This window comes from Podarcis melisellensis (assembly GCF_964234715.1).
Source record: "Podarcis melisellensis genome assembly, chromosome: 6".
NCBI classification, from domain to species: domain Eukaryota; kingdom Metazoa; phylum Chordata; class Lepidosauria; order Squamata; family Lacertidae; genus Podarcis; species Podarcis melisellensis.
Genome location: NC_138538.1, coordinates 66,893,835 through 67,470,550, shown reverse-complemented (window position 1 = coordinate 67,470,550; position 576,716 = coordinate 66,893,835). Strand labels below are relative to the sequence as shown.

General features: G+C 41.5%; 1 protein-coding gene and 5 long non-coding RNA genes across 26 annotated transcripts; 4 read left to right on the top strand and 2 right to left on the bottom strand.

The window, feature by feature from the left end:
- The first annotated feature begins 57,464 nt into the window (after positions 1-57,464).
- On the top strand, positions 57,465-79,433 carry LOC309371538. Of its 2 annotated transcripts, XR_014169166.1 has the most exons (5): positions 57,465-57,606; positions 60,126-60,251; positions 62,787-62,927; positions 78,050-78,114; positions 79,302-79,433. It is a non-coding gene; the product is annotated as an uncharacterized lncRNA (long non-coding RNA). The 2 variants fall into 2 exon arrangements; XR_014169167.1 differs by lacking the exons at positions 57,465-57,606; positions 60,126-60,251; positions 62,787-62,927 and adding an exon at positions 67,447-67,518.
- A 30,719-nt stretch (positions 79,434-110,152) lies between these two features.
- On the top strand, positions 110,153-144,233 carry LOC309371552. Its single transcript, XR_014169189.1, has 3 exons — positions 110,153-110,227; positions 131,543-131,568; positions 144,093-144,233. It is a non-coding gene; the product is annotated as an uncharacterized lncRNA (long non-coding RNA).
- Positions 134,099-378,606, bottom strand: ADGRL2 (adhesion G protein-coupled receptor L2). Of its 19 annotated transcripts, XM_081914087.1 has the most exons (26): positions 333,136-334,622; positions 287,046-287,226; positions 220,554-220,767; positions 204,390-204,499; positions 190,922-191,722; positions 179,662-179,958; positions 178,995-179,098; positions 177,376-177,561; positions 176,608-176,646; positions 172,088-172,271; positions 169,837-169,959; positions 169,364-169,569; positions 167,887-168,060; positions 166,588-166,794; positions 164,827-165,047; positions 161,772-161,838; positions 149,225-149,316; positions 148,100-148,144; positions 147,752-147,778; positions 146,951-147,119; positions 143,891-144,019; positions 142,651-142,747; positions 139,188-139,316; positions 138,156-138,173; positions 136,291-136,343; positions 135,403-135,543 (listed from the first exon to the last, which is right to left on the bottom strand). In XM_081914087.1, the coding sequence occupies exons 2-25, from the start codon at positions 287,116-287,118 to the stop codon at positions 136,306-136,308; spliced, it is 3,750 nt and encodes a 1,249-aa protein (XP_081770213.1). In that variant the 5' UTR covers positions 287,119-287,226; positions 333,136-334,622; the 3' UTR covers positions 135,403-135,543; positions 136,291-136,305. The 19 variants fall into 19 exon arrangements, with proteins under 19 accessions (XP_081770220.1, XP_081770209.1, XP_081770221.1 ...); XM_081914094.1 differs by lacking the exons at positions 136,291-136,343; positions 333,136-334,622 and adding an exon at positions 378,582-378,606 and having other exon boundaries at positions 134,099-135,543; XM_081914083.1 differs by lacking the exon at positions 136,291-136,343 and having other exon boundaries at positions 134,099-135,543; positions 333,136-334,450.
- LOC309371568 lies at positions 153,844-156,595 on the top strand. The gene is made up of 2 exons (XR_014169207.1): positions 153,844-154,092; positions 156,385-156,595. It is a non-coding gene; the product is annotated as an uncharacterized lncRNA (long non-coding RNA).
- LOC309371549 lies at positions 372,839-426,454 on the top strand. 2 transcript variants are annotated; one of them, XR_014169183.1, is made up of 3 exons: positions 372,839-372,901; positions 423,824-423,876; positions 425,635-426,454. It is a non-coding gene; the product is annotated as an uncharacterized lncRNA (long non-coding RNA). The 2 variants fall into 2 exon arrangements; XR_014169184.1 differs by lacking the exon at positions 372,839-372,901 and adding an exon at positions 404,631-404,845.
- Positions 426,455-482,827: 56,373 nt separating this feature from the next.
- On the bottom strand, positions 482,828-484,155 carry LOC309371564. Its single transcript, XR_014169202.1, has 2 exons — positions 484,044-484,155; positions 482,828-483,124 (listed from the first exon to the last, which is right to left on the bottom strand). It is a non-coding gene; the product is annotated as an uncharacterized lncRNA (long non-coding RNA).
- Between the last annotated feature and the right edge of the window lie 92,561 nt (positions 484,156-576,716).

Below are 576,716 nucleotides of genomic sequence, written 5' to 3'. Positions count from 1 at the left end.
TATAATCTTATTGTATTGCTAATACAATTGGTTTTCGAACAGCTTAGTTCTTGGACGTTTTGGCTTTCGAATGCCACCAACCCGGAAGCGAGTGTTTCAGTTTGTGAACTGTTTTTGGAAGCCGAATGTCCGACTGGGCTTCCGATTGGCTGCAGGAGCTTCCTGTAGCCAATCAAAAGCCACGCTTTGGTTTTTGAATATTTTGGAAGTTGAACGGACTTCTGGAATGGATTCTGTTCGACTTCCAAGGTATGACTGTATTGTATTTTGCACTCAGCATGCCAAAAAAAATATAGATGAACATGAGAAATAGTTCCAAAAGCTGGTGTAAAAACCCAGGCAGGGTCTGAATAATAACTGTCAACAGCCACATTTCAAAGGGCGGGGAGTTCCAAAGCCCAGATACAAAAAGTCTGATGTTTAGTTCCTAATGGCCTTCCTGGAAGATCTTAGTTCATAAGCAGGACTATAACAAGACAGGCTTTCCTTCATGTACTTTTATGTTTCAAGTCATACATCATCCACAAAACCTTGAACTCAGACCAGACACATATTAGCAATTATCATTATGCACTTTAAGGCTCTTTTCTTTCAAAATAGGACAGAACAATAGAAAGGAATTACATTTTGTTTATTATACAGCCCCATAGTTTTATACACATATGGATACCAAATTACTCTCAGCATTTTAATAATATAAATTTTCACTTCTATCTCTTTTCAGATTTTCGTGTGGAATCAATTAAGTGTTGTGATGTCAAGATTTGTTCCATCAATAAAAGGAGGCTAATAGTATTTCCAGACTTCCACTATTAGTACAACCAATGTTCAGATGTTGTTAATTTACTGCATGGGATCCAGCTGCCTTCTGATGAAAAGAACGAAAGAAAAGACTTAACTTACCCTTTCAGGCATATCACATTTAGCCAACTTTCAATTTATTGCTGGGGGGAAATGCACTTATTTCTCCAGCTAACATGGCTGTGGCAGTTTGGATGCTGTGCAGATTTTGCTTATCGGAGTCAGGGACAACTGTTTGGCAGGACTCAGAACATCCAAGATGATGAGTGAGGCAACCTTCCTTCCCAATGCCATATCGCTGGACTTTTTACACCATTGCTCAGCCTACAAAGAAAATTCTCTGTAAGGTTTTGGAGCATGATAGCCTGCAGGAACTAGTACGTGCTTTGGTAGGAAGGTCCTACTGAGAGCAAACCTGTATCTCAACAGGTTCCCACTTGTACAATGGCAAAGAGCAACATGTAGAGCTCAAACAGAGGTACAGTAGAGAGCCAGAAGCACAACCATTTTCATTCACTTTAATAGCGCAACAACAACTTGACTGTTCTCCCTCCTTCCCAGTAACTCATAAGATCGCAGACTAGGAATAGCTTCCTTATTTCTTCAGGAATTCTTCCCATCTTAAAATTTCTGGCTGTAGAACAGGCATAGGCAAACTCAGCCCTCCAGATGATTTGGGACTACAGCTCCCATCATCCCTGTCCACTGGTCCTGTTAGCTAGGGGTGATGGGAGTTGTAGTCCCAAAACATCTAGAGGGCCAAGTTTGCCTATGCCTGCTGTGGAACTATGATGCTGTCTGTTATGCATTTAGTGGTCTGTGTTTGCCTGAGCTTGAGTCTGGACTAAGGATTCTGAGCTCCTGTATTCTGATTTGATACATGATGTCCAATCATGGAACATTTCAGGATTTGGGTCTCTGCCATTGGCCCTTGAACTCTGAGTCGTGATTCGCAGCTTGGAAGTTTAGACAGCCAATCACGTTGGAAGTGGTTCAAGCTCACAGGAATGTATATAAGCAGTTGCTTTGCCCTGTTTCCCAGTTATGTAGTTCAATAAAGGTTCTTGCTGTTATCGCTGTGTCTTGCCTCATGGGAGCCCACCTACATTTCATCACTGTCCATGGACACCCAAAACGATAAAGTGTGAATGAGATAAGCTGGTGTTTTCCAACTCATGCATCATATCTGGAGATTTCTTAGCAAGTACTAATTTGACTTTGGCTGCCTATTGAGTGGGTGTGCACCCAGTAGCAAACCAAAGTGTAAAATGACCCTTAGTCCATGCACAATATTCCTCAGAATAAAAAGCAGGTACCATGGTGAGATAAACAGATAAGTTGAGAGAAGGGGTGGGAAAACAGTGGATTCCAGATGTTGCTGAACTATTGCCCCATCATCCATGACCACCGCTCATGCTGGTTGGGGTTTAAGGGAGTTGGAGTCTAGCAACATTTTGAGGGTTGCAGATTTCCCAGCCCAGGTTTGGAGGCTAGCCATCAGTTAACCCTTCCTTATTTGTGTACAGTGGTACCTCGGGTTAAGTACTTAATTCATTCCAGAGGTCCGTTCTTAACCTGAAACTGTCCTTAACCTGAAGCACCACTTTAGCTAATGGGGCCTCCTGCTGCTGCTGCGCCGCCGGAGCCAGATTTCTGTTCTCATCCTGAAGCAAAGTTCTTAACCTGAAGCACTATTTCTGGGTTAGCGGAGTCTGTAACCTGAAGCATATGTAACCTGAAGCGTATGTAACCTGAGGTACCACTGTACTTTGTCTATTTATAGCTTGATTATTTTTTCTGTTAATTGTACCTATGGTGGGATATAACATCATGTTTGATTAGATATAATATCCTGTCTGACTTCCACATGAGAGTAATCCAATACTGATACTCTAGGTATGTAGGTAAGAAGGTAATTTTTAAAGTAATAATAATAATAAAGTCCTAAAGGGATAATAGGTTTTCATTCTGAAAATTGAACACCTTTCAGATAATGAATATATTTTCACCAATATGGTGGCAAACTTTTATAATATCTGTCCTGGCCATGTTGACCCTTAAACTTCCTCAGTGTCCATAGAATAGAGGAAAAGTAAGGCATCAATTTGTATGAGGATAATCTGTTGAATTTCAGTGAAAATGAAAAGCAGGATGCTCCAACAGGCGTATAAATTGTGTGTTATCTACTTCTTTAAGTCTATAAAATTGGTAGCTACAACAGAGAGATTTGACTGAAGAGGATATTTATAGAAAGTGTAGGTTGAGTTCATTAGAGTTTGCATTGAAAGTATACCTTTTTGCAATTTCATTTTATTTATTTATTTGCAAACATTAAATGCGGAAAACCCGATTCAGGCAAGCAGAGAAGTTTGGGAGAAAAAAAACAAAACCAGAAAATGGTGCTATATTTATATTCCAGTAGTCAGAATACAAGTAAACATCCTTGGTGAAAACACATCGCTGCTTCCAATTAAGGCAATATAATTGCATGCTTTGAAGTGGAACAATGGAAAAATCTGACAATCCATTGTGTTAATATGAGACACAGACTTCACAGACATCTTAAAAAAAATAAATCACATCTAATCTGTATAATGCATCTGCTACTATCTACTTTTTGCATTACATTTGGGCAATGTGTGCAAATACACTCTATGTGGATAAACAGATCGCCATGTCAATGAGTGTGTCACAGAGATGTATAAAATGTACAACAGTCCTTAGGCGTGTTTCTGAAACCACCCTGTCTTCTTCTAGGTTTTGCCTCTCTGTATCTACGAATATCTTTCAACTTTCCAATACTTTCTGACAGAAGAATATTTATATTTCATATTTCCTGAGTGAAAGATGTCCTTGGCATCTCATAAAATAATCTTAAAAAAACCAAAACCAGCACAACGTCAGTGTGCCTGATACCTGATTAAACTTGGAAACACAGTTTCCAAACTACAGTAAGAATGTGTGATCAGTTGAGGAGACTGAAGTGCCTCTCAAACTCCTCTAGGCTCCATTTTTTTAGGCTAGGAGATGCAGTGTCAAATGATATTCTCTCACTGGCACAATGCAGATAGCAGGATAGCCATCTTTCTGTAGAATACATATTGCATGTTCAGGGATTTATGAGATTCCTCTCACCTCCAAAATGAAGTATTTCAAGAGCACATTCTGAAGACTGAATGAAGCCAACTTAGCTGAGATGATTAGAGGATGTTATTGACAAGAGATCTATATTGTTACATGCCACATTCTCCTCACACTGTTGGCCTTGTCTCTAGACATCTGTGGGCTGATGTGGATATCTGTAGTAATTGGGAACAGTTTCCCACACATAGGCTTACGTGGGGAACCCAATCAAGTGCCAAAAACATGGGATGACAGGGGTAGTGGCATGGGGAGTACATAACAGTAGATAAAATATCTTCCAAAAACTTTCCCTGACCAATTCAGCAGGTACAAACACAGAAGAACTGACCAGTACATTATTTTTAGGTAAGTTGAGATAATGAATAGATATCCATTCAGATATAGTAGCAATACAAGTACTGGTGTTTGACAGAAAAGGTTGGAATTGGGCTGGAAGCAGCCTAAGGTGCTGTGGAGATCTATGGGGAGCCCATAGCAGCACTTGTGGTTTAGCTGCCTGAGGTAGGTAGCCATCTGCTTTCAGTAGTCTCTGCTTGTGTGATTGTGCAGATATAGAAATATTAGAAAGACACCATAAATCTCCAGTGCTCTTCCACTGTGCTGCCCTCCAGACTCTTTTACCCTCTATTCCCTTGGCCTGGGGTGGGGAATTCTGCAGCAGGCCTGTGTTAAGTCCCTTACAAGAGGTTGTATAAAACCCTGTTAAAAAGTTACCTAAACATACACCCTTGTGCAAATTAATTGAAACTAACAATATAGTATATTGTACAAAACTCACATAAACATGTACAAAACTTTACATTAGTAACGGATATGATCTCCGCTATTTTTAAGCAGCATTTGAACATGGTTTGGTATGGAGTCTACTAGTTTCGAACAGTCACTGTTGATTTTCGAATCCCAGCACCACACTTGAATCAGTCCCTGAATGAGCTTCTCCATAGTCGTACAGTCTATAGCATGGAGGTGACTTTTGCATATACGGTAGCCCACAAATTCTCAATGGGATTCATGTCCAGGGAATTCCCTGGCCAATCAAGTACCTGTATTTGCTGCTCTATCATGAATTTCTTCACCACTTTCGATGTGTGACAGGAGGCTAGGTCCTGCTGCAATATCCCAGTACCCTCAGGATACCTCTTTTCCAGCTCTGGAATAACTCTCTTTCGTAGAACCTCAATATATTGTGGCGAGCGCATCATTCCTTCTACTGGCTGCAGGCTTCCAACACCATAATGATCAACTGACTTTTTGTGTTTGTTTTGAGTACAGGATTATGAGTAAGATAGAAAACATGTTTCGTTTCAATTAATTTGCACAAGGGTATATATGGGGCATGAATTCAAAAGCTAAGGTTCAGCACAGAACACAAAGATGATTGTAAATAAAATATGTATATAAGTAGTGAAATATTGCATATAAATTAATTTGACAATATTTTAGGTTTCAATTATAAATTATGTATTGTTATTACTCACATGGTTCCCATGCAGAAATGGTGGTATATAAGTCCAAAAAAGAGAGTGCTTTTGTGCATTGTGACTCTTTCAGAAAGTTAATACAAATATTATGATAACTTTAAAACTAGCCACTTCGAGATGCTATTGCTGTTGTGATCTTTTTGTTGGGTTTTTTGCTCTTTTTGCTCCAAAAAAAGATATCAGCAATAAACTGTCCTTTAGTGAATGTATTGATCTGCTCACAGTGTGACATGGTACAGTGCCTTTTCACTGTTTTGGAAGGCAGCTTGCTAACAAAAATGAGTAATTGTTGTTTGCTGTGCCTTTTCTAACTATCTGAAAGTTGAAGCCACTTATGTCTACAATAGCCTTCAGCTATCGATAGAAATCAAAGCTGCTCCAGGCATTCGGGCGGTAGCCTTTGAATTAAGCAAGATAAAGTAGGTCACGCCATCTATTTAGAAGATGACTGGAGATGGCATTGACTCATAAGCTAGGAGTCACTAGAAGAAGTGGCTGTTGCCTCCCTTTCTTCATAGCTGGTGAAGGCAGGCGCCATGTTTTCTGTTGTTGCACTCTTAGGTGCCTTTCAAGGTCTTGTCTGCTTTCTTCACATTCTGTACAAAATGGAAAAGGATAAACTGATCTGCTTGTTCTCAGGAACCGGCAGAAGCCCTGTAAACACACAAAGCTGTCTCATGCACGCTCTGACCATTGACCCATGTGCAGTTCGAGGGCAGGATCCCTTACTAGCCTTTGTATCTAGACATTAGCAGGTCGGTCAGTCAGTTGAGCCACTGAGCACAGACTTTCCTTAATACTCCTCAAAATAACCAGCTGCCACCACCTATGGATTAGCAGAGTGCAGCTAGTCTCACCTTTAAAAACAAACAAGCAAACCTAGACTACATAATTCAAAGCCGGTATATCAGTACATATATTTATTTATCAAAAATATCACCTGCAAGATGTAGGCTTTAATAAAGAAGAATAAATAGTTTCACTAGCCTCACTTAGCCTACTTGAGTTCTCTCTTTTATGGCTATAAGGCAGTATTCAACTAAATAGAAGAAGAAGAAGAGTTTGGATTTGATATCCTGCTTTATCACTACCCGAAGGAGTCTCAAAGCGGCTAACATTCTCCTTTCCCTTCCTCCCCAACAACAAACACTCTGTGAGGTGAGTAAGGCTGAGAGACTGCAGAGAAGTGTGACTGGCCCAAGGTCACCCAGCAGCTGCATGTGGAGGAGCGGGGACGCGAACCCGGTTCCCTAGATTACGAGTCTATCACTCTTAACCACTACACCACACTGGCACTAGCACAAGGATTAGGCTAACACAATAGGATTTCCCACATCTCTTCTTCACATATGCCCTGCACCATCCCTGAATCTGCTTCGGAGGGTTGGGCTCCAAACTCTGAGGCAGATGTTTTTCATAGCTAGGCTACCTAAAATCCTGATGAAACATAGGACCTCCTGCATGTGTTCTGCCAACAGAAGAAAAAGGCTAAAACAATGAACTAATTTGAGGAAATTTGATTACATTTTCCAAATAAAAAATGAGGACCTCTACAATAATGCATATATTATTTCTTTTACTGAATCTAAATCCTGCTCTTTCTCCCAAAGGAGCCCAGAATTTACCATTTCTTCACTACCTTTCAATCAAAATGTTTATTCGGCTTTACGCCCATCATGAAACACACACACACACATACAAAAAAAACCAGTGGACTCGTACAAACCACAAATAATATAACACAATTCACAACTCACAAGGGCAGATATTAGCCACTCATAAGAAAAGATTAAGATTAAGAATTAAAAATGTTAGGCACTACACTAAAATCAATATCTGATGTCATTATAGAAAATTCTTATAACTATCAATAATCAGCTAACATCCCATTCCGTCTCTTGTACGAGAGGACGGCTGTTAGGAATTTAGCAACCTGTAGGGTAATATAAGGATCCACATCTTGAAGAACCCAGGCAAGCTGTAGGTCTACTGGTTTGTCAGCCATAGGCTGGATTATGGAGTTTAGTATACTAGCACGGGCTGAACTGTACAAAGGGCAGATAAACATAACATGATGTAGAGATTCAGATGTTTTCATTTCACAAGCACACATTGAAGAGACTTGGCCCTTAGTGAATCTATGTCTCATCACATTTGTTGGAAAGACATTGAACCTAGCTCTAATGAAGGCATATCGGTGAGACGCGGCCATTAGTGATGTTAAGTAGGACGGAGCGCGGTAGATAGGGGTTATGCCGAAATTTAACGGCGAACAGGCTCCACCGCCAGCTATGAAATTTTGGTATAGCTCCGCATCATCCAGCCTTTGATTTATACACTTTTTTGCCATATTTAGATCCAGCTTGAGCACTACCTTTATTATTCAATGGTAGAATCTGTATGAGCCCTATTCAGACATTCACCTAAACACACAATCCCTGCCCCTCACATCCCTAGGTGCACAGGCCCCTCTTCCGTATCTCGTGCACATTTAACATAAAGCTTTGAAGTGGGTTTCTAAGTGAATACAGCTGGTTGAATGCCCTTAGAAACCACCTCAGAAATTGGAAATCTGACAAACTTCCATCTATGCAAGATTGGATCCAGAAATTGACTGAATATGCGAAGTTAGATAACTTGTCTGAAAATAAATAAATAAACCAAAACAGGTATTTGTTTCAAAATGGGAAGTCTTTAAAATATATTTGAAAAACAATTACAGAGGTTTAAACTCTGTTGCAGCATTTGACACATTTCAGTAGTAGTATCAAGAATGATGTGAGATCAAACTAAGAATCAGTTAATCCATGATAATAGTTTTTACTGGCAATAAGTTATATGTAATTGAATTAAGGAGTAGATGGGAGGTCAGGTCCATAGTCAAAAAACCTATTTGCTTTTTGATTTGTTGTTGATGATGATTTTTACTTTGTTTATTATTATTTTTACTTGTTTTTTGTTCAGTTTTGATGTTTGGCTTTTTTCATTGTGTTATGTATTGAAATTCTCACCCTGGCCACCAGGGGTATCGTGTATATAGTTTTCACTCAGGTCCACGTCAGTTAATTTAGGCGGGAAACCCTGGGTTGTTGTTATTATGATGTTGACAGCCGGCTGCCTATAAAGCAGGCCAGCTGAGCTGTTTGCTGTTCACTTCAGTTCCAGCTTACTTATAAAGAACTACTTGGATAAATCTCTGTGTCATCTGCTATGTCCACCCACTACTTAATACATTGTGTGTTAATAATAACAATAATAATAATAATATTTTTTAAAAAAGAAACCACCTCACAATCATGGCATTCATATCATAAGTGCAAAGGTCTGAAGAGGAGCATGCACACTCAGAGATGTTGCTTCAAGGTTTTTAGGCCTTTGCATGTCCAGGCTTCTTCCTCTTCTTCTTCTTCTTCTTCTTCTTCTTCTTCTTCTTCTTCTTCTTCTTCTTCTTCTTCTTCTTCTTCTTCTCCTCTTCTTCTTCTTCTTCTTCTTCTTCTTCTTCTTCTTCTTCTTCTTCTTCTTCTTCTTCTTCTTCTTCTTCTACACCGCCTGTCTGACTGATTTGCCCCAGCCACCCTGGGCAGCTTCCAGCGTGTACAAAAACTTAATAGAATATTAAACATTAAAAGCTTCCCTATGCAGGACTTCATGTGTCTTCTAAAGGTTGTATAGTTACTTATGTCCTTGACATCTGATGGGAAGGTGTTTCACAGGGTGGGTGCCACTGCTGAGAAAGCCTGGTTTCCTGTAACTTTGCATCTTGCAGTGAGGGAACTTCCAGAAGGTCCTTGGAGCTAGATCTCAGTGTCTGGGTGAATGACGGGGATGGAGACGCTCCTTCAGGTATACAACTACTTGAATAGAGCTGTGCGGTCTTCCATTCAGGTGGTATTTCCAGACCTGCTTAGCTTCAAGCACACTTGCTACATCATATCCCTTCAGTCCATGCCCTGTGATGTACTGACTGACCTCTCCATCTTATCTATGCCAGTTCTGGTGTGCCTGTATAACATGTTTCTCTCCTGGACAGATTCTGCCAGATGTGTGATGCCTTCTATTATCAAGGATGGGCTCCCCACGCCTCCAACCATGTTCAGCATTGCTATTCTGAGCCTTCCTACAGCATTATTATTATTATTATTATTATTTGAAAGGTGGATGGAAATACCCAGAACGTTTGGAAAAATGAAATTATTGGGGCATTATAAAAACTGTTTTATAGACAGTTTTTATTTTGTTCTCGTTGAAATGAAAAACAAAGGGAAAGTCTTTCTGGTATAAATGTCTGCATGAGAGGAACTTAGAAACTTTAAAACGTGCACACAAACACAGGCACATAACACCATTTGTTTCCTTCTCATATAATATCAAAGGATTTTATTCCAAGTTGTTTGTCATTCAATATTGCTCCTTTTGTTTTCTCATGCCCAGTGTGCATTTGTGGAAGATGCTCCTCTTCTTTTGATGATTCCCCAATTATAGCAGAATGGATGGACCGTTGCACCCGGCCCTTTCAGCAGCGGGACTGCTAGATCACCGGAGAATAGACATTAAATATTTCTCTAATGAGCGGAGGGGTGAAAGGGAACAGCAAAGAGTCTTCATAAAAATGAAACATTATATAGATTGTAGCAGATGGGCCAAAAGCTGCCCTCAATATCATAACAAGAAAACAAAACAAAACAAAAATTCCAGGGAAAATACAAGATGTAAAATGAACCGCTTAGCTAAGATAAGATAGCAAGCCTGAAAACCTGCTAAATATAATGTTATATTTGAGCCTTGAAGATCCATGATTGGGATTCTCCTCCCTTCCCCCCCCCCTTTATGTAAAAATAGATGGATTGCAATTGTATTTCCTATTGAAACCTTGACCCAGCTATTTTTTCTGGAAGGTATCTGATTAAAATAACAGTTCTGAGGTGTAAAATTCAATGGGAAGGTGTCAGGAGAGGAACAGGTTAAGCACCCTTTAACATAGTCGCATCCCCACCCCACCCCCAATATTTCCAATTTGAATCACTCTTTCCCATGGTTCCTTTTCTTGTTTCTTCTTTTCTCATCTTCTTTTTAATCACAGATGTCTCTACCTCATATCTAGTTGCACCCTATGCCCGAGGAGCTTGAGACTGGGTTGGGATTTGAAGGACCAACATACCCTCCAACATTTCTCTGATGAAAATAGGGACAACCTAAGGAAAAGCAGCACATTCTGGGATCAAATCAGAAACCGGATGGCTTCTGTAAATCCAGGACTCTCCCTGAGAAATAGAGACACGGCGGGGGGGGGGTCCTGGACCAAGCTCCTTCTTATTCCCTATGGAATGGGTAGTCTACAACTCCCATCATTCCTGACATTTGGCCAGGCTGTCTGAGGCTGACGGGAGCTGGAGGTCATCTACATCTGGAGGACCACAGGTCTCCTACCACTGTTTCATTGTTTTGAAAGTAGCTGGGAAGCTTTGAAGCCCTAGAATGGTTTTTCATTTCCACCCCTCCAAAACCATGATATGAGAAAGGGGGGGGGGAGAATCAGACATTTCATGACACATTTCGGTTCATAATTCAGCTCTCAATCATCAAGGGGGCCGTGTAACAAATTGACAAATATTTAAATTAAAAATGCTTGTGTAATTATCTATATAGCTATATCATCAATATATATTCTGAGTTGCCCTTAACTGACACTGTGTCTCATGTGGCCTAGTGGCAGTATAACAAGTGACAATATCCTGACCTTTTTTTAATTACACATTTTGAATCCTTTTGTGTTTTAATGCAGAGAATTGGGTGGGAACTTTGCCATAAAGTTTTGGAGCATGGTCACACTTGTGATTTCCCACTGCTAATCCTTTTTGGAACTCAGTGATTTATTTATTTATTTTCCAACTAATGTGTGATAATTGACTCCTTCTTCATGAGCTGAAAACTAGCATTTTGTTGAGCAGAGGCAGAGAGATTCGACACACATTTGAATGACCTATTGTGTGTTGTGAGAGTTTTGTATTTAATTGGGAAAAATATACATAACAGCTGCTTTCTTTACGGATATGCAAAACAAGGCAAACTGCTTCAACATGGCAACTATAACAGTCATCGTTCACAGTACAGACATTGCTTCATTATCGAGAAGGATATCATTATTGTATTTAGTGTTTCTGAAAGGTGCTGAATTGCAGCTTTGAATACAAATATTTTGTGGTTAGCTGCAGAGCAGATGTGTCTGTCCATGTCCCAAGTTTACACACCCTATAGGAAGAAAATACAGTATGATGACTGGGTAAGGGGTGTGTGTGTGTGTGTGTGTGTGTGTGTGTGTGGTATTTTCTTCTGGTATCCCTGTGCCAATCAGGATGAAGCTGAAGAGGTATTTCATGGCAATGACATTTTTCTAACTAGGCTGTGACCTTCCCTTCTCTTTTAAATTGGATTTAACAGGGGGTGGATGGATATCAAAATCAAAAAGAGAATACCAGAAATGTAAAGACCACCCAAAAGGTCATAAATCATAATCACTGTAGTTCCAAAACTGCTATGGAAAGTATTTGACACTGTTCATAAATTCCCCCCATTGTTCTATCAATGTAATTCATCCGTCCCCGAACAAAATATGGCAATTTAATTGAGAAAGAAAGCTGAGCTCCAAATTCTAAATGCGTCAATGATTGGTGCCTTTATCTCTTTCCATACTTTGGTCATCAGATGCTTTACTGCTGCCAAGAGATTAAGTATCAGTTTATTAACCAAGGTTTTAACACAACGCACCAAAAAGTCAGAAGGGATTTTTTTAGGTGGATTTGGTGCGCTAAGGCAACACTTTAATTGCACAAACTTAAAGCCTTGGTATACCCTTGAATCCCTAGTGGAATCTACTGACAAGTGTGTGTGGGGGGGTACCTTAAGTATTTTGTTATTTCATATTTATAGCCCACCCTTCTAAAATAAGTACTTTATGCAGTACAGTTTACAAAGAGAAAAGTTCATATGTAAATTCATGAACATGACCAAGAACAAACAAACAAACAAAGATAACACTAATACAGTGGTACCTCAGGTTAAGAACTTAATTCTTTCTGGAGGTCCGTTCTTAACCTGACACTGTTCTTAACCTGAGGTACCACTTTAGCTAATGGGACCTCCCACTACAGCCATGCCGCCACTGCACGATTTCCGTTCTCATCCTGAAGCAAAGTTCTTAACCCGAGGTACTATTTCTGGACTAGCGGAGTCTGTAACCTGAAGCGTCTGTAACCCGAGGTACCTCTGTACATTCTTGTAGTAAACATATTCCATCCAAATCTTGGTTTATCATCCAGTGTTCAGAGTGGTGATGCATGTCTTCCCTGGGATTCAAATATCCTTCACAAATGCCCCTTAGGACAGGCTAATCCTTCACTAACTGCTCATCTCTAGAGGCATCCTGTTGCTTGACCACACTATGTGCTGGTGACAACATCTCACAGTCAACTCGCTCCCCACAAACAAACCCATGTCTCGAGGCGGTCTGTGGTGGGCATGATGTCAGGGACTAGCAGGACATTGATGAGTGTGCACTGGGAGAAGAGAGAGCTGCAGTCTGGTTCGGGAGTGGGGGACAGTGCTTTATGGAGAGCTGTACCAGCCAGGAGGCAAGAATCAGAGACAGGGAAGGATCAGAGCTGAAAGGTGGAGCACAGGCTGGTGAGAAAAAGAGGAGGAAGAGGCCGCTCAGGCCAAGTGCTTCCCCACCCTCTCCTGCATTACTGTCCCTGCATTACTGCCTGCCATTTTTCCTCGCTGGAAGTCCCTATATGATATGTCTTGTGCGCAACACAACATATGGTGATTTCCAGAGAGGAAAAATGGTGGGTGCCACTGTTAAGTTGTAGGTGAACATATCAGACGACACAGCAATTCTCCAAACAGCTCTTGTTTATTCACAGGTCAGAACAGAACTGAACTGAAGGGTTCAGCCAGACTGCTTATATAGAGCTCCAGTACAACGTAACTGTAACAACTTTCTGTAACTATCCAATCACTGAATGTCACTTTCGATCCCTTATTTGCATATGCAGACCTGAGTGAAAACCATCTACAGTATCCCCCTGCTGGCCCAGGGTGAGAACTTCAGTACATAACAGCCACAGCAGCGAGCAGCTCCTGAAGCCAGCCAGAGCCAACTGCACTACCAGGCTGGCTCCGGGCTGCTGACTGCCGCTGCCACAGCCAAGAGGGAACTGGAGACGTCCAGCAGTACAGGTCTCCTGCTCCCTTCCCCCTTTGTTTTGACTTATCGGGGGAGGCTCAGGAGTTGTGGGCGGGTGTTGCCCAGTTTTTTAAAAACTCTGCACATTTATGTTTCACAGGGTGCGAAAAAAGGGCTTTGCATGTTTATACAATATGCATGTGTGCTAGGGCCCAGGGTATTTTGCCTCATCATCCCCATTACTGACTCCCTGTTGCTACCCAGTGTCCCTGGATTCATTGAAAAAAAATCTGATAACCATATCCTATGGCATCCCACTTCAGGAAAGCCCAAGCTGACCCACCAGGGGAAGGAAGGGAAGAAGGGGGCACACATGGACTCTTTCTTTCTTGCTCCAGCTCTGTGACTAGATGTTAGTGCATCCCACAACCCATTCTGGCTCAGCACCCTACGCACAGCATTATTCTTCCTCATGCAGAGAGCAGTATAGGTTTTACATGTCAGCTAAGGAAGATGGATTCAGCACTGAGACAGAAATGATTACCTTGGCACGCCATATGCATACATATATCTCAGGATGGGAGGGCATTGGGGAAGGCCTGACTTAAGTAATGACTTCTGAGCTACACTCCAGGAACAGGGAAGGAATTGGAGGTGGGAGCGGGGTCATGACCTTACATTATTGAATAGGAAAGACAGGGCGGGGGGGGGGGAGGCAGCTATGGCTGCTGGCCGGCTGGCCTTTCTAAAGATGAAGTCATGCAAGATGAAACATTTGCAAATTTGGTGCTCAGCTGGGTGACACTCCTTTCATCTCATCCCAGCAAGGTCACGCAAGCAACGGATGGCAAAGCACATAAAGAGCAACAATTATTTCACTTCCTGTCCATTTCCAAGAAAACAACAGGCTTTTAAATTTCCAGGGCTATAATAAAGCTAGGCCTACAGCAATATAATTTTTTTGTTGGTCAATTGGGGTCACATTCACCTGGCAGCATGAAAGGTACCCTCCAGAGAGGACCCTTTGCAGTAGAGAACTCTCAGGATGTCTAACTTACTATCACAAAACACTACCATGTTTTGTGTCATAATTTCAAAAGCGAGATTGCATTCTTCATGATCCAAAACATCAATAATACTTTTTAAACTGTATATAAGAGGTTGAATCCAGAATTAGCCATGCTTTAGAGTCGACCACGGAAATCAATAGGATCGTTAACTTAAATCCATAGATTTCAATTGTCCTGATCAAAGCATGACTAAGTCTGGATCCATCCATTAAGATGTAAATCTCCATAAGTCTATTATGGTTCCTGGTGAACTATCCAAGCATATTTAATAGCTCCATTCTCTAAAACTCAAATGCACCAAACTCCCAAACATGAACAAAACAGATTTTGCAGAAAGCAGATTTTTTTTTTGTCTCCAGGTATGTTTCTAAAAGTGCCTCATTTCTAAACCTAAATGAGCTTTGAATACACAAACCCTGCAATTATCTGGCCAACAACACTGTCATGTAATTAGTATTACAATAAATGCACAAAGCTGGAATTATTATAGAAAATACAATTTTACTGTAACAAAGGCCAGTGACAGCGAAGCACTGAACCTCAAGGGTTTGCTGAGATGATGTTCTTCAATCATACTCAAAGGAAGATGCACCTTTTTCTTTCACAGAGAATTTCAAGTGGGTCGTTTCAGCTGTGCAAATGTGAAGGAAAGATAGCAGAGTGTTGCATGAAAGTGACCAAGAACATAAAAAAACCCAGCAAGAAAAGCACAAGATATTTTCCCCACCACTAATGATATACCGGTAATCAGGAGGACAACGAGACCTGTGAAAAGCTTAAAATGAACCAATTCCAATCAAGCCCAAACTCATTTTAGTCATTCTGATCTGAGTTTGAGACAGTTCATCTGTCATTAGAATGCATAGAAAGTCCATATGATCCACTGCACCACTCATCTGGAAGAGATGTGAGTTCAGGATCCCAGATCAAACCTGGACTGGGGCTGTGAAAAAGTTTTATTGCATATCCCTATTTCAAAACATCTTAAAACACCTGCCTCATTAAACTGTAAAAAATGGATACTCCCAAAGCTTTGTTTACAAAACTATGTTTTTACCTGATGTCAAAGGTAAACAAGGCCAGAAGCACCTTGGGGTGGAGTGTGTGTGTGTTTAATGTGAAAATTATCAGAATGTAAAAATATTGAAATATAAAATGTGTGTAGGAGGAGGAGGTGGAGAGAGGGAGAATGGGAGTTTTAAAAGCATCAAACAGCACTTCAGATGAATTTACCCTGAATCCTGGTACAGTGCAGTTAATCACATCAGAGCACCTGAAGGTAGAAACCCAAACATTTTGCTGTAAGACTTTAATATCTCTGTTTTCTTAACAAAATAAAATAATTTTTTTTAAAAAATCCTTCCAGTAGCACCTTTCCAGTAGGACCAACTAAGTTAGTTATTGGTATGAGCTTTTGTGTGCATGCACACTTCCCCCATAACACTCCATTTTTTGATGCTTAGGCAGACTACTGCCAGTAGGAATACCAGTGGCAGCAGCTGCCTGAACTTTCATAGGGCTTCTGCTGTGGCAGAGTCCAGACCCTCCAAGTGCCCCTGTTTTCCAGGGGCAGTCCCTGGATTGGCCCTGAAATGTCCCACTTTTCTTTAGGATGTCCCTGCGTGCATTGGAGAAATGTTGGAGGGTATGCATAGGATGTTCCTATTTTCATCAGAGAACTGTTGGAAGATATGAGAGTCCTCCTCTGCCATCAGAGGGACACCTCTGTCTAATCCTGACCAGAGGTGGAAATTGAAGGTTAGGATTGCTCCAATGCAGCCTATTATGGACATTGTGATTGCAGTCCCTTCAACGTCTTACCTGTTAATATATACCTTATTCCAGTTCTGCCTCCTAAGTCTTCTTCTGGGTGGTGGGGGGGGGCAAGGTTTCATGATTGATACTGCCCACTTAAGTGATTACTTCATGTATCTGAGAAAGTAGGACCTCATCCCCATAAAATATGTGTTACTCTTGGAGGGAACGGAATACCTTTTTTTATTCTGTAGCTGCAACAAATATGACTACTCTGCAATGTTTTCCATTTCTTGTGGGATAACCGAGCATAGCAAAATGTCAGCTCCTCACAGTTGTTTTAAAAATGTTCTGTTTGATACAGTTGAATTATTAGTTACATGCTACTTTGCAAGTCTACATTAAACATTCAGGTTATTTTTGCAATGTTTTAGAGTGTGAGATAAAGGAAACAACAGGCGCAGTTGCACAGGAGATGAAAGCAAATTTGTTATAATCACAGAGAAACACTATACTGCCCAAATGTAACTTTTTACAAGTAAATTATGGGAACTGTGGCATAGCTTGAAGGTATTGTTGTTTCGTTGTGACTTGAATTTTCATTCATATTTTCCTCTGTATGTGGTTAGCTAAATTCTGACACCTTTAGTTTTCAGGAAAGATCAGACTGATGGTGTTAGCTTTTTTTAAAAAAATACTTTTCCTTTCTCCCCATCCACCCCCTACATTTTAAACCTATTTCATTTCAGGTGCTTCCTCAGCCCTGATGCCCCCTAAAAATGGGTAAACTCGTGAAGGAAAAGATAAGGAAATCAGTCTGAATTGACACCATGTATGTCCATGGAGTTTTTGGATGAGCACAGGTGACACAGTGCCATTGCACTGAAATATTTCCCCACTCTGTGTGGCACAATATTGTTTTGCAAATTGTATGCCCATCTATGCCATTCCTGGAGTGGCTGTGTGTGTATCACCTTTCCACCTCTTCTGGCCTTTAACACATGAATGAAGATTTTTGACCATGTTCTAACTATCAGCTGATCGTAGCTAGAACCTTCCCTTTGATCATGAACCCCAATTGCATAGGAGGGCGGGTGTTCCTGTTGTGCGGAGAATTCTCAGTGTACTCACCTGAAAGTGATTAGAATTTTCCCTTCAATCAGAAACCATGTGTTGAGTTCTGTGGAGAATTCTAACCTTGTTCAGCTAACATCATTAAAACCGCTCTGCACACCTTCATGCTCAATGCATGAAAGGTTGGGCTAAGGAGGAGGCCAACATGCACAGGGAAATTGCAAACGCCCTCTCATCCTTACACAGCTTGTGTCGTCACAAGTTCTATTGAATGCCATAATTTCACACCTATCAACAATATTCCCACTGTGTGTATGAAGTTAACATTAAATATCTTCTATGGGCGGACCTGCAATAATTACAGAATTTGGCACTTTAGCTAGATGTAATGAGTTGCTCAAGATGCAGAGAAGGCAACCTAAAAAATTTGCTAGGACCTCTCGCTAAGCTGTTACAGGTATAGAAGTAGCCCAGCTTTCCGTACATATCATTTATGGCTTGACAAAAGTGTTGTCAACACATAACTTTGCATAAACCTCTTTTCTCCATTTTGCCAGGAAAGATGTAAAGCTTTATTAGACATAGTATAATGGGCTGTTCATTCCATTTACTCCTTCACAAAGGCATAGTTATTTTTTTTAAGTAATTATAATAAATAAAAGTAAATAGAAAGGAAGAAAAGTGCCGAAGCAGAAATCTTACATAACAAAAGAATGTACAAGATTTTATACCTTTTCAATGCAAATGAGGGGAAAAGAGGTTACAAACACAACCAATTATGCTTTTATAATTCAGGAAACACTCTATATCCATTAAACTGATGGTTTTTAGAAAAAAGATATTCTCGGTTTTCCTTCAATAAATTGCAAAAGTAGAAAAACAAGCTTTTAGATACGAAAGATAGGCTTCATTCTTTAAATTGCTGAGCAACAGCATCTAATAACAGCTGATATTTCAAATGTTTTTGGCATGTTTTTTCTTTACATTTAAATTCCCAAACAGAGGTGCTACCAGGTTTGAGGGCTGCCCACAAGTGAGATTTGAGGGACTCCCCTAGGTGAGGTGCACCCCCCAATACTCTGATGCCACCACTGCCCCAATTTGTCAACCCTTTCCGTTCAGCAGGGCTGATCCTCTTCCACCTGTAGCCACTGCCCTTCTCTCACTTGCCTGCCACTGCAGTGATATTTCTTTCCTTCTGCAGCAAGCTGGAGGGAAGGAGCAGACACAATTGCCTGATTGGCCAGTGAACTAGGAACAGAAGTGTTGAAACAGCAGTGAGGGCTGCAACTCCACTACCACCGTTTTAATTTAAAACATTTCTCAAAACGAAGAGTGGCAGTCAGCTCACCAATTCAGACGCCACCTTTGAAACTGCAGGAGCTTGTAAGGTCACCAAACCACTAACGAGGAAGTCCGAGGGAAGTTAGTCTACTCTCTTGCTGTTCTGGGGTCCTCGTTGGCAGGAAACCCCCCCCCCAGGTGTCATCTGATTGGCCACTCTCATTGAAAAGGTGGGCAGCTGCACTTTGCTATCTAGTTAACCATATTATGGCCAGGATCAGGCCACTGGTGTACAAAGGAGGGAGTGGGAGAGCGCACTGCCCCGGTCACCATTTAGGGAAAGGGTGCCATCGCAGCCGCCCCCCCCCGATGCACGGCACACGGCTCCTCCTCCCGGGATGCACAACACACACTGCGCAGCCCCGAACATGCGCCACGCCCTCGCGCCGCTCATCACGCCCCCCACCTGTTTTCCGCTCCAGGGGCTGCAGCATGTTGCTCCACCACTGGATCAGGCCCTGTATCTGGTTCTGCTGATGCTGCTGTTCCTGAACTCAGAAGCTATTGAACAATTTAGCTTATTTTACAAACTGAGTTTGCTCCCTAAGACTTCTATTTAGGGAGCAGGTACTGCCTAATCAAAAATCCTCTCTTTTGCTCTATTTAATAACTTGATCCCATATTTCTGCTGTAGCTCATGCAGCAGAGGCACAGCCTGAGTGATGTAATGTCACACTATTTACTTTACAAATACCAAACGTCCCCTTAAGATAGTGACTTGCTTGTACAACATTCAATCGGTCTTAGTGGCAAGATGCCAGGCTGAAATATAAAGGACTGCTGCTGTGACTCCACAGCTCAAGCCTCCATTTTGGATACTTTGGTCAGGGGTACAATCAAGGGCAGGGAGAGACCTGCTATTAGAGGTTGGCATAGATGGGTGTCTGCCAAAGCCCAGGCAATGGTAGCTGGGAACAACCCCGGCCAGAGCCTCCACAATTGCTGCTGGATAAGTGGCGGGTGGGTGGGTGATGACATGGAACAGCAATTGCAGTCATCACACAATGCTGCTATTGGTCCTAGAGGATGACACTAGATGGGGAGCCACAGCTGCAGTTCTTTCTTGTCACTGCCACTTCTTACCTCCTTCTGGGCCCAGTTCCCAATCATGGAGTGGTGGGTGGAAGAATCTAGGAGAAACAACCCCCACCATAGTGAAAAGGAGGAGAACAGAAAAGTGTCTAATTCATTCCCCATTGAGGAATGACTGGATGCCCTCAGCTGGTGTCATGAGAAAGTGGGTACGGGTGATTCCACATTCTTCCAGCATCCCATGCTCCTATTTTTCAGGAGGCTCATTGAGGGCACCTTCCTAAAAATCTGAAGTTGGCACTGCCAAGAGGGAAAAGGCCCAATCCACCTTATGAAGGTGCTGCCCCTTGTGCCTGCTCACAGACCTGTAAACAGATGCTTCAGGTTACAGGCTCCGCTGACCCAGAAATAGTTCCTCGGGTTATGAACTTTATTTCAGGATGAGAACAGAAATCGCATGGCAGCGGCGCGGCAGCAGCAGGAGGCCCCATTAGCTAAAGTGGTACCTCAGGTTAAGAACAGATTCGGGTTAAGAACGGACCTCCAGAACAAATTAAGTTCTTAACCCGAGGTACCACTGTATGTATATTGAGACCTACCAGAATCTTTCATGGTTGTCTCAGCAGGGCTAGCTTGTGGGCAAAGGGATTGAGAGAGAGAGAGAGAGTCCTGAGTAAAACCTAGATCATAACTTGGAATGGTAGATGGACCTATTAAAGTCCAGTCCATCCCAGTTCTGCATGAGAAGAAGACCAAATCTATCCTGTCCCATTTCCATACAGATATTAAGGTGATTTTTAAAAATCCACTTGGCAATACGAAAGGTAAATAAATATATTTACAAGGCAGTTTGGGGACTGTAGCACTGCTAACAGGTTCTTCCCCGCCCCCCCTGCCCCCGCCGCCTTTTAAGAAGATAAAAAAACAGGTCGTCCAGACTCTCATAGCCACGAGTTCTTATCATGTGAGGCTCCTTGCTGCTACAAACTTTGCCTATAGCAGAGCATGTCCCTTTAGAGGCGATGGGACTTGTTAATGTTCCGCGGCTGTCAGAGCAAACTCTGACTGAAGGAACGTGGTAGAACTCAATTTTTACATGGAACTTTGGAGTCATAACTACTCCAGATTCTGATATGTAAAAAATGCCAAGGAAACTTGCAGTAAAGTTCTAAACAGCTTTGTGACAATGTGCTTCCCCACACTACTGTCCAACGTATCATTATGCCAATAATCCCAATAATCACTGCTACTGCCATCTCACTTTGCTGAAAATTCTGAGGAATAACTTGTGGGCTTCCACAGCCACTGGAAAACTGGTTAAGAATATATTATGTTGCCAGGGATTAATTCGTTCTCATTTTATGGGTGTAAAGTTGCCCTGCGGTCTTTTCATATCTACAAAATGAAAGAAATAGCAATTCTAAGAAGATTATGAAAATATCAATAGAATGCCATTTCATACAATTGAAGGGGACACTCTCTGGTTTTATGCAGAGATCAGTGTCCCTGCTGAATTGTGGGAGCACATCCCAACAGAATGAATAATTTCCAAACAAGAATGGCCCCACCTATTTAAGACCAACTTTGAGAACTATATCTAGGCACAGCTGAATGCCGGTTGACTAGCCCATTATGAGTGGAGTGTGTTGATAATTGTCTAAAGAATGCCTTCCCCACTTGTCTTAGCAAGTCCTCACAGGTAGATTGCCTATCTAAAAGCTTCTTTAGAAATCATGCCCATTCAAAAACAAAATATAGCTATTCACATAAATAATCTTTTAACTGTGCTTCTGCACTGAGGGATTTTTTGTTCAGTAATTTGTTATCAGACACATAGCCTCAGATTCTGCAGTCAGTTCCAAAAGAAGTGCTTTTTGATTCAGAAGCAATGGTTCAAGCCATGCAGAAGATTATATCATGGGGATATATAAAAAGGTCTAAAATATTGTCAACTGCCAAGTCAATAAATGTTAATTAAACCATTAGGGTTGATGCAGAGAAGATCAAACAGAAGTCTGCTACTCTGCTCAAGCAATTGGGACTTCACATGCTTCTCTTCCCTGTGACAGACCCTTGCTCCCCACAAAACTTGCTGAGGGTCAAGGGGTCTTCTGGAAAGGTGTTGGATAAGGCATGGGAGGACTGTTGAATGAGCTGAATGTCAACAGAATTCAGAGGGGCTGCTCTGCATGTTAAAGTGCCTTTGGATTCAAGCTCATATTGAAACGTTGGTTTTTGTTAAGAATAATTGGTTTACTTCACATTGAAACTGGAATGCCTGTGTGTATTGGTAAAAAGCTTTAGCATGGAAGATTCCATTGGCATACTATTCTTATCCTTATTTATTGAATTTATATACCACCATATACCCAGGCTAAATTAAAATAAAAAGGGCTCTCTGAGCTGCCTTGATGGCTCGATAATCGACTATTATTATTCTCAGTTAGAAACGACATGGTCTTTTAACCTTAGATCACATGAGCGGTATTGAATTGAATTTGCCATCTTGGAAGGGTGGCGGCTGGAGATCTTTGTTCCAAGGTTCTGTGAGAGTAAGGATGTAAATGACTCTTCAGGTAAACAGCTCCAGACTAATGGAGGTTATAGAGAGATAGACACCTTTGCTTATAGGTCTGTTTGGAGTATTTCATATTTTCTAAGATACTGAGCCTGTGCACAATGTGCAGCAAAATGTCTTATGGAAATATATGAATGTATCTTTGATGTTTTTATTTTGTTTTGAAGAAAGTTCTGCAAATAAAGCTTTAATTAAACTTACGGGGCTTGACAATGTTTTATTTCCAAAAGGAGTCAGTTTCCATTCATCTAGTCGCTTCAAACTGCATAATATTTATATCTGCAATAGGGTTTTCCTAAGCAACTTTGACTTCAGCAAGATTTGTCCATTTCTCAGTTCTTCATGCTAGAACAATGTTCACATCACAGCCCTCTTTTTCTTCTAGAACTAAGTTTCCTATTGGTAAAAAAACGAGAGGTCACTTCTGATGGGGACACTTAAATTTGTACATTTTTAAATTTTATTTTTAGAAACAAGCAAATAAAGTTATATTCACTGATAATCTGAAAGTGCAGCATTTTATGGAACTTTTGTGGGATGAGATGACAGGTAAGTTCGTTTTGTAGGTTTGTATGCTATAAACTTTCATTCATGCATCAGGACTACAGATATACAGGTCACTGTCAAATATTTGTAATTGGCATCCAATTTTCTCTTGTGAGTATTCTGCATGCTGCACTTATTATATTCAAATAAGATAATGATATGCAATGAGCAAGACTATGACACAGTAGCATTATGAAACAATGCACAGCAATAGCTTGTTAACAACATACAAAACATTACAGTAAAAAAAGGTTGTCAATCCCTATGTTCTATTTTAAAGCAAAACAGTGCTAACCTCAATGGATTCAATTAGGCCAGGATCCAAGGTACTCGCAGAACAACACAAAATGTGTTGAAAAAGAAAATGGCCAAAGAATCAAACTGTATGGCTTATGTAAAAGTATAACCAGGGAATTGAGCCATGTTGCATTAAGTAGAAAAATAGTTTCCTTCTCTCTACACATTTTAGTTTAATTTAGAGTGAAAAGTGTCTAATTCATTAAAACAGCTCCAGTCAAATAGTCTCTTAATGTGATGTCTGAGAGAGCAAGTCTTTCTATTATTTGTCATTCCAGTCAGTTTCCACTAATCATCTGATACATGGGTCACTGTCAAAGAGCCATATCCCCCCCCCTTAAATTCAAAATGTAGTTGTGGGGGCGAAGTGGCAAGAGTGTTGTTTACTCCCCCTCCTCCCCTCCCCCTCTTACACATCATCCCGGAATGTATGAATCCTGTCGCATCTATTTATCGGTTGAGAAGGCCTCATAAAGTAAATAATAATACAGACCAAGAAAACTAGGGTTGTGATTCCCACAGTTTGCATGCAGCATTGCAGCATAGGCAGGTACAATTGACAGGCTATATATCTCTGCTAGGTAACTAGATAGATAAATAGATGATATTGAAGAGCGCTGGATAATCATTAGGACAAAAATGCATAGTAAGAAATAATGTGGTTTAAGAAATAGTTGCTTTCATCTCAACTTTTGACCCAACATAACCACAAGGTAGAGGGTTCATCCCCACAGGAGCTTCCATCAGAATTTATTTCTCGTTGGAGATTGGATACAGAGAACTTTAAGACCCTGCTTTGATGAAACATTACTGTGTGTCGGTACATGTGATCTAGCCTATCTCTTTCTGCCAAAATCTGAGAGTGAAACATTGTTTGGGACAACATCTTTGAGAAGTGAATGCTGCCACTGGGTGGAGAAGACAGCTGTGGTATTTTGTCTTTGAAACACCAGTCCTCAACAGGGTTGCTAGAACAGTGCTATCACCTGACCCATCATGGACCTCTCTGTACAGCCCCCCTAGCTATCTAGAACCAAGCAGTTTTGACCTGGCCCATAGATAACCCAGGCAAACTGACATTATTGCCTTATTTTTTCCAGCTGCAGTTCTTTTACACGCTTTGAGAGTAAGCCCCATTGAATTTAGGGAGACTTACTTGCAAAGAGTTTGCACTGCAAATCCAAAATTGAACTCGACTGGTTTATATCCAGGAGCTTCTGTTAAACGTGGCAGTGAGTCTTTTTTTTTTTATGGCTGCCTTTTCTCTGAAATAATACTGTGCAGAAAGAACAGAGGAAGCAGGCTTTGCAATAACTTTCATTTGGCAAGATGTCTTGATAAAAGAAAAGGGGGGATATCCTTTGCCACCAAGCACTGGGTACATTTTAATTAGAGTGCAGAATATGGCTCTCCCCCACCCTCCCCCAATCCTCTTTCTTTCCTCAATTGTGTAGCATAAACAAGACAAAGTCTGCTTTGCTTTTGTACTTAATACAGATCTGGTTGCCATGTTGGTTCAGCATATTAAACTCAAGCCTTTTTCAACTGATAAGGCTGCTGTTACCTCTTATGTTCATTTCATATTATGTTCAAAGCAAATCTACATGATCTATTGTTTGTCCTTTATTTTATCCAACCCTATCTGTTTTTAAATTAGTAATTTTCACTTCTTCACACAATCTTCTAAATTACTTTTTTTTTTTTGAGTACTGGCTATTAATATTTTAGGTGCCTTTGATGTTTTACTTTATAGTCTTCAATTTTATTTTACATTTCACAGGTTCCTAGTTGCAAATAATCCTACGGGCAATTTTCTCACATTGCAACTATTCCTTGAAAGATATGCTAATGTAAGCAGGCACTTGTAGTACTGGAGGTTAAGTTAATCACCCAAAATGAGTTGTATTACTGTCAGCGGTGTATAAAGACGTTCCATACTGAATTATGAAGCAGACTAGACTCAAAACTGCTTTATAAAATACCCGGAGCTGAAGATGGGAGGAAACAAGTATTCATTTCAAAGTCTGTTGAGCTAAGGAACCAGTTGTTTGTATGTGTGTGCTTTCTCACCCAACTCTTGAGGTTACCAAATACAAATAAAGGGGCAGCAGTTTATTTGGTTACCCCCCCTCCCCCCACAAAATATCATTGTGATAGTCCTTGTGGATCAAAGATTCCTTGCAAAAGATATGATGAACAGGAGCTCATGACCTGTTCATCTATTACATATTTACATGGCAGAAGCGTGAGGAAGAGAATTTATGAATTGCCCTCTCCCTTAGAATGAACGCTGCCATTCCATTCATCAACAAACAGAAAACAGATGGGGTGTCAATATCTTTTATTGAACAGGCACCCATTAATATGAACAAACATGCAGCTTCAGAAAGACACAGAACACTTCAGCTAGCAAAGTGAAAGTATCCAAGGCTAGTAGTTACAAATGTGTGGGTTTTTCGGTCACTTCAGATTATGCCCCACTCACAGGGGCTGCAATTTTCCCTGAAGTGCCTTATTTTAAGGGCCATTTGAAGCTAATGAGAGGAGACACAAGAACAAAAAGGCTGTGTTAATCTACTCAGCTGATCGTTATCTGGCTTTTGAATACAATAAACCAGGGTGGGTTACATTTCACTACAAATATTGGTTGTAGAGTTTGCTGTCTCCTGCATAGAACTACTTGGGATAGTTGAAGAGAAAGGGGAAGGCATTTTGGCCAGTTTCTCCTCCCTGCTGAAACTCCCAGCAACGCCATCCACACTGTTCCTTGATGTCCCCTAAACCTCAGTGGCCAAGTGCTACAGGAGGAAAGGACAATTGCCAAAAATCACCTATTTCTCTTTTCTACTGGTGAGATCTCTTCACTGGATAAGAGGCTTTTCCAGCAGATAGAAAGAGTGCTTCCAGCACCACATCCCAAAATAAAAAGTAGGTAAAAGCTGGTTAAGGGAATTCTCCCTGTCTTAAAGATCTTGCCTGGCCCCCAAACTTATGATGTTCTCCACTCACATCATGGTCAGCTGACTGGGGGAACTCCTTTCTGAGTCACTCCCCTGACTTCCACCTTCCATTTAAATTTCTAGTATTTAAAAAAAAATCTAGAAAAAGAGGTGCCGGAACTCCCTTGTTCTCTTATATTGGCAATGGCACCCACTTATGTGGTGCTGGTTCCAGTGAGTTCTGGCTGGAAAAAAGCCCTGCCTCTTTCCCACTTTCTGTCTCACCTATTCCTAAGAGACGGAAACATTTTTTTACAGTATTACTTGTGAAAACACAATGATCCTTAATAGCAGAGGCTGTCTCTGCCGTTCTAGCATTCTAAATATTTGCACTGTCATGTTGAAAAATGCCCGCGCTCTAGCGTCTGTGGTGAATTGGGCCCAACGTCTGAGTCCAAATGCCAATCATCTGACACAGACCAACAGCCCTGTGTTGGGGTGATGATTTGATACAATTGGAATGCTCCTTATATGTAGCCCTGTGCACCTCTCTCCTCCGTAAGATGCCTTTAGTTATGCAAATGTAAGGAGGCAGTTTGGTTCCTCTGCCAGCCTGGATTTTTCTTGGCTCCATCAGAAGCAATGTCATCAATGTGCTCTGCCTGGGTAGTTAGACAAGGATTTTTAGAGAGGTCTAATCTGTTCTGCCACAAACCTACTTTCTCAGCAGACAAGTCCAGGTGATGTTCTGGGCTGAATTTTGAAAGCAGCAGCACTGCCCATTACCGCAGCAGAACTTCTAAACATATTGATTTCTCTTTCACATCAGTGGGAGATATGGGAATGGACCAAGATTTAGTTACATTAAAGTGATATGGACGTTAAAGAACCAAATATAAGTATATTTTGAAGGGTTCTTAATATACTCGAGCAGCAAGCAACTGTGCGTATGTGTGAGTGAGAAAGGGCTTGTAATGGGGTTTACATGGAACATAGCATTTATTTGCTATGCATATTTGATAGGAGTTCATTAAACACACAATAGTGTCAACATAAACCACAGTTTAGATCGCACTAATATTGATGGAGGGGAAGCAAATGGCATTTGTATCTAAAGTCAGAAAACAATAAAGCAAACTTTATTTACTCCCATGCTATGAGATATTTAGTTCACGCTAATTAAATAACCATATACTTAGCATAATTTAATTCGCCTTTCGTATGTGAAAATCCGAATCTCTTGTCAGCATAAGTGGCACTTGCAAATAGCACCCATGTGCTTCTCAATGGATTTTACTTCCCCCGTCCATTGACATTCAATCATTAACAATTATCACTAGCCCATGCCTAATTTGAAAGTACATTGTCAGCTCCACTAGACCATTGCCAATCTTCCAGACAAAGGGAGACAGGGGTAAACTACTTCAAGGGCTTTGTGTGTGTGTGTGTGTGTGTGTGTGTGTGTGTGTGTGTGATAAGTTCTTTTTTGACAGAGCTAAATAAAAGCAGGAAATACATTTGATGTTCAAAGGTTTGCTCAGAAGAGGTGATTTCTTCTGAGTCTGAGGGTCAGCTCACACAACTCTAGAAGTACAATGCAAAGTAACTCAAGTAGACTGAGCTTAGGTTCCAGTGAAGTAAATGAGTGATTACTGTACTTCACTCGCTGCAAGATGATGCATCAAATAATTCGCTTCACATAGATGAGGGCTGAGAAACCAGTGTGGCCCTCCAGATGCTATTGGATCCCAATTTCCATCACCCCCAACCAGAATGGCCAAAGGTTAGGGATGCTGAGAGTTGTACTCCCACCATACTTAGAGGGCCAAAGGTTCTCCAACATTTTATGATATTTCTATCTTAAATGGGAGTTCCCCTGTTTTAATTTGTTAATGATTGTTATAGTAAGTATGAAAAAGAATATTTTTATTTAATGATTTCCAAAAACCTAAACTGAAATCTGAAATTCAAGCTGCCTAAAAGAACAGCAACTCCCATAGAAACATACCTTGTTTGTCTGTTGATCCTCTTCTCCAAGTGTGTCCCTCCTCTTTCCTGTTTTCAGGAGGTGAGGCAAACTCCCCAATTCTTGAATCTAGGAACCACTTACCCCTAATTTTTCTGTCTGCAGAATTCAGCTTCAGTCTGTTGGCCCTCATCCGCAACATAATATTGAGCCTTATGCAGCTCCATATCAAAGTTTACCAGCTAACACAGGTGCAGGCAAGTGGTTGGAAACTAAGCTTAAGATCTAAAACATTGCAACAAGAAATGTTTAAGAACCAGCTCTGCTTATTTTAGGCTTCTCTGTACTTTGATATTTGTCTGTTGTTACTTAGAGGAACATATTGCATTTATTAATAAACTTTATAAATAAAAATGAAACATGTATTCAGATCTTCCTTTGGTACAAAGCCAATACTGAACCCACGGAAACTATTTCAGCTGTTTGCTTTGTTGAAGTGTATTTACTGTCTATAGGGAGTGATCCAGTAGTCTTGGGCTTCCTAAATACTGGTAGTATAAAGAGATAACACTAGCAAAGGCCACAGGAGAACCTTTGCCCAAACCAGTATTTTTACTGATTTTTCATTTTTGTTTCCAACTTCTTATGAGCCACTCTGCAACCTTTGGCTGAAGAGTGGCTCAAATAAATCATTAGCTCATGAATGGCTTTTTGTGCAAATCTTCAGGTCTCCAATTGTAGCCTGTAAGATCATGGTGAAATGCTTAGTTACTGCACCTTCCTAATAAATGTTTTCATTGCAGTGAATGTCCAATATTTGCTAATGTTAATATTCACAAGAAAATGTTGACCAAATCCAAGCAAATGTTGCAAATATCCAAGAGTCCCCCTTGTGAATGTTGTGTTGATCCACTGGTGTATACACCAAAATGAACCACAGCATTTTCTTCTATTTACAAAATTCATTTGGGATTACCAGTGTTCACCAAATTGTAGACATTTGTCCAAATGCATAGATGATGAACATATTTTTCTCCTGAAGCCAGATATGCTAAAATGAAGAGCTAAGAATTTTGGATTATAACTAATTTTAAAATGGCACACTGTATGTATTGAGTTCATTACATCCTTCATTAAAGATTATAAAGATAAATGATTTAATAATAAAGTATGATTCAAAATAATTAGGCAACTAAATTAAATACTGTATTACATTATGAGATGATGATTATTATAATGGTCTTCTCTTTTCAGAGTGATGACAAGTTAGGAGCCCTTTGTAGGCTTCATTTCCTTCTGAAAAGAGAAGAGTGGTGTTTCCGTTTGAAAATAAAATGTCTATGTACGCAACAATAGATGATGAGTGGCAAACAAAAGATCAGTGCTCTCCACATACATGCCAAACAGGACCAGTACAATTCCTGTGTCATATAACCAACACCCCCCAAAATATTTTCCATGTTTAACACAGCACATTCTACACATGGGCAGGAATTCAACATTGTGCTAATTTAAAGTCACTTAGCAGTGTGCTAGTGGAGTGGTTTGTCCAAGAGAAGGAGCAGAAAGCCCCATGAGTTCTCATGACTGGTTGTGCAACAGAAGTCCCAATGCTTCGCAACATCATCCCACCAGCGCAACAGTTGTACGACATTTCATGTTCTGCAACCTTTATTTTTGCCCTCACACTAATGCAACAGCACTTGCACTGGAAGTCAGATAACACTGAATCCAGGCCAGAACTGTTAATCACACCGTGGAAGATAAATGTAGCTGTTTGCTACATTACTAGACTTTTATTAATTTAATGTATGAAATTAATGTGTGACCTGACTGGCTTCAACAGGTTGCTGCTGAAAGAGCAACATCAAAATGGTCTTCCTGTGGGTGGAACCACTCTGGACAAGATGCAAGGGTGCGGGGAACTTTATATATAGCTAATATGTTTGTGGTGACTGTTGTATTCTGTACTTTATTGGTTTTTGTCAACCACCCAGAGGACTTTGGTTGATGGGTCATCCAGAACTGATCTTACTATTGATTTTTGTACTCTGTTTGGGAGCTATTTTGGCCAGAGGGCGAGGTATGAATGCTTTAAGTAAAATAAAATGAATGTCTAATAATGATAATAATAAAAATAATAATCCCCAACATGTAATATTTCAGCCTGAAAGCATCCTTTATCCTGAAGTTATAAACTAAACTGGTTGCTGATAATGGATGTACCCTCTTAATCTCTTCTCTGTGTCACTCATGCATGGCTATAAAATCTCCTTTCCAAGTGTCTCTGAAACTGTAATCTCTCCTATATCTTGCAAACTGAAGTGATGATGAAATGAAGAGATTCACACTGAAGTGCCTTAATTTATCTATACTGGTTTTTCACCAGCACATAAAGAGGTTGAACTCAAAAGTCACACATCTTGCTGCCTTGAACATGCTTGAGAGAAGGAAAATGAAGACAAATAGTCACCACACATACCCTACTGTATCCTATTCTCAGTTTCAGGATAGCATTCTTTTTCTTCTACTACCAAAGGCATAATAACAAAAAATATCCCTGATCTTTGGTAGCATTTTCTGTGGTATTTTTCTTTCAGAAAAGAGGGGGGGAGACAGTATAAACAACATTTTTATGCCACTGGTTACAGCCTTCTCCCATTATTATTTTTCTGTTAGTTGTTCCAGATTCTTTTAGTGATGTGCCCCAAACAACCACAATAATAAAATAATTTATTTTCAAAGGCCTTGGTATTGGTATTAACCTTCCTCCAGCGTGCAACTCATTCCACTCCCAATCTGCTACACTCAGCTCAGTTCTCTCCCTGGGCCTTTTCTCTGACTGCCACTACACTCTGCCCCCTTTGTTCCCTTTTACACACATATATTACACAATATTTATCTGGGATGGGGAAAGATATGTCACCTACTCAATTCAGAAAACTTAAGGAAAATCTGACACACTTTCCCTAATCAAAGGAAAACATGAACAGAGCTGGTCAACAGGCCTGACCAACTTTCTTCATTTTAAAACCCACCCACAGACAAGTTACAAGTTGGATCCTCCTAACAGAGGGTCCATGTTGTGCTCGGCCCTGAAACACTTCCCTAACCAGCTTGTGGGCGGGGCTTGCCCCCCTCGAAGCCAGTGGTGCCACAGTTATGCCAATGGTCTTCAGCCAATCAGCAGCGTGGCAAGGTTGGGGGTTGGGGGTATTTATTTGGCAGTGTGACGTAGGGACGTAGGAACACCCACCCACCCGTTAATTAGGTTGTGTTTGGCCTTGCTTTGGACTTTGGTTGGTTGCCTATTTTGGAATGGGGGCCGGGTAGGAATTTTTTTTCCAATGTGGCAGATTGGCTGTGGCCACTTGGTTTTTGCCTACCTCTTAGCAATTGTCATGACTTTGTAAGGTTTGGCGGTTAGGCATTGGTTTAGGGGAATGTGGGGAGGGGAGGTGTGGCCATCACCTGCCCCTCCAATGAATAGGATATTCCATTAAAGGAATCTGGGGGTCTGGATCTCATCCGAAGCCCGGAGAGGGGCTAGGGCCATGCCAGGACCCCCAGGAACCCCAGGGGTGAGCACCAGTCAATATACACTGACGGAGATCCCCCTGATGGTTTTTTTACCCTTCCAGGCTTCAGCAGGGTGGGGCAGGAGTCAGATATAGTTTGATACCAATGCCTAAGCCAATACCAGTCACATTTGTGTATTTTAATAAAGTTGCAGCCAAAATATGCCCATTAACATTTAAGCTAAATTCTGTCTCCATTGTGTCTTTATTTCCATGGGGGATGGGTTTTGGGGCTCGAAGCACAAGTGCAAAGATATAGCAAATACGGTAGCCGAAATTTCACACCAACAGGGCAATAGTTCTGGGCAAAGAAACAGATCATCAGTTATCTAGACAATATTGGACTTGGAGCAGAGCTTCTAGCACCATTCACCTTCCCTTGTCCAACCTCTTAATCCTACAACAGCATGTGGGATTGGGAGCCAGGGTAGTGTAATGGTTAGAGTATTGGCTGGGAGACCTGGGTTTGAACTCCCACTCAGCCATGAAGCTCACCGGGTGACCTTGGGCCAGTCACCATCTCTTAGCCTAACTTACCTCACAGGGTTGTTGTGAGGATGAAATAGGGAGAAGAACCATATATACCACCTTCAGCTCCTTGGAAAGTAAAGGTGGTATACAAATGTAAAAATAAAATGAATGTGTAGGGAGGACGGACGCTGAGCAATTTAGACCGTTCACTGCCTTGCTGATCTAGGATGCTGTATTTCCCTGCAAATGGGTCTGTGCAGAATCTTCTGCAAAAGGATATTTGCAGATGTCCCACAGTGATGCATTAATTCCCATTTATTAGTCTCTGTCCTTTCCTCTCCTAGTGCCGAGTAGCCCACCTGACCAATTGTGTCTCGAAGCCACACAATTTGCCCTTGAAATGATTATAAACTCCACGGGAAGTAGGCTCCCTCCTGCCGAGGTTATAAACGCAAAATGAGCATAAAGAGCTTGCATCCAAAGTTAAATCTCTCCACCGAGAAAGTCTTCTATATTGTAAACTTTTTTAATAATCATAGATATCAGCTAGTTAGTTTCACAGTGCCCCACATTAAGAAAAGTTACTGCCCTGCTAGCACATGAAAGCTTCCTTTTAGTTTTTTCCCTTTGTGGCAACAGCCTCTCTGTCTTCTTCAAAGAAAAGGAGGCTAGAGGATTTCTTGTTATTAAAGCCTATCCTTTAGCACGGGGTGTGTGTAGGAAGGATTTTCATTAATACTTCGGAGTCACACGGGCATCCTGATCCATAATCATTACAACAAGAAATAATGCTCACATTGCTCAATATTCAAGGGAAACGGAGCGGGCTAACAATGCTTGATTTTCCATCAGCAACTTATCTTCCCAACAGAAGTGGTTTAGATATTTTGCTGCCTAGCTCTCCTGCCCTTCTCCACCTGCCTGTGCACCTGATGCATGCTGCCACCATCTTTTAGGCCACAGCTGAGGAACCTTAGGCCTCGGGGCCAAATGCAGTCTTCAAAAGGTCTCTGTCTGGTCCTCAGGACTCTCCCCCAGGCCACACCCCCTCTGCAACCCCCCTCTCCAGGCCGCACCCTTCCACAATCCTGCCCTATGGCCCTTCTCATTTTCAATTTTCAATTTCCTTTATTCGACCGATAGTCAGAAATAAAACACAATACTTATAAAATATAACATCATAGGGGTACATAGATAAGGTAGGGCCACAGTACTAGACCTCTCACAGATAACCCACATAAAAGCATTCAGTTATACATTTCCGACACTTGAGTGCCAGGAAAAGGAATTTAGCCACTGACAAAGTTGTTTTCCCAGAAGACTCATTTAGCAGATATGCTGTCTGCTCTCCTCTTTGTCGGGAACTGAGCTGGGGTAAGTATGGAGTTATAAGATACTGTCTTAAATCATTGTAGAAGGGACAGCTCAGTAAAATGTGCTCTATGGATTCTACCTCACCCAATGCACAGTGGCATAGTCTCTGGTCATATGGGACTCCTCCATATCTTCCCTTCAGAACCGCCGAGTCAAGAACATTCAGCCTAGCCGCAGTAAATAGTCTGCGGTATTCCACGTAGTGGATATCCGCCAGGTAGCGAGCTGGAGCAGCCCGATACAACTGCTCCCCCAGAAACAACCCAGGTTTCACACGGGCTATGTCCTCCTGTCTGGCAATATCCCTTAATCTTTGGGCGATCACCGCCTTTGCGTGGCTATACGTCATGGACTCTATATAAAGGGAGGACAACCCGCACTTCTGCACTTCCTCCACTATCTCCCCTTCCCATGGAAATTTAAAGTTATCCCTCAGAATCAAGGGGGCCAGACCCACCGGTCTGAAACTGAGCTTGAGCCATAACCATAACTTTGCTTTCAGGGCCACATACCTAAAGGCTTGACAACCGGTTTCCAATCTCATGATCGCGCAGTTTCTTTTCTCATTAATTGATGGAAAGTAGCTTTTTTTTTTTTAAAAAAAAAAAGGTAAACTATAATGGAGAATGGCAAAATAAACAAGCAGGCCTTTTCAGCACAGCAGCAGTGGTAACCTTGTACCCAGAGTGATGCAGAAGATGCCCTTCTGTGTTCTTAAGTGTGTCTGAGGAAGGGGTGTGGATGCAAACCTCAGATTGCCGCTGCCTGATGAATTTTGAACCAAAGATATCCATTGGCACAACCTGCAATAAACCAAAATTGCTCAGCTTAACACCAATGCACTCTCTCCGTCTATTTCTATAATCGCCTGTAGCCAGGTTACATTCATTTCGTATGCATCATGCAGAACTGTTTAAGCATGAGGCGAGCAATTGAAGGCCTGATTTCAGCGTTTGTGTGGCCCTTTTGGCCTGATTCTCTCTGAAATTACTGCCGATAATGCCAAGCTTTATCCTTGTATTACCTTCCAATTTACTGAGAGCAGTGTCTAAGCTGTCATGGTGCCTGGCTCAGACATCGGACTGAGTACCAGATGATTTCTTAACACCGTGGCTGAAAGAATTAATTGATTAGCCTGTGTGATTAACCACTTAATTGCTTCCCTCCCCCTCCTTCAACAGGCTAAAAATAACGTTCAGAATAACTGGAACCGGCTGCCTGGGCTTCCAAATTGCCACATCTGAGGCCTAACTGGCTTCTCTGCTGTTTCCTTTGTTTTCAGTTGCTCTCTGCTACTCTTAAAACTGCAGAGCATCTGACTGTATGGCCATTTTGGTTGGGAATAGCACAGCAAGACGAGCAGCAAGTAAAAGCCAATTGTGAGCGCTCGAGTTCTCACACATGGTAGTCGGGAAGAAGAAGTGAGTCTTTCTAATTTAGAGGCATGTGACAAGTATTGCTTTGAGTTCTGTTGCCATGTAGCGGCAGCTCCCCAAAGTCTCTTCATCTCAGGAAAAAGCAGAGATTCTCCCCCCCCCCTTCCCCGAACACTGTCATCTATAAAAGGGTTGCAGTGAGAGTCTTTAGCATGGAGTTTTAAACATTGATTTAGAGGATCGATTAATTGCTTAAAGCCACATGGTGATTTAATTGGCTGACAGTCTTACTTAATTTCCCAAGGTTTCAGAGTCTGGGCCTGGAGCTAAGATACTCTTAAGTGGCTACTTGCAGGTTGTGGGTTGAGTGGAGCTATTCTGAGGCGCAGTGTAGTCTTCTGACACAAGACAGATGCCTACCAGGACATGTAAAAACAGTGTGTATTTTAATCTGTAATTTTACCTTATAATGTATAATTTTAACTTTCAGTTTTATTCAATTTGGGCATTCAACTAAGTTTTAGTCAGAGTATACCCACTGAAATTAATGAACGTGGCCAAGTTAGGTTAATTAACTTCAACAGGTCTACTGTGAGCAACACTTAGTCGAATATCATACTTGGTTTTTTTTTTATATATCTTTCAAATGTTTCAAACACTGATTTTCATTGACAATTTTAGTGCATACTTTATATTCTTTGTAAACTGCTTAGAGATTTTATTGCCAGTTAATTGACGTAAATAAGTGAAAATAAAATGTGAAGTCAGACTAGCAGAATTGTGCTTGTCCTCTCACTTAATTTGCAAGTATCCATTCATTCAGTGCTATTTTTCTAGAAAAAAGAGGAGCTGGAGCTCACCATGAGCTTCTCCCTTATTCTCTTAGAATGGCAATGGCACCCACCTGGAAGGTGCCAAAGCTGAGCTCTGGTGAGCTTTGGCTTCAAAAAAACAACAACCATTCATTCATTCATTCATTCATGGCAGCTCTCCAAAATAATGCTGTCATGCACACTTGCTTTTGTGTGTGACATATATACTGTATTTTTCCGTGTACAAGATGATGTCCCAGCCCCATTTTTAAGTTTTAAAAAAAGTAAAAAATTGGGGGTCATCTTATACACAGGTTTATACGGTAAGTCTGGGGTGAGCTGGCAGCTCCTGAGTCACCGAGTGCCGGACTCAGGGCTGTGGAGCTTGCTGGAGAAACGAGGCATCAGTTATCACTGGTGGAAGCAATGCTCAACAACTTTTGGGGGTGATTTTCCCAAAAAAAAAAAAAAAGCTGAACAACTTTAAAATACTGATTTCTTAATTTTGGGCTACCAAAATTAGGGGTCATCTTACACAGAAAAATATCAGGCATGTCACATATATAGCAAGCTAAAGCATGCCAATGGTGATAGGGAAGCCTAGATCGCTATTAGTTCCCACCAGCAGATTCCCTGCTTGAAGTTGGTCATATAGCCTGGAGTCTTCTGGTGCTGTGGGCTGCTCCTCAACTTTTGTAAGAGTTTGTAGGAGTCAATCTGACTGTTCCCTAGAGCAAAGATTATCATAAATCAAATCTCAGTCGGTATGTATTCATGAGAATGCTAGAAGAATTTGATTGGAGAAACTGGTCACATTAGTAGCATTCTCCAAACAACACCTCTTCAGATCAAATCTCTAGTCACTATACTCGTATTTATGAGTTCAATATTTGCTTTCTCCTGTATTCACTTAAAATTCATTGTCTTTATTAACCTTTCCACAGATCGGTTTGTATGCTCGCGCGTACACAAAAGGGAACACAAGGAGCAATAATCAGCAGTTAAATATTACCATGGGGCCCTTGAATAAATTCAGGCACATAGATAAGGCAAGATTAGTTATAAACAATTATTTATTTTGGAAATACCCATGGAAAATATCTACAGATATTAGTGCTACTCTAATCAGCAATTACATATAACAACAAAGACACAATTGCTATCCGGCACAGAGATATGTGCTGACAATATTCTCAACTATATCTATAAAACTGTTTTGCCAACACTCAGAAGAATAATTAAAGCTGATATTTTTTTCCCTCTCCCAATCTTAAGTAAAATATTAGGCTTCAGATTAGCCAGTCTACAAAGCCTCTTGCTTCTGTAAAAGTGGGAAATTACCACTAGCTTTCTGAGCTTAGAAGGTCATTCAGGTATAGGCGCTTGAGAGGGTTGTGGTAGTTATCTCTAATGATATTGCTATAGCCTGCATTGTGCAATACAGTTAGTAGTTATGACATAATGCATGATATTAATACACACTTAGTGCTGCTTTTTAGCATTCCTGATTGAGTGTCAGAAAAAAATACTGGGCAAGTTTCCAATAGTCATGAACCCTGGGCACCTCATTGTCTCTGATACAAACACTGAGTGGGGGTTGTCCACACAGCATTGCTCTTAACCGTTTACCATGTTACATCCTGAGTTAGACATATTAATAAGTTCAGGGACAAAATTCAGATGTGGTATTCGGTGGAGGATTTTGAAGGCATTTTTTTTGTCACCTTTGATTCTAATATGCATGGGCAATTTCTGGTGGCCCTGCTGGAACTTCAGTGCCACATATGTGCCTTTGCCCCATGAAAATGAAAAATGTGTGCTAATTTGCAAAATTCATATGCGTCATAGATTACCCATTCTTGACAAGGAATTTCTGCTTATTCAAGTCAGGCTGCATATATGCCATGTGTTTAAAGCATATAACTTTCCCCAAAGAATTCTGGGAGCTGTAGCTTCTTCAAGGTGCTGGGAATGGCAGTTATGTGGGGGTAAACTAGATTTCCTAGGATTCTTCCAGGCAAGTCATGTGCTTTGAATGTGTGTTGTGCATACAACTTCAATATTTTGATTGTTTATATATGCACATGCACAGACAGAGAGAGACCTGCCTAAAACACTTGGTCTGTTGTTCACCTATCAGTTCCTTGTAGGGACAGCTGAAAATGATCAACATCATGAAGGGAAATGAATACTGATCATTACAAATGTGCGGGTTCAGATTTCCTACACTGTTGCTCGTTGTGCATAGGAAGAGAATAAGGCCACATGCTTTGACTTGCTGTGTCAACAACGCTGAGATAAACGGATTCCTTGTCCAACCCACTTACTTCCTCCCAGTTGTTAGGATAGCTCACAGCAGTTGCCATCCCAGTCAATCCTGACTACCATCAGCCATAGAGTATTTCGATTCCTGACACACTTCTTTTGTCCTTTACCCAGATGTCTTCCGTTACACAGATAATTCCTGAAAACAGGTGCACCAATGCCTGGAAATGCCAAAAGAATTTCAAGGAAGGTTATCTGTTGGGAAGGATGCATTTATTTATTTATTTTAGTTTGGTAATGCTTATAGCGAATTCCTTTAAAAGGCTTCCCTTTTCAGATAAACAAGTCAGACAGTTATTAGGTTTACTGTGCAGAATTTTGACATGAGGGCTGTAGACTGATATTCTGAGGCACCTGTCTGCATGCAAAACAATAACAGTTCCATGGTGCATCTCCTTTGGCAATGTCAAAGGTGAGATGAGTCATCAGAACAGGCAATGCTTCCTCTCTGGCAGTCCGCTGCAGGTTCAGAGAGATGAATTTCTCAGGCCCTCATGGGCTTTCCCACTAATTTAACCAGAGAGAGTGGTTCTGTGAACACTTTTCTACTTGGGTCTAAAGTATATGGATGGGGAAGAATGCAGAGGAGATCTGTTCACAAACCACAAGCACAAGGATACATTTAAAGTGGAGTTAAGCCGAAAATTATATATTTTGGCACTAATTTGGCTAAGACCATGGAAATCAGTAGTAGAGTAACTAGACTGTATTCGCTGTGTTATGCTTTACAGCTCAAGAGGCACTCTGTAAATATAAAACACTAAGAACAAAGAGTCTTCAGGCATCTCAAATACCAACATATTAATTGTGGCATAAGCTTCTGCAGACTACAGTCCACTTCATCATTCACAAAAACCTTCTGTCTTTTTTGTGAATGGTCATGGTTACTATGGCAACAATTATCACCATATGTACTTTGCTGCATTTGATGTCCCTCTGACCACACTGTTTACAAGTCTCCCCCATCCTCATTCAAGAACCAGTGGAGTGGAGTGGCTAGAGTGCTAGACTGGGAAGTAGGAGACCAGGGTTCAAATCTCTCTCAGCCTCACAGGGTTGTTGGGGGTTAAAATGGGGAGGAGGAGGAGGAAGAGGAGGAAGAGAATGCACACCACCTTGATGTCCTTTGAGGAAAAATGGAATAAAAATGTAATAATAACAATACTTGCAACCTAGGATAATGCTTCATACATCAGATGAAATGGAAGCTTATGCCATAATAAATGAGTGCTTTTATTTGGTTGCTTTTTCTGTAAGAGATTGACACAGCTACTCTTTTGTAGGATTGGGGGAAACCCCAGAACAGATTTAAAAGGGGAACAGGAAGCACATGAAGGAGAGGAAAGGGAAGTTCCTTTGTGTAGTCAAAAATCCTTGCCCCAGTAGATCAGTTTAGTGGACTACTTCCCAATGTCATGGAATATATTTGGAGCACTTGGTTAGACACTGCTGCTGGACAGAAAAATGAAGAGAGATGAGTGAGGAGGGCTGACCAGAAGCAGCTCACTGGGTAGGGTGGAGCAGCTATGCTAGCTTCCCAGAGACGAAGGGGTGATGTGGCAGAGAAGTTGGAACAGTACAGTTGCACTGGCAGAAGCACCACAGATTGACTCTATTGTTGTAGTTGCACCGCACTGACTTACCCACCACCTTCTCTTGCCCCACCTTCCTATCCTCCACCTGTGGAGTCAGTGCTTACTGCCATCCATGTGAGGAAGTTATGGCCTTTTCCTAGCTCTGAATATTCTCTCTCTCACTCACTCTCTCTCTGGAGTTCCTACACTGTAAATGAGGCCTTTTCAAGGCAGCTGTCATGGTTTTAATCATTCTAATCCTTTGTCTTATTCTCTCACTACCAAACACACTGCATCTCTATGTCCAGTTTGGCTGCTGAACAAGGGGAGGGGGGGAGAAATAGCTCATTTGCAAACTGAGAACTAAAGCCAAGCCCACAATATTGATCTCAGAGGAGGGGGGAAAGTACGAAGGGTAGTGGGAGAGATTTTGCTTCTGACAAGAAGGATGACTTTAAGGCCTCCAAAGATGCGGCGATCTTTCTGGAGCATGCATTAGTGATAATCAGTATGTGTTGCTATGGTTCAGTAGAAGTCTGCAGTGAACTCCACAGAACTCTTTCAACCTTTCGTCTCTAACTGGCTAAACATGAAGGAAACAATAAATCTTGTTGACAATTACTTCCACATCTATTGGCAGTGAGTCAGCGGCAGTGTGAACAGTATTGAGCACAATATGTGTGTGGTGCAGCCAACACCCATTAACAGCCTCCCTTGTTTCTCCAGTGGCTTATACAACATGTTATTTCCCCCCAGAGAGTAACTCTTCCAAATGCTGAATTGCTGATATTAGCACCAAACAATACTAATTTGTCAGCCAAGAAGTATTTGTTTTGTTTTGTTTTTCCATGGGGCTCATAATAGCAAATGGTAGTTGCTATGCTGTGCAGCTGAGCGAAGATGAAAATTTCAAGGTGGATTTCCATTTAGATAATTGGGTTTGTGGTGGGGGCGGAGAGTTAGAGAAAGACAACAATCTAAGTATTGCCTGGGTTTGGGAACTTTCTGAGATAAGCATTGATAATTCAATTCATACTAAGACCAGAAATATATATATACATTAGCATGAGCCGGGACTTGCCCAGTGGAATTTTGGGTTTTCCTCTCACACTGAAAATCATCAACTGTCTGTGCCCCAGATAAGGTGCTTTTGAGAAAATCATTCAGTTTCCAAAGTGGCAAGGCACATGGGAACTCCTTTTTAAACCCTTGACCATAGGAGCCAACTCCTAGGGGCCGTGGAGGCTTCAACCCCCACAATAAAATATTTGAGGGGACCGGGCCCCCAGAAACTTGATGGGCATTCCCATTCAAATGATGTGTGTGCACTGTGTCATAGGATCAGTTATGTGGGGCGGGGCTTACCCGGGCCCCCACAATATTTTATTCAAGTTGACACCCCTGCTCTCGACAATGCAGAACGAATTTTTCCGTTCTTTGGATCCCAACTGTAATACATTGTTTTCTCCTTTTTGGATAGTCGCACATACTTTTGGGATAGTTGCACATTTACCAAGAGGTAAGCTTTCAACTGATTTAATTGGAACTTAGAAATCAATGGGCTTAGGGTACTTCAAAGCATGCTCAGATGTGCACAGTGCTCTTTGAGCAAATGGCCAGTTAGCTGCATGACAGGTACCCTAGCTTTTCGATGTTAACAGGCATTGTTTCATGGATCATTAGTGGTGAAGTAAAGTGCGTGTGCTTTTTTTTGGAAAAAGAACTGGAGGCTGTTTGTATGACAAAGCAATCCCACAACTGTTTTACTATGTACCAGAAATCACAGATAATACATCACCAAGCCGTGTGTAATCCTGGTTTGAGAGTTGCATGAATTATTTGTTCTTCTCTTCAGAATAGTATCTGCTCAATGTAACTATTCAGGTGTTAGTGGCTGGATGTCAGTGAACTAATTTATCTAGCTGGATGTGAGAAGGTGTCTCCTTCTTCCTCACATCCAAAAAAACCCCCACCAACCTCCTGTTGGGTGTGTGTTTGTGCGTTTTATTTTAGGGAGACAATAATCATGAGCTCTAAACTTATTCACACATATTCACTCAGCAAATATCTATGCATATAATGAATTCATAGCCTGTAGGAACTTCCATCAATATTAGTGAAGGGGAAACAAGTGCAGAATATGAAATAAAACATACTCACAGGTTGAGGGAGAAAAACATTATTCATAGTGTAGATTCAGTTTTATCACACAGTTAATGAAGGCAAACATGAATGATACAAGCTTGAGTCATCCACCACTCCTTATTCAAATTCACCACGTCTCCCACATAAAACTCTACGCCAGTGCAGGCCGTCGTAAATAGTGCATAAGCTTTATCTTAATTCTGAATATTCGCTTCACCACTCAAATCTCCTGGTCTGTTTTTTTTCAGGGGGGGGGGCAGCATTCAGCTTATAGACATCCACTGCAAAGAAACACACACCTCTTCTTACAAAGATTTGTCTTATGGAATCACTGAGTTTGGATGCCAAGCGTTGCAAACTAGCATCAATTAGCACCATATTAATAAATTGTGCAGCGCCGAAGACCCACACTTTCCCCTTCCCCTGTGCTAAATTCACCAGGGGCTAGATGCAATGGCCCGTGGCCCCACAACTGAAAACTAGAAGGGAAGATTGTGACATTATGTATGGTTAATCAAGGGGTTTAATCCACAGCTGCATATTATTATTTTTAGCCCGGGGGTTTAATCTACCCTAAGACTAAAATGTCTTTCCTTAAGACTGTGAATGGAGAGCTTAAGCCTTCCACCATAAGTGGGTCTCGTGGGACATTCCCAAGCAGTCTATTAAAAGAAGTGGCAGTCATGATGGAATAAGTCATGGGGTACTACACTGCAGAGAGTAACAGCATGAGAGGATTAATGCTGCCTGGTGCTCTTCCTGGTAGTTTAAGAAATGTGGTAGTGGATTAGCCCTAAATTTGGATGCTGCCGTGTAAGAGGGTGGTGGGTGGGTGCATGCATGATCTTTTCCCTGGCAGCTGCATTATTATTATTATTATTATTATTATTATTATTATTATTATTAAATAGTTGCCAATTCAACTGCAGAGGGCTGCTGGTATGACTTTTCCCCATCCTTCTTTTAAATGCTTGCTATCAAAATATGATGTAGGAAACAGCTGCATGTCACATGTTCTTTCTTCATACTATATGAGAGCAGCAGCCAGGGATTTATATGATGCTTTAGGCATACTGTCTCTGTAATATTTGCAACAGCCTGAAATGTGGGTCCGTATTATTGCACCCATATTGCGGATGGGCTGTTGGTCAGAGATCAACAAAACAGTGGCTTGCCTAAGCAAGATTTAGACCAGAGACTTCCCAGCCCACACTCTTAGTTACTGCAGCACACCAGCTCTTAGAGGGTGCCTCAGGGGTCACGATGTCATTATCAGATTTGCAATTAAGAATGGAGGGGGGAGGAATTCAATTAACTTCACATTTAAAGGCAAACCTACCAAATTAGCATTTACCAAAGCAATATGCAAACCAAAAAAAGAGCCATCCTTCATAATTTGAACTTCTCTGAATTTTGCAACACAGTTCTCCAGTCAAGTAACGTGCACAGAACTGTACATACTAAGGTAACGTGTGCATAAAGAATACACATATTAGTGAAAACAGTATACAAAAATGCATTATATTAGGGAAATTAGCTTTACATAAACGTGTACATTGGTCAAAATTGAATTAAAATTTGTGCTTATTAGGAGAAACTGATGCTAAAATGCTGATAAATTCTCTTGGGGGTTTTTTCCCCTCTTCGCATTGCAAATTGTTGCAGAAAGATGGAGCACTGAATTTTAAGGCTGAAAATATGAGAAATGAAGAGAACCAAAATGGACAGATCCATCCACTCTATTTGCAATTATGCCAGAATAAGTCACATATCTAGTGCTTTTCTTCAAGAAAAAAGAGGTGCCAGTACTGGGGGGGATCCGGGGGGGGGATGCATTGCACATAACCATGTGATCACAAGGGAACTAATGCAATGGGTTTGTGGTGTGAAAAAGCTATCACAGTTCTTGTGGATAGGGGCCCCATGTTGTATGTGACAGTCAGGGCCGTCTTTAGCATATGCACTACCGGGGTGCAAAGATCCATCCAGTGCCCCCAAATTTAGTTTAGCCCCAAATTGACTTATATTATGCTTATGTCAGACACCATGCCTTTTTTAAAAGATTTCTCTAAACGAATTTAACTGTAAGTGATGAAATTAAAACACAATTTGCAATGTTTCACTCAGGGTCAGTGGCACCTTTGACACGACTGATCTTGCGTGGTTTGCATGCTGCCGGCAGGCAGGCGGTGCGAGAGCAGGCGTGTCAAAGATGCCGCTGACCCCACTGCCACATAGCAGATCAATACAATACATAACATAATATTTTGGAGGAGTTAATTTCGCGTGCATGGCGCAGTGGAGAATGACAAGCGCCACCGTTGACTCGTCTGACAAGCGCCACCGTTGTGAATCACAAGCACCGCCACTGGCGTGGCACATCTTTGGTAAATGAGCGCACAAAGTTGAAAGTCCTTTAGTGAAACAGTAGGTATACAGTTTGGTAATACCTAGGAATATTAGTATTTTGTTTTTCTAGCTTGATCAAAATTGTTATTTCATAACAGGTAGATAGTTAAGAAGGACGTGGGTGGCCTAGCGCTTGCCGATCAGAAGGTCAGCGGTTTGAATCTCCGCAATGGGGTGAGCTCCTGTTGCTCGGTCCTGCTCCTGCCAACCTAACAGTTCAAAAGCATGTCAAAGTGCAACTAGATAAATAGGTTCCGCTCTGGCCGGAAGGTAAACGGCGTTTCCGTGCTCTGCTCTGGTTTCACCAGAAGCGGCTCAGTCATGCTGGCCACATGACCTGGAAAAACTGTCTGCTGACAAACATCGGCTCCCTCAGCTGGTAAAGCGAAATGAGCGCCGCAACCCCAGAGTCGTTCGCGACCGGACTTAACTGTTGGGGTCCTTTACCTTTACTTTTTAGATAGTTAAGAGCTTAGGTGGCTTCAGCGGCGGGCGCCTGGAGCCACCCAGAATTTGGCACCCTGGTGCCCCGCACCCCTTGCACCCCTGGGTAAAGACGGCCCTGGTGACAATCTCCTTCAATAGTGGAAATAGTGGCAACTACCACCTCAATAAATTATGCACACTAACCCATATATATTACAATTTTCTGCAAGCAAATCTGGATACAAAAGGTGTTTATTAGGAGAAATTTGCGATTTTTTTTAAAAGCAAATTGCTGCAGAAATGTGGAAAACTCAATTTAGGATTGGTAAAATGAGAACCTTAGAGAACTGAAATTGACATATTTGTTCATTCCTAGCTGTGCCAACAAAGGTCCATATAGTTAAAGCTATGGTTTTCCCAGTAGTGATGTATGGAAGTGAGAGCTGGACCATAAAGAAGAATTGATGCTTTTGAATTATGGTGCTGGAGGAGACTCTTGAGAGTCCCATGGACTACAAGAAGATCAAACCTCTCCATTCATAAGGAAATCAGCCCTGAGTGCTCACTGGAAGGACAGATCCTGAAGCTGAGGCTCCAATACTTTGGCCACCTCATGAGAAGAGAAGACTCCCTGGGAAAGACCCTGATGCTGGGAAAGATGGAGGGCACAAGGAGAAGGGGACGACAGAGGACAAGATGGTTGGATAGTGTTCTCAAAGCTACCAACATGAGTTTGACCAAACTGCAAGAGGCAGTGGAAGACAGGAGTGCCTGGCGTGCTCTGGTCCATGGGGTCACAAAGAGTCAGACACGACTGAATGACTAAACAACAACAAGCTGTGCTGAAAGTGGAATTCAGGGTGTGGCAGATTGTTTCAAAACAGGCTTAGCACCACACCAAACTTGCCACTACCTCACCATTTCCAGTAAGCCACGGTGATGACAGATAAGTGCTGCTGCCCCACTCCACTGACGGCTGATGATAGCTTACATATTATTTCCACCAAACTGTGTTGTGTACCTTCTTTCCTGTGGTGTCCCATCACCTGGAGATTCTCAAAACCACACAATTAGAAAGCCTGCACTCGTATATAATTCTTGGGGACAGTTTCCTCCTGAAGAAAAAGAAGAGTCACAAAATGTCGCTTTGTTCCACAAGCCTTTCAACAATCCAAGATTATTGAAATACTAAATTACAAGCTCACAAAATGACTAGATGATTGTTTTTCTACATTTGCAATGCAAACAAAATGATGGATTAGAAAGGAAAACCCAGCAAATATTTTCCAATGTTATTTATGAGATAGATCTCAGCCTGATATGCACAAAAGAAAAGCCACAATTGGTGGCGATGGGGGAGAGGAGCAGGGCAGGAAGCAGGGCACCGGGGGGGGGGGGGGAGAGAGAGAGCAAGCAGAATTTCACCACACACAAAAAATAAAAAAATAAAAAGCCTTTGTCAGGCTCAAAAAGAGAAACAGACTTAATTATTATTTTGTGTTTATTCCATTTTGGGAGCTTTATCTCAAACTATAACTTACAAAGAGCAATTAGGAACAAATGGCGCCCAGCATGAATACTTCTCTGGTGGATTCTCAGGGTTGATTGTCTTCATTTCGGCTCTTACATCAGCAGCATGATGCATTGCCCATTGGAAACCAGCATGACTAGCTGCAGAAAAAATGCAAGCCATGCAGTGATTTAAACCTATGACTTGCTCTCTGTGTTCCATGTGGGACCTGCAACCTGGATCACGGTGTCATTTCATCCAGATAAATGGTTTCCTCCAACGAAGCCGAGCTATATTAGTTAGATGATCCTGTCATGTGAGCAAAAGGAGGAGACACATATAATTTCCTAGAATAATCCAGAGAATTACCATACGCCTCCAATATTGATCGCCTGGGAAATAATTTTAAAAGCATTTTAGAATATCTTCCATTTTCTATTATGAGCCTTTGGATTTCAACAGTTTGAAAGAGGAGGGAGAGAGACTGTGGCTTCAGAAAACTAATTACAAAATGGTTTTTTTTTCAAAAAAAAACACACAAAACCACAAACAAAACACACACGCACAAAACAACTCAACTCTAATGGAATGAATCAGTGAGTGAAAAGGTTTCCATACAGAAAGATCAATGTTTGGAAAGGCAGACAGAGCCTCTTACCTAAGCATCTTTCCTCTCCACATCTTTGTTTTCCCATTTTCTTTGTTCTTATTCGCTCACTAATTAGCTGAGTTTTTCCCCCTTCTTTTTAATGCCCCATACACTGGGTTAATTTTGTCTAACTCAACAGCAGGGGTTTCTGTAATAATAATTCACATAGCGATGTCAATGATTAAAATCCTTTCATTACCATGGCACCTAAAAGAAAAATGAATTTGAAGCTTATACACAACTCTTTGGGCATTGAAAGGCTGCTCCCCCCTTTTTTAAAAAAAAGAAAGAAAGAAAAACCCACAAAAATAAAATGAAAACAACTTGGAAAGATTAGTTGTTGGTAGCAGAACAAATGAGATCTTCGTTTGGGGTGTATTGCAAACACAAAGCTGTTTGAATCAAAGAGCATTTATTATCACTACAATCATGTCGTCTGCCACTTTTGACAAAAGCTTTCTAATAATGTACTTGAAGAATGCAAAATAGGCATTCAAAAGTGCTAATTTTCTGTCTTTTTTGTCGACACTACTGTCAAGCCACAGATAATCAGCTGAGGGTCAAAGTGCTCTGAGCCGCCTGTTGTCAGCAATGTGGTGGAGGTGCTCAGAGCTGGAAAAGTCATTCGTCATCAGGCTAACTCAAGAATTTTAAACATGTTTTCATGAGTCAGAATACAAAGGGCTTGATGCAGCAATTAAGGATGGTAACTGAAATTTTTGCTTTAGAAGGTTTCAGTAAGCCATAGGAACAAATGAGCCACTCAGCTCTTCACTCCTCGAGGAAGAGTTTTCTACCCAGAAATGCAGTTCGTTTTGCTTATTACCAAAGATGAATGCCTTGTGAATTCACTCGGAATCAAGTCCTATCACTAACAGAGAGAAAGGTCTTTGCAACAGTGGCAAAGGTACTACTGTCAGAGCTGGCCTGAGCATTTGGGCACAATGAGGTAGCTGATTCAGGCAGCTAAATTTGGGTCCCTTGAAAGGGCAGAACATCAATTGTTATTTAATGTATTGTTGTTGTATTTTTACTGCCAGGAAATCAGAGCGGGGAGAAATTTGTGGGACTTTTCTGCTAAAACAAGCTGATAGGCATAGAATAAGATGTGGTTTGGCCCCTTGTAGGGTTGGGTGACAACATTGATTTTGTTTGCATTTTAATGAGAAACTACTGGATTCATACTTTTTGAGTCTGAACTGAAAATTCACTGAATTCACCGGAGTGAATTTCAGACTGAAAAAAATGAGAAATTGAGAGGTCCAAAATTGTCAGTTCCATCAATCCCTATCCATGGGTACTTTGCACCTTGTTGAGTGAGTGATGCTCCTTGCTTCTCTGCCTCAGGAAATAAAATATATTGGACGCCATGAATGCTGTTGACAAGACTCTGCTTCCCTGCTATCCTGTACGTTTTTCTGTCCTGCAGTTGTTTCAAATGGAGGGATGAGGATCAAGTCAGCTGCTACTCTGGCCAGATTAATATGACAGATTTAGTAATTTGTGAAAACTATACTGAAACCACTTTTGCAGTTTCAGGATCATTTTTTTTAATCCTTGAGGGAAAGGGGAGAGAAAGGCTATTGCATTTTCAAAATAATTTTCAATAATAGTTTGCCCTGACAAAGAACTGTTAGAAATTGTAGAGTATACATCACTTGATTTGAGGGAGGAAATGTTAAGCCTTTCAGAAATTTTGCCTGAAGTTTCCCTTTCCTTGAAATGCCATAATTTGATAAAACACTTTAAACTTTCAAACATTTGACTGGGCTCTGTCTGCTACATAGTGGGTCACTGTATTTTTGTGTTCAGAAATGGGCAAAGAGTCCAAACAGGGAAGAAACTGAAACAGAACACAAACCAACAGCTTCAGTGTATGCAATGGACTATCGGGAGCCAATCTGATCTAGACCGAGGGAATCTTGTCTGAGGACTTCACAGAAGGCAGTAGTAGATGGTGGGTTCAGGCAGTAGCACTCACCTGACCTCTGGTCACTCACATCACTGAAGCATACTGGGGTACAAACTGAACTGAATTTCTCCCAATCCCTCATCAACACACCTGTGCCCTTACTTTGATCTCAGTCTGCTCTAAGCCCTAATATGAGGAACTGATCTCAGAGAGGAACTCAGGTGCAGTTTTTGAATAATATTGGGGCTTTCCAGTGTTACTAAGAAGTAACATCGGTTAAAACTATTTGCTTGTGTGTGTGTGTGATATTACAAAGATATTGACTAGTATTTTTTAATAGGACACACTCGGAACATGGTCTGGAGAAAAGCTCTGCCAAGGTGATTCATCCATTCAAATAAATCAAATGGCCAGTTTAAAAAGGAGGTCAGCAGCAGGATAGTTAGAGCAAATGTGCATTGGGGTTGTGTCTGTTCTGTAATTTGCCTGTGGCTAATCTGATGGGTTTTTTCCCTTGGTTTTTTATTTAGCTTGCTGCATTTCCCACTGCTCTCATAAGCACAAATAATTGCTCCCATTTTTTAAAAGGAAAGAAAGCAGAAGATAGCCCCCTAGAAAGCCAAGCCACTGTGCTAGCTTCAGAAATTAATACTGAATACTCCTAAGTAAAAGTTGCTACTGATAAAGACACTAATATGAAAGCTGTAAATAATAGCCCTATTTAAAGAAGGCTCTGGGCAAACTTTATGAGTAGTTTTCTTCTCTAGCTGAACGTTCAAGGATAGGAGTTTCACTGTAAGCTCAAACTGAAATTTGAGAGTTGATGCCTCATTTCTAGTGCATCTATAGAGACTGTAACCAAAGGTGATTTGTTAGTAAGCACCCACATAATGAAGTCAGCATGCTTACTTTCTGATAGTTTGAGGAATAAATGGGGAAAGAGCTGTTACATTCATGTCCTCCTTGTGGGTTTCCCACAGGTATCTAGTTGGCCACTGTGAACACGATGCTGAACAAAAAGTAGGCCTTGCCTTCTGATCCAGCAGGGCTTTTATTATATTCATAGATTCCCCTTTCTTCCTCTCACTCCAAAATCTAAGCTACTCTAAGATAGAAGAATCAGCAAGCCATCACATTTTAAAAGGTTGGCAAGACTCCTTCCTGAAAGCTTTTGCTTGGAAACTACAAACCAAACAAAATGGAAAGCCCAAACTTTCTTGACCTCTCAGACTTATGGGCACTCAGCCTTTATAAGGCTCAAGCCGCACTCTGGTGTAACTCATTTCCTGAAAACCATCCACAGCAAGTTTTCAATTAGGCAAGGAATAAATCAAAGAACCTATTTTTCTGCCAGCACCACTGTAATGCATAAAGTGCTCACCTGAGTTACTGCTCTTCTTAACAGAAGGACACTCCTAAGTAAAGCAGAGAAGCTCTTGGGACCACACTCGCCATGTGTGTTTTCCCTCACTCTCTGTCTTACTCCTGACAGCTTTTCCTTCTTGGAATAGATGCTTTTGTCATCTCTGCTTCAGGATGTGTTGAGTTTTTCGGAGTCTCTCTCATTATGGGCTTTGTAAAGGGGACCTATAAGAAACAGCAAAGTTCTGTCACTGCCCTTATTGTCTGGTCTGGGATTTAATTTCAATACATCACAAACAACCAAGACAACCCTGGCATTGCAATTTGTCACACTTTTTTTATGAGCTATATCTCACCGAAGTGCATTCTCCCTAGCCTACTGCCATAGGCTACAAGTCTGGAACGAAACTCTCTAACATAGTGAGGGAGGTAAAAATCATACTGGGGGCGGAGGGGGGAATTAATGGCCACTACTCTACATTTCTCATTTCTGCAGACTTTCTGATTACGCTTCCAGCAGCCAAGCTCAGTAAAAGGGCTTCTTCTCTTGCCTGAACTTGTAAAAAGTTTTATAAATCAGATGCAGGGGGTCGGGCAGAGAGAGAGGCTGCAATTTTGGTCACATCCAAACCATAGTTTTAAAGCACATTTAATACACATCAACTCCCCCCCCCCAAAAAAAATATTCACAAAAATCCTGGAAGCTGTAGTTTACTGCTCCCAAACCTACTGTTCCCAGCCCACTTAACAAACGCAGTTCTCAGGTTCTTTGGGACAACTCATGTGCTTTAAATATGATTAGATGTGGTTTGAATGCCTGGTGTGGATGTGACGTTTATTCTAATGTGAGTGCTTTAGATAGTTCCTGGATGCCACTGAACCTTTGAAAGCCTTGGATCCAGGGAATATTTGAAAATGAGACTGTGCAGTAAACTACTGACCCAACTTCAAGTGCTCTGTTCAAGGCACCATCATCCACACATGAACAAGGGTTCGCTGAGATTGCTGCCCAATTTTTGAATTCTGTTCAACTTCACTAATTCTGAGCTTATGGGCAGAAATAATGAGGCAGCAATGAAGGCAATATAGACCTTTTTAACAATTCAGGCAGCCTTTGTTGTCTATGTTAAGTGAATTTATTTAGTTTTTGTCTTTAAAAAACCCCCACCTCTTTTAATGTTCTATTATACTTGCATGCTTCTATTGTCTTCCAAGACAGGGGGATGCCAACAAATTATATATATAAATAATCTCAGTTAAGGTGCTTGCCTGCATAAAGCAGCTCTGGATAAGCTGACTTACATATCTGAAATAATGAACTGATTAGTTTGAATTAACAAGAGCAGATAGGATATAGTTTAGTTACGCCTCCCATGCCTCCTTTTGCTCAGACAGGAACAGTTTACCAGGACAATGTGGCAGATAAACCCACCTCCAAGGATCAGTCATGGTAGGTGATGCCCATTTGGACTGGAAGGGGAGAAGGCTGGAAGACCAACAGCAGGTGGAGCTAGAGTCAATGACAGGCAGACCCAGCTACTGAAGAGCTTTATCCCCATCCTCTCTGCTGAGTTCTACAATGGCAACACTCAGACTAAAGAGGAGGAAACAGGCAGGCAGTGCTGGCCTCTGGATTGGCTGTAAGCAACAAGGTAAGCAAGTGGGGGCGGACTGAGGTTGGTGGGGCCTTACAGAGTAGCCTCTACTGCCAGAGACATAGTTGATAATACTAAAGACTAGCAATGGGCGGAGGGAAAGTAAAGTTGCAAAACAGTCGGAAACAGAACCAGGATTAATGGTCCTCTCAGGTTATTGGCCAAGGATATCATGATTTTCTGCTAGATAAATATCGAGAATGTCCTTTATAAACCAAACATCCTTGAAAGCAGGAGTGTTGCTCAGGGGGAAAAAATACTTGTTGAAAAGACAAACGAAGAATGGCAGGACTGACCGCTAAGTCAATAAAATATCTAACGTTCTAAGACACTTGAATACCGCATTTCTTGCAATCTGGAAAAAGAGCTCAAGAAGATATTGACTCAGCCAAGAAGTTGGGATGTCTCTGTATTTCAGCCTCAATTCCCCTGCCCCTCAATATCAATAAATTGTAATAATCAGCCATGGAGTTAAGGAATAGAGCCCAAGACCCCTTGAGAAAACCAGCAAAGGGAATGGACACATATTCATATGCATATATTTCTTTTATATCACATCCATCCTGCAACCTGCATAAACAGACCTACTGAAGGTATAATAATTATGTTACCATTCCTCCAAAAGCATATGGAGACATAAAAGTCAAAGCATTCATCATCTCAGGGTGGTAGGCAAAGTTTGCAGCTTAAAAAGAATGCCATATTCTCCTTAAATAGTCGTGTCCATTTTGGAAGTTTGGGAAGAAGAAAAAAGCCACTCTCCAAAGCAATGGAATAAGCCTTAATTTATTTCTGGTTTGGGGTTTTTTGTGGGGGTTTTTTAAAGAAAACGTTGCCTTTGGTCAATTTGTTCCTCAACCCTTGCCTGCTTTGTATGGAAGTTAAAACAGTCTCCTTTTCTATTCAGTTATGATCAGAGGATGTTTTGATACAAAATTACACGCTGCTCTGTGGGTCTGTGAATGTTAAGTCTTATTCCTCCGTGTGATTGATCTATTTCAGATTCTTTGTAGTCACGCTTCCAAATCCACATTTGATCCAAAACTGCCAGTATCAACACAGAAAAGGGAATAAACCCTCTCAGATTATTAACCGCTGGCTGCATTCTTGGAAAAGGACATGGCTGGGCAATCGTTTAAGTGGCATCGCGTTCCTGTTATTTGCCATTGTGTTGAGGGATTTTTCAATGATGGACAGCAATGAAAGGATAGGAAGCGACATACAAGCTGTCCCCCTGTGTAATATATGCAGAAGGGTTTCACAATAACAATTTGAGAGTCAACAGGGAAGCTTGGCACAATGAAGTGCCATGAATCAGGATGATCAAATGATTTTATTAGTTTACTTTAATTAGTCAGATCTATTACCAATTTTTTTAATATGACCAGGAAGAGGGGGGAAGGCGGGAAAAAAAGAAAGTAATTGTAACTAGTTTATCAAATAAGGCCCTGGCAGAAACCATGCCACTGATAACTTGCTTTCATCCAAATTAAGCATTCTGTTGTTATTGTTTTTAAACTGCCTTCTCTGCAATAATTCATCTTTCATATGTTGGAATCAGAATATAAAGGATAGTTGTCATCAGGGGGTTTTATTCTGAATTCTGGAGAATGAATTCCAAGGGAGAAATTTGTCCTTTTAGAACCCTACATGGCAGGTGTAACATTAAAGCAAACGGAGGATTCTTTAAAAAATAAAATCATTAATTTATCTTCAGGCTGCAGGGTGTATCTCTGCCACAGTCTAAGCTCAACCAGAACGTCTGGCCTCTCCACCATCTATGTGGCCTTCACCTGGAATCATGACATGCCCACTAGGAAAGCAAGCTTTCAGGCACCATGATAGCTATTTCCAGAGCTCCCTCTATGCAAAGACGAACAATTATTATAAACTGTTGCAAATTACAGATGGTAGTGTCTGCAACAGAGACTACAGTCAACCAGGCTGGGGCAATTATCGAATGAAAGAAAATATTATTATTTTAGGAAACGGTAACGTTTTAATACAATGTGAAAAATGATGAGGGAATAATAAATGGAGAGCATAAAAAGAGCTAATAATAAAAAGAAGCTTGGTGAGGAATCCCGCTGTCATATTTGCATTTACCCTGAAACTAATGCTGTGCACATTTTGGAATGCAAATAATTCATGAGAGGAAGCAAAATGAGGATGTTAAATAATAATTTTCCCCTTAATGAGGAGCTGTACTTTGATTGAAGGCAGCTTTAAGGTAGCCCAAACTAGGCCTGACAAAAGAGAGTGGCCTTTTTTAAAAAAAAAAAGATTATTTAAAGGAATATGTTAGAATACTTATTCCATTATCTGAAATCCCCAGTATTAATACATATTTGAAATCTTATTTCTAGTTTTCAAAGATGCATTAGAAAGAAAATGAATTTCATATGTGACATCTTCTATTTCTCCTCTTCTCTCTCCCTCCCTTCGCCTCTCTTCCTCACAAAGCAGTACCTTTATGGAAACTATTCAAGGTTTTTGGATTTCCTACTTCTTCGCTCTACAAAAGACTGTGGAACAGTCAATGCCTTGACCTAATGCTAAGGTTACCTCTTAATGCATGTATATTGCACTACCCACAGCAAGTGAAAAGGGGATTTGGAGACACTTGAATCATGAAAACTCACTCACCAGTTCAGAGTGCTGGTGTTGACCTATAAAGCCTTACAGGACCTCAGGACCTAAAGGACAGCCTTTCACAATACTAACCAACCCAGACCCCGCATTTGGCATATAAGGCCCTTCTCTTTGTCCTCACTCCCCAAGAGGTTCAGAGGGTGGCAACAAGGAAACAGACCTTTTTAGTGGTAGCTCCCCAACTGTGGAATGCTCTCCCCAGAGAGGCTCACCTGGCACCATCATTACATGGCAAAAACATTCCTCTTTACCCAGGCCTATGGCTACTAAATCTAGGACCTGTAAAAGTGTGGGGAGAGGACTGACATGATGATTATTATTTTACTATTAGGCTGCCTGTCAGTGTGCCTTTTAGTATGTATTTATTATGTTTTCATCACTGATAGTTTGTATTGTGTTTCTAATGGGATCTTTTGACAAAGGGTGGCATATAAATTGAAATAACAGCAGCAGCAGCAGCAACACTACAAGGACCAGAGTTTTGGACAGACACTAAGTTTTTGAAATTTGTTTGAAATGTGTGGAAAAGATTTCACATTCTTAGGCAGGGTTTTTCATTCAGATCAAAGAATTAGCTACATTATATATGTCACTTAGTGATCAGCTGCCTTGGGCAATACTCAGTACAGTTATGCCCTAAGGCTACTCTCAGAAGTCGCATTGACTTCATGGCCCAGCATTACTAAAACATGCATGTTGTTCTAGTGGTGTCAGGTCATTTGATCTCAATAGTTGTGTAGATCTCATATATATATATATATATATAGAGAGAGAGAGAGAGAGAGAGAGAGAGAGAGAGAGAGAGAGAGAGAGAGAGAGAGTGTACAATAGGCTCCTCACTTTCTACTGAAAATACTTAGTTTTTTATTGTTACACTAATATTCCACCTTTTCTCCAAGGCACTTAAAGTGCCGTACCTGACTCTCCCCCTCTCCATCCTATCCTCACAAGAACCCTGTGAGATATTTTAGTAAAAAATAAGACACACAAATGAATTGCTTTATGGAAAACAGCTTGCAAAAATGTTCATAGTCACAGATTCTTTTCTTCTTCTTTTTTGCAGAGCACAGTTAAATTATGGAACTCACTTCCTCAGGAGGCAATGATGACCACAGACTTGGATGGTTTTAAGAGAGGATCGGACAAATTCACAGAGAAGGCTGTCAGTTACTACCAGCCAGGAAAACTATGCTCCACCTTCATCATTGGAAGCAATAATACTTCAGTATGCCAGTTGCTGGAGTTGTGAGTCGAGGTGAGTAAGAGACAAGGACACAAGTATTTAGGTTAATGGGCTGAGAAAGGCCACAACTTTTATTGATTACAGCATGTGAGTGGTACTGGCTTAGGCATTGGATCAAACAACCTAAACATGTCCCCAACCACGCAGCAGGTTGTCCAATGAAGGTTAACAACCAGTGGGAGGAGCTTGTTGATGCAAATACAACTGGAAGCTTCCCCTGATGTCACCGGGGGTCGTGCCATGGTCCTAGCCACCAGCAGGGCATCGGACAGGATCCACGACCGCTGGATTCCTTTAACGGAGGGGGCGGGGTATGTGATGGCCACACCCTGCACACCAACACACAGCACGTATTCCAATGCCTAACTACCACCCAATCCGACGTCCTCCAAGCAGTTGAATGAGGCATGGAGGCTGCCACGGCCACTTGAATGCGGCTAAGCCCTGCCCCCGGGCCAACCCTATTGGCTGGCCAGCCGGAGGGCAGCGCGGCAGCAGGGTGATGATGCAGAGGGCTGAACACGCCCCACTGTCAATGCAGGAACTGCTCCCACTCACAATACCTCCCCTCTGGGAGGAGGAGAGGCTTTATGGGAGCGGAGATTTCTCCCATTCTCATGGCCTGCTAGCCAGTTTCCCACAGGCATCTAGTTGGCCACTGTGAAGACACAAGGCTGTACAAGATGAGGCATTGGCCTGATCCAGGTATATTACAGTTCTTGCTATACAGTGGTACCTCTGGATACGAACAGGATCCATTCCGGAGCCCCGTTCGCATCCAGAAGCAAATGTAACCAGCGACGGCGCGTCTGCACACGCGTGTGTCGCTTTTCGCCGCTTTTGAGCTTCTGCACATGCGTGAGTGGCGAAACCCGGAAGTAACACACTGCGTTACTTCTGGGTTGCCATGGAGCACAGCTCGAACGTGCTCAACATGAAGCGTATTCATCCTGAGGTATGACTGTATTGAGGAATACTGCACTCAAAATGTATATAGTAGGGAAAACGCACCCTGTTGTTAGCACATTTTTGTGACAATTTTTCCTCAATAAATAAATAAATTGTGGAATTGTGACGAACTGAACTCAAGAGTGGAAAACTGAGATAAAAGATAGCTTTTTTGGGGGTGAGAGGTGGGAAGGATGCTGTAGTGAATCAAACACGTTCCCATGGTTTCAAAGGTTGCAAAAGGAGGATAAGTATTCAGCAATGGCAGGTAGAACAGCAGAGAAATATCAAAAGAGGAAGTTGAGATGGTTTGAGGGGTAAGAAAATATGTGTGAGAGAGTTGGAGGTGGAATATGTAGTGTAACCCTCTGTTTGTCTATTCAAAAGTAATTCAATGCAATTTACCCCCAGGTAAATGTGCTTAGACAAGCAGGCTTAGAACAGGTAGAGAAGGAAGAGAATAAGTAAGCAAGGGGGCAGTGAAGCCAGGACACTGAGAATGAATGGTGCAGCAACAATTTTTAAAGTGTTGACTCTAACAGGGAGAAGGGCATTTGGGCCTCACTTCAAATAGCATTATATCAAACACTCACCCATACATTCAGATGTGAGATGTGCCTTAAAGGATTCATATGGAACCGAGGTTGAATAATGGAATCATATAAATAGCTACAAAAGGACATGTGAAGTGTCTCTGTCCCTTTAAAGAGCAAGATAAGTGATATTTTGCAGCTATATCACAATGGCAGAAAGAGTGATGTTTTGCAGTCAGGTTCTCTGAGTATTAAGTCCCATTGAGTTCAATGGAACTCATCCCCAAGCAAGGTCTGCCTAATATTACAGCTTTTCTCCAGGAACAGTATTTTTGAATTCGTTTTGAATATTTTAACACCTATAGACAGTGTTTACCTTTTTTCTTTGTCACTTTAATTGTACTCGAGATGAGTTGGAAACTGCAATGAGAAAACAGAAGGTGAGATATAAATCCGGTATATTTAATTGTTTAATTTATACAAAGATCATTGTTAGAAAATGTACCACTTCAGGACTATATTGGACTAATTGTCCCTAAAACATAAAGTTGTAAAAGATGCTGAAAAATCTTAATTTAATTAGTTTAATTAAATTCATTAGAGCTTCTAAAGGAGATTTAACACTAATTTGAACCTCTAAAATTGAGAATTTAAATTGTTAATCAGTCAAGTGAGGTACTGGGTTACTCTCATCATTATGCATACGGATGGGAGTGCTTTTCAACCAAGAAGTTTGCCTCTGCCAGGCCCTATTCACTGCAGGTCAGACTTCTCAGGGGATGAAAAGCTGTGTATTTAATTTAAACATGTTGCCATTTCTGGTACCAAAAGACTGGGTACACCACACAGACTGCCCCAGCAGCCAGATTGCTGTCCTCAGATGTAGTAGAATATGCTGCCTTGTTTCTAGTGTTGACAGTTGACAGTCCAGTCAGCTTTAGTACATGGAATGAAGAAAACCATCTTGTCCTTCATTTGAGATAGCTAGATGTCTTACGCTGGTCCTGTTGCTTTATGATACCTCCTGAAGCAGGTTGCTCAGCTTCACCGTACTGACCCATCTCTTATTATCTTAGGGATTCCACTTTGGATTTGTGTAGGGCTTACTCCATAGTCTTTTCTTCTCCTGAACATATCCCGCAAGGCAGTGGAGGTTTAGGATCAGAGTTTTCCTTCTCCTAGAATCATGTCCAAACTTTTTTCAAAGAGGGCCAGATTTGATGAAGTGAAGGGCCGTGAGGGCCAACCAAAGGGCCAACCCAAGTTTTTTTTAGGATTTAAGCTGTTGAGGGTTTTTTAGGAATTTCCCCCAGAAAATTAACTACCACAGGGGTCGGATTACACCAACCAGCGGGCCAGATTAAGTCCCCAAAACGGATTTTGGACATGCCTGTGCTAGATGGACTACCTGTTGAGAAGAGTGGGAGTGGGATTAAAAAATCAGTCCTCCTGTAAGACTGGGAATATCCCCTCCCTCAACCAGTTTAGAATATTCCACCATCCTTCAGCAGAGTTTCTTTTCTTTCAGCAAAGTAAGCAGCCCACATATATGTCAAAGCTTTAATAATAAAGATAATTGTAACACAATTTATCTGAGAGAAACTAGAGCAACATCATGAGGCAAGAATGACAGTTGGTCTCTCTAACTGAACTTAACTGAACACACAAAGGGAGGGTCTGATTCCAGAGCACAACACAAAAGCACAGCCCACCAGATGCCAGACATTCTATTAATCAAGTTAGTCCCCAGTGTTTTTCATACACTACCTTCCCAGGCCTCACCTGCCCCTCACTTTCCTCTAAAGCACATGCCTTCTTCACTATTGAACCTCTTATTGGTCTTGTCCACTCATTCAGCCTGGGTCTGTCTTTGAATGTAGGGGACGTCCCGAACTGGACCAAGGGTTTGAGACCCATTGGTTTGGATCTGTATACAGTCTTTGAAATTATCCATGATGGCTATTTTTCACTGAAAGGGGCAGACACCAGATTTTAAATGCTGCTCATGGCAGCTGAAAGGTAATGAGTGAAGAACTGGCAATATTTTAGGGGATTTAAATAGTTTCTCTCATTATTTTCTTCACAGCAGGCTTGAGGGCAAACATTTAGCAGGAAAAATACCGAGGGTTAAATAGCACTAAAGAGGAATTCAAATATATTTTAAAATATAGTTTTCTCCTGGGATTTATTTCAGAGATTGATTTGCATACTTGTACAAAGAAACCTAATGATATTTTTAAACTTTTGTGAGGATTCTTGTATCCCTTGCTTAATCTTTAACTCCTGACTTTAGCATTATTAATAATATCAAATATTAGCCTTTAGAATGTTAGCAGACGAGCAAATGAAGGAATGTGACTTGCCGGTATTGTTTCCTTTATGAGCAGAACTGCTGTTTTAATTTAAGTAGATAAAATTCCAGAGCTGGAATGCCACCGGAGGTTAGGCCATTTTGACTAATAATGGTAGAAGAGAAACATTAATGGGCAAAATTAATGAAAGCGCTGGACAACAAGATAGAATGAGCACTTTGGATAGGTGGAACAGATTTCTTGGGCCAAAGTTTTTGTAGCATAAATCACAGGGGAGCAGTCTAAACCAGTGACAGAGAACTATTGTGAGTCTGGGGGCCATATTCTCTTCTGGACAACTTTCCATGGGCCACATGTCAATGGTAGGTGGAATCAGAGAAATGTGGACAGAGAAATGAATGTCCATTTTGCTTTATACTCCATCCAGAGAGGGTAGGGAGAGGGGGTGTCCAGGGGACTCACAAGGGCCAGTCAAAGAGACCAGCTTCTTTATTGACTCCTGAAACTGAAGCAACTTCACCACTGTAGGGATTGCGTCCGCAGGGTGGGGGCAACATAAGACACGCCACCATAAGACCTATCTCTCACCTTTTGTTTCCTTTGCAATGTGCCGTGCGCTGTCCTTGACCTTTGTCTCTTTTGCAAAGGTTGCTGATTTCCCCTCTGATGAGAACATGATGTGGATGGAACAGGTTCCGCAAATAACTGGGCGACACCCATGGGGGGGGGTCGGGATTGGAGGAAGGCAAAGGGCAAAGTCTTGAATGTGTCAGGTGTGTTTTGCATATGCTTGCTAATGGAAGAGATTTCTGTGAAGCTCATGGGAGTTTGGTACATAGCCCACCTGAACCAGCAACTCCTGTCTCGTTTCCATTCCTTCACATTCTTACATTTTCTTCCGCCAATGCAGCTTAACTCATCCATCAATTAATAATATTTAAAAAACCTCCTACTGTGAACCCTGCTTGTAGTCTTTTAACTACATTTCTTTACCATCTCTGAGGCAAGCATATACATATTTTAATTATCAAGCCTATGACTAATCACCAACTTGTTGGATATTAATGCTGACATATTCCCTTTCCTTTATTTCTTTGGCTATTTTATAGACAATATCCTTTTTTCTCAGTTATAGTGCTGTTGTGTGAGTTTATGACTACAGGAAACCAATAGTTTTGCAGTTTGTGGCGGGTGGAGGGGGTGATAATATGGTTTAGAATACTTCAGCAATTTTTCCTTGTTAAACGGATCTCATTAATTTGGAAAAAGGGACTGAAAATGTTTGATCATCTGCACCCTAAGCTTTGCCCCCTTAGACCACATGGTGCCATTTCAAATAATTAAAAGAAATGAAGCGCCAATCCCTGTTATTTCCATATAAATATGGTCATTAAGAATCCATTTGCCAATTTCATTTCAAAGAGATTCGTAACAGTAGGGTGGAATGGTTAAATGGTCATTTAAAATATTAATTTCTTTTTATTCTTGTAGAAATAATAATCATTAATGGGGGTCTACAATTCACAAAGAAGGCTCATAACTTGAATGCAACTTAATTGCATCCTACCCGTTATATCTACATGCAGGCATGGTATTGTCCATATAGATGCATGAAAATGGAAGTAGTGGCTTGTGATTTCTAGACTATTCTTGACTGGGGACAGATCTCTTGAGGAACTGAAGCACAATTTTGAAGTTTTAGCTTCCGTGTTTTGAATAGTGATGAGAAAACTGGCTCTACCATACATCATAATTTGCTTGTTGAGTTATGAATCCAATAGTAGAAACTCAGATGGAATCTCTCTCTCTTTCTCTCTTTTTTACAAAATTCTCATTGTTTCATAATGGTGATTTATGTTATATACTATAATGCAGGAATTCAGTTCCACCGCCTTAGTTAGATGAGGACGGCTTAGCAATCTGATCTAAGTACATAGACTAAAATATATTAATTCCCTGGGTTCAGAGCTTCATAGACTTGGCCACCAAAAAGTATGATTCCTAAGAATGTATCTTGTACAGTTACCAGTATTACTTTTGCCAGCTGCTTCTGTATCTAAGAAATGACTGCACTTTGTGTGCACACCTGTAGAAAATATTCAGCATATGTCTATAGTACACCTAGTCCAATGTATTTATTGGCTCAAGGACCTCAATACTTTAAGGATCACCTCTTTCCATATGAACCTACCCAGACCCTGAGATCATCTTCTGAAGTCCTTCTTTGTGTGCCTCTTCCATGAGAGGTCCGAAGGGTGGCAACATGAGAATGGGCCTTTTCTGCAGTGGCTCCCCATCTGTGGAATGCTCTCCCCAGGGAGGTTTGCCTGGTGCCTTCATTATACACCTTTAAGTGCCAAGCAAAAACATTCCTCTTTAACCAGGCTTTTGGCTGAGTGCCCTTTTAAATCGGGGGAGCATATTAGGTTGTTTTTGTTTTTATTATGTATTTTGTGTTTTTATTTTGTGATTTTATGTTGTAACCGCCCTGATGTGGAAATGTAATAAATAAATATTTATACAGTACTTGACTTGCGGGGGGGGGGGAGTTCAGCCTCCTTACCTTTCGTGATGTACTCCCTTAGGCTGCAATCCTGCAATCCTGAAAGTAAGTTCCATCAAACTCAATGGGACTTGCTTCTGTGTAGTCATGCCTAAGATTGCAACATTAGCTGCCATTTTTTAAAGCTGGGAGTGTTCACTTTTGTAAAGAGTTTGGGATGGGTGTTGTGAATCTCATTCCTTCCTTCCCCCGCTTTTTCTCTCACGACTCAAGCACCGTTTTCTCTTTCATCATCATTCGTAGCTTTGTAGTTTCCTTTCAACAATAGACTCCAAGCGGTTATCAGAAAGAGATGGTAATAAAGAATAAAATACTATGGTAATCTGCAAATAGTGCCACCCCCCTGTCCATCAAATGTCTACTATACAGGGCTGGCCCAAGACATTTTGCTGCCTGAGGCAAAGGACAAGGTGGCTCTCCCCATCCTCTGTCACAAACAGAAGCCAACCATTCTGGCATTTGAGTCTCATTTCAACACTGGCCATAGGAAAGCATATTCTGCTGCACCTGAAGCCATCAGGTTTGTTTAGGGGGTCCAGGGCAGATCTTGCAGAACACACAGTTCTGTCTGCTCCACACCCCTCAGTATCTGCCACCTTAGGTGGATATCTCACTCTGTCAAATGGTAGGGGCCGGCTCTGCCACTACACTTGTAAAGTTACCATTACTATAACTACCATGCACAATAATTTCATGTGTATATAGGTGCTGTCCTTGAGACTTCTCATAATTTGATTATCCACAGATTTTTCAGAACTGCCCAGCTAGAATCATCGTAACAAATTCTCAGAAAAGTCTTAAAAAGCTATGGTGTGGTCTGAAACGGGTGTTCCCAATGTTTCCGTTTGTTATATCGGAAAAGGGAGAGAAAGTAACAGCAGGGAAGGTAGGCTGTTATGAGTCATTCATAACCTGTAGAAGGCACCAAACACTGTGTTTGCTCTTTGTGCTTCATTGTCTGTGTTCTCCTCACTATGCAAACTTTTATTTCCCTGATTGCTTGTTTGAGAAATAAAATAATTCTTTACTCAAAGAATAAACATTGTTATTCTACTCAGAAAAGAAGAAAAGTATTTATGAGCTATTGTCATTCACCACGCAGTCTTGGAAAAATATTTTAATGTTGATCAGAAATGAGCTAAAACACTTAAATCATCACAATTTGAATTCCAAGGTTATGAGAACAAAACTGACATGACTGGTGTCACAATTTCACATAATAGAGAAGCATGTTGTTCTAGAGCTGAAACAATGTAACAATCAGAAAATCGATCCCTTATGTTCAAAGCAATTCTGTAGCCTTTCAGCAAGCTGTGATCTTAAAACAAAGAAACAGAATGATGATGATGATGATGATGATGATGATGATGATGATGATGATTTTATTTATACCCTGCCCATTTGGCTGGATTTCTCCAGCCACTCTGTACAGCTTACAACATATCCAAAAACATAATAATAACACCAATCCTTAAAAATTTCCCTCAACAGTACTGCCTTCAGATGTCTTCTAAAAGTCAGATACTTGGTTATTTCCTTGACATCTGAAAGCAGGGTGTTCCTCAGGGAGGGTGCCACTACTGAGAAGGCCCTCTGCCTGGTTCCTTGTAACTTGCAATGAGGAATCCACCAGAAGACCCTCGGAGGAGGACCTCATTCTCTGGGTTGAGAGATGAGCGTGGAGACGAGGCCATTTAGGGCTTTAAAGGTCAACACCAACATTTTGAATTGTGCTCCGAAATGTACTGGGAGCCATTGAAGATCCTTTAGGACTAGTGTATTTTGGTCCCGGTGGCCACTCCCAATCACCATTCTAGCTGCCCCATTCTCGATTAGTTGTAGTTTCTGAATAACCTTCAAAGGTAGCCCCATAGGACCTTCACTGCCCTCCCTGGTCCTGATTTGAAGGAGAGGTAGAGCTGGGTATCATCTGCATACTGGTGGACACCCAGTCCAAACCTCCAGATGATCTCTCCCAGTGGCTTCATGTAGATGTTAAAAAGCATCTTTTTAAGGTGCTTTTTAAGGACGGAGCCCTGAAGCACCCCACAAGTGGGAGCCCAGGGGTCCAAGCACTCATCCCCCAACACTACTTTCTGGACACGGACCAGAAGGAAGAAGCAGAACCACTGCATATCAGTGCCCCCAGCTCCCAGCTCCTCTAGAACTTATGGGGTGCTGCAGCAGGTGCCATAACTATGAAGGCAAGAGGGGGAACACAACAGATTTTGGTCTTGCACATGGCACCAATGAAATTTGAGACGCCAAGGTTGGCAACTGCATGCTGTGATGAGTCTGCAAAGAAATTTGGACAGAAGCTGAAAATAACTGTTCTTTTTTTAAAATAATATTTATTAAAAAAAATTCAATACAATAGAAAAAACAAACAAAATAACATATAATTCTACAATAACCATATTTTCTTCACTTCTTTGGACTTCCTCACGTCTCTCGTTCCTGCGTTCCAAGTTTTTCGAGCTTTACCCAGCAATTTATTACCTTGTATCAATTCTTAAATTAAAGTTTTCCAATAATATGTCCCTAATTTCAGATAATTTTACCCAAACCTTAAAAGCTTAACTTTAGCTTAATATTTATCCAAAATTTATCTTATCCAATTTTTTCCTTTATCTTCATATTCCTTTTAACTAGTTTAATGGTGCCATATTGTTATTAATCTTACATCTTTCTTAACATTCATACAATTTACAATACTTTTGTAAATAGTCCTTAAATTTCTTCCAATCCTCCTCCACGGCCTCTTCTCCCAGGTCTCGGATTCTGCCAGTCATTTCTGCCAGTTCCATATAGTCTATCAGTTGCATCTGCCATTCTTCCAGTGTGGGCAAATCTTGAGTTTTCCAGTGCTTGGCGACAAGTATCCTTGCTGCTGTTGTTGCATACATAAAAAAATGTTCGGTCCTTCTTTAACACCCTCTGGCCGACGATGCCCAAAAGAAAGGCCTCTGGTTTCTTAGGGAAGGTATACTTAAATACCTTTTTCAACTCATTATATATCATTTCCCAGAAAGCCTTAACCCTAGGGCAAGTCCACGAGAGGTGAAAGAACGTTCCTTCAGTTTCTTTACATTTCCAACATTTATTATCAGACAAATGGTATATTTTTGCAAGCTTGACTGGAGTCATGTACCACCTATATATCATTTTCATAATATTTTCTTTCAAGGCATTACATGCCGTGAATTTCAAACCAGTGGTCCATAACCTTTCCCAGTCAGCAAACATGATATTGTACCCAATGTCCTGTGCCCATTTTATCATAGCTGATTTAACCGTTTCATCTTGTGTATTCCATTTTAGCAGCAAATTATACATTCTTGAAAGTACCTTAGTCTTAGGTTCTAACAATTCCGTTTCTAACTTTGATTTTTCCACCTGGAATCCTATCTTTTTGTCCAACTTAAAAACTTCTTTAATCTGAGCATAATGTAACCAATCTTGCACTTTATCTTTTAATTTCTCCATACTCTGCATCCTCCAATTATCTCCATCTTTTTCTATTATTTCCCAGTATTTCGGCCATTTGGCCTCCATATTGAGTCTTTTCCGGGCCTGAAAATAACTGTTCTTAAGGCAATGTTTATATTTATGTGTGTGTATATATATGAATTTTTAATATTCATTAAAAGCCCTGTCAACTTGAAGGGGCCAAGGCAAATTTTATAATTCATTAAACATTATACTGTACAATAACAAATATCTAAACACCTAGGTGGAATATACACACATATAAAAGACATTCTCAAAATGCTTTTATAAAAATGTTTTTTTTAAATGCATTGAATTTTCCATAATTGCCATCTAGTGTCACATTGTATATTGCACTTAAAACACACTGTATAGTTGAGTCCCTACAGGCAAGTATCACCCCAGATTTGGCCTTGAGAAAGGACTTCTCCAGAATTTGCCTCCAGACACGTTAGTTTCTCCCTAGCTGTGATTGTCATGCTTTGAAGTGTGCATAATAAAAAGAAATAAATCAACAGGTGGTCTGTAAGGATTAAAATGTGGTAGGGGCATCTGAAACTGAAGGACCATTTTCTCCCACGTAATCCTGTCTGTGACTTGAGGCCTTTGAGTGAGGTCTTTCTATAAGTTTCACTATCCGATGACGTCATGAAGTTGGTGATCAGGGAATTGGACACTCAAGATTGTGGAGTCTTGTCCCTATGTCCTTACCTTATGTGCACACGGCTCTTAACTATTCAGTGCCAGTTAAAAATGGTGTTATTTGCTCAGGCATTGCAATGCAGTGTTTTATTGTTGCTGCTGCCCTCTTTAAAATAAAATTTCACCTGGTTTTTAGTTGACTTTTGTGCCATTTTCAGTTTCCCTGTTGTTTTCGACCCATTATTTCTTGGTTTGCTTTTGGCCAATATTGATCAGGCAGACCTCCAAAAGCCCCCTTGCTTTTACTGCAAAGTAAACCATACTGAAGCCATTTTAAAATTACCAAGTGTTGTCCCCCAGGCTCACATAGCTAGCAGCCTATGAAAACTTTTGCACTGGGAACCAAGTTTTATGGCCTAAAGCAGAGGAGCTCACTGTTTGCATCCCACAACTAGCATTCAGAATTATCTAGCCTCTATGGTTTAAAATATATACATTTATATAAACAAATGCGGCATTCTTTCGCACATAGGTTTTCAATTTCACAGTGCTCCAATTTTACACATACTTGGCATAATCTCACAATGCCAGAATGTTTTGACAAAACAATGACTGATGATTTGAAACAGGCTGATATCCATTTTAGAGAGCAACTGTTTTGCAATGGAACGTTGTACCTTGGGTTTGTGTGCAGAAAACATATTTAGAGAGGAAGAACTTTCGCATAGGAACTGTAAACAGAACACTTATAGATGCCCTTTCTTGAAACACACACACACACACACACAGAGAGATACTTTGCCCACATGAAGTGACTGGGGAGGGGAGTGAGAGCAGGAGAAAAACACATTGGCTGAGATTCCGCCCACAGAGCCAGTCTGTCATGTTAGTTCAGCAATCTGCTCCAGATGGAGGACTCTGGGATGCCCAGTTGCACTGAAGTGAATGCCACAGCTCGCAACTTCAGGACCTCAATGGGAATGCAGGAGAAGTGGAATTCTGCTGCTGTCAAGTGACCCACCACCATTCTGACACACATCTGCAAAGTGCTTCTGGTCACACATGGTAGGAAAAGAGTCCAAATGTATTTTAAGCATAGAAACATAGTATAGTCGTACCTTGATGGTCAAACGGAATCCATTTGAGAATGTTCGATTTCCAAAACATTCAGAAACTGAAGTGTGGCTTTTGATTAGCTGCAGGAAGTTCCTGCAGCCAATCAGAAGCCGTGGAAGCCCTGTTGGCATACAGGTTCCAAAAAACGTTCACAAACTGGAACACTCACCTCTGGATTTGCGGCGTTCGGGAGCCAAAACGTCTGAGTACCAAGGCGTTTGAGATCCAAGGTATGTCTGTATAGAAAACCACCTTCAAACATGGGAGGGAGGTGTCTTATACAAAGTCAGACCATTTGGGCCAACCTAGCTCCGCATTGTCAACACTGAGTGACAGCATCTCTCGTGTTTCAGCCACGAGTCCTTCTCAGTCCAACGTGGATGTTGAACCTAATTCCTTCTGAATTCAAAGCAGAGGTCCTGCCATTGAGCCACAACCCTTACTCTAAGCAGCAATCTTTCATGGGAGGCAACTCTCAAGCTCTGGGAGATGACTTTTCTGGAGCAAAAAGGACTGCCAGTTCAAGTGTAACCCACTTGGGGTTTGATAATTCTGATAATTCTACACACAGAAGGGAGTTGAAGCATGAAACAAACACCATTATGTGCAGTGAGTATACAGTTATATCATCCTCCCCAGTCCCCAGTGCAGTGAAGAGCAAGATGGGACCCTGGTTACCTCTTTTCTGAAAACCTCTAGGAAGAGGGCCTGGAGAGTTCTATTTCTTAGGGGAACTATTGGCACTTGCAGCCATTTTAAGAAGGCTGCCTAAGAGATACAGTTTCCCCAATTGGTGGCCATCAAACCAAGCCTTCAAAGGAAAACTCTTGGTACTGAGAGAAAACCAAGTAAGGAGATTCTGTGGTAACAGTCGAAAGAAAGAATGTTAGAAGCACAGTACTCCAATGTTCTATTATAGCATTCATGTGCAATGCATACTGTGCATGTTTGCATATGATTATGACAGGTTATTGTTTGATGTGTTACACAACTTTTGCTCTGCATGTCTTTTTTTTGTGAGTCCCTCCAGAGACCCTGAATAGGAACACTGATTGAATAAGAGCATAGTAAAAGTATTTTGAAGGGATGCAGGTGGCGCTGTGGGTTAAACCACAGAGCCTAGGACTTGCCGATCAGAAGGTTGGTGGTTTGAATCCCCACGATGGGGTGAGCTCCCGTTGTTTGGTCCCTGCTCCTGCCAACCTAGCAGTTCGAAAGCACAAAGTGCAAGTAGATAAATAGGTACCGCTCTGGCGGGAAGGTAAATGGCGTTTCCGTGTGCTGCTCTGGTTCACCAGAAGCGGCTTAGTCATGCTGGCCACATGACCCGGAAGCTGTCTGCAGACAAACGCTGGCTCCCTCGGCCAATAAAGCGAGATGAGCGCTGCAACCCCAGAGTTGGTCACGACTGGACCTAATGATCAGGGGTCCCTTTACCTTTACCTTAAAAGTATTTTGCAGAAGGTTACACAAGGATGCAGTTTAAAAGCAACTCTGCATAAGCAGGGCACCTCCATGTGCAGGTTTGGAGCTCAGCTATTGATCCCTTCCTATAAAACTGCATTGGGGTTTTACGTTTGGGTTTGGAAGTTTTGGGGGGAAATGTGGGATTTTTCTCTTCTGTCTAGCAAGCATGCTGCTATGTCATGGCCCAGTTCCTGGTGCAGAGTACGGTCTCCAGCAGTGAATATAGTAGAAATAAGCAGACAAATGTTCCTGCAAGCTGGAAGAAATATGGGGCTTTTGAATGTAAAGACATTATTCATAAGGAAAGGCAGATCAAGACACAGTGAAAAAATCAAAACCATATGGACCGCAAATAAAAAACAGCTTCTTTTTCCCCTTCAATGAATATATACCACTCCTGAAATATTAGTACACTTTGGCTGTTGCTCTTCTTATCTGTCACAAACGTGATAGAAACAGGCAGAGAGAGGAGATTTTTCTTTTACTAAGGAGGTTGCAAATATTGAGCGCAACACATAGAACCAGGGTTATGTGTTTTTTAAACACCAGAGCTTGCCAAGCAGTACAAATTCTCCTAACTCTGCACTCAACTTGACACGTACCCTTCTGTTCCATTGACAAAAAAACACACCAAAAAACACCAACCCATATGTCATGTAAGCACATGCTTCCAATTAAGTCTGGTATTGGATGGAGGCAGCAGTCTTGATTTGAAGCTTTGACTTACAAAGGAGGTGGCTGCCGTTTTCAAAACACCTGGGCCAGGATGCCAAGAGCTGTTTTAGATGTACGCTCTAAAGACCGGCATCTCTGCTTTCTGAGGTCACATCCATACCATACAAATGAAGCAAAGTCTTTCTCCAAAGAATCTTGGGAAATGGAGTTTGCTAAAGGTGCTGGGAATTGTAGCTTGTTGAATTCTAAACTAGAGTTCCCAGGAATTTTGTGGGGGGGGAGGGGGTTTCCTGTGCTTTTAAATGGGCTTTAAAGGTATGCTGTAGATGTGACCCAAGTCTGTAATACTTGCTAATTGGCCAAAATAGAATCATAGAGTTGGAAGGGACCCTGAGGGTCATCTAGTCCAACCCCCTGCAATGCAGAAATATGCAGCTGCCCCACATGGGGGTCGAACCTGCAACTTTGGCATTATCAGCACCACACTCTAACCAACTGAGCTATTTAGTGACATAAAGGTCAATCTCTGAAGACTCCCTAAGTTATCAACTGGGTTGCTTTGGGAGGAGAAGACTCTGCACCCTTCTTGGGCAAGAAGTTCCAAGCTGGCAATTATTCTTTGGATCTCAGCTCTGAAGTGCATTTTCTGGTTGGGAAGGTGTGTTTATAAATCTGATCACATTTTCTATTCCCCACCCGCTCACCCGCATTATTAAAAAAAGAAAGGAAGAAAAAAGTTATGTTTATTCACAATTCTGAGAAACAGAAGTACGATGCTGGAAATGTTTAAAATAAGATTGCAACGTCCACACATTAATTCTGATTTTTTGGCACTATGCATAGCTTTGGCATTCAGCCACTTTGAAAGCAACCGCATCAATTTCTAGGCGAGAGAGGGAAGGAAAGCAAGCATCCAAGCAGGGGAGTCCAATTCCAAACCTTTCACCTTTATGCCTTGCTTAGAATGAACTTGGAGCCTTCTTCACTTGTTCTGGCCATTTTGCAATGAGGGGGAGTGCAGGGTTGAGAATCTTGCAAGGAGCCTGCATGAGTTTGGCAGGCTCTTCGCTGCAGGCCTTTGCCCTCCAATGCATGGAGGGAAGCAAAGAGATGGGGATGCAACAGAGACACAAACCCATCTAGCACTTCTCCACCTCTCCCCTCATACAATTCCAGTTGTGGGAGGCTCTGAGTGCCTGCAAAGAGCTTCTGAGTTCTTCCAAATACTTTCAAGATCAAACAGTATCTGACAGAGCATTCATACTTTGAGATTATCTGGAAAGGCTCGTCTCTCCACTCCATCCCTGTTAGAGGTAAAGCAGGTGACAACCAGTGAGGTTGTCAGCAGCGCCATGCTGTCTATGGAATGCCCTCCCCTGTGCGTGTGTGTCATTCTCTTTAAAGTTTACATTTGTTGCTCTGTTCACTTTTGGATCTGGTCTTTCTCTGCCCACGACTGGCTGTGTGCTGCCCCCTAGCCCACTAGGGTCACCACCTGTCATGTATAATGCAGGTTTGTCCTGAATTTCAATATAAAATGCTACATCCTGTATGGATACAGTTTTGTCCTGTATTTCAGGTATTCTCTCCCTACCCCCACCAAGTTAAGGATCCTCTCCAAATGCATGTGTTTGAGAGGGTGTGGGAAAGCTCATGTATTTAAGCTCCAAGTAGCCAAACACAGACAGATTTATAAGTTCATGTGTATATGCGTGCACATGTACATCTGTGACAAATTCAAGAGGGGACATCCTGTTAGGCTGCAATAGATTGTAGTGGGTTGCTTTGAAGTCAACCAGGCAGAGGGCCTTCTCGGTAATGGCGCCCGCCCTGTGGAATGCCTCTCCATCAGATGTCAAAGAAATAAACAACTACAGTATATGGCATTTAGAAGACATCTGAAGGCAGCCCTGTTTAGGGAAGTTTTTAATGACTAATGTTTTAATGTATTTTTAATCTTTTGTTGGAAGCCACCCAGAGTGGCTGGGGAAACCCAGCCAGATGGGTGGGGTAGAAATAAATTATTATTATTATTATTATTATTATTATTATTATTATTATTATCATCATCATCATCATCATCATCATCATCACTTCAGCGCTAGATGAAGATGAAAGTTGTCCACCAACTGCCCCGCTCCACCCTGCCCTGCCTTTTGCCAGAACAAAGGTGGCAACCCTGCAGCCCATGGGCTGAAGAAAAGTTCTTCCACCCTTGTTTTAAAGAGTAGCAAGAAAGAAGCAGAAATAAACTGCAGCCATCTGCCCACCAAACCTAGGTGCAAAAGCAATGGTTGCTGTGTCAAGGATATAATATGCACACAGCACAAACGTAAACCCTTCTGGAAGGAGCGGGTTTCCCTGTTCATGTTGTAACACATTGAAATACTGCTCTGTGCAAAAAGGAGAAACATACTATGCAATATGGAAAAGGGCACGAGCATCAAAAGTCAATGTATTACTGCATGAGCCAAACACACAGCTGCTTCTGCTCTGGTGTTGCATGTAAGCTGCTGTTTGATTCCGGTATGCCATGGGCAGAAGATCTGACGAAAAGCACGCTTACTGCGGGGCACACCTTAAGCCTCCTGCCTCCCAAGTTTGTGCTACTGATTGAAAAGAACCTATAATGCAAACCCAGGGGCTCTTTTGAAGGTAGTGTGTTGGAGGAAACCCTGAATAATGTATAACTGGCAATGCATGTAGCTTCGCTGAGGCCCAGATTGTGTCAATTATGCTCTGGCACATGCAGATCCACCCTGCTCCATGTGAAGCTCTGGAGCTCATCACTCCTAAGGCTGTATAACCATTACTCCATATTTCTAGGGGGATAAGAAAGGGCTCCCGTGCTCTGTAATGATGCAACCTGCTTTATCGACACTCAGTTCGTTATGGATGTGATTCCAACTACTGGATCTCTGTTCCCTAGGAAGAGAGAAAAGATCAGTGAAAAACAAAAGGAAAACACTCTAATAAGTACCTAAGCTTCAAGTAGTCTTATTGTTGGTTTTGCAGGAGGGAGGGTAGGTTGGTTGCTGTTGGCAATCATCCAATAATGGACACTTGGATATAGATATGTAAATTTTTAATCAATAAATAATGTTTAAAAATGGACACCTGTTCTGAACGAGATTCATTTCTTTTTCTTTTTTCTTTTACACGTTAGCCATCGTCTTAGCACACTCAGAGTTATTCCTCAAATGGCAACCTAACACAAGAGCGGCCCAAGGAATTTTGCTGCCTGAGGCGAAAGCCAGGATGGTGCGTTCCCCATTTGGCACCAAAAAAGTGACCAGACTGGTTGTTGGATCTTACTTCAGAACTGGGGATGGAGCAGAGTTCTTTGTTGCACCGAGGACAGCAATCCAGCTTAGGGGTTGCAGGACAGAGCACGTGACACACCAACAAACACTATTTAAAAACAACAGCAGCAGCAGCCACCTCCACAAAGAATTTGCCATGATTCCTTGTTGATTGAGATATACACAGACACACACACAAACAACAACAACAACAACAACTTTGCTCTGTGTTTCTGTGTAGAATTTAGGAAAGTATTTCCATCATAATGTTGGAGGGGATCTGGCATCTAGGCCACCCCCTGCTCAACTCGTGAAATCCAGACCTAGTGCTCCTATAACTTGATCCCTTTAGATCTAGTGGTATCAGGGAATGAGTCTATGTCCTTTTCTATCTGACAGGCCTTCGGGTATGCTTGACCTCCACTGTCACAGGCAGTACACCTTTGTATTCTTGCTGCTGGGAGTTGCAGATGAAGAGTGCTGTTGCAATCAGGTTTCCCATGGTCATCTGGTTAGCCACTGTGAGAACAACATGCTGGACTAGTTGGGCCACTGACCTGATCTTTTGCAAGCTAAACTTTTGAACCTTTCTCCAGAGGACATGCTTTCTATAACCCTGCAGTCTCCTTGTCTATAACTGCTCTAATTTATCTGCCTCTTTTTAAAAAATGCAGTATCCAGAACCAGATGCCAATTAGGTTCTAACTGGAGCCAGAAAACAGTGGAAAACTCTTCCTTCCCATGACTTGGATGCTATGGTTCTATTAATGCAGCCTAAAAACACTTTAGCAATTTTATCATTCACCTCACTCTGGTTCCAGTTTGAACATTCCTGACCTAGTTGAGAAACATCTGAGAGAAAATAAATACTGCAGAATGTGAAATAGATTTTCTGTCTTGAGACGTTTTAGTCCGTAATATTATGACAAGGGGGAATGTGTTCCTCATTGTTGCTCCCTATCTTCCCCAATGCCCCATCAATGCCTATGGATGAGCTAGCCACAAATCTCTTTCAGCTGGGAAGGCAGCAGATATAGTACTCAAGAGCTGTACATTTTCCTCAGACAGGCATTACCCAAACCTAGCAGTGTTCCCTCTCCCTTCCCAGTTTATTTACTTTGGGAGAAATCCAGGGGGCAAAACCTAATATGTTATCCAGGCAACATTTAAGGATGGAAGCCGTCCCCCCGCCCCCAGTTTCTGCTTTCTGGGATGCTCCCCTAGGACCAAGCTGTTGAAATATTAAACACTATAGTTGGAAGGAGAATAGCTCAGTGGTGAAGAAATCCCCGAAAGCTCCAAGTCCATAAAAATGATACCAGTATATATGGTTTAGTCAGCATACATTACCCAAACCAGCATTCTGCTTATGTAGATATGCAAAAGTGTAAGCAGGGTGATGTAGTGATGAAACCCATTTTGCATTAACTTTTGCTGGTTGCTCTGCCAATGGCCCCATGACTAACAAAAAATATTTCCTGCTTCCCTGATTTAAGGAGGACTTAAATCAACTGAAGGAAGAGTGAAGATTACAAGAGCGGGAAAGCTTTCTCAGCCCAAGGTCCACATTCCCATCTGAGAAACCTTTTTCTGAGGGATCCGTGGAAGTGGTAGGTAGAGTCAGAGGTAAATGGGGTTCATGGAAATGTTACCTTTGTACAGTAGGCTAGTCTCTGCACACAAACACACCCCTTCTTTATTCAGATGACCAAGAGGCAAGCCCACAATTCAATGACATATCCCAGGCAAGCAACAACAGCAAAGGTGGAGAGCAGAGCCAATGAGGAGGGAGGCCTGAGGAGAGTTCAGAGAGCCAGGCAGAGAGGTCTGGAGGTTTTCCACCACCCACAATGTCCACATTATAGTGGGTTGAAGTGGGGACATACCTTTGTTCTGTTGAGGTCTGCTGTATGCAGGGCGCTTCTAGGATGTGAGTAGCCTTCTGAATCTGAGCCAAAATAAAGAAATCCTATACTCACCGTGTTGAGTTTGGCAAGCAAGATTATTACTCATACTTTGACATGATATTATTTATTTGCTTGCCGCATTTAAGAAGATAGCATGCATGCACACACACAGTTCCAACTCTCAAAAAGTCTCCCACCAAGCACATTTTTAACCCATAAAACTGTGAAATAAAATGCTACTAGAAGATTCCTGATTATTTGGATTGATTTGTGGAGCTGGCACCCATGTTGAGAAGTTGGTTTAGAGACATGTGAGAAGCAGACACACATCTATCTGGACTGCTGAAAGCCAGTCCAAAGAGGCTGAATCTTTTGTTGACTAGATAATTTGAGAGTCTCTCAGGCAGTTCAAGTGCTCGATATCTTCAGTTAGGTAGTTGTTCAGGACATACTGAAAAATTTTGAACCCTCCATATGGATTCTCCATCTGGTTCCCCATCACCATCACTTTCTTGTTGCCAGGAAGGTTATTGGATGAGCAGTTACACTGCAGCTTCAGGTACATCTGAAAACTATTCCCCCCCCCCTTTCTTTTTGTGTGGAGTTTTGCCCGCCTGGCTTTTGGTGTTGACATGGGCCTCAGACCGCACTCGTGGTCTTGGTCAACAATCTCTGCCTGGAGATCAATAAGGCTAATTGTACCTTATTGATTATGTTAATTCTGTTAATTGTTCCTTATCGATTCTTCCCTATGTGGCCTTTGATACTGTTTATCATAAGGTGCTGGTGCTGCAATGACGAGACCAGGGAATTATTTGCAAGACTGCTCCTTTTGAGTGAACCTGCTTACTATTTTTTACCAGAATGTAGTGATTGCTCATTGTTGCCCTGAGCTTTTCCAGCGGTACACAAGTACTCATGGCCACTGGGTGAGGACTTTCGGAGAGATGCAAGTCCTGCTCAGTCATTCTTAAACTGCATCTGTTGAGGGAGTAAGGCACCATATGCATTGACCCCCAAACTGTTCCTTGAGTCAGAAGGTCTAAGGACAGGATTTTAACCATGTTCAGCCGAACGCAATTACAGTCTTCCCCATAATCAGGAACCTTGGTCGATCAAGGCTCCCACCCATAGAGATGACCATGAGAGTGTCCAGCTGAACATGCTTACAATCGTCCTTCAGACCATCCTGCTCAATAAGAGAAGGAAAAAGAGAGTGGGTGGCACAGGCCACCATGAATATAGTTTACTAACATCTTAATAGGCCTAGAGTTTGGCCCCATAAATATTGTTGCACCCCACCCCAGTCTCTGAGCGATGCGAGATTCCAGGGGTTCCAGGCACTTACCCAAGGTTTGTGGAGACTGTGGTGTCTTTATGATATATGGCTTACTTACACATATATACAACCTACAACGGAGAGGTTCACAGCATCAACACCCCCAAAAAGACTTTTTTTCTCACATAGCTACAGCCTTGGTTGCAAGCAAAGATCCAGCATGCCTCTCTCCTTTTGCTTTTACAACCTGCTGCTATTACATCCTGGTTTTAACTCACATAAAAAAACTCTCAGTTTTTGACCTTCTCATTATATGCAAATTAAGGGAGAGTCACTAACAGTCTGTGCTGTGTCCCCTTAACCTTTGCCCCCATACCTCCCCTACCCGGAACTACAGTGGTACCTCGGGTTACATACGCTTCAGGTTACAGACTCGGCTAACCCAGAAATAGTACCTCGCATTAAGAACTTTGCTTCAGGATGAGAACAGAAATCATGCTCCGGTGGCGCAGCGGCAGCAGGAGACCCCATTAACTAAAGTGGTGCTTCAGGTTAAGAACGGACCTCCGGAACGAATTAAGTACTTAACTTGAGGTACCACTGTACTACAATTGCTCTGCATGCTCTCACCAGCTTCTCTCTTCCCAGGCACATCCTATGCCCCATGATTTAAAAACAAAACAACCCCCCCCCATTTTTTTTTAACAAAAGCCAACAGGTTTATTTTAAACAGTAGGGGTAGTAAAAAGAATAACAGAGCCCCCAACAGAAACTCCTAGACAATTTATGATTGCCACAACAACACAATTCTAAGTGCGATAAATTATTCATCCCTGAAAAGGCACTGCCATGTTGCAATGTGGGATAAAAAAAGTTCATTATTCCGGGGGGAAAGCATTATTCAAAATGTCTCTAAAGCTGTTCACAGCAGACACATGGATGATATCTTTTCCCTAGGAAGAAACTTTGACACCCTGTATCTTAAAGCATCTTTCTGATTTTAATTGACTTACCAAGTGCCAGCAGAATCCATGTGATTAACACTAATCTTTTGAATTTTAAAAGTGTTATAAGGTAAATGGCCTTCCAAGCCTTCAATCATGCCCTCATCCTTTTCAGCTCCCACCTACACAATCTGCTTATTATTGTTGCTTTTGCTCCGTATTTAATTGCTAAAACTTTGCAGTAAAGCAAGGCATTAACTCTGTGTGTGTCGGTGAAATCTCAGGGAGAACTGTTGAGGGGAAATATATGTTAGGGATGATGGCCAAATCCTCTTGGAGTTAGAGGCACTTCATCAGAAATCATAGCTTGGGACCAGGGCCAGCCCAAGACATTTTGGCACCTGAGGCAAGCCACAGAATGGCACACACACACCGGCCAGGGAAGAAGGGTTGAGTGAAGATTAACATTGAGAACAAAGGTGGGAGAAGACCAGATACACCTTCTATTCACAAAGAGGCCACTATAGAGGCAGCATTTGAGGGGCTGTTGATCAGGTTGCAGATCTGGCCTCTAAGAAGTACACCGCAGCCATACTGTCACATTCCTTGGAGTCTCGATCAGCTGCCCCTGTGAATCTTGCTGCCTGAGGCGGTCACTTTAACTTATTTCTGCACCACACAGATAAATTACTTCCACTTTATGTAAATGCAATTCTGAACCAATGACTGCAGTTTCAAGTTTTGTTTCATGGAAAGCCTTGTGTGATGTTAGAAGCTAAATCTATGTCCATACCCAAAGCCTATTATTATCTCTTATAATCAAAGTTGGAGCCACAGTTTGTTAAGAGCGGTTACAATTGAATATAGGAGGCTAAACTTCTGGTTGGTAAACTGGAATCTTTTCATGGGAGAAACAGCTGCTAATTAGGACTATGGGGAATATGCTTTTCAGCTTGTTTTAATCCAGCGATTAGCTGGTCAACATGGGAAGCTGATGTTTCTTGCACAATAACATGATAATAAATCAAAAATCTTTTGCTGTTCATTGCTCTCTAGGTTCACTGTGTTCAGGAAATGCATTTCTGTGATTTTCATACATAATCCAAAAGTGAGCATGTGCGATTTTGTGGCAATGTGAGACATATAAGACTGCAGGAAATACTAATACGTTTCTTATCTTCATTCAGGGCCATGCTAGATTTGATGCTTCCAACCACTTTGAAGTGAATCATGATAATGGTAATAACAGCAGGTATGTGAGAGTGATTTAGGAAATTAGGAAGCTGCCTTAAATGGAGTCAATGTTAGAATTCCTGCTCCATGATTGCAGTCATGGGATTGTTGTCTATCACATTATGGTAAATGTTTTGACTCCACAGAGTGGGAAGTGACGAAGACAGGATGTTTGTGTTACTGTGTTCTGTGAAGTGGGACTATTGTCCTTTGTTCTTTTTCTCTTTGCTGTCTGATGCTACAGAGAGAGGGAGCCATGTTGTAGTTCTCCGTGTGTGTTTATATGTAAATAAAGTAGATTAGCCAAAATGCTGAGTTGCTGGGTCTGTTACACAAACTGCACAAACTCTGTGGATCCCTAAGTGTGCAGGTGCTGGTTGGCATCGGTCGCTGTGATGTACGGGCTGAAGAAAGCTTATGAAGCTTCCGAACGATCGACCAGGAGGGAGGGAACATGCCAGTCAGGCATGTGTCTCTGCCAGGGTCCTACTCGAGTGTAGGCTGAACTCCATTTAAGTCAGGATACTTAAATGGAGTCCCATTTGCTCAGTGCTTTCTCACCCTGGCTGGCAGCAGCTGTTCTGGATTTCAGACAGAGAATCTCACCCAGCCCTACCTGAAGAGGCCAGCGATTGAACCTGAGACCTTCTGCATGCAAATAAATGCAGAGCCACAGCCCTTCTCAGACCACAGCATGCAGAGAGGGGAGGTTTAATTATTTCCTCCCCTCAGCATGGTCCCGGGGGACATTATCCCATGAACCTGTTCTTAATTTTTAATTGACAAGTTCCATTAAAGTTATGTGGGATTTTAAAAATTGAGAGCGGTAGTGGGAACAGAGAGAGAACGTGGCTGCCAAAAAGGTGTTTGGTATTGTGTCTACTTTGGCCCTCAGATGAAGATTTCTGAATGGACGTAGTACAGTGTGGCCTCATGGTCAAAATATTGGGTTAGGACAGGTAGATGCAGGTTGAAATTCTCTGTCTGCCACACACTGTACTGGGCGATGTTAAGCCAACCACAATCTCTTTCTTAATCTGCCTCACAAGGTTGCTATGAGGATAAAATAGGAAACCATGTATGATATCCCAAGCTCCTAAGAAGAAGGGCAGGATAACAATGGGATGGATGGCGATGATAATGTTGGTGACCCTATATTGCTACCTGAAGTCTCTGTCTACATACCTGTTTGTCTGTCTTTCATAGAGACCACATTAACGGGCCACCTTGCTGACTATAATAACTTGTCACAATGTGTATACAATCAAGAGAGGATCCAACCTTCTACTGAGCCCTTCCATATGGCAGGGAGAATTTTTGCAACATGTTTCCCATGATACATTAACAAGTTTTCAGAGACAAGAGAGAAAGGTAGAAAAAGTCTGCCAAGATCATTTTAACTTCGCTTCTGTATAATCTTTAGAGTTTTAATAAAATATTTTAGGTTAACAAAATTATTTTTGAGCTGTTGTAATCTTTCCCCCAACCGTTTTCATATTTCAACCTGCATAGGATTAAGACTAAGAAGGACTAAGTAGGTGAATTTAACACGCCTGTTCCCTGCTGAATGTTGTCACCTTGTATGTTTAAGCACATACAGGGACCTTGAAGTTTCATTAATGATTTGGGGCACAAAGCAAGGTTTTCTAACAAGGTCGTTTAGTGGAAATGATTGCTTCCAAAGCCACTTTTTATTGAGGCATTTTTAAAAGAGTGAAAGAGTGTTATAGGATTCTTCCTATATATGTCAGATAAAGCTCAGGAGACCACATTGCTTGACTTGTGCCCCATCTTTCTGCTTACTTTGAAGTTGAGATTATAGTTCCCTTCTGGCATTGGTTCTTTCAGATTTCCTACCACAACTGTTTTAGTAAATGCATATAAATAATCTTAACTGGTGTTGTACTTTGTTCTATACCCCATCTTGGTCAAATATAAATTTGTTTGCCCACAGAAAGATAAGGATTTAAAAAGTCTAACAATGTCAGTGTCTCATATTTCAACAGTGGGGCAATTAACAGATGCATAAGTCTTAATATTTGTTTAGAAGTTTGAGGTTATTTTCATATGCAGGTTGTCTCAAAACCTCATCCTCCAAATGCGTACACCTGGACCACATTGGATTTGATTATAAAGGCAGCCACACACAGAGAGGAAGAGAGAAAAGAAGGAACATATTGTTCATGGCTGCCAGTATTTACTGTAGTAATTTTTTTTAAAGGATAGTCATGGGAATGTGCAGAAGACCAAGAGGATGGCATATGAAATTTGCATTCAATAAAGGAACTTGATGATCTTGTATTTTTCAAATCTGCGAATGTTTTGAAATGGCAGTCATGGAAGGGAGATAATGCATGCAGGGAATAAAATAAAATCATAAAAATGGCACCAAATCATTCTCATAGTCATTAAAAGTCCAAAGAGGGGTTTTTTCTTAGTGTGTTTTTGCAATGAACCTGAGATTTATGGAATGAAAAAAGTGACCGGGTCCATAATTGGTCAGAAATTAAACAGCAATGAATTTATTTGTTTAGGACCCCGATGCTGCATGCCGAACAGTAGGGGGAAAACTTTCTCCAACCCTTTGTTAATTTGAAAACTTAACTATCAAGACTCATTGATGCAACCCTGTGGGCGGTTAACCTCATTCTGATACTACTTCTACAAGGACAGTTCCCATAGCAACCCGAGGCCACTTCTCATGTGGCAATAATTTTCTGCAATTTCCCCCCCAGAACATTTCTGAGGCAGTTGCACAGCGGCAATTAACCATGACATAGTATGAATGTACCAGGCACTAAGCCAGCACATTGCAGTAGGCCACTTCAATAGGACGCAGGCAACAAGTCCCACTGCTGAATAGAAAAGACCTTCAGAGATTGACTCTGCATCTGTATACATGTCTACTCAGAAGCAAGTCTCACTGTGCTCAGTGAAGCTTATTACCCCCTTAGTAAGAGTGCTTTGTTTTGCTGTCCTGGAGTCCATCCATTAGCATGAAAGTTCTATTTTCTGCTTTTTAGGGCGTACGGTGATATGCTTATGCATGTTTTTTAAAAGTATGCATGCTTTTGATGAACAGAATCAAAGCCTACATTAAACTTACACAAAGCTGCCTGAGTCAGGTAAGTGGTCCATTAGTCAAGTATTGTCCACTTCAGCTGGCAGATGTTCTCCAAGGCTTCAGGCAAAGGCCTCTGTCAGCTCTGTTGGTGAAGGCCATTTTAACTGGAGATGACGGGGCTGGAATTTGTGTCCTCCTGCAAAAGCTCTATCATAAAAGGGTGATCCCACCCCTGCCTTGATTACTTAATGTGAAGGACCCTTCACTATAAGGATAGGTTTTAGTGTAGGGGGAAAGGATGGGTAGGGGGGTACCTGGATGGTAGACACGTACAAAAAATATGTGATGTGGAAAAATTGGATAAGTAGATGTTTTTCAGCTCCTCTCATAATATTTGTTTGGGGTGGAATAGATTTTATTAGGGTTTATAGAGAAAAATACACAACTTAATATCAAATATATTTTCCTCTTTTTTGCCCAAATGAAAACTTTGATCTAAATACACTGAAAACATAAAGAGAAGGGAAGAGAAAGGAATAAAGAAAAAGAAAGAGAAAAATTAAGAAAAATAAATAGAAAAGAGGTTAAAAGAGAGGGGGGAAATAAAATTCAGAAGATAAGGGACTTGATTCTTCATCTGTCCACCATATATAAACAATATTTACTTCATCCACTCCAGTATAATACCCAACAAAGCCACTTTCTATAAACAAACATTATGTTCAGTCTTCAAATCCAAGTATCATTGTTTCATTTTCTTGTAAAAAGTCGACATGAGACGTTTCCAATCTTTAATAAATTATTAACAAGCACTTTTCTCTGATTAAACATGCCAATTTCACCATCTTGGCTAAGTGTTGGTTTTAACAGCCATTCTTCATGGTTGGAAATAATGGTTCCTTCCATCACTGTGTATATAAAAGTCTTGCAGCCATAATCATATATGGTAATGACCTCTCTCATAATATTTGAACTTGGAGGTCATCTAATGAAGCTCCGTGGTAGTAGCATCAGGGCAGACCAGAAAAAGTACATCTTCGCTCAAGGGATAGTTAAACTATGGAATTTGCTGCCGCAGAACAGCCACTCGACAGGATCACTGTTTACTCCCCCCAGAATCAGAGACAGCATTCTCTGAATACCAGTTACTGTGGAACAAGCAGTAGGAGAGTGCTTGTGGGCTTCTAAGTTACATCTGGCCGGTCACTGTGGAGCATGCTGCTGTCCCACATAGGCCTTGCACCAGCAGGGCTCTTCTTATGTTCTTGATCTCAAAATAAACATGCATGCTATTAGAGAGTTTTGTCTGTACCATGAAAACAATCCCCATCTCACCCACTCTGATGAAGGAAATGAACCATCTGGCACTCTACTTACTTCCAAGTAAATATTTTTAGAATGAGGCTGTTAGATATGATAGTTCTGGTACTGAACATTAAGATGACATTCTTTGCAGCTTCACATAGGTTTAGGTTTTTGTGTTGTGGGCATTTTATTTTAAATTTGGTCTGTAATCCATTACCAAACAAAGCTCTTTTCAAGCCATGTCTTGCACAGTACTGGCACCCTAACCCCCTAAGTCATTGGGATACATAGTGGACAATTTTGTTTTTGTTTTGTTTTTTACAATAATTTTTTTATTAATTTTCATTAAACATACACTCATTATACATCCATACATAGTGGACAATTTTGAATAATGGTAAATGGTTTCGGAATCAAAGTGACAATGGGATTTTTAGGCTGCAATTCCATGCCTGACTACCCAGAAGTAAGTTCCATTGCTCAATTGCAAGGTCTTTACAACTTTACAACTCTTAAAACTTTACAAATTGTTGGAACAACAAATGAAGGTTCATAAGAAAACTGCAGAGCGAGGCTGTATATTTACTTGGGGGGAGGAAGTCAATGATGGTTTAATTGAAGCAGAATGTTTTATTTTGTGTCTTACGTCCCCACTATCAAGCAAATGTCGGCTTGTGGTTATTAGCTCCTGAACCTTACACAGGAAACATGATAAATGCTATAATGCCTGCCCTCTCCATGAACACTCAAGCATTGCCCTTTACTTTGAACTTCTCCTTCCCGCTTGCTGTTCATTAAAAACACAGTATTGATAATTACATAAATTTATTATCCTATTATTATTCAGAGGTTTTTAAAAAACAAAAACAAAATAATCACTATAGCAAATATATTTCACCCTTAGATTTTGCTTTTTCCATTTCTTTTTCCTTACTCCATGCATATAATTTGGGCAGTTTGGGCATCTAACTTCAAGCTTCAAATGAGGGGGTGGTGGGGATGCAGCGTTTCAGCTAATTTTTCATTTAAAGTTCAAGTGATGCTTGGTTTTTTTATATTAAAAACAACTTTTGTTTCATCAAAATAACTGAAGTGCATCCACTTCATATTAATATCTACAAGAAGTCTAAGGTCATCACCTGTCCTGAACCACTTCTGGCTGCAAGTCCCACTGCTAGCTCATAGGCTAACAGGTCCAAAGTCCAGTCAGACCAGGTATCTGCTTCTTCTGCTGATCCAGGGGTCTGCAGGTCACTCTCACACAAACACAATCCCAAAGAGCTCCCTGGAAGGAGCCTCCAAGCCAGGAGTTCTTGGACCATTGTTGCCAACTTGCATAGCTTGCCGTTTGTATAAGTAATGGCTAACATATTAGCCCCGAATGGGAAAAACCATGGTGCTTGTCACTTCAGCATCCACCCTGAGGTGTGGCAGCAAGGAATCCCACATGACATTGCTGTATGGAAGTATCTCTGTAATCAAGCACCAGAACTGATCGTTCTGGCATTTTGTGCATCTTTCTTTGGAATCCCTGCAACGGGGTCCTTTGGGGCATCAGTTAATCCTTTTCCCCTGGTGTGTATTTGCCTCCCAGGACAAAACACCTGTGGAGCATCCTGACAGGGGTGCAAATTGCTCCTCCTCATCCTCTTGAACATTGCATTAGTGGGCAGGGAGTGGCAACTCCCTTCTCAGATGATCAGTAGGGATAAGTTGAGGAGGGGGTCTGTGTGCATTTGTGTGTTGTGTTTGAACTGACCAAACCCACTCCTGCCCATCTATCCACTAACCCCTCTAGCCACTAGATCACAATGACTCTCAATGCTTACATAGGACAAATACTACAACACAGTTAATTTTTATCCTGAATTCATCTTTCCAAGTTTCCTGTCCTGCTGTGTAATGCCACTTTGTTCTCCTACATACTCTTCCCTCCTTTTTAGATAGTGGCCCCCTCTTGTCTTCTACAGGATATTGCTACAGCTAAAGCCCTTGTGGGGAACTGTCCACAGTGCATTTCCATTTCCATCAATAACATGATTGTTCTACAGTGGTACCTCGGGTTAAGAACTTAATTTGTTCTGGAGGTCTGCTCTTAACCTGAAACTGTTCTTAACCTGAGGTACCACTTTAGCCAATGGGGTCTCCCGCTGCCACGTGATTTCTGCTCTCATCCTGAAGCACCTGAGGTACTATTTCTGGGTTAGTGGAGTCTGTAACCTGAAGCGTCTATAACCTGAAGTATCTGTAACCCGAGGTACCACTGTACTACACATTGATTAGCAAAAGTCACAGTGAAAATGGTGGAAAGCAGAGTGCTGCTTGCCATTTTATTGTTCAATGATTTCCAATTTTTTGCTCTAATTTTCTAGTTCCAGAGCTCATCAGTCGTCATCTAATCCCAATTTGATTTGGGGCAACTTATAAGCAGCTGTGATAAATGAAACCTTTTTCATCATTCATGTAAACAAAGTTACAGGGCCTGGACACTGACTAAACAGTAAGCACAACTAATCATTAAAACTCTGTGACTCACTTGCTTTCTTGTTAATACCTTGGTTTAGTCATGTTACGCAGCGTCTCCAGGAAAGAAATAAAGTGGCACTATGTTTCAAATAGGGACGCGAGTGGCGCTGTGGGTTAAACCACAGAGCCTAGGACTTGTCGATCAGAAGGTCAACGGTTCGAATCCCCACGACGGGGTGAGCTCCCGTTGCTCGCTCCCTGCTCCTGCCCACCTAGCAGTTTGAAAGCACGGCAAAGTGCAAGTAGATAAATAGGTACCGCACCGGCGGGAAGGTAAACGGCGTTTCTGTGCGTTGCTCTGGTTCGCTAGAAGTGGCTAAGTCATGCTGGCCACATGACACCCGGAAGCTGTATGCCGGCTCCCTCAGTCAATAAAGCGAGATGAGTGCCGCAACCCCTAATAGTCAGGGGTCCCTTTACCTTTACTTTATGTTTCAAATGTCACTTAAAGCAATTCTGTTCAGTAACCAATCTCATTCATATTTTTGGTTTGTTTGCCTACACAACCAATGAAATTAAACAAGATTATCAGTTGTTTTGTAGAATCACAAAGTTGGTTCATACAAAACTGTCCCGGCTTTACCAGGCTAATGCCTTTAAATTTAAATGAAATACTTCTCCAGGACCCAGAGCCTTGTGTGTGTTTGATGCTTATTTCAACCTCTCACTTCTGCAGGATTCCCGATTCATTTATTTGCACACACAGGCACTGAAAAAAAGAGACAAGCCTTTGCAATGAGAAAGAAGAAGGGCCTGTGGATCCATGGGGTTCAACCATTTAAATTTATGTTTTATACAATAATCTTGATACTCATTATCTTTTACAGAGATATTCAGTAGTGCCATGTAGATTTGAATCAAAAGGGTTAGGGCAATTCCACAAACATTCACATGCCATGAAAAGTACTCTCTTACAGCAGTACTGATTATGTATTGATAAAAGCGGCAATTCTCTTGAGTAGTTTAACAATTAATCCTTCTTCCTAAAGGACTCTGGGAATTGTAGTTATGTGAAGGGAATAGAGGTCTCCTAACAAGTCTCAACCCCTTTAAGATACTGCGGTTCCCAGGATTTGGGGGGGGGCCATGATAAAACAGTATGAGGCAGCTTTGATTGTGTAGTGCAAATTGGGGTCTGATATTCAGTGTATTTTGGGTAGTGTCACTTCTATTCAGAAATCAACTGCAGTTCTACAAAAAATAATAATACTAATCATCTGAAAAGGAGAGTAATAAAACTCAAAACCAATTGTGCTTCAGTTGTCTCTAGAGTATTTCTTCAATAAACTGTTTCATAACATATATTGAGATTTCACTTTCTGGTTGCCTCCATTTTGATGCCCCTCTTTTACTTCCTCTTGCTTTTTTTTTGGACTGTCAGTAGTGTAAGCATACGATGCTTGCCAAAAGTGATTTCAATAATTTGGTCCCTTGATCCAAATTTCTGGCATCAGCATGTCAGGATGCACGAAACTGTCATCGTATCTCTGCAACGTTTCTGTAACATGCTTCTGAGGCAATTAGAAGACCTATTTTAATCAGCCATTTGCTTACAGAGTCACTAAGCCTTAGGTCTGGGCCACTCATACCTATGAGCCTCACTGACATATTTAGACAGTAAAGCTCTCCTGGCTTGCTTCCAAATATTCCCATCTGAACCCCACTAAAGTCAAATGAACTCTTCCAAGGCTAATCCCAAAATGGCAGGTCATGGCCTAACATTGTAACTTTCGCGCCACTTGCTCTAGAGTAGCAGCTGTGATTATCATTGGGATAAGTATGGAGAATTGTGGTCTTATTGGCTTCACGGTTACATTTTCCCTAACCTTCCCTGTATAGAAATGCTTCTCTCCCCCCCCCCCGCCACTTGTTATGGCAGAAGAAGGAAACTACCTATTACAGAAGGATTGTTGAAACCGAGTAGATATAAAATGCTGTCAGAGACACATAGTAAAGACCCTGAAAATAGAGAAAAGTCTTGTTTTGTTTTCTCAACTTGCTCTATTGAAGTCATCTGAGGTGCTACTAGGAACAACAGCAGCTAAAGGATTCTCATATCAATAGTGAGTTTTAAATGGATTCTATCCTTTTATATAAACGAAGTCCCCCCCCCCCCCCGCCCTTAGAGCTAAAAGTTAGTTGAAGCAAACAGAAAACTTTACACCGGGAGGGGAAATTGTTTACTGAAAATGGATAGATGCATTAAAGTATATTTTCTCGCTGGCTATATTTTATTGTATAATTCATTTAATAGCTGTCGTTTCTTGTCCTACTTTTCAGGAGAATCTCTTCACAAAGCAGCAAATGTCAGGGATGATAACAATACAAAACACAATGTCAAATGTTAAAATTTGATGCTGAAAGCTCTCCCACCCACACCCACCTACCTTTGCAGGTTGTATACCACTCCTTTCTCAAGGTACGCATCCAGTCCTAGACTACAGCCCCCAAAATCTCACCGCACTATGTAGAATTTCATAGTGCTGATTTTGCAATGCCAGTAACGACTGGTAGGGATGGACAGTGCCGTTCACCTGGCCTCCCCATCAGTGAAGATGTTGCCACTTAACATGAGGCAGAAGAGGAGGACCAGAGTTGTGGGAGCACACCAGTGGGTACCTCCTGTAGGAGGGGCCACACCTACAGGGACCCTTCAGCATATTTCAAATGCAACTACCCTAGAAAAATGTCTAATTGAAGTGGAGTTAAGGTGACATGCAACCATGCCTCCTTAAAAAGGAGGGGGAAGGGTTACATGGGACCTGCTTTATATATATAAAAAGCTCTTCAGATTAATCACCAGCATGTCTGGACACAGCTGGAAATGTTCCCCATTTTGAATCCTGGAGACCTGGTGTCAGTCAGCATGCAACAGATGGAAGCTGTGCATCTCCCAAGTGAGCAATCCCAGACACTTTGGGGCTACATCCAGACTGCATGTCCATAGTGCTATGGGTCTGAGGGCGGGAAAGGATCCTCTGAAAATTCCTGGGTGATTGGTTCTCCTCGTAGTTTCTCAAATGAGTAAATGTGGGGTTTGATCAAGGGGTTTAGCAAAGCCTTAAAGAAGAAGAAGAAAGGTAAGTCAAGCCAGCTTCCTCAAGAGCTTGTCTTGGAGTGGTGGCGCCAAAGAACAAAGGCAGGTGATGGCAGAGTCATTACCCTGACAAAAGGTGAGACATTTGGCATCAGACAAGAAGGTTCCTCCCTCAGTTGTGTGTGTATGTGTGTGTGAATTAGCAAAAGACAAGAGCAGAGTTGGGAGGGGGAGGTTGCCAGGGTAACAGGGGGTGCGATGCCGCCACAAAAATAACTGTGTCCTTTTAAACTGAGGTTTTTGAGCGAGGGTTTGGGGGAAGGATAAAAGGAACGGTCAGCTGGCTAGGAGAGGCTGCACCAAAAGCATGAGTGGCTGCTGCTTGATGAAGCTACGAGAGGAGCAACAAGAAACACTCTTGGGGTGTAACGTTCTGCATTCCCTCCATCAAAACCCAGGTTGAAAATATGTGTAAAAGAAACCATATTCCTCAAAGGCACTCATTTCCGCTGTGCCTCAGTCCAAAGGACATGGTTAAGTGTCATGACCCCTGGACCCTTGCTACCACTTGGCAGAGATTGGGGTGGCCTGTAACAAGATATACGTCCAACTGCTTAAAACCACCCCATGGTCAGGAGGAGGAGGATCTGAGTGAACGTCATTGGATAACTGTAGAGCTGAGCTGAAATTTCTCAGAAAACATTTGTTGAGAAAATTCCTGAGGTGGAACCCCCCCCCCATTCTCCCCATCCTGTTAAAAGAGGTTGCTTTGCAGAGTTTTCTCCAATTATCATATTATCCACCATTTATTTTGGCTGCCACCCTTTCCCCCATGCAGAATGAGCCTAGATCCGGGGCACAGTGGAGGAGGCAAAATGGTGGCCAGGCTGGCAACAGGTTTTCAGGCAGCAGCAGCGCACCAAAACAAAAAACCCTTAAGAGGGAAAAGAGAAAAAAGCTGTGCTCCTGACCCTGCTCGTGGTGAATCACATCCCTGTGAAACCATTAGAGAATTTCTCCTCAGCCCAGATAAATTTTGTGAAATGGTTCCCTAGTTTCTCTGCTCACAAATAGAGAAATTCAAGAAGCCAAGGAGTACAGTTCTGGTTAACTCTGACTTGTAAGCATAGGTGCCAACTCCTAGGGGCTGAGGCACTTTGGCCTCCCCCCAATGTTTTCTTAGGGGGTCAGGACCTCCATTGTTCAGAGGACAAATGCAGAGTGTGGCTCAGTGGGTCCTGTTGTTGCTGCTGCCACTGGCTGGAGGCGGTTTCCCCCAACTTTCCAATGTGTGGCAGGGGGAGAGGAGGATGGGGTCCACTGGCCGCTGGGGCCGTGCTGCCACTGTGTTCAACTCTGCCCCGTGACTCCACATAAAGTCATGTGATGCCCTGCCTGTGACACCGGGATGTCGTGTCGGGCCTCCACAATGTTTTTGAGAAGCTGGCACCTCCGCTTGTAATTGCTCCTTTTTAAAAATAAAAAGAATTCTACTGATTCTGGACACTGTAGAAATGTATGCCCTCCAAGAATACTCCTCCTGCTCAAGAAATCATGAAGACTTGTAGAATTTAAGAGCTATAGATTTTATATCAAGGGCAGGAAAGTCTTCCCTTTCATTACATTTACAATAAGAAATTAACCTCCAGGGTATCTACTTAATTTCATAATATATAGACTGGAACGCTAATAATGTGAGTCTCCTAAAATGCAATACGGAAGCAACTGACCCATTGCTCCTATGGGAGTTTTCTGGAAAATGTATCACAAAAAAAAAGTAAAACAAAGAAGATTTCGAGTTAACAAGCACCAACGTGTCACTAGCTCCAGTGCCCCGTGTGATTGGGAGCTCACAAAGGCGAATGTTGGTAATTCTAATGCTGTTAGAGTTCATTGGCAGGACTCTCTCTATAGCACTTTGTTGGTATAATAAAGGGGCAAGATAAATCAACAAGGCAAACCCTTTTAGCGTAGAGTCCTAAGTCTGAAAACAAGGGGGGATTTTATTCACACCCAGTGGTTATGTAAAACAACCGAGAAACTTTTAGAAATGGCTACAGGTATAATAAAGGACACATCTAAAATCAAATGAACATCAGTACCAAAACTTTGCCAGTTAAAGGTTTGTTAAACTTATTATAAACCTCCCAACTATCTATGTGCCAATTATGTATTGACTGTTTGCAGCCGGAATCAAATGAGCAAGATTTTAGAAAGTAAGTAAAACCAGGCTAGGCGAATAAGGTTTGGGATTTGTTATCACTGGTTAAACTGACATCTTATCAAAAACAAGAGTGCTTTAGAGAGATGAGGGTGGGGAGATTCTGTGTTGGAGCCACCTTCTAACCTCCAACTGATTTGCAAAGCAGGAAATGGGAGGAAAGGGAAGAGAAACACAATTTTCCTACCTTTTTATTCCATTATTTCTAGAAGGTCCATGGGATGCCATTTACTTTGCCAGTTCCTGGCCTGGTGTAGTTGAAGGTTGTTGTTTGGACATTATTAGTGGAACATGGAGACTTAAGATCCTGCCCCCAATATCTCCTATCATGCCCTTGTTTGGACCACCAGCAGCAGCAGGACAATGACCAGTAATGATAACTGTAGCATGGACATTGCTAAAGGAACCCACCCTGAATTAAATAGTTTGAGAGAGCTGTAAATATCCTAGTTTCAAGGAAAGTGACTGAGAGGGTGGTGTCAGGGAAATTGCAGGATCAAATCAGCCTTGGTGGCCCTGTGGGATTGCCTTTACAGTGGTACCTCAGGTTACATACGCTTCAGGTTACATATGCTTCAGGTTACAGACTCTGCTAACCCAGAAATAGTGCTTCAGGTTAAGAACTTTGCTTCAGGATGAGAACAGAAATCGTGCTCCAGTGGCACGGTGGCAGCAGGAGGCCCCATTAGCTAAAGTGGTGCTTCAGGTTAAGAACAGTTTCAGGTTAAGAACGGACCTCCGGAACAAATTAAGTACTTAACCTGAGGTACCACTGTATTGAGGAGTGTGCTTTTCCTCCTAGATCTCACTGTGCCTTTTGATGCCATCAACCATGGAATCCACCTGGACCAGCTCTGTAAGATAGGTATCAGGAACATCCATTCCATAGAGAGTAGCCTTGAGGGATCTCTCTTCAGTTATGCTGTGGAGTTACGCAGGTATGATCCTGCTGCCAATGCTATTTAACCTCATATGAAGTTGCTGGGGGCAGTCATTTGGGGATTTGGAACATGATGTCATCAATATGCTGGTGACGCCCGATTCTGTTTCTCCATAACATCTGAACCAGTTGTAGCTGTGCAGGAACTGGACTGGAGCCCAGGCACAGTGGTAGGCTGGACGAAGGCCAATAAACTGAGCTTGAATCCTAATAAAACAGAAACCCAAACGAACACAAAGCGTGCTTTGCTCCTTGCTTACATCCTTTATCAATGATGGCTTCTCCACAGGAATAAGTAGTTCTTATCCCATATACAGTGGTGAATCATTTACGCATCTTCCTTAGTACCGAAACTAACAGGCACACACACAAAATGAGTATTTTAAGGCTATTTACAAGGATGAGGTGAAGTGTTACCTGCCGAAAGACAAAGGTGAAGAAGAGGTTCTAGTCCCAAATAAGAAGGTGTTTTAATAATGGTTTGAGTGGTTTGCTTTAAGTATAGAAACTGAGCTTATTCTACCCTTGTAGAGGTAGGCTTAAATGATAAAGGCATGGGTAAATAAAAATGTCTTGGCCTGGTGCTTAAACTGACAGTGACAATGTCTAACCACGTTTCCCCAGAGAGGCCATTCCACAAGCAGGGCGAGGGTGGGACACTGAAATGGGCCACAATCTTGTGTCACTGACCTCTGAAGAGGCATGAAGAAAAGGGGCTCTGATGAAAAAGTTTTTGCCTGGTACCTAAAAACGGATAAAGATGGTGGCAGGCAAGCCTCCCTGGGGAAAGAGCATCCCATAAGCAGGGAGCCACCACTATAAAGGCCCTTGTGTTATAAAGGCAACCTCTGAACCTCCTCCAGAGGAGGGAACATGGAGAAGGGCCTTAGATGACAACGACAGGCTCCAGGATCAGTTTGTGTGGGGAGAGGTAGCCCTTGAGATATTGGGGTTCTGAGCCGCATAAGGCTTTATAAGTCAAAACAAAGAACTTTGAATTGAGACCAGAAATGAATTGGCAGCTAGAGGCCATTGGGCCAGTGTTTGGTCTGTATTTTGTACATTTGTAAGCTGGGAAATATAATTTTAAAAAATGAAGAAGTAGTTAGGAAAGAAAAGATTGGGGAAATAAATGCAGTACATATTTGTTTATCTCAGCATCCATCTGGGCTCAGGAAGCATGTGCCAAGCTTCCCGTATTACCTTACCCTTTTATGCACTGCATTCTTGCCAGTAAGCAAACACCTTCAGTCTGTATAAATAAAAGAACAGCGAAGGATCCACTGTCCTTCCATTACCGAGAATACTTATGGAATCAAATTCATAGGAACAGTCCAGATCTGAGACGTTACTGCTTTACAGGTGATGGAATTGCCATTTGAAAAAGGGGTGCCAAATCCATTCCTTTGTCAGTCAACTAAGGAAAAGCTGATGATCTAAACAGATCCCCTTTCTGGCTTGTTTGGATTGACCGCAGTGGGGTAGTTTTGGGATGCACGGCGTGTTATTTATAAAGCTACAGAGGCACTCCGTCTTCTACACAAAAGTCAGCTATTTACAACTCAACTGCGCAAGACCCCTTTGGAGATCTGCTGGAGCAGATGTCAAGAAGAAGCTGCCTGAGAAATGTTGAAAATGAGAAGCGCTAGAGATGGCTTCGGGGAGCAATGCATCACACAAAGCCTAGGAGAGCTGAGGTCAGAGAGTCCCCATGTATGGCTAGAGAAGCCATCCGACGTGTCAGGAAGACATTAGCTAGACGCAGAGCAACTGTAGGGGAACTCTTAAGAAAGGGTCAAAGGATCAGGTGAAAAGACGACAGACAAGAGCCATGGGATGCTGGAAGAAGTACAAAAGAAGCAGGAAATGAAACAGATATTATTCAAAATGAGAAAATCTTGCCTGGCTTCAGCAAGGAGCCTCTCAGACATTTAAAGCAGCCCGGCTGAACAGCAATCCAACCTGCTCGATATGAAAGATCTTGCATTTTTTTCCACCATTCTATAACCCAGGGGCATCATTCTTGAGCAATCTGTGGACCAGATTGTCAGCCCTTTCTGTCAACTTAGTTTAACAGATTCCACAGAAAACACCAGATTCTGTATCCTTTACAATCTACCCCTGTATCCTATGCCTGTAAACAAGGTTTCTAGTCTATGTACACTGCCTGTGGAACAGCGTCAGCTCTTGGCTTTGGTGGGCCCTTAGGCAAGATACTGTCCATGGGGGCCCATCCCCTCAGAGAACAAAACAATTCCAGGGGATTCTTGGCATTGTGTCCCCTACTTCACTCTACATGAAAGGGCGTCCCATGATCTTCTTTTTTCAACTCTATGTGCAAAGGTCTCCAAAATGATTCTCATATCTTTTCCTTCCACTCCATCACTAGCATTAAAAGACATTTTACTGCCCCTGTATCCTTCTGGATACCTTTCACCCCATACCACACAGCCAAGTTATATAACACGCCAAAAATATTAGTCCACATTACCATCGAAAGGGTAAAAATTTTTAAGTGGTCCACATATCAGTTAAACTCATGTAATATGTTCTGCCATGGTCCAGTTCAATACATTACTTCTTCTTCTTTTGAAAGAGCTAATTTAATGTCTGAATACTTTGTGAGTGGAGAACCTGTGGTCCTTGATATGTTGCTCCTCTCATCTCTAACCATTGGCCATGCTGGCTGGGGCTAACAGGAGTTTGAGTTTGGTAACATCTGAAAGGCTACCTGTTCTCCATCCCCATTACAGTAGCAGAGGTCTTGGACAGGACTTTTTCAAAACATTATATTTGAGATAAATCCAACTGCAGTGATCACTCTTTCTAGCTCCTTGGAGAAATCCATAAAATAGATAACCAGAGAGCAGCATAAGAAGTGTTTAAAACAGATTCCCATCGCTAGTATTATTTGTATTTAGGGTACATGGTAGCACTTATGAGAGATGCGAACAATGAACTGGAAGACAATAAGAAGTAGAAATGCTGTTATCGCCGAAGCGATTCAGACCACCAGAAAAGAGAAAATGAGAGTTTTTTGCAAGCTCTGTTCCTTGGCAATATACGTGACTCCACAGATCTTTGAAGAGGCCCATTGACAGAAAGGTTTTTGAAAAGTGAACAGAACTATGAATGAACACATCTGCTGGCAAGATAAGATATGTATCTGAACATTCATTCATTCAGGTCCTGTGGGGGTAGAGATTTACAAGAGTCTTGTGAAATGAAATTATTTAGCACAGGACAAGTCTGTCATTTAATCAGTTGTTAATGAGGAGATTTATGAAGTCTGGACATATTAAGTGTGATTCCAGGACATATGTGAAAACACACAACCAAATCCCATTTGTAGGATTTTCTTTTCAAAATCACTTCTTGGCCTTGTAAAGCAGATGGCAGCATTGACCGAAAGACTCCAAAATAGGTAACTGTGGGATCCTTAAATCTCAGTAGGGTCCCAGAGTGCTGGGGTATTCCGTGGCAAGCATATGGAACAAAAAGAAATTTATCAACAGCTATTAGTCATGGTAATTAACCTTATGTAGGCGTCTGATATGAGTTTCTCAGATGAATCCACATGGTCATATATGGGCACACAAACATACACAATTTGGGGTTTAACTGAGTGGTGCCATTTGGGAAGGACTTTGGGGACAGACTTCCAGGGTCCCACTCTGAGCCACTCTGAAGGTCACCCAGAGCAGCAGGCCTAGGTCACCCACATGTTGAAGCAAGCAAAGCAGAGATACGGGACCTTGAGAGCCTCATTTCACCCACCAGATCTCCCAATTTGGCCCATAAGGCTATTTTGCCCACCTACCCTACATCTAGAAGAGAGGGGACCCTCTAAGATCATTTGAAGGGAAATAATACACATTAGCCATCTAAGGAGACACCACTGTGAAGACCATTAATCCAGAGTCATCTAAGTGCACCTCTGAACTATCTTTATGAAAACATTGGCAAATGTTTTGGTATTTCCAAGCCGTTTCCATCACTCATAACGATATCATTGGCTCAGGGCTACAATACCTCAAGGACCACCTCTGTGTTCATATATAATCTGAGGCCTTTCTTAATGTGTCTCTTCCACAAGAGGTCCAGAGGGTAGCAACACGAGAATGGACCTTCTCCGTAGCAGCTCCCCATTTGTGGAATGTTCTCCCCAGGAAGGTTTGTCTGGTGTCTTCACTATGTATCTTTAGGAGCCTGGTGAAAACTTTCCTCTTCAAGCAGGACTTTGGCTAGTTAATATTTTACAGCCTTTGAAATGTGTTTGTGGGATGGGAGGTGTTACTGTTTTGTTGTTTTTAATTTAACTATTTGTGCTTTTACCTTGTATTTTATCTTGTGAACCACCCTGAGATCTTAGGATGAAGGGCGGTATATAAGTCAAATAAAAAAATAATCATTGGACACAGAGTCAGGTCCAAATCCCTCTTCCGAACCTTATGAGCAGCTATCCCTCCATGCAGTTCTGAGTGCAGCCTCCTTATTTGGCAAATGGCTTTAGTTCCAGTGACAGTGGTGGAGGCAGATGCAGCTGTTTTACTCCTCCTCCCATTATCTATCTGCAATAGCTGTGATGAGGGTTTGGCAGTGGCAGAGCTGACAGCAAGTCAGGTGTTAGAATTAGCAGGAGAGACCTAACATACCTCTCCCTCTGTAGCCCTACATTTGCCTCCGCCATGTAAGAGGAAATGGAAAGGAAAAGTCAAGTGGGGTGACTCTTCTCTGGTTCAGGAGTCTCAAGCATCAAAACACTTGCCTTGGGTCTCAGGAACTTCTATGACATCTCAATTGGAACCCCTTGGGAACACAGTGTGGAGTAAGATGGTGTCTTCTTATGAAGAGTGAGTAACTTTCAATCAAGTGGGCCAAACACGTAAAGCTTCTGAATGTTATCCTCAGTTTGGAAACTAAACAAAAATACTTGGATAGCAAGTTAATTGCTCTACGCCATGTGCTACCACCCACTGATATCTGGCAAGTAAGCTGATGTTAATCCACTGCAAGCAGAATCTTGTGAATTTATTGGCACTAACAAGCCAAGGTCATAGTACTCAACCAGTACTTCTGCTATTTTACATTATGCTTGCCCACTTTTCTCTATACTGCTTAATTGTTAAGACAAATGACCAACCCTATTTTGATCTGAAGAACTACCAGCTTCCATATGAACCTGCCCACTCCCTTGGGACTGTAATCAGAATCTGTGCTGCAGGTACTACCATATTCAAAGGCGAACCAGGTAAGAACTGGAAAGGGAGCCTTTGTGGTAGCAGCTTTGTGACTGCTCAAGAGATGCTCAACTGGCACATACTTTATGAATGTTCTGGTGCCCATGAAGACAATTTTGTTCTCTGCACTTGTTAATGGATGACTGGCTTCAACCTTGTTGTTCTGCTTTGATTGCTTCTAGCTTGGATAGCTCAGTGGACAGAGGCTACTTCTAAGAAGAGTTGAAAGACCATCTGGAACACAGCGAGCAATGGCACTGGGGTCTGTAGGAGAAAGTGGAAATTTAAAAAGAAAAGAAAAATCACCTCCACTCTTCCTTCAACAGGAGCCTCTGTTACATCTCTGTCTCTTCTGTTCTAAAAAGGAGCCTTTCTGTTCGCTGAATGGCAAGTCTGGATCCAGCCAATTTACCTATATTTTCTAAATGAAGAAGCAGTTCTATATATACACACATTAATAAGACTATTCAACTGCTGAATTTGCAGTTGGGTCTTATTGCATTTTATCTGTTTTCTTGTTGGCAATAGTAACTATGTATGACTCCCACTCTGGAATAGTTAACCTGAAATCTGTCAACAGTATCTTCTGTTGCCAAGTTTGGATCAGGGGAAAAAATTGGTGAGCACCCAGCATGGTGCATGTCAGCAGGCCCGTAAAATATGCCTGGCATTGCGCTGTACGAACTCAGATTGAGTCATTGCAAATTCACATTGACTGCAGAGAAAGAGAAACAAATGCTAGATGGTAGCAAGGGCAGTAAATATTATCACCTCAAATAAAATCATTCCAATCTGCAGAGCTTTTGATCATCTCCTTCCAAAAGATAAAAGCCAAATGAGACATCAGTCATCACTTCCTAGCTTTCATTGGAAGAATGTGAAAACCACACAGGAGCAGCTGCCTGCCATAACTTGGGCTGAGCTTTGCCAAACAATAAGAACAACAAGCGAAGCTACTTAATTTCTCCACTCTGATACTGAACACGTCTGCTTAGACGTCCCATTGATTCCAATGAACAATACTTTCAAATTCAGTTGATCCTCTGTGAATTTTCATTGGCAGCTGAGAACAGCAACGTGCAGAAGTGATATTGCAATGATCTGTAAATTACCTGGTTTGGTGTACAAACTTGGCTGGGCCAGAATGTTCAGTTCCATTGTGAATACTGATGGGTTTATGCCACATCCTCCCCCAGTTTTGATTCAGAATTGTATTTGGCAATTTAAAAACAAATGCACGCTGGAAAAAGGTTGGTTAATTCAGACCCCATCACACTACTGATCAGCAGTGGCTGGTAACATTTTGACTTGGGAGGACTGCATTTTTTAAAAAACAACAACAACAATTCTTATTAAAGATTTTCTTGAATTACAAAAGAATGTTCAAGTTTGCTGTTTTCATCACAATAGGACTTGTGCAGCACTTATTTAAGGAAGTGTGTCATCACACATGTGCAGAGCGCCATTGTCTTCTCACACAAAAAAATCGCACAACTATGGAAAGGGGAAGAGCTTCTGTGTAAGCGGAACCAAGTACCATTTTCAGAAAAGAATGGCTCCATGCTTCTTATTTAGAAATTAAACCACACTATGACATACGGTAAGTTTTTGAACTTATGAATTTTGAATTCATGTCATTCATGTATTCCCATGGTTATCTCACTCTGAGAACAGGATGATGAGCCACTGGCTTGATCCAACAGGCTCTTCCTATGTGATTAGCACTTGGTGGCGCTGTGGGTTAAACCACAGAGCCTAGGACTTGCTGATCAGAAGGTCGGCGGTTCGAATCCCCGCGCTGGGGTGAGCTTCCGTTGTCCGGTCCTAGCTTCTGCCAACCTAGCAGTTCAAAAGCATGTTAAAGTACAAGTAGATAAATAGGTACCGCTCTGGCGGGAAGGTAAACGGCATTTCCGTGCGCTGCTCTGGTTTGCCAGAAGTGGCTAAATCATGCTGGCCACATGACCTGGAAGCTGTATGCCAGCTCCCTCAGCCAATGAGTGCCGCAACCCCAGAGTCGGTCACGACTGGACCTAATGGTCAGGGGTCCCTTTACCTTAAAATGACTGCTCAGTACAAGCAGGGAGGCCTGGCGGAGCTACTTAGATCTTAAAGTTGGAGTTTAGCACCCCTGCCCAAAATAATCTCTAGTCACAGTGACCTCTGAAGACAACTCCTGCAGTTTATAGGGTACTGACAAGAAAAAAGCACACCAGTTTATTAAGCCAACTCATGAAGGAGGAAATACAACCTATTTCAATGAGTTTGTTAATTTCCTATCTTTCTTGCTTTGTTTCTAAAGTAATAGATTTTCTGACACCAGTGCACGAGTGACCAGCATGACTAATCCACGTGCCATTGTGCTACCACTGTGGAAATAGCTGTTTATATCTCCGATATTCTATCCCCCAATGAATTATCATTAGGGGCTCTTATGTTCCTCTTAGCATTTCCAGGCATTTGTTCTACTCAGCAGAAACACTCTGCTGAATAATGGCAAAATATTTCTTATCACTCTTTTCAACAGTTCCCCTTCTTTACCTGTTTTCAACTTTATCTTTTCCTCCTTGCTGTTGAAGGGCAAAGCTAGGAGGAGAGCTTTATACTGCATAGCTAGAGAATTTCAGAAGCTGTAATTGGAAAGGGAATCCATATACGGTAAGTTGAATACTTGTGGAGTTATATCAAAAGAGGGAAGAGAAAAAATATGTTGAAATTAATTTCTGGGGCTATGTGGATTTTCATATCTCGGGAGTATAGATTTTCCCCTTTTAGATCACTGCCAGTCCCTGCAGTTAAGGGGGAGCGTATCTGCCTCTCCTACCCTGAGGCCAGAAAGGAGATGACATGGAGATCTCCTACTTGCAGGATCACTACCGAAGAGTAGTACTAGGAGACTGTTGCTTGCCTCCATGGTTTTTGGGCTGTAGAGTCCCACAAGCATCCATTTTGTCCTCTGCTCTATTTAATGTCTTTGAACCATTGCACTTGATGATAATTGGACTTGGGTTCTTTTTATGGGCTTCCCATAGGCATATGATCAACCATTGTGGGAACAGAATGCTAGATTAAATGGGCTTTGACTTAATTCAGTGGTATCTTACATCCACTCAACTCTCTTGGGCACCAGGCTTGGCAAGCAGTTTAAGACCTTGGACTGTGTAATAGTGTGTGCAGACCCTCCAAGTGTCTCTGTTTTCCAGGGACAGTTCTGGATTTACAGAAGCCGTCCCGATTTCTGATTTGATCACGGGATATCCTGCTTTCCCTTAGGTCATCCCTATTTTCATTGGAGAAATGTTGGAGGGTATGGAGTTATGTGACCACTGAGCCAAGGAGATAAGTAGCTTTAGGAGACATCAGGAGGCAACCCTGTATAGGGAAGTTTTTTTTTTAAAAAAAATGTTTAATGTTTTATTATGTTTTTATATATGTTGGTAGCTTCCCAGAGTGGCTGGGTCAACCCAGTCAGGTGGGTGGGGTATTATGGAATAGGACGTCCCTATTTGCATTGGAGAAATGTTGGAGGGTATTGTCTGTGAGAGTGAGTGAGTGCACACACTTGCTTACAAAAGGACAAGAAAGGGTAGATTTCATTTGATTTAGTTTGGTACCAAACCAGCCATTGTGCATGGCTGTTTCTGAGCATGTATAGATGCCCCAAGTTACCCTGAACTCAAGGATGCCTCTGCTGAAAAGCAACTGTTCGTAGAACTGTAGAATCCTGCTAACTACTTCCCCAACATTGACCAAAAATTTGTGTATTTTGTTGAAAAGCACAACAACAACTTTCGGCTGATGAAGCAGCAATTAGCAGCTATTGTGGGTGAGAAGCAAAGCTGGACCACAAAAAAAAGGCTTGATTAATCTAATTGCCTTTAATGACGCTTCAGTGCTTTCACAGTTTTGGGGGAAAAGCATGCCACCCCTTCCATCCCAAAGCACAAGCAAATTGGCTTGGTTTTCGTTTTAAAAGAAGTACCCACCCTGGAAACATGGTCTTAATCAATGGCATTACATTCTCCGCCACAGAGCTTCTCTTGAGATTGTCTGGCTTCATTATTATCAGAGAGGGAGAGACAGGCTTAATCACTATGTAGCTCCTTCCTCGCCAAATTAAAATATTAATTACAAGATGCATAATTTTATCTTTCCTCCCGCTATTTTAAGTGGCTATTGGTGAATAGTCCACTTTGTGCTGAAGTCTTTTCACTTAACAAAAGCATTCAGACACAGCGTTAAGCTTATTCCCCAAAACCTCCCCGCTCCAGTCTGCGTTGAGTCAGGGTATAAAGTGAAACTGCTTGAAGAATCTGTGAGTAAAAAAAAACCAGATAGTGCTATTATTATTATTTTTTGTCTTGGAGATAAGTCTATAATTATGAGCTCTTTATCTAAAAGCTGATGACATGTGACCAGTCCCAAAAGGCAAAGAACTAATAGAGGGGGGTTGATTGAACGATGATTATTTATTTTTAAAGAGGGCTAGAAAACATGACTTTCGTGTACAAATGCAACAGCTTTCCACTTCCTTGAACAGTGAAAAGTGTAGACTAGCAGATATAGCAGGCATAGGCAAACTCGGCCCTCCTGATGTTTTGGGACTGCAATCCCCATCATCCCTGAACACTAGTCCTGTTAGTTAGGGATCATGGGAGTTGTAGGCCAAAAACATCTGGAGGGCCGAGTTTGAGGAAGCCTGAGCAATAGGGTTCAGTTCCTTTAAATGAGAAAAAATAGAGAGGGCTAGGGTCTAGTAGGGTTGTTGTTTTTTGTAATACCTCTTCTATTTACATATATACAAGCAGAGCACAGAGGATGCAAGCATGCATTTACTACAGCAGGCAGGACAACTGATCCTGCATTGGGATCACCAAACAGCAACTATATCCCAAGAATGCTTCAATTTACCCAACTCTATTAATCCCACTTGATGACCTAGGGCTACTCACTGCCTCTCAGCCTAACCCAGTGTTACTTACTGTGGGTCCCCAGTTGTTGTTGGACTACAACTCCCATCATCCCTGACCACTGGTCATGCTGGCTAGGAATGATGGGAGTTGTAGTCCAACAACACCTGGGGACCCACAGGTTGAGAAACACTGGTCTAACATAACTCACAGGGTTGTGGCTGTATTTGCATATCCTCCAACATTTACCCAATGAAAATAGGGACATTCCATAATGATAAATTTACTATTTATATCCCACACATCTTAGTGGGTTGCCCCAGCTACTCTGGGCAGCTTCCAACATATATAAAAACATAATGAAACATTAAACATGAAAAAAAAATCTTACCTATACAGGATTGCCTGCAGACGGTTCGGGAGTCGAATAACTCCATACCCCCCAACATTTCTCCAATCCTACCGTACCCTTCAACATTTCTCCAATGAAAATAGGAATGTCTTAAGGAAAAGCAGGACATTCTGGGATCAAATCAGAAACTGGGACGGCTTCTCTAAATATGGGATGTTCCTGGAAAATAGGGAGACTTGGAGGGTCTGTATTTGAAATGAGTAGTTCACGAAATGATCGTTATGTACCACTGTTTATGAATTACTGGTACCAGCAGCTGAAAACACACTAGGTTGCATCTGTTTGGTGCCCTCTCTATTGCCAGAAGGCTCTTTGACCGGGGAAGCCTTCCTTCAGTAGAATAGGATAGTCAGTTCATAGGAGCCAACTCCTATGAACTCCATTCAAACAGTGCATGTGTGCCACATCTTGTGATCAGTTATGCATGGCGGAGCTTACTTGCCCCTCCACCCAAATTTTATTCAAGTTTGCCCCCTTGATTCAGTGAGTTCCCCTCTCAATTGCAATCTCCAAACCTGGTCTGGAAGATGGGGGGGCCCTTAGAAGCAGCTTGGGACCTGGCACAGGGACTCCTGAGGGAGGGGGAATCACCAAATGTTGCCTTGGTCTATGCTTTGCCATTGGAAGGCTCTGCTGCCTTCCTTGAGTGGAGGCACACCAGCAGGATACAACCCACAGAATAAAAGAGCAGAGACTCAATGATACTTGCACAGCACTAATTGAGCGACCTTTTGGAATGGCACGAGCCAGTTTGTACCTTAAGGTATAGAGAAAATCTTGTGTTTGTGTGTGCTTTAAGAGAAAGGTGGAATGGCTGTACAGTGGTACCTCGGGTTAAGTACTTAATTCATTCCGGAGGTCCATTCTTAACCTGAAACTGTTCTTAACCTGAAGCACCACTTTAGCTAATGGGGCCTCCTGCTGCCGCCGCGCCGCAGGAGCACGATTTCTGTTCTCATCCTAAAGCAAAGTTCTTAACCTGAAGCACTATTTCTGGGTTAACAGAGTCTGTAACCTGAAGCGTATGTAACCTGAAGCGCATGTAACCCGAGGTACCACTGTACAGTTGTATGTTGGAAGTCGAACGGAATCTGTTCCGGAAGTCCATTCGACTTCCAAAACGTTTGGAAATCATAGCACGACTTCTGATTGGCTGCAGGAAGCTCCTGCAGCCAATTGAAAGCCGCAGAAGCCCCATCGGAAGTTCGGCTTTCAAAAAATAGTTCGCAATCCTGAACAGCCACTTCTGGGTTTGCGATGTTTGGGACCCAAAACGTTTGGGAACTAAGCTGTTTGACTTCCAAGATATGACTATACTCATAAACAACAACAGATGGCCAAGCCCTATTGTGTAGCTATACACAAAAGCTCTAGAATCACTTGGCAGTATGCATTTGAAAGCAGCCATGATAGTGATGTTGATGACTAAGGAATGACGCAACATCAGAAACTTTTGTTTGCTTTGATGGGAGATCTACCTACATTTGAGCTGCAAAATATGACTAAAGGGGAATTGACTGCACTTACAAGGCCTCTTCTCAAATTTATCTTAAATTAGCCCATACGTTAATGGTGCTGAAAGTTTAATTTGCATTCTTTGTACCATGAACTGGTTTGTCAAAATAACTAAGCTTTTGAAATCCAAAACCAACCTTACATATGTGGGCGGGTTAAAATTCCCCACCTCATGATAAAACGAGGTAAAAATAACAGAGTTCAAAATTAAGTTGAAGACATGAAAGAAGAAATTGAAGTGACCTTGATTACAGCTTGTCTCTGTTGGAAATTTTATTTCAAATCACAACATTGCCTTTGACAATATTTGATTTGGCCAACAAAATTCTATGACCCTCTAAACCCAAGCAAAATGGAGGTGGGTTGAACACCGTGTTAAATATAATAACCTACCCAATTAAACAAGTCTCATGAAGGATAAGAGCATGGAAGGGTATGTATACTTTTCCTTAGAAGAGATGTAATTACCATTTTATTATTTTTATTTTTAAAGCTTCCAGGAAACCTATTCCTGACCTGTCTTGCTTGGTTTGCTACCCTATAAAATCGAATTTCAGAGTCCTCATGCACAGGTGCAAATGCATTTTTTTATAAGCTTCCAGTGTTTCCCACAACTGTTCTGAAAGCTCCATTCATAAACATGTGGTTAGAACAGAAATGAGTATTCATATACTGACCAATTTCCAGTTTCAGAACTTGGATGAGGATTTATAAAAGCTAACAGGCAAGGTTGTTTTTGTTGTCTCAGCTTTGATAGAGAGACCATTTTTACAAAATGTGTGGCTGGGGTGATTTTCTTTAATAATTTACCAAATTACTTGCAGTAAAATGTCTTCACCTGCTCTTTGTTTCCTTAGCATTCACAAAGTCTGGATTTATTTTATATCCTTTCCTCTGGCGGTGTGGCTTCCAGACTTAAATCTCTTGCTGAAGTTATATTTGTGCTCACAGTTTTTATGAAGCATTAAAATTCTGACCTAATTTAACCCAAACAATCTACCACATTTGCTTTGTTTGGCTCTTTCAGTCTATCTGCTGTCATCCTTGCTTCGCTCTGTCACTTAATCTTCATTTTTTTCCTGGTGGCGGACTCTTTCTGTAGTATTGATTTTTTGCTGTTGTTTATCAGTTCAGCTTCCTAATTTGTCTTCTCTTTATGTAAGACTTTGGGTTCTAGCTAAAGAAAATAAGCTTCGTTAGAAACTAGGCCTGTAAGATCCCTGGCCTTTCCTTGGCTTAATTTGAAGCCATGCTATGAAACAAGCTCTATTCCAAGAACAGATGACCTCGCGAAGTGAAGCTGTGAACCAGAAGCCCACAGAGGACTTCAGAATTCAGTGGAGGAGAATGAATCAACCGAAACTCTGTCCTTTATTACAAATTTGCACTAGATTGCTCTTCATTGAATTACATGTTTTAAGGACAGGCTAATACAGTATCAAGAGAGAGAGAAAGAAAAGAATTTAACACTCACTTTATCAATTAATTAGCCATGAAAATCTCAGACAAGTTATGGGTAGTAATTATACCCTGGTTCTGAGGCTATGTGGGGGGGAAAAACCCAATATAAAAATAAAAATCAATCACCTTGAAATTAAATGGACATTGTTGCATTTATTCTACTGAATGTCAAGAACATGCATCTTATGGATAGCAACAGTAGTCATTTGTCAACTGGCTGCTTTCAGAATGAGATGTAAACAGGTCAGAGAGAAAGCAAGGCATCAGTGTAGGTTCTTTTAAAGACTGGGTCCACACCCCAGCCCGCCAGATTACATGTGAAGGGCTGATTGATCCCTTGAAGTTCAGCAATTTGTTGAGATCCTGGGAGCACTGATGCTCACATGGACATCCCTTTCAGCAGTGACAATGGAGGCAATAGGTCCACACACACACAAAAACACTGCTTTTGCAGATGTGAAAAGTAATTAAGAGGCTGCCTTTAAACTTCGCCTTTATTGATTATTGATAACCTATTGGCCCTTTAAGAGAAGCTAAAGGAACTTTAAAGGGGAGAAGGAAAGAGAAAAGCAGAGTCTCAGGATAGTTGAGTTAGAATGGTGTACAGTAATCTATAAAAGTCTCTGCTAAATCTGACAATGTCTCCACAAGAAAAATTTGATAGATAGATTTTGTTGTTGTTTAGTTTTTCAGTCGTGTCTGACTCTTCGTGACTCCATGGACCAGAGCACGCCAGGCACTCCTGTCTTCCACTGCCTCCCGCAGTTTGGTCAAACTCATGTTGGTAGCTTCAAGAACACTGTCCAACCATCTCGTCCTCTGTCATCCCCTTCTCCTTGTGCCCTCCATCTTTCCCAACATCAGGGTCTTTTCCGGGGAGTCTTCTCTTCTCATGAGGTGGCCAAAGTACTGGAGCCTCAGCTTCACAATCTGTCCTTCCAGTGAGCACTCAGGACTGATTTGCTTAAGAATGGATAGGTTTGATCTTCTTGCAGTCCATGGGACTCTCAAGAGTCTCCTCCAGCACCATAATTCAAAAGCATCAATTCTTCGGCGATCAGCCTTCTTTATGGTCCAGCTCTCACTTCCATATATCACTACTGAGGAAACCATAGCTTTAACTATACGGACCTTTGTTGGCAAGGTGATGTCTCTGCTTTTTAAGATGCTGTCTGGGTTTGTCATTGCTTTTCTCCCAAGAAGCGGGGGTCTTTTAATTTCGTGACTGCTGTCACCATCTGCAGTGATCATGGAGCCCAGGAAAGTAAAATCTGTCACTGCTTCCATTTCTTCCCCTTCTATTTGCCAGGAGGTGATGGGCCCAGTGGCCATGATCTTCGTTTTTTTGATGTTGAGCTTCAGATAGATAGAGATAGATAGATAGATAGATAGATGATAGATAGATAGATAGATAGATAGATAGATAGATAGATAGATAGATTTGCATCTCCCTGATTTGGAGGTATACATCTTATTCCACTATTAAAATGAACAGGGCAGGAAAGGGAAAACCCCTTAAGGAAAAACACTATTTCCCCCCCAGGATAGCTGGATTCCAGGGAGGAAAAAAACACAAATTGTTTAGGGAGGTGGGAAAGGTGATTAAAAGCAGAAATGCGTTATGTGGTTGTGGATTCACAGTGCAACTCTATGCAGGTTTAATCAGAACTGAGTTCAGTAGCACTTACATTCAGGTAAATGGCCGAAGAATTGCAGCCTCTGTCATACATAGCTCTCACGTGAAGCCCTATTATACTGCAATCACAGTGAAATGGGGCACTGTAAGCTGCTGTAGCTCCTGCAGACCAAACAGCTGGATAAAAACGTTAAATCACATGGTAGAGATTTGAATGAGTTCAGGTTTGAAAGTGAACCTACCTAATTCATGCCTTATGAAAGAATACATAAGCTGAAACGCCACAAACCTCTCAGAAGGAACTGCATGGCCTAGCTGGGTAATGTACAGAATGCCAAGTTGCAAAGTACTGGAATGAGAGAAAGACACAGTTGGTTTGAATGTTTAAGGAGGAAGCTATAATCTTCAACTAGAAAAAACCAAGCCTATGTTTTGATCAGCATGTGGCTGTAAATACTTTGCATAAATTCTTCTTTAGCTACATGTTCTGCAAGTAAAAGTTGTTGAATACTTTAACGAGTGTTTGGATGTTGTTTTAATTTCAAGAAAAGAGTTGGTGTTGCACATGATTTGGCTTCCTAGCTGAAATTTAGCTATTCTGCCAACATAGCATAGGTGAGAGAATAAGCAGATATGCATCACTGTTCCTTGTAGGAAAGGCAGAATACATTACATATATAAATATATATTGGGGGGAATGGTAGAAAAACTGTGAAAGTTTTGAAGTGAAAATAAAGTTTCATGAAGAGAAGGCACAAGATTCTGAATGACAGTGAAATTATTTCTCAAGTTGCTTTTTATGCCAAAGAGAGAAAAGAATCCATTATCACAATGAATACACAGCGCTTCCATGTCTTTTTTAAACAATCATCTCCCATTAGGTTGCTATTTTGGAACTTGCCTTCTCCTAGTGGTGATGCTATTGCCCATGAACAACTCACAGGGCAATCACAGGCCATCAGGAGGAGCCTTCTTCCGCCCCAAGTCGCCACAAAATGGTTATCCTAAAGGGCCAGCCCAGCCATGTTAGACATGCCACAGAAGGGCCCCGAATGACAAAGCAGCAGCCTCCTGCTTTATGAGAGAGCAAGGGGAAATATTATAAATGACACTTGGTTTCCTTTTGCTTTTCTTCCCCTTTTTGCACATTTCCCTGTAAATGTCACACTGGAGAACGGTACAAGTTGACATGCTGAGCAGGGCTTAAAATGGATCATGCCCTGAAGAATGTCTGTAAGCTGCTAGTTAAGACACACGCTCAAAATGCATAAAATGGCAGCTCCCTTCCTCTCTTTCGATACAAGCTCTAAATATTAAACCGGAGAGTCGTCACACAGCATTTGACTACTAGAAAAGACAGGCATACAGAGAGCTTTTATTATCTTACCCCCTACTACAAAAAACATCCCATTAGGACTGGAATAACCTCCCGATGCACTATCTACTTGGTCTTTAATGTATGTTTTCATTACCCCCCACCTCGGAATGTTAATACTGTGTATAGTTTAATGGCTGGTAAATAATTTAATGTGCAGAGTTTTTTGGTTTTTTTTAAAGTTATTCTGTATCAATGTGGAAAGATGTTCATTCAAATTCAAAACTATTTATTTATTTTGGGCACGATTCACTAGAAAGTCCTTCTGCAAAGAGACCTATTAAAGTGAACAGAATCTGCAAAAGTGCTGGGGTTCTTGCATTGCTCCTCTCCGCTGCAAAGGGTCTTTTTGTGGGAGAGTTTAATTGGGGGGCAGGGGGTGGGAATCCTGCCCTTTAGCTTCTGCCGTCAGCAGCATTCTAGAGCAGTAGTTCTGTGATACATTTGGTCGTATTGTCACGAGCATCTCTGAGCTCCAGATATATATAATATCCTCGCTGCTCATCCACAGGGCACGATGTACTCTCCATCATTACTGCAATCTGAATCATTGCAAGAGATGAAAAGGGTAACTGCCACTAGAAATCTGCAGAGAGTGAATTAATTAATGTGTTTCATTGTGTAAGAAGGAACTGCCAAAAGTTCCCATTTCATGTCAGTTTCAGAAGCACTGGAAATTAAACTTAAGAGAGGGACAAATAGAGAATTAGTTGAAGTTTCAAATCACACAGTGTCAAAAATGGATCAGGTTAAAGTGGGCTCTTGTTTCCCAAAGGAGGAGAGCAAAGCGGGAGGCTGGGCAAGCTGCCACAGCCAGCAGGACCAATAATATGTCAAGACTCTGCCCGCCATTTCCCCCTACATGAACCGCCTAGAGCTTCTACTAAGTTCCTTTTTCACCATCCCAACCCCTTTACCAAAACCACTTCTCTCTAGGGTTGCCATCCAGCCCTTTAAAAAACAACAACCAGAATTGTCCCATTTTTGAACAGTGGTGTCCCTTGTCCCATTTGGGATGCCTTTTGTCCCATTTTCAAAGTCATGAAAATAAAATAAAATTGGCATTAAAGTTTCCTCCATTGTGCACTCACAGTAACTTGCCAGCGGGCTCTTCTGCGTTGGGCTAAGCTCCTGCCAATGCCTTCAAGAGGATGAGCAAAATGTTTCCTGGACCAGCACCCTCAGCTCCTTCAAAGCTAAGAATTCATTGCTATCTCTCCCCCCACTTCCTTTTTGGGGTAGGTTTCTATATTTATCATCCTTTTGGCAGGCAGAAATTCAGCAGGTGAGGAGCATTCCCTTTCAGTATTGCTGTCGTAATGTTTGCAGTTACTACTTGCCCCTGTTTTCACCATCAGAGGTGTATGGGGAGATGAAGGCCTTGAGTCTTCACCAGACTATTTCAGCCTCAGATGGGGTATATAAACAGCACTGGCCCTGGGGGGTGGGGAGAGAAATTGCATGAGTTCAGAGCAACTGGACACTTGTGCCTAGAGTCCAAGGCAAAACAGAAGCTACCTCTGGCAAGTGAGGGACTCTCCCACAAACTGTCAGACCTCTGCCTGGATGAGTGAACCTGCAGAAAGCAGCCCCAGTGAGTGATTTCTAATTAAAGAACAACAAAGGGCTGGATTCAACAAAATAGTTGTGCTAAGTGCAGTGTTTCTCAAACACTGATAACTGTGCAAACTGTTTCTCAGTCTCCAGTTGTTTTTGCACTACAACTCCCATCATCCCTAGCTAGCAAGAACAGGGATGATGGGAATTGTAGTCCAAAAACAGCTGAAGACCCACATTTAAGAAATGCTGTGCTAGTGGAACTGGGCTGGCCCCAGTCCCCACATACTGCCTGTGTCTCCTCAATCAGCTCTGGGTGGGGGTCAGGGGAACCCCCAAAACAACATATAGGGGGAGAAAAGGAGAGATCATTTATCAGGCGAGCAGAAATGCTTGCACTGACAAAAGAACCTCCTTAGCATGACTTTGAATTTCTGTATTGCAGTCATTCCATTAGCAGTTCAGCATAATAACTCACACCTCTTTTTTATGCTCAGATGAAAGAACACATCTAGCATGTCTTATATTTTTATTTAAACTTCCATCTGTTCCATCCCGTTATTTAGAAAAGGTAATCTCCAGCCCCCCCCCCAACAACCCAGCCATCCAATTTGAATTCTGAGCAAAATAGCTTTAGCTATGTTAAAATATACTAAAATGGAATTTGGATTTAAAATTACCTCGTTGCAGTGTAGGCTGGGCTATTACAACATTTGCCCGAACGAGGGGTTTTTATAATGCTTCCAAAATAAGCCTTCCAAAATCTAGATTGGTAAAAATTATTCTCCCTGTGCAGAATGGGTTCATGGGAAAAAGCTGTCCCATGAGCCCTTGCTGCAAGGAGGAGGGGGGGAACCTATATAATGAAGGCTGCTTCCCTGGGAGCTCACAGCCATTTTATCTTGTGAGCTGCAGGTGGGCTTCTATTCCTTGGTAAGTTAACCAGCAATTGCAGGGCAGGGCAGGGTGGGGCAGGATGGTTGGTGGCCAATTTTTATTCTTCATCTAGCGCTGAAGTGATGATGAAAATAATAATAATAATTTATTTCTACCCCACCCATCTGGCTGGGTTTCCCCAGCCACTCTGGGCAGCTTCCAACAAAAGATTAAAAACACATTAAAACACCAGTCATTAAAAACTTCCTTAAACAGGGCTGCGTTCAGATGCCTTCTAAAATTCAGATAGTTGTTTATTTCCATGACATCTGATGGGAGGTTGTATGCTATCATTGGTTATATAAACTGAATTAACTGCTGTGGTGTGAGTTTATTCCAGTGCTTTCCAAACACATTCTGGCTGCTTGTGTTGTTCACTTAGAGTTGGCCATTAAAAAATAAACAAATTGCTTGGTGGTTTGGCAGCCCCCTAGAAGTGTGCATCTCCTGGTCGTCTTGGTTGTAAGGACACTATTGGAGGGGAGCTTGGGGCCCCACAAAAGGTGGATGTGGTGCAGTGGCAACGCACCTAGGCAGCGGTGTGTGTTGTATTGGCACCGGGGTGGGGGGTGGGGTAGTATGGTAATCTGGTCAGGTTTAAGCTTTCAAACTTGTTTTGCCTGCACAGAGTTCACTTGTCGTAAAGTAGCAATGACATTTGGTTGGAAGATCTTTGTTGGGGTCTTCAGGGTTGGCTCTGGGGGCAGGTTGATGGGAGTTGGACTGTGTGGTAGGTCTGTTGGACTGTGGTGGAAATGGCATTGGGCAGGATCAACATAGTATGGGGGGGGGGCTAAGGGGACGACAACAGCACCCCAAACTTGGAATATCTGCCTGTTAGGAATCTGCACCCGTGTTTCCCAGTGAGACTTTGCTTGCTTGGCTTGCACCACGGCAAGGTTCACCGACACCCATGGAACGAGTTTGGGGCGGATCCATTCCATCAACATGGGCCTTGTGGAATGAGGAACTGATCCTGGGGCCTGATGCCATGCCAACCCTTACTCTTTCTGCTGCTGTCAAAGATTTGGCCTGGTTTTACCCTATCACCATTGTGCAGTCTTTTTATTTTGCTGCTCTCATGGGTCACGTAATGCGCCTGCCTGGGCAAAAAGAGTTCAAGGTGGTATCCAGTTAAGCAGTTCCATTAGCAATAGAATTTCTGTTTGTCCTCTCCTCCTGCCTCCTCCCCCCAACCATGTACTCTCCCCAAATCCACTCCGGAGGATTGTGAGTAAACCCAGAACAGGTTTGGAGAAGGTGAAGCACACCCATCAGGTAAGGGGAGGAGGCTGAGGTAAAGTTTGTCTATGTGAAGAGATTCAGGTGTGCAGTTTGTGAAGAAATGGAAGGAGAATTTGGACAAACCCTTTCAACCATCAGAATAATGTGTGAGGAGACTGCAAAAACCCACCAACTAGCCCCCAGCCCCAATTCTGTGACCGTGCAAAGTGGCTCTACATGGGGTGACAGTGCCCTCAGAACCCCTTTCATTTCTTGCCCAAAGTTCACGCTTTTCTTTTAAAATGAAGGGGATGTTTGTTTGTTTGTTTGTTTGTGTAGCAGGGATTCCTGCTCTCTCTCTCCCTCCCTCCCATCTGAGCTTTAATTGCTTTGGAGGTGGAAGTCTATTTTGGGGTGCTGTATCTGAACAATTCCAAGTTTTTCCGCTGCTAAATGGGTATTTTGTGGTGCTCGTGACAGTTTTTGATTTCCAAATGTGCCTCTGGACCTTAAAAGTTGCACTGGGTGGGGAACTGTTCATCTTTGTGTGCTGTGTTGTTATTTTAACTGCACTATTTTTGACATTTCTGTACTCTGCTCTGAAATATTACAATGTGAGTGGTCAATCTTTTCCGATAAAAAGTAAAATTACAAATGTACATATATAGGAATCCTCCATGCAAGGTGGATCCTGGTGTGACAAAGATCTCCCCTTGTGTGGAGGAGCCTAATGTGTTGTTAACTGGCATCTGTCTTTAAAAAAAATGTTGTGTTTGGCATAATCTTCATGCGTATGCTCAGTATTGGAACAGGGTCGAAGGTTAAAGGTTTTGCTCAGTGCTAGGGATGCGTGAGAAATTCAGTTTTGTTTGCCTCTTGATAAGAAACAAGGTAACTTGCACTTCTTGAACCAAACATAGCTATTTTTCTCTGAAATGTTGTGCTATAGTTCTCCAACCAAAGTGTTCAAAAATGCATATATGAGGAGAAAGCGTGCATTAAAGTGCACCTGTTAGTGAAAATAGCATATATAAACATGCATTATACTAGAGGGGCAAGTGCCAAAACCACCTAAAAATATGTGTTTATTAGGAAAAGTTAACACTAAAATGCTGATGAATTTTCATGAGGATTAGAATTTTTTATATATTATAATAATCCTCAAATTGCTGTGGAAATGTGGAAAACAGGATTGAAGATTGGAAAAAATGAGAAGCTGAGAGAAATGGAAATTGGCAGGATTGCTCCTTTCTAATTCAGCGCTTTGACAAGCCCCTGAAGAACGATTTAACCTTGCCCTCCACCCACCCCCGTTTATATTGAGCATCGTCTCTTAATTCTGCACTCTCTTTGAACATCCAAATAATTTTACTGCTCCACAAAGGCTGCTCTTGAACAGAGGTGACTTCAGGAGCAAGTCACTTACTTTAATTTCTAAACATCTCTGTGCAGAATGTACCACTGTGCCTGTCCTGTTCCTGTCCAAAACACATGAACAGCTAGTGTAACCTATCCCCATTTGATCAGTGCCTCCCAGTTTCTTTTCCGCTGCTGGTAAACAACCCCTGGAACATGGTTTGTATCTAGAATGTAAAATTAAACCTTAATTTTGCCTTTCTGTTCCATAGCTGGCAGAATCCTTTAATTAGGCACAGGAAGAATGTGCTGGGCATTCTCATTCTCTCCCTCTCCCTCTCCCCCCCCCCCTCACACACACACTCTTACTTTCTTTAACTCTCTGACAATCCCTGTGGAGGCAAGTAGCATTCAGGAAATAGACAGAGAGGAATCTAAGGTAACAAGCAGGTAATGTTAAGAGCAGAGCAAAAGTTCATTGGGGAGAAGGAGCAAAAGCTTTACCCCTTTGGTGAACAAATACTTTCAGACAGGTATTGATCTAAGCCGAGGAGGAAAAGTGTTCGCCTGCCATCATGAAATAGCGCTTATTAGGGGTGAAAAATGCAAGAACGAGGTTACAAGTAGTGAAGAGAGAAACTAAACATTTGTTTGTGATCAAGAGTTTGGGAGAGGGGGAATGAAAATATTTTTTCCTTGCTAGCAGCCCGTATTATAAAAGCGCAGGAGAGCTCCTACAGTTAAGGCGAGTGGTAAAAACGGATGTTGGCCATTACAAGCTTATAAAAATGGCGTATCTGTAAGTCATTCTGCCCACTGCTGATGTAAGCAAGAAACAGGCACAGGGCAACTCGCTAGAGCTTTCCTCTAGCAATACATAAAGGTTGGTATTTAACTAAAGAAGTGGACCAATTTCCACTTGTGCAGTGGGGCTTTCCCCTCCCCTCATTACCCCATGTGCCCCCTACACCACCCCAAAATCTGCTTCAGAGTGTTGAGGGTCAACAGATTTGGGGGCATCAGACTTACTTTGCCGTTTCTCAGCTTTGTAAAACTTGATCCCACATGAAATAGCCTTAATTCTGATCTTTAAACCAGCAGTCATTAAATCCATACTAGATTTTCGGCACCCACTAAGGACATTCTTGTTATGCCTACCCAGATGCTTAGAAAGGCTGATGTGAATTATAATCTGTTTTAGTATTTTAGCTTCCTGTACATTTTAATCTATTTTACATATTTCCTGATTCTGTCTTTTTGTAAATCGCTTTGCGTTTTTTTGTTTTTTAAAGAATCAAGGGGTGTATAAATTTTATGAAATAAATAGTAAAGAAATCCATGCTTCCGAACATGGGAACATCATAAAATATGGAATATTTTTTTCCTTTAAATACTAAGAAATACACTGTGGGGAACATATGTCAGGCAGCCATGACTAATCACAGCTCCGTGGCTTGTCTGCACTGTTTTGGTTTCTACATTGCATGTTCTTCACTGGAAACCTCAGGCATGTTTGGCATCTGGAATCGCCAAACATAAATTGTTCCAAAAAATGCCTTGAAGACTTGTTCGAGTGAAATGCTGGTGCAGGAGGAAGTCAAAAGCTGCCCCCTCCATCACTTTTCCTTGCTCATGTCCTCAAGACTCACAGGCCAGACATGTTATCAGATGCAACCTTGGAGAAAAGTGTGTAGGTGTTTAGCTACATCATACAAGACGCAAAGCTGTTTGGTGAAACTGTTTGGAAACTGCAGCTTGTCTAACAGTCTCGGGACAAGGGTCGCTTCATTCATTACCGTCAAAGACTACACTTTTTTTTTTTAAGCATAGCAAACACCCAATTCTGGTGTGAATCAGATGCATGTTCTTTTTTTCACTGCACCAAAACATAAACCTCTCCTGGGGAGGTTGCAAAGTGCTTCCACAGTGTATATGCAGCCACCTGAAGCATAGTGTAGAAATGAGCATGTGAGGATTTTCAACTTGTTCATATCTCTCCCTTCCGATTTGGGAACTGCCCCACTCTCAGCAGATCTGCACACTGCACATATTTCCTTCTGCTGCCACTTTGGCGCCACATCCATATTGGTTCTTCACAAAACCAACGAAACAAAGCAACACTCACCCTTCTCCCTCCTCCCCAAAGTTCCAGCCACAAAAGGGTGTCTCAGACCAAGAGTACCCCAGAGCATGTGCAGAGTGCAACGAGGGAAAGTGAGTAGAGGAGGGGACTTTGGGCTGAGCTCCCATGATGCAAGGCTCCCCGCCATCCACTGGTTAGTGTAGCTGTCTCAGGCAGGAAAGTTTTCATGTTTAATGTAGGATTTTTGGATTTTAAGCACCCAAGGATTTAAGCATTCAAGGATTCTGTTAGGTGCATAGCGTTCAAGTAGCTTTATACCTGTATGTACTAATTCCTCCTAAAGAGACAGCTGGTCAATTAAAAATCAGACCATTGGTTTGAAGGCAACTACTTGGAAACTTCAGCTAGTCGAAAACGCAGCAGCCAGATGACTAGCTGGGGTTATGTTTAGAACTCACAGAGGCCCTGTTTTAAAGCAGCTACCATATTGGCCCGAATATAAGCCGCACCTGAATATTAGCCGCACCTTCAAAATTCAAGGGGGGGGGAGAAAAAAGACAATACCTGAATATAAGCCACTCCCTTAAAATTCTGAAGGCACTAACACACGTTCCATTTTGCAGTAAAAGTAAATTTTTGTAAGGTCGTGAATTTAAGCCACACTTTAATTTTTCATGGTCGGAATTTGGAAAAAAAAGTGTGGCTTATATCCAGGCCAATACGGTATGTTGATTTCTAGTTTTGTGGCCCAATTCAAGATGCTCACATTAGTTTTCTGAAACCCCTGTATGACTTAGGCTCAAAGTTTCTTGAAGACCACCTCCCTCCCTACAGATACCCTTGGGTGCCAAGATCAGCAGAGAGGGATGCTCTTGATTGTTCCACCACTCAGAACTTCAGAAGGTGACAACTCGGGAGAGGGCATCCTCTGGGCAGCCTCTTGTGTAATTCCCACCCCAGAGAAGCTCTTCTGCCCTATTCATTGTGCAGCTTGCATTATATTCTGAAGACACACCTCTTTATGTTGGGCTTTAACACCTGAGATATTTGGACCCACCTTATTCTTGTCCCAAACTGTCATAGCCTCCAACATTTCTCTGATGAAAATAGGGACATCCTATTCCATGATAATAATTTTACTATTTATAGCCCATCCATCTGACTGGGTTCCCCAAGCCACTCAGGGTGGCTTCCAACATATATTAAAAAATGTAAAAAATGTAAAAACTTCCCTCTATGGGGCTGCCTTCAGATGGCTCAGGGATTTGGATAACTCCATACAATGTCAGCATTTCTTCAGTGAAAATAAGGACGTTCTAAGGAAAAGTGGGACATTCCGGGATCAAATCAGAAACTGGAACTGCTTCTGTAAATCTGGGACTGTCCCTGGAAAATAGGGATACTTGGAAGGTCTTCTGTTTTTCATTTTGTAGTATTAAACTGCTATGATCCTATGTGGGCCCTTATGGTGAAGAGTAGATAATAAATCAAATTACCATACTAACAATGGTAACAAATTTTCTGAAGGAAGAGCACAAAACATGGCATTTGGACAACTTTGCCTCTGTTTTTTGTTCCTGGGGCTGACTAGTTCCCACTAACCTTTACGCCTCCCCCTTTTTTCTGCATTTTTGGAGCTGCTGGGAGTAGCTGCCTGTGAAGTTGGGAGCCAGCTTGCTTACGTACCAGAAAATGTGCACAATATTTTGTCATTTTCCCCCAGCTGTTTTATCCTTCCTCACCTGTTGAGAGGAATGTGATTAGGCAATAAGCATTAAATTTACCAGCCGAGCTGCAGAAAAGAACACAGGGATGAGGAACAGTGTTTGCGGCGCGATAAGCTAATGAAACGCAGGGGAGAGCCACGGAGATGCGCGGTGAGGCCCAAACTATTAAGGTACAGAGCAGTCTGCCTAACTCTTAACTGAGTAGGTAGAGGATGAGAGGTAACTTTTTCTGGATTGTATCTTGAAAAAGAGAGAAAAGGGAAGGATCGGTGTGTGAAGGCTCTTCTCTGACTTCCTGAGCTGAAGTTAAGCAAACTTTTGATGGAAGAACGATATGCTTGTACCTTCAGGACTTAGGAATTCTTGCTTTGCAAATACTTTTGCGATGATCGCATTTGCAGTGACGTTATGAGTTTGTGCTTATTTTTCCTTCTGACCAGTGACTTGTTGTGGTTGTTGTTTCAGACTTAACTGTTGCCTTGCCCATGACTTAACATGAATCTGGTGTATTAAAGCCTAGATGCCCTTTGTGGCATTTTGAGTTCTTTCCCCTGCTCCCCGAAATGCCCACACAAAGTCTTAGCTGCAGATGATTTCATTTGCTGTTGGTTGACACTTTCTGCTTCTCCCGAGGCAGCTGCTGGGAGTCACAGGGAAAGTTTGAAGTGTAAGGACAGGCATAGGCAAACTCGGCCCTCCAGATGTTTGGGACTACAACTCCCATCATCCCTGACTACTGGTCCTATTAGCTAGGGATGTTGGGAGTTGTAGTCCCAAAACATCTGGATGGCCAAGTTTCCCTATGTCTGTGTAAGGCGGACAAAATGGAGAATGAATGTGGGAAAACGAATGTGCTTTTCTTCAGCTTTATGTACACACACAGCCTAAGGAATTGGTAAATACAGTTGAACCTTGGTTCTTGAACAGAATCCGTTACAGAAGTCCATTCAACTTCTAAAAAAGTTCAAAAACCCAGGTGCCGCTTTGATTGGCTGCAGAAGCTTCATGCACTAATTGGAAGCCGTGTAAGCTGCGTTGGACATTCGGGTTCCAAAGAACGTTTGCAAACCGGAACACTCACTTTTGGGTTTGTGGCTTTTGGGAGCCAAAACATTCAAGTCGCAAGGTGTTCAACAACCAAGGTATGACTGTATCAGGGAAAAAATTGAAAAGGGCCTTCTTTGACTGTGTTGTGAATAGGGATGGGTTTCATTTTGCATTTAATGGTGAACTTACATAATTTGCATTTTATGAAACCATGTGCGAACCAAAATGTTGCCATCATTTGAAAGTCACATTTCTCTGAATGCAGTTCCAAATGCTCCAAATGCATTTTTCCAGCCCAAGTAACATGTATGTAGATAAACGTACTGAGGTAAAGCAGAGGTTGGATGGCCATCTCTCATGGGTGCTTTAGCTGAGATTCTTGAATTGCAGGTGGTAGGACAAGATGATCCTTGGGGGGGGGGGAAAGGGCCCAGGAAGAGAACTGAGCTGAGTGTAGAAGGGTCTGCAAGCAAGCAGCTTGTAGAGACACAAGGGTGTCTCTGGAAAGCTGAGTTGGGTAGTGGATTTTGCTTTTTGCAGTAGGTAAGCTAGTTTGCTTCCTCATTTGCTCAACCTGCATATCTGTAAACAAATCTCATATATTCCAAAGTGCCATAAGCCTCCGGCGACCTCCTTTAAAATGAAACCAATCCTGGAAAGCGCTGAGCCTCCAGAACTTATCGCCACTTAGGAAAGGTGCCATAGCAATCTAACACTAAGAAGGTGGGTGCTCACACTTCCGTAATTGACCCCACATTGGCTCAGATACATATAACATACTTAAGGCTGGAGTTTCATCTTGATAACCTCCTGGGGGTTTATAACAACCCCTCTGGAAGTCATGGAATCATAGAGTTGCAGAGCAAGCCTCTGCAAAGTAGAAATCTCAACTAAAGCATCCATGACAGATGGCCAGGCAACCTCTGCTTAAAAACCTCCAAGGAAGAAGAGCCCACAACCTCCCAAAGGAGACCGTTCCACTGTTGATCAGCTCTTGCTGTCAGAATGCTCTTCGGAATCTCCCTTCTTGTAACTTGAAGCCCTTGATTCGAGTCCTACCCTTCAGAGCAAGAAAATAAGCTTGTTCCCTCTTACATGTGACAGCCCTCCAGCCCTTTGAAGATGACTATCCTATCTTCTCTCAGTCTCCTCTTTTCCAGGCTAAACATACCCAGCTCCTTCAAGCGCTCCTCATGAGGCTTCGTTTCCAGACCCTTGATCCTATTGGTTTCCCTCCTCTGCATACATCCTGGCTTGTCAACTTCCTTCTTAAGTTGTTTGTGGTGTCCAGAACTGGACATAGTACTCCATGGCTTGAACTAGACACATCAAAAACAGCATTTCAGGAAAACACATTGTAAACTTGAAAGTGGGAAATCACGTTGGCGAAAGATGGAACCCCACAGCGCCATCTGGTGTCACAGTGTTATAACGCATATAAAACACTTTTTTCTTTACTAGTGTAGCTGAGTCCCAGGTGTGATCTGACCAAGGCAGAATAGAGTGGTACTGCTACTTTCCCTGATCTGGGCACTATACTTCAGTTGATGCAGCCTAGAATAACATTAGATCCCACCCCCCGCTGCATCACACTTTTGGCACATGTTGAGCTTGTGGTTTACTAAGACCCCTAGATCCTCCTTTTCACATGTACTGCTGGTAAGCCAGGTGTCCCCCATCTTATATTTGTGCATCTGGTTCTTCGTGCCAAGGTGCATAAAAAGCGTATGCTCCCCTCCAGAGCTGGACTGCTCTCTTGAGTGTTCAGGCAGGTCTGTTTATCTGTATGCTGCTTAGCTCCTGCTCTTTTGGCTGTCAGACGGCCTTGAGGCCACTTTCCTCTGTGTTCCCGCACCTGGAGGGTCCACTCGTGGCTTTCGAACATTAAAAGCAACACTGGCCTTTTTCCCATTTCCTTGTGGCTCCGGTGCTGAGTTTGCTTCTCGCAAGCATCGCTATGCCAAGAGACATGTAATGAGCTGTATAACTTTAATTCAGCAAATTGAATACATAACTTGATGAAAGGCAGGTATTTTAATTTAATCTTTGCCAGGCTGAGCTCTTTATTTTACTCTGCTCTCCTGCTGGCATCTCTGTTTGCCTTGCATTCAATCCTTCAGAGCTGACTCAAGGGCAGGATGCCCCAGGAACAGCAGGATGTCACCTTTTATAATGAATGAAACCCTTGAAAGGGTGACCTGGAAATGCTTTTGTTTTGCTGAGTTTCAGAATGGTAGCCACTTCACATTTGTATCCGTTAGGCACATTGTAATTCCCTGGACAACAGGGCTGGGAGTTAAAACAGTGGAAGAAGTGGGTGGGGGAACCAAATTGCAATAAATCATGCTTTTATAAATCTGAGAAGAGAACCGCACTCATGAATATGTCCATCTGCTATCCATCTGCTTAAAGGTGAGGCTCCCCATAGCCTTAGCATCAAAGGCAGAGGTGGAGGGCATGCAGTCCTTCAGATGGCAATGAACTCCACTTCCCATCATCCCCAGCCAACATGTCCAATGATCGAAGTTGACGGAAGCTAGAGGTACCACAATCTGGAGGGTGATAATGCTTGAGCTAACTAGTACATGCACCAAGGCATGGTAATGAATTTCAGGCTTCCATAGCCTTCCCCACCAAACACTTGGAAACTTTAATATGAACCAGGGTTTATGCCTATAAATATCCTGTTCATGCAGCACGTCCATCACATGAAATAGGTGTGTGTATGTGAATGAGCTGGATTGGAATACCCTGGATAGCTCAGTTGGTTAGAGTGTGGCGCTGATAACCCCAAGGTTGCAGGTTCAATCCCCGTAAGGGACAGCTGCATATTCCTGCATTGCAGCCGGTTGGACTTAGGTGATCCTCAGGGTCCTTTCCAACTGTATGATTCTGTGATCAGGCTTTGGCCTATAATGCGTGCAGATTCCAGCTCCTACTAAAATGTGCACATCTCCAAAGGGTCAGGATGGATGAGCCCAAAGCTTTCTCCTCCTGCCATGGAAGCAACTTGCATACTAGGGCAACTAGTGGTTTTTGGAAAGGTTCACATCATGACATTTCGAGGCAATGCTGTTTGGTTTGTCTTGCTGTTTGCCTGCAACCCGTATGTCATTTCATCCCTATCAAGGTCCACTGGGAGGAAATAGTGTCCTATGTCACCTTGGTCATAGACGAGATCCCATGAAATCATCCAGAATATTGTAATGCTGCATCATACATAGAAAGGAACATTAGGTGGGGAACAGTCTGTAACCTAGGCAATGAGAGATGTTATGGTCAGCAGGGAGAGGGAGGTTTCGGAGAGTGTGTGTCTGTCTACATCACTTGTGTGAGAAGTTCCATTAATGAAAGCTGGCTGCTGGCATGCCATCAGAACAAACTCTGAGGTGAAAGTAAAACCTGGGATCTGAACTCTGGCTGAGGCTCATAAATGAAATGGAGGCTCAAACTGTGCATTAAGTGGAGTGACATTATTCTTTCCTCTGTGTTTTCAAACTCAAAGCAGCCTGGGCAGGCTCCAGGCAGTAAAAGCGGGCAGGCAGGCATAGCCCTTTCCCATCAGGCTCTTTTCCACGTCAAAATTGTACTCACTAAGCTGCCTTTTCATTCATAAATTAGCATGAGGGTGGTGGGATATGAGGACTCTTCCTTTCTCTAAAGATGAAGTAATAGTTTGGGGAGAGTATTTTTAAATGAAAAAGGACCTAGGGCAGGTTTAGCTGCAAGCACCCCAACCCTTTGAATTTTTTGTTATTGATTATATTCAATTTCTATGCTGGATACTGCCATGAATGGATTTGACCCTAAAGGACAGCCTACGATATTTTAAATAAATTTAATAAATATGGCCGGCAGACTCCTAAACCATGTAACACCATATGCGTATATCTACCTAGAAGCAAATCCCATTGAGTTCAGTGGGACTTAAACCCAAATAAATGGGCATAGGATTAAGAATCATAATGTACCGTTTTGAGCCTAAGTGTTTGTGTGCATTAAGCTTCAATGGGTTGGCAGCTTGAGGATGACTAATGGTGTTGTCTCTATAGATGGGATGTGGGTGGTGCTGTGGTCTAAACCACTGAGCCTCTAGGGCTTGCCGATCAGAAGGTTGGTGGTTCGAATCATTGAGATGGGGTGAGCTCTTGTTGCTTTGTCCCAGCTTCTGCCAACCTAGCAGTTCAAAAGCACACCAGCGCAAGTATATAAATAGATACTGCTCTGGCGGGAAGGTAAATGGCATTTCTGTGCGCTCTGGCACTCATCATGGTGTCCCGTTGCGCCAGAAGCATTTTAGTCATGATGGCCATATGACCCAGAAACTGGTCTGTGGACAAACTCCGGCTCCCTCAACCAGAAAAGCGAGATAAGCGCTGCGCCCCATAGTCACCTTTCACTGGACTTAACCATCCAGGGGTCCTTTATCTTTTACCTTTGTCTGTAAAGACAACAGAGAACCTGCTGAGAAAATGGACTGCAACACCCTTTGTGTGGAAGAAGCAGTGTAGAGTTTGGTGTGCTTGTCCCGGGCTTGTGATTGTCAAGCATAAACAATATTTATAGCTGGGGTAGGCAATTGCCTTCTCAATCTGGCCCGTGGATGGTCTGGGAATCAGCGTGTTTTTACATTAGTAGAATGTGTTCTTTTATTTAAAATGCATCTCTGGGTTATTTGTGGGGCATAGGAATTCGTTCATTTTTTCCCTCCAAATTATAGTCCAGCCCACCACATGGTCTGAGGGATGGTGGACTGCCCCACGGCTGAAAAAGGTTGCTGACCCCTGTTTATAGCGATGTGGCCGAAAGTTGAAAATAGGCAGGTTTGAATCTACGGTACTAGCCTTGTAAAATACATGTGGCTTGCATCCAACAGCCCTAAGCAACTGTCCTGCACTCCCCTCAAAATCTGTCCTCAGGAGCAATCTGGAGCAGAGTTGGGGAGGACTTGGGGCGCACGCAGGCTGAGAAGAAGTGGGAAAGTCCTGTTTCACAAGTGGAAATCCTTGAGTTGAGAGGATGTATACTTAGCACTATGCTGGATTCAAGCCTGATATTGAGTTCTCAGTTCTGTGTCTTAACAAACGTGAATAGTCTTGTCATTCAGACAGCCTTCTTGCTGGCATGTTGTTTTCTACGTGCAGGTTATTTTATCCTGAAGAGTCACAACGTGCCTACAGCAGTGGTCTGGGCTCCTAAAGCAACTTCCAGTGTGGCTACTTTCTCATGTTTTGTACCCTCACAAACTCCTCCCTCCCAGATCTCTTTAGATAACAAAATATTGAATCTAGGATCTCATCCGTTCTGTCTGGTCTATTGATTTTCTTCTTGAGGCATGCAGCCCAGTGGCACCTCAAGATCAAACCGTGCCATATTAATGGTCTCAATACTGCTGCAGGTAGTCTGAAAGAAGAGATACAACTCATCATTGAGGCACTGGAACCTGGCGGATGTTTCCTAATCTCTTCCTTTCTTTTTTTAAAAAAAAGTGTTTTAAAAGGTAATGGGATAAGAGATTTACTTAACAGAAGTGAATGCCTTCAGGTTAAAGTTGTTTGTTAAGAAGACTCAATGCAATTTATTATAGTTTAGCTTGCTTAAAAAAAAAACCCCAGTTATTCAACTATCAGTACTGTCTTGGTAAATGGATAGCACAGAGGGGAGAATCCTGAATGAGCTCAATAACCTTTTCTTGAACATTTACCATCAAATGAAGCTTTTAAAAACGAACATAAAAGTAGCATGATTCGAAATTGAAGGATGCGTTAATAAAAACGCTTGACTCTAGAGTTAGTAGAAATAAATGAAAGAAAAGCCTCAACTTCTACAATTCAAGGAGCTCATCTGAAATGTTGGCTGTACAACAGCACCTAAACCCCGCCTCCTCTATTTCTTATTTTAGAAAATAATTATCAGTGTGTCCGTCCGTTAAGGTTAACAAACAAAGCTATGTTAGTTCCAAAACTAGCACAGGAAAAGAAAGCGGGAGAAGATGAGTACAGAAGACACAGCTGGGAAAACAGCAGATAAACTCTTACAGGAAAGGATCTAGATCAGGGAAAAGAACAGAAAACCTTCAGTTACCATTGCAAGGAATTTAGTGACATTAACAATAAAGCTCAAATCTGCATTCCAGGTTTGATCCAATATTATTAAAATGCTCCTCAAGGGCAATGAATGTTGGAGCTGTCTTCTGCAAGAATAAGTTCTCTTGAGATACTCTTTCTAGAAAGATGCTTTCTTGAAGGACACAAACTCTGGGATTCAGGGCTTTTGAAATACACTTGGCTTTGGGGGATCTTTCCCCCTGCAGAATAAATGCTAAATCAATACCAATTTGTAAGGCGGCGCCTCTGTTTGTGCTTCTCCATTCTAGGACCACTTCTAAAGGTAAAAGGTAAAGGACCCCTGGACGGTTAAGGCGACTATGGGGTTGCAGCGTTCATCTCACTTTCAGGCCAAAGAAGCCGGCGTTTGTCCGCAGACAGCTTTCCAGGTCATGTGGCCAGCATGACTAAACTGCTTCTGGCGTGATGGAATCCAGAGCGCACGGAAATGCTGTTTACCTTCCCACCGCAGCAGTACCCATTTATCTACTTGCACTGGTGTGTTTTTGAACTGCTAGGTTGGTAGGAGCTGAGACAGAGCAACGGGAGCTCACCCTGTTGTGCGGATTTGAACCGCTGACCTGATCAGCAAGCTCAAGAGGTTTGGTGGTTTAGACCACAGCGCCACCTGTGTCCCTAAGGACGACTTCTACTCCCAACAGCTGGCAACTCATGAACGGTTATGCTGGTGGCTCAGTTTCACTGCTTCAGGGCACAAGTGTATGGCAGGCACCAGACATCTGAATGGTACTGCATGCCAGTGGTGAAATATTTTATAGGGGAACAGTTAGGACCTGAGGTGTCAGCTTGTGAGGGTGATGGGCGGACGTCACGTGTGTGAGGCCGTGACCTCCCAACATTGCACACGTGAGCATCGTACCTGCTTCTCTAAAGCTAGGCAGAAGCCTCCTAGACTTTGGGAAGAAGGTGCAGGCTTTTAATACTCTAATTTACTGGGAACATTTAGGGGCCTAGCCTAGTCCCCCTAGTCCACTGATCACACACCACTGTTGCATGCAGATGTATTCTGGTGTCTGGGACGTGATCACCACAATCCCTTCACTGTTTAGGTCCAGATGTTTGCCGCGGAACTTCCGTGTCAAGTCTGCTTGGGATCGCAACTTACTGTAGCAAATGGAACCTGACATTCCCACGGCTGTGTGTAGTGACACAGTCTGCCATAACCCACATGCGATGGAAGCAGGTGCTAATTAAAATTGCAAGCTAGAGGGAGCATGAATTAAGGAGACAAAGAGCACAGAAGCCAGAACAGAATAATCTGTGAGCAAGTCGGCCTTGATTTTCTAATTCACAATCGCCCCAGAAATTGTTAGATGAAATGTACTTAAATACAGCATCTATCACTCCATAGAACAATCACCAGGACAGCATGTAATTAGAGCCCTCTTTAACTATAAGCAGCATGGGGCATTTTCTCATCTCCAGGCACTTGTCCCTGAAGTGATGGCGAAATCCCAGGCAATAGTGCGGTCTGAAAGATACGCTTCCTTCTTTACTCCTCCTTACACACACACACATATATCTGACACAGAGGCACCATTTCATAATTTTGAAGTTTAATGAGACTCAGTCATTATGGTGCAGTTCTTCAGCCACGCTGGGTGCATGACTCGTGTATTGAAAAAAGACGAGGCAAACACTCAGCGTTCCGTGTATTGTGAGATTCTACCAAAAAGCACATTTTCACAATGTTCAACTTCCAAAACATTTCCCCCCTCCCAAAGCAAGTTTCTAGCCCTCTTGGCGATTGCATAAATATTCTTGAAACAGTGTGGTTAATGCATGGTGAAATATTGCTGCTAAAAAGAAAATATTCCCTAGTTAGGAGATGGGACTTTGTATAGCATATTAGCATTTCTAGTAACTACAGTGGAACCTCGGAAGCCGAACGCCTTTGAACTCAGATGTTTCATCTCCTGAACGATCGAAAACTGGAAGTGATTGTTCCGGTTTTTGAATGATTATCGGAAGCCGAAGGTCTGACGCGGCTTCCAATTGGCTGCAGGATGCTCTTGCAGCCAATTGGGAGCCGTGCCTTGGTTTTCGAACTGTTCCGGAAGTCGAATAGACTCCCGAAATGGGTTAAACTGTCAAAAACCAAGCTACGACTGTAGTAGAAGCAGAATGAATTATGTATAGAAGAACGTATGCAACACAAGATATGAGAAATAAGAGGCTAGATCACACCAACAAGATTTTGTTCCCACAATGGCTGAGCAGTTGCTTATGGGAAGCTGACAAGGACAGAACACCTTAGCACTCGCCTGCATATTCTCCCTAGTAACTAGTATTCAGAATAATAGTACCCACCAACAAAGGTACTGGAGGCTATATCCATCGTGACTGTAAGACCACCTTATCCTCCATTAATAACTCTTCCCCCCCCCCCAGACACTTGTTTGGTTTGGCGGCCCCTTTCTGCATCTTTTCCAGTTCCACAGTATCTCTTCTGAGATGCAGCCACCAGAACTTCACGCTGTTTGTGTAAATGCGCTTATGAATTAATTGTTGTTGTATTTGGGGGGGGGGGTACCCTGGTGCCACCTGTACGTTAACTGCAGGTGTGAATAGCATAGGCAGAAGGCAGCCTCTTTGAGAACCATTTTTAAATGCTTGTGCAAGCACACACAGGCAAACACAGCTAAGGTTGGTTCTGTTTCATTGCTTCCAACTCCTGTCAGTGATGCATAGAATCACAGCCTATTTTATGGTGCTCGGAGTAAGTAGCCTTGAGGAACAAAGTTTGTGTGAGGCGGGAATAGGTGTTATTTTGTCTCAGAACATCGAAAAAGCCTTACTAAGGAAAATGAGGCATGGCGCATTGCTAAGGAAAATGGGGGTGAGAGGGCAATTAGAACACCCCTCCCCAATGGTAGAATTAATGTCATACATCGAAAGCCCCATGATACCACTTGAAACCAGCAGAGATTGGATCGCCACTTTTCAAGGATGCTGTAGTGGAATTGCTGCATCAGCAGGGCTTTGGTCTCGAGGACCACTGACATTCCTTCCAATTCTGTGGGCCCTTAAGCACTGTACATTTAAAGCAGCAGCATACCACTTTAAATAAATGGCTCCCCCCAAATAATTACTTCTCAAAATTGTTAAGGGTGCTATGAGTTGCTAAAAGACCCCCGTTCCCCTCTCAGAATTCGCAGTTCCCAAGGTGGTTTAATCATCAATGCCCCTTCCCAGAGAACTCTGGTAATTGTACAGTGGTACCTCGGGTTAAATACTTAATTTGTTCCGGATGTCCGTTCTTAACCTGAAACTGTTCTTAACCTGAAGCACCACTTTAGCTAATGGGGCCTCCTGCTGCTGCTGCTGCTGCGCCGCCGGAGCACAATTTCTGTTCTCATCCTGAAGCAAAGTTCTTAACCTGAAGCACTGTTTCTGGGTTAGCGGAGTCTGTAACCTGAAGTGTATGTAACCTGAAGCGTATGTAATCCGACGTACCACTGTATTCTGCGGTGGGAATAGGAGTTTTCTAAGGCTTCCCAGCATCCTTAACAAACTACAGCTCCACAAATCATTTGGAGAAACATGGCTGTTTCTTTAGATATATGGTGCGAATGTGGATAATCTCGGTCTGCACTCAGTCAGACCCCGCCATGCCTGTCTACAGCCAGCCCAAGGGGTGCCCCTTCCACCTCCTCAGTCTCAGTTTTGTCCTTGTAGAGGGAGGCAGATGGGGTTAAATCAGTTGGTTCCCCCATTATGGGCTTCTGGCTCTGCTGATCATTGGCTCTGGGCTTTGCCTGTTGGCCTCCCTGCCTTCCACCCTACCAGTCCCAATGGGGACAAAGCACCACCACTGCTTGTGTTGTTCGGGGTGCCCATACTACTGCCTACCAGTCTCACAGCATTTACTAGAATGGGTCAGAAATATGCTTCTGCCTCCTTGCTTTCTCCAGTTTGCATCAGGGTGTAAAAGTGCAATAATCTTCCGCCAAGTCGAGGCTATAAACAGATGTTACCTCCACTGTGCAGGTGGGGAATGAAGTGTTCGACTCCATTAAGAAAGCTTACAGCTAGGACTGTCTATAGAATTCCTGCAAGACGTGTCTTGTAAAGTTTCATTCAAAAATGGCTAATGACCAATTGCCACACAAGGTGCAGGCTTTTAACACTATGAAAATAGAAATGGATGAAGAATGCTATTCCAAATAAATGGCAAGCAATCTTGCATAGCACACTGAAAGCAATCTGTGTGTCACTAATGTAGCCACTAAAGCCGCATTAAAAGGCAATTTTTAAAGCAAACAAAGACATCTTTCTCAGGGTTTCCATGAGGTCAAGGTCAGATCTTTCTGTTTCTCCAAAGCAGGTAGAATTATGCCTGTAGTAAAACGAATACTTTTGCACAGCAGGCTTTGGAACAGGCTTTTTCGCTCAATGGTAGACAGAAAAATACCTGGTTCAATAGCTGGAGTTCCCAGTTTAAGGACCAGGTAGCGGGTGAGAGGGGCAAACCATACCTGCAACCTTTCTCAAGGCTTTCCCAAGCTGATGCTCTCCTGATGTATCTGATAACATCCATCATTCCTGACTACTGACCATGCAGGGGTGGATGGGGGTTGGGAATCCAGGTAATCTGGAGGACACAAAGTTGTAGAAGGCCGTCCTAGATAGCTGCTGCCAGTCAGAGTAGATAATATCAAGTTAGATGGAGAAAGATTCTGTCCTGGTCTATGGCAGCTCCTCTGTTCTTGCCTGTTTATTAAAATATTAATGTGCCATCTTTTAGGAGTAAACTTCCTTACTGTGTCTTCCAATTAAAGACCTGAATACAGTGGTGCCCCGCAAGACGAACGCCTCGCAAGACGAAAAACCCGCTAGACGAAAGGGTTTTCCGTTTTGGAGGCGCTTCGCAAAACGAATTCCCCTATGGGGTTGCTTCGCAAGACGGAAAAAATCTTGCATCCCCCCGCGGGTTTTTTTTGCTTTTTTCACCCTTTTCTTAAGCCGCTAAGCCGCTTATCAGCTGTTCCGCTGATAAGCCGCTTAACAGCTGATCGCTGGAAGCCGCTTGACAGCTGTAGCGCTAATCCGCTAAGCTGTCAATGGGCTTGCTTCGCAAGATGAAAAAACCGCTAGACGAAGAGCCTCACGGAACGGATTAATTTCGTCTTGCGAGGCACCACTGTATAATCACAGGTAAAATAACAAAACCAGCAGCTAATGAGATGAGCAGCCAATGCAGAGTTACTGCAGTTTAACAGAAACCAATAGCAACAGAAACCCAATCAACAAAAACCTCCTTCAGGCAATTAAGCCAAGGAGAAAAAGTAGATGTTCAGATCTTTCAATATTAGCCCATTGTTCCAGAGGGATAGTGGCCTGTCAGTGTTTGAAAAGAAGCAGAGACGTAATAGAGTCAAAAGGGATGTTGGCATACTTTGGCATGAATAAAATAAATTTAAAAATAAAACATTTGGAAGTTCTATGACACACTATAGCATAAAAAGTACCTTATAATTCATAGCTCATTTAATGTTACACAGACTTGAGGTAGGGAAAGGTGAAGTGCCACGCAATATTTTGTCTTTGTAATGCAAAGCCTTCTATATCCAGGGCCAGCCTGCACTGAAGAGAAAGGGCCCATTACTGGCTTGGCAAAGCCTGGGCGGTGGAAATTACTGGGGGAGCACTGAGCTGCGTTTGTTGGCCGCCTTGTGTGGTTGCATGCAAGAGGTGGAAACAAAGCCTGTGAAATACTGTTCCCCAACCAAGCAATGGCAGGGTGAGGCAGGCAAGGAGCTCAGAGGGCACAAGCTGTAGTCACATGGAAGTTTATTCCACTTTCACAAAACTCTTCATTTTCATGTTGTATTTCAGCCTTCACACACAGTGAAAGGCATTTTGGGAACTATTGTGGAATATATCACACTCATTTTCATACTATTTGCAAACACTCCCCTCCCCGCCCCCGGAAGCAAGTAACATGGAAGTGAGCACATCATCTGAAAGCTCAAATATAATGTGGAACTTAAGTTAGGGAAAAGTTATGAAAAGGAAATAAACGGCCATGTGACTCCAGCTACAGTGTGGTTTATTTCCACCCTTCCGATTCTTGAGATGACAACCAGTTATAGTCTTCCTGTCTCCATGCTGCATTTATTATTTGTTTTTAACAAATACTTGGACTACTGCAATGCGCTCTACGTGGGGCTACCTTTGAAGGTGACCCAGAAACTACAACTAATCCAGAATGCGGCAGCTAGACTGGTGACTGGGAGCGGCCCCCGAGACCATATAACACCGGTCTTGAAAGACCTACATTGGCTCCCATTACGTTTCCGAGCACAATTCAAAGTGTTGGTGCTGACCTTTAAAGCCCTAAATGGCCTCGGTCCAGTATATCTGAAGGAGCGTCTCCTCCCCCATCGTTCTGCCCGGACACTGAGGTCCAGCTCCGAGGGCCTTCTGGCGGTTCCCTCACTGCGAGAGGCCAAGTTACAGGGAACCAGGCAGAGGGCCTTCTCGGTAGTGGCGCCCGCCCTGTGGAACGCCCTCCCATCAGATGTCAAAGCGATAAACATCTACCTGACATTCAGAAGACATCTGAAGGCAGCCCTGTTCAGGGAAGTTTTTAATACGTGATATTTTAATGTATCTTTCATCTTTGTTGGAAGCCGCCCAGAGTGGCTGGGGAAACCCAACCAGATGGGCGGGGTACAAATAATAAATTATTATTATTATTATTATTATTATTATTATTATTATTATTATTTATGCAATGTTGCTACATAACTTAGTTTTCCTTGTTTTCCCACTAAGTTAAATGATCCTGGTTAAGATTCCCCCAATTCGAGATATGCTGTGGCTATTAAGAGTTTTGCCTTCAGAATTCCATGGATGCTTTTTTCTTTTCTTTAAAAGGTGACAAATACATTTCATAGATTACAAACAAGATCTCGAACTAATGTCAAAGTCATTAGCAAGGAGTAGCCGGATGTCCTCGTCCTTTAACTACAATGATTCCTTGTGGATGCATACTCCCTCTTTGTTGCAGCGCTCTTGTAAGCGTTGAATGCCAGGTTTTTAAAAACCACATACCTACACACACCAAGCAAAGCAATATATCATTCCCTTACCATTTTCTGAATTTTACTTGAGCGTTTTGTTTAGTTCCGAATTTCCTTGTACCGCCAGAGCACTCATCCCAGCCCCATGGCAATAAATAAATTCTGCAAAAACTGTAGCAGAGCTATTTTCTCGCACTATTTATCCATGGTGGTTTGTGTAATTAAAAAACAATAACAATAAGAACGTTGTATTATTTTAAGCACATCAAACTAACTGCAGATTTCTTTATAACAAAGGTGGCAAAAAGAGAGAAACTATTCAGTTAGTTAGCATCCTAAACAATCAATGAATAATAGAGCATTAAATAAGTGATCACCAAATGAACACAACTCTTATGAATTAAATATGCCTGTAAATTCTGTTTGGTCTTATCTGTTTCCATTTGTTTTTTCCACTCTTCCTTTTCTGTTCTTTTTTGTTCAGCTAGCTTCTAGCACGGATGTTTAACTTAATCTTGTTTAGCACCATATATATTGATAATTTCTCTACATAATTAATAGCAATTGTCGTAATAAGAAACAGTTAACAAAATAATTGTATAATTCTCAAGCCTTTATCGGCTCACTTCCTTTACATAGTTCTTTCGTTGTCAGTTGGTTTTGACTGCTACAGCAGCGGTGAAGATTCGAATGAACCGTCTTTTTTCTCTCTTTTGTAGGCTCATGGAAACCAGTTGTATATGATGTAAGTACACTTTATTTATTAGCTTTATTTATTTATTATTTGTTGTTACCCTCAAAGAGCTCAGGGCACCTTACAACACATGGCTTATGGGAATTCATTCTGGGCAGTTCACAGGACCAGATCTGCTAACTGCATCATGTGCCTCTAACATTCTGCACTAACGCTCAAACAATGTGCTACCAATTGCATTCCCCACATGCCACAATATGGCAAAACTTAATAGCCATAGGTTGCATTTATACAAAAAGACTAGGTCATAATGAGGAAAGACTTGGACAACTGGTTGTCCTCCCAACAAAGATGTTCATATAAGATGCTTTGGATATTAATGATTCCCAGGCCCTTAAGCACAGATGACAGCTGTGTCGTAATCCTAGCTTATGACCCATATTAATTTATGGTTTACCCCAGGGGTCAGCAAACTTTTTCAGCAGGGGGCTGGTCCACTGTCCCTCAGACCTTGTGGGGGGCCGGACTATATTTTGAAAGGGGGGGAAATGAACTAATTCCTATGCCCCACAAATAACTCAGAGATGCTTTTTAAATAAAAGAACACATTCCACTCATGTAAAAACATGCTGATTCCCAGACAGTCTGCGGGCCGGATTGAGAAGGCGATTGAGAATGCAGCCCCCGGGCATTAGTTTGCCTACCTATGGTTTACCCCATATAGCCACCAAGTACTTTGACTATGAAGTGCACACAGACGTAAGGATCAAGGAGGGTGTTACTGATTTCCTTGCAAAAAAATAAGGCCAGGTGAGCTTAGGAAATCATTCTGATCTGAAGCAACCCCTAACTCATGATGAAACTCAGTGTGTATTTGCTGGTCTTTCCTTAGGCATGCATAGCAGCTATAAATCACAAAAGCTTTCTTTTGATGAAATCCCATTAATCAATATGTAAAGGCCATTGGGAAGTTAAGGAACGCAAGCCAATGGCGCTTCTGTAGAACTTCCTGGTGGATTGTACCAAATAGCTGTAATTAAGGAAAATGCTGGCAAAATGAATATATAAAAGTACCTGTGTGAATTTGATTTTTCTAACAATCAGGGCTGCAACAACAAAAGTGGTGAGCACGGAGGGAAGAATTCAACAATTTAGCAAAAAATCAGTATATAATACTTAAATCCAAGCTTTTGCAAATGAAAACCCGGAATCTCGAATAATCTATGGGCAAATTAGTGAAAAGGAATGAACAGACACTTCCAAAGTAGTGCATCCGAAATTAAATCCCGCTTCATGCTATAAAGCTTTGGGCAAAGTATCAGCTTCCTGCCTCGATTCCCCATCTGCTAATAGTAGTAATAACAGAAACTCTAATTTGCATATCACAAAAGACTGCTGTGATTTACCATATTTTGCAAGGCCCTGAATATTCACGGCACTCCTATAAAAGCTGCAATATTAGTATTTTTTCTCTCCCTGCAACAAGAGCTTATCTTTATCACTAATTATAGCCATATAATTACAGTTGCCTGAAATATGACTGCAGAGTTTGCATCCTTTTTTATTTTTAATAAATCATATTCCTATTTGAATTTTTTAAAAAAATCTGTTATGTAAATGGAGGAGACTGCCGAACACTTTTGTAACAGAGCTCATGTTTCTGATCTTGATCATATGTGACTATGACTAGAATATCAAGTAGCAGCAATGACCTCTATTCAATAGAGATATATAGGCAGCTCCTACACCAGACCTGTCCATATAAACTGAGAACTGTAAGGGAGTGATGCTAAGCTGAATTTAGCCAGCTCACACGGTGAATAATCGAGCTTATGACTCATATGTAAGAAAGAGCGTTTTACCTATTTGGAAAAAAAATTCACATTTATTTACTGTCAAACAGGTGTTAAACTTTACATTGGATATTAGTGATGGGCTCATTATTAACAGGTTTACACAAAGGGATTGAAAAAAAGCAAAAAAAAAACCCTGAAACAATGTACATTTAATTAGATCTTTTATCATAAAATAAATTAATTACTAAATATAGGCAGGAGGAATATGGAAGAGTATTTATGTTTTCTCTTAGCTTAAAAAGGTCAGGCACCTTTAATTCATTAGTTTGTTTGAGATTCACTAGTATGTCTGTCCCTTTGGCCACTTCCCTTCCTTTCAGCCTTCCTCAAAAGAATGAAAAGGGAAGTGATTTATAACCTGATATAGATTTTTCTTTTTTTTAAAAAACAACAACAACCACCCAAATTTCATAGTGTGCAAGGCATGAAATTAATTGGCGTCTAAAAGAATTCTGCCCAGAAAAAAATATATGTTCTTTTGGCAATAAGAAATTTAAAACATAAGAAGAAATACTAACGTCAAAGCAGAGCACTGTTTACAGGGAAAAAGAAGTGAAAATGGATAGAACTTTTTAAACATGTTACGCTACTATGAACCAAGTGTAAAAGGGGGCGGGGGGGACGGACAGCTTGTAGCATATGTGCAACCAAGAGCGTTTTCACAATATTTTCTTCAAACTCTTTAAAATTATTTTAATGACAATTATATTTCTGTTTGGACACAAATGTATTTATTTATTTATTTAACCCTAGCAATAGAACAAAATATAATTTCTTTAGCCATTTTTTTTCATGAGAACAGTTCATTGTACAGTTGAGGAAATATATGAAATAAGGCCTGTGGCTTGATTGCTAGTGGTTAGACAGGTTTTCAATCTTTACCTTTATGGAAAAGATTTGCAGTGAACCGCAAACTGATGCAGAATCTCTCTCCTGCTTTTTGCAAGTCTTGTCAGGAATAGTAAGGTACAGTAAATTTGTCCCACAGGATTTTAGCGCCTACGTCTTGTATATAATACAATGCAGGCCTACAAAAAATGATGCAGCCATATTTACAAATTTAGTTCACAAACTGCTGCAGTAAAATGGCTGGAACGTGTGTGTGTGTGTGTGTGTGTGTGTGTGTATTTCACAATCTCTTTTACGTCAGCAGCAAGATATCTTAAAATACCTTGATGGTATCTCTTTTTTTTCTGTTTGTAACAAATAATTCTTTTAGTATACTCTGTGTATATACAAAGCTTTGTTTTATAAAAATTCACAGAACTGCAAGGTCCAGTCGTCTCCTTTACACGGGAGAAACCACAGGGACAACAGAAATTGTCGCTTCGAGCAGATATGAGGGAGCCTGCATGGGGCCAATTAAGTCTGTTTAATACTTGCAATGTGGCCTTCAGTATTCCTTTGCTACACTATTAAAGGCTTGTCACTAGTTGCATTTGTCCTTCCCTAACGTCCCCTTCCGGAATACATCCTTCCTTGTTAATGGGAATTATATAGCCGTCACTATTGCCCCTGCTGATTTGATAGTACATCTGAAGCTGATGGCCAGCTCCAAGGTTTGGCATGCTCTTGTAGTAAATGTCCTCATTCTCGCTCCTCCTGGAGGGAGAGAGGTCTTCCTCGATGTCGGGACTGCTCTCCGGGTAAGGAGAGTCTCTGAGGTTGGGCATGCTTGTATACAGAGAGTCTCTGTTGGGGGACTGGAGGTGGTCTTCAACTTCGGCCGTCAGCTGGGACACATAGCTGTCTGTTCCTTCCGTCTTCACTTTCTTCTGTGGCTGGTACAGAAGGGAGTGAGTCCGTTGGGGAATCAGAGGCGCCTCGAGTTCCTTTTGGTGCAGCTCCAGGCCGGCGTTGTCACTGTGCATCAGAGACGAAGCATCTGCTACAATGGCGTCGTCTTCGCTACTGCTCCCGCCGATCACAGCTTTGATTGGCAATGTGCGCTCTAGGTTGTGGTTCTTGCTGCTGCCCCGCAGGTTGTTGTGTACTAATTCCGAAATGATCATTTTCTCAAAGGCGGTGTCATTCAGGCTTAGCCCACAGTCTACAACTTGGACGCTGTCGTTGTAGTCTCCGTTGCGTAAAGAGTAGCTGTTGTTGAAATTACCATTTAGCGGTAGAGTATCCATGGCACTTGTATCCCTGGCATTGTTCAGTGAATGTCCTGAAACAGAAAAGGGACATCTTCGGGTTATTGCCAACACCAGAGCCCAACGTTCTTATTCTATAAAGGTCTTTAATGTAGTTCAGGACAAAGTTGTACTTGAAAGTAAGACTCGAGGAACGTGAGGAGGGGGATGGGACTTCCCCAAAAGTGTAAGGAGTTACGCACCTTATAGAAGAGAGAGAGAATTTTACAGAGTAATACTGCTTTTCCGTGGAGCGTCAATGATACTTTGAATTTAGGAATTTGAAAACAAATGGAAAAGGTTCAAATGCAACAATTTAGCACCCAGTTGTATAGTTCTTCCCTCAAGGAAAAGAATGGTCACTCCATGCACTTGCATATGTAATGCAAAGCAATTTATTCATCAACATTTATATTTTTAGTGCAACACCATGATTCGGGGGGGGGGGGGGAAATGAACGCAACATAATTTGTCCTAAACAACACTAAATTAAAAAAAGAAAAAAAGGAATCAGGTCACATACGAAACATAAGGCAAATGTGTAACAATAAACCCACGTAACTGGCAAGCAACTATTTTAATATATAGCATTTCTAACATTTCCTCTCGTGTGTGTGGTTTTTATTTATTTATCTGAAGATGGAGTAAAGAAAAGAATGGAAAAAAATGGACAAGTACATAGATTTCATGTTAAGCACAGACAGCCACCTCTCACACTAACAGGGATTGAGGCCCACAAGCACCATCCAACAACACGGAAGACAGCAGGTGGAATGACTCACTTTGGACAACTCACATCATGTCTGTCTGCTCAGGCTATCTGGCCTAAGAGTAGCTGATATATAAAAGAAAGTAAAATGATTTATTGTAACATGATGAAGAATTACTGAGCTTCTCAGCAACTTAGTCAGAGCAAGGGTTCAGCAAATTAGATTACTAGCAATAACAGCTCTCTTTTTTTCCCCAATATGATTTTTGTTTTGTTCATTTTTAATTTTTGGTTGCGTTTAATATTCTCTCTGCCAGCAACGGCGCCAGGCTTCAGGAGGTCAAAGTTCGCCTGCAGCTTGCATCAGTCACAGTGACAGCACTGAATGAACCAGCATAGTCTGTTAAAGAGTTAGGCCCACAGACATTATGGGCGTATGGAAGTCAAAAGCACAAATGTCAAGGGTTTCTCTAAGCATGGGTCACAGAAATTAACCAAAGAAGAGATATTAGCTGTGGAATGGGAGGAGATTATCAGCCAGGGCCGATATCTTTCAACTGCTGGAGAAATGGAGAAATTGGATACATCTGCGGGAAAGATGAAAAGAAGTTTTGGGAAGAAAAGGGGGGGGGCGCGACTGGAATTTTATGGCGACATGCTCTTTTTCTATACAAAGAAATTCCATTTTTCTGGAGACACAAAAGACATGTAAACTAAGACATCACAGTGCTTCCCAGGCAAAGAAGAAAAAGAAAGCTATGAAAGAAACTGAATGGCATGTGTCATGGATAAAGTTAGATGGTTTGTTAGTGAACTTTTAGAAGAATCGCTTTTAGACTTCTAGAACAATGTTTGGAGGAGGGGAAAATTAAGAAAGAATGAAATACTGTTGTTGGAATGGAGCTGACCACTGTGAGGCTGCTGCATCACATGCAAGGCTTGGAGTTGTTACAGAGAAATAAAATATTGTGTGTGCCTCTAAGAATGTTTCCTGTTTTACTTTCAGACTGCACTTAAAGCTGCAGCTTAAGCAAGAAAATTCAAGTTGCTTCTATAAAGATAGAAAGATTGGGTTGATGCCCAAAAGTGACTTTTCTTTGCTCAAAGAATACTTTTTTTTTTTAAAGTGGAATAACTGCAGCTAATCTTGTATTGTGTTGTTCTAGCCATCCATGCGTACTGAATTAGTGAAAAGGATAGCAGTTCTTTGAAAGCCTTTCTAGGCTTTGATTAAACAACTTTTGTAGCTGGGTATTTTCATATATGTTCCTAGATCTTTCTTGCAAAAGCTTTATCCATATGAAACATATGGCATTTATAAGAGAGAGGCAACACTTGGACCACATGCCGGCATTAATTTCCCCTCTGAAGGCATTCTCTCTCTCTTTCTCTCTTTTTAATAATCTAATACTTTATCCTCTATTAAAGAGATATTGAAGCATATTTAATAATCCAAAATGAATTTTCTATGATATACTGCAGAGTTAAGCACACTTGAATGTACTTCAACCAGTTTTAAAGAGGCAAGTTTAGTTGCCCGTGATCAGGTAATTCACTTGAAGTCTTTCATAGCCTGTAGCAAGATTACTGTGGGAATGTGGAAATGTTAAGTCAATTATTAAGCATTTCTGCTCAACTGTGCTCTGGTTTTAAGCAGCAAATTATTTCAGCATTGGATATCATAGGTTACCAATAGGGCTTGCTACAGACCTCTTGTGATTTGATTTTTGATATTTGATTGATTTTTTTTTTTAGATTGTTCTCCGAAAAGCAGTACACATGTACTGTTTGAGCGTGGAAATATTTCATTTGCAAATTGTGAACCACTTGCCCGCTGAGTCTACTTCATGACCGCTAGTTATATTTTAATTGTGCCCATTAAAAATCATGCTGAAAAAATTTACATTTGATAGGCAAAGTTAAGTTTTACTCCCATACTTGTCTCTCTGTAGGTTGCTAGAGGAAAGCATAAGGAAAGTAAGAAAACACGAGAATGAACATAGAAACTGCAGTTCAGTTTTAAAGAATAAGGAACTTTGACATGTAACAACAGCTTTTTATATATAGATATATAACAAAGTATAAAATTCTTAACACTATTTCAATTACATTCGAGGCTAGTATATTTGATGGCTTATTCCACTAATAATTAATAAAGATGCATTAATTTTTGAACTGGCTCAGAAGTTAAGAAAAGCAGTTGGATAGTATAGTATAACAAAGGTAGGGTTAGTAATAAAGCCTTGACATCCTGATGCTACCATGGCTGCCCGTAGTGCTGAATTAATGTACTGGCAACTAAATAATGCATCAGAGCAGTGTCAAGTTAGGAGACAGTTGCTCATAGCATAGCAGGAGGTACGCCCCATCCTAAGCACATAGTTGCTGGTGCAGCAAATACGTCTTAGGATCAGACTGTGCATCCCACATAAACAATGTTCTTCTAATTCTAGCCAAAGGGGGAATGGGGAGTTCCTATAAAGCTGCACTATACTATAGTTTGCCTCTAAATATGACTCCGGATTCAGTTTCCCACACCAGGACGATCCGGGTGTCAATATGCCTCTTTGTGCGTTTAATTGTCTGATCGACTCCGTAAGCAGATTGTTTCTCAGCAAGCTTCAGATTAATTTTATATTGCATAGACATGATACCTCTAAGTGATATATATCTTGAAGATGGGCTCTCGGACCATGGAGTGTCAGTCCTGTAATAGTATATTAAGATTTATGCCACCTGTGTTAAAAACATGGGAGGATTATTGGCAAATACTATTATGGCAAAGGCATTATCACTATAATATAGTGCAGTTTTACAAGCCTGGCGTTATCAGCAGTACTTCTCGACGGAGAGAGAGAAATATATGGACTGCAATTCTAGGTCTCTGGCCAAATTAACCGACGGAGGCTCTGAGCAAAATACCATCAAGAAACAAAAGCAAAAGCAACATATCCCAAAGTGTGGGCACACCTGGTGAGTTAAACACAGGAGCTGAAGGGGCATTACATACAACGGTTTCAGCGAGCAATGTGTTATAAGGATTGTTAGTGCCGTGTGGTCGAAGAAGAGGGTTTGTTAGTAGGTAATTGCCAGTCATTCCTAAAGCAAAGAAACAGAAAGAGAGACATCAGCTCCTTAATTTGATTCTGACAGTTCTAATAAAGTATATATATATTTTTTTTACAAAAATGTCATCATGAGTCGTGTATATCTTGTCAAATTTGATTCAGCCGAACATTTCTGAATGTATTTGAACTACTAATTTGAAGGACGAGAGGGAAAATGTAGTTAGATTTCAGTAATTCACAGGTGCTGGCCAAATCCCCAAAGTAAACACCTGCTAAGAATGACATTTGCTAATTTATACAAAATCACTGTTAAAACAAGAATAGCAATTAAACGCAAAGACCAATGTTCTACTTCAAGATGTTACAGCTTAATGTCTCTAACCTTAAGCATGGGTAATAGGCGCCGTAATAGAGAAATCAAAATTGTGTTAATTTAGAGCCACGCCGGTCAATCTCGGAAACCTACAGGGTTTATTACTAACTTAGCCGGGGGGGGGGGGGAGAGCAAGTGAAAAACAACCTCTTCAGCCAAAGGTAAGTGATGGCAAGCTGCATGAAGCCTTTCTTGTTATATGCAAAGGAGCGCATGCTTTAAGGGGAGGCATGGAGGGGGTGGGGGGGTTGGAGTTGAGGGCAAATCATTCATAAATTCTTACGGGAGAAACAGATTCATGCCGCAATGCTATCTGTTAGGATTTTTAAGTGAGTTATGTTTAAGTTATGTCTGTCCTCCCTGCAACAATAATCTTAAATGAACACACCGAAAGCTAGAGCAAACAGCTTATTTCTGCAATTTCAATCCCAATGCATCAACACTTTTTGCATATGCCCTCTAAAGAAGCAGAGAAAGTTTCTAAGCAATTTGTTAAAAACTAGGCATTTGAAAACCCATATTGATCTTGGGTATCTTAAATTAATACAGTTGTCAGGGGAGATGGAATTATAGTGCAGTCTTTGTGGGCCCAAATGCATCATATATACACAAGCAAGGCGAAAGTGCCGTTCCGTTGAGCAGTGTGACGGGGTAGGAGAGGTGGATGTTGTCTGAATATATTACATGTCCAGAATGAGATAGAGAGCAGCCAAAAAATTTACATACAAAATTTAAATTGATTAGGTTCTCATTGTGGCAATAGCAGCAGATATTACATTTTAAATATTAATGCCTTTATCACTACTCAAAATATTATTACTGTAGGTAGCAAAAATCCTGCAGTTCAGGGAATTGCTTTACTGACAGATTATGTTAATCTTATTTGGTGTTTGGTTTCATTTATTTGATTTTCACATTTTTTTAAAAAGATGCAATCTAAAGTGCAATTCAGATAATCTTCCCCTATGCTGTACATTGCAAACTTTACACCACATGGCAATTTCAGCTAATTACCATAATTCCCCACCTCTGTCTTAATTTCTGCGCTGTGGCGGAAAGACTAACGATTCTCTAACTCTAATGTGTTGGCTCTGAGAACTCAAAGGTCATGGTCTTTTTTATTATTATTAACTGAAAAATGCAGCACCGGCTACCTAGAAGTTCAGAGCACATTTCATGGGGAAAGTCCCAGTGCACAAAAACTCATGGAAATTAGTGGAAGCTTCCAAATGGGACTTGCTGTTTTCTCTTAAAGATTGTGCCCAACTAGCTAGCTCAATACAGCAGCCCCTAGAATTGCAAGGAAACTGGAGGAGATGCTGGCAGTACAACCAGTCAGACAATGGACTATTTTCTACTTCTTCCAACAAAAAGAAGTGCTATATGTTCTATTCACATGCCATTTAAAATAAAAATAAAAATCTGGCTTGGGGCCTATGCAGATGTTGCTTGCCAGGGATAAATGTCAGCCAGCAGCTATTCTACATCCATTTCCTATTTCTTTACGGAGAAAAAAGCATCTGAGCTTGGTTGTACCATGATTTTGAACAAAAAACATTCTGGCTCCTCTACCCCAACACCAATCCCTGAAGGAATGGAAACTTCCTATTGTGGCATCAGGGAGATACAGCATTCAGAAAAACGTGGTAACAGCCTAGATAAGAGGTTACTTCCTCTGGGAAGGGAGAGAGGGGGGCTTTAATTGGGTTGTTGTTTTCCTTGTTAAAATCACAGTGGTCCCCTAATCTAGCAGCATTTTCAGTTTGCTGGAAAATCTGGCTGTGGCCAAAGGGCTGATTGTTAGTTCAAAAAATCTGGACAATGCTAGGCTGGGGGAAGCAGATCTAGATTTATTCCAAAGGTGGATTTCCATATCTGTCCCACTTTCCCCACATTCCCTGCTTTGTTCAACTTTTGGCCTGGTGAAGAGTCTGAGAAATACGAAAGCTGGCTCACTATTTTCTGACATTTTAGTTGGTCCTAATAAAGGAACTGAAACATCCATCAAGACTCCAGACTCCTCATAGCTAACAACATCAACTGTGGATTTTGGAATTTTCTTGTGGATCAACATAGATTTATTGGGCTTTTTTCTTTTTTGTTATTACAAACCACCAGGAAAGACCTCCCTATAAACTCAATTTGGATTTTAACAAAATAGATAATACTGCAGGCTTTGGGTTGAGATGGGGGGTACAGAGTTGTACATTAGTATTTTTTGATAAAGTGTCTATTTATATATAAAGATTTGGATGAGAAGCTTTGGTTAGTTTACTGCTGGAGATGGCATGGGTAGCCTTCATAATCATTTAGTATACTTCTGTGAAGTCTTGAATGCCTGAGAACATTCAATCTGAGTTATAGTGATAAAACTGTGACCAGACATCTTAAGTCTGTTCTGCGGCTTCCCCTCCCTTCCTTCTTTTCAGGTTGTCATGTGGCAGACAAATGCTGTACATTATAGATATGATCAAAACTATACTGTGGGGGAAACCCTATTTGCAGATGTCTTTTGTATAGAGCTGATGTCAATTTGATTTCACAGGCAAAATGTCCGCATATGGAAATCTTATGCATTTACAATGTCACTGTGCTGGTATAGTTCTGTTTCAGTTTTAGACTACAAAGGTTAGCAAAAGTTTAAAATTATGTTCTTGCTTTTATGTTTAAATTATTGATGAGACTTATTTAAATACGATTTCCATGAATAAGAATGTCAGATTCAATCCTGAGCAAAGAGCATGAGGGAACTAAGTTTTAAATGTGTTCAAGACCGAGTTGAGCAATACTTTTATACATTTTGTGTGTTGGGGTGTGTGTGTGTGTGTGTGTGTGTGTGCTTCCATTCCAATGCTGAGATATTTAACCTACCTACCCCAGAGCACATCTGCTTATTTGATTTATTTACTGCAACCCAATTCTCCTAAATTCTTATTTGAAAAAAATACCGCCGAAAGAACAAAACTAGAGTGTGATGTGTCCAGCAACTGACCTTGATTAAGTGTTGAAGTGCTATTGATATCACCTGAGATAAAGGATGATTCAGATTGTTTTCTCACAGTGTCATTCCACATCCTCCTTATTCGGCTCTGTTAACGGAAGAAATAGGGCATAGTTGTCACATCTTACATGGCAACCTGGCACATTTAGCTACAATCCTACGGAAGCGTACCTTGGAGTAAGACCCAGTGAACACGGTGGGGCTTACTTGCAAGTCAGCATGCACAGAATTGCACTGTTAACCTACTTCTCTGTCATGCCTGCTGCGATGCATGTTCTTACGACCAAAGTATTGGAGAGGAGTATGGAACTGGTTGTGGTACGCTTGGCTTCAAACTAGTTTCTGGTTCTTTGGTGGACACTTAGGACATCAGTTGGTTCATGCTGCTGGGTATCTTTCTCTTCAGCCTGGGCACTTAGTGCTGGACAGTCTTGCGCCCAGGCTGAGTTGCAACTAGGGAAGTGATGCACTTAATTATTAAGACTGGAAAGTCATCTAATGCACGTTCTTTTAGCTGAGCTCTGGCATTAAAGTTTAGGAAGGTCTTCTGGAGCTGCAGCATTTTGATAAGGGAACTGGCCTAGGCTACATAAAGAAAAGTGAGGTTGAATGCATTTGATGGTTGCTGCTTTAGTTGCATTAAAAATAAATAAATTTAACAGAAAGCAAATGTTTGGACTTCTTTTTCAAAGGAAGGGTAACAATGTATTTATCTTTAGTGTCACTGATCAAACAGGCAGTCCAATCAGGCTACTATCTTTCTCTACATGTAGTATTATTATGCATATGGGAAAACTTCCTGAAAATGGTTATATTTACCTTTGTAAAATGGAAAGTCAGTTGTGAAACATGTAGTCTCCTGAACTGATTTATATTAAGCAGACTTAATGTCTCAGACTTACTGCTGACGATACATGCTATTTAAAATCACATCTCTTGGCCACTTTCTGGCCATAAGTAAGCTCTAACTCTGCTTATGGACCAATAAGAGAGTTTGTTGTTAATGTCTTCTTTAAAAAAAAAAAAAAAAAAACTACTATGAAGCTCAACCTTGAAGGAATGTTTAGAATCGGGCCCAGAATATATAAAAAAAGCATGCAATTGTCATCAAGGCTGTTATAATGAGAACACAATTAGTGCATCTGAATGGAACGCATCTCAGCGGGCTTTTTATAAGCAAGGTTAATTAAAAGATGCTGTCATTAAAAGGTTCTGTCAAAATGTTTGTTACCTGAGTGCCAGAGGAATAGCGAGCACTAGTTCTGGTAGTCGATGCCTTTACTGAACTGTGTGGGCTCTCTGTTGGCAATCCTCCACAGCAATACGAATGTCTGAAGCACTTGCCGTACTCCTTACGTACCTGTATGTTAACAACGATGCTCATAAATATTCATGCTTTCATTTTTAAATAATCTATTTCTGTATATTTCTAGCCTACCTGCTCCTGAGATCTGAGGCAGACAGCAAAGGTAAACAAGCCCTTCTGAAACAGGGCCATTTTTATGTTTCCAATACAATTAAGAAAAATGTATTAATTTTTTACAAAATTAAAAGCATGTCAGTGAAGCACAAAATCCTTGCCTCTCTTATGTCTTGCAATTATCCTTTCTCTAGATTACTTCCTAGCTGGGGAACTGCAGGTAGAAGGAAATCATAGACAAAATGTCCCCCATGATTCACATTCCAGTGTGGCTTCAAACCATGACCCGGTGGAGGTTGTGTCTCGACTGGCTCTCCCAGTACACGGCAAACAATTCCAGACGTACTCTGGTGTGACCACTTACGGCTTGAAGAGAGCCAGTCTGTGCCAAGCAGCTCTATTGGCTAACAAAGTGGAACGAGAGCAATGAAGACAGCTGGGCACCATAAGTTGTAGTGGCTTGGGAAATGGAACAGCAACTTCACCAGTGCAGCCAAGGTTTATGGGGAGCCCAACGGTGAGGTTACCATGGTGCAAATGCATCGGTGGAGCCAATCTGGTGCTCCCACTGGTGCATTTGCATCATGCCCACCTCACTCGCTCCTCCAAAGTAAACCTAGGAATGGGAGATTAGGTAAGTGCTGCCACCCCTGGGAGCTACACTGCTAATTTCAAGGATACATATTTGGGATTGAATTTATTTGGATGGCACAAAATAAAAGTTGTATTTCAATGTCTAGTGTGATTAAGTTCACAAAAATAAATAGCTAAGTGAATGATGCTAATACCCTCAGGGAAATAAGATTAATACTATGCATGTCAAGTCAGAAACAAGTCCAATTCAGTTTAAATGGCGCTTACTCTCAGGTTTATATAGGATTACAGCCTAAAAGATTTTAACGGCCTTAGAAATTTAGGCCAGGGATGAGAATGGGCATAGTATGGGTTTCCTATATAAGCTGCAAAATTGTGTGTCTGTCTGTCTCTGTGTGTGTGACCAGCGACTGTCACCGTCTTTTTAATTCCCCCGCCTCCCAAATACCACCCCCTGGGGCTGATTTTTGCCTAATGTCTATACTGCTGTGAATGTACATTATCTGTCAGTGCAGCACATTCCACTGTCATTATTTCTAAATTACAGCTTGTTCAAAACTGAAGGAAGTAACAGCACTATCATCTTGTCAGGACTAGAAACATAATAGTTTTCACTTTCACAATTCTATTTCTCTGTTCAATTTAGTGGCCAACTAGTAATAACAGAATAAAAAGAACACATTAGCTATGTATACAGAAGTAGAATGATATCCAGGGAAAGACACTGAAACTTTTTAAAGCTTAAACGGCAGCCTGAATGCTTCTTGCAGGTATGAAACATCTTGTGCGAAGGTTAAGCTTTTTCCACGCTCAACTGGCACTTAATATTGCTTCTGACTACCGCAACATAGTATAAAAACAATGCATAATTCGAGTAAGGAATAAAGGCAATTTGCCTTTTGATGTTATTTTTTAAAACAACAACAACATTGTTTTATAATACCCTACTCTAGGAAGCATTTGTATCTTGACTATTTTCATTTTAAAATGTTTCAAATATTCATTCCATTCCTCTAATTCAGAGGAAATACCTGCTGTCCTATTGGCAATTCCCTGTTTCATGACGCAAATCACTTTACCTGTATCATAGCAGCCACACTCAAACTGGAGGGTATACCAATTGTAAAAAATAATAATAATGAAATGCCAACTTCATTTCAAATACAAAAGGCTACTTCTGATTCAACTCTTATTAAACTAGCAGCCAATAATCAGCATGCCTTTTATCCAATGATCTCAAATTAATGAAATGTCCTATGAATCAGGGATCCCAATGTGTGAACAGTAATTTGATTTTCACAGTTCCCTTTAAAATGCTGATTATAAATAGTATTTTACCTATATCTAAGTGCAATCCTGCTCTTGGAGGATGGAAAGAAAAGAGCCCTCCTGGGGATCAACTTTTGCTAAAAGCTTCACCTCATAATGAACAATCTACCATCAGCCAGAAAAATCACAGATGAAAAGAAAGATGTGCTACAGGGGTTGATCAATGGCTAACAGTGCCTCCCCATCCACCAATACGTTTCAGGGGAGAGGAACTGCTGTTACCCTGTTTTAATAGTTAAACACAATATACTTATTTGTTCCATGCTGCATAACAGAGGCCATAAATGTTTGTTCAACAAAACCCATCCATTTTTAGAATGGTTTCTGATTCCATTTATCTATTTGTTTGCTTTCTTAAGCATGGGCATAGCCAGGCTTCATGTTAGTGGGGAAAACCTCTGTTAGTTAAGTATTTTTATTGATTTATTTGATTTGGGATGGCAGCTATGGCCATGTTCTTAAATGGTTTTTTGGCTTTTTTTAAAGATAGGCACATTTACATGTCTAGTTTTTGGCCCAACTTGCCTTGCAAGTCATTGGCGCTAAGATTAGTAAGAGGTTGCCTGGAAAATAGCCCCATTGATCTCATTTGAGATCTTCTTCGGAATAGACACATGTAGAATTCTGCTTTAATTCACCTACATTAAACATGGTAATGTGGAACTTACTGCATCCAGACAATCCCAATTATTGGCATGTGTTCACTTTCGTCTGTGACACTGCCACCTAGGGGGAGTATCGCAAGAATGTAGAAGAATGGGTAAAAGTATGGTAACCTAACAATCAGGACTTCTAACAACAATTTTGTTGGCAGCTGGATCACAAGTTAAACAACAGAGCACTACGTTCCACCTGTCTATGCACTATTTATATATAATGCCTTGTTTAAAAAGAGATACGGAAAATATTTTGGAGGTACAGAGGAAGTGTATATGTGCAATGACTCACTTTCTTTTGGAGTGCACAATGAAAGATGAAAATAAACATTCCTTGGAAAGAATTAAATACTGTGAAGAGGTATGCCATCACAATGGTCTCATCGTTGACATAAAGCAGTCCAAAAGACCATGTTAGGCCCAGAAGACACAGGAGAGCAAATGCACCTAGGGCCCAAGACCTGAAAAAGAAAAGCAATTTAAGTAACACTGCCGTTTTGTTTTTTTTAAAAAAATGCACATTGCAAAATTGCATATTAAAAGTTTACTTGCTGCAATTTATTTTTACTAGGTTTTTAGTCATATATAATTATAAATTATTGGCTTTAACCTTTTATCTATTATAGGAAGAGCAATTCCGTTTTAGTTTCCAATGAAAACAGCAGCGGTAGTTATTTTAAAATGCAATGCTCTAGTACCAGGTCCAGAAACCCCTTTGCTTTATCTGTATGTATGCGTGTATATTTGGAGATCTGAAAGTCTCTTTTAACCACTAATGGATGCCCATATTTTAACAATTGTGCTTGCATCTGACACACACATACACAAATAACACAAATACACAAAAGTTAAATGGCAGATCAAAAGCTGATAACCTAAAGTTTGAAGACTCTGCTAAACTAGGTAGTCTAACTTTCATATGAAAGTGCCTTACTGAAATGTGACAAATATATGGATTTAATCACAAAAAAAGGTCTTTGAAGGATATTTTGTCATGAATAGTTTCGGGGGGGAAAGAAATTGCAGAGGACAGCACAGAATGAAGGGGAAAGGGGTTTATTCAGTGCATTCCACATCTAACTAATGATCTTACTTGATAAATGGCTTATTATCTTCATAGCTAGAAAGCATTATAAGCAGAAAAGAGAAACAAAATCATTAGACAGAATTTAAATTGAAATTAATAAGAAAGCATTTTTAGTAATTTTATACAAAAATTAGTTAAAATTAGAAAATTCAAAGTGCAGACACAAGCAGTTTAAAATAATAAAAAGCATATAATAGTTGGAAATAGTTTAGCAAATTAGATTATCTCCAAAGTTGTTAATTAAAATTACGGACAATCCAGAAAATTGTCCATATTTGTAAAGTTTTGTTTTTTTAAAAAAATAAAAATTAAAAAGTCATGCTTTAAATTTGTTAATGTAGGGTTCTATCTTACCCAGGTAAGTCCGTATTATAGTAGCCATCACAAACACGGTAATTACTGGTGTGGATGAGAAGACAGAAAGAGGAAGAAAAGGAAGAAAAGAGAGGTGCTAAAGATTAGCTCTCTCTCTTAACATGCAACATGCAATGAAGCTGATATTGTGACCTATCTAAGCAACTTCTAGTTTGTAATGCTAGCTTTGTTGCAAATCTGTCCTTGCCATATTCTGCATTCAAAGACAATTCAAGAGCCCACTACTAAGCACATTTCACTTGGGAGCACCAATGACGTCAGTGGATCTGACCTCCAAGTAAGAGTGCTTATGATTAGGGGGGAAAGTCCTGTCCCTCTTAAGTCTGGCAAAACAATTCCAGTCTAAATATAGAATAATCTAAAGCAGGGGTAGGCAATGTAAGTCCAAAGTGTTTATCCCACCCAACCAAACCAAAAGCTTCCCTCCCAGAAATCTGTTCCTTCCCTTTACCCACATAATGGATGCTTGGGCTGGTATTGGACAGTGGAATCTTATCTTGCCTACCTCTGACCTAAAGCATGATCCACCACTGTAAGATTCTCATTAAGAATATTAAGCCATTGCTCTACTTTCAAGAAAGGGAATATTGTGATTCTTGTGTAGTCACAGGATAAAAGTAAATATTTGTTAAATTTGCATGAAAAGCAACAGATAATCTTCAAGATAACAAAAGAAGTAGAAGCAAATTCTCTTAGGGGAGTGGGATTATGAATGGGGAAACTGCTGAGAATCACTAGCATCTGAAAATAATTTAACGAAACATACTCAGCAGAACAACACCAGCCATGCAAAGGGGAACATTGTTTGGAAGCTGCATTTTAAATGCAAATGAACTTGCTACATTGCTGAGGAATCTCCGTGAATGCACCAAAACAAATTCTTGGCCATTGTTCCAAGCAGAAGTTATTTAATTTCAAGCGTTGCCTGTATCATTATAGCAACAAATATGACGAGAGCAGGATTGGTGCTGTTTACTTCTAATTGACATCTGTGGGTGCTGGGAAACAAAGCATTGTGTTGCTAATGGAAAGGGGGAGCTTTCAATCAGTTGGAACAATCAGAAAAAATAATCACAGTTCTTGATTCAAACACAAAGCACTTACTTAATGTTTTCCAACCTGCTAGAGTCTGGTTTCAAAGTGTTTGAGTGCTTCACCATTTTGTACAGTGTGATCACCAGGAAGATAATATTCAGCTGTCAAAACAGATAGCAATGAAATTAAATTACTTCAAGTAACAAGTTAAGTAATGATGATGCTCTAGACTAAACAAAAAAAGTAAAAAAAAGTGGTTATTTTCCAAATTATTCTGGAGCTGGTGACAGAACAGTCTGCACAAAGTGGCTGCAAAGAAAGATTAGATCAAGAATGGCCAAAGCCCAGCCACTCTCACTCAGTGCACATCTTGTAATATTGTTCATTTTGGTTTGACGTTTTGGTTTGAGTTTATTTGTGCTTCATACTGCCTAATGTTAAACATTCCTGTGCAAAAGAACGTTAGGAAACATATTTCAATGTCTTTTTAAATGTACACCGAAGATGCTTCATGTGTCCGTCTAAAAAATTAAAGTGTGAATACTGGCCACTGCTCCATGTTGAGTCTGCACTTGGTGGTGACAAGGTAAGCCATTGCCTAGTTTATGAAATGGCCCTTCAAGTTGGGAGTCCTGAACCCAAGTCTCCTACTCAGGGCAGCAGTTCTCCTCTAAGTTTAGTGCTTTGTGGATGAGCCAGAATGAGCACTGCGTTGGACTTGTGCAACTGCGCACGCCTGCAATGCTGCCAGCAGAACAATGTTGAAAGGGTCTAGTTTCAATTTTGAAGAATCCTGGTGTGCCTTTATGTTTCAGCCAGGGATCCTGTTTTAAAACAAACTCTTCTGTCACGGCACTGTCAGGCAAGGAATGTCAAAACTACACCTACAAGTTAGGAAAATGTGTGTATCGGTCTTGCATTTCTCAGCTACTCCTAGGAGTGCACCCAATGAGGTAGTTGCAGCAACAGAGAGGCCCCACTCATAGGGTTGCCATATTTCAAAAAGTAGGAAGTTAGGAAGACACCCACCCACACCCCACTCACCCACACCCCACAAATCCAGACGTATGGCAGCCCTACCTGCTCACCAGTGTTCAGCCTGGCCTTGACAGCTTAACAATTCATGGTCTGAAATTGGCTACATTGGAAACTTAGCAGAGCTTGTTTTAAACCAGATCCCCTGGTTTGAACTTAACAACCAACCAGGCTTCCTCCTTGCCATGTGAGAGAAGGAGAAGGAAGGAGGGGAGAACGCGGTCAGATGTTTTGCTTGGGTTCATTCCAACTCAATCATATAGCACTGAACTAAGCATTACATATGAATGAGCCCTGTATGTGGATTCTTTACATGCCTGTGATATAAATAATGTGTAATAAAACAAGGAAATTCTGAACTAGCCAGGTTTTGAATAAGCCATTATAGATCAAGAGAATAGAAACTCAAGGTGAAATTAATCTGGTTCACATTAACAAACTCATCTCAAATGCTGCTGCTGTTATTATCACGGAGAAAGAACAATTGATTATAGTAAGCATGGGACACCCAAAGCAAAATAATAATTTCGGCATGTTTTTTTTTTAAAAAAATATTTTTTATTGAGTTTTCACATTTTATAGACATACACACACACAAACACAAAACACAAAACAAAACATATATAATGTTCATTACCCTCTTTCCTTGACTTCCCCACATCTCTCCTTCCCCCATTCCAATTTCAATAGTTAATTCAGCAAGTTATTTCCTCTTCTCTCTATTATATTTTTATCCTCTGTTCTTAATATTTAACATCTCTTGTTGGGCTCAAGTTTACTTATCCTGTTTTTACACATTAGCTCCTTTCTCTAAGGTCGTCCTACCCTCTCTCCCACGAAATCCTCCCTTTTTATTAAACAATCCATATCAAAATTAAAAAGAACAAAAATCATAAATTTTTACTATTCTACTCTCCCCCTCCCTCCCTGGCCCGGTTTCTGTCCCTTCCCATATCACTATTCTAAAAGAACAGTCTCAGCCCGGATTTCTCACATCCGAGGCTCTCAAGCCCCAGTTAGTCTTTCTCCATCTGTTTTGTTGCTTATTGGCCTTCAGTTCTCGAAGGAGTTGTGTCCCAAGTTCCATCTTCTTTCTTTCCACCAAAGTCAGTAGCAATTGCTGCCAAGGATCTGCCAATCTCCCATGTTCAATCTTAAAGAAAAGGTCCCAATCATGCTTGTTCTTTCTTTCCACCGAATCAGTCAATAGCAATTGCTGCCATGGATCTGCCAGTCTCCCATATTCGAACTTGAGGAAGAAGTCCCAATCATGTTTATTTGTTTTTTTGTATTTCAGTATTCCAGATATTCCAGGGGCTTCTTCCTTTGTCCTTCTCTCCTTTTGCAGATTTACGGTCCACTGGTCCTCTTCTTCAGTTCCTTTGTTTCCTAAAGCTGCAGACTTTTGGTTGGTGCTTTCCATCTGAACATCCTCTCCTTCTTCTTCTTCTTCTTTTCCCCCCATTTCCAAAGCTGTCTCTTCTTTTCCGGCTGCCAGGTTTTTTTCCAACTTTGTATTGTCAGCAGAGTTGCTCAATTTCAGATTCAAGGTCACAAGTTGTTTGCTCATATCTGCAGTCTGCTCTTGTAAAGTTCCCACGAGAAAAAACATCCTTTCTATCTCTGCCCATAATTTTCCTTCTGCAGCCATTGCAGTATCCTTTGTTCCCTCCAGGGGGATTGCCAGTCTAATAGTTCTTTTCCAGCAATTCGTTACTTTGTTGTTCAAAATACTTTGTTTCCAATCAGTTCAGATACAATATGTCACCTTTAATCCAAAGAGAAATTTCTAAATATCACAGTTCCAGCCTCTAATCGTCCGTTTAACAGCTCTTTTGACAGCTGTCAAACTTTCTCTTTTTTTCCTCAGGCTCACACGCAGGACACTCCCGGGTCCAGAATGGGGGGGGGATTACACAAAAGCTTCTAATATTCCTCTTTCCTCTCCAGCACAATAACTTTTAATCCATTTCGTGCAAGTTGTTTTTCTAAACACAAAAGTCTTTCCACCTTAGTGCTCCTCTCCTTGCTTGAATCTTTTTGTGGGGGGGGGGAGTGTGGACTTCCTTTTAGCACATCCCCCGGTCGTACTCCAATCAAAGGTAAAATTTTAGTGTCGAATTTTCATTTTACTCACGGGTTCTTTGTTTCAGTCCAAATTTCAGGAAGGAAGACAGCGCTCTCCAGCCATGGCTCGCGGCTTCGCTCCGCCGAGGTAGCGATGGACTCTCAGCACCGCGCCGCACCCCAGTCCACTCCGCAGCCTTTAAAAAGGCTCTTCGCGGGTCGGGGAGGGCGTTTAAGGTGCCCACCGAGTCACCAAGTCCGCAGGCTTCAGCGCCTGCGGTTTTTGAGGGTCCCCGTGTCGCCGGCACGGCAAGACCCGTCCTCTGCGGAGCCGATTCCCTCCGGAGCTCGGAGGGAATCCGCCATTACCGGATCGCGCTATCCCGGAAGTCCAATAATTTCGGCATGTTAATGACCTTGTTTACATATGAACTACTTGACAATAAACTACAACCAATACTGGGAGTTAAACTGAAGCCAGTTTGATCCCCTGTTGCAACTGCAGGAATTAGCAATGACTCAAAGACTGCCCTTTCCACTTCCCTGTAAAGCCATAGTGTAAATAATGCATTTATTTTGTACTCTATAGCAACCAGGCAGCTCACAATGCTTTCTTTTTTTGTCCTTGCTGTTTTGCTGTGTATTCTTCCTAGCAGAATTGGCTATCTTTTCTCCCTTGCAAAATGGCTGCACCCTTACACAGACAGTAACGCACATCTTTTATGTGCATTGTTATATTAACTAAGCATTCTATCAGAGGAAGGAACAGTGAGGCCATCGTCCTGTAGTTTCTATACCCAAGCCTTCTACACTCTGGGTTATACAAACTGGCTGCCTGCTTTAACTGGAGTGGACACTGTTTGGTTCTGGCAAAAGGTGTTATGATTTCAGGCTGCTTCTGATTCTGTATTTTGGCTGCCTTGTAATCCAAAATCCTGCTGATGCCACTGTGGCTGCAGGGATCAGCTGCTGTCCTCCTAACCAGTGAGTCACAGATGCTTCTGAGACACAAATATCTCTTCCAGCAAGCATGCTCGTGCACTGGGGGTGGGGGTGGAACGGTTTCTGTGATAGCATCACAGCACCCCTGAAGTCACTATAAATTGCCTGGCTGTGACCAGTGTTGGTGCAAGATTTCCATGGATACTGTGGATGTGGTTGTCCATGCTGCTATGCTAATATCTCTTGTTTCTGCTGGCATAGCTTTGCTTTCTACTTTGCTACTAGAGTGTTCAGGATCATGACTTCTTTACTCATGTTTAGTGCTGGAATAGTGGCCCTAATTGGGCCTTTAAGCCATATGCTACTTCCAACTGGATTCCTCACTGGCAGGAGTTGAGGATTGCCATAGATGCTATAACATCAGCCAGATCCCTGTGGGTATCCGCTGTGGAAACCAATGTGGTTTATGAAGCAAGCCCTCCTACCTCCCTACAGCAAACATCTCTTCCTCCACCCCCCAAGACAGCAAACACTATCCATAACTGGGGTCAGTGATATCATCATGCTACTCATGCCAGTAGACGGCTAATCAGATTTGAAAGTGCCAAAAGAATCCTTTGTGGTGGGGGGTGCTGAGTAGAAGGAATGTTCCTAAATTTTGGACATGGTGGATTTTTCCTGGTCTGGAGCATACAGTGTTTTTTGTAGCTGTGTGATTTGTGCTCATATTGTATTGTGATGGCCATTGGCTATAAACAATAAAACTTATTGATTGATATAAAAATAAAAAATTGAGTGTCTGCTTAAGCATAGAAAGTGAAAGAAAGAGAAAGGGTGGCAGAACAAGAAACACTGCACTTTGATTCAGCTGATAAAGGTCCTGTAATATGATGGTAAGTGAAAATGAAAGTCTCTTTAAGAATACAACATACTGTAGTTCTAAAGCAAAGTAACTAAGACATATGACAACAGAGCATGAGATACTTGTTCACCACATCTCTGTGAAATATGATACAATTTAAAGTATCAAGCAAACCAAAGCACACTAGTTCGCTCTGTGAAAGCAACATTCAGAAGTCCTGGTTTGCCTATGCTCCAAGTACCCATTAGAAAAGTATTCGCTTTCTTGCTATTAAACACACGCACCTGGTAAGAACATCACCATGGTAGGTGAGAGCTCTGGGAAAATGCCTCTCCTCTAGATAAATCACCTCTAATCAAGGGTTAAACAAACTCGGACAGATTGCCATAATATCATGTAACATGGAAAGCAGAAAGGGGCAGAGCAGAGGAACTTGTTGAAGAGCATACACTCACAAGAAATGACTTGTACTCGGAATTTTTATGAAGAAAATGTTTTGCTTATTCTTCACTCTCCTGATTCTTCTCATTGCTATCTAAGAAATCACAAATATTTGTAAGGTGTGATTGGGTGATATATATATGACAGTTTAAATGCTTAATTTCTTAAAGAACATTAATATTGTGTGCGCCTTGAAAGCCACTGAATTGATTCCTTCAAGGAATTGATTCAAACTGACTCACGGAAATATTTCTGCTGTCACAACACTATAAAATGATCTTGTAATTTTCTTGTGATTAATGATTCCTCTCAAAGGGTGTGAGAACTGTGGACCTATTGAGTGAGGGTGAAGTGTGTGGAGAAGGAGACTTTTCTGCATGCCTAGTCCTAGCTCGCAATATGAGCCATGCATGAAATCCCAGGCACAAGAGCAGAATACATATATTGTCTATATTTTGTAAACCACAATTTTCCAAAACAACACACTGTTATGAACTCTGTAAACTAAAGTCAACAAAACCATTTCTACTACTGCACTATTATTATACAAAAGCCGTCTGAAATGCTAAAAGGCCCATCCGGTAGCACCAGTAGAACTGGGTGTGGTGTAGGATAGTGATATTTTGGATATAAGCTTTGTTATATTATATTGTGAACAAGTTTTGTGCCTGCATATGCAACCCCTTTCCTCGATGCAGTTAAAGCAAGACATCACTTACTTAGCCATAGCTTCTCATTGTGCCTGAACTGGTAAGCCATGGTTACCAGGTACAGAAAAAGTTAGGATCTTAAACCAACTTCAAGCTGTGTTTTGAGAACTTTGTAACCATAGTTTCCCAGTTCAGATGTAATGGGAAAGGACAGTTGATTGAAGTGTTACTGGTGTAATTGAGAAGGGCAGAGAAGAGGCAATGTGTGTAGAGAAAAGGCTTACAAAACCAAGATGTAATAAGCCCAACTTGGCATAATGTCACCTTTATGCTGATCACCTCTTCAGTGGCAGTAGTGGGGGACTGGTTTCAATTCAGGGTTAGTTTCAGTTCTCCAGCTTCCACCAAGTGGTCATTTTAATTTGCTATATGTCACTCTGAATAATCAAATAGTGGCATACAAATGAAGATAAACCAAACTAATAAGCGAGTGAATGGTGTATTGCTGACAAGGCATCTGCAGCTATGGAAACATGTACTTGAATCACAGAAGCTTATCACATTATGGTGAATTCATTTTTCTAGGATGTGGTAAGTATAAAGTATTAGACATCCCTCTCCATACTGCCAGCACAGGAACTATGCCTAAATTTCTAAAACTTCCATTATTCACACTGAGGATTTGCCCAATGCCTATTATGCTATCACTGCAAAGTTGCTTTGTCTTGGATGGACAGTATCACTAAGGAGAAGTAATGTTGTCTCTTTAGAGATCATATGTTTCCCTATTCATGAAACAGAACCACATCCAGAATGCTTTGGGTCAGTCATCTTCCTGCAGGCGATTCCTAAGGCTCATGAGAATCTCTCTCAGGAGCGCAACACAAATGACAAGTCTAACCAACCTCGAACCTCCTTGAATTATATTAAAGCGAAAAGAGGCAAAACACAAAAAGTCAAAAGTGTGGGCTTTTCTGACCAGAGTTTGCCAGAGTGCACTGTTTGTTTTATTAAAGCCATCAAGCTGCTCAATTGCATTACATTGAGCTTAGCAGCTTAAAATTCATTCCACACAGCCTGAAGTGCTGACATGGATATGATAAGACAGAAGAACAGAAACACCACTCCGAGGTAACCTAGCTGAACTGCACATGTTCTGACCCTGTTTGTCCTCCCTGGAGCTTTTGTTACCTGGCAGAGGCAAGCTCTAAAATTGCTCTTCTATCTCGCAGATCCTTGCTCTTAGCCAAGCAGAAGCCTATTCCTCTCTGGGACTGGCAGCCCGAGAAGTGTTGTCTGAAGGAGCCCTTCGAAAGGAGTGCGCAAAGCTGAACTCTCCCTGAACTTAATTAATTATTAAGGATGCAGATGGAGCTGTCCAAATGATAAGAACAGCTCCTGACGTGTCATGATCCAAGCTTTCATTAAATCATTTCAGGCATACTAATGGCGTTCCACTGCTCATTACTCTCACACATGCTTTCTTCCATAGATACAATAACCCCGGTGCCCCGTAGTCTGAAAGGAAAGTCAACTGCTCTCCTTCAAGGATCTGAACGCCTTATGTTTCCTAAAGCGCCGAGAACGGGCAAGGTTATTTGGGAAGGCAGGCCTACCTAACCTTAAGAGGGAAAGCATCGGGTGGGTGTGGAAAGGAAAGGGAGGGTAGTGATATTTACTTTAAATGCAAAAAACAGCAAGGCGTGCAATAAATAAAAAGGCTGTGATCAAGAAACACAGAAATACATAGTCAACAACGCAGTGCAGAGCTGCATGTGCTTGATCCCGTTCAAAACAATGAGATCCTAATTCTGACCAATATGCCCAATTCTTATTTTTAAGGAAGGCAGAAAAGCTTATATAAAAATCGGTGTATGTATCAAAAATTCCGATAAAAGGACGAAGTCAATGGAACGTCCGGTTGCAGATTTCCCCTTGAACACTTACTGTTCCCAAAGAACACAATTTTCTTCCAGTTCCTTTAAAACAAATAGATAACATTATACTGCCCATCTCCTTCCCTCAAATTAGCAGCCAATTTCAACAAGATCATGAGTGCCTAAATTTATATTAGATTATCATGGCCACAGAATCTTATCTGAGAATGTACTAAATAAATCTTTTGCTTGAATTACAATGGACTAAAGCCTCAAGATCATATAAATGCTGATAGCGGTCCATTAAATCACCGACACTCAGGCTTTTATTTTCTGCAACTTATCAATTAAGATCAGTATAGGCTATAATTTATCTAACTGTTCCTTAATGGGTGTATTAGTCTTTCCCCCCAAAGGAGTCTACAATTTTGTGTATGTGGGCTGGAGGTGGGAAAAGAATAAGATCTCAAATTCTAAAGCCAGTAAATTAAAACTGTGGTTGTTCTTAATTCAGTGTACACATCTGTGTTCTGTGTACACATGATAACAGTTATGCACAAGGTAACATATTGAGAGGGACTAGAAATACTCTGACGAATATGTGATGGAGGCAAGGGGGCGGAGGCGAACCCAGGAGAGGAGGGGCAGAGATTTTGGGGGTTGGGTGCCACCCAGGAGCCAGGAAAGGAGAAGAGGATGGGTCCGAGCAGTCAAGAGTTGGAGGTGGGCATGCAGGACAAATTGGAAGTGGAGGAAGAGACTGCTCACTGTATCCAAGAAGGCTCAGGTTGCGTGTGTGCACTCATGTCAGACAACGGTACCTAAGCCCAGACACAAACTTGGAAAACAGCTATGTAGACAACTACATAGTGTGGGTATCCGGTGCGCCTAAGGAGCTGCTTTTGTAAATATAGAATTAACTATCTGCTGTTTGCCTTTCCTGGCTGGGTGTGCCCACATATGTGTAAGGAAGAAATGAGGGGGTGGTTTTTTTTTTCTGTGTTTCATACTCAATAGTGACCCAAAAAGCTTGGTACAACCTATAATGTAGAGTTTGAAAGTCCATTAGAAGTAGCTCACATATTATGAGCTTTTCTGTTAAGGACTACAAACACAAACTCCATTTTCAGTGCACTGTATTTAACAGAGTCATACACAGTAGTCTACAGTACTTTCTCTATAATGTGCTTGAAGGCAGCCCAGTATTGGGCCGACTCTAGCATACTCTGCATTGAGAGTTGCATTCCAGCTAACAAATATTCCATGATTATTGCAGCACATTGTTGTGGCTAAATAAATTGTTAAATAGTAGCAACAGCAACAGCTGTTGTTGTTATACAACCATCACCATATGTTTGTAAGGATTGTAATGGTAAATTCTTGAATGGCGCATATACATTAATGTACACCCATACCTCTTCTGCAGTTACACTGTTCACATTACACTGTTCTCGAATCATTACACTCTCTTTTCTTTTGGTCGGTACGATTAGAGGGCAAAGCAATTGCCAGAGAAGAATTACTCCCAGGAACTGTGCAGTGATTGCTACCTGCTGTTTCATATTTTTTGAAGTTGGGAATACTGCTCCCAAAGGCCTTTCACTTCTCAGTCTAAATGATTTGCAGGAGGATAATAATGTCATGGCCGGTAAATAATAGTAGACTCTGACTGTACATGGTCAATATGATTAAATGTCCCTCACCCCGATTTTCACTCTGACCTGGTTATGAGGAAACACCAATATCTGCCTCAATGCCCAAGGCCCACACAAAGTGTAATGTTATTTAAAGACAGAGAAAGAGAGGGAGGGGGAGAGAAAAAACCCCAAAGAAAGTACTGCTCACAGTAAATGATGCTGTTATTTTTGTAAAAAAAGAGAGAGGGGGGGGAGGAGACATACCAAGACCCTGGCTCACTGAACTTTAGCTCTCACATTACTTTCAGCCACTTTATTCCCACGCCTGTGACCAGTCCACTTGCAACAGAATTACATGTGAATGAGGTGGCAGAATGGGCTAGTACTTCAGGCTGCAGGTAGGAGATGCAATTTTTAAATACATAAAACACTCACAGTCCTCAGCATTCTAAGTGTGCAATATGGGCTAGAAACTTTCTCCCTGGCGTACTGAAGTTCTACTTGTTGGGATTATTATCATTTTTAATAATTTAGGAAGCAGTAGCAGACAAGCATGGTGGCCTGGCACCACTCACCTGACCTCTGGTTTGTTTCACCATTGTTGCTTTCTGGGAGGTAGAGAGGAGGAATGAGGCAGCGGTGAGGCTAGCACACTACAGAGGCACTGGCGGGAGAACTGGATTGGTTCCTCCGGTGTGTTGGGCACTGTACCAGCTCACTGCTGGCTAACTACTCCTCTGCCTCCTGGTAAACAGCAGCGACACAGCCCAACTGGAGAGCAGGAGTGGTGGTGCCACACTGCAATGCCCTCTGCTATTGATGTGGCAGAACTTCTGTTGCCACACTCCAGGCTTCAAACAGGAAGGGGAAGCATAACATGCAAGATTATCTCACTTACTGTGGAACAATCACGTTTTGCCCCTATGGAGAGAAAAGAAGTGGCTATGGCTTATTTCGGTGCGATTCTAGCTTACGTGTTGTGTTGCATGAAGAACAAAAATTGTACCATGAGGAAAGGAAGTGCTCAGTTGGATGATTCAGCCTGCAATGTTTCTTTCAAAAAATACCAAGGAGTCCTGCATGCCGCTATACAGAATTAAAAGCTGCCATTTTTAATTACGATCTAAAAAGTCAAGAGTGGGAGCATCACTTCCCATATTATATATACTGGCATATCTCAAATAAGTTGCTGTGTCATGTTTCCTCTGCACACGCTTCTATCAGCCGTGTTGCTTGAGATGATGAAAGGAGAAATTTTAAAAAACAAAACACTATCCTTATAGTTGTGTGATTATGAATTATGCACCTGCTCTATGATGCACACTTCTTATATGCCAGTGAGAACTTCAAGAATGAAGAAAGAAATCCTGTTAAACCACAGGAGTATTTTACCTCCTGTCAAATCCTCAGCCATACTGTGAAATAGCTAGAATCAGATTTTGCCACCAGACTGCTATGTTGTGCAATCTGTGTATACCTTATGCCAATAATCAACCCAAATAGGGTTTTTTTTCCTGTTCAATCACAATAAATATTGCACATACAGATTAATCTTCCTGATTGGCATGAGTTATGTTGTATGGGATGCAATGGGATGTATAAGTCACAAGTGATACTGATTCCCTCTACACCACATCCCACACTATGCAAGAGGGGTCAGTTCCCTGACTCTCAGGAGTGTTCTGCAATGTGGAGGAGGGGCAAGCCAAGCCACTGATTTCAATTCTGTGCGTTATGTACAGTGTTTTTCAAAACATTTCAATAATGTGATTTACAGTATGATTAACGCAATGAACATGATGGGGAAAATAAATACTATTTGTCTGTGTATAACGTACAGCTTTGCTGAGAAAAAAACTGCCTTCTCTGGCAATCAAGGATAAAGATTGGCAACTCAGTCTTACAGAATGACATTAGGTGCCATGGGTACGACTCAATACATATAGTGGCTTAAAGGTTGAGACTGTAAGACTATTCCAAGAAGATAAGTTTCTACTTGAACAAGGCTGAATTTTGCACCAACACATCAGCCATGTTGCAGCGATGTTTGGTAAAATGAAAAATGATACCTTCCCTCCCAAAAGGATCATTAGCATTTGCATTATAGAATGTGTGAGGAAGAATAGGGTCATTTCCTAAACAAGTACATGGATGGGATACCACCTGAAAACCACCTATACAAAGCTTTGAACTTCTTGGATGAAGAGCAAAGTAGAAAGAAAGAAAGAAAGAAAGAAAGAAAGAAAGAAAGAAAGAAAGAAAGAAAGAAAGAAAATAAAAGCCTATTAACAGTCCTGCTTTTAAACAGCACTGCTTTAGTTCAGCAGGTACAGAGATAATATTCAATAAATGATGATATGTCAGGGATACTTTAGCTGTGGTTCCCGCATTGCAGGGGGTTGGACTAGACAACCCTTGGAGTCCCTTCCAACTCTATGATTCTGCAAAGATATCTCAAAGGCTCTGAAACCAGAAGGCAATACAGAAATCCCAAAAGTATCATCTCAAGGGGGGGGATAGCACTGTGCCCAAATCAAAACTAAGACTTGTGATTCATATGCCATCACAATTGTACAAAGCCTCTGGTCGAAATTCGCCGATTTGTGTACAAACAACAGAGAGAGGTTTCCGTATCTCCCAATACTGGAACCCAAGGTCATCCAATTAAGTTGAATATTGGAGTGTTGGATACTGGGACAGACAAAATGAACCCAGTGCATAGTAGAATTTGCTGCCACATGACGTGGCGCTGCCCCCCCCCCAACTTGGATAGCTTTAAAAGGCAGTTAGACAAGACTTTCAGTGGCTAGAAGTTGTGATGGCTGTCTTCTACTTCCAGTATCGGTATCATATCAGCAGTTGCTTTTGGGGGGGAGACAACCCACGAGAAGTGAGCTTTCCATGAGCATCTGGTTGGTTATAGTGAGAAGATGATGCTGGAGAACATGGGCCTATGGTCTTATCCAAAAGGGCTATTGCTATGACAGTTTCACAGCAAATATAACCTGACTTTCAAAGTACTTTGGTCATTTCCACTGTAATAAATAAAGTGGATTGGGAGAGAGGCAGGCAGATGGGCGGAAAGGAAAGAGAGAATATTCTTACCAGAATAATGAAGGTAACAGGCCCAATGAAACTCCAGATAAAATAGTTGTCAACTTTGAGCCAGCAGCTGTTACAGAAAAAAAAGAAGAAAAGTGGCGTGAGAATAGCACATTCACTCTATGTTACCAATGGAAAGTAGACATCTCTTAGGACTTATTCACGTGGACTGGCTATGATGTGACTTTTTTTTTAGTAGTAATCCCATGTGGACATCCATATGAAACCTTTTCTTGAAAATGGATACACAACTGGCTGCCTTGCTTCCTTGTTTGTATGTTATTCCTGAGCATGATTTGGAGTGTCAAGTGGGAGGAGATTAACATCATTCAATGGCATGGTCACCAAGGGAAACTGCATTAGCACACCATAAGTGTTCTACGTTGAGAAAATCAGCCGTGCAACTCTCTCTTTCAGTTAAATGCATGGAGATGTAATTCTGAACACTAGCATATGCTTGAGAATGTGTCTGTTTATTGAGCTTTTCACTAAGGCTGTTCAACAAGACTTCCTTATGATCACCTGCTTCCATCTTTACGCTCATTAATTGTTGCCTATCAGTCCATTTTCTTCACACTATTGCAAACCACCTGCATGCCCACGCTCCCAATTGATGGTGGTGCTACAGTACCTTTTACACTTTTCAAATCTGGAACCTATCAAACCTCAGAATGAAACTCAAGGCCACGTCCATTTTCCTTTCTCAATGCTTCTCATTCAAGCTTATTTATTTCCACCTTCTCTCCCCGCCCCCACTTCTTTTCAATAAAATGCAACAAAAAATAGTGATGCTGCCACTGGTACAGCTCACCTTAGAATGGGGTCAACCAACAAGTTGAAAAGCATCAAGCGTTAAAAAGATGCCCTGTGTGGTACAGCTAATCAACCCCAAGGGGTACCTGGAAGTACAGGGCAACCACAAAAAGCCTGGTATTTAAATAAGCAACTCGGCTTCCTTTTGGGTTAGTATTTGATATAGGCTGTGAACCCAGGCAAAAGTATAGATGTGGGTCCCCCTCTCCCCACACAGCTTTTCCTTGTGCATTTAAAACATGCTTTTAGCTGTCCATCACTTGACTATCCCCAAGGAACGCCAACTCAGAAAATGATTAAATGTCATATTTCTTCTTCTGCAGAGCAGCATAATGCAAACTAAATGCCTCAGCCCCGCTGCTGCAAATTTAATAGTTAAAACAAAAAAACCCAAACAGGATTAAACTAAATTACGCATCAGTTTATTGGGACTCACTTCACTTACGCATTCACTTTTCATATAGCACAGCTCCCTACTGAATTGGTTTTGTTTGTCTTCCATCAACAGCAGAATCAAGCAGCTTGCTTGTATTCCAACAGTATCTGCCCATACTGTAACTAATTTCATCAAAGGACAAACTCTATTGGAAGGCACATTTATGCCTCTAGCAACACAAACCCTCAGAAAATATATATATATATATATATATATATATATATATATATATATATATATATATATATGCAGGTTTTGGTGTCCTCGGGTGTCTTCCCGTGTAAAAGTTGGGGTGTCTAGGCGACGTTTCGACGAGGTCTCACTCGTCATCTTCAGGCTGGTGCTTTCGGCTTCTTGTTACTGGAACAGAGCAGGATCTCAGTGTTTGAGTTCCTATAAATACTGTTGAGGGGGTGTGGTGTATAGCCTCCAATGTTCTGGGCAGAGAGGAAGTTCCCAGGCTAGTGTGCCTTTTCTTCTTTTGTTCCTTAATTACTTGAGGGATATCTTGAGTGATTTCTTGAGTGATATCCTGAGTACCAAGATATCCCTCAAGTAATTAAGGAACAAAAGAAGAAAAGGCACACTAGCCTGGGAACTTCCTCTCTGCCCAGAACATTGGAGGCTATACACCACACCCCCTCAACAGTATTTATAGGAACTCAAACACTGAGATCCTGCTCTGTTCCAGTAACAAGAAGCCGAAAGCACCAGCCTGAAGATGACGAGTGAGACCTCGTCGAAACGTCGCCTAGACACCCCAACTTTTACACGGGAAGACACCCGAGGACACCAAAACCTGCATTCCTGTACCCGTGAAAATCTACGAAAGCATATATATATATATATATATATATTTGCTTTCGTAGATTTTCACGGGTACAGGAATGCAGGTTTTGGTGTCCTCGGGTGTCTTCCCGTGTAAAAGTTGGGGTGTCTAGGCGACGTTTCGACGAGGTCTCACTCGTCATCTTCAGGCTGGTGCTTTCGGCTTCTTGTTACTGGAACAGAGCTCTGTTCCAGTAACAAGAAGCCGAAAGCACCAGCCTGAAGATGACGAGTGAGACCTCGTCGAAACGTCGCCTAGACACCCCAACTTTATATATATATGTATATGTATGTATATATATATATATATATATATATATATATATATATATATATATATACATATATATATATATATATATATATATATATATATATATATATACTTTAAATATATATATATATATATATATTTGGGGGGTCTACCTTTTGTCACTTTGTATAAATATCCCTACTTTTTACAAATAGAAAACAGTGGGCTAATTTTAATCCGATTCTTTCCCAATAAATATTATCAAATTGAACCACTGGGGCAGAAACACTGCACTATCGTTCTCCAGAAAGAGAACTGGCTGGAAAGCATGCTGAACAAAGAAATCTAATGAAGTGTTAGCTTAAAACTAGGGCAGGGGGGTTAAAGCAAACCAGATACTTTTAAGTATAGTAGAATTTTATTTTGTTTTATTTTACTTAATATTCATTGGAGGCCCAAAAAGTTATTTACTTTTTCTCCCAATTTGTTTCGGGTCAATCTTTTGTGTTAAAAAGAAAGGTGGTAATTTAGAATCTTGCCTCTCCAGGGTACAAATTCTCTGAACCTAGAAAATTACAAAAGACCTGATTGGAATTTGCACACAGCCTTGCCATTCTCGTACCAATAAAGCTTTCTGGTGCTATTTTAGTCTGTCAGGGGCTCTGACAGCTAACACGCTTAAAAAATAAAAATCGCCTGAAACACTCAGGTCACTAGCAATTACTTACGCATTTTGCGCTCCATAGCTGGAGTAGTCGATAGCTGCCGAGACACCAACAACAGTGGCAGGAAAGAGGTAGCCAGCAACATAGTAGTACTTCTTCCTAGAATATTCACTTTCAAATACTTCTACTAACATGAGATAGAGCTGCACCCCTTCTAGGCACATCCAGGCAAAGGCTGCCAGGAAGAAAAAGTGTAAGAGGCCTGCAAATATTGGGCATGCAATCTGCAAAGAAAGAGAAACAATCAAATGCAAGGTGCAACACTTCTCAACCTTCCCACTGATGTATTCAGAAAACGAAATAATGTGGATGTTAACAGCTTGGTTTGTAATGGCAGCATACTGTATATGCAATAATTGAAACCCTCACCCCATACACACACACACTGCCCCCCCCCCAACATAAAACTTCATAACTACTGAAAACTGTATTGTGTTCCCAGTAGCTGCAGCTTCTACTCTCTTGCACTCTGTGAGTTAAGATATAGAAAGTATGTGCCTATTAGCATTCTTTGACGCAATGGAATATCAAGTGTGGCAAGCAGTCCATTAATTTTTGGTAGCGCAATGTTAACACTCCGCTGTAAGGCTTATATTGCAGATGATTTGCTACAAGAAGATAAAGAGCCCCAGCTACTAGATGTATTATTTATACCTTCTGTTGAAAATTCTTATGCCTCTGTCAGAATATTCCATTTCCCTTTAAATATCAAATATCGTTGCTTTTTCTATTTTTAGGAAGATCTGCTATCATATCACTAGCCACACTCTGTAGATGAGTGCAGAACAAAATCCTACCGACTGACTCAATTCTAAGGGCATCTTATTTTAGAAAAACCATGGGTTCAGCCTTATGCCGTGAGATTTAGGAAAAGGCTAATCTGAAATGAGAAGTGAAGACACACAAAGGAAAAGAATTCCATAGCTTTCTATCTCTTAAGGATAGGAGTGTATTATTTCTGTGTAACATTCTCCTGTATCTGGGGGCACTAGGTACACCTACCGGACAAGAGGCAGGTTTATCTAAGAACCCACTGCAGCCAACAGGGAGTTAAGCATTTAACTGCTTCCTTAGTCCCAATGGAGCTGCAGAATCTGTTCCACTGGATTACAGTAAATGATCTTGAACAATGATCATAAATCACAGAAACTACCATACATCATTCTGAATTGTCATCAGCTATGATCTCTCCTTCCCTCCCTAATACACACACAATATTGAAGAAAAAACTTGTTGGTCAATAGGTGGCTTAAATGCTAAACAATACCTAACAAGAAACTCTCTGACAGGCTTATTAAGCTTCTACTGGTTCCCAACTTAACAACATTGAACAGGCATGTTTTCTAGCTTTCTCTACAACAGAGGTCGCCAACGCAACACCTGTGGGTGCCAGTGGACCCTCCTGTACCTTCTATGGCATCAGTATTTTTTGTTGTTTAAACTGGTGTAAGTCTTTGTGGCGTAGTAAATTCTAAGCCATATACAGTGGTAAACTCATCTTCCACGCAAAATCTCAATGCTCTCGAGCTGAATGAGATAGTTCCATCTTTGCATCTAAATGAGAAGTTTCAGACATTAGTTGTTCAACCTTTTCTCTGCCTGCCATTATTTCCTGAGTAACCTACCCGTCCATGGAGTAAGTGGCTAAATGTTGCATCAAAAAAGCAGACAACTCAGAAACTTCTTTTGGCCATCAAATCCTTTACTGCTACCATTCCTTTCAGTGAGGTATCTTCAGATGTGTGTTAAATATAGAGGGCTTACCTTGTACTCCGTCTTATCGATGCCTATTAGGAAAATAAATTCTGCAATGAGGAGGTTGATGCAAAGGTTCTTGTGAATTGTGTTCCGGTCACTTTGAAGGCCGCGGAAGAAACAGAAAGTGAAGATGCAAATTGCCAGGCAGACAAGGGAAATGACAATCCCTACCCAGGTGATGACAGTGAGGAGTAAACCATGCATTCCATTGTACTGGAAATGATGAAGAGTAAAGAAAATTAGTGTGGTCACTGATCAATACAAAACTAAAGTATCATGTATGTTGCTAACGCGTAGAAATTCCAACTTTGTTCAAAGGACAGCACAACAGCCATTGGCAGTTACAGAGATAAACACTGGAGATAAACTAACTTTGAAAAATTATTATTATTATTATTATTATTATTATTATTTTCCAATAACCTGCCACATTTGAAGCCTAAGGGGTGTTTTGGAAGGAGGGCAGGGGAGGGAAAACATAATTTCTATATTGAATGCACAAATAAAGCATTGTTCAGGTCATTAAAGGAAATTTAAGGAAACTAGAGATTTTCAGTAAAAGCCATATGTTCCATAAATGGAATGGATGAATAACTCTCATTGTGTGATCCAGTTAGAGTAGGTGAGGCTGTCAGGCTCCTTGGCCAGTGATACAGCTCATGGCCAGGTAAGAGAAAATTAACATCCTTTATTATCATTTCCATGGCTCTGTAGCTCAGTAACATCTAGAAGAACTTGTACTTTATAGTTCTTGGTAGTTTTTGATTTTGCTTCAGAACTGATGCCATCCAGATACCTATTACCTGGGTCTAGAGAATGCAGAGCAGAATACACACTTCCCTTTTAAGTATGCTTTTGAAAGGTGTCAATATCCATCACTTTGTCAACAGTTAACCAGTCCCAATGTGAATTTGCAGGGTTTTCAAGTAATCAGTCTTAACTGCAATCCTATCAGAAATCTACAAAATGCTTTGAGAAAGCATGAGTATGTCAGAGAACTTAAAACTGCCAGAAAGCAGAAAATATTGGTATATAATGATAGGGGATGACTGTATATTTGAGCTCCTTTAATGAAATGGCATTCAGCATTAAATATAAGGAGCTGAACAGACACATTCTTTTTCTTCATTTTACATCTGAACCTATGGAACACAAAGGTCATATTTGGAATACTGTGAAATGAGATGTCCAGAAGGATTCTGAAATTATACTAACATCCGACTGTATAGATAGTTCAAACATAGAGAAATTAAAGTGGGTTTTCTAAATGTCATTTGGTTGCCGATTAAAGGCATTGTTCCTTACCGCAATTCCCCTATGTGCCATGAGGATTGCAAAATTGGTTAGGTGGCTACATGCACACGTGGTATGCGTTTTATTTGTGTCAATCAGCTTGCATCCTTGAGTTGACCAATAGCCCATCATAGTCCGTTCAGAGTAGTTCCAGAAGGAGCAATTTGCATTGAAATAATTCTTGGTCTGCAAAACACCAGGATGAAAGAAAATTAGAACTGTAACCCCAGAAATGACAAGTATGGCGCAATGGGCATAGAATACAATTTGGATTACATTCTCCACATTTTTGTGGTTTTCTGTTTTGGAGCACAATCGAATAAGGGGCATAGGTTCATACACCATTAAACAGCAATTAAGGTGACCTAGGATAGACTGTGGTGGATTGTACCCAGCATAGCAAACCCAACAAGAACATGTTGAACAAGCCTACCACCTAGTTATAAAGTGAGTCTAATAGTTTAAAATATGCCAAAGTGCAATCCACATTACTATAGATCTAATTTTAATCAATCAGTTTCCTACTTGCTGTTCAATGTTCATACTGTGCACTTGTGGCCATTTCTGCCGATCCTGCAGCAGTAGATTCATGAAGTTTCTCTAAAAGGCTTCTTGAATAATTGAGGATTTACTAACGAATTCACTTTCCTTTTCTCAATTTCCATCAAGTCTAAAGGATCACTAGACATAATAATTCAGATTACACTGAACTGAAAAACTAGTCTGGGGGAAAACACCTAGATAGGGGATTTTTCCTTTCTTTTTTTTTAAGAGTCTTCTCTTTTGGTAAATGGAAAATCTCAGCTGGGAAAATAAAATCGTAGCATTGGAAGGGATCCTGAGGGATCTAGTCCAAATCCCTGCAATACAGGAATCTCAACTAGATCATACATGATAGATGGACATCTAACCTCTGCTAAAAATAACAACTCTAAAGAGTCTGTTCCACTCTTGAGCAGCTCTTGTTGTCAAAAAGTTCTTCCTGATGTTTAGTCGGAATACTAACACCTGACTAGTTCAAGCACAGAGAAGTTAAACCTAGCGTCAAGCAGAATGCAGAAAACAGCACCAGATTCCCTTGTTGACTAAAACCTATCTGAACGATTAGTGAATGGGCTCCAGCAGACAGTATGGAATTAAAGCAAAATGTTCTAAGTTCCATTAAGATTTTGCTGCATTAAGGAAGCAAAATCATAAGAGCTGGTGTTTTTCTGTCCTGCTGCTAAGGTAAGAGTTAATTTTCACTTAGGAACAAATTAGAGCCATTTACATTTTCATGTTGATTACCGAATTAGCTTTCATTAAGAATACACTTAAGTTCTAATAATCACTGAACCAGGCTCATTTAATTTTATGTTCGTAGACTTAAACAAACCTGTGCCTCTGACCTAGTCCGACATTTAAAATTCAAATTGAAAGATCCACCCCCGTCCCTTCTTTGCTCTTGCTGATTTTATGACCTTCCCATTAATTCATTACCATAACTCACATCAATGTGTGCCAGGGTGAAAAGAACAGGGTCTGTCAAGTACACGCGACTGGACTCCTTGTTGATGGAGGCCGCAATGACGTCAGAGTTCACAGCAATGGTACTGTTCCTGCCAGCAAACTCTCCTCCCAGTTTGATGGTTGCATTTTCCGTACTGAGGAACTGGCCCAAGCTTTTGTAAATTATGAAAACCAGCTTTGCTAACCCTGTGAAAAGAAAGCTATTATAGTCACTTTAAGTAACATGGCATGTTTTAAATAGCCTATCCCTCCCCAGCTTTAGTGCAGAAAGATTGATTCGAGTAAAAAAAAAAGAAGGAAAGAAAGAAAAAAGGCCAGCCTAATGTTATTTACAAATGAGAGCTATCGACTGGCTATTTTTAATGTTGCTGAGGGTGTATTATTATAACACAGCAAACCCTTCCAAAATTAAGTTGCTACAGCTGAAAAATAAATGGTTTGCAAAAGACATACCGCTTCTGCTGTTCTGCTTCACAGTGTTCGAAGAGAGCTGGATAGAATTGCCTCCCGTGTTGCCCTGGGGGAATTTCAAGTCCTGCACCTGTCCTTCTGTACTCAGCACTGCAACTTCCAAGACTAGGTGGACAAAAAGCAAGAAGAAGGTTTTTGTTTTCTGTGGTCAGATTTGGCTGATGTTTTCCTTTTCCTTTTTTCCTTTCGGGATGCTTCTTTTCTTGCTTGTACATGACAGATGCATACCGGTAGCATTGGAGTCGTTTTCCTTTAAATTTTAATCAAACCCGAGTGCAGATGCACAAAAGTAACAGCACGCCAGTTCAAAGAACATGACAGCCAACCTGGTTTTAATGTGAGCCTAAGAGAGATCACTTCAAAAGTCCCAAGAGTTCTTAGTTGGAAGAAATGCTTAACTTTTGGAGACCAAAGCAGCCATGATGCATGAATTTTTAGTGTTTGTGTCCTACTTGCTATTGCTATGCCTAATCTCTCAGCAACAGGAAGCCAGAGGAGTAGATCATTAAAACTGTCAGAATGGGACTGGGGGCATCCAGGCTTAAATCTCTGTAGGGTGACCATGGCTCAGTCATTGTATTTTAGCCTAACCTACTTAAATTAAAGGGGTGGTGGAGGTAATAACAATGGGCACAACTCTGGGGAAAGGTAGGATATGGACACTGCTTTTTTTCAGGGGTTACTCAAGAGTATGCAGTAACAGCACCTCTTTTGTTATTGTTAAAAACTGTAGCAGGGTGAGTACCAGCAGCTATTTTTCTAGGAAAACAATGGGTATATATTTATAAACGTAAATAGATAAAATAAATATGGTTACTAGATAGCAAGTAGTTGGGCAGGGGCAGGGTATGATGGAATGGTGGAACCCACCGCTGCATCCACAACTCTCACACCGGCCAGGGGAGATGGCTGGAGGAGGGAGAAAGCAGGTTGCTGCAGCAGCCTGGAGGTGATGCAGCGATCCAGCCATGCTCAGGACCGATGCCAGCAAGTGAAGAGGTCCAGCTCAGCACCTCCTCTTTCCTGGAACATGGCTTCCACTGGCGGTACTTCTGCCCATTGTGGGGGAGACTCTACATGCTGACCTCGCTCTGCAAGCTGATAGTGGCTGTCAGTGCGATGGCTGGGTGGCGGGTCGCCTCCAGCCAATCCATTTCCCCAGCCCACCAGGCCTGGTACAAAGGGGATTTGCTTTGCAGGCAAAGGCCCACTTAACCTAGATGAATTTACTTTGGAGTAGACATCCTTAGCATTCCACAGCTGATCATCTGCAAACTCTGCTTTCACCTTTAGCAACAGAAACATGCCCCACCTCATTCACAAATCCACGTACCTGACATTCTCCCATTCATAAATTAGTTTTTCCATTTTAAGGTCTAGCCTCGAAATGTCTGTGACATATGTGTGCTCTATCTCCTAATATGTAGACTGGTATAAACCTCAAAGGCGCAAGGAGAATGGCATTTTACATCTATACACAACAACCTTCTTAAGCACAACAAGATATACCTGTATGTCCCTAATACATAATAGTTTCATTTCCCTGCCAGCATTTAAATGATAAATTATGCTCAAAGTGTCGGTAGCTATTTTGCAATCTGCGAAGCATGGCTATTTTGTATTGTGGGAGACGTGGCTCACTGAACACACTTTCACCTGAAGGCAGTTGTGTTTAATGCAAACATTTAGTCTATGTGCTATGTGCCCAAAGTTGGCAATGCGCTCTCCCTGAAAGTAATCTACATTCATTAGGAACCGATTATGTATAAAGGAGAAAGAGTTTCTACCACGAGGACTGAAAAATATGTATGTATTTTCTATCATTTATGTAGCACATTTTTCAAAGTGTTCAAAGCGCTACATACACATTTTATCCAGAAATATTTACAATAATCCTTCAGAAGTAGCCCAACATTATTGGCTCCATAATTCGGATGAGATAAGATAATGGTTACTTGCCTAAGTCCTTTGACTTAATTTTGTTAGCCAAAAATAATTGAACTAGGAATTTACAATCTTAGTCGCTATCTGTTCTATAACCAGAACATCAATCTACAATGCTTTTCCATTTTTAAAATGCAGGGGTTTCTGTATTATTTTCACGTAATATATTTCTAATTGGGCAGATTACACTGTTCCATCTAATGTGGAATATACGGACATCCCAAACCACTAGGTTTGGTGGACTCTTCCCACGGTGTGATGCCAAGCGTTTCAAGACGTATTCACTTACCGATGTGATCTGTAGGCATTGCGACCCTTGTTGGTTCTAAGAGGTTGTCAGCCAAGACAAAGGCCCCTTCTTCCAGGGTATCAAGTAACATGGTTGCAGCATGTGCTCGTTCAGAGGAATTCATATCTCTCCAGGAGTCTAGCGCTTGGGTCCTAAGCAGGTTGTCCACCGTGTCAACAATAGCCTGCATTCAGTAGAAAAATATTAGGCCTTACTGCCTTAAGGCAACAGGAGAGAGTCCTTAACATGATCTGATGACAATTACAATATTTAACTGTCAACATGATTTGCAGTGATTTAAAGACCAAAAGGCTACCGCTTTCCCCTTATAACAAAGAGCATTGATATAAGAAGCCTTGGAGCAGCAGCGAAAAAGAATATTATTAGCATACTGAAGCATATAAAAAGGGAACACTCATGGCTTTAATTTTAAAGTTCTTCCAGCGAGGCTAGAGCTACACTGGGCTCCGATGTTCATGTTAGGTTTGGCAGGAACAGAGGATTTCCCCATTTATTCAAAACTGAAGAATGATCAGTAGCGGCCTGATCTTACATACTTACACTCACATTAAGATACTCACAAAATAATATGCAATTAAGGAGGATTTTAGTGAAAACACGATATTCGTCAATTGAAGAGAGGCTCTTACGTTAATGCGTAATGTGGGTGATTGCTGAATCACCATGTCCCATTTACCTAGTTACAATGTGTCATTAGGCGCATATATCTATATCTGCATATGATTTGGCTGATTTCGAAAACAAATAGAAATGCAAACAGCGTGTGTCACACAAATAAAAAGATGTCGTGCCCAGAACACTGCTCCATGCCTGAATGGATAGAAAAAAGTTGGGTCAGGACTATCTATTGTCAGGAGCAAAATTAATTAGCCTAATCCATCTTAATATCCTCTTTCTGTCTGAATTGTGAGTCTCTACAATGGCAGGTGGGAGATACTTTTGGAGTGGAATGAAAGGATTTTCTTCCCCCCTTCTCTAATGGGAAATAGAAGAGTCAAACTGCTCACACTGATACTGCTTCAGCCATTAAATAGAGTGGAACAGAAATTGGTCTGCAGAGGCCATATTCATTAGTCACCAAGAAATACGGATCGGAGCCTCTGATCTGAGTTACAAATGAATCCTCTGTCGCGAAGTGAGGACTTGCTTCATTTGCATAGCATCAGCCAGCTTTCGATTTGTAATTTTAAGAGGTTTTTATTAGTCTTAGCCAAACTGGGAAGCTCATTTGAGACCTACTAAAAATGATCTCAGCGAGAAATTAAGGCTGTGCTGCAGTTCGTGTTGCGTGTATATACGCGTCCTGATGGCTGCATGCATTCATTAGCCTGATTCACTCCTTATATTTTTAATGTTGTCTGACTGGCTGCTTTTCTTTGGTCACGTTAAAATAGTCAGCTCTTTAATGACACTATTTCTTGTCAAAGGTGGCTGGGGAGGGAGGTGGAGAGTTAAAATAAATTCCCAGGCCATAATGCCACAGTCCAAAGGTAGCAAGGTCTTTTTGGTAGTGGTGCCCCATACACAGAACATCCTTGTCAGAGAAGCTTGCCTGGTGCCCACCTGCATTGTGCCAAGTGTAGACATTTATATTCTTCCAGGACACACACATTTTTAAAATATGCTTAATTCCTTGCCTCCTCTCCCACACAATCCGGGAGATGTCAATCGTGACGTATTTTAGATGCCCATCAAAAGCTTAGTTATTTGCTTGGGCATTTTTGACTGTTAATCCGCCCCCCCCCCCCATATGCACTCCTCAGTATTTTGTTTTAGTATTCCAATTATGGATTTTTAGTGACAACATGTATTTTCATCTTATTTGTATTCTAGCCTTACAGTTTTATGGATTGGTTGTTTTTGTGTGTGTGTTTTTTAAACAACTTGGTAAATTGCTTAGAGAGGGTTTTTTGTTTTTACATTAAGCTGCCTATAAATTGCTAACATAAATGTTTTCCCCTTGCCGGTTTAAAACTGATTTTGTGTTGCTGTGTTTGTGCTGGCTTTGGGGTGGTTTTACGTGCTTAAGTTGTATTTGTATAATTGGAATTTGTGTGTGTGTTTAAACTATGAGTTGTATTAAGTTTTACTCAAGAGTAGGCACGTGGAAAGTAATGAACATGGCTAAGTTAGGTACATCAATTGCAACAGGAGTACTCTGAGTAAAACATAGCTGAATACCAACCACTAGAGAACTGAATTCATGAATGGTATATAAATGTAGCAACAATAATCTCAAGGGTGGAGGGGGTCATGTAGAAGATGTACACATGCCCAGCCATTAGTATAGACTTCCAATGTGGGGTATCCAACAAATGTACGCTTCTTTGGGTACTGGAAGCCTATGTGTCCGGACATCTATGTGCAAAGGCTTCCCCCACCTCAGACATCCACACTTAATACATAGGTGGCAAGAGTGGGGCCTGAAGGAGCCCCTTTCTACTCATATTGCCCCTTTACAAGAGTAAAATGTGAAGGAGGCTTGAGACCCCACTGATTTCAGTGGAGAATATTTATGCCTGTGCTCAACCTCCTCATTCAAATAAATCATTGGGAATTAACGCCTCACTTAAGACCGGCTTGTAACTCTAGATGCTTGCCATCACAGTGACAAAACATTTTCAGTAGCAACCACACACATGGTTATTACATTTTATCCAATGACATTTATCTTCAAAGGTGAAGTGCAAATGCAACTGTAAAAAAGAAATCAACCCAATTCAGCAGACTTTGCTTTGTGTCCCCACTCACTGGCTTTAAAAGAGAGCAGTTATCATGATATAATTTTAAGATACATGTGGTTCCCCCCGCCTCCTACTCTCCTTTCCTTGCAAAACCACTTGATAAAACTGAACTTTGGTCTCCCCAAAGTTTTATCAGCAGCTGAATGTAAAACAGAGGGCAAAATGTCATCTGGGCTGAGAGCAGATGTAACATGTTCCATGGTTAAGCAATCAACAGCCAGCCAAAGGATTGTGCAGGACCTTTTTCCAGCCTTTGGTAAGATGCATACCCCATAGTTGAATATTATGTCTGCACCTAGGACTAACTGGGATCCCTGTTACCCCCAGATGAGAAAGCGTGGTGTAATTCTGCATTAAGTTCTGGTAAGCTCCAACCATAGTTGGCATTTCTGCAGATGTTATAGCTTTCATCATGGCTAGTTCCTTCGCGGAGTGGGACGATTTGTAACTCCAGAGAAAAGGGTTAAGGAAAAGGAGTGAACAATAAACTGGTCCGCTCTCAGTTGCACAGTTGTTCTTAAGCAGTTGGACAACGTTACATCTCTTAGGAGCCTTTTTATTATTGATTTTATTCTATGCTGCGCTGCTTCGGGTTTTTTTTTTTTAATTGCTATTTTTAATACCAATTGGTAACATTGCAAAAGAAAAAACTACGAAGACATATGGAATGCATGTTTCAAAACAAATCAGCAGCAGGCTTTCGTTTTTCATCCAACATCCCACCACAGTTGAAATACTGACATTAACCAGAACAGAATACACATAATAAGACCTGCAAGACATTCCAAGTTCCTTAGTATCTTTATGCCTCTCCTGGTATATGGGAAACAGGATATGCTTCCAGGAGAATATGAGGAAAGTTTGCACTGTATCTGTAACTCAAATGATCAAAGCTGGCCTTTGTTAACTCTCCACACACACACACACACACGCTTCCCTGGTGTCACACACACAAAAGAGAACTCGCTGAATTCAAGAGTGCACAAAAATAAAATAAAATGTAGGGTAGTTTAACATGTGTATGTGTTGGGGTTTTTGTTTTTTCGTCATGCACAAGCATGGGATGTAATCCATAAGACACTCTTGCCACACAAACTCCACTGAACCAATGGAAGTCACGAGGCAGCAGTGATTAGTGGATTCCACTAGATATGGCTACACAGTCTTTGATACACAGATCTGCAAACACAAAACCCAGGTGCAAGGGGCAGGGCCGTAGCTCTGTGATAGAGCATCTGCACTGCATGCAGAAAAGTCCCGACTTTAATCCCCAGCATTTCCAGGCCGGTCTGGCAATGTCCCCAGTCTGAAACCCTGGAGAGCGGTTACCAGCCAGTGTAGGCAATACTGAGCTATGTGGATCTATACTCAGTATAAGGCAACTTCCTGTGTTCCCATGTCAAACAATTTGTGCCCATTGCCAGTTTTGTTTTCCTTCCACAGGCACAATACCACGAGGAAGCAAAGCTGTTCTTATTTCCAATTCAGTTAAAAGCTCCATGGCTGCTCTTTTTTTTGATAAAAGGAGGAGGAAAGGAAGTATCAATTATTGATTTATTATTTACGACTGGCTTTTTCTGAAGGTATTATACCCGTGCAAAGCCAACACCTTTTTTTTTGTACAATTGCTGTGGGGAAGGCACAGTGCACAATTATCAAAGACTGAAATACATAGGGACATGCAGCAGGAGGGAAAAGCGTGGCAGCAGGTGACTGAAGCAGGGACAAAGCAAGGTGACAGCACAGGAGAGATACCTTAAGGTAAGACCTGCATGTCTTCTCTCGCTTTTGGAGCTTGGTAATAAGACAAAAAACACACATCAGAGGTTAGACATTATTATTTTTTTAAGGGTAATAGGATTAGTACTACTTGATCATTGTTCAAACGCCTATTTGCTAACCGGAGAAATAAGATCTGCTGATAAAATTAACAATCTTAAAGTGTGTTAAAGTATCACTTCCAGATGAATCTGCGGGTTTTTAAGGGAGTGAATGAAGCACAAGGCCATTCCAATGCATTAAGGTTAGTTCATGGCTTGGTATGTCAAATACTTCTAAAACGTTAGTATTATACGTCAAATACGTTAGTAAGAAAGTCACCGGGGGGGGGGGGGCGGAAGAGTATTCATTTTTCCCTGCCGCAGTTTGTCCCCCCCCCCCAGGTTGAGAGTTATAAAGGATCAAAGGACACAACAGGTCTGATTCTTATTGATGCCTTAATCATTGTTCTGTTTCAGGCTGCTGCTAAAGTATAATTAACATTATCCGTTCAATTCCTTCTGCCCACATGGGAACGGTCACATTCCGTTCTGGTGTACCTTTGGGGACTCTGACACAGCATCAGAATCCACATGTCTCCATGAATTTGTTGGTTCCTCCCCCCCCAACCCCCCCCTAAATGTGCCCTACTTCAAAGGACTAGTGCAAAATACAGGCAGATATTTTGCAAGAGAAAAGAAAGAAAGCCACAAGGCCAGGTTGTTCTAATGCACACCAGAGAAGGCTATTCAGGTTGGTATCTACCTTGTTATAACTCCGTCCAGCAGAGTCCTTCTCGTTAGGCTTCAGATCTTGCAGCTGAGCATCAAGAATATCCACCAACTGTTCCATCAGTCTGACTGAAGAACTCACATCACCAGCATAGATTTGTCCTTTGGTATGTTTAGCCAGTTCATTGGCAAGGCTAGCAGCATTTTCTCCACTTCTGATCTGAAATGACAATTTAAATTATTTCAGTGATGCCCCCACTGCCACTTAACTCTTAGAACACTTTATTTCTAAATAGAAAGGTGGGTTATTTTTTGTTACATCTTTTTTTTATCTTTCAAAGTTCTTTTGTCCTTAAAAAAACAACTACTGCCCTACACCCACAAAAAATGAGAGATAATATGCAACACTGCTTAGATTTAGTAAAGTGCTATATGCATTGATGGTGATCTATCTATCTATCATCATGTCAATTCCAAGCATTCCATTCTACTCTCTCAGTGCTCCATCACATTTTCAGTGTGACCAACAAATTCTATGCAGAATGGGGCTACAGAAATAGTAGGAGACTTGATTCTTAATCGCAAGGATCTGCAGGGCTAAGGAATGAGCCCCCTTTTCCCAAGTGCCTTCGCTTTCTTCTCCAGGAGTGAATGGCCACCATTCATCGCGTGGTGGGATGATAAAGTGCTGCATGGAGAGCTCTGCATTTGCAGGGAGCAAAACCAACCAATCTCTGCAGGCATTTGAGATTTTTTCCCCCTTTGTGCTTCTTTGGAGGAAGCGGCGGGAAATGAGGCAGTTTGTTTGTGATGTTTCCTTCCACCCGCAATCTCCAAGAGCTGGGTTTCAGCACAGGGAAGTCAATCTGAAACACAGATTCTTTTGTGGGGTGGGGAGTGTAACATAGGATATCTTTATTTGCTTTTCACCCCAGCAGTTACGGAGGCTGTCAATGTGGCAGGCAGAATGTGACAGTACAGCTCAAATATTTAGGAAACGAGAATGGGATACAAGAGCTGATAGCTAAGGACAGAAACAGTCCATCCTGTCCCTGTCTTATGCATATTAACTTTCATAGGGATTTCCTGCTAGTAACACAGTGTTTTAAAAATTGCCCTCATTTTACTTATAGACCACCCTTTATTAAACAAAACAAAAATACAGAGCAGGTGCTCAACGAATGGCTGTTCTGTTAATGTCTCCATTCTTGTGTCCCTTTGCTGAAAAATCCCTTAGCTCCAGCTAGGCAAAGATCAAAGCAGAGGAGACAGCCTTTTACTTGGTGCAAATATGATGTTCAGCACCATTTCCTGTGAAGGATGTGGGAACTGTAGCTCTTGGAAGGAGAAGATGCTCCATTGAAAGCTAGGAGAGCCCCATAACTGCCACATCCTCTGCTTTAACTTTCACCTGGCTGAAACCAACATTGTTTGCCTTGAGGCAGAGTAAGCCAGAAGCAGCAGTTTGCATGGTGAAACCACAAGTGTGTTTGCCCCAACCCTTGAAGTGGGCAATATCATGACATCCCTATTAAAGCCCTGGGATGGCAGGGCACTTGATTTAGTCTCGTGCAACGTTCCCAGTGTTTGTCATAAGCATCTATGCTGGTAATCATGGGCATGGTATCATATCAAAAATATTTTCCAACCCACCTTCTGAGCCAGCTGGTTTACCCAGTGTGAAGTACAGTTGCTAAGATCAGGACCATTCGGGTTCCATTTTCCAGTGGAAACCATGCAGAGGTATGAAGCTGTTCCTATATAAAGGATGAGAAAAATGAAATGGAAGTAAGAGTGTTCAAGTTGTTTGTGCATGTGTACATTTTTTAAAAAATGTTTCGTAAGCACCTGGGAGATACTGGATTAGGGCTTCAGTACTTAAGTCGCTTTAAAAGAGACTAAGGAAGCCTGTAGGAAAATGAGGTAACAAAAGGCAATGATGCCAATTAAAAGCAATGCTAAGAAAGCCAGGACAAAATATCAGACTTTATACTGAATAAACAGAGAGAAAAAGAAAAAGCTCTAGCATTTTCTGGAAACCATCCAAAGTGGAGTTCATAATGAGAAATACAGCAGAAAGCAAGTGTGGCTGAAGTCCTGTCTGTTGCAAAGACCTATGATCTGGAATCCTTGAAAAGGGGCTGGAATGTAATTCTGTACCTAGGCTCCAATGCCCTCTACAGCTTAAAACCTGAAGGTGCCATTTCCTTGCAAGCAGCCAAGATCATAAGAAAGATAGTCCGAGGCTAAGGAAAAGAGGGTTCAAGATATAGACACCGGAATGTTTACTTAAGCTGAAAATCCAGTTTTAAGGTCTTACCACGAGTTCCTTTGGGACAGGGGCGTTCCACCATGTTTCCTCTTGGAGTCTGAGGCCAAGTTATATCCCTTTTCACCTCAAGTTCACAGAACCTCTCTGGCAAAGGGAAAAAGCTTGTAACAGGAGGAATTTTGGTCGTTGATACTGCTGGCGGTGGCTTGGGGCCTTTGCTTTCATCCCCCTTCCCCCCAGGTAATGTTGTGCTAATTGGAATTTTCTGTGGCGTGGTGCTTGTAGTTGACACAGTTGTCTTGTACAGCTCTGTGGAAGGAGTTATGGTCTCGGCTGTGGTAGGCACTGGGGAGAGAAAAGCAGTGTTACACAGAGAAGTACCCAGAGAAGTGGTTGTGAAAACATTTACACCTGTATTTCCCTTATAAAATTAAAGTCTCATTGATTCAATATATGAGAATGAATCACCAGGTTTTCTGGGGAAATGTCTGGATGATAAAAATTATATGTGAGCAGCAGCAACGATGGTAGTAGCAGTAGTAACATCAACATCATCATCATCTTCAGACCACCTAGATATGCCACCTAGCTACCAAAAGAGCCATTTCTGGCAAGATAGCGGAATACACAATTTAGAAAAAATTGACAGATATAGTGTGACTTTTTCACCAATCCCACCTTACACCTGCAGCCCCCATTGCTCCCTGCTAAATGCTTCTCAGGAGGACTCTCTGGAACAGCGTGGGGAATGAGTGAGAAGGAATCATGATGGCTATGTTCTACTTCCACTGCTAGGGGTGCTAGGGGTGGTAAACCTTGGAATCGTAGTTACTGAGAATCGCAAGTGGGGAGAACACTATTACACTCAAGTTCTGCTTGTGGGTTTCCCATAGGTATCTGACTGGTCACTATCAGAACAGGATGTTGGATAGCCTGATCTAGCAGGGCTCTACTTGTATCCCTGTGTTCCTAATCAGTGAAAATGATCTACCTGCCTTCTTCATCCAGCAGGAACCATTTCCTGGATACCCATTCCCTCTGCAAACGGAAGGAGCTTTTCCATGGCTGGAACACCAGGGATCCTAAGCATTTATACTAAAAGTCTCATGGAGTGCAATATAGAGTAAGTGTGGACAGGAATGCAATCTCAGTATACTGCTGGCAGCACATATTCTTATTCTCTCCTCTCTCTCTCTCTCTCTCTCTCTCTCTCTCTCTCTCTCTCTCTTACACACACACACACACACACACACACATAAACACACACAGCCATCTACCTAATAGTTATATTTCTAAAAGCTTCGACTCCCTACAGCAGGCTTCCTCAAACTCGGTCCTCCAGATGTTTTGGCCTACAACTCCCATGATCCCTAGCTAGCAGGACCAGTGTTCATGGATGATGGGAATTGTAGTCTCAAAACATCTGGAGGGCCGAGTTTGAGGAAGCCTGCCTTAGAGGCCTTAATACTGATTTATTTCTGTACGATAAAATGTGTATGAATACCTTTAAACAAAGAAAACATGGCAGAATCTACACTATAAAACTAAGTTCTATATTTGAAAAGCAAACAAACAAGGAAGCAACAAATGAACACATTCCAAAACGAAAAAGTAGGTTGTAAATAACCAGGCCGTTTACACACAAAAAACCACCCTAACTTCATGTCATCCACTCTGCAACTTACAGCAAGATAATTACTGTAACATCTTCCCACCCGGCAGCCATTTTTGCTTGAGAGATTTCCAGCATGCCTGATTAGACCCAAACAGAAAAAAAGCCTCGCATGCATGTGTTGTTTTAGTGTTTCAACATCTCAGCCTTTAAACATTCCCCTTTCCCTATTTTGATAGAGCAGGTGTGAAGAAAGAACTAATTTAAGCCAATGGCAAGTACACAGACAGCTTAATCACTGATGTCAAGAAAACTGGATTTAAACAAGAAACTTCTGGTTTGGGTTCTGTAATTGGTAGTTCTATCAAGCTGACAACATTCAAATTAAAATACATAGGGTTTTTTCCACATACAAAACATTCCCATTGTACGTAAGATTCCCAAGAGTAAATAACCTAGTATATGCCGAAGATTACACTGTTCCACTCAGGACTAATAATTATCACAACTAGACTTTCTATATACAATAATTAATAAGGCATAGAATCATCGACTGCACTTTAAATGGACTGAATGGGGGGGGGGGAGCCTCTGTGTGTGGCAAGTGGCCTTGTGTATGAGCTCACTCAGTCATATTACTCATTTTAACATGGCAGGAGTGACCGTGTTTTGCTGTTCCAGGGGAGTCGGGTGTATTAACCTGTTGCATCATATTTTTTTTCTAAAAGTATGTACCACCCTTTAGTATATAATCTACATGGTGGTTTATGGAATAAAACCAGCAAAAACAGGGCAATAAATGCTAGAAAACGCCAACCATCAATAAAACAGCAGAAGAAAAGTCATTGTTTTTAAATCCCTCAAATGCTGAAAATACCAAAGGATATCAGACTAGGCTGCAAGTGTAACATAGGAAGCTGCCTTATAGATTCCGATCATTGTTCAATGTAGTTATGCCTGCATTCTTTAGCAGCCTGTTGGGTTTCAGACAGCAGTCTTTTCCAGTCCTGAGACCCAAGACCTTTTGCATAGAAAAGCATGTGCTCTTCCACTGAACCAAGGCTCCATAAATACACAAACACACACACTCCCAGAGAAGGTTCCCCTCATTCTCACCAGCCACTTTACTTTGGATGAGCAAAATATCTGGAAATCAGCTATTGAATATTATCTTACTACATAAGCTGGTTGACATAAAAGAATCATTCTATCAGTTATCCAAGTCTCAAGCTTCTCAAGCTGCAGAGGTTTTGTAAGTGCTTATGCTTTCTGTTGGAGTTGGAAATGATCTGGTAGCAGTGGAACTCTCTAAATAATGGCACAATGTGTTCCCAATGACAGGTACAAATGAGCATCCTTGACTTTGTATTTTAGTCTCTGTTTTCTTGCAGCCCCAAATACAATTGTTGAAATAGTCACGCTTAGAGAGAAGGAGGACCTTTCTAACTGTGGTGGCTGAGCTATCTCTGTCCAAGAAGGGATTTCACAATGGGTGTACCAGGTCCACTTTATGTGTATAAACATATGAAACAGCTGGAAAAGCAGGCACTTCCGAGGGCTCTCTCCCTTGAATAATATATATATATAAATTTAAGTTTGCAGGATTGGGAGGCAGAAACCTGGGTTTCCCCATGTGAAATTAAGCTCTGCTTATCATAATTTGCAGGGACAGGTCTCTGATTTGATCCATCTCCGCTCTTGAAAAGCTTGTCGTAATTGTAAATAACGGCTTCCAGGAAAACTAGAGAGAAAAAACAAAATGAAAACAAAACGAAACAAAAAAGGCCAACCATCAAAGGGTACATTCAATATTCAAAAGTGGCAGGGTAATCTCCTTCCAAAAAAAGGTAGAGTGGGCAAGCCTGCCTGTTCATTGGGGTATTAGAGTGCCGCTGGCTACAGCGAAATTCAAAGCAACATTGGCTAGTGGAGCAACACAATTCATTACTTAGGGTTTTTTATTCCATCATCTCCACAGGTGTGCCTGCCACTTTTGCAAACAAAGAAGAGACAGGTCCCTGCCTGGAGGAATTTACAAACTGTGACAGGTATTCACTCCTTTCCATGTCAGGCCTTCTGGAAACAACTGGATCTGACACTTTTCAGGTTTAAAATTTTCCCTTTGACACTTATTTCCTAAAGGCTTATGCTTTCTTTCTTTCTTTCTTTTTTAAAAAAAGCGATTTAAACCTCTTCTGTCTTTAGGCTACAACTTATCAAAAACATATATTCTTGAATGTAAATTGAATTTAACCACAAAATGCAAACAAGGAGAGAGGCACCAGGCTGTCTTTTCAAAGAACTTGAAAAGAATGTTTCTTTCTTTTAAAAGAGATGGAGTTTCCAGTTCTTTAAGAGTAGGGACAAGGGTTCTGACAAAATAAAAGCCTAACATAAATCTTCCTGCACTCCTACAGTGGTCAAAAGCTCTAATCATCCCATCATCTCCATTTACTATTTGAGGGAAACATATTTCACAGAAAACTGAAGCACAAATCTTTCAGTGTGGGTTTATTTATTTATTATTTTTAGGACAATGGATGCCAACATAAGAGGCTAAAATGTCCGTAAGAATTTATGATTGAATGTGTTGTATGTGGAACTCATTAGTTTCGTATATTTTATGTATATTCTAGAATGGTTCTCAAACTTTTTTTCCCTGGGTCACTTAAAAATTGCTTGGGGTCTTGGCAGACTACTTAATAACCTTTTTTCCACCACTGCTGCTGTTTTCCTATAAATCAAAGTACATACATAACTAGCATTTTAATAACCGTTGTCTTTCCTTTCTAATATAATGGATATTCCTGTTTTTGTGAGCAAAGTGGATGGATGTGGAGTCTGTTATTTGTCCGCTTACATGCAGCGGTGCAACCAGTGGGGGGTAAGGCTTGCATAAATATGAATACAATTTTGTTTTTCATTCCTTAATAGCTACAAATTTCTATTTACATCAAATTCTGCATGGAAGCCAGCATCAATTCCCCTTCCAAACAGGTGTCAAACTATAACCAATAGAAAACAACACACAATCAACCAAATTCATCCAATGAAAACCACACAGGCACAGCTGACAAAATGTGACCAGTTGGAACTATGGGATGGAGCCACACCAACACTGCTGTCCTGGCCATGTCCACTCAGAATTAAGTCCTAGTGAACGCAATGGTGCTTACTCCTGGGTAAGTGAAGTTGGGATTGTAGCTATACTTCAACCCCCTGAAAATAACTTAAGACTAACTTATCACACTTTCAATAGGACCTAGGCCAAGCTACCTTAGCCGAATGTATGTAAAGCAGTAGGGTGATGCTAATTCAGAAAACTTGCATTTTTAACTTCTGGATGAAATCGAAGGAGGCACATATTTTTATTTGGCATGATAATCAAAAACAGTGTGATACTATGAAAATCAAGGGCCTGGAACCAGGTCCTCGTTAGATTGTTCATTAAATCCAGCAGTCCCTGGTCAAAACAACTTTGACTTCCATCATCAGGAGAAAAAACCCTAAATCAAATGCAGAGCCAAGTACTCTTCTCTGTTCCACAATCTTTCTGTGGAGCATCTTGAGCAGAACTTGTGGAATGCAGTCTAAGAACCTCTGCTCTAGCTAGTAATAATTAATACAAACCCGGGTATTTTACCGTGATTGTTCATAGCTGTTCCCTCTTTCTAGCTGAGTGCAAATCATGGTTTTTCTGGTTATTTTCTATCTCAAACCAAAAACATCTTGAGCCTCACGGGGGGTTTTCTTCCCCCTAGTCTGAGTGAGTGCTGCCTGTGCACGATTCTGCTGAGCTGTTTTTTCAGCCTAGCTTCTGGAAAAACCTTTCCAGATCTGTCTATCTTCTCTGCAAGTTCTCTCCTGACATTGTGTGAAACCTCAGTAATTTTATTCTGATTATAACGCAGCCAGGCTTTTGATGCTTTCTCAATTAACGTTTGTCAAAAGTGTCACAAGCACTTGCAAAAAAAAAAGTGTCAAGAAGCCACAACTGATTCAGATCTTGGGGTGTTGTGAGAAGAATCTAGGAAGCTTTTCCTTATTACTAAGATCTTAGACATTCAGTGACACCATGTGCTTAATTAAGACATTCCTGACGACAGAAATCTGTACCAACAATAGTGCAATTAATACTCTCACAGATCCTCTTACTTTTGACAGCTTCTATCTCATTTTAAGCTACACTTGTGCCCTACAGCTTAACATCACTAAAAGGGATCACGATGGCTCCTTTCTGAGGTCCAGTTATGAGGTTAGAATCACAAGAGCATATAATTTCATCCACTACTCTAGATGCAGCTGTTCCAGTGCCACCCATGTGGCTATTAAAATCAATACTGAGACACATCTGCTTTGTCTGAAAAACGATCTGCATCTTTCTTTTTAAGTAATTTGTGGGGAGGTGCCCTTTTTGGAAAATCGTTTCCTAAAAGCTCTGTGTATTTGCTTGGAATGAGAAATGGCACCAGTTCAGCATTTATTCACCATTCAAAGGCTGAGTGGAGTGGCAAAGTCCACACTTCTTTCCCTAAAGGTGGCACCACAGTCATCCAAGCAGACTTGGAATTGTAGAAAAGGAGAAAGGCTTGCAGGTGGGACACGCTCTTGGAAAAAGATGAGAATCCAGGACTTCTTTATTTTAATGTATCTAACTATTCAATAAATTGAAAATGGGCCCAAACTCGCTGTAGAGATGCACCCAGAAAGCATTATTTTCCCCGCAAGTGGCCAGGAGCTGTAGTTTTGCAATAGTGTCTAGCACACCAAATTCCATAGCTGCGACCAGCCTGCGCTGTAGATTAGAAGAGAGACAGAATAACTCTTGTTAGGATTATAAAGTTCCCATCTGCATTCTGGTATGAAGAGTGTTGGCAAGGAGCACTTTCACGCAACAGCATTCCTGTTTAAGGAGGGACAGCATTGTTTCTCACATGAAAACAATAAGCACAGCCAGAGCAGCCCTTACAGATATGTCTCAAGAAGATTGCAGCTGATCAGCCAACCCGTTCAGCTTCCCACCACCGTTCTGGCTGCGCTTTCTGGCTATGTACCCCCCTGGAAGTGCCAGATCACACCTAAATGGATAATTATGGAACACACAGGCTGGAAATCCTTTCATCACTTTTGAATTTGCCTTACCCCATATGTGCCTACTGGCACTTTTACAGGTGCTACTTATTACCCATACCATATCGATAAGAACTTGATCGCTTATTGATATCAGGCAGGAACCAAGAAGAATTCAGTGAAAGCAGCTGCCTGATATCAATAGGCAATTCTACCCAGATGTTTAAAAACTTTGTGTGTCTTGATTTGTTTTAGTTTATTCTATCGTGGTTTTAACTTTATGCATGTTTTAAATTATGGTTATCATTTTTTAGTGATGATTTTATTGTTTTATCTTTTTGTAAACTGCTTTACTGGTTGTTGTTTTTTCTACAATCAAGTGGTACATAAATTTTATGAAATAAATAAATGATAATTCAGTGACAACAGACAAAAAATTAGGTGATGATCGTATAAGGACCTTGGAAACAAACCTTAATACACGTTTCAAGGGAAGAAGCTTTAATTGAACTGAGTGGAACTTATCTCTGAGAAGCTTTGGATAGGAATACCCTACAAATATACTTTTCTCAAATCTGAAAACCTTAGCATGTAGGTCAGCAGCTATCAGTAAATTCAGAAGAAAAACTTTCAGTCATATTTGAGAAATGTAGAGGATGAGATCCAAAGAACTATTTAACTAGTTCTTCAGATGCAAGGGAAATTGAACTTTCGTTCCTGTAAAATCATCGCCTCTCCATCTGCCCCAAAACCTGATTCGTCAAAACTAGAAAAGTTTGGGGGGGGGGATAAGCGAGCATTACTCAGTGTGGGTCTGGAGTTCACTGCAAACTATCCTGGTGATAGTTTATTCACCAGCTATATAGATATAGGTTGATTTAAGGGGAAGGGGAAAGCTGGGAAAGAACGCTAATGAAATTTGCAACTGGATCGTCTCATGTATCTAACACATTGGCACGTGTTGAAAAGGTGTGCTGAAAACCCAGCAAATAAAACCGTGTCTGGTGTGTGGGCGCAGTAAATACACACAGAGGACCTTGCTAGACTGTGGCCACATTGTCTCCTTGTCATCACAAAGCAAGCTGAAGCAAAATGCAAGAGAGAACAAACCAATCCCACAGTCAGCTGCTGTAAAAACAAAGACAATAAGATCCTCAAAATGATGCAATGCAGAAGCATGCCATTGTGCCATACCTAACAGAAATACCTTAGCCCCTAAAAGGACTGGTTTGGAAACGGCATTTTATATTCCATGAAGGTATGCATGAAGACTGATGGATATTGCATGCTGGGAGGGGATTGCAAAATCGTGTTATAGTACAGTTTCAGCACTGCAGAAATGGAAAAATCAAGGAGCCTCTTCAGACATGACATTTAAGAGTTCAATAAACACGGGAGGGAGTTTAGTGGGGACAAAGTGTTAGCCTCATCTGTTGTTGTCATTCCTGCTGCCTTTCAACTTGTGGAAAGTGGAACTTGTGGAGCAGGGAAACTTTGGTATCTATGAAGGTTCGTCTCATCTTTTAGAACCCATAAGAGGGCTAAGGAGAGGGGAAGTTCTGGCAACGCCACAGCCACTGAAATATGGTGAACACAAGGAATACCTCTTGTTCTATCTCAGGAAAACGCACATGTTTGGGGTCAAGAATGCCATTCGGCCTTGGGAGTGAAAATAACATCTAAGCTCAGGAGGGCAAGTCAGATGGATGTGACAAAGGACTTGTTTCACTCAAAAGGCGAGACAGTCTACAGTGTTTGAACCATTTTTGGGGTAGGAAGCTATGGTGCAGTCAGGCGCTGACAAGGCAGAGAGATGAAAGACAGAGGGCTCATTGAGTAGGTCAACATATCATTACTGCTCCCATCACAAGTGAAGTGGCAAAGATTGCTGAGTTTTCCGTAATGGCCCCAAATTAGGCATTCCAACAGAAGAGGCCATGACTTCTGCTGCAGAGGCACTGACCCCATGACATCATTAAGAACTTCATGTTAGGGCAACTTCCTTTTCCCAAACCAAAAAGGCCCAGAAATACTAACTTCATGCCCTCATTTTCAAATATGCCATCGCTCTAAGCAGCCTGTATAAACTCTGACCGCATAAATGATGATCGCAGAAGTGCTTTAGTTGATTTTCTTTTCCTTAATGACTGACAGTTCAGTTTTGCTCATGGAAGATGGAGGGCAAAATTTGAGATGAACTCTAAAGCTCACATCCTCACAATCCGTACCTTTGAAATCCAATTAATTCATCTCAAATGAATTAGAAAAATTCTCACCGTAATCTCAAAATCACATATTAAAGTATTAAAATCCTTTAACTTTACAAAGGCACTGGATATACAGTGGTACCTCGGGTTAAGTACTTAATTCGTTCCGGCGGTCTGTTCTTAACCTGAAACTGTTCTTAACCTGAAGCACCACTTTAGCTAATGGGGCCTCCTGCTGCTGCTGTGCCGCCGGAGCACAATTTCTTTTCTCATCCTGAAGCAAAGTTCTTAACCTGAAGCACTATTTCTGGGTTAGTGGAGTCTGTAACCTGAAGTGTATGTAACCTGAAGCGTATGTAACCCGAGGTACCACTGTACACATCAGCAAGCTAACTATTAAAATATGACAAAAATGGAGACATTTCCCCCACTGTTAAAAAAATATATGCATGAATGTTCTCATAGTCTTAAACTTTTTTTTAACAAGAATTTCTAATGATGCATTCCTAATGTGAGGAGGGAGCAAAAAACCAAAGGTTCAGCCACCATATTCCAAACACTGCATGATTTGAGTCATCAGGGAGTGTAGGAATGGTATTGCATTCCTCTGTCCGTTTCCTGTGTTTTATTTATTTTATTTCATTTTTTTTTTAAAAAAAAAAACATTAATGCTTTCCTCTTCCCACTGAAACAATGGGACAGAAATGAGAGAGATTTAGACACCGTTTGAAAGTGTGTTTAAATTTCTTCCTAGTTTGGGAGTGCATCAAGGGACCAGAATGGCTTGGGATCCTTCAGGTACCAGCTGTTTCTTAGTTCTCTCTTGGCATGTCTCTGGCCCAGCTCTTTTTTATCATATCTGATGTTTGGGCCAGGGTGCTAGAACCTTTAGTTGGGAGCAAGAAATCTGACATCAGATTTCTGTCTACAGCATTGGGAATTCTGCCTCTCCAACTGAGGGATGATAACTGAGATATCCCATGACCCACAGAACATCCTTCCAACAGTCACAGGACTACACACCAATGGAATTCATTAGGTATATTCTTACTTACATTAATATGAATTAAATGCTTCAAACAAGCATTTGAATCATATTAATGTTAGTAAGAATCAGCTTCTGGCATTTATAGAGCATGTCTGCATTCCTACCGTATTATTATATGGTCCTGTGACATGTTTGTTATGTGGCAACATAGCACATTTACATAGTGCTTCTACATTACAACCTCATAGAGACCATATAGTATTATCACATACAGTACTTCTGCATTCCTATAAAATACTTCTACATAGAATATTTCTGTATTCCTACCGTGCAGTCAGCCTTCAGTCTCCCGCAATGAAAGTAATACAGTGGTACCTCGGGTTAAGTACTTAATTCATTCCGGAGGTCCGTACTTAACCTGAAACTGTTCTTAACCTGAAGCACCACTAATGGGGCCTCCTGCTGCTGCCGTGCTGCTGGAGCACGATTTCTGTTCTCATCCTGAAGCAAAGTTCTTAACCTGAAGCACTATTTCTGGGTTAGCAAAGTCTGTAACCTGAAGCGTATGTAACCTGAGGTACCACTGTAAAAGTTTGTAACAGCTGAAGAGAGATATCCAGTAATAACATGTGAAAAAATAGGTAACTAAAAGCAGCTTTGTTGGAGACTACAACTAAAATAACATTCCGGGAATGCAAATTGTTTTTAGTGAGCTTACAAGGGTGTGCGTGTGGATCTTTTCCTAATTCCACTGCCAAAACAGTCTTCAAAAGCTACATCCTCTGCATTTAACATTTGTATGTGCACCCGCGGTTCTGCATACTGGAGACATTTCCTCAGTGATACAAGTTCCCAAATGACTACTCGTTGGCAGCTTACATAACGATGCAGTCTTTTAAGTAGCCATAGCTATTCTCAAATTGAATACACTGACTTGCATTTGCTCCACCAATGGGAAATTATGGGATGTTATAGCATGTTACAAAGATAGAGGCTAATCCTCTTTTCAGGCTCAAACTGCAGACTTGGAAAATACAAACCTTTGCAGCATCGACGCTGAGAACTACTGCACCTAACTGCATCAGGTTCTTCAAACCACATCTTTCCCAGCCACAGGCAGAAAATAGTTTTAAAGTTTTTAAAAATATTGTACTCAGGACTAAAATCAGATAAAAACACCAATGCTAACATGCTTCTTATTCCAAATGGATAGATTGTCTTGAGCCTAATAATGTGGAGCTGAATCTTACCATTGGGTGTGTTGCTATGGAACAAGATGGCACAGGTACAATTTTAAATCCATTTTTGTGTTTCATTTCATTACAAAACAGGTACTTTAATTGCCAAAATACTGAAGGCTAGTTTCATTAGCAAGCCTTCTATTAAAATAACTTAGTATTTAAAGAAATAGAGATAATAAAGAATGCTTACCTTGAGCGGGGTCAGGGGGACCAAACTCTAGAGAATATCGCAGGATGAAGTTGTTGTTCCACACATACAGTTGATTGTCTCTTGGATTGTAATCCACAGCAGCAATATAATGGTACATGTTGGGGAAAGGGATATCTACATATTCTCCTCTGAATAACCGAGTGTTGTAAATGTAATCAATTGAGTTCTTGCCAGTTTCACTTTCATTGTCTTGGTATACGGACCGCACAACGTAGAGAACCCCGCATATCATAAAGGCGTTAGATGCTGCCCGTTTGTCATACGTAGTTTCCCACGTTGCCTCGAAACGCAAGGTATAAGGATTCAGTTGGCTAATAACTATCATCCCATTGTTTTGTTCCGTGGCATAAATGACCCACAAGCCATTTTCGTCAACTGCCAAATCAATGTCAGTCTTCCCTCCCCACCTGTAAGGGGAAGTGTCGTGGTAGTTGGCATAATTTATAATTGCCTCTCCACTCTTAATTCTAGTCCTCAAATCGAACTTTACAATGTTCCTAGTTCTTTCCTTGTTAAAAAAGACAGCACCATCATATACCACAAATCCAGTACCATCCACTCGGTTTGGAAGCTTGTATGTCGTCTGCTGGCGTCCATTTTGAAAGTCCTCTAAAGAAGCATATTCTATCAAAGTATCAGTACGGTATGGAGTCCACGGCATGAAGTATATTTTATCCGCAGCTTGAAGAGGGTCCTTGCACCAGGCACCTGCCTTTTGTTCCGCTTCATATAAATTTGGGGAATCCACAACGGCTTTCAATGTCCCAGGGCAAACAAAAACTAGCAGTCGCAGAGAAGAAGCAAGACAAGATTTATTTTTTTAAAACAATAAAATAAAATGTGCATGCTACCAATTAAAGTCAAGGTAAAAAAAAATCACAAGTGACAATAAAGAAGAAAAGATCCAATTAACTGGCAACAATACTTTGTAGCTCATATGTAATTAATGCATGTATTACCCTTTGTCATCCATGCTTCTTAAAGTTACCATAGTAACCAGTATGTGAAGTGTTTTCGCTAATATCACCCAAGGTCGCATCTATGGCGCATCTATGCATCTGGAAGCAGATAACTACGCTTGCATTTATGATGAAGACAGGATTTATTCTCCAGACCTTTCAACTGGTGTACAACACTTCAATGGATTTAAACTCATAAAACTTGTAGAAAATTTAATAAACTGTGAGGTTGAAAACAACAGTGCCTTGATATTATATCTATATATACGGTTGAACCTTGGAAGTTGAACACAATCCGTTTTGGAAGGACATTCGACTTCCGAAACATTTGAATTCCAAGGCCTCTGATTGGCTGACAGCTAGGCTTTTTGCAGACTGGAATTCGTGTCAGATGTTCGGGAGCCGAAACATTCCAAAACGTAGGCGTTCGGGAACTGAAGTTTGAATGTATCTATATAGATATATAGATATGCACTTTTAGTTTTGGGGTTTGTTTGTGTGTGTGTGTAACCCGTGTGTGTGTGTGTAAAATATATACACAGATCTTCATTAGGAGCAACAAAAAAATAAAGGACAACCAAAGCGATGGATGAAACAGACCAGGGACCCCTGTAATTATGGCATGCTATGGAGTGGGTTCTGGAAGCCAAGCAAGATGAGGGTTCATTAACAAGATTTAGTCAAGGGTGAGAGAAAGACAGGGAAAGAGAAAGAAAGGGAGGAAGAAAGCAAAAGGGAGCCTCTGTCCCGGAGCAGGTACACCAGACACTAAATCCCGCCACCTGCTTTAAGTAGCCGAGTCAGTTCAGCAGCCCAGCCAGTTTACTGCAAAGTCGACTTCTTTATGAGGGGCGCTTATGAGATCCTGCTGACCACCATAGTTACCAGAGTGTTGTGGGGAAGGGAAGGGGTGGAGGAGGTTAACATCCATAAGGCACATAACAAGGAGCTGGGGGTGGGGGGTTTGGGACTATATACGTTATTTACCTTTTTGCTCCACTTCTATTTCAAGCATCGGAAGAAAAATGAAAAAAAAAAGTGCAAGGGAAAAAAGAAGAAGATTAACACAAATTGTCTATTAGGCGAAGATTAAATTAGTTCACAAGATGTTAAACACAGGGAGAATAAGAAGTGCACTACATTGGATAGAGAGAAACAGACAACAGGAAAACCTAGCAGGAGAAAGATTCTAAAGTTACATAAGTGAACATGGATCAATCATTTTAGTAGGTTAAAGAGGCAGTCCTGAAAATGCTCGTATGTAGTTTCACTTAGTCAACCTGAATAAATAATGAAAGACTTGACTAATGCATGATATACCTATCCTTCCCTTTTCAAAGCCCCAAGCAAAATCCTGTCAACTTTATCTTTTTTAAAAAAAAAAAACTTCTATTAATATGATATGCACATATAGATGTATTATGTATGTCACTATATATACATTTTTTAAATAAGAAAAACCCTTTGGTTTAAGAAGAGTGAAGGCTTCAACAAGTCACCCGTGCTCTAAAAATCATAGAAATCACAAGTTAAGGTTGATGTGTTAACTTTCTCACCATGTAAGCAGTAAAGATGTACAATCTCATAGATTGCTTACAAATTGCACACACAGTTCACCTTAACATTCAGGCTTAATTCTCTCTTCCTCTGCAAGTTGGTGGCAACACAGATGTGGGAGGTAGTGCTCATAAAATATTTGCTCTTGAAAGGTTTCGAGCTCTGCTCATATTGAACCAAATGTAAAACCAGCAAAGTTTGAACATTATTATAGAATCATGTAATCGTAGAGTTGAAATAGTTTTGCCCAATGTGGGGCTTGAACCGATTAAAGGGCTCATGCTCTACCAACTGAGCTATCTATAGTTTAATGCCCAAATCCCTACAAGACTGCCCCTAGTCTTATCTCTCTGTACACACCCTTCATCTTTCAGCCTGGCTGCAGAACCTGTAAGCAATCCCAACTGGGTGGAATCAAATCAGTCCCCCTTGTGTTATGGATTTGCTAACCAAGGAGGGGGGTGTTTTGTTGATTTTGCCCCTGCAGCTCCCCGTTCTAGGGGATCACCCCAAAAATATTTTCAGGGCTGCTGCTAGAGAGAGAAATTGTCAAAAATTGCTACACTCCTCCTCCTCTAGTGGACACATCCCATTGGACCCAAAGCCTTTGAACAGGGGCGTGAATTCAATACAGTCCAATATCGTAGGCTGTACCATACCTCTCATTTTGTTTACATGGTGCAGAAATTAAAGCGAAACTCTTACGTTTTCCATGCTTTTGCAGACCAAGAGTTATTTGTCAGCTTTTACTCTTCTGCTAAACCAACCATTTCTTGTTTTTAGAGGTTCCTTTTAAAAAGGAAAGTAAAGAAAGCAACTAAATTAGATGATTTTTGTGTGTATGTGTGAAATTTTGCACAATGGACATCTGTACAGAGGCTCAGTTTAGGACTCATTTCGTGTGCTTTCCTGCTTGGTTGTAAGAAGTGCAGCAGCAGCAGCAGGTCCCTTGCCACATGCAAGCCCATTCACACATTATATCAGACCTCAGCAGGTCAACATCAAACTGTGTCTCAAGCACAAAGAAGAACAGAGTGCATGCAGAGCAGACAAGCATTTAGAAGACATCCTGCAAGACATTTTTGTTTTGCAGGTAAGGAACACTGAAGTTGGACGTGAGGTTCAAATACAACCATCACCTACCCCTCACAGACACAGATTCACTCTTTCACTCAGATCTGCTCCGCCACTGAGCTATGACACCTTCTATTACTTATTTCTATGGCACTACTGATTTCTCCCCTGCTTACATAAACTTCCACGAGCAGCCTGATCCTCCTCCGCCTCACCAGGCGGGAGGCAAGATCACTTTTCCAGAATCTGCAGGCTGCCTCTTTTTGAAATGGCTGTTGCCAAATTAAAGGAAGCAACTTTCAGGGAGGTTAGGGTATGCGATTTCCCTAGCTAAATGAGAAAGTGCTTTTTTCCTCCTCTCTCTCCTGAGTCAAATAGCTGGTTCCACACCTTCAGAGAAGAGGTTCCCCTCTTCATGTAGGATGAGAAGACTCAACCTGGCAGAGAGTGGAAATATATCCTTCTTTGCTCAGAGTTATGCAGCCAGCTCACACCGCAGGAGAGAATAAGTTGCTTTCCCCTTTCATTCAAGGGAAGGCTTTCTCCCATCTCCCTGACAGAACAGGAAAGCTGATTGGAGGAGCAGAAAATAAGCAGTTTTATAGCTGCCAACTAAGCTTCTGCTAACGGGAGAGTCCCAAAGGGTTGAGTTCCATTCACAGGATTATCCTGAACTGATTTCCCCTTTAACCTGCACCACCTTTGCCCGTTGAAAATCTGCTGCACTGCAGAATGAGGTGTGGCGCATGGGGCTGCAGGAACAAGGGCACATGGGCAAAAAAGTACTGTTCCACCTCTGATGTGCTGGGAACAACTGATGGACTACAGTTCCTTCCACAAATGGAATGGGGATACTTAAGATCTAAGTCTCTGTTGCACCCTGGTTGAAGGGAGACAGTATTGGATGGCAAGCTTCCTTGTTCGTCCGTCGGTCCCTCCGTCTCTCTCCCCATCCCACCCCCATCCACCTATCCATCCTGAAACAGCATGGCTTCTAGTTTGCTGTGTATGTCACTTTTAGACAATGAGGTTTAGCAAGCATTATGTGGCATGCACTATATAACTTGTGCCCCTTTCCACTGAACGAAATGGAAACTTCTGAGATCTCATAGCTTTAGAAATACCAAATGAATTTTCATCAAACCAGCAAAAGGGGGACCCTTGCAAATATTCTTGAAATGCTTGACATTCGCTAAAGCACCAAAAGCAAAGGGAAAGCAAGAAGAGAAAGAAAGAATCTCTTTGAAGGGGAGTAGAGAGGGGAGGGAGAAAAAGCCACCATAATTCACCATGGCTAGCAAATAAATAAATAAATAAATAAAGTAAGTGAGGGAGCGTATCTTATTTATTTATTTTTTAAAAATCTGTCTGAAATTTAATCAGTTGATAAACTTTAAAAATAGATACTTTGTTCAGAAGTCACACAAAACAACTTGAACCTGTGCAAAACAGAGGTTTCAGGCTTTAGAACAGAGGTGTGCTGAAAAACCAGGTTGTCTTAAGTACGTCTCCTGAGGCTTCATAACATAGTAAAAAAGTGTTATATGTATATTATATTTCCTATTCCCACCATTCGATTGTGCCCTGCCCTTCTTTCTTTTAAGGGGAGGTGGCTCGTTTGTGTTATCTTTTTTTTGGGGGGGGGGTGCTTTTGTACTGCTGGATATTAATCTTGAGAAATGCAATGACTTTTCAATCTTGACGTGAAACATCTGCTTAAGAGAAATAAGTACATAACTCTAGAAGGAAGAAACAAAGCACAGTAAGCAATTAAAAGAATAAAAGTGAGAAGCCTAGTTTACAAAGCGAATCTTACCAAATATTCATAATTTCTATCAAATCTTTGCCCCGTCATCCCAATAAAAGAAAAACGTGGAGTGGAGGGGTTGGTTAGCTAATGCAACTTACTCAATTCCAAGGCAGGAATATATTAAATACTTGTTGATAGATATTCCAGTACAGCAATCTGTTCTGGTCCAGGCAGTGCAATAAATGGAGCTGATTTCTGTGCACATAGGATTGCATGTACGTAGCAGCTTTCTCCATTGAAATGAATTGGAAAGCTTGCACATTTATCAGAGTAAATGAAGGACTCGGCATTGGGATGAGAATGTATAAACTAACTTTTGTCCAATAACGGCTAGCTATAAAAAGTGCATTATTTTTCTAAGGAGGAAAAGCATACACCTTGGAGAAAATGCTGGCCATGCCATTCTTTATGTAGCATGTCTCAATTGCAAGCTAATGTACCCAATATTTTATAATAAATATACTTTTTAACAACGGGATTATCCACAAAACATTTTCCTGCCAAAGACATGACTGGTACACGAAACAATCATGTTGCATTGTGTCCCATCATAATCCACCAATAAGAGGAAGATTGCACCTGCTTAGGATGAATAGTAGTAAAACAGTGGCATAAAGACAAGGATAACATAATTATTAGTGATATGTCGGCTGTGAGTGCACAGTTGTACAACTGCGCATTTTCAGGGACAGATGGGTTTGCTAAAGTAAACAAAAACTGCAAGTTCAATCAGTGCAGCTAATGAATGGAACACTTGAATATTTTCCAGTGAATTCCTGGGTCCAAGCAAGGCTTAAAATAAAATATCATGCACAGATGTAGGAAGTGGTGCTTCTGATGTGCTTATTAATCCTAAAAGGACTGACTTGGGTTATTTGAAGTATCAACATATATTGTGCAATATAATTGAGAGAAATGTCAAGTGGGGTTCTCTCAATTCCTCTGTAATTTAATCAATAACACTCTTATTCAAGGAAAAAGCAATGCATTTTTAGCTTGATTTAGAATTCTCATATTAGTAGCAATTCATCTACAGCAGCTTTCTTGTTGAAAAGGTTTTTTTGGGGGAGCAGGAACCATTAGCAGTAGACGGGATTTTTGAAAAAACGAAACAAATAGAGAGCTATTAGAACCCAAGACACTTAATCATTTGAGAAGAATCCTTGCAACAGTAATACATATCTAAATGCAGTCCATAAAGAAGCAAGAAGACAACAAATGATGCGAGGGTTTCGTATCCTGTGTGATACATAGCTCTAATCATTTACCAAAGAATCCAATTACAGCACCATTCCAGGTTCCAGTGAATAGATGGAGTTGCAATGAGATTACAGAACAAGTTTTGTTGATATTTGTTTCAATCATTTTAGGAAGGAATGCCACATCCAAAAAATAATGGCAGTGTGTGTGAACACTGGAATGGCCAGCTACCATAGTCAACATTTGCCTGAACAAGTCTCTAGTAGGGCATGGTGTTACTCGATCATCCAAACTGGAGTTTTAAGTGGTGACAGGAATTGTGCACTGTGACAATGGAAGTACTTGAAAAGTCACCACAGTTTTTAATCAGATGGGTGAACTCTCCGAGACAGATGCCGTGTTCTGTCCTGATAAGTGACGGTAACAGAGAACCAAAAAGGCCAGACGTGGTAAAGGAAAAGCAGGAAGAAGGGTGACTGCAGTTGTGCATTGGTGCTACTAGGCCCAAAAGACCGAGAGTGTGATCCAATGCATTTCAACTCAGATCTAAATCCTACTGGGCCTACTCCCAAGTAATATGGTAGAGAACTGCAGCCTGGTAAATCTGGAAGATTGGCCTGAAGCTGGTTTGCTGAACACGTCTTGGGATTGATCACACTCTGTAGTGACTGGTATGTTTTCTACATTTATACTGCTGCTGCCTCTGGAGAAATGCTAAATGGTAAATCTGGGTCTGACAGCCTCCATTAGGAGACAATCAAAGATGATGGCAGGTGGGAACCCAACCTCATCTCCTGTTTCCCCACTCTTGTTGTAAAGTGTGATGGCAAAAGGCAATTTCTCAAAGTGGCTTCTTACGGCAGGTATATTGACTATCTGGGAATGCATGTGCCCGCTTCACACTTAGATGCTTTCCACAGGCAACACTATTGTAAGTGCGACAGGCACGCCTATATATATATCCCTTACTTTGTTTTGAGGCTACTTCCCTAGGTTACTATTAAAAACATATAGGTATACAGAAAATTATGGCAGTGGCCCATAAACAGGCATTTTCTGTCATTGCACCTTCTCTTCTGAAAGCCCTTCCCTGTGCTATATACTTCACATGCCCCTTTAATACGTACTGTTTTTGCTTTTCCCGACCATTAACTCTGGACCCTATACCCTGTATTCATTGACACTGTTATTATAGTTGAGGTATTTATGCTGATGTTTGTTTATACTGTTTATATGTTGTACACTAAATGTAACACGGAGAGCATGAATTTACTACAAGGAGCAAGCTTTGGCACTCTGCCTAGTTCACTTTTCTTCCAATCTTGGAATTTTCCTTCCATTTCCTTAACTTTCCCCCTCTAATTTCGCCATCACAAGAGACTATTCATAATCTGTATTCATAATCTGTACTGAGCTCCGAGGATTTATAAGGAGAAAAATCATTATTCTCTTGCTTTTATATACAGTCACTGTGCATTCTAGGCTACATGGCAGGACATAAATCACAAGTAAATAAACTAAATGAATGCTATGGCTCCCCGAGATCTCCATGCTCTTTTTTTTGTGGGGGTGGCAGTGCTTCAAAGTATGCAACCAAGGAACCTTTCCTCACAATTTAGGTTCCTTAAGCAACTTTGGGTTTTGGGATGCTGGTTCACATGCATCCTTCTTAACACAAATGTTTTGCATACCATGGCTTAAGATGGCACTGTAGGGAAACAAACAAGGAGAAACCCAGATCTACTCATCACTCATGGATCCCTTAGATGGAAGTGACAGGGAAAACGAAATGCTGTATGGGCGGAAGAGGGAGTTGAGTCTAAAGAAAAAAAATGTTCGCCCACCAAAGGTCAAGTGTGGGTTAGCCAAAAAACAAAAGCAAAACAAAAACCGAGGGCTACAGACTAGAAACTGCGCAGTCAGTCCCTTCATGCTCACTAATCATGCTCAAAATAAAAGTAATTGACAGTGCAGTGTATCAGAGCTCTATTAGCAGAAAAGGAGCGCAGAAGATGTGTATTGCTAGACAAGGATGGTCTCTTCTCTCCTTGGCCTTGAACCTGAAACACATGATGGATGTAAGTGCATTAACTCAAGCACAGGGGAACAGAGCAGTGCAATTCAGTGCTTTGATGCAAGTATACAGGGCGCACAGAGACAATTTCAGAAGCAGCGCTGACAGGGTTGTAGCAAAAGTGACACTAGGGTTTCAGATATTCCAGTAATTCAGACACTTGTTGCAGCTCAATAAGGACTGCTGCAAACCACTTCATGTAGATACAGAAAACTTCAGTCTCGTTACAAAGGGAATGTCAACCTTAAAAGAAGAAGACCACAGAGAAGGGTTTGGGTTTTGTACAGAGAGAAGAAAGCAGATTTTTAAAACAAAAGTTCAAAAGAAAAAAGAGAGAGATTTAAAAGCAGGTACTGTAGTTACAGAAAAGCGGGGAGACTGAAATAAGTAAATAAAGCTCATCTGAACATTCTGAATGACACCAGAAATAAGAGGAAATTTACATGACAAATGTGTAGATAATATTGGCATCACTATTATTAGCCCCATTCTGGTGTTCAATCTCCTTGCATTTAAACAAGACCATTAGGAGAGTGGAGGCCCAGTGCAAAGCCCCTTCTGGTGTGTCATCTCTGCACAGTTTAGAGCCCTTCACAACACTGAGTGGGGATTGCACAGATGCTCTGAGTGCAGCAGAAACCCTGGATCTCCTGCAAGAAGCATGTAGCCTTTCCTTCTCAAGGAGGCTCAGCAAGTGCCTAGGCACATCAGCATGTAACATACTGAACCAGGATCTAAACTCTGTAAGGCTGAGGCAAAAGCAGGACAAAGAAGTAGAAGCATGTCTAACATCTACACCATGGAGGAAAGCCTTACTTAGTATCCAACCAGCTAACCCACAACATTAGACTGAGGTTCATTCAACAGAAAATCTTCTTCTGGGCCTAATGGGCACCAACATGCCTTAAGCACAGGGGCATCACATCCACAGATTACTGCTGGAGGTATAAATAGCTGCCCAGTAATCCAATGCTTCTGAAAGGAAGTACAGAGTTATGGACCAATCCCTGTTGATAGGAGATGCCAACACAAATGGCTCCACACCTGCCAGGTGGGGGTTACCAAAAGGAAAGGAATGATGGTTCTACTTTGGCAGCAAAGTGAATAATCCTTCAGTGTTGGAAAGGACATCATATGTGGAAAACTGGATGCAAGACCTCCTGCAACTAGCCACCCATGAGAAAACTCATGGGTTTTCATGCAATGTATGAAAAGCTAAGTTTCCAATAGATTTGGAAAACACATTTTGAAATCTTCACCACGTTAACCCCCACGACTAGAAGCAGTGAGATGCACAACACAGGGATGGACACATCCTTAACTTAATGGGTGTTAATCTAGGACTACTAGCAAAGCATTGAAACTCATTTATCCTAACCCTTATCTGAGCATGCAAACCTGAGCACTGTGTACAATGCTAAACAACTGAATATCAGAAGTGAAAATACTGTAGCTGAAAATGAGCATTAATTCAGAGGGGGGAGGGAAGCTAAGGGACTGTGCTGCCCTATGGTAATATTGTGAAACCCCTAATAAACCATGTTTTTCGTAACCTTTTGTGGGCTCTAAACTGCGCAGAGATGACGTGTCAGAGCTGGAACAGTTTAAAAGTATACTCACTTCTTTTGCTTGTCTGCTTTCACATGAAAAGACTGAACACTCGCATGTAGCTGTTCTCAACCTGGACAGTCATGAACTTAAATTTGAAGTATGCCGATCATTAATTTGGAATCTACAAGCTAAATACTCAGTGCGTGTTCCAATATTCACTATTTCTTCCTCTGTGTAGATGTGTCTGTGAAGAATTTTGAACAGACATCCACAGAAATAATTTATGTGTATGCATGTGTTTGTGTGTGCTTATGTGTATACGTTTGAAAGAGAAGATGGGTGCAGGTTTCGTCAAGCTGTCCAGTTACACAGTACTGCAAGGAGAGGGATTTGGTATAAGTCTTCTTAAAGACAGAGGGTCAAACTAAACATGACATTATTCATGTCGGAAGCTCGTGTTTTTTTTAAATAAAGAAATAAACAGCTAGCTAGCTGGCACAGGGGTCCCAGAGGTGGGTTGGATGTGCTGCGACAGGGACTTTTGTCACCATTAGGGAATGAAACAGATAGTATACACCCCACCCCTGATTTGGAGCAAGACCATAGTGGGATGAAGACTAACTCTTCCTCCTCCCGCCCCAATGCCACAGCCCTGATCTGGCTCAGACATCCCATGTCAGATATTTATTGCCCGGGAAAAAAATAGCTATACAGAGACTAAAGATACAAAAAACATCACATATACTTTGGCCCAAAGCTTGCATTGGAGGAAGTCTGTAACATGCCTGATAGATAAATCTTGACTCTCAGGTTTTTCTTGTTATTTTTGGGGTGCAGGACTGTGGACAAAATTTATTTTCTTCTTTAAATAAAGTATTATATATTACAAAGTAAACACGATCATGTTACCTTTCCTTTTTCTAAGGGACTTGTAAATAGTAAGCCAGAACAAGAAAATGCAATTATCAACAAATTTTCATATTAAATCAAATTCAAAATATGCTTCTTCAAATTAAGCTCTGAATTTGATTCATGAATCAGAAAAGACTCTTGATTCATTTCACTTCTGCACAGAGCAACTGAAAATAGCTTTGTAATGAAATGAGCAGCAAGCAATATACATATTGAAATACAGCTATTTTTAAAGGAGTAAAATTACTACATGTTAAAAGAGTTCTGCCTAGGCAGTGCTGTGCAGAGCATCCTTCTGTTAACTGCAAAAGAAACCTTTTTTTCTCTGTAGATAGGAAAACCCAAACCAGCAGGGCATATCCACACTTGTCTCCCTAAAGCAGCATGAAAAAAATGATCTGAAATCTGAAAATAACATTTGCATTTATTTAACTACTGTCTTGTCCTACACGACCCAACAAAACAGAAACATTGTGGCTTTTGAATAGCTTGGAATTGGATTCACTGCTTCTTTATGGGAATTTAGGAATAGAAATAGTGATAAGGTGACTTTATGAAACAAAGCTGTTTTTGTTAGGTAGGGACAATGCACTCCTCCTCAAAGTGCCAGAAGAAGGATGGTTTCAATGAGCCACCAATGATAGACACATGAGAACAGGGCACTAAAGCTCAGCAGACACAGTAGGATTCCAATTCCTACCCACGGCACAAAAAAAGAAAGCCACAACAAGCATCTGCTTCACAATGGCACAGGAATACATAGCAAGAATGGAAAGAAAAGATGATCTGTGTTCAGCCTTTAACTGATGCGCAGAAAGATCAATACTGTGACTCAGTATTGAGTACTATCCAGATGCAAACTGCTGTATACATATACTGCCTATTTCTGACACAGATGATTCCGTCAATTTTTTTTAGTGCGCAAATGCTACTAATCCTATACCATTCATTTCTTGCTGTGTGTATGTTCCCTACACCAAAAAGAACGCTGCAATTATTTCTAATATTTTAAGTTTGAAGATATTAAAAAACACTAACGTCACATTTATAACAAATGGAGGCACAATCAATGCATTGCTGAAGTTTACTGTTAGAAGCAATAGACTTCCTCTAATGGAAAATATGAGACCAAGGTTGACTTTATTTTGAACGACGGCATTATGGAGGAGAAAACAAAAGCTTTTCAGAAACTGGATGAATCAGCTCTTTAGATCCACGGCAGGCATTTCAAGGCTTGTCGACTGGTCTGCCAAAGATGTTATGCTCCGCTGATGAATGGAGACTCATCATGGATAGGTTGTTACTATGGATGATGGGGTTATTTTGGGGTGGGAGTAGATACTGCTTACCCGCTGATTAGAGGATCACTTTATTATTATTTTAAGAACCAAACAATGATATTCTGTACATTAAAAAAGAATGAATGTGTAATTTTAAGGGAGTATTCATTAGTTGCAAAAGTTTTTTGTGCGCCTCCTTCACAAGAGGTCCGGAGGGGGCAACATGAGAGCGGGTTCCCAGTTTGTGGAGTGCTCTCCTCAAGGACTTATTGCATTTCTTTAGGCACCAAGTGAAAATGTCCCCCCCCCCCAACCAGGCCCTTGGCTAATTACTTTTTGTAGGAGTGGGTTTATTGGTTTGCTTCTGTTTTATTATGTCTTTTGTGCTCTGGTTTTGTATTTTTATGTTGTGGACTGCCCTGTGATCTTCGGATGAAGGACTTCTTACAAATATAATAAATAACAACAACAACAACAACAACAATGATCTTCAAACTGAAAATAAAAATGAAATAAAAGCAAACATTGCTGTATCAAGTAACTGGGGAAATAACTCCTGGATATTTCCACGGTACTGTATGGCTGTGAACCACTGTTACCACAGCAGGTAGCTGTTTCAAACTGTTGGAAGATTAAAATTGGAGTCACTGGTTTCTTTAGAAAACTGCAAGCCAAGCCAATTTGTCAGGAACCGGTATTGGGCAAAAGTACAAATTTCTATCTAGTCTTTTGAATAGCTAATTCAAGTTTGTTTTTGTGGGGGGGAGGGAGGGGGGGAATAAAACCCTAGTACCCTTAAAAGCCAAACACTTAAGAACACAGACAGCCACTTGGCCAGCATCACACGATGGCTCCTTTCCACACTTTGCTGAAGCTAATTGGAAGGCCTAGTTTGAAAGTGCTCTGCATGCATAATAGTTCTCAGGCCCGAAACCTATGCTCTTTTTGTGCATCTTGGACTGCCACAGCATCAATTGTGAAGGCTAGAGGAAGTGAACAAGAACAGCAACAAAAAAAAGCGTATACTTACTGTAAGGGACACATTCATATTGTACTTCGAGGTATTTGTATGTTCCAGGACAAGGATCAGGAAATACATCTGACCCGGTAACTACTATACACTGTGTTCTGTTGTTGCACCTGGGGCAGGAGAAGGAGAAGGATGTGTGTTAATTACAAAATCAGAATTAATTTACAAAGTTCGCGGCAACCATAGCTAAGGAATCAGGCAGCACTGCATTTGAATTAGACCACAAAGAGGTTGTGGGCTAGATGTATTTTTAGTTCAAACTCATAATAATTTTGCAGAACTTTCAGTAATCGGAACCAGAAGTCATTTCAGACAGTAAAGGCTAAAGGCTTATTTTAATTATCTTGGATACTGCTATAACCCCTCCCTGCATTCTGGCAATTCGCAGGGTGCCTTACAAGAATCCTAAAACAATGTAACAAATCTAATTAACAAAATATAACCCATCATGGTGGGGACATTAAAAATCCTAAACATACCTACTCAGACGTAAGCCCTACCAAGTTCAATGGAATGTATTCCTAGGTAAGTTATCATAAACCTTTGTAAGAAAATAATGCTTCTTGCTATAAATTACAGTAAAACAAAAGGGCTTCATCCAGCCCAAATTAAGCACTTTTCAAGTTTCATTGATTTTAATGAGTTAATTGCTCATGCTGGGCAGTCTAGCACAATTCTATGCATATTTGCTATCACAAGTAACTCCCAAGTAAGTGTGTCTACAATTACAGCCTTCTTTTTAAAGTATTTAAGAGAGAGAGAGGGGGGGGGATTTGTATTTTACGGCTTAGTACTTTAAAATGGATTGATTTTGATCTGGCTCAAGCAGCACTAGTCAAAACCAAAAAAGGGGTTGAAAGAAAATGACTTTCAGCCTTTTTTTCTCTGAAAGCAAAGGAAGGAGGAAAAATAAAAGGTCAGAAACAGTTTGGTGACTAAAAACAAGGGAAGCTTGGCTGATCTCCTGGGTGAGTTCTGTTTGTCAGTAAAGTGAAGGAAAGGAAGCCAGGTCTTAAAATAATAGTCTAGCCTTTGACTCCAGCCGTACATCAATCCTTGTGCTACTAGAACTTCCCACACTACTGAATACCCCTTGCACAAGTTGAAGAGATCTGTCTTGTGTCAGGGAACCCCTGACATCTGTCCCCAGCCAACAGGTGCAAGTTCAAGCTGAGATTTCAGTTCACGCAGCTGGAAGAATATTACAGACAGCCCAATAGTACAACTTGAGTTGTCCTTCCAGCAAATAAATCACAAATCTACTTGAATTTTTGGTTGGTAGCTTTGGAAGAAACATTCAGGAAATGTCAACAGCAATGGGAAGGACCCAGGTTTCATGCACAACAGATAGGATCATGGGAACCAAGTCTCAGGCTGAGCAGAAAACTTCTGGTTTTTTTTTTCTTCCTTTCCCTTTTGCAATAATGCTGATGGCTGTCGGTTTGGTCCTAACTATTGCAACTGAAACTATTGTGTATTTTGAGATTCCTCACAAGTGCAGAAATAACTGCATTACTGGACATAGAATTCAGCTTCCTGCAACTGCCAGCTTCTTCTTCTTTTTAAAGCAAGTTGCCAGCCTTTATGACACTATATAAATGCTTGAAAGTGGCTAGGGAATGGGTGATGAAATCTCAGCACTCAGAACGATGGTTCAACAAGGCTTCCAGTGGGCAAAGGGTAACTCTCTGTGGTAACGTGTCCTTTTATGCAGGAGCAGAATACATGATGTGAAATGTGAAGATATGTGTGATTCAAGTAGATCGCATAATTTGACTTTGCATTAAAAAAAAAAAAAGACTGACTAGCTGGAGCTGACAAATAGCTGTCATTGGTAGTAGTAGCTGCCTGCGGACTGTCCACTTCTATTTTTCTCAGTATTTTTAGGCAACTTTCTGCAGAAAATTACCAATGACAGCATTATAGTTGTGTATACTTCAGCTTTACAGCTCTGAAATGATACTTTCGTGAGAATGAAAATGCCACAGTATCTCATACACTGAACACACTCAGTAGGCAATGTACTTATTTCATAGCCTGCATATGAATTTTCTAACTGTGTATACTGGTTGCTAGTATGTGTTAATTTGTATAAAATACATATCTTAACTGGGAACAGGATATGTGTGCCTAATTTTGAACATTTGCATGCCTTGTGAGTAAAAAGAAACCCAAAAAACAATTGCCAGCTGCCCAAGGAATTTCTACCAAAGCCTGGGACATAAACCCCTGTGATAAATAATAAAATGAATGAATAATGGGAAATGTGGAACTAACTTGAATCTACATTTAAATCTCTTTTTTATGGTTAAATCGTATTCAAGGCAACTAAATCAACACTGAAATCAACAAACAGGTTAAATTACAATTTGAAACAAAGGGCTTTATCCAACGAAGTCATTGTGTGACTGGATTCAACAGAACGGTTGCTAGGGTCTTGGGCTTGCTGATCAGAAGGTCAGCGGTTCCAATCCATGCAATGGGGTGAGTAGATAAATACCGGTAGGTACCATTGGGGCAGGAAGGTAAACGGCGTTTCCATGTGCTCTGGCTTCAGTCATGGTGTCCCGTTGTGCCAGTAGCAGTTTAGTCATGCTGGCCACATAACCCAGAAAGCTATCTGTGGACAAATGCCTGCTCCCTTGGCCTGAAGCAAGATGAGCACTGCACCCCGTAGTCACCTTTGACTGGACTTAACCATCCAGGGGTACTTTACCTTACCCTTACTTGTGTTCATCATATTGCTCACCACATCTCCCTAAATATTGACCGGGTTTCCTCACAATTCTCTAGAGCAGATTTAAGGACCGTGTGGAAAAAGGGGGGGGGGATTCCATTTTGCAGCCAAAAGCACTTGCGTTAGCAGGACTGTTGTTTGTCAAATGATATACTAAAGGTCATATTTGTGATTTATTTTGGCAAAGAAACATCTTGGTGGAAGCTTAATAGGACTTTATTTTGGACTGCATGAATGCAGCATATAATTGGCTATGATCCAAAATTGAACAGGTAGATAACAGCCACTGGCAAGTTATAATAAACCAGCACATATCGTTCATCTGTGGTAAAGTTCCTTTTTTCTTTTTCTTCTTCAATGGGACAATGTAGAGATTCTTGCAGTGTGTGCATGTTTTGGATAGAGTGGCCGGCTGTCCCTTATTCTAAGTACCAGCTTTTATTCCAGAGTAATACAGCCCACAATTAACAGCCCTTCATTTTAGAAGGCTAATTAACTGATTCTGTCAAAAGCTGTAATTGTTGCACTTAAAATTCCTGTGCTTCTGAGATATATGTATACGGCTATTTGAGGAGCGAAGTAGAGGAAGGGGCATGTAAATTGCCACTTATATGGGAAAAAAGAGAGAGATAGGCATGTCTGCATACAAACCTCTCTTTCTGCCCACCTCCCACTTGTGAGGAGAATGCAGGAATATGCCTGTGCTTTTATGACAGCATTCACTGTCAGATAGCATTCTATTGAAGAGATAATGTATGACCACAAATGTGAGGGTGTGTGTGTGTGTTTTAGAATTTGCAATTCTTTTTACATCTTTCCAATATGTATAGCAACACTGAGGGAATCTGAAATCAAACGTGGCCAGCTAATTAACAGCTCCAGAGAGATGGTGAACTTGGCTCACCTCATTTGACTGATTGGGCAAAAGCAGGCCTGTGCTTTTTTGCACATCAGATAAAGAGAAGGGGGTGAGGGAGTCGAACCAATGCGTGAGGCAATTTTTCATTTTCCTAACTGCTGTTACATGGGCCCACTCCATGTTTATCCCTCTGTACTGTGCAAGTTTGTCCTCGTGTGCTTGGCTTTAAAAGCAGCCCTTGTTCTCATTCTAATTTGTTTGCGTTCCCGCTGTAATCTTGACTCGTACAATTCCCAACAAATTGCTTTAGCTCTTCTTTTGATTATCTTATGCTCATTATTACACTTTACCAAGTGAAAAGTATGGAGATGAGATTCCATGTGTAATCTATTTGTGTGAGGTGTTTTAATCAATAGTCTTGCTCTGCTGATTAAGCAGAGGCTTCTGTTTTGGCAAGATAACATTAGTTTCTCCTGTCATGCTCCAAAAGCCATTGGGGATCTTCAGCAGATCATTAGATATGCTACAATAAAGCTTTGGTACATTCCCTTTTCTTCCTTAAATTACTTCTTCACTGTCCTATCATTCCCTGTCACCATTGGCACTGCGTTATTATTACAGCTCCCCTGAAACTTGCACTAGAGCTATGTCTCCGGGCCATAGGATGCCATTTTCAATTGAGGCTTCTGCTTGAAAATATAAATTAAGAAAATTTCATTATCTCCTGCCAGGGGCCATTATTCACCACTGTTCTAGGGAAGATTAAAAATGCAAAATCTATGGTCTTGAACAAATACTCCAAGATTAAAATGAAAGGTTTGGTATAGCATGACAAGCCTGGCACGCATAGAGGAGCTAGATGTAGTACTGGATATGGAGAGGAAAGCTGAACACTGGAGTGGTCAGAATAAACACACACACACACACACACACACGTGGGAAGAGATGGCAGTGGTAGATAAAGAGCAAACTGCTTTCAGTAGCCAGACTAATGCAGCGTGATCCAGCCTAACTTGTCCATTATACTGCTATTAAATTGGCAATACATGTGAGAGAGTTTCTGCATGGGCAGAGGATGGCTCGCGGAGAGCGAGAGATGTGGTTTGCAGTGCATGGGCAATCTACAGTGGCGTCTCGGGTTTTGAACAGGCTGTGGAGGGCAATGGGTGGATCGGAGAGTGAGGGGGGAGAGTTTTTGTGCAGGCAGAAGTGGGTGGGTCGGAGACGGAGAGTCGGAGTCAGACAGTATGTGTGTGTGTGTGTGTGTGTGTGTGTGCACGCATGATTGTATGCAGGCCTGGGTTGTTGTTGTTTTTTTTCATTGAATAAACCACTATAATCCCAGTGTGTCACTGTAATGGATTGCTCTGAAGTAATTTCTGCACCTGATAAAGTAATTTTTAGGGACACCCCCCCCCAATCCACCCTGACCTGTTCTGTATTTTGCCCAGCCAAAGGTGGCAACCATAATACACATATATGTAAGAAACCAAACACTTGTGCACTCACACAGAAAAAGAGAAATGCTTATGGAGTAGCAGCGAAGACTCAGGGCCTGTGCATAAGCCAGCAACTTTAACACTGCAGGAGAAATGCGGATGCAGTTTTCCTTAAATGTTTAATAACTAATGATTTGTTGAATCTTATTAATTACTAAATAAACATAACATTAGGAAGCTAAATGTGGCACAATTAATATGGCAAAGAAGGTGTTTCACAGTAATGATCCCATTTGTCACAATTAATGTAATAAGTAATGCTTGTGGCAGTTATTTTTAAATGCGATACAAATAAAAAAAATACAACTATCTTCTATTTGGTTAGTTCTGTAAAATCAATCAAGGGATTCAAATTAATTTGAAAGTAAATAACTTAATTTAATTCTGCATCTATATGAATCCAATGAATGCAAATGGAATCCAATGGACACAATCCACCAAATATTACTTAGTGCATAAAGCCACCTTCAGGTTCCACTGTGAAAGGAATGACATGCGCACTGTGAAACTAGCTTCCCATCTAGTGATGTGATATGCCGGACATGCAACAACTGCCTGTTACAGCTTACTAAATCCACCAATCCATTAATATATCAATATGGGCAAAACAATAAAGATATAAAGCAAAGAGAACAAATACATCCAACAATTTTAAACAAAACAAAACAAAACACTGGAAACAAAGTAGTACATGATGTGACAGTGGGTAACCTATGTATCCTTTCAAACTGGCGCCCTTTACACATTTCAGACTACAACTCCCATTAGCCCCAGCCATTTTGACCAATGGTCAGTGATAAAAGGGAGTTGTAGTCCAGAACATCTGGACTACAGCAACTTAGATAAATCTGATGTAAAGGCATGTCCCACTGAAATTAGTACACCATACGTCCAGAAGGTGGACCCAGATAGATCTGTGGTTGAGCCTCTTGGGCTTGCCGATCAGAAGGTCGGCAGTTCGAATTCCCGCGACAGGGTGAGCTCCCATTTTTCGGTCCCTGCTCCTGCCAACCTAGCAATTCGAAAACACACCAGTGCAAGTAGATAAATAGGTACTTCTCCGGCAGGGAGGTAAACGGTGTTTCCGTGTGCTGCTCTGGTTTCGGTGTTCTGCTGCGCCAGAAGCGGCTTAGTCATGCTGGCCACATGACCGAGAAAAACTGTCTGCAGATAAACGCCGGCTCCCTCAGCTTGTAAAGCAAGATGAGCGCCGCAACCCCAGAGTTGTTTGCGACTGGACTTAACTGTCAGGGGTCCTTTACCTTTACTTCCATAAGGTGTGCTCACAACTGGCATAAAATAAAGACCCAGTAGATTTGGTAGTAAACACTTGTATGCCACTAATTATTTTATTTGAAATGTCCACAAAAGGGTTACATGTTTTACCATGTCAGAATGTTCTTACCGCTTTCTAGTTTTAATGTGATACCCCAATAACAACTTCTGCAAGCGTGTACACCAACAACAATATGTGGGATGTATTTTCTTTATATAACATAATTTGCATAGATTTTAAATACAATTTAAAACTGCCTTTGAAAGTTCCTTTAATTAGCAAAATAAGCATATTTTTTAAAAAAATATAACACCAGTAATTTGTTAATAAAACCTCTGATATGTTAGAAGCCTTGATAATTCTGAGCAATTTTACAAGACCTTTGGGTCAGTTTAATGCAAATTAGGCCTGACTCACTCAGAGTCTTATTAATCCAACCCAACTTTCTCGTTTGCAGAATTGCACATTCAACATAAAAGTAGCTTCATTTTAGGAGCAAAATAAGACATATTTATTTACGAAGCAGACCACTGAGGCTCTCTTAATTTCAAAGGGTCATCATGTCTCAACATAATGCAGGGGAAACATTATTGCAGATACATACAGCGAATAAATGTGTGCACACACTTATTTATTTAAGCATTTACAGGATGCCTACAGTTTCCAAACTTCTCGTGGGATAATTACAATGTATCTCTATATATTGGGGCCAGTGTCAATTAGGACCAATTACTATGAAAACGTTCACCTACTGCAGTTTTTGCATACAGAAACAATCACTTTCCATTTTGACAAGGGAAATGGGAAATCGCTATGGGATGTCCTAGTTAAGATTTAAATTAGCAAGAAAGTTGTTACCAGGACATATAGAAGATGCAGCATAATAAGACATGACCTTGTAAGAACCTTGGAGGCTATCGGAATCTGCACCCTCCTTCCAAAACTTGTTAATTATCTGCAAAAGGTACCAGTCTATTTGTGGCATAATATTTTTCTTTTGGGGAGCAAGGGATGAAGAAGGGTAGGGATGGACTTTTAAATATTTAATTAGTCGCATGATATGTGGATAGCGGCAAGCATTTTGCTTCTTGAGCCACGCTCTTCCTAATTGCACGCTCGCATTTAGATTGGCCATCGCAAACCTCTGGTGCGTGCAATTATTTATTCCTTAAAGATCTTTCCATGGAGAAAAATATTTCACCCTCATGGCTCTGGGTTTGCCTAAATGACTCTCTTAGCCCATTAATTACACTCTCTGAGTATTTCAGTCACTAATGATGCAAATGAGGGGGGGGGGAGTCAACACACAAACCTTTGTGTGCAGAATAAGTTAGTTCTTAAGAGTAAATACATTTCTTTCTTTCTTTTTAAAGTTACCCCATGAATGGAGGGAACACAGATATCCCCCTTTGTTGTCAATGCGATCTGTGTTTGCATTATATTTACGGCGTATAATGGCACAGTCCAACATACAGCGAAACACTAAAAGAAGCCAATATAGCTGGCTAATTTCAAGCCATTCCCAAATGATCCAGATTACTTTCCTTTTGTTCTTTTCCTCTTTCTTGTCCTGATTAAGATTGCAATCTGAGACCAGGCTGAATCTCTCCCCTGCCCCATACCTTTAGCTTTCCATTTATGGATTTAAAAAGTACAAATCTCAACCTGGAGACTAATAAGTAAATGAAAAGACTTTTGAGTTGATCTTCCGATTTCCCTATCCCTCCGCCCCCCATGTGGCTTAAAACTTGCGACAGAAGTGTTGTGACCTTGGAAGGATCTTTAATCAAGTCAGTACCAGTGGTGTCATTTTCTATTAAAATGTATCTCTAAAGTTTGTGCTACAAGTGCTGCGTTGTTGTCCAGGTTTCTTTCTTTCTTTCTTGAGAAAGACTGGATGCCACAAAGGATCAGTTATTCACCAGCCATGGCAATGTCTGGGTACAATTAGCATCTTGAAAGTTTGTAAAAGCTTCTGAGTTATAACACTTCCTCTGAAAAATCATTAATTTTTTTTGGAACTAAAAAGGCTTAATCTTGCACGGATTAGGTACATTACTTCTTTGAATGTGTTCTGCAAGAATCTACCTGACTCCTTCACAATGAATGGCAGGTTTGTATTATAATTAATATTGCTGAAAAAAGCCCCCTCCCAGCTCCACAAGCAAGTTCAGATGTGCGAGAAACGTAAGAGATTTGAGGAGATTCATTGACTCACATTGATCAGCTCCCAGCTAATCTCTAATCAAGTTGGAAATATTCATAATCTAATCCTTTTATCAAATTGCCTACCACTGCAAAGGCTTCGTGTGTTTGCACAATTAAAAACTCCGTGTTAGACATTATGCTGCATTACACTAGAAGCAAATCCTTTCCTATTGAAATACGCACTGGTTGACAGCAGGAAGTGGCTGATAAGAGAGGCAACAAGGCATTTCTGATGGCATTCATGATAACGGAACGCTACCTCCTATGTATTTAGTCTTACAGAGCACTCTCCAAAGTGATCCTTAAAATGTAGAACTACATTGAAAGATCTTTAGTCACAAAGATGAAGAAATAATCAAAGAACACTAAGTGTATAGTGTTAGTGACATCTCCTCAACTTACCTGTGATACTGGCAGTGCTCTGAAGAAATACATTTGAAATGAGAAATCACCTACAGATCTACATATTTGATACATTTGAAATGAGAAATCACCTACAGATCTACATATTTGTATCACAGAATTTACCACCTGAAAGTAAACATCACATGTGCAGGGGCGTGTGGTGTGTAGAGAAATGAGTCCAACCAGCCTCATTTTTGCACATATATGAACAATCCTTCACATAAACCCTAAGGTTGAGGACAGCGCTGTGATTTATGCTGAAACAATAGCTTTGCAGAGTTCATAAAATGCCTAGATTAAAGACATGTTCAGCATCATTACCCACTCTAGCTAGAAATCACAGCAAGAAAGCCATGCTGGAAGAGCAAGGTTAAAAGATAAGCTTTGCACCAACAGCCACTACTAAAATAATATGGGTGGTTTTACACTTACAATGGATACATCTCTGTTAGATGAAATATAGTCCAGTCTGGTGTACCTGCCTTCCCTAGTTTGGAAATAAGAATAAGGAATCCAGTGAGGGGAGGATACCACCATAGTATAAAATGATTATTTGTTACACCATATAAAGGTTTTGAATGTTCGGGGACACTGATTGGAGTGCAAAGTATGTTTGTTTAATAAAGTGGCTTACACACATACCCAACCCCTGATACTTTCTCAAACCTAAGAAAAGCTTGACGCAGGATTGCAATATCCACTGACCGACTGCCTTATATGCTTTTCCTAAGTAAAGGGAACCATGCCATCAAAAAGATAGAAGCATTTATGGCATGTCCCTGGCCTCCACAAGTTGAATAGACCTTTGGCTCTACTCACAAGGGGCTCCTCAATGTGACCAGGAGTCCCAATAACAGAGGAGTAAACGCCACGAGTACAGCTGATTCCCCCTTCAAACCATGACTCAATGGGTGGAAGTTGGGTGTAAAGGTCACCAAGGGAGAACAATGAATAATGAAAAAGATGTAATAGACCAGCGAATCATGTATCCTACTTCTCTGATAAATATTGTCAGCATCTTGACTTTCTTTCAAAGTTCTGAGCATTTGTGTATGTAAATCAGGGGGGAAATATTCATGTTCCTATAATGACCTTATTTTAAAAGGAAACCGAGACTCTAAATTTGCGACGGTAGAAATCTGAGGCATACCCATCTCTAGAATAGTTCAGGCTATTGTTATGTTATCAAACAATCTGCCATTAGAGCTTTATATGAGGGTAATTTTTAATTCCCCACTGATGGTTCTTGCGGCAAGCTGAAACACACTGACTGAGTAGAGCATTCAGTCTACGTTACACTCTTAGACTGCATTAACTTCCTAGCAGTAACTTGCTTTATAGGCTCAGTTCATCATGACCTATAAAATGTTAGACTGAAATGCTTTAAATATCTGCTAACACCATGTGCAGGCCTGGGAGTACAAGACAGTGTGCTATGAAGCGGCAAAGACAGTACTCTTCGGAGAAACTAGCACACACTCTTATGTCACTGATATAAACAGGGTAAGCATGATAAATAATGGATAACACAGGCATGGTCTTTACAAGCAACTGGAAGTCTGGTTGGGTCTGGTTTAGTTTCCTTTCCATTCTCTTCAAACAGATTTGCAGGGGTGGGGATGTAAAGATCCTCCTCTATTTTGTGCCTGTGAGGTTCTGCTTCATATTCGTAAGGGTTGTGTTCAAGTCTGGAGTTATTTAGGCTTTTTGAGTAATGATGACCAATTTATTAGGCAATTAGCTGCAACTTCATTAATGGAGGGAGAACAGATGCTCTGTTAACATCGGGCTATTGTTCTTCTCCTTGACCCTTAAGCTCTCACATTTCAGCAATTTCAGTAATGCAAAAATGCCATTACAACATCTGATTAATTCAGGGCTGGGTAGGCTGGGCAAATACAAAAAGACCCTGTGAAGCACAATGGGAAAGGTGTCCCTTTCTCACACTCTGCTACAATGGCCTAATGGAGCCAAAAATGTTAAGATGTTTAAAATTAAAACTTTGAGACAATTGTATGTGTGCCACGGTATTTTTTTATCAACACAATCTGAGAGATCAGTGACTGCATCAATCATTTTCCCAAGGAGCATTTAGTTTAATTTAATTTGTTAACCCTTTTCTCTTTTATTTTCTCTCTCCCAACCCCTTCTTTTGGTAAACAATGTTGCTGTGTGTTGCCTAATGCTTAGGTCTATAAACTCTACAAAATAAAATTCCTTTGATGACTTAAAGCCCTTAGTATTTTCTTGTCCTTTTAATCTTTACAGGTTCTCATTTTCATGTCTGTTTTTTTTAAGTGTCAGTCCTGTTTACTACATGATATTCAACATATTTCCTCCAGAGCAATGAACCTTAACAGAAAGCTTTAAATTGCCTCACATAGAAAACCACATTACTATTAATTCCACAGCAACCGTATAATATATAAACTATTGCTTTGCAAACTCTAGAGCAATTAGACCTCTCGGCTATTTGACTAACTCTGCTTCATGATACCCAGTGCAGTTAATTATATTTTTTGATGTTAATAGTCTCTGTCAGTTTCAAGCATAAATCCTCTTTGATGAATATTTAAATTATATTTGAATAAAAATAATCTTGGTTACATTTCCTATTCAACAGTCATCATAGCTTAATAAAGGTCTGCTCAGCAAAGGGCTGAGATAAATGGCTCCATGATCCCATGTACAGGAACCCTAAATCCACTTTACATCTGATTTAGCAGCTACAGTGACCAATAATGTAATATAATTAGTGATGTTGTTATGGTGAAAAAGAATGCTTTCCCATTATAAATAACGGCATTATTGTAAGCTTAGCGTATGCTCATTTAGTATATTAAATGCAGCAGAACATAAATCAAGACAACTGATTTGAGCAGGACTGCTTGGAAGAGAGAAGGGTATATCTTGATAATGACGTGGGCTGAAAGGAGCATGGCCTTTTAACGTGTTAATTCTGCCTTTAAGATGTTAGTACCAAATTTCATTTTTTCCATGGAGATTTGCTCTGGGGCTAATATATTCTTTCAGGAGCCATGAGGCTTGGCACAGAACTAACCTGCAACCCCAAGCTATTTTTTCCAAGAGTTCTTTTAAATATATATTAAACCCAATGCTGATTCATACTATTCTTAGATGTGTGTCTGGCCACTTATTTTCAATCAAGGCAGATGTCCTTCATCAGCATGCATGCGGTCATCTGAAGGTTCTGGCCTTGACGGCAATTTACTACACTACATCTCAGCCTAAGGTTGGGTGGAAAATATATGGCCAGCAATACTTCTGAAGGCAATGTAAGTCAAAGCTTAAATCAATACTATCAGAATGCTACACAAGAGAAGCCCCATTAAAGGGCATTGCACCTTGCATGCACTGAATTCTTACGGAAAAGAATCCATCACTGCAACTGCTGCCAACAGAAAAGTATTAATGGCATGATTTGAAAGGAATCTACAAGTCTATATTATTATTTTCCTCCTCTTATTTATTCGTTTAACTCCGGTTACATTATTTGAGATACAGTAGTAAAAGGCTGTTGAGATTTATTTTTCTTATTTACTCAATTACACATCAGTTTAAAATTCAGCAAAACCACAGCAGAAAACCACGCAATGGAAGCATGGATTAAAAATGTCCTCTGGCTTGTTTTTTCTGTGCTTTGTTTCAATGCAGTGTTATAGTGTTTTTTCCATTAAATAATGAAGTGGCCCATCACTAGATTAATATTTTATTTAAAAGTTTTTTAAAAATAAGACAAATTTAAATCTGGACTAAAAAAAGCAAAGAAACTCTGTTAAATACCCCCAAAAAAAGACTGATATGATTTCTTGTACACCTTTCCCCCTGTCATGTGTCAATCATTCTGTGCCATCAAGACTGACAGTAATGAAACTGCATTCAGGTGGGAGATCATGTAGGATAGTTGCTAAGAGCTACAGATTATAAAAATAGTGAGTTTAGACAAGCCGTTCTCAGTCTCAGTCCTAGCCTACCTTGCAGTTGTTAAGGAAAAAACAAATTCAATTGAAATAAAATTATATTAACCAAAAAAAGAGTTATTCAACATGGTGAAATTCCGGTGGTTTAGACTTCAAATCACTTTAGCCCCAGCCAACGTGGCCAGTAGTCAGGATTGAAAGGAATTCTAGTCTAAAACATCTGGAAGACACAGCCTGCTTCCTCTGGTAAGTGCTAAAAACTATCAAATATTGTTCAGGTAAATGTGCCACTTCAGTCAGCCCTAGGACCTTACATTTCTTTGCTTTGAGAACAAAATGAAATCACAAAATGTGGTCAGTGTTAAAAAATGACCTTAAATAAAAAGAACTCTGCAAACACTCATCTGACTACAAATTTACTTTTTGATATGAGTGTGTAGAAAGAATGCCCGTGTCTGTGAGTCTGCTTTGATGTGAGCTCTAAATAAAGGAATGTCTAAGAGGAGAGTGTCTGGCTCTGATAATCATGTACAGTAGAGGTTTGTCAAGCATCTTTCAGACTCCTGCATTGAAAGCCAATGACATGCCAAAGGAAAATAAGGACCTGATATCTGAGCTCAGTCATTTACAATGACAGCTTTGATGCACATTCATTCAGGCAATGCACTTGTCCAAATTGGTATCTGATATATGACCATCAATACAATCAGTTTTGGGGGCAGAGAAAGAGCAGCAAGTATCCGGAATACTGAGCGAAAGAGAAAAAGGGGGGAAAGTAGGTTGCAGTTGACTAGATGACAACTTTCACACAGAAGACCTTTCAGAAAATAGTAACTGCCACAAGCTGCAGAAGGAGCAGCAACTAGAGTCACATGAAAGCAGGGAAATGCCCACATCTAAAATTGGAAAAACTCTAACCCTAAAAGGCTTCATTCGCAGTAACACAGTGCCCTCTCTGGATGAGAAACCTGGCAATAAAGCAGTGAACATTAAGGACATTTTAAACTCATGTTAAGACATACCATTTTAACACTGTGTTGATGTAGATTTTTTACAGAAGCATGTTCTAGATGCTGTCACAAGGCATATACGGTACAATTCTCCAAAATGATTTTCTGTAGGGTGCGCTGTAATGCGATAATGTAGTGGGAAAACCATTTTCTCAAACCGGTTTAGGTTTTCTACCCATGCAGACCTGAGGCTTAAGGGGCCTTAAAAATTCAGGATGAGATTAATCAGATGAGATGGGTGATTTCCCTATCGAACTATCCAAGACCGTGAGCTCTAGTCAAAGAATTTCCTTTATTCATTATCGTTTGAAAGAAAAAGAGCCAGCCTTGTTTTCACTTGAAAGGAAGCTCATCTGATATTCCTGCACTACTACTCCCCCTCCCTTGCTCTGACAAGCAAGGGAATACATGCAATGCTCACAGGACAGGATCTGATCGGAAAGGTAATTTATTTTTGTTTTGCTTTTTTCAGCCATGTGTCACTCACTTTGACAAAAGGAATTAAAAACATCATTTGTCAGAAAGATACTTGAGTCCCAAAGAATATCTCCATTTCCTGTTGCTTTCTTCCCCGAAATAAATGGGCTTTTTCATCATTATACATTTAAGACAATAAAAAGAAAAGGAGATCTCAAATTAAAGGTCTAAGAATTTTGAAAGGCCTGCCCCTAACCTACAAATAGAAAGGTCAGGAGAGCAAAGCAAGTAAACATCTCTTGTATTAAGCTTTGACTTCATTCACAGCTGTGTCCTGTGAAGGATAAATGAGTGGCAGAAACACGTTAAGGGGGCACTGCTATTTGTTTGAGAAGAAGGCGTGGTGTGTCATCATTTACTAGCTGGGTACACCTAGTGAACTAGAATCAGTACACCAATGGAAATTATGCAGATTATTTCATTTCTTATGGAAGTGTTTTTAAATATACCCTTTGTATCTAGCTGGATAATATTTAAAGACGTCTTTCTGTACAAGTGAACTGATTTTTACAGATGCACAAGCCCTCACAATATCAGGAGGTTTGGTGGCTTTTTAGTTAAAAGAGCAGACATGATAGAAGTTTATAAAACTATGCAAAGTGTGGAGACAGTGAGTAGAGAAAAGTTTTTTCCCCCCGTCTCTCATAATACTAGAACTTACTGAAAGAAGCTGACCACATAAACTAATCTGAAGCAGGAGTTTCTCAGTGAACTCATTTTTCTAAATCATTTCCAGCTTTTTGATTGCAGTGGCCTTTATACCCTTTGTGGGAAAGCTTAGAAATGATCAGAATGACCAAAAACTTAACACACGTCATCAGTTTAATGACTGGTTGATTTCCAGAAATTTAAAATGAAGTGTAAATTATTCGAATGCAATACTGTTTTCAATTCCTTCTTTTTTAAAAGACCTATGTGGATTTTTGTGTGTGCGTGTGGTGGTGGGAAACAATAAAAGATTTAACATACTGAAATTTGCATTGAAGCAAACGGATGGACAGAGTTTTAAGAAATATTTCCATAGCGGTTACAGAAACTGACCACTCTTTGGTCAATTTACCAAAACAAGTAAATAAATGTTAAAACATGTTTCTAATCTGTTCCCCATGTTGGGAGGGAGAAAAAAAGTGGGGTGGCTTTTGGTCTGTCAGATGCCATCCCAGCCCATTTTAAGCACTGTAAATTTTGATAAAGGTTTATCACTTTCAACAGAGGTTATAAGAGTGGCTACTCCCCCCTGTCATTAAGTTCAAAGTATAATCAGGTTTCTTTTTCACCTATTGTGTAGGTGGGCTGGTTATTAATTTATTTATTGCATTAAGATTGCAATCCTGTGCTCACTTACCTGAAATTCTATGGCACTTCCTTCTGAGTAAAGCTGCATAGGCATGTGCTGTTTAATTAGCATGAATATTTAGAAACTTCTTAAGCAGGTTCTCAGAAAACTTCTGAGTGAGATTCTGACCTCCCAGAAGACAAGGATATAGCAACATTTCAAACACATTAAAATGTTTCTGTCTCCTTGCAGTCACCTTCCTGCTTTTTTTTTTTTTATAGAGAGAAAAAACTTAAACCAGAAGATTCTCAAACACTTGCTAGTGGCTTTATTTCCTTAGTTTTTCTAGATTAAAATGACTGGGGTATTTGAATATTTTCCCCCAGGATTTGGGGGGGGGGTTTGCGGGGGGCGCTAAAGGGAACAAATTGTATTGCAACTTTCTTATATGAATTCCTTTTCTGTACTGCTCTTACCTTTGTGTCATAATCTTGTAGGCATCAGGGAGGAAACATTCTGTGTTCTCCATCTGGAAAGGGTCAGCATCGCAAATCTTGTCGTCTGTCCGTCCATAATTAGCACTCTCTATCATAATGACATCACTTCCTGGACACCGAAGATCGATGGAGTAGCCCTCGCAGGACAGTTCTCTCCTTACTAAACCAAATGGTAATGCTGCTCGACTGAAACCTAAAAAGAAATTAGAAAAAAAGACGTTTAAGTTACAAAGCTATATATTTGGAGGTGGGGGTTAAACTCTTAAGAGCCACAGCACACGTAATCATGGGGAAACTGTTCTAATTGTAACTATCATGGAAATTGTTATTGTCCAATGTAGGCTGCATTAATGCATGTTTCATACTAGATATGGAGGACATAGCATGGAGAAAATAAACATCTTGTTCACACCGTTCCCAAGTCATGCTTAAAAGTAACAAATGTTCAGAACACATTACCCTACAAATAAACACATGGTCGGAGCTCATGATGATTATTTTTTTTAAGTTATAAACTTCAGAGTGTACAGGAAATGGCCAAGAGAAAACAGGGCCTTTCTCAACCCTACACAAGTCAAAACTCTGCAAGGACGATGAATGGAATTTTCACATTAAAGTGCGGATTGGCGGCTGAGTGGCTGGGTCACATTCTGGACAGCAGGTTTACAACCATGCTTACAGCCATGAACCATGCTTAACTAGCTGTACTTTGTGTTCTACGGCTGCCACAATTAAATTAAATTAATTATTTTTAGCAGATGTTTATGATTGGCTTTCTCTGTCCCTGGGACTGGGTCAACCGTTGGACTGACTTTATTTTAAAGTCGTGCACTGAGCAGTAAGTCCCTATTTATTTTACCTGTCCATCCCCCCCAAGCCACTGAACTTAAAACAGCCTGCAATGTTTATATAGCAAGCCCTCACACAGCTTTCCCCTTACCCCCTGACTCAAAGTAACAGAGGGGCAGGGCACCTACCTGTGAAAAAAACAATAAAAAGTAACAGGCTTAATAAACTCTGAAACCTAAAACCAGTGTGGGTCTTATTCCTCCTCCAGTTTCCTCCTCCCCCTTTCTGCTCTTTTCATCTTGGGATTCCTTGTGCCTGTATTGTGCACTTTCACATCTATTTCTTCCCTTTGAAAATAATAGTGTTCCTCTGAGAATTATTGCCGATTTTATTAAGACAACAACAAGAAGAAGAGTTTGGATTTGATATCCCGCTTTATCACTACCCGAAGGAGTCTCAAAGCGGCCAACATTCTCCTTTCCCTTCCTCCCCCACAACAAACACTCTGTGAGGTGAGTGGGGCTGAGAGACTTCAAAGAAGTGTGACTGGCCCAAGGTCACCCAGCAGCTGCAGGTGTAGGAGCGGAGACATGAACCTGGTTCATCAGACTACAAGTCTGCCACTCTTAACCATTACACCACACTGGCGCTCTCTCTCTCTCTCTCTCTCTCTCTCTCTCTCTCTCTCTCTCTCTCCCCCCCCCCCCCGGTCAAAATAAGTTGTGATCATTCATTTAGCTGCCTGATATAACTTTCAATACCTATCCTGTAGAGCTACATTTTGACTCTGCATAAGCAGTTCTGCTTCCTTCAAATGTGAGGGGCTCCACCCTCCTCTGACACTTGGTTGGTTCACACATCAAGCTAAGCGAAAAATGAGGAAAGGTGCTGGACTCACATACTAAATCCAAATGGGAAGGTTCAACAGTGATAGGGCTCCAAAATACTTGTGCCAGTCAGGACTCTCAGTAGTAGGCTAGGTGGATTCAGCTTAAAATAGAAGGAGTCATCTCCCCCTCCCTCCCTCCCTCCCTCCCTCCCTCTCTCTCTCTCTCTCTCTCTCTCTCTCTCTCTCTCTCTCTCTCTCACACACACACACACACACACACACACACGCTAGGAAGCAACAATCCAATCCAATGCACATCTACTCAGAAGGAAGCCCCTCTGAGCACTACTTCTGAGCAGACATGCACAGGGCTGCTCTCAAGATTGATTCAGCTAAGGCTTTTAAGATACCCACATGAAGGCCGTGCTTTAAACACTGTGTGACAGTACAATGGATAAATTCATTCAGCGCAGTACACAGCAGGTTCACATCAGAGCCAAAAAAAAGCTGAGAATAAGAGGATAGCTCTTTACGGATGTACGCATTATGCATTTCTGTAGCACTTTCTTATACGCGAAAAGATATGGAAATCCCTTCCTTATACAATCCTCGCCAACAACCCTGTGAGGGGAATTCGACTGAGAGGCTCTGGGTCCCCCCCCCCCACCTCAAAAAAAGCCACTTAATGTGTTTTGTAGCTCAGCCTAGATTGGAATCCTATCCTACATTAAAACCCACACACCATTTATTGTGCTGTATACATTCTTTTCATGAGATATATCAGAAACTGGGGGGAAAAGAAATTTTCTCCAAAGAGTGGCAGCATCCGAACAGGAACTGTATTTCTAGAACTGGGAGAAAAGAGGCCAAACCAAATTCAGAATGCAGTGGTGCAGCATTTGATCTCTAGGTACATGATGGTGGTGTGGTTTAGGAGAAGTAACCATCATCATAATTTAGAAACCAAATGTTCACATGTTTTTGCTCAAAGTTCTGTCGTTATCGGTTCAACTCTTGAATGAAAACTGCAGGAACAGAGGCAGCTGAAGGGGATCCAGGCCAGATCATCCAACCACCTTCTGATGACGTCACTCTACATAATATTGCCAGTTTGCATATGCATGGCCCATAGGTACAATAGACGCCTTTTTTGTTCTTGTATAGAATCTAGATGTTCTCTAATATCTTGCAGCCTATCTCTCTGACCAACCCCTCTTGATGTCATTCATCTATAGCTCAGTTGGTTAGAGGGTGGTGCGGATGATGCCAAGGTTGCAGGTTCGATCCCCATATGGGGGGGCTGCATATTCCTGCATTGCAGGGGGTTGGACTAGATGATCCTCAGGGTCCCTTCCAACTCTACAGTCATTTGATTCTATGTCATTTGTTGATCTGTTGCAGCATCAGTCTGGTGTCATGGTCCTCTCTGATTTTATTAGTTAAGTGCTCTGATGAAAATGCTTAGTATTTGTGCAGTGCTTTGAGGGTTCAAGGACGCAGGTGGCGCTGTGAGGTAAACCACAGAGCCAAGTCTTGCCGATCAGAAGGTCGGCAGTTTGAATCCCCGCAACAGGGAGAGCTCTCGTTGCTTGGTTCCTGCTCCTGCCAACCTAGCAGTTCGGAAGCATGTCAAAGTGCAAGTAGATAACGGCGTTTCCGTGCACTGCTCTGGTTCACCAGAAGTGGCTTAGTCATGCTGGCCACATGACCCGGAAGCTGTACGCCGGCTCCCTCGGCCAATAAAGCGAGATGAGTGCCACAACCCCAGAGTCGGTCATGACTGGACCTAATGGTCAGGGGGTCCCTTTCCCTTTCCCTTTGAGTGTTCAAAGCAACCCACACGACTTATCTAGTTGAAATCTTTTCAATAACCCAGTAAGGTAGCTATTATTATCCCACATATTGCAGTTGGGCAGATGGAGGCTGAGGAAGGGTAGCTTGCTTAAGGCAAGCTACCCTTAGTGAATTCATGGCAGAAGTATGAGTCTTGATTCATAATTGGTTTCAGCCACTATGCTGCCCCGGCTTCATGAAGGCTTTTTGACAAAATTGCTGGGAATCAAGGATATACTTGTGTCTTCATCAGGCTTCCTCAAACTCAGCCCTCCAGATGTTTGTGGCTTACAACTCCCATGATCTCTAGCCAACAGGACCAGTGGTCAGGGATGATGGGAATTGTAGTCTTAAAACATCTGGAGAGCCAAGTTTGAGGAAGCCTGGTCTTTGTGAAGCAGACTTCCAAGATCAAGGAGGAAATCTGCTAAATTTAGTTATTGTTGAACTCAGATTTCCATCAGCCTGAGCCAGCTGCTGCATTAAAAATGATCAGGGATGATGGGAGCTGTCGCCCAACAACATCTGGAAGCAACCTCTTTGGCTACCCTTGATCACATCTAATTGGTGAAACTCAATCAGCAGTTTTGGAATCTCTCAAAGAAAACAAGTCAAGTGCCTTTGCTACTGGCAAAAAATAAAAAATACAAACTAATATTTTTTAAGAGCAGAAAGTATATTTTTGAATTCCATATCCATGAAGGACAGAATTACAGTGTGAATCAGGGGTTAGATAGTTCTGTCATCCAAATTTCTCCTATACTTTCCCAATAGTTTGCAAGAGGTTGTATAAAACAATATTGTTCCTACATTCCAAGGTTAATTCAAGATAAAACAGATGATAGATAAAGAGTTAACTATAGTTTTGTCCATTTTTAGCAACCAGCCACCTTCAGTTTAAATATCATTATTATTTATTAAATTTCTATACTGCCCTTCATCCAAGGATCACGGGTGGTTTAAAATTTAAAAACACAAAAAAACACTCAACATAGTTTTTGCCTGGTGCAATACATTCCAAATGTTCAGTGCCAAGCCTTAATAGAAAATAAAAATCATAGAAGCTGAAATAGATAAAATGGAAAAAGGGTACACCAGTAAAAAAAGTAAGTAGATCTAGTTTGCTTATGAAAAGCTGGAAATGAATTTGGAAACACACCAATTAGTTCACTGGTTTACTCAGGCGCAGAATACAGCAACGTAGGTGTTTTGGATGCAGTGAACATGGGTGTAAAAGATGGAGCAGGAAGGGTAGGTACAGTTCTACTCTTTAACCTACATTGCAGTCTGTGTTCTATATCTGGGTAGTTCAAATATAGAAAATAGTAAGGTTCAGGTCTGGTCAATTCCCTAGCAAAAGGCAGCTCCTTCCCTGCCTTCCTGCTTTTTCTGTGTCGCATTTTGGAAAGAGACGAATTATGTGGAATGATGCAGTGTGTACAGCAGCAGAAGCAATCCCTCTATAAAATCTTTGCCATGTCATCACCATCATTAACATATGCAAAAAAGAACTGCTTGTAAACAAAAGGGCTTCCAGCGAGCACCGTGATCCTTATATTTTAGTCTCCTTTTCCACACACACCCTTTACCGATACGTAAAGGCAAAAATAAGCATTTCTAGAAGCAAAGTGTAATTCAATCTATCTTGCAACCCTGACAATAATAAAAATAAAAAAAGAACTGGTGGGAGGCCCTGTGAGCTAAAAAATCAATATTGCAGCTTTGTGCCGTGCAAATGTGAATACTGCCAAATAGCAGTGCTTAGGGTAAAATGAACTGCTCTGCTCCATTTTGTCCTCTCTGAACAAATGATTTTGAAAAGACAGCTTTTGGGGAGGGGAGGGGGAGCTATAAAATGTCAAACAACAACTCCCTGTGCTTTAGGAAAGCGCTTGGAATAAATACTTCCCGGCAACAGGTGCAGTGAAAGAGGGCTGAAATATATTCACATGCAGGAGATAAGTCCTGGTAAACAGATGTGTTGCTTCACAACAGAAATTAAGAAGCCCAATGCCTAGCTGCCAGTCCTAGTAACTGCACAATTTCAAATCCCTTCAGACGCTCAGCCAATACTTTTGGCCACCAAACCACTTTCTAGATGTATCACCAGCCGTTAATATTTTGAACACTCTGTTTATTATTATTGAGATCGTGTATGTCAAGTGCGCTGAACACACCCAATGACACATACATCATCTTTAGACTGCAGAGCAAAAGAAAACAGGTGTTTCTAATGTTTTTAACCAATTGTTTGGAAACTAGATACCGAAGGTACACTGATCAAGTTGGGTCTCCAGCTGTTTTTGGACTGCAATTCCTATCCTCCCTGATCACTGGTCCTGCTAGCTAGGGATGATGGGAGTTGTAGCCCAACAGGTCCTGGTCCAGGACAATCAGATAGAACAGCTGAACATCGTCAAGTAAGATCCTGTTCCATGGCAGAATATGCTGCCATTGATTATATATTTATTTTGTGTATTATATACTGTCACTTATTTCACACACACACATGTGAATTCTATTTCTATGTGTTAAAACTGAAATAAAACTTAATGAGAAAAAGAAATAGTGAGCATTCAACATATAATGTTCTCTTGCATGCTTTTTTCAAATGTTGCATACCCTACACTTCGTTCAATAAAATAAATCAGCTTTTTCACTCCCAGCCCCCCAGCTCATTCTCTGAATTGCCGAAAACCTCCATAAAAAGACACTGATGGTGGATTATTACTTTGTGCTCCAGATAAACTTTTCTGCACAGCTCGTTTTTATTTAATAAGAGCACGTCCACCGAGGAAGGAAAAGGCGGCTAAGATAAACTGCTTTCCCACAGTAGACTTAAAATGAGCTTCATGATCAGTTAAAATTGTTCTCGGAGGTTTAGCAAAATGGCATGCTTTGTTCCATTTACCATCCCTCTTTGCTTTAGGTAACTAAATGGCTTGGTTCTCGGAAAATCAATAATCTACATTAATCAAAGTACAAAGGCGATAATAACAGCTTATGCCCTCAACCATTTAAACTGTGAATAGTAACAATAGGACCTGTAGTGAGGAGGAGAACTTTCACCTTTGGATTTCCCCCCCAGCAGAGACAAATAAAAGTGGCTGTGCTGTTTCAGGCTACCATCAATTTTGCTTACTGTTAACAGTGAGAAACCTTTGGGTAAAGCATAAATCACAAGAGTACCTCTTTTCTAGAAATCTGACATTATTCCAAAGGACATAATGCAAGTTACTGGAGATACCATGAGCTCTATTGGAGGATAAATGCATACCTCTTCCAAGAATGAAACAGTGCCTGCTTCTTCTTTTATCTTTTTGCTCTCAGAAAAGAGCATTTGCAAATATCACATTCCCCACCCCCAAGAAAAAATAGAATGTTTACAGTTGTCTTTCTGAGAGTCTTTGGAAACCATGAAACATGATGACACAAGTTGCAATGGTACATGTTGGGCAGCGTTTCAGTTCTATTTGTGAAACAAATGACATGCTCGTGGAAAAGGGTTATTACATTACCAATCACAACAAAACAAACTACAGGGAAAGGAAGGCAAAATGTAGTGTTATCAGTATCTATCTTTCCACTAGACAAAATATGAAAAGTGCAGCTTTTAAATTTTCAGCTCTGATGAGTGGTCATGTGTCCTAGCTTCCAGAGGGGAATCCTCTGTCTATCTGATGGGCTGTCTGGTTCTGGTTCAAGGCTGGTTTAAAAACAGAGCCATAAGAAAGGAGAGCAGGGGGCCTCTCAGTTACCCACCAATAACAATTAGCATCTGGACACAGTCTTCCCTTTTCTGGTCATGTGCATTGTATTTTGACTTATTGTATTTTTTCATATTTACAGATACACATCTAATTAGCATGCACACACAGTTTATGCAAATAAATTTCTCCCCCCCCCTTTTGGTTCTTTTAGAACCATAGAATCGGAGAGTTGGAAAGGACCCTGAGGACCATCTAGTCCAGGCATCCCCAAACTCGGCCCTCCATATGTTTTTGGGACTACAATTCCCATCATCCCTCACAACTGGTTCTGTTAGCTAAGGATAATGGGAGTTGTAGTCCCAAAACAACTGGAGGGCTGAGTTTGGGGGTGCCTGATCTAGTCCAAACCCTTGCAATTGTCCCATATGGGGACTGGATATGCAACCTTGACATTATCAGCACCATGCTCTAACCAACCAAGCTATCCATAAAAGGATAGCTTGGTGAACAGTAACTGGCTGCCCTGGTTCGGATTTCAGAGTAACCATCTTGGGTGATAAAAGCCCCAAGAAGGCCCAGGAAAGATGGCTCCTGTGTCGGCTCTATACTATATACAGTGGTGCCTCGCAAGACGAAATTAATTCGTTCCGTGAGTTGTTTCGTATTGCGATTCTTTTGTCTTGCGGAGCGCGGATTCCCTGGGTATTAACGGCTTTAAGAAAAAGGAAGCAAACTCGCAAGACGTTTTCGTCTTGCGAAGCAAGCCCATAGGGAAAATCGTCTTGCGAAGCAACTCAAAAAACGAAAAACCCTTTCGTCTTGCGCGTTTTTCGTCTTGCGAGGTACCACTGTACTAAATCCCACTCTTGCCACTTATTACAGTCCTATGAGGATCCCATTCATACTCCACCAAAGGACATCAAAATTTATTTTTATCATACAGGAACTGCATGCAAAAGAGTGGAGAGGACTGGAGGAGAAAGAACATCGTGCTCCATTACTCTTCTGTGCTCAGCACAGAAAACATGTGGATTGCAGGAGAAGGGAACCCCCTTCATCTAAACCCATGCTGGAATACAGTGGGCTAGTGGTACAGATTTGTAACTGCTGTTGCTTTCTGTGCCAATCCCCAGCATTATGCAGGCTAGTAACTCTTATGGACTTATTTGCAAGGCTGGGCTACACCTCTGCAGCATCACCTTGGTTCTCCATGAAGCCAATAAAAAATGAATTCATATTTAATATTATTTAGATCCATTAACTTACATGAGATTAAATCAGAGGCTTACTGGTTTGTGGAGCAAGGTGTAACTGCTAAAAGAATGAAATAATCAGGGGCATCTGCAAAGGACTCCAAGAATGACTATGAAACAGTGATCTACCAAAAACAACCCAACACCCCTATTATTTTCTCAGACTACGAAGCCAAAGTTTTCCATACTTGGCAATATTTAGGCTTGGTTATTGCAATGTGTTATATGGGGTGCTACCTTTGAAAAGGGTTCAGAAACCCCAGCTTGTTCAAAATATGGCAGCCAGGCTGTAACATTGAAGCGACCAGAATGCTAGTTTCAAAGTATTTGTCCTGTTGCTAGTTTCCTCCTGCTGGTTCTCTTTTTAAAAGTTGTATTTACTATGTATTATTGTTTCTTTTAAATTGTAACCTGCTTTGTAGATTTCTTAAGTGGAAAGTATGTATGTATGTATGTATAAATAAATAAATAAGGCTGTGTAGCTCTTATCACCAGAGTCGTGTGCCTTCCACAGTGCTATAAATGCATATGTAAGAGCAGATCTAAAAACACACAATATTTAAAATATGCTCATCCTGCCAAGTCATATGATGTCTGCCAAGTGGCTGCAATCCAGAGAACCACACATGTGCTCATTTAGGATTCCTTGCATTTTTTCTGGGATGGAACATCACCTTGCACATGCATAAATGGGCTGTCTGGATCATGGCCAGTGAGGGTAACCAAGGAATCACAAGACAGGCCAACATTCAACACATGGCTACAGACATTTGAAGCCCTTGCTGAATTCAATAATACGGAAGTATGCAGAACTGCATTCTCCGATTTAGCATCTCAGAAAGTAAGTTTGGGCACATTTCTCAGTGGGTCTCTGAGAGCTTCTGTTCATTTCATTCCTTTGCAAGAGCCTTCAGGAAGGAAAAGCTTCTGAGTTCAGAACAATATCAGAACAACTAAGACAAGGAAGCGCACAGTACAAACAAAGGGAGGTTTTGTATGTGTGTCATAAACAACTAAGTTGTGCACACAGAATAAAGTTTGCTCAAGCAACAGGACCTCACCTGCCTCTGCCCTACATGCCTCCCCTAAATCTGCTCTGGTGACTTAGGGGACCCCCAAAGGAGGTTTAGGGGGCATGCAGGAGGAGGAGAAGGAAGGAAGGAAGCTTCATTGCACAAGTAGACTGTATTCTGCACGCACTTCCCCACTTAGCACTACATTGAATGCCACCCTTTGTGTCAACAGAATTTCCTGCTGCGTTGCTTTCTCTTAACAGAAGCTTGTAGCAGAACGAAAACAAAACCCACACATTTCAGGGTTGTTGTGTGTTTTTTTAACGTTTGTCAAGTATAATTACTTAATAACTGCTTTTGTTTTTGAATTCTCATGTAGTCCCTGTTGGCTTTAAAGTCTGACCAACCACAAAGCTGACAAAGAAATGGGAAATAAGAAAAAAAAAATAACAGCAACAAAAAAGTCACTCTCTAAGCAAGACTCAAAAAGCCACTGCTGAGTTCATAAACTAACAAAAAAGGGGGGAAGGGGTGCCTTTGTTCCCAGGCTTTACAAACCACATTGGCAGCAAAACCTTTCTGAATCATGAATGAGCATTCTTCTCCTTTCTTTCGCTTAAACTGGGGTAGATTTTGTGGGACATTGAATGTGGATGATAAATAATCTGCCCACAGAAGACCAAACAGCTCACAGCTTATATAGCATATTAAGACTTCAGTATATTCTGAAGACTGTTAGGCCCTAAAAAACAACAACGAAGTTGGGATATACTTAGTCTAAATCCATGTTAACGGAGACATCTGCATCCCCTTTCGAGCGCTCTACACATTCCCAGAAATGGGGTAAAATCTAAAATGGTAGCTTCATGTTGCCTAGCACACCACTTAACTCGCTGAGTAAAGGAAGGAGGGGAAGGAAGCAGGACTCGGGGCAGAAATTCCTAAAGGTACTTCAGTCACCACTTACGCTAGATACACTGTTGTTTTGTGGTTTTACATTTTTGGAAGCTGCCTAGAATTCTTTGGGCGTGATTTAGATAAACAAACATATACACTTGAGAGGGAACTGCAGCTGACAGGTAGAATAGCAGTTTGCTGCCCTTGTGAGCCCTAGGATGAATTCACATAGAATCACAGAATTGTAGAGATGGAAGGGACTGCAAGGCTCATCTAATCCAACCCCTGCAATGCAGGAATCACAGCTAAAGCATCCATGACAATGGCCATCCAACTTGATAGTATGCAACTTGATATGTCATGATATGGAAACCCTGGGGTCTGTGGTAGTCCTCTAGGAGGAATGTTCTCAAAACCAGTGAAGATACTGCTCCATCAGCTTACATAAAGGCACACAAGAGGTTTAAGGTGTAAAGGGACTCTGCTCCTGAGCTAGTCTGCCTGCATAAGAACACAATCCGTTCCGGGGTGACGTTCGCACCCTAAAAAGACCGCAACTAGAGAGCTGCTTCTGTGCAAGCGTGGAGTGCGATAGAGCGCTTCTGTGCATGCACGGCGAAATCCGGAGGTTTACACTTCTGGGTTTGTCGCATTTGCAAACTGAAAAGACGCAACATGAACCTAACGCAACACAAGGTATGCCTGTAGTGATAATTTCTAGTTTTCCTGAAGTCACTACTGCCACTTTATCTTAATTCAAGAATCACAATGACCATTTTTATGTAAATATTGAAACAAACAAACAAAAATTGTCCTCTAGAACGGGTTGATAAATCCTAAAAATCTGAAGTCTGTAGCTACCACTGCAATGGCTAACTAAGCACGTGTGCACATCGATTCTAAGATTAGAAGGCAACACAGAGTTACTGACACTCAAAAGGCATTAACCAAAGAAAAGAGCTTTCTGATAACAATGTGCATCCTGACCCATTCAAATGGCTCTCAAGAATACTATTTAGTAGGCAAATTGTATTCTTACACCACTTTGTCATTATCATAGCTCTATATTCGCCCTAAACTGATACAATTATGGTATACCTGGATCAAGGACACACATACCAACTAAAGGGTGGATTTCCTGGAATTGAAGACTACTCTTGCCAGCGCAGTGGAACTAAACTACAGTCAGAATTCCTACAATTGATACTCACTGCTCCCCATGTTAGAAGCCTAGGTTTCAAATTCCCAAAACACAGCACATTCATTTGCATGTTGCTCAACTGAACTGAGCTGAAAATGCAAGTACTCATAGGAGCTGAAGTGTATAAAACGTGAGATTATCTAATAAAGCTCTCTACGGTGTTCATTAAACCAATGACAGCAGCATCACTATTGTTGGGGGTCATTATTGCAAAACAAAGCATTTACAAAGTGCTGACTCAAGTTATATTTTCAAATGGGGTCAACTTAACTCTTTCTGTGTGCACGTTCTTTTGCTTGCATTGTTCCAAACAAGGATCTTCCTTTTCCTTTACAATAAGTTTGACTTGCGTGATCCATAATGTGACTATATGCCATTAAATCAAATGAGGTCATGTAATGTATGTAATGTATGTATCTAAGATTTTATAATATCTACTAAAAGGCACCCTTGGTCAATTCCTATGGTGCCTGTCACCTGCAGTTTTTTATGGCAATATAATTAATTATACGTGTTGTGCTATTGGTGCCTAAAATGCCCACTCCTTGGCAATCTGGTTAACTTCTATTCTAGGCAGCATGAAGCTGCAGCTCCCATCAAAATCAGTTATAGGATGGTGAAGAATTTTTACATCATTCTGTTTTTCCAGACGGTTTTGTGAATGAGGAGCAGAAACTTCCTAGATATTAGTAGGCAGCAACCACAATCTAAAAATGATATTAAGGATCCTAGAAACACCAACCTTTCAGAAGCAGCAAGAGAACAATTTGATATATAGTCCTAGCATTAAATTTACTGTTATTACTTCAGCTACTGCACACTAAGTAGAACATACTTGAGAAAACAGAAAAGGCCTGCAGTAAGACTGAATGGCCAATGGCCATTTCCTAGTTCAAAACGGGGGGGGGGCAGTTTGCCTCAAAAACCAGCATTTTATTTGCTGATAAAATGATGAACTGCATATAGGCGGTGGAGGGGGGGGAGAGGAATGTTCCACTTTCTTGAATGGAATAAATCTGTATTCAAATAATTATTTGCCTCTCAGTCAGCATGCTCTGGATTTGCCATCATGGGATATTGCTCCCTGGAAAAAAAATATTTCCATAGATCCAGGCTTGGCAGTTGTTAGCAAAGCATCTGCTATGAAGCTCAGCGTAGTCAGGTCCAAAGAGACTGACTGGAATCTTCAAAGTTCATCAGCACAGAAACTCCTGAGGGTTAGAAATCCTGTGACTTAAACATGATGACACAGAAAATCAGAAGTAGCGTGACAAGCATAATCTACAGTTACAGATTCCCAGCACCACATCTTAATTAAAAGATCACCATTCCTCTAGAGACTCACATGCTATGGTGATACACGCCCTAGAAATATTTAAAACAAAAAGACACAGCTGCTGGGATTTCACAGTTGGGGGGGGGAGTTGCCATAGAGTAGCATGCAGATAGCCTAGTTGGGAAGAAATAAAGGGGGGGGTGGAATCCAAAACACAAACTGTATTGTTTTTGTTAAGTGTGAATCCACTAGTTCCCCCACCCTTCAAACATGATTCTTATTTAACTTGAAAAAGAACAAAAAGCAGAGAACATACTACAAAACACTAGAGGAAGAGCAGACATTTGCATATGCAAATAATTCCTAAGGAGTGTGCAGTTGTGAGAACATACTATCATAAACAGAACATCCATCTTTGAGAAGAACAAAAAGAAAAGTTAAAAAACCTTCATATGAAACACGAGAAATGGATGTCACAAACAACACACTGAAAATTTGCTTCAATGTTGTTACAGTCTTAGGAAATTGGCACTTCCTTATTATTATTACTAACTGATCACTAGCAATAACATACTATATTGTCTGAATCACCTTCATCCTGTGGTTAATACCCATCATATTTTGTGGCTCTACCACCCAGTCTTCAGATGGTCTAGAACTTGCCAGAGGGTCAGGATTCAGTACTAATCTATAACAGGCATTGTTGTGCTAATGCTCTAACCTACCCAAGTTCTGCCAGTGTGTGGCTTATTTGCTTGGTTGTTTGTTTACCTTTTTATTTGTTTATTTAAAATGCATTTTATGCCCCTCTAGTACGCATTCAGTACTCAGTGCAGCTTACAACAATTAGGACTTTCCCTAAGCCATGACACCTTTGCCAAGCCACACCCTCTGTCCCCAGGCCACAGTCTTCATGGCCCTTGCTCTGCACCCTCCTTGGTTGCTTTGGGCCTGGCTGGAATTTGTGCTTCAATTGTAATAATGCCTTTTGGTTGCCAGGATAAGGGAGAGATACCGTATTTTTCGCACCATAGGACACACTTTTTCCCCTCCAAAAATGAAGGGGAAATGTGTGTGCGTCCTATGGTGCGAATGCAGGCTTTCGCTGAAGCCTGGAGAGTGAGAGGGGTCAGTGCGCACCGACCCCTCACGCTCTCCAGGCTTCGCGGACCTCTTCGCAAGGAGCGGGAGCACTCCGGCTCCTTGCGGAGAGTTGCCAGCATGCCGAAGCCTGCGCGCGCTGAGCTCAGCGCGCCCAGGCTTCGCGGACCTCTCCGCAAGGAGCCGGAGCGCTCCGGCTCCTTGCGGGGAGTTGCCAGCATGCCGAAACCTGCGCGCGCTGAGCTCAGCGCGCCCAGGCTTCGCGGACCTCTCCGCAAGGAGCCGGAGCGCTCCGGCTCCTTGCGGGGAGTTGCCAGCATGCCGAAGCCTGCGCGCGCTGAGCTCAGCGCGCCCAGGCTTCGCGGACCTCTCCACAAGCAGCGGGAGTGCTCCCACGGCTTGCAGAGAGCTGCCTGTTTGTGGGCTGGGGTCGGGGGAAGCTCGAGCTTCCCCCGCCCCAGCCCCGCACCTGGGGGGGGGGAATAATTTTTTCCCCTTTATTTCCCCCCAAAAAAATGGGTGCGCCCTATGGTCCGGTGCACCCTATGGTGCGAAAAATACGGTAGATAGGTGGAAGAAGCAGAAGCAGAAGAGGTTCAGGACCACAATACCTTGAGGACTGCTTCTCTCCCTATAAACCTACTCGGACCCTGAGATCATCGTCTGAGGCTCTTCTTCGTGTGCCTCCTCCACAAGGTCCAGAGGGTGGCAACATGAGAACATTTCTTTTCTGTAGTGGTTTCCTCTCTGTGGAATGCTCTTCCAGGGAGGTTCAGCTGGCACCATCATTATACACCTTTGGGCACCAGGCAAATACATTCCTCTTCAACCAAGTTTTGTTATTTTTTTTTACTATATATTCTGTATTTTTTATATTGTGATTTTACGTTGTGAGATCTACCAGTGAATGGCAGTATAATAATAATAATAATAATAATAATAATAATAATAATAATAATAGAAACATGTGACCTTTTCATGGCTGGCCTTCAGTCTACTGTACAAATGCGAGAACTGCCTCTGGCTCTGCTCACTTCTGGTGCCCACAGAAGATTCTTCACGAGAATGTGGTCCCTGGCTCTGCGGTTTAGACTGTACTATTTAAGAATGTAGGCAGTGGGGAAAACTAAATGACTGACACACTAACACTCTATTTGCGGGGTGGTATTCAAACATGATATTGCTCGTCTGTGTTTTGAAGTAGTACAATTTGCAGGACAGCACCCCATACTATTTTTGACTCTCTGGTTTAGTCAAGGCTAACAATGGTATACGGGTATTTATTTCTCAAGAAAACCATGAAGTGTGGCAGATATGGCTGCTCTGCTCTCATTCTAAATAAAACTAAACTTCTGCAGAAACCATCACATAGACTTCTGATTAAATACATTATTCAGGACTAACAAAGAGTAAGACTGTGTAAAAAAAATCGGGGAGATGAGGAGGCAATTTCTGGCTTAGGCATGTGCTGTGGAATACTACAACTTCCAGTGCAATTCCCAGCAGGGCTGACTCCACGTCATTATTCTCAGGCAGATTAAATTCAATTCCTTTCAATTTACTGTGTGGGAGCCTCTTTAGATGGGGAGGGGGGCGGGAGAGAAAAACCCTGTCTGTTCTACTTACGCATAAAAAGACACCACAATGTATCAGTAGGCATGTATGAGCAGCGTTGTTAAGCTTATTATCTATTTCTTTGTAATACGTTTGATTTTATAAGCCCGTTTTGTGACTGACTTCAAGCCTCTCATTATTTTTAGAGGCATTCAATCAGTCACCATTACAGCAAATTGACTTGATAATTAACGAAAACAAACCCGTATTTCCTAAATGACAACTTGCCTTCATGCAACATTTTTGAAGGGCACCAACAATAACACTGTGCAAATTTTTAATATTCATTCCACTTTTTTTGAGAGAGAGCAAGCAATGACAGGTTGGGCAGTGTGGTGGAAATCCCTCATCAGCCATGATCTCATTAGACAGCCTCAGGGCAAGCTACTGTCCTGCTGATCCATAGTTCAGCAGGAGAGCAAATGCTCTTCCAGCAAAAAAAAAGGTGCCTGGTTCAAGCTCCAACATATCCATTTAAAAAAGCAAAGCAAAAAAGAACAGGTAACAGGTGATTGGAAACCTTCATAGGAGGCTCTAGGCAGCTGCTGCCAGTCACAGAAGCCTGGGTGGACCAAAACTCTGGTGCTGCAATATCTTTATTCAATATCTGGTGCTTTCTATCTTTATATCCCCCACCTGCTATTTGAAGACAATAATGCTGACCCACCTTACAGGATTGTTGCAAAGCCGCTGCAAAGAACTTGGCTCCAATTCCCATGAGTCCCGGTTAACATGGCCAATGATTATGGAGGGTGGGAGTTATAGAACTGTAGAGTTGGAAGCGACCACAGGGATCATCTAGTTCAACCCCCTGAAAATATAGGAATCTTTTGCCCAATGCTAGGCTCAAACCCACAACCCTGAGATTAAGAGTCTCACGCTCTACCAACTGGAGGGTTTCCCACACTGCTCTTGTAAAGATAACTGAGGGGCATTTTGAATTCCCTGAGGTGGTTGTTCCCAAACTTCCCTCTGCCCTCTGGACCACTTGAAAATGGCTGAAAGTCTTGGTGGACCATTAAATGGCTTTTCTGCCTGTAGTTTAGGAATTGCAATGTGTTGTCCATGCGCTCTCTCTTAGTTTCTTCTGCTCTTTCTTGTTGCTTCCTTCATTTCCATGTCTTGATCCTCCACTCCTTTCAAGCACCAGTGCTGTTTTCCTGCTCATGACTTTCCCACATCTAGCCTTCAGCTGTGGTTTCATTCGTCTCTGAGGAAGGCACAGCACTCCTTATTCCCACCCCATCACTTTTATTAAGCTCATGGACCATTGATGGTCCATAGACTGCACTTTGGAAACATCTGCCCCAAGTGTTTATAAAACTGCAAAATGTTATTCTCATAGGTCTGTAAAATCAAAGCAGTAGGAAGGGCAGGCAACCTATTTTTCATTCATTATTCGTTCCAGAAAAAGGAGGTCTACAATTATAGCAAGAAGACTGCGATCTGAGGTGAAAATTCCCACTCTGCCAATAAACACTCTAGGTGATACCTTGGGCAAGTCACTGCTTCTAAGCCTAAGCTACCTCACAGGGTTGTTGTGTGGATTAAATGATGAGGGGGATAACCATGTGTGGCACCTCGATTTCCTAGAAGGATGGGATTAAAATGCATAAAGTTGGATTTGATGTAGCACCTAGTTTCGTGCCCTAAAGAGACATTAGCTGTATATAAAGCCACACAACTTGACAACCGTAATTTCAAGTTAAAATGCTGGACCACTTTATCCAGTGAAAATATGCGGTCAGTTCCAGGTACAGAGGGTAGCTTCTGTATCCTTAGATCTCGGGTTGCCCTTAACACTAAGCCAAACTGGCATAGTGAGAACAAGCAAACAGAACTGACTCCTGGGGGAGATTGCATCCACTTTGCTCCTGCCTGGTTGTCTGCTGCTTTTTCCACATTCTCCCTGAGCCGGAGCTTCCAAATGCTCTTTACAGGCAATACAACCATTGGTCTTGCTATTACAAAGGCATGAATGACTCTTGCTAAATCCAAGTTAGTCAGAAAATGGTGCCACTTCCTTGAGAAACAGATTTCATGAAAACCTCAGATTCTAAATCTTAATGGTGTCTTAAGCACAGAATCTAAAAACAAAGCCATTTGAAACACCCGAAAGGAAGACTTGTTTTTCAGCACTGAAGAGAATTTAGACGCATCACTTGTTGCAACCTGTTGCCTGCGAAGAATACTGATGTGTGTGGAGTTCAGGGGTGGGCAGGAAAGACTATACAAAGATGGGGGAAAGAGATCTCTATTATCCTTGGTACATTAACAAGCCGTCAGTCAGCATGCTACCCACTGAGTTTGAGCTGCGTCTTGTTCTATACTCACATTGCTCCTGGATGGGAGCAGAATGGCCGCCATATCCAATGCATGCTCAGCCTCAAAGAAAAATACAGCTAGAAAAAAACTACAATGACACGAAAATCCCTGTGTAAATTCTGCCAGCACCCACCAATCAGGAACTATGCTGACACTTCCATACTGTTCTACACATGGAGGGAGCTGAAAACCTCAAAAGGAAGGGAACATGACCCCATACCTACCTATCCCTCTTTTATAGCTCACCCATGGCACATAAGATGACACCACAGCACACGTAGTTCATCAGCAAGCCAGCAACAATTCAGCTAGTACCAGTCTCCAGGCATCACCACTACAGAAAATTTGAATCCCTCATGCTGCTTTTAAGTACAACACGCAAAGGAGCACTCACACAACACAGCACTCACATCTGCAGAGAACTCACACAACCATCTAGGGTTCAAAGACCTTCCTGGGGAGGAAAATACATTTCCCACCCACCCAACCAGACAGGTGAAGGGACATGGGTATTCAATAAGGGGAACCGCAAGCTCACAGTGACAGCACCTTCCTCCAGTGGTTCATTGCACAGATCATGGGGCTGGGGGCCTTACCATTGAGAAGAAGGGGCCTGCTCACCTTTTGCATACCTTGGGGAAGAGTCATGTCAGTGGCAAAAAGGAGGTGAGCTCTTGGGACTTGAAACCACTGCAAATTCCAAAGCACAATTTCCTAACTATTCAGTTGCAGCAGCAGACAGCAATCAGACATATCATGGGCACTTCTCTCCTTCCTCTCACACACAGAAACCAGAAACACAGGAATAGTCAGATAAGCCCTGGCCTCATGAAACAGCTCATGTTTTACATGCTGGTGATCTCGGGCTGAAATAGAGAAGACAAACCCTGGGTCAAATCCAGGGTGTGTTTATATTAATACTCCCCTCACTCCACACACCTAAGTCAAATCAAAAAGAGAACTACATGGAACAATAGCCTGGATACAGCTTCTGCTAACCAGCCCATGATGGACCATCAGTTCTGGTGGCCACCAATTTGGATGACTTTAAATGAGGACTACACATAGAATCATAGAAATGTAGAACTGGAAGGGACCCTGAGGATTATCTAGTCCAACTCCCTACAAGGCAGGAATATGCAGCTGCCCCATACAGAATGGTCTTGGCCTTCCTTGAGAGGCTCACGCAGGACCAGATTGTGAACTACACAGGCCTTTAGCCTGATCCATTATCTCCCTGATAGGCCATCCCTGCCAGTAGGTCCAAATGCCTATTCACCTCCTTATCCCTTTCCCCGCCAATGCCAACTGACTGCCTAAAACAGCCTGGCAAAAGTACTCGTTTCACTTGTGCAGCCTGAAAGGCCTGACACCCAGTGTTCAAAATTAAAGTGCTCATTTTGCGCCTGGCTATTAGCCACTTGTCACCAAGTGAAGACGCCCGGGTACTAAGATGGTGCCTGACGTTTCCACCGTCTGCAGGTACATGCCTGGAGATCCTTGGATCAGGACTATTTTCACACACTAGCAACACATCCTGTAGAATTCTATCAGTTATATTTTATCTGCACAATCAGAATGAATTTCAGGAATCAAAAAATTATGTATTGAAAAAATATGACTTTTGAGCTGTCTGGCCCCAAATGGCAAACTAGGCATTCTGTTTTGGAGACTGTAACCCTGGTTTAAGGAGACATTTGGTGCCTGGCTTATATAACTGAGTTTCTAACACTGCTGACACCACAGGATATAGGGTACCCTAATGAGTGCCGAGAAAGGCAGAGCCACTGTCCATGACCCTCTCATTCCCCCTGTCTACCTGCTTCAGCATCCCATCCTAAAAAGGAGTGGTGGTGGTGAAGGTAGGAGAAAGGGACCCCCATCCACCGCAGCATGTCTGTTGTAGGATCACATCCTAAAAACTACACGGCAATCAAATGTCGGGGCTTAATGTGTTGCAGTTTCTTGAGAGCAGCAATTCCGGACAGTCGCAAGCGCCATCATCAAAACAGCGCTGGGACAATCGGAATTTGGGAAGGGGCAGGCGTATGGAAATCCCTCTCCCTAATTAAATCACAGAATGAGGGTTTGAAGTGGTAAATAATAAATCACAAAGAATCTGCAATCTGGTTGTCAAGGAAACTGGCATGCCTTTGCCATAATTGCTGTGAGCCCCATCTTGCCCTTTCTGACACCAAGCCTTATCAAGCATTCTGGTCAGAGAATGAGAAAGTTGCTTTTCTGTTCCTCTCAGGCAGCCATGTAACATGCATTGAGCTTGACTGAACAAGGCCATGCTACCACACACAAATGTTGCATTCAACAACATCCCTTTCTCTTTCTTTCTCTCTGTCTCTCTCAACTACCCCCCAGTCCATAGACAGTAATTAACTACTAAGCTCTACTATATTCGTAGCAACCCTGAGATTAGAAATGGCACTAGACTGTTTGACGGTGCTTTGAAAGGCCTCAACAGCTGTGTTTACTAGAAAGGTTTCCTCCATTTATTGTTGCTGCTGGGGGAGGGGAGGAATCATTCCAAGTATTTGAGGCCTGTTGCTAGACATGGTTATCTCTGGAGGCTTTTCTTCTTCTTTCTGAACCAAGAAATAAATGGTAACAAGCAATAACAGCTTCCGTGCAGCTCATGAACTGGTGGTACTTAAAAGCGAAAAACAATGCAGAGAATGAGACATAAAGATTTTAATAAAGCAAGGCAGTGTGTGAAAATAGATACGAACCACGTGCCATTTGCCAACCCCATCCCCCCTCCTTTTCAAGTAGAAATATTATTTTTTTCAATGTTAAATAAATTATATTACATGGAAGTGACTAGTATCACGTTCACTACAGCATGTGCCTATGAAGGTAAATTTAGGGTCAAATCACATAGTGTGAGATGTAATATGTAGGGGTTTTTATCAGGATCACAGCAGCAGTGAGGGGAAACTTGTAGATACCCGGGTGTTGTATTCATGGAGGGGTGCAAGTGGGAAAGAGAAGGGATAAACTTCCCCATGTGTAGTGATCCCAGCAAGAATCTTTCTACCCCGCGGCTGTAATTAATTGAAGAAAAACAAGAAAGACATAGCTGATGCTACATATTTAGCATGACATGTAGTTTAATTGTGTATTTAAGAGCCAAATACTTACAGAAGTCAAAAGATGCCTAAGGAGGTTCTGAAGAAGAAAACAAACTTATCAAAGCCTTGCAAAGTCCTGGACAGAAGCCCAAGTGGGCTTGTATTCATTTTCTGTAATTACAATTATTCATGTTCCTTCGATCTTCATGCTGTTACCAACATCCTATCAGCTTTTTTACCAGGTGGGAAGAAGCTAACTATGGCATTTGTGGGATGATTACATGCATGTGAATGGATGTATGCAGCACCTCTACTTTTCCTCTTTCCATTTTCTTGCCTTATCTGAAACACTCTGTATAGCTCCAAAAGTTTCCCTTTCTGTACCTAGCTTTCATAATATTAACATCCTGCTCCTATAGGCTACCTGTACAAACACATAAGTTTGCATTATTATATGGTATTAGGGTCCTTGCAATAGCATAAAGGTTTAACTGGTTCCCCTAATGTTTGGCTCCAGCACTGGTCCAGAAACCATGTCTCCCCAGGGTTTTGCCTTGAAAGGTGGCGATGACAGAGCAGTAGAGGTTAGCCGTGATCATAGATCAATTCATCTCATATATTTCATTCTTTGTTTTCACCAACCATCAGAAGTGAGGGTTGATAACTAGGCAGCCCCAAACCTATTTGGCAAACCGTATTCTTAGCAATCACCAAACTCTCAAAATGGGACGGAGGGCCAGTTAACTGGGAGAGGCACAAAATCACTTCTTCTGTTGTATGATGGACCAAGAAGTACAGCGCTAGCTCCCTCCAAACAGAACTATTGCATTTGCTTACTGTCAAAAGCTGGGAGGAGGGTCAACAGGGCAAAATCCTCACTTTGGTCTGCATCCCATCCTTTGCTAACCCATACAGACATATGCCAGCTTGTCCTTCCTCCAGATGAGGCTGAAACTAGATTGTTGTTGTTGAAAATGAAATCATGTATTTCAACTGGTAAAGACCCATTCTGCAAAGTTTGAAACACCTGGCATCCAAGCAACGCTGAGATGGAGACACTTGGAAATGTTGGGTGGGATCACTTGACCTTGGGTTGCTTTGACATTTTGGAGACTTCTATGGTTAGTGTGTCAATTCCAATGTCTGGGCAAATAACTCTACCATGGGTGACAAGATAGGTGAGCTTGTAGCACCATGGAAATGTGATACAGTCAGTTTATGCTGTTGTTGCTTTTAGATACCTCAACAGACACATAGAATCACCTGGCAGATGCATGCACATGTAATAGCTACAAATCAACTGTTACTAGCTATGGCAATATAAAATGTTCCAAATGCTCAAGGAGTTGTATTTGTTGAAGAGCCAATTCCAGCACATTAATGGAATGGAACATGAAATCACAGTTATGGCATGTGGTAGAATGAGAAAATTACTTAAATTACTTCCGTTCCTCCATTTATTTATTTAATACCAGACCCTCCTGTGCTCTCTCCTCTACATGTCTCCACCATCAGAACACAATCAAATCTTCACAAAGCTTCTTCACAAAGCACTTCTGCCGCAGCATATTTACAAAGGTAATGGAAGTACAGGGGAAAACAGCAGCAGCCACAACTTCTGGTTAAAAGCACCATGCATAATTATGAATAATTTCAACGATGAGTTACTTCTGTCATCAGATTCACCAGCAAACTGCTGTTGTTGGTAGCTTATACAAAAAGTATGATGGTCAAATAATGCAGAACGGGAGTGTTCTCAGAAAAATGCTTCACCCTACCTCTGGGTTACAAGTTCATAGCTCTCTTTCTTTGATAGTTGCCTCCTGTAGACATATTGAGCTGCATATTTAAATATCAGATATAGGCACAAATTGTGTTCTTCTAAGAACATTTGTCTGGAAATTTGCAATGACATTCACATTCCTTTTGTATCTTCAGTCGCCCTTTAGAAAACTCAAACCCAGGAGATTATTCAACTTTCCAAATCAATTTATTATTTCCTCTCTTCCAAGGCTTCACATTCCATAAGCACCACACCAGGCACCATCTGATTGGTTTTCCTAGGCACACAACATGCCACAAGGAGAGTTCAAAATTATCTGTGCCTGCACTTCCATAATCCACTGTGAAAAAAGTACCTCAGACGCTCCTGACAGTAGGAAACGCTGCCAACCTGATACTTCTTAATCTATACTGTTTTCCAGGTGGTCAATTTGATTTGTCAATGCTTTAAAATCTTTAGTGTATCATCTGTTAGAATAGCACTGAATCCATCAATCATAGTCTCCAGGCCTTCAGCTTTTCTCTTTCCCTCCTGCCATCTTGAACAGGGGCTTTCAAACTTTCTATCCATTTTAACACTTGAGCTTAAATTGCATCTAACCATTTACTAATATTCGCTGAGCTTTGGTAGACCATTGCTAGCATATACAGTAAGATGAACCCATCTCTCTTGATAGCATGATAGCAAAAGCAAGCGGGACTATCTCAGAGATAGAGGACATAAAGGAAGACTTATCTGTGGTTTTGTAGAAATATGCACACTACCACCAACACTTCAAGCTTTCACAAAAAAAAATCAAAATAATATGTTGAAGCAGAAATTAACCACAACTTCAATTTTTGACAAAGCTTCCACTAAACAAAAAAACAAATTCCACAGGAACATAAAGTATTAATAACAAAGCATTAAAAATATTATATCAACTTTAATGACACCTACCCAATGGAAACGTTCCTTTTAATAATTGCAGAAACATAAAATATATTGATTTTTCCCAAAGCAAGCTCTCAGTCAAGATGACAATGGTCCAAAGAAATAAACTGTTTTTCTCCATTTTTTTTAAAACACATTATCTTCTCCCCTGTATTTTCAGAAATACATACTAAGTTACAAGGATGCTTTCTGCAATGTATGGTTTGGAAAACAGAACCTTGTAAATTTTAACTAGAAACTGCTGATAGCATGGTGCACATGCCTTTTTGAGAAAAGAATTATATTCATTGTGTATAAAACATCTGAGGCCCTGTTTATTGTAAAATTCCCCATTATTCCATGTACTTCAGCTTTTAACCTTTTATATGACACTGAATTGTTTTATAATACTAAATTACTTAAAAACAGAAACCGACAGCGACCTGTTAAGGGGAAAGGGACACATTCTAAAGTCTCTCTCTGGCCCTATGGTAATTTAATTTCTTTTTCAAGACAAACCAGTTGGAAAGTGACCATCTGCTAGTGGGCAAGTAGTATTCAAGCAAAATAATGAACAAAATATCCTCCATTTCCAGGAGGGGAAGGCTCATAAACTGAAAGGAATTCATGAAACAAAACATACGAGGTTAACAGATTTATTTGCCACAAAATTAAGTCTCAATTTCTTTGATTATTGTTACATCCACTGGTTGGAAGGAAGATGAAACATAAATGTTCTCTTGCTGGACATCATACACCACATAAAACAACACAAGTAATTGGACCCTTTAGTTGAACAAAAGTTAGAAAAGGGTAATTCAGATTCATTTGCACTGCTCAGTCTTGTACAAATAATTGTTGGCTGAGAAATTACACAGTTTTGTTCCCCAGAATGAAGTTATTTTTCCAACTGTCTACCTTACAGACATTTAGTGAGTCTCAAGCTAAAGAAGAATTAGAGAAAAGTATTACCATACGAAACACTACAGTTAAAAAATAAATAGATCATGAGGGCAATGGGAGAGATCGATCACAACAAAATTGCAACACAGATAATATATGAAAAGTGAATCAATGTATTTCATTAATATGGTTGCTTGCCCGTGACAGTATGCTAGAACCTAAAACTATAGAGGCTGGGGTTCAAACCTTTATCATGCCCAGTACACTGTTTTTAAGGAGCATTTACAATTAAGCAGATGGAAGGGGTGAAAGATTCCAGTCCATTTCTGCCTGTTCAGTCATGCAGTTGACTGGGTTAACTTGGGCAAAGAGGATAACAAACGAAATACAATTTGCATGCTGTGCTACTCTATATACTTAAAATAGCATACAGTAACAACAATTAACAGACAGTCAAGTTGCAACACCCTCAGCTACAAATTAACCCGTTTCATCCAGATTATGAAGTCTGTTTGAAGTCACACACAGGGAACTAAGCAACCTGCCCTAGTCGCAATAAACACTACATACAGTGCTGTTTTTCTAGAAAAAAAATGTGCCGGAACTCACCATGAACGCCTTCCTCATTCTCTTATAATGGCAATGGCGCCCACCTGAGATGTGCCGGAACTGAGTTTCCACAAGTTCTGGCTGAAAAAAAGCCCTGACTATATGAGAGAATTTGGAGTTACAGATTTGTAAAATTAAAACTTTTCTTCATTGGGAAAAATAAGCATTCCAGATTACACCTTGAAGGATTTGTCCGAACAAATGGAAACAATATTTTTTGACCCTATATTGTAAGTAAAATAAGAAATCCCTGAAGTATGTACTATTTGGCACTACAGTAAAAAATTCTTCACCAGTCATGATGCAACATAAAGGCAACTCAACGACAACTTCTACAGATGCAGTCCAACTGAAGTCAATGGAACTGTGCCACTGGAAGTGATTACTGAATCACCCCCATAAGTCTAATAACTAGGCTTCTTTTATTCATGAAATGATGTTAGGGTTTTTAGATGCCACTGCATCTTGCTGATTAACCATTAATGAAATGATGCACACATCCAGGTGTCTAATAAGTGCATGGATGTCGTGGCTTTCCCCTTCCTCCTTTTAAAACTATATTTCATAACAGCAATAAGGCACTTTCTACCATGTATTTCTCAGGGAATATAGCTCTTCTGGGACTGATAAAGTCACTCTGCCTTCATTCAGCCTTGTAACGCTGCGTGAAGTGCCATAAATGCTGGGATATGCAATGTTTGCTATGTGTCTTCTTACACATTGTTTCTTCCCAAGCAAACTGCTCTTATTCTTTCATTTAAAAGAAAAAAAACAAAACTATAAATGCTGCTTAAAGGGGCAACCATAGATTTCAGGAGTTTCAAACAAACACATAATTTAAGCAATGGTCTTAACTCAAAAAATGTCCTGTGTATGCTGAATTAGGAAGCTCTTTGGGAACGGAATTGAACATGTTGCTCTCAGTTTGTTTCAATATATTCCATTTCTTTTTTTCCATAAGAAACATACTATGTGAAGTAACAACAGTAAGAATGCCATTTGGATGCAGGACTTACAGAATTCATTCCTTGACAATCATCTTTGCTACCTCCAAAGTTCAATGAGCTGGAGAAGAGCGATGTTAATACAAAGTCAAAACCTGGACATGTTTTACTCCCATTCATTCATACCCCCTACATTGTTTTGTATCCCACCTGTTTTCTGGGTGTATTTCGTATGTGAGACATAACCCAGCAATGATGTTTCATGAAGCATGGACACACACATACATGTTTCTAGAAAACTGTGCTTAAGGTGTCACAGTGGTGGAAAAGAACAAATGTCCTAAATCTTTCCAATGGTAAGAATCCTTTATGTGCCTCAGCCTCTGTATAAACTGCAAAATGGGTTTTCCTAGAACAAGGTTTTCCAAGATCGAAACGAAATAAGATATCAGTGAGACTGAACTGTGTCTTGGCTGACAGTCTGGGAATGGTAGTACGCCATGGTAGGCCGAGTTACCTACTTGCAGCACCAGAAAACAATTGCATTACAATGATTCTACTGTGTTAAATTTTATTTAATCAACAAAATGAATAAATAAAAGTGATTCTACTGGGCATTAACTAATTTTCACATTAAAATAATACAATCTGTATGCTATGCACCTATGAGCATTTAAATGGACGCCGGCTACACAGGATTTGTGTGAGCATTTTGAAAGGCTCTAGTGTAAACATGTGGGCCAGCCCCACATTTCCACCAAAGGTGCCACAATAACTATTGGGGAGCTGTTCACTGTGTGCCTGTCACACTCCGTTAATGCAACTTTGATTTGCCTTTGTTCTGACAGTAGCAAACAGCTGCTTGTAAATGAGCCACTGTCCCTGGGCTGCCTCCCATTACTCCCTGCTTTTGTTTGACAAGGTCACTTGCTGAGGGGATTTTGGGGAGAAAGAGTGTGCAGCCTATAGAATCAGAGTTAAACCACAGGCAACTCAGTATGAATGCTCTTATTTTTTTCCCATTGCACCAGCAAAGCAAGAATAACAAAGAGAAAATCTTTTGCCTCTGCGAGCAAGTCAACCCAGTTGTTTTTTTCCTCTAGAATTGATTTCATAAGCCTAACACTATCTTATAAAAAGCAAGTCATGTTTTCATAAATCCCCCTTCAATTCAAATCTGTATGAAAGTTATATAAAAGATGGATTTAATTACAAAACAGGATTAACCAAACCAGATTAATATTATATTATTCATTTGGCTGCCACAATACAACAGGAGACAATGTGACTCTATCTAATGGTAACTATAACAAACAGTGTGTTGAGATACAATTGGGAAAGGCTACAGCGTTTCTGCTAGAATATTTATCTTTTATACAGGGCCAACGTTGGTCAGGGAAGGGGGAAAAGAGACCTCCAGTAAGAAGAAGAGTCTCATAAGCAAAATATTATTATACTAGCTGTTCTTTTAATGGATTCCAGACATTTCATGGGACTTGGGAGATATGTACTTTTGGAGTTAGTTGTTTAGAAAAGCAGGTCTCCTGCATAAGCCACTAAAAATGCAATGCTATAAAACTGCCCCCCAATGAGGGCCTCCTTCTCCCCACAGTTTGACCTTATGATCTCAAGAACAACAACAAATGAATGGGCATTAAGGTACTGCATCCCTTTGTTCAAATTGTTGCTATTGAAGCCAGGCACAAAGCCAAGAAGGAATGGCACATATTCAAAGCAAAGGCAGATATGATAGTAAGAGACACCCTGTGGCATTTGCCTGAATGCTTTGAGAGTGGATGCAAAACAGGAGAAAAGGGAAGGGCTACTTTAAGCATTCTTTCAATTTCTTCACAGGCCACTCAGAACAATGTAAAGGTTTTCTTCTGTCACTACCAGTCTAATTTCAGAGAACATCCATGATTATTCCATTCTGAATCTCATCAATTTGCAGAATATTTTTGCTCTTTGTGGTATTGACCATTTGCATGAAAGCCAATTATCTGTTGAAGCAACATGCAAAAGCAAAGCAAAGTATGTAGACTACGGTTTGCAAAACGAAGGGCGAAACCTGCTGTTTCTGCACAAAAAAGCAGTAACTTTCCTTTTATGTTTAGCTAGTCTGCCATCTTTAAGGAAGCCTAATGATGCTTTTAGCAGAATACAACACAAAGAGAAGAACAATGTAAAACTTTGGCAATCTCTCTGCCATGAAAGATTTCCTGAAATCTGAAAAACGAAATTCTATTGTTTACATGACCTTTAAGCCTCCTTTCCTTTTTTAACAAATCTATTTCTCTTGCAGCATGTGAGTTTGTGTGCTTGTGTGTTGAGGGGGCTGGAAAACATCTCCCCGCAAAAAGTTAGCATCAAAGATAGGAAAGAGTTCCTCCTCTCACTTGGCTGTTCTTGTTATTTGCTGCTGTGGTTACTATTTTTGAAGATTTAAAGGTGCGACCAATATGCATGCAAGTCAATCAAGCAGGAGTGTTCTGCATGTAATCCAATGTAAGATCAAAAGAGGAGTATTGCCAGGTCAGACCAAAGACCCATCTAGTCCGGCATCGATTTCTCGTAGTGGCCAACCAGATGCCTAGACTCGCAGGCACGTCCAACTCCCAAGAGACTGAAATCTACTGCCAGAATAAATAAAAAAACCTGACAGTGATCTACCCATTGTCATTGGAGGGAGGAGGAGCATGCGTGGGGATTGCCCAGAGTTATTGAGCTTTTTTAAGAAGGGGAGTACCCAGAGTTGTTCAGCTTCTTTTAGGGGGAGAACTCGAGAGTGGTTTACCTTTTGTGGGGGGGGGGACTGCCCAGACTTCTTGAGTTTTTTTAGGGTAGACGGCCCACAGTTGAGCTTACTTTGGGGGGGGGTCAATAAGAATCCCGCGATCTACCAGGATCACCAGGTGATCTACCAGTAGATCACTATCCATCTGTTCTACATGCCTGACCTAGAGGAAACCTGCAATCAGGACATGAGCCCAACACCCTCACCATCCATAAATTTGTTTACTATCCAAGTTGGTGGCCATTACTACATCTTGCAGCAGCAAATTATATAGCTTACATAGGTGCTGCATGAACAAGAATCTTCCAAGATTCAGCTTCATTAGATGGCTCTGGGTATCAGTATTATGAGAGACAGATAAAAAACTTCTCCCTGTTCACTTTCTCCAAAGCCATAGTTTTTACATTTCTATCACATTCCTCCCTCTCAAAATAACAATAATAAAATAATCATAATCTTTCCCAGAGGGGAGGTGCTCCAGTGTCAATCCATCCTGTTTTGAAGAACATATAAAAAGGCACAGAGATATGACTGCATGCCTTCCATTTTCCTCCTTGAGTTTTCTCTCAGTTAGTCTCTCCTGCTCACTTGTTGGGGGACCACCAGCATTTGAAGTCTCTAGGTCTGCTCAAGCCATAACTTTCTCTTCACCAGCCACTTTCAGTCAGATAACCTAATCTACCACCAACATCCTCCACCCAGTTTCCCCCTCAACTAAGTCAACATTACATGGCTGAGATATTCAATCCCCATTTGACAGTTTGGGCATCCTGCACCCTTAGAAAGGGTTTCCCCTCCTAAAGGTTTTCTATGTCTTGCAACCCTTTGGGTGTTCCCAAGTCTACTTACATACTTTCCATATTGTCCATGGGTGGCACTGTTTTGGCTACATAATGATCAGCACTCACTCCAGCACTTTGCAAATAGAGAGAATGATGTTCAGACTCCCCCTCCCCTCCTTCCCTCACATTTGGAACTTCCTTACCATCAAATAATTATTTGTTGACATAAGTTAAGGTTAGTGTGCATTGAAACAAATCATGTTTGCATAATCCATAGGCACCGAATATTTATGTACTAAAGAATGAACACACATTGTGTCAGTCCTCAAATTCCTGTAAAGTCCTTTGAACATATACAGTACTCTAGTATATTCAAGTGAGAAGTACAGCCCAAAAAAGTCTGGTAGGCTGATTTGTATTCAAGGGCAATAATCTACTGAAAATTCATCTACATCTTCCTTACTTCCTGACTGCGTGTTGACAGCAGGTGGGCCATTGATAGTTCCTTTGAAAAAGATACAGAGTTTAAAATGCCCGTGTATTTGAGTTAAACACCACAAATTACAAAATACACCCCAGGCCTTAACTTTCGTGTTGTCTGTATGCAGGCTGCAATAAAGTATCTATAAATACAGTACTTTGTTCTTTTTTTAATCTACAATCCCAAAGCTGGCTCTGCAACATGAATTTAGCCAACGTAATCTTGTATGTTAGCGAAGAGAGATGTAGATTAAACCCGTTGCAGGTCTGATCGTGTGGCACAGCTGGCAGAATATGTCTCTTAAATGACAGGCGGCAAGGTGCCAATTTTCCTTCTTGTTCCTTTACTAGCACATGGGATGAACTTCTTAAGAGTGTCTGTTAAAATGATGAATTGCTGGTAGAAAACAAGGGGCTGGATTCAGGATTAAAAACCCAAGTCTTCAGCTAAAGTGCATTCCCTTTGTAAAATGAGGGCTGCTTGAAAAGTTCTGAGGAAAATCCTTTAAAAATTAAAGAACTACACAAGGGTTTCTTAAATACAGCATTAAGATCATTAAATTGAGCTTAGCTCCTAATTAATTCTTTCATGCTAGAAACAGCTTTCTGCAGTGCCAATCTCCCTGTCCAGTTGAGAACAACCGGCTGGACGAGATTAAAACCCTTGTATGAATCTGAGGACATACGTCTCCCATTATTACTGCAACCAATAGCCTGGTAAAAAGGCAGTCATACAATAACCCAAGTGTTTCCTGTCAGTCACAACCAACTGTTTGATACATTATGTAGGGTGAAAATCAAGGACACAGCCATTCCCACAATAATATTCAGCTAATATGCAGCTCCACTATGAAGAAAGAATGCAGCATTTATTTCAGAAACAATTTCTGGTAATTGAAATTTCCACACAGTCTTCATAGTCCCATATATTACAGTACAGGCATTGCCAGTTTCAGGCGTGACTGATATGTGCACAATCTCACTCACACTTACACATACAGAGCCAAACTCAGAAGTGACTTGGGCATGTCATAAAGGAGGTCACTAGAAGGGTGGAGCAGGGGCAGAGCGGAGAGATCAGGGTTTTTCAGGTGCACATGATTTCACACACGTGTGTAATGACTTGGAACACAATCCCTGTGCAAATCGGGGGTTGCATGCAGTTGATCCTAGATGTTACCAAAACATGGACTTCAATGGTCATGGAATCTCTGTTCATTCAAGCAAGAAGAAGAAGAAGAAGAAGAAGAAGAAGAAGAAGAAGAAGAAGAAGAAGAGTAGTAGTAGTAGTAGTAGTAGTAGTAGTTTGGATTTGATATCCCACTGTAGCATTACCCGAAGGAGTGGCTAACATTCTCCTTTCCCTTCCTTCCCCACAACAAACACTCTGTGAAGTGAGTGGGGCTGAGAGATTTCAAAGAAGTATGACTTCAAAGAAGGTCACCCAGCAGCTGCATGTGGAGGAGCAGGGAATCGAACCCGGTCCACCAGATTACGAGTCTACCACTCTACACCACACTGGCCTAGCAGCCTCAAAAAATAAAACACACACTATGGCCTTTTGAGCCTTCATTGACCAAACTTGATCCTTTATGTGCATACAGCCCCAAAAACATACAAGCCACCTACATACACCTCACACCTCCATCTTATCAGGTCTGAATTTCAGCTTATTGCCCATCATCCAGCCCGTTACTGATTCCGGACACTGGCTCAGCACTAGACGATTCACCAAATACCAGACTTTCACTTTCTCCAGACAAAGCAAAGGAGTGCCTATTGTTCTGCTGACTTCTACAGAGAAAGAGAAAAGGTACGCACTAATAGAAATCAATGAGTAGGAACCAACATTTGCATTCAAAATCCATGGTGGCAACACGTATGATGCTCCATCCCCAAATCAGTAGGTTTCTTCTTATTCATTCTACAGCCTTCAGTTTGTCACATCACCATTATCTGCCTCTTTTCTTCTTTTCTTTCCCAACTTCAGCCTCTTTGTTTCCGTGATCACTTGGAACGTTTCTGCTGGACACATCTGAGATAAAGCCTAAGCTGAATCTGGTGCAACCAATTTGTGAATCAAGCTACATGAGATAGAACTGCAAAATCCTACACATATCAACTCAGAAATAAGTCCCCCTTGAGTTCAAGTAGAGCTTACTCTTAGGTAAACAAATATAAGATTGGAGTCTAAAAGTACTATTTACTTCACCACAGCTGCCTTCACATAGAATTAGTTACCTCTTGGCACCACAGCAAACAACATGAAACAGGGAAACTCTACACCTCAAGGGTAATGACATGGATAACAGATCAGGCAAATTAATATGGCCCTGTAGACTATATGGCCCTGTGAAAGTGTTTGTTCCTTGATTCTAATTTCAATTTCAATTTGTTTTACACACTGGTGGAGCAAAATCAGATCAGTTGATAGAACGCCTTACTGCATTTCTTCATGGTCAGTAGTAAAACAGGTTAGAAAGCATGCTGCAGTGTTAGCTGACCATGTAAGGCCTTGAATTCTTGGGTGCAATCAGCTTTATGGAATAGTACGGTCTCACAGACTGTACTCAGAGGCCAATAAAATAAAACAGTGCTAAAGTTGGCACTGATCTTGTGATGTCTTGCATGGTCACACAAGGTCTGCAGTTAAAAGTATAGACTCAGAAGCCAGCAGCAAAGTTTAACCAGAAGGTTAAACATAAGAAAAATGAGAAAATATTTAAATTTCTACAGGTCAAGAGTTATCTGTTATGAACTCGATGACCAAATCTCTTGACTTTTTGAAGATATAAAAGGCAAGTCGAAAGGGCTTTTGCTTGTGGCATGAATTGTAACTAATATTCCCATCAGTTTTATGCTAGTTTTATTTAACCTTTTTTTTAGCTTTATGATGTGGTTTTGCCTTTGTAAAGTGATGGTTTTGTACCCTTTCTCTGGTTGAAAGAAAGAGCAAGTGCCTGGTCTACTGCAAACGACCCTTGAAGTATTTCCTTCTTCTTTTCCATTCTTTTCTTTTTATTGTAGGAGGGCAGGACTGAACTCCCTAAGCATTCATGTCCATCAAGGTGATCCCACACACCAAAGCAGGCAGATAGCTTTATTGCCACACCACAGATTCACTGTTGGGTTACCATTATGTGGGTACTCCATGAAGACAAGAATACTGGGGAGATTCAGATTCAAATCCCCCACTTGGGTTGTGAAGTCACTGGGTAACATTAGACCACTCACAATCTCTCTCAGCCTAACCTTCCTCACAGGGTCGTTGGGAGGGTAAAAGAGACTGAGAAGAGAATTCTATACAGCAGCACCTCGTGTTAAGAACTTAATTCGTTCTGGAGGTCCATTCTTAACCTGAAACTATTCTTAACCTGAGGTACCATTTAGCTAATGGGGCCTCCCACTGCTGCCACCGTGCGATTTCTATTCTCATCCTGAAGCAAAGTTCTTAACCAGGGGTACTATTTCAGAGTTAGCGGAGTCTGTCACCTGAAGCATCTGTAAGCTGAAGCGTCTGTAACCCGATGTACCACTGTACACTGTCTTGAGCTTCTTGGAGGAAAGGAAAGGTACAACTGTACAGTAATAAACAAACAAATTGTGTACTAGACACTTCTAGCACAGTGACAATGGGTGACTTACCCAATATGTGTCAGATCATCTTGCACTATTCCCTTCCCTCCATACTATTCCACTATCAGGTACCTCTGGGCATGCCTGGCATGAGTACATTTCAGCCCTACAATATTATACACACTTACTTTGCCAGCAGCAAATCTCACTGAATTCAGCGGGATCCTTTTCTGAGTAGACATGTATAGGACGGCACTGTTAATATATTATGTAGAAAGTTTATGATCAAAGCAAGTCCTATCTAGTCCTTAAAAACTAAATTACTACTGGTACAAACCAGAGGTGCTCTTTTCTCTTATCCATACCAATGAGGCTTAAAAGTGTGTATTATACAATATTTATTTTTGTGGGGCTGGATGACTAGGTGGTGGAGTTATGTTTTACGTCTTTGGTTCTACAAAGAAAAATGAATACTCCAAAGCAAGGGAAATAAAGTCTAAAAGAAATAACGGACAAAATAAAACAAAAAGCTGCCCTTCACAAAATATTTTAAGCAGCCAAAATTTTTAATTAAACGTGTTGCCCAAACAAGTGCCAGTATTAAGCAGGGAGGAACAGCGAAAACAACATGACCAGTCACAGCACTAAAGTGGGACTACACTTTAAAGTGTATAGTTAAATAGCCATGAAGATTTAAATTGCATCTTAAGTAACAGCCATGTTCATTCGATGATGGAGGGCATGGTCTTTAAAACAAAAATCTTTAAAAACAAAAATCTGAATAGGCATGCAACAGTAAGGAGATTGAAATTTCTGTCCACAGAAAACTTTTATGAAAGTATTTGCTTTCTCCCACACTTGTTAGTGATAGAGTAAAACAGAGAGGAACAGACTCAACTATTTAATCTAGAGCTATAGTGCTAGTTCTTAAGTAACCTTGTGTAATTGATTTGTAACTGTAGATGCCAATTTGTTTTCCAGCAACTAAAGCATTTTTGCCACTTTTAATGGTCCGTTACCAGATCAGCCTTACCAACTGTTCATTAATGCACAGAGCAAATGTATTAACTTGCATCAGGCAAGGTTCTCCAAGCACTTCTTTTGGCCCCAGGTTAGCATCAGAAACATCCCAAAACTTCAGGGCTAGATTGCCCTCTTGGCTGCGTGATGAATCTTCCCCTTAATAGCCCAATTAATCACAAAGATATGCTTGCAAGGGAAGTCGAAATCTTGTCCGGATAATGAAGTAGAGATTACAGGATGTCTAAGTAGGAATTGTGCTGCAAAAGCACAAATTGTGCACGTCCATTATGGCACTACAATAAGCTCCATTAGAACTTTGGGAGGGAGCTGTAGGCTATCCAAATGTAATGTTTAATTTTGTTAATTAACCACAATGAGTAAGAAGCAAAAAAATGAAAAGTGATCTGAATAATTTCATACGGATGTAGCATCAGATATAGTTGCTTTAGGAAGTCATAACTGCATGCATACAGGAATGGCAACTGGGTCTAGCAGGTTCATTAGCACAGGAATTGGGATTGAGTAAATTGGTTGGTACCAGGGGATTGGAGTTTGCCAACATACACAAGCAAAAATGGTGCAATATTCGCAGACAATGTATTATTGGCTATTGTACACTGACTAGTTCTGTGTACAATATGGCTACTGCTACTTTCATGTGCCATGAGATTTCAGTAGCCTTAGCAAGCTCCCTTAAGGGTTGACTTTTCTTCTCAAGGCAGACTGGATGTGTACAGATTAAGCTGCTCTTCAAAATAATACCACATGTGCCTAGATCAAAGGCCAGCCTATGTTATTTTAGCTCTGCAATACGAACGCGTGCTGAAGAATTCACAAGGGATGTATCAAAATGTTAAAATGACACAAAACAAATAAAAAGTGTATATTGCCAAGTACAAATCAGCATTTTTTCCCATCAGCAAAATCATCAACCATTAGCATCAAACACGAAAGACACGCCCAACCACTGAACAGTTCTTTCCTTCAAAACAACGAAGCGGAGAAGTGAAAAAACTTGTCCATGTCTATAAAAACAAATTATTCTGGCTATTGCTTTAAAATCATTTTTTACTATTTCCAGAGATTATTTTATGAACAAGCAAAATGAAAAGACAAAAATCTTTATTAAGAAGTCTTTGTTAACACACAAGAGTGAAATTTAATAGGTGACTTACTCAGAAAACTGAATCAAGGGATAATTATTCCTTTGGATGAATAATTGCCAGGAATGTTCAATTACTGATAACTGTGAGTGTTCCCTTAAGATGTTTTTTATTCATCTTGAAATTAGGATATTTGGCTCTCTGATTCCCAAGGTCTGTCCAGCACTTTGAAAGCTTTGTTTATTTTGTTTTTGTTTCTTATGCCCCATGGCTTTTAAATTAAAATTAAAAAAAAACAAAACAAAATGGTTTGGACAAAGGGTCACAGATAAGCAGCTATTATGAAATGTTAACAGCTTCTTTCTAAATTAACTCTAGAAATTATATATATGAAACCTCTGGGCCAACATAGGCAGATATATTCTAATAGGATAAGTGGTTCCAGTTGATGTGACGCCTTTACAGTTTACACAAGGCTGCAATCCTATACACATTTACCTGGCTGTAAATCATGCTCAACTCAATGAGGCTTACATTTCAGTAGGCATGAATACGACTGTGTTGTTAATAACTTTGAGAAGGAATGTGATGTATGGGAAATGAATTCAGAATGGGGGGAAAAGAGACAGAGATCTTTATTGTGTCAATATTAAAGGCTAATATTAGGCACCTAATAGTTAAAATGTGGCTTAATCTAGTGGTGGCTAACTTGGGATCTTCCAGATGTTGCTGAACACCAATTTCAATCATCTGAGACTGTTGACCATACCAGCAGGAGCTGATGCGAGGTGGGGTCTAGTAACATGTAAAAAAACAACAGCTTCCCACCTCATCCCTGTATTTAATGGGTCCAGAGTCATATCCCTATTGCAGAACCAGAATGATTTCAAGATCCTTCAGCATTCATTTTATAGGCTCTTTTTAAAGGTTAAGAAAATGGTGTGTGTGTGTGTGTGTGTGTGTGTGTGCATGCGTGTGCATGCGTGTGCATGAAGAAAGCAGAGAACAGAGAACATAGACACACACACACACACACATTTCAACTGTTCTAAAAATAAAAATGAAATGTTGGTTATTATCTGAGTGTCAGTTTATTTGCATCTGCTTACTTATTATCCTGGTAGGTCTCACCTGTTTGCAGTAAGATAATTAAAATGAACATTATAATAGCTTTGTAACTTTAAGAACAAGTGCTTGCTTGCTTAACTCTTTCCTCTCCGTCCTTTTCTTCCTTTTGTATCATGTGTTTAGACAGGAAATCTACAAACAGCTGGTGTCTTGTTTGTTATTGCTGAGGAACTACCTAGAAGAATATAATCACTTCACATATTTGAAGATTCAATTATTAGAACTTGTTTAAGTGACCAAAAATGGGTGATAAATGAGACATATATGTTACCTACAACCACATGATTGGAAGCTCATAGTGAAGTCTGAAGTATACCCCCAACCCAAAAAAAGTGAAAGTTGGAGAAATTGGGCTTCAAGGGAATATGATTTAATACATGTTAATATTTTACATTGGACTGGAAAAAATCTACATTGCACTAATGACACTACAATAAAAATGCATGAGAACAGGTTGAATTTTTTCTTTGGAAAAGAAAATAATCAAAGAAATCATAGCACTTTCATAATTGAAAAGGTTATCCAGTTCAACATTATCTCTTGACTGGAAAAACCCCCCAGGAAAGATGTAATGTTGTTCTGCAGGCTCACGTACCCATAATGCTCCAGCCAATGAAATAAAATAACCATAATGCAATATAGTAGTACCATCAAGGAATCTAGAATGCAAACATTTCCCCTTGTACTTTAATAAACCATTGTCTGGCTCATTCCATGAAGGAATATTCTGCATGGCTTAACAATAGTTGTTGAGGCACACAAAAGAAGTCTTTATGCTCCATCTAGACATTGCAAGGTGCTTATTCAATTTCTTCTGCACCAGGAGCAGTGTTCCTTACCTAATATGTATACATTTGCTGAGTGTTATTCAGCCTTTGTTGCTTCTGACCCTCACTTGGCATTTAATTCCCAGTCCACCGGGGTATTCATGCTTGATGGCACTGATGCACACACTGAATGCTTTATTTATGTAATGGCAAAGGGAATGAAGCTATATACTGTATTAGACAATATCCTGCTTAAAGATGCCAATGGCTGGTGTCACTGCACTGCTGACTCCTAAACATAGTGAGAAATATGTCACTAGATTTGAGAGGATAGTAGATAACAACTTGTCGATACAAGAGAAAAATGAAAGAAGGGGGCAAGAAGCTGCAGCCAAAATATTAACTTCATGTGATCCTTATTAGCCATGGCTATACTCAAGGCTGTCTTAAGCAGCCTTAAGATCCACCCGGCGCCCCCCCATTGCCCAGTCCCAGGGGCACAGGAGGGTGGAGCCGGCTGGCCGCCTCAGCGACTCGCTGGCTCAGTCGCCCTGGAACTCGTGGCGCAGAGCCACCCGCAACAGAAGAGCCTGCCGCAGCACTCCGACCGACGGGTAGACTCTTCCTGGGACTCAACTCTCAGGCCCTAGACTCTCAGCCTGGCATCCCTGAGAGCATGGTGCCCGGGTGCCCCATGCCTATTGGTAGGACGGCCCTGGCTATACTAGTGATAAGATTAACAATAGCGTGGAAAACATGGGTGAAAGGTCTTCTTTTGACTAGGTTGCTGGAAAATGTCATTGAATTGCAGTTCAATAAAATGAATCACTTGATACCAAAAATAAGCTTTCCATAAACAATTAATGTTGCAAGAATTAAAATGCAAGCAAATTTTACTAAGGGATAAAAGCATCTGTATATAGAACCTCCCTATACCCCTGTGAAAATAAACTCGTAGGTCAAAAACCTTAGGTCTAGCAACATTTGTCAGATCCAATCACAGCTGTGACCAAAGCAGAGACATTCTATGTGTCTGCAAGTCTTCATAATACTGTCTTCAGGAGTACTCCTCAAACATGGTGAAATGGGTCAGCACATCTGGCTGTTAACCAAAAGGTTGGTGGTTTGAGCCCACCCTGTGGGAAAGCTGTGGGCATGATTCCGGCATTGTTTCTCTACATCTGCAATGTAGAGCTCTCGTTTATTCCCATTCTTTATCCCAATTATGTTCAAATTGAACTAGATGACCCTCAGGCTCTGCAATTCTATGATTCTTTCTCCTCAATCCAGAGATCTGAATGTGCCTTGATGCTCATGGGAGATGGGGCATAATTGTGTGCGAAGGTTCCCTCATTCACTTCAGCTGAAAGATTGAAAAAACACATTCTTTGCATCTGCATATGTCCTCTCTCCATAAAATTAAATAGAGAACATGTGAGTAGGTGTAGACACACACAAATGTGTATCTACATTCATCCTCATTGAATTCCTATGCATGTTCTTTGGGGAATCAAGGAAGAAATAAATGCAATGATGGTGGCAGTGTGTTGAAATGCCACAGAATCGTTGCAGTTCATCATGCAGAATAAATGGAACAGTCAAGTGTAAATTTAAATCATCCAATACAATACCAAGTAGGTTTGGCACAGAAGTTCCCCTGGGAAGGGATCTCACACCCGTAGCCTTTTCAGACGGATCCATTATTTACACCAATATGCATACATCAACCAAATTGACAATGTCTTTTCCTTGTTAAAGATAAATTATTTCCCAGCAGTACATACCATGTGTTATTCAAATGTTCCCTTTAAAGTGTCTTTTCATCTAAAATTAACTGAATGGAATTTAACTGAAATGCTCGGAATAGTGACCAATCTAGGCCTGACCTATTGACTTTTTGCCCCATTTCCTAAAGTGAAAGCACTGACTGAAGGGAAATATCACACAGATGCTAATAGATGACAACAGCAAGGGGTATTTCAGAGGGACTTAAATTATTCCGGAAGCCTAGAACTTAAGATCCATAACAGTCTATATCTTCTGTTGTTTTTAATTATGTCTTTAAAAAAGGTCCCCTGCTGTGTTTTTGAAATACTAAATGGCCTCCACAGCTATGTGACATAATTCATTCTAATTCATGATTACAAGATGTTTTCAAACTATTCCCTCTTTCCCAGCAGCTACTTAAAAGCAGGAAGGGGGGGGATAGAGAATCCTCCCCCACCCTTCCGTATTCTCAATTTATCCTTCACTTTCCAGGTGTACACTTTGAAAAACAGTTTATGAAAGATAAAAACACAACATATGCTGACTGCTTTTAGTGTTTCCCACATTCTTGTTGAAACGCGTAATGAAAATCAGACACAAGCTGGGCTTTTTAAAAAGTTCTATATTGCAGACTTTAAATTCTACCCAATAAGCAAGATGGGTTCCAGCAAATATTTTATTCCTGTACAATGATGTTATCTTCTCATAACAGTGGGGTATTAAATCCCTAGGCTAATGCTTACCAGATACAATTTTGAATTGCATAGGATACATAGTGATCAAAACACGGAGACTCTTTTTTACCTCTCAACATTTGCAATCAGCAATAATTTCATTAACAGAATACTTATGTGTCTACTCAGAAGTAAGTTCTTGGAGTTCAACTTACTCCCAGGAAAGCTGCAAAGGACTGCAACCTACATTTACTCTTCCCATACCTTTCAAAGGATGAGTGGGAACTTGTTTAAAGTGGACAGGGAATTTCAAGCTGTAAGCCAACAAAGCCATTTGCTGTGAAAAGGAAAAGGAAAGCAGGGAGGAGGGGTAAGAAGAGGTGAAAATGCACTTGCTGCCAAAATCCATTCCAAGTGATAATCTTCTAGAGTTCAATCCTGCTCTGCTTTGCCAGGATGCACAGGATTCAGTCCAAGTGTCCCAGAGCCAGTATAAGCTGAGACCAAACCCTTTCATCAATCATGCCTCCTATAGGACCACTGTAGATGAGCCTCTGTCTGATGGATTTGTGCCAGCTTCCTGGTTTCTGGGAACTGGGAAGAGCTAGAGAGGAAGTCTGGCTGCTAAATGTGTACTATGCAGCAAATGAAGGACTGTTGATTTCTGATAACGTAGGACTTTAAGTCTTTATAAAGGGAAATGGAGCATGAAGCTGGATCTGAACTGTAGCTGATCACTTGGAGATGGTCCAGAATTCAACAGGGATTACAGGAACAGCCCTATGGGGAATTTGACCTAAATCATTCTACTGTTATCTGCACTACATACCAGCAGGCTGGAGTTATAAGAGGCTTTTTGCTGTTGTTTTAAGTGTTTCATACCTGAATTCACTTGGTCTCTGTAATGGGAGATTTCCTAGTCTACCCATTCCAAAAATAATTTGCTTCAGTCTGAAGAACTAGTGAAAAAGAGAGAGATTATTTTCTTTTAAGTGTGCCAATGCAAACCAACCCTCTAGCATACTCTAAGTGTTACCACCCTGATCTTGCTGTTCACTTCAAAAAGAATTACAATAAATAAAGAAATACCTAAATAGGATTCATTGTTATCTGCATCCTTGAATTGTTCCTCATCATATCACTGAGAGCAGCAGAACTCCATGGAGATTGTGGTGGGGGCGGGGGGAGTAAAAGAAACATTGGTGTGCCCTGGGTCATAACAAGCGACAGGCCTTGAACAACAACAAAAAAGCAGGTAGACAATTTTTGAATGCGAATTAGTTGTTGTTGTTTTTTAAAAAATGTGCCAAGTGTGATACTTCCTGTTCCAAACTCCTTTTGTGCTGTGATAGCTAAATAATAGGCAAGCTCACACTGGAAGAAAGAGCAGCCATCTGATTTTTGGACAGTTTTTCCGATATGCTGCAGCTACAGCTCTGTTTATCTGGAATAATGCTTGACAGCTGCGCGTCCCCCAAGCACATGCTCTGATACAATGCCCTGAGATGGGTGAAGCATGTACAACAAAATGATGCAACTTAAAGCAAGACAGCCAAGTCAACTAAAATCCATGTTTCTCAGAGTCCTTTCTTGAGTTATAGACACAGGGACAGTCTTTCGGAGACTATCTGAAAAACTGGCAATTGGAGAGGAGTTCAATGTCATTCAGTGCAATTTTTCTCCCTTTCGGGTGTGCGTGTGTGTGCACGCGCCTATTCGAACGCTGAGTTTTAGCAGCACATTAAAAACAAAGCTGACAGAATCAATAGAATTTAAGATGCCCTCGTAATCTGGGTTTAACACCAAAGTAGCACCTTTAATCAAAGACGTGGAACCCTCTGTGATTTTCTGACATCTACATCTATCATCCAGATAGCGCTGCTGCCGCTGCTTTTTTCACTGAACAGAATTAGCAACTTTAGTCAAATAATTAAAACCTGCCTGCCCAGAAATGTCAGGATAAAAATCAGTATGACACTTTATCATTCTTGTAAAAGTTTCATTTTAATCTACACACCACGCCAGCTGCTTTGTGGCGCTATAATAAAAGTCATCAAAATGCTACAGGGAATTCCCAGGGCACACAAAAAAATATTTCAGCACCGGCTGCCAGGCACATTTTGAAGTTAGGGCCAGTTTTAACTTGATTTGGCATTATGTTTGAATCCAAAAGCCCTGATTACTTATGATTTTACGCATCTACCCTACCACCAAGCTACAGAACCACAAGCAAGAGCAGCTGGAAAATAAGCAAACCATGGCTTGCTCGCTCATCTATGACCACTGTTGGTTCATTGAACAAACCATGGTTATAATAAACCATGGCATACCATTATGTGCAAATGTAGCCTAAGGTTGCCATATTTCAATCAGTGAAAATCGGGGGGGGGGGGCAGAGTTGTTGATCAAGAAATGCGAACATGGATTGACATACGTCCGGAATTTCCCAGGCATTTTCCCGATTTCCACCCTGATATGGCTGCACACTGCAATATTCCAGATATGCACGGGAAAATCCAGGTGTATGACAACCCTAATGTAGCCAGAAGCTCTCCTAAGAATGGTAGAATGGACTACATGCAGCCATTTTCTGCATCTGTATGGTAAAACCACCCTTATTAGTTGGCAGGATAATACAGACTTACCAAGGGGATATATTCAAACTAAACCAAGTTGTGGCTTTGTCTCCAGTTATACACTTCTGGGGCCCCTCATAGGCCCTGGGATGATTATTTCAACATAGCTCTTTCAAGCCCAAAATGACTATTAACCACATTGGTTGGCTTTAACACATGGTTAATGGCTTTAACACATTGTCAAATATCACTATTTGCTTATCCATTCCACTGTAGCCACAACCTATCAGTCATGTGCTTAAATACAAACCCAATTCTTGACCATGCACATCCAAACATTTTTGCACAAGTGCTGTTTAAAAAAGGAAAGCGATTCACATGTCAGGAAAGATGGAAAAACCAATAATCTGTATCCACTAAGGCTTTAGTCAGGCAAGAAACTATTGCAGCAATAATAGACCTTGATCGAAGGATTCATGTAAGAAGTCCACTATGCAAAAACTTTGAATTATTATATAACTCAGTGTATGAAATGGGCATCATAGACCAAACACAGCAAGAATTCTAGAATCATGGACATAATAATATAATAATAATTTATTATTTATACCCCACTCATCTGGCTGGGTTTCCCTAGCCACTCTGGGCAGCTCCCATCCGAATATTAAAAACACAATACAGCATTAAACATTAAAAACTTCCCTAAACAGGGCTCCCTTCAGATGTCTTTTAAAAGTAAGATAGTTGTTTATTTCCTTGACCTCTGGTGGGAGGGTGTTCCACAGGGCAGGTGCCACTACTGAGAAGTCCCTCTGTCTGCTTCCCTGTAATTTCGCTTCTCACAGTGAGGGAACTGCCAGAATGCCCTCGGCGCTGGACCTCAGTGTCCAGGCAGAATGATGGGAATGGAGACGCTCCTTCAGTTACACTGGGCCGAGGCCATTTTGGGCTTTAAAGGTCAGCACCAACACTTTTATATTGTGCTCGAAAATGTATTGGGAGCCAATGTAAGTCTCTCAGGACCAGTGTTATATGGTCTCGGTGGCCACTCCTAGTCATCAGTCTAGCTGACGCATTCTGGATTAATTATAATGGACATTATACTTCTACAATGGCAATACATGTAGTTTTCCTTCTTGGAACACAAGCTAGCTTCCAAGAAACTCTGGGACACTCAAGATGGCCTTATCTCATTTCACCTTCTAACCATTCAGCCCATTAATTAGTTCAAACGAACATTAAAGTTTCTCAACACAGGCAAAATTTGAACATATTTAATTAAGAATACCATTGCCTCTTGACAAAGTCAAAGCGACAAAGTGCTCCTTATTGTAACAAAGTCATCCACACTGATTACCTTTTCACCAGAGGTTGGGGGCTTCAATTAGATACCAAGATTTAAAATCTACAATTAATGTCGTCGCTCAGCAGACCAAAAATTCCTAAAAGCGTATCAGATATACCATGTGCGGCACCGACCATTTCTATCCTTCGAAAGCGGTGCATGTAACAAATGGAAATATATTTATTTTCTACATGAAAAGGGGGTTGGAGTTCTTTTTGAAAGCATGGGTGGAACTCGGTTTGATGAAAACTGTTAAAGATTTTGGATGGAGACAAGGCAAGGAGAAAGAAATCACTGCTACTTTGTTTTAATGAAAACGGTAAGCACAGGCCCAGCCTTGGCTGTTTCTACTACCCATATTGCACAGAATCAGTTGCATTTTATTACATTATTACTGGGGTTGGTTTACAAGACCATCCCCAATAGGCTTGACCTTTGGAAAATGCAGGCACAAGTGTGGGAATGCAGGGGGGGAGGGGGGGAAAGATGAAAGAGGATGCCGTCGCAGCAGCAGTCTTATGCTAAAGACTTGATTTCGAAGAGCAACTCATATGGCTGCAGCCAGAATAATTTGAGAGCTCACTTTTCAACAACCTACAAAAAAGGGAGTGTTTTTTTCCCCAGGACATTTTTTTAAAAAAACTATAGAGTTGAAATGTGTATATGATTATGCCAATTTTTTTAAAAAGGAAATGATTAAAAGGAAAACACACAAAAAAGCATGATGCCGTGAGGGGGGGACATTCTTATACTACAGCAACTATATTTTATTTCACGATGCCTTTATTCAGGCTTGATGTTGATGATGTATATCTTGATTTTATGTAATTTCCTCTCTTGTTTAATTGCTCAGATAAGCTCGGGGAGAAACCACAAATTACCTGAGCACGCAAAAGAAACATAATTATCTTTTAACGCTGAAAATGATGTTTTCCCACTTTGCATATCTACAACCTTAGATGTATAGGAGGAGGTTTAGAAAGCCATGGTGGCCATTAGAAAACTTCGTGAGTTGGGGTTTTTTATGATTCTTTTCCTTAGCCACTTAGCAAGCATATTCTTTGGACCACAAAACTTCGTGCCAAGAAAAGCAAGATCCTGTGGTTTTCTAGAAAAAGGGGAGAAATGCAAACTTTGCACAACTGACTATGATTTTTACTAGCCGTGGGAAAAGGCAGGGAACCATGTAACCAATTCTGCCCCTTGAACTAGTGAAAATTCTGCTCAGAGCTACTCCGATACTTAGATTTCAGTAGTTATTATCCACTTTCCAGCTTAGCTCCACACCCCTATGAACACTGCCTTTTTAAAGAAAAGGCTAACATACTCAGCATCCTCAAGTTCAATCCAGCTACAAAAATGTGTTTGCCCATACAACTCTACCCAGGAATATTGCCTTAGACATTAAAATAAAAATCTAGGCTTGAAATGTAAATTTAAGTGACAGTTTGTAGTCACATGGCTAATATTCCCTTTATCACATATAACCATATTCCCAGCCCATCAGTCTGCACTTACACAATAGGCATCTCAAAGTCGACTCTTCTGTTAATAATAATCACTGCCCACTCTGCTAGTTTATGCAATGCAAGACCGGGGTTGCGATACTATTATACCATGCTACTGGGGGGAAAGGTTAGGCTGCAGCAAAGTCACCTCTTCACTGCCTTCCACTAGTGGAAAGGAAGATGGCTGCTGGAGATGGGGGAGCTCTGAAACTGGTATCCAGTGGAACGCCCCCAAATGGGGCATTTGGTGTTAGGGGAGAGGTTTCTCACCTGTGGGTCACTCTAAAGCAGCCTTTCTCAACCTGCGGGTCCCCAGATGTTGTTGAACTACAACTCCCATCACCCCTAGCTAGCAAGGCCAGAGCTCAGGGATGATGGGAGTTGTAGTCCAACAACATCTGGGGACCCACAGGTGGAGAACCGCTGCTCTAAAGTCTCACAGATCCTCCAAGAGACATGATCCACAGGACCATCAGCTGCGCCAGTCTGAAGCTGATGTGGCCACACATTCTGTACACATCCAAAACTAACAATTTCCTTCACAGGAATCAAATCAAATGTTGTTGGTTTTGGATTTTTTGTTTTTACATTCCTCATTTTAGCATTAATTTGTCAGCTATCCTTGCAAACTACATAAATTATAAGCAAATCACAACCATGTGTGCTGTGCTAATTAAGCTCTTTCCAACTTTAAAGGTGTTCTGTATTTAGAATTTTAAATGCAAATATACATACTTTTTAAATAGATTGTTGATTCCAAACACACATCATTAAAAAAAAGAAAAACAAACAGCAACTGCCACCTGAAGCCATGCTTGCAATAAAAGCACACTGTACCTTTTCTCCACAAAATCCTTAGTCTCGTTAACAAAAGAAAGTGCATGCAAGTGTTTGCTTCCCTATTGTTTTGTGGCAACCAGAGAGTGCAACAACGGCATAATCTGGACTCAGGGCCCCCCCCTGCTCCCATCACTAGAGATTCATCCAGTGGCCCCCAACAAACTAGATCAAAGGTTTTTGAGTTACAGGAGCATCTATAGTATTTCCTGATTGCACATTTCAGTTTCTAAGGGTTGTAAATCTGTAATGTGAAAAATAAGAGGGCATGATACATAGCAATCATGTCAATGAAATTCCTAGCCCCCCTTGGATATTAACAGTTGGAGGATGTCTTAGGTGTCCAAGACCCTCTTGCCCGTTATTCATGCGTTATTTATGTGGCTACCTAATTGATGTTAATGCAGAGGCAAAAGTGAAAGAGAGGTATCTGTAATGTGAACTATGAGAATTCTAGCCAGCATCTGGCTATAAATCATTTCAAGAAATGCTTTATGCCTTGATGTATAAAAACGCTTTAATTGTAAAGTAGTAAGAGGTTACTCTTGTTTGTATGTGCCAGCTATTTGTTCTCACAACACCATTCTCAAGAAATCACTACCAGTTTGGGTATCCATGCAATTTCTATAAAAGAGGCACCAATGCTATCTACCACCTCTGGTACTTCTACCACACACCTAAGAGCAAGGAAGCCCAGCCTTGGTATTTCACTGACCAGTGGGTAAGCCAACAATGCATAGAAGGGTTTGAAGTCATAGGAGGACATAGTCAACTGACTTGCCAGAACACATAACATAGAGGGGGATTTTCTAGAACCTCTAAAGATTCCCTGGGCACTCTCCTATAGTTAAATTATAATAAACAGCTGGCCAACCACAGCAGCTGATTCCTTGGGGAGAGGAAAACCATGGATAGATCTCCTTCCAGGCAAGCTGTGAGCAGTGGCATCACTGAAAAACAAAAGCAAGGTGAGACCAAGGGCAAGTCAAGACAGCTCCTGTGGCTCAGGTCTAGGGGGCATTGTAGCAACAAATGTAGGCAGTGGTGGCCAGCACAGCCAACTGAAACAGTGCATTACAGTGGTGGAAGCAACCCTAGATCTGCAAATGGAGTCTTCCTTTCCCCCAGAACATGAAGCAGTAGATTATGGTTCCACAATGGCAGACACAGGTGAATTCACAAGGTACGGTAAATTGTGACATCAGAAACAGCACAGATTGGTCTTTATCCACAGCTTTTAGCCACTCAAGGTGAGTTGCTGAGCAAGAGCACGGAGAGGCAATATAAGCAGCTATTTAACTTGAGGTACAAAGGCTGCCCATCCCTGGCTTCAAATTAATCCTAAATTATGAGCTTGGAAGATGCTGAGACTCTTAGAAGACGCACCAGCAGAACTCCAATGCTACTCCAGAAGCACGCTCTCTACCTTCTATGTATTCAGCATCTAAGTATGCTTCTCTGTTCAAGCTTTCTGAAGATAGAACATCCCACTGCATCCTCTTTTAGAGCCACAGTCAAGTAGACTATCAATTTCCATCTTTTAACTAGAGTCCACTGCTGCATGTCACCCTCCACTGCACTAGTGAATACACACATTCTGAGTTTCTGAATTTGAAACAACACTCAATCAATGACCTCCTAACTCCCTTAAAATAAAATAAAAAACTAGACTAAAAATGAATCTAGTGGCACCAACTTAAGAACATAACAATTGTCCTGTTAGACCCTGGTTTAACCTCCTCCACCACAAAAATACACAAGTTGATGATGTTCAAGAAGATACCCTTTCTAACAATATGAACTACCAGCAACCCATACACAAAAGTGCCAGCTTCCACAGTCTCTTCCCAATCTGGGAAACATGCCTCTCTAGTTTACTACCTGTCAGGCAGATTTGAGGGACTCTAGAGAATGCACAGCCAAAAAAAAGTGCCAAGCCACATCAGAAAGAGTGGAATTTAAAAGTACAGTGCTTTCAACACACTCCAGCTGGGTTAGGGGGCTGTGTGTAGGTCAACAGCATGTAATCTGAGCTGAGCAATGTAGCAAGCAGGAATCATCATGGGGAGGTTTGGGCCAGAACTGTACTGATTGAATACCTGCCTGCAATGATCTGTAGAAGATGCAGAAGCAGCTGTAGCTGAGCATTGGCAGGGATAGGAAAGCAGAGGGGTGGGGAAGGTGAAGGACTTGCTCACAGATGATGCTACTTTATTCTGTTATAAACCAATAACCAAATGATTAATTGTAGCAGAGCATAAAAATAGGTAAAATAATAAAGGAAAGCTCAACAGCCTGGTATAAACCAGAAACCTTCCCAAAAGCTTCTGAACTGAATGGACTTTTCAGGAAGCCTTCCTGTTAAAAGTATATGGACAATGATAACACAATTGCACACATGGCATCACTTTGCCAGTTAGGTGGCGATACAAAGCCATTTAGAATGGCATCCAGGGAGTCGTCAGAGGCAGGTGAACTGAGCAACAATTGAAGGGCGAAGGTAGGACATTGTTCAGCAAGTCAATCTTGCTTTGCCTGTACATTTGGGCCATCAAACCACAGTTTGAATTCTAAATTATGATTAGCACAAGCCACAGAATGGTGTGATGTCATGAGCCAATGTTTTGAGAACCTCCATAAATAGATTAGTTCCCTCAGGCTCTTCAAAGCAATCAGAAATGCATACCCCCTATGCAAGCATTCAAAAAGCAAAAAGTACAAAAAGAGCATACTTCCCAACTACCCACAACAAAGACAAAGCATGTGCCACATTAGATGCATACTGGATAGCAATCAAACAGTGGAATGAGAATTTACGAAATGTCTTAGGCTGCATCTCATTAATTAAAAGACACAGAGGAGAGATAATTCATCTTTCTGGATTTTTAGATTACGGAACAAAAGAGAATCCCCCCCCCCAGCTCAAAACCAACTCTTTTTTTTAACAGTGCCATTTAAAAGTGAGTTATATAGTAGCAATTTTTGAAAGAACTATAAAAGTGCTATCAACTCAGTTGTATTCTGTTAATGATTAACTCCAGCCCACAAAGAGCTGCCATGGCAAAAACCTCAGAGAGGAGATGTCTTTGTGTCAATGGCAGATCAAAACAGCATTACTAAAATTATCTAATCCCTTTAAATAGGATGCTGAAAGAAGAAGGGCTGGGGGAAGGAATTCATATTATTCTGTGTGTATATATACCAAACCAATATACTCTTGTTTATTTTTTCAGGTTTTTTTTTTTTAAGAGCCAGTGTGGTGTAGTGGTTAAGAGCGGTAGTCACGTAACCTGGGGAACCGGGTTCGCGTCTCCGCTCCTCCACATGCAGCTGCTGGGTGACCTTGGGCCAGTCACACTTCTTTAAAGTCTCTCAGCCCCACTCACCTCACAGAGTGTTTGTTGTGGGGGAGGAAGGGAAAGGAGAATGTTAGCCGCTTTGAGACTCCTGAAGGGGAGTGAAAGGCAGGATATCAAATCCAAACTCTTCTTCTTCTTCTTTTAAGAATTGTTTAACTGCTTTATTTGAAGATTTCTCTAATCACAAGAGCACAATGCATTAATCTGTATTTCACTGGCCGCTCCTTTAAAACATAACGAGCAATTTTGACTTTCATTTTCTCTTTTAAAGTTTATCAGTGACCAGCCCACTTTTTTTGCCATCCCTTCTTCCTACTCACTCTGCAATGTGGGGTTAATAACCCTGGCCTACGTTAGCAGGCCACAGGACTAGTGAGATCAAATATGTGACGTGATAAAGTGGCACATTCTCTCTCTCTCTCTTTTAATTTTATTTTTAAAATCTAACTTTTACATTGATTTCACACCCCCAAAAAAACCCTAATGAGTGGCCATAGTTCCCTAAAAACCTTATTTAGTATGGAAACTTCAGCCAATTTTTCCACTTTCATCATCTGCATTTCATACCAACAGGGGGAGGGGAGAACACCTGTGGCTTCATTTGTTGCTAGAGAATGTCTCACGTTTTCTTTTTATAACAAAGGGGCTGGAGGGAAAGTACTAAGAGAAAGCTGGTGTAAGTCAAGAACAAGAGGCTCAACGATAGCATTGCCAGCCTGGCACTTGAGTGTGTTATAGGCTCAAAGAACTCCGAGCTTAATAAAACAATTACACAGATGGATGCGGATACCAACGGCATTCTGTGTGCTGTCCTATCACTACACGAGCACCTGCAGCCTTGCACTGTCCTGCTAGGTGCTTTTGAAAACACCTGGGCAAGCTGTTTGCCTGAGATGCTAAGAGATAATTAGCAAATAAAACCACTCCTGGCACCCCTTCAACATTAGTGTCGAGTCGCAGCAGCAAGCTGGCACCTGGCAAAGAGAAATGCTAGATGCGATAATTCCAATTTACACATTCAGCACAACATTCCATCTGTCTGTCATCGGGAAACAGTTTCATATTCAATGATAACACAGATACCCCGAAATAATACCGCGTCCAATTGCTGACATGCAGATTCTGTGCACAAAGGAGGCACCAGCTGTGACCACTTTCTTTGCTTACATGGTAAGGGTCATTTTCCTATTGTAATAAGATTTTGGCATTTGGCGGGGGCGGGGAGTACTTTTAAATGGAAGAAACCAGTAAGAAGAGCAAGCTATCCAGCAAGACTCTGATCAAAGGCAGGTGCTGTACGTCTCTTTAAACACACAACCTCCCTAACCAAGATATTTGGCCATCATTCCTTTGAGGAGAACAGAGTTGCATTCCTTCAACTTTTAGATATACAATGGTACCTTGGGTTACATACGCTTCAGATTACAGACTTCGCTAAGCCAGAAATAGTACCTCGGGTTAAGAACATTGCTTCAGGATGAGAACAGAAATCGTGCAGTGGCGGCAGCAGGAGGCCCCATTAGCTAAAGTGGTGCTTCAGGTTAAGAACGGACCTCCAGAACAAATTAAGTACTTAACACGAGGTACCACTGTACAATCACAGAACCCATTGTCAAGTCTACTTGAGATTGCCAGGCAATCGCTTTCTTCATTAGCATCCCTTCCAGTCCAATCTCCTGGTCCCAAAAGGTGAGGCGAACACCTTCCTGTATCAGCGGCTATTTCTATTGAAGTCCAACTTCTTCTCCTAAAGCCATAACATTACAAAATACCTATTCTCCCTTCTATGTTGTTCTCCCTCCAGTTCCTAAGAAGACTTCATGGTTTTTGTGGTGACCAAGGAGATTGGTGTGATTCTGCTGATGTTAGTAGGCTGTATAATGCAAGCTTAACCAGATATTCTCAGTGACTGTTCACACTCAGCTCCTCTTTTATTTTACCTTTATTATTACCTGGCATAAACTTTACATGATTGGGTTCCTGGCAGTGGCCTCACCAGCAGGAGACTGGGAACTCAGGGTGACAGTTCTCCTACTTCTGTGTAAATGAGAGGCACACTTAACTCTAGCAGACTAACAGTGCAATTCTAGACATATGCATGGTGGCAGCTATAGCACCTCCAGGTATAGGGTGGTATATAAATTCAATAAATTAATAATAATAATAATAATTTTAAAAAACAAGAGTGCATGTTGACAGTCTTTCTCATAGGGCTTGTGATGAAACAGTGGGTGCTGATCTGTTGCAAAGGTCAAATGAAACAAGGACCAAAATTTAAATGAACCTGAAAACATTAATACCAAATATTACACACACACACCACCACCACCACCACAACAACAACTTACAGAGACACTGCAAACAATGCATTAAATCAACTATTAGCATTCACTTGCCATAAACATTAAACCTGACCCTTCAAAACTAGGACTTTATGTCAGAAATAGGTTATTCATAGATGTATGCATGGTTGGCATGCAATTGTTCCATTTCTTGTTCTTAGCCCCACTCCCCACCCCCCCAACCCAATGCAGCAAGGGTTCTGCATCCCAAGGATGGGAAAGCAACACTAAAGCTCCTCAGCAACATCTGCATTCCTAACAATAATTTAATGGTGGTTTAAGAATTGGAGCCTACAAACCCAAGGACCTGACTCTAAATTCAGTCACCTCATCCAGAGATTTGGGTGAATTCTGATGGGCACCTCCAATAATTTGTTTCAGTATAGGAGGATTATCTTCATGCCATAGATCAACTTCCTTCACCAAGTTTGTCAAGGAAGCCATTTCACAGTTTGCCCATTCACTGCTTCCCATGCCTAGAAAAGATTACTAAACTGAAATGGGAAGTGGTGATATCCATTGATTTCAGTGGAACTTACTTAGGAGTAAGAGTTATTAGAATTGGTGTGCCATTCTATATCTATTTAGGAAATCAAGTGAAGTTCTGTGAAGGATTTACCAGTTGATTTTTTATTTCATTTTTTAAGTTCGTACTTCTTGGAGCTCTAAATACAAAATTCACACCAACAGCAGCTTCAGACTTGTTTTATGAAGATCCAATAAAAGCCAGGGCTCTGGGATCCAAGTACATAAATTAGATTTATGTGTTTCAGGTTAAGAAGGGACCTCCAGAACAAATTAAGTTCTTAACCCGAGGTACCACTGTATATATATATTTAAATCCAAGTGGCCCTAGGAAGCAAAACTTTTAAATAGTGAAATGTTAAGGAGCTGCTCCCCTTCAACATTTCCCCCCATTCAAAATAGCTTTCCCTTACCTAAGCTATCCAGATCTTTTCCAAAGTGGATAGGATGGGTAGCTAAAATGAGTGGTGATGCTGGGATGGCAAATGCAGTCAAGGCAAAATAACTGAGCAGCCTCTATCCTCTGGTCTCCCGGGGGCGCTTTCATTGTGTGGGGGACGATGACACTTGTTTATTATGTCCAATCTACCACTCTTACCGGTGTGTTTGCACCACAATGACCTCCATGCCACATTACCCCTCTTCCTCCTGGCAATTAACAGCAAACCACCTGGTGGGAACTACCAGAGTGGCTCCACTCCATCCAGTGAGCCGCTTCTGGTTCTGGGGCATAAGAAATGCAAAACATACTGCTCACTTACTAGAGAGAGTGCATAGCTTTGTTCATATAGCTGTGCACCTGAAAATGTGTGAATGCAGACACACAAGCACTTCAGCAAGCTACAGACCTGGAATGACTTCAGTTCTCTGCTATGTTTTTATACATATGGGACTTACTTCCTCCTAGGTGTGCCATAGGACCACAGCCTTAAATTACTGGATTATAGCTCTCCATTTCCAGTTGTTTGCTATTATAGCAACCACAACAAAACCCTCTATTTTGCAGGGTAGGTGAATGGATAATTTATTTAGGATTATGTGATACATTAACAAAGAAGACTTGGGCTCTCTACAACAGAGGGAGAGCAAACTTCTTTTACACCACATTTGTTTCCTTGGTGCCATTTGAAGCAATTGTTTTTAGGTCCCCTCAAGGAAAGAGGTTTCACATTTTCTAGCCTTCCATTTAACCTGCCTTAATCAGTTGAACAAAAGTACTTTAGGTAAAATGATTCCTTCAGTTGCCTTAGCTACAAATCCCTATAGTATACTATAATTGAAATCTATTCACGTAAGTTAGGAATAATTAGGACCCCAAATTAAGCCAAATAGAAAGTTAATTCAAATAGTCAGCTGCTGTCATTTAAACGGTTATGGAGTTTTACTGTTGCTTAACATCTCTGAATGTGTTAAAATGCACTGCTGCACACTGATCAGCATCTCAATGGTTTAGTCTGACCAGAAACAGGGTCACCAGTGCTCATCTCTTTAGCTGCACCCTTTCTAGCAAAAGGCTTCCCAGTTATCGCCAGTTGATCTTTGCTGTGAGTCAATAAGCTACTCTCCAGACAGAATGAAATATGGCAGGGCCATGGTAAATAAAGCAGATCTCTGTCATCAAACAAAAAAAAAAGAAAGGAAAAGAAAAAGCAACAAAGGAAAGCACCCTTTTCAAAAAAAATCTTATTCTAAGCAATATCAGAATAAAACAAAGTATTAAACAAGCTTCCTGTCATCTATGGACATAAGAAAATTTTGGATGAAAGCATGCATCATGATGTAAACATACTGGACTGGGTTGTACATCACACTAAGCCAAACCTAGAACAAACCATGGTTACTGCTAGTGGTTAGTCAGGACAGAGCTTAACTGCAAGCCTTGGTTCAAACAACACACTAAAGTCAAACTTTGGTGGCTACAAGCTCCTCTCCAGGACCCTGTATGTTCGTGCATTCACACTAAACTGTGTTTACGTAACCATGGTAGTTAAACCAGTCAGCTTCATAAACCATGAATTGAAATTGGTTTAACACCTAACAGTCATTTGTTGTAAACCAAAATTCCTGGTTTGCACATAAAGCTAAACGGAGATTATTTGAAAGTAAATTCAGCAGAAGCCTTCCAATCATTACAGCTCTAATCATTTAACTGATGAAGTTACTAAGCAAATAGTTATGTATAGATCTTACATGATGTGGTTATATTGTAAGAAAAGAGCCAGTGTTATCTCAAGTCCTTTAAAGATGCACTGTATCTCAGAAAACCATTGTATGCAGACATACTCTGTTGCGAAGCTGAGGCTGCTAAAGAGGCCAGAGACCATCTTGGCTGTGCATCTTGGAAGACCTGCTCCCTGCCTTGCAGCCTTTTTCCCACCTGGCCTCAGAAGGCAGGGCCCTGACTGACTCCAGCTACAAAAGCTGAGGCTGCTAAGCAGACTTGGATACTGTTTAGGGGGCTTTGTTGGGAGTGAGGGCTGTTGCTGTTATTGATATTTATTTTAGCTCTTACAATTTATGTGGATCTTGTTCAAGTTGGTTGTTTACTTTTTGATGTTGTGTTTATTGTTTATATCTACTTTTGTTATGCTTGCAATTATGTAATTCTTTTATATGTTGTAAGCCACTTTGAACATGGTTTTAACTTTGGAAATGTGGTGTAGAAATAAAATGATTTACTGACAGACTGATTCCACAAACTATGATAAACCACATATATTTTTGACTCAAAAAGGCCTGACTTCAGATTCTACAAATCTTTTAACATCGTCTCACACTTACTTTTTAAATAATCTATCATAAACAATGCATCCAGTAATTAACTCAAAACTGAAACTGAAGTTCTTTCATAATACACTTCACAACGGGTTGTAGAGATTATAAAGTGTTCACCGCCTACTATTTTAATAAATGAAATGATGTTTGTATTTACGACTTCATATTTTCTTTAACTGTAAACCAAACCTTGGGGGCACTGGTGAAAAAAAGACTGCAAAATAATCATTTAAATAAAAATTAAGTTTTCAAGACTTCATCAGTCTTAATGGGCAATAACTTACATCACTGTTGAAATCTGTATGCATGCCAGCTTCATCTGTTGCAAATTAAATAATGAAAACGGACAAGAAACAAGGGTACTTTTTTCTGTTTACTAAGAGCAGATTCATATCAAACCCACTGAAATGCATAATCAGTTCTAAATGGCCACAAAACCTCATTTTCCCAAACAGAATTATGGTGCCAAATATACATTTGAGCCTAGACTATATAATTAAAATTCATCTAAGAAACATCTTGTTTGAATAAGATTGTCATCTGATGACATAGTAAGAACACACACACACACACACACACACACACAGAGAGAGAGAGAGAGAGAGAGAGAGAGAGAGAGAGAGAGAGAGATTCCTCTGCTCGGACAGGGGGAAAAGATCACAATTGGATGCATTAGGAAGGAAATAGGAATATGAAGCCAAAGTGTTTCAAAACTTCATTTGTATCTTCACATTTCAAATGGAACACTTTCTGTTCATTCTAGTAAATCCATAACTGATAAGGAGGGCAAGCTGCTTGCAAAAGAAATCTATAACCAGTTGTTTCTACTGTTAAGAATGGAGCAACATTTCAAGCTAGCTTTCCTCTGTCTCCTGAGGTTGTATTTGACAAACGGATGGCCAATCGACAATTTACTTTTATGCTCAAGAGTTTAATGCCAAAAAATGCACACATGTCACAATCAATGCAAAGAAACCTTGTTGCTTGAACGCTAAAGTAATTTTCATAACTGACAGTACCCTAAGTGCTAAAGTGTTGTTTTTTAAAGTGAAATAGAGGTTACCTCTTAGATTTGGACAAAAAAGAAAATCTCCAGGACAAGGACATTTCTTGTTCTAAAATACTACAGGTACAGCGAGCTGTACTAAAAAAGTACATAGCTTTTCCTAGACTAGGCTTCTTAATTATGCAATAAGGCATTTAAATTATATGTGCTCTTTCCAGTAGAAAGTGCTTAGGAAACCAACAGGAACACATAACACAATTTGGTTTCCTTTCCAACACTGTTCCACAGTTGGGAGGGGGGGACTGCATTGCGAGAATTAATTTTTCACACCTCTTTGCCAACAGCAGGAAAGCATCTACAAAGTACCTTTTAACACAACCAAAATCACACCCACACACCCTTCTCACTAGGATTGTTCAATCTCATTTGAAATTAGGAGATTCTCCGTCTTCCTTCTGTTAAAAACAACTGCAGTATCACTCTGGCCAATGATCTGCATGTACCAAAAAGGGTATATGCAGATACTCCTACAACTCTCTTTCAAAGAAAAGTCAGTGGGTAGCGATAATGAAATCACAAAAAAGGTTTAGCACAACAGAAATTTCATATTTAGTAGAGATGCTCAGGTTCCTTTTGGAGGCAGAGAAAAATTGACGCCATCTCAAAATATGGTGTTGCTCTGTTTATTAAAGTGAGCAGGGTTTCTGTCTTGCCATAGTCTCAGGATTACTGCTGATTTGCTTATCAATTGCCCTGTGATCTTCGGATAAAGTATGGTATAGAAATTCAATTAATAATAATAGTAATAATAATAAAAATATATAATTATTGGTATGTTACTCCCAATTGGTAAACTGCTAACAAAAGGTTTCAAAAACAAAATCAGGTGATAAATGTAAGAAAAGCAAGCAAGTTCATTATACTGTGTTTGACACCTTAGCATTCTAAAGGTCAAAAACACCTTGCCACTCAATGATTCTGCCACGCTCAGATTTTACTGGGGGCTAAACTAACGCTTCCTAAGAAGGTGCCGAAGCGAGAAGGAAAAATAGCTCTGATGATATTAATTCCTCATTCCTCAACCCAACAAACACGATGAGCATTCGAAAATTCTAAAACTAAACAGTGTTCTAACCTCTTTTCCTTGTGCACTGGAGAAACAAACCAACCCATTCACATATGTAATTGCAGGGGGTTGGACCAGATGTGAACTAGATGATCCTTGAGTTCTCTTCAAACTCTACAATTCTATGATTCCGTGAGTATAAAAGGGATGTTGGGCCACTCCTCTACTCATGTAGGCTTTTGCCACATTCTGAAACCCTGGATGTAGACAGATCCCTGCAGATGTCCATCCAAAAAAAGAAAAGAAAGGATGTCTGAAATGAGTTGTGCAGCAGGGGCAGAGATACAGCCACTCAGCCCCATTCGATGCACAAGAAGGACTAGTCTGTTCATCTGTTTTAACAAAAGTCAAAAGGTAAAGGGGGCCTTGACCGTTAGGTCCAGTCACAGACAACTCTGGGGTTGCAGCGCTCATCTCGCTTTACTGGCCGAGGGAGCCAGCGTACAGCTTCCAGGTCATGTGGCCACCATGACTAAGCTGCTTCTGGCGAACCAGAGCTGCACACGGAAACGCTGTTTACCTTCCCATCGGAGCGGTACCTACAGTATTTATCTACTTGCACTGTGTGCTTTTGAACTGCTAGGTTGTCAGGAGCAGGGACCGCACAATGGGAGCTCACCCCGTCACGGGGATTCAAACCGCCGACCTTCTGATCGGCAAGCCCTAGGCTCTGTGGTTTAGACCACAGCGCCACCCACATCTAAAAACTACTAGATTTATTGTGGCAAGAGCTATGCATAATGTTTGAAGCTTCACAAATTTGACAAATGGTTTTATACTGTAGTAGACAACAAATACTGTAAGATATTGTAAAAAAAAAAAATAACTATGCCCTGGTAAGCAACAACAGTCATAACATGATATATGTGACTTGCATTAAGTTCATCTGTTCCTCAAGGGTTATGCTACAATTCTGACTTATTCACTTATTATTTACTCTCAAAGTTTTGTGACTTGAAGCTATAGTTCCTTGCATTCTGTCCCAAATCCTTCTCATAAACTCATTTACAAGATATTATAGTAAGTTCCTCTGATTTCAACAGAACTTACAGCTCAATCAGAAACGGGATTATTCCAGTACACTAATTTCTCCCTTTTTTTAAACAGTTCATGGGACCCATCTGGAAAACAGGTCTCAAGTTCACCTCCACAACTAAATCATTAAAAGACACATTGCTTATTACACTATCTGTAAGATTTGCCTAGGTTTTTTGTTGTTGTTGAATTTAAATTTATGTCTGTTCATTTTCTTTCTATTCTCCACCCTTGAAAGTTACAAACTTCAACTTTGCACACAACTATTTTTAAAAAATAGAAATAAATATTCATGCACTATACATACTGGGGACCACTCCTTTTAAACAGGAGCTGTTAGGCACAAACCATGCGTAGGCGGCTGAAATGTAACCTCGAATCTTCAGGTAATTTAAAACAAGAGGCGACTACAGGCTAAAAATGGCAATAAAGATACCCTTAACCAACTGTGTCTAACCAAGAAAGCTAAACCAATTCAATCTAATCCTAGTGACTGATCATGGAGCTATTCTTTAGGTGACTGAACAAGGTTATCACAATGAAAAGTAGTAAATTGAAGCATTACTTTAGAGGGCAACAGAAATAAAAAAAATTGGGCTAGCACTAGCAAACTATTCCTCAACCGCTTTGTTGGAAAATTTTCAACATCCTTTTATTCTTTGTATATGGAGCACCCAGAGCTGTTAAATGGCTTCCACTATCACAAATGTGTTAAGCAAAGTTTATAACTGAGTGTCTAACAAGGAACAGCTGAAGCTATGTAGCTCACTGAAATTCAAGATTTAGAATTACCTGAGTCACATTATGAGCAAAGTTGCATTAATATATACCTTGACTGCCAAAGGCAAAGACTTCCTAGTTAAGTTCCTAAACAATGTTTCCTTCAGTGAAGCACAACAAATGGCAATTCACAAACTGGAGTTGTCAGGTTTGTCTCTTATCCTACACCGCCTAGACCGTTTCCCCTCTCCTTTCATATATCCAGTTTTTGCAAGGCCTTGTCTTCCTAGGAAGGAAAGCTGCAAAAGGACACACACACTGCATGCTTTCAAAATGGAAAGCTATGCACTGAGAACCGTTCATACTCCATTTGCAGGTTGATTATTAGCATCTGCAGATATCTGCACTTACCAGACAGGGTTGTTGTGAAAACAAACCAGGATTAACTCCATGCAGGCCACTCCTGAGGTGGGGTAGTATAGGGATGGGATGGAGAAGTAAGCATTATGTCACTGCAGAGACACAAGCAGCTATTTGAGCAGAAAAGTGAAGGCCATGGCTGTCCATTTTCAGCTGACATCACCCAAGGAAGTCACTTTACTGACAGCCATCTCATTCTGCTTTATAGTTTCGGCCAGAGAAAATGGAGTATCTTGACCATAGCAGGTCAAATGAGCTCTTATCCTTCATTCGTTTTTATAATGGCTAATGAATCACTTTTGCATCTGCATGTTATGTTAAAAACCTTACATTTTATGTTAAAAACTTTGCTTGGAGCTAATTGTGTGCTCCCCCAACCCCTTACTCAAATGAATGAGCCTGATCTGATCAGGGCCACAGCATATACAGTGGGGAACTTTCATTCCCATATGTAACCACCATAGATAGCTCAGTCAGTAGAGCATGGGTTTGAGCCCCGCATTGGGCAAAAGATTGCTGGCTTGCAGGGTAAAGGAAAAGGGACTCCTGACCATTAGGTCCAGTCGTGACCGACTCTGGGGTTTCGGTGCTCATCTCGCTTTATTGGCCGAGGGAGCCAGCATACAGCTTCCGGGTCATGTGGCCAGCATGACTAAGCTGCTTCTGGCGAACCAGAGCAGTGCACAGAAATGCTGTTTACCTTCCCGCCAGAGCGGTACCTATTTATCTATTTGCACTTTGACGTGCTTTCAAACTGATAGGTGGGCAGTAGCAGGGACCGAGCAACGGGAGCTCACCCAGTCATGCGGATTCGAACCGCCGACCTTCTGATCGGCAAGTCCTAGGCTCTGTGGTTTAACCCACAGCACCACCTGTGTCCCTCTGGATTGCAGGGGGTAGGGCTAAATGACCGTCGTATTCCCTTCCAATTCTATGATTCGATTGGTGCCAACTATAGCTAATTGGTAGGGACGCAGGTGGCGCTGTGGGTAAAACCTCAGCGCCTAGGACTTGCCGATCGCATGGTCGGTGGTTCGAATCCCCGCGGCGGGGTGCGCTCCCGTCGTTCGGTCCCAGCACCTGCCAACCTAGCAGTTTGAAAGCACCTCCAGGTGCAAGTAGATAAATAGGGACCGCTTACCAGCGGGAAGGTAAACGGCGTTCCGTGTGCTGCACTGGCTCGCCAGATGCAGCTTGTCACGCTGGCCACGTGACCCGGAAGTGTCCGCGGACAGCGCTGGCTCCTGGCCTATAGAGTGAGATGAGCGCACAACCCTAGAGTCTGGCAAGACTGGCCCATACGGGCAGGGGTACCTTTACCTTTACCTTTATAGCTAATTGGTGCACAAATGTGAAGGGGTAGTGGAAGGGAAGCTGCAGGTGGGAAAGCAAGCATTCCCTTGTTTACTGGGGTCCCAGTTTTACCATCAGCTTTATTACGTTGAATGTGAATTAGTACAGCACATATTTTATTCTTTTGTTTTCTTTCATTGCAATGTTAGGCACTCGCTGCTTCATGTAACTTATTACCTTGGCTGTGGTTTTCAAAACAAAAACTGTTCATATTACTCCAATAAAAAAAAGAATAACTTTTAAGGAAGATGGAACATTAACGTCTTCTATTTTATTTCTTCACTTTTGAGTAGTTTCCTCCCCCCCCCCCCAAAATATCTTCAGACACCATTATCTATTTACAACTGAAACAAGACTGCAAAGTCCCTGTCAGGAAGCTCCTCTAAAACAGTATCTGGCGAATGCTTTATCAGGAGCTGAACCAGATGTAGATTCTTGCTATGTTTTTCTTCCATCTTCTACACAGTGTTATGCCTAGGGGGTTTTTTTCTGGACACATTAGCAAAGAACAACATGCTTTAACTGAGTATGCACCTCCAATGCATTTCGATGGGATGTGGTTTTTATGCAGGGAATGCAGAATTGCTACTCATTTCTTGAGGAGAATCCAGATGGCATTTACCCAGTTAGGAAGTTTGTTCCTGTTACACCACATTTCCTTACACTCGAAAAGTGCAGTGGGCCCCACTTGTAAAAACATTACTGTGGTAATGAATGTGGTATGGACTGTGGTTCCCTTAACATTACAGACACTTAATATTACAGACACCTATGGGATTAATGGCTCTGAAACCACTGGAGTCCTTCCTCATCCTACCATTTTGAGAAGCTTAAATACCTTCCTCATCCAAGGATATAGCACACATCTACTGATAAAAAGCTATCTCCAGCCCTCCCCAATTACAATGGAGTGGGGATATAGCACCATTTGTATTCATAGCAACATGGGCTTTTAGAGCTAGTAATTTAGAAATGGTGAAATGGACTGTTGACTTGACAGATGATAATGCAGAAAACATCACTACCTTTCCTGAACCAGCACCTGCCTTTATAGCCCCCACAGTGGTTCATTTTTTCATTCTGTCCATTAAAACTACAAGCACAAAGGGGATTCGAGCCTGTAGTAGAATTTTATTTAGTGATCTGGGATGTATCAGATCTCCCATCCCTATATATGACAAAGGAGGGCACCCCACACTAGCCAAGAAAGCTGCCTTGCACCTATAGTCCACAGCAGCTCAGGTCCCTTACCAATATAGAAGCTTTCATATCAGGGTTCCTTGATGATTTCAGGAACTAAGAAACTCATCTGGCTCGCTACAGTTGGTGTTCACTTTCTGCCTCACATTTACACCTCAACTGCCATAAGTCCAAAATCCCAGTTCTTCAGAAGGGCCTGTTGGGTGATAAACTTCATCTTGGTACCTCTTCTCCTGCCCCATACAACTCAACCCCACATTCACCTTTGGTCCTGATGCTTTTCCACATATAGTTCTGTCTGGTACAGCACAGCTACACCTGAGCCTATTACATTTTTTTTTTAAAGCAGAACTTGCAAGACTATCCAATAAAGCAAGATTCATTTCCCCTGCTTTGGCTTGAAGCTACCTCCACATTAGTATTCCTTTCCAGAACAGAGAACCACAATATTTGATTTATTTTAAGAATTTGTAATTAATGTGGCTCCATTCCGTCTACTCTTCCCAATTTCTTTCCCAGTTTTCTTTTAAGTGAGAAATGTTGGGTTTTTTTTATTTTAAAGAATTCAATTCGGTACTGAAGCATCAAAAATTGCCTCTGGCAACTGCTGGCAACTAAAGGCAAGAAAAATAAGAGATGAGAACAACATGAATTTGAAATGCTACAAATGGAAATGAAAATTAGCTCGGAAATGGTGGAAATTCATCATTTCACTTTTTCCATCCCTAATGTATGCAGATGATGTTCTCCCCTCGAAATATTGCTTGTTAAACAGTGCTATTTGACATTTCTTTCTTCTCCTCGATCTTATCTACAGTACTGAGCTCAAATATTTATCAAAGTATCGCTGATAAAAGACAGGGGTGATTTTCCCCTTCAACTGTACAGTTCTAAAGTAAAAATATCTAACAGCATATCACCCCTATCCAGATATTTATTCTGAGATCAGAAACCTACATGAGCACCTTGAGATCAAGGGGCCAATGTAGCACCCACCAGATGCTGCTGGAATACATACACCCCCCCAAATTATCCTTGATCACTGGTCATGTTGTCTGGGGATGAAAGAAGCTGTAGTCCAGCAAGATTCGGAGGGTATCCAGTTGGCTACCCCTGTCCATATGCAGACAATCTTCTCCATTCCATTTAGTGGAGGGAAGTAAACTGCATCCACTGAAACGTAAGGGAGCCTACCATGATGTAAAAGAATAAAAGGAAGCGTCAAAACCTGTGCTATGCACACATGGTTTTCATGCAGAGGTTCGCAACCCTGAGTTCCTGGAATTTCCTGTTAATAGATCACATAGCAGACAATGGGAAAGTCTTCTGGACTTGCTTGAATAGTCAATATCCCCAGACAGCTCAGTCAGCAGAACAGGAGACTCTTAATCCCAGGGTTGTGGGTTCAAGCCCTACATTGGGCAAAAAATCCATGCCTTGCAGGGGGATGGACTAAATGGCCCTTCCAGCTCTACAACTCTTTGATTCTAAGATTAGTCTAGAGACAGATTGCCTGATTTGAGCCCCATATGCACCATATCTTTAAAGCAGTATCGTACCACTTTAAGCAGTCATGGCTTCCCCCAAATAATCCTGGGAATCCTGTTAAGGGTGGGAGCTGTTAGGAGACCTCTGCGCCCTTTGAAGAGCGAAAATTCCTAGAGTTCCCTGAGGAGACACATTGATTGTTAAATCACTCTGGGAATAGGGGGTCTCCTTAGCAATTCTCAGCACGTTTAAGCAACTGCAATTCCTATGGGTGGGGTAGACAAGACCGCTTAAAGTGGCATGATTTTGTTTTAATTGGATAGCCCAAATGGTGCCTTGTAATAAGGAAGCTTTCAATGTTCCCAATACTTCCGCAGTATTTCACAGGAATTTCTTATCACTAAAACAACCCCCAATTCTTCTTTTTTATAAAGGCATTGCAGTAATTACTCAGCGCACCTAGTGGTTACATGTAGACATCTAAGCTTCTCATTAGCTTTTAACTTCTTTACTTCGTAAAGGTGGCTGCATAGTACATCACCTCTCATTTATAAACTGCAGTTCCACAGGAAAATAAAAATTTAATTCTCTACTAAAGGCATAAAGGCCAGCTGGAGCACACGTATATAACAATATTCTCTGACAATCACAAATTACCAACTAATGAAACCGCAACTGAGAAAAGTGCGCTTTTGGTCAGAGCTGGCCTTCGACACTCCGCCGACAACTCTGTAGGGAGGCAGGGGGAGGTCTTAAAAGTTGGTCAGGCAAACCAGGTTTTCAAAGGGCAATATCCCCTGAGAGAGATTGCAGGTCTACACTGCGTGAAATCTAAATTGGAGTTCCTACACGACACTTCTTCTTTTTTCCAATTCAAGCCCATGAGCCGTGTCTTAGCACAGAGCCAACATTAAACTAAATAGATATAGAATGTTTTAAAGCTTTCTGCAAGATATTCATGGAAGTAAACAATGGTCTTTATTGTTCAACATGTGGGAGGGAAGAGGGAGCTGGGAACACAATCCTTGGCGCTCGGTGCCTTTACCCTGTTTGCAGGGGTTGACACCTCAGATACACAACTAGGCTCACAGGAGCATTCACAGATATGAAACTCCTCAATTCCCTTCCAAAACATTATCAGGAGAGAAGGACTGGGATGAAGGGTGACTATTACCATGCCAACAGGAGAGATCGTAATAAGATCCCACACATAAAAACAGTGGCTACATTCACCAGCTACATTAACAATGCGGTCCTAACCCTAAGTTGGGCAATATCTGGTTTTCAACATCATGACAATATCACCAGCTAAATATCACGATATACCGACATATTACGATGTCTGATATAAGGATGGAGCTATGTAGAGGCATTGGCTGGCTTTACAGTTTTCCCCCCATCATGATTTTTGCCAGCCAGCTCTTGTGATCCGTTGCCCCCTGTGTTGTTTCTTTTAATACAACAACAAAATGTCTGTTGCAGTTTAGCTAGTTTGTTGCTAAGAACTCTTAGCTGATTTTCATGAATTAGAACTAAGATAAAGGAGATACACTGTATAATTCAATGGCATGCAATCTCCATTCATTTCAATGGGACTTATACGGAATGAATGGAGGTTGGGCAGCAGCTTTGCTTGATTATCTATCCTGACAACCTGCTACACAAGCGTGGCACTGCAACAGTGCCGGGGGGGTGTTGTGCTAGTGTTGAAAGGAAATACGCTAGCACAAATGACTAGGTCTGTGACACCAGTGAAAATGAACATGACAATTTTATTCGAAAAAAGGGGGTGGGGAAGACACTTCTTTTCTTTCTAATTTAAGTGTAGCCTTAGGTACTGCATCTAACAGTAGGTAAATAAATTTTCAAACAGCACTGAGATTTAAGTTGATGGTGACCCACTTTCAATTACACTTTACCCAGTTCTGAGATGTACAGTGCTGATTTTCCACTAACGACTTGCCACACTGATGTCAGTAAGACCAGTAAGTGAGAAAGCAATAGCCCCGAATGCACTTTCTCTTCCATCGGATCATACATATTTAAAGCTGCTATGTCTTGTGTTTATGTAACTTGCAGTTTGCTGGTTTTCAAGGACAGCATTTTGAGATGGCTCAACAAGAGGAATCCAAAAATAAACCACCTGCCACTCAAGGACAGTCACCCCAGCACTCCACTTGCTAAACAACATATTCCATTGTCAGGAATCAATTAATCATTTACATTTTTAAATAAGAGGCCACTTAGAATTTGCAGCAGATGCTTAATAATAGTTAAAGCAAAGTTGGGAAGCTGTTTTAGTCATGTTCTTAAACATAATTTCAAGGACATAATGACTTAAAATTAATTTTTTAAAGGTATTCATAAAGAGAGGGGAAAAGGAATGGAAAAGCCACAGGAAAAATAGCTTCACCTAACCTAATAATACGCCATGAAAATGAAAAATATTACATACACATCAAGTATAATCATATTGGTCAATCACATGTGGATACAGCCCAAAAGAATAAGCTTCAGAAGTTGACAAATATACCATCGTATGCCAAAATAAGTTTTATCCCACTAGGGTAGGAACATCTTTTCTGCAATAAATTATGTTGTCCTTTTGGACTCTCATGGTTTACATGAGCAGACACATCTCATCACAACAGAAACTTAAAATTTTAACTTAAGAGAATTTATCTTACCTTCTGTACACTGGAGGAAGCTGACTATGAGAAGTAGCCAAAACCTTTTCATTCTGCAATCAGAAGCCACCATTATTGACCCCCCTTTCTCAACGTATTTCTTCTTTTTATTCCTTAAAGATTCCAGTTATAAATGTCCAGCGTCATTCGAGTGGGTGGTCTACATCATTGATCTTCATAACTGGGGAAAGAAACGGAAATGGGAAAAAATAAATAAAAATCAACTCATGTTCGCGTCACTAAAACGTTTTCAAAACGATACATAGAGATCAGACTCTTGTTGATAAGAAAACGGGCAGGGGTTGCAGGAAGAACCAACAACTGGCCACCATCAAGTTAAAAAAAAATAAAGTTGTTTTAATGATCATCTTCCAACTGAGGCAGGAACTGTTAATGATGCTGGCATGTTCCTGTGAGAAGTGGTGAAGCCAGGGAAGTGGATTTCCATGAAGTCTCAAGTTAAAACATTGCGAGGCGAGGGGAAAAGAAAAACCCCAAACACTCGTACAAGGAAGTCGGGCAGCTGCCAAAAGAAACTAAGCAGGAGGTCTCTCCTTCACAGTTTCCCTGCCTTCCACTTGCATCGCTAGTGCCACCCTTTGTATTATGTATGGCTCTGCGCCCCCTCAGACGAAAAGCAGAAGCGGCAGAAACGATACAATCAAAATATCCATTTTTGCTGAAGCAGCTCCTGCCCCCCTATGACCAGCAGCAGTGCCAAATCCAAAATATGTCTTCTGCAGAGACATGGTTTCTGGGAGCCAAAAACAATCCATCAAAGTCTTGATGGAAACCGTTTGCCATTGGCAGCATTAAGGCAAGCTGCTGCTTTTAAGCCTCGGGTCTTAATTGCACTCAGGCCATGCCAGCATATTACTGGCAGGTAAGCCTGAAAAGAGCATCCCTGAGAATGTGCAGAATATCCCCTTCTCTATAGCCAATTAATTGTAAGACAAACACATTAACATTTGGGATTAGAGTGAAGGACTTTCATGCCGGTTTGAGCCTCAGACCTTAGAAATTAACCAAGGAACCCCTGAACAAAATGAGATTCTTCTTTCCTACAACAGGAGTGCACTGCACACACATTAGTGCAGAAGGTTTTTGTCCAAGTGAGCCATGCTGGAAAAGGGCGAAACTGATGTGCTTCCATTTGCTTTCCCTTCACTGAGAAGCAAACAGCTTTCTACAGCACAGAGGGAGGCAGAGCACTAGACATCTTTCGGAACTTTAATCTCCCTTTCAAAACATCTACTGCTAAGCCTACAAAAGCAACCTCCCAAATGCAAACAACTAAGTCTGCAAAGTAGTCCGCAGACAAAACAGCTCTGGTGGCCCTTGTTTTGCTCGCTGCCATGCCAAAGAACAGCAGAGTCAAACTAGCAATGTGAGCTCCAGAGTTTCTCTTAAAAAAAGAACCCTGCAAGCAGCCAGAGGAGGGAAATAAAAATAATTCTTCTGCCAAATCCACCACGCTGCTGCTGCTGGTGTCCCCAAGTCAGCCACATGCAACAGTTCTATCATTAGAAATTAAGACTACTATACTTCCAGTGGACATGGCCACTTTGGCAATTGCTAACTCGTTTCAAGATTTTCAAAGGAAAGGGGAGAATGTCATGAAGACAGAATAAAGCTCCCCCCTCGTTTTTTGGACTATCCCAGTGCAAGGGACCTATGGACTATTCCAAGTTGGGGGGGGGAGACCTATTTATCAAAAAGAAGAAGAAAGAAAAAGAAATCCACAACCCATTCCATTCCTAACCACGTTATTCAGAAGTACATTTTGCTGTAATTTAAGTATGCTTAGGATTGCGGCCATCAGCTGCTTAATAGCGATCGTTCCATTGTCAGTCATAACATCTCCTGCACTTAACCCATCCTTCACTTTATTGGTGCGAAACGGTGTGTTTCTCTTGCACTTTTAATGCCTGATTGTTGCATGTGTGCATGCTAGGCACACAGAATCTACGATTCTGATTTATTTATTGTTTAGTATTGAAGCATAATCATTATTCTTCATGCATCAATAAATTTGGGGTTTAAAAGGGGGGGTGAGAGAGCTGATCATGCGTGTGCAACTCTATCATTTTGAACAAGGCTGTAATAAAGGAGGAGACAAAGAGTCTCCTCTCTCAAATCCCTGCCGGCGGATGCTCGACTCTGATCTATAACCCCCTACAAGTTAAATCTACAAGTTATTATGAATTTTCACCATCAACCTACCCTGTCTAGCCCTGAAACGGACCACCACTGGAAGAGAGGGTTGCTTCCAGAGAAAGCTCCCATCTGCTGAGGCTAGACCAGAAGCCAGTCATGTCACCTGTTCAGTCCAAGGAGATGTAGTAGATCAAACCAGGATTTTTATAGTAACAGGTACCAAAAAAAAAAAAAAATCAAATCAGGGTTCTGGTCTGGCAGCAGAGGGGAAGGGCTGTAGCTCAGCAGCTTCCAATGTTCCTGTGACTACACTGCAGGGCGTTGGACTAGATGACCCTCAGAATCCCTTCCAATTCTATGATTCTATACTGACCCTCTGCTCATCACACAGACAATTGCTATGCTGGACTTGGGAGTTCTTCCTTCCCTGTAACATGCAAATGCCGCCAACAAGTTCTGGACTAGCACAAGGCCAAAAAGATTCATATCATGACACAAAGGATGTTTCAGTACAGGGCAGCCACTAAGGCATTTTCAGTGGCAAAGGGGAAGAAGTTCAGTGCAGACAAACAAAGCATAGTTCTCTCCCTGGCAGAAGCCCAAGCACCTAGAAGGAAAAAATAGATCCGTCACCAGTTAATCTAGTGGCGGCACATCAGCTGCAGCAGGAGTTTCCTGAAGCTGACACAAAGAAATAGTCATGTTACATCGCAGAGTCTTTCACCCAGAGCGGGGAGAGCTTTCTATGCTGAAAAATCTATAGAGGCTGCAAAGAAATGGTCTGCCATGTATAGCTGAAAGAATGATGCTTTTCCCTCCTTTTGGTGAGATGGGGGGCGGGGGAGAGGAAAGGGGAGTTTATTCCCCAGTTAGGTAAACCAGTCAAGCCATTCAGTTAAGAATGGTGGACTGACCTGGGCTCAGGCACAGGTGCACAAACACGGAAGGACAGAAAAGTCAGATTAACTCTTTATTCATCGCAACCCGGTAGAGTAATTGCCGAAAACATTTCACACACTTCGCAGACAGTACAGTGCGAATTGACCTAGCCATTAGAATAATTTGAGCGCATGGCTGAGGCACATTAATGACTGCAAGGGAAATTAAGCCAGTCTTTTGATTACTCCCAAACCATTCAGAGGATTTTTAGATTTGCTGAGATTTGATTTTAACGGGTTTTTTCGATTTCCTGAACATAATGCTTAGACGGACTACTTAGCTGCACACATCAATATGAAGGAGGGGCAGAGGAATAGAGGGTCTTCGTGTTGTACAGTTGACAGGCCTGTGTGCTCTGTCAAATGTCACCTCGCTGGGTTGCGGTTTATAGGAAGGCAGAAAGGAAGGAAAGACTTGGAACACAAGAGGAGTTTCAATACCAGTTTACTTGGGAGAGGTGAGGGCAACAGCTGACGAGACAGAGAAAACAACAGGCTTCTCCCTGACCATAGATTCCATTGAGGTGTTTGGCATGACTTGAAAGTAGCTTGAGGATGTGGCTGGGACAATACAGAAGTAGGTGCAGCAGCAACAGCTGTCGGCTGACGGACAGAGCAAGCCAATATGTCTGTGTCAAAGAAAGTATTCAGTATGTGGAAGCTGGCAGCAAAGAATATCTTGATTCCTGCCTATTGTACGGAAAGGCAAACCTGTAAGTCAGCAGTGGGGGCTTTATCGGATTACCTGTCCCTTGTGTTAGCACCAAATAAATTAGTACATAAGCATCTGTATCAAAATCAAAAGATTTGGGGTAAAATTAGTAGTGTAGATCTTTGTATTATTTATTTGATTACTTGAATCTATCTACACACACACACACACACACACTCTACTCTCAACAGCAAATATTAATGTACACCTTGGTTCCTGATCTTTCCCCCAAATAACCATCTAGTGCATTACAAACAACACCTCGCCCCCTTCTTAATCAATAGTATAAACAAACAAAATAATGCATCTTCAGCACCATAGCGCAAAACTACTTGACATGTGATAGTGGTGAGGATGAGGTACCAACCTGGAGCCAGAGCACACTTGTGTTTGAAGATGCTGCTGACAGCCCTGTCTTTCAGACCCAATAATTGCTGTAGATAAGGAGGCAGAGTAACTCAACAACAACAACACAACCCAAAACAGACAAACACCAGCAGGAAAAGCCATATTAGGTTACCTCTCAGCAAGCAGCAAATGTAGTTCATAGTAAGTGGCTTTTCTTTGCAAATAGCTCATTTCCCTTCAGACCTTTTCTTCATGTGTTTTTTTTAAAAAATAAAATAAAAATAAAAGGCACTAGTCCATCATGATAATGGGGAAGGGAGACAGTCTCTAGAGTCAAAAGGCAGATCGGATTTCAGAGTGCAACCAAAGCTGCCTGGAAAACTTCCCTGGAAACTTAAATCCTTCTCTCTGGGAAATAGCATGGTCTCCTTCAGAAACATCCTGCCTTGGACAGCAAAAAGGGTGTTTAAGGAGCTTTTTTGTGCATGCATTACTTAAAGACAAAAATATTAGTTAGGTATAGGAGCAACCAACTTTCAGTCTTTTGTAGACAATAGGTAGCACAAGAGAAGCTAATTCTTTGATCTTCAATGCCCTGATTTACAATACTTTAAAGGTTTTCTGTTTACTAGGGAAGGAAAAAAAACCACCCGTTACACATTATGTCTAGGAAATTTGGAAAGACAATTAAAACCTAATCTCAGCAAAGCAAGATGGCACCCACCAAACACATCTCAAAATCTCGATGATGCCATTTTCATATCTCTGTTGCATCCTGACAACATTGGCCATATATTAATGTGTAATGGAAAGAAGAAACTAAGATTAGGAAGTACAGGAGGAGATGTTCGCACACTCTTTCACCAGGTTGGAATTACTATCTTTGCTGTTCTCTGTAGGTCAGACAATGGAACACAACTAGGTCAAGACATCATCCTTCCTAATCTTTTCACAAAAGAAGGCCAAGAAGTGGTAAAGTGACCCAGTTGTCATCTTTTCTTCAAAGTTCTGAAAGATACCCCTTCTTTCCCTTTTTAATCACTGACAAACACAACCAACCATAATTTAATTTATAATGATTAGTATCAAAGACAATCCAACTGAATCAATAGGGGAAACCTGGCTTTATATCATAAGCATATTCTGTGTCCATCCAGCACAGTACCATAAATCTTGCACTACCATGCACAAACCGGTTGTAGCTGCTATTCTCTTCCCCAGTAGCAATGGGAAGAAATAAACCATCAATCCTGGTCCCATCCAGGGATCATGCTTGTTTCACTCCCAACACAGTACAATCCATAGCCAATATTGGGTTACTCACGGTGCTTTTCACATGCAGGGAGTTCTTGATATTGGAAAGAACATAAGCATTCTTCCACTTACATTTTGAAGTGGTACAGTCTGACATGACATGTATCACATCCAAGTAGTCTGAAGTATTGAGACTCTTTTAGATGGTAAATAATCAGTATGTAACTTTCTTCTTCCATAAGGACAAAATAAATGGCCAAAGCAGCTACAAAGAGACTGTTGTTCCATTAAAAACACTGCAGTGCTCAAGACCACCCTGGATGAAGGAGGGCGTCTTATCTCTAGGTCTGTACTCCACAGTTTCCATTAATTAATGCCTTGAATTTTGGATTTCTAACACAAAACATTACCATCTGAGTTAAACAGAAGGAATGCAGTATCAGGAAAGGGAATAGCACAGCGAGTAGGAGACCTGACCAAGGTGACCCAGTGTTACACTAAGAAAGTCATTTTTATACACTCAGCTGCTGCGTGCTCTGAAGTGATACATCAATGCTTTAGCGAAGCCTGAAACAGTATGGGATAAATATACATGTACCCTGAATCTAAGCCAAACGAGAGATCACAAAGCTCAAGTCCCACCGGACTGGATCCTGTGTTAATCACTACAACGGAGTTTACTCACAAAGGAGAATCTACCTGCGTGACAAGCAAAACACTCTACAAAAACCATTTCAGCTTTGCAATTTATCCTTTCCATCCGCAGCGGCACAGTGGTCTACCTCAATCATTCGCCAGGAAAATAAATGGGATTTGGGGGGCGGTGAGCAGAAAGGGAGGGGAGGGAGGGAGATAGAAAAGGAAACTATTTTTATTGCCCATCATCATTCCGATAGAGCTAAGCCTCCTTCATTTCCCACCCGTTATATGCTTTGTACATTTCCGCTTTTCAGACAGGCTAGTTCTACCCCTTCTTGTTAATGCAGGACGATGTTTCGATACTCTGGGGATTTATCATTCACTAAGCCAACAAAGTAAACGTTTGCTAGTGCTAATAAGAAAGGTAGATTTTTAAAAAGAGGGTGTGGGGGAGTGTGTGTGTGTGTGTGTGTGTACACACACAGACATATATAGATATATATATATCTTCCTTTGAGCTAACAGCTTGCCCTCTTGATGACTCCCCCTGTTCTGGGGGTGGGGTAGAGAGGGTGGGGGAGAGAGAGGAGTCTGCAAGTCAATTACAACTATTATCAGCTGTAATATCTTAGAGTCATGCTGAGCATGTTAAATATGCTGATCACTCTGTGGACACCAGAGGCACAATCTGAAGCTGTTTACCATTCCTTTCATTAAACACTCTTGGCCCGTGCGAAAACTGCAAAACAAATAGGTCTTATTTTCAATCTTTACGTAGGCTAGATTTTTATGAACATCAAAAAACAAAACAAACAAACAAACAAGAAAATAATGAAGAGCTATAAAGTATGCATGTGCCAAAGACAGACCATGTTGCAATTTGAAAGAGTTCAATAGCTTCTCCAACTTCTCGTGGAACAGAAAATCTACCAGTCTATACTGGTCCATGGAAAGTGGTCCCACTGAAACAAGAGTCACATCGGCTTCCACAAAATCGACCAGTTTCAATCCCTTTCCACTGGGGATAAGACCCACCCTGCAGGGTTGCTTTGCAGGCATCAACAACTACTACAGTGGTACCTCGGGTTACATACACTTCAGGTTACATACGCTTACCCAGAAATATTACCTCAGATTAAGAACTTTGCTTCAGGATGAGAACAGAAATTGTGCTCCAGTGGCGTGGCGGCAGCAGGAGGCCCCATTAGGTTAAGATTGCTTCAGGTTAAGAACAGTTTCAGGTTAAGAACAGACCTCCGGAATGAATTAAGTTCTTAACCAGAGGTACCACTGTATAGCAAAGCACTTTGTACTGTATATTTTTTTAAAGCTCATTATAATAATCAATTCACCTCACCTAAAAAAAGGGAAGATCAAACCATAAGCTGAAAAACTGGTCATTCCAAAACTTTAGGAAGAGAAATCAGCTCTTTCATTTACTGTCAGTGCTGATAAGGATTTCCAGCAATCTATTTTTAACAAGATTGCTGCATTCGCTTGGTTAACTTCATTTGCCATCCAGGTGTAGTTATGTGTGTGTTGTTTTTCTTCATGCAAGTCAGAACATTTGTTTGAAGCAGAAGTAGGCAAACATCATGGGTCTGTGACCAGACATGTAGCTCTGGAATGGATGTGTTACGTGAAGCTTCATATAGTTCACTGTGAGGAGCGTAACATACTTGATATGCATTATGACCTTTCTTTTCTTGGCATGAGAAAAACAGGAGGGGGGCGGGGAAGAGAATGAATTTCAAATAAAAAGGAGGTTCACCCATGCCACTCACAGCTGACATCCCAATCTAAATAGCGTCATCAGCCCAGGGCCCAACATCCACCTGACAAAATAAAACCAAGTCTTGTGACTTGGCAACAAATCAGCTTTGTGGGTTATACATACTTCATTGTTTGTTTAACCATCTTGAATAATTGGGTTAAATAAAGCCTTGACTTCCAGGGCTTGCGCGTTGCAACAGTATTTCAAATGGGCCCGGTGCCAACCTCGCTGCAATTGAATCCTCCCCACACCCTTCTGAATGTTAGGGGCTACCTGAGCCATGCACAAAACACTTACTTAAATTTGGTATGCTCTTTTCCCCTCCCTTCTTTTAAACAATAAATGAAACTAAAACTTGAAACACAACACCTCATATTGGACAGAAAGAGTAACACCATGGATTTATAACACCATTGCATCCTAAAGCATTTTTTGGTCTGCATGAGCTACTTTTTCTTCTTCTTTAAAAAACAACCCCTATTTCTATCATAACCTACAAATAAACTATTTAACTTCTATAAGATCTACATACACACCATTCAACTAGACATCTCCTCTGTTCTGCCCCAGTGCTGATGCTCTCCAAAGCCCTCTGTCAATGACTATGGAAGTGTGACAGATACAACACACACTGTTTTCCTCCAGGACAGAAACAGCTATTATAAATTCTGAAGCCATCCATGGTGTGGGGAGGGGTTGGGGGGTTGAGACTGTTCTTAACACAGTGGTAGACAACCAGTAACCTTGTGTCCGTATCTGACCCAAAGATGGTTACTAGTTAGCCTATTTCTTACATAAACCCTTTTAGTGGCTAAAATGAATCACAGAGCCCTTGTCATACTCTTCCCAGGTCCTGTGGGACGGAAGTGACTGCTAGAGTTAAACAGATTACGCCACCATGCTGCCTGAAAATCCCATGCTCTCCCCTACATTTCCTAAGGAAAAACAGTGCGCTGTTTCTGTCCTTTCGGTTTCAGCTAGTTGACAAACTTTAGATAAGTTGAGAGACTCAAGTAAGTAAGGGTTATGATAAATTACAGTTTTCTCAACAGAGAAATCTTCAATCACGTTATGCAAACATTATGTTACTTTGATCACTTCCCTACAATGTTGGCCTGACACGCTAAAGGTTCCCCAACATGGTGCTACAGGTAACAGTGCGCTCACAGAAACCTGGTAGTGTACCTGCCAGGCTTTTGAGTCCTCTGTGCAGTGGATTATAAACTATAGTACTCTCCCAAGTACTGCCCACATTGTGTGCTTCGGCTCTCTACTGTTCCATAGAAACAGTTTCATTTTCATAGAATGCAGCTATCCCACATGGGGATAGAACCTGCAACCTTGTGGGTGTTATCAGCACCATGCTCTGACCAACTGACCTATCCAGGCTGAGCTTGGTTGCAACTGGCCAGCAGACTCGGATAAGTGTTCTCTCTGATAGCGTCTGATTAGAAGCGAGAGAACAATTCTAATTGGATGTTACAAGAAAATTCTAACTGGATGCCTGGAGCAGGAAATAGACGCTGAAGAGACGAGATACCAAAGGGATGGCTGCAAATTAGGCCTTGGTGCAAGAAGGAAAGGTCCATAATAGGGTAAGAAACAAAGGAAGCAGCCTAGGTTGGGGTGCAACTGAGAGAAAAGAGGGCTGAGCAGGAAGGAAACAGAGTGTAAATGCATCAAAGCTCTTGTTTCTACCCAATCATAATGCTCAAAAGTGAAGGGCCCAGAACATTTTCTCAGAATTCCTTATCTGCCCATGGGTTAAAATTAATAATTAACAACAACAACGTTAGGAAGCTACACTACGCTACAGTCACAATCAGAAGCTTTCTCCACCATGGTAACCCTGCCAAACAAGCTGTGGCAAGTGGTGAATAAGGTGTGATGTGAGAGAAGCTAGTTAACAGTGGGCCTCAGTTTAACCTAGGAAACACATCCCTTCCAGTCAAACCTGAACATTGGCCAAACTTCCTGGGTTGGAAGGCAGCTGAAGTCAGAATTTCTGGAGGCCGCAGGTTCCCTATCACTGGTCTAAGCATAGTTTAGAGGTATGAAAGTTTACAAAATATAACACACTATGAGGGCTTTCATTCAATATGGAAAGCTTTCCATAGAGATGCTTTAACTTTGCCTTCTGTTACATATCTGAACAATAAACCGTATTTTGAGTATACTGTTGATGGCCCAACGGGGAGGTGAGTTGCAGGCAGCTGTGGAACTGTCTGCTCTTTGCACTGTATTCAGAGTATATAGCCTGCTTGTTTCCTCAGCAGACTAACATCTGTAGATACGCATTCAGGTTTTGCAGTGCTTTTTCTCTCTATTGGCAGCAAAGCTATTTTGAAACAACGAACGTCAACTTTGGAAAATGTATTAAGGAATGCACATTCAAGTCCAGACAACCTTGGGAGGGTAGATCTGCAGTAACTAAGAGCGGTGACAGCAAATATGTTAAGGAAGAGAAGGAGTGCTTCTCTAGTCAATGTGGATAAACATGCATTTGCATTATCGATAATTTACTCTGCAATCCTGATTCTTCTAGAAAGAACATAGCTTCAGAGCTAATATTTGTGATATCCTGGTCTAATCACTGTGCAGCGAAATATGAAACAAAATCAATGGTAGCTCATAAGATGTAATCTTGCTACTCTATTTGGCTCACTGTGCTGAATTTCTAGCTCATAAATCATTGTTACTAGCCATTCAGTGAATCAATATTCAGATTCCCTCTTGGTCTATACATACAACCACTAAATGAAATAATAATGACCCAAGATCTGTCATATATTAGCTCATCAATACCACCAACAGAGATTCCTTGGCAACAATGAGGTAACTGGAGATAAAACACATCTGATGAACATGCAAGCAATTATGAAAAATCTGTAACTATAGCAAGAGAAAAACGCACCACACAGAACCACACATGTTCATAACCACAGTCCTGAAACCACTTACCCACTTGACGTTTGTGAGACAATTCCTGAACAACAGAGTAACTCATGAGTAAGTAGTTTAGGAGCTAATAAGATCATGACCTCAGGCAATGTTTTATCATGGTGATGTAGTAATTCACATTTTAAAGAAAGCCAGCTTTTATGACAACAGTGATACTAAATATATTTAATTAGACTGTAAACACACGATCGTTAAATGCTATCTTCTGTCTCATTCTGAATCCCCCTCCTCTCTTCTTTATCCTCTCTTTGTCTTTTAAAAGCACCATTAGTACATCTGTAAAGAGAATTCCTCAACTCCTTACTCTCATTCCGATAGCCCCAAAGCCCCAGTGGAGCAAAGATTAGTCCCATTAAAAACCAACAACAAAAAAATAAAATAAACTATTAGAGTGCTTTCCGTGAAGCCTTATTCCCCAAATGCTTTACAGACCATTTAATTATCTCAAGGTAGTGGAACGCCTCTCTGCAGACGAACATGAAAGCTACTGCTCTCTCTCTCTCTCTCTCGCTCTCTCCAGTATCCCACATGTGGGCCGTGGTGCTATTTTAATCTCTAATGGTAATAATATCTGAAAGAGCTAGCAAGAGAAATATGTTGGCTGGAATGCACTACTTAGCTTACCAAAAGAAAGGGGGGGGCGGGAATCAATAGCATGGGATCTTTAAATTACCACCAAAACAAAGCAAGAGAATCCATAGGGGGAAATCTGACTTGTGGAAGGAAGCTACACAAAACTATAAGCCAGCCCTTCACCTAACCCCACTATGCCTATCATCAGCAGAAAAAAGGAAGAAAAAAAGGGGGGGAGAGAACCAGTGCCTGCTGCCAGTCACTGACATAAAGCGATTTTCCAGACATGCCACTTTACGCAGCAGGGGAGCAGAACATTTAGGAGGCTTTATAATAATTATGTTTTAAAATGGGAGGGGTGGAAGAGAGAGAGAGTCTCTCTTTCTCCTTGCTTTATATCCAGTTTGCTCCCACTCTCCTTCTAGGCCATTAAAAGATTTCACTTCGCAAACAACTAGGTTATAAAGCTGCACATTTAAGGAGCCCCCAAACGAGGAAACAGCGAGTGTTGGGGAGAGGTGTTTGTTTTTGTTTTTTAAAGAAGTACAGGCTTACAATTTAGCCACGGAGCTGAGGCAAGTAGCAACTGCCCACAGCAGCAGAGGCAGCAGCACCACTACCAGGTGTAGGTAGACAGGGTGACAGACAGGGGTCTCTTGAGAGAACAGCACCTGAGCATGGCTGTGTGGCTTTGCAGGCTAGCTTCCATGACCTCAAGGTAAAAGCAAGAGAAACCAAGGGCTTTTAAATGGCATGTTTGTTTGTTTATCTTTGTTTCCTGACTTTCCACCAAGCCATGCTTAAAAGCTTTCTGAATCGGACAATGTGGCATCCCCCTTCTTGCTCCCAGTATGCAGTCTCCAAAAGCGACCACTAAAGGAAATGAAGAAATGAACCTCAGTTCAAGGTACTCCTGAAGCTTCCACCATAGAACATGCTTCTGCCACACTTCGTATCCATTTATTGCATATTTGTTTGTTAATATGCTCTCTTCTCAACCATGTAGAATAAAGTGTGTGTAGACATGTGAGCTTCAGAGAAACTGCCATCTCGTTGAACAGTCTAGAACTGGCATAGCACACTGGAAAAGACAACCCCTCCATTAGAACCCAACCCCTCCATTAGAATGGTGCCTCTACATGGCATTATGCAAAGCGCTCTCTCTCTCTCTCTCTCTCTCTCTCTCTCTCTCTCTCTCTCTCTCTCTCTCAGCCTCAATCCCACCCAGAGGAACCACATTCTCCAGAGGAGAACACAACACTATTCTGAATACAGTGATACCTCGGGATGCAAACAGGATCCGTTCTGGAGCCCCATTCGCATCCTGAACAGAACGTAAGATGCAACAGTGCGTCTGTGCATGCCATGTTTCACTGCTCCCGCGCTTGTGTGTGATGTCATTGTGACCGTCTGCGCATGCGCAAGTGGCAAAACCCAGAACTAACGCGCTCCGTTACTTCCGGGTCGCTGAGGAGCATAACCCAAAAATATTTATCCTGAAGCGTATTTATCCCAAGGTATGACTGTACTGAGGTGGCCTAGCCCCCTCAAAATATATATCTGGGGGTCCAAAACTACCTCAACCCCTCAGTCAGTGCCCATGGGCCCAGCATCTGCAAATTGAGCGTAAAAAACCCAAATAAAAACATAAGAATGACCTGCTGGATCAGGCCAATCAATGGCCCACCCAGTCCAGCATCCTGTTCTCTCAGTGACCAACCAGATACCTGTGGGAAACCCATAAGCTGGAATCTAGTACAAGATTGCTTCCGTGGATTTTGACAATTGGTACTCAGACGTATTGCTGCCTCTTGCTATGGAGGCAGAGCAAAGCCATCATGGCTAGTTCAGGATAGATGTGAAGTGCTTTGGATATACAGTACTGCTTCATTAAATTAGCCCCATGCAATAACAGCACTGCTGCCAATTAGGATAGAATTTGGGCGACACGCAGAAGTTAGTCTAACTTCAGGGGGCCTTACTGAAATCTATGGGGACTTTGCCCAAGCTGCTATACTTACTAATCTTAATCCTGCAATATTATTTGTTCCCTCGTGGATAGTAAAGGTAAAGGACCCATGGATGGTTAGTCCATTAGACTATGGGGTGCAGTGCTCATCTCCGCTTTCAGACTGAGGCATCTGGCGTTTGTCCGCAGCTTTTTTCAAGGCCATGTGGCCAGCATGACTAAACCGCTTCTGGAGCAACAGGACACTGCAATGAGTGCCAGAGCGCAAGGAAACACCGTTTACCTTCCCACCGCAGCGGTACCTGTTTATCTACTTGCACTTTGGCATGCTTTCAAACTGCTAGGTTGGCAGGAGTTGGGACAAAGCAATGGGAGCTCGCTCCATCACACAGATTCCAACTGCCAACCTTATGATAGGCAACCCCAAGAGGCTCAGTGGTTTAGGCTACAGCGCCACCCACCTCCCGGATAGTAATGAAGGAACAAAGGCTGCTGCATCAAAACATATTCCATCCAGCTCACTGTTATCTATCAGGAGCAGCAAACCGTGGCCCTCCAACATGACCAATAGTCAGGAATGATGAGAGCTGAACTCCAACATTTAGGGGGGACAATACTGTGTTTTTAGTGGCTCCCTCCCCACCATACACACACCAGTGGGATCCTCTCTCCAAGGAGACCTGCCCAACACCCAAAGTGAGCTTTTTTCCGGTGCCAAAGACTTGCCTCTTCAACCAGACAACAAATTGTTAATGCATTTCTTATCCCTGTGACTGTGTTGGCTAGCTTATACCAGAGATTCCCAAACTTGGGTCTCCAGCTGTTTTGGGGCTACAGTTCCCATCATCCCTGACCACTGGTCCTGCTAGCTAGGGGTGATGGGAGAGAGAGTGATTCAAGATGGGGGACTATCTCTGCTTCCAAACCACACATGTTTATGTTGCTGTTCTTTTTAAAATAAAAACATTCAGTGAGGGTGAATTGGGACTACTATTCTACATTTTCTCTTTGGATGCTAAAATCCATCAGCTTTAGATGACAGAGTGGAAAAAGGAAGAAGCAGTGTTAGAAATTAAGATATACGAAAGCTAGGAGCTAAATGGCACCTTAGACCTAGGTTATGGGCACAACAACGGAATTGTCTAGCCACGCTTTTTTATAACAATGCAAAGCTGAAAATGAATGAACTTCAGCTAAAATATGACGTTCATTTTTCACAGGGTCTAGTCCTTCCCCTGCCCACCCCCCAATATTCTTAAGAGGGTCTCTTCTACAGTCTTCAGAGAGCAGCTGGAAGTGGGGAGGCAGAAAAGGGTCCTCCTTTTCTTCCACTCTGCAGTTTTAATTTGAAATCTTAGGCACAGTACTGTGCCCAGAGCTCAGAAACTGCTCGTGCTAATGAAATTCCCTGTTGCAAAATGTGCCGAAGACAATGGGAGTTTCAAACACTGGGTAGAAGTGTAACACACAGGAAATGAGGAAGATATCCAATGCACACATTCCATTTGTGCAACAGCTCTTATCCCAACGTATGCTACATGCCCCTCCCAGATTTCCTCTGGAGGGAACCCCGGAACAGATTTAGGGGGCTTGCACAGAAGACGGGGGGAAACTTCCGTTGTGCAGCAAAAGTATTTGAACTGATGAACAAGTGCATTGAATACACACATAGAGCTTCCCTCTAAACTGATTTTGATTGAACGAAATTTTTCCAGAAATTGATCTCTCTCCAAAACTACAGAAAAAGCTCCAGCAACTTCATTTTGAACCTCTTTGGCACTCTTTCTCACTTATACACAGAGTTTATGTTGATGGGCACATTCTGGGTAGCTTTCCAAAGTTTCTTCTACATATACTAGCCTTCCCTATGTATTCAAAGCCTTTTCCTGCACGCCCATACTTCAAACCAGCTTTGAAACTCCTACCTCAAAATTCCCTGTTGAACATCAAGTGAAACCCTGGTAGTATATTCAACTTAAGCATTTTCTTGCCAATTGTGAACATATTCAAATCCTCATATATTTCTGTTGCCACATTATTCACCTTTTGAAATTTAATTCATATCATGATTTTCACACTCACAAAATCCTGCAGAATTTGATGATGATTGTCATTTGATGACCTTGCTTTTTAGAGATAGCTGTTTCACAGCATGCAATATTCATTCTGTAAATTCCTAGCGCCTGCCCTGATAATTATGCTCATAATTTTGGCCTCGCTTGCTACACACATGCAACTAATACGAATTACATTTTTGAACCACAATTAACAGCACACTCAATTTGCCCGGTGATTATCAGATAGTAAAAGCGCACAGTAAAAACCGCACAAATGAAGCCAGAATTTGTCCATCAACCTTATTTATAAGTGAAAAGAGTGAAGAAGATTACAAAATTTTAATAAGAGCATTATATTATGGTAGCAATAATCTAGGTGTTTTACTGGAAGAGAAGTCGATTACTGTAAATGAAATTTTAAAATGTCCTTTCCATTTTGCAGATAACACAAAATGACTCCTTTCATGTCTCCTGCGATAAGGATACATTTGCCACACATTTAAATGGTGCCTTCACCCCATCCAACCCAATGTATAAATTAATAATTCAGTGACATTAATACAAGAAGATAAATGATAAAGAGGTTGGAGCACAAGGGCCAAGAGTACACATAGACTTCTTTGGGAAGAACTAATACCTCTCTGCCAATTACAGGCAGAACTTTTTTAACAGTTTTCAATGGCATTTTTACAATCTAAATAGCAGCTTATGCACACGCAATTTCACACAACTCAGGCTTAATAAATCTCCTGCTGGTACCAAACAATCATTTTAAGGGATTAAAGTGCAACATCTGCTGCCATTAATAAGCATTTTATATAGCCATACTTATAAAAGCAGTCTCTACTGAATTGTTAGTCTCTGAAAGAGCTTCTAGACCCAAGCACCAGTTTAGCATAAATTATACCTTTATCATTTGATTGGTGATTTTAGCTTATGACAACAATGAAGGGTATTACTACATAGCAGCTCCAGAATGAAAATATATGCTAGGTAGAACTATTATTTTCCAGTATGGCAGTGTTCCAAATAGCTGAAAGAAAAAGCAAATTACATAGTCACATGCAACACTGACTAGTGTTTCTAGTCAGACTTTGCAAACATGCTTCCTTCTTTTGCAGAGGCAGAAATACATTTCTGATTATTTTTTGTGTGACAAACCTTATTAATGCTCTGACTGATTCACCACACTACTTCCAGATGCAATCTCCTTTATTTTAACTGATACAAAAGCAGGACTTGGTTGTGCTATCACAACCATGGTTGTAAAGGCACTTTCTAGCGTCCTCTCACCAAGATCAATGACATTGGAACACTTTTTGAGAAGTACAGCCCTAGGTTGTATGACAGAATTTAGTTTCAGAATAAATTACTGCCTGTGCATGCACGTTCCTTGAAAGTTTTTAAAAAAAAATCAAAGAAGTTAATATTTCTCATCAGGGATTTGAAAAGTATAAATCCTAGTTGACAGGTCCTGAAAGTTCAGAAATGAGGGCCCCCATGTAAGATTGGCAGGAACCAAGAACACTAATTATTGGCATGCACTGCATAAACCTCGCAGCTCAGCAGTGCCAAAAGAAGGCCAACGCCTGCCGCTCTGGACAATGGAATGCCACAGACCCAGACCGCCAAGAATGCCCCATCATAAAACGAGATCGAAAAGTGAGATGCCAACAAGCTCTGTTTCATTATTTTACTTTAGTTTCATATATTGCTTCCTACTCAAAAGGGCTGAAATGACAAAATAATTCTGCTGTGCTTTTATGGGTACCGAATAGGTGCCAGGGATATCCAGAGTTGGATGTTATTTACGTACCCAAACTTGTAGGCCGTGGCCAAGTCAAATGTTATTTTGTACGTGAACAAGGCTGCATCTTCTAGGAAACACAATAAATGCACAGAATGTTTTGAACCGCTTCTTCGTTTCCAAAAATCAGCAACAACAAAAAGGATTGCAACACAAGGAAATATCATTGTCTGGCATAAACTTACAACCAGTGCCAATGTGTGACAGCTGACAGAGAGGTCGGAACCTATTAGCCATACTAGGCTTTGAACTATTCACGGCTGAGGCCAAAGCCACTCTTAGCCAAGGGAAACCAGCTGCTTGAAAAGAAAGAAGCTTTCGGCAGTAAGCCAGGATGTAAGTAGATTTAAGCATCCCTTTCCCCCCCTCCCCTACTTCCCTCCACACTGATGGCTGCTTTCAGCTGAGAAACATCTCCAACAAGGCCCATATGCACTTTCAAAGCACCCAAGACTGGAGAGAATTGACATTTTGGACACCAGGTGTCACACTGCAAGTTCCAAGGGCATCGACTGGAATGTCAGCACTACCATGTGAAATGTCATGTGGGGTTTTGGTTTCCCTACCATGAACCAAGTTTTTAAATGTGACAAGCTGCTCTGTACATGCAGGGCAGCGGAAAATGTAATGCCCAAGGGTCTGCTGAGGTTCGAAAATGGTTTTTACTAGCTCTAATAGGCAAGCCAAAATCTTTGGTTGCCTGGCTTCTGACCTTACTGTTCCCTGCCAGGTTTGCTGCGTGTGACTGCGGCCCTCTGGGCACTTCAGTTAAGCAGCTTACAAGGAAACACCCTGACTTTCTTTCCTGACCTGGACAAAGGAATAGGTGCAGGGGTGTTGCTGGGTGGTGGAGACCATGCCAGTTTGCTCTATATAGCCAAGGCATTCCAGACACTTTGGCCGCACAGCTGCCGAACAACCCTTGGCTGCTCCCAACCTTGGAGCCAAGTGGGGGAATAGCAACGGACACAAAATTTCTGCCAGTCATTCACGGTTCTGGACCAGTAAAGCTAGTAAGCAAAACTGTGAGAGCCCGGTAATCTCTATTATACAACTTCTGGAACTGGGGTGGGGGAGAACATGCGTTGAAAACTTAACTTGGTTCAGCTGACACCACCCTAACCTGGGTGGAAGGCAAATTAACACAAAGCTATCTGAATCGCCATACTGCAGCGATTTTCCAACTGTTTAAACAGAAGGAATACTTTCCATGGTCTGCCACCTAACCTTTGGGGAACAGTCCAGCACAGAACCTCTGTTTATGAGGAGCACTTGGCAGGATTTACAGGGATCTTTCATTTATTTATTTGCATTTATTTCTAGCTGTTCAAATAATTTCATGTGAGTTGGGGCATCAAGGAAGGCATATACAGAAAATCTTAATATGCATTCAGGTGGATACAGGGAGAAATGCTTCTTAAAGTGCCCAGGTCCCTGATTATTCAAGATTATCACTAGAATTGAATAGAAATGGGAAGCAAATAAGCAACCAATGCAATGCAGCTTCCTCAGCCGATGCAAACATGTTTCTGCTGGGCTGGACCACTTCTAATTCTGGCAGCTGCATTATGAACAAGCTGCAGCTTCCAGACTGTCTTTAAGGGCAGCCCCATGTAGCAGGCAGAAGAGTAATCCATCAGGTGTTTTCCAGAAGATGGATTACTGTGACAAAGCTCCCTCCATTTAGGAATGGATGGAGTTTGAAACAGGCACTCAATGCCACCAAACCACCTGGATATCCAGTGACAAAAAAACCTTCCCTGCTCTGTCAAGGGAATGTGTGTTACCCACATCTAGGATGGGATGTCGCTCAGTACCTGGGACAAATGTCTACCAATCCATAGAGCCTGTGTCTTACTAGTATTCAGTCTATTGGCCCTTGTGTAGCCAATCACTGAGCCCATTATTATTTTCCAATTCAGAACACAACTGATCACAGTTGCTGATATTAGCATTTTAAATTTAATCACCCTTATTGCAGCCCCTCCCCTCCTCTCCCCCAAAAATGAGGCCAATAAATATGAGGAGCTCATTTTGTATGAAGTTGTTAGGATACTTTAAAAAATAACAATGAACCAGTTTTATAATTAGAGTTTGTAAACGGTGTAATATATACGTCTGGGCATAATTTAGAATTTGCACATAGCACTCCTCAGACTGAACACAAAAGACCTGTTCTGGCATTTCACTAAATTAGAATCCTGGATTCCCACAGCAAGAAAGTGCATATGTAGAGTTTATTAATGCTTTAAATCAAGCTATTATTCAGTGCTGCATAATGAAATCTACTATAGTCTTACATGGTGATGACAAGGAATATTCTGTATTCCGGTGCTCAATTTCCATATGCAAGTTGCTAGAGCTGAAGCTTTTTGAAGTCACACCCACGCTCCTATGTAATAAGCCTTTCCCCTAAGTTTCCACTGTCTAGAACTGGCTGCTTATTATATTATATTAGGGGAGAGGAGGCACAGCATTATAAAAACACCACTCAGGATCAGACCTGGAGTTCTGTAGTTCACATTAAAGCCACGGGTGTTGCCTTAGTAAGACTTTTACACTGACTACCGAAAAGGCACAAAAAATGGCAGGTCAGGTGGGAGAGTTAGTTTCTATAACTGGGCAACTAAAATACTGCTGATGTTTCACATGCATTAACACAAAACAAATGAACACAGCTGTAAGTAACTTGCAGTCTGACTTTCAAAGAACTCTGACAAAGCAAACCCCATTCAGAACCATGAGGCCTTTCTCACTTTGTTATTCTCACTGTCAGGATAACAAAGCAGCTTAAAAGGTAGTGAATGAAAACTGCTGATCCTGCCCTACAAGGAATTTTAGATGTGGGCTATGTGATAGTGATTGCCAAATCAGAACTGGAGCCAGCTTCTTTGTGACGGTTTTTAAAGTAGCCCTCTGACCACTGATTTCCTCTACAGAGAGAGAGAGAGGGAGCGTAATTTGTAACATTTAAATAGTTGTCCCTGCAATAGGGATTCCTTCTGTTTACAGTGGAGTTCCTTCTCTTTGAATTAGGCACTCCCACAGGTGGGAACAGTGAAGGCAATTTTTGGCAGTCTGTAGCACTGGGCAAGGGAATCAACAACAACAAAAATCATCACCCCCACAAGTAGCCAGTTTGCAATGTTTCCACTTTAAAAGCAACCCTTTACCTACTCATTTGTAGCTAAAACCTGAGATAAAGTTAAAGGAAGGGGATCCTAACTACGAGGGTGGAAATGCAAAGGACTTTCCAAGTGTTAAATACTGAATGAAAGCAATACCTTCGTAACAAAGGAGTCAAAATAACAGTAATATTATTAGGCAAGGACAAACAAACAAAACTGGCGAGGAAAGTCTATGGAAGAGGCAGCAGAACGACAAACAAATTGAAAACATTAACCTTACAACAAGCAGAATATTCTAAGCCTGTTCAGAACTGAAATCAATTAAAGTGGAACTGTAAATTGATTTGAATTTGAACCAACGACGATGGCAGTATTTTACGGTTTCAAAGCACCTGGGTTATAACGCTGAACATTTTACAAGAACCATGTGACATATAATGGTCCTTTCAGATACACCAGAGTGAATTGTCACACAGCATGGCATGCATGAAGAGAACAGAAGGACACAAATACATATGCAGCTACTTGGCAATGAATACAGGTGCTGACCTGTCTATGTCAGCTGCTAAGGGTCACTGTACAAGCAGGAACACCCTGAGCAGGATAAAGAGAGGCTTGTAGCAGAGCAATGAAGGCAAAGATGATGGAGGTGAGGTGTCCACTTTCTTATTGTTGCAAAGGAGATAGAAGATCTGCTGAAGCCGTGAGCCACAAAAGCAGTCTGCAAGATGCAGCATAGTGGAGCTATCTAGGCCCGGCTTATGGGATCCAGGGGGAGGTTGGGTGTAAGAAGAGTGGGTTGCAGGTCTAGACAAATGCAAGCAGCTGGTACAAGGGTCTTCTCTCTGATCATTAGCAATGTCACATGGTGGCAGAACAGAAACAGCAGCTAAGATACACCTGGGTAGCAGTCAGAGTGCACCTGAAGCAATTTCTTAACATCACCTTATAATGTTGACCCAGCGGAAATGTACCTGCATGCACTGGGACTTCTAAAAATCAGTTCCCACACACCACACTAGATGACATAGAGGTATTAAAAATGCAGTTAGTTATTTAAACATTTCCACGCTGGCTTAAGCATTTCAATATCCCAGTGAAGTGTTTACGGCAGCCTGATACTCGCCAAACAGTTTTGGGCTACAACTCCCAACATGGTGGTGTTGGCTGGGGCCAATGGAAATTGCAGTCGAAAACATCTGGCAAAGGCTGGTTTACAGTGTATAATATTAAAGGTGCCATCTGTTGCATTGTCCTTTGCAAGAGTTGCCATTGCACTGCAAAACTCCTAGCTGATATTTGGTTTGAGGGAGTCTGTTTTTACAGGATGCAAGAGACAGGGGTGGGGGCAGCTTTTAAATGATTCGCTGTTCAATAAACCTAAGCTCTAATAAGATACTAAAATGGATCTAACATTTTATGTCAGCTCTATTATTACTCTGTTTTCCGCAACTTCGCCGTGTGTCAATATACTTTGCCTCAAAAAGACTTTTGGATTTATTTTTAAAAATGCACACATTTGGTCAAGAGTTCAGTCAATGTTTCTTGACCTGAAACAGCTATTTTTGTCTTCAGATTTTCTAAGCAGTGAAACTACACAGCATATGATTAGCACTGTACATGTTTATTCTAAGTTTACAGCTAGCTATGCCATAACATTCCAAGAGCAGACCACAGTGACCTCTGTAGTATATGATAAAAAGACCAAAACTAACATTGTGAAAACGAAATCCGGAATGTTACATTTAAGCTTTCCCACAGAATTATCAGGACACACATAGGGTCTGACTAGTTGACGAATATGAGGCTTGTGGCCAAGAGGCCTCAATTCGCTCCTACTCTTTAAAACTGAAATGGTATGAACACAGATTAATGCTCATGTGCTAATTTTCACACAATATGATCTCAGATGTTTCTATTTGCAAGTAATTTTGTTCAGGACACTTTACTTCCAAAAATATGCAGTACAAGCTGGCAGCCATACGAACATTCTTAGTAGTTGTGGAAAGCAGATTTTTAAAGGAAGTTTACAAACTATGTGCTACAAAGGAGGAATATACACATATCCACTATGATGTGTGTTACATTTCAAAATGCATGTGCAACCTGTGTTCTTCCTGTGGGGAGAAAGGTGCAAGGTCTTTCTCCATAGATTGCCTAAAAGCACAGAAAGCCTAAAGCATCATTTGCACATCTGCTTTTGAAGATTATCATAGATTTTGCTTATTTAAAACACTGCTGCCCTTATCTCAACACACTGCCAGTTTTCAAGAACCATCATAAAACATGCAAAAGTATAAAAAAGAAAATAACCAAACAATAAAAAGAAAATTAGCACAAATATTAAAAATAACACTTTTTTGCTTACAAATGGGGGTGGAGGGTAAGCTCTGTTTCAGAGCTTATCTGATGAGCTTCCTGAATCAGTTCCCTCCGAGGAAATGAACTGGAAAAGTAATTAACCTTATGTGGACATTCTGTACATAGCTAAGGACATTCTATACATGGCTAAGGTGTCCTAATGTACATCTCCAACTAAGGAGAGAGTCTTCACACATATGTAACCTCTTTTATTTCCAAAATTATATTTTTAACCATCTAAGAGCCAATATTTCTGCAACAACAGATTTATTTTTTGTCTTGTTTCATTTTTGGAACTGGAGACAAGCTACTGTGCTGGTCACATTTCTAAATACTTTCAGCTAAACAGGCCCATTTAACTATGCAAATACACTGGCAAATGTTCTGTTCAGATCTAAAAATTTATTCATCTTGCAACAATCAATAATGGTCTTGGCAATGAGTTTCCATTCCTTCCAACATCGAACCAGTGTGCATCTTAATTACTTTTGTGCACATAAACCACCAATTGTCTACGGTCCAGACTTTGCCCAAGTATATTTGTTACATATTTTGCAGTTTGAGGTCCATTAAATTAGCCACAGTTATGCACAAACCATTTTTCTTTCCAGCTGTACTGGGGTGGGGCTAATTAAAATAGGGTAGAATATGCTATTGAAGGGCAACAGAAGCAACTTTGTCCTTCTACCAAAGACCAAGGCATTCATTATTCAAGTTTATTGTGAAACACTATTCAACAAGGTAATTAATTTTTAAGAATGCAGAAAATAGAAAATGTTGCAAAGCAAATAAAAAATTGCAAGACCCGCCAGAAAAGTTTAGAAATCTGTAGTTTTTAAAGAAAAATATACCGTATTTCTAGTTCTAGAAGTTAACTTCCCAGAGGCCTTCAACACAACCATTTTGTGAAATTAATTTCACAAGTGCAGTGCAGTTAATAATGGAATGATCTTCCCTCAAACTGGTGGCTTCCATGTGTTTTGGACCACAACTCCCATCAGCCCCAGTCACCATGGCAAATGGGACTGGGTGATGGGAGTTTTAGTCCAACAAATATGGAAAGCACCAGGCAGAAGAAGGCTGCTATGTATGGTAAAGGTAAAGGACCCCTGACAGTTAAGTCCAGTCACGAACGGCTCTGGGGTTGCGGCACCCATTTCGCTTTACTGGCCAAGGGAGCTGATGTTTTTCCGGGTTATGTGGCCAGCATGACTAAGCCGCCTCTGGAGAAACCAGAGCAGCACACGGAAACACTGTTTACCTTCCCGCTGGAAGGGTACCTATTTATCTACTTGCACTTTGACGTGCTTTCGAACTGCTAGGTTGGCAGGAGCTGGGACCTAGCAACGGGAGCTCGCCCCATCGCAGGGATTTGAACCGCCGACCTTCTGATCGGCAATACCTAGGCTGAGTGGTTTAGACCACACCGCCACCCGCGTACCTGCTATGTATGGTACTCTTCCTTATTCTGCAAAGCTGTTCCAAAGGTAAAGAAAACAGCTCCCTATATACATTCAACATGGCTTAATTACCAAAGGGTGATAAGCCCTTACTAAGATTAAATACCAGTTTAAACATTACCTCCATGGCTGTTGCCAGAAATCAGTTCCATGGAATAAGTCCAAATGGCAGTACTAACAATTGCATTTGCTTCCCACATTGAATTGGTTTCCCCTTTTGGCCTGATTATGCAATAAGAATCTGCACCAATAGTACATTACTGCTGCCACACAGCCCTGAAAGCAGTAAATTAATCTTGGCAGCAGCTACACTACCAAACTGAATCAGCCTAAAGTAAGAAAATGACTTCACAATTCATGAGTGCCCAGTTACTGCCAGTGATAATCTGACTGCAGCTTCAAGATCTCCAAGTATATAACCAATGTGGGGAGGATAACACTCTGGGCTCCTTTGGGAGAAAGGGAGAGAAATTTGATAAGGTATAAATAAACAAACACCAAAGATAATACTAGTATTTCACCTTACATCTAGAGTGGGTAGAAGGTAGGTGTGGATCTACTGGTAGATACTGGGAGATTTGCTGCAAATTTGCAAGGGTCCAATTGTTTTAACACTAGACATAATAAAATGTCCCCTCTCCTCCAATTTATTTTGGCTGGGGATGGAAACCAGGTAGAAAGGGCTGTGATCACCTTTGGTATTGAAGATAAATTCTTAGGGCTGGATGTGCTAATTTAAAGTGTGCCTGTCCTTCCCCTATTTCTGGATCTCTGGGTTCTATGAAAAGAAAGTAGATCCACTAGCTTGAAGTCTGCTCACCCCAAATGTTCTTTCTTGTGGTTCAAGCAGCAGATTACCATCACTAACAGCAAACTTATTTATAGAAGTAATATAGAAATAACCTATATGATAATCAGCCTACCACCATCTATACAACTGCCACTCCTGAGGTCAGATAACCGCCCACTGAAATGAAGGAAAAACGGGGATTATTGTGCATCTTTGTCTCTACCAACTTGGCACTGCAATTCTATTTTTGGGAATCTTTGCAAATCTAGGGTACCGGTGTTATTAATTCTGATCACGAGCGTTGACATGACTAGCACAACACCGTTATTAGCAGCAGAGATGGGAGAGCAGCAGTCATTAACATAGGATAGTATTTCCGTACGGAAAACTTCTCACATATCAACAGCAGCATGAAATAGCACTACTGCAAAGAATGCATCATCAAGAAACAGCAAGAATACTATTGATGTTATTCCCAGATGAGATATTAATTCCAAGACCCTCAGGAGCTGCTACTAAATCTGAGAGAAGAAAGCAAAACTATTCCAACACCCTGATGCCAAGAACCATTCCATGCGCAAAGGAATTCTGCTGTGTGCATCGCAGCACACATAGGTCTCTGGATTGAGATAACCATTTATTCCTACCTGATTACTTTCAAGAACATGAGTAAGAAATTTCAACACAACCAAAATGGGGGAGGAGGAGATACTATTATCATACTAGAAGAAACCAACTGTAAACTGATGTCCAGAATTGCTACACTGTATTGCAGTTGTGTTGTATTATTGCTTGTAAAATGCTTACTGAAATTTTACTGTAGAACTAGGTGAACAAACTCTGGATCTCAGACATTATCTTTTCTTATGACTGTGTCCACACAATACATTTGATAGGGAGGATACTTGATGCATTTGGTATTTGTGTTTTATTTCCAATGCCTCTTTTTTTTGTCATGTAGGATGTAGTTTCTTTAGGACTGTGCAAAGATTCTTATTTAATGTTACAGTTTGTAACAGCTTGATCTGGGAATGGACCTACTGTTAGTGGCATTTCAAGAAAATTTTAACTACCAAGCTGTGCCTCCCTCTCTCACTCAAAGCAAACATTTTTAATGGTGAAAAGCAAATAGCAACAAACTCAGCCAAACCGAATGAAAACCACAACAGGGGCAAACAGAAAGAAAAAAGCAAAGTCATTTGCCACACATTTTCAAATGCTAACACTTGTATTGCCTCTGGGCAAATAAAAGCAATCTGAAAAGGTAAAACATATTTTTCAATCTCTGTTCTTTGAAATGTCTTCATTAAAATTGAAACTTTTGACTTTTTGGCTGGATTATATTTTTAAAGGACAATCTTTAAATTGATGCCAGTATCTTTATTTAGAAGTAGTTCATTCTCAGAACCTAATGTTCTTTCAAATTATCATATTGTATTCCATGAAATGGCTGTTGCAGGCATGAAACTTTTCCTAATGCTGAACACTGTAGTTTCAGCCTCTGTTATTAACAATACCAGCAGAGCTATCCTAAATTTGCCTAGTTGAAAGGAAGTCCTATTGAGTTCAACTGGGCTTAATCCTAGGATATAGGATTGCAGCCGATAACTAAATTATATATTTGCTGTACTAGAAACAAAAGCAGAAACACCACCTTGGTTTATTCTATGCATATAAGGAGAAATCAGGGTTTTCCAAAATACGCCATAAGAATTAAACAAAAAATAAGCAAATACACATATGTTTTTCATTAAAAATTTCAGAACAGGATAATATGTGCTTTAAAAATGATTGGTTAAAATCATTATCATATTTTTTTAAAGGCAGTAACAGTTACACCACTCCTTCGATTGCTAACTAAATGGAGAGTTAGGTGTTACAAATCAATAACCACACAAACAAATGAAATGCAATTTCAGAAATAACTAATGATTTTGCTCATGTGTTTTGCAGTCCTAAACACATCTTTTTTCTAGAAAGCAACTTTTTACTGCAATTGAATAATGGAGACAACACAATACTTTTAAGAATTTAAAACCACTCATATCATTTGTGTCCAAAAAGGTACAGAAGTCGTTGAGAAAAGAACTAACCAACTTTGTAAAATAATAATAATCTTAAAATTCAAAACAATATTGGAATTTTCAGCTGAAGGAACATTTTAATTAAAATGAAGCAAATATCTGCACTAGAAATATCAAATCTCCCCCCTCAAAAAAAACCACCTCTACTTGTATAAAACAAAACAAATTTATGAACTCTCCATTATTTCATTATTGTCAAACTAATTGTGAAAACACTTGCAAAATTCACCCATTTCTCCTTGAGTTCCATCAGTGACACAATCACTTCTGACTGTCAGTCCACTGACACTCTCCCCTTCTCACCCCAATGGCTATCACTGCATATTGTAAAGCCAGGACTTTTAACTCCTAGAAATACAGATGGTGTTCCTTCCAGCCAAATACAAGAAAATGACACTCATTTTGAATGCCATGAGAAGTGAGGAAAACATGATGTGAGTAAGACATTGTGTCGGCAATTATACCCAAACCAAAACACTAAGCAAAGAGAGGCAGAAAACCTAGCCACAAAAAAAATCAGAATAGAAATGCTAATCAGATAAAATGTAAAGCATTAATTGTCATTTTGTTAATCTACAAATCATTTCATAACCCGCTATGAGGCACCCCATTGCTATCCTGACTCCAAGTATCACAGTCTTGACATAGTACATTCAGGGGAAAAAATGTTGTTAACAAAATACCTTGCTGTGTAGCAGAGAGATTTGTATTCTGTGCAGCTGACAGGTTAAAATGAAAAATTTCCATCCACAGGTATATTTCAAAGGCTCCACTGCTTTGATGTACTCTGTGCAGCAGGTTTTTCCATTCCTCAACCAATAGCTCCTGGTCACTTACATTCCATTTGCCAAATAGTAAAGTGTTTATTAGTCATAACCACACAGCTCTTCCAAAGGTAGAGAAGAAACTCCCAAACAAACAAAAGGATCACTCCTCTATACACGAATGCTTTCCCACAGTGACTCGCAAGTAGGGCATCATCATTTAAAACAAACCGGGCCAGCGAAACGACCACAGCGCAGACTCACAACTCACACAGGCAGATTTATGATCCCTCCAAAGAGGAGACTGCTAATTAAAAAAAAAAAACCCAGCTCAGTTGTTGCAAAGCACACAAAACCCAAAAGCAACCGAGGTAAACATCTCAGGTAGCCTAGCTTGTTTATTCTCAATGAACCACATGCACAACAACAACAGATAACAGCCTGTACGTTTTCATAAAGTGTGACACAGTCTTCCTCTTATACTGCAATTGCAAAATAAAAATAAAACCTGTATCAGGAAGGAAGACTCATGGAGTTCAAAAGAACACTTTGGATCTAAGCAAAAGATGTGTATTAAAAAGTGAAGCAGGAGATAAAGGACTGGAAAATGTCAGAAGATTACCTCTTGCTACCTTTAACATAGTATTGCATTTATTAGTCTAAACCTGCATTTTACAGAGGTTTTATCCCCCCCCCCCGTCTTCTGTTACAGAATTTCAATTGGGATCCCGCTCATCAATTCTCCTGTTTAATTATACATTTCCTTATACTCCCTTAGATGTTAGTAACAGCATAGCATTATCTTTTACTAGGGATACTTGCATGGCACTGAGCCCCACTGAGCATACTGTGACTTACTTCAGAGTAAACATGCATATATCATCAGGTTGCACAGATTATAAGCCACGAGTCCAGGCAAGCATCACAAAATGTCCTTTTATTTTTCAGAGATGTAGACATTAAATGTAAGCTCTCAAACCCAGTCATGTGTATTTCAGTGGTCAATATTATACATGGAATAATGGTGCATATAAAATGTGAGGGCTGTTTTCAAACTAATTCTTATTACGTACAACGATTCTGGATACCTAATCTCTGTAATAAAATTGTGTATCTAAAGGTGATATACCAGTTAATCATGGAAAAGGTAGCAGCTGACAATTTAAATGTTTCCGAAACATAAAGACTTTGGCCATCGCAAACTTCAAATAGATGTGATTATATTCTTACTAGAAGCCAGCCTGTAGCATGAAGTAGCAAAACTTTTAAACAAACATTTTTGAAAGACTGCAACTTTTTATCAAATTTGTTTATACTTCCAGTTCTACATTCAACTATCCATTTGTCATGGCACATCATACTAATCTGTCTGAAAAAAGGATACATGAGCAAGTCTGTTTCTTCTGATGCTTCTTCAGAAGCATCCCACTGCCTTTTTAACCAGAGTTTACTACATGCAAGCTGTGGAAACCCTGCTTTAAAGTATAATTTGTTAATAAGTCAGGATGAAGAAAAATATGTGTGTTTGACTGGGGTTTCAGCAAACCAGCTTAAATGAATAGTACCCCAGCCCCACCCCAAATTTGGGCTAGCTGAAGTGCTTCTAATCTTCCCTTTGCATCCACATTGAAGGAGAGGGAAAAGGGACACACAAGTCCAAGCAGACTTGTTTATTCATGGTTTTGGCATGACATCAAACACAGGCCAGTGATTTTAATTTGCCACACTGCGCTGCTGCATATCCTGTCCCTTGACACTGCAATATCGGTGCTACTTCTCAGGATTCTGCCACATGAAAGTCAGAGAGGAGGCAGATTAGCAAAGCACATGGGTTTCTGCATGTTCCACAATAAAATATTGATAGTTACTCTGTTCCCCTATATTGGATATCCCTAAAGAATGCTCACCCTTAAAAAAAAAAGTTCTCCAGGCAACTATGTCAATGCATGTCTGACATTGGGTGTGTGTGTGTGTGTTCAATTTTCCAGACCTTTTCAAATTTTAACACCTTTTAAATATTGTTATATTCATCTCTGGTCAATCTGTGTTTTCACAGTAGTTGGATTAAGATGTGGTTTTAACCCTGCAATGTTGTTCGGGGTTCCCTCCTGTGATTATTTACATTTCTGTGCCTGAAATTTGCCACTTAACTAAGAGCATGTCATTTTTTTGTTTTGTTTTTAATTGGATTTTTGTGCCACTACATTGTATAGTGACTGATTGCATTGTATGGGACTTGTGTTTCTTTAAACTGTTCTAATTATCTGTCACCCAGATAATTTATGTAGAATATGACTAATAAATAATTTATTTTATATATACCGTATTGGCCTGAATATAAGCCTCAGTTTTTCCGCAAATTCTGACTGTGAAAAGTGTGGCTTATATTCGCGACCTTACGGTATGCAGCCAGGAGCGCCTGCCCCGTGCATAGTCTCCCATCCTCTCCCCCAAGGCCACCGGCAACACAGTGAGGCTCCCTCCCCCCAGTATGCAGGCAGGAATGGAGCGGCTTATATTCAGGTATTTTTTCTTCCCCTCCCCCCTCCAATTTTAAAGGTGCAGCTTATATACAGGCACTGTTTATATTCGGGCCAATATAGTATATAATACATATTGTTCACATTGGCTAGATGTTAATACATATGAGCCTGTTTCAGTTGATCCTTCACACTTACAATCTGGTGACCATAGCATATTTTTGTGTGCCATCATTTCTGGATCTGAACCATCATATTTGCATTCTGAAATAGCACAGATGCTTTGACTATGTAGTCATTATTAATTAACCAGAAATCATTCCAACAATGCTGATTTTCAATTATCTAGAATTTATTTAAAAAGGTGCGTCTCAACTTATCCATGCCATCCACAGCTGGAAAAAATAAATTAAAAACACACCATCCTAGAATCAGCAGAATAAAATACACCACAGGGAAGGAATTAAACTTACTCTACACTTGCTTAGCCCTGGCAATTAAAATACAGCAAAAACAAGCAAGTCTTTGCAGCATTTCTAAAAAACACTCAGGCTCCAGTTTTCATGAAATCCTGGGAATGTGGGAAAGCCATTGAGAATTTTTCAGGCCCTAATGCAGGAATGTGGAATCTTCCCTCCAGATGCTGTTGGACCACTGAAAGCTCATTATTTTGCTTATAGTTCATATTTTGCATATTAATGGTTTAAGGCGGATACTCTCAGATGATCTTAAAAGATTGTGGTGAGACTTCGAGAAGGTGGCAATTTAAGTTGATTTGCCAAGCAACTTTATTTAAGAAATTTGACTGTAAATTAAGCCAAATGCCTAAGAAATGTACAAAAATAATGGGCTGGGTCCAGACTGTTTATGTGAATGAAAGGGCTCCTTTTACAGACTCTAATGGATGAAGTAGGGGGAGATTACAGTGTCTTCCCTGATTTCCCCTCGCCTTGGCAGCCCACACAGATACACTACCTTTTGCACTGTTCTTCCAGTTCAGCTTTTCAAGAGGGAATCAGAGATAGGCATGCATAACTTGCCCTGTGCCCTCTCAACAGTGCAACAGAGCTCTAGATCCAGCCTAGTATGAATACAAATACATAATAGATGAAGTTACCTGTTACTGTATCCTCCCCAAATATTACAACACAATATTTAGGATCTAACAAAGCTTTAGTGGCAATCAGTTCTACTCATGCAAATGGAAGTGTTTCTGGGGGTTTTTCCCATTCTCCCCTTCAGCTGCAAGACTCCAAACCACATCTCATTCCATTCTGGCATATTTCCCAACCAAATAGGAGCAGCTTTCAAGTGGTGCAGGAGGCAGCAGCAGTAAAGCCCTTCTTCATTCCATGAATGGAATTCCATTCATATTAATACAAGCAATTTCTCTCTCTCTCTCTCTCTCTCTCTCTCTCTCACACACACACACACACACCACACCTCTACAATATTTACAGCAGTGGATTTTGTTTCTTTGTTGTCCATTTAGTAAAATAAGTTGCAACAACACAACAAAACTTTGCTCCTCTTATTTCTTCTTTTTCAAAATGACATGAAATGATACAACTTTCATGTCCTGGTATTTATTCTATTCAATTAATATATAACTATTTTCCTGAGCTGGCTAGGCTTTCCAAGAATCCCATCCAAAGAACAGAAGGGAAATGAATTCTATGTATTAAAAGCTGGCGCTTTTTAGGCATCTGAAGCTAGACAAGAATATGCAACCCTTGGCAGAGTCAACCCATTCATCCCAATGAAAATGCTGTGCAAAATCCAAGAGTGTATAGTCATTCATTCACAGAGAATGAATAAATTCTCAGTGATGCCCCCTTCCTGTACCACACGCAAGTCATCAGCTTCTCCATTTGTTATTTCTCCTTCCCTGGGACAAACAACTCTCTACACCCAACTGCAAAGTTACACGCAAATATATTTCAGAATTCACAATTTATGTCCTAAGTAAGAAGGATGAAAGAAATATCTGACTTTGCATTATTAAGCAGATGAGCAGAAGAAATGTATTTCTGACATCCTTCATACTTACTACAGCCAAGGAGAGCAAAGGTGGATCGAACTTCAGAAGATCCGCAGCTCCAATCCAAGTCCGTCTAGGAGTATTTCTATATTCCAAATAAGTCTTTCTGCCATAATCCTATTGGAGTGTAATTGCTGTGGCTAATATCCTTACCCTGTTATGAAAATGTTCCACATAAATGTGGTACCAAGTTGTTATGATAACACATGATCATGCTGTGAAATGGTAATTCCTATACAATAGCCCTTGCCAATACCATAAATCTCTTTATTAGACAACATACTATTACAGGAGATCTACTTAACTGTTTCTCTACTTAAAGGGCCATTTGGTGTTACAACAACAAGCCGATTTTTTCACATTAGCAAGGATTAGACAGTATAAATAATGAATCGGCACCAAGATGGTGTACTTTTGTGACACCAGTAAACCTTTTTGCTAGTTGTTTAAAAGGATAATCAAAAATACAATAAAAGCCTGTGTTCTCCTGCACATATACACATTTTTAACATTACGGCATTGTAATAAACCTTCAGAAGAATCAACTCTCAAACCAATTTTCTGGGAGGATTTATGGCAAGTGAGTGTGTTTCTGAGTGCTGCTTCAGTTTTATGGAATGTGCAACTATGCATAATGCTCTATTTCATATTAAAATCACAGCAGAAAGCATGCAGACTTCCCAAACTACCTTAAATGAAAATAGAGCGCCATTATTTTTCAGAGCTAAACAGTGCTTATTTCAATGCCATCTCCATTACCTTCTTTGTACAGCAAGCAATATATTAAGTCACATTTATTTCCCTAACATTTCTCTTGTTTCATGAAGGGCTTCATCATCTGAAAATGCATAATTCAAATTCTAAAACATGCAGGAACATCCTTCAAAGTCCTGATACTAAACCTTAAAAGATGACATTAGCAAACGCAAGGCGTCCATGTCTTAGGTGATATTTATTTATTAATAAGCTCATAATTTGATATTATTATACCACCATGGCCTTTTTAAACTGTAAGCAGGGCTGTAGTTTTTTTCACCCCTAAATGTTTTAATGCTGAAGTTTTAGCTGTTGAATGCATTACACTAATTTGTTGGCTATAGTACTAGTGATGTTTTTTTGTAAAATAAAAACTAAGACTTGACCTCGTAACTGTAATGTAACCAAGAATATAGATAGATGATAGATAGATAGATAGATAGATAGATAGATAGATAGATGTGAAAAAATATCCCATTGTCACAGCTTTCCACTCAGCATACCAAACACTATAGTTAAATTAAGGAAGCCCTGAAGCTTGTGAACTTATTTTATTTATTTTTAAAGAAGGCAACAAATTATTTTCTGAATATTTCCTGATGTTTCGGTTGCCAATGATTCTTTCCATCCACACACCCCCAAATACAGTTGCACAAGTATTACTAACATGGGAGTTTGCTTTAAAAAAACACACACACACACCCTAATTTTAAAACAAAGAGTATTTTCATCTGAAAAGGGAATGTCATTTTAACATCCACGTACACTTTTTGCATATTAAATTTACAAGCAGACATTGTATTTATGCTGAAAAACAATTGCAGTCCTTTAAAAAAAAAAAGCCACGATTATTCTGATTATCTCATATGCAAGCTCCCTCTGCAGGTAATAAGAAGAGTTAGCAAAAAGTATGCAGAAAATGCAAAATTTAGCACTGGAAGACAAACAAATGGACACTCTTTGAAAGGAATTCCCAGACAGCTAAGAGTTACCTGATATCAGTCACTCCTGAAGAAGGCACCCTGGCCATTTTTTCCCCCTGCTGGCTCTATCTAGTTCCCCTTGTCCTTCAAAACAGTTAAGCAAGCAGCTTTAGCTCACTGCATACCAAGATGTAAAAGCTGCTGCTGCTGTTTTCCCCCCCTCAACATCACATTAAGACTTTTATGGGAAAGGGAAAACCAACACTGAACCATCCTGAAGTGGAGGGACCACCCAAAACAAGTCATCACTTCCAGGCTAAATCATCTCCTTAACCAAAATAAACAAACACAGCACTGTGGCTCTGTTTAACGTCCCTCTGCCACATAAGCCAAAACCTATTCCTATTAGGATTAACTTGCTACCTCAAAGTTTAGTATCAATTACACTGAATACAAACATGGGTATTTTAAGAAAAATAAGCACATAATATTAAATAACAGGGGAAAAACATTTACTAGTTGTCATATCCTTGTTTTCATCCATCCTAAGAAAACCATTCTACTATCACAGAAAACACTTTTGGCCAAGCGTCGATAATGTAGAGCTGTAATAAATGAACATACCCAGTGTTTGATATAAACTCAGTAAAATTCAGGCTTTGGGTGGCTTCTGACTCTGGCTACAATGTTAACCATGTCTACTTGGCAGAAAGTCCCATTAAATCACTCTAAGGTTAAGTGAGGTGTGCAGACCCACCAAAATTAGTGCACAAGTTTTAGTCATTGCCGTCCTAAGCCCACTGGTGTCAACAGATCCACTCTGTATATGACTTTGTCAGATGCTATCCATACTGTGCCAGAGGTGCTAGCCAAAGTCAAGCTACAGTTGGGCTACAATTACAAACGGAACCAACCCCAAACCCTTGCCGAAGGGCTGTAACTCAGCGGAAGATTTTAATGAAGAAGGTCCCAAGGTTCAATCCCTAGTATTATCTCCAGATAAGGTTGAGAGAAACCACAGTCCAAAACCCTAGAGAGCCACTGCGAGTCAGTAGAGACAATGCTGAGTTAGATGAACCAATGGTCTGAACTGGTATAGAAGCAGCTCCCTAGATTGCTACGTAAGGTTAGCATTTGTGAAACTGGAGTGGCACCAGTTTTCTACTTTTTACCTTAACCATTTGTTAGGTCACTCCTACAAACAAGAAAGGCTTTGTGGTCTAATATAAAATGAACCCAAGGTTGATTTCGATGTCCAAGCTCAATTTCTCTGGGTTGCCATAAAATTCCTCTATAAACCAGGCAAGTCACTTTCAGACATTCAATTACTAATATATAAAACCTAGATATTTTACCCTCCGGGGTAGGGATGAATTCACGAACTACAAGGTATGGGGCGAAAATCCAACACAGATGATGACAATACGACCTTTGCCACCCAGGGAGGAAATGAAGTGCAGCATGCAGACCAAAATGCTGTTTCTAATAAATGATGATAGTGCTGGTAAAAATGATAACCAACGTACATTTTTTAAAAAATCTATGAGAAATAAGTGAAAGGAATATTTAAAGGAAAAATTGTTAAAGCAGACTAGGAAAGGATCAAGAAATCACAATGCTTTTCTGAACGAGCTTTCAAAGGTATGTAACACAAGCATATAGGCAACTCTTCTCTGTTACAGGAAAGCCTCTAGTGGCCAAATCCATAGCCTGTCATCAGCAGGTCCTGTTTAGTAATCTTCAAACGATGTGGCCTTGAAGGCTTCAGGCAAAGTGAGTGCTGAGAGAAGGAACACAACATCCAAACTACACAAGTAAATACATTTAATAAAATTTCTTTAGAGAGAGAGAAAAATCAGACTATTTCACTGCTTTCTTGCAAATGTAAGCAAAAAACACAAAGGCGAGTCCCTCTGTAATAACTCCGATTTCCTCCCCTCTCCTTTCCTGTTGTCTATCAACAAGAGTTTCCAACCTTTCCTTTCTGAAGCTGAGCAAGATCATATTCAGTAAGTACACATGACAAAACTAGAACCCAGTTATTCCATCCACGTATGCTAATATAACTACACTGATTTCAAAAGACATCGGTCAAGTCCAAATATGCACCTGCACTCAGCGCAAAGCGAATCAGGTCTTGTCAGTCGGCAAGGAATATTTCATCAGCAGCTAAACGCAATCACAATTATAGCTGAGCCCTCCAGACTACACATATTGGAACAGAAATACCTCCTGCAAGGAGTGGGGGGGAGGGTTGTTTGGGGACCCATTTTATTTACCCAGATCAAAGAGAGTCTGGGTCGTTAAGTTGCAGTGTGGCTGCAAGGTCCTTTCATGCTATCCTGGCCAAAGAAAGGAAGGAAGGAATCTTGCATTAAGCTATGACACAGCAAAAACAATGCCTGACTCACCTGAACAATCATGTCCCATCATGAAATCCGGCTCATGAGCTTGCCAAAGATGATGCCACCCAGCAATATTTTAAATGGAAAGAGGCAAGAGCTGAACAAGCTTGGCAGAGTTGCCTTCTCTTTCTTAATATCTCACACATGTACAGGTTCTGATGGTATGCACTGTGCATGGGTGGAAGGAGATGACAGAAATTGTTGGCATGCCAGTGGGAAATGTAATGATTTTAGGTGCTGGCTGTTTCTTCTTTTGTGCTACATGCTCAGGTGATTAATTTGGAAAAGCAAAACAAAGCAAAATGACTTCTGGGACGTGGAGCTTCCTGAAAGACACCCTATGTCTGGTAGTCCTATGGCCTATTGCCAGAAGTGTGGGGTGAGGTATGATTATTTAGAGGGGGGAAACTATGAACACTGCTCCTCTTCAAAAGCACTAGGGCCTAGGGCCGTGTCCTAGAGGTCTTAGTTGCTGGACCTAGCCCAGAGGGAGGTCTGTTTCCAATTAAACCTTGCTCCCATCAAGCCAAAGTTTCATCCCAGTTTCAACTCTCCATATACCTTATCAGCAACTAAGTAGAAATCTCAGAATTCTTTCAAAAAAAACACAGTCATCCATTTCCCCAGCAGCAAAGAACAATTTTGGCAGTAATGGAAGTGAAAGTATTCCGCCGTCTAGAAGCAGAGCAATAATCATTCCGAGGTGTTGACTCATATGAAAAAATATCTACAGCAGACGCAACACACAGTTAAAAGAAAGAATAAAAGCACCTATTTAAATATGGGGATGAATTTTGCATCAAGGGAACAAATCAAATGGTAAAAAAAAGTATCAACTGGTAAAGCGTAACTGATTGCTCAAAATTGTTATTACGAATTCTCCAAACTAAGAACATGCAGACAACTAAGTTTGCTATCCTATACCCACTTAGGATATTATTTCTGAAATACACTGATTTGCACAATAGATCTTATTCAAAACTTTTGCAACTCAAGCAATATAGGTAACGACAACAGCATAAACATAGTGCCCAGTATTTTTTTATTCAAAATAACAAATTTTAGAACCCACAAAAACGTGAATCCAGTATCAAAATAGCAGAATGTGTACCCCTTGGCTTAGAATCATTTCCTAATTTCTACATCCAAATGCCATGCATTTCTCTCCTGAACATGGCCAAAATTATTTAAAATATTGGAGTTTAGAACCAATATTTATATTCAAACCATGTATTACTATCCTTCGGCCTGTTTTGAGAAAAGCAGCATCTGACAGTGTTTACTACTCCTTTTCATTCACACAAAATGAAGCAAGAGGTAGCAAGTCTCAATTGCTGGGGTATCCTACAGTAGTTTTACGCCATTTATGCCCCAAAATCTCCTAGAAAAATTCTTGAAACGGACAAAAACATTTATATATAATTAGAAAGTAATGTAAAGCATGCAAAAAGTATCCTTTTACCATAAACACAAGTCAAGCAGAATGAGAATCTACTTGATATACTGGTATTATAACTCAAATTAATTCTCTTTTTAAAATAAAAACTGGCGATTGTGGGCAAAACATGAAACTCACTGCAAGGAGATGTAGTTTCTTGTACATCTCCTTCCCTCTTGCAAAAATAAGTAACATTGTAAAGTGTTTTGTACACTAAAGGTGCTATATGTAGCTACTAAAAAGAGGTTACAAAAACATTTAGCTACATTATGTCTTTAAAAATTAGAACTTCACTTCCTTTTGTATCCATGTACCCAAATACAAAATAACAAAAAACGAGCATTGTTTCTTCAGAGGTCGCATGCATGTCTAATTGATGGCTTTCCCTTTCTTAAAAAACACTGTAATACTTACAGTGGGGAGACTGGATCCATTTCCTATGATCAGTGTCAAATATTTTACAGGGAAAAGTCACAATTCACGCATTGCATTTGACACTCGTGTGTGTGTGTGTGTGTGTGTGTGTGTTTTTCACTACCCAGGTTTGTACCAACTACAAACTGTGCTTAAATATGCTGTCCAGAGCAAACGCAATTGAGAACCAACATGCAATCATTTAAATGCCCTAGTATATTTTAATGTTTATAAGGTTCTCATTCTAGGCTGTTAGCCAACAAGAGGTCCCCTTTTCTCCCTCAGCACACGTTCTGTTGTCAGGCTATGATTAATTCTGTGCTCTGTAGAGGGAGACATTACATCCGGGCTAAAACATACCTAAATTTTACCCTGAGGCAGAGGTCTGGTTTAAACATCTCCATTCAAAGTGGCATTTGTCTTCCCCTTTTCAGTCACTTTTTTCAGAAATTCTAGCATGATGACTTTGTGACCTACAAACGGCCCACCGGTTTAAACTGTTATGTTGCCTGCCCCTTGTAGCTGGCTGTTTTAGAGACTCAAGATAGCAAGATTGTGTGTGCATCAGGAAAATACACAGAGGCAGATGTTCAACAAATAAAAAAAGACAAATTCTAGCTTTCTGTACAAAAGGCAGAGGCAATGTTTTCAAACTACAGTTTGAACACAGAGAGCCTACAGAATTATGCAATCATTTTAAAAACAGAAAAATATCACTAACACATCATCATACATATATTTTATTTTTTTAAAGGTGAACAATTGTATCTTAAGTGAGTTTTTCTGCACTGGAGACATGAAATGGATGCTATTACTGTCACCCTACAAAGTAATGTACTTTTCTATATTTGGTCTTCATTCTTGCATGAAACACCTACTGAGGTTTTCATATTTTTTCCATTACAAAATCAAGGAAGATATGCAGGTAAAAAACAAAAAATGGGTGGCGTGACCATTTTCCATACTCAATGCAATCCTATACACGTCTATGACAAATATATACATTTACGCGGAAGCAAGCCCTACTGAGTTCAATGGGGCTTATCTGTCAGAGTGTATAGGATTGTAGCGTATATTCCATTTCTTTTGGAAAGTTAATGCTCTTTTAGTTGACTTATCCACTTGCGCTCCTGCACAGAGAAAAGCAACAACCACCTACGGTAGAAAAATGTAGCAAAATTACATGCTATTGCATATAGATTACACTATATTCTTGGTGCATTAAGAGTACAATCCTATGTATGTTGACTCAGAAGTAAGTCCTACTGTGCTCACAATGAGGCTAACTTCCATGTAAGTGGGCACAGGTCTGCAGCCTCTATATGGCCACTTTTGATAATGCTAGGGAATTCATACATTGCTGGCAAGATGCTACTTAACAAGGTAATCTCATTTCTGTGGTTTTTCAGTATAATTGATTTTCCCTCTTAGCTGCTCTGATAATTGAGCAAAATTATACAACCGTGGTGGGATTTTACTTACCAGCGCACAACACATAAAATCTTCTACAAAGATGAAGTATACTACTTCATAAAACTTCATTTTTGTTGTAATTAAACAAATTGTATTTAAGTTTGGCTTTTGCTGCCAAAGCAATCAATAGCGTTCATTTTATTTAATTTATTTATTTTGCAGCAGGCTGCACTTTTATCTGCAGGTGTCAGTCCCTGTGTTTACTTTTAGTCAAGACTACAATGTTCTTGACTAGTGTGCCTTTCTGAATAAAATTTAGGGCGGAAAATAACAGGCTTCCGTACAGTTGGAAGCATTTAACGCCTGACAAATACCACAAGGGAGGAAAAATAATAGCACATGCAAATTATATATTGCTTCTTTGACCCATAAAATGCTCCGTTTAAGATAATGAGCCACAACCTTGCCTGCACTATAATTCCAGAGTCTGATCAACAATGTTTTTCCTTAAAAGACTCAACTGATAGGTTTAAGTGCATCAGGTTGTCGCTTATCTTTTAGTACTTGTTAAGGAATGTGTGTGTGTGTGTGTGTGTGTGTGTGTGGTGTGTGAGTAATAGAGAGAGGGAGAGAACTTCAGCAGTCACCACTAAAAATAAAAATAATGATAGGAAGCAATGAATTGCCATGTAACTAAACTGATATAAAAATGATCAGCTTCGACAGACAATGTTTATGTAGGAGAATCCTTCAGAAAGGAAATGAACTAATATTTTAACTGATCAAGAGGAGATAACAGAATAAACTCTTCTTATTAACTCCCAAATATCATCAGCTCCATCTGCCTGGAAGTTCCATTATAATGACATTTATCCTATTTTTCAACAATCAGAAAAAAAATTAAGCATGCTATATTCAAGAGTGCACATGTGCTCCTGGGAAACCGAAAAGCTTACGCCTCTCTCTTCAAACATGTAGCATCAAATCTTCAAAATAAGAATAGAAAACAGTTCTGTGTAATGTGACATGTATAAGTAGCATGACTAATGATAATTCCGCTAAATTTCCGATGAAAAATAACGGACTTGTTTCTGCTCCTACGCACAAATTAAAAATTACAGTTGGGTTTAACTATTGCTTCCCATCTTTCATTTGGAAAAGTCATTAGCAGTTTTAGCAACTTATTTTTAACTGCCATCTTACAGACACCCAAAACAAAATAACCCCCAACTCCTGAGACTTCACTATAACAAAAAGGACACCCCCCCACACACAAAGACAGATCCCACAAACAGCCATTTGACACTACATTCAATTAAAGTCTGGTTTCTATGGAAAATCCATGTTGTTTAAAGGGAAAAAGGGCTTTTTAAATCCCAGGGAGCGGGGTTGGCTATTTTAAACAAAAACAAAACAGTAATTTCAGTGTAATTTCTTTTGCAATGCACACACCTTCTTCTGAAAGGTAACTTGTTCCAGTGTTAACTATATAGTTTCCCCAAAATTATACTTGCATGAAATGTTTTACTAGGAAGTGCAATATATCCTTAAGGGGGGGGGGGGAGGAATCATGACTGTCAAATTCTTCAACATTATTTGTTCATGTCAATTATGCTATGTAAAACAGACAAAACAGATGAAAATAGTGACATGCTAGTTTGCAGTATTTTAAGTATGAATTGCACTATTTTATGTGGTTTCCTGACTGGATCTTACCCCATCTTAGTAACTTCCAGTGCTGATATGTTGTCACTGAAAGCTGTAAGGGACAAATGAAACATGGCGGCAGCTTCTGAAGTGTTCAAATTATGGACTAACCGCTAAGCAAACTTTGCTTTTTTAATGCTCTCCTCTTGCTCATTTTAAAGAAGGAAAACACCCAGAAGCCTGGTGTTAATGTCTCTGCTGATTGTGAAAATTGCTGCAATAAAAACTCCAACTGCTTGCCTTAAATTAAGACTTCCAAGACTACATGCAACATCTATATCTTTGTATTGGTTTTTATAACATTTGGAAGCTTGGCTGCTTTCTTTGATGTTGGCCCATTAATGAATAGGGGAGCCAAATGTGGCAGCGAGAAAAAAATAACTGTTTATTGGAATATCTCAAGTCAAAACCTGCTTTAATTGGTTTGTGCTACCCCACGTTGATTCAATATCCTGATTTCTCCAGCTCTAGCTGCCAGAGCAACTGAATATCTATGTTCAGTTGCTGTTGCCAACACATAGTGACCCACTGTGATTGAAAATGGCAGCTGAAGCACGGCTGTAGCACATTAATTTCTGTCTAAGTGGTCCAATTTTGTCTTATGAATTGCTGAAAGTCTTCCTTCTGTGGCATTTTTATAGAAATTTGTCGAATTTCGAGATCACCGTCATTTAAACTGAAGTGCAACATTTCCAAGACAATTTTTAGATTATCTCTAATGGCTGTACTTCCTTTACAGCATGTAATGTACTTTCTTTACAGCACTCTATGTCCAAAGCAGACTAGTTAAAAGTAACTTAAGTGTCGTAATGACAACTGCATCAATATGTTCCATTTATACCACCAAAAGGTACTGCTATAAGCAACTGAAGGCATTAAGAGTAAATAAACTGGTGAAAATCACCTCAGTGTAATGACACCCCATTTGAGGACTGTTAACAGAACTCCATCCACAAAATCCTGAACTGCTCTTCACTATTTAAAATTAGCAAATGTCTTTAAAAAAACAAAACCCTGCACAATTCATTGTTTTCTTCAAGGCTTCCAAGCAGCCCAGCTTCTTAGTGATATTAAACTAAAAATAGACTATTATGCATAGCAAAACAATTCTCCTGCTTTAACAACCTATTTTTCCCACCCAAAAGTAACCACTGGAGCCATGGAAATAAAGTTACAATATCAGTAGAACAGATACATATGATTTACAGAAGAAGAAGAGCAACCAAGAGGTATTAGACTACACTGGGAAAGTTCATTTTGTTTAGCTTGATAAAAGAGATCTACCAAACTTAACCGCTCCCCCACAACCTCTGAACAATCTACTGTTTGGAAAGCAGCCCAATTTACTGAAGGAGTGCTGCATTCTGCTTGGCTACTGGTCTGCCAGATTACAAATATTGATTTTTTAAAAAATAATGAAAGAGGCATATCTCTTTGCAAACGGGAAAAAACAGGAGTAGCTAATGAATCAAAAATTACGTAAATGTGGCAGCAACATAAACTGACTTAAAATGCAATGATGAATATTCTGCAACTTCACTGCCAGGACCAGTCCTTGCCACAGCTATTTAAAGAATATGCATTAACACTACTTCTACTGAGGAGGACAACAATAGCAACAATAGATACAGCACATGATTGCAGATAACCTATGCAAAACTGACTGGAGGCTTTAAAAAAATATTTATCCAGGAAGGCATTTTAATTATTCTCTTATTACTCTTTGGAAATTAACCATAACAAATAAATAGAATGTTAAAATCTGTAACACACCCTATGAAATAAAAAAGATCTGCCATTCCTGTATTATGTATGAGAAGAAACGTGTGCTTTCTTCAAAGGTTTGCAACTGAGTGGTCTTTTCTTTCAAAGATTCATTTGTAGGGGTTTTTTTTTGAAGTAATTAGAAGTTCTTTTCCATTCAGGCCCCCTAATGAAATAATGTGCAGGCCATACCCAAAGTGTGAGTCCAAAAGAAAAGGCCTTGGAAATCCCACTAACAGAAAGGATAGGAGACACCAGAAACTATGAAACAGTGGCTGCCACGGAAAAAAAAAAGGTCACCCTTTTTCCCTTAGAACAAACCATTAATCAATAGAATATAATTGTTTGGCTGTTTGCAAGAGCCTGCAGCATACAGACTATGTTCTTTGCTGGCATAATTACAAAACAGTAAAAGTTCAGAAACATAACCCAAGCCCACCTCCCCCTTTTACCCCTTTACAATCCCCCCACTGCCCTTTGGGCCTCTGCTTTGGAAGCAAATGGAAGACAGGCTGAAGTTTTCTCAATTGAGCTGAAAGCTAAGAAAGCTTTGATATGCTAATAGCCCCCTTCAAACGTTAAGAATTCACACTTGCATTAATTCAAACAATTTGTGCAGAATGATGTGAAATGGCACCTCTTTTAGTGACAGGCAACAAAAGGGAGGGAATCAGAGTGTCTGAAGAAACCAAACAACAGAACATTTGTTCTGCAGAATGCTCTAAGAACATGTTCTTAAGGGGGAGATAAACAACACACACCTGAAGCCCAAGATGAAGATCTGTTTGCCAAAGCAACTGTGCCCAAAACCCACCACCACCAGATTTATAAGAGGCTATTATTAATCACAAAGCAAAAATCCAGAGTCTTTTACAGGGTATCGTCAACACACAAACACACACCACCTTATGGAAGAAATCCCTCACACCTTGAGTCTAAGAGAAGGCGGCTTTTCAGGCTACCAGAACTGTATCCAAACACTCCTCCCACTTAGAGTCCCCCCCCCAAAATGCTACAATAAATCACAACTTTAGCTTACACTTTTCAAAAGCATCTTCCAACACGCCACTTGTCCCCAGGTGGTCCTAAATACCTAACAAGTAAAAATGGAGCACAGGTTCTCCTTTTTATCCCTCCCCTCAAGAGCCACAACTGCAAAGGATTATAATTCATTACTATTTGCAGGTCTCTTGCAAGGTGTGTGTGTGGGGGGGGGTGCTAGTCAGGCTGCTCCTCCATCCTTGTGCTTTAGTGAAAATAAAAGTGCAACAAGTCATTATTTACTTAAAGGGCTGCAACTTTTCCTCTCAGCGGGCCACTTGAATTCATGAAGACGACTTGGTAGGGGCCTGCTACACACACACACACACACACACACACACAGAGAGAGAGAGACACAGAGAGAGAGAGCCAGATGAATGAAATCAGCCACCAGGCTTTCTACTCTAAAAGCACCCAGAGTGAGGAGGCTGCCTGGCTGGTCACACACATAGCAAAGAATGCTGGAGCAAAGGGAAGAAAGAAGAGAAAAGCTTGCTCCAATAACAGGATCCAGATGGCTCTTGCTTTTAGCCAGAGACTTGCAAGCCGCCTTTGGAGGTTATTCACACACACACCCAACCCTAAGAGAAGTAGGATTCCTAAAGAAACCCCTCTCCCGCTCCACACATCCACACTAGTTTCTTTCCACGGGAGAAATAAGAGCTGCAAAACAGGAGACAATGTGTACCCCCCACCCCAAACACACTTCCAGTGCTAGGTCACTTTACACCCACAAGTCTGGGCACACTCGCTGGTAAAGAAAGTCCTCTGGAATCCCAATAAAAATGCCCTTCGAGTTAAGTATTAAGTATGGCTTGAGCACTTGCTGCAATCCCACCTTGCACACTATTTCTTTTCAAGGGGGACCCGAAGGCCAGTCAAATCAATACCAGAGCAACAGTCTTTCTTGAGGATCGGGCAAAGTTTAGCAAGCCGGGAGAGGTTTCTCTGCCTTCCCCCCACCCACTCGCCCAGCATTTGAGCTGCTGGCGTTTCCTAAGGGAGCTTACATGCCACGCGGGGGTTTCGCGTGGCGAATGATCTGCTTGGCGAGCGGCCGGGGGGTGGGTAGGGAGGATAGGCTGGAAGAGGGGGAACCCCGCGCGAAAGTGTCCTGCAACAGCCCGGCGGACGGACTGACCTCTCGCCAAATCCCCGGGAGGAGCGCAGGTCCGCCCCGCTGCGCGCGGCGCAAGGGGGAAATCCTCGCGCGCGCTCTCGCTGGATCTGATCACAGGCCCGCACAGCCCTCGGGAAAAACTGCCTCTGGTCGTCCTCCTCCTCCTCCAGCCGGACTCTCAGCCTTTCAAGAGGCCAAGGCCCTCCAGGATCGCCACCCTAGAGCCTGCGCCGCTTCACATGTGACTACGCTCTCAGGTCACCTTCTTTCCCACCCTCCACTTGCCCGGGAAAGACCTCAGCTTCAGAGTTGAACCCTCATCCGATCTGCCTTTGCCCAGGGAGGAAGATTTAGGAAGTAAAAGGACCATCGCGAGCCTCCCCATGCCTGAGTGTTGACCACCCCATGCCTCTCCTTTCCCATATACATTCATATTCACACACACACACTTTGGTTTATGCGGCGCGCAGAGCTCTTTTTTTCCAGGTGATGGAAGATTGGGGGCCCCGGTTTATCAGAATGCATAGGACGGAAAACAGTTCGATACAGATTTATTGGAGGAGTTCCCTTCCCATAGCTGGAAAAGGGGGTTAGGGCTGAGGCTCTACAGTGCATTTCTCCCGCACCCCCCCCCCGACGCACATACACACACACCCCTCTCCTGCGAAGTAAGCAGTCCCCGTGCATGCAAATGGCTTGCAAAAGGGGGCGATCGAAGTAAGCGAACAGGTCCTGAAAGTGGGAAAGAAGCATCTCACCCACGAATAATCCGCACACACCGAGAGGGAGGGGGGAGGGAGGGAGACGCTTACCTTTGGGTTCGCAGCCAAAGCCGGGCCGGGCTTCCTCTTGCATCTGGGGGTGCCCCGGGAAAGGGGGTACAGGGTGAGCCCCTTTCTGATCACAAGGTGGCGGTTGCTGTTGTTTGTTGTTTAAAGGCGATGTTTTGGCCCGGGGGGGGGCGCGCCAGCAAACACAAAAGCCAGAAGGGGAAGGAGGTGGAGGATCGCCGGGCAAGTCAAGGAAAAAGAGCTGGGCTAGGTAGAAGAAGCGACGAAAGGCGAGGAAAGCAGCTGGCTTCGCAGCTCGCTGGGCTGGGACAAAACGCACACCAGGAGGCTGCTCGTCTCCCTTCCGTCCGAGCAAAAAAAAAGAGCCCAGGCAGCCGAAGGGGCTCGGCGAGAGGTTAAGTCAACATTTCCCCCCACACACTCCAGGTCCCAACGCGCGCGGCTCCTTCCCCAAAACACGCACGCACTCCTTTAAATAAATGTTTGGGGTGGAGGGAGGAGAGCGAGGAAGGAGGGAGGTAAAACAAAAGGAAAATCGAAACAATTATTTTGGTCGATCTGAAAGCACCACAACAAAAGAGCGCTAGGTGCAAGCACCGTCTTGGATGTGACCAGCCCTGGAGTCCTCTCTCTTTTCTCTAGGCGACTGGGATGAATAGGGGGGGGAAAGAAGGCGACGCCAACAGGAGCAGCCGGAATCAACTCAATTGTTCGGCGGGGAGGCGAAGTGGGGAGAAGGCGCTGCGATTGCAAAGCACAGGCACACGCGCGCGCAAGGGGAAATCGGAAAGAAAAGCCCCCTTTCTCTCCGTCGTCCTCGTCGGCCTCATTTACATCTCCCTGGATGGCATCCTGGCCTCTGGCAGGATCCAGTTCCAGCCCTTCTTCAAGCTTCGCTTTTTTTCCTCTCCTCCTTGCCTCTCCTCTCTCCTCGACGCTGCCGCTGCCGCCGCCGCTGCCCCGTGAACGGAGATCAAGAGCAAAGCTGGTCGCTCAAAGCAATGGGGAGAGAAAGGAAGAGAGACGGAGAGGGAAAGGAGGGCGGGGGGCGAGTGAAATCGCCCTTAAAAGAAAAAAAGGAAAAATCCCAGTGAATTGTATTGCCAGCTCCCTTTCGTCCATGCACCTCTCTCTCAGTGTGTGACTGGGGATTGCGAAGTCCTGACACGGACTCTCCACTAGCTCTGAACTGGAGCCACCTCCAGCCTCCACCTCTTCCTCCAATCTCCACCCCCTCTCTTTCTCTCTCTTCTCCCCACCCCTGGGCTCAGCTAATCATATAAACATATTATCATGTATAGAAGCGGCGGCAGCCAAAAATATGGGGGGAACATATATATATTCTCCTCTTCCCCACCACCCCGCTTCTTGTGTCTCCCCGCCGCCGCCGCCACCCGCCCGAGCTGGTGGAAGGGGAGGGGGGCTTCTGGCAAATAAAAGCAGATTAGAGACAGCTAAGTACCAAACGTGAAGGAGATAATCTAAAGGCTCGATCTGCCACCACTGGCCATTTTCCACTCCATTTGAGCTGCTTGCGGCTGCACGGCTTTGGGGAGGAGAGGAGGAGGGATGGGGGGAGGTGGGCTGGGGAGAGAAAGAGAAAGCAGCGGCGCGGGGTGTGGGTGGGTGTTCGTGCAAAAGCTTTGGGCTCGATCTGGCGGCGGCAGGGAGCGCTGGATCACTTCAGCCGGCGGTGGCTGGGAGCTTTGGGGCAGCCCCGCAGCGAGAGCAGGAGGCTCGGCTGCATCTCGGGGTCCCCACTGGGTGCTGTCCGCCCACTGGCAGAGAGGGCCTCCTCGCCAGCCCCTCCGCGGCGCCGCAGACGAGCAGGCGGCTTCGCCTCGCCGCTCGTTCCGGGGGAAGGCTTTGGCGGCCGGCTTCCCCTCTCGGCGGGCAGGGCAGGGCAGGCGGCGGCGAGCTGCAGACCCGCGCAAAGTTTCGTCGCCGGCTTTTTGCCTTTCTCCCAAACCCTCTCCCTGTCTGCCTCGTCCCTTTCTCCTTTGTGTGCGTAAAAAGCTGCCTGCGCCTAGCGCCGCCGACTCGGGATAGCAAAACGCAGGAGGGCCACCACCACACACGCTGGGCGGGTGCGAGAGCCGAGCAGCAAGTGCGACTCTCCAAGTGGAGGAGGAGGAAGAAGAAGAAGGCGAAGGAGGCAGTTGTGAGGGGGGACGGCGGCGCAGGGAAGCCTCCGAAGTTGAACTTCCGAGGGTCTGGCGGGGACTGAGGGGGGAGGGCGCAGGCGCGCGCGCACAAGACGGAGAAATGCAAACCCAACTCCGTCCGCCATTCTTCACCGTCTTCACGCGCCTCCCAACAATTCAGTCGACTTTGCGGGGCGTGGGATCAACTCGCAGCGACCCAGGGCAAAGGGAACGGGAAAACTGTTAACTAAATAAATAAAAATGACCAGATAAACCCCTTCCCCATACGCCAGGGGGGTCTTTCTTTCTTTCATTTCTTCTTTAAAAGTGTTTGGCTCTCATTTGTTTGCTCCGAAATCCCTTCCCCGCGCCCGCTTCCTTCTCCATTTTCCCTGTTCCCAGGGCAGCAGGGCGACAAGAAAACCGAGAAACAACGCTTGGGAACCGTATCGAAAGAAGGGTGCGAAACTGCCCGTGACCCTCTGAGGCGCAGAAGGGAAGCTCTTCTACTTTCTCTCCCCCCTCCGTGAAAATTCCCTCAAACTGCGGGGAAGGGTTTCTCTCCCGCCTGCCCACTTCCCCTCCGTTCACTTTCCAAAAGGAAAAGAAAAAAGTGCTGTTCTTTTGTCTGGAATCCGAGGGCTTTCGGAAATTCTCGTGCCAGGGTTCGCTCACACGTTATGAGCATTTGATGGATCTCCCGGCCTGGCAGCTGTGGGGAAGGTTACATTGTGGCAGAACTCCTCTTTCGGCCTCATTCAAAGATGCAGTTTGAGGGGAAATGGAGAGGGATCCTGTAAACGTTACATCATAACCTATCCCTCCTAAAGGATAACAGCTCTGGATATCAGAGCAGGAAATGCTCTTTTCCTAACATTCACAAATTGCACAGGGATTATATTGTCCCCTTGGTTTCTAATAAGTACTGGTACTCTATTATAACACCCTCAAAGGTTCTTGAGGCATGTCCTCTCTTTTATGCAAACAACAATCTTGTGAGGTAGACACACCCAGTGAGCATGACTGCTGAAGAGGGATTTTGAAACCAAGTCCTCCTTGCCCAACACTGTCCACTGCAACTGTCCATAACATTAGCACCTCACATCGAATGTAACTGATCCATAGAAAGGACTGTATGAACTAAAAACAATTTTAAAAGCCCACTGTCCACTACAATACACACACACACCACAATTAAATGAGAATCCTTTGGGCTGCTTAGATTTTTGCTTTGTTACATAACTCATAGTGTATTTGCCTGTGTTAAGACTACAGTGGTTTGGCTTATTCCGGTTATACCTGAAGGCCTTGTACTTTTATAGCTTCACACACACTTAGGGCTCATCCACACTTTGGTTTGGTCCATGACATCTAAGCATGGCATGTAGTAGGTTTTTCTTTTGTCCTGCTGCTTTCCCTGAGAAAACCCGCCCCTCACTGCTGAATCGGAGCAAGTTTGTTCCAATTCAGCGGTAGACAGTGAGTTTTCCTGGGGAAAGCAGTGGAACCAAAGAAAAAATAACGACTATAGGACAAAGGGAAGCCTGGATAAATGTACATAGAGTTGAGTGTACAGCACTGTTTGACAAATTTGATGCTTAATTTCCATCCAGAAATTGAGCACACACATAAACATTATCAATATAATTATGGTTTGGTTAATGTTAGCTTCTTATTTTGTCCACTTTATACCCATGCAGGATTTCTTAGAGTGTTATCTAAGTTCCTGTACATAAGTTATAAGTGGGTGTCCTGTGCAAACAGTTGGGGAGGCTGGGGAACCTCTCCCCAACCCCACCTCTTCACCAAACCTGGCACCCATGTGTTCAATATCACATCTTCACTGAATACATCCTATTCTGAATCTGATCACACATTGCCCAGGGGGTCAGCTGCACATTTGGCACCCCCATGACAGTGGCAGAGCTTCATGCTCCGGCACCGGGGGATGGAGAGCAGGGCTGGCACACGTCCCGGGGGCAGGACACCCTGCCCACAGGGGTGTGGCATGCATGCTGCAAAGACATGGCTCGTGTCCTGGGGTGGGGTGCGCCACCTGCATGGGTGTGGTGCCCAGCACAGGTGGGGGGATCAGCTGAGATGGCACCCCAATGGGATTGCGCTGCCAGGGGCAGTGCGCTCCCCCTGCACTCCTCTTACTCCGCCAGTGCCCTGTGAATCGGGGCATACGTGTGTAGGACTTTTGGCATAGAGGAGCATCATTATGTAGGAGCACAGAACTAGAGTCAGCAGGCACATTCCCAACCTCACAGATGCGGGCTAAACATTTCAGGCCACAGAGCTCAAGTCTTCCAAAGAATAGTGTTATTTTCATGCTGGTTCTGTTCTAAGTTTTTGTACAGCTGTCCCGGGGGGGAATATTTGGGTATAAGAGGGAAAGAAAGACTTGGGGGAATCTTCAGAAGAAAATGATGGGGAATCATTTGCAACTTTATCCAGCAACACAAAGAAGAAGAAGAAGAGGAGGAGGAGGATGAAAATTTCAGTCACTGGCATATTACGAAGCATAACTTTATCTACTATGTCAGAACTTATAGTCATTACTGTTGGAAGGGGGTGTGGTCAGATTGGGTCATACTTTCACCTTTGGTGAGAATGCACAAGCATAAAGAAGTTTGGGAACATGGTTGCTGATTACCGACAGAAATTTATCCACATTGAATCTCAGATAACTCCCAAAACTATGCTTCTTCGTCATTTCAAAGCTAATGAACCTGGATTCGGGCAGGAAAGACCTCCTTAAGCAACTGTATGCAACTGCAGAGTTGTGTATAGCACATAATTGGAAGTCTCCAAAGCAACCACCTACACAGCAGTAGATTGCTAAAATTTGGGAGACTGTCATTATGTAGAAATTTAACCAGCAAGTACAGCAAGCAAATAAACCTTTTTTAAAACAAATAATAATAATCATAGGAGTAATTTTTAAAAAGCTATTATGGCTCCATGGCTTCCATTTATTTCCACTGTGGTAGTCCTTCATCTTCTAATCAGTTCAACTCAAGTCCATTTTTTTTTTAAGATTATGAGATATGTAACCTGTGCAATATAATTAGTGAGCCAATTGCTCCATGAGCATGATAAACTAAGACCAATTATCAGCAAGTTTCATTATTCCTTTAGTGTTCTTTATATGTGTGCATATGTTTAACAGCCTGTATTTTTGACTGTGCAAAAAGTGTGCAGTTCTCGTTTTCAGCCACATCTGTACAGTTTTATATTATTTGCTACTGCCTTTAAAATCCCACCTTTACTCCAATGAATTCAAGGTGGCACATGGGGCTCTCCATCTCTCCATATTATCTTCACAAAAGCCCTGTGAGGCAGGTTAGGCTGAGAGTTGGTGACTGGCCAAGGTCTTACCATGAGCTTCTTAGCTCGGTTCGCATTCAGATTCTAGTCTCAATTTAATGTAATATGTAGTTCTGGCCTGAGTGGGTATAAATTCTGTACCACAAGATTTCATGTAAGGGAAGATTCATGTTTTGTTTTTGTTTTTTAATATCAGTGGGTCTTAAACAAAAACAAAATTCTGGTCGTGTGAACGTGTAAAAATATTTTGGCTTCAGAGCTGCCTTCAGGGATGGCCACGGGTACAAAATAATTGCAGCTCTGAGCACAGGTGATACAACCATATCACAACCATGTCCTGTTTTTTCTGACCATGCCCTCTTTTTTTCCTCCTGCAGCAATGATTGCAAAAGGCTAAATTGTTGTTTAAAAGCCTCCAGTATTAGCTCTGTTGTGGCACCATTAATTGCCCTAGGGTCATTCTTCTGGAGTGAGTTATTTCAGCTTCAGGACCAGTCCTCCTGTATTAGCTCCATTGTGCCACCACAAATTGCCCTGGGGTCGCTTTCCCTGAGTGAGTTATGCAGTTCACACCAGAAAAATGGGGTTGTTCGATACTCAGAGAAACCGGCAATGAAAGCTTTTTAACAGTGTGAGCCTTCAGAGTTGCAGCCATCTTTCTGCTCTGTTGACACAATTGAGTTTTACTATGTGGAAAAACGGAGCAGCAGTTTTAAAATGAACTTATTTGAAGTAGTTAAGAGGGGGCTTTCCATTCTTCAGGATGTTATCATCCTTGATATTTTCACAGCGTTGAAGTCTTGGGTTTTAAGCATAGTCTGAAGCAGTTTAAGAGGTATTCCATGCTTCAAAGTAACATCCACCATGAAATTTAGGAAAGCGATTTATTCAAGAGTACTGCTTCTTATTGCTGTAAAATACTGCCAGCGATCTTCAGGTGCGTCCTAGCATCCAAATATGTTGACTGTTCCCACATGAACAATGAACCAGTTTCTGAGGAAACTGTTAGAATGAATTTACACTGAATATCCCATTTTGGGGGTCCAGTTAATACCAGATCGAAGTCAGGACAGTGTCAGAAAGCCAAAGATGAAGCCACAAGATGTATACATGATATTTGGCAAACGTTTATGTTTTGTAACTGCTACAGTTATAACTTAGCAGCATCATGTTTGCTTTCTGACTACAAAGGTTCATTGTCTCCTCTAACTTAAATCCAGAAAGTTCTGAAGCAAAATGGTCTACAGACAGCTCTTACCTTCTATCACTGGATTCTCAATAAGGAAAGCGCTTGTTTGGGAGAAGGAAATCAGCATATTGTCTGGACATGATAACAGCAGGCACTAGAGGAGGCAGAGGCATGATAAGCATTGTATAAAATTATGTATCATTTGGAGAAAGTAGATAGACATTTTTCTCCATCTCTCAGAGGTGCTTCTTTACATTGAATATGGTTAAACTACCACAAAATCACCACCATCTTGGATGGCTTTAAAATGGGGTTAGACGACTTCATGGAAGATAAGGCTATCAATGCTTACACAATTTTTTTAAACTGCAGAATATGTGGCGTTTTCTTGAGCATTCATACTACAAAAAAGAGAGTAATGGCAGCTAAAGGATACATAGCCATAGGGAAATAGATACATGGATTATGGAAAGAGTTCCTTAAGATATTAGATGTGGATCATGAAGGGGAGGAAAGGGAGCTCTACAGAGCACAGGCATTCTCTGACGGCTAGGATGGCTCACACAGGTAAGTTACTGCTTCTAAAAGACCAGCAGGTAATGCCTGCACATTTTAAAGTTCATCTCCAAAATACGGAGACCTAGAAACCTGCTTGTTTCTCACCTTCAGTACAGAACACCAACTCTTGCTAGATATAAATTGTTCAAAGAACATGGCAGAACCCAAAAGTGAAAGATGCTAGACACAAAACTGACTCCTTTAATTATTTGAAAACAATACTCAAGTCAATACTGATTTTCAATAGCATATTTCTCTAGCTCTGTAGAGATTTCTCAATCAGAGTCTGTATATATGAAATGATGGATCAAATGCATTATGATACCCATATTATGTAAAAATGTATTCCTGGTTTCTAAAGATAGGTGCTAGTGCAGATAAAGAATCTGAAAAGCGAGTTTGCTGATAGAGGGGCAGTTTCTGACCTTTGTGCAGTCAGAGAACGGGAGCAAGACTGGGTCACAAACCTTGCAACAATAAACAGGGATTATTGTGTTTGCTTTTCTTTTGCTAGGATAAAGAAGAGAAATTCCTTCTTATCTATTAGCTGTCAAGAAAGAAAGAAAGAAAGAAAGAAAGAAAGAAAGAAAGAAAGAAAGAGGCTCAGCTCAGAGTGAAAGTTTTGCCTCAGTAAGGACTGTAGATATTTGTGTTTTCTTTGTTCCACAGACAACATAAGGAATCATTGCTTTAGAAATAATATTTCTGTGCCAAAGGAATTGTGTAATCTAAAAACCAAAACTATAGCTAAAAACACAGCTATAGCTAAACACTGTTAAGTCCTATTGAATTAGTGGGAGAGTTAAGCATTTTCAATCACTGCAACCTAAAAGTGCATGTCTGGGTAGCTGGATTGCTGCACTGCACTTTTGGCTGGAAAACAGAGATATCTATAGAGTTACTTAATGTTGATTAAATCCTAGTTAATGGGATCAGAGCCGCAATAGGAAATGGGTCTTGGAATAATGTTTAAAAGTCACTAATTAGATATTTCACTAATTATATATCCCCACAATTTTTGCAATAAGTATACAAATATTTAGCAAAGTTCAAGTGTCATTTCCATCTGATCTCAGTTGCTGATATTGTTTGTGAAGTATATAACCCATTGTTGACATCATCTTGCTCGTGTTTGCAATATGTTATTTGTGTGTGTGTGTGTGAGAGAGAGAGAGAGAGGGAGAAAGAGAGAGAGAGAGAGAGGATATTGATCTGGGATAAAATGTTACAGAAAACAATATGCACCAGCCCCACCAAAATAATGGTGAAATATATATATGACATGATATAATTCTTAACTAAAATACTTCATCCTTACAGCTTGTTATAAAACGGAAAGTGTTATATTTACTTCTCATATTTATTGCTGCCCACTTTTTGTTCCACTTGGACTTGACATTAGAGGTGATTTATATGTTACCCTGGAACTGCTTGCAACTTTTGTTTCTCGCTCACGTTAACTCACACAAGGTGGCCATTCACAGATTTCAGCCTCGGCAATGCCTGTGATCTCTGATGCTCCAAAAATGGATGCCAATCACAGCTGCTGCTTTAGTTTTCCGTGCGCTAAGGGCTGCTCGCACGCCAAATTGTTCATATGGAGGAAAAAGTAACCTGTGAAAAGTATCCTGTGAACTAGATATTAAGAGCATATAGATATTCCCTTTATCACAGAGTCTAGAGGAGATGTCCTGCTCAGACTTACACAAGTTGCCTTGACATAATAACCGTGCTTCATCATAGTATGATCTCAATTTTTTTTATTTTTGTCCCATTTTGCCCGATTTACCATGCCACACTTCTAGGGGCATCACAACAATTTGGTAAAGTCTGGTTTTATTTGCCACGGGCCATGAGATTGCCATGACACAGTTTAGAAGTACTGCAGAGTTCACAGACTCCGCAAAGGTTACCCACAGAGAATGGAAAGGCATTGAATGAATGCACACCCACACAAATAAAACAACCCAGTTGGCCTTTTTCACAGAGAGTGTAGCACGGGGCCAGTGAATTTCAAGCGCAGGGCCATTTCAATCAAAACTATTGTGATGTGTGTATTTGTCTGGGTTGTGGGGTTTTTTTTGGGGGGGAGGGAGGGGTAGAAAAATCCAGCTCCCTTTCTCTAACACAATTCTATTTAATTTTAGGTTTTGTAACATTTTCCTTCATGTCTGCTATACATGCAATTCGGGTTGATCCAGTAGGAACAATTCAAATACCTACTGGATAAAGCACTTGAGAAGCCTAATGGCCAATCGTTATGGATTATTGCCATGATTCTCAAGGAATTGTATACAACTTGGCTGTGTATGGGCTCTAATGAAAGGGTTCCTGACAACACTTTCAGCCAATTGTACTGACAGCTGCATTCTTGGGGAGAACACATTTCCAAAAGGTGATTGAACCTATCTGACAAAATGGGTCAAATTGCGCTCCCAGTTACAGCCACACAACACTCTTCCCTCTGCTAGACAGATAAATTGCTGAGTATGAGCAGCTACTTTGGGAGAATACATCTTGGTACATGTTATATCTCCTGCCATGTGAGCAAAAAATCATTAAAGGCTTTCTCCTGGAAGCAGTTGCAAGCATGAAAATGGGCAGGGGTGCAAAATTCAGCACCGGGAAAATCTGAGCGTTTATCTTTCATTCGCTTATGCAAGTTTCTAGCCCTTAAAAAAAAGTTTGATATAAACTACAGCATGCCACAAAAAGAAAACAGATTCAGTACAGAAGAAGACATAGAAACAACTCCAGAATGCTCCAGAAAAGAAACCAATCTATATGTTTACATAGTAAACCAAAACTAAAAAGTCTCATATTATTACCAATGATCAGGGATGATAGGAAACATAATACAACAACATCTGGAGGGTACCAGGTTGAGAGAGCAGCTAACACATCAGATTTTGGAAAATTCTCTGGCCATTTGATAAGTTTCAAGAGCTTTCAACACCTCTCCACCCTGTTCTGAAGCAAATAACTGACTTGCTTGATGTATTGCATACCACTCACTAAGGTTGTACAAATGTTGAAATCACACTTTAATCCACTTTGGCTCTAAACCAAATTTAAGTGTCTTTTTCTGGCAATAGATCTTCCCAATAGGCTACTATGTCTGGATTCAGTCTAGTCTGATTGAATAATGCTTTGCTTTTGCCTTTGCATGTCGGAACAAAGACTCTTCCAAGCTTCAACTGCGCCCGTGGATGAGTGAACCTGGTAAATCATTCTGTGTATACTGACTAAAGTGAAATATTCCAAGGATGCACCCTTAAAAGACACACTAGGATTATTATTATTATTATTATTATTATTATTATTATTATTATTAAAAGATATTTATATACCTCATAAGCATTAACATTTCCAAGCATGGCACATAGAAAGGAAGTATACAGAAAATAAAGCAATAAATAGCCATCACAAAATGAAACACTACCTTAAAATGCACAAGGCAACAAGAATGTCTTTGTCAGGTTCAGCCAGGAAGATGCCTGTCTAAACTCAGTTGGGAGGGAGTTCCACAGGATTGAATCCACAGCACTGAATGCATCTGAGACATGGGGAACCACCAACAGAAACCCCACCAAAGGTCTCAGTGAACAAGCAGGAACAAAAGGGATTGAGCAGTTTGTAAGACATTCGCAGCCCAAACTATTAATGCCCTTGTAAGTTAATACAAAAACAATGAACCTGGCCCATTAACATGTGGGCAGCCAAAGTAGCTTTTTAGCATCAGAGTTAGGTTCTAGTGGTAGTCCCCATCAACAGACCAGCTGTAGCATTTTGTACCAGGTGGAGCTTCCAAACCAAGCATCATCTAAAGCACACTGTGATAATCATGTCCTGTCTTTTGCACCCAGTGTTGATGCAATTGCTTTAAGTGGTGAGGTATGCATCAACAGAGTTGCATTTTCAAATGCCAATGCCAGCTCCTCTTGCATAAGATGCATTCAGTGGTGCTCCCTTCTGGACTTGGGCCACCTCCCCTTCATTGCTTCTGTCACTTCCCATTCATGTCCATTCCCTCTAGACCAGGCTCCCCCAACCTCAGCCCTCCAGATGCTTTTGGCCTACTACTCCCATTATCCCTAGCTAGCAGGATAAGTGGTCAGGAATGATGGGAATTGTAGTCTCAAAACATCTGGAGGGTCAAGGTTGAGGAAGCCTGCTCTAGACCCAATCTGTTCAGCTACCTAGAGGATGAGGTGAGTACTGTTCTTTCATCTACTCCACTCACTTCTTACTCACTTGAAGAGAGCAAGTGAACAGGAGAAGGATCAGTGGGGTGTCTGAGGTTTTGCATTGGGTCCCCTGATGGAGTGTGGGACTTGGCAAGTACTTGACCATAACAGCCCCAGCTGGATACTAATTACTAACTGTTGAATTTTATTTGTTTTTTTAGTTGAAAATGACCTTGGGCCAAAATATAGCTCTGTGTGTCTCTGTGTTGCCAAAGACCAACCAGAATTCAAGTTAAGAGAGAAACATAAAGTTTTGAAATCAGGGAATTTCAAGTCTGGCTTAAACTGCATTTCTGCCTTTTCATAAAGGCCCTGGAGTGTGTCTAACTTAAGCTGCAATTTTAGTTGGCAGAGATGATTTAGAGTTCCCATTTTTCATGGGGAAGAAGCTGTGAAATTTTCTGGACTCTTTCTGGAACGTTCTGTAAGACTCACTTAGTCTCAGCGTGCACCTCAAAATGAGTGACCAACTGTGCACATCCCATGGTGCAGCTGAAGTGAGGCAAAGCATTTCTTCCTGAAGCTTTGTTTTTCCAAAGGCAGAACATCCGATCAAGGGATTCCTGCTAAGCGTTCAGGAAGCCCCAAGGTTTTTGCCAGAACACAGTTTCAAAACCGCTGTGGTAAGTTCTAAGCGGCAGACAACTTGAAAGGAACTCACTACAGAAACTAAAAGGCACACTGGGAAAAGCTCTCTCAGGAATGTGACACTGTGGACAGGCTCCCAGTCTGAACCCCTTTTGCAGAATACGTTAGCATATGGTACAATCCCAGTGGTGTAAACCACGGGGATGGGACCTCAGGGAGCTGAACTCATTCTTTCTTAATCTCCAGGGCTTCACTAGCAGCACTGCATCAGATCAGGTGTCATGATCCTGGCCTACTTTACTGAATAGGTGATGTAATTGTGTAGTCGCCATTGTGTCGTTTCCAGAGTCTCATCTTGCCAGTGCTTCTGCAGAGGGATTCCCTATGCGCCATGCTCTTGCTTCCTCATCCCTGCTTCCACATTCGCTCCACCTCCAATACATGCCTCACCTCCTCAAGAGACACTGCCCTTTCAAGCTCCTCCTCCAGACACCAGACAGCCATTTTGCTATCAGTTTTTGAGGGACTTGATTGGTTCCTGGTTTCAGCCCTCTGATCTGGCCACCAGTCCACCTTGCTGCCTCCTTTGTGTTCTTCAACCCTAAGTCCTCACCCCTATGCCAGGGATAGCAAATCTCAGCCCCGGGGGGGGGGGGGCAAATGCAGTCCTCTAGGCCTCTTTATCCAGGCCACACCCCTCACTACCTCTGCTCTGTACCCTCTTCAAGTGATTTGAAGTATGATAATTCATCAGGTTTCTGAAACCAGGTTTCTACAGCTGTTTTGAAACTACAACTCCCATCATCCCTAACCAGTGGTCCTGCTAGGTGGAGATGATGGAGTTGTAGTCCAAAACAGCTGGAGACCCAAATTTGGGAAACCCTGATCTAGACATAGGTGTAAGTTTGCGTGTATGTGAGTAAGAACCTCTTAATTTTGTGTAGCCTATCTGGTAAGAATTAGCTCAGTTGCTTCACCCACATTTTGCTTCTGGCCTTCAGTGGGCAAGCAGCCCTGGAGAAGTTCTCCAGGAGCCAATGTAGACCTCAGGCTGAAAAGGGTCCCCTGTTCCTGCCTTAAACCATCTACTAATCTTATGATTCTTTGCTTAGCCCCACTTCCAGGCTCATAAAAATGTAAACTGCTCACGCCCCATTTCCTTACACATATTAATTTTAACGTCCCCCTCTCCCTTTCACAGGACTATAAAATTACTGTACGTATTCCACAACGGTCTTTCTTTCTAGAGTGCACTGTTCCTCTTATTGCAGTGTGTAACGAGGCTGTTGTTTGCAAGCCCTGCAGGGAATACCTAATTAAAACAAAATTATTTTCATTGTTAGTGAGTTTTTAAAATTCTCTAGCGTAACTCTATTAATTTAAGACTGGCTCGGATGCTGCATTTGGCTGCTTTCTCAGGTGTCTCCCTAGCATCAGAATCATGTGACACTGTAACATGTGAGCTGGGATCTCTGCCATGGCAAACCTCCGGGATCCTCAGAGCATTGGGAAATGGCATAAATTGCAAGAGCTGAGATCCATGAACTCTGAACACACAGCATTGTCTACCCAGTGCAGATGCCAGGAGGATCACTATACATATGTAAAAGTGGGGAAATAAAATGTGCAAAACAGCTTTGAGGTGTAGCACTCCAGACTTTTAAAAGGCAACATGAAATATTCTTGTTTTCGGGTGTGTGTTTTTTTAAAAAAGGTGTCACGGGTAAAACAAAATTTCCAAACAAGTAATACTTTGTATTTTGTATCATACGGTTAGCTACACAAATCAATTTTAATGACTACTGGTCTAAAGTATTATTTAATAAATGGCAAAATCATTGAGTTACTCAGAATACTTGATAATTGTTTTCTTTCTCTTTTTTTTCAAAATAAATTCTACACATGACTAAGGAAACACCCATTTCCATTTGTTTTATGTTAAATCAACATCTAACCACTCTGGTGATTTCATTCAAAGAAAACAGAAGGAACACATTAGCTTTGTGGTTAGAGAGATTGATGGGCTTCAAACATTTTAACATGGATGAGGACTTCCCCCCCTCCCAACTATGGAAGCCGATGTTTTTAATTTAAACAGATTCTGGTGAAATGGAGATCATTTGATTCAGCAAAGCTATTCCTCATTCCTTAGGCAGAAATTAAGTTTAGTATTTTTAATTAACTAATATTCGAGAGGAACCTTTGTTTAAGGAGACAAAGAATACACAACAGAAACATTTCTGAGGGGAAAACCAGACATGACATGATTACATAGTGGGTGGGTGGTGTCTAGGAGCACATGAGAAAGGAACACTGCACACACACTGTCTCCCATCAGTATATTGCCCTAGTTCAGCCTTTCTCAACCTGTGGGTTCCCAGATGTTGTTGAACTACAACTCCCATCACCCCTAGCTAGCAAGGCCAGAGCTCAGGGATGATGGGAGTTGTAGTCCAACAACATCTGGGGACCCACAGGTTGAGAACCGCTGCCCTAGTTCCTTCTGTCCATTTCGCCATTTCTTTCATAGCTTCAGGGAACAGAGCATAGTCCAAACTCATGATCTGCTGGGATTAGTGAGTTTGCAATAGATGGACCTTGGGCTACCACAGCTGAGCTGGAGATACACTGGCAACACTCCCTTAACCTGGCTGAGCCTGGGCTACACTAGCTCAGCAGGAGTTCAGCCAACAGAAATTAAACTGGCAGAATTTGTGCTGGCATAAGTCCCCCAAAGGGTGGGGCAAGGCAAGGAGCGACTTCTGCCTATTCCAGACCTCAAGTCAAGCCATGTGACTTGGCACCCTGGCAAAATTTATGGCAGCAAAAAGGGTTGGTGTATGTCAAACTATGTTTTGAAAGTTCATCGTCCCACTTCCAGGCTCAGAGCAGCTCAGCTGGCGGCAGCGCAACTCCTGAATGGCATTTGGAACAGGGGTAATTTATGTCAGTTTAAGTTAAGCCAGTGTAAATTCCACCAGATTCCTGTACTCAGGATGGCTCTGCCTCCATGTGAATAAGAAGAAAGACAGAAAGATTCAGTCCTCCGCTTCCACCTGGTATGCTTTCAACTGTTCCCCACCCCCCAGTGGTGGCTGATCCATTAGGGAGAATGGGGGCATTGCCACTCCTGAACCTGTCCTCAACCAGGGGCCACCTGCCTGCCTTCTTACTTTCAACTGGTCCAGGGAGGGATACTGCCTGTCACCTTAGCCTCAGTGTTGTCCTTGTAGAACTCGTCAAGGAAGAGGATGGAGAATGGAGAACTAGAATTAGTTAGCTCTACTTGTCAGAGGAAATGGGACGGGGGACCTCATTATTCTGGCTTCTGCCAGCACACTACATTAGTTAAATTCAGGCTTTAATCTCAGATGTAGTTTTCTGTCTGCTATTATTGCTTTCAACACTACTCATAATTACTGGCGATTGTTATTTCATCCAAATTACAGCTTAGCACAAACGTGCCAGCTTGTGTACGCCCCGGGAGCACATTGAGGCTGCCTTGCTCCTCCACAGTTGTTTTGCCACTGTGGCATAACAAGCAAAGCCATGGCTTGGCTTAGCATGATGGTAACCAATGTAGTACCCTCCACAGCATGGCCAAGAGTGAAGGATGATGGGAGTTATACTCCAGCAACATCTGGGGGGCAGTGGCACCACTTTGGCTTAGAGCAGCGGTTCTCAACCTGTGGGTCCCCAGATGTTGTTGGACTACAACTCCCATCATCCCTGAGCCTTGCTAGCTAGGGGTGATGGGAGTTGTAGTCCAACAACATCTGGGGACTCACAGGGTGAGAACCGCTGGCTTAGAGGTTTAGACCTCTCCTAACTAACCGTGAGCCATAACCAAGGTTTGCTGTTGTGCCACGTTAAAGCCAAGCCATGGTTTGGTTCAGTGTGGTGCACAAAACCAGGCCATTGGGGGAGGAAAAATAACCCATGTTGTTTAATTGAAAGGAGGTAAAAATGTGTTTAAATATATACATAAAAATGGTCCTTTCTCAGCTCAGGAACAAGATTGTATTCACTTCATCAGTACGTGTCTGGTAGTGAGTCCCTCATGCAATCAAACCAGGAATGAAGCCCACTCCCACTTCAGAGCGAAAAGCCTTCTAGCTGACATTTTACCATGCTTCTGTCAAGCCACCTGGTGTGAATCTAGCAGCTGCAAGAGCTGTCATTTTTGTTTCAACAAATATAAAGGTCTCTGATTCGGTCGTTCTTCTCTCTCTCCCCCCCCCCCAATTACAAATACAAGGGTATTAATATCAGTAAAGTATAGGAAATCAAAGATATTACATTTCCGTCTTCTCCCCACTCTCCTTAAATAAGCATTTGCTTTTAAATCTGTTGGTTTTTGACAAATACTGCTCCAGTCTGATTGAAAGCCCGGTTCCGCCTTTCTAAAAACAGCAGTCAAAAGAGTGATATCAATGCCATGCTACTGTTGCAAAGAACATCAATCACATGCCTAATAGTAGTTCTAATTATATACTCACATTAAATAATTCATTAAGATGCTATTGAAGATTTCCAGTACAAGAACTGTGCAGCCATTTATAGTCTAATTGACACCCCAAATAAAAAAGTTGTGGGGAAATGGTATGAGGGAACAGGTTATTCTCAAACGTGAGGATGCAAGAAACACCCATTGGCACAAGCCTGATCGTCTATTTTGTGTAAGTTTTACAAATGACATGTTAATGGAAGAATTGTGTGGGAATTGTTCCTTTTCTGCTTAGCTTTGCTCTCTATGAAATTGGAATTAAGTCCATAGGCATCTTGTGCAGTAAAGGTAAAGGGACCCCTGACAATTAAGTCCAATTACAAATGACTCTGGGGTTGTGGTGCTCATCTCGCTTTACTGGCCAAGGGAGCTGGCATTTGTCTGCAGACAGTTTTTCTGGGTCATATGGCCAGCATGACTAAGCCATAGCAGCGCACAGAAACCATAACAGTGCACGGAAACACCATTTACCTTCCCACCAGAGCTCTGGTACCTATTTATCTACTTGCACTGCATGCTTTCGAACTGCTAGGTTGGCAGGAGCTGGGACTGAGCAACAGGAGCTCACCCCGTTGCAGTAGTGCTGGGCAATATAGCGATGTATCGTCCAAAACCAGTTTGAAGTCCATATTGTGATATTGATTACATAATTTTTTGACCTGGCAATATATCACGAATCATGATGTGTGCGCGCTCTATGCAAAAACCACAATGTGGGGGAAACTGTGAAGTCATCCAATAATTCTCTTGATTTCTGCAGCCCCTGTTAAGTCTGCTGGCTCAGCTCTCACCTGCCTCATGCAGGGGGCAGCGAATCACAAGAGCAGGCACCAGCAAAAATCACAACACAGGAAAAACCATGAAGCCAGCCAATGCCTCTACATAGCTCCCACCATCCTTATTTCAGACATTGTGATATATTGTGGTATATCACAATGTTTAGCTGGTGATATATCACAAAGTTGAAAAACAGATATTGCCCGGCCCTAGTACACAGATCCTACTGCCATTGCATGTTGGCAATAGGACTGATCTAGGGCTTTTCACTGCACCAGCCAGAGAGATGCCCCCAATTCTGGTCTGGACAAGTGCTAGGGTGGTGAGGTTGCTACACTCTATCAAGACCCCTCCATTGGCAGCCAGGAGTTAAGATTGCAGCCTAAGTATTCTTGTTCCATGGACTTGGTGCAGGAACAGTCATGCAGGTATTCCAATTTGACCTTTGACATCATAACTAAAATCAATGCCGAAATAAAACAAAGAAGCATGGGAGAATAAGTATGTAGGTCTCACAAACGCAGAGGGATACTGACTCAGTGTGTTTCAGCGTTGTATATTTATGTCTTTGAGGCATAGCAGCACACTGGATGTGGTACTGATTAAGGCAACATATTTTTTATGCTTATTTACACCACTCAAAGAGAAGAACTGAGCAGCTTGCACAGTATTAGCGAAAAGGAATCTGCAAATAGTGAGGAACTGATCTCTGGCCCCCTTAGCTTACGTCCATTCCCACCCTTGGAGCAATTTCCTTAGAAATCAGATCATTCTTCATGAGCTATCAAAATGTTGGCCATTATCGTTTTCATGAATGCCCATTTAAATTAATTTGCAACATGCTTTAACCTTGGCACTTTGCTGCAATTGTGTTCTGAGTTTACTGTAGCATTAATCATTAGAAATCTGTCATCACACAGTGGTTTATCTTGCTGCCAGAAGCACTGACACCAAGTCTTTTATTATCACGTTGCATATTAGAGTAAAAGAGCCAAATTTCTCTCTGACCATTCCTTTAAATTGTCTTTGCTTCGAAGAAAAGCAACCAACCAACCCAAATTTTCTTCTGTGGGCCTTCGTCCTAGAATAGGATCTGTAATATATGATCCTCATAGATATAGATAACAGGGCTAAGCCTGTTGCGGTGCAAATTCATGAATTATGGCTAGGATCCATAGAGCTACTTTAGGCATGCTGACAAATATATTGCTATTATTCATAAGTAATTAATAGCATATTCTCATTATCCAGGAGCTGGAGTCAATCCAATCTGTTTTGGACGTGGTCACATTCCCCTTTAAAAATGTTCACGTTGTAGGGGGGCTCTGTGATCCAGCCAGGCTTCCATATCCTCCAACATTTCTCCAGTGAAAATAGGGACATCCTCTTCCATCATCATCATCATTTATACCCTGCCCATCTGACTGGGTTGCCCCAGCCACTCTGGGTGGCTTCCAACATATATAAAAACATAACAGAACATTAAACATTGTTCCCTTTACCAGGCATGTATGCAAGTGCTGAGGGACCTGCACTGCCATTTAGCCATGGAGCAAGTTTTAAGGTCTTGTTACATATAAAACTGGACTAGGCTACCTGAAAGACAGACTTCTCCTCCATTGCCCAGAAAGGACATTAATAAGATCAACAAATGGATGGAACCCAGTTAGTCTTGCCACAACCTGACAATTATCGGCTTGTGTTAATGCAATGGCAGGCATTTTCATTACTAGCACTGGTGTTAAGGAATGCATTTCCTACTGAAATAGAAGAGTCACTATCTGTCTTGCCATTCCACCGCTTTTGAAGATGTACCTGTTATACAAGCATTCCCTTTGATCTCTTGGCCTGAGTCTCCTGCTATAATTGCTGCGTTGTTTTAATGGGATTGGTTTTGTTTTAACTATGCATGTACATATTGCCATGCATGTATATATGAATAGGATGGTTTTGTTATGGATTTTAATATTGGATTTTATCACTTCATGTTGGCGTAACTGTTGTTTATATTTCATAAAAGGGCTTAGAAGGCTATTTTGGCATTAAGCTGTGCATAAATTAATAATAATCATACAGGGGCAGGACCTCCTCTGTGTGGCACTCTGACAATGAAACATCTTCCCAGTTGCTGCTCACTTTTTGGTGGGTGCCTAGGATGGACTTTTTCCAACCGGCTTTTAAAGGTTTTATGTCTAAAATTTCAGAAAACTGCTTTTAGTTTGACCATATATTTGATGAAACTGTGTGCATGTGCGATCCCTTCATAATTATCTGTGTCAGGCCTTTAGTAAATAAAAACAATTCTAAAGAATGTCAGGATAGAAATGCTGAAGACAAAGGAATAAATGATTTTTTAAAATCCTAACTCCAAACATTACTCAAGGCTATAGAAATATAAAATTGTGGTATTTATGTGGAGTCAGAAACTAGCAGTTCTGGGAACTATTTTGCAAACCATGGCTTGTGTTAATCACAGTGAAGGCAGCTAATCCACTTTTCCAGTATTTCTGCCAGCAAATTAATAAGCAGTATTTTATTTTTTTACGAAAGTCATCCTATATCTGCCATTGAACCACAGTTTAGCAAGTGAAGCCATGACACACATGGGATCTTAACCATTGTTAAGACAACAAATTATGGTTGTTGTTGCTTTGCTATACATTATACTTGTACCCAACCAGTGGCAAACATATATTAGTTTACCTTTGCTCTGAATAGTATGAGTATATCAATTGTGTTAGGAGCATAATAGTTCACTCATTTGCGGCAGCCACAAAGCATTTCTTCTTTGCAAATGGACTTCCACTACTATTACATTGAAGTGTTTGGGAGCAGCTTTGTTTATAGAAATGAATTAAAACCACACAAATTTCACAATGGTTATGCCATACGTTGTTTATATATTTCTTAGGAAATGCTTAACATTTTCTTCTAATCTATCATGAACAACACATTTTGAAGCGGGGGGCAGGGGGGGCATAAGTGTGCCACAGACATTTGCAAGCCCAGTTAGTGTTGCTGTACTTTCTCCAGCAGATGTTAGCTAAAGAAGCAATGCACAGCTGAAGTGCAAACAGTGAGAAAAATCAGCTAATATATGGTGGCTAACTACTGAGATATGGAGTCTGTCGGCATATTTTGGGTGAAATGCAGCTAAGCACAACTCATAGAAAAGCCTCTATTTTTTCCAATGTTCCAGTTGATGAAAGTCATGTTTAAATGCCCTGTAGTTAGATTATTAACTTCTGCAAAATAGAAACAGATGTGTGTCTTAGTATGCCATTAAATTTATGATTTACATAGTACCCTTGAATGCATCAGCAGAGGCCAATGATTCTAATTTGCTCTAGATTTACAATAACCTGATCTGGCTTGTGTAAGTACTGCAACACTTTAAACAAAATTAGAAAGCCATTGCATTTTGTTTGATTAAAGATGCAGTTCTCATCGGGCTAATGAGAAAAGTTAGAAAATGTTTCTTCCTTTATGGATGTTTCTTTCATAAACACAAGCGCTATGTTTTATACATTTTTTGCCACTATTTCCTCATTTTAAGGATAATGTAAACCAATTGTGTTATGCTGGAATCTATCTGATATAATGCCAAAAACGAAACAAAAATGTGTAGCAAGTTTCCTTAAGGGGGGAGTAGCACCCTTCGTTTTCAAGGTTTTAAATGATATACATTAAAAAATTTATTTCCCTGAAAATATACAATTTGGAGCTTGCTCAATTACTTTATGATACAACCATGTGCATCTTAACCATGTTCAGTCAGGCTTCCAAATACATTGGAACCTTGATTGTCAAACGTCTCCATTGACGCACGTTTCGGCTTTCAAACGCCGAAAACCTAGAAGTAACTGTTCCGATTTTCGAACTATTTTCAGAAGCTGAACGTGCTTCGCGGCTTCCATTTTGAGTTCCCCTATTGTATTGAGGCTTCCGCTTTCAGTTTTCGGTTTTCAAACGTTTCGGAAGTTGAATGGTCTTCCGGAACGGATTACGTTCAAAAACCGAGGTTCCGCTGTACATATATAGAGAACTGCAGCTGCAATGCACAATGTTGCTCCACTTGCTTGAATGGCGCTGTTCAGCCTTGTTTTGTTGCATCTAATATGGCTGCAGATAGCCCTCAGCCGAAGGGATGTGGGTGGCACTGTGGGTTAAACCACAGAGCCTAGGACTTGCCAATCAGAAGGTCGGTGGTTCGAATCCCCGCGATGGGGTGAGCTCCCGTTGCTCGGTCCCTCCTCCTGCCAACCTAGCAGTTCGAAAGCACCTCAAAGTGCAAGTAGATAAATAGGTATCGCTCCGGTGGGAAGGCTGCTCTGGTTCACCAGAAGCGGCTTAGTCATGCTGGCCACATGACCCGGAAGCTGTATGTCAGCTCCCTCGGCCAATAAAGCGAAATGAGCGCTGCAACCCTAGAGTCGGTCATGACTGGACCTAATGATCAGGGGTCCCTTTACCTTTGATAGTCCTCAGCCAAGTGGCTTTTTTGATAGTGACACCCCAGTTATGAAATGTCTTCCACCATGTTTGCGGTCTTTTCAGCACTAGGTGAAAACTTTTTGTTTACCCAGGACTTTTAAATAGCCAGCGTTTTACGGGCTGCTATTGTTTTGTACTGCAATTTGATTGTTCTTTAGTTTGTGAGCTGCCCAGAGAACTTGTGGTCTGGGAAAGCTACATATCAGAAATGGTAATAGTAGCGAAATATTAATGTTGTTGTGATGATGGTGAAGGGGTAAACAAAATAGTTTAACAACTTTTCAGCCAGTGAAGGGCTGATTCTACAGGTATCTTTATCCAGTAGTTGATATGGGGATCACAAGCCAGGAATCTTCCTTTCTATTTATCCAACTAGAATGTGCACATCTTCCAAGCAAAGGAGGTATGGAAATTCTATTTCAAACAAGATGGAGAAATGGAGGAACAGGAATCACAAGTTTTCCTCTCCATTAGTCAATGTGCATTGCTAATTCTGAGCCAAAGCACAATGACGCCTCTATTTGTCAAACTTTCCATCTACACACCAAAGGGCAAATATTAAACACTGAAGCAATATAATGATTATATATTTTATATTATAATGTGAAGCAGATGCACTTTAAGGGGATATTGGCTCTGAACATCAGTGTGGCCTGCCATCATAAGCATCGTAGAAGTGAACAAGGGCCTGGTAAGTGGATTTGACTTTTCAGAACAATTAATATTTCAGGAATTTAATTATCAGTAGACACAAAAATGTTAGGCTGGGCCTTTAAGTTTTCAAAAGACATGTCAGATAGCAAAGTCTAATACATATACTTTGTGTGTGTGTGTGTGTGTGTGTGAGAGAGAGAGAGAGAGAGAGAGAGAGAGAGAGGAAGTATTGTTCTATAACATGTCCTTTTGATTTTGCTTAATCTCAGATGAAATGTTTATTAAGTTCCCTAATCCTCCCATTTTAATTATATACAATTAAGCATAATTAAAACTTGAATATTTTAATTTTAATAAACATTTAATCATACGTACATTATTTTTTTCTGTTTTCCCCTTCAAACACTGGCGCATAATATAAAGCCCGTACAACAAGCAACCTGCCAAACTAAATACAGCTCACCAACCAAACAAATGGGCTACTTATAGGAATGACTGCAAACTTTTTAAAGTTTAATGTCTCAAAAGTTGTGTAGGTTTGGCATAATAGGTTTTGAAATTTGTTGTTCACTGTCTAGAAGACCCCCAGTAGTTAGAGCTGCAGAATAGTTTACAGTGGTGCCTTGGATCCCAAATGCCTTGGCTCCCAAACAAATCTGTTCCTGAATGATCGAAACCCAGAAGTGTGTGTTCTGGTTTTTGAATGATTTTTGGAATCCAAATATCTGGTGTGGCTTCCACAGCTTCTGATTGGCTGCGGGATGCTTCTGCAGCCAATCGGAAGCCATGTTTTCGTTTCTGAATGTTTTGGAAGTTAAACAGACTTCCAGAATGGATTCCTTTCGACTGCCAAGGTATGATTGTATTTGTTTCTGGTCAGTGAGAGATCACATGCTTTGCATGAATAAGTCTCCAGCCTCAATCCTGGAGAGTCACTGCCAGTATCAATCAAGCTTGATAGACCAGTAGTCTGACTTGGTAGCTTCTGGTGTTACTATCTCCTAGTTCAGGTCTGGGAAACATATAGCCTTTCAGATACTGTTGGACTCCAATGCCCCAGCCCCCATGGCCAATGATCAGGGGTGACAGGGTCCTTGTGTTCTCCATTTTTAAAATAGTCCGTATGCACTTTTATAAAAATTTTGTTGCTCTTTTACAACTTGTCTACATTTTTGCATTCAGTGTACAGTTTCCATGTCATGTCCCACCCTGCCAGGATGCAAAGGTTGGCAATTCCTGCATTTTAGGGGGTTGGATGACATGATCCTCATGGACCCTTTCAACCTATGATTCTTTGGAGGACCAAGATTGTAGCTTACATATGCATTTATAACCAGCCCTGTTTTTGGATGCTCAGGTTTCACATGTGAACCAAGGCATTTCCCACCAACTGCAGGGCACCAGCTGTGCGCCCCCCCGAATGATGACTTCACCACAGTTATCCACAATTTGGTTTTCTTCAGGTTAGGTTACTACAATGAGCTCGAAATGTGTTTGGAAGCCACAGCTGGTTCCAAGATATCTTGGTAAGATTATTATACACATCCAGGGGTCCAGTGACTTTCAGTACTTAGTTCGAAGTGCTAGTGCTGGTATTTAAAGCCCTGAATGGCTTGGTACAAGGGTATATGAGGGGTCACATGCACCCATCCCTTCCTGCCCTTCCACTGAGATCTTCATCCATTGATTGATTGATTGATTGGTTTATTACGGCCATTGGCCCATATCTAAAAACAATACATCAAAATTTATCCATAAACAATACAATTTAAACAGTTCCAAGTTAAAACACCCCTATAAAACCAATTTTACTTCAATTGGTTTGAAGTAATAAGCTCCCTCTATGTCGACCGCAATTCAAATCCCTCAGATTTTGGGGGATATGCGTCTTAGTTCTGGCACTTATTGATGGTTCTTAAGTTTGGCTAAGCTGTCAGAGTCATACAGTGAGCCATTTCTCCTCTTATGAAATAAGACATTAATCAGGTATCTAGCGACTGCAAGGGATCTACTTGAGTCTTCGTCGTTTAATAAGTATATTATTTGGGCTTCCTGAGGTCTGTCAGCTATTCTCGATAAATATGGGGCCAGAAACTTGGACCGTGAAGCCGAATGTATAGGACAACAGAAGATTATATGATATAACGATTCTGTAGATCCACTTTTACAGTCACAGAGGAGTGAGATCTGTCCGTTGGAGAGTCTGTTACCCAACACATTTGATGGGAAAACATTGAATCTAGCCTTTATAAAGGCGTACCTGTGCATCACCACAGATAAGGTAGTTAAATAAGATGGAAGCTTCGTTGGTGGTGTTAAGCCAAGGTTTATCGGCGAACAGGTGCCACCACCTGTCGCAATATTAAATTGTAAATCCATCTCCTCTAATTTGTGAGTTATAATTCTCTTGGCAGAAATTAAATCCAATTTTAGTAGTTCAGATGGAGATAGCCCTAAGGACACAAGTTTCCCATGTATTATTTTTGCCCAAGGGCTAGGGAAGTCGTCTCTCCAGAGACACTGTATCAAGTGGAGATTTGGAAGTTTATGCCATAATGCCAACCAGTAACAGAGGATGCATTTCCATAATGAGGTTTCTAGAGATGCAATATTTAGTTCGAGACGTATAGCAGTATTGCCTACACACCTGGGTAATTTTAGCAACCTTCTTAGCAGCTGGTTTTGGATTACCTCCAATTGGGTTAGATTAACAAAGGACCCCCATATTGGGATTGCATATGCTATTGTTGCAATCACCTTTGCCTTGAAAACTTTTAACACTGATGGAATATGGAAAGCCCCATCTGAAAAGAAAAAACGCAGTAGCGCAAAGGAAAGGGCTTTAGCTCTATTTAATACATATGCCAGATGGACCTTCCAGCCCATGTTGTGTTGGAGAAGGACTCCCAAGTATTGAAATTTAAAGACTTGGTCGATGGCTTTTCCGTCTATTCTCCAATTATAGGTTTTTCGACTCTTGGTGAAAATTAAAACTTTGGACTTGGCATGATTAATTGTAAGAAAATTTGATTTGCAGTAAGCATCAAAAATTTTCAGTGCCCTCCTAAGGCCTACTCTTGAGAAAGATAGGATCACTGCGTCGTCTGCGTAGAGTAGAAGGGGGCAACGATATTGGGCAAGGCGAGGGGCATGGATCGTTTCTTGAGAATCTATCAGAGGCGCCCTCATATCACTTATAAATAGATTAAAAAGGGTCGAAGCAAGGATACATCCTTGACGGACACCTCTATTGATGGTTACTGAATTTGAGAGGTCACCGGCCGGAGTGATTCTCACCCTTGCGGCTGATCCGTCATGCAATTTAGTTATTAGCCACAAAAGTCTTTTGTCTATTCCCCATCGTGCTAATTTCCCCCAAAGTAATCCCCTGGGGATGCTGTCAAAAGCGGCCTTTAAATCAATAAAGGCTGCACAAAGTTGGCCTCTATTTGGGGCGGAATATTTCCGGGCAAGGTGGTATAAAACTAAGACATGCTCAACCGCTGACTGATTCGGTCTAAAACCAGCCTGTTCAGGCCCAATCAGGTTGTTCTCTTCGGCCCACTTAGTAAGCTTAGTTAACAAGAACCGTGCATATATTTTCCCAATTATTGACAATAAGCTGATATTCCTGTAATTTCCCGGGTCATCTGTTGAGCCCTTTTTATGGATTGGAATAATAATCGCATCCTTCCATATTCTTGGAACCTTCCCACTGTTGTTTACGGCATCAAAAGTAACGGCCAGGATTTTCGCCCACCAGTGTGCATGAAGTTTTATAGCTTCCGCCGGGACTAGGTCGGGACCGGGGGCTTTTCCAACTTTGAGATTGGAAATGAGTCCGTGGATTTCTTCCGGGTCAGTGGGTGGCCAAAGCGGGAGCTGCTCATAGGATCCATCGATTGTATTAATATTAAGGTCTGGTAAGGCAAAATAGTTCCTTAGAAATGATTCCCAAACTGGGGCAGGGATAACGGTTAGTGGGTAACTTTTAGATTTTCTGTTAACCAACAGCCAGAATTTTCGGGAATTACCGGTATTTGAGGCAGCTATAAGTGCATGCCAGCGGTTCAGTTGCCATTCCTGTTTGGCCTTTTTTTGCACATATTTGTAAGCTGATTTTGCCTGATAGTACTCCTTGGGAAGCATAGTCGCCCCTGAGGATTTGTAATCATTATAAATAGCACAAAGATGTTGTTTGGCTTGTTTGCAATTACGGTTAAACCACAGTGCACCTGTTTTGGAGTGGGCCCGATTTACCTGGTGGGTTGGGACAGTAAAGAATGACGTAAGGTCATTCAACAGATTGGCAAATAGATTAATAGTTTGATCGTGTTCATATGAGGTTATGTCAAGGGCTGAATAGGTTTGTATGATCTCCTGCTGAAAAAATTGAGAATATTTTTGAGCCTGCGTTACAGACCACTTTATACCTTTCACTCGTAATGCTGTATTAATGCCCTCTACCGGGTTTTCTGTGTTAGTGTCTAATTGAGTTGGATGACTGTACTCGTCCCCGTGCCAGTCTAGGTCAAACATAGCAGCAAGTGGAAGGTGGTCACTGAACTGAATATTGTCAATCTTAAAAGAGAGAGCTTTCGGCATCAGATCACTCGAGGCTAAAAGGTAATCTAGTACACTGTTTGATTTTATGCCTAGGTGGGTATACTCCCCCGGTATATCGGGAGGGCAGCAACCATTCAGGGGTACTAGATTTAAGCGAATAGCCATTTGGTAAAGAAGTACTCCCGCCTCGTTTACTTTAGAGTCTTTTGAGGTTCTCCTCACGGCATGTCTCAAATCATAATTGTCGAGGCATGGAGCAGACCACCATTTAGCTTTAGTTAAATCGACCCAATTTGCTGCTATGCGTGCGTTAAAGTCACCCCCAATTAAGGATTGGCTATTGGAATATTTAACTCGGCATGATACTAAATGATCTTCTAATATTTCCCATCTATCATGCAGTTCAAGGGACGAACCCCCTGGCGGGAGGTAGACATTGGAGATTAGCAGTGATACTTCCCCCCCTGACATCAACCCGGATAAAGCATAGGGGGGAGCAGTCAAAACTAATGAAAATTTGAAATGCAGCTTCAGTGAGATACCAATTACTAGACCACCTTTCGGCCGTCCTCCTTTCTGGGAGGGGCAAGCTGGAAGAGATAGAAGGTCGAATCCGTTTATAACAATTTCACCCTCCTCCCAAGTTTCTTGCAATAGAATGATATGAAACGAATTGATATACGACTGGAATTCTGGGTCACATTTTTTCCTACGCCAGCCAGCGATGTTCCAACAGAGGATCGATATTGGTGGTTTTTTGGGTTGTCCGGCTAACCGTCATTTAAATTCTTGTGGGAAGCTCTTATGCAGCAAGGACGCTCCCTTAAAGAAGTCCGTTATTTTCCTTTGCTGAAGGTTGACGTCCTGGTGTGGTGGGTCTTTTGCTCTAGTGCGAGCCGGTTGTGGCACGATCAAGTCGCAAGGGCCTGAATTTTGGGGGGGCAGAAAAGAGTTAGCATCCTGGTGAGTAGAGATAATATTTGGCGATTTTAGCTGTCGGGCCCAACTAGGCTCTGAAGAGGCTCCTGCCAAATCCGCTGGAGCCGTCCTCTTTGGGGATCTAACCGAAACACTTGTGATCATTTGATTTATATGTCCTGCTGGGTCTTCAGTCCACTCTGTGTTGACTCTCGACACTATAGTGTCTTCCTCGCGTAATTTTTGGATTTTTGGTGGAGAAGCCTGACTTGGAGTGGTCACTACCGTCTCAGGTCGTGGATGGTCTTCGATGTATGTTGATTCCAAGTCCGGCATGGAGGGGTGCAGGGGCGACGATTTATCCAGGGGAGTGTTATCCTGAGATTCATTCTTTGATCGGTTAATCTCAGAGGGAACAGATAAGTCTATTAAAAGCAGGGATGAGTTACCAGTGTGAAGGGGAGGGGAAGAGTCTGCCTCCAGCAGTGGGACCTTCCCATCCAATGCTGATGGCACCTTATATGCTGGATATTGGGGGATTGTTGTTTCCACCTCCATGGGGCATGGCACCGCTAAGTTAGAGTGGGTATTATTCATAGTAACTCCGTTGCAGGCGATACTTAGGAGCTGAAGTTTAAGTGAGTCCAGCCTATTTATAATTTCTTGTTGTTCCATCGCTGGTAACTCTCCAAAGGAGGCGATAAGCTCTCTTTCCTCCTGGGGTGTCAAAGAGTTACTGGCACAATCATAGTGTTTAGTTGTAGGAGTGGGGGTGCTATGGGACTGGCCCCGACATGAGGTGTACAGCTCAGCCCTCTTTTGTGGTTCAGGATGGGAAGGTTGTACCGTCTCCTTGATTAATCTCTCCGATAGGAGGGGTCTAATTATGGAGTCCATGAAAACTCTCGTTGGAAAAATGCCGAGACTATTCAAAAACACTTTTTGCTGAATAAGAAGAGAGGGGATTTTTGCAGAGTGGAAAGCCAGCATTATTCTCTGATATCTGTTCTGGCGGACTAAGGGAAGCACAGCACAAAGATCTATTTGTGATGTCTCGAGTTTTAGAAGCCATCTGAGGTGCTCTTTAGACCCATGTAGCGTTGTCCAACTTAGGTCCCTTTCCCGGATGGTTAGGGAAATCTTCCTTGGATGTAGAATCAGGGATTGGCGATTCAGTGCGGGGTTGAGATTGTATTTGCAGTTCCTCATACAATCAGTGTTCGGTGGAGCTTTCTGCTGGCGCAATGGAACATCTCCTGCCCCATCTTGGGCTGTCTGTGCCGGCTGGTCATCCAGTTTTTGCTGAAGGCTATGCAGCTGAGAGGATAGGCCGTCAATTCTCTTAAATATACAGTTTAGAGTTCTAATTATTAGATGGAGTTGCTCGCATCCTGTGCAGTCCGATTCAGCTACCAACTCCTCCTTCGGATAGGGACCATCCCCATTTGTGTTACCATTAGCGTTTCCAATTTGTAACGTCTCAGGGGCCTCATCTTCTGATGTTGTTTCAAGGGCAGTTAGAGGATCGAAACGATTTTGAGTTGCTATTGAGTAGGTGCATTCCTCGGGGCCTCTCCCTCCTTTAGGTGAACCCTTTCTTAATTGCTTAGGCCTCGGAGAGGATAATGCCTCGTCAGAGTCTCTTGGACGTTTTCCATGACCCATAAGTCAATTTTGCAGGAGAAATGGCGTGGGCACTGTGCTGGGGAGCTCCTTAAATCCTTTAGTCTTCCTCACAAGAATACTACCACTTCCAGGAGAGTGGTGCCATAAAAAATTACTCACAGTAAGGCAGTTAGTTCAAGCCTCTTCCTTCCCCTCTTCCTTGTTCCTAGGATTTTCGAGACAGCTCGGTTCCAGCAGTCGGGCAAAATTCACTTCGTAGTATGCAATAAACTGAAAGCTAAAGGAAAGAGCTGGTCGACAGGGCAGAGGATTTATGCCCAGGAGAACCTTTCACTTATCTCTCCCAGTTAGGGAGGCGGCGGCAGCCATGGCGGCAAGTCCGGGCGTCAGAGTATCCCAGATAAAAAGAAAACAAAGATAACACAAGCAGCGGGATACTAAAAGATACTAAAAGACAGCCAGCACAGCCAGCAGGTCATTAAAACTCACGGATAAAAACAAGGGAGGATAAAACCCGCTTAAAACCACTTAAAAACTCTGATAAGGGTAAGCGAAATTACTCGGAAACTACCTTCGCCGCCATGTTGGATCCTCCTCCTCCTTGTAGTCTTCATCCATGTTCCAGGTGTCTTCACCTTCAGAGGTTAGGTAAGCCGCTACTGAGGTCAAAGCAAATCCCTTTTGGTTGTAACTCTACCCCCAGTCAGTATGCTTAGTTCCTTTGCTAATCTCTTTTAGGGGCTGAAAGAGAATGCCTTTCTTCTTTGAGCTGTTTTTTATTGGTTGTATTTGTGTTCATTGTTATATTTCATGTGTTAAGATTGATCCTGTGGTGTAGGTTGTTTTACGACGAGATGTTTTTAACGTGAGTCACCTTGGAAAATTAATGGGGAAGGGAAATATATAAATGCATTAAATAAAAACAAACAAAATTAATGCAAATTTGTATGCCCTCAAATTCAGAAACCATATACAGATTTACTCTTAAGCAATTCATTATTTTAACTGAAGTTAATGAGACTATTCATGTGTAGACGTTTGGTAAACTGGGACATGGAACTCCGGAAGAAGAATCCACAGTATAAATTAAGTCAAAATGAACAAATCTTTTAAGATGACTAAGTTAGACAATGGATCCCTTTGGGCAATTTTTTTAATGCACCTGAGTAACTTTTACAACCCCCAAACAATTGTTCAGATGGAATATACAATCAAGTGTTTGCAGAAATAGAGCTTTAAAGTTGCATTCTAGTGCATGTTTTTAAAATCCTTAAATCAAAGGAATGTAAATTAGTGTTTCTGGTTGTGACCTATTCACTTTACTGTATGTTCTATATTATATCCTTTAAAACTGTAAAATAGTGTGGTCATGCTGATGGGGCAATGTTTTCAACAAATGCTAGTAATGGAAGAGGAAGTATTTCAATATCCATAGGGGTTGTTACTATTGATCTATATAAATACACAAAGACACAGACACACACACACACACAGACACACACACACACGATTTGTTAACTGCTGCTAGAGGTGAAGGATTCATACGGTATGATGAAAACAATGAAATATACACAGATATTTCTGGAAGGGTAGCTGTGTTAGTGTCCGTCTATTTCTAATTTTTTTATCCAGGCTTTCAGAATTTTTGATTTTAATTTTAATGGCGTTTTGGATGAACGCTTTGCTTGCTGCCTTGAATACTATTTTGGAAATAAAGGATGTAAAGAGAAGAAGTACTCATTTGCACCACAAACAAGGTTGTAAAACCTTAAAATGAACACTTTATTATAGCTTATACTGTTATATGCACTGCTTTCCCCCCCTAAAAAAATGTTTAGGGGTACTCTTCATTTTCCTACTCATATTGAAATACTGCCCCTCAATGAGGCCAAACATAAAGCCACAAAATGTTTAGGGGTATGTGTACCCCTGCGTCCCCTCCAGAAAAAAGCACTGGTTGTACGACATATTCTATTCTATTCTATTCTATTCTATTCTATTCTATTCTATTCTATTCTATTCTATTCTATTCTATTCTATTCTATAGCTTATGTGCAGTGCAACCCACCATGAGATTCAGAAAGCATGAGATGGAGCATATTATACCTCTGAGCTCTTGACTCTGCCCAAATTAATGAAGATTAAGCTTTTGGAGACCAATGTTTTAACTTTCACTGAATTCACTGAGCACTGGTGGACTCTCCTTCTTTGGAGATTTTTAATCAGAGGCTGGATGCTCATCTGTCATGGATGCTTTAGCGGAGATTCCTGCATTGCAGAACGCTGGACTAGATGACCCTCGGGTTCCCTTCCAACTCTACAATTCTATTATTTTTCCATCTCAGTTTTGCCATCTGTAAAGTGGAATGGCAATGCTCACCACAGGTTTCCTGAAGTTGCTGCACCCAGAAAGTACTATACAAAGAACAATAGAAATAATCTTTTCATGTCGCTTCCTGTTCCTAATCATGGGAGTCTTAAATGAGAATGAAGAGCTGTTGGCACCATATTATTGACTTCATTGTGAGCATGCTGAGTTGCATTTTATCTTAAAGAGGTTCGTTATTAATGTGTATACAATTTACATAACTCACTTTCCAATAAGCCCTTTGGCACAATCCTGCTCCTATTGAAGTTAACAGAGCTCTTTCCACAAGCTTCAGAGGATGCTGAGTTTGGCCTCATAAAGCTCCGCTTTGACAAGGCAAGGGAAGCTTTTCATTAGCTATTTGATGTTGACTGTCAATTATCTTCAAATGGCATCAGAAAACGCATTTCTAATAAAAGGGGGACATGGATACGCTACATGATTATATAAAAGTCTGTTTTAAAGCATTTTTAGGTTGACTTTCTGCAATTAAGAAGAAGATGGAAGAGCCAAACAGCACTTAATGTTTGCTCTTTATTTTATTTTTTTAATGTATAATCGTTAACATGGGGGTGGGATTCACCAAATTAATTCCATCAGTGGACTCCCTGTGTAAGAGCTTCTGCTTGTGTAATGGGGCTTCCCTCTCCTTCCCTTGTGTGCCCCCTGAAATTGGCTGAGTAGGGGGGCATTGGGAGAACCCATAGAATGCGAAGAGAGGGATAGGAGGTCATTCCTCTCAAGCTGATAATATTTGTGGGGAGAGAAACTTTGCAATAGTATGTTGCTGAATTTCACTTCTAAAAGGAAAAAACCGGATCATATATGGTTCTAAAAAAAGGTGTGAATTAACCTCGAGACTTGAAAGTGGGTTTTGTTTATCCCCCCCCCTATAATATACACTAACTAACATAAAGAGATACCCTATCCACAAGCCAGTTAAGCTGACTAAAATCAGCTTAATGGAAATGGCAAATCAGCTTCAGTCTACATATTTCTACTTACCGGTAAGTGAATTGTAAATCAAGCTAAGCGACATTTAGGTTTCCCCAATCCACTTTATCACCTCGGTGCAAGATGAAACAAAGCTAGCGGACTGAAATGCCCACTAACATTATTATTACGGCATATTATTTATAAACTAATGTTTATACACACTAGCTTAACCTACTGAGTGTTCTTGGCTCTTAACCATTAAAAACCAGCACAGCCTGGTTGGGGGAGGGGATTACATATCTTAGGATGGGCTTCCTCAACCTCGACCCTCCAGATGTTTTGAGACTATAATTCCCATCTTCACTGACCACTGGTCCTGCTAGCTAGGGATCATGGGAGTTGTAGGCCAAAAACCTCTGGAGGGCAGAGGTTGAGGAAGCCTGTCTTAGGACATGACTCCTCCTAGGAACCACCCATCTTCCTCACCTCATTCACCCATTAAGGTCTCCATTCAGCCCTGTTGAAAATTCCTGGAGAAAAAGGAAGTGAGGACTTCTACTGGAAGAAGTAAGACCTATATTATGGTTTCCATGACACTGTATGTCTTAAAAAAAATACCCTAAACAAAGAAGAAGAGTTTGGAATTGATATCCTGCTTTATCACTACCCTAAGGAGTCTCAAAGCGGCTAACAATCTCCTTTCCCTTCTTCCCCCACAACAAACACTCTTTGAGGTGAGTGAGGCTGAGAGACTTTAAAAAAGTGTGACTAGTCCAAGGTCACCCAGCAGCTGCATGTGGAGGAGCGGGGAAGCGAACCTGGTTCACCAGATTACGAGACTACCGCTCCTAACCACTACACCACACTGGCTCCAAATGGGATAAAAGTATTTTTAAAGCTCTATCATTTTTAAAATAAAAAATATGCTATCAAAATCATAATAGTCAACTCATGAATACCAAAACAAGCAGAAGAACACAGCACATACTTCCTCATGCCCAGCAAAGCAGCACACAACTGCATTCAGGAGTCATCCTCCCCAAAAGCATCCCTCGAAAGCCACATCTGAACCAAGCAGTGAAATTTGCCAAAGATGAAGCCTGGCAAATAAGCACTGGGGAGGATATTAGCAGTGGGCCTAGCAAGCTGGGAAAATAAGCTACTCTTGTGTGTTTTATCTTGTTGGCTGCTTTTATTGGTTACAGTGCTTTTAATACATTGAAGATTTTGTTTCAATTGTTTTATTGGATGGCTTTATTCTTGCTCCTTTGAGACTCGAGTCTTTCTTTGGAGAGGCAGCCTGAGGATTTTGAAACCAAACAAAGCAATCAACCAACCAAATAAATAAATAATAAAACTCTTACACAAGCTCTTACACAATTTTTAAAGAAGCGACTGAAGTTTGGTCAACCTCCGGGAGCCGGGGAAAGAGTTCCCTCTCACTGGCTTACTTCCAGATCTCAAATGGCATGCTGGTCAGTCGCTAGTTCTGAATCCAAAGGCAAGTTCTGTGCAACCTTCACCCTAGGATAGATTTGATGATTTTCCAAAAGCACTGAGCTCAGTGGCCTCAATTATGCTTCACTGCAACTCCATAATTAGAACTTTCCCCTAATTTCTTTCACATTTACGAACACATGGATTTTATTACTGACATGGCAAAGCCCAAAGTAAATATACATATATATATATATATAGAATAGCTCCCCTACTGGGTGAAGAAATATCATCGTGCCCACCGGAGAAACAAATTTGCAAAGAAACTGATGCAGTTCCCTGAGTGCTGGTTTAGAACAGATTTGATACTCTGGATGTGAACTGGTTTAATAATGATTCCATCCTCTCAAGGAATCTCAATAAAGCAAAGTTGCACTTTCCCATGACTGCTGTTCTTTGAGTGGTCTTCTGTACAATCATATATACGGCGTGTGCAAGCCCATTCATGGCATCGTCTAGAGCTTTAACTCACAAGGCCTTTGACCAACAGTTTTGGCGCATGCATGTACAGAATGAGAAAAGACAGTAGAGAGAGTGGGAGGTGTGATTGAGAGAGGGACAGAAAAACTACTCAGATACAGTCTCTCTTCCCACAAGAATAGATGCCAAGCATTGAAATGGCACTGAATATACATGACTTAGAGCAGTGATGGCCAAACTTGGCCCTCCAGCTGTTTTGGGACTACAATACCAATCATCCCTAGCTAACAGGACCAGTGGTCAGGGATGATGGGAATTGTAGTCCCAAAACAGCTGGAGAGCCAAGTTTGGCCATCACTGACTTAGAGGGAAGCTAGCATTCAAAATGCCCCCATCTAGAAGGACCCATGTTTCCAAAAGAACGTAAAAACCCCCCTACCAACTCAGCCCAAATTTTTGTTACTGAACTGCTTAGCTCAGACAAAATCTTTTGCTTTTACCAAAGCAAGCTCCCTGTTGAAAACTTTCTACCTTCATTATTTAATTTCTCTTTTTCCCCTCCAGAGCATGCAGCCAACACAATCAGTTAGAGTTCTTTATTTAGTATGTTTCAGAGAGAAGAACACCTGCTGGCTTCTTTAATAATGAGTTGTCCTTACTTGAGTTATATATGAAAACTATAGCACAGAGGGGAGTTGAGAATAACCTTTACACATTAAAATTGTATACCTTTTTTATTTTTTAGAAAAAGTCTACCCTCCATGGTGAAGAGTGCCAGAATAAATTTGTTAAAGCTTTTTTTGGCAGAATAGATCATTTCTGTTGTTGTTGTTGTTTTACACACACACACACACACACACACACACACACACATATATATATATATATATATATATGCTTTCGTAGATTTTCACGGGTACAGGAATGCAGGTTTTGGTGTCCTCGGGTGTCTTCCCGTGTAAAAGTTGGGGTGTCTAGGCACCCCAACTTTTACACGGGAAGACACCCGAGGACACCAAAACCTGCATATATATATATATATATATATATATACACACACATATATTACAGAAAAAGTGAAATTCAATTTCAATCTAGGCTTCTTGAAAAACAAAATGCTAATGTTATTGAAAGGAATGCTTTTCAAGAAGCTTTTAAATAGCATGTCTATGGGACAGATTTTTTTGAAGTGTTTATCTTAACTATGTTTTCTGGGAGTTTCTTTGAACATGCTGCTCTTTTCAAGTGAATTGACTAAAGGATAGTCATTTAACAGTTGGTAAGTTCCATAGCTTTGTAGGTATTAATAAAGGTCCAAAGTCTACACTTTGAACTGATAAAATCTGGCCTGGGCTGAATGGAAAAGTTTCTTTATTCATTCTGCAGGCTCCTTGCTCGACTCAGGCACAAGACAGATGTATATACCTTGAATGGAAAGTCTAAGCCACCTCTTTTAGGATAGCTCTATAAACTGAAAATTGCATCAAAACCAGACGCAACTGGTTTTTCTCAATTTCCAGGAGAAGTTGACTATGTTGAATGCCAATTGGCAGGCTTTTGTGACAATCACAAAGACACCTCCTCTCTCTTTCCTGTGACAGTGATAAAGTTTCAGAGGAAACTAGGTTTGGCCACATAAATACCCTGGGTTCCCCCCCCCCTTTGGACTATAGAACTAGACCATAATTCACAAGACAGGACTATTTAGTTTATATAACCAAAAAAATGCATATTCTGTGATTTCATGGTTTTCCTCTAAGAAGCAGCTTTATATAGGTTCTGACAATTGGTCAGCATAGGCCAATATTATCTCCTCTAGCAGACCGTACATCTCTAGTGTATGAGGCAGAACTTTCCCATACCTTACAACATTTCTCCAACGAAATTAGGGATGTCCTATTCAACAACAACAACAATTTTATTTATACATTGCCCATTTGACTGGGTTGCCCCAACCACTCTGGGCATTTTCCAATATCTATATGTATATAAATAATAAAACATTAAACATTTTTAAAAAAACCTTCCCTATACAGGGCTGCCTTCAAATGTCTTCTAAGGTTTGTATAGTTTCTTATTTCCTTGGTTCAGGGGTCACATAACTCTATACCCTCCAACATTTCTCCGATGAAAATAGGGATGTCCTAAGTGAAAATGGAACATTCCAGAATCAAATTTGAAACTGGAACGGCTTCTGTAAATCCAGGACTGTCCTTGGAAAATAGGGACACATGGGGGGTCTGGAGGCCTAAGACTGAACCTGGGATTCTTGGCATGCAAAATGTTTGATCAACCATTAAGCAAGCTGAACTTTTTCACATTTGCTGATGTTATGTCATTTCTGGTGGCTGGACCAACATTGCTCAATGTGCCAAAAGACCATTCAGCTTTGCAGCTTTCTCTATATTATTCATAGAGAAACTAAAAATGTGCATGTGTTGGGTGTGGGGGACTCTCCTTTGCTACGCTTGGGTTTGAGAACAGCAATGTCTTCGAAATCACACACAGACAACAATAAGCAGCACCTATGCAAAGATGCCAACCTAGCAGTTCGAAAGCATGTCAAAGTGCAAGTAGATAAGTAGGTACCGCTCTGGCGGGAAGGTAAATGGTGTTTCCGTGTGCTGCTCAGGTTCGCCAGAAGTGGCTTAGTCATGCTGGCCACATGACCCGGAAGCTGTACACCGGCTCCCTCGGCCAATAAAGCGAGATGAGCGCTGCAACCCCAGAGTCATCCGCGACTGGACCTGATGGTCAGGGGTCCCTTTACCCTATACTTTTATGCAAAGAAAGTGCCTGTTATTCCCATGGACCTCACAGACCTGAGTTCCCCACTGTCATTTCAATCACAATGGATAACCAGAGACAGGAGCTAGCTCTTTGGAACTGCCAGCATTGAAAATAATGTCTCCTATTAGGATTTCTAGCAGCCTGTTGTATTCCAGCCAGCAACCCACAGCAAACAATAAGGTGCCACAGACAAACACAGACTAAGTGGCAGTCTCCATGAGCTTGTGTACTTTTATCTCTCTTCACAGTTGTGCAATGTTTACATTTTCATTTCGGGCGCCGTCTGGCTACCAAGCCGATGGGTGTGGTGTAGAAACTTAAATAGAAAAGAGAATTCCTTCAATGGCACAGGAGATGTAAAAGCGTCTCAGTGTAAAGATACCAGTAAAGGTTGGTCACACTGGGGCTGCCCAAACTATGCTGGATTATGAGCCTCGCCATCACCTAAAGAAGAAAAGAAAAAAGAAAGGAAAGCTCTTTCTGAGCCTCCAAAGGCACAACTAAGCTGGCTAAACCAGTGTGGTGCATATCCTCCAATATTTTGTATTCCAACCCCATCACCATAATTTTATTATTTATACCCTACCTATCCGGCTGGGTTGCACTAGCCACTCTGGCTTCCAACATATATAAAAACATAATAAAATATTGAGCTTTAAAAAGTATTTCCTATACAGGGCTGCTTTCAAATGTCTTCTAAAGGTTATACAGTTACTTATCTCCTTGGCTCAGGGGTCACATAACTCCATACCCTCCAACATTTCTCCAGTGAAAATAGGGATGTCCTAAGGAAAAGTGGGACATTCCGGGACCAGAATGGCTTCTGTAAAACCAGGACTATCCCTGAAAAATAGGGACACTAGGACGGAGCTTGTGCCTTACATACCCTGTGACCATGGCTCTGTTGAAAGGCCTGCCCACAAACTTTGAGCAGCAGGTGCAATGCATTGTGGGAATGCTGGTGAAGGGAAGGAGTCTGCCTGTCTTTTATTTGCAAGACCTTGGACTCCCAGAGCCTGCCACAAATGGTAGCTGGTCCTATAACAACCAGCTAATTACAGCTCCATGGGTGTCAGTAGGACCAACTAACTTTAAGCCCTGGGAAGGAAGAATTTGTGTGTGTTTAAGGTTGCTATCCTATACACACTTACCTAGAGGCAAATCCTAATGAACTCAGTGGGATTTATTTCTAAGTAGACATGAACTGCATAAGGCATTCCAAATCTCCCAAGCTATAAAAGCTATTTCTGGGATTGTTCCATTATCAGGTAACATGGCAAGTTGGGTTGGTTTATAGATAAGGCATATGTGTTCAATTTCTGGCATCTCCAGGTAGGATTGCCAGGTTTTTGTTTGATACCCAAGACTTTTATTTGACTTCCATTTTCTTTTCTTGACAGTTGCAAGACAAGCACAAATTTAACAAGTAAACATTTTCCTGTAACAACAGTATCTCCCTACCCAGACAATCCCTGGATGTAAATCTAACCAAGTAATTTGTGAAATGCACAGGAGTCCAACTAAGAAAAAAGTTAACAGCCTAAGTTGCTGCAGAATGTTTCTCTCTACCTTGTCCTTATCCTGTTTGGTGGGTGAAAATTTATACTTCAAAATTGACCCTCCCATGTTCACCATTTTCTCCAAACTTGTAGGGTTCTCCCCTGTCCTCATTAATAATTATGCACTACAAGAGTTACTTTTGCATGTCATCTTGTATTCTATGCCCCTTTTCTTCTCTCTGCACTATTAAAAGTGTGCCTCATGATGGTTTTTTTTCTAGCAGAGGAGTGAAGAGATGTTTACATTCAATTTGACTCAGCTTTAAAAAAAAGGTGATGATCTTTTCGATCATTACTGACAAAACTGTATTTTACTGGAGAGAAAACAAATGATTTGACCTTGCGAGCCACATAATACATCTCAAAAACAAATCTGCAGTGCCTTCTTTTTTTAATAGTTGTGATTTGCATAGCTGAACTTTGAATGCACAAAGCCATAAATAGTTGTGGAGCTCAAGCTGGCATATAGCCCAGCTATGGTAGGGTGCCAGACAATTGGGGCAGCCGCACATCAAGTAAGCTATTTGGTCGAACAAGGTGATGTCTGACAAAAAGGTTACAAAGCTGGAGACAAGAACTTGTCATTTATTGGGATAATCTACTGATAAGCTGCACAGTGAGTGAACTGCCTTTTGAAAAGTAAGAAGGAGAGAGAGAGGGGAGTCTATCCATCTATTGTTTTTACTAATTAAGACGAATTTCATTCCTTAAAAATGAACTCAACAGTTAAGTGACACCAGCATCCCCAAAGCTATTTCTAACATATATGAAGAAATATAGATATTTTATATTTCTCTAAGAGGTAAAAGCCACAATCTAACATGCTTTGCAGGAATTTACAGACGTTCCCATGAAAGTGTTATTGTTTATTGTTTATTATTTATTATTTATTATTCACATAGCAGCGCTAATGTATATGATATTGTTTCAGTTAACAACAACAACAGCACCCTGTTCTGAGGATCTTACAATCTAAGCTGTGTGTTGGAATGCATGTGGTATATGCATGGACTGGAAAGCATGAATAGAAGTTTTTAACCTTAAAAAAATAATGTTGTTGATATGTAATGAAATTCTCGGCAGTATATGGTCTGCATTTAACATTTACAGGTATCAGATCATTCATTAGCATACAGAGTGCAGGAAAAACGTTTTGATTAAAACCTAGAATGCTTTGACTATTCATAGTAATGTGCATTTAATCTTTATTCATTAAGCACAGCAAGAGGTGGAAATGAGAAAGAAAGTGTGTTTTGTTAAAGGTGCAGATTAATTACATTCCACAATTTATTTTCTTTGGCTATCTGACATTTATCACCCTACATATGATCTAGAAACAATAACAACAACAAAAATATCCCTTAAAGCAAAACAAAAACACTCTTAACTACATCAATGGAAATTATATGGGTGAGTTCAGTTTGGGTTTTATTATGTGAAAAAAATATCAAACGAGTGGTTTAATGACCCTGAACACAAGTCCAAAAGTGAGAATAAATGAGAAATTGACTAACAACCTCATTTTAATATTCAGTGTTCTGTTAATGAATAGACAGATTTATTTTTTTGGCAAAAAAACTAGCACTTTGTCCAGGATTCAGCCTCAGAAGTAAAAGTTCATCATGCAAAGTCTCATTCTTGCTCACCCCACCCCAAACACTAAACATCATTCTACCCTGCCACACACTAATAACTGTGGTCTTCTTGGTTTATCCACTCAGAGTCAAACTAGCTGTGACCAGATCTGTGATTAAGATTGTGTATGTGTGTATGTTTGGGGGTGGGGAAACCTAATCAGTAGCCTCATATGGCCGCTTTGAAAGTTGGGAACATGATGTGCTGAAAAGGTTTGTGGAATTCTTTTCTCCCTTTCCCCAGTGTAAATCCTCCCCCTATTTGTTGCCGGGTGGGGGTGGGGAAATCTCCCCATAGCGCCTCTTTAAATCACATCCATACCATACCATACACAGAATCAAAGAATAATCTGAAGCACATTTAGCACACTTTTATAGCACAAGGCTAACCACAAAGAACTATAGATTGTTCAGGGTGCTGGGAGTTGTAGCTTTGTGTGGAGTAAGGTACAGTTTAAATATGTGCTAAATGCACTTCAAACATACAGTGCAGATCTGACCACAGTGCTTACCTGTTCAGTTGGAGGCAAAACTACATATTATCTCAGCAAATGCTTATTCCCAAACCTGTTTGTCAAGATGCCTGAATGCAGGGCTTAGTAAGTTACAAGAGAGAGTTGGAAAGCAGGAAGGAAGAGGTGTTTAATCACACCAATGTCCACCCAAGATCATTTTCCTTCATCGGGTAGAGACTGAAAGTAAAGCTAACTCAGGGGGAGGAGGGGGGGACTTTTAGAAGCATTTGTAGGGGAGAGTGGTGGGTTAAGGATCCCACCTGCCTACTTTTTTCTGTTCTTCCCTGTATTAATGTCATTACAGCAAAAAATAGGTTCAGGAGCATATGTTTGCTACAATAGCATGTGATTCTGTCCTCAGTAAATATACTTCTCGCAAATGCCCTTCCCCACATGAGTGATATTGGGTAGAAAGTGTTGTTGTAGTGACCAAGGCCTGGGGGAGATGAGTTCGAATCCCCACTCTGTTATGAAGCTCACTAGGCAATCTTGGGCCAGTCACTCTCTATTAGGCTAACCTACTTCACCAGGTGCTTGTGCGAATTAAGGGGGGGCATCATGGTGGGCCATGTAGATTGTCCTGAGCTTCTTAGAGAAAGAACAAGACAAGAATAAAATAAAAACATTAAACGATTTTGTAGTTCAGTTTCATGCTCCTTAGCAAACTGTAAATATTTAGCAAATAATAAAAGACGATGATGCACATGATCATGTGGAAATGAGGACTAATTCTGGCTGTTTGTTCCAGAATCTGTAGGATACAATGAGAGGAACGAACAGCTCAGCCCTGCTTCCTTCCCCTGGCCTGGAATGAGCTTCTTCATGTGGACACACCTTCCATTGTTTGAGCAAACAATGCTCACAGAGCCAGTTTTTCTGTTTCTCTGGCTTACCCTGCAATGCAGGCAATGTGGAAGAAGGAAAGATGTAAAAAGAACACCCTCAATGACCTAGATCACCACAGGTGCAGTCAGAAACTGTCATCTATGCCCTGATCCTGGGATCCGCACTGCAGGAGAACCCAAGCAGCATCTGAAAGCAAGATGGAGCCACAAGTTTAGAGTGATGGTGATCTGAGTGAGTCAGTGAGAAGAGTGGGCCTGTTTTCTGGTTCAGGAAGTGCTTCACTGAAAAGTGCCAGGGCATGCGAGCCTTTATCCAATGAGAGGCTGCTCAGTGGTGTGGGAAAGAAAAGGCAACCTGCCTAGCTTCACACACCCACTCAGATTACGAATAATATTGATATCTTCCGGGGCCAAGCCATAAAAATGAAAGAGCACCTGTGGCAATGCCTTGGGAAGGCCTGCCTCAAATTAGGTAATTCTTGCTTAAAGGAATGGTTGTGTGGGAGAAAAAGGAAGGAAGAGGGAGGTCATACTGAAACGTGTGGTGGGAGTGAGCCTGGGTCTGGAAGGGTAAGTTACAAAGAATAAATAATAGAGTTGTAGAGTTGTAAGGGGCCACCAAGGTTCATCTAGTCCAAATCCTTGCAAATAGGTAAAAAATGGGTAAAGATAAAGGACCCCTGGGTGGTTATATTCAGTCAAAGGTGACTATGGGGTTGCAGCACTCATCTCGTTTTCAGGCCGACAGCTTTCCAAGTCATGTGGCCAGCATGACTAAACCACTTCTGGCGCAACGGAACACCATGATGGAAACTAGAACGCACAAAAACACAATTTACCTTCCCATCATAGCAGTACCTATTTATCTACTTGCACTGGTGTGCTTTCAAACTGCTAGGTTGGCAGGAGCTGGGGCAGAGCAATGGGAGCTCACTCCGTCACGGGGATATGAACCGCCAACCTTCTGATCGGCAAGCCCAAGAGGCTCAGTGGTTTAGACCACAGTGCCACCCACGTCCCCCTGGCAAATGCAGGAATCTCAACACACAGTTCCTCATCCGCTTTGAAACCAGACCCTGCTTAGGTTTGCTAATGCACTAGCAGATTTATTGCTAGTCCCTACACAGAGCAACTTGAATAGTCACCAGAAATACGTGCTTTAAGATGCTAGTGACCTCTGGGTGCCTCAGTTTATGCTCCCCGGTTTTAAGTACATAGTGACAATTAAGCTTTGCTTATCGTTTGTCTGCCTCTGTACCACTTTGAATAAAATGTCCTTTGGAGTTTTTCATATGGTACTGGGTGCATCTCTTTGCTGATTCATATTCTGTGATAGTCTCACTGAAACAATTCTTAAGTGTGACACCCTTCTCTCTGAAAGTCAGTCTTGGCACTACACCTACTGACCCGGTTCTCCCACTTCTTTCACCATAGGAAAGCTTTGGCAGCAAACCAAGGCATGAGACAGCTCCTTGTTTTATATATAGTCCTCAGCCCTGACATGGATAGAAGTGATTCATTTTGCACCTAAAGACAAAGGATTCTCTCGTTCTGTACTGTTCACCCCGAAAAACCTTATGCGTTGCCAACATAAACAAAAGTTTACAAGAATGCAGGGATAAGAATAAGAATAAGAATAAGAATAAGAATAAGCCACCCATTTGACTAGGTTGCCCCCAGCCACTCTGGGTGGCTTACAGCAAATAAAAACACCAAACATCTTTCAAATGTCTTTTTAAAGTCAGATAGTTGTTTATTTGATGGGAGGGCATTCCACAACTGAGAAGGCCCTCTAACCTCACTTCTCGCAATAGGGGTGGCTTTTGCAGGTGAAGGCATTCTATGATCTGTATTGACAGTTACCTCATGCCAATAGGCCCATTTGTCTGCAAAGGATACAGGGTCTTTGACAGTACTCAAGGTGAGGCCTGAGTCAGTACACACCAGCATAGCGTGGGGCAGAGGATACTGAGATCACGAGTGGTGTGTGCTATCTAAGAGTTAGTTGGGCTCTGTGATCACATTTTGGATTTGCACACTACAGTCTCCTGGGGAAGCACAATATATCAAGTCAGTCCCTACCACAAAAGCTCCCTAGCCTGTCTTCAGTGAATCAACAAAGATATCTAATTTTTATTTCACACACACACACAAAACTCCTCCAGTCTTGAAACCATGTTATAGGTTTTCTTAAATCCTGTGAACGCCTCTGCTTTTGTATCAAAGACAACAGAAAATCAGCTTGGCACACATTTTAAGCCCTCCATTGTTTTAATGCATCTTTGCATTAAAGTTCTTGAATAATTGCCTTTTTTTGAAAAGTTTCTTCTGGGATTAGACAGGAAAGCTTTCAGCTGTAAGACTAAGAAGAGGTTACATTAGTGCTTGGAAGAAACTACTTTTTTCCAGCAATATTTTTCCCCCATTGTCAAAACAGTTCAAATGCATGATGGCTTTATGTTTATTTCCAACCAAATGTTTGAGGAATGAGATGATGTTGAGGTGGGGAATAGAGGCCTATTTCAAGAGCTGTTGAACACAAGTCTCCTTAACAGTTGGTTTATCTCATTCAGGCTCCTTTTCTATGAAGTCTCATTTTAAGGTGACCTTTTCATGTACAATATGATGAATTTTTCATTTTATTTGATTGCAAAGATGCTATGATCAAAGAGTAGAATAAATATTGCCTTTTTCCCAGTCTTGGGGTAGTGCTGGGGAGAACCTTAGAAAATATCTGGGTGGTGTTGTTTTTTTACAAAATGGTAGCATGCAGCTTTTACTCAGGATGTGGTGTCTATATTCTGAAAATATACCATTTTAAATTCACATATGCAGCAAAACCCTGGTGGAACATAAATAAGGATCAATTTTTATACAGTTCAACACAGTAAAACATTATATAGGCCTAACCCTCTCTCAATCTAAAGCAGAGATACAATTCCTCTCTCAACTGATAGAACGTAAACCATATTTATGTGTGTGGGTATGTATATATTACAATAAATTATGCAGCAAAACACATTGGCGAACACACCAGGTTTCTAAAGCATTTCCAGCAGAGATGGTAAATCTTTATGTTTCTGTAGAAACAACAACCAAAAATACTAGACAAAAATTAGATGGGAATTTTAAAGATGGCTTTACAGGGTTTAAATATTCAGATGTTTATAGCTGCATGAATAATACCCTTATCAAGTTGCATATTTATTTTTAAGTGAATTTTCATTATTTTCAAATGACAATTTTGCTTGTTCTCCTTTGTATTCATTGGTGTCAGATACAGAAAATAGTTTTCTGCTTACCATTCTGGGGAAGATGAAATTTATCATTGTGCCAAAAGTACCCTGGAAAGCAAAGAAATGTTATTAGTTATTATGCCCTTATCCATGGGGAGCCTAACTCCCCAAACATCAGCATCCACACACACAAATGAAAAAAACCAATAGCTAGAAACACAAAACAAAACAAAATACAAAACAAAGTGTCTCCCAGAAACATCCTATATCTATTTAGGAAGCCCTAGTTAAATTCTGTGGGTGTTCAGGGCCCCTGAAAGTAATCACAAAAATCAGAGTATACATTATATTTTATATTATTATATATTATTATTATATTATTACTTTTCAAGCAGACTCCACAGAGTGATTTACATAGAAATAGCCACACGATAATCATCAATTGAAATGATTGAATGAACAGCAAAGAGGTTTCAAGGGTGAAGAAGGACCAAATGGAAGAACCAAAATGGTTCTTGAGCAGCCATGTGGTGTGGTTGTCAGGGCTGGGTGGCAGGGAAACCATCTCAACTGGAACACCTGGAATGAGAGGGTGGGCAGCTCTCCAGGCTGTTCCATCATCTCTCCCTCCCATCCCAGGGCAAGATGGTGTTTGAGGAAGGAGATGCACTGGGATGACTTCCATCTTTTAAATCTTTCGGTGAGCTTTCTCTGTCGATGCACTTCCACATTTGTGCAAAGACAGGCTAACAAAAAGGCTAGAACCCAGTTTAACCACGTGTTGCAGCTTGAAGATGCCATGTTTATCATTTGATTTATACCCCACTTTTCATCCAATGAGCTCAAGGTGGCATACTTGGCTCTCCGTGTACTCTTTTTGTCTTCACAACGACCCTGTAAGGTAGGTTAAGCTGAGAGGCAACAACCACCCCCAAGTCACTTAGGGAGCTTCGTTGATGAGCAGGGGTTTGAACCCCTTTCCCTCAGGTCTTAGTCCAACACGCTAACCATGGCACCATACTGGCTCTCATTATGTTGCTAACCATAGTCATATTCACAATGTGCTGAGAAGCAACTGGGACCTATGCTGAAAACATTCACAAGTAAAAGATCCACCTGGGCATCTGTCATAAGACAGTTGAAATAAGTCACTTATGGGAGGTAACTGTGTGTGTGTGCAGAGAAGACATCATGGTCATGTGAATTTGCCCTATGTTGAAAATCAATGCTGCTGCTTTTTGCATTAGATTGAAGCCACGGCTATGAATCAATTTGTGGACTTTCCATTCTCCTACACTTTTTAAAGCCATTAGTACTCCAGCAGATTCATTTGTGTATCACATATTTATTCTATTCTTCCAAAGAGCTCAAAGCAGTATATATAGGATTGTCCCTGAAAGGCAGGTCAGGTTAAATAGTGACTAATAACCCATTGAGTTTCACGGCCAAGTGGAAATATGAACCTGAATTTGCTACATCCAAGCCCAAGACCCCTAGCCATTATTAAACAAACAATGGCCCTGTTTTAAAATCCCTCCAGATTGCACAGAGAATCTGACGTTTTATGTGACAATGGACTCAAGGCAAAGGCCCCTTTCACTCCAGCTCATTCAGGAAATCACAGCTCATTTAGCACCACCAACGTGGTATGATACAGTAGAAAACAGAAAAAAATATGCTGTCTTTCTTTAACCACCTTACAGTATATATGGTGGATCAGACAGAGATGCAAAGAGATGCTTCAAAATCTTACTAACCTAGAATCTGTAGCTGAAACTGAACAGTGAGAAAAGGGAAGTCGGTCAGTAGAACAGGAACTACTAGACATTCTTTTTTTTTTTAAAAAAAAATAATTTTTATTCATTTTTCAAACACATAATAAAAAACAAACAAAACACAAAACAAAGACATACAAAACATTTAAACATGTATAATTTCATAATCTTATTTTCATACACCTTCTTTCTGCCGACTTCCCCATACCTCCCTTTCACTGCATCCTTATTTTACAATTCTTTAGCAACTCCTTTAGTCAATTATCTATTTAATTCCCTTTCATTGAGTTTTCTTTAACTTATTAGTTACAGCTGTAATTCTCTGCTTCTTACCCCTTGACATCTTAACACTCCTCAATTTTACAACAATTTTTAAGATATGTTTTAAATTTCTTCCAGTCCTCTTCCACTGTCTCTTTCCCCTGGTCTCGGATTCTGCCGGTCATCTCTGCCAGTCCCATGAAGTCAGTCACCTTTGTCTGCCATTCTTCCAGAGTAGGTAGTTCTTGCATCTTCCAATACTTTGCCAGAAGGGTTCTTGCTGCTGTGGTGGCATACATAAAAAAGGTCCTGTCCTTCTTTGGCACCAATTGGCCAACCATGCCCAGGAGAAAAGCCTCAGGTTTCTTAGGAAAGGTCCACTTAAGGACTTTCTTAATTTCATTATAGATCATTTCCCAAAAGGCTTTAATCTTCAGGCAGGTCCACCAAAGGTGATAAAAGGTACCTTCAGTCTCATTACATTTCCAACATTTATTATTGGGCAAATGATAAATTTTTGCAAGCTTGACTGGGGTCATGTACCACCTATAGATCATTTTCATTATATTTTCTTTTAAGGCATTACATGCCGTAAATTTAACACCGGTGGTCCATAACTGAGGAACTACTAGACATTCTCATGCTTAGGTGCAAGCTTGTGGGTGGGTGCTTAACTTACTTTTGAGGTGACTAAGGATGCATGTGAGTAAGGGAGTTTCCTTTCTTTCATTCTGCAAATCAGCTCTCACCAATGGTTGGTTTGGTACTTTGTAACCTTCCCAGTTGCCCACACTTCAATTAAATTCCAGGGAAAGGCATCATGAGGTAATATTTCTCATGGGCCCTTTTCAGATCAGGAAGCATGGAGGGTTGGCTGCAGAGTGCTTGAGAAATGTTTACCGGAAATAAATTCTCTCTCTCTCTCTCTCTCTCTCTCTCTCTCTCTCTCTCTCACACACACACACACACACACACACACACTACCCTTGGTTATCCTGCAGCAATAAGATGATCTCAAAACTTTGTGCTCACAGAAATTCTGAATGAACTCTAAAGTGCCTTGAAGATGAGGCAGAAAAAAAACGAAGGCTTCTTTTGTGAAATTGGAGGACAGATTTGAAACATGGAATCCAAACACCGCAGAGACCAAGGAAAACCCACATTGTCTAACTGTTGTTGTTAAGCATCTAGGTTTGTTGAGGAAGTTGCTTTCATTTCTCCTAGTTTGCTACTCAGGTCTTGCCTAGTGGATAGGCCATCAGCTCAGGACTGTGGGAGCAAGTCACTGTGTTCCTTATAGGAAAAGGAACCAACTAGGGTTGCCACCCGTCTTGTAAAAAATGGGATTGTCATGCTTTGGGACCACAGTTTTCCTTGTCCCGTTTGGCCCCCAAACAGGATGCCTTTTGTCCTGTTTTCAAAAAATAAAATAAAATAAATCAGCATTTGTGTGTTCCCCCTAACTTGCTTGTCTCATGCAGCCTAGCTTGCTAGGTGCCTAGGAAGTTGAGCCCACCCTCCCCTCCAAAGCTGACTGATTGACACTCTGAGCTAGGCAATAGTGGAACCAACGCTCAGTGGAAGAACATGTGTCCTGCATGCAGAACATCCCACGTTCAATTCCTCTCATTCACAAGTGACTCACTGGGTGGAGTGGAACAGCAACACCAGCTTCCCAGTAGGTGGATTAATGTTGCTTACCTGGAAGGGGAGGGGGAAGGGCAAGGTGGCGATGAGGTTAATGCAGTGCAAGGAGTGCCCAATTGGCCCCACCACTGCATTTGCAGTGCGCCAACCTCCCGGCCACTTCACCTTTCCCTCCCAGTAAGCAAAAGTAACCCACCTGCTGGGGAGCTAGCATAGTGGATCCTTCCTTGCCCCAAGTGATCCACTTCTGCTGACATCTCCAGTTGAAATGCTCAGGTGGCAGGTGATGCAAAGACCACGGAGAGCTACACAGAGATTCAGAATGTAATACTGGATTAGAAGAACAAACAGCCTCTTCTCATAATAATGCAGTTTCTTATGTCCGTGACACTGCAACTGGTATCAGTGCACCCCACCCAGTCTGAGTACATCAATTCCAAACTTAGAAATGCATCATCATTGTTTTGGTGATATTACCTGTGTAGCAATGGCTACTGAATCCACATAGCCAGGTCCCACCCTGCACTAATAACACTGGAAAGAGAGAGGTCATGCAGCCTTCTCCACCTGTATTGCACCTGCCCAAAGGCGGTGGCAGGGTAGGAAATAACCACAGCCTCCACCCATCCAATGTGGTTTCGCTGCTTCAAAATCTTACTAACCTAGAATGTAATCCGGCTACACTAAAGTGGGAAGCACACTTTGCAAATGACCTTAGTTTTGTTTCTTCTTCTCCTCCCTAAGATAAAGCATGTAATTAAACTAAATTCCTTTCTGAATTTAGTCTTGATTTTTAAGGCGCATACTGCTTGATGTCTCTTGTGACATTCTGTGCTATAAATTCTTTGGCACTTGGGCTACCTGGCCACCCTTCACCGGGCTGCCAATTATTTTCTGGAATTACTAGTCCAACCCCATGGCAACATTTTTTGAAAGTTGTTGCTTTCCAACACTTTTTCTTCTTCTTCTATTAACATTTCAGCCTGACCAATGTATGCTAGCTTACTGCTCATACCACTAAATGCAATGAACTCCCTGCACCTTATAAGCCTCATAAGGTCACATTTACTCCTTGCACTTCATAAATCAATAAACACATCCGAAAGTTCTTGTTGTTGTTTTTTAATCGACAGTTCCTGAAGAGGGCAGTACGTTCTAGATATTATTGAATCATAATCTCAGACGTGACAGCCAGGCTTTACTGTACTGTAAGTAAGAGAGTGAAAAAACATATAGCTGGATATTTTGTGTAGCAGTTCCCATGGAACAATAAACCAGATCAGGCTTTACAAGCCAAGGTCAAAACTGCATCCGATTATTAAAGGGAGCATTCAAATAAGGGACCTGAAGCAATGCATTTAGCAAAGGGAACAACAACAAAATCAACAAGAAGTTGTACAGTACTTTCACAAGGAATGGGTTTTATCTTTAATGCCAGATATAACTCGTCCCCCCTCCTTATTGGCAGTGCATAGACTGTCAAAAACTTCTAAAGGGGTTAGATTTAATTATCTCACTCCTTGCACATTTCATCTCGATTGCTATGGCAACATGCGGTTGCCTCAGCAGCAATGCACACTTTAATCAGATATTTCCTCACTCATTTCTCTGTTCGCCACAGCAATGCAATGAAATTTATAGCCAAGCCCTGATACATGTCGCTACACCTCAGAGGAACCGGCGGAGTCCCTTCCGACCATCTCAAATGGGTGCGCATATCAGCGCACTGACATGTACGTGCAGAGCCACCTACCCAGATGTTTTCAGAGAGTTTGGCAGCTGGATGACATGTGGAGTGCGAGGAGATGATAAGTAGGTGTGCTTAGAGCACATTTCAACTTCATTGATTTCTCTCTCTCTTTTTTAGCCTGTTTCCTTTACCACTCCCTCTTTACAAAGCACCCATCCACTTATTCAGGCAGCCCAACCCTCCAAGCTAATGGGCAGCAACCCGGGTTTCTGCAGGAACTCTACTTAAGTGTCGAGAAGAGAAAACATAATAACCGGCCAGACAATATCATTTCTTCCACTTCCACCCCTCCCCAAAAAGCTTTTTGTTTGATTACTCATCCCTTGATTAAACACCTCTCAGAGGATGACACGGCCTCTTTCAACTGCCTGACTGAGAAATCAGGGACAAACGCTAAACAAAAATAATTAGGGGCAGCGAACCAGCAGCAGGAGTGCAATTCAAACAGCAGACAATGCGATTATTCAGACAACTGCAACATGGGCATACAGTCTGATTACAGGAATGTGTAGCATTTCCAAAGCAGGAGAAATGTATGAATCAGAGGGAAAATTGCAAGCAATTGAGCATGAAGCAAATGGGATGTCTATGTTTCACACATGAAGATAAGGCTAGATATAAAAACAAACAAAACAGATCTGGATGGATAACACTTGAAGTAATACAAAAGCACTGATTGTGATTTTTCTTCTTATTCTTTGTGCTATTGCTATTGCTATTACTGTTCTTATTTATTTTAGGAGAATAGAATCTGCAGTTCCCAGAATTAATACCAGTTCTTTGCCTCCATTGGCAATTAAGTCCTCTTGGCTCAGTATATGGGATTATTCCTATACTGGCCTCAGAGTATGGATCTGTGGCACTGGAATGCAGCCAGGGGCTGTAACAGTAAATATAAATATATAAACAGTGTTATAACTATCATTGAAAAATTGGCTGTGCCTGTGAAAAACCCAGGAGAAAAGCATCTTTTTTAAAACAATGTCTTATTTGTTTTTAAACAAATGCAAAAACCATTAAACCCTTATCCAGCAGTACATCTAATGATGCCTATTCTACCAGGAGAAAAGTCTTATGAGACTTGAGTTAAATTGTTCGGAAGACCACAGTGGCCTCCATAATAAACTCAAGTTCAATTGCCTCATTCTGAATTAAAATGATGGATTTTGGTTGTTGTATTTATAATTAACTTGAGGACCCTTTTCTCCACGTTTGCTGAATGTGTGGAAGGAGCAGGATCACACCATTAGTCCTGCCCCTTTAATGTTAATGCACTTGCTGACCACGCCCCCAGGCAGCCATGCTTCTAATGCTTTTTGTCCAAATGGAGACCTATGCACATAATGTTGAACTCCTCCACTCTACAATTACTAGAGTGGTTTAACAATCAATCCCTCTTTCCAGGGAACTCTGGGAATTGCAGTTCTGTGAGGGGAATCTGGTTCTCTTAATAACACTCAGCACCCTCAACAAACTACAGTTCCTAGGATTCTTTGGAGGAAACTGTGACTGTTGAAGTGGTATAGTGCTTTAAAGGTATAGTGCAGCTGGGGGCATAGATGAAGAAGTATCTATCAAATATCATGCTTTGAAACCATAGTTTACAAAGACAGAGGCATTGTGGGAAAAATATGTCGCAGAGCAAATCAACGAGGTTATTTCATCAGTAGGGACTGGCTGAGAAAGAACACAGATGGTTTATGAAGGAGGAGGAAGATGGAATTGTGTCGTAAATTCTTGGCTACACTTGAAGGAAATATGGGGAGCTTCAGGAGAGATGTTTGGGCAGAGTGGAGGAAACAGAATCATGTGTGAAGGAAATAAAAAATATGGTCTGTTTGCAATTTCTACCTATCATATATGCAGCATTACTATTTTCTCACATACATCCCTATCAAAGGAAACATTGATTTCCCTTCCCCCGCTGTGATGCCTAATAGCTCTGAAAATGATTCTCTGAATATAAGTTGAAAGTAAGATCTTTGTTTTCCTTGCATGTCGTGCAGAAGAACAGAGAGGGCATGGATAAAGATTTGTCGAGAAAGTGAAGCGATTTACCATAGAGACACAAAAGCAAAACACACAAACATGACTTCATTGCTATTAAACTTTTCCTTATGAACATATGCTACACAATGTATAGGCGCTCAAATGTAAACATTTCAACAGAGTAAGAGGTGGTGGGCAACCCCTGAAAAGTGGTTATAAATGACCATAATTACTACAGGCAGAAATGCATTCATAATCCTATTGTAAGTGCATAATTTTACTCGCACCAGCAATCTTTCCAATTCCATTGGTGCAATCTAGCAAAAGATGGTTGCACTTAAGTTCCCTTGAAATCAATGGGACTTAAGAACACAGTGAAGCACTTAACATCCAGTCTTGCCTAATTCTTCCCAGGTTGTGCCCAGTGGATCAACATGTAGAATTTAATAGGGCTGGAAAGCAGCTGAAGTTCCTCTGCTCCAAAGCAGCTTGTTTGAACTGGATAATGAATGTGTCTGAAAGCAAGCTCACTCTTTCTCCACTCTAGAAGTCTTGCGCATGTGGCAGGGCCAGAGTGAACACTTCCACTGAGCGCATGCACTCAAGTGCACATACCTGATCCCATAATTCTTCCACCTCCAAAAAAAAAATGGATAGAAGGATCATGGCAATCAGATGCACCACACATACACTTATCTGTGTCAACACTGCATGTTCAATTTAGGCATGACATCATATGTATGGCAGTGGATGCACACGCAAGCATACAGACTACCATAACAGTGTGCGTGTGTGGCTCTTTGGAAACTAGCTTTGGCTGAATCAGACTGTTGGTCTGTCTAGCTCAGAATTTTCTATGCTGACCGGCAGTGACTCCCCAGAGCTGCACAGAGGACTCCTTCTCAACCCTACCTGCAGGAATGGCTCACCTGGTGGGAAAGAGCCACAGAGCATTGCTGCCACTTATTGGGAGGGAGTGGAACATAGGCAGTGAGGGATAGTAAGTATCCTGTTTACCAGCTCATCAGTTAACTGGTAAAGGTGACCAGCCAAGTGACCAGCAAGCTTCTCTAGATCAAGGGCTGGGGAAATCCCTGGTCCTTGATGCTATTGTTTTGCGAAATGGTCCCCCCAGGTAGGTTCATCTGGAGCAGGGGTTGGCAACCTAAGGCCCCTAAGGGGTCGTATGACCGGCCCATGGATCCCTGCTGGCCGGTCAGAGACCCCTGCTGCCCAATTGGTCAGCGCCCGTGCACCACACTAAACAGGCACGGAGCAGTGCAGAGACTGCCTTCCATGACGCTGGCCGGCTTACAACTGGCTGCAGGAAGCTCCTGTAGCCAATGGGAAGCTGCGCGTGCCTCCTCTGCTCCGGAAGGAGCGCCAGAAATAGCGTTTGCGCATGCATGCATGCATGTGTGCACACACTCTGGCCCACCGCAGCATCTGCGGGACCGTGAACCAGCCCAAGCCACAAAAACTTTGCCAACCCCTGGTCTGCAGCCTTTGTTATACATCTTTAGGCACCAGACAAAAATGTTCCTTTTCAACCAGGTCTTGGGCTGATTAATATTCTGTGGCCTTTTAAATGTGTTTGTGGGAGGGTGTGTGGGTGTTGTTTGGGTTCATTTTTGTGCTTTTATCTTGCATTTTCATCTGCCCTGAGATCTTTGGATGCAGGGTGGTATAAACATTTAATCATCATCAACAACAAAAGAGGCAGGTTGGCAGCATGGTCCAGGTTGCGCAGATGCATAGCAGTCCCACCTCTGAAATTTATGCAGCCTTGACTTCACCACCATCTCACCCCTCTCTTTGTCTCTCCCAGTAAGGGGCACTCAGGTAACGACACCACTTTTGGGGGGTTCACCCCCTGCCTAAGTCACTTCCTCCTACTTCCTCCTACTCTGAGTTGTCAGGGATTGAACCTGGCATGTTTTGCATGCAAGACATGGACAACGAAAGTAGATCCTGTAGGCCCATATGGTTGCAAAGAGACTTATATTTCTAGATTTGAAAGACCAATGCCCACCATCCTAGTACTCAGTTGTCTGAATATCTTACAGCCTCCCTGCTTTTAAACACATGACCTAGAATGATTAATCTCATTTAGATACATTTTTGGACAAACAAACGGCATATATTAATGAACATGTTTGAGTAATAATAATAATAATAATAATAATAATTCAACTAAGCTATGGGCTTCAATCCAATTTGTGGCTAGGCTAAATCACTTATCCTGCAGCAGTGTACAACTATCCAATTTTGTTTGTAAGAAGAAAGATTTTACTGTGCAACTTTATCCCTTCCTGTAAACTGATGCCTCACAAACGGGATAGTGCCACAAATGCTCACACAGCACCCTGAACAAAGCATTTAGAAAAAGCACCTTTTTCTAAAGTGCAGAGGGAAATACCCTTATTTTAGTTTCCAGCTGATGCTTATTAGGCTAAGTAGGCATCTAGAACTCTGCAAGGAAAACGGCTAGTGGAAAGAGGGTTAAATGCCATTTCTGAAGTTAGGCATCATTGCTGAAATTGCTCCCCACTCTGTGCAAATATAACATGTACAATGACGTCTTTTAGACATCTAAGCCTCCTCTCCAAAAACCAGCCTTGGTTGATAGATATTAGAGAGACAATGATAATAAATATATTCCTGAAAGCTCTGCAGGATTATGCTTTGTTCTTCCATATTCGGTTACAGCAGCTCTTCAATGAGAGGTAACCAGCACAGCAGCTAAGCTTCTAATTTCTCCTTCTTCAACCTTGAAAGTGTTGCAGGATATCACCTGACCATTAAATAGTGAGGAGGAACTTGTTAAGAACTCCTGCCTGGCTATATATTTATGGACTTTATGCATACTTTTATTATAGCACTAACATTCCCTGAAGGGATTATTAAATTGTTAGACAAATTAAAATTAAATAAGAAGGAAAGGTGCACTTGAACTAAAAACTGTTTAAGCATGCCTAAAGGCAAGGACCAGAGCGAGCAGCAGGAATGTCTCCTCCTGCATGTCTCCCGCAGCTCTTTGCCAGCTTAAGTGGTTCCTTCTGCTGCCAACCTCCGTTCCAGAAGACTTTAGTGAGGGCATTGCAAATAGCAGAATTGTAAGCTGACCATTTATTTATTTCTCTGTGAAGCTTTTCTGTACCACTAACATTAAGGGGGGCGGGGATAATGGCTGTGATGAACAGCATAAAACCAGCACTGAAATGATATTCGGAAAACAAGGGTGAAATACATTTTTAAAAACCCAGTAGCTCAGATTTATACACTGCTATAACCGGATCGGCCCTCAGGGAGGGCCTGGGTGAACAGGTGAGTTCTAAGCAGGTGCCTAAATGCCATTATGGTAGTTCCCTTCATTGGGAGAACCTGGCAAAGGCCATGTTCCACCACACTCAAGGCCCTGGCCTTGGTAGAAATACGACAAACCTCAGAAGCATCTGACACTACTGAGAGTGTCTCTCCCAAGGATCAAAGTGCCCAGGCAGTGGGAACCAAGGTGACCTGGTCCCAAGGTGTTCAGTACTTTGTGTGCTCATAATATACTGTAGCCCCAACGTCACTTATTTTTAGGGACCTCTCTGATAAAATTATTCTTTGTCATTCCCAGCCATCACATTACTTTCCTGATTCCAAGCCATCATACCCTATCAACCTATGAAATAAGCACCATAGCTTAAGAATGTTGCACATTATTTAACATGTTTAATGCAGCAATCTTAAATCCAGGTAAGCCATGTGCAAAAACAACCTAAGCACCTGGCTCTCCTTGCACATCGACATTTGACACTGAGCTTTGTTTGTTTGTTTCTGCTCATGCAAAGGGACAAGGTCATAATGTTTGAAGCAGGCACTTATTAGAAGTCAGGCGTATTTTCCAAACTCTTCCTGTGAAATTTATATTATATTTAATATCCCAGCTTGAAATGCTTAGAAATATTTATGGGGGGGGGGTTCCCCTCTTTATGGTGTGCTCTTCTATCTCCCATTCCCTTTAAGAGTTTAGTAGCATCTGGAGTCACTGTATGGTGATCAATGATTTGAACTATGCAGTGTTCAGCCATTGATCACACAAAAGACAAACGTATCTCATTGGCAAGCCATGGAGAACAGCTGATCCTGCTTAGTCGGTGAACTTGCATCCCCCGCAACCACCTAAGATACAATAAGGATTGGGGAAAGTCTGGAAAAGGGTAAGGAAGAGTGCTCAATTCAGTCAAAGCAGTATCATTTGCATTGTGATGATTTCCTTAATGCTACATTACTAAGTCTTCACACGTATGAAGCTAAAAGCAACGCTTAGTTCCTAGAAGAAGAAAAATCTCTGCAGTATGGTCTTAATAATAGTTACAAACCTTTCAGGACGGTTAGGATTATTTTACTGCAGGTAATTCACTTTGCAAATTGTAAAGTGCACTATCAATGTTATTGGAATCATATTCATTTACAGGTATTACATGGATGTACATAATAATTTCTATGTAGCACTTCTTTAAAGTCAAGTCTCTTAGCATCATTTTTTAAAATGTCAGCATACACTATTTACAACATATATATATATATATATATATATATATATATATATATATATATGCTTTCGTAGATTTTCACGGGTACAGGAATGCAGGTTTTGGTGTCCTCGGGTGTCTTCCCGTGTAAAAGTTGGGGTGTCTAGGCGACGTTTCGACGAGGTCTCACTCGTCATCTTCAGGCTGGTGCTTTCGGCTTCTTGTTACTGGAACAGAGCAGGATCTGTACATGGAACACTTTGAAACCAATGCTTTAGACAAGTCAGAACACAAACCCAAACTTTGGCTCAGATATGTTGACGACACCTTTGTAATTTGGCCACACGGGAAGGAAAAACTGGATAGCTTCCTCACACATCTCAACAGCCTACACCCCAAAATACAATTCACTATGGAAATAGAAGCCAACAACCAACTTCCCTTCCTTGACGTCCTAATCTACAAAAAACCTGATGGCTCCCTAGGACACACTATCTACCGGAAAAAAACACACACCAACCGCTACTTACATGCACAATCACACCACCACCCTGCACAAATAAACTCCGTAGCCAAGACTCTCATCTCCAGAACCAAACGCCTGGCTGACAAAGACCACTTGACAACTGAGTTACAGAATCTCTCAAATGTGTTAATTGCCAATGGATACCAGCAAAACAGGGTTACGAAGCTAATCCAAAAAGAAACACCCCCCAAAAACCAAGACACAGAAGAAAACAATGGCATGGCCCTCCTTCCTTATATCAAGGGCACTACAGATAAAATTAGCAAAATCCTCCATAAACACAATATCAAAACAGCCTTTTGCACCAACCAAAAAATAGCCAATATCCTCAGAAACCCCAAGGATAAAATCCAGTTGGAAAACCAAGGGGTCTATGAAATACCCTGCAAAGTCTGCCCAGCCACGTACATTGGACAAACAAACAGACGAATAAATGCACGTATCGCAGAACACAAGAATGCCGTCAAAAAAGAAGAAAAAACTTCCTCTCTTTTCCAACACATGAAAGAAACAGGACACGAAATTAATTTTGCAGATTCCAAATTGCTCTTTAACATGGAACATCACCACAAGAGAATAATCATGGAAGCCATCGAGATAGAGAAACACCCTCACAACATGAACAAGCGTGACGACACATCCCGCTTGCCAGACATCTGGAAATTAGCCCTCCCCACAAAAACTGACACCAGATCCAGAGGCACACAGAACGCCATCACCAATCAACCACACCAGACCCAAACCCAGACCCTCTCCACAGATAAATTACAGACACCATCCAGTAGCCAAACCATGGTGGCACCTCCGGATGCTGCACCCCCCTGCAATCCCTACACAGATCTGGCTGACACAGGCCACAAAACCACAGCTCGCCCCTATACACGAAGCCAAGCCAGAGCACAACTAAGTGCAGTACAGCCATCTTCTCAGAAAAACTCTTCACAAAGTTCAAGAGGTCAAGACACAAAGACTTTAGCAACTAATCCACACCTAATGACCCACCTAAGTGGTACTCAGGATATCACTCAAGAAATCACTCAAGATATCCCTCAAGTAATTAAGGAACAAAAGAAGAAAAGGCACACTAGCCTGGGAACTTCCTCTCTGCCCAGAACATTGGAGGCTATACACCACACCCCCTCAACAGTATTTATAGGAACTCAAACACTGAGATCCTGCTCTGTTCCAGTAACAAGAAGCCGAAAGCACCAGCCTGAAGATGACGAGTGAGACCTCGTCGAAACGTCGCCTAGACACCCCAACTTTTACACGGGAAGACACCCGAGGACACCAAAACCTGCATATATATATATATCCCCAACTATAAATAGCTATAATTGAATTTGTTCTGGTTCCATCATCCTCTTTGTTTCTCCAGCACACAAAGCTTGCCACTGGTATGAGTCCAGCACCATTTGAGAGTGGACTCTTGTAGAGTGAGTTGGCAATGACAACCCCATTTAGGTTTAAACAGGTGATGGGGTTTGAGCCAGATGGGGTTGTCCAAGACTGGACATAAGGGCATCTGAAAGCCCTACTTTCTCTGTGGAGATTCTGAGCCTGCAGCTATTCATTATATCTTGCTGCAGATCTTAAAGCACTTTAAATAAAGTTGAGAGCTTTACACCTATAGTGTAAGTCTCCACTCCAGGAGTGTCACTGGGTCTGAAATCCTGGAGGGCCTCTGCCCATCAGTGTCAACTGTCCTGAGCTAGATGGAGAAACATTCTGACTCTGTAGAAGGCAGCATCTTATGTTTTATGATGTAATAGGCATGTCCTTCCCTGTTGCTTGCTACCAGTTCCAATTACACATGATCATCACAAATACATCACAAATACATGAGAATGGTTTTGCCACCCATAAAACAGCAAGCTCTGCTAATAATCCATTAGTTTGTATTCTGGATTTTGCCTAAGGTTTATTTAAGTAGTGTTAGAAGCTTCTGAGTTGAATTTGAAATTGTCAAATTACTTATTTTAATTTCTCCCAGTTAAACAAATCAGCTATTCCCCCCTTTATTATTCACCCACTAAAATATAATCGCCAACAAACAGGAGGATGTGTTGCAAAAGCTAGACTCGTCCAGCTACAAGACAGAAGAAATATCCGCAATCCACGCTGATACATTAGGTGTGTATTTGTAAGCTTATTCACACAGCAGCAACCAGATATTAGCAGGCCTGGTCCTCTGCCTTTTGCGCCTTCTGGGACCATTTAAGCCAGAAAAATAAAGGTAAGATGAAAACAATGCTAAATATAAAAGGTAGGCATTAAGAGTCTCAATTTTTGCTCCTTTATGAAGGTGTAAGCAGCTGAGTTTCAAGACAAAGATTAATCCTCTCCCTCTCTTTAGAAAAATAAATCCTCAGAATTGTGGTGTTGATGATCCTTGAAATTATTAAAGTGGAAAAGAAATTTTAAACTTAATAGATTTTGCCATTATGGAAAATGCTAGCAGTTTAAAATCAGCTTGGAAAATAGAACTAGACAAATCCGTTTTGTTTTGTTTGTTCCTGTGCTCAGGCAAGATAAGACTTTTATGCTCACATGCAACTGAATTCATTGCAATTTGGCACAAAGTCTGGGCACCCAGAGCTTGAATTAAGACAGGCATTGTACTCAGTGTAGTCAGCTCAATTGGGTATTCTCTAAGTTCCTTGTATTTCTGATATTCAGAGGTGAGTGCTGCTGCTTATGTATGCAAATGGCAACCAAAATGATCAAGGGGACGGAGAAACTCTCCTTTGAGGAAATTGAACCTGCAACCTTGGCATTATCTGCAACATGCTCTAAGCAACTGAGCTATCTATGTAGTGTTATAATGTTTGGTGCTTTTTAGTTTGGAGTTGAGTGTGGTGCTGTTAACGCCAGGATGTAAGGGCTTTCAATGGCAACTCTCCACAATGGCTGTGTTCTACCTCTACTGTTGGAGGCTGCTTGCTTCTGAATGGTAGTTGCTGGAAAGCACAGTTCGCCACTATGAGAAAAGGAGGCCGGACTACATGGGCCACTGCCCTGATCCAGCAGCTTCTTCTTATGATCTTATGTTCTTATTCTCGTGTAAGAGGGAGGTATGCAAGAAGGGCCTTTACACTCGCCAGACGCTCGGCTGGAAGGAGCCTTTTAAAAAGTTCCATATGCTCAGAGACTTTGCGCCTGTTCATTGGGAGAGATAGGAAGCCCAGAGCACTTGTTCTTTAGATGTCCCTTTTATGAAAAGGCACATAGTAAGACCATTGATCCCCTACTGGTGAGGCTCGCTAACCTCTCGGAAAAGCAAAAATTCGACCTTTCCCTGTTAGGCAAAGATCAGAAGACGACCCGGATGGTCACCAGATTCTGTGTACAGATCAGTAGGCGCAGACCATCTCCTGACTCAAACTAGTTCATTTTAAAAATCCCCAAACTCGGAGGTCTGTTCTTAACCTGAAACTGTTCTTAATCTGAAGCACTACTTTAGCTAATGGGGCCTCCTGCTGCCACTGCGCCGCCGGAGCACGATTTCTGTTCTCATCCTGAAGCAAAGTTCTTAACCCAAGGTACTATTTCTGGGTTGGCGGAGTCTGTAACCTGAAGTGTATGTAACCTGAAGCATATGTAACCTGAGGTACCACTGTATACACTTAACACATTTATAAATTTTAAAACAAAAAAAGCAGGGTATCTGAAGAAGTGTGCATGCACACAAAAGCTCATACCAAGAACTAACTTAGTTGGTCTTTAAGGTGCTACTGGAAGGATTTTTTTTTGTTTTGACTATGGCAGACCAACACGGCTACCTATCTGTAACATAAATTTTAAATTTATTGTTGTACATAGTTTTAATTGTTTGTTTTCCTTCTGGGACTGTTCCCCCGTGTGTGTTTTATTAGCTGGTCTCTGACCGCAATAAATTATCTATCTAAGAGGGAGGTATCAGCAGACTCGGAAAACTTCCCAGATTTGTAGAAGTATGAAGGTTCTTTAGGCGGAAGGTAGGATTCCAAAAACAACATAATGAGGCAGTATCTTGGAGGAAGGCATGGCTGGCTGATTGGAATATTGAACAGGAGTCCTCCATGCCGCAACATTTTGTTGTGGGTACTGCTGTTTGAAATAGGTTTGGATTTTGACTTGAAAACAAACTGCAAGTCCACTATAAAAAGGCAGTGCTCAAGTGACCTTAGCCCAAAGGACTTGGGCTTCAAAGGAGGATGGAAGCATAACAATAGGCTGCCTTTGGAATTTCCCCCAACATCTCTATTATATGTGGGCAGCAGAGACATTTCCCCAAGCACCTGTTTTGCAGCCACCTTGGAATAGTTTGCATATGGAATGTAAGCAGGAGACTTTTGTATTTGAATGCTAAACACTGACGTGTATGGATAGCCATCAGCCACCATAAACTTTACCCAAGTTCCTCCTTTGCAACGCCCTTGTTCCTATTGATCTTCATTGACAGTATGCAACCATCCCATTTTGATTGTCTTGTCTTGTTGTTGTTTTGTTAATTATATGGCCTTTCGGTTTTGATGTGCCCAAGAGTTTCCTTTGATATTCTAGGCTGTCCTGAGTGCACAGGCAGTTGCTTGATAACAGCCATATTTTTAGAGGTGCCAACACAAACAATCTGAGCAATGTTTGTGTCCAGGAATGGAATCTTCCATGGGATAGCAAGGGACCCTGGAAAGTACCTTTGGGTCACATAGAGCTGTTAGTTTGAAGGCTGGTGAAATATTTTGGCTGACAAGCTTAGCTGCCTTGAAACTGTAACCACAAAGCAGCACAGAGTGTACCTCTCTGCATTTTTTGGCCTGTGTATCATTTCCACCCACCCCACCCTATCTAAACTATCTAACTAGGTAGATTAAGAACTCACGGGTCTGATGAACGGGGCTCCTATCCACACACACACACACACACACAAAAGTGTGTGCCATGTTTGCCGTAAAATGGAACTTGCTTCTTTGTGGATATTTTGTGTCTCAAATAAGAAAATAATGACAACACATGTGATAAATTGTAGCTGATAATTGCAACAATTTATTGCATTCTTTTTGCCCTCTGCTACATTTTCCTGGTGTTTTCAGATCTTTCCAAAGCCAAACATTTCCTTTGAACACGTGTGTGTGTCTGTTGTTAGCTCCCTGTTCTCTAACGTTGTGCCCTTATGTTTTTATAACACAGAAACTGAAGCACATCTTTCCCCAGGACATTTATGGGAAGAGCACTTACCGTACCTTATCTTATCTTACCCTCTTTTGAAGTTTACTTCCTGTTCCTGTTGGAGTCAATGCCAATCTAGGCTTTCGGCCTGAAAGTCTGAAGTGGGATTTTAAGTGCAATTGATTGAACTTGCTAAAGTACCAACAACAACAACAACGTATTTATACGCTGCCCATCTGACTGGGTTGTGAGCCACTCTGGACGACCTCCAATACTTCCTGTAGTTGGGAACCCTGATAAAACAAGGTTTGTGGTAACGGGAAGGACTGCAAGCATGTACAGCCAAACACACCTTGAATCCCTCCTCAGATTTTCACACTGAATGTGGAAAGTACAGAAGTGGAGCCAGTGCATGCAAGCAGTCCTATTTTTCTAGACAAAGAGATGCTGGAGATCACCACAAATTTCTCCCTTGTTCTCTTAGAATGGCAATGACACCCACCTGAGAGGTGCCAGAGCTGAGCTCTGGTGAGCTCCGGCTGAAAATAAAGCCCCTTCATGCATGGATATGGGGGGAGGGGAGGAATTTCATGCACACTCTACCCCTCCCACAAACTTTTGGACACCCTTTCCACTCACTCGCCCAGAAATGCCCCAACAGGGTTCCTTAGTTCAGTCAAAAGAACCTTAGCACGAATGTTTGGTCCCTCTGATTTTCTTGGGAATTTATTCAAGTCATGAGATTTCCTACACTGCAGGCACTGCTGCCGTTCTGTATCACTGCTGCCATTATCCCAACACCTCCAGATAATGCCACTAATGTTGCTATAATCAAATACTATTACATGCCCTGTGCTTCTCTGAACAAGTTTGGGAAAATTCAGCAGAGCAAAGCAATCAATAATATTTTTCAGATACAGTTTAATGAATGCAAAAAATCATAGAAACATAGAATTGTTGGAAGGGATCCTGAGGGTAATCTAGTCCAACCCCCTCCCCAATTCAGGAATCTCAACTAAAGCATCCAGGACAGATAGCATGGAGAGGTAGGGGGAGGGGCATGTTTCTTTTAATTAATTGTGATTGTTACAGTTGCTTCATAGAGCCATGAAACTTTGGGCAACAATGAGTGGCTTCATTGATCACAAAGGTCAATGAAGGGTTTTTGTTGTTGTTGTTTAATCTGTTAACTGCTTTTTAATATGCTTATCATGATCATCATTTCAAAGATTAATGTTTGTGAATATTTTACAACATTTTGTAAGGGGCGTTATGAAAATAAGGCCTTAACTATTAAATTTGGCAAGAAAAAATTATATACTGTTTTAGTATACTGCTTGCTAAAAACTTCTTTTAAAAGAAATCCACAAGCCTATCCAAATATATTTGATTCTAAGTTTGTTGATTTTAGATGTATATTACTATTTTATATTTTTTTATGTACACTATTGTGAGGTAGGTGGGTATAGGATCATACCAGTTTCCATTAATTTGAAAATGCCTCCTCTGGTATACAAAGGCTGATTAAAATGCTATTTACATTTGATTTGTAATCAGGTCATTTCACCTTCTTCTTCCATAACACTAAATAGGTTTTAAAATTCTGTTTTTAACCTCCAAGATGCTGCTAATATGTGATCTTACCATTAACTATCTTACATTGGGTTGTTATTGGTTTTGTTTTTATTATGTATTTTTGTGGTTTTATCTTGTGGTTTCATCTTGTGAACTGCCCTGAGACCTGTGGGTATAGTGTGGTATACAAATTTAATTAATGATAATAATTACAAAACTAACTTTTGTCCTTTATTCATATTTTGCTTCCTTCTTCAGCAAGTTGTGTACTGATTTTCCTATTTGATTTTCTAAATATTTCCTTCTTTCTTTGGATATCAGACTAAACAGAATACTTCATTTTAAAAACAGAAGCAAAGTATTACTTTCCATAACTGTAATATTTTATTTTTTACCTCTAATCTTATTGCAATATTCTTACTGTAGAGCTTTCTCTGGTGTGCTTTGTGAGTTTGTCAAGGATTCTAGGCTTCTGTTTGCTTTGTTTCATTGCCATCAAGATTTTCCTTAGTGTCTAAAGCATTTCCCAATTTGTTATGATCACAGCAAATTAAAAAGAAAAGAACAAGAATTACACATAATTTAGTGGGACTACAATGGGAAGGAACAACTTGAAATTCTTCATCTGCACCAATTTACTAACCAAGTATTTACAGCCAAGATGCCTATCTGAAGCTTGATGTTTTTGTAACCCAGACTTCCAAGGAATGCAAGGAGAGCCTATTAAAGCACTTTGTCAGAAAGGGGAAAAAATATATAGAGAGATTTAGGGCAATACATCAGCAAGATAAGGATCTCACATTAAGATGACCTTTATGTGTGAAAAGCAGCTTTTCTTGCAACCAGCTGCCAAACCTGCTTTGACCTGCCACAGGTCCCAAGGCTATTCAGATATGATGTATTAGTTTCTTTCTTGTCTCAAGCAATTCTCAGAGTTAGTGCAATCAACTTGTATATTGCCACCTGCAAAGCTGGCTTTGGAGGAAAAAATCTGAGAAAGGCAAAAAAAAACACAAGACCCTTCTGCGTATGTTTACTCAGAAGTAGGCCCTAGTGAGTTCAGTGGGGCTGATTACCAAGAGATTGAGTATTATTTATAGTTTTCTTTTATTCTGTGCTTCTATGAAGGAGATCAGGACAACATGTGTGTGTCTCCTCCCCCTTTTCACCCTACAACATCCCTGTGAGGCATGGAAGGCTGACAGACAGTGAATGGGTCAAGGTCACCTTGTAGTAAGCTTTGTAGCTGCAAACTTGGTTTCCTTGGTTTAACCACGCATACACGACACACGACATGTGTCTATCCCTTTCATGAGACTTGATCTCCCTTCTTTCCATACGTAATGGAAACAGAAAGTAAAGCTCTCTCACCAGTCCTAGGTAAAGGTAAAGGGACCCCTGACCATTAGGTCCAGTTGCGGACGACTCTGGAGTTGCGGCGCTCATCTCGCTTTATTGGCTGAGGGAGCTGGCGTACAGCTTCAGGGTCATGTGGCCAGCATGACTAAGCTGCTTCTGGAAAACCAGAGCAGCGCACAGAAACGCCGTTTACCTTCCCGCCAGAGCGGTACCTATTTATCTACTTGCACTTTGAGGTGCTTTTGAACTGCTTGGTTGGCAGGAGCAGGGACCAAGCAATGGGAGCTCACCCCGTCGCAGGGATTCAAACCACTGACCTTCTGATTGGCAAGCCCTAGGCTCTGTGGTTTAGACCACAGCGCCACCCGCATCCCTCCCACCAGTCCTACAAACCCGTTAAAGCATATTCCCCCTCCAGGAATCCTGAGACCCAGGATTTGCAGGGGGAAGGAAGTGTTGCTTTAAATGTGTGGGGTGTATGCAGACAAAGTCCTATACTGTCTATGATTTACTTTCTTTCTTCAGTCTAATCTAAAGCCACAAACACAGTATATGGCCTTGGGAAAACTACCCATCCTGCCTATAAAATAATCCCTTTGAACAGCACCAATATTCTGTCAGAACTGAGCTAGACTCGGTAAATAAATTAAACACAGGTGTGTGTGTGTGTGTGTGTGTGTGTGTGTGTGTGTGTGTGTATATATATATATATATATATATATATATATATATATGCTTTCGTAGATTTTCACGGGTACATGTGGAGGGTGGCTGGGCTTCTGGCGTTTCTCTAGTTTGTGGAGTTTGTTGGTGTGTGTGTCTGTCTTATGTGAGGTCTCCGTTTCAGCTCTCCAGACGGCTAGTTGTTTGCATTTGTCCCAGAGTGCAGGGTGGATTTTGTTACAGAGTTTGAGGTGAAGAGTGAGCAGATCTTTGTTGGTTTGGTTTAGTAGGTATCTTTTCTTGTGTAGTTCGTTTCTGATTAGGGATAGTTCAGTTCGTTTCAGGATCCTTTCGGTAGCTGGGGTTTTAGAGTGGAATTTAAGTTGGAAGCATGTGGGAATTAAGTTGTTGTCTCGGCAGTTGCGTAGGAACAAGAGATCACATAAGATGGTGGCTCTTCGGACTTCTAGTTTCTCGTAGGTTCTTGTCAGCTGGAAGGTTTCCTCCCCGTAGAGGTGAGATATTTGCTTTCGTAGATTTTCACGGGTACAGCATTTGAAAAATGTTGTCAATGAGGCCCACCAAAGGGCCTTTGAGGAGTGGCTAAATGCAGGCTCTAGGCACAAGGTATGTCAGACCTCTCTCACTCCCCAAGCCAACACCATCTCAGACCTGTCACTCCTCTGTTAATGTGCTTGTCTTGGATGGGGGAATGGGGGGGGAGGGAGGGAGAGGGGGTGGCAGTGAGGACTGGGATAATGCTTTTTTTCTTGAAGACAAAAGGAGGCTGCCCACCTGCCTGCATAAACCCCTGACTGATTGTTTTTATAAAAAACGACCAGGCAGACAGAAGGAAGCTGAGGAATATTTACTAATAAAACAGTCTTTGTTTGCAGAAGAAAATGCAAATATGGGGGTTAAATTAAAACACTCTCGCTCACACGCTGGACCTTATTTAAGAGCCAATTCCACAAGGACATTGCATCAGTAGGGTATGTACTAAGGGTTAATTCACTGTGGGTTAAACCACAGAGTTTGCCGATCAGAAGGTGGGCAGTTTGAATCCCTGCGATGGGATGAGCTCTCGTTGTTCGGTCCCATCTCCTGCCCACCTAGCAGTTCAAAAGCACAAAGTGCAAGTAGATAAATAGGTACCGCTCCAGCGGGAAGGTAAACGGCGTTTCCGTGTGCTGCTCTGGTTCACAAGAAGCGGCTTAGTCATGCTGGCCACATGACCCGGAAGCTGTACACTGGCTCCCTCGGCCAATAAAGCGAGATGAGCGCCACCACCCCAGAGTTGTCAACAACTGGACCTAATGGTCAGGGGTCCTTTACCTTTTTAATTCATGCTATTGTCTCTTATGTTTCCTTTCCATCTAGGGCAGGCTTTGCCACCCTGCTGTGCTTCGGATGTCATTGAACTACAATTCCCATCTTCTCTGACCATTGACCTTGCTAGCTTAGGCTGATGGGAGTTGTTGTCCAATAATATCTGGTGGGCCACAGAGTTTATTTAGTCTAGACTGAATGGGAAATATTCCTATTTAGCCTGCCACCTACAAACCATCTTTCTGATATGCTTATGTTGGTGTGTGTTGCCTTGCAATCGGAGCACACAGTGCAGCATTCAGACAATGGTATTTTTCTATATTATATCTGCTTTGGGATGAAAAGAAAGTGATTGTATAAATGGTTCCCTGGTGAAAAATAGGCAAATGGAGGCAGCAGCTGTAAGAGACAGATGGGGCATACATTATACAACTTAAAACCATTTCTGAAGCAGATCTGAAAAAAGTATTCCAAAACAGCAACTAGGATTGCATGCATTCTGAACTCATAGGTTCAGACATTTCCACTTAGAGGATCATTTATGTCTTACTTCGGTACAAAAGAGTACAGTTAATAATGGATTCTCTTGCAAATTGTGTCACGGAAATAGGTGCCTTTGTTCATCTTTGATCTTTAAAATGTCAAGCTATTTTTAGGAACTACACTGTAAAAAGCCATTTAACATTTTGGATGTGGCTGCAGAGTTAATACTTATTACAACTGGAGACCTATAGCGACAAGCTTTGCCTTACGGCTGACATCTCGTTTTCTACATGAAGGATGTTCCGTAAGAGGGTTGGGGGTATGGTTGAGCATTTCACCTTCTGAGCCTCCACCTGATGTTTAGTGATATAGAACCTAGGTTCCACTAGACACAGGTTCCACATCAGGTAAAATTAGGCCAAAGCTTTCATAAGCCTGGTCTCCATAGACCAGACCCTCCAAGTGGGATAGTCCTGGATTTACAGAAGCCATTCCAGTTTCTGATTTGATCCTGGAATGTGCCGCTTTTCCTTAGGACGTCCCTATTTTCACTGGAGAAATGTGGGAGGGTATGGAGGATGCCCTTATTTTCACTGAAGAAATGTTGGAGGGTATGGAGTTATGCGACCCCTGAGCTAAGAGGATAAGTAACTATACAACCTTTAGAACAGTGTTTCCCAAACGTTTTTGGGCAACGGCACACCTGTTTACTGAAAAAAAATCTCGCGGCACACCACCATTAAAGCCCCGCCCCGTGACGTCAGCGCGCAGCGTCACGCCGGGAGGGACGCACAAAAGTGAAAGTTTTTTCCCTCCCCCTTGCTGGGGAACCTCCAAGCTTTGGGGGTGGGAGGAGGCAGCAGAGCGAGGGACTGAGGGACGGCGGCAACTGAGGCGGCGGCGGCTGAGGCAGAGCTGGGAAGGGGGTTTCCAGGGGACACGGCAGCTCCTCGAAAGGCTTCTCTCAGCTGCGCTCAATCCGCCTCGGAGAGGATTTCCCCTCCGGTCCCATGCGTTCGTTTGGGGCATCGCTCCGGCTGCTCCCTCTCCCGCCGCGCAGGAGCGATGCCTCTCTCTGGCTCTCCCTCCGCGCAGGCTGAGGGAGGGAGGGAGGGGCGCGTGTGACCCGTCTCTGCTGGGAGACCAAACCCAGCGAGGCAGAGTCGCGCGGAGGCGCCCAGGCAGCGCTGCCGGCTGCGAGGAGGAGCGCCAGGCAGCAGCAGGAGGCGCGGCCTCTCCTCGCCGCCGCCGCCCCGCCTCTCGCCGCCCGACTCGCCCGCCTCCCTCCAGGCATCTCGCGGCACACGAGGCAACGTCTCACGGCACACTCGTGTGCCGCGGAACACCGGTTGGGAAACACTGCTTTAGAAGACATCTGAAGGCTAGCCCTGTATAGAGAAGGGTTTTTTAAAAAAAATGTTTAAGGTTTTTATATATGTTGGAAGCCACCCAGAGTGGCTGGTCAACCCAGTCAGATGAGCAAGGCATAAATAATAAAAATATTATTATTATCATGGAATCATTGGGGATATGCTGGAGTGTGTTAGAGAAGCCTTCCCTACCTCATGTACTCCTGTAGTTTTGGACTACAATAGCCCTGCTGCTTGGGGAGAGTGTTCTTCCATTCAGGTCTTGCTTGGGCTTCCCACAGGTATCTGCTTGGCCCCTGTGAGAACAGGATGCTGGACAAAATGAGCCATTGGCCTGACCCCGAAGGCTCTTTTTATGGTCTTATGATGGGGAATCCTAGAATACCTTTTTTTAAAAAAAACACCAGTCTCTACTATAGTTTTGTTAAGCAGAATAACAGCATTTTACTATTTGACCTAACTGTAACATGTGGATGAGGATAAATATGTTGACTTTTTGGATGCTGTGGGAATTTGTTTTTTAGGTATGTATTCCATTTTCCTGCAGTACTCCTGTACAGTGGTATAAGACAATGCCATGTATAAGATGACCCCTATTTTTTTTGGACCGCAACACAAAAAATGGGAGGGGGAATTTGCATTGCCAAGGCCACCAGTTGTTTGCACACTCGTCGCCAAAACCCCACCTGCCCACTCGACCTCACCGCTGTCATAAATCAACCGCCCAAGTGCTGAAGACACAGCCAATCATCATCAGACGTTGCCACAGCCACCAATCACATGCCCAATTTCCTGCTGGCTGCTGCCACCAATCCCCTCCCCCCACTGCTATCTGTGTATAAGACGACCTGCAATTTTGGCCTATTATTTCTATGGAAAAAATATCGTCTTATACACGGGAAAATTCGGTACCTTGGTTCTCAAACTCAATCCATTCCGGACGTCTGTTTGGCTCCCAAAAACCAAGACACGGCTTCTGATTAGCTGCAGGAGCTTCCTGCACTCAAGTGGATGCCACCTCGGACGTTTGGCTTCTGAAAAACGTTCTCAAACCAGAACACTTACTTCTGGGTTTGCGGCATTCAGGAGCCGAATTGTTTGGGAGCCAAGACATTTGGTAACCAAGGTACCACTGTATTTCTCTATCTCCTAATTAACTTCTAGGATACTAGCTGATATATGACATTTATTATATGAGTTGTAGAAAAAAAAGCCAGTTCTCTAGTACGCATTCCTATGATGCATTACGTATTTTGTAGTAAGGCACCTAGAAAAAAATATGAGAACTTTGCACCTCTAATCTAAAATTGAAAACCCCTTAGACAAATGTCTGCTTTGCATGTACATGGTCCCAATTCCCAGCATCTCAGGATAGGAAAGACCCCTTCTTGAAATTCTGGAGAGTCTGTGTAAGCAACAATGAGTCAGTTGGTCAGTGTAGACAAGACTGAGTTAGATGGAACAATGGTATGACTCGATATAAGTGAGTATCCTATCCTGCCTAGTTCTTCCCTCTCAGCAACAAACCATTGCAGAGGTTCTCCACAAATCCTGGTGCAGCTGTACATCAGCAAGCGTCCAAGCTCTGGTAACATCTATACAGGTGAATTGTCGGGATCTCAGTTCCACTTTAACTGTCTGTATCTCCAGCATACCATGTGCACCAGCATTCGGGACTGCCCTGGTTTTGACAACCTTTTCTCATTCTTCCAGTTTTGCACCAAAGAGCTAAAGCAGAAGCCCAGGGAACCCCCGGGGGAAGGGGCTACACCTATGGCAAAATCCCCTTGGAAGTGTCCCTGCCGAAATCCTATTGGAAAGGATGAGCGCTACATCTCAAGCACCACCCTTATATTCAGTGGGTGCTGTGCAGGAGGAATCCTTCCTGGGGCATCATACCCCAGACTATCCAAAAGGTTAAAAAGACCTACGGTAATTATCTTGTATTTACTATAGGAATAATCATACAGGGCTATATATATATATATATATATGTTTTGGATGGAGTGCGTTTTGCTGCAGGCATGTTTCTAACAGTCCATCTGAATATTTTATTTGCCTCATGATCCTACTTCCCTACATCTGGCCATCATGCTGCTTTCTCATTTTTCCTCGTATTGCAATATAAAATCTGGCAGGGCTTTTGGTTCTCTCGCAGCTCATTAACACTGTGTCCACATCATCAGCTTTTTCAGGGCCCCAGCCATTCACGTCTATGCAGTTAATGCTTTTCTCCCCAGAATCTAATATCTCTTTGAGAGCACTGGAAAGATGAAAGGCATCAAAAGTCTTGGAATGCATTGTACTTTTCAGTGGTGGACTGTGCCTGTCTGTTCTTTTCTGTGTGCGCGGTGAATAGCTTGTTGTAGTTTTGTTCAACAACAAAGCGATAGGTAAGAGAGACATTTCCCTCCCTAAACGACTAATGTGCATGTTAAGCGTTCTGGAAAAGGAACTTTTTTGCAGTCTTCTTTAAAAGATAGGGAGGTGGTCTCAGGTGGGGATGTTGTTGTGGGAGAAGTTTATAAGAGGGGGCTATTACTGTGAAGTCAGTAAGGCTGTTGTGGTACCAAGAATCAGGCTGGAAGCTCTTGCAGAATGGCTCTAACACTCTTATCCAAGTTGCCTGAAGCAAGGAATGCAGCCAAATAAAAGGGATCTCAGAAACCAAAACCAGAGACATTGGGAACTAACCAAAATTTGCCTGGATCACAAGCATGGATCTTTAGGTGACTGGAACAGGCACCCTCCCTTTCAACATTAAGGAGAGCCATGAGCTTCTCTCTACTAGCTCATACTATTTTGAAGGGCATAGATCCAATAGGCATGTCACTGCGTGCATTGTTGAGAGATCCCTGTCAGCACTTGAAAATGGTATGCACCACAACAGATCCAAGCAATAATGGTTTTAATGACACCCCTGGCTCAGTCTGTACCCTGCCTGCCACTGGGATAACCGTGTTGGGCTGGATGTGAGCAGACTGATCCACAAAACACCCAGCAGACCTGTTCAGTGGGATGCAGAGGACTCCACCTTTGCCATACCCTATGGCTACAAGCAAGCAATATTTATAGGGTACTTAGATCACCTGATTTGCAGCAAACATTCCTAAATCTAGTGACACCAGTCACTGGCTCATAGCAGGCAGAATGAAATATTTTCCCCCTCCATTGTTTTTGAATGTTGTACATTTCCCCTAAAATATCTATACTACCTAGTGTCAGAGACAGGACACTGGGATAGATGGCACACCATTCTGATCCAGACACCTCTGCTTATTATTTCCATTTATGTCCTGTCTAAAGCTGCAGCTCCACAAGCTAATTTTAATTTTATATCAGCTGGCAATTTATTGCCTGCTATTTAACAGATCTTCTATAATCCAATTACAGTAAGAAATCAAAATACCAATAGAATCGTAGCAATAACAGTAAAACACTGCAGCAGGGACCGATTAAAACCAAGAAGCAGCAAACAAAAATGGCAACATCATTATAAGGCAGTATGAAAAGGAAAGTATTAACTTTTCGTTTCAACAGCTTCCTATATCTGCCACAGACAACTTGGTAACCTAGGGGCTACCACCGAATAAGACCATTTGATGGGATTGCCAGCAGGGCTTCATCTCTAGAACTCGTCTCTAGAACTTCCGTCTCTAGAACTCAAGGAGCAAGAAGACAAACCCAGAAGACTAGTGTCACATGCCCACCCAACACTAATCTGCCCTTGTTATAGCTAATGGTGCCTGCATGAACATTGACCTGGTCTGGCCAAGGTGGTGCCATCTAGACAACAACTGAACAACAACTCCCATCATCCCTGGTCATTGGGCATGCTGGCTGGGACTGATGGGAGTTGGAATCCAACATTTGGAGGGGGGCACTTTAGCCATTCCTCACTTAGACACTGTACCTATCCAATCTACTGTTTTGTTCTTGCTGTGATAGCATTTCATTCACTGTAGCTAAAGTGCTGGTTTTACACACAGTCCCGCCATGCTGAAAGCACCTTGGCTAAGTACTGAGCATAAGATGTGGGTGGAACTCCCCGTGAAGTTCACAACCAGAAGTAAAACTCGCAGAAGCTTTGAACAACTGTTTCAAAATAATCACAAATATGCTTTCAAAGGAATGGCGCTGAAAGAAATAAGGGAGTTGGGTTCCCCCCTCCCCATACCTGCCATTGATGTTCCTCAAAACAGAATTCAACACTGATTAAGAATACATATTAAAGCCTCTTTGAAGAAAGGGTTAATAACATAACATTCTGAAGGCAGCATGGTGTCCCATGGATTCTCAATAATGAAAATTCAAATGTTCATTTTATTTTTTATTTTTTCAAAAAACAGCCTTTCTGTGTCCCTTTTCCCAGCTAAACCAAGATAATTGGTTTTTTGGGGGCTAATTTCTACAGCGCTTTAATAACACCTCCTGCTAGACGTCTCATGTAAACTCAGCAAGAGGAAGTGTCCAGTGTAATAGAAAGACTTCTGCTCATTTTAAAGCTCAAATTCATACTTTTCTGAACAAAGGAGATCCCTGCTGTTTGAGTTTGGCAACTGCCAGGCCAACTGCATTGGGGAAGATTGGATTAGGAGGGAGGGCTGGCTGTGCAGTAAAGTCTCCCTTCTCCAGCTGGATTTTTATGTAAATTCCACTACAGCCCTTGCTTTTTGGAGATAATGAAATGGATACAAAACACTTAGCAGTTTTCAAGTCAGCAAAATAATGAAGAGGGCAGGCGGTTAGCTGATTTAATACATTTTTTTTAAAAAAACATTTGGTCACTTGTGCGACTAAGGATTTCTATGTTACAATGACTTTCTCTGGTGCATGGGATTTTGATGTAACATTTCAGTCAAAGAGCTCACAGCTCTCTAAGTTATTAGTGATGTGTGAACATCCCCTATCAAGAGCTTTTCATGTATTAAACTCCAATAAGCTGCATAATTTGCCTAGCACTTCCTTGAAGGAACGGAGTCAACACTCCACAAAGGATAGCACTACTCAGTTGCTTGTAGGAAAAATAAATCCTTAACTTTACAGCTTAAACTTCACTGGGATAAGAAATACATGATTGGATAACTGGATTCAAAGAGCTAAGGATCCACAATGGCCCTGGGGAACAACTGGGCACAGAATCTAATTGAAGTGTGTATTATCTCCATTGGTGGTTGTACTGCTATGAGGGTAGAGAAACAGAACATTTGGAGCATCAACATTTTTTAACTTAACTGTAAAATTGTGGGTTCTTTCACATTTCGTAGTGATCAACCCTACACTACCACCAAGGGCACACCTAGAGAGCAGGACTGAAAAAAAATAGCTGTTTGTAGCATTCACACTTGACATTCTTATTTGTACACTTGAAAAAAATCTGCATAGGTGTACACCTAAAACACACAGGTATAATCTGTGAAGCAAACCACAGATTACAAGGAACCATTTGAGTATTCTTTTCTAGTTTCTTATGTTGAGAGTCAAAATATTGGTTTAGAAGACAAGGAGTTCCACATGAAGCTAGCTGACCTGTTTTCTTGAATTCAATGAGAACTAAGTTCAACTAGCAGTGTGGATTCAACTCAATAATTTTATCAGTGACCACTGAGGCTGGTGGGGCAGAAAGCAGGGAGGCCAATAACAAGCAGAGCTAACTAAGTCTAGCTTTGCCCCATCCTCCTCTTGTGTTTTACAAGGGCAACACCAAGACTAAGGAGAAGAAAGCTGACAGGCAGTGCCACCCCAGGACCAGATGTAAGGAAGAAAGCAGGTGGCTAAGGGCAAACTGAGCTTAGTCGGCCTGCACCCCATTCACCCTCATTGACCAGCCTTCACTGAATTTCACTGAAGTAGTGAATCATCAGATTGGAGATGAGTCTCTAAGCAATCTGTGGGTCCACCTAAACTCACAATAGATAGATGATAGATAGATAGATAGATAGATAGATAGATAGGCACACAGATAGATCTGGAGAGACTCAAGATCTCGGCCTCAGATATAGATAGAATGAAGTCATAATGCAAGACATCTGGTCACCTCATCTATTGAGTTTGGCAGCTGAATCCTAAACACATTTACTTAGAAGCAAATCCAACAAATTTAAACGGCATTTACGTCTGATTAACAGCTGAGCATGATTTCCTAGATGTAAGTCCCATTGAACTGAGGTCATAGTGATTTCTTAGACGGAAATCCAACTGAGTTCAATGGGGTTTACTCCCAACTAAGTGTTGCAGAATTGCAGCGCGAGACTGACACACTTCCTTGGGAACAATTCCAATTGAATTCAATGGGGCTTCTTTCTGAGTAGATCCATATTGCTTTACTCTGCCAGTGTGCTTAAGATCACAAGCAGAGAACAAGAGCGCAAGACTGCAGACATCAGATCTAGATAGAATGAAATCGCAATTCAAGGCACCTGGTCTTCATAGATCAAAAGGAATTGTCAAGTTCTGAACAGCCAAGGAGCTGTGCCTCTCCAACTGTTACGGTTTATTATGATGATTTATGAGGCCAAAAGGGGAATGTATGAATGAAAGTTTACAAGTTATGTTGTTTAGTGAAGTAAAATGCTTGAAAGCTGAAAATGTCAATTTGTGGACCACAGCTTTTAAAAGTTGTTTAGATCAGATGCCTGCAAAAAGTTAGTTCCATATTGTATCATTTAAGAATAAAATGTAATAGGGTTATTTGAAACGAACAAACAAAAAATGAATGAAAACATTTGTGAACAAATGGGATATATAACTCCAGAAACACTTGGCATCTCTCCTCTAAATGGAGAAGCTGTTTTTTCTCCACCAAAGCCATTGTTTCAGCTTTACTTCATACTTAGTGCTCTCCTGTTTTCCAAATATTTCATTGTTTTTCCTGTTGAGATTATATACTGTTTCTCAAGTAACCGAGTGTTACATCCTTTAAATGTGGGGCAGGGAACCCCTGGGCCATGGGCCAGATCCGGCCATGGCCTGATCTCATCCAGTCTGTAGCGTCTTTCTTGGCAGTGGAAGAGGCAACTGTGCACCATCAGGGCTGGTGCTGACTGGGGGAGGGGACAGTGGGGAGGAATGGAAAAGAAAAGGAGCAGCCGTGAGTGGCAAGTGATGTATTGGCAGAAGCCCAGGGGCAAAGCGTGATGAGATGAACCAGGGCGTGTGCAAGGAAGTGGACAGCTGGAGGAGAAAAAGGAGTGCACGAACCCAAAGCTTATCACGAGCAGCACAGAGCTTTGTAAGCTCAGACAATCAACTGATTGTCACCACTTCCAAAGCCCAGTGCACTGTTCTTTGATGACCCCAACCAGAAACTGATTGTCAGAAGTTGCAGTCAATGGTGCCTACAGATCCCCTTTTGGCCCAGCCCTGTCAGAAGGAAGGAAGGAAGGAAGGAAGGAAGGAAGGAAGGAAGGAAGGAAGGAAGGAAGGGGATGACAGAAAGGGGGTGATCCTGCTTACTTTTGACTCTAGCTCTGCCCACCATCACCTCTGGCTCCCACTTGGCTTTTCCTCACATAAAACAGGTCACAGAGTTATAAAATTGTAGAGTTGGAAGGTACCCCGAGGGCCATCTAGTCCAACCACCTGCACTGCTTTAAATATTTAACAGCAGGCTGTGGCATTCTATGTATCTCTTTACCTTTCGTTGAATAGGCGGGGTTGGGAAGGAAGAGGACATACATATGTGGCTCCACCTACAATCAGAGCAGTGCATGCTCTTTACCAGGGGTAGGCAACCTAAGGCCCATGGGCCACAAGCTGCCCACAGGGGTCATTTAATTGGCCCCCGAGCTTCCCCCGAACTGAGCCGCCCACTTGGCAACTCCCTGCGCGCTGCGGTAAGCCGGTGCAGCGCGACGCGGGGACTCATTTCCGTGGCACCAGAAATTGCGTCTGCGCATGCACAGAAGCCAAAAATCATGTCTGAGCAGACGCCAGAAATCATGGGCATGCGAGCTCATTTAAATAACCTCCATTTAAATAATGAGTGAGTGCATGAGTGAAGAACAGAAACAATTCTAGCTCAATTTTAAATCTATGAAAGCTAGCACACCAAACTCCAGCTATGTGACCTGCACAGCTCTGCTTATTCAAGATTTTCCTTGGCTCAGGGTGGATTTTTCAGGATCACTTTCTTCCTAAAGTGATCCTAAATGCAAACACAAAAACACACATACCCTGCTAGCCACTCTTATAGTGCTTAGAGCATGATTTTTAAAGAATAGCCTCTATCCTAAATTACCCATTAGTCTTTTACCTTATGTTCACAATCAGATGGGCTAAGAGCAGGCATAGACAAACTCAGCCCTCCAGATGTTTTGGGGCTACAATTCCCATCATCCCTGACCACTGGTCCTGTTAGCTAGGGATGATGGGAGTTGTTGTCCCAAAATATATGGAGGGCCGAGTTTGCCTATGCCTGGCTAAGAGGGTGTTACAGATTGGTAAAGACTTAAAAACATGCATCTGAAAGCAGCTCCCAAAACACACAGTTGAGCCTACCCCACACAGATGTAGATCACCTAGAGTTGTGGCCACTCCACCTCAGATGGCAGCTATTTATTTACATTTCTTTCCCACCTTTTCCTCCAGGGAGCTCAAGCTGGCATTCACGGCTCTCCCCTTCCTCATTTTAATCCACACCACAACCCTATCTTCCCACTCCTGCTACGATCAGCTCCCCTCCCTGTTGGTCTCCCAGCAGAACCCAAAGAGGTATGAAGATGGCAGAGCATAGACAAACAAGATGATGGAGCCTCAGATTGCTTGGGAAGGAAGGGGGGGATGGGATGACTTAGGGAGCTGTGGGAAGGTGGGGACTTACACTCCTCACAACTGCCTCATAGCAGCAAGCTCTAGGAGGACCTGTTGTGCTGATTAGGCCTGGCCTCCTAGACTGTCTTGTTTCTTTGAATAGTGTGAGTTGTTGCTGACCTGTTCCTGGCACCTATTCCTGTCAACTGCATTGCTTTCCCCAGGAATGCACTTTTTGTGTGTGTCTCTTTCTCAAGCCTCCCCCACTCAAAAAACAGAAACAACAGAAACCCAGCCCCAAACCCTTCTAACAACTTCTTGAAAACTTTGCATCCTCTTTTCACTGGAAGTTTGTAGAAAAGCGGGTAGGGAAGCCAAACGTGAGATGCCACCAAAGAAAATGATGCACTGTATGTTTTGTGCAAATTCTATTAAAATGCAGAAGCATCTGACTTCTGTTTGCTAACTATAGTATAATACAAATTAGCCGGCAGGCTGTATGAGTGCTATACCCTGCTTCCATGCCAGCATTGCTTAGTCCCAACGTATTAATGAGCAAGTGCAAAGATTTGAACAATCAGCATTTCGGTATTTGCATGCAAACTCTCATGCTGCGTAATTATACACAGACCTGGCACTCACATTAATTAGAGTTGATTTCTTTGTGACTGCAAACTGGTCATATCCTTAGCCGTTGCCATCATATGAAGTCATCAGCCTACATTCAATGTGACACTTTATGTCCCCAGCATTCTTAGCAATGCTAATAGGAAACAACTGTAAATAAGGCGATATTTTACAGAACAAGCTGAAGCTGGCTGTTGGTGGTGCAGTTGCTGTTGCGTGGTTGTGTGTGTGTTTTAATTTGATGCTGCTTTGTGTTGCAGAGAAAGAAACAAGCTATTTCTGTGTGTTTGCTTTGTAATTATCTGAAATAACAATGTAAACAAATTACTATACATTGTTCCAATGGATACCCGTCTACATTTGATTACAGATTACACAAAACTTGCTGCAGAAAAGAGGCAACTACAATGGAATGTTTATTTGGTGCTAACATACAATTAGTCTCTGACAATTTCAATGTTAATTAGAACTCTCTCTCTCTCTCCCTCTCTCCCTCTCCCTCTCTCTTTCATTCTCTCCCAATCTCCACCTTTCTGTTCCTACCAAATAGCTTTCCTTTTCTAAAAACACATCTCCCACAATTCAACCACAAAGAGTTTGGGTTGGCAGAGCAAACAGATTGCTGTTTCATTTGACTAAGATATCGGGCCAGAGAACACACATGCCATACTGGCATGCCACACATGCCAGCAGCCATACTGACATGCCCCAGAGACATAAAATGGTGGACATCACCAGCAGCACTTAGAATAGCCTTTTCACTGCTCCTGGCACAGGCCTACCTCACAGCAAGGCAGGGATAGGGAACCTGCCAGATCTTGTTGGACTTCAACTCCCATCATCCTTGATCTTTGGGAATGCTGGCTGGGTCTGTTGGGAGTTGGAGTCCCACAACATCTGGAGAGCCCAAGGTTCCCTGTCCATCCAGTAAAGGGAGGAAAAATGAAGTGGTGGACCCTCAGGCCATAGACAAATGCCCAGAGATGCCAAGCCTTCTTCCTGGGCCTGTCCACATTAAATACCTCAAGTGGAAGCACCTTATGGCTAGCTCCATGAAACAACAGGCACTCTTGATAGCAACCACCTTACTGCAAAGAAAGAAAAATGGATTCCTTCCTCACCATCTCAGAAGTCCTAAAAACACCAGAGCCGGAGGCCATTTAGGAGGTGACAACTTGAATTCAAGCAGCTAATTCCACTGGATAGCATAAGTGAATGAACTGTCCCTGTAATGCTGAACTATAAAAGGAAGGAAACATTAATGTGGAAGTGGGCTTTACAGTGATGCAAGACCCTCAAGACCATTTGGACTGCAGAGCCCTTTTGCTGTGTTAAACTAACAATATAATAATTCCAGCATAATAACTTTTCAGAGAGCTAGCACTGGACTCTGCAAATCAATAATGAAATATCCCCAACCATTCACACCAAGGTACTGGAAGCCTGAAGATATATTGACATCCTAAGCTGAGCTTGAATATCTGAATATCTGCACTAAATACATCTTTCCCCCATAAATTTGCCGACTCTGAGCTTGGAATACTTATGTCAATAAGATTTTGGTGATGGTGACTCCTATGCATTTAATATGGTGCTAGGCACTGTATAATTAAGGCAGCAATCTTACACACTCTGACATAAGACTAAGACCCATTGGAATTGATAGGACTTGTTTCTGATACATAAGACCACACTATTATAGTCTCTCCTAACAGAATCTGATTTAACAAAGCTGTTCTTATTAATATAATTACATATGCAACATTATAATCTCATATGCACCTGTCACTTAAAAAAAGAAGCAGCCTGCATTGAAAAGCATATCCCACAATTGCAACCACTGAGACAGTTAAGAAAGGACCATTCATTTGAAATTCTCTGTTTAATGCATATTAACAAGTTGAAACAAAGGCAAGCTGGGCATGTAGCTAATAAACTGTTTGCAGATCACCAGCAAATGCTCAATGGACCATCAATTCAGCCACCACATTTCAAGCCCGTTTGTGGCAGCTGGGAACCAGCATTGCTATGGAGTCTGTGTTGCTATGACAAAGGCAGTATGCATTTTTACACTTTTAGCCGGGGCTTTCTGGCTAAGAAAAAGAGGGGTGGGGAGCTCAAAACAAATGGATGACTCAGCTTCCCTGCTTTTTCCTCTATGTGTGTGTTTGAGCATATACATGCATGTAAGAGGCCATGCATGTTTGATAGTCCTTCTGGGAGTCTCAGAGTTGAAAAATCTCATTCATTAGTATAAGTGTGCAGACACTGCAGTCCAAACACTCGCTTTAATGAGCTGTTTTAGGAAGACATCTCCATTTGTCTCCATCAACAAAAACATTCTTAAATAATGTGTAGGGAAAAGGGGGAGAGTGTGTTGCTCCTGTATGAAAAATTAGTCGGTTAATTAGAGGTCTATATGCTTTGCTCCTTTCTTCTCCCATCTCTCTAACCAGATATGGCAAGTATGGTTGCCTGCCAGAGGATGCAAGAATTTACTTCATCCACTAGGTGATTACCAATTTGCTTCTTAATAGTAACAATAATGAGGTTTATAAAGCTCTCTCCATCCACAAATCCCAGCGAGCTTTGCAATTTTTTTAGAGGGCACCCACCTCTGAAATCCAACAGCTTCTGTGGCAGAATCCAGCAAGACTCCAGGGCAGAATTAAGACCTTTAGAGGCCCTAAGCACTTAAAATATTTTGGTGGCCCTGTATATATCTAATTCAAATTATAAACAACAAGAAACAATAAAAAAATATTTTTCAAAATGAAACAGAGCCTACAGTAAAATGAGAAACGTTTAATTTTTTTGTATACTTCCACTTTATTTATATTTGAATTTTTTCCCTACTTTTTCTAATCACTAAGTCTTTCATTAGATCTTTAAAACTAATCTTACATAACACATGTGTTTCTATAGTTAGTAGAGATAAGGCATCCCGCCTGCCTTGTTGCGTAGTTGTTCTGTTGGGATTTTTAAAATATACTTCAATTGAGGAAATGAATGCTCAGCCGAGCAATTCGTGACCATTAATGTTAAAAATCCAGCAAAGGAACATTTCTGTGGTGCCCCCCTTCCCTTGATGCCCTAAGCATGTGCTTATTTTGCTTAATCATAGAGTTGGAAGGGACTGCAAACGTCATCTAGTCCAGGTATAGGCAAACTTCGCCCTCCATATGTTTTGGGACTACAATTCCCACCATCCCTGTCCACTGGTCCTGTTAGCTAGGGATGATGGGAGTTGTAGTCCCAAAAACATCTGGAGGGCCGAGTTTGCCTATGCCTGATCTACTCCAATGCAAGAAGCTTTTGTCCAATGTGGGGCTTGACTCCATGACTCTGAGATTAAAGGAATCATGCTCTACCAACTCAGCTACCCCAGACCCTATGGTTAATCTAGCCCTGGTTGTAAGCAGCATCAATACCAGAGACTTGGGCTATGGTTACAGCTGACACTGCCTTCCACATATTATTATCCACACACACATATTTTTTGCATTGCAGAAAATTGCATTGTTACATTGCCCAACAGCTGACATATCAAGCAAATCACAGTCTGAACCACAGTTTAGCAGTCGTGACCATAAGATCGTAAGAGTTCAGCTGGATCAGATCAAAGGCCCATCGGGTCCAGCATTCTGTTTTTACAGTGACCAAGTGGATGCTTATGGGAAACTTACATGCAGGACATGAGCACTACAGTATCCATCCCACTTGCAATTCCTAGAGGCATCCTCAGAGACAATAGTGCATAGCAATAGTTAGCACATAATTAGGAGGTGATCAGGTACTCAGTGAACCACCCAAATTTCACTCCCTTTGTAGGAGTAATAGTAACAGGAGCAAAAATTTTCAAGTACCTGGCAGACCACAAAATGTTGCTGGTTGGGGGCGGGGGTGGCGGCGGCGTGTGGATTTAGCTTTGTGGGCTACAAAGTGTACAGAACAGACATACTAAGCGTGTTTACTTGCAAGAAAATTCAGCGAATGTAAACAGTACTTAGTCTTTCCAGATTAAGTGTGTTTAAGATTACAGCCTTTGTACCCAGACTTGGATTAAGTACAGCCAGCTAAATCAAAGAGTGCTAAGGTCAATGAGCTCAGTGAAACTTTAGAGTTATGAAAGTAACAGCCCACATTTTTTTCACAGAAATCTGCTACTGCCTGCCATTCCCATTTGTCCTGTCCATTGCACAATCACCTGTGGGAGCTCGGAACATTCAAAAATGTATATTAACAATGCTAAACAATTTTTTTTAAAAAAAATGTTTCTGTGTTTTAATGCTGTTTTGCCTTCCACAGTCTATTGATCTAGTTGAGATGTATGATCTAGTTGAGAATCCTGCATTTCAGGGGGTTGGAACAGATGACCCTTGGTGTAGTTTCCCACTCTACAATTCTATGATTCTATGGAAAGCTTATATGGCCAATGGGTTTATCCTTAGTAAGATAATGCAGAATCAAGTGAGCAGAGTTATTTAATTGTACCACTTCAGCTTGGTGTGTGGGTCATTTCTGAATGCTTTCCCACTTTCTTTTCTTGTTTCTTTTAACAACAAAAGGCTCAAGACCCCGGCGCACCCCCAAGGATAAATAAATAAATACACACTGACACAGAATTTTAGTTTCAGGTTAATGGACAAAATTTTAGGCCACAACTTTATTCATAACAGCAATGTGAGTGGTATTGGCTTAGGCATTGGCAATAACTATATCTGATTCCTGCCCACCTTGAAGGAAGTCTGGAATGATAAACAACCAAACAGGGGAGCTCCGTCGATGGCAACCAACTGAAGCTCACCCCGGGGTTCCCGGTGGGTTCTGGCATGGCCCTAGCCCCTCAAGCGGACTTCGGACCCATGGATTCCTTTACCGGAATACCCTTGTACCTGGAATGGCAGTTGATGGCCGCACCCCCCCCCCACATCACAATAAGCCAATGCCTAACCACCAAACCTTACAAAAGTTGTGATGATTGCTAAGAGGTGCGCAAAAACGAAATGGCCACTGCCAATTTGCCAAATGGAAAAAAAATCCTACCCAGCCCTTGTTCCAAAACAGGCAACCAACCGAAGTCCAGAGCAAGGTCAAAGCAGGCACCTAAAATACAGGGTGGGTGGGTAGGTGCTTGGCGTTGCGAAGCCAGGTGAAACCCCAGAAAGGTGTCACTGCCTTTTATGCCCCCACGATCACACCACCAATCTCTGATTGGCCAATAGGCAATGATGTGATCTATCACATGGGCTGGGCTCAATCTCCCACGTCCTCAAGAATATTAGGGTGGGGCACCTTGGGCCCACACGCAACGCAGACCCCCAATTAGGAGGATCCGATTTAGCGTAACCATCTTTTTGGAATCCTAGCTTATTGCATGCTTGGTTATTTTAAAATGGAGGTCATCTAACCCACTCCTGTACTTTGAAATGGTATACTTCAGAATTCTACCGCCTCATTCTGCCCCTTCATTCTGTATAATAGGTAGAACAGTTCTCAGTACTTTTAGTCTATGAAAAGGCTGTTGACATGATATTTCAGGCAACTGTTTTCTCTTAGTTCACAGTGGCCGAGCTAGTTCTGCAGTTTCTGTTAGAGGAAAGATGGCCTTTTTCAGTTACTAATGCTGAGTCGTTCTTCCCTATGTATCATCCTCGCCCAGTGATTCAAGACTTTCCAACTTCAAGCCTATATTTTTGCAATAAACTCTACCAGGTTAGTCAGTAACTGAAACTAAGCTGGAATGTAATGGCCTGATGGTCGTCCTCTTTCTAACATGCAATCTCTAGCTCTCCACTGATTGTCTGTGGGTTGAAATATAGAATTTAAGAAGTCTACAGCCCGAGAGGGTGCTTCCCAAACAGTATTTTTCGGAAGTGATAACAGCATTAACAAACTGAGGTGCAGCCCTTACTTAGCAGCACTGGGATGCGGACTCTATTTCTGAGAATTCTATTTCCTCCTCTTTTTCAAAAATCCTAAATGGCCTAAAGCATACACAGCAAGACTTTGTAGTCAGTTAGGATGTAGCCCCTCATCTCTTGCCATTTCTGCAGGTCCTGGTTTCTCTCTCTTTTAGATCAAAACAAAATGATTGTGCTGAAAGTTTTGATTTGAAAATAGTGACCAATGAGAATTGGGATAATGGAAATTTACCTTTACCTCCTATACATGCAGTTACAGATAGGTAGCCGTGTTGGTCTGCCATAGTCAAAACAAAAAAAATTCCTTCCAGTAGCACCTTAAAGACCAACTAAGTTAGTTCTTGGTATGAGCTTTCGTGTGCATGCACACGAAAGCTCATACCAAGAACTAACTTAGTTGGTCTTTAAGGTGCTACTGGAAGGAATCCTATACATGATTAGTGAGAAGTAAGACCCAGTGAATTCAATGGGACTGGATAAGTACACACATTATTTCAAATTCTGAAATTTTGCAACGGAAGTCTGCATTTTACTTTTAATTTTGCTGCATTGGCAGTGGAAGAGGCCACTGTATAAAGTGCATTCAAAATAGTTCTCTATTATATTTACACACATGCACCCATAATTTCTCCAGAGCAAATGTCTCTATTCAGTTTGAGGAAAGCTGAGATCTGGAACTCCTTGCCACAAGGGAAACTCTGTGGCAATTTCCAGAGATGAATTAGATAACAGTAGAAAGGGAAGTCAGTAATTTTCTGCTGAATATGCCAACCTCTGTCACCACCTGTCATCTCTTTGTGAATACATCTGCCCCTGTACTGTTCTTTTATGACTGGTAGGCCTCAGTAGTTTTCAGCCATCTCGTGTGCCTTGGGGGTAAAATGCGCTAGCTGGAATATTTCCAGAAATGACCTTTTTGTGAACCAATCTTTAGAATTCATTGAATCTGTACGATGATCTTGCCCTCCAGATGTTCTTGGACTCCAACATCTATCAGCACCAGTCAGCATAGCCCATGGTTAGGGGTAGTGGGAACTGGGGTCAAGCAAAATTCGGATGGTCACAAATTTGGCTGCAGTTGCTGGCCCTCCCCACTTCCCTAGCACAGTCTTGAATAACTCTTAAGATGTTTTGTTAAGATGTTTTAATGAGATGCTTTTTATGATTAAGATCATAGCTACACTCTATTCTGGCTAGGATTCAGCCACTCAGAGGCCTAAAGCAATAACAAGAGTCACAGTTGTTTAAATCGTGAAGTCCTTCTAGCTTTTCTACAGTGATCCATGAACTCTGCTCTCTACAACTCTCAGCTGGCTCCTAAACTTCGAGTATATTATGCAGAGCAACCAGTGAATCAGCAACTTTTTACAGTAACATATATAGACTCATGCATGTCAATGAGCTTATGGAATAGCTAAAAAAAGGTGGGGAGCTAACCTTCAGAACTGGGTGCAAAGGAAACAGAGTGAATGTATCTCCCCCTCCTTTGGATTTCTAAAGGAAGAATAGATTAACAAAGACATTTTTAAAATATTCTGTAAAAAAAATATTTTCCATTAAACTTGAACGATTCTACAAATATTTGTTAAGCTGGCTTTCATCCTCCCATAGCTTTTGGTGTTTTTAAATTCAGTTAACTCCTAATCAATCTTCCTGGGTTCTCCCATATTAGTGACATGTTCAAGAGAATTTGTAAAGATCCCTCAACAAGAGCTGGCTCTGATCTGAGCCAAGGAGAAAGGAATGTTATCAAATCACCAGCGCTACTTCTAAGGCTACATGACCTGCCCAGACTTGTTACAGGGCTGATGCATGTTTCTCTAGGAGTGACGAATGCCACAATTTCCAGGACTACAGCCAAACTAGATATGATGTTCAATGTGTATTTGCATTTAACATGCAGCTTTATATGTATATATAAAATATAAATAGTACCAGCAGCTATGGTAGTGGTATAATTATCAGCATCCCAGCAGGCCAGAGAGGGGATTTAACTCTTTCACCTGTTATGGCCATGAGAAAGATGACTCCTCTGAAGCTGGTATTTGCTTTGGAGAGAAATCCACCACGAGAGCCAATGGGGATATCCTTTCCAATGCAGATAGCACCTTTTTAGCTCTGGGATAACAGGTTAGGCTGGTCATCTTCACCCAGAGGCAAAAATAAAGCAAACTCATTTGGTCTACCTGCATGAGCTAGAAGGAAAGCAAGTGGCATTTGCCCTGTAATACCGGTACTTTTTTCTGTAGGGTATGCTCAGGGAATTTCTGGCTATGTATCATATCCTTAGAAATGGTCTACGACACTTGTCTTAAATAGGTGGGTTGGGATGCATTAGTAGGTTGTGGCCTGATCCAAGGTGGGTCACAACAGGAACACTGCCGCCATGCACATATAAGGTAAAGAATTCAGAAACGAGCCCTCTAATGCATGTTTGGGTTAAATGCGGGCCCTGGATCTGAAAAGGTTGAAGATACCTGGTCTACAGCAGGGCTAGGTGAAAGGTACAGTAGATGGGAATCTCCTTGTAGATTGCAAAGATGGTTTCTAGTAGAATGACAAGGATCTTGGACTTCCAATTGTTTTACAGTACCAACAACAAAAGTGACTTTTGTTTTCTAATTTAGGTTGTTAGAATCAGTGATCTGTAGTAACCTAGATGTAGTTTTGCAAGTATATAAGCAGGCCATCCTAGGGTATGTAGTAACACAGATACAGTGGTATCTCTGATTGTGAATGGGATCCATTCCAGAGCCCCATTCGCAACCTGAAAGGAACTCAACCCATGTCTGCACATGCACAGGTTGCGATTCGCCTCTTCTGCGCATGCCCGTGACATCATTTTGCACGTCTGCACATGTGCAAGCAGCGAAACCAGGAAGTAACCCTTTCCGGTACTTCCAGGTCGCCGCAGAACGCAACCTGAAAAGATGTAACCTGAAGCAAACGTAACAAGAGGTATGACTGATATAGGCTATGCAAGTTGTCCTGGTGTACACATAGGTAATTAACCCTCTAAGCCACAGTTTTGCATTTGGCTCCATTCCCAGCCAGTATTCCGTATTCTGTACTAGTATCCAGTTGATAGATCTTACAACTGTAGTAAAACAACAACAAAAACAAAGTCCATCCTAAAATCCTACTCCTAATATACAAAGAAATGCATATTTTACAGCAAGGCCAGAACAAGGTTTCAAGGGGCTTGTTAGGCTCTGGCAGCAGACAGTAATGGTGGAAGTCCAGCAGCAGCTGTGACTTGAAGCACTAGAAACACGTGACCAGACTTCCCAGCGAGTCAGTAAAAACAGCTATTTTCATTTCCCCACAAGGCAAGGCCCGGGAGTCCAGCCACAAAGTCTCAAAAGTCACTTCAGTACTGTTTCAGGCCTGCCTAACAAGGCTCCCAAATGTGAGAGCATCATTGCTCACTGCCGGGAATACTAAGTGTGTTATGAGGATGAGAGGGCAGAGTGGCACAGCATGTATAGAACAGGGGCCATATGTACTCTGGAGTAGCATCTGTCATGCCGGGATAGTTTGGTTGTCTGTACAACCCTGACAAGTAGTACGGAAGATTTCGCCACACACTGGGGTATCACAGCAGAGCATGCGGTTATAATAGCCACCTGCATAGTTTGCTTCAGAAATGCCATTCAAACAGAACTTCAAAATAAAACAGTTTTGAGGGAGCTGAATTTGCCCACCCAAAAATGGCAACTGTGGGTTGATTACTCCTAGCTTCAGACAGATTGGCATAGGGTGGCCAACTTACTGTCATTTTTTAAAAAATGACTGTAGTTCCAAAGTCATGAGGTACCATTTTTTGGGAGGTTCTTCCCTCTTTGTTTGCCTGTACTGGCAGCTAACAGCTGGAAGTGTCCAAATAAAACACGCCAAGTGGGCAGGGAACATGCTGAGTCTGTAGGACGCATACATATTTTTGGTGTGCTTCCTGCAGTTCAGTTCACCCCACAAATCCTGGATGTGTGGGAGAAGGTGAGTTGGCCATAGACTCACAAGCCACCTACTCATTCCAGTGCTGTCAGTTTTCTGAGGAAGCAGTTGCACGAGGTAAACTAAACACCCCTGCTGTTCCTTGAAGTAAATTCAAATGAGCCTTGCTAATTTGTTCCAAAGAGTCCGAGTCAAAAGCGAAATGAAAGAGTAGCATTCTGCTGAGATCCCTACATTGCTTCACTAAAGAGGCAAAGATTAAAGGGCAACATTCCCTTTGCCCTCCTGGTAAAACTCTTATTACTAAGGCAAAGGTAATCAATCAAGGAGCAGCTCATGAGCTTTAAATGATTGCTACAGGGGGGCAAGAAGGAATTGTTTCTTCCCCAATAGCTCTGTGCACTTCACTACGCACTGGATGGGACTGTGGTTGGCAAACTGATTGATTGATTATTGAAGTGTTTGGTTGTGCTCATTGCCATCACTCAAAGCATGGCAGACACTGGTGGGGGGCACTGAGGGGGGCTACCACTTGAGACTGCAGGTGTTTTTTTGTTTTGTATTTTTGAATAATCGAAATGTGTGTGTGTGTGTGTGTGTGTGTTTAAAGAAATCTCGCTATACTGTAGTGTGAAGTGGGAAAAGCCTGGAATTCAACCATCCCAGGCTATCACTGAGGACTGAGGAGGGCACACCAGGAAGCGGACAGTTGGAGCAAGGTGGTCCCTGCATGAAAGGCAGGGTAGAAAGGGTCTCCCAGGGTGAGAGACTGGGGGAAGAAGTAAGCTGAGAAGTAAGGTGAGATGATACAGATGATATAAAGGGCCTTATAGTTATTCTCTCTCTCTCTCTCTCTCCTCTATTTTCTCTTACTTTTTAATTTATTGCTTTGTTATTATTCTTGTTCTGTAGACTAGTCTGGTTTTTATTGTATTTCATGTCAAAACACACACACACACAGTCCCTCACCCCAGTGGCATTCTCACAGGCTCCCTGTCTGTCCTGCACCTTTGCTGGTGGCAAAGTCGCAGCGCCATTGATGACAATTTTGGACAAGATTGTGTCAGTTTTAGGCAAGATTTCACCCAAAAGCAATGCAATTTTGTCTGAAATTAGAGCCGTCCAGCACAGGCAAAGTGTGCAATGGCAGGTTTGGTGGTGGGAGCAGTGGCTGTAGCAGCAAGGCAGGGTGGCACTTCCCATTTCGCCTCAAGCAGCAGAACGGGACACGCTGCCCCTGCCCATTGGGTCTGGTAGGGTGGAAGACAGGGAGATCAAGAATGGATGCAGCTAGGGCCAGTGACAGGTAGAGGCTGGCTGAGGGAAGGCTGAGGTTGGTGGGGCATCGCCTTGTTCATTGCAATGGACTACCGTCCCCTGCTAGCACCATTCAGAAGCTCAAGCACGGTATGGCTTAACAGACCAAGCTTCATGGCTTTGTGGTAGCAGCCAACTCTGAAAGGACCTCATAGGTCGTCTAGTCCAATGCCTGCTCGTTGAAGGAAACCCAGAGCTAGGGAGCTCAATTCAATATGTAGCTTGAATCAACATTAAAAGCTGAGATTGATTCTGTGCTGCGTCTTTTATGGCCAAACAGATGTAATTCTCAATGTTCCTTCCTCCCATTCATTAGCTCCTTCTCTCTTATATTTAGAAGTCACTGCTCATTTCCTGAACATTTTCCATGGCATTGCCTTTGTGCCGCATGTGAGTATCATAGGTTACAGACTGTTCCATTAGGTCCATTAATATAATAAAAAAGACTGCCTGATTAATGGCATATATAATCTCCTTAAGCACACACGCGCGCGCACACTCACTCACACACATGCAGTAAAGTAAACAACTTCTTGTCTAAAGCTTTGCTGATGTTGTGGTGCTGTGCCGATCACAGGGGAAACAATTCCCCCTCTTTGAGACTGAACTAAAATTAGGCCCCACCTGCATGATGTTAATAAAGTCTTCCACAGCTGCATCCTACATACAAGTTCCGCAGATTGCTTTTCGGAAAGCTGCGTACATCTTGAAAACAGAGTCATTAAAAAAAAATTAGCCACCTTTTTGCCGAGCGCACCCCTCCCAATGCATTATTAATGATAAATAGAAATTATTATCGTTTTAATCATGCTGACGAGCAATCTCAGAAATAGATCCACTTAGAACCTAATTTGGTGCCTGCATTGCTCTGTATTTAATCATTTCGCCCCCAAATGTAGGGGGCAATAATAACCCTTAAAAATACAGGACAGGAATTATATCCACACTACTCCTCCCCAGAGCAAAATGATCTCGAGGCAGAGAATGAAATCAGGGAGGTATCCAAAAGAGATGAAGTCATAGTATGGGGTGACTTCAACTGCCATCATGTAGATGCAGTAACTGCATCTTCTGGTTATGACAAAGAGGTAAAGTTTCTAAACAACAGCTTGGAACTGACCAGACCTTGGTCTTAATTTTAAGTGGTGAGCAGGACTTAGTGTGATATTTTTGTAACTGGAGTGCTACCAAATTCAAGTGGACAATTTTTTAATGAAATAAATACAATTGCTGAGAGCGTCCAACACAGTCACACTTGACTCGAAACGGATACAATTCCAAAAACAATGAGAGGACTGTTAGGTTGAAACTAATGCTAAGTGGGTCAAATCTCTCAAGAGTGTATGGGTATTATTCCAAATCACAATAATAAAAGCTCTGCTATAATGTATATCACAGAGCAGGAAAGGTATCACATCCAAAAGGATGTATGTGTGGTTAATGTGCAAAGTCAAGAAAACGGTTAGAGGGAAGTCTTCCTTTGCAAAATGGAAGTCTTATCCAAATTAGGAAAACAAAAAGGAGCACAAACTTTGTCAAAAGAGATGCAAGCAACTAGGGATGCAAAGGGGTGGGTTAGAAGTATTTAAGGACCATAGAACCATAGAAATGTACAAAATTGGGTTGACCCAGAAGGGCACGAGTAGAAGGGGACTTTCCTGCCCACTGCTCCCCTTGAGCCTCTCTGAAAAGTCTCTCTCAAGGGTTAGGGACCCTGGTAAATGGGGTGGGCTGTGGTTCAGAAAGTGCAAGATAAGCAGCACCCATTATTTTGGCACCGGAGGCAGAAAATTCCACAAGTACCTCTTCCCTTTCCTAGCACAGCAGGCACTCAATCAACCAATAAAAAATGTATTCCAAAATCAGCTGTCTGAAGTGGCTACCTCACTCTATCTAATGGTAGGGCCAGTCCAAACACTATTGTTTGTGGTGCATTAGAGTAGAGCAACATAAACAGAAAACAGATGTCTGGGTTGGGGAGCTTATAGACTACATTGTGACAGCGAAAGGCAAACACCAAAGTCTTGTGTCTCTGAAAAGAGTAACAAATTGATTTGGTACATGCAGGTTTCTTCCCTATTACTCTACAATACATTTGCTAGCATAGATGTCTCAATACTGCACTCTTTCTTGCTTTTGTTGCAACAGGACTAACACAGATACAACAGCGGAGGAAATGGCAAATGGAAGCAGGGAAGGCACAAAAGCGAGAGCCAAAGGTAACAAGGAGATGAATATGGGCAGATGAAGGTCACCTCCAGACTGTCAGCATTTCACAGAAGGAATTCAAGCACATGCTAGAAATGTAGATTTGTGCAACTAAAATGGATTCCAACACTCTGTTGCCCTAGCACAATAGATCCACGTTTTTTTAGAATTAGGAGAGTGAGGGGGAAATGTATTGTAAAGTGTGGGATGAATGACTGATTAATGGGAAGACATATGAGCACTGCACAAGCAAATCAGGATGAATATTCATTGCCCTGCAAACAAATCAAAATGAATGTTCACTAAAAGCCAGACCTAGTCCAAGCTTTGCATAAGCTTTGAGCAAGTGAGTCAGGATGAATGCTTGATAAACAGGTCATCTGGATCTGGCAGCAGACATCATATGCACTCACGTGCATAAATAGGGGGAAGAGGAATAAGGGGTATTTAATATCCACCAGCCTTATAATGGAACAGAATGCTGGATTTATAACATGAGAAAGAACTGAAATTTCTGTGTTTGGTCTTCTTCACCTACCCATGTGTGTTCTCTTAAAGCATTTCCAAAAACTGCTTTTCTTTTTTTCATCCCTCTTAGCAAGCCCATTATCATTTAAACATAAAACCTGGACTGAATGGCTACGAGATGGTTAAGTTTGCAAGAATGAGACATAAAGTGCAGAAATATGTGCAGGTCAGGCACTGGACAGCTGGTTGTACTCAAAATTAAATAAATGAGAAAATGTGCTCTCAAAATTAAGTCTCTGTGATTTGCAGTCTCATTAATTATCAGCCTGGCCTAGCTGTAAAGCAATGTAATTGGTATAATTTTGTTGGTTGTTGTTAAAAGGGACTCAAGTTTGACCCCCTGGTTAATGCCATAATTTATTTCCCATTTTAGGATATTATAGCATGTCAGTAATTTAATCAAAGAGGACTACCAACTGGCATAGCTCAAACAAACAGTTTGTTTACTTGTGCTGCCCAATTGCTGCTGTCAAAGAAAGAAAGAAAGAAAGAAAGAAAGAAAGAAAGAAAGAAAGAAAGAAAGAAAGAAACTGCTTAAACTTCAATTCCTAGACAGTGCCTGCCTCTCTCTCTCTCCATTGCAAGCCATTAAAGACTTGACTGCTTTCTGAGATGGAGCAATTCTAGAGCACAATATCACAAAGGATTCTGCACAGCAGCAGGATGGGAGGGGACCCACTTAGATAGGTTTCACTCACTGGTAGTAGCCCAGGGGGAAAGTGCATCCAGCCAGCTGCACGGGCTCACTTCATGGTATAACTTTACACTATTTTCTCTCTAAGTCGCTACTAATCCCCTGGGTTTACATGTTTTTTTGGGCTGCATCAGAGAAAAGCAGTGTGAAATTGCCTGAAAGCCTCCTTATAAATAAGACTTATGATAGAGACTAGGTTGGTTGATGAAAAGGCTGAAAGCAATGCCCCCAGGGATCCCCAAAAACTATTTTACAAGTCTCCCGCTGCGATTTTTGGTCTCTATCTAATGACTGATAACTTAAAGAAATAAAGGAAAGGACAGGGTAGAGGAGGTGGGAGGCCTTTTCTAACTAAGTTAAAGTCTCCATGGCCCACTTTGGTTGAACTGGAAATGATCTACCCAAAAGAAAATACCTTCAGGTTTAGTGTAAATCTACGTGGCCGCTGACTAACACAATACTTTCCCTTTTAAACATGGTGAGATGGCAGGTAATAGTGCTAGGTAGGTGTTTTATAAGTGCTAAGCAGGCAGAAATTTCCTTCTGCTAATGATAGGGAGTGTTGTGCTATTTTGATTATTTGGAGGTCTCAGTGTTAAGAGATGCTTCCCATTTCCTGGACTGAAAAAGGTACTGAACTAAAAATATAAGCCCAACCATCAAACCTGAGTATGCTACTTCTACAGATGTGAAAAGGGTAAACATGCTGGATCAATAATTGCAGATTATGCCAGCCCTCTTGAAGTGTGGCCCTTCTTCCACCCTGTCCTTGTTCTAATGAAGATCTCCCTGTTAACATTAGTGATATGGCATTTCAAACAGTATTCAACACTTGTAAACTGGCTAAATGTCTATTCTGACAAGTTTAAAACACTCGTCATTGGATTAAACCTTATTTCTTTTCCCTTCTTCTAATGACATTTATCAGGTCCACTTAAACATCCTGACAAATCTGTTTCCTGCTGAACTGCAACAAATGAGCTATTTATCTTAAGCTTGTTCAGTTCATATTAGCAGGGAAAGGTAGGCATCCGTTCAATACTTCAGATACTATATAAATCAAACAGGACGTGAGCAAGTGCATTTGGATCATATGCTAACATTTGAATTGAAGTTATTTTTGTTGGGAATCTGAGGTGAGATACCCACATAGCAGAAGCTGCCCCCAGTTCCAGTCACTACACAGAGGGAGCTTAAGATCCAAAATAATTTACTGCTGCATAATATAAGACTTCAGTAATACAGTACAGGATGTTGATATATACGTACAGCTTGTAGGCTTTGCAGATACAGATACAAGCACAAAGTATCTGTCAGAGCCATCTTTCCTATTGGGCTTACTGGAGCGTTGCGCCAGGGTGCTGGCCTCTCAGGGGTGTCCCAGCGAGTGGGGGAACTGCGCAGCTTTGCCGGCAGCCTCCCCTTTCCCTGCACGCCCGCCAGCTGTGCCCCGTCAACCATATGGCTGGCGGACGTGCAGCTTGCTTCCCAAGCCTCTGCGGGAGCAGAGCAATCCCTGCAGAGGCTTAGGATGGAAGCTGCACCCTGCCAAATATATGGCTGGTGGGCATGCAGCTTCCTTCCCAAGCCGCCGTGGGAGGAGAGCGATCCCCACAGAGGCTGGGGAAAACAGGGGGTGGGGTGGGGTGGGTGCCTGAGGGATCTTTGCACCATGGCGCCGGATATGCTTAAGACGGCCCTGGTATCTGTGCAGTGGCATAGCGTGGGGGGGTGCAGGGGGGCCTGGCCGCACCGGGCACAACATCTGGGGGTTAGGGTTAGGGGGTGCAAATCCACGGGTTAGAGGGTGCAAATTACTTGCCTTGCCCCGGGTGCTGACAACCCACGCTACGCCACTGTATCTGTGTTGCTCCAACTTCAAGATCTAACACAGACTTCAACTCACTGACTGTGGACTAAGCCCAGACCACTGAGCTGATGCGTCTTAATCACTTATATAGACGACATTGGGCAGTTGCCACAGCAACTGGCTTGATATATCATGCACCAGTTGGCTTATCTCAGACATGGGGTGATTTGTGCACATGAAATAAATTAACCCCTTCCTCCATGCCCACTTCTTCCAACAATGTTCACGTTTGGATTTTTGGTGGGTGAAGCCAGAAACACCAAATTATCCAATCACAAGTCCTGTTACTGAAAGGGTGCAATCAACTGGAAACTTTAAGGGTCTAGCCCAAGGGTCAGCAAACATTTTCAGCAGGGGGCCAGTCCACTGTTGCTTGGACCTTGTTGCGGGGGCCCCGGGCTATATATTCTTTTTTTGGGGGGAAATGAATGAATTCCTATGCCCCACAAATAACCCAGAGATGAGTTTTAAATAAAAGCACACATCCTACTCATGTAAAAAAACCAGGCAGGCTCCACAAATAACCCAGAGATGCATTTTAAATAAAAGGACACATTCTACTTATGTAAAAACACGGGCCAGATTTAGAAGGCCATTGGGCCAGATCCGTGCCCTGGGCCTTAGTTTGCCTGCTCATGGTCTAGCCAGTGTGAGCACAGGAGAACCACTATCTAGTATCCTGATTATCATTAGCGTTGAAAAAATATATATTCACGAAGGAGAATTTGGGTTCTGCTGGCTCTTGATTTCAGTCCCTCTGATGTGCTTGTTTTCATTAAACACTATTTGCTTCCCTTTGTTATGCTGGAGTGTCTGGAAGGGGTTTTGTTTTATGCCATGTACCTGTCCTCAAAGCTGTGGAGAAGGAGAACAATGGCATAGCCTCTAGCACTTTGTTTATAAGAGGTCTTTTGTTGTTGTTTAATAGAAAGGCATTTGCTCTATGCAGTGCAAGTTGCTTTTGACATGCAGATCATGCAAAACTTGCCTATATGTGCCCCTCCCTTTTGAACATTCCACTCATGCCACTGGTACCCTCTTGTAAAAAGGTCTCTATCTTACCATGTGCCATTTGGCACACATTCCTTGGGCAACTGCCAAAGCTGTTATCCCAAACAATCCTTTTGCTCTTTTCCTCTCCTGCCCCAGTCTCCACCATTAGAAACACTCTTCTGTTTACTTTCCCCTGCTGTCAATTAACTGCTATCAGAGTCTCTCCTAATCTCTGCAGGGATTTGCAGGGATCTATTTGAACAGAGAATTAATGGGGGGAAAGTCACACCCTTATTTGGCCATGTATCATGTCCCTTTCTCAGTAAGGAAAGATATGGTGCACTTGTTGAGACTTCTGCTGTGTATTCTAGGCAGGTTAAGGTGATGGAGAAAGAGCAAATTGAGTGGAGGAAGGAAGGAGCGGAGTAATTAAAGCTATTTCTTTGATATGCCTTTAGCCATTAGAACCTCTAAAGCATGTAAGCACAGGATCTGCATTAGTTACTAATTGTAACTAGCTCTTTCTTAAACCCCCAACCGAGTCCTGCTGCAACTGAAGCAACAAATTGCTTGAAGACGTTTCTCAGCTGGAGTGTAAAGAACCTTAACTGGGCGGTTTGATCTTATCCAGCATTTATTAGCATTAGTCTTGTTGCAAAGGAGTTGAGAAAGCACCCCACAATGGGCAAGCGCTGCCCATTTATTTGTGGTAGTTGTTCACAGATCCTTTCAACAGTATTGTAGTGGTTGGACTCTCTCTCCTCCTCTTCCTAAATACTATTGCAGACTATATTTGGGACTGTTCTGTTGATACAACAGCTTGGAGTACCTCTACACAATGATGATAATAATGATGATGATGATATGAATAATATGAATATACCAATAATTGCCATGGCGGCTTCTAAGAGCTTTTAAGCTGTCTACAAGTATAAAGCCAATTGCAAAATCCTATAAATGCGCACAATTAAAACACACAACAAGACAATTTAATCAAAGCATTAAATTAAGCACCTGCAATTAAAATGGACAATAAAACAATCCCATTAAAAAAGCATGGCAATTAAAGAAGTTAAAGCAACAATTAAAACAATCAAAGCTGGAAGTTCAGGTTAGGAGATCAGGGGAACGCCAGGCACAAACATTTGTCTTCTCCCAGGCCTTTGGCTAATTAAACAATCTGTGGCTTTTCAAAATTGTGTGTGTGTGTGTGTGTGTGTGTTTTTGTTTGTTACCATGTTATGAATGTTTCTGTTTTTATATTGTAAACTGCCATGACACCCTCTGATGAAGGATGCCATAGAAATTTGATTAAAAAATAATTAAACATTTAAAAAAATAGGTGCGTCATCAAGAGCCAGCAGAATGTCGTTACCGAGGGGGCCTCTTATATTTCAGTGTTCTGCGACATAGGTGTTCCCAGTAAAAAAGCCCACCTCTGTGTTAGGATAAACCGATATTCATCACGAGGGGTGGAGGCAGATCTATCCTCCTACAAAATGCATCTATTGGCTGCAGACAGTGGAATGAACTCAGTGGAGACATGTTATGACTTAAAAGTAGGTAGACTTAGTGAAATAATCCCTTTAGTGAAAAAAGCCATGCTTAAGTGGCAAGGCTATCTCGACTGGTAAGGCTGTAAGAAAAAACTGCTGCCTGCCATCATATGGCAATAGAATGGGAAGGGTCCATTTTGCCTTTGCCTTTCCATATCAGAAGACATGGTGGTGCAGCTGTGTTTCCAGACCTCACAATTGAAGCACAAGCTTACTGAAAGGATGGTTGCCTGATTATGCCAACAGACTGCAGGTAGGGTGACCATCCACTCAGGGGCCTCCCAAAGGTAAGTGCTCCCCAACAAACCAACTGTGTAGTGGTGACTAGTCCTTAGTGAACTGTGCATCTGCTGGTGCAGTCCATAAAACCAAGTCTATAACTGCTCTGCGATATGGTGAATATGGGTCTCCACAAATAAACCTGCTGACCCGGTTGCTCTGTGAGTGAGCATGGGGAGAAAGGACAGCTTCGCCAAACAACAAGAACAAAAACCTACCAGACAGAACGTATATAATCCATATACATTCTGAGTAGCACTTTCAAGTCAGCCATAGATTTAGTTGCAGATGTCCTTCCGCTTGAATTTATCATTCCTTGACCTCAGTTTCAGTCTATGACTAGCTAATCTCTTTATCACTGCCCAGGCTTTCGCAGCACACCATGGTGATGACAAGAGTGGTGTGGAAGAATATGTTTTGTTTCACAATTCCATTCATTTTCATAATTTAAAACGGCATTCATTTTGTTATCATTCATTTAAACCCCATGCGTTTCATTACTCACATTTGTTATAATTGTTTTCAATTCTCTCTTTAATATTGTGCTCTTTTACATCACCATCGACTCTCTCTCTCAAACGTCATAATGAATAAAAATGGAACTGAATGGGCCACTGTCCTTCACACCCAGGTCTAATAAATAATGTGCCTGTTTGACTGCACAGGTGCTATGCTGTACCCTTTCAGCACAACAGGTTTACTGAGCTTGATCCTTCCATGTGTGTCCTGTAGGGTTGCCATATTTCAAGAAGTAAAACTTTGGGAAAGTTGTTTAGCTCCCCCCCCATCATTGAAATCCTAGGAAAATCTGGACTTATGGCAACCCTAGTTTTGCCCTTGGGTAGACTGTGCCATCTGATCAGAACCAGACTTTGCACCTGCTTCTTCCTTTACTTGCCTCAGGAATCCCTCATATCCTTTAATGCTCTCTCCATCACTTCAGACTTTATTGGGGATATAGGAGAAGAAATCCTGTAGGACTTATGGGACAATGATGTTATTCATCCATTGGATGGGCTGTGCTGCCAAACTGGCTCCCGCCAACCCTCTGAAACAAGAATACACTAACCTTCTGTGCTACAAGAAGCTGAGTGCAATGTCATGTTTAACTTCACAATGTTTTGTGCAACCTAAGCTTTCTGAGCAGCTACCGCTATCAAGCAATCACTATTCCCAAAGCTTTTGTTCTCATTAATCACCATGCAGGTGCACAAGCTACAATACGGCCTTTCATCATAAGGTGCTCAAGAACCTAGAATTGTTAAATGCAAGAGATATATCCATTTAATCTCATTTCAAGAAATAAGGCGGGTGGAGGAGAATCGCATGATATCCACAAAAGAGAAAAGACAAAGCAGTTCAGAGAACAATAGGTAATTATAATAGTAATGATGATAATGATGATGTATTGAAACGAAGAGCATAACTGAGATGGAGTGCCACAGTTCTCATGTGGATCCTAGCAAGGTGACCTTCAGTTTGAGAGACTGCTTTGGAGAGGCTAGTCTGAGCGGTTTGGTCTGCTTCACAAGAACAGTGGCCAAAACATGGCGGTATGTAGCCAGCATGCTGTTGAATCTTGGTCCTGCAAGGCCATTGGTGCTCCTTCTGCTCAGTAAAAGAGGGCAAGTCCTGTTTCTATGGCAGCTGTGATGCTGGTGCTCTTGTGACATCTGCCCTCAGCGAAGATGGGAGAAGGGCAACATGACCAAGTCTGGTTTTTAAAATTAAACCTTGCTTAGGTAAAGGTAAAGGGACCCCTGACCATTAGGTCCAGTCGTGACGGACTCTGGGGTTGCAGTGCTCATCTCGCTTTATTGGCCGAGGGAGTCGGCGTACAGCTTCCGGATCATGTGGCCAGCATGTTAAAGCCGCTTCTGGCAAACCAGAGCAGCACATGGAAATGCCATTTACCTTCCCGGCGGAGCGGTACCTATTTATCTACCGTGGTACCTCAGGTTACATACACTTCAGGTTACATATGCTTCAGGTTACAGACTCTGCTAACCCAGAAATAGTGCTTCAGGTTAAGAACTTTGCTTCAGGATGAGAACAGAAATCATGCTCCGGCAGCAGCATGAGGCCCCACTAGCTAAAGTGGTGCTTCAGGTTAAGAACAGTTTCTGGTTAAGAACGGACCACCGCAACAAATTAAGTACTTAACCTGAGGTACCACTGTACTTGCACTTTGACATGCTTTCGAACTGCTAGGTTGGCAGGAGCAGGGACCGAGCAACGGGAGCTCACCCCCTCGCAGGGATTCAAACCACCGACCTTCTGATCGGCAAGTCCTAGGCTCTGTGGTTTAACCCACAGCGCCACCTGCGTCCCATAAACCTTGCTTAGTTCCTGTCTAAAACAACCTGGAAATCAGGAATTCCCTATGTGGTAGCAAATAGCATAAGCCCGCAGCAAGGACTCTTGATACTGGGGTTTCCTGTGACAACTTCTTCCTTGAACTAGGTGTAAAGCTGAGGCAGGATGGAAACTCTATTTATACAAATTAGCACTCAAAGAGGGATAAAGCTTGATGGTTCCACTATTAAAGGCACAGCACTTTCTGTCAGAAACACTCTTTCGGGTTTAAACAAGAACATTATAATTCTTCTGTTAAAACTATCTCCTCCTCAAAACCTTCATCCCGTCTGTGGAATGCTCTCCTCAGGGAAGTTCGCCTGGCGCCTTCACTATACACCTTTAGGCGCCAGGCAAAAAAGTTCCTTTTCAACCAGGCCTTTGCCTGATTCGATTTACATCCTATACCCTGTTTAAAAAAGCTGGCTCTTTTGGAGTTTTTTTTAATTGGGTTGTTGGTTTTGTTTTGACCTTATGTATTTTATATTTTATGTGAACCGCCCTGAGACCTTCAGGTATAGGACGGTATAGAAATTAAATAAATATAATAATAATAATAATAATAATAATAATAATAATAATAATAATAATAATAATATTTCATCCAAGACATTTATAAAGCGGTTGAACAACAACAGGCCCAGGATATAACTCCACTGGTTATATCCACTGGAGATGCTCCACTGGTTCCTTTTTCCCAGGATGATAAGGAACCACCCTAGGAAGCTCTCTTTGGGTTTGATCAGGCAACCAGATGTAGATCCACCTAACAGTTACCTTCTCCAGCCCACATTTTACATAAACAAGGAATCAAATAATGATTTAATTCAGTAATTAATGATTAATATCTATCAAATTCATGTTAGCTTCATTGATAGCTTCTTCATCATCCAGACTGTGATATTTATTCAGTTACTAAACCATTCTTTGGGTGAGAACTTTCAGAATGGCTAGTGGTGCAGAATTTGGGCTGTTGCACAAAGAGCAAAGAGACCCAGCCACAAATTTCACCAGGGACCTTGGCCCAGTCTAATCCACCTCACAGGGTTGGTGTGAGAATAGTATGGGAAGAGGACTGTGGATGTTTAGGTGAGTAAGGGTGAGATAAAAATAAGTCCTCTCTCTATCTCTGCCTCCCTTTCTCTCTCTCTGTATATATATATACCACACACACACACACACACACACACACACACACACACACTTCACAATATTCACAGAATCACAGAATTGTAGAGTTGGAAGGAACCCATTTTATGCACATACAGGTCCAAAGCTCTTCATTTTGATCAAATTTAGTACTCCTATCTTGAATTAAATTAACAAGAAATCCTCTTGTGTCTCTGAATATCAAAATGGCATCCTGTATGAACCCAAAGGAAGATAAGACATTGCAACATCTCTGATAAATGAATATGCGAAAAGGAAGGGTGTGGGATACAGTTGTCAAAGGAAATGAAGCATAAGTGGATGATTTCTTCCCATCAACCCCCCCCCCCCACCCTGTACGAAGGTTGATAAGCAGGAAGCCACCTTTTTGTATTTCACTTCATTTGAAGGTTTACCTTTTCATATAGCATTTTAAAAGATTTGAGGGTTTATTTGTGGTTGCAACAGCACTGCAAGGGAAGCTCTCTGGCAAGGTAGCAGAGCCAACGCTATTCAATTAAAAACACAAACACACATGCAACAAAGTGAAAGTAAGAGACACATGGAAACACTTTTCTGCAAATAATCTTGCAATTATCAAATCAAATCAATCCACCGGGATGGTGCAGCTTCACCTTAATTAAACTGAGAAAGATGTTTCTTTTGGAAGAGAAGAATGAGTAAGAAGACGAAGGAAGACAGCTACATTTCCCCACAATCTTTCATTCACCTTGTCTGTCAGTCTGCCCCAGTCGGCTTAGAGCTCATATCTGCACCTCGATAGCCACTGCCAAAGGTGGAACCAGGATGAAACCAGCATGCATGTACCCCCACAACTCTCACTGTTTCTTTTTTTGGGTGGGGTGTGTTTTCTTTCTTTTTAAAACTACTCTGTATATTCCACGTCGATTTTGACAACCCATGAGTATATAGGAACCCACTTTGGAGGGTCTTTCTTTCCCTCAATTTTCTTGCCGAGTACATCTATGGAATTCTTATAACTTCTCATGTATGGACACTCCAGTGGTATGGGCATTCCTAGAAGTTCTTTAAACTGTAAACCAGTGACACAAACACTTGTGTGATTGTGGCCTAATTTTCTCACAACACTGGAACCTAAGAACACCATCACATTTTGTTTTTAAACCTGCCCCAAAGAATAAAAAGTCAACAGTGTGTTGAACGCCAACTGGGTGGCCATCTTGCCTGAACCACAGAGTCTTCTGTGACTGAACCCTGAAGTACAATTAATGGATAGAAAAGCTGGCACCATCCTCACTACATACCCTCCAACATTTCTCTAATGAAAATAGGGATGTACTGTTCCAGAATAGTAGTAGTGGTGGTGGTAGTAGTAGTTATTAAATTTATACCCCACCCATCTAAATGTGTTGCTCCATCCACTCTGGGTGGCTTCCAACATATATAAAAACATAAGAAAACGTTACACATTAAAAACTTCCCTATGCAGAATGTCCTTCAGATGTCTTCTAAAGTTTGTATAGTTAATTATCTTCTTGGCTTGGCAGTCACATAGCTCCATTTCCTCCAACGCTCCTCTGATGAAAATAGGGACGTCCTAGGGAAAAGCGGGACATTCCGGGATCAAATCAGAAACCAGGATGGCTTCTATAAATCTGGGGCTGTCCCTGGAGAATAGGGACACTTACAGGTCTGTCACTACCCTGGTTAGCTGCACTTTCTAGTAGTAGTAGTGGTACTAGTAGTAGCAGTAGTAAATGAAGCTTATCGTTGCATTGAAAGCCCCAACAATTTCTGATAAAAATTCAGGGGAATGCTGGATTGGGTGTGAGCTAGCAAAAGAGGAAGAAAGCGTGGGAGGGACTTAAGAGTCCTGCTAGATCATATCAAAGGCCCATCTGGTTCAGTATCCTCTTCTAACAGCAGCCAACCAGCCTATGAGAAGCCCAGAACCCAGGACCTGAGTGCAGTTGCCCTCTTCCCACCAGCAACTGGAATACAGAAGCATAGTACATCCAACAGTGGAAGTAGAACATAGCCATCATGATCAATGGCTATTGGTATTCCTATCCTTCGTGAATTTGTTGAATCCTCTTCTAAAGCTGTTCAGGTTGGTGGCAAACACCACAACTTGTGGGGGCAAATTTTGTCACGCAATGAAGCGGTGTGTTAAGAGGAAGTAGCATATGCTAGACCACCTCGTGAGGTCACACAGTGCTGCATGTTTGATTCATGAACCACTACAGCTAGTGCTACCCAGACCAGACAGCCAAGTTACCTCTAAATAAAGCAGGCTAACGACGTACACTTTTGGCAGCTGAACTGCAAAGCTCTTCCAACATCCATGAAGGTGGAAAATGAATAAACAATAGATAGGTTTCTTCAAGGGAAGCAAAGCAAAATATGAAACTTGAGTGCCCAGATGTAAAGGGTGGAGAGGGACTATTATTGGAACTCTCCTGACATCTGAATGTGTGAGTCAGGGGCAGTCACATTTTGACTGAAACGAAGAAACAAAGAGAATAAATTTATCCTGTTGACAAAATATACTGATTCCCCCCCCCCACCAAACGCAACCTGAAAGAGACCACACAAGTTCTTAAACAAAAACCAAAAAAAAGCAGGAGGAGAAAAAGAAATAAATGAAAAGAACTGGCAGTCAATAAGTCGGTGAATACTTGAGGTTTTATTACGCTCTCCTCTGAGGTCCTAAGTCATGAAGTTTATATTATGAGCCAAGTTTTGACCCACCCTCTGCTTTCTGCAGATTAACATAAAGGAGGCAGGGGGTCAGAGATCAGTTCAAATCCTATGCGGCTCAAATCCTAAACCTCTGAGGTCAATCACAGTCTGAAGCAAAGTTACTGGAATATTCAGATTTTTACATTACTGCAACAATGACTACTACTACAATTAATTTATTAATTTTAAACTACTGTCAGAAGGTGATTTACATGCATTCCCATTACCTTCCAGTCATAATATTCATTGCAGTTTCACTACTTTCCATCTGCGCCTGTAGGCAGAGCTTGACAGAAAGTATCTGGGCTGTGCTTTTTTCCACTCTTCCAAATCTCTCCTTCCATTAAAACTTTTTTCTATTCCGGGCACATGCACAGGTATTTCTGTAGCTGTGCACAACAGCTTAAAAAAAAAAAATCCTCAGGAAGTGAAGAAGGGCAAATGTTACCAGACCCAGATATCGAGTTATTACATTTCACAATTTGGATAATGACGGCTTTGACCTGTGTGTGTGTGTGTGCTTGTGTGTTGGGGAATATCCTTTTTTAAATACCGTGGACCTATACAAGACCGCAAGGATAATTAAGATAGCTCATATATTCTCTGCATATTATTATTATTATTATTAATAATAATAATAATAATAATAATAATAATAATAATGCCTGTGTGCTATACACAGGTAGCTGTTTCCGACTGCATTGTACGCCTTTGACCAGTCATGGAATGGCTGACCTCATCCAGCATGGATTATATAGTGTATGCTGAACAGATGCTTAAATGGGGCGATCTGCTTTTATCTGCACACTTACTATGCTTCCAGTGAGATTTTTAAAAAATGTACACATAATGGATACAGGTTTGGTCACCCTGGGTGCTCACACCTTACACTGGACACAGGATACATGTTTTTGTATGAAAGTGTACACACTTGATTTGTAGAGGTCAATTACTGTTTCACAGGTACATGTACTGTGCACCCCTATTGTTTCAACACAGAAAACCCCAGATTGCTGAAATCTGAGATTCATTAAGGCATGCCTATAGCACTGAGGCACCCCCCCCCATGGTAGTTAGATGGGGAAATGTGAATCCCTGATTTTAACAATGGCACATTTCAAGACCTTTGTCTATATGAAAATTGTTGCCTTCAGATAAAACACAGGCTGCAACCCTGGCTGCATGAATATAGCATGTATTAATTTCATTGGAATTTGCATGTTGGGAACTGTGTGCGGCAGAACTGCGGCGATATTTAGCATGTAATAAAGGCCTCTGATTAAGAGCGGCAAGAAATCACGTAGCCACTGTGGAACAAGAATCGGTTCTGTACAATGTAGCATTTGTGGCTTATACAAGAGCTGTTGATGGAGGAGAGACAGTCCCTAGAAAGTTGTTTGACCAATAGCAGCTGTTGGGTGCTTGTATAAAGCAGCCTTTATAGAAAAACTTTTATTTTTACGGTTCCTTGTGCCCAAGATCAAAAATTATATCTATGCAGGAACATAATTAGAGGATTAATGGCCAAAGCTGGTACATAAAGGGAGAGATTTCCCAGGGAAAAAAATGTGCTATAAGCATTTTTATTTTTAAACAGCCAGGCTTTTAAAAACAAACTCAAAATATAAAGACAATAGTTTTCTTGTTATACCGAAAAGGCTGCATTAAACAATTCCATGCTCGTTTATCTACCTGAACCAGGAACAGGTTTGACCGCATGGGCCTGCCAAGACTCTGATTTCTGCTCAGTTTGTTGTAGTCCTGGATCTGATTTCTTATGTCTTAAGAATTAAAGCTAATTGAGGGGAAAAGTTCACTTGCATAAAGAAGGATCCTAACGTTAAAATTCTGCTTAAGCAAACCAATATATTTAGTTACAGAACCTTCATGCTTATCAAATAAACAAAGGGTGGCAACTCAAATGTTCCACGTGCTCATTTTACAGTTACAGAATATTCCTATTAGTGGGTAGATTCACACAATTTATATAGGATAAGGTGATTTAAAAACAACAGCCGCAGTAGAGATCCACATGATTTTCAGCCTTAGAAGTGATTCAACACCTTTTCCCAAATGTGATACAACATATAAACTGATGCTTAGAACGATTATGTAGTCCAAAAGAGCATTACACGTGAACGCAGTCAGGATTCGAAGTTCATAAAATGCCTTTGGGGTGTCCAGAATGTTTCAGACATGTGACCTTATTTCCAACTGAGTTTATGGCAGAACCGTGATTTGAATGAGAGAATTCCTAATTCCTAGCTCAATCTCCTAGTCACTGCTGCTGCACCAGTTTCAAGGAATGTCACAACCACCCTGAAAGGCTGGTCAGAAGTATCTTTATATTGCATTTGGGGGCAGAGGTGGAGAGGATAGTGGCTGGACCAAGGGTCAGCAAACTTTTTCAGCAGGGTCCAGTCCACTGTTCCTCGGACCTTGCGGGGGGCTGGACTATATTTTTTTGGGGGGGTGGGAATGAATGAATTCCTATGCCCCACAAATAACCCAGAGATGCATTTTAAATAAAAGCACACATTCTACTCATGTAAAAACACGCTGATTCTCGGACTGTCTGTGGGCCGGATTTAGAAGGCGATTGGGCCGCATCCTGTCCCTGGGCCTTAGTGTGCTCTACCCATGGTCTGGACTAAGGCTGTGCTTGCACTGCCCTTTTCTCTGGCTCCAGTGAGCTCCCACTGCTGGGGTTTCAAAGCCATGCATGCATGGCATTAGCCACAATACATATCTACCCTGTAGTTTCTTGAGAAATGCAGCAGTTTGACCTGTTTTCCATCAAACTGGAGTCTATCTGATTTAATAACATAAACCACAATCAATTTGCAGTCAATGTGAGATGTGTACATTTGTGACATGTGCCGATGACAGGTTCATGAATAGGCGTTTGGGTGGCTGAAGGCACAGGGAAAACAAACAACGTAATGCACATTGGGTGAAGACACCCTGACCCATGCAACGTGATTGAAACATGCCTGGTGGGATGGGAGAATGACCCTGCTGCTGTGTTTTAGGCCACTAATGTGTACCTAGCCAAAGTGTACTTCGTGGCTTAGGTGCAGAAGGACAGCACAAGAGGGAGCAGCTCCAGGACCATTTTTTAGAGCAGGAGCAATGATGTCATCCGCTTAAGGGGTATTCTCTTTGCTTACGCAACTTATAAGGAAGCATTCTGGTTCTACTGATTGGGAAAGAATAGCATGGAGGAAGTCGAATCAAGCAGATGCTGTAAACGTTTTTCCTTTCTTCAGTGGGGTGCCTCTTTCACGCTAGCAAATTAAATGGTACCACTTTTTTTTTTTTGCAAGATAGCTTTCATTTCCAGTTAAGACTGCATTTCTGCTGGTCGAAGAGCTTTTATTAAATCTCAGCATGTTTTACAAGTTTAACCTTCATTCTTGTAGTATCTATATATTTTTAAACAGCTACCTGAATTTTTGGATTCTCCTTGGGGGCACAGCTGTGAGGCCTGTCATGATGAACTCCTGTACTTCAAAATTTACCACTGTAAAGCAAAAAAGGCAAGAAGTGAGCTACAGCCTCACCCAACCAGTCTTCTGGCCGTTGCACTAAACTAGCTCCTTAATACAGTACAGAACATGGAAAAGACCAGTTCTAAACTGACAATACATTCTAGTTAATACATGTCTCACAATCACATTACAGATGGAAAATGGAAATGAACTAAAGAGACAAGCTTGATTCCCTGCAAACACAGTTATTCTTTGGCTTATGTACCCACTGAGTCCTAAGAGAAATACTCTTACTTCCAACCAGAAAACAGAAGAAAGAGAAAAGTATTTTCAGGCCCAATTCCTCTTAGCTTATCCCATTAGCTGCTCTTGAACGGGACGTTATCATTTAATTGAAGAGAAGTAAAAGTGGTGGTGGGGTTGAATTAACCACTCCCCTTGTAGGTGAACTGATATGAAGAACAAAGGATTAGGCCTCTGGGATTAACCATGGAAGGCCTTCAAGGAGCATCCAGACATTCTGCTTTGTAACAGATAGTAAGCTCCTGTGCTCAAACTGTGTTGTCATATGTTTTATTCATACTCCATCATAAGGGCCGCCAAACAGATTATCATGTTTACATCAGGCCTCCTCCGAGAGATAAATTCTTTAATAGTTGAACTGGCAGGGTTAGTCAGTACTGATATGCCTGCCAGGCAACCAAATAATAAATAAAAGAAAGAAAAGGCGAGAAGGAAGAGAGGAAAAAATGAAATCAAACACAGAGAATTTAATGATGTCCTTCAGCAGCCACCAATCAATATGTTTTATCCCTTGCTGAAAAGGTCACATTAAGGTCCCCCTTTTGTTTTAATGGCATCGTCTTCTCCGCCCCCACGTAGCGAGCAGTTGCAGATGTGCATGGAAAAGGAAGTCAACAAACAGATTGCTTCATTGGAGTTGACAAACCCTTACAAATACCTATTTGTGATGTTGCATCTCTTTAATGCTTTGAGTTCCTCGTATAATCGAAGTGCCACAAGGAGTTTTCCAATCAAAAGGTATTTTAGTGAACACGGCAGTCTCTCCTGTTCTGGAGACTCTCTTAGGGAAGATGACTAAAGAAGTAGAGTCAGCACCTCTCTTCATTTTATTTTGGGATAAAGGGCGGCTACTGCCTTCTCTTGCCTTAATGCCTGTTTGCCAAAGGAACTCATTTCTATGTATGAGTACAGTGGTACCTCGGGTTACATACTCTTCAGGTTACAGACTCCGCTAAACCAGAAATAGTGCTTCAGGTTAAGAACTTTGCTTCAGGATGAGAACAGAAATCGTGCTCTGGCAGTGCGGCAGCAGCAGGAGGCCCCATTAGCTAAAGTGGTGCTTCAGGTTAGGAACAGTTTCAGGTTAAGTACGGACCTCCGGAACAAATTAAGTACTTAACCCAAGGTACCACCGCACCAGCACTTATATTGTACCCTCAACTTCTGAGCACTTGCAATGGTTTGGCTGAGCCTCATCATTGAAGTTACAGGAATCCTGTGGTCACGCACAAGGCTACTGTCAGCGGATATTGGTCACAACAGATTAATTCAAAATGTAAAGAAAATGAAGGAACATTCTTTCACCTCTGGTGGACTTGCCCTAAAGTGAAGGCCTTCTGGGAAATGATATATAACGAGTTGAAAAAGGTGTTTAAGTATACCTTTACCAAGAAACCAGAGGCCTTTCTTCTGGGCATTGTAGACCAGAAGGTGCTAAAGAAAGATAGAACATTGTTCATGTATGCAACAACAGCAGCAAGGATACTACTTGCTAAGAACTGGAAAACTCAAGATCTACCCACACTGGAAGAATGGCAGATGCAACTGATGGACTATATGCAACTGGCGGAGATGACTGGCAGAATCCGAGACCTGGGAGAAGAAAGGATTGAAGAAGATTGGAAGAAATTCAAGACCTACCTGCAGAAATATTGTGATTTAGTGGAATGTTAAGAAGGATGCTTGGTTATAAATAATTGGCCATCATTAAAATAGACTAAGAATTGATATTTAAGCATGGGGTCATAGATTTGGAAATAAGATGATAATTTGCTTGACAAAAATTATTAAAGATGCAAATGGGAGCGGGAGGCGTGAGGAAGCCCAAGAATATTATGAAACTTTGTTAAAACAAAGCAATAATGTTCATTATTATTGTATTTTCTTATTAAAAAACCTTAATAAATATTTATATATATATATAAAAAAAACAACAGATTAATTCAAACACCACACTAAACCATTGTAACAAATGACCATATAGGGTGTCTGAATTAACAGAATCATAGCTCATCTTCAGGCATTTGGGTAAGCACCCGAGCACTCAAACTGTGTAGGGTGCACATGAGTGCATGGGTGCTAGCCCAATGTTCATGCGACCCAGGACCTTACTCTCCTGAACATTGCACATTGAGCATGAAGGTCTGCAGAGAGATTCTAACCTACTGTAGCAAGCAGAGTAAGAGATGCAGATTTGAAGTGGTTTTGATTTCTTTTTAATTGATTAGGTTTATCGGCTCATATTATTGTATGCCTTTGTTCTGTTGTTATTTGAACGTGACACCTCCCTCCCAAGGTAGCTGAATACAAAACTTACATATAAATGAATGACTAAATAAATTATTGAGTTCAGCTGAAGGTGCTTAGGCTCCTCCCTTTTATCAGCAACTCTGATCATGGGAACCAAGATCATGGGATGGTTCTGAATACATCCAGGTGCCCCACCCTTCATGAATAGTTTGAGCCTTCCTGTGTTCATCTAAATGCTTGGAGAGATCTTTAGATGCTGGCACTTCACAGAACCAGCCAACCCCAAGGCAAGTTGAAGAAGGTGCCTCAGGAGGGGGAAACGGAAGAAGTAGCAGCCCTGCGGGTGCTCTGTCCACTATACTGCCACAACAACGCAGGAAAGGGAGGTGGCAGCGGCACAGCAGCACAGTATTCTGCCACCCAGCTTTGTGGCTAATCTTGCCCACCCCTGGGGATGGAAAGGGACTGGCAGCAAAACTCTGCAGAATTCCTTTCCTCTCACTGACTCGGCAAGATGGGAGGTGTTACACCACCCAAAAGGGAAATTTCCCCCCTGGACAGAGTGGTGAGCTTTTCCAAGGGAAAGGAGGATCCCGCACAAAGCCTCACCACCTGCCAGGAAGGGAGCTTCAGAAAGCACATGCCGCATTGTGGGGGTGGTATGGAGTGTTTCGCGCCAGGTGCCAAAACATTTTGGGCCACCCCTGGCACACTTTAAGAGAGGCATGCATCATAGGAAGGAGAATTGCTGAGCAGGCAGAAATTGAAACCAGATTTCATCTGGTTTGAGTGTGAATGAACTCTATCCGATTATGGTGAGAATTAGAATTTGGATTCACGGAATATGACCTTTTAGGCACCACTTCATAATTTCCCCTAACTGTTATGATTGAAGGAAAATCTCTGAAACCATGTGTCCTGTTTTTGCTACTTGTTTATATCCCAAATGTTGAGTTTTGATCATTTTTAAAAAATAAAAACCCTGTATAATTTGACATATTCTAATCCAGAACTGTATTACGGTAATCTTCGTGCAGAGTGTAGGTATGATGGAAAGCTTTTACGAGATTCTTGTGCGTACTGATTCCTCAGTGGTAAATGTGGAGAGCTCTCCTCCATTTCTAGAAAGGAAAAGGTACTTGTATTCGGAGCCCCATGGAAACTCTTATGTGTAAAACAGAATTGTTGGGTCATGGCCAGTGCTGAATTTGCACTACTCTAAAATCAGGTCCCAGAAGAAGAAGAGTGAGATAGAATCAATCCCTTCCTGAATTATGCAATGCCAAACTTACTTGTTGACCTCCAAATTTGGAAACTCAAAAGCAAAGGCAGGAGTGAAGCATTTTATAGTTGTGGTTAAGTAGAAGTATGACACCGTGGGATGTGGGGGGGTGACCCACCTTGAAAAGATATGGCCATCTGTCTTATGCCCTGTCATTTCAAGAGCAATGAAAAATGTTTTGAAGCTTTGTATCTGCCCCTTGACTTGTTAAATTAAATCCTTATTATTGTCAGGGAGCAGTAAAAAAGAGAGGGAAAAACATACCCCAAGGTAGTAAGTTACAGATATTAGTTTGGTTTTGCTGGCTCATCCATGTGAACAAGATAAAATGTGTTGCTGTAGAAATGTACTTCAAAAATGCCAGGGGGCAAAATGTTAAACTGTTTGCATATTTTTTTCCCTTTCCTCATAAACAACATTTTAAAAGCAATTTTGTAAATACAGGACATCTGTTTTATTGAGCTCAAAACCCCTAAAAGATATAATAGTGCCACTTTGGACTATTCTCAGTTCACTTACATGCTATATAACTTGTATTTTTTTTCTCCTTAAAAAAAAAGAAAGATACAGAGCATATCCCTTGCATTTAAATTATGCACAGTCAGTGTTTTACCCTCTTCTAATCAAGAGTATCCTTGAAAATATAGAATAACTGGGTTGCCACATTGAAATATGACAGAATCAGTCCTTGATGCTACAACTCCAAATGCCTGAATTTATGTGTGTCTTCTATGGATTGTCTCTAACTAGGGGCATTGAAATTTATGGATCTAAGTTACCTCTGTCCATTCATTTCAATGGGTCTACAATCTGAAGAATACTAGCTTTAGATTCACATATCTATCCCATATATTTGGCATGGCCACACCACCCTGCAGGGCAAATTCCACTGACTTCCTACAAAAAGATGCTTCCTACCTGTTTCTCATTTGTATAGCATTTTCCTTTGAAAAAGAGGGTGGTGTATTAAAACGTGGCATTTGAGCGAGTCAATGGTAAGTGGAAACGGCCTCGGAGCTATGTTCCATAACTGCAAAAAGGTTCACAGTAGGTAACAGTTCATTATATCATACATCTCCACAGCTGTAGTTCCATTGCTGAAAAGCGGGTTGAGTCTTCCTGCTAGGCCCCTGGCTCACTTTAGTTTTCCAGGTGTATCATTTAGGACGTTGCAATCTCTTGCCTGTGTCGCAGACCATATGCAATTATATATCTGTTAATTATGAGTTTCAAAGAAAAAGAACCATGCATGTCAAATGCACTAATGAAAAAGGATCTAATCTATCTACCAACTATCTATCTATCATCTGTCATTCTCTCTCTCTCTCTCCCCCCTCCAGACACACGTAATACCGGTATGCCTTCTTCCCAGAGAAGGTATAAGAACAGCTTGGGGGTAATTTAAATTGGGAAACCAGTGGAGAGTGAAAGGATTAAATTCCCCTTGCCCAGTGCTGCTGCTCTGATCAAAATTGGAGCTCCACTCCCCACAGCTTCTCTACAGTTAAAATATTGGGAGATCTCATCACGGATCCCAAAAACGTACATTTGTGACATCCCTCAAATAAAAATACATTGCCATTAATTATCTAGTACTTTCAGACAATTTCTTGACATTTTACAGCTAAGCAAAAACATTGTAGCGAATTGTACCCCATCGTCAGTAGGCTTTCTCCTCTTGGTGAGCAGTCCACCTGGGCACATGAATTCGGCTTGCCACATGAAAAATTTCATTCTCCACAAATCCACATGCAATATCAGCCTTGATGTGACATCTTCTTTACTGTGTGATTTAAAGTGTCCACCACCTGCTTATATGTTGTGGTTCTCAGTTCCTGGCAGTGGTGACTGTTGCCCTTTGTATATAGACAGAATGCAGAGAGACCAAATGTAGGTGGAGCTGGAGCCAGTGACAGGCAGAGCTGTCATGCCCAGCCCCCACTGCTTGCAGGTAACAAGGCAGACAGGGGGAGGCTGTGGGCAGACTGAGGTTGGTGGGGTACTGCCCCAGTCACCCTCCACTGGTTCCGGGCTACATAAGGCTTGGCTTCCTCAAAATCTGAAGCCTCAGTCTAATGAACCTACTTTTTCCTAAATAATTTCATGCCTCTTTGCATTCTCTCCCTGCTCCCTGCCACTAATCCAGTCTCAGGTTACTGATGCTTGTTTAATTTGTCTCTTACTTTTGAGCGCTTCCCTAAAGCTGATAAAACTGTGAAAAATCTAAGTTAATAAATAAACAGCAAGGAATGGGGTCCACAGTGAGATGCTTATGCTTGGCAGCTCAGAAGACTAGGTGCATGCATGATTCCAGCAGTGTGTGTGTGTGCGTGTGCGCGCACATGTGCGCGCGTACTGAGTAGGCTTGTTGGGTCCACTGGAGGTGTGAAGTCTCACACAACCCAAAATATAGTACCAGTTTGTGATGATGGCTAAAATATTCTAATCCAAAATACAATTAAATGCAATGTCTCAGAAGGAAAAATTGCTATTTTGGATAACATTGTGGGAATCTACAAAGAAATATGAGTTGTTGTTTGCCTAAAGAGGGGGGCAAAACAAAAAATAAATGTGTTCAGCAAAATGCAAAACAACCTGCCTTGCTTAACCATGTAATTGGAATATTTTGAAAAATAGAGAGCAAATGTGTTGGATTTTGAACATGCAGCATTGAATTCTGCTAAAATATACTAATGTAGATCTGCTGAAATAAACAGATTTAAGTTAGTCACATCAACTGAACTTGGGGGGGGGGAGTGTCTACTCTGAGCATGACTTGGGCAGCGCCAACACATAAAGTTTCATGTGTCAGCTCTAGTCTAACGTTCTGGTACTCTAAATATCTATAACAATATTAGTCTGTAATGAATTTTTAAACAAGGAAACACTAGTCGCTGCAATGACTGATGGCAGATGACAGTTACTTAATATTATGAATGTCTAGGACCATTCCAAAAGGGGACAGCCACAGGCCCCTATCACTTCTATTCTGGCTGCCCCAAGACTTTAAACTTCTTTTCTTTCAAGATCAATTGAAATATTAATACCAGGGGTGATGAAAGGCAAGCCAAAGAAATGGGCACGGCATTTGTCAATGTGTGTTTCTATGTCCCCAGGCGGGCTCATAAGCCTGATGCTATTTTATGGGACTTAATGATTATGACTGAAAAACAAGAAGACTGCAGCCTTCGAGGGGGTGAGGGAAAGAATCCATGTCGACTGTTTGAACATCTTTTTAAGTCTGAGGAAGTGCTACATTTCTCTTTGAAAACACCTTCCTCAACAGCATTGTTTAAATATGTTACAATGGCTTTTTATGACTTCTCATATATTGCAAAGTATAGCCCTGAACAGATGGCTGGCGAAGGTATCAAGGGACTATTCCCATCAGAGTGCAGAGACCAGGGTAAACATGCTACAAGGCAGGCGATTTTCTGGATCAGTCTGAAGCTCAAGAATGCAGAGAGGCATTTAAGAGGCTAATGACAGAATGCACCACTTTACTTACATTCCCTCAGAAGCAATCAAGGAACGATTGTACAGAAGCAGAATGGGGAAATGATAGAGGTTTGTGACCTTCATAGAGAGCTCTCTGAAGAAACACATAGATTGGGAAAGATGCTGAGGAGTTGGGAGATGAACCTAACCTCACGGCCAGCTGCAGGGGCAGCATGGGTTGGAAATGAGAACTAGTAAACAACAAATGACAAGGAAATGTGCACACTTGCTGAAGAGAAGCTGTGACAACACTGTAAACTGCTTTTGAAACTCCTTCCTTACAATGCAAACCTATGTTTTATGCAGAAATAAGTGTTCTTAGGCAGGGTGAGGTGGCTGCTTCAGGAGATAGATGCTGGAGGAGGGGAGGACAAGGAGTGACAGCAAGGAGTTGAAGGACATAACTGTATGGCCTCCATGGCATGATCAGTTTGCAATGCTTTATAGAAAAGTCACAAGTTTTTGTCTAGATCTTCAGATCATGATTCATCATAAATGCAACTAGCCATTGTCATTACATAATATGGCCTAATTAGAATATTTATTGCCAGATTTTATTTAGAGAGAGAGAGAGAAATATAGACGTTTGTCCTATGTCTGATATACTAAGATCTGTACACTTTAAAGTTTACTGTGGGTCTCCACTCCTGCACCACCATTAGTTCTACTGGAAGACAGTCTGTTGTTGTTGTTTAGTTGTTTAGTCGTGTCCGACTTCGTGACCCCCTGGACCAGAGTACGCCAGGCACTTCTGTCTTCCACTGCCTCCCGCAGTTTGGTCAAACTCATGCTGGTAGCTTCGAGAACACTGTCCAAGCATCTCGTCCTCTGTCGTCCCCTTCTCCTTGTGCCCTCAACCTTTCCCAACATCAGGGTCTTTCCCAGGGAGTCTTCTCTTCTCATGAGGTGGCCAAAGTATTGGAGCCTCAGCTTCACGATCTGTCCTTCCAGTGAGCACTCAGGGCTTTTTCCCTTAAGAATAGAGAGGTTTGTTCTTCTTGCAGTCCATGGGACTCTCAAGAGTCTCCTCCAGCACCATATTTCAAAAGCATCAATTCTTCGGCGATCAGCCTTCTTTATGGTCCAACTCTCACTTCCATACATCACTACTGGGAAAACCATAGACAGTCTAGGAACTTGTAATTAAAGTGTGACTCAAAAGCCTAAGATTAGGAAGAAAAGTAGAACTTGTGAAAATGCCATTTAAATTTTAGAGAGGATTGCCAGCTTATGTAAGGGCCACTTTAGCTGCCTCTTTAACAGCCATTTGATTGAAAACAATTAAGAGTTGATAATGGTTCCCTGCTGACTTAGGCATATCAAATGGTTGTGAATGTAAAGGCATAACAGCAGCCAAGCACTGTCCCTCACCCTTTCCTAGTTAGGGAGGCAACTTTCATTTTACAGAATTTCAGATCCCCACTGAAACACAGAACTTTATTTTGGGCTTTTCTGTGGGATCATCACTCGAGGACTTCTGGAGTTGTATAGCTCAGGGTAGAATGCAGATAGGTTAGTGGAGCTGTTTGGTTGCCTCTCCTCAAATATACATCTATCAAATATATCCATGAGCTATGTAACAATCTAAAGAAGCGTTGTAAAGAATTATAGCACCAGTTTCCCATAAGTATACAACCCAGGGATCACCGTTAGAAACCAGTCATCTAAGTTCTAAACATTACAGCCGAATTGGCCTTGTGTCAATGTCATGTGCTTTGTCACAGCTTGTGCAGGTCTGCTTGCCCACAATTGGCTTGCTTCTGAGATTTCTCTCTATTATTTATTGTATTGATATCTTGGAACTCAATGTGAACTACAGAGGGTTCCCAAGCTGCCTTCCATCTAGGCACTGACAATACTCACACCTGCATAGCTTCAACATCATGCACTCTCAGATCACACCCTAGGTTCAGTGCCAGAAGCTCCCAGCTTAGCTTGATTTGTTGAGCCAGAAAAACATAGGCAAGGGAGTGTTAGTTTAAAAGATTTTGGTATGATTTAGCAGGTTTAACTATTTAGTTATGCTAGGAGCTGTTTCTGGGTGCCACAATCAAAGGAGGATGTTGATAAGCTGGAACGTGTGCAGAGGGCAACCAAGATGATCAAGGGTCTGGAAACCAGTCCTTATGAGGAGGGATTGGGTATGTTTATCCTGGAAAAAAGTAGACTGAGAGGAGATATGATAGACATCTTCAACTTTCTGAAGGGCTGTCACATGAAAGATGGAGCAAGCTTGTTTTCTCCTGCTCTGGAGGGTAGGACTTGAACCAATGGCTTCAAGTTAAAGGAAAGGAGATTCCAACTAAACATCAGGAATAACTTTTTGACAGTAAGAACTGTTCAACAGTGGAACAGTCTCCCTCAGGAGGTTGTGGACTCTTCTTCACTGGAGGTTCTTAAGCAGAGGTTGAATGGCCACCTGTCATGGAAGCTTTAGCAGAGATTCCTGCATTGCTGGGTATTGGCTTAGATGACCCTAGTCTGTCGTCTTCAACATGGGTAACAGGCATGGGCACAAGTTGATGTGTCCAGGTAAAGGCTGCACAAGGGACAGATGACAATACAGTCTTGGATTTTGAGCAGTGACCTAACTATTTTCTAAACAAGAACTCATCTGCTTTAGGCCAGCCCTCCCCAATCTAGTGTCCTTCACATGTTTTTTAATTACATCTCCAAACATGCCATTATGACCATTGGCCACACCAGTCGAGGCATCTAGAGGGCACCAGGGTTTGCTAGGCCATGTGTTCACAGACATTGCCAGCATTTTGTAGGCCTGTTGCTAGGAGTCTAATCCAGTGGTTCCCAAACTCCCACTGCCCCAGATCATTTGAAAATTGCTGAGGTTCTTGGAGAACCACTCAGTAGTTTTTTCTGCTTGTTAAAGCCATTGTAGCACACTGTGCTATGTGATTATAATAGTATTTTTACAGGTATCTCAAAGGGCACATGAAGTGGTTCACAGACCACTGGTGGTTTGGGGACCCTTGACCTAATCACTGATAAAATGTTGAAATATTTTTGAAACTTTTACTACTATTTAAATAATAATAATTTCGAAGACTTTCTAAAACAGGCCCTGAAAAGCCCAGCGACTGTTCTAAACAACAGCATCCCCCCCCTCAATGTTATGTAGTTATTTTCCAGCATAATAGATCTCCCCAGAAAACTGCAGACAGTGGGGATTTATCTGAGTTAAACTTCACTTGATATGTTTATAAAGTATCTTGGTAACAGCACCTAAAAGAATATTGCAGAAGAAAAAGAATGAAATTTTAATACCCTCTTGAACCACACTGGGAATGTCTATTTTGAAGGAGTAAGACAGCTTATGACTAGACCCCTGAAGAACAAAATGAGTTTCACTTTTAAAGGCTCAGACTTGGCAGGTCTGCAGTTTTCTTATATGAGGGAAATGCAGCTGCTAAGGTACCATCACCTTGAAACCTGACAACTTGGCAGTAGCAGTATTTATGCTACCTAGTGAGCCTATTCTTTTTTCATTAACCCTAAAGGGTAAAAGCTCTAATGTGCAAAATGCATATTACAATCCATAATCTTAGTTGCTAATGGAATTCCTTTCCCCACGTGCCAGGGAACCCCACACCTGTAATACGGGACAAACTAAATGCTACACATTACATAAGAGCTGTGAGCAAGATTCCTGCAGGTGGTTTTGTTTTTGCAATGTTAGCAGTAGCTTTAAGAATGGGAATAAATGATTTTTATTGGGACTCGGGTGACAGGGTTGACTTTCCCCACCTCCACACTGTTTTCACAGTTACAATCATATCCTAGAAGTTGCTATTTGCCCTGAGGGTCCAAACATACAACTAAATTTAGGATTTTAAATGTGCATGGGTGAAGGCATTCTCTGCCAGCAACATGCCAGCAATCTGGTTCCATTCCAAATAATCTACACACACACACACACACACACAAGATATTAATGGCTGTCCATGTTATGTAAGGTTTGGTGCCAAGGAAAATATGTGAACTGAGGAGATATCCCATTATCTTGCTCCAATTTTGCTTGCTAGTAAGACAGGAAATGCAGAGGTAACGGTTGTGCTGTTGTTGCTTGCTTTGCCACTGAACTGCTATGCCAGGGGTCCACAGCTGTTTGGGGCCCAAAGGCAGAATTGCAAATGTGAGGAACTGGTATAAGCAAAACAGGCAATTCCGCAGAAGAAAAACTGGTAGTGTTTGAATCTCCTCCCAAACACGGAAGCAGGCAAAACACTTAATACTGCAACCTCTCAGAAAAATGAAACAAAATAAAAAGCCAGACACACACACCTAGGGCCCAAGGCTTTTGGGGGAAATGGCGGCAAGAGGGATAGATTTTGCTTTCTAGCTACTTGAGCACCACCCACAGCAGAAGAGCAACAACAAAAAAACAACTGGGAGGGACAGAAGGCCTTTGTGAGTGTCAACTGAGGTATCTCAGGGTGCTGCGGTACCCTTGGAATTACATTGGGGCCCTTCTCGCAAAAGCATTGGTTTTAGAAGATTCATCCTATGAACAACATTTTATTTATTTCAAAACACACAACTTGCTTCACTTTACCACAGAAGCAAGGTGGAGCCCAAAGGAGTTTATGTGAGGCAAAGGCAAACTAAAACAACAGCAACAACAACAAAACCACCCTAACCACAGTAGCATCACACTCTCTTGGCTTGTGAACCACCTGTAATTTCAGGATGCTGAGTCTACAATTCCTCAAGACCAGCATTATTCTGTCACAGGAACTGAGGTCAAATGGGATTCTGGGACTAATGGACTTGATGATGAAAACATGGGGATCCTAGAAGTATTTTCATGACATTTTAGAGGCCATGATCCAGTACATAATGCAACCAGCTGTTCTTATTTATACTCACCTCACAAGGTTATTTTGTTATGATAACTACTATTCTCATTTCTGATATTTTTGATTTTTTAAAAAAGCAGCATCTTGTATAAGCTACCATTGATGTCAATTTTTATGAATACTTCATATGTGGTTTAGAGGTTTACCCTTTAGAATCCATGTGTGTATATTTTTTGCCTATAGGTCCTATAAAATAAGGTTTTCCTAAGCTGGAAACAAAATAAAAACTGCCTTATGGGCCTTTTTTTTACATTAAATATTTTAAATGCTTACATTACAGGAAGGTTTATTCTACTTTAAAATGGTTGGATTGGAAAGAAACATGTTGAATATAATAATAAAGATTTCCTTGTATAGTTTACAAAGAAAAATGCGAAGTTGTTTTTATATCAAAATGGCAAGCGTTAACTTAAATTTACTATATCATAACCTTCATTAGAATAAATCTTGTTTATTGTCACAATAAAAACAATGTGGCAGTATAATTAATGTTGTCATTCCCTAAATGCAAATTAACTATTATCAGTTCTTATTACCACTAGAGGCTAACTTGATGGGTTTGGTTAAAATGAAGGGGGGAAATGAAGAAAATATTCAGAGTACATAAGTAGCACTGCATGTTTTATTCATGAAGTGGTGATGTGCATATTGTCCAAATTATTTGTTAGGTGAAAGAGTCACTTTTGAAAGATCTGGGAGTGATTTGTTTACAAAAGTATGAATAAAACAAAGATCCTTTTTGCCCTTTTCTTCAAACTGAGATTGGGAAAGGACGTTTCTCTCCAAGATATAGCCTTGAAATTTAGGGGCATGTTCCTTTTTCAACACTGTGTTCATGGGGGAAGGACAACATTGACAATGTATGAGGTAAACTTTAGCGTTCCTGTTATGATAGTCAGATTTGTTCAGACAGTGATCCATGAGCCACCTGTGCTGGGCATGAACTGTATAGTGATTTAGGCAGAGATATGTTTTCGCCTCAGAATCCTGGCAGAGCTACTGAACAGCAGCTAAAGAAGGATTGTGTGTTGACGTTTGTTAATGTTGCTGCTAATTGTAGTTCTGTAAGGGGAAAACTACAGTTCCCAGGAATTTTTGGGGAAAGTCATGTGCTTTAAATGTGCATCGGAAATGCTTTAAACGTATGGCTGTGTATCTTCCTTGTTCCTAACTGCTAGGAACTAACTGGATCACATGGACAATAAGCCTACCTCTAAACACTATAATTAAGGAATAAATTCTCCCCTCCTTCCACCCCCACAACTTTATTCACATTTTTGTACTCTCTATAAAGAGCCATTATTATCTATAATATACATCAGTACATCCCTCTACAGTTGGAAACAGCATACCAGTTGTAACAAAGGTTTTTACACAGTTGATGTGTTTTCAGAAATGGTAATATATAGTGCTCTGCTGAATTTTGCCAGGCTTAGGTTTCTTTTAATCAAGCTAAGGTAAAGGTAAAGGGACCCCTGACCATTAGGTCCAGTCATGGCCGACTCTGGGGTTGCTGTACTCATCTCGCTTTATTGGCCAAGAGAGCCGGCGTTTGTCCGCAGACAGCTTCCGGGTCATGTGGCCAGCATGACTAAGCCGCTTCTGGTGAACCAGAGCAGTGCACGGAAATGCCGTTTACCTTCCCACCAGAGCCGTACCTATTTATCTACTTGCACTTTGACATGCTTTCGAACTGCTAGGTTAGCAGGAGCAGGGACTGAGCAATGGGAGCTCGCCCCGTCGTGGGGATTCGAACCGCCAACCTTTCGATCAGCAAGTCCTAGGCTCTGTGGTTTAACCCACAGTGCCACCCACTACAAGAGTATTAAAAAGGTTTTCATGCCCCAGCCTAACCAATCTCACAGGGTTGTTCTGTGGATACAGTGAGGAAAGGAGAGCCATGCATGGTGCTTTGAGCTCCTTGGAGGTGGGAAACAAATTCAGGAAATAATTGATTCATTTCTCACATCCTACAATTCCCATCATCCTACAATTCCCATCATGTTCTGCCCTCTCTTGCAAAATTTCCCTGCAAGATCATGGAATAATTGCTAGAGATCTCTATCCAACATTACAGATGAAGAGTCTACAAGAGGATTTCAGCCAGATGGAACAACCACCTTCTCCCCCCGTATTCCAGGGGTTCTCGCAACCCCATTGAGTCAAATTTGGAGGGCACAGGGAGGCACAGTGGGAGCATAAGGGGAAGCTGTGTGGGCAAGCGAAAGCCCTAGCACACAGCTTGTGCTGAATCCTGCCCATTTATTAGGAGATTGGAGGGAAGGGCAAGATGTAAAGAGGATACCGTAAGTTCTAGAAATAAAATTATCACATTAGGTCCACTATATTCACAATGCATTGGGCATAGATTTAAACATGAATAATTTTATGTTGCATGATATTATGACATGGAACAATCTTTTACGTTGCTTAATCCAGAGCATGGAATTTTCAAGCAAAAAAATATTACTCTAGAGAAGTGGTTTGGAGACCTTAGCCATTCATTTTCATGAAACTACTAATCTAGTTGATTCCAGAGGGCGGCTATGCTAATATTAAAGGCAGTTTCTGCTGTAGAAAGTTATCAAGCTTTCATTAGCTGGCAAAGTAATATAAAATCTGGAATAAATTGTTCTAGTAATGCTAGTTATGATGAAAGGATGTCTGCTCCTTCTTGTGGCATACCTAGGTCTTTTTTCACCTCCAATTGCCCTCATTCCTTGGAATCTTCACAGTTGCAGAACATTTGGAATTCATCCTTGAGTTGTAGACATCTTTAGGTCAATGACCAGTTTTCTACCTCTCAGGCTTGGCTCATTTCCCAGTTTGGGAGTTACATTCTTTTGACACCCCTGGGAAAGTAGAAATGTTTCAGACCTATACCTGCTCTAGAGAGCTGAAAGTCAGCATTAAAATGTTGTCTGGGAAAAGTTCTCCAAATGTGCAGTGTCGTGCAAGCAAATACGCAGAGCTCATTAATCTTGCAGACTAATACACGGACGCATGGTATATGTTAATGTCCTTTCAATACCAGCTAGAGGGGAGACATTTTGAAACCATAATCCACCTAAGAAAATTCAAGGAAACTATTTGTTTTGAGAAGGCTACAGTCATATGATATTATGCATTTTGGAATTTCTGAAAGCTTCTTATAATATTTCACATGGCAAACTCCTGCTTGAGATTATAAAGGGAAAAATCCAAGGAACAAACAATGGATTTTAATTTTTATTGTTGTTCCTGAAAATATGGTGAATTCCCTATATTGTCTGAAATGAAGGTCTCTAAACTGTGACAAACTCCAATAATATCAGGAAATTTTGACAGTAGAGTACATATTCTGACATTAATGAGACCAACTTCACAGAAAGCAGTCAGATGCATGTAATAATGATGAACCAGTGCTGTATGTTTGCTGTCCAGGTTAATTGTAAGAATGTGCAAAATTGTTCCATTTATGTACACATGTAAGGTAGGTTAAAGGTAAAGTTAAAGGTACCCCTGACCGTTAGGTCCAGTTGTGGATGACTCTGGGGTTGTGGCACTCATCTCGCTCTATAGGCCAAGGGAGCCAGCCTCTGTCCACAGACAGCTTCCGGGTCATGTGGCCAGCATGACTAAGTCGCTTCTGGCGAACCAGAGCAGTGCATGGAAATGCCGTTTACCTTCCCGCCAGAGCGGTACCTATTTATCTACTTGCACTTTGATGTGCTTTTGAACTCCGAGGTGGACAGAAGTAAGGTAGGTTAGGTTATGGTTATTAAACAGATGTATTGCATCCCACTACCAAAAGACCCAAAGTTATTTACAACCCGAGTAAAAATGCAATAATAAAATTGCATAGGCATGCCGCAAACATCCAATCTTTGGTGCTGCCCAGGTAAAAAAAGAGACTTTGCCTGAAATGATGACAAAGTTTGCACCAGGAGTGTCTCACTGGGGAGGACATTCCACAGCTACGGAGCTACTACAGAAAAGGCCTGTTCTCCCATTGCCACCATCCAACTTCCTTCAGAAGTGGCATGCAATGAGGTGCCATAGTGTCAATCTCAGGGCCTAGGCAAGTTTATATGGGGAAAGGTGTCTTTTAGTAATTGGGGTCCAAGTCATATGAGGTCAAAACCTCCACTTTGAATTTCTCCTGGAAACTAATAAACAACGGTGTAGTTGGAAGACTGGTATTTTATATTCACACGTTTTCGTCTCAGTTAACAATCCAGCTATCACATTCTGCACAAGCAGTAGTTTCCAGATCATCTACAAAGGTAGTCCCACATCCACATTTCGCAGTAATCTAACTCGGAAGTCACCAGAACATAGACACTCTTGTTAGGTGTCAGAAGTATATAAGTGAAGCTACATCCTTTCTACTTTTTAATGTAGAACATTGGTATGCTACTTGCTAAGTTGTTCAGAAATAAAATGTTTGTCTGAATAATTCTCTTCTAAATTAAACAGTAAATGAACCATCTACATTCTTTATCTTCTTTAACACTAATGTATTCTGATATTATTTCTTGTGATGCATCTGGTTTTCAAGTATGGTTCAAATGGTGCCAATGGCCCAATGTGGCTGACCATATATTGATTTAATAAGCTGAAATATTAACAAGACTTTTGCCAGGATGTACTACAATTGTACACATGCCACAGTTAAACCAGGAAGTCTCTAATTAACCATAGTTGCCCAGTTTACTGAAAATGAGAACCATAGTTATCAGTTTCAGAACACGACAGGATATTAAACCATGCTTTGAAGTTGATTCAGAAGCCTTTCTTGTTCCAAAACTAGGAACTATATTTTCCCAAACCTGACATAACAGGAAACTATGGTCAGTTAAATATTTCCTAGTTTAATCATGGCTGACATGAAGGGAGGCGCAAAGGAGCTGCATGTACAGACAAAATACCCATTCATCCCTCCGCTTATCAAACTGAGATATGATTTTATGAATATGGCCAATGTTATGTAGAAAAGTATATCAATGGAAATCACATTTCTTAATTAGATGTTCCTTCTGCAGCTGTGGTATGATCATTGTGTCTCATATAATAACACCTCCTAAATAATACTTGGGTTAAGCAAAACATTGGGAAGCACTTTTTAATCCATAGGCTGAATTGCATACTCATTGCTTACTATACAAAATAAGACTCTGTTGATTGTCAAGAAAAGAGAAACGGAAAAGAGAAATATGGAGGGGGGAGGGCTCAAAGGAAATGTCCTGTGTAGGGTTTATAATGAGAGAGCATAAAAACTCTTGGCCCAATTCTCTTTTGTGCAAAACAAACAAACACATCAACAAATCAGCACAAATACAGAACAGATGTTTGACTGAAAAGAGATTTAACTGAAGCTAGTGGGGGTCATTTCTCGGATGTTGGCTGTTTTGAGAAAGTCATGTATAAATCATATCTGATGTCTCTAATCTACAATAAAATCTACATAATAGAGCCAGAAATCAGCTAAGCAATGATGATGTTTTCTGATGATACAATGCTTAGTGGAATGCTAGAGCGATCAGGATTAATTAAAGAATTTTGCTTTGCTGTATAACTTGGCTACTGCTTAGCAAACAGAACTGTCTGCATGTTGTAAAAAGAGACCTATTTGTTTTAAGGAAGTAAAGAAATAAGAGTTCCTTCATCTGACAGCTGGTATAGCACAGCGAAAAAGAGTGTGAACAAAGAGCCGGGGGCTCCCCAGTTCATAGTACTCATAGGTAAGCCACTATTCTTTCAGTCTCAGCCTGCCATCTGGCCCACCTTGCAATGCTGTTGTACAAAGTATCCAAATAGTGTTTGCTAAGAACTCTTGGGAGAGTTAAGTAAATGCTAGGCATCGTCATCATCATCATCATCATCGTCATCACAATCATGGTGATCCTCATCATGACTGGTCAGGGAGAGGAAGTATAAGAACATGCCACTTGATGAGCCTTTCTGGTTCATCAAAAAGCCCATCTAGTCTAGCATTCTGTTCTTTTGGTGACAAACCAGGTGCCTATGGAAAACTTGCAAGCAGTATTTTCTGCACTCGTGATGCCCAACCATTAGTATTCAGAGACATATTGCTTCTGATACTGATATAGTTATTATGGCTAGTAGCCACTGATAGTCTCATTCTCCAGGGATTTGCATAATCCCTTTTCAAAGCCATCCAAGTTGGCAGCCATTGGCACATCGTGTGCTGTCGGAATTCCAGAGTTTAACTAATGTGCTGTGTGAAGTATTTCTTTTTGTCTGTTCTGAATCACTGGATGACTCAGACTTTAGTATTGTGGAAAAGGAAACCAAATTCAAACACTGCACTCTTTCCTCATAGGGCAGTTGATTGAAGAAGATGTAGATATCCTATATGCATATTGATATACTGGAATTTTGAATTAACAGAACATTCTCCCCCACCTCCCAAAAAAGAGTGTGTCCAGATAAGCACTGCTAAAGAAGACTAACCAGCGACAGAGCATGGACCCTTTGTGGCATGCTAACATATCTCCTTGCCTTTCTCTCTCTGTCTTTTTCTCACACCAACACACATGCATGGCTATCCAGAGAATGCATGCATGCTACTGAAGCATCTAAGTATAAGTAGCATAGTACATGCAGGTCCAGCAGAGGCATCTTTTCAGAGGAAAGTTTGTTCCAATTATGAATAAACTGAGAGTACCAGGATCGCAGCTAGTTCAAACCACAAGGGTTATGGGAAAGTGACGAATCCCCTGCATTTCCCCCTTGAAGTCCATTCCACAAAGTAATCTCCCCCCCCCTCAAATTGGGATCTGATACCAGATATGAGCCTAGCTTGTGACCAAATCTGCTGTATTTACAAAAGTAACAATGGAAGCTATTTGCTAAGCTCCTTTCATTTCAAATGAGTGAAATTCCTTCCAGCATAGTCATCTGAAATGACCGCAGTGACACCACTAGTGATTCCAAGAGAAATCCAAACGAAGTCCCCTTCCGTCCTCAGACTCACTTCCATCAGTCTTTGGAAACTGGAATGGGGCACTTTCATTTCAGTGAGTGGGGGGTGTCAACAACTCTTTTTTCACACTGTCTCTCAAGCTGTGTTGTATTTAGGTAGTTTGCTCCTTTTGGTAGTTGCCGGTGCTCTTTGATGAGGCCTTTAACAGTGCTCCTTTAAACTTTCCACTGTAGCAATTTGAGAGAACATTTGGGTGCAGCTAGAACACATCAACAAACAGCAGCTATTTACTGTTTACTCAGGACATTGTATTTGCAACACATTTGGCCTAGAACAGATGAGGGAAGCAAAGTAACATTGACACGAATCCCTTTGTGAACAAGTGGCTTCCTTTTTTTTCTTTTCTTTTTTGCATTGCATTATGGGATGGCAGAGCATACAGTAGAACCTTTAGCCATATTCAGGTGCCTCCCTGAAAATGTGACATGTATAAAATTGGGGCAAGGGCAGAAACACAACTGACAGAAGGTGCTTCCAAACCCTCTTTCAGACCTTGGTACTGAACACGCAAAATACTGGTGTGTGGCCTGTGTGCTCGGAGATGTTGGGGTGGGGCTTCCATGCATTTGCCCTGCCCCTGTTTCCATTTCAACATCTGGCATGGTCAGTCAAATGCCTGAACGTAGCTTTTGTTTCAACAGAGCTGTGGCAAATCCACAGCTTTTAATCAGTATTGGTAGTAATGTGAAGGAAATTTATATTGATTGGGGAAGATAGCAATAGTCATAGGTTTGCATTCAGTGAGTAGACCCACTAAAATTAATAGAAGTGGCTAAAGCCCATTAATTTCAATAGATCTACTCTGAGTAGAACTTAGCTGGCTGCAATTCATCATCACTTAATTTGTCTATCAGTTTTCTTTAAATATTACAGTATAAGCAGTTAGCAACAAAGCACGAAGGCCAAGAAACAAAACTATAAATGCATCAAGATTGGTGCATTTTTATCTACAACATATCTCTGTGAAAGACAACTCAAAATACTTTCATGATAGAAGTGTGATTTTTTTGTGTAAAGCCCACCTCAATAGCAACATATCAAATTCATTCATTCATAAATAATTAGCAGCATGAAGAGAGCAAAACGCCCTCTCTGACCCAGAAGGCAGTAGGCAGCAAAATGATCCCATTCAAAAAGCTGCAAAGGGAGATGGGGCCGGTCCTACTTCCCAGGTGTTGACAGGAGGAAAAGGGTGAAACACCCTCTGGTCTGAGATGATAAATGACAAAAGCTTCCTTCTCTGGCATTGTGGTCAAATCAGCATCAGGAGGAGCTGGTGGTTTGGTTTTTTTAGCCTTGTCAACCGAGGTAGAGTCAGTCCTCAGTTGCACGATGGCTTGCATTGTAGGAAGTTAACAGAGCAATCCTAGCATGCACATCCCAGTGATGATGGTGGGGGTAAGAGGGCACACACCTGTTTCTCTGCCAGTCTACCAGAGGAGTCCTGTTGGCAGGAACTGGCCCTGCCATGGAGGTAGCACCAGCTCTGTTCAAGTGCACCCTAAGTGACCACCGGTGGTCCTCCTGCTAGCAGCAGCCAGCATAAAGGCCCAGAAACCGGGTATACTGGGGCAGGGTGCCAGTGCCTTTGGACCATCTCCTCAGACTCCTCAGCTTTGTCACCCTGGAACAAAGAAGCCATCATCCCAACCCCCAACCTAGTTATCAGGAGCCAGCAAGTCTTGGGAGACAGTAGAGGATGTGCCACTCTTTGGCCCCTCCTTAGGATTACTCTGCTAGCAGAATTAGTGTGCCGATGTCAGGGACTGGCTGGATCAGGAGGAGTGGTGGGAGGCCCCAGCTGGAGAACCCCCTGGTGAAGCCTCAAAAGAAGAAGGCTCAAACCCAGGGGAGTAGCGGTGGGACATTGAAGACAAAGGAGGAAGTGGGGAGGGGGAAGAATGGCTGGAGCAACAGGCTTAAGTGAGAGAGAGGCAGCTGAGGGGAGTTGGGGGCTGAGGCTGTAACAGGTTCACAGGAGCCTGCCAGTCCCACTGTATTCAGGCCCCCCTCCATCCCCTTGTCTCCAGGGGCTTTTCCTTCTGACTGAGTTTAAGATTGCAGCTGGACAGGGAAGTAGGAATGCCAGATGGTCAGTTCTGTCAATTGCTGCTGGAAGCCACTCTTGCTCCTAGGTTCTCTGTTTGTATTCCATTTCCCTGAATAAAGAAACAACTTTACTGCTCGTCTCTGTGCTGACCTGTAGCTGATCTAGCCCAACTGTCAGAAAGTGCAAATAAAGGCATTAGTTGTGGGCATGCAACCTTGTAAGAGTTCGTATCACAGACGTCTCTGTGCCACAACTTGGGTAGTGTTGTGGCCTTGAGCTCATAGTCAGGGAAGCCAGCTGTACCAGCATCTGGGTATCACAAATTGGATTGGGTACCTGATGCTGGTGATTCTGGAACCTACAGAGCCTGAGTCCGGAACCTCATAGATGCTGCCCCATGTGACTGACTCAGCAGAGAAGTCGGTGTTTTCCTGTGCTGCTACACCTACCCAATGATGCAGGCCTTGTGCCAATCAGGAGGCAACACAAAAGTGAGTAAGTGGTCTTCTACAAGCCAGGGAACTGGCTCTTTAAGAGCTGCAGTCTTTAAGACAAGAGGCTTAGGCAGGTGGGCAGGTGGTCTGGAAGAAGAGGTTTATAATGCCTCACGTAACCTGTGTTCTTTGTTAGAGCAGCCTGTTCCCTCACAGCTCCATGCTTTCACAACCATTAGGTACCTGCAGTGCCAGATTTACGTATAAACTAAACAAGCTATAGCTTAGGGCCCCACACTCTTGGGCCCCCCCAAAAAAATTAAAGGAAAAAAATAAGATTAAAAAATAAGATAAAAAACAAATAAAATAAAACCTACATACAGCAACAGTGTTTGTGTTGTGTAGGCTCCTAATTGTTATGTGCAAATGGCTTTAGATACCTATTAGGTACATAAATTACCATATAGCATATATTCAACACAAAAAACAGCAGCAATTTGTTGTTGACAAAGGAAAGCTGGACATACAAGGGGCCCCATTACCTTCAGTACTTTAGGGCCTCATCAGACCTAAATCCCGCCTTGGGTACCTGGATCAGAAACATCCACTGACATGCAAGCCAGTCACTTTCTGTCATGAAGAAAACACAATAAACTCAAGAGATTTCTTCTTCCATTCCAAGGCCCAGTTCTGAGTTGTGGTTAATACTGCAGAACCACTTGTATGTTATGTTTTGGTTCATTCATTTATTCCTTTGTTGACCAAAGGCCTCAAAAGCAGCAAAACAGCATATTATGCCAATTCTGAACTGTATTGCATAAAATCCATACAATGAAATAACCAGCATATATGAGTAACACCCAAGTTACTGCAGATCAGGGATTTGAACAATCTAAAACTGGTCAGCTGACCCACACAAAGACCTGGTCGAAGGCAACTGTTCATTTGCATATCTTATAGCACGGAAGGAAGACTGATTAGCAATTAGCACAAAGCTACGGCATAATTTTTTACATTTGCTATTATTAGCTTATTAGGAGTCAGAAACATTTCCTGGTTTTTTGTTTGGTTTTTTGTTTCCTTCTTAATGGGGAATTATTATTTTTTAAATTACATACATTGATTTATAACACAACAGATGCCAAATAAAATAAAAGTAGAAGTGGATATCTAGAAGTGAACAAATTTCCATACCAAAATCAAACATAATAAATCAATACCACAATATTCCTAGGAACAGAAATAGATTTGTATTATCCTGAACCTCATTACATCAGTATGTTATGAAAAGACTTAATTTCTCAATAAATACATGGTCTTATCCTGATCTACTGCAATTTGCCCATATATCTACCAACAATCTACCTTTTCCCCATCCCTGGCCTACCCCTGTGCTGCTAGGCGCAGAAATTGACCACATATGTCTGGTGATCCATGTTATAAAATATTGTCATCTGTTGCTGCTGCATCCCATAACTTTATCAGGTGGGAGAGGTTTCATGGAATCTATAGGGCTGTAGCTCAATAGCAGACCCATTCCAGCAAATCCAGGGAGGGTTGAGAAGACTCCCTGAGCCAAACCCTGGACAACTGCTGCCAGTCAGACCCTCCAAGTTTCCCCATTTTCCAGGGATGGTCCCAGATTTACAGAAGTCATCCCAGTTTCTGATTTGATTCCAGAATGTCCTGCTTTTCCTAAGAAGTCCCTATTTTCATCAGAGAAATGCTGGAGGGCATGCAGTCTACATTCAGTTCCAAGAGAGAGAAGGCATTTCTGAAGCAATAGCGCATGCTTCAAAATCAGCATTTCCAATGTAAGCTGAGGCATATGGACCTCATATGTGATGATATCATGTGCTCACTATGACAGGATGAATCTTTCCCTGTTGCAGATATTATGAGCAGAAATTGCCTTGTCCGAACAGCTTTGCTGTAGAACACCTGAGTCTCTAGCACTCGGCTAAATTTTGTTTATATATATATATATATATAAATGTTTGTATCAGAAATCATGCATTCTCATGAACTTTAGGAAGAGCACATTAAAAGAACAAGCGCAAACTCCTCCTCAGAGGAATGTTCCCATTTTGACAAGGTCTTGCTCTTTGCCGATACCCTCCGAGGTCAAAGATCACACAGACAAAACTCTGGCCCCCTTCTCAAAGATTTTGGGCTTAATGAAGGATCAAGCACCCCTGCGGGGAAAACGATATTGTGCAGCCGCTCGGAATGCTATTTGGAAGCTAGGGGAGAGAGGGGGAAAAAACACCACGCTCTGTATTATTGACACCATCGGCAAATTAAAAGACTCACTAAAGTTAATATTCCCACATTATAGCAACCGGCCTTTCATAATTTATTAAAACCACTAGAATTTATTATCCTGTCCAAAGCTGTAAAAAAAAAAAAAGGAACATGCAGAATCACAAGCCATTTTGCTTAATTAATGGTTTGCTTTTTCCCCATTTTGCTTTTTTTTGCCTTACCCAGGATGTGTTGTGGTTTATAAATCACTGTGCTAAATCTTAACATTGCTTCAAGGGAGAGCAGTTTACTGTCCTTGGCCTTCGCTGAGCTGTGGATGGCCTATGGAGTAGATGCATTAACATGTCCATTAGTCCTGCAGGAAATGCCTTTACACCAATCCCGTTTGCACTCCTACAATCACTGCTAGCAACCACCTTGAAAGGATGGGAGGGGAAAAGGAGGGGAAGCAGACCCTGACTTAATTTGTTAGGTTATCTTCATTCCTACTTGACTGGTGCTTGCAGACCTAACAGGCAGGCAATGACAAGTCGTTTCAACATGTTTATTTCTTAAGCAGGTACCCTGGGAAGAGTTTCAGGTAGCATTTCAAGGGTTATGAGGTAGGTAATTTGATCTGTCTATCAATTTGCTATTCAATCCATCACTTATCTCTCCATCTAACATAGTGGTCACATTTAATTTTTAATTTTACTAAAACTGAAAATTGGAGGATATAAAGCAGCTATTGATTTAAGTGTGACAATATCCAACGGAATGCTTCTCGGCAGGCCATATTACTCCTTAAGAAAAAAAACCCAGTTCTTAGCCATCAGGTTTCAAAATCAGAGATCTATAAGACCACTTGCTGGTGTCATATTGCCATTACACAAATCTATGGTGTGCATACATTAGGGATACTGTGTACAGTTCTGGGTGCCTCACCTCAAAAAGTATATTGTGAAGTTGGGACAGGCTGAGAAAAGGGCAATGAAGGGTGATGGAGCAACTGGCCTATGAGGAGAGGCTGCATCATTTGAGACTTTTAATGGCATTATTATACCAGCCCATGCCACAGCTGTACTACTGCTTTGTGCTAGCAGTCACAACAACTGTATCAAATATTTATTTGCTGCTGGAGCTGCTCATGAAGTTGAGCTGCACAAAGATGCTGACTACAAATTTCATTAGGCCAATGGTCTGCAACATTTGGCATCAGTTTTATTAGATCCATTTATAAGCTACCCCGTCTAGTCTGACACTACATATTCTAGCAAGCCAATTTGGGAGCCTGGCTCATAACTGTAGGCCACCTGGGCCTGGAACTCAATAGCAGGATCCATCCATATCTCCATGGCCCAAGGCTGACCTGAGAGCTAAATGAAATCTAGAATTCATCAAACATTGTCAGACCAAGAGGTGATTCTAGAATTAGGGCCTGGTTAAAATCCAGAGAGACCTGCCGAGCCAGAACATATTTTAGTTCCACTGAACTTTCTTTGTAGAATTTACATTGCGAAGTGGTAGGGGAGGTTCACCTGACATGAGCAAACAGAAGCAGGTTCACACCCAAGTCCCATGTGTTGATAGAACATGTGAAGGGCTATGACACTTGCCACATCACCTGCAGATGCCACCTGCCAAAGAAATGCTTCTCAGTCTTTTACACCTTTGGCTGGTATAGGAATGTGCTTTTTTGTGCAAAGTGATATATGAGCACAAGAACATTAGAGCAGCCTGCTGAGTTATGCCAATGGCCCATCTTAGTCAAGCATCCTGTTCTTAAATTGGCCAACCAGCTGTCTGTGGGAGACCCACAAACAGGATTTGAGCACAAGAGCCCTCTCTGCTCCTGAGGTTTCCAGCAACTGGTATTCAGAACCATTACTACCTCTTACTCTGGAAGCAAAGCTTGGAGCTGTCCATGAATTTGTCTGGTTCTCTTTTAAAGCCATCCAGGTTGGTGGCCACCACCGCTTCCTGTGGGACTGAAGAAGGCCTTTCTATTATCTGTCCTGAATCTTCATTGGATGTCCATGAGTTCTAGGATTACAAGAGAGGGAGAAATACTTTCCTTCTCCACTTTCACCATGCCTTTCATCCCGCTTCTTACTCGCTTCTTCTCCAAAGTGAAAAGCTCCAAATGCTGCAACCTTGGAGTTGCCCCATCCCCTTGATCATTTTGGTTGCCCTTTTGGGAACCTTTCCCCAACAATACAGTATCCTTTTTGAAGTGAGATGACCAGTACAGTGGTACCTCGGGTTAAGACCTTAATTCATTCTGGAGGTCTGTTCTTAACCTGAAACTGTGCTTAACCTGAAGCACCACTTTAGCGAATGGGGCCTCCCGCTGCCACCGCACTGCTGTCATGCGATTTCTGTTCTCATCCTGAAGCAAAGTCCTTAACCCGAGGTACTATTTCTGGGTTAGTGGAGTCTGTAACCTGAAGTGTCTGTAACCTGAAGCGCCTGTAACCCGAGGTACCACTGTACTGCACATCGCATTCCAAGGGCAGTCTCACCACAGAGTTGCGTTTAACAGCGTATTGATATCAGCACCTTTATTTTGAATTCCTTTCCAAATAATCCCGAGGATGGGATTATTGCCCTATCCTCAGCTGTTGCACATTAGATCTGACATCTTTATTGTGCAGATAACAGCGAAGCATTTCTACTGCTGTCAGTGGTGGAGGAAGCTGCTCACACACCAGGGACAGGGCGAGCCGCCCATAGGGGCAGGGCGCACTGCGGGGCCTTTGGAGTCTGCTTGCCTCCTCCCACTCAGCCACCCTACAGCTGGGGGAAGGCAACAGGTGGACCGTTTGGACAACACAGAGCCTGCGTGCGCCCTAGATGCGCGGCTCGAGTGCGCTGCAGGCCCAGCGGTGAATGCCACCCAGCATTTTGTCAACCCCCTCAGTGGTGACACCTGGGGTGGTCCGCACCCACCACACCCTCCTTCCTCGATCCCTGACTGCCGTGGCTGGTGGGTAGTGTGATTTCCGGGCATAGTACATAGTGGTGGGCAGAACTAGCCTCTGCTGCCCTATGCCTGATATGTTCTTTTTAAGTACAGTCATAGCTCTTGTTACATTTTGGTTCAGGTTACATCTTTTCAGGTTGCATCCCACGGCGACCCGGAAGTACCAGAAAGGGTTACTTCCAGGTTTCGCCACTCGTGCATGCGCAGACACACAAAATAACGTCACATGCATGTGCAGAAGCAGCGAATCGCGACCCGTGTGTCCATAGACACAGGTTGCGTTCCTTTCAGGTTGCGAACGGGGCTCCACTGTATCTGTGGTGGCAGGGAAGAGGAGAGAGTAACAATCTCAAGGTAAACATTGTATCTAAAGAAAAGGAAGGTTTTGGTGTGTGTGTTTTTTTTTAATTACGGGCAATGAAGTTACAATATCTGTTTCAAGCACAAAAAGCTTGCACTGTCACAACACTGTAAATTATATGTTTCTTTGGCTTGAGTTTTCTCCCTGTGTTAACCTTGGTGATCTGCCTCAGAGGCTTTTCTGGCTGAAAGGCAGCATAGAAATAAAACCCTAAGTAACCAACAATATAACATGATACACGTTTTCAGACAGACAGATTCATCACTTAGTGGTTTCTTAAGCACGGTTTTGTCTCATTTTTTAAACACCCACCTACTTTTGAAGAGCTAAGATGGGGGGGGGGGGAGTAAGTGTGATGGGTCCCAATCTGAATGAATCTGACAAAGCAGTAGCCCAGTGTTAATACGAAGCCATGTGTGATCTTTGCCAGACACTTGCATCCTGACAATTTGAGTGACGCAGCTATGAGTGAAAAATGTCTTAACATTCCTTGTTTTATTTTTTAAAAAACTTCCCCGAAATATAACTTGCAGTGAGAGGTACATCTACGGAGGTACACCAAAACTCCTCCATTTTGCTCTGCTGACTTTTCTCCAGCCCTCCTAATATCTAAACATGCACTGCATAAATTCCTTTGAAATCATTAGAACAGAAATAAATTACTGTTTGTCTTGACTTCTCTGAGCAATAATTGCAAATAACAATAGATTCTTAAGTAGGACCCCAGAGGTCTCCTAAGTATTATTAAGCCTACAGAATTATTGGGAATGCACAGAACTACAAAGGTAAAGAAATGATTTCATCTGTATATGATTTTAATCAAGCTTGGCTTGCTGTTAAAAGGCTTGTTTAATGAAGACTGCCTTTCCCTCCAGAGGAAGGCTGGAGCAGGCAGCACACCATCAGCCAAGCAAGGCTTATTGCTGTAACAATAGCTAGAGGGGGTTACCACAAAAATGTTTTCCTTTGAGTCTGTTTCTGATCACATATTGAGAAAACAACAGCCAAACAAGGGGTTGGGGCGGGAAGAGAAAGCTGGGGGGAAACCAAGTATGTAGCAATTAGCATGGAGAAAATGCTACTCTACCAAACAATATAGAAGACTGGAATCAAGACATTGCTTGGAGTTGCATGGTTTTTTTTTTAAAAAAAATGTTTTTAAAATCCCAGTTGTAATGAGAACAACCAGTTCACCCGTAATTCTCCCCCCTCTTCCCAGAACATCCCATCAGACATGGGAATGCCAAAGGAATCTATGTCCTGTGGCTTCCTTGAGCAAAGATATAAACATACAACAGACCGTTAGATGTTGACCCTATATACTTCTATGTTTATTGATGAAATTTAGCTATGCGGTCAAAGGTCAAATGGGAATAAGAAAGTACATGATGTCACCAGCGACGTTGCTAGCCAGGAACACTGGGGCTTTGCTATGCTATAATGAATTAAGTCCCCCCCCCCCTTCAGATTTTTCAAACTGCCCTGTTCATCTTTCAAGTCTGTCCATATTAATATTCCCATTTATGGCAATGGGACTAGCTAAAGGAATTTTCATTGTATTCTGCAAACCTTCCCAAGGGAAAGAGCCCAAGGAGACTACAGATGTGAGTAAGGACCACTCACTTGGGGGGGGGACAGCGTGTTGATTCTGTACTCCGTCCAATTGCCAAATTTACTTTGCTCGTATTTATACGAGAGCCCATTTTGACACATTTTGTTTAGTTAAGTGGAGGAGCCCATTTTTAAAAGAACTCCTATTGCCAAAAATATAAACAGAGCGAGCGTTGATGAATATAAATATTTGAATGGCGGAACATTTTGTTATATCTTATGGAAACACTCCTGATCGAGCAGATGGGAGTTTACCTCATGGATTAGATGAATCAACTGAAATATGCCTATGGTGGGCAATTTTAAATAATGGATGAATATCCCTGGATGGGCTGAATGGATCTATTTCTTAGTGTGCACTAGACGGCTCAAATGGACGTTCTGTTCATTTCCAGTTCAGCAGGATGTTACTTAAAGTGTAAACCTCTTTAATTAAAAAGGAATCATTAAGTTTACTCCTATTGCCTCCTCTGAGGCTGATTTGCTAATAAGCAACCGGACAAGGGATGTGCGAAATGAATAGTTGAAGGGAAACTCCGACAGCCAAAGAAAGGTCTAGAGGGTGAAGTTAGTTGATTAGGCACCGTTTGTCATGAATGAGTCCACAGCACGTACAATAGTAAATCCCACTACCTTAGAAGATTAATTCTAAAGGAGGCACTCTTGGGTCAAAGTATACATAGGCGTGTGCCTAATCTCAGAGAAATCAGGCTATTTTCTCACAGCAATTAAGCAGAGGTCTAGGGTTTCACCCACAGTGTATTTAAACACAGGATACAATTAAACCCCACAGTATTAATATCTTTGCTATGCAAAATTGTCTGGGAAATAGATTTTGCCCTCTTTTCAAATGGAAAGCAAGGCAAATTAAAGAGGATGACTTTATTGGGGATAATTATTCGGCTGAGACAAATGTCAGGTGTTCCTTTGAAAGTGTTCCTTGTCACCTTCGCGGCTGGTGGAGAAATTAGTCGAACTTGCATAAAGGACTTATAATTTCACCTTGTGTTGGAAAACAAATAAAAGAAGAGGAAGAAACACACCTAGCTCATTCTAAAGCATGTCAGACATTGACTTTCCTATTTCCACGACTGTTACTATTTGAAGAATAATGTTTCAATCAGAGCAGCCCATGACTAACCAAAAAATATATCCTTCTTGACTTGCAATCTATAAGACTTGGGGAAAGGGGGGCAACCGTAACATCTTATTAAGCTATGAATAGTTTTGAAAGATTTCTTTCCGCCATGTTGTCTAAAGATTTTATAGTTACACAAGCAAGGAGCAGGCAGTGTGACTCAAAGAAAATGAATTCCAATTTGAAACAGTACTTGGAAAAGGGGGAACGGACTTCTCAGTTCACAAAATGCTATTGGTTATATATTGATCCAGTGGAGGCAGGGATATTTTAACAATTCAAGAATTTTATTAAATAAGCCATGTCTTTCTTTCGCTCTCCAAATAAATATCCTTTGTGAGTCAGTGGACTTTGCAATTCTCTCCTATAGTGTTGTTTTGCTTTTGTCTACGTGTCGGATCTATAATCCAGTTTAGAGCCAAAGCAGCTTTCTTTTCTCCTTAAAAGAACAATCAAAATGTAGTTATTTATTTTTTGCATTTTGAAACTGCCCTTCAACCAAGTTCCCCATACAAGTTTCCCATACAACTCATGAGAATAATAATGGAAAATGTGGAATAACGCATAAAACCATAAAACCTCAACTTTCATTTAAAAATAAATAAATGCAAAGAGCACAGCATTATCAATAGTTCCCTTCCCCTTTTCATCTATACAGATGATTGAAATTTTCTACTGAGCAATAGTTTGTACACACACTGCAAGGTAATATGAACAATGGGGAGAGAAAAATGTGTTGTCCATAGTGTTTCTTATATCATATTGCTGGGGTTCAGCTAAAATGATGAAACATATCAAATAGAGATGAACAGTCTCTAAACTCTGCATGCGTACTTGGAAAATTAATCCCATGGTGTCCAGTGGGAATTATTGCTAAGTTAGCGCACACAGATTTGCAGCCTAATTCCACGTGAAGAACTTTCACTGATTCCTCAGCAAGCAAGAATAACCTGATGGAAGTGTTCAGAAATGCAGTTAACAGTGTGAACCTTTTAACCACCAGATCTATAAACCAGTTATATCAGAATAAAGTGAAGAGAAAAGATTAAATCTCAGCTCCACTGTTGTCAGCTCAAATCCTCTTATTTGTGGATGGAACTACGCTTGCGATATATACAGCAAGGATGCTAATAGATGCTTCACATTTTAATGAAAAATTGCCGCTAACTGTTCTAAAACACAGTCAATGACTTAGTTTTCGGGGACACTGCCAGCTTTTTAGACTCTCTTTTTTTAACCTTTCAAATTGCAGCATTTTTCTCTTAAACAAGTTGCTTACTAAATACATACACACTCTCTTCTTCTTCTTCTTCTTCTTCTTCTTCTTCTTCTTCTTCTCTCTCTTTGCAAAGGAAACTGACCTTTTAAGTGATTATTTTCCAACACTTTCAAGGAAGAGCGTTTCACCTATCATCTTTACATTTTCAATGCGCTGCAACAAATGAACCCCTAACCTTTCCGGCAAAATGTATTGTACTGCAGGACACAAAATCACTTGCTAACTTTAATTAAATTCCTTTAAAAGAAATGTAATTCTTAACCACTGGGGGGATTGAAGAAGAATCTTAGAATCTTATTTAGTTATAAAAAGTAAAACAAAGCAAGGCTGCTCCAACTCATTAATATAATCACTCTGTTGTACCTTCACATAATCCATTAAAATTGGTTTGTGATCTGCTGGAAGAAAACTTAAACAACAACAACAACTAGAACGTTCGAATAATACAGTATTATTAGAAACAATAAAATGCCTTTAACTGGTAATTAGTGAAGTCCTAATTTGAGGTCTGTTAATGTTAATGAAAAGCAGCTAAACTAACACAATATTTCCCCCCAGTTCATGATGTGATTTCAATAAAGTTCTGATCATCACCATCATATTTTGGATATAGATGTGATCAGGAAATTTCAGGATACATTCTAAACAAATTACCCCTTATAGGACCTTACAGGACAAAGTTAAGGGAATCATTTTGGTATAAAGGATACTGCCAAGAACAAATAGGTCAATACACAACAAAGCCAAAAAGACGCAGAACTACCAAGGAAACTTGACCATGGATGAGAGTTTTTCTATGAAAAATAGGGCAAATTGACCTGAGGTTAAACTAATCATGATGGAGATTTTCCCTTTTGCATAACAACTGTTGGATGAGCATAAAGGAATCTGCGCTTTCCTGTGCTGTCCGGTTTGGAGGTGGCAAAGTAATTTATTTGTCTGAATGTTACTGCATCTGTTTATATCTTAAGCTTGATTTAAACTTGCTCCAGGTCTTGCCAATGAGATAGGGTAAACCTTTAACCAAACAAATCAGCACTCTGTGCTTCTAACCAAAATTGTATAAAATGATAGAATAACAATTTCCATTCACACTACACACTGTGTTCATATACACAATGTGTGTGTGTGACTGGTGCAGAAACTGTTTGTATCCATCTCTGTTCACCGACACCATTGTTTATATAAATATGTTTATATAAACATTGGGGTGCGTGTGAATGTACACAGATACAGTTTCTACATCCATCATTTGTGTACACGTACACGTACACACACACACACACACACAATGTGCAGTTACTGATAGTATACAAACAAACCTATATCAGGCATTGTCTATTGTGGTTTCCACCTTTCAGAGATTGCAGCAAATATCTGACAATTATTTGTTACATGTTTGTTGTTAGGGGTTTGTGAAAAGATGGTCTATGAAAAGGCAGGGGTCAGCTTATGGGAGCCCCCGAACGGTAAGGCCACGGTAGAATGGCATCGGTTTTATATTGCTCTGTCCTCACAATCCACCACAGTAAGACTCACTGAGCCACTGAGAGCAGCCGAAGGGGAAGGAAAACATGGGGGACATGTCACTTCATCAGTTACTGTTGATTGGGAAGAGAAGATTTCACCAGCTTCTCTGTGCCAAAATGCTATTAGGGTCTCTAAAGTGCAAGAGGAGGGGGGGGGGGGTTGGACCTAAAACAATGTCAATAAATCAATTTTGATCAAATGAAGTACTGTTAAAATAAGGAGGGGGGATCCAGGTTTGGCTGAAAACCAACGTCTTCAGAAGTAGTTATCCAAAATAAAATTATCCTATAAAGTTAACATCTCCCTTGATAAACAATAATAATGAATTTATTAGTTTTTATTTGTATCCCTCCCTCCCTGGCCGAGGCTTCTTAGCACCTTTTTAAAGCCCTGCCTCTTATTTTTAATTATATTGGGACGTGTGTGTGTGTGTGTGTGTTTATACTACTCCTTCTCTCCCCTCTCCTCCCACCAAAGGGCAGCAAGCAATAGGAGCAGTCTAGCAGGGAATTTGAAATTCAGCCGCAGTCCCTCTGAAGCTATGCAAGCATTGTTCCTCAGTTCCCCCAGTGGTTTCCAATAGCAGATGAACCAGGGATAATTGCTGCTTATTCAGGACTAACTGCCATAAGTGCTTTTAGCTTGTGTTTGTATGTATGTTTCTCCCTGAATGGAAGCAAATCTCTGAAGTTGTGTGGTGTAGGACCAAAGATGATAGCGAGGGGCAGGCAAGAGATTGGGACACAGTTCTGAGCATCAGAATAGCTGGTTAGGTTCAGGCAATAGCAGAGCATCTGAGAAAAGTGCTGTTGGTACTGAGGGGCGTGTGATGGTTGGGAAAACATCTAATTATAAATCTTATATTTGGGGAAGGATCATAATTAAGTGGCAGAGCATTTGATTGGCATGCAGAAGGGTTAAGGTGCAATCCAGGTACAGCTGGGAAACCCTGAAGAGTCACTGTGTCAGGGACTGGGTAGAGGAGGAATGGTGGAGACTGCCTCCCCAGCCTGACCCTTCCAGGGAGGAGGAAGAGGGAGACAGTATAGATTTACAACAGGGGTTTGAGGGAGGTCACAACTCAGAGGCAGATGAGGGGGAAAGTTGGGAAATAATGGGAGAGCCAGAGCAACACCCGGCTGACACCTTGTCATTGAAAAGCATTCCAGACCCTCCATCTCCCAGAACCCGGTGAGCCTTAAAAGTAGGAGAGCAAAGAGCTCAAAGACAGAGGGCATGTAGCAGCACCCGTAGAAGTGACGAATGAGGAAGTGGGAGAGACGAGGAGTGGAGATTCACTCAGGACAATGCCATTATCCAAGAGACTGGGTTCTATAGCCTCTCTCGGTAAAGATTGAAATAAAAATGGACTGTAAGAAACTTTGCCTTGTCTTTATTATTTGCTGGGCAACCAGCCATGAGCTGCTAACAGCATCCTGACACACTGTGTAGATGATGGACCACTGGTCTGACTCAGTTTAAGGCAGCTTCCTGTGTTCTTATATGTGCCTGTGTTCCCACACATTCCTATTTAATAAGAAAAATAAAATAACAGACCCTCCAAGTGTCCGTATCTTCCAGGGATAGTCCTGGATTTACAGAAGCTGTCCCAGTTTCTGATTTGATTCCAGAATGTCCCGCTTTTCCTTTGGATGTCCCTATTTTCATCAGAGAAATGTTTGCATGTATGGAGTTATGTGATGCCCCGAGCCAAGATTATGGGTAACTATGCAACCTTTAGAAGACACCTGAAGGCAGTCCTGTGCAGGGTGGCTTTGTAATATTTAACGTTTTATTATGTTTTTATATATGTTGGAAGCTGCCCAGCATGGTAACCCAGTCAGATGGGCAGGGTACAAAGAAGAATTAGAATTTGAATTAGAATGCAGTGGTACCTCGGGTTAAGTACTTAATTCGTTCTGGAGGTCCATACTTAACCTGAAACTGTTCTTAACCTGAAGCACCACTTTAGCTAATGGGACCTCTTGCTGCTGCCGCTGCGCCGCTGGAGCCCGATTTCTGTTCTTATCCTGAAGCAAAGTTCTTAACCTGAAGCGCTATTTCTAGGTTAGCGGAGTGTGTAACCTGAAGCATATGTAACCCGAGGTACCACTGTAATAATAATAATAATAAGAGCAGCAGAATCAGAAGCAGCTGCAACAACAACAACAACAGAATAAGATGTCCTTATTTTCATCGGAGAAATATTGGAAGGTATGAAATAGCAATGTGCTAGAAGTTTTTAAAGTCCTCAGTCTGAAAATGAACATATAGCCCCCACCCATGTCTAATGCTAATTAAGATAGCATGTGGTAAGTATTCAATGTTCTAGATGTAAACCTGCAGTCAATGTATCTCAATCCAAGAAAGTTGAATCACAGGACGGAGGGGGTGGGGTGACGGAGAGGAAAATGTGCATCTCTGCCGCACTTCCTACAGCTTCTTTGAGACAGAAATCTGATTGGGCACATAATCGTGTCATTTAAATGGAGAGCAATAAGGCAAAATTGACTCCCTGTCATGTCCTCCTCCTGTCCTCGAGTGCTTATTATGTGTACTAGCGGCAAACAATGCAGAAGAGACGAGGAGAGGTAGTGAATCAAACAAACTTGCCACAGTTTACATTCCTATAAAGCTAAGTATTTGCACGGCAGTAAATGAATATTTATGCTAAGTGCGTACTTTCCCTCTCCTGAACGCTTTCAACTCATCCAACATCCATCCTGCGTAACAGGCGGAGGCAGAGCAAACAGGAACGCTGGAGCATGGCAAGGGACTGGTAAACAAGACCTACTCTGGGCTAGCGTCAAATCTGCTGTTGTTTCCTTATGTTCCCCATCCATAGAGCTTCGGTTTTGCACTTGCCCTTCAAGGCAGCCTGGTCCAGAGAAACAGACGGACACTTAATTTAGCGCTTTATCAATACACAGTTATCCAACATGTGCTTATTTCATTGTGGCTGCGGTGGGGAGGGGGAGCGAGCCGCACGGTTACTGAGTCGAACTTGTCTGTGTGCACAGAGAACACTCCGGCCACAGATGTGACTGGTTAACTGTACAAGCAAGGAGGATAAATCCACACAACAATACTTCATTCAGCAAGGAAATCTGCAGTGGATTACAGCTTCTCTATGGTTACGTCTGTTCTTAATTTACTGCTTTTATTCAGTTTTCAACCATAAATGAGCCCCTTATGAGGCATTCACTATGCAGAATTGACAACTCTTTTTATCTGCTTGAAAAATATTTTTGGATAATAATTTATGGTTAGGAAATATTTTAAGCAGTTTCAATAGTTACATTATATTCATTCAATGCTTAATGATGCAGTGTCTCACTGACTTTTTTTTTATTAAATGAAATCCAGGGCAATCTGGTAATTTCATGTATTTGTAACAAAAAAAGTAACTTGGCTGTACAGGAACACGATCTTTTAAAATGCATATTTCACAGAAACCATGATATGTTTTTTCTTTATTTTTCCCTCCCTTCTCAGTTTTGTTTAATACTATTAAGTTAAGTCCCATGAGAAAAGGTTAGTCAATAATTTTTAACCAAGGTTGGTGTCTACTGGAAATCAAATTTAGGGGGAGGGACTCTAGGCAGGCATGAATATTTTGTTTTCGTTTCTTTAACAAGTATTTAAGGGGGGAGGGAGTTGATAGAATTTGATTCTAAACAGTCCAAAATAGGGAAGATGTGGAAGATTTATGCTGGTGCCAAAATAACTAGGTAGGATTACCATACTAATTTTGTATCCAACTAAAAAGTGAATTATTATTTCTTCTTCTTCTTCTTCTTCTTCTTCTTCTTCTTCTTCTTCTTCTTCTTCTTCTTCTTCTTCTTCTTCTTTTCTCACAAAGTGATCCCAAAAGACTTACTTTAAAATCAATTAAGACCATCAAATAGAAATATAAAAATACCACTATACAGATAAAAGGCAGGACTTAAAATATCCCACTGCAACAACAGAGGTCACAATGCCACCTTTCAAATTAAGGTCCAAAAAGCAAGGTAAAAAGAAGTCTTAATTAAATTAAAATTAAATAGGGTGCCAGGCATGCGTCCCTGGGGAGAACATTCCACAAACAAGGGGCCACCACTGAAAAGGCCTGATCTTGTGTTGCCACTCTCCAAAACTCCCATGGAGGGAGTGATGATTGCAGGGTTTGAGTTGGTTCATGCGGGGAGAGGCTGTCCTTCAGGCACTAGGGTTTGAGCTGCATAAGGCTTAATAGGTCAGAACCAGCACTTTGAATTAATAATAATAATAATAATAATAATAATAATAATAATAATAATAATTTATACCCTGCCCTCCCCAGCCAAGACTGGGCTCAGGGAGGCTAACACCAGATATAAAAACAATTGATTGAAATACAACTTAAAAACAATATTAAAATACAATATTAAAATGCAGCCTCATTTCAATGGAAACTCAAATAAAAAACTTTTTGGGGGATCAAAACATCAAGTTGAATTAAGCTCAGACACAAATTGGTAGCCAGTGCAGTCATGCCAGAGTTGGTGTTATATGTTCATACCGTCTTGCCCTGTCCAGTGACTTCTGTACCAGCTGCAGTTTCCAAATTGTATTTGAGGAAGCTCTGGGGTCACTTTTGTAGATGCAGAGGAGTTGTGGAAGGCACTAGCTGGGGAACCCTCAAGGCAACTTCCAGGAGAAGCTTGGGAAAGGCGCTGGAGATCAGGAGGCCTTAGGGAGTGGCGGGAATGCGGGGACCTTCAGTCCTTGCAACTGCTGTATTGGGGGCAAGATCTACTGGGAAGAGTTGCTGGGATCACTAGACCTGCACTGTTTTGGTTTCTTTGAAGAGCTAATTTCACGGACACCATGTTTTTTGTTGCTGACCTATGCTTGACTCTGGATCCTGACAAAAGGCTTGGCATGCGCCCAGTGATTCTGATGCCACCCCTCATTTCCACTAAAATGAAGAGGCCTTAGTCTGCATAACCAGATGAAACACTGTGGTTTTAATCTGCACATTGAATTAATGGACGTGTTGGGACAGGTTGGCGCTTAGCTGAAAGTGATGCTCTTGGAAGGAAGCTGCCATGCAGCTTCTGGATCTTTGGAAGTCATCACCATGCTGCAAAGAATTAAGCACAATCATATATTTCTGTCTCTCCCCCCCCCCCACATTTGCTTTATTGTGCTTCCTCAGAGAGATGCCATCCATTGGTGTCATAATTGGCTGCAGAGGAGAGAAGTCGTGTCAATGATATGGAACACACTTATTAATTGAGACAATAGTGACGAGGCTGTAAAAAGCCTTCCAAGATGACAAATTCCCCTTTGCATTATTTTAGATTAATTTAAAGTGCTGGCACACAAAGCTTTACAACTTTATTCTTGGCAGAATATGAGCACTTTCAGACTCATTGATACTCAGGGATTCTTTTGCTATTACAGAGGAAACTCCCAGTAGAAAAACAAAGGGAAACATTTCAATGAGGTACTTGCAGTGTTTTCCTCATTAGCAGCTACAGTGTCTTGAACAGGGAACGAGTGTTTGGGGAAAAGTTTTCTTGGCATTAACAAGAAAGGACATTGCTTTTACAGGCAAAAACACGTTATGATTTTCTGAAACATCCTATCATGGAACCATATGAAATTTGATTTCTTAAAAAAAAATTTACAATAAAAACAAAACTAAGTGCTAGAGTGGCTTTTTTTTCTTTAAGAAATGTCCATCTATTTAAATATAATCCTATATACTGAACAATTTTTAAAGGTTATTTTAAACTAAGAACGGTTCCATTTTATGGCTTCCAGGTTTCCTTTGTTTTCAGTTTATAGGTGAGTAGGTTTGATGTATTTTTAAAACAGAAATTGCATTGTTTTGTTACTGAGAGTCCTTCTTTCTGTCTCATTGATACCTTATGACCATGAACAGAAGGGGAGAGCTTTTTCCTCATTTCATCAGAGCTTTTTTCAAAGCTGTCAGATAAAACACTGAAGCTGACCCTAACCCCAGCCCTTTGAGTACTGATTCCATTTTTGCCACTGGGAAACTGCACTCCTGCCTCTCAGCATTTATTTGCAAGATGTGAATGGCACTTGGCAGCAGGAATGGGGAACCTGTGGCTCTTGGAGAGGAAGAACCAGAGAGCCACTACAAGTTCCCTCCACACACCCATCACACTTTGGCATATTATAATCTGCCACCTGCTCTCTATGTGCTCCTTCTTTGTATATTTTCGTGGTAGAGCATCATCCAAGGAGGTACTGAGCAGGATATTTCCTTGGAGAAGGTCTTTTGGCCCTTATCCCCTAGTGCTTTTCTTTCTTAGGGTACTCAAGAGTATGCACCATTTTGCCTAAAGACAAAGCACTGGTTAAAAGTATGGCATGTACTGTAACAAAGCGTGTTCTCCCTCATGGAGAGCATGTGTTGCGGTGGGGTCTGCTGAGCCATCCCTCTGTTGCCAGGCAGGATTCCTAAAGAGGGCCTAGGGCAACGATTGGCTGGCTGGGTTGCTGGGGTAAAAGTTATGTTGCAATTTGGGTGGGAGGAGTAAAATGTTTTAAATACTCTGCACGCAGTCTGGAGCTTTCTCTTTGCTGTGTGCAACGGATCACCTGCCCACCCGCCCTAAATTAAGGGGTTTTTTTTGCGTTGACCTTGCTATGCCTGTCATGGGGTCATCTGCCATTGGGGCAGGGGCCTGGTAGGAATTTTGTCCATCTGGCTGATTGGCTGGGCCATTTGGTTTTTGCCTACTGCGTAGCAAATCGTCACAACTTGTAAGGTTGCGGTTAGGCATTGGTTATAAATTGGTTGGAGGAGGGGTAAGGATAGGCTGGGCCTGCCCCTCCATGGTTGCTGCGGAAAGGGAATTCCATTAAAGGAATCTAGGGGCTTGCCATCTAGGGGCTAGAGCCGGCAAGTCTCGGGGAGCATGTGGGGAGAGGTGAGGGCCTGTGACTCAGCTCCATTTCCCCCTGATATTGTTTTCCCTTACTGCCTTTGGTGGTGCCCGGAAGTCAGTTCTGTCCCCAGGCAGGGGGACAGATAGTCTTAACCAATGCCTAAACAACCACTCACGCTTATGTATTTCAATAAAGTTGTGGCCAAAAATATACCAAAAACCTTAAACAAAAATAATGTGTGTGATGTGAGTTATTTGGGGGGTGGCTTGGGGACCTCGACACACAACTTCATGGTGAGTACTGGCACCTTTTTTTCTAGAACATAAGCTCTGGGTGTAGGGCTTCCCTACTTTGCCAACTCCTCTTCAATCAGTATGATTACAGCGCGCTTATGTGTAATAATTCGCTGTATTCTCCTCCTCCCTCTTGCCAAAGCCCAGTTTCCACATTTCCCAGGTGCACCATTGAACAGAACACGCTCTGGCAAAGGCACTGCATCCATGATTTGTAATTTGCCCTAATGGCACTCCGGGGATGTAAACTTGAGTTACAGATTATTTATCATATCAGTGGGGGAGAAAGTCTAATTCATTACACCTAGTTAAGCCTACCAGATAGGCTACAAATAATAACACTGACCTATGTCACTAGGCTGCTCTAGGGATTACAGAGAAAATCTATGCGCAGTGTTACTGTTGTGCCTGCAGGTGCACATGCAACCACAGGGCTGCTTTCCCCCACCCCATGGAAACATGTGCTCTAATGTCTCCAATAGGTAGCTTTTTCTCTGTGTGGTGCCCATGGCATTTCTCAGTTTTGCAAATTTGCCCAGAAAGGTTGGTGACCCCTTGGGGTAGCATCTTCAAGAAATGCACTAAGTGCTTGATATGTTTCTATGCAGATAGAAAGGATTCAGTCTCGTGGATTGGCAGAAGTGGTTAGTGGATCAAGCTCTGCTTTAGTTATACCTTGAATGGTCTTGGCTCTTGCACTTCTTGTCCTTTACATGCCAGCCCTTATATGTAAAGTTGTCCATGACACTGGTTTCTCTGAAGTCATGGTTAGCAAGCACACCAGCAATGTTGCTGGGGCAGTTGGTTGCAACAGAAAACAGAGAGCTATATGGAACCCACTATTGTGAATAAGTTCAATATGTGTTTGTTTGTCCAGCCACCATAAACACAGCACACCTGATTTTTGATCCTTGCCTGATGAGTGGTGGGCAAATCACATCTTAGAACCATTAACAAAAATAGGTTTTACATAAACTTCCACTATCAGGCAACAGAAAAATTCCCCAAGGGGAGAAGCAGCTGTGTAAATGTACCCTTGCATTGTATCAATTGCCTTTCAAAGAGACCAAAGCTGTAATTACCATCTTAGCTTAAACACATGCCCACTCAGACACAGGCACGCACAGCCAAGAATATAGAGCGGCATCTTATAGGTGACCAAGGGACTGAAATCCCGTTTTTCAGGTACGTACTGGGACTTTTTCAGGGGCCCCCTTTTCATAGCAGCTCCTTGTTCCTCCTGAAAAGCCAACCTAAAGCACCATCCGAAACACTGATGTCTATTTGACCATTTCAAAGAACTTATTATTGTGAGTTAGGAGGTTTCCCCAAAGCAGTTCTGCTTCTTCTTCCTTAAATAAAAAGAGGTTGGAATATTTTGAAAAGAAAACTTGCAACCTTGCTTTCCAAAGAAACATCTATAGGGTAGCGGCATCACACACACACACATCCCAAAAAAGGACAAAGGAGACACAGACTTGCATAAAAATGTCATATGCTCATTTATAGAGTTGCCCTTATTACTATTATTTCAATAGGGTAGACACACAATACATCTCACATTAGTGGGAAAGGCAGGGACCCAAGTGATATGTGTATTTGCTCAGTATGGTAACTTCAAGGCCCTTGCCGTCTCTTCTTAGGGTTCTTTGTCTGTAAACCAGATTTGGACTGCACAGATCTTCAAATAGTGAGGATGCTCTCAAACAGAGGACTGTCTCATGTAAAGCAAGACATCTGGCCACCCTAGTATTTCAACTTTTTCATAAGAAGATCCACTGACTAAGAGAGAAAAGAAAATACCTGTGCTTCAGAAAGCAGAAAAGTACCGCTAGACCAAAAATAAATATCCTCAGTGTATGCAGTAAAGAAGGAAAGTAACAATCAGCAATCCCCTCTTTCCCCTTTTGGGGCTATAAATTACCTGAAGCAATTTCTCTAATGGGACATGATACTTGTACAATGATCCTGCACTAATTTTACAAAGCAAAACCTCAGTTCCTGGTTGAAAGAGTACAGTAGAAACTCCGCCTTCCATTAAAGATCTTCAGTAAGGTAAAGGTAAAGGTACCCCTGCCCGTATGGGCCAGTCTTGCCAGACTCTAGGGTTGTGCGCTCATCTCTCTATACGCCGGGAACCAGCGCTGTCCGCAGACACTTCCGGGTCACGTGGCCAGCGTGACAAGCTGCATCTGGCGAGCCAGCGCAGCACACGGAACGCCGTTTACCTTCCCACTGGTAAGCGCTCCCTATTTATCTACTTGCACCCGGAAGTGCTTTCGAACTGCTAGGTTGGCAGGCGCTGGGACCGAACGACGGGAGCGCACCCCACCGCGGGGATTCGAACTGCTGACCATGCGATCGGCAAGTCCTAGGCGCTGAGGTTTTACCCACAGCGCCACCCGCGTCCCAAAAAAAGCTCTTCAGTTGGTTCACTTAATTAAAGGAGAACATGTCATAAGGAAGCTTAAAAATTCAAGGTAGAGAAAGTACCTTTCCTACCCTGTCTAGGCTCTCTCCTTTTCCCTCTCCCTCCTTCCCCCCACCTCTCTATATATAGCCGTAACAAAGAATGCAATTGTTGTAAGATATTGCTGCCCATCTAAATTAGTCTGCCACTGTGATTACGGAAGGACATAGATTCAATTGCACTTTCTGTGTGCAGAGCTACTGGGAAAATCCCCAGCTTCTTGGTACTTACCAAATTATATCCTTCCTTATCTCAGGAGCAACAGTCTAGTAGGTGCACATTGCAACTCTAGGGTGAAACACGTGGTACTCTTATCTCAAGAGCACTTACAAGGACCTCACAAAAGTTGTTAATTATTAACCTACCTTCAGGGCTTACCCTATTAGTTCAAGTCTGTCTTTTAAGTATTTACTGTTTAAACCCAGGCAAGTATCAAATGCTTCCTTCAAGAGGATCTGCACCACTACATTCTAGAATGTCCCTATTCTTTGCTCTCATATTAGACTACTTCAAGCCTGCAGAGTTCAATTATGTGTAGCATTTGTATGTTTATATTATATTTGCCAAAATGGACTGGGAACATGCTCAAGGCCCTAAGTTAATCAGAAATTCAGATAATCAAGAATGCTGTTTGCACAGGATTATGATAATGCCAGGCTACCAGAAAGACAAAGTAAATTTCGATAGCAGGGCAATCTGGCTCATTGAGGCTCAGATAAAGGAGATGCTACTGTAGGTAATAAAAGGTGTTCAATTTATCTGTATTGCAGGTTCACAATTCTAGCTTTCTTTTGTCCAAAAGAAATAGGAGTTGTTATTAGGAATATATGTGTGTGCATACCGAAATTACATAGGCAGACAAGCAACGTGCACAGAATGGAGGCAAAATCAAATGCCCAGTTCATATATTACCATGAAAGGAGATATCTTTCAGCCATCTCCAGCCCACCCTATTATCATGGGGTTGGGGAGCTTCATTTCACAGTCATCAATCAATCAATCAATCAATCAATCAATCAATCAATCAATCAATCAATCAAGGCAGTTGGTCCTGGCAATGTAAAGTGACAATACAATCCCATCAAGCCAAAGCATGGCTCTTGCACAGTTTATTGCTGCGAGACGGCATGCCCCAACCAAGTAGAAAGTGATTTTCAGAGGCTACATACCAAAGAAGCACTGCTATTGTATCTGTTTTCAAAAGCTGAAGAATGGCAACTAAAGAACCAGGCTCAAGTCCATAATACCAATTCCTGTTTTATAGGTCACCACTTGCCGTAATCCCAGATTCCAGCAGTGATCAGGGCATAGAATCAGAAGCTGGTTGAAGAACTGGACCAGCGTCCTGGATCTGGTACTGGAGCTGAGCTGGCAAGCAGAAGTCTTCTGAACTATGTCCCAGGCTACCACATCTAGGATCCTCAAGCGGGAGGGCCATAGCTCAGTGGCAGAGCACATGCTCTGTATGCAAAAAGTTCCAGCTTCAATGCCAGGCATTTCCAGGTAGGACTGGGAAGGACTGCTGCCTGAAACCCTGGAGATTCATTTCCAGTCAGTGCTTCCCTTCCTCCCCATATACAGGATTGGTGCATACCTAATCCTGGAATAGCTACACTAGCAATGCAAGGATCTCTCCCTTGCTAACTTATCTGCTGCATTGTGAGCATTGCATCATCTGATGTACATTGGTACATCTGGAAAAGACTGATTGATCAGTGCTCCAACTCCACTTGGTGTGTGAAAATAACTTTACATTCCTGTGTTAGTGAAACCTGATATTAAGATGTGCAGCTGTGATATTCTGCTCTTCTGCAGTGGAAAGTGGTGTTCATATAGTCAACATATTCTTAGCTGTTACATTTATGCCCAAAGTAGATTGTCAAGAGGTTCTGTACCTTGCATTCAATTTCATCGACACAAGTTGATTGATTTTGTGTTTGTGTGATGGCGATAGTTTGATACTTTAATAATGCTACCTTACCTTAGGAGTAAGGAAAAACAAACAAAAACCCTGCTTGTATTATTATGGGCCTTGCATCTTCCTTCACATGTGCTCAGTCAACTTCAAGTGCTTATAATGTGTGCGCAGAGTTATTTGTCATTCTGTCTCGTTAGGTTGGTCAAGCCTAGTTTAAATCTTGATGCCCATCCCATTTTTTTCTTTTTCTTTTTGGAAAAAATCCATTGTATGCTGCAGATGTAATTAATGGAAAAGTAATTTGCTGATATCTCTTCAGACTTGCTTTGTGGAAATGTACAAAACTAATCTCACCAAACAAAATGCAAAACAACAGTTGAAAGTGCGTCCTTTAACCTTTCAATGAATTTTAAAAATGCCTATTGGAGTTGCACATTAATAAAGGCTGTTAAGCTCAGTAGAGTACTTTATATTCATCTGTGCTTCATCAGGCAGGTTCATGGCCTCTGCAGAACTGCAGCAGCTCCCTCTGTTCTGAAAACAGTATGGGGGAAGAATGGTAAGTACCATTTGGTAATTAGAAAATGTTACTAGAATTGTTACGGAGAAAACAGCTAATGCTAAGTATGTTTCCGGAATGAAAATATGCAGCACTAAAGATTGCAAGAGGGGCAGAAAAAGAAAGAAGAAAATGTGGAACATCTTCATATGAAATCTTATTCTATCGCACATGGTTTTCCACTCAGTGACCTCACCCAATTCTGTGTCCACTGAATACCTGCATCAGTCAGTCAAAAATTTAACAATGAAGATAGCATGGGTTGGACAGTAAAGGAAAGGGTGAGTCCAATGTCACACAGGAGAGCTCTGTAAAAATGGAAGATCGGTGATTTATAGCAGTTGTTTTTTTTTAAAAAAAAAAGATTACAATGAAAAGCATTGGGATTGAAGTGGCATTTCTGATAATCTCATTATTAAAACTACAAAATACTAACATTCAGTGGTTTTTTTCTGATCGCTCCCTCTCAAAAAGCACATCATAGACCTAGAAAGAGTACACAAGTGTCTTTTCTATGAGGATAGGTTGAAGTGGTTGGGTTTTCAGCTTAGGAAAAGAGTGACAGGAAGGCTGATATCCTAGCCTCACTTGTTGGGTGAAAGTGATATTGAATTCAACAGTGCATACTCCTACATATTATTATTACTGTTACAATTTATTACTCACCCACCCCCAGGGCAAAACTAGGTTTTATTTCACCCAGGTCAAAGACCCAGTTTGGCACTCCCCCATGTGCATTTGCGTAAACAAATACACAGGCTGGGCACCTCAGTGGCACCTCTCCAGAAGTTTCACCAGGGGCAAAAAAAACCAGCTGCCACTCGTCTGTAGCTACAGCACTGTCCCCCCTCCTTCACAATAAAAACACAAAATTAAAAGCAGTTTAAAATAACTTAAAAGAGTAGACATGGTTAGGATTGTGCTGCAAAGCTGCAATAGCATTGTCATTATGAAGGTGTCTCTGGGGCCATAGGATCAGTTGGTCCTCTTCTGCAATGTCAGAGATGGAGCCGTGAGGAAGATCCAATGTTGGATTCCGCTAATCTCAAAAGGTCCAAAAAGGGAGGCATGCCAGGGGAAGACTGCAGAATGATTTGCATCTGAAGGATCCAAATGTTTCCCATGGCTGGATTAAATGAACCCATTCTACTAGTGCAAGCCAGCATAGGGACTCCCACTAGCACACTCCCCACAAATCCTCTTAGGGGTCAGGAAAACCTCAGAACAGCATGTGAGACAGAATGACCTCCTTAGCACTATGCTGACTTCCCGTCCAACATGCACCCCCCCCAACAGATTCAGAAATATGGACACAGGAATATGCCTCAATCTTTCCTTGCCCCTTTCTTCCTCTTGCTTATGGGATTTTTAAATAAAAAAGCAAACCATTATGGAAATCAAAAGAGGAAGACAAGAGCATCCCCGTGCCCTCATTTCTTCCACCCTGTTGCTTGATGTAGGAGCTGGTTCTTGGAGTACCTTGTGATGCTGCAGTTCATCACCTACATCCAACACCCAAGAGCACAGGTAGGAGAAGAAGAGGAGGAGTTTGGATTTGATATCCTGCTTTATCACTACCCGAAGGAGTCTCAAAGCGGCTCACAATCTCCTTTTCCCTTCCTCCTCCACAACAAACACTCTATGAGGTGAGTGGGGCTGAGAGACTTCAAAGAAGTGTGACTGGCCCAAGGTCACCCAGCAGCTGCATGTGGAGGAGCGGAGACGCGAACCCAGTTCACCAGATTACGAGTCTACCACTCTTAACCACTACACCACACTGGCTCTTGAACTCCTTCATATAAACAATTTCTTTCCAATCAAGGGAATGGGAAATAAAGAAAATAATGCCAACTCTAGGGCTGGTGTTGTTTAACACATACACACCACTGGGGCACACTAGAGGATCCACTCAGGGCAGCCTCAGATAAGATATAGCCATTGACACAAGATCTAGTGATGACCACTAGTTTAGATGTCTTCAAAAAGTTCAGATAGCTGTTTCCTTAACCTTCCTGGGGCCACATGCCAGTGGAAGGTAGACCTAAAGGGGGAAAGTGGGTAAAGAAACAGATGCGGCTATTACATTTGTTTGGCTGGCTGCAAACTGAGGTTTGTCCAATGGGAGCTGTACTTAACAGTATCCCTAGTACATCTCCTGTCTTCCCACAGAAGGAGCCATGAAACAGTGAAGTTATGTTGATATTTAATTAGTTGTCATGATATGCGAGCCAAATATAAATATAAGAAAAAGAAGAAGTCAACTGGCAAGTGTGTTTGAGTACCCAACAGCTACGACGTTGAAACAGAAATCCCATAAAGTTCCCCGCTTTATACCCAAGCAAAGGATATAATTCTCCTAGATTTAATCATAGGAGTAAATCCTTTAGAATGGTGGAGATAATGAAAAGAGACATGAATTGAGTGTGTTGTTGTTGGTTTTTTATTAGAAAATCACAAATGTTGCATACAAATGGGCTGTAATATTGCAGTCCATTTGCGTACAACATCTGGGTATTTCCAGTTTAAGTCAGCAATTTTCTCCTGCTGTTCTCCTGCGGTCTATTCTATACCATCCAGACTCTTAATGGATAGAAAATACTTTCTGTAGCCGGAGTACCAGTTTTCATTGACATGTGAAAGCCACATAAATAGAAAATTTGGTTCATGAAGCTCCAGGAAGAGTCCCCTTGTCTATATTAATTGACACTTGTCTTCAAACTTTCCATGTTTCAAGACATTTGCCAGGAAATAGTGCTGGTGTAAACAATAAAGGGACTCAATTTTCTCTGAGCATTACGAGAATGCACAGCGACAAAGATCTTCAAATCAGAACCACCACCGGAATAAAACGGTCAACATTCTTTGCATTTTAAGTTGCTTCATAAATAAAAGTGCCAGGGATGGTATAATTTTTACTTAGAATAACATTTTAAAACCATATTATTTTGTTGCTTAGCAGATTGTTTGAATTATCTGTTCCATCTTTAATCGAGGGGATTACTCAACAAAACCAATGTTCATTCAACAACATTCAAAAAATCTGTTGTGGATTACCAATATCATCAGTTAAACCTGTTTCAAATTTATTGCTTTCATTCAAGTTAAATTATAAAAGGGTCCATTTGTAGCACCACATGTATATACATGAATTCAGCTTTCATCATTTCCAACAAGTTTAATCCAGTGATTTATGCTTTTGACACAGTTTTGGGGGGGAATTTGTTAAGGAAACTCAGACAGTTTGATAGAAGAGTTAGACTGGATTAATGTGCTATGTGCCAAGTTAAAAACCAGCCCATTAAAATTGTTTTGAGAAAGAAGAACGTGTTGGATTTTTAACAGTCTCGACTTCCTTGCGTTTCCAATCATTTTAGCAACTTTAGTCAAGGAGTTATGATAGGTAAGTCTGAAAGACAATGATCTTTATTATTAGAAAAATGTTAGAATAGAAAAGAAGCAAAAACTGCCATTCTTTACCCACAGCAGGAAATAATACTCCTCGGATTACAGTGTTCTGATCTCTAAAGAGCCAAGCCAAATAACTGCATGCTTACTTATTTTGCAAATTATCTTCCTTTTAAAACTCTCCGCATTTATATCCACATTAAAAAAATATTTTAAAAAACCTAATACACATTACCAGACAAAGGAAAATGAAATGTAAAATGCTTATCTCTTACGTTTCACATCACAGGTGGAAAATTCCAATTTAAACTGAAGGAAAAGAAGGTCAGGATGACTTGGTGTTGTTGTTGTTTTAAATGGGATGTCAAGCGTTTCGTCTTTAGGTTATTTCTTGAAAACCTGGGAAACTTATTGAAAGTTTCTCTATCCTGTCTGCCTCCCACCCCCCACCCCCACCTCAACCCAAGAGAATAAATTTACTCAAGGAGACCCAGTCACAGAAATTAAACATAGCATGTTTGGTTCTAATGAAAGAGACACAGTGGCAACAACAGTAGAATCTCTGACTAAGACCAACCCTAGGATATATAGCCTCCTGGGTCCCACTGTATCAATGAGAGATCTCATTGATGGTGACCACTCTGCAATCAGTGATGTGGATCTTTCTGTTGAGCTGGGTCATCTCAATCACACTGGACTCCTTCCTTGGCAATCACTCGTAGCCGAGTAAGATTGTCTTCCATAAACACGGTTTTAACCATGAGTCCGTCAGTGACTGTGGAGGCCAATTCTGGATTCACACATCCTTCCACAGTGGAGATATTGGTTTCTGGGCAGGAGTTGATCATGGTGTGGATTTGCCAAGTGTGCCTTCCTCTTAACATGTTTCTCCCTTGCGTCCTGAGTTCGAGTGTCTTCAAAACCCATGACACCTTTGGTAAAGGCTGTTATCCAATTGGAGCGCTTGCAGGCAAGTGTTTCCCAATTGTTGGTGTTTATACTACATTTTTAAGATTTGCCTTGAGGCAGTCTTTAAGCCTCTTTTGTTGACCACCAGCATTACGATTTCCATTTTTAAGTTTGGAATAGATTAGCTGCTTTGGAAGACGATAATCAGGCATCTGCACAACATGACCAGTCCAATGAAGCTGATGTTGAAGAATCATTGCTTCAACACTCATGATCTTTGCTTCTTCCAGTACACTGGTATTAGTTTGCCTGTCTTCCTAAGTGATGTGCAAAAATTTTCAGAGACACCGTAGATGGAATCGTTTGAGGAGTTGGAGATGGCGTTTATGAGTGGTCCATGTTTCACAAGCATACAGTAAGGTTGGTTACTGTAAAGCACGCTATAGGAGAGACTTCCCTTGGGGTTGGTCCAGAAGCTGCAGTTGGTCCAGAATGCTGCAACTGGGTTGTTGAGTGGAACACCTGGAAAAGTAGTTAGTTCATCTGGAGAAATTCTACTCATGGCACTGCACAATACAGAATATCACAGGTCAGTGACCCAACAAAGGCATTTCCAGCTTTTGCTCCTGCACTATGGAATGTCCTTCCCTCTGTCACGCATGAAGCAGCAACCAATGGTTGCTATAGATGTTGTGCAAAGACATACTTGTTTGCCCATCTTTCCCTGACCTCTAAGATTGGAGCCTGTTTTATGTGCTTGAATCCCCTGATTTTTTGTTATTTTTTGTTATTTTCCTTTTGTTAATTTCCGTTTTCTTAATTTCCTGCTGTTTTATTGGTTTTAGGTAGCATTTTCCCTCTTAATGTCCTTTAAAAAATATTGTATACTGCTTAAGAGATTTTAAAAAATATTCAGTAGTTTATAAATGCTTTTAAATAAATGAATGAATAAACCGTGCCTCCAGGAAAATGCTGACCATCAAGTGTCCTACTGAGCATGCAAGATAGCAAAATGGGTAGCACTTCACATTGATTTCTCTCAATGCTTCCAGTTAAAGTTGCCAGTGGTGAGCATACCTTTCAAAGCCAAAGTTCACATCACTTGGTATTCTATCCATCAAGGAAAATATTGCTTGAGTAAAAACCTCATTCACTGGAAATAGTTAGCAGAAGCTAGCACTTTCAAAAAGATCCGTATAGTTAAAGCTATGGTTTTCCCAGTAGTAATGTATGGAAGTGGGAGCTGGACCATAAAGAAGGCTGATCACCAAAGAATTGATGCCTTTTCATTATGGTGCTGGAGGAGACTCTTGAGAGTTCCATGGACTGCAAGAAGATCAAACGCATCCATTCTTAAGGAAATCAGCCCTGAGTGCTCACTGGAAGGACAGATCGTGAAGCTGAGGCTCCAATACTTTGGCCACCTCATGAGAAGAGAAGACTCCCTGGAAAAGGCCCTGATGTTGGGAAAGATGGAGGGCACAAGGAGAAGGGGACGACAGAGGACGAGATGGCTGGATAGTGTTCTCGAAGCTACCAGCATGAGTTTGACCAAACTGCAGGAGGCAGTGGAAGACAGGAGTGTCTGGCGTGCTCTGGTCCATGGGCTCACAAGTAGTCGGACACGACTAAATGACTAAACAACAACAACAACAACAACAAAGCACTTTCAAAACGACATTCTGACCAAGGGCAGCATGCTATGGCAGAATGATCCCAAGTTTTGGTGGTGAGGTGGGTACCAATTCTTATATTTTTGTAAACATTATTTGTTATAGAATATCCACACATTTTAAAAATCAATGAAATAGTGTAAACATTAATCCAAACCTCCTACTGCATGCTGCTGCATAAATTATTTGCCATTTTCTGCAGCCCTGACAAATTTTGTTCCAGAAAGTTCTCTTAATTACTGAAACAAAATATATGATTCTTTATCAATTCAACAGGATATCTTTTTATAATAGCCTCTCTTTTCTTAATATGGACAAGATATTTGCATTTGAAAGCAACAAAGTTATAAATAAATAAAAAGTTGTCCTCCTACAGCTTTCTCTTTTTCATGAATTTAATGTTAATTAAATTAGATATTAAATATTAAATTATCTTTTATAGGACTTATAACACTCAGTAACGCCATGTGAAAGGAAAGCTGTCTTCTGCTGATTTTTATCTAGAACAAATGACATTCAAGTGGAAATTTAAAAATAAAGTTTAATTGACAGACAGTTTTTGTAGTTAGTACGGAAACTAACTTGGGGGGGGGGTAGACACTGAAGTGTCTATCCTAGTTCACTTCAGACCATACACTCAATAAACACCAATCTACAGAGCTCATCTTGGTACCTCCTCCATCTTTACCTTCCCCTAAGACTGGCCTCTCCTTTGTTATTGATTGGCTCAACTTCCTGCAAGTGGGAGGGGATGAGTTGTTTAGAATCTAGAAAGGTGACAGGCACAAGGGACTATTTAAAACAGGAGCCTAGTAAAGCAGCAGGTAAAACAATGAAATGTGGATACAAGGCTAAAAAGGAGGTTTGTTTGAGGCAGTACTCTTGAATTTAATTTAGCTTGGATATGAGGAGACTGAGAGGAGATATGATAGCCTTCTTCAAATATCTGAAGGGCTGTCACATGGAAGATGGAGCAAGCTTGTTTTCTCCTGCTCCAGAGGGTAGGACCAAAACCACTCCTTTTTTAGAATGCATAAGAACATAATAAGAGCCTGCTGGATCATGCCAACTGTTCACCTAGTGCAGCATCTGTTCTTACAATGGCCAACCAGATCTTCTTTGAACACAAGATCACTCTCCTCTCCTGTGGTTTCCAGGCATTACCCATACCCTTCAGCCCAATTTGATCATGGTTTCCTTATTCAAACTGTATGAGGTCCCAGGTGTACGCATTTGCAAAGTCTTCTATTTTGTCTGGATTTCTAGATGTGGGGGAATTAAATCAGATGAAGACAACCACAGGTATGGACCTCGTTACATTTTAAGCTGGTAATGCGTACGCAAGTTGAGTTGGTTTTCTTCTGTTTCATGTTTTGCAAAGATGAAATGAAAAGCGATGAGAAATGAAACAAAGTAATAAAAAAGAATTCAATCAAATTAAACTGCTACGAATCATAATAATAATTTTTTCAAAGCAGCGAATGGAGTGTGAATATTTATCAAATTAAAAACGCCCTAGTCATTTCTTATTTAATTTCTGATATGGGTGGAAAGAAATTTCTCAACACTTTTTTTTTTAAAAGAAGCATTTGAAACAACAACAACCTCTTGTCAATGTACTAGGAATTAAGGACTGGAATTCACAGCCCTGGGTGCATATTCCCACAATTCATGTGGAAAGGATATTTCAAGTAGCAACTTTTATCTTCAGCAGCAAATTAAGACTTTTAAAACAATTCTGTCTTGTTCAGTGTTCAGTAAATATGCTTTCCCCCTTCCTCCAACAAGAAATGAATAGCCCAAAGCTTTGAAAAGGAATGCTTTTGTTTCCCTTGATATTTGATTCATGCTATTTCAAGTTTTGCCTAACTAGAATTTTTCTTCCCTTCTAGACCTCTTTACCCTGTAATCCTTATCAGGCTATGTGACCTTGAACACATAAATTAAAGCATAACAAGAAGGAATGCCTTGCTTACAACAAGGATTCTGAGGCAAGCATTTGGCCAGTCAAGTAGAAGCCTGTGATTCAAGGTATCTGTGTTTTGTATGGGTTTAATAGCTTTTGCTAGCATGCTCCTAGTTTTAGTCACTGTAAAGTTCCTTGAGCTTGGGAGAGGAAAAGATACAAATGCAATGTAGACAGACAACCATAAGACAGGAGTTCAATGATGACTGAAGTAGCACTCATTACACACTCTCAGTAACCAGACTTTGTGCTTTACACAAGAGTAGTACGTGGACTGCCTCAGTGCTGTTTTTTTCTAGAAAAAGAAGTTCTGGAACTCACCATGAAAGTCTCCCTTGTTCTCTTAGAATGGTAATGGCACCCACCTGAGAGGTTCCGGAACTAAAGCCCTGGACCATCTCATAGGGGATAGTTAAGAGAATTTGCCTGCTTTACCTAGTTAGGAAAGAGTGTGTGTGTGTGTGTGTGTGTGTGTGTGTGTGTGTAACGTTATGAGTTTTTTTGGGAGGAGTTAGGCTGAATGCCTGGGCACCCTTATAATTCTTGGAATAGCCATGCTAGCTTCCTGGTGAGGTGATTAGCCTTTAAGGGGAACAAAGGAAGTGGCTCTGTGAGAGACAACAAATGGGTGGTGTGCCCTCCCTCAACTTGCAGGTAGCTAGAAAGACAAAGCCAGATTTGAGGGTGGAGGGTTGGGAGTGATGTGAGCTAGAAGAAAAGCAGCAAACTGGGAGCTGAGAGAGACAGAGTGATGTTTGATTTCTGTTTGAATCCCAGGCTGTGGCTATGGGAAAAGCAAGGCCCTCTTGGGGTGCTAATGCTGTGAGCCCCTCCATCATAAGCTCCGGTTGTATATATGTGTAAATAAAGCACAGGTAATAAAGACACCACACCCTCTGCTGTACATCATTCTGAGGGAAACACAAACTGTGGGCAAGCATCTGGAATCTTACATCACTCAGAGATTGCAACAACCATCTCTCTGCCAAGTCTCCCAAGGCAGTTTACAATTTTAAGCAAATTTTTACTTTAAAACAACAACAACAACAAAAACTCGTGTCAACAGATTGGTGGTCAAGTCTCCTTGTAGTAGGTGCATGTCAACCAACCACAAGATTCAGCTCAGACTCCAATTTGGCACTTTGTGAAACTGCCCATTTCCTGTAGAACTAGGGATGGGTGCATGTCAATTTCAGCTTTCATCGGTTTCTAATTGTTCCAGTTTTAAGTTCATTTATCCACATTTCAGCATCAGTTTAAAGCCTGTTTTGTTTCCTCCAGTCTCATTCATTATTTGGATTTTTAAAAAATGGTTATAACAAAACAACACAAAACAAAAAAACCTGGCCAGAGTTTAGGAAATTTGCAGGCCAGGTTGCCACTTCTGAAGGCATGACTCCTGCATCAGAAATTGTTACTGTTTTGGAGTGGGTGAAAAAGGAACCACTTGAATCTCTCCTAGTGTTTTTTGAGCAGTTGGTTTGAAAACTTCAGGCACGAAAGAGGTGTTCCTGGATAAAGGAATCTGTCAAATTGCAGTCAGATAGGACCAGGGGTTTTAAAGTTGGGATGGGAAGAATTAAATGAGGATTTGCTTTTGAAGTGAAAGCTAAGAAGCATTCAAAGTTACCCAGCACCCTTTATTCATAAGGAACTTTCCTTTTGCTGAGAGGAAACACAACATTCCCATGCCAACCAGCATGTGAATAACATCCAAAGATCTCAAGAGCAACTGGTGAACCTGGAGAACCTGGGTCTGAGCTTCAGACATTACAGTTTTACGGGCTCTGTGCCTGTAGTGGAGTTTAGAGTTTACAACAGCAAACAATGTACTTATGCCCTTTATCTTTAGAATATCTAGAGTTAATGAAGGCAGCAGCAAGGTGATATACATATGTTCAGAGTAAAACATGAGTCCTGCTTCTGAAGGGCTTGTAACTATGAGACTGCAATCTGATGCACGCTTACCTGGGAGTAAGCCCGTTGTGTATACATCCATAAGATTTTACTGATAAAACTCCCAGTCAAACCAGAGACAGCAAGGGATTTCGAGTCTGGTGTTCAAATCTGAACTCGAAAAACAACCCCGACCAAGTCACTGTATCTCAGTCCTGGTCCCTGCTCTGTCTAACAGTCCTAACCAAACTGCCATTTAGAGATTTTAACAATTGTAAAGTACTTTGAAGTGCTGGATAAATAAGGATTATGGTTTAGCTAAGCAAATCTGATAATTTAGCCGGGGTTTGTAAAAGACAGCCAAAGCAGACAGTCAAAAGGTTTCTTTCCAAAGTGCAAGGTATTGTTCCTGCTGCGCTTCAACTAAATGCCTAATCCAAAGGGAGAGCAAGGTAAACCAGTTGTCTCCAACTCCAAGGATGAGAAGGGATTAATGACTAATTCAGTTCAATCTGCGGAGTTTGTTCCTAGTGCATCATCAATAACAAAAGATCAAAAAGTTCCATTTGAGGACAAAACTATCTTCCTTTAGGGAGAAAATACAACTCACTGCATAGCTATTCATACACCTCAACTGCAAACTAAGCTATCTTCAAAATAGCTGGTTTCCATATCAGCTCTGTAGCATCCACCTTCAGGTATTACAACTGTGAAGGGGCACAAAGAGGCTGTGGCTCACATATTTAGACCTGCCTTTTCCTGGAAAATCAGGACTCTTTAATTGTATGGTAGAAGTAGAAATGACTCAATGCTGCAGAATTTACACTAGACTGTGGAGAAGCTGGGACACGGGTGGCGCTGTGGTGTACACCACTGAGCCTTGGGCTTGCCAATCAGAAGCTTGGTGGTTCGAATCCCCACGACAGGCTCCCGTTGTTTGGTCCCAGCTCCTGCCAACCTAACAGTTCAAAAGCACGTCAAAGTACAAGTAGATAAATAGGTAAGGCTTCGGCGGGAAGGTAAATGGCGTTTCCGTGTGCTGCTCTGGTTTTGCTAGAAGCAGCTTAGTCATGCTGGCCACATGACCCGGAAAAACTGTCTGTGGACAAAAGTCGGCTCCCTTGGCCAGTAAAGGGAGATGAGTGCTGCAACCCCAGAGTTGTTCGCGACTGGACTTAACTATCAGGGGTCCTTTATCTTTTATGGAGAAGCTGGAAGGGTGTATGTGATGTGAGGGACAGGGCTAAAGACCAGTTTCCCTTTCATGGCTGTAACTCCTGAAGAGGACTTATTAACATTTCCAAATGTCACATCTAGATTGTTATAGTCTGGAACATGACAATTATTCTTCAGAAGCTCCAACCCCAGCAATCTTGATCTGTGGAGTTCAACTTTTAACCAGGGTGGGATGTTTCAATTGTAAACACAGTTTACCATTTTAAAAGGGAGAAAAAGGATGAACCATCTCCTCCTTTCAGGGGTTGTGGTGGATGAAGAGATCACGTGGTTCTAGGAGATAGTAACTGGTTGCCTCTTTTAACATAGGGGCTTATTTAATCTTGGTGTTATTTATGTCTTCTATGAGAATGATTTTAATGTTTTTTGTTTCGTTTCATTTTGTATTTCCTTATTATTTAAATTGCCCTGTGATGATTTTAGTGAAGGGTGGTACAGAAATGGCTAAATACATAGGTAACTTTCATGTTGCCCTGATTTCATTCTTTCTGCAATGAAAGGATGCAACGGGTGTGTTGCACATGAATCCTTCCTTTTGCTGGTGCTTTCCTTTCCCCCATATTTACTGCTTGACCTCCTACTTCCATATAAGATAACTCTCTGCCTTTGGTGCTTTCCCTTTCGTCCCGCAACAGGAATGAAGCAAATGGTTCAGGTAAATCAGAATAGGTGTTTAATCTGTGTAATGTATGTCAAGGAAGTAACCTATGTTACTTTCTCACTTTGTTCCTAGTAATGGAATTTATTAAATAAAAACACAGCCAATATTCAAGCAAGACAATACCCTTCTTTACTGCAGTAAAGGACAGTATCATAAAGTGACGCAAACTGTAATGATCACAGGGTTTACACAGCCGCTATAAGGTAAAAGGTAAAGGTACCCCTGCCTGTACGGGCCAGTCTTGACAGACTCTGGGGCTGTGCGCCCATCTCACTTAAGAGGCCAGGGGCCAGCGCTGTCCGGAGACACTTCCGGGTCACGTGGCCAGCGTGACGAAGCTGCATCTGGTGAGCCAGCGCAGCACACGGAAACGCCGTTTACCTTCCCGCCAGTAAGCGGTCCCTATTTATCTACTTGCACCCGGAGGTGCTTTTGAACTGCTAGGTTGGCAGGCGCTGGGACCGAGCAACGGGAGCGCACCCCGCCGCAGGGATTCGAACCACCGACCTTTCGATCGGCAAGCCCTAGGCGCTGAGGCTTTAACCCACAGCGCCACACAGCCGCTATACCTTTCTGCAATCCACAAACTAATCAAAACAAGGCAAACACACGCATTATATTTGTTATATAATTACTGTCATGTTCTCTATTATACATCAGCTATGCCTGTGACATGGCATCTTCACCTACTGGTCAAGTTAATTGTGCACGTTGGTCAGTACAATACACAGACCTTCAATCAGAACAGTCAACAGAAGCAGATTACACAAAAAGTTAATCTTTAAAGCTCCACCATCTGATTTGTGTGAAAGGACCATCCTTTTGAAATAAGGGAAGGACTTTTCTGCCTCCTCTGTAACTATCTTCAAGCTAATATAGTTTCTGGGGAATATTGGGGTGCAAAGACATTCCCTTCTCCAATTAAACACATTTCTATCACATGTATCATTGATCCTTTTTCTGGAATGATGTGTCAAACAGGAAAAGCCACTATTTTCAATCTTAAACCTTCAAATTATTTTATAAATAATTGGTAGTTGTCTGAAGCAAGCACATTGATAATGGGTTTTATTTTGTTTTTTACAAAGTAAGCAAAGTAACCACAGTCAACCCATTTTTGTCTGTATTGCATAATCTCTTTCAGTTAAAAAAACAACAACCTACAAGTTGTACTGCTAATTATCCAAAATTAGCTTTTCTATGAATACCTGTGTAAAATAATATTTACATATACGTGTGTGTTGACCTGTGAGAGGATCTGGGAACAACGCAGCTAACATGGTTCAGTCCTGCACCAATACACATCATGGCTTGGGTTCCTAGGCTAAATGCAAGATTCCTGGACCAGGGAGAGTAAAAACTCTTCTTGGATATTTTCAACAATTGAAGTTGTGCATTCCAGCACCAAATCAGCTGTGCAGGAAGCTACTGTCAGGATATATTGACAGTGTCTGCAGCTAAAAATATCTATCTGAATATTGAACAACTTCTTTTCCCTTCTATATGAAACACTATAAAGTATAGGGTTGTGGGAGGATACTGTAGATACATAGATAAAAGTTGTTGAAGAGCTTTAATAAGGCCTAGAAACAAAATGTCTGGTAATGCTAATACATCTCACCACTTGGTCTCCAGCAGCTACACAGCTTTCCTGAATAGATGGGAATATTCACTGTGGGGAAGCTACATTTTTAAACAGATGGCATCGATGCATCAGGCTGGAAAGAAAGAATGACAGAAAAGACAGACAGAAAGGAAGATATTTAATAGACTCTGCCATTTGCCAGTCTTCTGGGAATTTTGAATTGCTTCTTGGCATCCTTCATCACTCTGGCCTGCTGAGAAGAAATGTATGTTTTGAAAATCTGAACGCAGCTTTGAAGCAAAACCTGTCTGTAAATCTTTGACAAATCTTTCAGGACATAAACGTGCAAGTGTGGTTACTAGCGTTAGCTAGGAGAGTCTTAATGACAAGGAACAACCATTTATCATCCATACTCTGTGCATACCATTTACTGAATAAGGTACAAGTCCAAGCGTATGCAAGTTAAATAGCAATCTGCCCAGCTGTTCTTATCAATCTGACTCACAGTTCTGGAGTCTCTATTTCAAATAGTTCAGCACAGAATCAGAGAGTGCCACCTGCCTTTGACTTCTCACTGGTACAGAAGCCAAAGTTATCTGGTTCACACATGGCCTGGTTCAATTGGGCCGCCTTTTAAAAGTTAATGATGAAGCCATCCATACTGATGTAACATTAAACAATTTGTAAGAGGCTTGGGGGTGGGGTGGGGAGTTAAGGTAATATGGATCACTGGATGCCGATTGTCGGCTAAAATAAAAGGAAATTTGCTCAGAGTCTTCAGTGTAAGCCAATGTGTGCACAAACACTCTCTCACACACTCATTGTGCTAAATCAGTGAACTAGAGAACTGAGGCTTGAGGCTTGATTCTGCCTACTGTTGAGGCCTTTGAGGTCGAATTTCCACCATGGGAAGCCAACATTTTGTTCAGGAAAGGAGGACAATTAAACTGAGAGCAAGCTTGCTTCATAGGAGACTGCTGCTAGAGACTACAGGTTTCATCAGCTAATGCAAAGCAGTGTGGTTGTTTTCCTGTTGGAGTCACAGGATGACTTATTTTGGAGTAAGTTGTCTGTGCTAAGTTATGGCAGGTCTGCGTAACTGGATAAATGTTACTTAAAAACAATGGTACCATAACCATAAGACACAGGGTCATTTAATATTACAGCCTTTCCTGAAACCACCCAATATCTTTAGCAGCAAATGCCATTGTTAGAACAGACACAGAGCCACATATTTTCCTCCAAGGAGCTCAAGGTACTCCTTGCCACTTGACATCAGAAAGGTGCCTTCACTGTACTCTTTTTGGCGCCTACTAAAAACTTTTTTGTGTGTGCTTAGACAAGCCTACTTAGACATGTAGAATGTTGATGTGTTTTAATCAGTTTTTAGTTTATTGCTGATTTTACCTTTTGAAGGTCCTAAGAGTAGTTTTAGGGTTTTTATTGATATTTTTATTTGTCTGTTCTCTTTGCAGACTGCTTTTTTACAATCAAGCAGTGCATAAATTTTATTAAATTAAAAAAATGAAATAAGGTAGTCTACATGGTTCTCTCTAATTTTATCCTCACAACAACCCTGTGAAGTAGGCTGAGGGATTGTCGCTGGCCCACGAGCTTCATGGCAGAGTGGGATATTTGAACTCCATTCTGCCAAATCCTATTCTGACATTCTAACCACTACGCCATACTGTCTTTACTCATTATACCTACCAAGGAAAGACAGCAGTTCTGTCCAGGGAAACAACTGCCACAAATCATTCACACTTCCACCAGCACCTTGTATTCTGTTCTTGTTGACAGACAGAAAGGATGGGTGCTGTTTTGCTTTGTTTTCTTGACTGGTGCTTTATCTTGCTTTTTGAAATATGGCAAAGGAAAGCATTTAGGTTTAAAATGCACAGATGAAGCAAAAAAGGTTGACATTACAAACATACCTGCTGCCTTCCTCTCTGGCTGCTCCAAAAAAAGTGAGGTGCCACCTGAAGATTAAACAAAGAGTAGTGGCGAAGTTTGCCACAACCTCAGGGGAAGAAGCTGGAAGCCAATGTCAAGTTGTGCATACTCTGCAGCAAGTTTCAGAACCAAAAGCTGCTAAAGGTGCACTGGGGCACATGTGATGTTTCATATAAAGCTAATGTGTGTACAGGATCAGTTTCAGACTATCATAGAATTGAAGAGTTGGAAGGGCCCAACTCTCTGAAATGTAGGAATGAATCTTTTGCCCCATGTGAGGCTCAAACTCACATCCCTGAGATAAAGAGTCTCATTGAAAGATGAGGAAGCGAAATCGGTAATGATACATTGGGCAAAATACTTCAGATATAATATACAGTTTGAAGAATGGGAAAGGTTGTGGAATGAAAGGATAAAATTTACAGCCTGTAATGCTTTGAAAGAGAATATGATGAAAATGATGTATAGATGGTATATTACACCAGTGAAATTAGCTAAAATGTATAAGACAAATAATAAATGTCGGAAATGTAAAGAAAAAGAAGGAACATTTTATCATATGTGGTGGGAATGTAGAAAAGTAAAGAACTTCTGGGAAATGATATATAATGAGATGAAAAAGATGAAATATACATTTTTTAAAAAAAAACAGAAGCATTTTTACTTGGTATTATAGGTCAGGACATTAATAGGCAAGATGTTAAATTGTTTTTATATGCAACAACTGCGGCAAGAGTATTGTTAGCCCAGAAATGGAAACAAGAAGAAATTCTGACGAAAGAAGAATGGCAGACGAAATTAATGGACTATGCAGAATTGGACAATATGACAGGAAGGATTCAAAACCTGCGGGACCAGAGATTTACAGAAGATTGGAAGAAGTCAAAAATTTGAATAAGATGTAAAAGTATGTTTAATTACTGTTGAAAATGATATGTTAAAAGAGCTAATAAAAAATTATATATATAAGAGATAAAGAGTCTCATGCTCTACCAACTAAGCTATCCATTATTTGAAAAAACTTTCAAAGTGATTCTTTAAGGATGACGTTGAAAATTTGCTGTTCTTCAGGGGAAATTAACATCGTCCAAGGCTGAAAAATGCCACGTTGTTTTTCCTTATTTTTGTAGTAACCAAGTGCCTTAATACAACCAACTTTTTTACCTCTCCTCCCCCCCAAAAGACACCTCAACATTTTGAGGGTGGCATGAGGAAGAACAAACTGGTCCTCTTTATACTGCCATGAGAATGACATCTGGAAGAATAAAACAAAACAAGAAAGGACACGAGTGTGCACTTTATTCCGAGCCTATATGAATACATGAAGAATACAAGGCATATGTAACAAAGCCATGTTTACCACTACTGACAATTTCTGGAATGTGTGATTAAATTTCTGAAGAAAAGAAAGCCCCCTTTATTGCATGCCTTTTATATTATTTACTGGCTTTATCGCAGAAAACTGCATGGATCACAGCTGCTTAATAATGATGTTCTTGTGCTCGTGCAAATCCCTTTGAGTTTGTTGCAAGTTTGCAATAACTATAAATGTGAATGATAAATCTGGCCTGCTATCATTTGTAATTATCTGGATTCTAATGGCTGGGACCGTTCTGAATCCAAATATCTTTCCCTCTACGGTTACACATTCACTCTCAGTTTTTCCACAAAAGCAAGAAGAGTCAGAGGAAAACGTTAACATTCCTGTGGTGTATTGAGAGAAGATATTGACAGGAGTGCTCCTGAAATAGATTATATCAAAACACCAAATATATTACCTTTACCTCAGCAGTAAGCTTTTGTAAATTGAAGTCAAATATGTAATCGTTGAACTCTGCTATGATGATAAAAGGAACAAAGAGAGAGCTTTAGGTGGTACGGGTTTATGGATGGAACTGTTCCACCCATCCCTTCCTCTTAAATGAAATTTCAAGGTGTACTGTAAGAATACTTCTATTTGGCACACTTTTCCTGCCTTGGATTTACAAATGGGAGGTCAGATGCTGCACAATGTTTGCAGTGGGAAGAGTCCCGTGGGAACCAATGGAACCGCTATCTGTATAAGGTCAGTGGAATATTCTGAAAATGTGGCATATAATGTTGAGAATAGGCTATGTGGAATGCTTTGAGCAAAACTCTATAGAAGTGATAGTAGAAATCAGCAACAATTAGGACATAATTAACAATTCACTTAGGATGGTGTGCTTCCACTTAAGCCACATTATTTGCACCAGTAGAACTGCATGCAATGTCATTGTAACGCCCATAGAATGCAAAGTATATATAGAACAAGGGTAGCTGACCTATGGCCCCTCAGATGGACTCCAAAGTCTCATCAACCCTGACCATTGGCCATGTTGGCTGACGGGAGCAAGAATCCACACTGTGAAGCAGCTTTCAGGATTCTAGTTGTACTGACCTCAACACAAGTTCAATTATGCCATTTTATGTGGCTTCCGAAAGCCAAGCTTAAGATGATGTGAAAGGCACCTTTGCCTTTGAATCACACCTATTATGCATAAAAGTCACAGCCTTTTTCTCTTCCATTAAACATTTCTATTTTTCAACCTCAATTCTGTGTCTGCAAAAAGGGAAATAAGTGGGTCATAACTCTCAGAGTTAAGTGGGGGGGGGGAGGGGGAACTATACTGGGAATAATCCAGCTAAAAAGAAGCATTTTTAAGTCCCATTGATTTTAACCAAAATTATATGTGTAGGCAACTCCATCCTGTGCATGCTTAAATGGCTGGGGGGGGGGGATCTCAAGGAAATGAAGGGGTTTTTTTTTTGATCCTATGGAAACAAGACTGCTCCCTTCCTCAGTCACTGGCAGAACGTTATGAGTGGTTCGCCTGTGGCCATGGAGCTTTCCACAGGTATGCTGGGATCTCCCAAGGGCTACAGACCCCAGCCCATGGGTGGAGCTCCTCTCCATTGGTTAAATAGCAGTTAGGCACATTCCTAAAGCCCCTCCACCAACCATTTTGTAGCCTAAAATGCTTGATTTGGATTATATATATTGCTACTTGCCTAAATGTGAAGACAGATTTCATGTAATATTGACATTTCATTTGTACATCCTTAGAAAATATCATTCAGATGAGTTTGTTCTTGCATTTATCTCCTTTCTAATCTATTCCCCCTCTAATCAGTTCACTCTTCTGTTACCTTATCTGTACAAGCGAAACTATGACAGTATTTGTGCCTGAAGGAGCTGAGAATTTTCAAGGTGTTCCTTAAATATTCGCTGTCAACTGGTGCACAAGCTTTGATCTCTGATGACATTTCTTGACATTCTGGTGACACCTTCTTGACCCACCTTTGCTCTATTGAGGGTTTACGAAATGAAACCAGTTAGAGGACTACCTTAGGAAGCCTTTCCCTTCAAGTATTTCCTGCTTCTGTTGTCACGCCACTAAAGCTTCAACTCAGTCATGCGCCTTTTCTCCAAGGAGTTCAAGGTGGCAAACATGGTTCTTCCTCTCCTCATTTAATCCCTGGAAGTACCTTGTGAGGAACGTTAGGCTGAAAGGCAGGGACTGGTCCCAGGTTACCCTGGGAGTTTCATGGGCAAGTGGCAATTTGAACCCTGATCTCCCAGGTATTAGTCCAACACTTTAGTTTTATAACATCAGAAGTTGTCTTCAGCTCATGCATGCTTCAAAGGACTCAAACATATCTCCTATTTTATGTATCTTTTATGCATTTTAATGGAAAATCAGGGAGCCTCACCCATACTGAAGACAGGTGGCAGCAGCAGCTGGGCACTGGTCTCCACATCTGTTCACAGGTCAAGTAGTGTAGAAGGACTAGTTCCTGACCACTGCTACCATTGACATTTAAAGGAATGTCATTAGAGGGGTTGCATATTTGCAGCAATCGGGAGCAATCACAAAGGCAGGTCTTTCAATTCTCATCACTATGGGCCAATTGCTACTTGCCACTGGTGTCTAAACAAGCAATGAAATAAAAGCTGATGATTAATCTACTGCGCACCCTGGAGTCAGGCTAACAGATGCCTATCTGTATTGTGCATGCAGGTGTTAATGCAAAATTGGTTAACTATTTGTTACAAGTAGCAAGGTCAATCCCTGTTGGTACTGTTCCTTCCACGATGTCTCAATTCTTCCTGAGTAAAGAAACCAACAGTCTGAGGCTTCCCTAGTGTAACCATCAAACACAAACATCTTGTAGAGTCCATTGCCAACCTGGTGTGGATCCAGTGGCAGACCTTGGGGTCTCAAATTTCAGCAGCGCCCTGTGTGATGCCAAAATTTGGCATACACCTCCTGCCTCTCATGCTCCATTGTAAATAATAGTTGTGGCATCTCCTGCAGTGCCCCTGAGGTGTCATGCCCAGTGTGACTGAACTGGTCATGCTCCCTTAAATCCGCCTCTGCTGGATCCATGTGCATCATTCAAAAATAAATGGAACAGAGCGGTCTTCAATATTTTTTTAATTAAAAAGGGGGATGCTTGCTGTGACCGAAACCAAGGAATAGAGATCAGAGAAACTGGACCTGATAAATAACGGTGTGTACAAGAGTAACCACTTTTTCACTAAGCAGGGATTTTAACTTGTGTTTAACATCCCCACTTAGTGTACTGCATCATATACAGTCATACCTCGGGTTACAGACACTTCAGGTTGCATTTTTTTGGGTTACGGACCCACCGAAACCCAGAAGTACCGGAACGGGTTACTTCCGGGTTTCGGTGGTTGCACATGCGCAGAAGTGCTAAATCGCACTTTGCGCGTGTGCAGAAGCACTGAATCACAACCCGCGCAGATGTGCCGTTGTGGGTTGTGAACGCTGTGGATTGCAAACGTGCATCCCGCATGGATCACGTTCACAACCTGACCGTCTACTGTATGTTCAGGTGAACACCTGGGGATAGGGACAGAGACACATCCTCAAGCCCCAGCCAAACCTCCTCCTATGTGTCTTCCTCACTCAGACAGTTCCCAGACAGTGAGATGATTGACAGGTAGGTAGCTCTACCCATCTGTCAGAGTCATTCCACAGATCCTATTCCTCACCCCAACTTTAAAAAGAATACATATAGCATAAACAGTTCTTTTTTAAAAAAAGAAAAAGAAAAATGGCACTCCTCTGGAATCAAGGGTGGCCATGTTTCCTGTATAGAATCCTCTATTTGTAGGCATCCTTTGTGTCAGGGAACTGCCATCGGAGCCAAGAGTGGAGGTAAGGCTCCCTAGCGATGCAGGAGAAGGGCCCAGTAGGGAGAGAGGGAACACTTCCTCTGAGGAAGGAAATCAGAGTGACACCAGGAAGAAAGGGGAGCAGGGAAGGACTTCGGAGAGATGGCTCCAAGATTCTTCCACAGAGACCAGCGGGGAGAGCCCAGGACCTCCGCTGGCCACACCCACTCTGCGCAGAAAACTTCCCCGCAGGGAGGCTAGGCGGAGACTTGGTGTCAAAGAGCTTTTATGCTGGAAGAAGTTCAGGAAACACCCACTGGCAGATTCTGCCAGTGACTGACACAGCCACGGAGAAAGGGCTGTCCAGCCAGGGAAAAGTTTAGCCAGACAACGTTGCCTAGAGCAGCGGCCACTTATGCACGAGCAACCCCAATTCCCTTTACACTTTGTTTGAAGGCCTGTCCAGTTTAAGTCTGGTTTAAAGATAAAGAACTTTAAGGTTAACCTTGAAGTTATCCATCAGCAGTTAGCACCTTCACAGCAAACTGAGTACATCATATATCACTCTATCACGGCACTCCTCACAATGATGAGATGCAGTGTAGTTGTGCTATTTCTAAACGTTCATCTATAAATATAAATCAAGATAAGCAACTTTTATACAAATCTCTGCCCTCTTTTTCTGAGGATGTATTTCTTCTGTTTTAGCAGTTACACTGCATTGGAATCTGCCATCTAGGTAAAACGACCAGGAGTGGAAAACCAGCTTGGTTAAGAGAGATTTTATACAGATCTACCTTGTGTCTGAAATGTGTCGTTCACCATATGTACAATGTGCATATATAAACATAAGCATAAAATAACATGCTGGCAACTTTTCAAAATATATTCCTTATGGTTCAGGTCTGTTCTTTTTCATTATGTGGCTCATTCTGAACACAACAAAGTCAAGATCTAAAGAGCTATTTTGGGTATAGCCAATGGTTTGTGCAGAACTGGTGGAATGCCAGTCTTTTCCCCTTTGAGCAGTAGGACACCTCCCCCAATTTTCCAAATCAAAACTTGGTTTTGAAATACCCTTCAGTTTCAAAAGACACTTGCCCTGTACCACAGGGGGGAATGGGGATTTTGTCTAAGAAAAAAATCCCAAGTCAAATTGTATGTGTAGAAATAGTTATGTGGTTCTTTCAACAGAGGTTCAGTAAAGAGAATTATGTGGGACCACAATTAACTAAGTTGTGCCAGCGGAAACTGGTGCAACAATTCATAGTAGTGGAACTAGACTTTCCCTTAACTCCCTCCTCCACCCCTGTGCCCTCTCCAAATCTGTTCTGGAGGGGCTAGAAAACTCCCAGAACAATGTGCAAGGGGAGGAAAGGAGGGATTGTTTCACTGGGCAAGCAGAAAGGCTTGAACTGATGGAAAGTTTTCATTAGCACTATGCTGAACACAACCCATGCTTCATAACATATGGTCAGGAAAATACATTACAAGTCAGATTTGCCCATCAGCTGGAAAACACTGCAGTGTTCAGGTCTCTGTTTACCAGTGGCCATTTTATGAACTCTAGGCAAGGCACACCACAACTGTGGATGGCAGCATTTACAGCAAGCCTATGCATCTGTTTTGGTTCCCCAAAAAACTCCTTGCAGCAGGTGCACCGCATAATGTCAGTGCTTTATGGTACCTATATGCACCTGTGTTCCTTAACTAATTATCCTGTTCAATTTTGCCTTGTCCTGATCTCCAGAGTGGAAGACAGACTGCTGAGGCAGCTGACAAACAGCTATGGAAAAACACTCTCTCTCTCTCTCTCTCTCTCTCTCTCTCTCTCACACACACACACACACACACACACACACACACACACTTATGTGTGCACCTGCTAAACTGCAACTGACCATATGTTTTTACTTCATCCTTCATTTTCATCAGAAAATATTTTGAAAGGTTTCAGATTTATGTAAGTGAAATTTAGGGCTGTTTATTACTGTAGTCTTTCTGCTTTGGGACTTTGGATAGCTCATAAAGGGCCTACTTGGGAATTAAAACCCATGGCCATCATATCGGCCTGGGTGCTACCATGGGAGATTTGGTGAGTGAACATGAGAGGCAAAGCTTTATTTGTAGCAGGTATGCCCATATGATTTTCCTTTTCTTGGCCAGGAACTGAATACACTTTTATTTTAACAGGCTTTTAAATTTGTAACACCTGGCTTGATTGTTTGAAGTGCTGACATATATAACATTTTTACTCTTAAAAAATCATAGAATCATAGAGTGGGAAGGGGACAAAAGGGTCATCTAGTCCAACCCCCTGCAGTGTAGGAATCTCAGCTAAAGTACCCATGACAGATGGTTATCCAACTTCTGCTTAAAAACCTCCAATTAAGGAGAATCCACAACCTCCCAAGGGAGACTGTTCCAGCGTCAAATAGCCCTTACTGTCATAAAGTTCTTTCTCGTTGCTGATATGTTTGTAGTTTGCTTTGCTTTAAAGGTTGCTCACATTTTCTTATCGCTTTTAGAAATTTTGATCATGTATGCTGTTCTGGATACTTTTAGTCAGAGAGAGAGAGAGAATGTTGTGAAGTTGTACTGCAAGAAGAAAAGGAGGACAATGATGACTATTTGGTTGGGGTGTGTATGAGTGAAACATCAGAGCCTGGCATTATCCACTAATGAACTATGGTCCTTCCCCATTTCATTATTTAAATATGAAATAATGCAGCTGCTATTCCTCCTATACCTCTATACTATACCTCTTGCACCATTTGGGTGGAAAACTAGAGTCTTTATTACACAGCAAGTGGGAAACGTGGGTGACTACTGGGACTAGTGAACAAATGGTGCAGCAGCCAGAACAGCTGCAGGACCTCCTCTCAGAGCATTGAAAGATACAGTGGTACCTCAGGTTAAGTACTTAATTTGTTCCGGAGGTCTGTACTTAACCTGAAGCACCACTTTAGCTAATGGGGCCTCCTGCTGCCGCCACGCCACCGGAGCACGATTTCTGTTCTCATCCTGAAGCAAAGTTCTTAACCTGAGGTACTATTTCTGGGTTAGCAGAGTCTGTAACCTGAAGCGTATGTAACCTGAAGTACCACTGTACTGGTAAATCACTGCTGAACTAGCCTTACTAGAAAAATTAACCAATAAACTGAAACTGACATGGGGACAAACCGAAGAAGATCCTTTTACCCCGGTATGGCTCCCCTTTATCACATACACAGCCCAACAAGACAATGACAAAAATCTACCAACAGCATACAAATCAATATGGCTAACCTGATCCAAGACACACACACCCCACACGAAAACAAAGATCACCACAGCCAACCCCAACCACACCCAAGGCCAACCCCAACCTCTCTCACCACCAAAGGAACACAAGAGAACCTGCACAAGCAACGCTGACACCAAACCCTACATAGATTAAGTAAAATAGAAACATTGCCACCCGACCCCACCCATCTCCCCCCTCCACCATTTCCCCACTTTTCTTCCTAATGTCTCAACAAATGAAACTGATTTTTAAAAATGTTACATGGTAAAAATATGAGAGAGACATTACACATACTTTGTAAATCAAGAAAATCTTTAATAAAAATACATTATAAAAAATTACTGCTGAACTGTGATTTGAGCTTCACGAAGAGAACACATAGCCGATCGTGAGTAAATATTCAGTGTTCTTATTCCTTCATTAAAAAAACCCAAAACACTGCTTGACTGCACAAGATTACCAGATCCCCCCACCCTGCTTCATTTGTGGTTCTTATGGAGGTTTGCTTAACTCCAGTGGCTAAAAGTGAAGTTCAAAATTTAACGCTAATGTGATCCAGCACTTTTCCGTATACTTTGTTATTATACAGGCCATAGAATTATACAATTGTAAAGTTGGAAGGGAATTCAGCAATCATCTAGTACAACTCTCAACTCAGTGCAGGATTCACAATGGCTGAATTCACATGGTGGTTTTTTCTGGTTCTCCCAGACCTTTCCCTAATATAATTTCCACATTATATTCGAGCTTCCACATGATATATAAGCCATTTCTGAAAATACAGCAGAATACAATGCACGTTTAGTGCTCATTTCTGTGTTACTTGTTTCCAGAAAATATTTGTTTGCAAAAACATTGGAATCAGCACTCAACTTGCATTGTTTTCGGCTATATTTTTGGAAATGGCTTATACATCAAGTGAAAGCATGTAGAAATTAACAGTTGGGGCAACCATGAGAAAACAGAATGAAGCGAATGCAGCCAATGCAGTATGCAGCTGTAGTATCCATGAGAGACAGCAATCTGTAGGGTAGTACATTTGCATGTTGGCTCAGTTACATTTGCACATTTACATGATTACACAATGACCATTCTCACGGTCACCAAAGCTTTGCCGTCATTTCCCTAAAATTGTGTGTGTGTGTGTGTGTGTGTGTGTATCATTACTTACTGTAGATATGTGGAAGTTTACTACCAGTAAGAAATGTTAGTACTGTTTATACTGAATAAATTGGTCAACCCCTGGATTGGTCTGCCGGTAGTAGAAGCATTTGTATCCTGTGTCCTTTGCTTACTTGAGGGGGTGGGGAGTTTGACCAATATGCATTTGGTACTGAACTTTGATGCAGAGCCCATTGTAATAACAGTAAAGTTTAATGATGCGTGGCTTTGAGAGACTGACAAATTCCCAGCCAAAGTATTGATTCCTAGAGAATTTATGAAGCACATGCTGTATTCTGTGTCATTATAGTCCATTTTTGGCTGAAAGAATCATGTAAAATAGATTTTTAAATGAGTGGTAATAGCCAGACATAAAGAAGGTATTGATGTGTGTCATGAAGGGTGAAATAGCATGCCAGGTAAAGGCATATAACAAATTGAAAACAACAGCACTGCAACTCCCTACAAATGCAAATTTGTTTTTAGTTTTTGTTTTTTAATCAACTCCTTTGTTTCAATGCTTGTGAGTTCTGCCACACAGAAACCCCCCTTTTAAACTAAATAATTATTTACAGCTTGATTTCATGCTTGACATTTAAATACATGTCTCTAAAATGCATCTCTCACTTACAGACATATTAATCAATATGAATTGTGTATTACATTACAAAAAAAAAAATACTACCTCTGAGTTTATTAGGAAAAATGTATAAAAAAGGCATAGTTCTGCTTAGTTGAGCAATATGTGAAAATTAATAACTTGATTTTCCAGCAACAGTGTGGCAGTCTCCCCCACAACCCTACTTTTTTTTTTTTTTGAAGGGGGGAATTAAAAATTGAGAGCTCCTATAATATTAAAAAAACATTCTGTGACAAGGTAAATCACAGTTTTAGGGCAGGCGAGACTTGAAAGAACACCATGGCAGGAGGGAAAGGGGGCGGGGGCAGGAGCCGAAAAGCTCACACAAAGCTGGAGAAAAAGGGAGAAGACAATAACTGATTGGGTTGCTAAGGTTTTACAGCAAAGTAACGCTGCATTTTAATTGCATTCCAGCAGTCTCTTTTTGAGCAGATGAAAAAAAAGAGGTCACCTAGGTCTAGCAGTGTTATGGCCCCGACACAGACCAGACATAAATATATCTCGCACACACCCAGGAACACCATGAGAATCAGTTAAATCCTCCTCTGAGCAGCTGCTTCCCAACAATTCAAGAGTTTATCAGCCTAATAAAGGAGGAGGAGGAGGAGGAGTAGCGGGTGGGGAGCAAAGAAAGGAAAGTGGACTTGTGAGGCAAAAAGAGGTTGACAAACTCAATAGATTCTTCTGTGGCCTAGCGAGGCCTGAAGAGCCCTTCATGGCTTTAGTCATCACAGAAGGGAGGCCTTGGAACAGGTTCGCCCCACTTTCCCTGCCAAAAAAGTAGCACGGCCAAGAGAGTGAGGTGGTTCTCTGCATAAACATATTTCTAGGTTGAATTTGAAAGGTAATCTGAACCTGGTTCCAAGCAACAACAAAACAACATTTGGCTTGGTCCTGGAGCCTCTTTGGAATGCTAGGATTCAGCCCTTCACTATGCCCATCTGAGCATGTGCAGAGTGAACTTTTCACGACTGATTAATACACAATGCAGCACCAGCTCATCTATCACAAACTGGGAAGGACTTAACACGTCACACGATAACTGTCGTGTCACAGGATATGATCCAAAGACAAATGATACCTCCAGCTTGCTGAAGTCCAGGAGGTCTAGGTCTGGTCAGCATCTGGTCAGCTGCCCAGGAATTACAGGTGTGCTGCCTGGGGTTCTATGGCGGAAATAGTTGTGAATGTAATAAAGTAAATACACAAAAATAAATAACTGAGCAAGGCTGCAGCTACAGAGGGTAAAACTTCCCCTTCCTCATTTTTTTAAAAAAAACCCAAACTAATGAAAAGGATCTCTGGGTATGATCCGCTGGACCTCCCCGTTCTTCCTGCCACTTAGTCTCCTTCCACACGGAGCTTTCCTCTGATATTTGAGAGAAGAATGACAATGGGGGTGAGACAGTGGGTATTAAGCATCAACACCCCTCTTTTGCTCCCCTAAACTAGAGCTGTCACTGTTTGCATTGGATGGGACTGGGAATGATCTAAGTCAACATGTCTTTTAGTGACAGATCAATGTGGCTTCTTTCTTAAAGAAGACTGGATATTCTAAGCAGTAGTGTGCCAATGGTGGAACTCTCAAGAAATTTAAGTTAGCCTCTTCACTGATAGTTTTGAGGGGGTTAGTCACTATTTTTATTTCACCAGACTTTTAATGGGTCCTTTGTTACATTTGCTAGCCAGTTTAAACAAAAACAAAATAGGTAGTGTGTTTTTTGGTATCAATTCTATTGTTCTCTTTTTTTATTGTACAGTACAAAGATTGTGTTTTACTGCCTCATATTTTTGTGGGTGTGCGTGTGTCCCTATAGCCACAGTATACAAATGTTTCTACGGTATAAGTAAATAGGAAAACTCTTGCCTCATGCACAGTGTAGGAAGCATATCTAAGGGATAGTCCTGACAACCAGTATGAATGTGTAGCTTGGTAGCTTCCGAGCTTATATGGTTTTTCGATACATTGTTTTATTTTAAAATTACAATTTCACAGGCCATTTCCCCTTAATTCAAATCTGCCTGGATGTTGCCAGCTTTAGACAGACCACCTTGCAAGTCTTTGTGGCAGGCTCTGGTGTGTTGAGATATGATCATACAAACATCACACTGAGAGGTGGGTAATTAGCAGACCGGACTGCAACAAATCAACTAATCAACTCCAACAGAACTGTCCCTTTTATCAGAACATTAGCAGCTGAAAACAGAGAAAAATTAGTCAATTTAATGGTGTATTCGATTTAGAAAATAAGCTATTCCTGCCATTATTAGCTCATTTGATGACAGGCATTCAGGAACTACCTTTGATCAGTGACAAGGCCCCACAAAAGAATTATATAAACTATGATAAATACCTATAATTAATATACTCAAGTTGTTTCCGACCTACAGCAAAAGAATGACTTCATATGGTTCAGAATTTTTCAAGTTGTTTACTTACCAGACCCTGCTGCTTGGTTGTGTTTTCAGGCTTTTCGCTGTGTGAATCACATTTTTTCCAGTGTGCCAGTGTACAAATGGTACATATAAAAGAGTATTTGTAGCATGAGTGGTTAGTTTTTGTGCTTAAATAATTACAGCAATCGGAGATGAAGAGCAGGTAACTGCGCAACAATAATTGGCCATTTTTGCATCTCCTTTGGGCACTTTTTTGGCAGTTGCAAGCTAAGCAATTGTACGAAGTAGCAAATTAAGCAACAAGTAGCAGAGGAAAGCAGTTCTCTTGGCTCTGAGCTAGGAAATGCTTCATGGTTTGTGTTCTTTAATACAAAAAAGAAGAAGAAGCTTTTTATAGCAATCATACCAGCTCCAAGGCTATCACTAAGACCATAGGAAGTATCAGTTGTATAAAATGGTTCTGAAAACAGACAACACCTTGTAAATCAGTCGTCTTCCTCTTTGCTGCCTGTCAGTTCATCATCGCTGTGAAAACCTCCTATTGCTTTGTCTGTTTGAAGCAATAATTGCAAGGAAACCACAAAAAGTCATTTAAGGTTTACTCAGAGGTTCTAATGCAATGAACTATCAGAACAAAAGATTCATTAGATGTGCTCATTCCAGGGCAAGGAACCGCTAAATCAGGGATGGAGAATTTAAGGCCCTCTAACTTCCATCAGCCCCAACCCATGTGGCCGATGTTCAGATGCGACTGTTGTACAGTCGTACCTCAGAAGTCGAACGCCTTGCGATTCGAACATTTTGGTTCCCAAACAGTGCAAACCCAGAAGTGAGTGTTCCGGTTTGTGAACGTTCTTTTGAACCTAAATGTCCGACAAAGGTTCCACAGCTTCCAATTGCCTGCAGAAGCTTTCTGCAGCCAATCGGAAGCCGCACCTTCCGAATGTTTTGGAAGTCGAACAGACTTCCAGAATGGATTCTGTTCGACTTCCGAGGTATGACCGTACTCTTAAAATGCAGGAGTGTTTGAAAGAAACCTCCTTTCTTTCAAATGTCCCTCCTAGCTAGTGTTCTTCTGTGCCCTCACTGAAAAACCCTTCTTTTTTAAGTCTTGCAGAACTTGCATTTTGGTTATCATGTTATTTCTTTAGAGAACACTCATTAGAGAATACTCATTCCCCTATATCTCATTCATCCAGGCCACCTCGTCCATTGCTTCTCAGAATCTGCTCACACACTCCAGTCCTTCCACACTCATGTGCCATCATATCTTCATTTGACACCCTTATCCTTCCTAGAACAGCTCAACCATATCTTCCACACTTGACAATTTTGTCACCTAAAGCTTCACAAAGCATTCGTAATAAAAGCGAGGAGTGTTGTCATTTAGTTTTGCCCAGATTTAAAGGACAGTGGATCTTCTCTAATATTCTCAAGTGTATCAGTGTGGAGGAAATGAAAGGTTGGTTTCTAATCTCAGCCACAGTCCTATAAATTCAGAGCAACTCTAGTGACTTCAGCCAAATTATCTACAATTTATTATGGTATAATATTGGAATATGTCGCTTCACTCCTATTAGTTTCAACACAAAAATATGTCAAAAATGCAGTACTTTCAGTGAAAATGTGAGCAATATAATAATTAAAAATTTAAAAACACTGGGGGAAATAAAAGACAGTACTCGTAATTAGCCAACTAACATTTCTAAGAATCAGTTACACTTAATGGTGTTCCCTGTGATTTAATGAGCGGTTTGAAAGGCATGTCACACAAAAGATTTCCTTTTAAAATGATTTTTGACATGTATTTGCTACATTTCCAGAGTATGTTGGCTATCCATCTCTAGTGTGTGTGAGTCACTGAGTATGTGGGAAAAGCAGTACTGACTGACAGGAAGGGAGGTGAGAGCTCAAATGGATAAACCAAAAATATGCAGTAAATAAAACACATATGGACCCAGTATTTTAAGAGTATATCAACTAGTATCATACAAGACAGCCCTATCATGAGGCAAAGTAATGCATCTTTCTCAAGTAGTTGATTTTGGGTTTCACAATATCCCCCCTCTATTGTATTCTCACTATAAGGGAGTGGGGTGCTTGTAAGATTTTCTAACTCAGGTACCAAAACAACTTGCATGGCCTTGGGTATTATGCAGCTTGACTTGGTGTGGAGAGCACTACTTGCACCGGACAGCTAAACTATCATATTTTTCGCTCTATTGGACACAGTTTTTCCCCTCCAAAAATTGAGGGGAAATGTGTGTGCGTCTTATGGAGCGAATGCAGGCTTGTGCCATAGCCGCGCGCAACCCCTCCGGCAGGGAGAGGTTGTGCGCAGCCTGTACGCTGCTCTTTGGGGCTGGGGGGGGGATATTTTTTTTTATTGATTTCCCCGTCTAAAAACTAAGTGCGTCCTATGATCCAGTGCACCCTATGGTGCGAAAAATACGGTAAATGCTTTGGGCCTGCAAACAAAAAAAGTGTAAGAATCAAATCAGTGGGAAGTACTCAACAAAAGATTTTCCCCAGCTTGGTATCTCCCTCTCCTCCTCCCTTCCCCCATATACCCCATAGTACTATCCCCAAATCTGCTCCTGAGGGCTGTGGGGAACTCCCAGAACATATTTAGAGGTGTGCAAGAGGAGGAGTGGGTGAGAACCTTCCGCTGAGCAAGGAAAATTTCAGGCACTGACAGTGACTTTAGTGCTACGGCAAATACAACCCAGTGGGTCAGCCCAAGAGGTCCCTTGGTGATATCTCTATGAGATGCTCATTATGTTTGAGAAGTTTAGGCAGGAGGCTGGAGCCTCAGTCAGGGGAAGACAGCAGGTGGGAGTTGTATCTGACGCAGCTAGCACCGAATAGGATTGCCATGAATTTCTGTTTTTATTTTAATTTCCCTCTGATGGGAAAATAAACAACATTATATTGAAGAAACCTTTACTGGTGCATCTGACAGAACACCAAAGGTCCAGCCTTCCTAATTTCATTTCTAAGAGTGGGCAATGAAATAAAAATGTTATTTGTGTCCCACCGCAATTCTGTGTGTGTGTTTTTAAAAAAAACCCATTGCGATTATGGGTGCCTCCAGACTGTCACTGCTGAGCATGAGCGATTCCATTTAGGTTTGTGCAATTAAAGCATATTCAAGTGTCATGTCACCCTAGCACAGCAAATCTGCTTTTTTAAAAAAAGCTTTTTGCAGCTAGGAAAGGTGTGGGGTGAATGCATGGTTGCCCCACAAGCAAATCAGGATGAATGCCCATTGCATAACCTCCCTGCAATCAAATCAGAAAGGAAGTTCCACAAAGCCCCAGACATGTGGAAGCTTTGTGCAAGCAACTCAGAATAAAAGTTCAATAAACTGGTCATATGAAGAAATCCTGCATTTTAATTGCTTTGCATGCTAATTTGTGGGTCAAGGAGATTACGGGCTTTGACATCGTTGTGCTATTACTTCATTCTGAATGGGGCGGGGGATTGTGTTGAAAACAGCTTGTGAAAGTGAGGTTTCACTCGTAACGCATTCAGTTTATGCATTCCCGTCCCCCATTTTCCTCTGTTCGATCATAGTTCTCCGTCTTGCCAAACTGGATGAGACACTGATTATTGTGTTCAGATCTCTCACAACTCTAAATTTCTTTCGAAAGCAGCTGTGGGGTGAGGAGACTGGGAATTGGGATTGGTGACAGTGTTTCAGGAAGAGTGTTTGACCCTTTCCTCCAGCACTATGTTCCTGGGGTAAACCACCCATCTTCCAGCTGTTATATGCCCCCATTAGGGAAAACATATGTGTATCCTAAATATGTCACCTATTACAACCAAGGGTAGATATCCTAGCTAGTAATGAAATTATTGCAACTTATTGCACCACTTGGCAAATGAAATGAGTATCACCTGGAATGACAGGGGCTCCCTATGCTCAGCATTTACTATAACATAGGAACAGTATTATTAATAAATAGATAAACAAACCATGTTAAGATTTTGTGAGAGTGTATGGCACAAGTAGGTGACTAGACTGTGTAAGTCAATTATAACAATGAGGAGTAAGGACAGATAGCAGCTGTTCCTTGAAAATCTATTTGCACTCTCCTCCTGTCCTCTCCCAAGTGCCCCTTGGCTGCACACAAAGATCAGAGCCACTTTGCCATTGTGCCTTGACTGCAGAATATGAAAAGACAAGGGCGAGTGATTCCTTTTACTGATTCCTTTTACCGATGCCTTTAAATTAAGACTTCCATCTCCTTGTATCACTCTGTTCCTTTCCCAAGCAGACTTACCTCTTAAGGCACTAACACAGAGCCTATTAGCTTAGCAGAAAATTGCAACAGTTGTCACTGCTGGATCTTAGATAGGCATGGATGATAACATAAGCACTGAGATAAAATGGCTGGATGACTTAAAAAGCCAATTTAATGGACTGTGACTCTGTGTTGCAGGGCCATTTTCTGGAAGAAGGAAGCATCATTTAAAAACAAGTTGTAGACTGGGGTTGAAACAAGGTCTTAAACAGGCACCAAAATTACTTTAGAAAATGTAAGTTAAAGGCACTTCCAATTGCATACCTGACATAATATGCATGTTTGAAAGGGATGACAGCCAGCATTGTCCTTAGGCAATATTATGTGTGTATGTGTTAAAGGAAGTGAAGTACAACGCAATATTATTGTGCCACATGTTGGAAGGTGCATTATAGCCATTCTCTATAATTTCCTGTTTTTAATATAGAACTTGGTGATCCCCTGTAGCAAAATGGGTAGCAAAATGGCTCATCCACTGTGCCCTTAGTTGGCATTGGCAAAAATGCCCATGGAAGGAAGAGAAACAACAAGCCCCCTGAAATGTCCAGGTTTTCTCCAATCTCATTGGGCATGTGAGACCAATGCCCAGATCCAGCTACTTCCCTGAATCAAAGGGAGTTCCTCTAGCGCTGAGACAGTCAGTCCCTTTGTGGCAGGTGAACACAGAGACATCTTCCTTGCTTCCTTGAAGGAGAAACATGAGGCTGACATTCCTGGGAAGTACCAGGAAGGCAAGCTGCCCCTATCAGAGGATGGAGAACAATGGTGTCACTTACTTTTTGTATACCTCTTGCTGCTGACTCCCATAAAAGGGGTGTGGTTCATAGGCTGTACTTGAACAATCATAGAATTGTAGAGTTGGAAGGGACCCCAAGGGTCTTCTAGTCCAACAACTTGCAATGCAGGAATCTAAGCTACATCATCCATGACAGACGGCCATCAGACCTCTGCTTAGAAACCTCCAAGGAAGGAAAGTTCACCACCTCTTCAAGGAACCCGCCTCACTGTCAAATAGCTCTTGCTGTCAGAAAGTCCTTTCTGATGTTCACTTGGAATCTCCTTTCTTGAAACTTGAAGCCATTGACAACCTTGCTCCATCTTCCATGTGACAGCCCTTGAGATATTTGAAGATGGCTATCGTATCTCCTCTAGGTCTCCTCTTTTCCAGGCTAAACATACCTAGTCAGAATGCCTTAGCAGGGGGTAACAATGCAAATGGAAGGTGAACTAAAGAATCCCATAGAAAGTTAATTTCTATTTGTTTATTTTTATCAAACCTGCTGCTTGGATGTTGACTGGATCATGGATTCTACAAAGATAAGAGAGGAATTCAGGGCTCCTCTCCCACAGCACCCTCATCCAGTCTGCCACATTTCCTTATGAAATTGCATATGTGCTAAAGCAGGGGTGGCCAACTCTTGAGAGATTGCGATCTACGTTCCATTTCTTTTTTTTGGGGGGGGGGGTGTTAAAGGCAAGTGTCAAAGGGAAAAATCACTCACAATAATATCACTTTGAATGAAAACAGCCACAGAGAGAAAACTCCATCTTCCCTTTCTCTTATCAGACAACAATGGGGGGGGGGGCGAGGGGCAGGGCAGGAGTCAGTTTCAAAGACGCTGAGGAAAGGGAGCCAGAGATCGACCCGCGATCTACCAAAACCTTGTGGGGATCTACCAATGGATCATGATCGACCTGTTGGACATCCCTGTGCTAAAGTATGCCTATTGCTCAACTGCTCTGAGTTTTTTTCTACAACCAAGTGGTATATAAATTTTATGAAATGAACAAATGGAAATATTTTCCAGGAGTCTTTACTCTTGTTACAATCTGAGTGCTCCAGCTGGAGGAGGAATAGTGGGAAGGGAACACTGTCCAGAGAAGGAAAGTGAGCCCAAGTGTGTAAATCTGAACTGCAAGATGACGATCACGAGTCAGGCCAACACCACAAATCATAGCAGGCAGGCATTAAGGGAATCAGTTTGTGGGACTTGAGATAGGAAAATCTTGCAGGGGCAAGAAGAGAAGGAGGATTGGGCAAGAGCAGGCAAAGGGAGCAGGGTGTGCAAGAAGAGCAGTGGCTTCAGGCACCAGGTCCCAGCACGTCCACAAAGGCCAAGGATCTGAGGTCAATCCCTGTTGCTGGTCCTAACAATCATGCTCTTCAATCGGTAGAAGGATCTATTTGGCAATGTATGGGTTTTGCTTTGTTTTTTCTCTTCAGTTTCAGGACTGCTAACGCCCAACCAAAAGAAGAAAAGAAAAGAAAAGAAACACTTAAATGGTCAATTTAAATTGTAACAAACCAAACAATTTCTGAAAAGACCCAGCTTATTTACCAGCTATAGAAGACAGGTTGCAGAAGTGGTATGCAACGGCTATTTTATTTATTGCAAGGCTGTTGGACGCCACCTCCCCTGCCCCAGCCTTAATGCTCTTAAAGGTTTTAATGCTAATTTTAATGCACAGTATAATTTTGCATTAATTTATTTAACGTTATTGAATTCTGCTTTTCCATATTGATATGCATGATTCTAGAAAAGGATATTTCCCAAAGGATTTATTCTAATGAACCTGGATGGATGTAAGTGAACTTATAACTTCAGAAGGAAGAGCAGGTCAGAGCTTACTTAAAATTGGAGCCATGGGGAATAATTACTCAAGCCTTGACTGGTTTTGCTTTATTTGCCATATGGTTTGTCCTCACCATATTGGAATGCAAAATCTCAGTGCTGGGGTAATTGTATCTTTGATTAGATCACTTAATTTCCTTTTTAAAAGCCTATCGTTTTAAAAATGGGCCAGCCCCACTTTCCTCTAATTCAGCATAGACTACCAAACACTATTTTCATTTCAACAATCACCCACATCTAAACACAAATTGTGTTCTTCCCACAAATTAAGTTGGCACCTGGGCCAAAATTCATAACTTATGGGAAAATGAAAAATGGGCGGCTCAGGACTGCCATAGTCTGGGGCCATGTACCTTAAGGTAATCCAGTTTATTCAACATTGGCCTCTTATTAAAAAAAAGAAAAGAGAAACCTCCTCCCCCAGCTTAAAAAAAGTCCAGTGCTTTAAAGAGAAGTAATAGATGAGGAAGTTACAGGTACTGTCACCAAGATCCTTTCTTCTCACTATTGCCTTTGTGGTTGTCCTTGATGTGAGAATAACAACAACAACAACAACAACAACAACAACAACAACAACAACAATATTTATTTATACCCCGCCCTCCCCAGCCAAGACCGGGCTCAGGGCGGCTAACACCAGATATAAAACAATTTATTAAAATACAACTTAAAACAAGATTAAAATACAACATTAAAATGCAGCCTCATTTCAGTAGAAACTCAAATCAAAAACTTTTTGGGGATGAAAACATTAAATCTTCACCAAGGCCAACAGAGAAGTGTCTTGGCCTGCAACACTCTTGGGTGAGTGGCAAGTCCAATGTAGAGCAGGCAACTGTGCTTCTCCAACATTGCCGGCCAATGTTTTTTGGTGAGTGGGGGTCTAGGGGAGAAAATGAAGGAAACACACATACTACAAACCAGACATGAGTGATCTTGACTATGAAAGTGACAGTATGAAAGTGACCGTAGAACTCAAATTGCACCTCCACAGGGAGTGGAGGCAGAGGGATCATACAAGTGCAGCACCAAACACTGGTGCAGTTTGTCACCAGTGGCTGGGGGACCATCCTTGTGCTTCAGAGGACTTCAGTTTTGTAACCCCTTTGAGTTTGAATGCTCCAAACTCATCCTTTTTTTTTAAAAAAAGTGACTGTATAGTGGAGGTTAAAGTTAAAACAGTGGTGTCTAAATGAGGCAGGGTGCAATTTGATCATTGCCTGGGTTCTTAAATTGACCTTTTAAAAACAGAGGAAGCCTTGTTGGTCAATCAGCAACCCCTGATAGCTCAGTTGGTAGAACACCAGACTCTTAATCCCAGGTTCGTAGGTTCACGCCTCACACTGGGCAAAAGATTCCTGCATTGCAGGGGCTGGGACTAGATGACCCTCATGGTCCCTTCCAACTCTCTGATTCTATGAACTAGCTCAGTACTGACCTACAGGCCTATCTGTAGATGCTGGGGATCAAACCTTCTGCATGCAAAACAGATGCTATGCAACAGTGCAGGTTAGGATAAGAATCAGATTGCAAGCAACCAATGCACACATTCATTGCATCCTTATGAGTGAGGGTTCTTGGTAGTGATTTATGCTGACATTGGCTTTGGTGTGAAAATATTTAGCGTTCGAAATTAAACAATGTATTAATCCCACAGATGGTAGAATGTTCAATACTGTAGATTATAAAATATTAATTGAAGCATTTTGTGTTTGTGAGCAAATAAGCAGACACTTTTCACAAAAATAGAACCTCATATTCTTTTGTTCTATTTTCAGAAAAAGGCACCTATTAGAAGGGCTTGCTGTGATCCAGTTTTGTAAAATGACTAAAATTAATGATGTAAGACATATCCCATTTATTTTGAATGCCCTCAATTGTATTTTTGCATCTCTTTCATTTTTTATGAATGCCCACCCGCTCTACCTTCAGAGACATATTTCACAAGTAAAATAGCTAATACAGTTTCTCCATATATACTTATTCCAGAACCCAATCAACATGTAATATATCTGTATGGGCCCCACTTGTCCTGTCAGATGCGTCCTCTCCAGAGGAAAGTAAAGTGCCTTTTGAATCAGAAACTCTGGAGGACTCCATGGCTGCTTTTCAGGACGCAGGCAAGTTGCTTCAATTCCATCATTCAAACTAATTTACCTAGTGCAAGAGTGGGGAATCTCAGGCCTAGACACTGACTGTGGCCTTCCAGACCTCTGTATCTGGCCCTCGAGACTTGAGCAGCTTTTTGCCTGGCTTGAATGTGTCCTTGAACTCTGATAATGCCTCTGGTGTGCAAAGGTAAAATGTGTGTTTTACCCGTCGTCTCCAGGTCTACCCACCAATTGCATGTGGCTCCAGAAGATTGGCAGAACGGAAGATGGCCTTCAAGCTGAAAAAAGTTTCTCCACTCCTGACTTAGCACTAAACCACGACTTAGCAATATGTGCAAATACAGCCATCTACAGTTATTATCTACTTATGTATGGTCCAAATATTCTACTGCCATAGCCTAGTTCAGTGGAGCTGTTGTATCTCATTACTGTCAACTGCAATATTGTCAGCAGTGACGGGCAGTAGCTGTCCAAGGCTGAATGTTTCCCAGGTCCTATATATAGATATATATTTCAGGACTGAACCTGAGATCTTCTGTCTTCCTTTCTTCACCTGGTGTTCTCCAGATGTTATATTCTGCAACTCACATCTTCCCTAGCCAATATGACTGTGCTGGTTTGGGTGAGTGGGAATTGTAGTCCTGGGAGTCACCAGGTTGAGAAAAGCTCTTGCAGGTGCAAAGAACATGTCCTGTCATACATCTCCTTGGAACGTGCCAAGGAGGTCAAACTTAAGTACCTTCTAGAAATGAATCGAGACCTTTTTGGGATGCACACCAAAGATTTTGTAAGTGTAGACTTTACAGCATGTCTAAAGCAGACATATTTTTGAAACATAGGCATCATACAGATGCACTCATGAGAGAGCAAAGATTGACTAAAGGCCCCTGTTGAATGTACGGTGAACGACAAACCTAGGTTTCCTGCTATAAAATTAGTCACTGGAAAAGGAAATACTATGCACACTTTTTTGGGCAGTAAGATGCATAGGAATCAATGGCTTGCCAGTGCACATTTTTAATAGATAGGGCCATCCTATTTTATTTCATATGTGCAATGAAACATTTTGCCCTTCCTATTTGGCAATGGCTTTATTTTTGCTGAAAATAAATCCGAGGCCTTGCAACAGAGAGCCAGTTGGTGGCTCAGAACTGCCTGAAATGCGGCATATAGATAGCTCAAAGGGTTACAATATTGTACTCTTCTATGGCATCTGGAAGATGAAAACCACCACTTGTAAAAATGCAAAAACACCCCAACCCCAGCAAAAATAAAAATAAAAATATCCCCCTTATTTCAGACCAGATATCTGAAGCCAGTGCAACTACTCTGAATTAATTGGTTTGGAAATTGGAGCCTAAGAGAACCCAGACCAACAGGGGGTGAAGTGGAATGGAGAGGCAATAAAGGCAAAAACACATCTCTCCCACAGTGACCCTTATATGGGGTTGATGAACGAGGGCATCAATCTGTGCCATCTATTCTGAATTATACAGAAAATGTGAGTGAATTAAAAGAGAAGGTCAAATGAAAAACCATTTAATCCTACTGGGCCATATCCTGTCCTTGTTGAGTGCCTGAACTCCTACTGACTCCTGTTACTTTATATGCAAAAAAAGGATTTTTAGTCTTTACATTTCTCATGTCCTCTCTCTCTCTCTCTCTCTCTCTCTGTGTGTGTGTGTGTGTGTGTTGCTTTTTTAAGGGTTATGTTTTCTGTAATAAACTTGAGAAGAATGCAAGAAAAGGATCATTTCCAGCTTCCCTGAGATTTAAGAGACAAAGTATAAATAGTATCTCTCTCGTCATAATAACACACTAGTTCAACTGTTCTGAAACCTTCTAAAGATATCAGTAACAATATAAAGATCTCACTAACAGTAGCTTTCCTTTATGTTGAAGAAAAGATAAAGAGATGAATCCTGGCAGCCTTTGCAACAAACTTACAAATGTAAAAGGTGGAGAAAGCAGGGATTTAGCAACAACTAACCCCAAGCCAGTTTTTAGAGATACAAGTTCCAGACATTAGTCAGGGACCTTGACAGCCTCCCAGCTTCTCCAAGAGGCATCCATCCTATCTCAGAGGCCCCATCATGACTGTACGGGAGTTAGACATGCATAAAAAGTTGAGAAACCACCACACATCAACATGTTATTAATAGCTATGCTTGTTATCAAGCATTCATACAGCTGTTTTTTTGTCACATTCCTCAGCTTCTATCTTACAATGCACTCATCATTCTGAGGGGGGTGGGACCTATAAGGTATTCCTAACAATATTCCCTCTCCCTCTCCTTTCAATCCTAAGGACTTCTTCAAACACAAAGGAAGAACATGATGCCCTCAAATGCTCCCCTATAGTTTTGTGCCATTTCACGCCACCCTAATTCCCGAGATGCCAGACGCTCACCTAGGGTTTGTGTTTCCCTTCGGAAATGATGCACAGTGGAGACTTTAGGTGTCTTTAGGATATATGGTTTCTTTACACATATATGCAACCTGAGCCTAGGATGGAGGGATTCACAGCATTAGCAGCCCAAGAAGGTCCTGATTCTCCCACAGCCACAGCTTTGGGTTCAAGCAGAAATCAGCCATGGAGCTCTCTCACTCTCTCTGCCTTTCCAGCCTGCCACTTTTTTCTCTAGGTCACATCACAGCAAACCCTGCTCTCAAACTCAGGCTCTGTCCTAACAATCCAACAGCTGGAGGAATATTAAACAGGAGTGGCCAGTGTAGAAGATGTGCTTCACCACTGCCCTGCCCAAAAGGCCATTGTTGGCACTTATTGGAACTGGACAGGGTTAGGACAGGGTAGCAGTGACGCCAGGGCTCCCTAGGTGCACCAATGGAGCCAGTTCTCCTGAGTTTGCAGTCAGCTTAACTCCTCCACCCACACCATCCTGGAAGCAGCTGTGATTCTGCTGTCAGGCCATCATTTTCACCACACTGCCCACTCCTGTTTCTATGACTTAAATACAAAAAGAAATTAAAAAAAAACAAAAACAAAAATTTCATACAAAAAGCCATCTCTGAGCAGATCACACAAATTGGGAGGATAAATTGAGAGGGGAAGATCCATGTATGTCACCTTTTCCTCCTTAGAGGGCAGGTGATATATAAATGTCATAACAAATAAAACCAAAATTTGCTTTGTAAAAGCATGAACCTTTTGATACTTAACAGTATCCTTAAAATGTAATCCTGCACACATGGACCTCGGGATTAAGTCCTCTTGAACTCAGTGGGGCTTACTTCTGAGGAGACATGTGTAGGATTGCACAGCAAACGACTTTGAATTCTTCCCCAAACTAAATGTTAGTAATTTCTCTGTGGAGTTTCCAGTTTTGCAAATAAAGAGTAAGCTCAAATCTCCTCACTGCCATTTTGTGAAATGTGAATCTCCACTCTGATTTAACATTTGTTAATTAAAATGTAATGTAACTGTTTCTGGCAAATGTTCGCATTTGCTAATGATGTTGGGTGCAATCCAATCCTTACTACATTTGGATATCTCTAGAATAGAACATTTCATATATATATATATATATATATAAGAGAGAGAGAGAGAGAGAGAGAGAGAGAGAGAGAGAGTGTTCTTGTATATATCTTGATGCCTAACTGGCAATTCAAAGTCTAGTTCTGGCTTTCCAAGCAATTTTATTTGGCCCTGAATAGCCCTAACAAATTTTAATGGAGATGTAGTAAAAAGTTTCATTTATAAGATAAAAAAAAATGTTTTCAAGTTTTAAGTATTAGAGATAGTGTACACTTTAACATAAATATCACTTTGGAAGTTGATAATGTTATCTAATGCTAACTGTATTCAGAGTGTTACAACTTAGCTGGATATCACATTATGAGTGTATGTATTCCATCATTACGTAGCCTTTACTGCTAGATGTCCCCATTTTTGTTATCAAGTCAGATCATTAGTAGAAGACATCCATTGGTGTGACAAGATATAATTCCAGCCCTTGGACCACTATCTGCATAGTACAGCAATCCTAAGAATAAACAAGCTGGCCATGCCTGCCAACCATTAGACTTCTTCTATACAACGATTTCCGCATAGAAATCTGCTTTATAAAACAAAACATATGCTTCCAGCCCTTATTGCAGCCTGCAGCATTTGTCAATTTCCCAGTGCCCATTACTCAGTCAGTTTCGCTCCGAGGCTTATATAACCTGGTTTCAGAAACGGGGATATGTTTATTCCTATTGAACACAGTGCTGAACCCAGGAGGATGACAAATGCCCTTTTATTTCACAGCCCAGACATTCTCACAGTGACTCGTTACAAAAGCAGCTCTTGCCAGTTCTGAACAGAGGGAGAGTTTCATAACATCAGAACAATGGCCGCATAATCTCATTGTGTAGTATCAGCATAGTGACACCACACTACCACACCACCGCTTTGGCAACAGATAATTTTTCATCAGTTTCCTCACTCTCCAAGGCTCTCAAATTGAGCAGCAATGGGAAAACACTGGCGTGCCCTGATGACATCACAGTCATTGGCAGGCTAGATGAAGAACGGCTGCTTCTTATTTAAGCAATCTGTGTTACTCAAGCTCTCTGGCCCGCAGGACAGACTGTGATGACTGTGAGCGAGTATAAAATGCACTGTATTCCCCCCCCCCCAGCTCATGGTCTCTTAGGTCAGTTGCATGAGCTACAAATGAAGTGAATTCTGTGCTTGCCTAAATCTTGTATAGTGCTCTGAAGATCACACTTCTATCTGCAAGAGTTGAGAGATATGCATCCTAAGCATCCTTCCTCAGTTACTATTATTTTTATATACATGATTCTCCTCCTAGCCATTTTATCCTCACAGAAACATTGTGAGGTAGGTTAAGCCAAGAGACAGTGACTGGGCCAAGGCTACCCAGTCAATCCACTTAGGATTAAAACAGTAGGGTGGTGATTGCATTCTGCAAGGTATCCATGATTAGATCTCAACAGATATCTGACTAGGGTTAAAAACTGAAGCCAATGCTGATAGCGTGTTCCTGCTGTGAAGGTGACCTGGTCTGCCACACAATCTTGGCTGGATGATAAAAGGTAAAAGGCAAGGTAAATGTCCAGTCAAAGGCGACTATGGGGTGCGGTGCTCATCTTGCTTCAGGCTGAGGGAGCCGGTGTTTGTCCACAGACAGCTTTCCAGGTCATGGGGCCAGCATGACTAAACTACTTCTGGAGCAACAGAAGATCGTGATGGAAGCCTGAGTGCACGGAAATACCATTTACCTTCCCACCGCAGTGGTACCTATTTATCTACTTGCACTGGTGTGCTTTCAAACTGCTAGGTTGGCAGAAGCTGGGATGGAGCTCACCCTGTCGCACAGATTTTAACTGCTGACCTTCCGATGGGCAAGCCCAAGAGGCCCAGAAATTTAGACCACTGTGTCACCTGCGTCCCTCACACACACACACATTTCCCTAGGTGGAAACTACCTGTAGGGATAGAAAGAGTTTATTCCCCCTGTAGAATAGGAGCAGCTGCATCTGGGACGCTGTCTTTCTATTTTGTTTAACAGTAGATGCTACACATGTTCCAGAAGCCAAAAGAGTGAAAAGACTTTCTAGAACTCAGACCAGGTGAAAAAACACTCTGGGTGCCTGGTTACCACCATGTGGAAAACATAACATTTGTACAGTTTTACCGCCGCTCGTTATATTTTATATCACAGCGAAAAGATCCACATGACTTTGGCATGTTCCTCTATATACACCACTTGTCACTACACCATGAATTTCTCCAAGAAATTATAAAGCTGCAGTTCCATTTGCCAGAATGGGTGGCCGCTGCATATTTCTTCTCTGAAGTTCTGGGAAAATGTAGAGTTCATTTTGAGACGAAAAGAACCCCTTGGGCAAATTCATGTCATATATGCACAACTTGGAGATTAAGTTCTCCCAGCGATTTACTAGTCTGATGATGTAGAGGGGGCCCTCTATGAAAAGAATAGCCTTCCATCCCTTAATAAGGTAACCCTCCAGCCTATAGAGAAGTGCAAAGAAGGAAAAAGTGATATACCAGAGGCATGGGGGATTGCCTGCATGCCCCCCCCCCGCTCACATGATTATCTTCACAAGAATAAACTGAACGTTTGAATAGGGCTAAAATGGGCAATATAACCCCAAATGCTACTCACTCTTCCATGAAGGGTAAGGCAAGAAGTATTTAACTTGGGTTGCTTCCAGACTGTCATTATTTTGTGCAAAGAATTCATTCACATATCAGAAATTTGCATTTGTGCAATCCAAGTGGATTAAAGCACTCTGGTGCAACAAATCCACTGTTTTAAAAAATAGAAAAATCCAGACTTTTTGCAGGTAGGAAAGTGACACAAGCACACTAATAAGTATGGGATAATTGATTAATTGGTGGGAAGGTTTGCATAATTCTAAACCATTGTAAATGGCCTGCTTTTTCATCTACTGAATATGTGTAAAATTGAACACAATTAATCTTAAAGGGGGGGGACCAAGTTAGTTCTGAATACTGATCTCCCCCCCTTTAAAGTTAAAATAATAGTTTAAATGAAGTTAAAATAATAGGTCAGTAAGAAATATAAAGAAAATAAGAGAAGCATACTGAAAACAAAACATTTAAAACACCGGCCAAAGTAAATTTTTTTTTACAATTTAGAACCCTGTGGAAATATTGAGAAAATTAGTGAATGCTTTTCTCCTCGCCTCCCAACTCCTCAGCTAAGCCGTACACAAAGTAGACCCAAAAGGACAATCTTTTGGTTGTCATGAGGAACTTGTCCACTGCTATCAATGGGTTTTCTCTGATTATTGCTTAGTCAGGAACCACCCCAAGTAAATAAAATAAAACAGAAAGTGTTGGAACACAACCACAGGGTTGTGTGAAAAAGGATCCATGTTCATGCATTGCACAAAAATGTGTAATTATTATAGGTATTGATCTACAAACCCTCCCGCCCCACAGATATACATATCTGGTTAGGGAAGGGAAAGAGTCCTCATTGAGAATCTAAGTCAGGGTTGAAGAATACTATGCACAATCTTTAAAAATGCATTATGTATATTTTAAAAGGCTAATCTTTTCTCCTTCCGTATCTGGTGCCAGGACGGACCTGGCATTGAAAGCATTTTTGCTATTAGCAGACAGTGGGGACTCAGTTTTTTTAAATAATAAAAAAATAGCCATGAGAAAGCAATGATTCTGATTAAGTAAATTCCACTGAACTCTTTCTAGTAAGCATTATTCAGGTCATGAATGCTAATTTGTCCTGCAGGGGGCTGTGGGTAATTACCCAGAAAAACTATCAGCTTTATTGAGTTGCTACAAAATAGTATTGCTGAATGGTGCGCACTTTAAAGGAAGACAACCTTGATATGTAAGCCGGTATGAGAGAAGAGGCTCTGTGGTGGTTGTTTAAAAAAAAATGAAATAAATTAAAATAATTAAATTAAAGACTTCACAAGGCAAACCCGAAAGAAAATAAGTGACCTTTTCCTTCAGAAAAAAAGAGAGAAATATTCCAGAATAGTTTTGTTTAATAGTCAAATAACATTTGCATGCAAAATTATGCCTCACAGAAGTGCCACTGTGACACCTACAGCAAACATAGTTTCTGCATATTTAAAGTCGCGTGGAATCAGAACCATCTAAAAAAAAAAAAAATGAAGCAAATGTGTCACATTGGCTGCATTCCAGCAGCCCCACAGAACTGCTGACATTTCTGAAATCGAGATAATTTAATCCCATATGGGAATCCATACCACAATTATATTGTCCCTGTTCCGACACAGTCCTGATTTTGCACTTCTTTTAAGCCTAGCTTTTTATAATTTTAATTCCCTTCACCAATAAAGCAATTTGCATTCACAAGAGTCTTCTTGGCTAAGTGAGACAGGGGGAGGCAAGGAGGAGGAAGGAGAAAAGGGGGTGGGGAGTAAGGGAGAGAGAATGAGAGAGATCTGCTATGTGACCTGGGTCTCTTTACAGTTGATTACAAGGAAACAACCTCTACTACAAAACCATTTTGCTCATCTGTTTTTAATTGATACAGAGCATTGTGCTACAAATCACGAGAGGACTAAAACGTCCAACACTTTTGAGGATAACCATTCTTTTCCTTTCTAAGGAAGGTTTTACATGACAAACATAACATGTACAGACAATATCTGTATATGTACATATTAAGCACAGAGAGGAACAGCTTGTGTCAAGATCTCTCTTAGGAATTAATCAAACAGCATTCAGAAATTTATTATTTGCCTCTGTGAAACAAAAACCAAAAGCTGCAATAGAAGAAGTGATCAGAATATGGTGTGAGTCAAAATAAAAAGGAATTGGGCATGGGTGGGAAAACCCTTAGGCTCCTGCAGCTGTTGGAAATTCTCATCTTTGTTGGAATCACATTTTTAAAAACTAAAAAAAATGACCTGCCTTTCAAACAAATGTTATTCATCATGTAATTAACATCAAGTATACACAATGGCTCTTTCCCCTTCAAAACACAGCTCATCCCATATTAGGAATGGGCAAGTGCAGAATCTGTAGCCTAGAAATGATTTGCTCCCAAATAGTTACAATTTATCAATGGGAAAATGAACCATAAGTCAGAGTGCAAGTTCACGCATTTCATATTTAGCAATGTGTGTTTCAGCAGCCTTTACAGCAGTTGTATTAGATGAAGATAGTGATGACAATGATAATAATAACAATAATAAATCCACGATTGCTTCAGAGTTCAAGTTCACACATTACAATTTTAGAAATCACATTTGTAGCAGTAGATGGTGATAAATTGTAATATTTACAGAGTTTGCCTTCTTTGCTGCCATTTGTACTTGTAGATAAGAGGCAGGGTGTAGTGGTTAGAGTGTCGGACTAACATCTGGGAGACCAGGGTTCACATCCCAACTCAGCCACGGTGCTCAGTGGGTGACTTCGGGTCACCTAACCTACCTTGCAGGGTTGCTGTGGAGATGAAATGAGCAGCAGGGGAACTATGTACACTACCTTAAACTCCTTGGACAAAATGTGTGATGTAATTGCAATGATGTCATGGGCTGGCTGGCTGGTGGGATGAACCACTTGGGGAACCATCACAGGAAGAAGGGTCTGAGCCTGGGGAGTGGTGGTGATGAGTGGGCAGAGGGAGAAGACAAGGAACAGGAGATGTCGAAAGCTGAAGACGTAACAGGACTAGAGATGGGAAGTCCTGGGGGAAAAAACCCAGAAAAATTGGGGGGACAGGTATCCCCCCCCCCCGTTTCCCCCCAGAAAAATGGGGAAAAATAGTTTGATAAAGTTGAATATTCCACACACACTCCCCACCCCATTTTCCTGGAAAAAATGGCCAGTGTGGTGTAGTGGTTAAGAGTGATAGACTCGTAATCTGGTGAACCGGGTTCGCGTCTCCACTCCTCCACATGCAGCTGCTGGGTGACCTTGGGCCAGTCACACTTCTCTGAAGTCTCTCAGCCTCACTCACCTCACAGAGTGTTTGTTGTGGAGGAGGAAGGGAAAGGAGATTGTTAGCCACTTTGAGACTCCTTCAGGTAGTGATAAAGCGGGATATCAAATCCAAACACTTCTTCTTCTTTGGGAAAAAACCAGAAAAAAACCTGTCCCAGGCCTTCCAGCACCCACACTTAGGAGTTCCCTCTCGACTGACACCAAGCAGGTGCTCTCACTGTAGTCTTTCCATCAACTGCTCAAAATATTTTCATTAGGGCCAGCCCATCTGAACACGTTGAAGCTGCATGCAATTTACTTCCTTTTAACCACTGCTGACTTTAATCATCTTTTGAATAATCTTAAATACCTGCTTTTAACTGTGTTTTATCAATCATTTTAATGTTCTATTGTATATGTTTGTAAACTGTTTAGAAGCTCTCTTACCATCATGGAGTTTATAATATATAATAACAAATTCAATTTAAAAAACACACACACTCCTTTTCCTTTCCAACAGAGTTTGAGCCTTAGTGCAACATACCATTCAGTAACCGGATGTTTGTTCCTTCTTGCCCTGGCATGCAAAAAAGCTGCTTTGCCCCGGCTGTCCTCAAGTAAAGATGGAAAGGCCTGGGGAAAACCCGGAAAAATTGGGGGGGGGACAGATCCCGCCCCCCCCGATTCCCCCAAAGCCATTTTTTAGAAGTCCATGAGAAAAATGACAAAGAGGAAGAGGAAGAAGAAATGGAAAATGATAGCAGAAGTTCAGAAAATGAGATAGAATAAACTGTATGTATATGTTGTATCTTCTGTTGGTTTTTTTTAAAGCACTACTCAAAGGGTAGACCTTCTATGGAGCTTTAATATTGAGGTTGACCTTAGCTTTATTTGCTGTTGATGCTAAGGGGCAAATCTGATTATTATTTATGTTGATGGTTTCTTGCTTTTTGGGGGGTTGCTTTTGAGGGAAAGAGGGGTGGTTACCTGTTTGATTGCAAGCATAATACTTTTATATATACTAAGTTTCACGCAATTTGTAAAACTACTCCACACTGAAGGTTTTTTTCAATTTCCCCCAAATTTACATTTCCCCCCGGAAAAAAGCAGGGGGGCGGGGATGACGTTTCCCTCCCATGGCTACAAAATTTCCAGAAATTTTACATCTCTAAACAGGACTTAGTTTGCTGGGAGAGCCTGTGGCAGAGAGAATTTCAGAGTCAGAGGCAGAAGCTGAAGCAGATGAGTGCAGTTGCGTAGCTAGCAGCTCAGGTGCCCAGGGTGGTGTGAACGCCCTGTGGGCACGCTGCACATGGGGGTGGCACTACCTGCCATGGGGGCAGGGCTAGCTGCCCATGGAGGGGGGAGGAGGGGGCTGGGGCGCCCTGCAGGCTGCGGCCACATGCGTCCAATGCAGTATTTTCAGGCAGTGCTGGGCCCGTCCACTGGAGGGTGCCCTGCAGGCCCAGTACTTCTCGTGACCCTCTGCTCCCCCTGCGTCCTTCCTCCACTACTGGATGAGTTGGGGGAAGGAGGCCAAGTGGCAGAGATGAGTTAGGCTGGCGAAGAGTCATGGGTTCCCCCCTTCTTGCTGCAACAAACTCCCCTCCTCCCTCCCCCAGGAACCAGAAGAGGGCTGAAACAGGTGGAGCAGCAGCAGGTTGCACACAGGCACAGTCTCCAGTTGCTTGAAAAAAGCCCTGGAGAGGAGGGGACATAGACAGCTGTGGGGAGGAGGGACTTTCAGCCTTGGCAACTGATTCATGGGGCAAGACCTACTGGGGATGAGTTGCTGTGCTCATTAGGCCTGCCACGGCCATTACTGAGCAGCTTGTGTTTTTGCTAATAAAGAGTTAACTCCATCTTTGAACAGTGTGATTTACTGCTGGCTTGCTCTTTGACAAATAATCTAAAGAATCCTTATAGTAACTTCAGAAGTTTGAAGTGAGCCTCAGATCAAGACTGCGACTGCGACATGAGCTCATGCTGAGATGTGATTTGAACAGGGAGTTCGCTCCTTTTTCACAGTACAAATCCTAGGGGTGCAGGCATGCAGCTCAGGCAATTTCTAGCTGAACCTTCCTTGTTTTCAATGGAAACACAGCTTGTATGAAATTGCTAATATGTATCCCATGTTGACTCTGGAAACCAAAGCACCCATGGCTGACTAGAGATTTAGAACCCCTTTTGTGTGTGTGAGTTTAGTGGTGGGAAAGCTACTTAGCTGCTTCCCTCAGAACTGAAAGGAAGAAGGAAATTACTCCAAAAATGCAGCTTCAACCAATAACATGGAGAAGAGACTTTTTCAAAACCTAATGACATGAGAAAATAATACTGTCATGCACCAAATCTGAGCACAATTTTAAAATGTTGTTTTTGCTCAATGATTGTGTACCATTCCCTGCCTCCTGCACACCATTCAAAGTTTTACTTTAAAGGACTGAATAAGATTCTCCAGAACTACAAGGCTATCCTGGTTGGCATTTGTGTGGCAATCACATAACTGTTGCAGTGCCATTCACATCATCACAGCAGCATAGATGTTCCCTAAGTCGTTACTCTGAGACTTGAGTTGGTGTGAGGTCTGACCATCAATTCAGACAGAATATTTTTTCCTTTTTAAAATCTGAGCATCATGTATATGAGATTAAGGGCGCATTCCAAGTGCACTTCAAAGCTTCATCGAGTTCAGTGGAACTGTAAACATGCGAAATATTGCACTGTTTATGGTGTCTTCTATATATTTTCCAACCAATTTTTTTTGGAGGGGGTCATTCTCTCTCTGGTTCTTAAATCGGGGGGGGGGGGGACATATGGAAAGGACAATCACATTCAAACAGTTAACACTGACTAGAAGTAAAGCAGCATTAGTGGCGGCATGTTTCTTTTTGAAATCTCTGGAGGAAGAAGGGTATTTAATATTCAAGCCAGCTGCATTTATTATAAAGGATAGGAGAGCTTCAATGTAAAGGAATACCAAGCTGTGACAATAATTCTAATTAATCTGAAGACCGGTTCCTCTTCTTATGTCTGCCTTTGCAATAAATCCTGACCAGTAAGGAAATACTGCTATTGAATTCAATGATGCTGTGGATTTCCACACGCTAGGGACAGATGGCTGCCTTTTCAGAGGGCTGAGGGTGGTATAATAGAGGGAGCCTTGCTCAGAGTGTACACCAGTTTTGTGCATTTAGTTTGATACGCTTCTTGTGGACATGGCATTCTTTTTTTCCTGCTTCCTTCACAGAAAGCTTGACAACTCTGCAAAAGTTTGTGTGTGTGTGTGTGTGTGTGTGTGTGTGTATGAGAAAAATAAATATAATATAAATCAAGGAGCATTTGTGTTTATCTTAGGAGTTTGGAGCTATAAGTTTAAGAAGGGGATAAATGCTTATTTTTTAAAAGCCCTGAATGTGCTCTTGGGAGACACTGCAGGGTTTCCTCACAAGATCATGTGACCATGCAATGACATATGGTGACATGAGCTTCCCAGGTAGCCCTGCGTGGAAGGGATCTTGTGTACAAAGAGCCTGACACTGCTGAGAGGGCACAAAAAGCAATGTTTTAGACCAGCCCAAGCTGCCGAAGAAAAGCCAAGTAACGTGTCAAATACTCAACCCAAAACTGCAGTGATGCTAATCAAATCAAACCAAACTATCCATGCTTCAGCCCTTTGAAATCAGTGAAGAGCAGAGCAGATATACAAAGTCAAATGGCCAAATTGTATGCTGACTGTGTGCGCCGAGTTTACTTTGGCTATCTCAGAGTTCAATGGCTTACTGGTTGAGTACCAAACAAAAACATACAAACTTAAGAACAAACAGCATGCTAAATGGATGAATTCAATCTAACTTGCTCAGCCAATTAAATATGGGATTTTGCTTAAAGGAATTTTGCTTATATTATACCTCAAACCCCCCCCCCCCAGTGAAACGTGTTTTCCCCCTCTCCTTTCAATTCTTGAACGCAGCGGAGAGATGGCTCTTGATTTATCTCATTATAGCAAAATCCGCTGGGATGTTCCCCTGTGCAAGGCCTACTAAAATGTATTAAAGCCATGCAAGAGTATTACTGTTTGCACAGGAGACCGTGTTGCTGAATTTTGCCCTTACGTTGTTGCATATTTCCTGATGACACAAAATGAGCAAGGAACTCTTTCCAAGTCATCATAAACTCTGGAAAACAAACAGGCAGACTTCCCAGAATGTATGTTCTAAGTATCATGACTACCATGAATTGTTCTGAGAATCTGAAAATGGGAAAGTCAGGGACAGTTTGCATTATTTTCTGAACTTTATGATAAAATAATGCACAAACAAAACTCTGGAGGAATCAATTTCATGTCTCAATTTCACTTTTGACATAATCCTGCTTTCTCGTCGTAATCAGCTGGAAGCTTTATTTTCTTTTTTTAAATCGATAGGCTCAGAAAGGCACCTATCCTCAAAATCTATATTTTTTGGAATATATATAAAAAATCCTTCATGGTTCCACTTAAAGAGAAAATGAATAGCATATGTATTAGTGGCAGGATGTTTGTCAAGTTAACACTTCTGTTTCCAATAACAGTTTCATTTTTCAGCAGTTTGGTGCTCTACCCTGTTGGAGGTGTCAAGAGGTGCACCTGATTCTGTTCTGAGATGATGCAAAGGCCCCCAGGAAACAGGACTGTGGTTATATATTCAGCACTGGTGGCAAAATGGAAAAGTAAACACTACTGTACTGGGGTTTGTAAAACTTGACAACATTAAACCTGGTCTACCTTTTGCTCCCATAAAAAACAGGAATAGTTAATAAGGTATAGGTATGCTCATGTATGGGACATGGGTGGCGCTGTGGGTTAAATCACAGAGCCTAGGACTTGCCGATTAGAAGGTCAGCGGTTCAAATCCCCGCGACAGGGTGAGCTCCCATTGCTCGGTCCCTGCTCCTGCCAAGCTAGCAGCTCGAAAGCACGTCAAAGTGCAAGTAGATAAATAGGTACCGCACTGGTGGGAAGCTAAACGGCGTTTCTGTGCGCTGCTCTGGTTCGCCAGAAGCGGCTTAGTCATGCTGGCCACAGGACCTGGAAGCTGTACGCTGGCTCCTTTGGCCAATAAAGCGAGATGAGCACTGCAACCCCAGAGTCGGTCACGACTGGACCTAATGGTCAGGGGTCCCTTTACCTTTACCTTATGCTCATGGATATTGACATGAAGGAAATGGCAAACATCATATTCTACTTTGAATTGGTAGTATTCATGATCAATCTGGGATGTGTGTGTATTTATCTATTGGGATCTACCAACAATTTTTCCTATACAGCTGCTCACTCCAGGCTGTGAAAGACTCATGCTGATTTTTTTTAAAAAAATCAAAATCTCAGAAACAATGGTAATGATAATCCATAGTTAGATAGATTTTAGCATATCCACATTTTATGTAATTTGTAGACTGTTCCTGAAGAAGGAACCTGTGTTCCAAAATGCACTGAGCTAAAATAAATCTCATTAGCCGGCAGTCTTAAGAATAACTTTCTCCCCTTTTGCATTTCTTCACAATTATTTAGGCAATCATTTGTGAATCAAAGCAACAGTTTATTTGTAGGGAAGCAGCAGTTTGTTCTGCTTAAATTAGCAGCTGCAACAAGCTTCATGTAAGAGTTACTTGGCCAAAGAACAGGCCAAGAAAAGAAAGTTTTACCTGCTGGTGTATATAAACCATTCATAGATAAATGAGGGCGAGGTCTTGTGTACCAAATAAAGTGAAACAAAGCTCTTTCAGAAGATTATAAGGTCTGGGTTTGATTCCATTTGCGCCGGTAGAGATCAGGATTAACGCCATGGAATCCCGCAGTGTGTGAGAGACATTAATCAGGCTAAACTTGTTCCTATTGAGAGCTGGATTAATGCTTTCTGCGATCACAGCTTAAGTGAATATTTCACCTTCGAAAGGTTATGTCAATAACAGACATACGAAGCTAGTGAGGTAACCCTATTCATGCCAGGTGAACAGAATATGTCTACATTTCCCTGACCTGTCAGAATATATACAGCTAAGCTGTAAAATACTCATAGGCGAGAAGCCAATTTTGATATCCAGCACAATTCAGCTTCTTGGCTTCTCTTTTGGATAGCTGCAGTTGTTTTGTGTTAAGGGACTGGTAACCCCTCAGAATCTGAAGCTGACACAAAAGGGGAGCCCTTCGTTTATTTACAGCCTGGACAGCTATAAAAGTAGGCAGTTTAGGTGTGAATCTTCTGGTGACAGTCCCTCTCAATAAATATATGTTCTCTCCTGCTAGACCTCTTTCTCTGCAGAAGTGACAAATGATTCACTCTTGGTGCTTATTCAGTTCTGACCCTCACCTGAACACATCAATTTCAACAAATGGTATAGCATTCAGCTGGTCCCCACTGGTTTCTTTCTAGAAACTGAGGAGAAAGTGGCTTCGAATCCTAAAAGTTAAGTGCTGGAATTCTTTTGTCAGGTAGGCAATCCTACCCTATTTAATGGACTTATTCAAGATGGTTTTTTTGGGGGGGGGGTGGAGGAAGGCAAGTGAGAAGACAGAGTGTCAAACAACAATTCTTTCAGGTTGGGACTTCACATGTCCATCTGTGTTCTTACAAGGAGATGGTATTGTGGAACGTGACGAGTTCAAACATTATCACCAGGTTTGTCATTAGAAGGTCACATGAGGCATGTTCAGGCACTTGCCTGAACACACACTTGGTCCTAATTTCCATGAGTGTATTTCTTCCCTATTCAGTTCCTGACCTTCCCCTGTGTTAAGCAAGGAAGGGCCTGCTCTGTTAATTTGTGATTGAGCTCTCATCAGCTATTGGCAAACCTGTTAGAAGAGCCTTGCTGGATCTTAGAAAGAAAGGCCCATCTAGTCCAGCGTCCTACTCTCACCATGACCAGCCAGATGCCTATCTGCTGCACCAGCCTGGGTGCTGGTATAGTAAAATTACAAGATTTTCCTGCCCCCACTCCCTCTGCCCTGGCTGGCCGTGTGGCAAGGCAGCAAATGTGGCAGTGGCCCCACCACTGCATTAAGCTGACCACCACTACTGCCCTGACAGGGTTATGATTCAAGCTTCAGTTTCATTGGATGATTCTAGTTTCCAGCGTGCTGAGAGAGGGAGGGGAAAATATATATCCACTTGCTCCACAATTTCATGCACCTCAAATATGTACAACCTTATGGGTGTGTTTTTCTAAACTAGGTAAAGGTAAAGGTAAAGGTACCCCTGCCCATACGGGCCAGTCGTGTCCGACTCTAGGGTTGTGCGCCCATCTCACTTAAGAGGCCGGGGGCCAGCGCTGTCCGGAGACACTTCCAGGTCACGTGGCCAGCGTGACGAAGCTGCTCTGGCGAGCCAGCACCAGCGCAGCACACGGAAACGCCGTTTACCTTCCCGCTATAAAGGGGTACCTATTTATCTACTTGCACTTAAGGGTGCTTTCGAACTGCTAGGTGGGCAGGAGCTGGGACCGAAAGACGGGAGCTCACTCCGCCGCGGGGATTCGAACCGCCGACCATACGATCGGCAAGTCCTAGGCACTGAGGTCTTACCCACAGCTTTTCTAAACTAAAAAGTCCCAAATGTTGTAACCTTTCCTCACAGGGCAGCCGCTTCTGCTGACAAACAGGAGGGGGAAATCAACAACAGAAAGTGAAGGATAGATGTTCCACTACTGGAGTGGGAGCAAAAGGAACATGGCAGGGACATGCCAGCACCAGATGCGACGATGAAAGCTCCTTTGTTTCCCTGATATGCCCGCCAAAAATAAATAAATGGTGGCACTCTATACCAGGCCTGGGTCTGACATAGTTAATTTCTGCCCATTGATTGCAATGGTAGGGATAAAGGTAAGAACTGCCTCCTTGCCCACAGCAAGATGGCAGGTCAATGAATGTGGTAGTTTACTCCACTAGCAGATTACTCCCCTCACCATAAATGAACATTAAGATTGTTGTGTCCAACATATTTTGCATGGGTATCCTCAAACTACTGTACTGCTCCCACTGATTCTCCTTGGCTTGCAACAATCAGGTTGTCATTGCACAGCCTCCAGATGTTGCCAATATGGTGCCTTCCAGATGTTGCTCCCATCTTTGATCATTGGCTATGGTGGTATGGCTGATGGGAATTGTAGTCCAACAATATCCAGAGGGTACCACTTGGGCTACTCCTCATACAAAAATATGTCCATCAGTACATTTAGCTTTGGCAAAAGTAAGCAAAAAAAAAAGTATTTAAGGAGGCCAAATAGAAAGGAACATTAAAAAAAATACACTTGATTAAGTAGCATAGGCCTTCTTCAAACAAGCAAGAAATGAGCAGTTGCTAAATAGCCTACAATCACAAGGAGGGCCTGAGCTGAAGGAAGGATTTAGCCTGTCATCCTTCATCTCAAGTGCAGCCTTCATTTTAATCCAGTTGTCAATAATTTGCTTGCGCGCTTGACAGTTGTTACATAAAGTCAGTGATTCATACAGTTTTAAGTATTTTTGCACCTCACATTGTTCCGTGAAAATACAAGCTCAATGAGAAACAACAGTAACCACAACTCAGCAAAATAAGCCTGCCCTGCTGGAGGAAAGACACACCCAAATGCTGTAGGAGACCATATAGGCCTAACTCAGGGGTAGGAAACCTAAGGTCCATGGACCACGGTGGTCATTTAACCGGCCCCGAACCGTGCCACCCGCTCACTCAGCAAGTCCCCGTGTGCTGTGCTAAACTGGCGCAGTGCTGTGCGGGGACTTATTTCTGCGGCATCGGAAACTGTGTCTGCACATACACAGATGCCGGAAATCGTGTCTGCGCAAACGCAGACACTGGAAATTGCACAATCCGGCCCACAGAGGGATCTCCATTGGAGTGAACTGGCCCAGGCAAGGTAAACCTTGCCGACCCTTGGCCTAACTGAATGATACACCTTACTGCCTGGAAGCTAGCATGTGAGAATGAGCTAGGAACTTAGCATGTCACAAAGGAAACCTCCAGACTAGCTTTGGACCTGTCACCCTAGTTTTCTATGGGCAGGGAGCTGATGGTGTGTGTGTTTTAATGGAAACAGATAATTCAGAAATGGCATACTTCATGTGCATTCTCCAGCGATGAAGCTCCCAGAGTGCTTCGCCTAAGGATGGGGGAGAAATTCAGTTCCGTATGCATTTAAAACTGACATAATGTGCACTTTCCAAAGCAATACGTGCACTCCTCCAAGTTTTGCAAAGCAGTTCTCCAGCCATGGTGTGTTCATAAAAACACATATACTAAAGTGTCCTTAGAAATGCATAAAATATTGAAATAACATTCTATTTTATCCCCCATGCATTATATTTGAGGGCACTGCTTTGCGAAAATTAGTATATTAGTCAAAAATGCACACAAACTGTGCATGTAAGGATAAATTTGTACTAAAATGCTGGTTAATTTTCAGAAGGACATTTTTTTTTAAAAAAATCACAAACAGATGTAGAAACATGGAGGAGTGAACTCAAGATTGCAAAAGTGAGAATCTGAAGGAACAGGAATGGTCAGCTTAACCTATCCCCGGACCCCCCATGTTACTCTGAATATGTAGAGGCATAATGACATAACACACTATGAAATTTCTGCACTTATATATGTGAATCACAGCATTTAACAATCCTATGGTGCACATACACACCCACAGAGGAATTGTCTTGAAGACTCCCGTGATTAAGTGGTAGCAGAAAACAGCACCTCAGTAGCTAGGAGTGTGGCAGCCAACAATGCTTTATTAGGCCGCAGAGTATAATGCTGTAATGTACCTCTCTAATATGTGTCATGTTCCTTCTTATTGTTTCCTTTATAGAATGAAATATGTAGGCAAGCTTCATGTGTTATAGCCTTCCAAAATTAGAGGGTAACAAACTGTCCTTATTATCCAATGCATTGGATATACAGCCATAAATCAAAGAAACCATTGCAAGTGAGCATCTGGTGGTTTCTTAAGTCAAGGGAAACCTAACCTCTTCGTGTACCTGCCTGCAGCTATTCTTGAACAGAACAGCAAGACAAAATTATTACACTTCCTGCCCTGGCCATTTTTTATTGTAGGGCCCTAGCCATTATTTTGTTGCTTATTGACAGGAAATGTGGGATTTATAGAGTCTGGCTCAATGCAAATATTTAGAGATCTTATATATATATATATTCCTCCTCCCCGCACCTTTGTTCAATGCCCCCCCCTCAATCTCTAAGCTAGAACAATCGTAGCCAAATCAAATTTTTGATGGGGTTGTTTTGCCTTTGAAAACTGGAATTTGTGGCTTTCTTCCAGAGGGGAGCTACACCGGTCACAGACAATTTATGAAGAATAGCTGGCTTGTTTGTGAAGCAAATATTTCTAATCTGATGAAATTATTAATGTCACAATGTTAACTCTTGTTGCATAAATACAGTTAGCTGGACTGACACAGCAATTGCATTCAAAGGATCGGCCTCTTTGTCTGCTTACTCAAACTGTCAGTCCAATTTAGGGGAGGCAAATTTCAGCAAAGACTTTGATAATGAACAAAATAGGTACAAAAAGAATCCTAGTCTGATTAAACCTTGATGAAAGATTCAGTGATTCCAAACTCAAAGGTTGTGGTTTTATTCTATTTTCAGCCAGTATTCAGAAATATCCCACTCGCTACAGCTTTAAGGCCAAAGGGTTTCTGCACAAAGTCCATTTAAATGAATGGGGCCCTCGCAAAAGAAAAAGAAAAAACCCACACTGCTACGTTCTTTGTGCAATACCCATTCATTTCAATGGGCTCTGTACAGGAGAACTTCCCCATGGACTGTGCCCATGTTCATTTTGTCTACAGTCTATATTATGTGGGATTTAGTTACTACCCATCTTTTTAGGAACATAATTCTTTTTTTATTAAGTTTTATTAAGACTTTTCATAATAAATTACAGCAAAAGACCAACTAATCTAAACAAAAAACATAAGCATAAAAAGGAAAGCTAAGAAAATACAAAGCCTTCTTTTGCAGAAATATCTTAACTTGTTCCACACAGAGAAAGGTGAACCCTCCCAGCTCACACCTAGGAGATTTGTCTCCAATCCTCCCACCCTGGGAAATCTTCTCTTCCTTGCCTCTCACACATAGTCCTTTGTCAACTATCCATCACCTTCATCTGCAATGTTAAGCCCATCTTTAACCCTGAATAGAGGACCACAAAATTTACAAAAGTCTAGGAACAAAGTTCTTAAATCCTCATGTAGAGTGGAATTGTGGTTGCTCACCTAAAGAAAGGAGATAGACCACTTTCGATCCACTGAGGGCTATCCAATGAAGCCAAATGTTGGAAGATTCAGGACAGACAAAACAAACAACTTCTTCACACAGGACATAGCTAGACTATGGAATTTGCTCCCAGCAACTAGTAATGATGGCTATAAAATACCTGTAGCAAAGAAGGTATTCCTGTACCTGTTGCTGGGAATCAGAAAGGGGGAGAGTGCTGTTGCAATCATGCCCTGCATGTAGACTTCTCATAGGCAATTGCCTGGGCACTGTGAGAAAAAAATGCTAGCCTTTGGTCTGGTGCAGCAGGGCTCTTCTTACATTCTTCAGGTGAAGACCCAAAACTCTGCATCTCTCTAAGTTAGAAATCCCAGTGGCTGCATTGCTGATTCCCAGTACAATTCTATGCATGTCTATTTAAAAGTAAGTCCCACTGAGTTCAGCAGGATGGCAAGCCTATGAGAGTCCACTGCCAGAGACCCACTAGAGCATGGTTTCCCAAACTTGGGTCTCCAGCTGCTTTTGAACTACAGCTCACATCATCCCTAGCTAGCAGGACCAGTGGTCAGGGATGATAGGAACTGGAGTCCAAAAGCAGCTGAAGAGCCAAGTTTGGGGATACCTGCACTAGAGGATAGTTTGCCTAGGGCCTTCTTAAACCTGGAACCAGTCTTGACCCTTCCATTTAGAGTTCTGTGACTTGTGTTCCCACACAAACAGGTATGTTGCCCTCTTGGTCTGTGTGTCAAGTTTTGAATGACTGAATTCCGTAGCAATGCAAGTTAGCTAAGCTGAGAAAGAAGGGGAATCCCCCCAACTTCAGAAAAGAAGTTTTAGTTTCTGCTGGAGATAAACAAAGGGCCTGTTAGTACAAGCACCTCTGGCAGTGGAAGCTAGTGCACATGTTGACTCCAGTATGTGGAAATAGTTGTTTGACATCCAACTCTGCTTGCATTCCCTTTTTGGCATGCTGTTGCCAGAGGGTCAAGACACCTCTCTCATGACGATGTTGCAGAATATCCCTGGGTGCATTTCTGTGTTTGTCAGGAGCTGGCTATTCTGGAATCGGTGAGCAAGCTGAAACTAAGGCACTGCTCTTCTGGGGCTTAAATTGTGCAACCACTGAGGTGGTTTTTTCATGTGGGCATTGAATTCCCAGGAGCTGCAATCTATGCAGTCACATTATCAGACATAAAGAGCCCATCATGGCACACTGAACCATTTGGAGGCCCCAGTTATCACAAATGCCACACTACTTGTCCAGGAGCTCAGTTGCATCTTCTGAGAGGCTCAAGCAGATGCCATTGTAAGCGTGGCTGTTTATATATAGCCAAAACAGTTCAGGCTGTAGGATTTCTTCAGCACTTACCACTGGTCCTGGCTTCCTGCATTTATTAGTTGCAGAGTATAGAATTGTATGAATTGTGAGGGTACTTTTTTTCCTTTGATGATGGAATGGTAAACCTTGTCAAGTGTACAGACCTGGGGAAAGGCAAGCATAGGCGGTGGGGGGAAACAGAAGGCAGCTAGGATGAAGGCTGGCAGTCTAAGAGAGGACCTGCTGAGGTTCCTCAGCTGGTGACGCTCCTCTATCAGGAGTCCAGGTGGCACAGGGAATAACTGGCCTCCCGTTCAAGTCTGATAGTGCCTGAAAAATGTCAAGTGACTGGTGCTTACATCATCCAAAATTTCAGAAGACAGTATAATTATAGTCCCTGCATTGCAGGGGGTTCGACTAGATGACCCTTGGAATATCTCCCAGCTCTACAATTCGATGATTGTATAAATATCTGAATGTTTTGAAGATAGCGTTTGGAAAGGAAATGACAGTACTTTCATTGAGTAACCTTGAATTCCTGTAATTCCTCTCCTAAGCAACTCTCCTTCCATATATTCCCCAACCACTCTGGACAGCTTCCAACAGATATAAGAACACTATAAAACATCAAACATTAAAACCTTCCCTATACAGGGCTGCCTTCAGATGTCTTCTAAACATTGTATAGTTATTTATCTGTTTGACATCTGATGGGAGGGTGTTTCACAGAGAGGATGTCACTATTGAGAAGGTCCTCTTGCCTGGTTCTCTGTAACTTCATATCTTGCAGTGGAGGAGCCACCAGAAGGCCCTTGGAGCCCTACCTCAGTATCTATGGCCATGGCCTCCACCCCACCTGTGCTGCTAATACACATTTTACACAATTTTGTGCTGCTATTTCTGATTGCCAACATATGTAGACCTGTTGGCTGAGCTGGCTGTACATTTGTGTACCGTATGTACATAATGACAGGCCACAATTTACCAAACTGCAACCATGTTGGAGGTACAGCATTGTGGGCACCAACACTGCCCCCTTCACCTTGCTCCAACATGGCTACGATTCCACCATTTCCAAAGGGGAATCATTGCAACCATGGGTTCCTCTGAGATAATATAGGCAGGCCTGTGTCCTTGTTGAAGTAATGCTTGGCTGGAATTAAAGCCTCAGTCATGCAAAATATAAATACAATTTAAAAATCTCCCACATAAGTTAATCTACAGGATAAAACCCTGAAATAATGTTTCTGAAAGCTTGCATATCATTCTGAGATAGATCAAATGACCTAGGCTTGTTACTTGGTGCTGTATGTGGTTCCCTCAGATAAAGGTAACTAACATCAGTTCTAACTCAAGACATTTAAATAATAATAATTTCTCTTTTTCTCAGGCCTCCGCAATGAAATCAAGATTCACCACATTCACATTTTGAATGGGAATTCCACTGCTTGCTTATTTATTTTCAACATTACCTTTGAACTGCTACGTTCTGACCAAGATAGATGGGATATTTGCATGCTATCCATATTTATAATCTTCCTTTCCTGCCTCAGCCTCAAATCTCCCCATTTGTTGCCTTGGAAGACATATACTATGTGTTCAAAAGGGCTTCACTTTTTTAAAAAGAGAGAGAGAGAGAAAGAGAGAGATGGATAAGAAGGCTTCCCTTTTCAAAACTGGGCAGAATAGGTGGCCACTAGGTGAATTCATGCTGTTGAAGGGCTTAGGAGACCGGAACAATCCTCATCTCTTTTCTGTGTGACAGAAACTGTAATTAATGGTTTCTCCTGTTGTGGCTAAATAGAATGGGGAACGATGGAGTTGACAGGCATTTTATTAATGGCTTCTGCCATCTTTAGTATACATAAAAGGCCCCCTTTCTGGCTCCAGTACTTGGTTGAAGGATTGTGTGTGTGTGTGTGTGTGTGTGTGTGTGTGTAGGAAATGTTGAAGATGGATGGAAAATAAAAGCAATCTGTCCATGGCTGCTGAAAGTTGGGTCTTCAATAATAAAATTAAAACTATTGTGACAGTTCCTATTGTGCCTTTTAACCATCTGCCTCCTGCTGGTCCAATCAATAATGACATCTGCAGGGATGTTGTCATCCTTACCTAGTCCCTCTCTATTTAACAACAAAACCTGTCAATATTGTGTCTCATGGCTGCTTCGCCAAGAAGATTTATCATCTGGCTAGGTGGTGGTACATATTTGAGTGACTGCTGCCCTGTTGTTGTACTGGGAACCTATAGGGGATAGATATTCAGCATGAGGCACAAGGAATTAGACATGCATCACCCAGAAGTGTCAATGAGTTGCCGGGCTAATCCGTAGAGCACAGGACTGGAAATTTACTCAGAGGCCTTGGCTATGCTCTGGAAATTAAACTGACAGAAAAGGAGTGCCAAATTCAATAGGACGTGGCTCCATAAGCTGTGCTAGCAAATTATTCCATCCTAAAAATGGTATGCACATCTCTTACTAATGAAGAAAGGATGGAAGATTATTTCCAAGTATAGCAGGATGTATAGCAGAGCAAGGAAAGATAAACAGATTCATCAATATGGACAAAAGCACTGGAACCTCAGACATTAGCTAGCATGTGAGAGATAAGCAATAAGAAGCCATCTCTTGAGAACTGACCAGGAGAAATAAAACCCATCAAAAAGTGATGGCTGGGGAAGAGATACTAGCCTAGATGATGGACAATCTCCCCTCTCAGAGCCAGCAGCACTCAGAAGTACATGCTGGCTGCAGGCAATGCTTCTGGGTAAAGTTCACTTATGTTTCTGTACAGCACAAATTTGGACTTCCTTTGCCAGAAAACGTGGGCTATTGGGGCTGATTTTTAAGTACCAGAGATAGCCAGGGGAATGGCTAGACACACTCAATATCTGGATAGTGACTTCAAGCAGGCATGATGAACAGGATCTCCACTGATTGATCTTTTCCATATGAGTCACAAAACTGAGCCCAGAATTCCCAGGAGAGCTGGATGTAGTACCTAATGGTTATGGCTGTATGAACAAGCCATCACACATCAAACACCATAGATAGAAGCTGATGGAAATGTCCTTTTAAAAAAAAAAAAGCTTGTCAGTGGAATCAGTTCACACGTTCAGCACTGAGTGAGAAGAAATTAAGGGATGTACATGCATGTGTGAACTGGCGCCCAGTCTCAGACCTTCTTGGCATCAGATTTTTGTGACTCTGAAAAGTTCCTTATGGCACTTCCCACAATTCTGCCTCCACAGACTTCAACAAGCATTCCGTCTCCGACTTTGTCTGTGCGTCTGGGTGTGTACAGAATGTTTTACTTTGTCGCTGGTGTATTGTTGATTCAGTGGTTTTTGAGACTCAGTTAGAATGAAAGCACTTTACCACATGGATTCACAATAATGCAATCAGAAAAAACATGGGGTCCGCTGCAGCTCACATAATCCTCTATTTAAAAGCAAACAAGATATTCAATACCAAAGGTCCCAGTGTTTTATTGGAAGCGCTGCTAGGATTTCCTCTCCAACAAGGAACCTTTGCTACTGCACGCTGTTGTGTCACAACTGGAAACCTGGACAGATTTATTTGCTTTAGTTCATTAACAAAACACCCCTTAACCCCCTCCTGCTCAGGATTTCTGATCCAGATTTCAAAAATTTCCATTTCGGAAAGCATCCCGAGGCTGCTGGCTTGCAAGGCAGATGGAAGTGTGCTGCTTGTGCACTGATCTTCCAGCGACCATTTATTGTCCCTGGGATTTTTTTTCTTCTCCTTTTTTTTAATGTAAGCTTCCTTATTGGGAATATGCTAATGACATCCGCCATGATTAGTGATTTTCTTTGAATCATTATTCCACTGTGGGCAAAGCAATCAGAAAGGGAGAACAGGAGATTTACTTCTTCCTTGTGTGCCTTGCTTCAGCCATCTGGTCTACCCTAATTCATTTGAATAAGATCTGCAGTTTGAGGTTCTTTACTCTGGCATTCCGAGGCATTTTAGAGCTTAAAAAGGAGTTAATAGTTATCTGTCAGTGTCACCACTGTGGCCCTCTGATGAATTTGGAGACGAAACTTGTCCTCCCATGGCTTAGAGGGCCAGATTATTTTTATTAAAATGAACTAAAAAGAGGCGGCAGGAGCAGGGAGAGGAGGAAATAAATTTAAATGTTCCTTAACAGCTTCATTATTTTAGATGCCTTTGTGGGGATGGTTATTATCTGGAGCCTAAAAGCTGGAAGAATGCATTTATAAAAGCAACAATAATTTTTAAAATGGAGATTGTTGATCTAAAATACTTGGAGAGAAGGAAAGAGGGGGGAGAAGAGTATGTAAGAAAAATATTATGCCCTAAATACGGAGAAAAATAACAGTTTCTCACTTATGAACTATAAAGAGAGTGAGGGGAGGGAAGAAGAGAAAGAGGAGGTTAAGGAAGTTGTTTTGATTGTAATAGCTGTTACCTGTCTCTATTCCAAATCCAATTAAATTTTTCCTCTCCGTTTAAAAACCTGCCTCTCACAGTGAGATCCAGCTCATCCAACTTGTAACGTCGAACAGTTATGGACAGAATGTGCTGTTTAAATGGGATGTCTGTCTTCTGCTCTTTTTACATCTACGAAGCAGGTTCAAAACAACACTGCTGATTGATTGAAGCCAGTTTTACAAAACAGAGGCAGCAGAACGGGGATTCTGACAACCGAGGAAGAGAAGCCTAACAAAAATCAGCAGCTGTCGTGCAAAGCTTTCGCATGACAAGCAGCCCAATCCCACCAAGGCATGATTGCTTGGAGGTTCAATCCCACTGATTTACTCTGAGTAGGCTGTGCCATTATATTTTTTGCCATTATGGAACATCAAAGCATTAACAAATATCATTAATTTAGGATAATGTGGGCCTTTTCTTTCTTTTTTCTCCTCTAAACATCTTGAAACAACATTTCCTAGACAAACGAAAAACGAAACTGTATTTGAAAGTCTTTGCTTGTGGGGGCACATTCAGAAAGCGGTCTTGCAAGGGACCTGAAGAATTCTGAACAGAGAGTACTAGGCAAATATTCCTGTCCTATTCTTTCTGCTTTGAAATAAAGAAGATTGGCTATCCTGCTTATGAAGCTGATTCGATAACATGTAAGAAGGAGCAGCCTAGCTGGCAGAGATGACTTGGAGCAAATGATCTGTTGTCTTGACTGGTCAGCCCTGCTGAATGCAAAAGCACAGCCAACTGTTTGTCCCTTCTCCCCACCAGTCTTTCTCCAGCAGCTTTTATTGATTGGATTCCTTTTCCTTTCATAATGCACGCCTATTATCAGCTTAATAACCAAGCTGAAGCCTAAACCATAATGGGCTGAGACAATGCGCAACAGAGCCAAATGGTCTCAGAGCAACTTTCAGTATCTCTGGCGTTTTCCCCACAAAGAAAGCCTTGGTTACACAACTCCTTCCACGGATAACTACAAAGGACTTTATTTCAGCTGTATGCTCCGGGATATAAATTCCAAAGGCTCTTATCTTTAATTTTTTTGTTAGCAATGGATTGAAAACAATGCCTTAGTTTTAAGTTTTGTTAGCCACAGATCTGAGCTGCAGTAACAGGGCTCAGTTTGAATGATTAGATGGGAATTCAGTTTAAGACTTTGGTTAAAGTCTGTTCTGGTTATACTTTCAAGCTGGATGGGGCTGAAATTTATCTGTCATCAGGTGAGTTATCGCTCATCCTTCTTTTCTCTTTTAACACCATATTGCCCTCTTCCCCAGTTCCCACCATGCTTCTGAGGAGCAACTGGCTTGTTTCCAAAGTTCTTGCATTTTTTTTCTGTTTAAATGTTTACTTGGCACTTAATTTAAAAATAATAATAATAAATTAAGGGCTCCCATAAAAAAAAATGGGTAAGGCAAGGAGTAGATACGAGGTACTGATGCAAGGACCAGTCTACTAGCACAAGGTTCAACCCTGCTATAAATAGGGAGAAAGTGGCCTAGTGTACTGCTAGTATATTATGGACTGGACCAAATCAGGCTTGGAACACATGACATTTCCTGCATTTTTTCAACCAGAGTATCAATGAATCTGAAACTCACGCTTTGAGCCACTTTGTAAAGCTCAGCTGCACGTGGAGCTATCAAGACAAGTGGAGTTTCCTAAAAAGTTGAAGAAAGTCATTGTTTTTGGAGGCAGATTCGGGAGTTGGCAGACCGCTTGAAGAATTGCCCAGTTATGCGGATTGTTTTACATTGTTTTAATGCAGTGTATGCAGAAAGCCTTTTGAGAAACACCTAAAAATAGATGGGCAAAATGAGGCCTAAATATTTCATGAGATGAAAGTCTTAAGAACTCCAAATTAAAGATAGGCAGGCAGCCAGTGAAATATGGAAGAGAGGTATTTGTAGAAATAGTCAAGCATTTTGACGGACAGGGAACAATCTCTGTGTGAAGACATATGTGTTTAGCTGCTCAAAAGTACTGCTGTAAAATGTGTGTCAGTACGCTTCTCCCTACCTTGCCCAGCCTCAGGCACAAACCCCCAATAACAATTGCTATGAGTTGCATCTCATTTTAATGCATCTTATCAGGGCCTCAACTTTTGTGTGAAATTCAGTGCCCCATTATGTCCCTGGTGATGTCTGGACAGAAATACTACATCTCTCTCCTTCCTACCGACTGCACAGAACTACTCGGCAAATGATCTACGGCATTCTTTGCATGTGCCTTCAAATGTGCAACTCCTAAGTTCTGAATTTCACACCACGTTTCTATTTTCCTCCAGGAAAATGCATAACCAAGCATGTAACCAAACAAATACATGATAAAGAGTTACGGTAGTGCTGTCAAAAGTTTTAGAAAAACTGAGCTGTTTGTATTGTCAGATGAAGTGATGTGAAAACAAAAACTCCTCTGAAATATTTGAAAATAATGGAAAATAGACTTACACTAATAACCAATATGTAACTTCAGCTAATTTTATTTTGTAAAATAAAGACAAGATTTGCCTAAATTGTCCTCCCACACAACATTCTACATCCACCCACCCCACTCATTCTGTGCTCACCGAGATCAAATTCTGGCATTTTCCTAAGGATTTTGGTTTCCCCAGCAGATCCTAATTACTTTAAGCAAGGGTAATTTCTCTGCCTCTCAATTTTCTTCCTTATTTTGCTTCTCAGAATCTGGTGTCATGGTTCAAGCTGTTTTACAACCTTCTACTGGGGAGCAACCTAGCAGTGAGCAATTTCTCAAAGCCCCGGCTTGCTGATAGACAGGCAGCAGAATCTCGCTGCAAATACCCACTCACACGGGAGGGGGAAGGTCTTGCTGTATATAGACAGTCATGTTAGCAACAACTTTGAAATTAGTTTTTATGATTTGAAGCTATATTAATAATAATTCTAAGTTTGTTTTTAGCAAACATATTTTTTCAGATAGTCTTGTTGACTTCAGGGTGTTGTTTCTATTCTAAAATTACTCTTCCTATGTAAATCTTACATTTGTATCTCTAACTTTCTGCAATGAAGTCGGGGTGATTGTACATGGGGTAGCCCTTTTTTATTTCCTAAAACAATCTTCTGAGGTAGGCCAGGCTAATTTGCCCAAAGACCAATCACTGAGCTTCATGACAGAGAGAAGATGTGATCCGCTGTCTATTGAATCAGCTAAGCTTTGTCTTCCTGTGTGAGACAAATGTTGTAACAGGTAACTGTAAAAATAAGCAGTGATAATGAATAATAATAATAATAATAATAATAATAATTTATTTATACCCAGCCCATCTGGCTGGGTTTCCCCAGCCATTCTGGGTGGCTTCCGCCCAGAACACTAAAATACAATAACCTTAAATTAGTTTAAAAATGCCTTCACTACAACTATTGTTTAAGCAGAACAAATAGCCAACTTACCTTTTAAGGTGCAAAACTCAAATGTGGCTCAGGCGGCTACTGGTTTTACTCAGCAGTAAAGAGAAAAACTTGAAAGTGTCGTTTACACAGTACTAAATCCTTGTAAAGTTTGACTGAAACAAGCCTGCTATGTGACCCAGCCCTTAGGGCTACTTAAACACCTGTGGATTTATAGAGTTCAGATGTCTACAAGGTCTCTGTTAACGTTCATTTTCAAACCTGCACCCCAAGTGACACACGTTGCTGGCATGGTTATGCAGTTTTCTGTTTGCTTCTTGCTTGCAAGGTGATCACGTAAAGATATATGAACGGCATTTATCATTATGCCAAAAATCTTGCAACACAAACAGGAGATAAATTCTGAGTACTGGGGAATTTATTTTCAGAAGCCTCGCTAAACAACACATTTCTTTGAGTCTAACTCCACAGCTACTTGTGTATACAGGAGCTTACAACACCATTGACTTTCCAACAGCAATTCCTTTTAGCTTTAATGAGCAGTTCTTCTTTTCTTTTCTTAAAAAAAAAAATGCATAATAGCAAAACATAACCAGCAGAGAGAAGAACAGGCCACAATGCGTTCTGCAAATGAAATTCCTTATTATTGATTATTTACATGACACTTGAAAAAAAGAGAGAAAGAAGCCAAGGGCTTCATAATTTTTATTTCTGTTTTTCTTCACAACATCCCAGTGATCTTTTAGAACAATGGGCACTTTTGCTCCCATGCAACAAATGGAAAAACTGAAGCTGAAATATAGTGTTTGCTAAAGCTACCGCAAATCCATGCCTGAGCAGAGGCCATGAATTTAAGGTTTCTAAACTGAACATGGGATGTGGGTGGCGCTGTGGGTTGAACCACAGAGCCTAGGGCTTGCTGATCAGAAGGTTGGCGGTTCAAATCCCCGCAATGGGGTGAGCTCCCGCTGCTCGGTCCCTGCTCCTGCCAACCTAGCAGTTCGAAAGTACATCAAAATGCAAGTAGATAAATAGGTACCGCTCTGGCGGGAAGGTAAACAGCGCTTCCGTGTGCTGCTCTGGTTCTCCAGAAGCGGCTTAGTCATGCTGGCCACATGACCTGGAAGCTGTATGCCAGCTCCCTTGGCCATTAAAGTGAGATGAGTGCCGCAACCCCAGAGTCGGTCACGACTGGACCTAATGGTCAGGGGTCCCTTTACCTTTTTAAACTGAACACACTCTTCCACTCAACCATACTCTGACATAAAGAATTCAACCCAAATCATGGTGGCTAAGCTACACCTCTCCAGATATTGTTAGACTACAACTACCATCATCCCTGATGATTCACCATGCTTGTTAGCGCTAATGGGAGTAAGGATCAACAATATCTAGAGGGTTCCAACACTGGAGTTATACATTACACACACACTATGATTCTATGATTCTATGATGTCCATAATGGGGAAGGGCCAATGTGCAGTGTAAGAGCACACACTTTGCATACAAGGAACATTCTTCTAAGTGGAGATGCCAGTGACTGAGCAAATGCTTTACCACTGTGATAGCCCCACTTTTGTAACCTAGAAAGCTGCCTTGTACCATGTCAGACCATGTGGCTCAAAGTTCTTTCCACTCCTACCTGGAGGTGCTGGGAATCTAACATGGAGCATTCTGCATTCAGAGCAGATGTTCTGCTGCTGAGCTATGGCCCTTCCCCTTTTGCATCATTCATACAAGTAAAGTTTGATTTGGAAAGGTAATATATATAAAGGTGTCTTTAAAATATAATATTGATATACTGCTGTTTATCTGCGTAATACTAGAATGGTTCAGAAAACACAAATAAAATACAGTAAGATGCAACAGACATTAAAATGTTAAAGGTAAAGATAAGGGACCCCTGACCATTAGGTCCAGTCATATCCGACTCTGGGGTTGTGGTGCTCATCTCGCTTTATTGGCCAAGGGAGCCGGCGTACAGCTTCTGGGTCATGTGGCCAGAGCAGCACACGGAAACACCGTTCACCTTCCCTCCAGAGCGGTACCTATTTATCTACTTGCACTTTGACATGCTTTTGAACTGCTAGGTTGGCAGGAGCAGGGACCGAGCAACGGGAGCTCACGCCGTCGTGGGGATTCGAACCGCCAACCTTCTGATCAGCAAGTCCTAGGCTCTGTGGTTTAATCCACAGCGCCACCCACGTCCCTTTTAAAAATATAACCTTCTTTTAAAAACTAGCTGACCCAAAACCTCTTGCAGCTTGATGATTCTCAATTAGATTCCGTTTAGGGTGTCAAATAGTTGTATAAATATATTATTTTAAAAAGGAAAGCCACATGATTAATATCTCTCACTCTTTTATATTCCACTCCATATGGCTTCCCGAACAGGTAGGTGTGTGTAATAAAGCAATAGCATGCCTCGTCTCTTGCTGATCTATCTAAATTTACATGCAGCTAAATCGTTTTTACTGCTCCTGACAATATGTTGTTCCTTACTTTTATATCTGAACTTATATTGCTTGTGGTACGGTGTTATCATTACAATGCTGAATTGCCCTAAAAAAAGATGTATCTGTTTATCTGGATCATATACATTTCATGATTGTCAGTTTCCTCTGCTCCCTTTTTTATTCGCACGGCTTTCTTTCTTGATGCACTTGGAAATGACTGTCTGCCAATATTTCATGACCCATAATTGGGTAAGTAAGCAGAAGTTGCTTATTTGTAGCCTCAGCAACAGGTGACACTTTTGCAAATTGACTTTCTTAATTAAGTCATTCTCTTAGTTGTGCACTGCAGAGACTTCATTTGCAATGAGAGTGGGGAAAATATAAATCCATGTAGATGCAATGTTGGGGTTCCTGCCCCACGCAGCATATGGGTTGTGTACCACACTTTTAAATTGCATGCATCTTTCCCAGGGCCTTCTTAAGTATATCCGGCGCCGTGGTGCAAAGATCCCTCTGGTTCCCCCCCCCCCCGTTTCCCAGAGTTGCCGACCTTTTTACGGCACTGCAGGCAGCCTTGCAGGGCTGGAGGAGGCAGCAGCGGCTGGAGGGCAGCTCCTCCGGTGGGGAAGAGGCAGAGGCTCTGGGCGCTGTACTGCTTCAGCGAGGTGGGCGAGGGCAGCGAGCTGATGCCGGGAGGTGCTGTGTCCAGTCTCCTCCTCTTCCCTGGTGCCTGTGCCATGGTAGCCATGGCAGGCAGAGGCTCTGGGCGCAGGGCTGCTTTGGCGCGGCATGTCGGAGGCAGGTGAGGGCAGTGAGCTGATGCCAGGAGGCACCATGTCCAGACTCCGCCTCTTCCCTGGCACCCTCCAGAACTTGGCACCCCGGCGCCCCACACCACTTGCCTCTATGGGCAAGATGCCCCTGATCTTTCCAAACATTTTGTCTGTGGTGCTTTCAGCTTTGACAGTTCTGATCACGGTTTGGGAGGATGGCAAAGTTGGTGGTGGACTCTCCTTTACTAAGGTTTTTAAACAGAGGCTGGATGGCCACATGCCAGGGATTATTTAGCTATGATTCCTGCACTGGACTTCCAACTCTACAAATGTATGGTTGTGTTTGGCATTGAGCACAAAGCTTGCTATTCCATGCAAGGAGCTCTTGAGGGGGGTTCACATGTTGCATTTGACAAGTGTACCACCTGTGTTCACAACGGTTGAGCTGTATACTTGTTCAGTTAATGAAACAAAATGTTAAATGAGTGTACAGGCTGCATACTTGTGCACATTAGTTGAGCTGTACAAATCAATGAGTACGCACTCTTTCACACAAACACTTGTACATGCATAGTGATAGCTTATACCTGTGTTCAGTGCAATGTGCAGACAAGCCTTCAGTCAGAGTCCATTGTGCTTTTCTAGAGAACACCAGAAGGGCCAAACAAGCACAGGAATGTGGGAAAACATATAGCCAGTGTGGGAGGAATCTGGCTTACAATAAAAATCTAGTGGAACTTATTTCTGAGCAAGCATGCTTAGGATTGAATTGACATTTTTAGCAAGGAAAAAAAATCTAGCAGGGGAAAAAACGGGCTGGGTGCCATTTCCTGATTCCAGTTAGTGGAGCTTGCCACAGTTGAGAGTTTGGATTGGTAGTGGTTTTTGAAATACTTACAATAACTATGATTATTGCTTCACGGATACACACCAACTAACGTGAAAACTGCCATGACTAACATGCATATAATAAGGGGTTTGAGGGCTTTTCTCTAGTGTCCTTGGGTAAAGGAATAATGAAAGACCACTTCCTCCCAATTAAAATCATTTAGCAAGCTGCTGAGTTTTCCCTTTTCCTGTTTCTCAGGAGAAGGTCATCAGTCAGTGAACTTCAAAAGGAAAAAGGCATGGATGTCTTATGAGGGTTCAGAAAGATGGAATAATAACAGCAAAAAAGTTTTTGATGGATCAATAATAATAGGGTGTTGCCATTCCCAAGAAAGATTTATGACTTCACAATTTTCTATGCATTTGCTCTGAAGTAAGTCCCATTGTGTTCAATAGTGCTTACTCCCAGGTAAGCATGCATAGAATTGCTTCCCTAATTATCATTCCACCTTATTCATTCCATAAATGTATTCGTTCAGCTAAAATAGCCATTAAGTGAAAGTTAGTTTCTTGCAGTATTAAGTCATTCATGTGAAGAAATCTCTGAAAATGAGTAGCTGACTTACTCCCAGACAATAGAAGCATGAAGTCCCTAGGGGAGATATCAGACCTCTTTTCCTTGGACCACATTAGCTTTTGGAACTATTAAAGTTTTCCTTTTTCACTTTCCTTTGACAATTTATTTTCCCTTTGTGAAGTGTTTCCTACTCTGTGACAAACATACTGGGAAAAGCCTTACAAGTCCTTTGTCAAAGAGCTAAAGGGTAGTTATTTTTAGCGGTTTTCCTCCAGTTTTTGCCCACAAATACGATTACAATTTTGTATGCTGTTCTAAATTTTAATGAGCAGCTCCACTGATAATCACCAAGCATCTATATTTATAGAATCATCATAAACGTGGAACTGTATTTTTATATATGCCAGAGTATTCCATATGTATAAATTCAGTGTGTTGAAATCTTTAGCAATAGATGCATGAGAATTTCTACAGAAAAACTAAGCTAAACAAAACCCCATAATCCTATTTCTCAGAGTGTAAAATTAGACATATACCAGTGTATTTTGATTCAATTTGAGATCTTAGATCTAAATGATATGTTTAATTTTTCCTTCCCTGGAGCTACATAAAGATATTTTTGGTTTGATGTCCATATTGCGGGGGGGGGGGGGAGAGATTCTTGAAAGCCAGTGGTCCTATGCAGACAGCACAAAACAAATAAAAAATGTAATAGACTGTATAAGAATTTTGTATCTTATATCTAGGTGTCTATCTTCTCTTTAAGCTTTCACCCTTGCACACTTTGTATATTACTTTCTGTTCTTGGAAACTGAATTTTATTAATAGATGAATACCCATAGACAGTATGAATTATAGTTTTGTGAACATGTATCTATATGCAGTTTTGCCAGCTGGGACTTGAACTTTGCAAACTACTGTAATCCTGGTATCAAGTCAACTATCATGATATTGCATGTAATTCCCAATGAGTTCAAACGTCTTCTACAAATCTTGCTGTTTGATTTGATATGAGATACCAGATTCCAGTTGGGTATATGTTCAGTCCATCAGAATCAACACTTTCCATTTCAAATCCAAGTGATGCCCACTCATCTCCTTGTTTCACACATTCCTTTTATTATATTTTTTTTATTAAATTTCTTGCGTCATACAAAGAAAAAAGAAAAAATGTTTCACACATTCCTAGTCGTCTAAAGTTTACTCAGATTTTCCCAAATTCTTTTCAATTTTTTATTTTATTTTTGTGATTAGGGCTGCTCCTAGACAAGGGTTTAATTAGCATATGGGTCACTGAGATATCACTAACAGGTTGTTGGCAGCAGGTATTTTTTTACTTCTCAGATTTTCCTTGAAAAGGGTAAATCTGGACCGAATAGGGAGGAGATACAAAATCCTACTCAGCCCCCTGAAGGGAAACTAGCAAAGCTCATACTGCTGCAGGGTGGTTAAGTGGGACACTGCAAGTAAGAAAAAGGAGGTGGTGGAGGTGGTGCCTACCTTTTAAGACATGGGTAGGCAAACTAAGGTCCGGGGCCAGATCCGGCCCAATCGCCTTCTAAATCTGGCCCATGGACGGTCCAGGAATCACTGTGTTTTTACATGAGTAGAATGTGTCCTTTTATTATTTGTGGGGCCTGCCTGGTGTTTTTACATAGGTGTAAAAGGTGTGCTTTTATTTTACATGGGTGTAAAAGGTGTGCTTTTATTTAAAATGCATCTCTGGGTTATTTGTGGGGCATAGGAATTCATTCATTCCCCCCCCCTCCAAAATATAGTCCGGCCCTCCACAAGGTCTGAGGGACAGTGGACCGGCCCCCTGCTGAAAACGTTTGCTGACCCATGTTTTAAGACATAGTGCCAGCCTCTTTCCAGTTGGCTCTTTAGCAGCTGAGGAGTCCCACTCTTGCCCCCTCTCTTGAGATTTCCTCCTCCAACAGGGATGGGGCAAATCCCTCCCTAACCACCAATCTCATTGATGGGAATGGTATTTTGATGGCAAATTTTCAGTGATCTGCACCTTTGTACTCCAGAACATGTGCCTGCTGAGCTAAGGCAATGAGACATCACATTAACCTGGAACATATGGAAGAAAGCACTGGGATTGCTCTCATTTTCAGTGCAAATTATATAGCTATTTAAAATGACACGCACCACTTCAAACTTCATGTACAATTCTGTTTGCCACTGCTATGTTATTTTCTCCTTATTAAAGCTGATAAAAGAAATATTCAGATTTCACCTGGAGCTGCTAGATGTTCTAGTCTTAGAAAACGTGTGCAGGAGTCAAGGTGGAAATATAAGCTTAGGCGTGGACCATTCGATCAAACACTGTTTCTCTTAACCACACTTCTGAGAGTGCCTGTCCATGAAGAAGCAAACTTGGAAATTACAGACGTTTCTCTAGCCTTCAAACATGAACTACAGAATCTTCTCTAGTCATTCAACATAATGATGTAGAACCTGATGCCCTTCCACATCTGTAATCCCTGTCTGGTCCCATACCCCTCACTGTCGCTGCTTAAATGTATGCCAGTATCTGTACTGCTCCAGTACTTATTTCACACACCATTCTCCACTCCTTGGGGGAAGAAATAAATAAATCCCCAACTTTAAAGAAAGGAAATGGCAAGATCTATCATTTAGAATAAAGAAAACTGTATAAAGTTGCACACACCTCCAAATGTGCATATAATAACTTGCTAATAAATATGACTTTGGAGTCAGAAGAAATTTTTAATGCATGATTTAATTATTACTTGAAATAAAAATAATAGGCCCTGTCAAATCAAAAAGGTTATATCTTCACCCTGACAGAGTAATAAAAAACCCCATAATCAAATAAATTTTAAAGTTTATGGATTAGAGACATAATGAATAATTTCCCGTCATTAAAGTTTTATTTTGTGAACAATAAAGCACCCTTAACATTATGCATCGGCTGCATTTCCTAGCAATTCTTTCATCCAGTTTTGTATTTAGAATAACAATAAGAATATGAAGAGAGGGTGGGGGTTGAGGATCAAGCCAGAAGGAGTCTTGAATCTATTTTGCTTAAGATTGCCTTGGGCTAAACACCAGGGACATGAAACAAACTATTCTTATCACCTTTCCCCAAACCTAACGATTTACATTGACAATGAAAAGTGCCAGCGCCAGCTGCACTTTAAGAAAGCACCACATGCCTTGATGAGCTGCAGGAAAAATGGGAAAAAAGCCCAGTTCAAGCTGGAGGTGTCAACCTCCTCTCGCCAGCTGGGTGACACAAAGCTAAAAGTGATGAGGTGCTAATTAGGGGCTGATGAGCAGAATCTTGGAGTGGAAACTTGTCCAAATAGCCTCTGCACTGAATCACAGGCTTATAAGCCATCTCTTATCTCCCACTACAGAGCCCTGACAAGAGACGAAGAAAATTAGTGCAGATCTTTATAGGTTCCTTTTTAAAGCAGTTTTTGGGTTCACACTCTTATCTTCTGGAATTATAATAAAATCACTGTGCGCCATATGCCAGGGCAGTTGTACAGCTTACCTCTAACATGTGACAGAAATAACAGGAAGAGACATTTTCATAGGATCTAAAAGCATGCCCTGTCAAATATTCCCCCCCCCAGTATGATTCTTAAAATATATCTTCCTCTACGACACAGAAAAAAAAACGAGTTTTCACACCTTCAGATGGAAGTTTCTATTGCCACTCATCCTTATATGTATATGACATTCAGTTTTCGAAAAAGGAAAGGGTTCTGGGGGAAAATGTGTGTGTTAACTATATATATATCTGGCATGTTAGGGCTAGATTTAGGTTAAAATAATCTATTGAAATCACAAAAAGAAAACATTGGGGAATTATGATTTCTTGGCACTTACATAGGCTGCCCAATACCCATGTTTACTGGGTGGCTCACAAACACTGAAAACAAAGAGTGTTGATGTTACTCTCCAAAGCCTTGAGCAAACTGTTTGAAAGACTGTCTGCATGCTTATCAAGCAGTCTGCACTCTAAAATGGAGACCATTATTGTGTGCCCACCACCTAGATCAGTAAGACTAGCAGGGACAAGGGAGAGAGTGTTTTATGTGGTGGCTCTACAGCTATAGAACTCCTTATCATTTCATCTCAAAAAGGCTATCACACTCACTGAAAATCCACCCCTTTCAGACTGCCTATTCATGACTGATATTCTTTTGGCTGGGATCCTTGGCTGCTGTTTCAAAATATTTCAAATCGTTTGAAACAAACCCACTTCTTGGAACATCTTATTCTTTGGGAATTGTGTGTGCTGTAACTAGCATGGCATACCCCATTGGAATAAATGGTTTGGAATGCACTCCTGTGACAGGTCTTCCTGATTCATTGGTTTGCCCTAGGCTTTTGACACAGAAGAACTTTCCACCAAACACTTCTCCCAACTTCTATTCCAAAAACTTACAGCTGTGTAGAGGACTGTACCACATGAACATCTGATCGTTTATTGCCTCACACCCTGAAAGGAATTCAGAATTGGTTTATCAGCTGCCCATCCATCATCCTCTAGGTAGGATCCCAGTTGGGCTTTTTGACAGAATGTGTTTGTTAGTCTGATGCTGTGCTTTTCTTGGTTGTAATCTGAGTATATTAAAATCCTAAATGTATGAATTGCAGACCTTTGTGTGCCAACTGAAAAGGGAAAAATGCTAGCTTGATGAAAACTTGGCATAAATTAGTCACAACACATTCAGGAACTCAGCCTTATATCTGAAGAGTGCACAAGATCTGCATAAAAATCAGATGTAGTGATTGTTTCATCTAAAGAGTATTGGATTTAGTCTCTCATACTTTAAATAATACAGCATAATAAAATATGAAATATGCTTTCCTGCACATTTGTAATTTTATTCAAAGTAGCGTGTTTTTTCCATATGTTTTCTCTCTCAGCTTCTGCAGTGATGGTGGAGATTAATTGTTATCTCTGAAGAAGTACAAGGAAATCCTGTCTTAGGAAAATATTAAACCCTCCCAAATAATGATGTTTATCTGATTCCCCCCCTCCTTTTTTTTATTAGATTTGTATAATTCTGTACCATCTTGGTAGCTTCGATGCCACACAAGTTTAAATTGCCATGTATGGCAATATAGAGGTATACTGTTCATTTGAAATAAAAACTACGTATTTTATGCATGCAACTGTTGCCAACATCTGTGGTTCATTCTAAATATTTACAGCCCATCATAAATGACTAGTCAGAATATGAACCAGTTACTATAATAATACTGTGACAGTCCTGCTTTTGGGTGCAGTGGGGGCAATTACAGTGAATGTCTAAACTTTGGTGAATGTTGCCATTGACATGTGAATGCTCACAATTCCAGATGAATTTTGTGAATGCCCCACCATAGAAATATCTCCTGCTTCTTTCAATAAACACATTTAGTTGACTGATACTGTATCACAGAGTTTCTGGACATCCACAAAGTTCATCTGCCATTGTTAATGTCAGTCAACAAAGGTGGAATATTCACTGTAACTCATCCTAGTTATCCAGTTACAGATGGGAAACTCTGGCCAGTTGCTATTTCCCATCCCAACTTACCTCACAGAATTGTTGTGGCAATAAATTGGGATATCCCCCATGGGTGCTGCTCTAAGCACTTTGAAGGGCAGGCAGGATAGAAATGTGATTATAATTGAATGAATGATGAATGGATGGATGAATGACTGAATGAATGAATGAACAACAATTAATGAATGGGAAATGCTCCCAGTCCATGGCCCCATACAGAAATGTATGAATGAGACAGAGTTGAGGGGAAATAATCTAAACTGACAGATCTGAGTGTTTTATAACAACATTCTGCATAATATTTCTTTTATGTCACAGTTTGGGGAATGCAATGTTCTCAATTGATATGTGCATAAGAATACATCGGCTGAATTTTGGCAATATTATAAAAGAACGATCACTAATATAATATGCCAGTTTTTTCCACAGAAGCTCCCATCACCCCAATTTCCATTGATTTTGTTTTTCTCTTTCATAAGTATCTCAAGGATTTAAAATAAATGACAACTGATTGCTCTCGACAAACGTAAATTACACTTTTGCTTGAATCAGTCCTGGAGTGGCGGAAACACAAACCTGCATTTGAATTCCTAATGATTCTTCCCATTGTCTCGCTGCCGTTAGAACCTGTCAATCACTGATGAAAAGTACTAATCACTCCCAGAAAATCCCAGTCTCATAGACAAAAGTACCAGTCAGTAGAAAATAATAATAATAATACCAATTGGTCAAGGATGGAAAGGGAATCTCACTAGGGATCTAACTACACAATGGAATTTATTAAGTCCATTTTGTTTGAGTCTAGCTCCCCTTGCATCCAAAGGGCTGAGACTTTTATTTCTAAGTCAGCTAAAACCCACCAAGGTAACTTATATTCATTAGCTGGGCTCTGCATGTACTGCTGTGAAATCTCTTGGCTGTGACAAGGACTTTTGGCTTTCAGCAGCAGTGGTAGCAGCCAGGCTTATTTTCATTTCTTTCTTTCTCTCTCTTTTTTTTTGGGGGGGGGGAAAAAGTAGATACAGTCAGAAGTTGGTGCTTCAGAAATCCTTAATTGGCTCAGATGCTCTTTTGCAGGCATTCCCAAAGTTGGTTCTCTCAAAAATTCTGACTAAATGTATACATTAAAGGACATTTCACAGTTAATGCTCTGCATCACAGTGGTCCCCCTTTGTGACAAACCCCCGTTATGTTTACTACAGAGAAGCAAAAACAAGAAGTACAGGGACGCATAATAAAGCACTGTCACTTCAGGTCACCAGGGGTGGCAGTGGGGAGGGGGAGTGCACAAAAGAGAAAAAAACCCACATATTAGATATTATAAAAAGCTAATTCGGAAGCCTTGACACATACCCAAACCTTCGGCATCTTAAAATGATTCTGAACAGTTGCACTGAAAGCATAACTCAAAATATCTTTATTCATTCTTAAACGCTTGGTGTTAAAATGATATTATAAAAGAAGATGCAGCAATTGCCTTTATGTTAGCCTGACAATGATGACCACCACTGGAACTGACCAGGGAGGACAGGAAACAATCAACAAGAGCACCAGCAGCAACAACAAGAAGTTACGGTACATGCACTGATATTTAAAAAAAAGGTCACAAGCAAGGTACTTCAATTACTCAAATTGCAAAATTAGGCCTGTGTACACATCACCAGCTTAAACTGCAGCTAGGTCTTTCTTTTTCTCAATTCAGATTGGTAGCTGGGTGGAGGGAATGCACAAAATGCAGTGTTTCATGGATGATGGTATGGATATAGGAGAGAGGTGGATCCTGTGTATGTTATTTGTATACTGCTTCCCAACCCTGCAATGGGTGTGCAATGGATGCCAAGTAAAGGTAATGTGTATCTAAGCCATTTAACCGGCCCATGAGCCCAAACTGAGCTGCCTGCTCGGCAAGTCTCCGCGTGCTGCGTTAAACCGGCACAGTATGGAGCGGAGACTCTCTTCCGCGGCTCCAGAAATGGCTTCTGGCATGCCCAGATGCCAGAAATCACGTCTGCGCATGTCTGCGGCGCAGGAAATCATTTTTGCACATGCCCAGGTACCAGAAATTGCGCCTGCACAGAAGCGATTTCCGGATGCAGTTCCGCTGGTCCAGCCCACGGAGGATCTCTGCAGGAGTGATCTGGCCCATGCCCAGTAAGCCTTGCCGACCCTTGATCTCAGTCTTAGGATCTGGTTTCTCTAGCTACAGATCAGAGTAGATGACAGCTGCAGCAATGACCTGGGAGTAAGCCCCCATTGAATTCAGTATGACTTAACTGAGTAAACATGGATAGAATTGTATCGTTTAGAGGAACTTCGTGAATAGTTATATACAGAAAGACATTATGTATTTTGCAACTGTAATCATGTTTTATTTTGTGGGGCAGTTATGGTTGCCATATGTCCTCTTGTTCCAGGACACGTCCTCTTTTTCATGGGTATGTAAAGTGAGAGTTGTCATAGCAATCCATAACTAAAAGCAAAAGTCAGCAAATGTGTCCCCTTCTTTGCTCTTCTAAATATAGCAACCCTATACTGCCCTCCACGGCCAAGGCTATTGCTTCCAGATAAGTATCTCCCACGTAACCTCTCAAAGTAGTCTGCATCTCAGAGCCTTAAATAAGAGCTTTATATACATTTCGTTTTTTCGTCTGGCCACAATTTGGAGGTGTTCATGAAATCAGAAAGCTAACTGTATTACAATGTGCACATTTAATCCAACAGGTACGCATCAAGTCAGTCAGTCAGTACAGTACAGGTACGCATCAAGTCAGTGCTGGATTTGAAAAGAAACTAATTCTGCAAATGGCCAAAGAGACGTAGGAACCAACTATTTTCAGGCATGAAAAACAATAACATTATCCAGCACAACCTTCTGTGATTCAGGGTTTTGTATGTAACTGAAGCAACATGGAACAAGAAGCATGGAGGAGCGACAGCTGTCACATACTTGAGTAACACAAGTCCACAGGCCCGGACTGTGGGCACCACATCCCTAAAGCACCTTAAAAGCAACCCCTGCCCTGGCAAGAAACAGCTAGTAGAGCGTGAGACTTATCTAATCACTCCCAGAAAATCCCAGTTCCCACACTTAGCAAAAGATTCTTGACCACAGGAGATTGGACTAGGTCCGTGTTTCCTAAATTTGGGGCTCCATATTTTTTTCGAACTACAACTCCCATCATCCCTAGCTAGCAGGACCAGTGGTCAGGGATGATGGGAAGTGTAGTCCCCAAACACCTGGAGACCCAAGTTTCGGAAACACTGAACTAGATTGCCCCCGATGGTCCCTTCCAGCTCTACAATTGCATGATTCTAAGAATAATTGTGGGAGCTGCTGTTTATCCCTCACCTTCCACCCTTCACAAACTACAGTACCCAGGATTATTGCGCTTTGTATGTGCTTTAAAGGTGTGGCGCATATGCTACCTAGGCGTGCATTACTCATGGCAGCCTGCCAGCCAGACAGTCCCACTTCAGGTGAAAGTTCTTCTTTTGAATTCCTTATGTTGCTAAGTCTGGTGACAACAGACAATTGCACTTACTGATTCTGTGGATGTAATGAACCTTAGTGAGCACCGGTGATAAATGAATCATTTTTGTTTCCAGTAGGTATCAGTTTCACATGTTCATTCACAAGTCTGTTCCAGCTATTCCACTATTATTAGTATTTATCATGATAAATGCATTTTAATATGCATTTTACCCAAACACACACATTTTGGTTCTTTCCTTTATTTGAGCCAAGAGCTGTAGTACAGAGAAGTGCAAGAACTATGCCCTCATCCACATAGCAGTCCAGAAAGTGTGAATCAGGATGGTTTGCTTAAAGATGCAGACTGAATAAAAACCTTCGGAATCCCAAGTGGGTGCAGGACAGAATTCAGTGAGTTGAAGCTGCACAGCATTGCTGGCTGCTCAATATTGGCTTGCAGGGAGAACTCGGAGTGGCTTGCCTTTCAGTACAGCTTTCAATGTGTTGTAAAATTAGTCCTATATTTGCCTTTAAGGCACAAATGCACTTTTTTTTGATAAACAATGGTTTCACAAACCTTAAAATCAGTGGCATAATACCACCAAGCTGGCCTGAAAACCTGCTGCAAGTCAAATCCTGCAAACAGGAGTACAGCTATTAGTACAGCCTGCAAGACTGCATTTTGCAGTCATTCTGGGGATGAAGAGGAGGGGGAATGTTGGAATATTTTTCATGTGAATATGCTTTGCTTCTGTGATACAAGCCCTGCAGGCACATTAATCCTCAAGTATATTAATCCACAGTGCCATCTAGCCACCTGTGTACATTTAGTTAAACCTGGACCAAAATAAAAGGGGTTTTTTATTTTTAAAAAGGTAAAAACATCCTTACTAAACTGTAAAAACTAATTTTAAAAAATTATCAGGAGTTGCTGGCCATAAGGGAAAATTAATGGCTTGCCTGGGTGGTTTTGCCAACAATTGCTGACCCAAAGGAAACCTGTAAACCTTTACTATCACTTTAGATTCAGCTGCTGCAACTCAGAACATTATAAACTGGATATTAGTTCCATTAAATCATAATGAACCATGCTGAATTTCAATGAACTGTTCTGTAAACACCTGCTCTTATGCAACACAACACTCTTGCTTCCAGAAAAGACTTCCCTTCATTTTCCTTCGGTCCCTTTGCCGTGTAACCGATTAAAAAAAGAAAGAAATGTGTTTAACAGCAGTTAAATATAAAGCAGTTTTGAGATCTCTGTAGGGCCCTATAACTGTAAAAATGAAGTAAATAAAACAAAATGATAGCCAAATTAAACCAGCCATTAAAAAGAAGCCCTTCAGTTATGTCTTAACAGGACAACAGAAAAAAGGGTGAAGATGCTGATAGCCTACTGACTGCAGCATAGTATGATGAAGGGTGAAAACTTTTGTAATTATAAGGCACTGTGTTTTAATGTTACCACTGCAGCTGAGAAGGTATTTGAACAAATCCACAAAAATCTAGCATCCAGCTTCCGTGGAGCAGTTTCTGTTTTAGTTATTGTTTAGGAAGCATCTCAGTGTTTCAGAATGGTTTACTAAAATGCATAGGTGGCTTCCGTCATAGAGTTCAATGTTGGTGGTGTAATAACTGAATGAGAAATCTGACTCAATTCACCATCTAGTTTCCAAGAAAATGAAAATTCTTTTGTTTTATTTATATAGGCCATTTCTACACAAACACAGAGTGTACAAAAAAACCCCTAAACCAACGGCAACATATCGAATTTTACTAAAATACACAATTGATATAAAAATGTTACACTAATAGAAAATTACTAATCCATATAAACCAATAAACAACAATTGTGTTTTAAAACATCCCATGGATGATAAGGGCATGTTATTCAGTAATGACAATATTAGATATAAAGATTCCTCCTTTCTGTTAGGTTTTAGGAGGTCATGCTGTCACATACCTCATGTAATAAAATGTATGCAGTACGTGTACAAAACAACATACAGGAAGAAAGGTTAGTGAGGGTACACCTGCCCCGAACACTGAGATGGCTGCTGGTTCCCCTCATGTATAGCTCAGTAACAGTAATCTGGTTTCAGTTCCTTGATCTCAGTATCATGAAATATTCAGAGTTGGACAAGGAAGTCTTACAGGGCAGGGTGGAGCAGGGTACGGGGTGTGGATAGCCTGTTCATAATACAGCTGAGCAAATTCATATACCAAAGTGGATAACTACAAATATTGGCAATGAACACTAAAGCTTTATTCCCTTATCCACCCTTTCCCTCTTCCCATATCCTTTCCATTTTGTATGTTAACGAATAAAGTCATGACATTTTTCAAAACATTACAGAGAACGTTTACAAGCTGCAGGAACAATTGGAGCAGAGGCACAGTTTCACTACTTGCTGTCAGCATGTGAAGACCACACAATCCTCGGTCACTTGGTTTATCTGCAATACACAGACTCCAGTGACGTATTCACAACCGCAAGTGGTCAAAATCCAGCTAAGGAAGATCTTCTTGCCTCCCTCAATTCCAGCCAGTAATTTTCTATTTGTGGAAAGTATAAAACTAAAGGCACAGGAAATATTTTAAGGGAATTGATTTGGGAATGGGCATCTTTCTTAGAAGCACAGCAAATTTTGTGGAAGACAGGAGACTGAACTTTTAAGGAGCAATGTGGCAAGATGATGTTATGAGTTTGTGGGTGCTAGCTATTTCTCCTGGAACCAGTAAGTGTTAGAATTTAATCAAGGCTCTGGGTGTGAAACTGAGTGCTAGACTACATGAATCTCTGGATTTAACAAGTGTCAAAAGCTACCGTACTTAAGACAGGCTAGCTTCCTCGTGAGGTGATTGCTTGACCATTAAGAGAACAAGGCATCGAAGAGCTTATGTTAGAGGAACAACAACTTACCGTATTTTTCGCTCTATAACACGCACCCGACCATAACACGCACGTAGTTTTTAGAGGAGGAAAATCCGTAGGCATGCCACCCATAGGCATTCCCTCCATAACACGCACAGACATTTCCCCTTACTTTTTAGGAGGAAAAAAGTGAGTGTTATGGTGCAAAAAATACGGTAATTTCCATCCCATTGATTGGTAAAATGGGGGTTGCAAATTATCTATGCCAGCTGTGATTTCCAGCCACTTTGGGGGGTGGGGAGGCTGGTCTGAAGGAAGCGGAGGTGCCTAGGATTCTGGCTTTAGACAAAAAACTTTTCTATGCCTTGCTGTAGGTGAACAGCAGAGCAGTTCTGCAGAATACTTTGGCCTATTTCATATGTACTAAAATCCGCCAAGCAGAACAGTTCCAAGGGCAGAGCTGCATGGAGGAAATAATGTATGAGCCAAGAAAACCACACAACACTTGCCAGGGATTCGTGCAAATAAGGCAGGAACATCTACTGGCATATTCATGTGAACTGCTCCCGAGCTGCATTATACTGTCAACCCATATATTTCTTCCTTAAAGCAGCAGCAGCAGCCACTAGGTTGGACCATGTGTGGGACATTATCATACATAAACTGGGCAGCAGTAACTGTTCACAGAGCACATACAGTAGAAATTGAGGGGGCCATAGGTGTTCTCACCAGTAACAGGGTTGAATTTGATGTGACATTATATACACTCGGCGCATTTTTTTCAGCTGGAACTCAGTTCCAGCACCTCTGAGGTTGGCGCCATTGGCATTATAAGAGAACAAGGGAGACATTTATGGTGAGTTCTAGCACCTCTCTTCCTAGAGAAATAGCACTGTAAAGAAAATGGTTAATTGTTAATATTATTTTGGTGAAAATTAAATGATGGACCCCATATTCCACAATGTGTTCCTGATCAGATTGTGGCCCACACTAATTTCCTTCTGATAATGGTTATAATAATAACAATAATTTTATTATTTATACTCTACCCATCTGGCTGGGTTGCCCCTTCCTTCCTTGGCTGTACTTACCCCAAAAGTCCTGGTTACTGCACTCACATTGGGGCCCACAACTGGTTTTCCTTTCAAATAGAAGTGGTGAGCTTAAAAATTGTGTGTGTGTGTGTGTGTGTGAAATAACAACACATGTTGTTTGGTCCTTATAAGCGCCCCACACTTTTTTGGGAGGGTGTGTCTAGAATGCACCTTTTCAAATAGAGTTAAAGTGGTACAGAACACAGAACTACATATATATTCCAACCCACCAGAATATACTATACGTTTGACATTTATATTGCCAACTCTGGAAATGCAGCAGCCGATTTAAGAGTCACTGTTGAAAACAGCCTCTGACAGAAAGAAAAAGAAACCCAACACAAAAAGAGCAAAAGGCAAACGAAGCACAAACTGCTTCAAGTAAAGAAAATAACAACAATAAACTCTTCCCCTCCCTTCCCTGAACTCAACAGCCTCAATTCAAAATGTTTCTTGTTAGCAATGGCCAGATTCCCAGTCCTCGTTTGGACGTGGGCCCAGGTGCTTGCAAACTCAACAGACAAGACGACAAAAAGGCATACTTTTTAATGCCTCCACTGTAAAAATCTTCTGAACGTTCTGTAGGTAAGATCGCCTCCTATCTCAAGCCCCTTGTGCACTATATATTTAAAGAAGCAATCATATGACTTAAACCAGCTTGGTTCCCCTGCCCCCAAATAACCCTTGGAACTGTAGTTTTTTAAAAAATGCTTAGAGTTGTTGAGGGACTTATCTGGATGGGAATAGCATGGTATGATGCCCTGTGTTAGAAACTGGTATTTGAAAGCTAGGAGCTAAATAGCACCTTAAACCCAGGTTATGGGTGCAACAATGGAATGTCTAGGCACACTTTCAGCACAAAGCTGAAAATGAACTGCAGCTAAATATTTTGTTCATTTTTCACATGGTCTAGTCTTCCTCTGCCGACCCCCCTAATATTCTTAAGAGTGTCTTTTCTTCAGTCTTTGGAGAGTAGCTGGAAGTGGGGAGGCAAAAAAAGGTCCCCCTTTCCTTCCACTCTGCAGTTTTAATCTGAAATCTTAGGCATAGTACTGCGCCCAGAGCTCAGAAACTGCTCGCACTAATGAAATTCCCTGTTGCAAAATGCACCTAGAATAATGGGAGTTTCAAACACTGGTGATGCCAGAGTTGCAAGGCCACACCAGTGGATAATTTTTATTGCAATTGTTTGTATGGTTTTAATAGATTTTTTTAGTGTGTTGCTGTTAACGAATGGGGGGGGGGGTAAACCACAGAAATTAATAAATGGTAGGATTTTGATTATTTGGGATATGAAGGGAAAAAACAAGCTGCAGAGGAATTCCTGAGCTAGCCTGTGCAAAATGACTGGCCAAGCTAGGGCCGTTAAGAAACAATAAAGGGCCATTGAGAGCCATTGGCAATGCAAGAGAACTGTCCTCCCCACTTGTGCTGAGGTGTGTACAGAGACTGGGGGTTGGAAGGTTGCCAGGGTAACTGGGTGTCAGGTGACAGGAAAGAGAGTTTTTAACAGGGTGTTGGGGGAAGAAGGGAGAAGAAAGACTGGGATCCAACTTGGGCAGATTGGCTGAAGGCTGGCTGCACTGCTGTGGGGGGCAAGACCCTCTTGAAATGACTGTACTGTACGATCTGGACTCCCTCACTCCAGACTGTAGATGTAAATAGATGAATAAACTATATTTCTTACAACTATAGCAATCTCTACTGTGTCTCAATTCTCCGAAGGAACACAGACCCTGGGTGAGTGCCTGGAACCCCTTAGGATCTTGCTGTCACTCAACAGAGAGTGGAAGTGGCAGAGGTCTTTTGTAACACACACACACACACACACACACACACACACACTTAAAAATGCCTCTGCTGGTGTATTTGCAAAGCCCAACTCCACTGCCATGCCTCCCCAATCCAGCCCCATCCAGGTAAGCTGTAGCAACCTCAGTGCCACCAGCCACTACTGGCTGTGCCCTAGGAAATAAGGGAACATAGGAATAGCACTGCTTGGATCAGGCCAAAGGCCCATCTAGTCCAGCATCCTGTTCTGACAGTGGCTGGTATACAGAGGCATACTTCCTCAGACGGTGCAGGTACAACAGTGGGTGTAGAAAAGAGGGAGAGAGAGAAGATATACCCCAATGGCAAAATGGACCAAGAGTGAATGTACACTACAGCAGGCTTCCTCAACCTCGGCCCTCCAGATGTTTTTGGCCTACAACTCCCATGATCCCTATCTAGCAGGACCAGTGGTCAGGGATGATGGGAATTGTAGTCTCAGAACATCTGGAGGGCCGAGGTTGAGCTAGCTTGATGTACAGGGACACTGGAGGCAGAGAGCTTTATTTTCAGCCAGAACTCACCAGAACTCAGTTCCGGCACCTCTCACTGCGCATGGAAGATGGAAAGCACCAGTATCCTGGGACGAGGGGCCAACATAGCAGATAATTTCTAGGAACCACAATATTTCCTGCGAAACATGCAAACTGGCCCTATGTAACTAACTGCATAGTTTTCTGAGCTGACTCTTTCTGGTCTGTCATTAGGCAGCTGTACCCTTGTCTTCCCACAAACCTTCTTGAACTCTTGCTTTCATGGGCCAGCACAAAGGGGGGAGCAATGGGGGGGGGGGGAGAGAAGCACTATTTACCAACTCACAATTACAAGCCACCTCTCATGCAAAGGTATATGCTAATGTGGGGCCTGCACAGAAAGGCCGTCGTCGCAGCTGAAAGGAAACAAGCCGCTTGTAAAAAGCAAAGTGCCGCGCAAGATGCCTTATAGACTTTGCCTGCAGGAACTGTATCAATTAACGACGCTAAAAGCCCCAGCGTAAGATGGGCACTGCACACAGCATGTCTGCCAGTGTTTTATTATCAAGTCCATTATGATGAGTTCTTGTCCCAGACAAAGGAAGAACAGAAAAAGAATTCAGGCTGACAAATTAGACTTGAAATCAGTTTCATTTACATAACGACTGGAAGTTCATTAATAACAGAGTTTTAATTATTCATGCTCTTGTTTCACTAGATACAGCAGTTTTCCCCCTGCTGTGCTAGATGTCTGGATTAGCTAAAACGAACCATGGCAAACTGATGGGCTGCCCAGATTTCTTAGATTCTTTTTCTGCATTCAGCACTACAAAGAAGAGGGTAGCAAAGGGGAAGTGTGTGTGTGTGTGTGTGTGTGTGTGTGTGTGTGTGTGTACACTACTGTTTCTTTCACCCGAGTTTCCAGCATGCTTGTGCTTGTTAAAGAACTGTTTTGCACCGGGTGGGAAACTTCCCATTTGAATTGGAAAGCAGCTTTGTGAAGTGTTAACGGTGTGAGATGTTCAAGCTTTGCATACATTTGTCAATCAATAATTTCTCACATAAGGAATATTGCACTTCTGTGAGAGGCTTGTAAAAACTGTTGTTTGCTGCACATTTTCTTCCAAATATTTTAAACGTTACTTTTCTATCCAGTGCAAAACACAAAGTGGCTGTTAACAGTGAGGACAAAGCAGTTTATCAGAAGTAGTCCACACAGATTTCACTCAGCTTTACCTGAGAGGATTTTGCAATGCCCTTTGCTGTTTACTGAAAATTTGGTAATCACTGCAGAATACACACAACTCTAATTTTCATGAAAAATTTTTGCATGCGTGTAAAGGAGGGGGAATTGGTGCTCATATCCTGAAACATTAGATACCCATCACACTGAATTAAAAGTAACATTCAAGGGTGGTTGATATCTCCAAAAACTGGAAGGCCACTAAAATAACAGCTGGTAGACAACATGAGAATTCTTTCTAAATGCTGCAATAATGTAAATTATATCCAGCAGCCTATTTCATTTCAGCACCATTTAATTAAAAGGTAAGACTACTATGTCTGATGCATGCACACTAATAATACAAAGATAAGAACATAGGAAATTCAACAATGTGCTTTCCATTCATCCTAACACATAATGTTTTCTTTATAGTGTTTTACTTCGAGTGTAGCTTGCCTGTTTCCAAATTCCCCTTTATTTAATTCACTCTCCCGCAATGTATATAAAATTACCATACCTAAGGAAAATGAAAATACTTCTTTTTTCTTTAAAAGAAAAGGAATGGAAAGCCTGTGCAGAAAAGAAGACAATGCAAGAGACATCTGGATAATGTTTGATCTGGCAGCGCCATTCAGAGACCCCCTCTTAGCTTGCTGCTGTGGGCAAACAGGAGGGTTCCCCCCACCCCTTTTCCTCTGCTTACATTTGATGTCCAGGTGCAGATGTGCACTCACCTAAATCCTCTCCAGATGCTGCCACACATCTGTATAAATCTCCTGCTTTTGTTTTTATGAGCTGAACACACCAGGCTCACCTGACACATGCATATTGTATTATATAGAACGTCTCGGCATTCCACCCTACAGCTCTCCACACAAAAGTCTTAGGAGACAAAAAGAAGGGCACAAAGCAACCCATTTGGACCTTTTCATTCCATTCAGACTTCATTTGGAAAGAAGAACCTCCTATTTGGATAACATTACCCATGCCTTCTCTGTATGCGCTGTTGCCCTGGCCTGGTCAACAAAAGTTGTACGGTTGTAGACCTTGTTTTCTGTTAAACATGTGGAAGGCTACTGAGCCATTCTCATTAGGACCTCGTTTTCATTCAATCTGGTCTGATTTAGAATCAGATGATGCAAAATGGGAGGGGGGGAGACAGCTGTTGAAACAAAAAAAATATTTAAGTACAGATGGGTTGGGCAGGTCCTTTTTTCTCCTTATGCTTGACTGGATATAAAAACTAATGTGGCTAAATCAGGCCTAGCTCCAGCACCCTGAGAGGGTATATTGCTATTGCCTCCAACACCACTAATGATATCTGACTGCTGCTCTTACTGCTGTTCAGGACAGCTTCCTATCAGCCCGTGGTGGCAGGGAAGCAGTGCTACCGTAGTGGTGCTGTTTGGATCTTCGGACCCTCACATGTGGTGTCGCTGGCACCCCCAACTTAATTCTGAACTTCCTGTGATGACATGAGGTTGGCACCATTAAGTTTACTGCATATAAACAGGCGGCCTGTCCACCAGCTGGGCATTACAGCAGAGAAGTGCTGGGGTAAGGATGGCACAACACATCGCACCACCTGAGGAGGTTTGCTGCTGCCATTATTGCTGCCACCACCTTCCCGCCTCACCTTTCTCTCCTCTTCCTCCTCCTGCCTGCTTTCACCTTGCTGCTGCTGCTCCTGGCACTTCTTCCTCCACCATTTCAGGATTATCACTGCCTCTCAACATCATGCTTCTGCAGAAGCATGTGTGACATGCTTTTTATGTGTCACATCAGCCACAGCGTCCCCCTGTTAGAAACAGCCATGCCAAAATTTGCTAGCAAGGACTTAAGATTCTTCATAGCTCTCTTAAATGTCAAGAGGGCTTGGTGGGACTCTTACTATTAGGGTTTTGAAACCCGTACCATGACTGGATCCTCTGTCTACGTCTTGTAGCACAGTGGCTATATCCACATTTTCCAACTTCTTTCTTGCTGGCTTGCCACTGGGCTTACAAGCCCAGAATTAGTTCCTTACTTTTTCTTCCTTGACTTGCAGTCTCTCCACTTTCTCTACTACCTTCTCTCTCTCTGTGTGTCTCTCTCTCTCTCTCTCTTTCTCTCTTTCAGCTGTAGACCCTTCCCTTCCCTTCTGGTCTCTTTCCACATCTCTGTAGCATCTCCTACAGACCCCTCAGCAGCCTGCTTCTCATGCAGCTGCTCTATGTAACACCACAGCTGCTGTTGCCCTGCCCTGCCCCTTCTAACTTGACTGATTTTTTGCCTGAGCAAGCCAGGAGAAGAATGATGTGGGAGGAGGCTGCTACCCACCACATTCTCCCAACAGAAGCCTTAATCAGAGTGAGGATGGGTGGGCCTGGAGAGACCTGTTGGAGAGGCACGGGCCATTTTCAACAGCAGCATTCCATAACTATGCAGCAAGCTTGAGG

Bases quoted from the DNA above. Each gene is read 5' to 3' on its own strand.
- ADGRL2 (XM_081914094.1), bottom strand. From the start codon at position 287,118: ATGGTGGCTTCTGATTGCAGAATGAAAAGGTTTTGGCTACTTCTCATA. The intron at 161,839-164,826 runs GTAAGTAATTGC...TTTCTGTAACAG, and splicing joins AGCTATGGAGCGCAAAATGC to CTGCTGGCTCAAAGTTGACA. The intron at 147,779-148,099 runs GTAAGATAGAAC...AATGCTTTCTAG, and splicing joins TATAATACGGACTTACCTGG to CTATGAAGATAATAAGCCAT.